General features: G+C 40.7%; 1 protein-coding gene and 1 long non-coding RNA gene across 5 annotated transcripts; one reads left to right on the top strand and one right to left on the bottom strand.

The window, feature by feature from the left end:
- Positions 1–52,225: 52,225 nt before the first annotated feature.
- FSTL5 (follistatin like 5) lies at positions 52,226–380,853 on the top strand. Of its 4 annotated transcripts, XM_083755622.1 has the most exons (17): positions 52,226–52,711; positions 90,967–91,107; positions 126,265–126,298; positions 174,644–174,892; positions 239,520–239,716; positions 240,504–240,524; positions 247,324–247,444; positions 281,270–281,436; positions 313,024–313,144; positions 322,577–322,738; positions 323,458–323,592; positions 336,680–336,706; positions 340,438–340,556; positions 349,574–349,723; positions 357,409–357,516; positions 360,628–360,752; positions 378,225–380,853. In XM_083755622.1, exons 2-17 carry the CDS (start codon positions 90,985–90,987, stop codon positions 378,925–378,927), a joined length of 2,562 nt encoding a protein of 853 aa, XP_083611748.1. In that variant the 5' UTR covers positions 52,226–52,711; positions 90,967–90,984; the 3' UTR covers positions 378,928–380,853. The 4 variants fall into 4 exon arrangements, with proteins under 4 accessions (XP_083611748.1, XP_083611750.1, XP_083611749.1 ...); XM_083755624.1 differs by lacking the exon at positions 336,680–336,706; XM_083755623.1 differs by lacking the exon at positions 240,504–240,524.
- A 1,681-nt stretch (positions 380,854–382,534) lies between these two features.
- Positions 382,535–410,951, bottom strand: LOC310852580. The gene is made up of 3 exons (XR_014568287.1): positions 410,792–410,951; positions 402,859–402,936; positions 382,535–382,706 (listed from the first exon to the last, which is right to left on the bottom strand). It is a non-coding gene; the product is annotated as an uncharacterized lncRNA (long non-coding RNA).
- Between the last annotated feature and the right edge of the window lie 165,765 nt (positions 410,952–576,716).

A 576,716-nucleotide genomic window follows, 5' to 3' on the forward strand; every position in this document is an offset into this window, starting at 1 on the left:
TTCAGGGTCATAAAATAAAAATGCATGGTAAGGAACTTCAAGGGGAACTCAACAAACTAGGTGAATGGACTTTAAAATGGCAAACAGTGTAAGCAAGTGTAAATTGATGGGTGTTGAGGTAAAAAAATGTGGTGTATACAACAAACACACACACACACACACACACACACACACACACACAAATGGGGTATGGACTAGCAGTAACTGACCAGGAAAGAAATCACTCATGGTGAGTAGTTTGATGAAGATGTCGACCCAGTGAGAGGCAGCTGTGAAAAAAGTGAATTCCTTGTTAGGAGTCATTAGGGTGTGTGTGTGTGTGTGTGTGTGTGTGTGTGTGTGAGAGAGAGAGAGAGAGAGAGAGAGAGAGAGAGAGAGAGACTGCCAATGTTATAACATTGTTAAACAAATCTATGGTGCAACTGCAGTTGGAATGCTGTGTACCGTTCTAGCTGTTGCACCTCAAAAAGGTATTGTAGAGCTTGCAAAGGTTCCTTAAAGGGCAACCAAAATGATCAAGGAATTTGAGGGACTCTCCTATGAGGAAAGATTGCAATACAGTGGTACCTCCGGCTAAGTACTTAATTCGTTCTGGAGGTCCGTTCTTAACCTGAAACTGTTCTTAACCTGAAGCACCACTTTAGCTAATGGGGCCTCCTGTTGCAGCCGCGCCGCCAGAGCACGATTTCTGTTCTTAGCCTGAAGCAAAGTTCTTAACCTGAAGCACTATTTCTGGGTTAGCGGAGTAACCTGAAGCATATGTAACCTGAAGCGTATGTAACCCAAGATACCACTGTATTGGGGGCATTACAGTTTAGTAAAAAGGAAAGTAAGGGAAAACATGGTAGAGGAGTATAAAATTTTGCATTGTATGAAGATAGTACACAGGGAGATGTTTTTCTCCCTCTCTTGTAATATTAGATCCTGGGGTTCATCAAATGAAGCTGGTTGTCGGGTGTTTCAGAATAGACAAAACACAGTGCTTCTTCACACTTACACGAACCACAAGATATGGTGACCATCACTATCTTAGAAAGATGAAGCAATGGACAGAGCACTATCAATAAATGTACTCACAGGAAAACATGATAACTGACACAGCAGTCAACAGGTTCCAGATTCTGTCTTTCTTGGAAGAGCTGAATGTCTCTCCCTCCATAAGCTGAAGAACACCATCAACTTGCAGGCATGTGGCAAAGCCCCAGGACAGGATGGAATCCTAAAAAAAGTGCTGAAAGCCAGTTTCAATTATTCCCTCATGTTGCACCTCCACAATGGAGAGGTTCACATCATTACATTCCAAGAGGATTTTGCCTCCTCCATAGGCACAGCCTTGGATTCAGACAGACATCAGCCATTGCTCTGCCTCCTTGTGACATAACTCTTCCCTGTCTTCTCTCACCTTATCTGTAGAGCTAAAAGGGCCCCACCCCTTTGCCATCTCACACAGTTTCCTTTGATGCTATTCTTATGACTCATCCCCAAGCTAGCACCTCACACAGGTGGCTAGCCTGACTGAATTAGCTCTAAACACATGTTAACTCCATTTAGAAGTGTCTCTTACACAGTCTAATACACAGGGTCTACCTATCACCTCACACAGTCTAGCTTAGTTAGCCTTTGGTATGCAACAACAGCAGCAAGGATACTCATTGCCAAGAATTGGAAGACTCAAGATCTACCCACACTGGAAGAATGGCAGATGCAGCTGATAGACTATATGCAACTGGCAGAGATGACCGGCAGAATCCGAGACCTGGGAGAAGAAAGGATGGAAGAAGATTGGAAGAAATTTAAAACTTATTTACAAAAATATTGTAATTTGATTGAATGTTAAGAAGGATGCTTGATCATAAATAATTGGCCACCACTAAACTAGATTGAAATTAGATGATAAGAGAGATTAAGGAAAAGACAAATCCTTTGGGAGAACTATCAGATTATATTTAAACGAGTGGATAGAAGATTGTAAACAAGATGATAATTTGCTTGAAAAAACTTTTGAACAATGTAAGTGGGAGCGGGAGACGTGAGGAAGTCCAAACGAGTTACGAAATTTTGTGTATGACATAAGCAATGTTGTTTGTTATTCATGCTTTTCTCTTATAAAAATTCTTAATAAATATTTAAAAAAAAATAGCTTAGTTAGCCTTTGACAACCCAAGCCTTAATTAAATTCTAGCACCTACTGAACCCAGGAATTTGGGGGAGGGGCTAGCACCCACAAACTCACAACAATGCAATACATTGTGTGTTGTCCATTCTTGTTGCTGATTGGCAGTGCTGAGCATGACTGAGTTTACCCTCTACTCTTTTGCAAGCCTTTTGCTTGTATAATGTTCCTTCCACAAGCATTGCCTGGCATTTGCTGAGCCTGTTCAGTCCTCTGTTTTCCATTGATTTGCTTTCTCTCCTGCCCCAGACAAAAGTAAACACCACCAAGCAAAGTGTCTCCCTTTGTCTTGTCTTCATTACCTTTTAGCAGACATGAACAGTTTTAATATTGACTTGGGGAAGCTTGCTATTAACACACATTTAAAAAATCCCTGTCCCACAAGGTCAGCTGAGAAGAAGCAAATGAATTGTCACAATTAGCAAGTAAATTTGCAGAGACACAGGAGGTGAGGCAGCCACCTTTCTTGTGCTCTTGACTCTTTCATCCTTTTGCCACTCTGTTTGCTTTTTGTGCATTTTTCATGATGCTTTTTATATAGCGACAAATTGATAGTGCTGTACTCAGAACAGGACTTTGAGGAACCCTACTTAACAAAATGAGCAGGAATCCCACCCAAGCAGAGCTGGCAGAACTGGGTAGAGGGACACCTCCATTGCATGCAGCCCCCTCCAGCATAGTAGCTTGGGGTGTTTCATTGCTCAGTTACTCTGAAGTCTCATGCCCATTTTTCTGGAAGTTGTTGTTGTTGTTAAGTCGTTTAGTCATATCCGACTCTTCGTGACCCCATGGACCAGAGCATGCCAGGCACTTCTGTCTTCCACTGCCTCCCACAGTTTGGTCAAACTCACGCTGGTAGATTTGAGAACACTGTCCAACCATCTCGTCCTCTGTCATCCCCTTCTCCTTGTGCTCTCAATCTTTCCCAACATCAGGGTTTTTTCCAAGGAGTCTTCTCTTCTCATGAGGTGGCCAAAGTATTGGAGCCTCAGCCTCACAATCTGTCCTTCCAGTGAGCACTCAGGGCTGATTTCCTTAAGAATGGATCGGTTTGATCTTCTTGCAGTCCATGGGACTCTCAAGAGTCTCCTCCAGCACCATAATTCAAAAGCATCAATTCTTTGGCCTTCTTTATGGTGCAGCTCTCACTTCCATACATCACAACTGGTAAAACCATAGCTTTTACTATACGGACCTTTGTTGGCAAGGTGATGTCTCTGCTTTTTAAGATGCTGTCTAGGTTTGTCATTGGTTTTCTCCCAAGAAGCAGGCGTCTTTTAATTTCATGACTGCTGTCACCATCTTCAGTGATCATGGAGCCCAAGAAAGTAAAATCTCTCACTGCCTCCATTTCTTCCCCTTCTATTTGCCAGGATGTGATGGGACCAGTGGCCATGATCTTCGTTTTTTTGATGTTGAGCTTCAAAAAACTTACTTTCTGGAAGTAAGTCCCATTGAATACAGTGATACTTATTTATGAGTAGACCCAACAAAGGTTTCACTGAATATTGCTACTGCAAGGAGGCATTTAAAAGTCTGATAAGTGTGTGTGTTTGTGTGTGTGTGTGTGAAACCAGGCTGCAGTTTTTGCACTTTTAATTTGATGAAATGAAAGGTTGCTACAATTTTAAGTCTGCTGGGGTTTTTTTTTGTTACCTAACATGATCAGTGACAAGTTTATTTTCAAGTGTTTACTTTTTGTTTTTGTCACTGGCAATGCTAATAAGAGACTCTGATCTAGTTTATACCTCTCAACCATTCTCACGGTGAATGAGAATTCTCACACACGCTCTCCCTTTTCATATCTGAATCTCAACATTTTATCTCCTTCACTTCACACTCTCATTTGGGTATTTATGTAACATTAATTACATCCTTTAATATTATTTCCACAACATGAATGCTAAACAAATTTACATGAAATCATTGTTATTTATGGGATTCATCTCCATGAAAGCATGCTTAGGTTTTGAGGCCATAGGCATAAAAAGGGTGGCTTTGACTTTTTGCTGCTGTATCATGATGTACTGTAATACATAAATAACCTTTATTAAACTACCCATGGTCATTTAAGGAGGATACTGGTTTTAAAAAAACATGGCTGAACTTTCAGGACATTTTAGAAAAGATGAAAAAGATGGTAACATATAGCACATCAAAGCACCATCTGCTGGTCTGAAATGCTGTATTTGCAACCATTCCAACCTTCACACTTTAAATTAAAGCTTAAGAAATAAACATTGAGTTGTTAGTACAATCTGCTACCAATAAAGCTTTTCATCTTTGTTTGCCCACTTATGGCAAACTATGTTAATTTGAGTTTGAACCAATATTAGCTAAATTCTGTTTATCAAGAAATAAAGATATTGTCTGCAAGTCAGACCTCTGTTGTGGGAATATTTTCTGAATCTCTTGTTAGTTATTTTTAGAATTACCGTACCTGGCAATTCTTCCTCACTAACTGGTCTCCCATGAGAAACATAGGTATCTCCTGTGGTATATCCTCATGTTCCTGTTCAACATATCAACCATCTGCAGCAGATCTAGCATTTTTTTCTTTGGATGAATCTGTATATGCATTATCAATGTGCTAAAAAGGGATGAAATTTTCATTTACCTCATCCGTGCTACTTTTTTTAAACAAAAGGAGTCCTCAGGTCACTAAAAATATGTTCATATGTCAGTCACATATGTGACTGGTGGTAAACCTGCCTACTTGTGCTCCCAGTGTCATGAATATGCCAGCTCCGAGTGTAATTTTACAGCCGGCTGTAGAATGCAGTCAGGAACAGAGAGACTTGGCTTTCACATTGGCAAAGGAGAGCCCAGAGCTGCCAGCATCCACTCCCCCCGACCTTGGACGGCCGACTGCCAAGGGAGTAACTGAGAGCAGGCTAGAACACAGCCAAAGCTCTCCAGAAGCCCAAACAGGCATGAAAAGCCACAGAGACAGCCTTTCGGAACAGGAAGGGGATGTAGCTGACCTAATAAGCCCAAGGCGTAGACTAATAGGACAGCTGCTAGGAAGCAAAATAAGAGATGTAAGGGTCGAAGCTTCAATATCTTCTGTCATCACAGGAAGGACTCTTCATAAGGGTCAACTTGAGTGATAATTCTGTCAGCTTGGCTAGAGCTGTTCGATGCTAATTGTTGTTTTTGCAATAAACCCTCCTTTTAATTACGTACGCTTATTGTGTTATCAAGCTGTGAACCTGGACTCCTGACAGCCAAATGGTCAAGTCACATGAAACTGTAGAGCACAAACACATGGGGTCCAGATGTTGTTGGGTGTACACCTTCTATCGTTGCTGGCCTGGAGCTGGTGGAAGCTAGAGTTTGACAACAACTGAAGGCCACCACATTGGTTACCAGATCCTGCTGCAGTATGTATACAAAAGCTTTCCATAAATGGATAGTTAGCTTCATGCTGGGGAAGTTGGTTTTCAGGTGCCCAGTCAAAACCATTGAGTGTTCCTGGAAATATGCTCAAACAGAATGAATTTCTGTGGTTTCTTTGGCTGTTGCATTTCTTATAAAGGAGTGGGTTAGGTGCTGCATTCTTTTGTTGAAGATGCACCCAGAATTAACATGCCGAACCAAAGTAATATTTCTGATATCTAGCTAGGTGTTGTTTCTTATCACAAGCAGCCTACTGCTTCATGATCACTGTCTGAGGACACCTGATGCAGTCATTTTCCTGAAGGGAAGCAGGGTGTGGGCATGCCTGAATGGAAGATCTACCTTGGAGCCTCATGCATGCCACCTTGAGTTCCAGGGTGCAAGAAAGGCAAGAAACAAATGCACTAAATAAATATCATGAACACATTTCAATATGGTACTGAAAGATTGTTTGCTTACCCTCCTAAAGAGGCAAGTTTCTGATTAGAGCAATAGATAGCATGGTAAGACCTCATCTATGTCTTTTCTGAAGCACACAAACATGATTGTGCCATTGATGCATTTGGAAAGTGAAAATAGTGTCACTGAAGGCACAGTGGAACAAAATCTTTAGCATGGCTTAGCTCCGCTCACTCCAAAATCTGGGAGGATGAGGAGGAGCAGGACCTCCAGCAGATTCCAGAACCTTGAAAAGCTGTCAGATCCAGACATCACCCCAGGACTGGAGCTGTCCACATCATTTGCTTTATCAACTCTCAACACACACCCCATCATTCACAGGGGCACTGGTACAGTATCTGATTAGCTGCTTGTGAAGCAGGGGGATGAAATATGACCACATGCCTAGATGAGGGCATGGATGAAAGTTAGGAGAGGATGGAGCAACAGCTCCCTTACAGTGGTAGTGAAAAACCTTCCTGATCTCAGAAAATAGACATACCCACCCTTGTAGGAATATTTTAATGTTCATTAAACAGCTAGAACTATTGTCTATCAAATATGTTGTATTGCATAGGCACCTTTATTTCAGAACAACTGGAGTACAAAGTGGCTACTTTTTAAGGTGGTAATGGGATTAAAATTAGGATCACCCTGAACTGCTGTTTTTGTTTCACTATGCTTTTTTTAAAGAAGAAGAAGAAGAAGAAGAAGAAGAAGAAGAAGAAGAAGAAGAAGAAGACGACGACGACAATGGAATGCGAATTTTTTGTACATGACTGGTAGACAAATACCTTGTTCGGTTAATATATATGACTGTATCTGAAATCAGGAGAGGTACTGGAAAAACAAAATTGATTGGAAATGATGTTACTTCTTCTTTGAAGATCCAGAGCCATTTTTTTCTGTGTCTGTTACCCAGATAGATGTCTTTATTGGCTGAAATTTTATAAAAGAGCCCAACTGCATATTAAAGAATCATTATTTGATTGACTGAATAATTGATTGATTTCCTAATATTTTTATCTTGTCTTTCTGCCCACAGATCATCAAGGCAGCTTAAGAAAGAATTCAAGTGCTTAATATGGGCTGTGATTAAGTTCTACTCATTCATTGAAATTAATGAATCCAAGATAGTTATATCCATTAATTTCAATAGGCCAACCCTTTGTGTTTATCTTTCCTGACAAGCACATTCAAAGCTTTCTTTCTATTTTTATCGGCACTCCAACACATAACGGAATGCAGGAGCTCAGCTGATTATTACCTCAGAATTTGTCACAGAATAGTTAAAAGCACTAGTGAGAGAGACTGAGCCTTGGGAGTTGTGTAAAAAAACGTTAACCACAGTTAATAAACTATAGTTAAATTGTTGGCTTGTTTCACACATAATGCTAAACCATGGTTTAAGCTGACTACACTGGCTGCCAATTAGTTTCCAGGCCCAATTCAACGTGCTAGTTTTGACACATAAAGTCTTTAATGGCTCAGGACCACAGTAATTCAATCTCTCCCCATATGAATCTACCTGGACTCTATGATTATTGTCTGAGGTCCTTCTTTGTGTGCCTCCTCCATGAGAAGTCTAGAGGATGGCAGTGAAAGCAGACCTTTTCTGCTGTGGCTCCCTGTTTGTGGAATGCTCTTTTCAGGAAGGTTCTGTGATCTTTGGATGAAAGGTGGCAAGCTAAACCAACCCATCAACCAACCAACCAACCAACCAACCAACCAACCATGGTTTAGTGCAGGCTTCCTCAACCTCGGCCCTCCACATGTTTTGAGACTACAATTCCCAGCATCCCTGACCACTGGTCCTGCGAGCTAGGGATCATGGGAGTTGTAGGCCAAAAACATCTGGAAGGCTCAGGTTGAGGAAGCCTGGTTTAGTGTTATGTGAAAACCAGGCCATAAGTCCACTTCAACATGCCACTTTAAAAAATTGCAACATTTTTAAAAAGTTGGTCTTAACATTATTTGATGTGCCCTTCATGTTTCTTACTGAGGCTGTTAATTTCTGATGGAAATTGTGTTTGTGCTTGAGGAGGGGATTCTGTTGTCAACTGTTGATCTGCCTTGGTTGGTTGGTTTGCATTTATTATACAGGTTGTATTTGTTTATTTGTTGGTTTTTAAGAAGCTTCTTTGTAAATCATCTAGAGGTTTTAAAATTATAATTATTTATGTATTTAATTTGAAAGCTGTCCCATTACTCTTTCAGCATTTGTATGAATCCTACACTTTTATGAATTGGGTATGAATAAATTGAAAATGGAGGCCACACAAAAGAAATCTGGGTATCAGATTCAGAAAGTGCAATTCCCAAGCCATTTCCTACTTTGTCGTTTGAACTTAATGTATTCCTGAGAACGTTTTCACCCGCCCCCTCCAAATTATGGGTTTTGATGAAAATCCAAATTGTTCATTGATGAAAAAGACAGACACGTGTACTTTTCTCTCATGGGTAGCATTCCCTGAAAATATCTAAGCCAAAATGAAACTCAGCAATGGTTATTTTCGGGTATCCAAAGAGCACAATTTTCATATTTATTCAGCACAGCCTGAGGGCCAGAGAAAGCTAACACAATCAGAATACATATCACAGTGGAGACCTTTTATAAGCATAAATAATACCCAAGGAGGCCAATGAAAGGCAAACAAAAAATAGGCTAAAATAAAAGTCCCCAGGGAGCCTGAGAAACTGTTATGGCAAGAGAAAACATGAAGCCTCCAAACAATCGCTTTTAGTCTGCTGAATAAACCAAATCAGATAAAGGAAAAAGCTGGAGAAGGCCTACATGAGCGTTCGTTAATGCCAGTGACAGCTATTGTGGTCAAAAGTGTCAACCACTATTCAAAAACAGTGAAAGGGAACAATGTGAGGGGACAAAAAAACCCCACTCGGCATGGCTGCTGCAGGCAGGTCATTGCAGATGCAATTGTGTGTCAGAGGAACAGAGCAAGGCCAGAACGGAATTTGTCAAGCACGTCTTTATGTGTAAGGTATTCCCAGGGCCTTGCCACAGACCCCTTGGTGGAAAAAAATGACAAGACAAAAGAAAATGAGGTGCTCTGTGTTTTTATACTTCCTGAATAACAGCACGGCAAGAAAAACATGGATGAAAGGGGTGTTATCATTCCACAGCATACACAGTGGTTTTAACTGTGGAAAGAAACAGTTTGGGTGCCATTGTTAATCCAGTTCTACAGGTGAGATCCCTGAAACAGGTGAATTCTTAGTGGCACACAAATATATATTGTGAAGTCTTCCCTTGTCATTTTGAAGCTGAGAGCCTTATTTGCCTCAGCAGGTCTTTCAGTGGCAGACTCCTACTCTGATGGCATTTGTTTTTCTTTCTGCCATGCAGGGGTATACTGTGGGAAAACTATGATTTTATCTAAACCAACACCTGTCCTTGGAAGCAATTTTCAATGTCAGGGCTGAGCTCTGAAATTTGTGACAGTGTGGTTTTGCAGTTGGGGGAGCAGGAGGGGAAATTGTTTGACTAAGCGTGTTCTCCTTCATGGAGAGCACGTGTTGCGGTGGGGTCTGCTGAGCCACCCCTCTGTTACCAGGCAGGGTCTCTAAAGATGGCCTGGGGCAGTGATTGGTTCACTGGGTTGCTGGGGTAAAAGTTATGTTGCAATTTTGGTGGGAGGGGTAAAATGTTTAAATACTCTGCATGCAGCCTGGAGCTTTCTCTTTGCTGTGTGCAACGGATCACCCGCCCACCCGCCCTTGAGTAAGGGGTTGTTGCTTTGACCTTGCTATGCCTGTCATGGGGTCGTTTGCTTTGGAGCGGGGGCCTGGTAGGAATTTTGTCCATCTGGCTGATTGGCTGGGCCATTTGGTTTTTGCCTACTGCGTAGCAAATCGTCACAACTTGTAAGGTTGCGGTTAGGCATTGGTTATAAATTGGTGGAGGAGGAGTTAGGATAGGCTGGGCCTGCCCCTCCATGGTTGCTGCGGAAAGGGAATTCCGTTAAAGGAATCCTGGGGCTTGCCATCTTTTCGTCCAATCCCTGGAATGGGACTAGGGCGGCAAGCCTTCGGGGAGCATGCGGATAAGAATTTAGGGTCTGTGACTCAGCTCCATTTCTCCCCAACTTGCTTTCTCCCGCACTGTCTTTCGGTGGTGCCCGGAAGTCAGTTCTGTCCCCAGGCAGGGGGACAGATAGTCTTAACCAATGCCTAAACAACCACTCATGGTTTTGTATTTAAATAAAGTTGTGGCCAAATTTATGCCAAAAACCTTAAACAAAAATTAAGTGTGCATTGTGAGTTATTTGGGGGGTGGCTTGGGGACCTCGACACGCAATAAGCAGTTTTGTGTTGAGACCTTTAAACCTCCCCCTTAAATAAATTCACACAAGACTCAAATTTTGGTTTGGTTTTTGGCAGAATTTAGGCCACAACTTTATTGATTACAGCAAGTGACTGGTTGCATAGGCCCTGGTTCTACTGGCTCCCTGAACCGTTGCAGGTAGCGCTGACCCAGGGCACCAGCATAGGTCAGCCTAGGGTGAACACCTGGATAAGCAGAAAGCTGGGAGCAGGCTATCTCCGCCACCCAAATGCCCCCCTGGACTCAGGCACAGGCACAACCCCCTCACAGGGTTGACTAAACCATCAAGTCCCTGGATTCCTTTAACGGAATACCCTTCACATAGGTATGGCAAGAGCGTTCTCCCTAACCCTATCACCTGAACCAGAGCCTATCCACAACCTTACAAGTTGTGATAATTTGCTACGTGGCAGGCGAAACCCAAATGGCACCAGCAATCAGCCAAGTGGGGAAAATTCTTCCAGTGCCCCTGTCCCAATGACAGACGACACACGACGGCATAGCAAGATCAAGCACACAGCCCTAAATATAGGGAGAGGTGGGCAGGTGTTCCAATGCACGGACCAAAAGAGGAAACTCTGGGCCACGTGCATAGGTCTATATAGGTCCCTTGATCCGTTTAGCCTGCGTCCCATTGGCTTGATTGAACCCTGCATCAAGGGACCTACCAATCGGATATTGTGGCTATCCAAACGTACCCAACCACAACACAGGGTTAGGTTGCCAGGTCCCACTGCAACATGTGCCCTCTTTAAGGGAGGACCCGATTAACAAAACTAAAATATCAGTCCAGATTAACATGCAAGCACGGTGCTTACAGTAACATCATATATGGTAGTGTTTAGTGTTGGGCTAGGAATATAGGATTCAAATCCCACTCGGTCATAAAGATCACTGGGTTATTTTAGGACAGTTACTTTCTCTCAGTCTAAATTACCTCACAAAATGGCTGTGCAGGATTAATCTAATATATGCCATCCAGAGCACTTCAGAGAAAGCGTGAAATACAAATGTAATAGCCTATAACAACAAGAAGAAATGGCATCCAACATTACAGGATGCTGTCAGACTACTGAATGATTCATACTTATGATAAAACATAGTTCAGCATTAAACATATAAGCCCGTTATTCCCTTCCCTCCTCAAGCATCTGCTTCCATTTTAAACTTGTCAAATTTTGTCATTTCTTTTTTTATATATAAATTTATTTATTTGGTTTTTCAGAAGAATCTCTTGGACGTCCCTATTCCCCTTTGTGGGTCCTGTTGCTAATCATTTCCTCCTGCATATTTTATAATAATCCAGATCTTTTATTTCTCTGTTGTATCCAAAATTCACCATTAAACAAAAGTGATATTCCAATTCTACTAATGATTTTAACTATTTACAATGGTGTTTAAGATAAGTTATAATTTTTTCCCATTCCTTATTAAAATTTTGGTCTTTCTGATTTCTGATTCTTCCGGTCATTTTAGCCATTTTGGCATAATCCATCAATTTGATCTGCCGTTCTTCTCTGGTAGGTACTTTGTCTTCTTTCCTACATGTTGTCATTTCTACTGAAACTGATTAGTTTTAAAGATTGTATATCTGAATGGGATCAGAAATCACAGTTTAACCTTGGCTTGTTTGTGTCAGGAGTTCAGCCTACACTTGAGTAGGACCCTGGCAGAGACACATGCCCAACTAGCATGTTCCCTCCCTCCTGGTCGATTGTTCGGGGGCTTCATAAGCTTTCTTCAGCCCAAACATCACAGTGACTGATGCCAACCAACACCGACACACTTAGGGATCCGCAGAGTTTGCGCAGTTACTTAACAGAACTCAGCAACTCAGCATTTTGGCTAATCTATTTTATTTACATATAAACACACACGGAGCACTGCAACATGGCTCCCTCTCTCTCTAGCATCAGACAGCAAAGAGAAAAAGAAAAAGGACAATAGTCCCACCCCATGGAGCACAGAAACACAAACATTCTGTCTATGTCACTTCCCACTCTGTGGAGTCAAAACATATCATGTCATGTGAAAGACAAAAATCCCATGACTGCAATCCTGGAGCAGGAATTCTAACAGTTTGGGCTAACCATACTTTAAACTAACCACAGTTTGTCTGGGCTATGATGGTATACTGTGGTTAGCTAAAAATGGAACTCAATGCCTCTGATGGCCAGATAAAGAGAAAGGAGCACACAAGACTGAGGTTTGTTCATGAAATGCTGAACTGTGATTCATCTTTTAATCTGAATCCTCCTCTTTTTCCTTCTAGCCCAGTATTGTCTATTCTGACTGACACTAGCTCTTTAAGAACTCAAGCAAAAGTATTCTTACACCACTTTTGAGCTAGGAATGCCAGGAGCTCTCCCATCATCATTTCCACATGAGAATGTGTAACTGTAACTTCAACACATCTGGGATTAGGATGAAGAGTTTGCAGATCAGATGGTGTGATTTCAGGGGATGCTGGTGCTTTTTGAAAGGCACCTTGCCATTTTTGAAATGAATTTGCCACACATTCATGTTTGTGTTTTAACAACATTGATATGCTTGGACTTCCTAGGTTTGCGTGTAGATTCTGGGGGCTTACAAAAAGACACTTTGCATCAGGAAGAAGTAAAACCACAGATTGAATATTATTCTGAACTGATGCTGCCAAAACTCAAAATTAGTTGGTTCATAAGTCAAAAATTCAAGGTCTATAATTCCTGAATGTATACTGAATCCTGGCTTTGTTCCATGTCCCCCCCCCCAATATTTTCATAATTCAAACCAAAATTGATTTTGAGTCAATTTATATTTTCTGTGCATACACAGTCTGTATGACTAAGCACTCCATCTCAGTCCTTTTGGCACAAATTCATATGCTGATTGCTGTAACCCTTAATTTTCTTTAGGAAATGAAAAAGTCCCATTTGCAATGTGTATGTGCATGGAGTGATGTTACTGTACAGAAGCAGCAATGTAAGCCCTGTTGTGGTAAGTAGGCATCGTTTATGTTGGTGCTTCTGCTCATTTTGCTTGTGCTGCATCCATAGCTGCTGTCTCCATCCTCCTGTTGTGTAAGAAAGCATACATGAAAACATATAAACAAAGCACAAAGCACTTGTGAAAATAGGAAGAGAAGGGTATAAGCATGCTACATTCCCAAGATGTACTTTGATAAAGTGCATAGACAAAAATGTATAGATACGTCATAATCTCAGGATAATAGAACCTTCACCTGAGCTTGCAACCTTGTTCACAAGATCACCACATGATTTCTGAAGTTCACCCACCTCTGTTCTGAATGATATAAAAGAGTTCCTTCTTCTACACGGCACAGTCACAGACTTCCTACCTGAACACCGTTACAGTGGTACCTCGGGTTAAGTACTTAATTCGTTCTGGAGGTCCGTTCTTAACCTGAAACTGTTCTTAACCTGAAGCACCACTTTAGCTAATGGGGCCTCCTGCTGCTGCCTCGCTGACGGAGCACGATTTCTGTTCTTATCCTGAAGCAAAGTTCTTAACCTGAAGCACTATTTCTGGGTTAGCGGAGTCTGTAACTTGAAGAGTATGTAACCTGAGGTACCACTGTACTATAAAATTCAAAATTCCCTTGGCTGTCTGCACGACACGTTGCAGGTGGATTCACATGGATAGTCTTCCTTCAGGGGCAGTGAAATTATGAACACAAACTAGAGCACTAAGTGTATGCAGAGCCTCTATAGACCTGCTTCCAACACTGAAATTCATCTGCCATTAAAAGATATGCCTACAAAATGTTCTCTCCAAGCACTGAAAAGCAAATGTATAATGCATGCATGCTGGCTTCAGGAAATGAATACTCCACCTTGGTATTAATAAAGGTTAGATATGGACCTTTACCTTTTTATATTTACTGAAAGCATACTTTCCAACATTTCACAGATTTAAATATGTGCATCCCATCTCAGATCTTTTGCCATGCCAATGAAGACAACCACTTTAGTCTCCCACTAATGATCAATGCAGTCTAAATGTTCCAAATATCTATAGCACAATCAGCTAGAAAGGGAGGTAAGCTTAGGCATTTGCCAACAGAGGGTCCAGTGCTCTAACAATTGCAACCATTTTAAGTTTGCACAGAGAATCCAAGAAGATCAGTTGAAGGCTTTTCATGTCCTGCATCTTCCAGATATGGGCCTAAGGGCCCCCCAGAACCCTGGAGTTAGAACTGATCTGTGGAAATATCCAGTAATGCTGTACTGGTAAAAGAACCATGCAAAAATGTTCAATACCCCTAGGTTTATTACAACTTTTAAATATGCTTACATTGGAGAAGGACTTGTATTAGCCATATATTAGTGTGTAAGGCCAAGCAGTTATCATAGTGCAGTGTTTGGGCAAGATCATCAGACTGACAGGTTCTTCCAGTTCAAACTAACCAGCTGGTCTTTGGAAATTTCTTATTGCAGAGATCACAGGGAGAGAAAAAAACCTTGTTTGCAGCCAGAGTGCATATGGTGTCCTACTCAACAAATAGCGTCTTTGGTTCTATCAGTACAACGCTTCAATGCTCTGTACTAGTGTTTGTCAAAACAGTAAAGATTCCACAGAACTGTGCTCAGGACACCTGCTCATTGATGTGTGTGAGGGTATGATTGGGGTGATAAGGATAGAGTGCACATAAAGAAAAGTGGTTTCATTGCCATCCCACAATAACCAACTCTGTCCAATTTCATTGCTTCGATAATTCTCATGTTCTCTTCTCCTATAAGAGCATTCTCTACTGGCACAACAAAGGCTTATATGTCTGTCAATAGGATGTTTATAGTGACTTGATGCTTTTTCTTTCATCCTAATACAGTACATCTCTATAACATAAGAACACTACGGGAGTGACTGATTTTTCAAAGTGCTATCATAAAAAGCCATTCAGTGGTCACACTGGATTTCGGTGTCAATAACACCAAATGCAATCATTTGCCAACATTTTGGTTCCTTGGGAACAAAACACAGCTAATAAACAGGCAACCTCATCTAATTTTGTTTTCTAATGAAATATACTTTCCCACCCCAAAATTCTTTATATGCTTGTGAGCTTCCAACCATTTCCCCCCACCCCACTGTAATATTTTGCTGTAATAATTTGCTGTTGGCTTTCCATCTCCTTCCTCCCACCCCTTTCGCTAGATTATTTTCCTTTTCTTGAGCCGTGCCACTTTGAATCATGTGTGAACGCTACTGTGTGCTGCCCCCCGCGGCAGCGTTGCAGGCTGCTTTATTCCATCCCAAACTTGCACATATCACCATTAGGCATTGTGCCCAAGAAGGCCCCTGGGGAATTTAGGCTCATTCACAATCTATCTTATCCGAAAGGCGGCTCGGTTAACGACGCCATCGCACCAGAGTTATGCACGGTTAAATATGCCTCCTTCGACCAGGCAGTTAAGCTTATCCGTAATTTTGGTCGCGGGGCGCTTTTGGCAAAGTGCGATATCGAATCTGCCTTCCGCCTTTTGCCAGTCCATCCTAGTGACTTTCGGTTGCTGGGTTTCAAATTTCAAGGAAAATACTACGTTGACAGGGCCATGCCAATGGGCTGCGCAGTGGCCTGTTCGGCATTCGAAGCTTTCAGCACGTTCTTGGATTGGGCCCTTTGTTTTAGGACCAATTCCATTGGGGTCACGCATTACCTGGATGATTTTCTTTTCGTGGGTAAGACCAACACGGGGGAATGCGCCTCCTTGCTTGAGGCCTTCTCAGCTCTGGCCCAGGACCTGGGTGTTCCTCTCGCTGCCGAAAAAATGGAGGGGGCCAGCCACGCGCCTAACTTACCTGGGCATCGAGCTGGATACAATGGCCCAGTCATCCCGCCTACCTGCAGAAAAGATTGAAGCCCTTAAGGAATTAATTCTAGACACTCTTAGGCTAAGGAAGATCACCCTTAGGCAAATTCAATCTTTATTAGGCCATTTTAACTTCACGTGCAGGGTGGTGTCCCCCGGACGCCCCTTTTTTGCCCGCCTGGCAAGATTGTCAGTTGGTCTTAGGCACCCGCACCACAGGGTCCGCCTCCCCAGGTCGGTCAAGGCAGATCTGGAGATGTGGATGACTTTTTTGGGAAACTACAATGGGGTATCTCTATGGCAGGATGTCTTGAATTTGTCATCAGACTTCCAGGTCCAATCGGATGCGGCTGGGTCCCTAGGTTTTGGTTTGTACTTCAAGGGGCGCTGGTGCACACAACGATGGCCGACGGCATGGCAGGGTCAGGCCATCACGCGGGATCTCACCTTTCTTGAGTTCTTTCCAATAGTGGTGGCCGTTCACATCTGGACGGAAGAGTTTCGAGATCACCGCGTGTGCTTCAGGACCGACAACCTGGCGGTGGTGAACATTCTAGCCAGGCAGTCACCTCGGTCCGAGGGGGTCTCCTCCCTTCTGCGGGCGTTCGTCCTCCGGTGCCTTGAGTACAACATAATATTTTCAGCCAAATTCGTACCCGGAGCCAACAATGACATAGCCGATGCCTTGTCTCGATTTCAGATACCTCGCTTCCGGTCGCTTGCACATGGAGCACAACTGTTGCCCGAACCCTTTCCGGAGTCCCTGTGGAACGTTGGAGACGCAAAGTGATACGGGGAGTATTAGCGTCCGTGGCATCCTCCACTCTCAGGTCCTACAAGAAGGCCTGGTGTGATTTCCTTGGTTTCAGGTCTGGGTTATCCGGGCTCTCACATAACGTACCTCCTACCACTGACGATGTCTTGCCCATCTCGATGATCTGGGACGTGCTCCAAAAACCTTAAAGATTCACGTAGCCGCCATCAGCTTCTTCTCAAAAGCTACATTTGCTCATGACCCGTGTAGTGACTTCTTGATCCATAGAGCCATTGAGGGTTGGGGCAGGTTACAACCTCCCAGGTCCGAGAGCCGTAAGCCAATTTCTTACGGGTTGTTATCTCAGATATGCATAAAACTCAGGTCAATTTGCTGGTCCAGGTTTGAGGCACGTCTTTTTTCCGCAGCATATGCTATCGCCTTTTTTGGCGCGCTCAGAGTTGGCGAGGTAGTGTTTGAAGGTAGTGCACGAGGTTCAACACGCGGCCTCCTGTGCGAGGACGGGCAGTTGTCTGAAACTGCTGTGACAGTGCGTATTCGTCAGTCCAAGACTGATCAGGCTGGTAAGGGTGTCCTAGTTAAGCTCATGGCGTCGGCACAGCAGGGCCCATGCCCGGTAAAGGACACTAGGCGGTACCTCTACCTCAGACCGCCCGGCCCAGGTCCGTTTCTGGTCCACGAAGATGGGTCTCCCTTGTTGAGGCACCAATTCACCAGAGTGCTTCGCAAGGCTATTGAGGCTTGTGGTCTATCCTCCCAGGAGTACGCTGTGCACTCATTTAGGATTGGTGCCGCCACCACGGCCGCGCACTTGGGGTTACCAGCGGACAGGATCAAAGAAATGGGCCGGTGGAAATCCAATGCTTATAAGTCTTATATTCGCTACACCACACTGGCTCTCTTGTAATATTTTATACATTACAAAGCAAGTGTATTGGATGTACACTTTGGTCCTCACCCTGCACTCAACTCTCACCTGTGGCTCCTAGAAGCTGTCAGCATGTGACAGCACCCACACCCCAGGAAAAGTAAAGCATACTTGACAGGTGGCCACCCAACCTCTGCTTAAAAACCCTCCAGTGAAGGAGAGCCCACCATCTCTCTAGGAAGTCTGTTCCACTATCAAACAGCTCTTACTATAGAAAGCAATACTATAATTTAAATTGAAATACATCTCATCACAGGTGATCTGTGTACCTGCTCAGTCGGCTGTTCAGGTGGAAACTGATGATAGGCAGCTTCATGGCTCCTGCTCTCCCTGCTTATGGTTATTCATATTTAAACGGGACTTGAACCTGATGCAGCTTTTCAAACAGAGGACTCCTTCAAATAGAAAATTGTCCTCTGACAGACCTTCAAGCAGAGTACTGTCCTCAGTAAAGTAAAACTTATAACCATCTTTGCCATCACTCAGGGCTGAGGAAGATTTTTCCTCTTCAAACTGCATTGAACTTCAAGGTAGGATATTTTTCATCTACTCTGCATTTTACTGCTTGGGGAATGACATTCCTTACTTAGCAGGGCAGGGGAGATGTGCTTTAACTAGGTGGTAGCAACCTAGGCCACAGCAAGCTGGGGCAGCATGAGGGAAATAAGAAAGATAAAATGCCCTGAGGCATCAATTTGAGGGTGAAGAGGAGTTTCCTGGATCAACTTCCCAAGGACTGAAACAGGAATCCCCTTCAGGCATGCCTGCCAGCCTGCCTCCCGTATCCAAAGCAAATATGTTTGTGAGATAATATCTGTCAGTAGGCCTCTGTCCACACACAATTGGGCTTACGATGGTCAGGAGCAAGGCACACATCGCTTCAATGTGTCCAACCCACCCCTGCAACTCCCATTTCATGGTTTCATTTTGTGGCCCCAGAAGTGGGACACTTTTAGATGTAGAGGTCGGGTCGGTTGGTAGAATTGCCTTTTCTCCATTTTCATCCCTATCCCTAGAAGTTTACAGGGGAATTCCCTTCCCCACTCAGTCTGAGGATCTTTTCTGAACTTTTAGTACTGATGTAGTTAATAAACTTGGGCCATATTAAACCCTCAGGTTGTATCGCTTTTCTTCATGCTCCAATATGTGCAGAGTAAAATCTGTGTTGGGGGAAAAGGTAATATATAATATGATGCTAACCATCGCCAAATGTTGGTGGCCACCATCACTAAACGTTGTATGCAGAAATTTGACTTCTGTCATCAGAGTATGTTAGGCAAATTACGGGGGAAATGCATAAATCCACTAGCTTTATGAAACATAACCTGCTTCCAAGATTCAGGAGTTAAAGAAAATTTGAAATGCATTTTCCATATAGGTGTGGGAAAGGTGGGAAGGAAAGGGGAAGTGTTAGTCCATGGGGAAATGCTGATAGATAAGCAGAAGAGCTGATAATACGAGCCACAAAAACAGGCAGCCATGGAAAACACTGCAGCATGCCTGCACAAGCAAACTACTGCAGGATGAATCAAACCTCTACTATCGAAACCATCACTAGACATTGTTCACACATTTCCATTCCAAGATGCATAACATTGAAATCTGCACTCTTGTGCTTATTTAATAAAACCTGAGATTCTCAGGATGTCCAATTTTACATCTGTTACAATATTCAGTGCTAGCTTGAACTGGTATATGTCCAGGATATATACAGGTGTGAATATATGAATATTAAAGTATCACACTTTTCCTTGCTGCTGTTTCCTGTTTTTCTGCATATTCAAGTTTGAATTTATTAGGGCTTCCATTGTTGTTGTTGTTTGACTAGAAGAGGGAAATTCTGAAACAGTGCTTTGCTGTGGGCTCAGGTGAAGATGCGGATTATCACTAACCTGTAGAAAGAAAAACATCTGCAGAATGATACACACTGTCCTTGAAAGGAATGTGGACAGCAGGTTTCTACAGGAACTTCATATGCATATCAGTGCTTACATGTTTTTGTGGGTCAGGAACAATTATGCCCACAATCCACAGGAGCCCAGGAAAGCGATATATATTTTTCAGAGCCTCATGTGCTTATGTAGCACTGAAGTCTGGTTTTTAATCTTCCCCATGGGGCTGCTGCCCACAGAGCTATCTCCACATCTGAGAGGGTTCCATGGAAATCTAGTGTTAGTTTTCCTCATCAATGGCAGTCTCCTCCTATTTAATTCCATCTGGATGCAGTGAGAGGTGGGTGAGCTTTCCACAAGAGGAATATGAAAATGATGGCAGTGGTGCTATGAGTGGCTGACATTATAATTGCCCACAATTCCCTGAAATGCCAGGCAGTGACATAGCATGACGGTGAGCATGGCCTTTGACTGTGTCGACCACAGCAAACTATGGCAAGTTCTTAAAGAAATGGGAGTGCCTGATCACCTCATCCGTCTCCTGAGAAATCTCTATGTGGGACAAGATGCTACAGTTAGAACTGGATATGGAACAACTGATTGGTTCAAAATTGGGAAAGGAGTATGGCAAGGCTGTATATTGTCTCCCTCCTTATTTAACTTATATGCAGAATTCATCATGCGAAAGGCTGGGCTGGATGAATCCCAAGCCGGAATTAAGATTGCCGGAAGAAATATCAACAATCTCAGATATGCAGATGACACAACCTTGATGGCAGAAAGTGAGGAGGAATTAAAGAACCTTTTAATGAGGGTGAAAGAGGAGAGCGCAAAATATGGTCTGAAGCTCAACATTAAAAAAAACAAAGATCATGGCCACTGGGCCCATCACCTCCTGGCAAATAGAAGGGGAAGAAATGGAGGCTCCGTGATCAGTGAAGATGGTGACAGCAGTCACAAAATTAAAAGACGCCTGCACCTGGGGAGAAAGGCGATGGCAAACCTAGACAGCTTCTTAAAAAGCAGAGACATCACCTTGCCAACAAAGGTCCGTATAGTAAAAGCCATGGTTTTCCCAGTAGTGATGTACGGAAGTGAGAGCTGGACCATAAAGAAGGCTGATCGCCAAAGAATTGATGCTTTTGAATTATGGTGCTGGAGGAGACTCTTGAGAGTCCCATGGACTGCAAGAAGATCAAACACATCCATTCTTAAGGAAATCAGCCCTGAGTGCTCACTGGAAGGACAGAACCTGAAGCTGAGGCTCCAATACTTCGGTCACCTCATGAGAAGAGAAGACTCCCTGGAAAAGACCCTGATGTTGGGAAAGATTGAGGGCACAAGGAGAAGGGGACGGCAGAGGACGAGATGGTTGGACAGTGTTCTCAAAGCTACAAACATGAGTCTGACCAAACTGCGGGAGGCAGTGGAAGACAGAAGTGCCTGGCGTGCTCTGGTCCATGGGGTTAAGAAGAGTCAGACATGACTAAACGACTAAACAACAACAACAACGAGCATGGTGGGCATTCACTGGAGTGCTAGAAAGTGGGAAGTATCAATAGTGGTGGTATTTGGCAACCCAGGATGGTGCCAATGTAAGACTTGGCTGTCTGTCTTGGCACATGCCATCTTTTACAAGTGTGCTTCAAAACATATTGACTCACAGCTGGGCATTACAACTCCTCAAATAAATTTTAAGCATGAAGCTTTAGAAATGGAGCAAACCATTTTAATTCCAAAACAGCAACCCTTTTGAACAGGAATTTTGCCTGCTTATGTTCCAAAAGAATGATCTGGCCACATCACGTAAGGAAGTCAATCTGGAGGAGCTTGTATACATGGCTTGTAATTTGCCAGACAGAAACCTTTTAATTGTTTTTTAAATAGAAGACTAATGAACTAGGATAATGATTTATAAACAATCTATTCCTCAATACTTAAAAATATATGGCTTGGAATTTTAGTGAGTTCATTAAAAACTTCAATTATTTAATGACAATTGCCAGGAGACCCTCAAAGTTAATAGTGTTTTTACAGCATTGTTTGTTGCAACAGTCAGCCAGATAAACTGAATAAAACATGACTTAATTTGTGTTACAGGCATAGAACAAAGGGCTCCAATAAATACACACGTTTTGTATTGGTTGTGGCCATGTTATAAGTACAGTTCGACCCAATTTTATACAAAGAAAACAATGGTAGCCTTGCAGGATACTTGTGATAACTGATTGCATTTAAAATGTCCACACTTCTCTAGAGGGTATTTGTCTGCCTAGCAATCCAGATTTTAATTGCACAGTGATTTGCTGAAATCCCAAGAATGATGCTCTTTGCATGCTTTTCACATTTTCGGTAACGTTAATTTCTGAAGAGTACCACACCACGATAATGAATATTTTGCAGACTGCTTGATTGGAGTCCATGTAATAATTTGCAGTATATGTCTACTTTTTAATAGATGGGGCAATAAAACATATAATTTATTAAACATAGTTAATTCTTTGCATGAAGGTGTAAAATATCCAGGCACATATGAAGTTATGTGTTTCTTTTCCATTTTCAGGTATTTCATGCTGCAATACTTAAATCAGCTATATGCATATTGAAGGCCCATTGATTTCCAAAGAATAATGCACAATTGTGAATAAAAGGCCATTTTCCAGAGCACCGTATATATATTCTGAGCTCTTGTGTGATCAGTTCAATAGAGGTTTATGTACATTCCTTGCCATGCATAGATCTGTACCTTTGACTGAATTAAAGAGCATGCCTGACACATGGGTAAGCATTGTTTGCACATCAGAAGTCCCACACCTGCAAGGAATCAATGCAACAGGATGTAAAAGGTTTTCAAAATATATTCGCTGTTGATATTTGCAATATTTGAGCCAGGGTTAGTGGCAAGCAGCCATAGAATCACCAGTGCTTTGTAACCAAAGATCTTTTCCATGTGGAATGGCACATCATTGTTCCAGCAGAGATACCATGGTATCAGAAAGGTTAACTTGCAATGTTTCCTCTCCCCGTGGGAATCTCTCCAAATTGCCCACAGACTGAAGCTAATGGGAAAAGGCTTGGGGCAAGATATGCACTTTGGTAGAGGTTGACTGTTCAGAAACGATCTGAGAAATGTCTTTTAAACTAGGGTTCCAACAAATTATCATAAATATGGCCTCAAGTGGAATAGCATTGCTTAGGTTAATTTCCTACTTTTCATTTTACAAGAAAAAAGTTAATCCACTTTTAATTAATGATGTTGTGAAGAATTTTTAAACTGCCAGATTTTATTATTCTGTATTGTTTTCCAGGGATTGCTGGTCTGGGTTTGAGTTGTCTTAAGTAATCATAATAATGTTATCCTGACATGAACTAAATGTGCCCCCTTCCCATGAGTCTGGAATGTATGGCGTGGAGCAACCCAACACTATCCTATCACCATTATTCAGATCCCCATATGTACTAGAATGGAGCTTCTCTGTGTGTGGAATTCCCGATTCACTTTAATGGAAGGAGAGCTTTGCAAGTGCATTCCTTTATACGTATATGAAAAAGAGTTTCAGGAAATGCCTTGTGAATGGGCAAGATCCATGTGCTATTTAAGAAACTGTAGTAGAAGATGCCCATTGAAGAGAATATGTTCATTCTGTGTCATACAATGCCTGTAATTTCACTAGTATGAAATAATACAGGTTGTTACAACAAAAAAGCCGGATTTACTATAGAAATCTTATTGATGCTATTACAGCTTAAATCTAATGACAAGTACTTGAAATATGTGAAAGATCTCTAAACATAGTACAAGAGTCTTTTATGGAGACATATCACAAGGGAATCTCAAGGTGCCTTACAATAAGATCAAAAGGAAAATCAATATGGCTGAGCTATAAGCTAAATTGAAATGGAAACCTTTGCCCTTACTCTTAAAATCTCTTATAGGGGGTCCTTATTCAAAAGATTTGGAAGGCAGTGCCAGAGTGAAGCAATGACTCTGTGTTCAAATACCTCAGTCATAGACTGAGTTTGAGAATGGAGAGAATATTATTGACATAAAAAACATAAAGATTTGGTCACAGTAAGTTTCGGAAAGTAAATCTCTGAAATGCACATAAAACAGTGGTTGAACTGTTACAAATAAATAAAGCTTCTATACTAGAGAAGACATTCTATACTAGAGAAACTGGAGAGTAGTGGTTGTCAAAACATGAGAGTTGGCTGGGGTAGAAATAATCTAATCAAATCAACATGCAGTAAAAGTGTCATTAAACCCTGAACTGGCAGGACAACAGGGAGGAGGAAAGGATCCTGGCGAGGGGTGTAGCCAGAACTGTGACAGATCAGGGCAAGCAGAGGATGGGGAAGGAGAAGTTGGTGTAGGAATGGAATGATGGAGGATGACGATGGGATGGGGGTTAGTGCACAGGAACCAGAGCCAGAGGGATCCCTGTCTCCACAAACATGGTGGGCTCTGAGGCATTGGGAGCCAAGGGAGGGGTGTTCCAGGAGGCTGAGGCAGGCAAGGGCCCACAGCCCGACTCTCTAGCTAGCCAGGTGGGACTCGCTAGCTCTGAGAGGAGGGGTGTGATTCCTCAGCTAGAGTAGGCTTGGAACAGGTGTGGGTCACATGCTTTGTCAAGCACAGGCGTTGCAATCAGCATGCAAAGTACAAAAGGACAGCAGAGGCGGAGGTGTTGTGTCTGTTCAACTGCCCACATTGATGGACCTTGACTTGGATGCTCCTGGACCTCCACAGGACTGTGTTTGGGGTTTGACTCTAGACTGTATCCTGACTGTTGGACTTCAGACTTGGCTACTTGGATTGACCCTGAACCTTGTTTCCTGACCATTGGACTTTGGACTTTGCTTGGGTGGATAGACCCTTGGACTTTGGACTTGGCATACTGACTTGTTGCCAGGTAGGCCAGGGGTTGAGGACACCTTGGTGTTGTCACAGTGTTGAGAAATGTGGCTTGTGGTGAGAACTGGAAGACAGCACCCTGTGCTCTTGTATTCCAATCTCGAATACTCTGCTTTAACTCAGTACTACTTAGGAAAAGAATATGCAGATATACACATGACATTTAATGAGGTGCTTTTGTTTGTGTTCTTAAGAAACCAACTAGATTGATAATTCCTACATATAAACATAATTGTTATGAAAGCTTTGGTCCAGGCAGCATTAAAAAATATGTAAGGTTGAGGCTGCATGGATGAACCCTTTAAAATTGTGACCAGCAGGGTTCAGACTTAAATCCCACTTACCCCATGGAAAGTTATATCAGACTCTTATTAGGGACTTGTAAATGCAAAACATCTCAGAAAACCATCACAATAAACGTTTTCACAAATAGGAATGTTGACTTGAGGTCACCAGTGGAAACACTATGAGAGAGATAATTTCAAAGATAACTTCTGTTAAAAGCCTGGACATATATTTTTCCCTTGGTGCAGCCAGTAGCAGACTTCTGATCTTATTACTATGATTACATTACTGTTTTCATTGCACTATTCCCATTTTTGCTTTGCTTTGTTATTTTCCTCTGCTTTCATTGTTACTCATCAATTAGTGGTGAAATTAGCAGTCCTCGAACTAAAACCCCACTGTAATCTACAATAAGATGCCTGTAAATATAGAAAATACACAACATAATTTATGTGATAACAAACAGTGTACGTAAACTGAAAAATGGTCTTATTCCTGTAAATTTTCTATCATATTGTAGAAGGCAAAAACTGGGAACTCGCTGCTGGTTCTGTATGCTGGGCTTGCCTATAGACAGACCTTTTGTTTCTGATGATTTCATTTAGCATATTAAGGGTGCACTCCTAACCCCACTTACCTAGGAGTAAGTCCCATTGAATCCCACAGGACATATTTCTGAGTGGGGATACTTAGGATTGTGCTGTAACTCTGGTCAGTGATGCACAGCCCAATGGAGGGCTGTAGCTCAGTGACAAAACAACTGTTTTGCACGCAGAATGCCCCAAGTTGTGCCCTCAGCATCTCCAGAAAGGGTGGGAGCATCTTCTGCATGGTACAATGGAGAATTACTGCCAGTTAGTGTGTATACAATACTGAGCTAGATGGACCAATGGTCTGACTCATCTTCCCACTGAGAGCCAGCGTGGTATAGTGGTTAAGAGCGGTAGTCTCGTAATCCTGGGTAACCGGGTTCGCGTCTCCGCTCCTCCACATGCAGCTGCTGGGTGACCTTGGGCTAGTCACACTTCTCCGAAGTCTCTCAGCCTCACTCACCTCACAGAGTGTTTGTTGTGGGGGAGGAAGGGAAAGGAGAATGTTAGCCGCTTTGAGACTCCTTCAGGTAGTGATAAAGTGGGATATCAAATCCAAACTCCTCCTCCTTCTTCTTCTTCTTCTTCTTCTATGTTCCTGTGTACTGTGTATATGGAGATACTCCAGGTGTATGGTGCTAGGGTTGCTACCCATTCTGTAAAATAAGGAACTGTCCCATACTGTATTTCAATGTAAAATGTTGCATCCTGTATTAATTCAATATGGGGTGCAGTTTGTCGTCTCTAATGGCCTGTCCCCCCTCCTACAGAGAAGGCATTGCTGACTTGGCTTGAGAAACTTCCTCTCGCTTCTTTCCTTTCCTTTTTTTCTCCTCGCTGCCTCTCCTCATCCCACCCCAAAGGAGGAACAAACTAGAGCAAGGCATTCACGTTGTCGCTTCCAGTTCCCATCCACAGAGCTGCAACCTGGGAGTACAAGGACTCGTCCCTCAGAGAGCAACAGGTTCTGAGGCTCTAGAACAGGCTTCCTCAACCTCAGCCCTCCAGATGTTTTGAGACTACAATTCTCAACATCCCTGACCACTGGTCCTGCTAGCTAGGGATCATGGGAATTGTAGGCCAAAAACATCTGGAGGGCTGAGGCTAAGGAAGCCTGTTCTAGAAAGAGATTTTGTGTCAGGGTAGCCCAGAAGCCCTAGTTCTGAACATAGCTACCTGCATGATATTTGAGAAAGGGTGATGGAAAGGTAGCTCCCCACAAGGCTTGCCATCCCCCCCCCCATGCTCCCTAATTTTTTCTATTTCAGAAATTTAACACATGGAACAAAGCTCACTCCCTCATCAGAATATAACCCCTGACTGACTGACTGACTGACTGACTGACTGACTGACTGACTGACTGACTGATTGCCCTGGCCTGCATGTATTGCTGTACAGTACTGAATGTGTGTAAAAGGGTGTGTGAAAGTTTATGTAATTGTAGCTTTGGGTAGCAAAGCACAAACAGATTTACAAATTTGTGTGTGGGTGACGAATTCCAGAAGGACCATCCTGTTAGGCCACAATGGATTATAATGGACTGATTTGAAGTCATTTCAGTACTGGGGGGGGGGGAATTGTCTCCCAATCCCCCTCACCATCCTGTTCTGCATTTTGCCAGGACAAAGATGCTGTCATTGTAAATTCTTATTCCTATTAAATCTATGTTCTTAAAAGCATGAGATATATCTGGGGGAATTAGTATGTGCTGTGGAATGAACTCTCTCCTCATCATTATTTTTCTAATGAACTAATCCGTCTGATAGATAGGTATTCATTCAGTCTTTTAGAGCGTAAGGCTGGCTTCTCTTTCTGAGCAAAACACATCAATTTTGCATCTTCAGTGGAATCATTTGGAATAGATGCTGCAGTAGCAATCTGAAAACTGAAGAGGCCCTGGGACTTGACACTGTGTAAATCCATGAAAGATTATCTTGTGCCCCTTCTACTTAAAGTGTAATGTGAAGCAAGGGAGGTTAACAAATTATCAAATTCAGAGCACAAAGCCAATATTTGTGTTATATTAAAACGAGGTAGACATCCTTGATTTTGTTCCAGTTATTGATCACTCTCATAAATCAATGTAGACACCAAATTCTTTCCAAAGAATAATCAGAGTGCTTAAAAGATTCTCTTTCAAATTTTTCATCCAAATCAAGCAGGATGGATCTCAGCAAAACCAGGGTCAGATCAAACTTGGCATTTTATTGGTTTGGTTTTAGTAGCTGAACGGAGGAAACAGTTTGCATTTGTCCCTTTCACAAGAAAGTTTCATTGACAAGATTCAGCTAAATTTCCTATACAGCACACTAGCAAAGTTTAATTTTCCTGTACAATTTATCAGCAGGGTTACATTTATGCATCTTAGTCCTTCAGCAAATGGAATTCCTTTAGATTTTTTTTTTAAGTACAGGGTACTAGAGATGGTATCTCTTATTATTTGCTTCCATTTTTATTTTTATTTTTATTGCATTATCAATCTGTTCTTGTGGTCCAATAGCCCCCTTAAATTTCTAGCCGGAAACAAAGATTTTGACTGATTTCAGGATGACTCCAGTTTAACAGGAGCAGGGAAATAGAATAATTAACATCAAATTCAGACATAGTCTAACACAAAAGCTATTCGGGTCTATTTGGCTCCATAATGTTAATTTAAGAAGAGGAAATAAAAAACGATAAAATTATTCCTGCATAAAATACTGAGGTGAGAGTAAAATAAAAAATGGGAGGGGTCCAGTAAAGACCCAGAGGTCTAACAGGAATCATCACAGAGACATACATACATACATACATACATACATACATAGAGAGAGAGAGAGTCATAGGAGTTGGCTTCACCTGCTGAGCAGCAGCCTGAAGGAGCAGAAGGCGAAGTGACTCCACCGGCTGCTGATCAGCCTTCTTGCTCTTGATAAGAAGAAGCTGGCTCCAGCTTTCTTAAGCAGGGTTTCTAGCCTCACTCAGTTGCTGGAAACAACATTCGTTGTTCCTGGCCAGACCTTGTTGCTTCTTGCAACCTTCAGCTCTCTTGACCCCCAGATCATCTGACTACATGAACTGAGATACTCCTGACCTTAGGACTGGACTGGACCTTGTATACGGACTCTGCCTTCAGGCAAGTACCCCCCTGAGACTTGGCTGGTTGGCTGTCTTCTCCCTCCACTGTGCTCTGCTGTGGCTGGCAGCACAGGACTATCACACACACACACACACACACAAGAGAGAGAGAGAGAGAGAGAGAGAGAGAGAGAGAGAGAGAACTTTACAAATGGGAAATCGGTATTGGAAGATTACACTATGAGAGTGTTCAGTTCTATGTCAAGATAAAAACCAACTTGAAACAGATGCCCTTGTGTGTTAATGCCCTTATGTAACATTTACTGCTAGAGTCAAAAAGACCCCGGCAGTCCTTTTGTAATTGGGTTTTGTGGGGTTTTTTGTGTTTTTTTTGTTGTTGCACGCATGAATGCACATTCTTTTTTAACAAACCCAAATACACACACACACATACACACATATACACACACACAGCAGTGCTCTTGAGATGGTATCACCAAGTTTTGTCTATTCTACTTTGTGAAGTGGCTTGGGATAGAATGGACTCCAGTAAGTTTAGGCATTTGTTAACTTCATTTTCCCATTCATTTCATTAGCAATAAATCAGACCCCTTTAAAGAATAATAAGTTAAGTATATATTTTAAAGAAAATAAGATTACATACCACAGGAAAACGGAGGTGTTCATTGGGCAAGAATGTCTTTTTTTAAAAAAAAAAAGTCAAAATGGTTTTGTTCTCTTTCTAGACTATACAATGAAAAATGAGTTAATCTCAATAGAACATTAATAACAAGAAGCAGTAAGCAGTACTGAATGAGCTTCAGAAAAGAATATTAACGTATAATCTGCATGTAGGTTCTAAGATGATACATTAGGAAGATGGTCCCCATCTCCTGCCAGAGAAAATTAAAAATGGGTCCTTTTAAAGTATTCATTAAAAAAAAGTGAAAGGGATCACACTGGTGGAATGGAAATTAAGCGGTATCTGCACTGCAGTCTTGAAATCTATTATTTTCTTCTGTGGAGAAGCAGAGATAACCTTTTGCATATATAAAACTGCAAAAATGAAATTTGATTTCTGCGTTGGTTTTGGCAATGGATTTCATTAATCCATAGGCACTGTCTGGAAGCTTAATCCTAATAATTACTTACAATAAATGAAATATTTTAAAATAATTAGCCATAGATAATTGAGAATTATATGCACTTGACCTTAAATCCCAATTACCTTCCAGAATAAAATTCTCTTCGGATGTTTGTGTAGTGTGAGGTTTTGTCCCTCACATACTGCCTTGGATGACTAGTAGAGAACTGATTTGTTCATTCAGCAAGCAGTCTGTTGGGGACCATCCCTGAAACATAAATCAGTGATTGCTGTATACTGACTTCAGTGTGCTTTGTAATTGGGGGAAATGTGAACTCCGTGGACCTGGACAGCATTGCCCAATTTGATCCATTTTGATGCCTCTAAACTCAAAATGGGGTTTGCCCACACTTGGGTAGACCACCTGAATGGGGAAGGGGCTCTCCTACAGCTTCTAAACTAGAAGATATAACACATCATGATCTGGAAATTCATTTCCTGCCAAGGGATATGGGGGTGGTATTAGCCTCTGCTCCCTGAACTGAATTGGGACACACAAATACAAATCCTGTGGTCACAAGACTTCATGCCTTGCTGGTGATTTGATTTTGAAAGTGGGGGAAATTCCCTAGGAAGGATTCTTAAAAATTAAGAATATTTTACAAATTTATAAACCACTTCACAGCCTGAAACCATCAAAGTACAGGACAAAATCAAAATCAAATACAAAAATATTATTCTTAAAAACAATTAAACCATTTATACAAAGTCTGCAAACAATAAAACAGAAATGTCTTCAGTAACATCATGATGCTGTCTAGGTTTGTCAAAACAAACCTAGACAGCATCTTGAAAAGCAGAGACATCATCTTGCCAACAAAGGTCCGTATAGTTAAAGCTATGGTTTTCCCAGTAGTGATGTATGGAAGTGAGAGCTGGACCATAAAGAAGGCTGATCGCTGAAAAATTGATGCTTTTGAATTATGGTGCTGGAGGAGACTCTTGATCGTCCCATGGACTGCAAGAAGATCAAACGCATCAATTCTTAAGGAAATTAGCCCTGAGCGCTCACTGGAAGGACAGGTCGTGAAGCTGAGGCTCCAATACTTTGGCCACCTCATGAGAAGAGAAGACTCCCTGGGAAAGACCCTGATGTTGGGAACGATGGAGGGGCACAAGGAGAAGGGGACGACAGAGGACGAGATGGTTGGACAGCGTTCTCGAAGCTACAAACATGAGTCTGACCAAACTGCGGGAGGCAGTGGAAGACAGGAGGGCCTGGCATGCTCTGGTCCATGGGGTCACCAAAAGTCGGGCATGACTAAACAACAACAACAACAGCAACAGCAACAACAACAACAGACACCATGATGCTTGTTTAATTTCAGCTAGTAATGCCTCTGAGCAATCTCGGATGTCTTTTCCAATTTTGGGAGAGGCTTGCAAAGTTCCTGTGTTTCCTGCAACTTCCTCCCCCTGGTTATTGCTTATCCACTTCCTCCTCTCAGAAACTTCACCCACCTTTTCTTCTCTAAGCTCTCTTGCAATGTGTCTGTGTCTCTGTGTGTATCCAGTGAGGATCCCCCAGCAAAGTTAACAACCAAATGGACTTTGGGGAGAGTTGAGGGCAGCTTGCTTATGGTGACTGATTCATTGCAATTGGCTTGGTGATCATATTGCCATTTTTACTGTTAGGAAATTGAATTCCTTTCCCACCAATACTAACATGTACAGAAAGAGTACATATATTACCTGTTGGCCAACAACCAGTGTGTGACCACATAGCAAGGAACCTCAACGTGGGGCTAAGAGCTGAGAAACAAGTAACCTGAGCTGGCTGCCCTTGGTAAGAGCATGACTGCTGTATCTCACTATGGGAGTGCCCTTTGATGATCCCACTGTTTTAATTACTGAAAGCATTGCAGTGCACTGACTCTAAATGAGCACCTCTCTAAGGACTGGGGGCAGGAGGGGAGGGCAGTTAAGGTCTCCATGGAAGCCTATGGGGATCTCCTCTGTGCATGCAACTCTGAATGTGGGGAGGGCCATGCCAATCATATTTTTGACACCTTGCCTAGTGCTTTTTGTTTCAGCAGTCAGGAAACGGACTATGGCTAGGAGTGTTTTCATACAGGTAGAAGAAAGATGATTGCTGACTACTCAGCTGTATTAGGAACTTTGAAATCGGATCTTTTCGAATAATCTTTCCACATTGTCAGTTGTGGAACATTTGCCACAGAACCCAGTATGCTGCAGAGGGTTATGAAACACCCCTCCTCCAAATAGTTGTCTTTTAAAAAAATAATACAGAAGTGTTCTTGTGTTAATAATAATAATTTTTATTATTTATGGGTTTCCCCAGCCACTCTAGGCAGCTCCCACTAGAATATTAAAAACACAATAAAACATCAAACATTAAAAACTTCCCTGTCTGTGGCAGAATAATTCCTCCAGCATGGATACACTCAATAGCACCATACTGACATCTTAGGATTATAGACCATGCCATGGGATAAAGTGGACTATAGTCCACAAAGACTTAGGCAGTAATAAGTTTATTAGTCTTCAGGTGCCACAAGATTCTTTAAGATTATATTTATGTGTGTGTGTATATGTGCATGCACAGCTCTCATGCCTTTAATAGAAGTCTCACATGCACAAAGATAAACCTGACTCGTAGCATTTCTTTCTCATCTGAGTGTTCCCTTCGATCGCTCCTAATTTCCCCACACTTTTCTTCTTCTTTTGCCTCCCCCCCCCCCGTCTTTTGTCTCTGGCATGTTTGCTTGCTTTTCGGGGTGGGGTGGGGTGGAGTTTGTACGTCTGGTGCTCTCTGGGTGTGTTGCACTACAATTCCCATCACCACCAGCTGGCACAAGCAATGTTGGCTGGGGATGATGAGGGCTACAGTCCCAAACACCTAGTTGGCAGGAGGGTGAGTGATATGACCTTGCTGCTAGTTGCTGATACACAGATAAGGTTATTTGTCAGAAAGGACAACTAATTTTAGTGCATTTGGAATGGCTAGGTGTGCTGGGGATATTGATTGGCACTATTTCTCTGGTTTATTTATTTAACTATTTTATTTCATGAAATTTATATACCACTTGATTGTAGGAAACAACAACAGCCCCCTCAGAATGCTTTACAAAAAGACTGAAGCAATAGTTTTTTTAACTATTAAAAACTACAATTTGGAACATTTCAAAAACTAATTAAAATCAGTGATAAATTGAAAACCAGATTAAAGCACATGTCAACATTCTGCATAGCTTACCTAAACAAAAACATTTTTAGCAGGCACCAAAAGAGCACAGTGGGGGAACTTGCCTAACATCCATGGGCAGGGGGTTCCCACGTGTGGGTGCTGCCGCACTAACAGATTGATATCTTACGAAGGCAGAATAAGTATTATGTGACACCTAGTTTATTTAAATAAAATAAATTGAGCCAGTTGGAGATCTTCTGGCATGGAAATGAAGCCATAAGCTTCACCTTCTTAATTTCTCACCAGGGAGGTGCGAGAGAGGGCAATCACCTTCCCTTCCATCGTTGGACCTCAGTGCACTCTTTGCAGGGACAAGATCATAAACCAGACATCAAAGTCAGACAGCAATGCTAAGCATCCTCAGTTGGAAATGAGCATCATTGAAATATGTTTAGTGTTGTTGGAAATATTCCTTGATACCTCATGTGGGAGAAAGCGCACATACCCAAATGCACTTTGCCTCTTCTGTGCATAATACTTCCTCACCACCCTGAATAACACCAGTGCAACCTTATGTACATACACTTTCTTGTTTCTGTGCATGGCAGGGAAAGATTGTCGGTAGGCAAGCTTATTCTGAGATTCCTCTCCCCTCACTGAAGAGCCCCTGATAAACTTTCAAAGAAATCCAGGCTTTCTGAAAGATGATTTGAAAACCACTGTGCTCAATAAATGAGGCCCATATAAGTGGCAAACCATTTCCTCTGCTTCTGTTTTTCTTCTTCTTCTGATACACTGTTTCTGCACCATTATTTACTACCCAATTCTCCAGCTGAGACTTACCTCATGATTTCTTTGCCAAACCATTGTCTTCGCTCCCGATGCAGTCCTATTTACTGGTTTTAATATCGCTTTGATGTTTGGCCGTAAACATAATAAGTGAGCTATATTAACATCATTTCAAATCTTATTTCAAGGCTAATCTTCCATGCTGTCAGTGCCTCTTAATTCCTGCTCTGACTAGTTTTCTGAGTGAGTGCTTCAATTTATTTACTGCAGGGTGCATTCAGTTCAACACTCACATAAGCTTATCTTAAATCTAGTTCCAGCATGTTGTCATCAAGAAATGTTGCAATCTCCTTAAACCTGCTCATAATTGGGCAGTTTTTATGGTGAGGCTGAAAAAGCAGTATTTCTTTAGGGTCTATTAATACGGAGAAAATCCTATATACTAAGAGCAAATATTATGCAATGGTGAGTCTGTATATAGCCTGAATGGCACCATCCATGCAAGTGAGACTCCAGAAAAACCCAAGGATTTCTGATGTACAAAAGGTCTTTAGAAAAGTCAGGAAAGGGAAGCAAATCCCTTAACAGATCATACTCGGAAGGCGCTCCTTAAATTCCCTTGGTGTCCAGAGTTCAAAGCAGTGATTTTGAAATAAATCTATTTGGTATTTCTTAAGCTACCAGCATGATTACAGTGCTCTGTTGAAGCCAACGTTAGGACCTTTCAATCGAAGGGCAGGGTATAAATCTAAGCCAGGGAACCTCCTGGGGACCTCATTCCTTTGGTGGGGGGTCTATACACAAAAGTGGGCAGAGAAATGAAAGTCTGCTTTGTCCAGTAAACTGCCTTCTCCACATACTCACACACACCCCTCTTATCCTCCAATCAGACAAACAAGAAGCTTTATCAGAGTTCAAGGACCCATTCCAGCCATGGAGGGTGCAGATACAGACTCCTTAGCAGTGTGGCCTGGGGAGGGGGGATGTGAATGAGGAGAGCCCCAAGGAGCAGATAGAAAGACCAGAGGGGCACATTTGATCCCTAGGCTTGAGATTCTCTGACCATGGTATAATTTTTTTTTAAGCAAAGAAACATTGCTGATAAAGAGCTTTCTGTAGTTGGTCTCTACATGGAAGCTGTGTGAACAGAGGCACAATCTTCTGAAGAACATTGAGGGTCCCAATGTGATGTCTTGATGTCACTCCTCATCCAGCTCCATGTTCAGCCTTAACAATGGGGCCCCCAACTCCCTCAAAAACAATTGAGGGGTCTCGAAAAAGACTCAGCCCTCAAAACCCAGATCCTATGTCAGTTAAGAAGTTTGCTTTGTGATCATTTGGGCAGGGGCCCACAATCATGGTTGTAGAACTCGCCATCTCCATACACTGGATGTTCAATTTTGGGTTGCTGTACCCGGTGGCTTCTGAGCATAAGGTGCACAATGCATATGTTCCAACCAATATGGATACTGGGCAGGTAGAGTAGGGAGGATGAGCTTCCACCACTCTAAATTTCCCCTGCTCCCACAATGCATACAAGATGATTACTATGATAATTAATTGTATTATTTGAACCTGACCCATCTGGCTGGATTGCCCCAGCCACTTTAAGATGAACTTAAATAAATTGAATTGCCCCTTATTACAATAATTTTTGTATAGGAAGACGCCTTTAGCAAATTACCATAACATTGAAGGAATTGCCTAAAAAAAATAAATCTAAATATTCTTGTAACCCATAGTTTGTCATGCATTTTCACAAAGGACTTGACACTTTCACCTGAGTTCTAATTGTCCCTTGTTGTGGCATACTAATTGATTCTTTTGATATCTGCTTCGGAAGAAATCGCTCTTTTATCTTCATGCTAATTAAGAGAAAGCCTAGAGCTCTATCTTCTAAAAGAACAGGGGGACGGGAAACAATATTGGCTTTGAGTTTAAAATGCACACTTTATTATTGGAGATGTGGAGTGGACTGGTTGCAACTTGTAACTGATTCCTCTTCCTTAGGGATAAAAAGAGCACATTGTTTTTGCCTTGTACATTTTGGGTGACAGTCCTTGCAGCAGAATATGTTACTGGATAGTCCAATCTCTTTGTGCAGAGTCCTGTAGTGCTTCTTTGTGGTCTAATCCCTGTGGTTGTGCAAGCAGGGGAACACATGCAAGCCCTACCCAAACATAATTGAAAAGACTTATAGAATCATAGAGTTGGAAGTGTTCACAAGAGTAATCTAGTCCACCCCCCTGCAATGCAGGAATCTTTTGCCCAACGTGGGGCTCAAAAACCATGACCCTGAGATTACGAGTCTCATGCTCTACCAGAAATTCGAGGTGAGACTTGAATCTCCTAGGGGAAGGGATTTCACAGGTGGAGCACCACCAGTGAAAAGAAACTGTTTTTGCACAATAGGTTTCTGCTGTATTCATGGGACTGGATGTAGGACTTTCCAACAGCTCTCTAAGCCCAAGCCAGAAGGAACTTGAAGAAGTGCTTCTCTAAGTATTTGGGCCCCAAATCATTTAGGCCTTTATAAAGGTAAAGGACCCCTGGACAGTTAAGTCCAGGCAAAGGCGACTATGGGGTTGCAGCGCTCATGTTGCTTTCAGGCCAAGAGTGCCAGCGTTTGTCCACAGACAGCTTTCTGGGTCATGTGGTCAGCATGACTAAACCACTTCTGACACAACGGAACACCGTGATGGAAACCAGAGCACATGGAAATGCTGTTTACCTTCCCACCACAGCAGTACCTATTTATCTTCTTGCACTGATGTGCTTTCGAACTGCTAGGTTGGCAGGAGCTGGGACAGAGCAATGGGAGCTCACCTCGTTGTGGGGATTCGAACCACTGACCTTCTGATTGCCAAGCCCAAGAGGCTCATTGGTTTAGACCACAGCATGGCCCGTATCCCTTTATATGCTAGTATCAAAACCTCGCAGCCAGTGCAGTCTTCAGGGAATCAGTATTATATGACTCCAGTTAGAAACGCTGCTCATTATCAATTCTCTCAAAAGAATTTAATTGGAGACACCATAATCACAAATAAAAATTAAGATTCCCCTATCAGAACTAAGCTATCTCTGACCTAGGTTCTATCACTTTCCAACTTGGCCTCAGACAAAATGTCAGTGCTGGGAATTCTGGGCTCCAGTGTCATTTTCATTAATTTTGTCAAACTGCTTAGATGAAAATGGTTCAGTTTCTTAATATGCTAGCTATGTGTTGTCCAGGTTTCACAAGCATAAAGGAGAGTCAATACCATGGCTTACACCTGTCTTCTCCCAAAGCTACTCATAAAGTCTGTCCAATGCTACACTACTCTTGACCATTTGATTTGTGATTTCATCATCAATATTTGATTCATGAGACAAGGTACTTTCCAAGTATGTGAATATATCCCCCAGCTGGTCTCCAACAGTAATTTCTGGTGGAGCATAAATCTTAACCTCAGTTGTTTGATATAAAACCTCTCTTTTTCAGGCTAATGATTAGCTCAAAAGAAAAGTGTACATGCTGCTGAAAAATGATCGATCATTGTTGTATATTCCCTTGAGAATTACCTACTAAGGCCCAATCATCTACAAACAATAGTTCCTCAACCGTTTCTTCAAGCACCTAAGGTCTCCTGTACATGAATCTGGGGAAATAAATTGTTGCCAAGCTACTCCTGGGAATGTATCAAACTTCTGTCAATGTAGTTGGACTTTCTTGTCTGCGTAACACCAAAGCTGGGGTTTGTGTAGTATTTTTGTAAACGCATACCCTCCAACATTCTTCAGATGAAAATAGGGACATTTCTCACTGTCCCTCCTCAACCCTTCATTTTTCTCTTCCTTCCCCTGCAGAGCATTTCCACCAACACTACACCAACGGGACACAGCACACACCGTCCTTAGAAAACCCCATAATCCTTATTTTATTTTAGTTTATTCTCTGGTAGATTTCCAAAAAGAAAACCGCTGTCCTGAACACCGACTGACTGTTTTTAGAGAGCCGAACAGGGTTTCAAATGTTTATCATTGGGAATCTTTGTATAAAATGTCCTTGATTTCATTGTAATCTGCATTGTCATCATGTTTGCTGCAGGATTTAAGGACACCATTTTTATTTTTATTTTACTGTAGGATAATATCTGCCCCATTATGTTGCAAGGGGAGAACTGGAAGCATCATACCATAGATTGGAATCGTGGTTCCTTGCCTTCTTTCTCTCTGTCAGAACTTACTCACCCAGCATGAGTGATGGGATAAATAATGATGAACTCAGAGGTGAGCCTAATATTTCATGCAGCAAAACACTTCATCTCCGCAGTATAGTCCCATGGGAAAGGTAAAGGACACCTAGCAAACAAACATGTGGCCCAAAGCAATTATATGCATATAAGAGTTGGAGTAGTAGAGCAGTTTCTATGGGGGTAACCTGTTTGACCTGATGAATCCCTTGTTTGTCATCCTGGCTTAGCTCTAGCATCAAGCTACAGCCAAGGACAAACATCCACAGCCTCTTAAGAATGATTGTCTTTCTGACTGGCATCTACATCATTTAATAGATCTGATAGCAATGTCTACTCTGCTGACATATCGGGTTTTTGTAACTTGGATTATTCAGTTCCTATGAGCATGTAGATTTTCGAACAGGGTGAGAACAAAGCATTGGTAGCTTGAAGTCTCAATGCTCCATTTCTTTCATACCATCAGCTAGAGGGCAGCATTATAAACTGGGGTCATCAGTGTAGTGTCTGCTGATGCAGTAGTACTGTTGAGGTCTTACTCTGGTGCCCACCAAGCCTCTGGACTCTTCCTTATGGCCCCTTCACCATTAGGTGGTAAAGGTAGTTGCCTTCCACCCCCTCCTTTGAAAAGGACATAGAGCTGAAAGAGGAAGTTGGAAGGGTGGTGCTCTTTGCCACTTCCTCTTCACCTCTATGTGCTTTTCAAAACTCTGATCAACACCCAAGCTGCTAACCTGAGACTTGAAAAGCACATAAAAGTGAAAGAGGAAGTGGGACACATGCTGTTCTTCACACTTTCTCTTTTAGCACTATGCACACTTTTACCTAATGCATGTATTTTTGTAAACATTTGTTGCTTGGAGAAGTGGATAATTGCAAAATGTGTATAAGTGTGAATTTTGAATGAGGGCTGTGCTTCAGATCTCATGTTGCTTTGGAGAGGACAGATTTGATAGATGCTCCTTTAAATGTGAATCAAATCACATTTCTCCACACCATCCCTACACCACAAACAGATCCAACATTGGCATCAACTACAGTCATACCTCATGTTACGTCCACTTCACGTTACGTTATTTCAGGTTACGTCCCATGGTGACCTGGAAGTACTGGAAAGTACACACACACAAAATGATGTAATGCACATGCGCAGAAGTGGCAAATCACAGCTCGCGCGTGCACAGACATGCTGCTGCAGGTTGCACTTTTTTCATGTTGCGCATGGGCCTCCAGAAAGGATTCCGTTTGCAACCAGAGGTACCACTGTAACCAGATTCAGCTAGCCTTCTAGCTGGAGTAACCTGCAAGTTAGAAAAGCACCATTAATCTCAGAACTCAGAATTCTCTCTCTCTCTCTCTCTCTCTCTCTCTCTCTCTCTCTCACACACACACACACACAGAGAGAGAGAGAGAGAGAGAGAGAGAGAGAGAGAGAGAGATGAACCATAGAAGATTACTAAAATTGCTTGTGAATTTGACTTCACCTCTGCAACTGATCAAAGGTCTGTGGGGTTCCTTCTAGGTGGTTTTCACCCAGCTATGTAGCTGAATGCTGCAGAACACCAATAGCAAAGGGGTTCTGTGGGGGTTTTAAACAGTACAACCCCTCTAACTGAATATTATTATCAGTTTAGTGGGGGAGGAAGTAAGCTGTATGTAAGACCTTTTTAACTACTCGATCCAGCAAGTATTAAAATGTTGAGGTGACAGCCTGGGTGATGGGCCATTAAGGGATGCAAAGGAAAGGGGATCTGTGTGAGATGGCAATTGGCTGGGGTCCCCAATCTCAGTGGAGAGCAGAGTTGGGCGGTGATGAGACCTAGAAGAAAAGCAGCAAGCTGGAAAGTCAGAACAATGTTTGATTTCTGTTTGAATCCAAGGCTGCAACTATGGGAGAAACAAGATCCTTTTGGGGTGTTAATGCTGTGAACCTCTCCATCATAGGCTCAGGTAGTATATACGTGTAAATAAACCATATATCATAAAGATACTGCAGTCTCTGCTGTGCCTTGTTCCAAAGGAAACATGAACACTGGAATCTCACACTGGTTAGGGTTTGTTCAACAATATGTTTGGTTAAATGTTAAAGGAACTGGCAGAAAACAAATGAGGGAAGGTTTATTGCTAATGATTTCTTTTTTCTAGAAAAAAAAGATGCCAGTACTTAAAAATGACCATCTTTCCAAGAAAAGAAGAGCTGACAGATACCTAGTGTGACTGGACATGCATCTGACCCCTTAACAGGCAGGGGGAGGGTTGGAGAGTGGATTGTGAACAGCAGTGCCCTGCACGACCTTAGCGAGGGGACAGCCTGGCTTGTCCCCTCTTGCAGGAGTGAGGCAAGGTGCTGCTTTGCTGCACACAGGAGACGTCAAACAGGTGGCCAGAGGCAGCAGCTGGTGGGCCAAGAATGGAGCAGGTGAGCAGCAAGAGAGCATGCCCAATTAGCACTGGTGGCAGCAGCAGTGGCGTAGCGTGGGTTGTCAGCACCTGGGGCAAGGCAAGTAATTTGCGCCCCCAAACCCATGGATTTGCACCCCCTAACCCGTGGATTTGCGCCCCCTGACCCTAACCCCCAGATGTTGCGCCCGGTGCAGCCGGCTGCCCCTGCACCCCCCACACTACGCCACTGGGCAGCAGTAGTGCCCTGCTCCTCCCCTTCCCTGCAGCCCACAACATGTGAAGGGGCGCCCAAGCCTCCCCCTTTATGGTGCGATGGGAGTCCACCAACTTGGTAGCCACAGGCTCTACCAGCTGCCTGCCCTCAAGCCAACCTTTTGCCAGGCATGGAAGAGGGACAGCACGAAGGCTGAGCCAAGCACTACTCATCTCGCTCAGTGCTGCCTATTGCAGTTTCCATGTTGCAGTGAGCTCCCAAACTCTTGTATCAGATATTGTTCCAGAAGGAAGAGAAGGTGTGAATGAGAGAGAGCACAATGAGCAATGGGAAGCTTCTGAGTTTGGGGGTGACTGAACCTCATGGCTCCTTTTATCCCTTTTGTGCTCCTTAGCTGAGATTTGCAGTTGATTTTTTGTTGTTTGGGGGAAGAAAAGTGCTGGTACTGCATACCATTGAGTACCGTCAGATAAAAAAAAAGCACTGGTTATTGCATACTTTAAAAAGGAAAGAATTGGGATGAGGCACAATAAGAAAAAGAAGGAAAGTGAAAGTATCTCTTAAGAAAATTCAGGTGTCTTGTAGTTAAGATGCAACCCAGGCAAGTTTCTTTTCAAGAAATGAAAGTGATGGATAGATAGTATGACACAGTATGAGGTATCAATTTTAATTTTCGAGTGAAAATAAAACTAAGAGGGAGCCCTATCTTATGAATCATAGATTGCAGAGTACCACATCTGATGAGAGGTTGAGCTAGTTTTAAAGGTGGCTAGAACATATGCAAATGAGAGGAAAGGATTGTGATGGAGTGAGTGAGCTGAATTGTTATTAAGAAGAAGCAATGCTAAATCTGTTGTTATACTTTATTGTAAAACAAAGAAGTGTAAGTAAGGTGCAAAAACTGACCCTCTGGAGTAAAATCCAACATTGGTATTCTGATATAAGAACGTTAATATGAAAGGCAGAATATATTATTAGCTTATAAAAGCATGAAATAGGACCTAACATCAAGAGCTTGATTCATTCTACATACATTTTCCTGTCCCATGCAATACTAACATTTACCAATAGATGCCCTAAGAGATCTCTCTTAAAGTGAACTAGCTGATACTGAAATAAGACCAAATAGTAACCTCAGCTCTTTTTGGTTTATAAGGTATACCTCTATACATGCTTAATGTCACTACGTCTTCATATTTCAAAGCTATATTGACTACTAGACTCCCTCAAGTCAGCTCCATTCATGATTTTTTCAAAGTATCATTTTCAATGACAATTTAAAGATTTTTAAGTTTATGAGCTCATTAAAACATAATCATTTTTAGTTTTACTTGTTCAAATAGTTAATAGATGCAACTGCGCATCACTATGCATCCTTATTATTAGCTTATTTCAGGCTTCAATAAAACCAGACCGCTTTTATCAGAAAGAATAGAGTAGGTTGCTGCCAATATAGAATTCCATCCAGCTCTCCTTACTGAATTTAGCATGACTAGATGTTGTGTGTGTGGCTTTTTAATGTGCATGCTATATGCATAATTAGGCATTGCATAGTCTGAATACAATTATGGTTACTTCCTGTATGATATCTTGCTTCCAACTCATTCTTAACAAAAAACAAGAAACTTTATTATTATTATTATTATTATTATTATTATTATTATTATTATGGTCACTTTTCATACAGAATGGTTATTGACATAAACACATACAAAATGCAGTAAGAATATATATTTTTACACTCATTCATTATGAGGAAGTTTTTGCAGCATTGACAAGAGGAAGTCTGTATTAAATTCATTATATATACATATATATGATTTCAAATTGCAACCCTTCCTCCAATAAGATACATGGTTATTTTCTATGCCTCCTTCTCTCCTCTCAACAATCCTTAGTGGTAGGTTAGGTTCAGAGATACACATAAGCACAATGAGCTTTGTGGCTAAGTAGGATCTGAATTCAGAACTTTCTAGTCCAAACGTAGGGTCACACCCACACTACATATTTAAAGCACTCTTATACAACTTTCACAGTTGTGGCTTCCTCCAAAGAATCCTAGGAACTGTGGTTTGTTAAGGAGAGAACTCAGGAGAGAGTGGCAGAAAGAGAATGAGAAAAAAGTAGAATAATAAAAGCTAGAAAAAAGGGGTGTCAGAAAAAGAAAGTGTCTCCAGATAGCTAACAGTTATTATATATATATATATATAATAATAATAATAATAATAATAATAATAATACACCTTGTTACAGCCTTCATTTCATAATAAAATACAAATAAGGGTGTATTATTTCACTTGCAATGGATGACAAAAAGAAACAACCTGGAAAATGTAGATTTTTTTTTAAGAAAACCTACAAGGGAAGGGCAGTATGCACCTGATCCTTCATTTGTCAGAACGTGTTATGGTTGACTCATTCAATCATATTCACTGTGTGAAAACTACAGCTATTATATATTAAAGCTTGACTGTGTGAAATCAGAACCACAGGGACTATCCCAGAAACAGCCTTCATATCAATCAAGTAGGCATGCTTACCAAATAGCATATTTATTAGCTTAGATGTGAGCTATGCACTCAACAAAATTATGAGATAGAGCCATTGCTAAACGTGTAGTTCAGCTCCCTACTGAACTTGGTCCATATCACTGCCAGCCTAGGCCCAAATAGAACCTTTGCTGTGCCAGGATGTGGGCTTCCAAATGGTTAGATTAACTGCAATAGCAAAAGAGTCAACATGAATCGTATTGTTAGAAACATAGGGTGCTACCTTGTACCAGGTTAGATGATTTCTCCATCTAGCCTAGTAACTCTGATTAGGAGAAGGTCTTCTTCCCCAGTCCTGCAATTCTTTTAACTGGAGAAAGGATTGAACTGGTGACCACCTGCAAGCCAAGCTTTTGCTTTACCACTGAGCTATGGTGCAAAGCCCCCATTGACAAGCTGGGCTCTCTTCCATCTTTCCTACTTACATCAAGTTTTAGTTTACAAGCAGCTGTTGCATGGAATTTTTAGTTCTAAACATTTGTAGAAGCACTGTCTGAGGACTACTGTCTACTATCAGCATACTCAAGAACAGAATCCTAAGCCAAACTTTTCTCTCTGGCAGGCTACCTGTTTATCTGCTGGAAAGTTGTATGTGTGTGAGAGAGAAAGTGTTGATTGTGTAATTTACTATATATAAAGGTAAAGGGTAAAGGGACCCCTGACCATTAGGTCGGTCCAGTCATGACCGACTCTGGGGTTGTGGTGCTCATCTTGCTTTATTGGCCGAGGGAGCCAGCGTACAGCTTCCGGGTCATGTGGCCAGCATGACTAAGCTGCTTCTAAAGAACCAGAGCGGCGCACAGAAACACCGTTTACCTTCCCGCTGGAGCGGTACCTATTTAACTACTTGCACTTTGATGTCCTTTTGAACTGCTAGGTTGGCAGGAGCAGGGACTGAGCAATGGGAGCTCACCCCGTCGTGGGAATTCGAACTGCCGACCTTTTGATCGGCAAGTCCTAGGCTCTGTGGTTTAACCCACAGCGCCACCCATGTCCCCAATTTAGTATATGTACTATATAATTATATATTGGTCATCATCAGAAGCATAGTGCAGAGCAGTTTCCGGTTCCAGATGAAATGGAGTCTGGGAATTGTTAGCACTCTTGAGGAGTCTTTCATTCAGAGCTGAGAAGTCCTTCTTGTCAGAGTTCTTTCCCTGAAGTTCAGTTGATGTTCCGAGAACTATTAACCAAAGAAGACTACCTTTACACCAAGCTGCTTCCTGTATCTTCACAGTGGAAAAGTAGGAGGCAGATGGTAGACTGGATAGCTACAATTTCCTTTGCCAGCTTGCCTAGAGCAAAGACCTCCCTTGAGCAGAGGAACGTAGCTGCTGGCAATCCTCTACTTTCCATCTATTTTGTGCAATTTGAGTAATGCACTGAGAATGCACTGGAGCAAGGAATATTGCTGCCATGAATAAGGATGGCAGAGCCTATTCTGAACAGAAGATCAGTGTGGAATACTTTTATTATAAATGATGGTGATTAAGGGAAAGGATTAGGTATGAAGCCTGTCACTCTAACTCAGCCATTTATACACATCATGAACAGGAGTGGGAGGATCAGGCAATCAATGTTCCTTCATTTTCTTTCCTCATGCTGATTGATCACAGTACCAGAGAGGGAAGAAAGAAGCCCAGATGTCAGGTTCACACAGATGCAGAGGAAAAGAAAAATCTACGGTATTTTCATCAGAAGGTCTGCTGATATGGGCACATATGTTTTGTTTTCTTGGAGTAGTCCTCAGTTCAATTCGGCGGAGGGAAGATTTCAGTGTGCAAAATATATATATATATATATATGCATGCACCTATCTAGTTCTTCCTTTAAAATGAGTGGGGAAATTTTTATGGGTGGAGAACGCCAATATATTTTTTGACTACAGCTTCAATCAGCACTAGTCAGAATGGCCAATGGGTTGGAATGGTGGAAGTTGTGGAACCATAGAATTTTAGAGTTGCAATGCAGGAATATGCAGCTGTCCCACGCAGGAATCAAACCTGCAACCTTGGCGTTATCAGCACCACGTTCTGGCCAATTGAAGGTTCAACCACAATTGGAAAGCAACTATGATTCTAAATTCTCCATGCCTGCCTGATGAAATTCAAGGCTCCCGTGACTGGGAGGGAAAACTAGAATGTAACATTTGTTTCTTTTACCTTCCAATGTATGATGGCCAAGCACACAAAGGAAATCTCTTAACTTCCCTGGCTAAACTAGCAGGAGGTCTCCTAAACAAGAAAATGTTTTAAATATTTGTCAAACGAGCAAAGGAGATGAATCAAGTATTCAATTTTCACCTGCCAACCTAATGAATTTTCAGTGTTTTAGCTACCACCGATGACTTGCTGCTTCTTACATCCTTCAAACGACAAATCTTTTAAAATGCAAAGTTAAATAAGAGTAATTGTCCTTGTGTACAAACAGACAAACCAGAGCTGTAAAACTACTCTAAAATTCATTACAATACATCACAAAACCGCTTAACGAAAGATACAGGATGCATCCAACTATTGCACAGCACCGGTGAGTGCTTTGAATGTAACTATTAAGGCTGTAGAACGAAAACAAAACAAACATGAACAGCCAGGCAGCATGCATTGGGAGCTGTTAAATAAAACAAATTGTAAAGAATATTGCAAAATGTAGCGTATTACAGTGCATCTGGCAAGATACTGTCAAATACTATCCAAATTAAAGAGCTCTGGAAAGCAAAAACAGGAAACTAAGCACTAGGAATTCCTTCTGCCTACCGGCTAATTATGAAATACTGCGTATGTTCACCATAAAGAAGATTGTACATGCCTACATTAGAACAAGGTACAAATATATAATCAAGAGACAGTTAATGTTGTAGCACAGCTGAGGCCTAGAGAACCCCAAACCATCAGCTCTAAGCTACAGGCAGTAATAATGAAACAAACTAGTCCTTTATTTTTTATTTTTATAAAAACTACTGACGCACCAGATAATTCAGTTGCCTAAAGATTTTCTTCCTTCTCCTACTTTTCTGGAATGTGCCACACGAAAATAAAAGTACATATTGGCTGCCCAGATGTAGCGTTCAGAGTCATTTCCCCCCAATAAACATGTTTTTCCCCTCACCAGCAGTAAATGTTGTTATAATAACCCAATGCATAAAGAGGAAAGAATTAACAAAGTTTGTGTACAACAAATGAACAGAAATAATTATAATTAAATGAGAGCTTGTAAAATTAGATGTCACAGTAGGAGTCCAAAAATAGAAAAGAAACAACAGGAATGTGATTAGTAGATAAATATAATTCATTATACATACAGGGAAAATGGAGAATGAGATTTTCCTAATTCATGCTTATTGCATTCTCTTGTGTATGTATTTAGTGTCTAAATGATAAAATTGCAGCGGACATGGAATTAAAGAACTAGAATATTTTCAAACAGTTCTCTTGCTGTCTGTAAAATCAGCATTCTATTGACACAATACACTATCAATTGTTACAGGTAAAGCTGGTCAGAGCACAGAGGACAAGGACAAGTTGCCATGACATCATAGACTAATGGAAGCTGCAAATGTACAAAGGAAACAATAATTTGTTGGAAGTATCTTGAACCAGCTGCAGTATGAGATAGGTTATTTACCCAGATAGGCTATTAAACTATGAGCAATTCAAATGAATGCCCTGATGTATCCAAAGATGGTTTTGCCTTTGCAGACTTGGCACACCTCATTTTTGCTGATCCTCCTCACCTATGTAACCCCCAGGTTCCACCCCTAGAAGACCCTTCAGCACAGAATGGGATACACTGTGAGGGACTACAGTGGGGAAAAGGGACTAGCCAAAACTAAAATACCCTGATTGGTGCTAGCAGAAGGCAACAACATTTTCACCTGCCCATCTGGCTGGGTTGCCACTCTAGGTGGCTTCCAACACACATAAAAACATAATATAACATCAAACATTAAAAACTTCCTGATGCAGGGCTGCCTTCAGATGTCTTCTAAAAGTTGTGTAGTCCTTTATCTGCTTGACATCTGATGGGAGGGTGTTCCACAGGATGGGAGCCACTGTCAAAAAGGCCCTCTGCCTGGTTTCCTGTAACTTCACTTACAGCAGTGAGGGAACCACCAGAAAGCCTTTGGAGCTGGACCTCAGTGTCCAGGCTGAATGATGTGGGTGGAGATCCTTGTTCAGGTATAGTCATGATTGGATGTAAGCCAGCTGTGAGAAAAATCTTGACACTTGCTCAAGTCAATTTGAGTATTGCCAATGCAACTGAAAGGACACATAATTCTTCTTCACCTTTTGTCTCTCAGCATTTATGCTTCTCACATACCCCAGGCAGAAGAACATTTTGGCCATCAAGATTCAGGCCTATTTCAGTCATCAGCAAAAGTCTCTCTCTCTCTCTCTCTCTCTCTCTCTCTCTCTCTCTCACACACACACACACACACACACACACACACACATACATACACAGTACCAGAATATTTGTATGATCGTCAACACTACTTTGGGAATAATCCACTGTGCTTAACCTACATACATTTATGCTTTAACAGAATTATTAGAGTGAGATGGAGATACACTATATATATATATATATATGCATTTTCTCACTGATCTCATAGTTGTAGATTCTTCTTTCTGCACCCATGTAAAACCCTGTCAAATTACAATAAACATGCTTTCGATGAGGTGGACTCAGGTCCAAACATATGTGACAATAAATAGTCTACCTATCCACATAAGCACTATTTCATGTAAGATAATATATGCTTTCAGTGGCTTTAACATGTAACATATCTAGAAAGCTCTGGTCCATTAAAGATTCATGGCAGTATTTAACATTAAGCTCATGAGATCTCCAGGCAAGTCAAAGGGACTTCTCAAACACTTGGAATTAAGTACATCATTTGATTTTGCAGTGTGATGCTGACCTGGGATACTGAACATGATAAAGACAGTAAGTATTAACACTGTGGACTGCTAAACTGCTTTCCAGTGTATTACATCATTCAGTTTGCCGACTGATGTTTTTAGAGCTAATTAGTATTTCATAACTACCATTTCACTATGAGAACGTAAACACAATATGATCTGAGTTCAAGAGGAGAGCTATTTGCTATTTTGTGATGATCACACTTCTAAAAAGTGGAGAATTTGTTCAAATGCTGCACGTTGCAGGAAATTCCATGTTGTGTTTGTTTTCCATTCATTTAAGAACTCCAAAGATATTCAGATACATTAGAGAAACAAAGTTGATAGCTCAAACATTGGTGTCAGAATGAGGTCTTATTCTTTTCAATAAAATAATGTTTATAACACACATACACTATCACAGTCACACACTCACACTCTCTGTAGACCTTGGATGATTTCTGGGTACAAGGTAATGAATAGGTTGGACTCAGACTTGGTATTCCATTTGCAGAAGAGCTCTTTCCATTTGTGGAAGGTATTAAGAGCCAGTGGGGGCTGCAGCTTTAGAAAGGGATAATAATAATAATAATAATAATAATAATAATAATAATAATAATAATAATTTATTTGTAGCCCACTCATGTGGCTGGGTTTCTCCAGCCACTCTGGGTGGCTTCCAACAAAGATTAAAGATACATTAAATACATTACAATGTCACACATTAAAAACGTCCCTGAACAGGGCTGCCTTCAGATGTATTTTAAATGTCAGGCAGTTATAAGAGAGAACCAGTGTGGTGTAGTGGTTAAGAGCATTAGTCTTGCAATCTGGGGAACCGGATTCACGTCTCCGCTCCTCCACATGCAGCTGCTGGGTGACCTTGGGCTAGTCACACTTCTCTGAAGTCTCTCAGCCCCACTCACCTCACAGAGTGTTTGTTGTGGGGGAGGAAGGGAAAGGAGAATGTTAGCCACTTTGAGACTCCTTAGGGTAGTGATAAAGTGGGATATCAAATCCAAACTCTTCTCTTCTTCTCAGTGCCACTTTAATGAGAAGTGTTCTGGAAGTCACCAAACCCTCTTGTGGCATTGGGAGAATTCCCCTCATGGAAATTCTGGATCCCATCTAGATACCTTGTTTTAACTAGCATATTCCACAGTATTGACCACTCTGATCATTGCTCAGATATTTTGATGTTACTGGACATACTCACTTGAACTCAGAAAGCTCATCGAAAACTACTGATATTTCTGCCATCATCTGGGATAAGAATCTGCTATATGGTACTGACTGAAGTATTAAAGGGACTAAGGATATGACTCAGAGCAAAAAGCATAGGTAGTATTGAGACACAGAACAAAATGAAACTTAGTACAGTTTTATTCTGCTGTTCCATGTGAGCTTACCATCAAAAGCACAATTTTGATAAAGCAATGAAAATTAGCATTTTTTAAAAGAATAATTTTGCCTCTTGTTTAGCTGTTCACTCAGAACTCATTCACACATTAATGTTTCACCCCTGATACCCTGTTGCTTGATGACTGCTAGTCTCAGCTAACTGTGTGAAGTTTATTATAAAATATTGTACAGTATTTGAGTTAAAACTGTATGCTATGAAAGCTCTCTGTGATGACTGATTGACACATACAGTCAGTACCTGACCCTAGATATGGTAGCTTTTGTATGAGGTTGAGTACCTTAAGCTACCATCCTGTTACCAAAGCATAAGCACCACTGAGCTCAATGGGATTTACTTCTGAGCAAGTATTAGTGCAGTTAAAATGAAAGGGGGGGTACATTAGACATAAATTCCACATTTGTTGATGAATTGTGGGTGGGCAGTTCATTGGTTTCTGAGCTGCTGCAGTGAAAGATAGACAGAGGAAGTTGGTAGTATAAGCGTTCAAGTAATAATTTCAGGAAGTACAGAATTTGGTGGTGTATCTCACTGCAGAAATTTACAAAGCAGGGGGAAAGAGAAGGTAGATGACTCAGACTCCATCCAGTCAAGTGTACAAACCTAATTCTACCATATAGAATTAAGGAAAAATTGAGGGTAAAATTTTGCAGTGACAATTTCCTTATACTGGACTTTGTTTCATTTGACTTTAGGTAAAGAAGCAAAGAAAGATGCATAGTCAGTTGATTCATTTTGATAAGTTTTCATGCAAAAAAATATAGCAGAAAAGGTGAAAATGTAAGCAATTTCCGATTTGGTGGGTTTTAGCTTTTTATATCCTGAGCACTAAAAGGGAAACAAAGAGTTAACATGGTATCTCTATATTGGCAGTGTGTAAAAAATTGCTGGCTCTCTGCTCAGTTGGTTTGTAACATCTCAGCAGGAGATTTGGGGAATTTCCCCCATGTCCTTAAAGACATCGAAAAAGAAAGGCCCGTTCTAGCAGGCAAAAATTGCTCATTTCCTATTGATCCATTCTGTGAGTTGCATAATATTACATATACATTATGTAACACAACATAAAAATTCTGGATTGCTCTACTTTATATTAAGGCTATTCCATACAAACGTACCTTGGACTTGGGAGTAAGTCATTGAATTCAACAGGCCCTAATTCTGTGCAGGCAGCACAGGATTGCAATGCACATATATGTATACTGCAAACCTTCAGCACACAAGCAGTTCTTGGGAAGGCTAGCAATTGAATATACAAATAATACAGTCAATCAATAAAAATCAGTAGTATAATAAAGGACAGGAGATATAACACAATCAATCAATGGGGAGAGCAAGTGAAATAACAACAGTGATTTACACATGGAAGAATATAATACACTGCCTGGCACCAAAAAGGTAAGACATATGTCAGCTGAGATGTCAGATGTCAGCTAGGGGTCCTGTTTGTGAAGGCAGATGAGATGAGTCATATTTGAAGTACTGTACTCCAGATAAACAGTTCAGTATGTGTAAAAAGGAAACCTCAGCCCATCAAAATACTATGCCGTTTTCTCTCTGATGGACTAGTTTACTGAATGCAGGGTGGGTTTTTTGTTTGCTTTCCCATAAAAGACTATTTTATTATGCAGATTGTGACCTGGGAAACACAACAATGTGTCTCCTTCCTGCATTGTAAACGTAATTTCAGGTGACCCTGAAGCCCCAGTTGTGGGGAGCCACCGCTCACAGGAATCCTTCCACCATGTTTTCTTTAATGACTTCCTAGGCTATCTTTGCAGGTTGGCAACTAGTCACACAAAGACGGCAAAGGAGGATATCCTGTGTAGAATGGATGACGTTCAACCCACATCCTTGATGCCTGGAAACATTCTGTCATCTAACAAGTCCAGGTTCTGAATGCGGCACTGAATGTAGAGTGAAAAGCTCCACCGGTGCTTCTTAGTCTCTCTCCTCGTTGTCAAGTCTTCTCTTGACAAGCAGGGCATTTTAGCAGCCTCTCAGCCTAACCTACCTCAGCAGGTTGTTGTGGGGATTATATAGAGGTGGGGGCAGAACCATGTGCACCACATGGATCTCCTTGCAACGAGCAAATAAATACATTTAGAGCAGCCTCCCATCCCTGGAGCGCATAAGGTTCCAGGTTCATTCCCTTCTGCCTCCAGTTTTGAAAGGAGCCAATGCTCTACCAGCCTGAGCAGACGAAACGGAGTTAGGCAGCCACGTTTTGTGCAGCTTGGGCACAAACTTATGCAGGCAAGTCTTAAGCGTCTCCCTCCCCACCATGCAACGTAAACTGCCGAAGTCTCCTTGCTTTTTCCCTTGGGTGGGGAAGAACCGTTTCTGACAGAGTCGCCTTCCCTGCTCCCGACGGGCTGGCTCCCCCTTCCCTCACCCTCTTCCCCAGGGATAGCACAGTCGGTAGACTCTCCATCTCCGGGTCGTGGGTTCGAGTCCTCAGGGAGTTGGACTAGATGACCCTGGTGCTCCCTTCCAACTCTGCAATTCTAGGATTATTCCCTCCCGCCAGCCTGAGCGAGTGGGGAACGGGAGGAGAACTCGCTTCCGGGCACGCTTGGCGCTCCCTCCGCAGCGCCGCTTGCTACCAGTTGCCGACCCTGGCAGCGGCCGTGCGCTGTCACTACAACTCCGTCTGCTCCCGGGGCCGTCTGCAGCTGCCCGTCCCCCCCCCCTCGGTTTTATGCAAATGGGGGCAGAGCTCGGGCTGACGTGAGGAAAGAGGCGGGACGCGCGCGCTGGGGCGGAGTGGCGGCGGGGAGGGAGGGAGGGAGCGAGCGAGCAGCTGCCGCCGGCTTCAGTGCCTGAGACTCGCGGGAAGGGGAAGGAGCTGGTGCTGTCCACTGCGCCGCTGGTGCTGAACCCGGGAATCCCGCCTGCTCGATCGTTCCGCTCCTCAGCCCTCTTGGCCCCGCCCGCCCCGGAAGGCGTCCCGCCCCCCTCGCTTTCCACTCCGCCCCCCTGGTCAGAAGCAACTTGGCCAAGGAGCTTACCGGACGTAAAGGAGATTTTCTCTCTCTCAGTCCCGTGCTGTGTTCCTTGATGCTCAACTAAACCTTGACATTTCTTCGGAGTTTTGCCTACCACAGATTATTGGGATCCTCCTCCCCTCCTTCCCCCCCCTCCTTTGCAACCTTTTGCATTTTGGACTTTCTCCCCTCCTCTTTGGTTCCTAAAGCAGAACACCTAAAAAGGAAGAGAATATATATGCACGATCCTTGCGACTAACAGGACATAACATTCTCCCCCTGCTTCCCTTTGGGGACTTTAGTGACTCTTCGATCAGGTAAGAGCGAAGGGGGATCGGGCTTGTGGCAAATGCAAGCTCCTTTTGGAATTAACGTGGCTAAGGAAGCGGGTAGAGTTTGGGGGCGAAGCCAAAGGACGGGGGAAAGTTGCGAGCCTGTTAGTCCGCAGCTTAATGTTAAGAAGGACGGGACGGGGGAAAAATATTTCGGCGGCTCTGCTCAATATCATCGTGGGCTTAGTAAACAAGAGATGAATGCAGAATGAAGCCCGGGAGGCGGATGAGGTGGGGTGCTCGTGGCAAAGTTTTCCGCACACGCTTCTCCTGGTCGTGGTCTCGGGGCTTTTAAACAATGTTATTTCGCCTTGGAAGGGGAGATCGAGAGGTGTAAGCAGGCAGATTGATTTCCGTTCTTGTTGTTCTCGGTTTTAATTAAAACGCGTTAAAGAAGCTCCTCCGAAGAAACGACGGCGTTGGAGGGCGAGTAGATTTCTCATTGATTCCGACAGGAGAGAAGAAGGGGGCAGAGAGGGGGGGAGGATGTGAGGTCAGTCTGGGAAGCAGCGAGCAAAGCAGGAATTAGAGAGGATTTGTGGAGGAAATGCCTGATGTGCCCTGCGTGCGTGTGTGTGTAAGAAAGAGAGAGAGAGATCAGGCGTGATCCTTAGAGGTTGTGGAGGATGACGATGATCACAATCAGCCAGATCTGCCTGATATGAAACTTACGAAACTCGGTTTTACAAAGGACTTGACCCCTCTGTTCCCAAGGTCAGCCCCCAGGATTGAAAGTTCCCAGTTGTCTGTTCCACAGTATTGATTTGGTCAATGTCAGGCCTTCCCTCCAGGCTAGAAGTAGATGCAAATGTGAAGCTCCAGTTTAATAGCACAGTTGTATTACGTCTGGTGTTACAGATCCTCTCCTGTTTGGAAAAGAACGTAGGCAGATGGAAATGCCTCACTTTCCCACCCTAGTTTAACCTTTGGCAAGCCCTTCTCTATTCCAGGGATCTGCTAAGGTAGTTACTATGAGTTGCCAGACTTCTTTCTATACATAAACGAGAAGAAGCTGGGGGTATTTACTATGTGAGTTAAATGCTGATTCTGGAGTGGAAATTTTATAGCCAATTGGGAGGGAGATGACTGAACTGAAATGGGAAAGCACATTATGTTTCAGCCTGTATTGCATCATGTTGCAGATCACTTGATTATCTGAGAAAATGTTTATTTCTTTACATAAGATATCAGTGACATTTGTATTATATCTGTTGTCCAGCATTTCCCCTATCAATCTCTCTCTCTCTAATGTTTGGTCTGGAAAGAATGAGCAGAGCAATGGCAGTTATCTTCCAAAGTATCATTAGCATTTCTTTACTTTAAAATTCTTTATTTAAAGTTGAACTGTGATGTTATAGTGAACATCTGCTAACACAATGCAGAGCTTTTCAGCAATTCAGAAATAGTGGGAAGTAAGATAAGCACCTGTTAGTAGGGAAAAGTTTTGAAAGCTAAACTCCAGTATTATGCTCATTTAATATTGAAATTTTAGCTTGAAAAACAATGAATTCAGTTCCTTCCATTAATCAGTTATTCCCCTTGGTTACTTTAGGAGTAAGTGTAAAACATGTGTGTTGTGATTTACAGTCTAATGACTGCACACAAGTCTATTTCCAGGGCATTATATACTTCTATATTAGTGTAAAAAATAAATGAGCATTCTCAAATGATCCCTTTCCTCAATTTGGGTATAAAGGAAGGGGATATGAAATGCCAGGATATCTGCTTTCAAAATATGTGAAGATAACTATCATTAGTAACTATGGAAATTAAGAAAAGCATTAAGAGCTAGTTCTCTTGCAGTGCCAGGATAGACATGCAGAGGGCCTGAGCTTGTAAACATGTTTTTATATAATAATAAATGCATCCATGCAGATATCCTGGTTAAATGTTTCACGTACATATATACAGCTGTGAATGAATATGTCTTTTGCTGTTAATATAGTCCACAAAATGGTTTACAATCAGAGCTTCCCAAACTTTTCATGTTGGTGACACACTTTTTAGACATGCATCATTTCGTAACACAGTAATTCAGTTTTGCAAGCAAACCGAAGGTTAAACTAAGCCCTTATAAAAGCATTCCCCTGACACACCTGCACACTGCACTCGACACATGTCTGATTTACATTGTAGAAAGTTGTATATATCTAACGTGGTAAGAGAACTTAATATTCTTTGGAATCCCAGAAGGAATGGACTAAGTTACTTCTTCGGTCTCTGCTCCAAGTCTCTTCCTTATGAGAAAATGGTTCCACTGTTGGGACCACAGCTAGTATAAAGATGGGGAGGGTGCGTGCACCATCTTGAGCTCTTTGGAGAAAAAGTGCAATATGAATATAACAAAATATTAAAAATGCACATTCTTCACATGATAGTTGCAACATCAAGTGATGAGTTGCAAGTGTAAATGGGCCATCACAGATACAACACAGAAATACAACTTGAATTTTGTACCATATCATCTCAAGCATCATGCTTTTCAATAGCCAGTTCACAGCTGCCAGCCACCATGTACAGCAACCAAGTGATGGGTAATGAAGGCCCCAGTCCTAAACACTTTTAACTGAATTTAATCCTTTTTGATTAATACAGAATATCCTAGCTTGTGCATTTAGAACTGTAGGCCTTGTTAAGATACCAACTTGAGATACCAACTGATCTCAAATAATATACCTCCCTTGAACAATGGACTTTCTGCAATCTTCAATGCAGTTTTGAACTTCATGATTGGGATTCTCCTTAGCCCTATCAAGTTGTTACAATGTGAGTACAAAGTAGTTGTGTGTGTGTGTAGCCCTTTCCTCATCACATGGCTCCTTCCAGCAAATATTTAATCTTTCATGGTTCTAAGTTACATAGGAAACCTACATTAGTAGAGGAGAAGTTCTCTTCCCAACATGCGGAAGGTGATGTTCCCTGTAACCGGGATGTGATGATGGTTTCTGAGTCCAATTTAAAGTGCTGGTGCTTTCCTTTAAAGTTCTAATACCCAAATGACTGACCCTTGCCACACCAGCCTGCCTGTGTCCTGAAGCAGGAGAGGCCATGCTTCAGTTAGACCTGCCTGAATATTTGAGACCTGCAAAGGATACCATGTTGGTGGTTCCATCACTATGTTGAGTCTGCAGGAGCAGTGGTACATGAGAGGGTCTTCTTTGTGTGGCCCCTAGGTTGTGGAATGCTCTCCTCTCTAGGATGCATATGACCTCATTGTATATATTTTGACAATAGGCAAAGAAATGCCTTTTTTTGCAGAGGCTCTTGTGAGATGGAAGTTGACATCAGAATATACATTCCATTACACTGTTGTTGTATTTTCTGATTGCTGCTGATTCAGGTTAATTTATGGTCTTGTAATGTTTATGAATTTCATTGTTTGTTGTATTGAGTGGGATGTAACCTACCCTTGGACTCCATGATGGAGGGTAGACTATAAATGTGTGTGTGTCAGTCAGTCTTTATTAGATGTGTATTATGTTTCTACAAAGGAGTGGGCCTTTTCCTTGGATATACCACATGAAGACCTTTCTATTTCATACAATCGGAAGGGACTCTGAGGGCCACAGTAGTTGGTTTTTGGAATTGTATTCTGTTTTTAGTTTTCTTCTCTTCTCTTATTACATTTTCTTATGCTGATTTGTTGGTTTTAAATAGTATTTATATTGTGCGTGAATTATTTTATTCATACTTTTGTTCATTGCTCACCAAAAACTTTTTATGAAGGTGGTTAACAAATATTTTTACTGAATGAATGAATGAGCAAATATATATAAACGCTACAGAACATAGGTATCCAGATAGTCAGAATAACACACAAGGCTTTAATACTACACTATTACAGTGATAAAGTCCTGGCACATCAGGTTATAGGATTGGGCTGACGGGTTGTACCGTAATTAGAACATTTTATTGCCTCAGAAAGTCAATTTTGTTCCCTTGACCATGTTTAATCATGTCCAATTTGAAGTGCAGTGCCTTGGTCTCATAATTCATGAGAATATGAAGTTTAAAGAGTTAAGTTTGAAGCACAGCTGGCAAAACTGATTGCTTGAAGTGTGTTAAAGTTTACTCTATTTGCATTTGAATTAATGGAAGGTGGTGTCCAGCAGGGTTTAATAGAAGGAGATTCTAAAGTGTTTGGCATGTGGTGATGTACTTGAGAAATACTTGAACACACTAAATTGAGTATGATTCAAGGTTGTTTGTGAGCAGAGTTGAAGAGCTTTAAAAAAAAGTAATGTGGTTATTTCACTGAGCAAGGTGTATAAAATTTTCATTTGTATGGGTGATAATTGTAGGCTGAAGACTGAAATGTTTTCATTGTTACTGAACTTCCATGATCTCTTTAAATAATAAAGAACATAGGCAATGATCACTGACCTAGAAAAGCACATTAAAAATGAAAATTATTTGTTGGAATGCTTGGATGATGAAATCAGCACATCATCATGACTTCATTTCATGCAGGACCCATAAGGTTTCACAGTTTCCTACATGGTAGCAATTTTGAATAATCAAGGCTAATTGTAAAGGTTTAACCATATCTGGAAAAGTTGTTTGTTCTGCAAACTTTGGGGTGGTTCCATATAAGTAAGCATACACAATTGCTGCAGATTTACTAGTGTTCTCCTCTGTAGCTTACCAATGGGTGAACCATGTCCTCAGGCTGGGATGGTATAGAAGTGGACGTAAGGACTTCTGCTGAATGAGGTGACTTATGAGTCATCTGAGTTCTCCTCAAGCCAACACTGGAACCTAGATGCAGGGGCCATGTCACAGGCATTTATAATTCATTTCATTGCTGGGGGCGGGGCAGCTCCAGGCACACATTCCTTGTCACAATCAGCTGCCCTCCACACTATACTTGAATGGGTTACCTTCATGTGCTTATTGGAGCCCCTGGACCTGCAAATGATTTCTGGGTCACTATTTTTTTTAAAAAAAAATCATACAATTAATTTATGTGTGGCCACCTTTCTTTGTACAGTGTTACCTTGGGTTAAGTACTTAATTCTGGTGGAACACTCTGTCACAAGAGACTAGGGCCCTGCGAGACTTGACATCTTTCCGCAGGGCCTGCAAGACAGAGCTGTTCCACCAGGCCTTTGGCCAGGGCACAGCCTGACTCCCTCCCTCGGCAATCTTCGCGGAGCTCTGGCCCAATGGTTGCCAGTGGCTTGAATTAATTAATTTTATAATGAATGATTTTAGAGTGTTGTTTGTGCTGTACTTTTGTACTGTTTTATTGTTGTTAGCCGCCCTGAGCCTGGCTTCGGCTGGGGAGGGCGGGATATAAATAAAATTTATATCTTTAGCTAATGGGGCCTCCGCGCTGCTGGAGCAGGATTTCTGTTCTCATCCTGAAGCAAAGTTCTTAACCTGAAGCACTATTTCTAGATTAGCAGAGTCTGTAATCTGAAACATATGTAACCTGAAACATATGTAACCCGAGGTACCACTGTATTGGTTTTGAGCAGCCATATGAGTGCAAAACAACAGGTTCACCATGGCCATTGTCACTGATATATATGTTGCTGTTTTTACAGAATTTTTACAGAAAATTGTGGTGTGTGAAACAGTTCTTAAGCTTATGCCTGCACCTTGAGGTCATGAATGGACCAGTACAGTTTCATCAGACTCTACTGAGCATTATCCAATTCATGCTGACAGTGGCATGGCATGTGGGGGCCCACAGGGGTGGTTGCCCCAGGCATTAAATTGTTAGGGGAAGAAAATTTAAACACCTGGTGCTGCCTCAATACAACTGTGCACATCCATTGCTGGGCTGCACCTCAATGTGAACCAGGAAGTGACCTCTGCAGAAAACAAAGTGATTCTTCTTTTCTTATCTCTGCAGTTGCATTCTCCTGAGCGACATGGATTTCATTAGGCAGCTGAATGCGCATGTGTAGTCCTGTCTGTATCCCTCCCACCCATCCCCTCTGCAGGTCCGGGCTCTGGCAACCCATGCTATGCCACTGCATACTGATAAATCTTTGTCTTCTTAGTTTCTTCATACCAAGGCCTTAATCTCTATCAAATAGTTGAGGAGCTGGAAGCATAATGTAATGGGAATTGGGGTTGCTCGTGCGTAAGTTGCCGCTACTCTTGGCAAGGTTGCCTGGTTAAACCTTTCCCTGGCTGCACAGCCCTTACTCCGCGGCTGTGTCAGTCACTGGCAGAATCCGTCAGTGGGCGTTTCTTGAACTTCTTCCAGCATAAAAGTTCTTTGACGCCCAGTCTCCGCCTAGCCTCCCTGCGCGGAAGTCTTCTGCGCAGGGTGGGCATGGCCAGCGGAGGACCCGTGCTCTCCCCGCTGGTCTCTGTGGAAGAGTCCTGGAGCCATCTCTCCGAAGCCCTCCCCTGCTCCCCTTTCTTCTTGGTGTCACGCTGATTTCCTTCCCCAGTGGATGAGTTCCCTCTCTCCCTGCTGGGTCCTTCTCCGGCATCGCTGGGGAGCCTTACCTCCACTCCTGGCTCCGATGGCAGCAGTGGCGTAGCGTGGGGGTGCAGGGGGGGCCGGCCGCACCGGGCACAACATCTGGGGGTTAGGGTTAGGGGGCGCAAATCCGCAGGTTAGGGGGCGCAAATCCACGGGTTAGGGGGCGCAAATTACTTGCCTTGCCCCGGGTGCTGACAACCCACGCTACGCCACTGGATGGCAGTTCCCTGACACATAAGGATAAGAAAATCAAGTTGTCCCCCTCCCCCTCAAAGAAAGCTTGAGAACTAACATTTTGGTGGAATGGTTATATTTATTGAAAAGAGGATGAACAGGTGTCAGAGTGGCCCTAAATTGGTCAGGACCTCGGGTTGCCTTCTTGCCCCTTAGGAAATTCCTGTGGAGTTTCCTTCAGGTTAAAGTGTGTGTGTAGCAAATTTGCCACTGTTAAAGGTGGAAGTACCCATATGAAAATTAAGAAAATAATTTTAAGGAAGAAGCTTTAGCTCAGTAAAGGAATGCATTATTTGCACATGAAGGTGCAGATCCAATATGGTTTTCATGATCGCTGGACACATGGCAGCAACTCGGAAATCTGCTGGAAATCTCTGTACCTTTACACTAGTGTTAGAAACTGGGATAGAAAAGCTAAGAGACAAATGGCTCCTGGGACCTGAGTTGTGGGTGCCAAAACAGAATGTCTAGTCATCATTTGAGGTGCTTACAAATGCAGAATCTTTAGGTGCGAAATGTGCCTGGCGCTCTGCTAATTTCAAACCCTGCTTTACATATAAGTAAGTAAAACAGGCATCTCCATGCCCAGGCTTGTACTTTAAGCACTGACAACATTTAAGATGTTTATGTAAAAAATGCAGAAAGATAATAATTTGTATGGTAGAACTTTCAAATGTTGCACATAGCAATTATAGACAGGTTCCTAGCAAATAAACAAGAAACTTCATAGTTAAATTACTTAATCTACTGTTTCTAATAGTAACTTTAGTGAAAAGATATTAAATACCAAAGCAGGCGAATGTCTCTAACAGAGATCTTGAAAATGTGGGGCTGAAAGCCCTCTTTTTACTGCCAGTAAAATATATCTGTACTGGTTATGGGCAAAACAGACCATTGGTCTGACTAGGCATAAGAGCATTGTTCCGACTTCAAGGAATGGATAAATAAGAAAGTAAAGTATTGCCAAAAGGATGTGTGCTATAATGTACCGTTCATTTCTCCCCCATTTGCCCTTCTCACATTACAAAAGACATTCAACTCAATTTAAAAGCAATACATTTAAAAACCGCGAATGTACTTTTTATGCAACCTATAATTAACTGTGAGCCTTCACTGCCATTTGATTCTATTGAAAATAATTACTTAGCAGGACTGAATCATGAACAAAGTAATCAGAGGTGGAGGTTTAAAAATTTCAAACACATTTCTGCAAAAATAGAAACACTCCTGTGCACAGAAATAATAGTTCATTATTGAGGTTGCATGTGGATGACTACTACCCATGCCCTATTGGCACAGTGACTTGTGGAACCACTGGCTAGAGCAGGGGCAACCAGTGTGGTATCCTCCAGATGTTGTTGGACTACAATTCCCATCATCCTTGACCACTGGCCACGATGGTCAATCAGTGGCTCAGGCTAATGGGAGTTGGAGTGCAACAACATATGGAGGACACAACTTTGGCGATTCCTAAATCAAAAGGATTATCATGAAACTAAAGAAGTCGAAAGGATAATCTACTTTTCTACAAAGTATGAATAAAATAAGGTTCATGAATAGGTGGTGGAGTCTTTCATGTATTGTTCAACTTCGGGGAACTCTGTTTCACAAAGACTGAAAATAACCCTGCATTATGGGGGAGAAATATCTGACCATCTGAATCTACTCTAGATTTAAAAATGTTGACCTTTAGATTAATTATTTGCACAGTACATGTCCATACCCCCCCAATTAATCTCTTTGAGTCAATGTGATACATTGGGTATTTGATTGGACAGACCAAGCTAGCACACAGTTATTATGCATCAAAATGGTATATCTATATACGGTATGTATCATTCCTAGTATATGTTATAATTATCCAGCACACAACTGTGCATATTCATATTTTGTGCAGGTATTTGAGATCAACTGTTGTATAGATTGTTCTCCAAGAGGGTGAGCTCACCAATCAGATCATTTATAAAGGAAGTGTGCAAAGTGCAACTGAGGTATCAATACAGGTTTTTTTTTAAAGGGTATGCTTCCTGTGTGTACCTGAGGCCTCTTAGAACAGTGGCATAATATGAGAGGTGAGTAGGGTAGAAGCTGTAGGCTTGCTGCCATAGACATGGAAGGAAAATTGCTGCATCTTCCCAAGGCTTATGTTCCTGTGGATTTACCCTTGTTCTCTAGCAAGAGGACTGCTGTCTTTTCTTCTTGGGCATTGCATTTTTAAAAACGATTTTTGCATCTCACTATTTGCTTTCGTTTCTCAGTAGTTAACTACCTTGTTATTTATTTTTAATTGTTGAGGCTTCTACTTAGAAGACAGACTCTCAAAGATCCCAATGGAATAGGTCCTAGGAGACTCCCTTGTTTTCATGAAAGATGATGTAACATCAACTCCAGAGATCAAAAGTCTGACAAAACAAAAGCTGAATTGTGGGAGTATAAGGAAAAAATACAATTTCCAGACTATGAAGATTCCCGCAGGTCTTTGCACAAGATACTTCCTCCCTCAGTATCATCTTTCCAGAATGAATGGAAAGTTTGTCATGATGTGCCAAAAGAGATGTCAGAAATTGGAGATTATACTTTCTAGCCCCTCCTGCATTTATTACTTAAAATTGATTTCTGGGTCCCTTTCTCCGCCTTCAGTTGAGGGAAGATTCATCAATATTAGAGAAGGATGGGAGAGCAGGAGATGTTCAGAGAACAGGTCAAATGCAAATTGCCTAATGTTCTGCAATGCACATAAGAGTTTTGCTATTTCATTGTCTTAGCATGACATGAAAATTGCATGGCAGTTAGCCTGTGGACCCTGTACTGGCTTCTTGGCTCAATCTCGCAGATCTCTGGGACCATCCTCGCATCCTTTGGCCTGAAAGGCTGTAGAACCTGAAGCTGACCTTGATCTCCACCCTATCACTTCCATACCATCATTGCATTCCATTTGCACCACTTTTCTCATTTTCTCTAAAGGCAGTCAGTCTTTTGAAGTCCATCTAGGTGGGCAGCCTCCTTTGTGATAATCATGTACTTTCTTTCCCCACATTGTGTCCTCCCCGTTCTCTGCAAACTGTGAAAATTCTCATGTATCTACGTATTTCCCTAATCCTTTGTCCTTCATAAAGCAGGACATAAGCACTTTTTATGGTCTTTTTTATCTTGCCTTTCATTCACCCTTATGCAACAATGATCTCTGGGCCCTCTAATTTTGCCAGTGCTGTCATAGGTGGCATACTGATTCGCAGCTACGGCAGCTTTAGGCACAGTTGTAACAAATAACTTTAAAGTGAAAGATTCTTTATCCCTGTACTAATCTCCTGACTCATAAAGTCCCCAGCCAGATGCTTGTTGTCTTTTTATTTTATTTTTTTAAAAAAAACCACAGGGTATTTGCAGATAGGTCATACAGGCTAACGTATTTTTTCCCCCTTCAAAAAAGGACTTCACCAGCAACAATGGAGTTCTGAAATATTAATCCTTAGACTCTTGGTCGTCCACTGCTCTTGTAATCCATTAGCATTACATTAAAATTCCTGCTCCATTTGACTACTCAGTAAGTGGTAATCTGGTGGTTACAATGAAAGGGGAAATTTGTATGGTTTTCCTATTGCTAGTTTTGATAGTGTGTGTATACTTCCTTATTGCTGGTTTTGCTAGACAAATCTATTCTGGTAAATGCTATGTTTAATATTAATGTGTGGGGCGATTTATTTATTTACCTGGGACATTAGGACCCAAATAATATAAATTATGTTTAATCCTTGTGTTGTGCTAAGCAGTGCCTGGATTGCTGACATTGTCTCCACTGAATTTGTTGTTTGGTGTTCCCTAGCTGCTACCAGAATGTAATTCAGAGAATTATTACCAGGGAGAAATAATTGAGTGTCTTGTATTTTCATGATCCTTTTGCCTTCAGCAGGGAGGGATGGTAGTGTTATAGGCGCCTTACAGCTTTCATCTAAAGCTTTAGCTGAGCTCCTTATGCACCTGAAATTAAAAAGTGGCACCCCTGTAGGCCAATAAACCTGTGGATTAATATATTTGTGCCCTTTTACATATTTTTATTTCTTGGTCTATATTACCTGCTGCTCAGGGCTCATAGCTAGTAAATTTCCTTTTGCATATGGACATTAAAAAAAAAAAAAGGTTTGTGTGATATATTCGTCACTGCAGTCTGACAGCTTTCTTTCTAAAATTATGGGATTTTGAAACCCTACAGCACCATACAAAATTAGTTTACCAGGTTGAGAAGGGCTACTACATTAGCTTTCTGGCAGGTAGGTTGCTGTTGCTGACCAGGTGGGAAAAGGGCAAGATGGCAGGAAGGTTGCTGCAATGCAAATTATTATTATTATTGTTGTTGTTGTTGTTATTTCTTTATTGGTTTCCCCAGCCACTCTGGGCGGCTTCCAACAAAATATTAAAAATACATTAAAAACATCAGTCAGATGTCTTCTAAAAGTCAGATAGTTGTTTATTTCCTTGACATCTGATGGGAGGGCATTCCACAGGGCAGGCGCCATTACCGAGAAGGCCCTCTGCCTGGTTCCCTGTAACCTCACTTCTCACAGTGAGGGAACCGTCAGAGGGCTCTTGGTGCTGGACCTCAGTGTCTGGGATGAACGATGGGTATGGAGAGGCTCCTTCAGGTATACTGGACCAAGGCCATTTAGGGCTTTAAAGGTCAGCACCAACACTTTGAATTGTGCTCGGAAACGTACTGGGAGCCAATGTAGGTCTTTCAAGACCGGTATTATGTGGTCTTGGTGGCCGCTCCCAGTCACCAGTCTAGCTGCCGCATTCTGGATTAGTTGTAGTTTCTGGGTCACCTTCAAAGGTAGCCCCACATAGAGCACAATGCAATAGTCCAAGCGAGAGATGCACTGGTGGAGCCCATTGGTGGGCCTGCAGGTGCATTTGCAACCTGCCTACCTCCCAGCTGTTTTGCCTCCCCCCACCCTTCATAAGCAACAACAACCCACCTGCCTGGACACTAGCCAAGATGTTTCACCCCATTCAGAAAGACAATTTGCCTATTGGATTCTGCTGCCCTTGGATATTTTAGTGCACATGTGTGCTCCCAGTCCAAAATACTTTGGAAACTCAGATGCAGCTCCCAGACAGTGACTTCCCCATCAGCTCTATGAAGAAGACAGCTCCACTTCTGCCCCCTTTTGTGAACTCATACATGCTCACAATGAATTGCTGGATATGGGCAAATAACTTTTCAAAATATTTCTAATTGATATTCAATGAACAGTATAAGATGCATATCTAAATTTGATCATCCTTGGCATTTTTAGTGAAACATTGATGTGATTGAACATCCTTTGGCACACGCATCATGGCTGAGTAAAAAAGGTAAAGGTAAAGGGACCCCTGCCCATTATGTCCAGTCGTGACCAACTCTGGGGTTGCAGCGCTCATCTCGCTTTATTGGCCGAGGGAGCCGGCGTACAGCTTCTGGGTCATGTGGCCAGCATGACTAAGCTGCTTCTGGCGAACCAGAGCAGCACACGGAAACGCCATTTACCTTCCCGCCGGAGCGGTACCTATTTATCTACTTGCACTTTGAACTGCTAGGTTGGCAGGAGCAGGGACTGAGCAATGGGAGCTCACCCCGTCGCAGGAATTTGAACCGCCGACCTTCTGACCTTCTGATCAGCAAGTTCTAGGCTCTGTGGTTTAACCCATAGCGCCACCCACATCCCATCATGGCTGGGTAGCATCCTATAATCAGTAATGAGCCAAGTAAAGCATTGGCTCCCTTAGATAAGTTTCCTTTAGTCAAATGTGAGAGTATCAGCATCATCATTCTGCTCTGCTTTGTCGACGCTGGCCAAATTGTTAGTATAACTGAATAGCACTGTGGTCAAAACTTGGATTATAAGACAACACAGTGGAACAACGCTTAAAGCTAAAAGCCATACACCAGTCCCTAAGCTCTGCATCTGTATGGTTCAAAAGTAAGGCTAATATTGAGAGAAACTTTGAGCACTGAAAAGTTGTGCTTATATTGTGAACTTATTTAAGTCTAGAATTGTAGGTATACATTTCTTTTTCATCTTAACAGCAACTATGGCTGAAATCCAAAGTTCTACTTTTTGACATTCTCTCTGTCTTTGAACAGCAGGCCCTTGCGCTATATCACAGATTGCTCTTGAAATATCCCTCAGTTAACCAAAAAAACAAGTCCAAGCCTCCATTGGGAGCACAGAATTAGCTGCACTGTTGTTTGGTTCTTATTTCTTAAAAATAAATTTCACTAAGTTAAACTTCCTTAATTTTTTTTAAATTTATATTAAAAATACACACATTTTCCATGCTCACCAACAGACTGGTGAATGCTTCTCTTACAAGTTTAATTTTAACAGGCCCACACTTAGGCTGGACTGTTTATTCAAAGGGGGAAAGTATGAAAAGTGTGAAAAAAGTATGAAAAGTGGAAATGTTTATTTCAGCCACTTCAAGGATGTGACAGAATCTATAAATCACTGCTGCGATGTGGCCCTGTGCTCAGATCAATGCAGGTCAAATGCAGATCAAATTCAGGTCAAATGCACTTAGTGGAGCCTCACTTGGTAGACAGGCCCAGTAGGATTTCCATGAAGAAAAAATTAGATAGCTCCTGCTATCAGATATATTTTTGGAGAGATTGCAGCATAATTTCCCCTACCGCCACTATCATCTTCATGGGAGCAATTATAATTTATTACATTTATTCACCACTTACTACACAAAGTGTCCTGAAGCGACCTACAATTTTTTAAAAAAAGAAAAGAAAACCCTATACAGTTCTGTGTAAATCTGTCAGGGATGTATCCCTTCAGCCCCCTGGGTATGTTTATAGCTGCAGTAAAGAATTGGGAGAAGATAACTCTCCTTGCTAAGTGAGCCTTGGGTATATGAACATAACACTAATATCACATCTTTGCTATCCAGCATTCATCAAAATGTAGCACTCTGCTTGTGGTTAACGCTTAGCTGGAATAAAATATTCAACGCAGCAATAGAGAAATTAAAATAATAATTTATTTGTCAGACAAATAAATGAGAGACACAGTGGTATATGATTACTAAAGCTCTGCCCACTCCAGCTCTGATGGTCAGCACTTATATTTCCTCAGCTCAGCCCCCTTGCTCCTCCTTTGGCTGCCTCTGTCCAATCAGCCTGGTTGAAATTCCTATTGGCTGTTTGCTAGAACCAATCATAAAAGATACACCCATTTCCTATTACCTTTTATGGGAGACAAAGAGCTATATTTCCTTCTATCTATAAATGGCAAATAAGTAGTCATATATCTTACATTTGCCTCAACAAGGAACCTTAATTACTAGTTCACCTCTTGCCCTCCTTGCCCTCCAAAACAGATGGTTAATGATTTTAAATTTTTATCTTAAACAGATGTCAGAGATCTTGGGTTCACATTCTCACACATCATCAATGAAAGATCTCCTTCTTTGGAGGTCTTTAAGCAGAGGCCTGACAACCATATGTCAGGAGTGCTCTGATGGTGTTTCCTGCTTGGCAGGGGGTTGGACTCGATGGCCCTTGTGGTCTCTTCCAACTATATGATTGTATGATTCTATGAAATAAGAATCTAACATAAGAATCTAACATTTCTTACTTTCTAAATCCTTTGCATAATTACATTTAAGCCAATATATTTCATACATAACATATATAGATTTTAGAAGCAAAGGCCTTTTCTAAGTAAAAGGGAACTTAGTAAAAACATTTTCCCAAAAGCAAACCCCCTTTTCCTGGCCAACTGCTTTTTCCATTAACTCTTGCCGTTTAACCTGTGGCTCAAGTCTCTAATGGAAGACACATGGTATTATATTTTGTTAAACAATGAGTGCTTTTGCAGCTTGATTGTATTCTGTAGGGTCAGTAACCTAGTAACCTTTGCTCTCAGCCTGTAATTCCCTTTTTACAACTTTGAGAATTTTGGCTCCTGCTATAAATCACTGGGGCCCTTGAACAGGAAGATAAACATCTGCCAGTCTTTTAGACAGCTGGTCTTCTGCCTGGCATTAAAACATCTTTTAAGCTTATTTTTAAAATACAGGCCTTGATCAGATGCCTCAAAAATGCACATGTCAGGGCACAGCGTAGTCTTTAGTATGTATGCTACCGGGGTGCAAAGATCCGCCCAGCGCCCCCAAGTGTAGTTTAGCCCCCAAATTAACTTTTATTATGCTTATGTCAGACACCACGCTTATGCCTTATCTCTTGTTTACAAAAGAAGGGAGGAAAAAGAAACAAACTTTTTATTTGCTCATTGATTTACAATACACTTATACTTAAGAATACAACACCACCACACTTAAAGTTATAAGTATTGTTTAGGCACCTATTTAGGAGAAACACCAGTCGTGTCAAAGGTGCCGCTGCTGCCGCATAGCAGCTCAATACAATACGTAACATAATATTTTGATGAAAGAGTTAATTTTGCGTGCATGGCGCCGTTGAGAATGACAAGCGCCACCGTTGTGAATGATGCCACAACGTCTTTGGTAAATGAGCACACAAAGTTGAAAGTCCTTTAGTGAAATAGTAGGCATACATTTCGGTAATACCTAGGTATATATGTATTTTGTTTTTCTGGCTTGATCAAAATTATTTATTATTTCATAACAGGTAGATTGTTAAGAGCTTAGGTGGCTTCAGCAGCGGGCGCCTGGTGCCCCCCAGAATTCAGCGCCCAGGTGCCCCGCTCCCCTTGCACCCCCGGGTAAAGTTGGCCCTGTCAGGGCTGTCCCACCTCTGTAAGGACATAGCAAGGCAAATGATGCACAAGGAGTGTCCTTAACTCAATAATTCCCCAGTGTACACATCTTATATTTCATGACCAGCCCTTTCTAAATGCCAGAACCAAATTAGTGAAGCACCACTCCCAGTTAGAAGTCCCTGTAGTGTGAAAAAGAGGGTTCTAAAAAGCCAACCAAGAAGTCCCTCCACAAATTCCTACTTAGCCTCTTGAAAAGGTAACTAACAGAGCCCCCACTGCTGTAGGGATGGTGCCACAAAGAGAGTGTGAGGCAGAGCTGGCTTAAATAGCTAGCTAGCAGCGTCTTCCCCCCTGGGTTATGTAGCCCATGTGGTTCTCCTACTCCACCCCTTCCTTCAGGAGTAAATCTCCCGAGACTTGTTTAAGCAAGGGCAGATGTAGGCAAACACTCCTCTGCCTCTAGTTAGGGAGCCACAATACAGAAGTTTTAAACAACATCAAAAGAATAAAACATTATTTACTAAAAGCAAATGTTATAAAAAGGAGAAATCTTTCTCTGCTGCATTAAAAATGAATATCACAGCATCATTTATTGCAAGTGCTCATCCTGCAATATGATAAAAAGGATGACTCTTACCCCACCCTACTAAAAGATGAGCACCACAACAGTCTGGGGTATCATGCTACCATATGTTCCCAATTAAAAACCAAGTGCCTGCATAAAGAGGAACGCCTTTGCCTGGCGCCTAAAAGTTTATAATGATGGCACCAGGCACATCTCCCCAGAGAGAGCATTTAGGAACAATTAAGCTCTCAGAATATTTATGTGCTTTGAATACTCAGCTTGTTTGTCACCAGTATTCATGAATTTGTTATTGCTTTTGACAAGCCTCTAAGATGCAGTATGAGATTAGTAGTTTTGTTTGTACCACAGCTGTCCTAATAGCAACCTTGGTGTTAAAGGACTTGAGTTTCCATGCTCCTGGTACACCCCTTGCCCATCCACTAATCACATACATTATTTTCCCCACGAGTTTTCTAGCCTTTAAATTTCATATTATTTGCTTAATTTGGTATCCTTGAAATCATATTTGTGATTCATTGTGGTGGTTATGAGTTGAAGCTGATGTGTCTATGTGTACAAAAATTATTCCTTCTATCCATTCTATCTGTCATTCCTTGCCAGCTGAGAACATTTTAATTTATTTATACATATTCAAAATATTTCCAACTTGTCCTTCAGACTTGGATTTTCAAGGCAGCTTACAAAAACATATTAAAGCCATAGATATAGCAACACCATAGTAACAAATTCAAAGGGAAGGAGGGAGATTTCCCATAATTCTCATGTCTGGGATAGTGCTTTTGCAGCCTTCTAGGTGCCCCAGTGGTGGAAGGACCCTTTTGCCACAGTTGATGCCCCTGTCTCTTGGTGAGTTCTGGAGAAGGGAAAAGGGTAGTGAGCCTTGGGCAGGAGTAGCTCAGGAGTAGCATGGAGCCACAGCAATAACCTCCCAGCAGGAGTGGCACTCCTGCTTTGTAGGAAGGGTGATGCATTGGCGATGGCACGGCTTTGTGGGCATGCTGGATTGTGGGAGCAATGATGGTGTATTCAATTTCTATCCTGCTTCTACTCCCAAAGGAGTCCAGTGCCACAAACACTGAGGAGTTAAAACAATGCAATTTCAAACAAAACAAAAAATGAACTAAAAGCATGTCAAAACAGAATATATATATATATATATATATATATATATATATATATATATGGCATTTGGCGGATTAGCATTCTATGGCTTTTAAAATGTGTTTGTGGGAGGGGGTTGATTTGTTTTTGCTTTTTGTGCATAATGTAATTTGTGTTCTCATTTTGTATTGTATGCTGTGATCTGCCCTGTGATCTTCGTTCAAAGGCATGCAAATTCAATAAAAAACAAAACAATACATAATAATAATGTTTTGAAATGACCCTCCACTGGCTGGCTCCACTGGTGTGTCCACAAAGCACCAGCTTCACTGCCAGCTGGGGCCTCACAATAAATGACAATGATGTTGCTGTCAGGAGGCTATTGCTGCAAATCTGTCCCACTGGGCAAACCACTGGTGGTGGGGGGGGCTTTAGCCGTTCAAAGCAACGAGGAGGTATCATAGAGAAGGAAGCAGGAATACTCTCATTAACATCACTGGGAATAGAACATGGTTTCAAATTCTGGAATTTGACAACAAACTGTCTCCCCTAATTCTGAAGAAACCAGGTAGTTCACCCAGCGCCGCAGACAGCAACCAAATAATTTAAATACAAACTAACTTGCATGATAAATTATGGAAATGAAAGCATGCCCTGACAACATTCTATGAACACTAATAAAACTGTTCATTATCAAATAAGCGAGGGGAGTCTGAATATTTCAGTTTCTCTGTTGAACATGGCAAATGCGTCTTGGCAACAGGACAATTTATTTCAGGAAATATCAGCAATATCCATAAAGGGATACAGTTCCTGAAATGTTCTCTCACTATAACAGGTACACAGAAATCTGCACTATCCTTTATGAAGTTTCAAAAGAAAACATTCTCAGCAGTTACATCTATATCAGATTATTACATAATTTGACTCCACTCCATAGAGTGTACATGAAACAACAGGGGCGATCGATACAAAGCTTTCTACATTGCCCTAAACCTCATTTTTTTGGGCGGGGGTGAGGGATGTGTATGGAACCTGAATCCAACCTTCTGTTCTCCCCCTCCTTCTGGAGGGGGTTGACTATTGACATGGGAAGACAACGTTCACACATGGCATCCTTTTACACATGGGGCTAGTCATCCAGCTAGAGATGTATTTACAGAAGTCTGCTTCCCTGTCCATCTAATTCCTAGAGGACTTGGTGTTCTCAAGCTGCCATGCCTAATCCATTTGTAAGCACAATCACACATAAGCTCAGATAATGCTGTCAGGAAACCTTGTTGACTAAAATGTGGTATTGGATATACAATTGCTGGACAAACCGAACACTAAAGATTAAAGAAAAAATATATTTGAAGCACAGCAATATGGTAGTAAGTAAGAGGCGTCCTGATAGAAGTATATAATATTATGCATGGCATGGAGAAAATGGAGGAAGGAGAAAAGCTTTTCTCCCTCATAACACTAAGATTCATGGGAATCCAATGAAGATATTGGAAGATTTAGGACAGATAAAATAAAGTACTTCTTCATGCAGCACATAGTTAAACTGTGGGAACTCCCTCCCTGAGGAGGCAGTGAAGGCCAACAACTTGGATTGGCTTTAAAACAGGCAGAAGCAAACTCAGCCCTCCAGATGTTTGGGGACTACAACTCCCATCATCCTTAGCTAACAGGACTAGTGGTCAGGGATGATGGGAGCTGTAGTCCCAAAGCATCTGGAGGGCCGAGTTTGCCTATGTCTGCTTTACAAGAAAATTAGACAAATTCATGGAGGAGAGCGCTATCAATGACTACTAGCTGTGATGGCTATGCCCTATTTTCACTGTTGGAGGCAGCAGTGCTTTTGAATGCCAGTTGCTGGAAACCAAGGGAGGGGAGAGTGCTCTTGTGCTCATGTTCTGCTCCCTGGTTTCCCACAGGCATGTGACTGATGGGAGTACAGGATAATGGCCCATTGGACTGATCCAGCAGACCATTCTTATGTTGCTATGTATTTGTCTGCATTCAGGGTCCCCTGGCAAGACTTTTCCTAGGATGGCTTGATCCAAGGAACTTGGACGCTCTTTGAAATCCAAGGATATGTTTTCAGCCAAGTAAATCAATAAATGTTGCAACTAGGCAACATTGAAATAGTTCACATTAGGAAGCTTATCATACTCATTTTCAGATAATAAGCCAAATGAGCGAATATACTTGAGTACATACAGTGGTGTTCCTTCCTTGTTCCCAGGTTGCGTTTATTGTGCCAAGCTATTTATTTCCAAATGCAAGAGAAATGTTTCAATCTACCTCAATCCATCATTTTGAAGTAGATGACAAACATAATTGGGAAGAATATAAATGGCTTCTGAGTTAATATTAAGAATAGCTACCGGAGTGAGCTGAAAACATTAAAAGGTTATTGCCATTCATCCGGTCTTTTAGAACATCCTAACCATCAATAAGATGCTGTGGTACATGACTAAGATGAAAATGCTTAGCTTGAAATTAGCCAAAAATAGAACCTAAAGAATGCAATAATTTCAACATGGACAACTGGGTCCTTTGGCTGCATTGCAATCTACTATTTCATGTGCTTGAATTTAACTTAACTTCCAGGGGTTTTTTTATTGCTTATGTTCCATCAGCTCAGGGATTAACAGTCTGTGGCCCTCTGGTTGGTAGATCACAATTCCCATCAGCCCCAGTTTATGGAATGATCAGGTGGTGAGAGTTAGAGTTAAGCAACAACTGGTTAGCTACAGATTTCCCATCCCTTCATTAACTTGAATTAATTTCACATACAGCTGTGTAGTTGTGTAACTGTAAATTTCAGAATCATATCATTTATGAACAAAACTATTAGATGCACTACATTCTATTCCTTTTATAATATCATATAAACCACCAACATTATTTATTTGTTTTCAAAAAGGTCTGCTTAAAAAAAAGAATCCTTCCAATCCTAATATAATTACAGTATATGTACCAGTAAGTGAAATTCATCTTTCTTGAATCTCAACTCAGGTATTGAGTTTTTTTTCTGTCAAATTTATCTGTTGGTTTTTCAATTTTTTTGCCCTCTAGGAATTTGTTTAGCGATTCCCCAAACTGTTTGCAATTAAAAGCTTTTTATAATATCAGAAAGTACAATTTTAGTAGCTAATGTAAGATTAATCATAAGAAGCCTTATCATGAATAGCTTTTTATCCAAGGCAATCTATAATGCAGTTGTCAGATCAAAAACCAGATGAACCAGGTTATTTGAAAAATAGCTCTACAATTGTTGCAGCCAACAGTGACCACAAGTGTAAAAAGGGCCACCTAAGTTTGTTAGGATAAATCCATGCGACAGTTAAATTCTGCTATGTTTAATGGGGCTTATAATAATAATAATATGTATTATTTATACCCCGCCCATCTGACTGGGTTTCCCCAGCCACTCTGGGCAGATTCCAGCAAAATATTAAAATACAATAATTACAGGAAGTTACTAGGAAGTGTGTTTGGGAGTTCAGCCTAAGAAAAGCAAACTATAATATAGGACTCACCCACCCTTCTGCTTGTCCCACCACTTTCCCCTGAAGAAACCTGCTCTTTACTGCTGAATTGGAGCAAACATCAATCAGGTTTTCTGTAGATTGACATTTGCTCCAATTCAGCAAACAGAAAACTGCTCAGACACATATCTAGAAAGCACGAGGCAAGAGGAAAACCTCTTGGGCTCCTGCTTTCTAGGCGTAGAGCAAGTGAAGTGTGGACGAGCCCTTTCACAGAAATCAATAATACGAACGGCTGGTTCACATTCAAATGTGCAAACCTCACTAGTACACTTGGATCCACTGATTGGCCTCCCTCTAAAAGTTGGGAGCAAGAGTTTTCTTATGCTGAATGATGGATGGAATTCAATTTCTAAACTGGATGTTAAAGAAACAGTTTATGTTCTTATGAACTGGTTCATGTTTCTTCTAAACCAGCAGCTTTAGTGAAGTATCAGCAGGAAAATTTGTCCCTAATACAAAATTGGGGGGGGGGGGGAGCCTGTGGATTTAGGCAGGTCTGTGCTGTACATTCTGAGTTTAACTGACAAACCCTTCATGTTAATATGAAGATCAACAGGAAGAAGAGCTCAAAATCTTGTATTGTTACTATGACAGCCTAATTGAATGTTTATCTTTTTCTCTAATATATCAAATACATTCACCTTTCTATTTGAATCTTCCAAAATTTACATCCCTCACCCCAGTAGCTGATGAAATTAAAGAAACAGCCCTACTGACAGTGCTCTTTTCTGTTAACGGATACTGGTGAAGAGTTAATTTCACCTTTGGACTGGAAATAAATATTTCCTTTCTTATAAATAGTTAATCTTCAGCCTGATCCATAATATCTGTATTGGATGAATAGTCTGAAAATTGTTGTGCTCTGATTTAATGAACTATTTACAGTTCCAGAAATATTCGCAAAAGCATCCTGGTGTATTCAATACACATGCTTCCATAAAAAAGTTGGAATGGTTTCAGCAGACAGTGTAATCTGCATCCCCTTTACTAATTTTAGTTAGTTCAGTTGGTTAGAGTGTAGCGCTGACAATGCCAAGTTGCAGGCTTGATTCCCATATGGGCCACCTAAATATTTTTGCATTGCGCGGTGGGGGGGGGGGGTTGTTGGACTACATGGCCCTTGAGGTCCATTCCAGCTCTACAATTCTACAATTCTACCCTGCTCAACATCAAAAAAACTAATATCATAATATCATGGCCACTGGTCCCATCACCTCCTGGCAAATAGAAGGGGAAGAAATGGAGGTAGTGAGAGATTTTACTTTCTTGGGCTCCATGAACGCTGCAAATGGTGACAGCAGTCACAAAATTAAAAGACGCCTGCTCCTTGGGAGAAGGGCGATGGCAAACCTAGACAGCATCTTAAAAAGCAGAGACATCACCTTACCAACAAACGTCTGTATAGTTAAAGCTATGGTTTTCCCAGTAGTGATATATGGAAGTGAGAGCTGGACCATAAAGAAGGCTGATCGCCGAAGAATTGATGCTTTTGAATTATGGTGCTGGAGGAGACTCTTGAGAGTCCCATGGACTGCAAGAAGATCAAACCTCTCCATTCTTAAGGAAATCAACCCTGAGTGCTCACTGGAAGGACAGATTGTGAAGCTGAGGCTCTAATACTTTGGCCACCTCATGAGAAGAGAAGACTCCCTGGAAAAGACCCTGATGTTGGTAAAGATTGGGGGCAGAAGGAGAAGGGGACGACAGGACGAGATAGTTGGATAGTGTTCTTGAAGCTACTAACATGAGTTTGACCAAACTGCAGGAGGCAGTGGAAGACAGGAGTGCCTGGTGTGCTCTAGTCCATGGGGTTATGAAGAGTCGGACACGACTAAACAACTAAATAACACCAACAATATCTAAACCAGGTATGAGGAACTTGTGGCCTTCCAGATGTTAATTTCAGTTCCCATCATCACGTATGTTATGCTTGCTTTGGCTGATGTGGTTCCAGCTGGACAGACACACAGTCTCCCATCGCTGACTTAAATGATCCCTAGTGCAACAGAATTATGTCATATACATGATTTTTGGAGGTAAAGTCTATGTATGTATTTTTGGGATATTGGGTTTTTGAGATAAAGTGTAATGACAGCAAAGTTAACCATTATAAATAAGAATACTATTTAAAAATATGCAGCCAGATTTTTGGCTGCTACTTGGCACCTGTACATATTCTGATTTCGTATTTCCTTAAAACGGAAATATTTGCCTATACCTACAGGGCAAAATTACTGCCAATTTATCATATATAAGAAGCCTGACAACTTGTTCTTTGTTTTATGAGTAGATACATGATCCTTAAAACTTGCTGCGAATATATTGGTTAGCAATGAAGTTTCTGATTGCGGTGATTCAGAGCACACAATACTAGAGAATAAATTCTTACTTGGCATCCACAATGTCCTTGCAAAAGAAAAAAGAAAGTGAAATTACAATACTGCAATAAAATGCAAGCATAGGCTATAGCAGTGCATTGGATTTATAATGGTAAACTAACAAATGATAAAGGAAGTTCTGGCTTCCTGTAGGAAGTTATACCCTAATTCTAAAACCTTTACCTGGAAACTAATGAAACTGTCAGTATTTCATACTAATATATAGAATCTTGCATTGGATTCACAACCTCTCTTCCTAATGCAATAGCAGAGTAGCAACTGGAATGAGTAAAACAACACTGCTGCAATTCAGTTTCATATCTTGTACAACTGCCACCACATTCTAAGGTATCCCAGGGCATTGAATTTCCAGCAATGGGGTGGCCCATGGAAATTGTCAGTGTCAACTGTTGAAGCACATCAGCAGTTTTTTGTTTTTCTTTGTTGTTTTGGAACAAAGCAACTAATTACCTCAGGCAAAGTTGAGTTGTGTCAGGGAAAGGTTCAGGGAAGAGATGAGTCAATTGCATGGTGAGGCCCCGGTCCCCACAGTTCCCCTCAGAAATAAACACACAGACACAAATACATTGGGTTAATGGGATAGATTGGGCCACAACTTTATTGGTTACAGATGTGAGCGGTTTGGCTTAGGCATTTGGGTGAAGTCAGACTATATCCTGACTCCTGCCCATCTGTAGGACGTCTCTAAAGGGTCAACCACCGATAGGGGGAGCCCTATGATATACATCAATTAAGAGCACTCCCAGGGTCACTGATGGGGTCGGGGCATGGCCTTAGCCTACACCCAGGCGTTGGACAGGAACCACACTCCCAGATCCCCTTAACAAGGGGGGGGGCAGGTAGAGGCAACAGCCTCCCCTCCCATAAGCAAGACTCACCCAATGCCTAACATTACAAAGTTGTGACGATGGCCCAAGGTAAGCGAAAACCAAATTCCTACCTGGCCCCCACAACCACATTAGTCCATAGCAATGCCAAAAGTCAAGCAATGCAAAAAAGAGAGGGTGAGTGGGCTGGGAGATCCGACGAGAAGGCGAATGGAGACTGCACCCCAGCCACACTGCGGTTTAAATGGCAAGCAGCCTCTCCCCGGCTAACCCGATTGGTCAGCTGGGGGACATGACGCAGCTGGGAGCCCTAATGACCTGGACAGCATCCCTCCACCCACGTCCAGGTCACTGGGAGGTCCTCCCTCAATGCCATCCCCCCCCCCCCCCCCGTGAAGTGGAGCGGTCCTATCTGCATTCTGAAGCAATTTTAACTTTTCATGGAATCATTTGTACTACTTGGCTTTAACAACTTACCTTACATAGAATGTTCCCCTATTTGCTGCATGAGTGCAAGCCAGTCTGTGCTCTGTTGCACCACCATGATACAAAACATTGGTTTTATCTGTATTAGGAATTAAAAATAAAAAAGGAATTCTATCAAAGGCTGCAATCCTTGGGATGCAGTGGAGGAGAGTGCTATTGATATGACTCTACCTAAGTGGGTAGGTAGCAATCACCAGTAGCTAGTGGAAAACCCCCAAATAGGTTCTTAGGGGCATATTGTGGGGCAGGGTGCTGGAGGCTTTGGATGTGGGAACTAAATACTGCAGTTCATTCAACAGTCTCAATCTTCAGGATCCTCAGCAGGTTGAGCTCTGGAGCTGGTGCAGCAAAAACGAAGAATACCCAGTGCTGCTAGCCGTGCAAAGTAACAAACCTTCTCCACATTAGTGCATTTCCTTAGTTCAGCTGAGACATTGTCAGCATTTATGCTTCTCACATACCCCAGGCATTTGGCCATGAAGATTCAGGCCCATCAGCCAAAGTTTTCTTCCATTCTGCTACACAGCATTTGGGGTGATCTCATTCTCTATGCACACAGATTTGCCTTCAGTACTGAACTGAGTAACAAACCTTGCCCCACACTTTCTAACCTGACCAGCAGGATCTGGCAGGGCTTTGAATGTGGCAGTGGCTCTACTACTGCAATCTCCCCCAGCCTCACTTAGGACTCCATGCAATCAGTACCAATATTCCATATAGTTCTTTTCGTATTAGCTGCTCCCAGCTTCCAAGTGAAAAAGGCAGAAAAAGCCAAAGGATTCATTTACACCTGGGGGTTGCTTTCCTCCAAACGCCTTCTCGTTCTTTCCCCAAAGACTGAAATGCTGCTGGAGAGCTGGGTGCTTCTTCAGCTGACAGATCTAAGAGACCTGCTGAATATATTACATTACCGTAGTAACTCAAGCCTCTTTCAAGACTTGACAGAACAAGTGAAATTTCCTGCAGTTATTTCGTGCTATGCTACATTCTGCCTTATCAAGAAAGTTGACCTTTCTGGCTTCAAAGTGAAACTCTCTCTTCAAAGCAAGAATGTTTGGGAAGAAAACCCCAAGCAATTAGAAAGACAAAACTCAACACAAATATCAGTATTTACCCTTTATTGAGTGATCACCTTAATTTTTATTAAAGCGGGCTATCACTTTGTTTAGAGGTAGGCAGTGTTGTCAGCATTTATGCTTCTCACATACCCCAGGCAGAAGAACATTTTGGCCATCAAGATTCAGGCCTATTTCAGTCATCAGCAAAAGTCTCTCTCTCTCTCTCTCTCTCTCTCTCTCACACACACACACACACACACACAGAGAGAGAGAGAGAGAGAGAGAGAGAGAAAGAGAGAGAGAGATGGTATTTGCGTGGACAGGCAGAGTCCCCACATCCCGTGGGGTCCCCCTGTCCACCTGCTGGATCAGGCCAAAACCGCCTAATCCAGCATCCTGTTTTCACAGTGCCCAGTATGCCTGTGGGAAATTCCCTGGCAGAAAAATGAGACCAACAACAGTTGTGATTCCCAGTAACTGGTACACCTGGCAGACTGTCTCCGGTACTAGAGGCAATAAATGGCTATCATGTCTAGGGATGGGTTTGCTGTTTGGTACATGTTTGTCATCTATGCACTTTATGGTAACTCAAACTTAGTCTGCTGCAGTTTGCATTTCATTAAGCTTATATGATCTTCTCCCATCTGGTGGTTTGCAACAATTACAATGGTTTTTGACCCTTCTGACAGTGTTGCAAGTGTTGCTTCCAGAATAGGTACTGATATTTACAATACAGTGGTACCTCGGGTTACAGACGCTTCAGGTTACAGACTCTGCTAACCCAGAAATAGTACCTTGGGTTAAGAACTTTGCTTCAGGATGAGAACAGAAATCGTGGTCTGGTGGTGCAGCGGCAGCAGCAGGAGGCCTCATTAGCTAAAGTGGTACCTCAGGTTAAGAACAGTTTCAGGTTAAGAACGGACCTCCAGAACGAATTAAGTTCTTAACCCGAGGTACCACTGTACTGTTGTTGTTATTCATTGCCCATCATCAAGTAGTCATTTGTATGCTCTCAGGGATATTGTTATTTGTTTGCTTTGCAGTGCTATCTTAATTTTGTCATGCCCCTTTCTCCTTTCTATGTTTTCAAATGAATTTTAAAAGGCTTGTGCACAAAGTACTTTGAATAAAGTACTTTGCCTTACTATTTTGCTCTTTTTAAAGTTTACTCAATCATTCATCCTCCCCCCTTTTCTCTTTTTCTATACTTGCAGTGCTGCACTCTTTTCTGTTGGCTTTACAGTTACATAGTATGATTGTGAAGTGTGACACAACCCCAAATGGATAAAGCTGGATCTACCACCCAGTGCAGTAATTACTTGTATAAATAAATTTTTTTGCTTCTACCTACCATCCTTTCCCTCAGTCTCCCCTCATGCTATGTGCTGAGTAAAGTCAACAACTGGCTCTTTCTTTCTTTTGTCCCTGTTCTGTTCCAGCAGCCTATTTAGGAATATGTTCCCATTTCCTTTAAGTAACTTTCCTTATTGAGGAGAAAGCTAATGTCCCCACTTGCTCTATACATTTAAAGCACTTTAAACAGCCACAGGTTCTCCCAGACTCTTGAGAACTGTAATGAACTACAGTTCCCAGGATTCTTGTGGGGTGGACTGGGGAGCTGTGACTTTTAAGTGGTATGATACTGTTTTAAATACATAGTGCAGATGGGGCCTAGATGTATGTGCATGCATGTTGTGCATGTGTTGAGTGGGGAGCTAGATCAGGAAATGGGGATGGGAAAAGGGGCTTTAATGCATTGCCCCTGCTGCATTAAGGATCCCATGCCTGCTGTTGATAATAATAAGAAAACTCCCATTGGTGAATGTTAAAAATACCATCCATTCCACCCAAACTAGTCCAAATGTTTTTAAAACGTACCAACAGCAGAATACTTTTCAAACATTCTCCCTCTTGTAATTGTGTCCCATCCTCATACAGCTGATGCTAATTTCCCCCAATGTGCCATCAAGATGCCTTCAAATCCCAGAAGATATTGAGGAAGCAGCAGTAAGAAGAAACCCATTTTAGAAGAGAGGGGAGGAGTCTCGTGGGCTGTGACTATATAGGTTCTACCCAGTAGACCTGATAACAAATATCAATGATGGTAAATACTGCAGTTTCATGAGATTGAGCTGTGGAGCTTTATGGGAAAACGAGATCAACAGACTCAAGTCAATTCTATTAAAAAGACTCCTCTGAGGCCACTGAAGGATAATACCTTTATCGTGTTTCTTTCCCTACAGCATTGCAAAAATGACTATGAGATTACCATCTCAACAGTGTAATGAGAAGGGGTTAAGTCTGTAGTGTTCCCCATTTGATTACATTCCATTAAAATCTGTGTCATAGGAACGAAAGAAGCTGGGTGAAATCATTGCCCCATTTAAGTCAATTGGCACTTTGAGATAGAAATCAATGCACTTGAGTTTTAGCCTTGACATCATTCAGTGTTTTGTTTTTAATTTTCTTGCATGAAAATAGATGCACGGCTAAGTTCAGCTTTATTGGATTTGTATTAAATCTGAGTATTTACCAGCTAAATTTTAGCTCCTAAAAAATAATACCACTCAAAGTGACAATGGAGAAAAGGGTATGACACATACTTAACTATTCCCTTGGAGGTTTGGGCTAAAAAATGATAGCCATTTTCAGTCTGGTTGTATATCTGGTCCATTGAGCAAAATGGTCACAGCCCTTCCTTACTGCCAGGCAAAGGCATTGTTGTGTCACAATGATTCTCCACACATTTTCACTCTTTATTTAATTCATTTCATGTATAAGGGTCAATACACACAATACTTTTTTCAGTTATGATAGATGCATAAGTAATAAATAGCCATACCTATGTAATAAACAGAGCCTGCTATTTCGCCTACAATCTTAATTGTGTTCTAGAAGGGAGTAGATCAATTGGCCTATGTGTCATACCCATACCATCATAACACCTGTTTTGTCAGGAGCTTGTCCTACACTCGAGTAGGACCCTGGCCAGAGACACATGCCCGACTGGCATGTTCTCTCCCTCCTGGTCATTTGTTCAGAAGCTTCAAAAACTTTCTTCAGCCTGAACATCACAGTGACCAATGCCAACAGACATCGGCACACTTAGGGATCCGCAGAGTCTTTGCAGCTTGCATAACAGACCTCAGCAACTCAGCATTTCGGCTAATCTACTTTATTTACATATAAACACACACGGAGCACTGCAACATGGCTCCCTCTCTCTAGCATCAGACAGCAAAGAGAAGGAACAAAGGACAACAGTCCCACTTCATGGAACACAGTAATACAAACATCTTGTCTCCTTCACTTCCCACTTTGTGGAGTCAAAACATACACCATCATGTGATAGACAACAACCCCATGACTGCAGTCATGGAGCAAGAATTCTAACACATAACACCTGTATCCCTTATGCTCAAAATAGATATAAGTCACACCAATCAAGTAGGCTGTACTCCCTGAGAGTGTACAGCAATAAGGGCATTTTTCAAAGGTTTTCATTGTATCTGGTTCCATCTCTGCTCTATTTTCCACAATGACAACATTTCCCAGAATGCACTTGGACCCAGATCCATGCACCCATGTAGACACAGTAGCGTGAGTTTAAAAAGATCAACAATATTTATTAGATATAATTAAGGCTCTGTGGAGGGGAAAACTTGATAAATGCTTCTATAAATCTGAGTGCTATGAAAATTAAACCAACTCAAATTGAGCTACCTTGGTTTAAGTACCCAGAGTATCTAACTATCTACTGTGAGCTGAGCAGTCCTGAAAGTGAGATCCTGTCCCCACTATATAGTCATGGGTAAATCTGAGGAAGCCCCCTGTATATTTTAGAATGTGCTACAAGGTGCTCAACAGATTTCCTTCCCCTAACTCCGCACTGGCTCAGTCAGACAACAATTTGATCTATTAGATCTATTAAACAGTGTGACACAGGCAGAACAGCAACAACCTCCCAGCACTGTTGAAGGCCAATCAGGACACTGAAAGGGAAAAATTGGCAACTGGCAAAACCCAAGCTGACGGAAAGGGGTAGAGTGTGGTTGCTGCTAAAGGCCCAACCAAAGGCAGAGGGGAGGAGCAAGAGGCAGATTAATAAGCCAACCCTGCACACCTCACCAGGTAGACTCAACACCTGCACATGGCCTGTGGGGTCATACTCCATCAGTGATGGGCCAGGTGTAAAAGGACCCCCTCAACAGCTGAGCCTAGGTGGGGGAGTGGATATCAGTTCTCTGAATTTTGATGCCATGCATTGCTTGATCTGAATTGAGGAAAAGTTCTGATAGAACACAGAGAAGCTGTGCAGTACGTACTTTCAAGGGCACAGTGGAAATCACAGAAATTGATAAAGTTATTTTAGCAGCTGGCTGTGACTAATCTCATCAGTTTGACTCTCTTATTTAGAAACATGGTCCTTAAGGAAAAGTAGCATTAATATTCCAGCCTTGTTGTGCACAATAAAGCTGTAATAAAAATCAGATATTGTTTTAAGAAGAGCTGAACTCCCTTCCAATGATTTTTTAAGGAAGAAATAATCACCCAGGCAATCAAATTATGCAATACATTTAAGAAACAGTTTGTGTGACTTTGACAAAATATTAAATAATTTTTTCGAGAGCAACAAATAGGAAATGCAGAAACCATACACCTGGGATTTAGGCAGTCTTGGTCCTAACAGGAAAGTTCTTTAATTTACATTTTAAGTGCTCATCAAGGTAACAGGCAATGAAGTCAGAAGAATGAATGTGTAATAATTTTCCTTTCTCTTGGAGCAGCATAGAAGGGGAAACCCTTCAAGGTCAGATAATTTTAAAAAGTCTAATGGCTTTATACTTGCACATGAAACTAAAGTATATGCAATTTAGAAAACAGAGTGGGAGGCTGTGACTGTCCTATGTCTTTATGTTCTTTAATATCTATTTTTAGCACACCTGAGACATTTCTATGACTGTATCATTTTGGTTAGAGGGTGACTAGCTTTGCATAATTGTTAACCTCCAAGGCCAGGACCCAAAGAGCCTCTTAATTATTATTGCAATGGAATTCCAACATACCACTGGAGCTTAACATTCAATCCCCACCCCTGCAGTTCCTTGAGTTGCATTACAGCATCTTCCAAAGCTTTCCCCAAATACATCCCCCTTTATCTTAATCCCTCCTCTATAAAAAGAGGGCCACTTTGTAGAATTTTCTCTGAATATTCTCCACCATATATTTTAGCGGCAGACATTCCCTGTTCTCCCACAGTACCCCAGAACAACATTAGGTCTGGGGCACTGCAGAGGATGCAAAATTATTAAAGATAAAGTAGCCGAGGGGGGCCACTAGGTGGCGCATCAGAAGATGGCTGACAATAACATCTCTCCGACCCACACGAGGTAATTTGGAGGCTATGATGGGGGTAATTAGCCTCCTTAACCCCACCAGGATTGTGGTGGGGACGGCCCTTGCCTGCTGTGCCCTATACCACCCCCAAATTTGTGGGGGTGGGGGCACTAGGCACAAAGCCCTCCTGTGGGATTTCGGCACCCCTTGATGCCGTCCCTGATTCGCGCTGCTAGTTGCAATGATCTTTAAAAGAAACAATTTGGACAAGATTAATTGCACATGCATCAAAGGAAAAAGGGGAGTAAAGACTGCTAACAGAAGAGATCTCTGATAACAAGACAAGAATAAAATATGAGAAGATACGTCAAGATACGGTACGACAAATGACTGAGGGGGGAGGGGAAAAAAACCCCTGCCTTTCCTTTTTCTATGTGATTTAACAAGAATCCCCTCCCCTAATGAGTCAGAAATCAAGGACTTAAGCTGTGGATTTAAGGCTGCGTGGAGATAAACTTTCGATCCAAAGCAATGTTTCAAGATGAAGCTGGAAAGCTAAGAGTTTTGGAGTGACGCAGTTAAAAATGCCGTTGCCATTTTGGGAGGCATTGTTGGAGCTCTTGGGTCTGGGAGGAGAAAGAGAGAAATAGAGTTGTTTACACATCGTGGATCAACTCCTCTGTGGGACTTAAGAGCAACAAATGCCAAATTTATGATGGAAAGAGCGATGTTATCTACGAAGGAGATATATGGAAACCATCTGGACTTAGTGGAGGAATGGGAAATCCACACAGGAATATTATTCTTGCTATCGGCTTAAGGAGACTAACAGAAGAGATCGTAAAGGAAAAAGAGAAATTATATGAACAAGATATGATGTGGCAACACCAAGATAATACTGGATAGAATTATGAACTTTGTTTGGACTGATTGGGACTGATTTGGACATTAACACAGTAATAAGAAGATGATCTGAATCCCCTTTGGATCTTGAAGTATGGGTTCCCCCAACAAAATTTTAAAAATTGGCTTTGTAATTTGGAATTTATGCAATGTGATTTAATTTGATGTGATTGGCCAGTTAATAAAAATTATATATATATTTTTAAAAAGATAAAGTAGCCATTGATACCCACATTTTGTTTAATCCTCTTTTAAAGCCATCCAAGCTGGTGACCATTACTATGGACTTTCTTTAGTCTGTCCTGAATCTTCCAACATACAGCTGAAGCTCTCCATGGGCCAATAGCACAATCCTATAAGTGTTTAACTGGAATTAGATCCCACCATTGTAAGTCAATGGGACTTACAATCAGTGCATTTAAGACTGCACCATAAAGACTTACATACTGCAGAGGCTGCTTCTTACCAACATGTGCCTATTCACCAATAAGACCTGCAAGGGTGGTTTATTTTTCAATGTGTTTATTGACACAATTGCTTGGGACATGCGTCTGTATACATATCTGCAGATTACTTCTATGTCTTCAGAGAATTGGGCATTTCAGAACACAAAGGATTACAGAAAATTTAGTTCAAATAGGCTAATGGGTAAGATTGTTTTACTGCATCCCTGAATCTCTTCTGTAGGAGTTTAGGGATTCGGAGGTGAAAGACTGGGCATCCAGCCAACAGATCCAGAACTTACGTAGGCAGTGTGACCACCTGAATAATTAACAGAGAAGATTTGGGAGGCTTGTGGAGGAGTAGGGGGGCTTTTGGAGTTCAGTATTCCAAACATTTACAGGTTTGAGTGGTGAAAGAATCACAAAAGAACAGGGTGGCTTTGAAAGGAAGGTTTCCTGGTGATCTAAAGAGGAATGTTTGTTTTGTTTCTGCTTAACTAAGAAAGGGGTGAATCTGGGCTTTAGGATGAGTTTAAAATAGGGTTCTGCATAGGGCCCCCACCAACCCTGTGGCTATTTTCCACGAGCTCCCTATCAGGATGGCCCAGGGACCATGTGTACTGAGTGGAGGTCAAATGTATTTAAATAAACATTTTCCCATTGCTTAATTATGTACAGTAGAGAAATCTTTGTTTACATTTATCAAAGACCTCAGAATCCCACAGAGTCCTGCAGCGTCAGAAGCTGCAGTCTCCAACCAAGGAGCCAGACAAAGGTGCAGGACTCTGAGCTTGTTGCTGGAGATCAGGAAATCATTGGACATCCCATACCTGTAAAGCTGGAGCCCAGATCTTCACAGGCACCTTACCCTGAGGAGCCTAGTGCCCCTCATAGGACCACACTGATCCAACATTACAGGGAGAGCACCAAGCAGGAGGCCATGGAACTGAGGCGGTGTGCTCATTTTCAGGACAGAGGGTTGGCCCTTTAATAATCTTAAAGTTATCTACTGGGGGTGGTGGACTCTGAAGGCTGTATAATTAAAAGCCTCAATTTCCTCTGAACCTCTTCAACAGAGCAAGGTTCTTCTCTTGGAGCTATCTGTGGTCATGCAGCTTCTAATGTTCATTGCCTCATGAGTTCCAACTTCAGACTGACCATGACAGTTAATGACTTTCCAGCATTCTAGACTGTATCTTTTCTCTGTCCTTAGATACCTACTAACTAGATTCTGCTCAACTTCCAGGTACTCAAAATCAAGTGAATGGGTTATACATGCTTCATTTTTCCTGTGCTAGTGCTTTCTTTGTCTTCAGATTCAATTTGCTGTTTACCCTGTGAAAAAAGCAGATCAGTTCCTATACTTGTTGCCTCCAAAGTCAAGTCTCTAGCTCAGTTCTTCCATGCAGTGGTTCACACTGCAGGAATAGATATCTTGGAATTACAAATTTGACTGAAAAACCCAAGTGTGGTTCAGTGGATGAAACATAGTGCTTTCACTAGTGTCATACCTAGTAGGGTTATGGATTTACACTAGGCATTTCTCCACGCTCATGGTAAACAGAAATCTTTACCTTTGGCAGAGGTATGATATTGTTGCTTGAGTGTAGGATTTGGAATGTGAAAATCTGTTGGTTTATTTCTCCAGGTGGTCATGAAGCTCAATGAGTGACCATAAGCAAATCATAATCTTAGCCTATCCCGTTTTATAGCTCAGCTTTACCTACTGGGGAGGATAAAATGGAATGGCTCCATATCCTTCTTTTTAAAAACTTATTCATACCTATACCCACCTTTCTCCTAAAAAAAAAAAAATCAAAGCTGATAACAGTATAAATAAACATGCCAGTCTAAACTCCTTTTATTTATCTATATTTGAAAATCTATGCCCTACCTTTCTACTAAATAGTCTTCAAGGTGTCTCCAAGGAACACTAGGATATAAATGGGATATATATTCTTGTTTTTTTTCTTACAGGATACCATAAATTGGACCATAAAACTAGAATGCATATATTTAACTATACGATGGAATGAAATGAATTATACCATAAACTGGAATATGTATTCAAAAACGTATTTTAAAATACAGAAAGGTTTGTAGCTAAGAGAAAGACATTTCTCAAAAGAAAGACTTTGTGTCCTCTATGTTGGATACAGGAGATTTTAATTTGATGCCTGGTACTTTCATGGATCTATGGATTCTTCTAAGCATTATTGAAAGTTGCTGTTCTTCACTACTTTTTCCTGTTGAATGCATTTGATAATGCTTTCCTTTTTTGTGGAAATGTGGCAAAGATACTTTATCTAAGATGGATGGAAGAATGAGCTGAACCTAAATAGAATTTTCTAGAAATCTTATGCAAATTGCTTTCTTGGCTGTATATCTATTTCTGTGTCATTCTTAAGTAGCAAGAAACAAGGCAGTTATTGATTATTGCGGCTCCGACTGTCTGAATCCACATTTCACGGCATCGGCCTTAATTGTGAAATATGTCAAATATGATTTAGAAACAGGCCAAATTCACAGAAGTTGGCATTCTGCCAAACATGGGATATCTATGCTTCTAATCATCAGTAAATCAAAACTACAAGAGACTATAATGAATTTACTTGAATAGATGTCTTTTGCTTTCCTAAGACATTATTATGTCACAAGCTTCCTCTTTCTGAGGAACCCTAGTCAGTTGGGTGTATTTTTGCACTTTTGTTTTTTAAAATGCCAAAATTTCACAGCTGAGAAAAGCACAATGGTCAGAAGAAAAATTCAGATTCAGTCTCAGTGCAAGGTTTGGAATATACCTTTGTATGATGCAATCTCATCTCAGGTGTCTATCCCTGCTATATTATTGTTCCTAGAAGAGAGGCACATCATTGAGAAGACCTTGGTCTAACCTTGGTGATGAAAATGTGACATCTGTTTGTCAATATTTTTATATATTTATTTATACCCTGCCTTTTCCTGTTAAGAGACTCAAGGCGGTTTACAGATAAAACCAAGAATTGCTGAAAACATAGAAAAAAATCTATCATTAAAAACAATTACAATACTGCTAGAAGCTTAGGTGCAAGCTACTCCGTGGGTAGTAGCTCCTTTTACTAGCTATTGCTGGTAAGACAGCCAAAATCATTATTAGATTGGGATAGCTTGACTTCTGTTGTCCATGCACTAGTAGCCTCTAGTAGTGGATTATTGCAACCTAGCACTGCCCCTGTGGTGGTCCAGAAGCTAGTGCAAAATGTAGTGGTTTGATTGTTCAGAGGGCCAAGCTATTACTATCATGTTACACCGCTGCTAAAATAATTACATGGGCTTGCCTTTTGGCCCACAGGCTAAGCTCAAGGTGCTGGTTTTAGTGCATGAAACCCTATAAAGCTTGGGATTAGGATTCCTGAAAGATCACCCCACCCTTTATATAACCAAATGACCACTGCACTATGCAGGGCCTCCTGTAAATACCATCTCACCAAGTGCTCCATTCCACACAACATATGAATCTGGTGTTTAAGTGTTGTGGTGCCTGTCCATTGGAATTCCCTCCTGCTAAATATTAGACAGGGTTGACTCTTTTCAGCCCATAAGGTGGACCTTCTTCTTCCAACAAACTCTTTAATAAGAGATCTTTCCCAGTCTGCATCTGTATTGGAGATGTTTTTAGATATTTTACTTTTTGCATGTTTGCCGTTCTTTGTTCCTTTGGAAAACAGGGTTGGATATCAATTTAAGAAATAACTAAAATCTAATTATGAATTGAGAGCAGTGCTGAATTATGAATTATTTATGAATTGAGACCAGTTACGGTTTCCTTTGAGAGAGAAAGAGAGAGTTAGTTATACTCTAAATGGTATATCAATGACATTCCAATAAATTGGAAACAATCTCAGGTCCAGGTGTTTTGTTTTACTTGCATGGTTCCCTGTGTTTTGTTGTCAACAAGCTTCCAGTTATCTATATGAACAGTTGTTTGTACAAAGAGTTGTAAAAGCTCATTACAACACCTTTTAATTAAAAATGGTACCACAAAACCTTTTGGCCAGATATTTGGGCTAAAACGGTTTGCTGGTTTGCTTTTGGGAATTTTTTTAAAGCATTGTAGGAAAAAATAGCTTTAGGTGAATTTTAGTTTCAAAAGGAAACTTCTTTGCCTTGCTTTTTTCCATTATTCCTCAACATGAAGCACACTAGCTAAATATCATTAGCTGCAATGAAATTTTATTTTTGACATTCAAGAAAACAAGCTATCTAGTGGCTTGTAAAATCCATTTTACACCTTGATCCTCAAGTTATGCATAGTGTGGCTTGCACCACAGAGCTGAATTAGCATCCTGTGTGCCAGGCAAATCTGTTCTGCTGTGCTTTTGCGTTCATTTCTGTTGAGTTTCTGTATATGCAAAGCCATCAAACAGTAATGATATCATTTATCTTGAGAACAACCTAGTGTCATTAAGATTCCCATTTTACAGATGGAGAGCTGGGGCAGAGAGAGGGTGAATAGGAACTGTTCTCTCTGCTGCATGTGAAAGTCAGCTTTCATGTATTATTCAATTGCTTACAATGAAAAGCTCCATGGTTTGTTGCTTGCGTACACCAGGCTAGTCACTTGTACCTTACCCCCCCCCCACACATTTGCATAACATTTGCACATGGTAATTTATATCTACAGATGCAAATTTAGAAATAGTTTAAGTAGCACTGCATCAACTTTTCATTTTTTTAATATGACAAATAAGGTTTCAAGCAGTTCTCCCCAGGAGTTGGCTACACTAGTGGCCTGTCACATTTTCCCCAGCTGTCTCCAGCTCCTCTAGCCTGCTATTAAGAAACAATGTTTAGCGGTTCTTTGCGACAGGATCCCAGCCATCCAGAGATCATTGAGTGAGCATGATGACCTGAATATGCTGCAAAGCAAATAGTAAAATTATGCAAATGAAAACCACTCTGTATGAGGAGGGTAGCAGATACTTTCCCATTGCTAAGAGAACTACTTCTTCTTCTTCTATGGCAATCACTCGAGCCAAGTAAGATTGTCTTCCATAAACACTGTTTTAACAGTGAGTCCATAAATGACTGTGGAGGCTAGTTCTGGATCCACACTTCCTTCCACAGTGGGGACATAGGTTTCCGGGTGGGAGTTGATCTTGGTGAGGGTTTGCCAAGTGTCCCTTTCTCCTAGCACATTTCTCCCTTTCATCCTGAGTTTGAGCATCTTCAAAGCCCATGACACCTTTGGTAAAGGCTGTTCTCCAATTGGAGTGCTTGCAGGCCAGTGTTTCCCAGTTGTCTGTGTTTATACTACATGTTTAAAGATTTGCCTTGAGAGAGTCTTTAAACCTCTTTTTTGACCACCAGCATTACACTTTTCATTTTTAAGTTTGGAGAACTATATGAGACTCCCCCGCCCCCTGCTTGCCACACTGGCTAGCAGCAGTTTCCTTGCTTGCCACACTGAGTTTTACTCCAATCCAGCTCTCAAAAGGGGTGCAAAATAAAAAATAAAATAAAAAATTGGGATGTGTGTGTGTGTTTTGGAGGTGCAATGTGCCCTGTTTTGGCTCAGAACCCATGACTTTTGCCTCTTAAGAACATGTCTTTTGCCAGGACATATACTGGCAGTTTGTGATGTTCTGTGAATGCATTCCCTTGCCACAGTCTCATAGCAGCTGCTTGCTTGGAAGGGTTCCATATCTCCTGTCCTTCGTAGAGCATAGACTAATGTGCCCCCTTTTTATTGGTTTTCCTCATTAGTAATGTAGACAGACATTCAAAAAGGAATGTGTTTATAAGCAAAAAAGGTTAGATGCTCTTATCTATTTTCTCTGTCCTTCAGTGTTTTAAAAAGAGCATTTCCTTTGCAGTGGATTCCTCTTATGTTTCTCGCCTTTCAAGATTTTATTGGTTTATTTTTTGCTGCTCATGTCAGGATATGGATGCTGAATGTTGATTAGAAAATATTGAGTACAGCCCAAACAGCTGTATTAGCTCCCAATTCCACCCACTCATATATCTGTATTAGGCCATGCTGGTTTTCTACTGTTTGTTGAAATCTATAAATTAAATTCAAACATTTTTTTAATATTTATGGAACTTTAACAAATCCATTATATCTCTGATTCATAACACTTTCCTTTCCTTTTTGTCTTGTTTGTTTAGGCAGAGGGTCTCGAAAAAATGCTTAGGTGGTGGACAATTGTTTCTTTCCTTGGAGGCATCTTACTGGGTGTGGAAGGATGGCCAGCAAAAGAAGGATATGACTTCAAAAGCTATCAGCCTCTTGTACGATTACGCCACAAGGTACTGGTGTTCTCTGCCAACACTGTTTGCTTTCTCGTTTAAAATTTTATCCCAAGGGCTGCATAATATTCACATGAATTCTCATAGAATTGTAGAGTTGGAAAGGACCCAAAAAGTCTAGTCCAAGCCATTGCAATGCAGGAATCACAGCTACAGAATCCATGATAGACACTATAAGGTTTACTTTCATCAGCATACTCTTTGGAGAAAAAAATCAAAAAATCATTCATTATATTTTGAAAGATTGCTAAGATCAGCAGAGGGGCTCTTTGTTCCACCACCCTCAGAGGTTCAGTGGTGATGGTCCAAGAAAGGGCATTCTTTGTGGTAACCCCCACCCCCAGGTGTGGGATTTGCTCCCCATGGGCATATATCAGGTGTCCTTGTTGTACAGCTTTTGTCATATGCTGAATATGGAGCCTTTTACTCTGGACATTGACAGCTGAGAGATGGCCTACCTTTATTCACTGAGTTAAATTGTTTAACAAGTATTAGTCTTATCTGATTTTAAAATGAATAATTTAAATGGTTTTACTGTAACCTACCCTTATGGTGAGGACGCGGGTGGCACTGTAGGTTAAACCACAGAGCCTAGGACTTGCCAAGCAGAAGGTCAGTTCGAATCCCCGCAACGGGGTGAGCTCCCGTTGCTTGGTCCCTACTCCTGCCAACCCAGCAGGTCAAAAGCACGTCAAAGTGCAAGTAGATAAATAGGTACTGCTCTAGCGGGAAGGTAAACGGTGTTTCCATGTGCTGCTCTGGTTCTCCAGAAGGAGCTTAGTCATGCTGGCCACATGACCCGGAAGCTGTATGCCGGCTCTCTCAACCAATAAAGCGAGATTAGTGCCACAACCCCAGTGTCGGCCATGACTGCACCTAATGGTCAGGAGTCCCTTTACCTTTACCTTTACCCTTATGGTGAAAGACAGCATAATAATATAATATAATATAATATAATATAATATAATATAATATAATATAATATAATATTAATAATTTTTTATTTATACCCCACCCTCCCCAGCCAAGGCCGGGCTCAGAGCGGCTTACAAGCAATAATAAAAACAAGATGAATGATTACAGCTTAAAAACAAAAATAAAATACAACATTAAAATAATGGAACATTAAAATATTAAAATGTAGCCTCATCGCAGGAGAAGGAAAAGAAAGAAAGAGGAGAAAAGAAAAAAAAGAGAGAGAGAGGGAGGGAATCAAATTGGCTCCAAGCCAAAGGCCAGGCGGAACAACTCTGTCTTACAGGCCCTGCGGAAAGAAATCAGATCCTGCAGGGCCCTGGTCTCATGAGGCAGAGCGTTCCACCAGGCCGGAGCCAGAGTTGAAAAGGCCCTGGCTCTGGTTGAAGCCAGTCTAACTTCTTTAGGGCCTGGGACCACTAGGGTGTTATTATTTATGGACCTTGAGGCTCTCTGTGGGGCATACCAGGAGAGGCGGTCCCGTAGGTACGAGGGTCCTAGGCCGTGAAGGGCTTTAAAGGTCAAAAGCAGCACCTTAAATCTGACCCTGTACTTCACCGGGAGCCAGTGCAGCTTGAAAAGCACTGGGTGAATATGCTCCCATGGCAGAGACCCCGTGAGGAGCCTCGCTGCAGCATTCTGTACCCGCTGGAGTTTCTGGGACAGCTTCAAGGGCAGCCCCGCATAGAGCGAATTACAGTAGTCAAGCCTGGAGATGACCGTCGCATGGATCACTGTGGCCAGGTCGGGGCGGGAAAGGTAAGGGACCAACTGCTTGATGCGGCAAAGGTGGAAAAATGTCGCCTTGGCTGTTGCTGTAACTTGCGCCTCCATGGAAAGGGAGGCATCAAGGATTACACCCAAACTCTTAACGGAAGGCAATGGCACTAATTGGGCCCCGCAAGAGAAGGGAGTTGGTCCCTCATCCCCATGCCATCCCGACCTAGCCATAGGACCTCTGTCTTAAAAGGATTTAGTTTCAATCGGCTCCCACGAAACCATCCAGCCACAGCTTCCAAGCATCTGGTCAGTGTGTTCGGGGCCGAGTCAGTGTGGCCATCCATCAGCAGATAGAGCTGAGTGTCATCAGCATATTGGTGACAGCCCAGCCCATAGCTCCGGATAATCTGGGCAAGGGGGCGCATAAAGATGTTAAAAAGCATCGGGGAGAGAATTGCGCCCTGCGGCACTCCACACACCAAGGAGTGGCGCGACGACATTTCCCTCCCTAATGCCACCCTCTGTCCCCGATCAGAGATAAAAGAGCACAACCAGTTACGGGCTATGCCCTGTATCCCCACGTCTGCAAGGCGGTGGTCCAGAAGATCATGATCGACCATGTCAAAGGCTGCTGACAAATCTAAAAGGATTAGCAGTCCTGACCCGCCTCGATCCAGTTGTCTACGGAGATCATCTGTTAGGGCAGCCAGAGCCGTCTCCGTCCCAAAACCAGGACGGGAACCAGACTGAAATGGATCTAATGCCGATGTTTCCTCCAGAAACCTACCAAGCTGTTCAGCAACCGCTCTCTCAATTACCTTACCCAGGTATGGAAGATTTGAAACTGGGCGGTAATTGGATAGGTCTAAGGGATCTAATGAAGTTTTTTTTAAGAGTGGACACACCACTGCTTCCTTCAATTCCCCTGGGAATGTCCCCGTGTCAAGGGACAAATTGATAATTTCAACCAGGGGGGTCCGCACAACATCTGGACACTCCCTAATCAGCCAAGACGGGCACGGATCAAGGAGGCAGGTGGTGGGCCTACCAACTTGGAGGAATCTATCCACATCAGTAATAATATAACATACTATAATATAATATAATATAATATTTATATTTTGACCTAGTTGGTTGATGATATAGCTTACAAAATACTATCCTACGCATTTGTTAAGTTATTCCCACTGTGGCCCTATTCCAAATGTCTGCCTTATCTGAAGTGTGCAATGTAATCACAGGGAAAAACCCAGGACTTACTGACATTAGATTAGCTTCCTCAAAGAGATTTGTTTGGGACCTACTTTACAGTTTTTTGGAAGTGCAGGTTAAGGTTCTTTTCATTTAGCCTGCTTTTAAAGATATAATCTGTCTTCTTTAGTATGGTTGCTAATGTTAGTGTTTATTGTACAGGGTTGGGGTTTAATTATTTTGTTATCTATACTGTTGTATACCTCCCTGGAATCTCTTTTGATGTAATGCAGTGTAGGAATGTTTTTAAATACACAAATCTTAAACACCACAGACACTGAGGTTTGGTGCTCAGAAGACCCAAGACTGGAGGGTGTTATGAATGAATTAATTTATTACGGTCATAGACCAGAAAAAACAACAACGATAGTTTACAAGGGGAGTAATGGTGTCAATTAAAAATTGTAAAATTATACATAAAAGCAATACACATATGCACACACACACACACACACACACACACACGCACACACACACTACAATGTATGTATAGACTTAAAAAATGAGGGGGCTTGTCCAGGGGTCAAGTCTTTTACTTTTTTACAGCTAATGCCCTCCGCTTGATCGCAGCCGCAGAAAATTTGGCCACTTTCAGTGTTACTTCTGGGTTTTTATCTCCTAGTAGGATTTTCAGCCGCTGAGATTCAGATCGACCTGGAAATTTCTGAACGATAGGGGAAATAAACAGTGACCTGATATCCCCATAGAGGTCGCAGTGTAGCAACACATGTGAAACCGTTTCCACCTCTTTCAGACCACATGGGCAGACTCGTTCAGCATAGGGTTTGCCCACGTATCTGCCCTTTAGTAAGGCAGATGGCAGTACATCAAATCTGGTAAGGGTAAACGCCCGCCTGTATTTTGCGATTTGTAAATCCAGCAAATATGGTGTTAGATTGAACCCTTTTCCATAATCTTGGATGGCTGGATATTTATCTATCTTGCTCATATGGTCCTGAAGCTCTACATCTCCTATTCGCTGGCTCACCATCCTTTTAGCCTTTTCAAAACCTGAGGCTATAAGTTCTTGTGGGGAAAGCCCCAGGCCCTTCAATTTTTCATAGAGCAACAATCTCCATTTAGACTGGAACGGGTCTAATAGAGTCAATGGAGCCACTCCCACTGGGAAAAATATGAGTTTTAGCCAGAAGTGAATCTTCAGGATCCATATCCTGGCATTGATAGGGAGTTGACCTACCTCCAGCCTAATGGCTGTGTTGGAAACACAGGTAGGTAACCCTAGTAGGGAGCGGTAAAATTTAGTTTGTACAGATTCCAGGGACTTGAGTTTTTGACAGTTAAATATCTGGGTGCCATACATCAGTTGTGGAAGTATTTTTGCGACAAAGACCTGGGAGGCAGCAGGAACATATTGACCTCCTTTTCTATAGAAGAATCTTATGATAGCTCTGGAAGATCTTTGCGCATTTGCCATGGAATTCTTAATCTGATGGCACCAGGATCCCTTCTCATCAAAGATTATTCCAAGATATCTAAAGGATGTTACTTGCTCAATAGGTTGGTTATTAATTTTCCATTTATGTTGGAGTTTTCTCTTGGAGAACACCATAATTTTTGATTTAGTGTAATTTATTATTAGGTGTTCAGCTTCACAATACTCTGTAAGAGCTCGTAAAAGTTTTCTTAGACCCACACAAGAGAAGGAAATAAGTGCCGCATCATCTGCGTACAAAAGGACTGGGATTGGTATATTATTTAGGTTTGGGGGATGAGTACTTGCATCCTCCATCTTTCTGACTAAGGAGTTTATGTAGAAGAGGGTGTTATGTCTCAGATCATGTAACTATTACATACCGCCCAATTGAATGGTACAGATACAGGAATTAAGTATGCAAGACTTGGGTGCGGGGGCCGTTTCTTTAAATAGTAAATTGTCCAGGTGGAGTTGTAAGGATACATTACCTTCCTTTTGTATTGCAAGCAGTAAATAAATAACAAGCACCAAGGCTGTAGTTCATTGCAGTTGAAAAATTGAGTGCAGAATATCATTCTCCCCCCCCCCCGCCCCACTTGTTGCTGAAGTGATGGTTGCTTTGCCCCATCCTTTATGGGTGAAGGCACATGGCTGGAGGATCCAAATTCAACAGGCTGTATCCTGAATCCATCTTATGTCTCTGGTTTGCCATCAAAATACTGATGAGAAGGCTGTAGTTATGTCGGATCTTCAAGCTCTGCACAGAGGAAGTACTGGAAAACATGACTTAGAAGGGAAGGTATCTTTACTGCCAGCTAACAGAACTGGATGTTTGTTGTTTCTAAAAGTTGCTACATTTTGACAAACCTGTGAAATCCAATTATAATTTTACTGATAAAAACTAGTATTAATGTACAAGAAATAAAGATAAGGGAAAGCTCCAAAACGTGGGTATTTCAAAATCAATTCCTGTATGGCTTCACGTACAGAGTATTCCTATAATAGTTTTGTGCAACGTTTGATATGCACTGTGATAATCTTTGCAATTTAATCTGCAACCATCAGTAATTTCATATTTTCATGTGTTTCAAGAGATAAATAATTTTTTTGCAGTGTTTATCACTTATAAGAAGAAAAGATCCTGCACATAGACCAAGCACTGAGACTTATAACTGTTTTGTTTGCTTCCTGATGCAAAGAAAGCGCACAATTATGGTCTGGCTGCTTGTAGTTCAATGGGCCATATGACTGGAAGAGAATCAAAGTAACACATTGTTTTTTAATTGGTATCTCCAGATTCTGATTTGACAGCAGCCAGGCTGATCCATAAAACTACGCTCCACTCTCTCTATGTGTGGTTTTGTTTTGTTTTTAAATTAAACTTATGTTATTTAAAAATGAAACTTCCAGTACTTCACCATTATGTTCATCTACAGTTTGAATATCAGGGTTTCTTCTCTTGTGTGGTTCCACGCATCCCTCATGTTTCTCTATGTGTGTGCTAAGTGCCTAACATGTAGATGTGCTTTTTGTGCTATGTGTGGTATAAGAAATAAGAGATTTGAGATTGGCACACATGAGCAATCTGCATTACCATTCTTGGGGTCAGAATGATGGTCAGTTCCACAGCAGACAAGCTGATTGACAGAGGCTGCAATCCAGAAAGTCCCTTTGAACTCAATGGAGATTACTTCTGAGTAGACATGGATAGGCTTACCCTATAAGGCTTCAGTCCCATGAATATGTATATGGAAATAAGCACCATTGAACAAGGTTTACAGCTTAGAAAGTGTACAATGGTGTCAATAGCTAACTTCATCATGAATCTACAGTGATTTTGTGGTTTACAGAGATACATTGACAAATTTATCTTTCTGTTTAAATTTAAGTTTTTTGGTTTTTTTAAAACATACATCTCATTGCTGATACTTCCTTTTTATACCAATTGGCAACATGCAATATTATAAGTGAGGAAAGACTGCATTGCACAATAACGTATCAATCTGCACCAAGCAGTGCTATTTTTCTAGGAAAAAAGAGGTGCTGGAACTTACCCTTGTTATCTTAGAATGGCAATGGCACCTACCTGAGAGGTGCCGGAACTGAGTTCTTGCGAGTTCTGGCTGAAAAAAAGCCCTGACACCAAGGATGAACAAAAGGTGGTTTGGGATTTAGTGGAAAATTTAGGCTGATATGTAGTAGATCAGAAATGGTTTCTGAATTTCAACTGCTTAACAAGTAGTTTCCTCACCTAAATAAGGTTATTGAAATAACGAAAGCTATCCAATAGTGGACTTCTATGCAAACAGACTGTGAGCTCTCATCTGTTCTGGTACTGAAACAATTCCTAGGCTCAGAATGTGGCCAAAGGCACCCTGTTCTTCACTTCAAATTGTATTTTAAGTTAATAGATACAACTTTAGCTTCCCCACCCACCCAGTGAATTGCCAGGGGCAGCCCCCCACCACCACTGATACTGAACTGTATTATTTATTAGGTTATATGAATGATGTTGCTCTCTGTGTGAAGAAAGAGAACTAAACTTTGTAGAGTACTCTAGATTTTATTCAGCTTCAAATATGTGCATGTCTTTTAAAAACCTTTTGAAAAAAATCAATAAACATCTTTTCTCTGTGCTAGAGAAACAAACAACCTTTTATGGGTAGACTTCTTTTCTTTTAACATCAGAATGAATGTCCCAGGAGGTAAGTCTCCCATTTTTCAAGCTAGATGATTTTGCCTCGATTCCCACCAGAATGAAACTAGATTATTTTTAGAAGTTTGTTTTTATTTGCAGATAAGTGTTTCAAGAGGCAAAAACGGGCCTCATGAGGGGCTCTCAGGCCCATGGTTAATAGTTGCTCAAACTCAACTATCACAGGAAAAGATAACCAGATAACTTTGAAATGGAATAAATTTATTTCATACTTTCGTACTTCATTTCATGTGCTCTTTCCTTCTTCAGTAGATTGTAGATGCAAGTGAAACACAGCAAAATCCTATGCATGCTAATCAGAACCAACCCCCATTTAATTCAATGGGATTTACTCTCAGGTATATTGGATTGCATTCAGAGGTTCAATGCAGTTACACTTCCTTATCTCTTAAACCAGGTGAAGAAATGTGGAGTGCTTCCCCCACTTCATCTCTTCCCTTCTCAGCCCTAACTATAGTCCTATGTAGATATTCATCTTCACAATTCCAGGTATCTCAGGAGGGAGAGCTGAGGTCCCATCGCTGCCATTAGCCCAATAGCCCTCATACATTAGAGCTGATCATCTGTTGTGAGGAGCCTCCCAGCACAATTTAGAAATCTAAACAACTGGGGCTTTAGATGGGCAGAAAAGCTTCCCTGCTGCAGAAATTTGCCATCTTCAATACTTGAAGGATTGCAGGGCCAGGAATGGTGGAGACAGCAGAGGAACTTTTCTCAGCCAAAATGTCTTCACCTGGTGGTTGAAGACCCTACATGGATGGGTGATGTGAATCTTGATGGAAGACCACAAATGGAAATATGATTTCCATAATCTGAGTGCTGTCATAGAAATGGCTTCTTTGGGGATTGCATTACATGTTTGTTGTTGTTTTTTACTCTACAGTTGCCGGGAATCTTAAGAAATTATTGAACAGGATATGTTCATTTTTTAGTCACCCTAGTTTAAAAGTATGAGAGTAACAAACTCTCTACGATAGCTTGTATAATTCATTTAATTGTCTGAGTACCTTCCTTTTTGCCTTTGTTCTCCTAATCAGTCAGTGTTACTGCTTCTACAGAATCTATTTAATTTTTATGTAGGCAGTATTATCAACCCTGATGGCACATCAGTTAAAATGATTTCTACAGAACATAGAAACTTCATCCTCTTGTTCATTACAGCAGTATAAAGCTTAATTGACTTATTGTCCAGATCTTTCAGAATGTAAAATAGTATGTCACAGAACTTTCTGAAAACTTTCTGCATTGAGTCTTCAAACTTTCTTTTAAACTTTGGCACACCTTTTCATTTCTTTATGGAAGATGAAAGTAAAGGGAGAAAATTATTCCTGGAATATTGCTTACCTGGCAGTTGCCCATCAACGTTTGCAGAACGGTCACTTTCAAGCATCATACTTTGTATGTTTAGTGTTATACATAGGTAGGTAGCCAGGTTGGTCTGCCGTAGTCGAAACAAAATAAAAAAATCCTTCCAGTCGCACCTTAGAGACCAGCTAAGTTTGTTATTGGTATGAGCTTTTGTGTGCATGCACACTTCTTCAGATAAACATGTATCTGAAGAAGTGTGCATGCACACGAAAGCTCATACCAATAACAATCTTAGCTGGTCTCTAAGGTGTGACTGGAAGGATTTTTTTTTTATTTCGCATTATACAGTCTCAATAAAAGACTGCAAAGAAGGATTCACTTCAGCTTTTCTGAACAGTGCATGTTGGAGTTGGGCTATTGTCCATCCTTCTGCCTGTCCCTTAGATAATTCCCCCCCCCCATGTTTATTTTCCTATTGTAAATTACTTTATTCTTTATCTCTAGAAAATAGAACCTCCACCCCACTCTTTCCAGTTGCTGTAACATTCCCTGGCAAAGATTCCTCTTCAATTCCCTTTCTTTCTTTCTTTCTTTCTTTCTTTCTTTTTTGGAAGTGAACACATAAGAATCTTTAGTTCTTCACAGAAATCATTCAGTGGCTTTTGTAACTTGCTTTGATCTCCCAGTGTCAATTCAATACTTCTTTGGGAGTGTATAATATCCCTCAGTATATACCAGATCCCTGAGCCTTAACTATTAACGGATGCAGAAATGTACATTAAACCCTGGATCACTTGGACCCCCACAACAAATAAGCATTTTCATGGTATGGTTTTCAAAAAACAGAAAACAACACACACACCCCAAAAAAACCAATCCAGTTGTAAAGTTTGATTGTTTGCTTTGTTTGGTTGCTGTTAATGTTCTGTTGTAAGTTTAGCTATTTTTATTCCCTGCTCCATAAACTCTCCCAGCCAGAACCAGCAGCTGGTCACTTCAATTCATGTGGGTTTTTAGTAGGAAAAGTAAACCCTGCTGACTACCTTGTTCAGAATAGCATCCCTGACATCTTGCTGGGAAATCAAATTTAACACCAAGTGCCTTTCAATAAGAAATGGGTATTGTTCTTGTAGGAGCTTGTAAAAATAATATTTTAAAAGAAACTCTTTCCTTTGACTGAGCAAACCATTCCATTTACTGTGTCTTTTTCTACTTGAACAATATTTCAGTGTGTAGGTGCAACAATAGAGCACTTTTCAGGAAACAATCCAGAAATGAGGTTCTTGTCTTAATCAGTCTCTTTCCCCACTTACTTCTTGATAGCTAGCTTTTATGAAACGAAGGAAACAGCTTTATCTTGGGCAACAACTCCTACATAGAATCCTATCTTTATCTCACTCTTGAATATTGCAATTTGTTACAGGTTGTCAAAGTGGTCTGATTCAAAACCAAACAACTCTGGGTGCAATCCTAACTTCCTAATGTTGATGTCTGGGTGGGGGCGGGGCCCTGCAGTATAGGACCCAAGCTCCACCATGCAGTAACAAGCTACTGCCAATGTTTTGATGGCAGGCATAGTCTGCAGAAAGCCATGAAACAGGTTGTTTGGGGGCAAAGAGCTGGAGGCTTTGGATCATACATTTTACGACCTTTCTTCATAGTAAAGTGTTAGAACATTGTTGGACAACATGTTGATATAACCCTTTTACATGATCCAAAACCCTGCAGATTCCCAGGAGGCCCAATCCTTTGACATTTCAGGTGCACCAGACTGGAGCTGTTGCGGGGCGAGAGGGGAATCAAAGGGGGGAGGGGAGCTCTTGTCCAGACCAGCAAGAACCAACAGAATAAGAATTATAGAGTCGGAAAGCACCACAAGGGTCATCTAGTCCAAACCCCTGCAATGCAGGACTCTTTTGCCCAACATGGGGCTTGAACTCAGAACTAAGAGTCTAATGCTCTACCAACTGAGCTATCCTTGAGTGTGATGATGGTTCCACCACTCTGATTCTCCTTGGTTATTTTCCTCATCAAGTTCCTTAGCTATATGCATGCCACTGGCTGAGACTGTTTTCAGCTTGTTCATGTTTTATAATAAGTAGGAAACTTCCTGCAAACCAAGTTTGACCATATTTTTGAGCTTAGAAGTGTTCATCTCAACCCAACTTCAATCACTTCTGCCTTTACCTTCAAAAAAACATTTGTTGGGGAGAAGAGGCATCAAAGAAGATCATAAAGCACCCTTTCATAAAGAAAACAAAACCAAGAACGTATGCTGTTTAAAGGCAGTATAGTGCATAGTCATTTTATTTTGTCATTTGCACAAAATGAAATTGTTGTGGAGTACAATGGGTTATAATGAGCATCAGTGGTCTGTTTTCATAAACAATTGTAACCCAGCCCTTTGAGTGTAGCATTGTAGGCCACCATCTGAGAATGTTCATGGTTTACACATATCTTAGCTAGAAACCTATGTATGAACCAAGTTTGGCCATATTTTTGAAGTCAGAATTGTGTATATCAAACAAACTTCAAACACTTTGACTTTCTGTTTCAAAAATAGTTGAGCTTTTTTGGGGGGAGCGAAGGTGGGGGAAAAGACTGCTGAAGGCACCAAGGAACATAATAAAACCTACTTTCAAAAAGAAAAGAAAAATGAGAATTTGTGAAGGCTTTTTTGGTTTGAAAAACAGAATATAAATTCCGACATAGATATAAATTACATACCAGTGAACGTTTCACTGCAGAGTTTACACAGATGTAGACCCACAAGGTCTTCTGGGACAAGGGCAGCAGCAAAGTAGTACACAACACCCTCAAATCAGTAGAGCAGGAGTCTCTTAATCTTAGGATCATGGGCAAAAGATTCCTGCATTGCAGGGGGTTGGACTAGATGACCCTTGTGACCCTTCAAACTCATGCTTTGATTCTAAGTTTCAGCCACTTACCATTTACAGCTTGCTTCCTATACACAAAAAGCACATGGAACAAGATAACCCAAGAAAATGAAATGAATTGTGGGGTCTGCTTTTCAGGTGGCCTGTTGGCTAGGAGTGCCTTTTGCCAACTTTGTTGGTAAGATAGCTAAGGCCCTTCCTGGACTGACATAGCTTGAGCACAGTTGTCCATAAATCAGTAACCTCATGGCTGGATTGCTACAATGCTCTGTGTGGGGGCTGGGGCCTGCATTTGGGGTTGGGTGGAGGCTGAAGTGGATTCAGAATGCTGTGGATCGCTCGCTTGTGGAGGCCAACTACCACCGAACTATGACACATTGCTTTCAGAATTTGCTCTGGCTGCTGATATTATGCCAGGTTCAACTTGTTGATGCTGATATATAAGGTCCTGAGCTGTACAAGGCCTTTTGAGAGACCACCTTATCCCTTATTTACCTAGAAGGCCACTGCAATCTGTGGGAGAACCCAAAGATCTCAGAAGCATGTTCCACAGTAACTCAAAGCAGGGCTTTCAGTGTGGCTGCCCTTGTTCTGTAGTATAGCTTTCCTATTAAGACATGACAGATTCTCACTATCTGTACTTCCTGGAAACCATTGAAGACATTTTTGTTCCAATGTGCTTTTTTAGGTGGATGAATTGGTCTTTGCCATGGGTGTTGATTTTGTATTGATTATCTATCTATATCTATATCTATATCATCTATATCTATATCTATATCATCTATATATCTATATCTATATCTATATCATCTATATCTATATCATCTATATGTCTCTGCCCTTTTTGTGAATTGTGCTATCTTTATTGTGCATCACCTTAATATGCTTATTCAGAAAGTGATTAATAAATTAACAATAATAAAATAATCATACCATAGAGAAATTTAGCACTTCAGCCAAGAGTATTTTTCCATGCCTTAAGACAATGCACATTTAGATGAACAGATCATTGCTGAATCCACAGTGGATAGTATGACCTAGCCACTTCTGTAATGTGGTAGCTGTATAAATTTAGGGTTGGTTTAAAAGAAAAACCATACAAATTGATGGATTTCAGTTTAACAATTCTTGGACAACTGATTATATAAAAGGGATCAAAGTTATTGACTTTAAGCAGTGGTTCCAAAATGTATGTAGACTGGGAGGGGGAAATTAAAATTATTCTTGCTGATGCAATTTTAATCCTCACAGCTATGGATTTGGTACACTATGTTAATCAAGTATAATGATAATAAATTATTGATATAATTGTTGATATCAAAATAAGCATAATGGTGTGTTAGCTGTTAATTTAAGCTGATAATTACAGTTTTTACACCTGAATTCATGCTCCCTATTTATTAAAACAAAGTAATAACAAAAAACATGGAAATAAAATCTGTGTGTGCCCATGCAATCGAAGAAAGAAGAATTAATGTCATACCAGTGGATATGCTGTAGAAAAATGACCCATAATGAAGGTGGTAATTTTTATAAATAAATCTTGGCATTTGTCAATGCTTTAAATGCCTCTATAAATCTTTCTGTCACAATGGTACATTATTGCTGCAGTATAAAACATGTATTTCCAGTCCTAGACATAAAACTGAGTTATATAAACTTACTCTTGAATTCATGCATTTTTTAAAAAAGAACTTCTTTCTGGATCAATATTGTGGGGTCATCTTAAGAGTTGTTTGACTTTGGAATTCAAATTAAAATTGACATTTTAAGCAAGCAAGCAAACAAACAAACAAACAAACCCTATCTATACTTTAATGTAAGTTTTTGCTGAATGGTAACTATTGGGAGGGGACTAGGAAGGCGTTAGTCTGTACTCATTTACCTTTGTGCAAGTCCTGCAGTCATAAAACTGCTAGCACATTTGCAAAGTTAAGGGTCCAGTGTGGTTTCAAATTGGATGGGGAACCTCATGTTGAGATTCCTGCATTGCAGGGATTGGACTAGATGACCCTTGGCGTCCATTCCAACTCTCCAATTTGATTATTCTATTAACTCATTGGGACTTATTTCTGATTAGATATGTATAGTGTTGCACTAGTTAACTAGGTAAAAAGTTAAATCAACCACACTCGTACCTTGGAAGTCAAATGAAATCCATTCCGGAAGTCCCTTCGACTTCCAAAATGTTCGGAAACCAAAGTGCAGCTTCTGATTGGCTGCAGGAAGCTGTGGAAGCCCCGTCGGATGGTCGGGTTCCAAGGAACGTTCGGAAACTGGGACCCAAGGTACAACTGTACTACATGAATCTCACTGCAATTGAAATGACTCCTCCAGAGTAAATGATAAGCTAGTCAATATTATCCAGTGTATCTAGGAGTGATTATGGTAAAGATAGTGATTTACTACTGATGTAGTATCCTACAGGATAATGTTGTGTTCCAGAGAATCAAAAAGGGTATTGGATGGCCACAACATAGATTATACTAGGGAGTGCAAATTTCATCTATAAATTCTAGTTTTGTAACATGGGAGACTTGGGACAGCTAGCGAAAGAAGAATGACATGTGCCAAGTGTCAATAGAGCAGGTGCCAATTGTTTGGATTGTCTGCTGTAAATTCAGAATATGTTTCATTTTTATCATGTTGTGTGTTTACTCTCTGATCCGAGTGCTGGTGGAGCTGTTCAAAACAGAAGAGAAAACATACAGCAAACTATACTCATGGGTTCAATTTGGAGGGGTTAAAAACTGCAAGGCAAGTTTCCAAGGCACCAGAAAATTCCCAATGCACAAATTAAACAGAGAATGGGGGGGGGGGGGAGTACATGACAGAGGATCAACAAAACAAAGACATCATTGAAAACCATGTGAGTGTGTCGGGAATCTAAAAATCAATACAGTCTTAATCACTGCAGGAAGTGCAGCAGGTGTGACATACTCTGGGATTCTCTGGAAAAGACATGAACATGATGATAAAATAGATAAGAAATACTCAAGTGGATATGATTTATTTACCATGCATGGATCCTGCCCATCCTCAAGGAGCTTGCTTGATTTTATCCACAACATTCTTGGTAGGTTAAGCGGAGAATCAATCATTCAAAGCAACTGGGTTATTATTGCAAGACTGAATCATCTCTGCAAATTAATCTAAGATTGCCTCCATAGTAAAAAAAAGCAAAGTTTGTGTAAGCAGTTCACATGTTTAAAGGAACACATTCTTTACAGCTACATGCATTTTTGCAACTTATGACATTGCTTGCAATAAAGTTTGTTCTCCAGTTTCTGCGTGGCAACAGCAAATCTTTCAGTTCTTAACGTAATCTATTTCTCTCAGATAGACGGTGAAATGTTTTAGCTTAGTTGTCAAAATCAGCCAAACTCTCAAACAATAATTTAGTTGATTTCCTCCTGGGTTCAATATAACTCTAAAAATTGCAATAAAACACATAATGGAAACATTCTCAATCTCAATGACACATGCTCCACAAATATAAATATATTTGTCTAAAGCATATTTCAAGATGGTCCCTCAATACAGCATATGCAGTGGTGCTGTTTTTCCCTGTTTTTCACTATTTCCCCTTCATACTGCTGCCCTCTGTGCCATATCCCATCCTACTCCATCAGAGCTCCAGCTCTCAAGAACAGTAGGATGCCTAGCCTTGCATGAGAGGAGGTGGTTTCTGCTAGCTGCAAGTTGCTATTGGATGCAGCTAACTGAGCATGATAGTTTAGAATCTGTGTGAAAAGGATCTTCTGCAACAGGACAATGGGTACTAAGTCATAGAATCATACAATTGTAGAGCTGGAAAGGACGCTGAGAAACATCAGTCCAACCCCCTGCAATGGAGGAATATGTAACTGTCCTAATGGGGATCAAACCTGCAACCTTGGCATTATCAGCACCACACTCTCACCAACTGAGCTACCCACCCACCCAAGTAGATTTCAAGAGTGTTGAATGTAATGGAAGAAATAAAGTATATAACTCTTAATAGGATCCAGTGTGGTGTAGTGGTTAGGAGTGGTAGACTCGTAATCTGGTGAACCGGGTTCGCGTCTCTGCTCCTCCACATGCAGCTGCTGGGTGACCTTGGGCCAGTCACACTTCTTTAAAGTCTCTCAGCCCCACTCACCTCACAGAGTGTTTATTGTGGGGGAGGAAGGGAAAGGAAAGTGTTAGCCACTTTGAGACTCCTTCGGGTAGTGATAAAGCGGGATATCAAATCCAAACTCCTCCTCCTTCTCCTCCTCCTCTTCTTCTTCTTCTTCTTCTTGACATGTCCAGTTGCTTATGACTTGAATTTGGAAACATTGCCATTCATTTTGAGAAGCTTATGATAATATGTTTTAGTTTAGGCTGCTAGGGAGTGCCACACTTGAGGCTAGGCGGTGATCTTTATTGGATAAGCAGCAGTTGGAACTAAAGTTTTCCACAACCAAATTCAACGTGTTGCCCAGTGCAAAACACCGACAATGGATTTTTATCACATTGGCAAGCCAATCTTACAGTGTAAGAGTTGTAATGTATCAGTTGAAGTGGTTATCTTAGGAATATAGGGTAGACTTGTCCAGCTCCTTTCTATTTGCCTTTTGAAAGACCAAACTCCCATTGCCAATGTAAATTGCTGACATTTTATACCAGTTTTAGGGAGAGAAGTACTTTTCAAGAGTCCTTAAGGTGTGTTGCAAGAAGTTATTATTAAGAAGATTACACAACACAAGGACGTTCTTGCAATGCTGATATAAAAGGACTATGCATCCACTGTTGTAACAGCACAGCGAATGGAGCTAAATAAATGAGGTGTCCATTGGCATTGAGACCCCAGTATATCTGGTGCAGGCAGAAAGTTTAGCTTGCAATTCACAGCATGTGGATTGAGAGATTCAAAGCTTGCTTAACATAAAAGCACATAAGATCAGGCTATTAGCATGGCAAAAATATTAGATACATATTGGCTTCCTGATGGTGGTGAACCTAAAAAGTGTCAATTTGAGGTTAAGGGAAAGAGAAAGAGACAAAGCAGATGGTGCAGGGTACAGAATTGTTACCCTCTACATACTGGGAGGTGTATTCAAGTTTAAAACTCTTTAGTAATAAATTATAAATTTAATTTTAATATAAAGTAAACCTGAATGTCTTGCAATCCTGAAAACATATGCACTTCCATGAGAGGTTGTTCAATCCTGGCCATGTAGCTACAGCGTTTTTTTTCTTACAAACTAGTGGGGCCGTACAAGGTACCCCAGTTTGCTTTGGTAGGTTGAATTAGACTCTGTTTTAGACCAAAGTAATCCAGACTCAGACGCGGGTGGCGCCATGGGTAAAACCTCAGTGCCTAGGGCTTTCCGATCGCATGGTCGGGGGTTTGAATCCCCGCGGCAGGGTGAGCTCCCGTCTTTCGGTCCCAGCTCCTGCCCACCTAGCAGTTCGAAAGCACCCCTAAGTTCAAGTAGATAAATAGGTACCGCTTTATAGCGGGAAGGTAAACGGTGTTTCCGTGTGCTGCGCTGGTGCTGGCTCGCCAGAGCAGCTTCGTCACACTGGCCACGTGACCCGGAAGTGTCTCCAGACAGCGCTGGCCCCCGGCTTCTTAAGTGAGATGGTAGCACAACCCTAGAGTCGGACACAACTGGCCTGTATGGGCAGGGGTACCTTTACCTTTTTTTAATCCAGACTCACTCCAACTAGTTCTGGATGCAGGATCTGAATTGTGATTTGGAAATGAGGGTCTTTGGCACACCCATTCACTTGCATTGGACTTTAGTGATAAGGTAGCCCTTCCAGGTGAGACTAATCCTACAAAATTTGATTTCTGCTAGTTTCTTTTGTCTAGTCACCTTGGAAGCCTGTACAGTCTGTTGAGTGTTCAATCCCACCAATTCTCATGTTCCCATTTGACCTGTTCCATGATGATGGAAAAAACAAACAAAAACAAATTGATTGAAAGGTGCACCTCCATCTTCCAGGTAGCTAAGTCAAAGAAAGACAGACAGCCTAGCTGCTTGTGAAGGAACACCCTGCAAAATGGACACACACATCCCGCTTTCAGTCAGGAGAAAGGGAGATGCTGTGTCTGCTCTCTCCCAGCCACAAGTTTTATTGAACATTAGCCCCACCTCTCAAACTTATTTGGGACTGGGTCTGAGGCAGGTGATCCTTGGACTGGCCAAGGGAAAGTGGGCCTGATGGCACCCCCCAGATTGGAGCCGTGGGATGGATTGAGGGAGCTGTGCACAGCTCCACTGAAAAGCAGCTAGGTGGGCAGGGAAAGGGTGGCAGAGGTTAGCAGGCACTAGAATTCAAGAGCGTTAGTGAGGTTCTAGCTCTGGATTAGAAACAAGAGCTTTTAGTGAGCGAAATCTAGCCTCCCACCCCCTTGGCATCCTTCTTATATGGAGTTGGAATTTATAATTGTAACACTTTGGGGACAGACTGTCTGGCTTTCTTACAGAGTGTTTTGAGCTTAACTGCTCTGTATCACTCCAGGTTGACGCAACTTGCTCTGGACTGGCTCTTATTTAGCCCAATTTGATTTAGCCTGAATTGGTTGCACAGCCTTAGTATTTAAAATGCAGGCTTCACACATAAAATAAATTTGAAAGGCTCAGACTTAATAAAAAGATACCATCTTAATTTTGTATTCGAGTTTTTGAAATGTCACACAGTGGGCAGTATAATACTGTAATATAATCTCTCATCAAATCTTCTATTTGAATGTGCCTTTGTCCTGTTAAGATTTTATTCAGCACTTCACCAAAGGAGAGAGACAAATTATTAATATTTATAGCACATCCACCTTTTTTCCTATACAACTACACCACTACCTTATCTGCCCTTTTAAAAGGAATAGTGTAAATAACAATTTGCCCCTAGAAAATTTTGAAGTTCCTTCTTTGTTAATCAATGCAGGTGGGAAGACGTATGATTCCTTTATTCCATTTTTCCCCCAAGAAGCAGCTCCAGCATACATGAGACCATAATTGCTAATGAAGATTAGATATAGTTGGATTTTATTGTCTAATTCTTGTCCTTGTCTGAGATTTATTATGTCAAGTTCTTTTTTTAAAAAAAAGATGCTATTGTTATTGTTATTGTTATTGCAGAGAGCTATGAACAATTTGTTACATTTGACTTGATAAGATCTGGCAGTTCCCAGCAGAAGCAGAGAGAAAAAGGAAGCACAAATTATGTGACTTAAAAGGAAAAAAATCACACTAAAATGCTATTTCTGAGAGAAGGGTTTTAGGGAAATAAGTAACATTAATAATTTTGTAGCTATTAGCTACACAGTGGGAATTGTGTGGATGCCAAATTGTACCTGTGTGTGCAGGGGGGTAGGAGTATAAATTATGTGTAATTTGGAAAACAGTATTTTTTCCTCAGAGACTATTGAAATATCTTTTAATAAGTTTCATTTTGGGGGAGTGGAGGTGGTAAACCACAGCCCAATCCTATGCATGTTTGCTCTGAAATAAATTCCACGGAATTTATTGGATGAGATCCTGTGCATGCTTACATGGGAGCAAGCCTGGGGTAGATTAATTTTATTTATTAAAAAGAGGACAATGTAGGCTTTTAGGACTGTGTCCTCACAAGATGTCTTCCAATATATGAAATACAATGCATCATGGAAGTAAAAACCCATCAAAAGTTCATTAAATGTCATTTTATGAAAATACACAGCATAAAACTATAGTAGAGCCTGACAGCACTTAATAATAATAATAATAATAATAATAATAATAATAATAATAATAATAATAACAACCCAGCAACAGAACCTTGGAAATAGCTCCAGTTACAGATAGGTAGCCGTGTTGGTCTGCCATAGTCAAAACAAAAAAAATTCCTTCCAGTAGCACCTTAAAGACCAACTAAGTTAGTTCTTGGTATGAGCTTTCGTGTGCATGCACCCTCTACAATCCACGTATCCCACTGAATATGCAAGAAAACTATGCAACACTTTCTCTAAGAAGCTGCTCAAACATCTGATCAGCGTTCTCTACTCTAAACAGAAGCTAATAAAGGAGGAACTCCTTGTATTGGACAACTCTATCAGGAACCACCAAGCTTGGCAAGAGTTCCAAAAGGAAAAACAAAACATTTACCACTCTCAACTGGAGCTACTGAAAAAACAGAAAAACAAGAAACTCTCTAACCTTTCCAACCTACAGGCTACTAATCAAAACAAGATCAACAATATTGTCAATTCCCCACCTTCTCTCTATATAGAAGGGTCTGGAAACTTCTGTTTCAGTGTATCTGAAGAAGTGTGCATGCACACGAAAGCTCATACCAAGAACTAACTTAGTTGGTCTTTAAGGTGCTACTGGAAGGAATTTTTTTTTGTCTTGGAAATAGCTAAGTGCTTTTAAATAGTTGTCAATGGTTAAAACTCTTTCCAGACAACGCATATCCAATTTCAAAGAAACCCAGGAATATGTCCCTCTTCCCCTGCTGCTTCTCATTAATTTCAGGTAGCCATCACCACTGGTTACAATTCTGGTCTCCAACCAGGAAAAGCCTTTTGGGATACAGTTCTTTGGCCAAGCTAGTTACTCTTCCCAGTTCTCACTGGACAAAGATTCAGTCCTGCCTCCCCCTGCTTCTCTTCACCTCCCGCCTGTGGTGTTGAGTGGAATGGCAAATCACATAAGGGAAATGCAGCTAGAAATGGTGGCGTTTAAATAAAACAGCATTTTAAAAAGTCTGGAAAGCTCTTGGGCCACATTGTAAGTTGCTTTTATATGTACAGTATTTATAATGCAAGCTTCTGGGCATATTATTTATTTGTTTGTTTCCATTTATAAATTGCTTCCCACAAAATATCTCAAAGTGATGTCATACTAAAAGCATCAACAATAAATACAATTTCATATGTAGAAAACAATTTCAAATACAATACAGATGCAGACTAGGTGAAAGGTATCTGAAAATGACTACTGAAAAAGGAACGTGTTCCACAGGCACCAAAACATCACTACAGATAGGGCCTCTCTGATATGTAATAGGTAGGCGTTCCAAAGCATAGGTGCCACCACATTAAAGCTCCAGTTTCTACATGGTGGGGAATGGGCCTCCTGATGAGATAATTCCTGCCAATGTTTAGTATTTTCCCTTAAAAATCTGCCTGAAAATGGGACAGATCAAACACAACACATAGGCTAATAGTAGAGAATATGTAGTAGAATAATGATGTCATTCAAATTATAGAATAAACCAATCAAAGTTCATATGTACAATATAACAGAGTGGTAGCAAGGACCGTCAAGCTGTGTGTTCTAACAGATGTCTAAGGACAGTCTCACTGTTATGTACTGAAGTTCTCACCCTGGGCCAGCAGGGGGATACTGTAAATAGTTTTCACTCAGGTCCACATATGCAAATAAGGAATTGAAAGTGACGTTCAGTGATTGGATAGTTACAGAAAGTTGTTACTGTTGCATTGTAGTGGAGCTCTATATAAGCAGGCTGGCTGAACCCTTCAGTTCTGTTCTGGCCTGTGAATAAACAAGAGCTGTTTGAAGAATTGTTGTGTCATCTGATATGTTCACCCACAACTTAACACTCACAGTAGTCTTTCAAAAGTTTCAACAGAAGACGTCTCAAAAGCCTCAAAAGGACAGTGTCTCCAGAATGATACTACTGTTTCATAATAGTCTTCATTAGCCAATATTTTTCAACAGAATATGTAAGTAAGATTCATGCTAAGGATCAGTGCTCATTAGATAGCAGCTACACTATCTAGTGAGCATGATCCTTAGCATGAATCTTACTTACATATTCTTACTAACGTGTTGTGTTTGTATTGTTGTGATTGGTTCCTATTGCAACACAGGGCTTTGTTTTTGGTTGAAAATGAGACAGGGCAGACTTAGGCATCTCTGTTCTAAGAACTGGGATGGCTCAGAATTCAGTGGTCTATCCATCCTTGGTTGCAATTAAAGAGAAAAGAGGATGGGGAGTTGGAAAGAGGAGATGAAGAGCATGAAGCTCAGTGGGAAGAGTGTGTTCCGGGGATCCTGTAGACAGGATCTATTGATGCAGACAGCAGAGGCCAGAGCCTGAGTGATACAGCCAGACCTATGAGCAGCATTGTTTGTTAGGAACAGGGGATCTGGCAGCCTGTAGTGCAGGGAGGATCAGTGTGACATAATCTCATTGTAGCCTCTGGGCAACACCAGCACAACAAATCAGACGTCATTAATACGGAGGGCTGACAAGGCAACATATTGTGTAGGGAGGCATACGAGATTAGGAAAGCATCATAGACTGAAGGGAAGGTATTTATTTATTAAACAAAGCTGTTTACATCTTAAGCACTTCTTTTTGGATTCAAACTCTCACCTCAAAACACGCAATTAGACTGCACATGCCACAGCAGTGAATCACTTCCCATGGCTTATGTAGAAAATGAGAACTTGTGATTCATTACAAGGTCAGAAACTCCTTCCTCTATTTAGCTAAGCCATTCAAAAGAGGGAGCTAGTTAAATGTGCAACAAATCCGCTTACGAAACTGCTCTAGGTAAAGGACTTGTTGAGGTCATACTGTTAACCAAATTAGTTTCTTTACCTCTGTACTAAACCAGAGAGAATCTTGTGATAATGAAATCAATGCAGAAATGCCAAATAATATTTGTAAGTTTGAGTAAGTATAGTCTCATGGTGAAACTATATCAGAATTTCAGCATGTTTGTGTGTGGCTAGTGTAGCATCATGACATTGTTTGCTGCTGCAGATGTCAATAGTATTCTCAGATATTTTAAATAAAGTAATATGTTCCATTACTATGGAAGTTAAATATTTGCATTAAGCATAATAAATACAGTGGACATGGATAATTACAGAAAGTTGTTACTGTTGCATTGTAGTGGAGCTCTATATAAGCAGGCTGGCTGAACCCTTCAGTTCTGTTCTGTTTTGGCCTGTGAATAAACAAGAGCTGTTTGAAGAATCGGACCCTGGGACCAGGATAGGTTTCTAGAGCCCCCGTTTTGGAGTGGGCTGAATGTAATCCCAAGCTTTCTGCTCCCTCCTCCAGTCCTGGGGAACTGATATACAATATCAATACTGCACATAGTTAAAAATGGTAACATCAATTGTATTGCTTGCTCCTGGTCATTGTGTGAATTCAATTTTTTTTAGCTGTCTGTTGGGGGTTCAGCAGAGGGAGCTTTGCCTTAAACCTTGAGATGGGCTTCATTAATATAAATATAAATATAACAGTAACGAAGCCTTTCAATAATTCTTCTATCCTGTTGAGGTACCTGGTCCACTCTACAGAGGAGTGTGTGCAGGAATCAGAATGAGGAATGTGCTTGTCATCGGGTGGAACAACTTCTTAGAATTTAAAAGACAGGATAAAAATAGAAGATGCTGGCAGCTGCTTTTAACCATGGTGCTAATCAGAGCAAATGAGTCTAACTGCAGCTGGAATATGTAATTCCTGCAGGAGCTACTTGCAACCTGCTGCTCATTCGGTCTCTTCACCTTAGGCAGCAATTTCAGGGAAAATGCTTTTTCAAGTATCATCAACTGGGTGTGTGTATGCATGCATACATTGCATGCATGTGTAAGCTTAGTGACAGTAAATTGGTTGCTTTTAAAGCAGATTTGCCTTCCTTATTACTGTCTCTCAAATTGCTCCTGTTGTTGTGCTGCTATCCGTGGAGTTTGAATTTTGAAAGAAAAAGCAGGGCTGCTTTTACCTGGCTGCAGAACCTCTGTCTAAAATGAAATGGGAAAGGACAGTGTCCAGTAAATGCAGTGGTGTTCCTCCCTAAGTAAAGGGGAATTGCATCCTCCTAACAACCTGCCTCTTATCAGGAGGAAAGCAGAGTATGTTCAATTTCTCATTCTCACTAGCCGGCTTATTCTGTTATAATACCATTCCAGACCAAGTCTCATTTTAGATGGATATCTGTAACTCTCTTCTGCTATGTGCTTCCTGGCTGTCTTTACATATGACAGGTATGCTTAGCTTAAATTGCTGGGAGAGCTAACAATGATGTTTGATTAATCACTTTAGTCTCATGGAAATCTGTCCTCTCACATTATGCTCTCACTTTCTCCAGATCTGGAGGCTTAATGACATTTCCACACCTGAGTCTTTGCCTTACATCAGTCTATAGCACAAATGTAAAACCCCACATTGACTGTAGTGTGCATCTGAAGTCTCTTCTCTAGTCTGTCTGACATTACCAGTATTAAAGCCAAGGGTGGTTGGGTCCCCTTTTGGGGTGCACCTCCCAAAATATGGGCCCCCTTCCCCAAAAGGAACACATGAAATAAGGTGCCTTTTGTGGAATCCTAAAGACTAACATGACTACATTGAGAAACATGTTTGAGGACTACAAAAAACAAACAAAACCTCAGCATTGCGTGTGTAGGTCCCCAGGCCACCCCTCAAATAACTTCACACATAACACGTAATTTTAGTTTTGGTTTTTGGGCACTATTTTGGCCACAACTTTATTAAAATACAAAATCAGTGAGTGGTTGTTTAGACATTGGTTATGACTATCTGTCCCCCCGCCTGGGACAGAACTGACATCCCGAGGTCCAATCGGTAGCCAGTAGAAGAGAAAGTCAAACTGGGGGGTCATTTGAGCTAAGCGTCGGACCCACGCCACTCACCCCAGCAGCTCCCCGAAAGCTTGCCTGCCCGGTCCTATAACAAGGATTCCCATAACAGGGATTGGGCGGCCCTGGTCCCATAACAGGGATTGGATGAAATCGTGGCAAGCCCCAGTATTCCTTTAATGGAATTCCCTTCAGCGCAATAGGAGGGGCAGGCCCAGCCTGACCCCTCCACCACAGCATATTATAACCAATGCCTAACCGCAACCTTACAAGTTGTGACGAATTGCTGAGTAGTAGGCAAAACCAAATGGCACAGCCAATCACCAAATGGCAAATTCCTACTAGGCCCCTGCTCCAAAGCAGACGACCCCATGACAGGCAAAGCAAGGTCAACCGGAAAGAGGGCGGGCGGGCGGGTGATCCGATGCACTCTGCAAAGAGAAAGAGAAACCAGAGTGCACCAATATTTAAAGACTATGGTCCCACCCACCCAATTTGCAACATACAATTTGCCCCAGCAACCCGGTTACCCAATCATGATGCCAGGCAACAACTATTAACCTGCCTGGCAACAAGAGGCCTGGCCTGGTGGCCCACACTGCAACACGTGCTCTCATTTATTGGAGAACACGCTTTATCAGCAAACTTAAAAGCTTTTTTTAAAAAATACTGATTTTTTTAAAAAATACTCTGAGCATGTGGGCTTAACTCACCATTAACTCCTCAAGGCTCACTTCTTGCCCTGGACAAGTCACCATCTCTTAGCTCTATTGTGAAGATATGGAATATGGTTTAAAATGACTACAAACTTGTGGTTCCTTTAGGTAGGATGGAACAAGAAGGTGAGGGGGGACAGAAACTCCCTATATCACAGCTTCTTTTTCCATTCCTTCAAAATCTCTGCTGTCCACAGCAAATATATAAACCAACAACAACATGGGTGAGTGGATGAGGAGAAGTCTGGGAGGAAGCTATCTATATCATTGTTTATCTTCCCCCCATTCTGTTCAAAAGTCCTTCTGGGCAATAAAATATGTGCCTTGTCAACATTCCACTGCCATATTTTGCCCTCACACAACCTTCCTCCAAACCCCACAAATAGCAGATAGACCTGCCTTTAATTGCTACAACCACCTTCCCTCCAAAAAGCAGAGGAGGGGCTTATTTCACAGCCAGAGTGGAAGTGCAGTGGCCCTTCAGACTTCTGGAACTGCTCTATATGAAACCTGTCTGGAAAGTGTCGTCCTCCCCCCCCCCCCGGTCATTACCTGCCTTCTGTAAGGGCTAGATACTTACTTTTTTAAAAGGAAAGCTCAGACTCTAGGGCATCCTTGCATGCACGGGAGCAAATGCATACACAATTGCATAGCAGTATGATATATGGTTTATTTACACATATATACAACCTGACCAAGATGGTGAGAGCACAGTGTTTACATTCTAAGAGGGTGCTGTTCCTCCTATTGCTGCAGCCTTAGATACCAAGAGACCCCAACCACATTTGATGCTGTCTGCAGCATAACACAGACTACCCACCTCGTGGTCTACCCTCCCTCCAGCTTGCAGAATTGACATTTTTCTCCCATTCGCTTACTTCAGCTGCCCACTGAAATTCTGGAAACTTCCCCGTTCCAACTCTGGGGTTGTCTTTTGCTAATTACCCAGAGCTCAGGGCAGGGTCTCCCCCCTCTGTGTCTGGCAGAGAGTCTTCTGTTAATTGCCTTCTTAATGGGTTAATGGCCTTTGTTCGGCCAATGGCCTCCATCTGCTGAGCTGGTCTGGCTCATTAGCAGAAACTAAATCCAGGGGTTTCAAACCTTGATTAATTCTAACTTTTACTGAATCCAAGAATTATGGGTGACTTACACCCACAAACTCAGGCACCCAGAACCTATAACAAGAGCATACAGTAAAGCTGATGACTAGCTTTCATTATCAAAAGTATGTTAAAACAAATGGGTTTGTACACCCTCTTCCACCCAACTTCCTTTTAATTAGTGATTTATGTTTGCAGCATTCTAATAATTCATCTGCATGTCAAATAACAGATGACGTTGTGTGCTAGACTAATGAATGCTGTGCCTGTTGGAAGGTGTTTAGATCCCACTATTTTATTTTAGTAGAAAAGATATAGCTAAGGTTAGATGTTGTGGGAGGATATGGAAGCACAATTTGTTCTTTTTAACTTCAGTTTAAAAAGTTAAAATGTTTTCTACTACAACTGAAGAAACTGATGAGTTTATTCTCTCTCTGTGTGTGGTTCTTATTTCCATGGTCTTTGTTAAAATATTATAGCTGTATATTACAATCATTATTCCAGTGGATATTTTCCATTGCATCAGCCACCCCTCCTCCTTTCATGTACTCTTGGCATATCAATCCTGGTCTGTACTAGATCCTGGTTTATACCAGTGTTCTCTGTTTTGTCCCAGATAGAAGTGCTGTGGTTTCATGTTGGCTCATATAAAAACCGAAATTTTGTTCCTGGTTTAAGATCTTGGTAAATAAACTCAAATTCTGGACAGCACTGAATAAAAGGTGAGCCCACTCAGGTACCTTCTGAGGTCATCTTGCCCAACAGCACCCTAAAACCTGGAGCCAGCACTATGTAATCTCCTTACAATCCTGTTTCCCCAGCATATATACCTATGGATACTATGCTAATGGTTCCATCTTATATGGAGACACTGTTGGAAGCCAAGGTTTTGTTTTTTGTTTTTTTATAAGATATTTATTAAAGATTTTCTTAATACAATAGAGAGAAAAAACAAACAAAATAACATATAACTTTACAATAGCCATATTTTCTTCGCTTCTTTGGACTTCCTCGCATCTCTTGTTCCTGCGTTCCAAGTTTATCAAACTTTACCCAGCAATTTATCACCTTGTTTCAATTCTTATTTTATAATTATCCAATATTGTGTCCCTAATTTTAGATATTTTTACCCAAACCTTAAAAGCTTAATTTTGACATAATATTTATCCAAAATTTATCTTTTCTTATATTTTCACTTATCTTCATATTCCTTTCAACTAACTTAATGGTGCCATATTGTTTATAATCTTACATCTTTCTTAACACTCATACACTTTACAATATTTTTGTAAATAGTCCTTAAATTTCTTCCAGTCCTCCTCCACAGCCTCTTCTCCCAGGTCTCGGATTCTGCCAGTCATTTCTGCTAGTTCCATATAGTCTATCAGTTGCATCTGCCATTCTTCCAGTGTGGGCAAATCTTGGGTTTTCCAGTGCTTGGAAGCCAAGGTTTTGATGGGGATTGGTAAAAGGATATATTAAAAATATTTAATCCTCTAGAGACCCGTGGGGGGGGGTTAACACAGAAGCACACGAATACCATTTGTGTTCTAGGAGACCAGGGGGGAAGAGTGATGGTCACAGCAGGAGGGGGGGACTCCCTGGATTCTTCAGCAGCCTGCCTGATCTCTGTCTCCTAGCCCCTGTCCTTCTCTGCCTCTAAGTCTGGACTGATCTCTGCCACATCCTCTTCCTGCTCACCAAACCCTGTTGCCTCTTTAGTTTCCAACACCTCCTTCTCCTAGTCCACTCACCATCGTCCCACCACCAATTCCCTGGCTCTGAGCCTTCTTTCCCTGGGGGTTCTCCAGCTGGTGCCTCCGACCACTCTTCTGCCTCCACCCAGTCCATGGCAGGACATAGGAAGTTGAATTATACTGAGTGAGACCATTGGTCCATCTAGTGCAGTACTGCCTACACAATCCTTCCTGAATCTGGTGCCCTTCAGATGTTGTTGGACTCCCAACTCCAATCAGTCCCAGTCAGCATGGTCAATGGTCAAGAAGATGAGAGCTGTGTAAAATAATCCTGAGGGCAAAAGACTGGAGAAGCTTGGTTTAAGCTGACTGGTAGTGGCTCTCCAGAGTTTCAGCTTTCCAAGCCTTAGCTGAAGTTGCCAGGCACTGAATCTGGGACCTCTTACATGTAAAGCATGTGTTACAGCCCTTCCTGTTGAAAAAGCAGTAATTGAGCTAGCAACTGCAGTATTCAGTTTGTTCAAAATTATTGTTCAGCGTATGACCATGTTGTTACAGCATGCCATAGAAATTGGCATACTTCAACCTAACCACCCCATGGGCTCCATGGGCTCAAGGTTGTCAACATTTAGAAATTTAGCAAGTGAGTCCAAAGGAAATAGTTCTTCCACCTTTAACATACTCCAGAGGCTTACAAAGTGGTAAGGGCTGCATTTCGAATCAGACACTCCATGTAGATTCAATATGGGAGCATGTCTTCTAACATTTGCCACTCTCTTGGTGATTTTCTTTGCTAGGCAAGATGTTATAACAGGCAGGCATCCCTTACCCCATAGTAATTTCAAGCCTGTGGTGTTCACTCAGCAGAGCCCTGCACGATGATAATGTCAGGATATCTAATACATTGTAAAAAGAATTGAGCTGATCTTTATATGGAGACTGTCACCCTGACCCTAATCCTTGGAAGTGAATACCCTTGATTTTTATGTAACTCATTTCCAAGTAAGTGTGCTCTGGATTGCAGTTTATAGCAGCTGGAATAAGGAAAGATTATATTTTTACTCTTGCTAAAGCATTTCAATGCACTTAAATCAGGGTTTTTTTTAACAATGCCAGGTTAGATATATTGCAAGTAGCTTGAAGCTCGTAATATGCCAGAATAGCAATTTGTGTGGTCAGCCATCCAGAATCTCTTCTCGTCACAAACCCAGTGGAAATTTCTTCTCCCCTTTTCATCCGCTGTGCATTGAAAAGACTGGATTGAATGCAGCCTGCCTGACACAAAGGAGAGAATTCTTTTCAGCAGTGGTGTGCTGTGCATTGATACACCTCACTGGTTTGGGCTGACATAAGATGATGAAACATAACATGATGCAACATGGTGCAAATTCTCTGGTATTAGCTTGGCTATTTCACTCTGGGTTCCAATCTAATTCATACAGTTAAGCAAGCTGGGGATTCTGGATAGTAAAATCACTTCTTCTGTTGGTAAAGGACCAATATTAATTAATAACAGTGTGTTGCTTATGTTGCACCACCTCCATATAGTTTAATAATAGGTAATATGACTGTTGCTGTTCTGTGTGCTGCTCAGAGAGCATATGGGCAGCCAGATAAATTCTATAGTCATTATAATATTTTCACCCTTTAACAGTGGCAATGTGCTAGGTATTGTGGAATGGGATGAAAGCTGCAGTTCTGAGAATTCCAATGGCAATTCTTATATTTCTATGCTTTCGACAAATCTATTTATAAGACACACTTTAGCTAGGCATTGTTTCGGAAACATCCATTGTCCAAGGGGTCTTTTACCATAAAGATACAATTGTGCAAATTTACTTTTGTGTAAGTTTCTGTTGACATCAGTGAATATTCTCTCCCCCATTTGGTCTGTATGAGAGAGCATCTCTTGCATGGCTTTGTAAACTTCCCTATGCATACAACTTTCATCTAAAATATGCAGCTGGTATCTGTAGATGCACTAAGCTCATGCATGACCTGCATATTTATTTATATTTAAGCTAGCTGATAGATTCTTCTAAATAGTGAAAGGATCCCTAAGTGGTATATATACATAAAAAATAATTTTCAATATATAAAATCAGCAAAATTTAAAATCAAGTATACATAATCCTTGTAGGCTTGTGCAAACCAAAGTTTTAAGCAGGTTTCTGAGATGGCACAGCCGCACAAATAGTTTGCAGTTATGCCTGTGCATGCATTCACTGTATTCATAATAACTTGCCCCAGCTGGTTATGGTCCAGCATCAGAGAACTTTAAAACACACAACTTTGGTACAACAATATGTTCCCCTTCAGGTTGGAGATATGGGACAACATTTCTGAATGTTCTCCCATGGGAAATACTCCTTGTAAAGAGAAAACCAGAGCACTAGTGAGAATGTAGTAGCCTAGCCCTCTACCTGTTGTACTAGCTTTCTACATGCAGTAAGGTGTTGGTGTTGCTGTTATTGTTGTTGCTGCTGCTGCATAAGCAAACATTCAGAAATGCAATTCCCCCACCTATAGTCAGACATACCTCCTCAGGGAACTGCTACCAACAACAACAACAACAACAACAATTTATTTATACCCTACCCATCTGGCTGGGTTTCCCCAGTCACTTTGGGCAGCTTCCAGCAAAATATTAAAATACAATAATTCATCAAATATTAAACAAGACTGCCTTCAGATGTATTTTAAAAGTCAGAGAGTTGTTTATTTATTTGACATCTGATGGGATGTTTTGTGTCTAGTATGTTCAAAGATCTTGTGTCCATTTCAAATATGGAATGGTTGGGTACTTCATTACTATCTTGCTTCTAGTTTTTGTTAATGGAGCCAATTTGGCATTGCAATGATAAGCAGAACTTTATTTTGTAGAATATTCCTTTGGATTTCTGGGTAAGGTCTAGTGACTTTTGTTAGGAAGGCAGAGAGAACTCGATTGAATGTCTCTTGTTAGTTCACTTTGGTGCTCTTATATTTTGTAATTTCCTTTTTTTAGGCAGACCTTGATTGGCAGTGGATTGTAATTTGTTCTCATTCTTCCATTGATTTAAATCCTGAGCAGGATTTAACTAAAGTGACTCTGATATGCAACAGAACAGAGCAATGTGTATTCAAGCCTAGGAAGGAATGTGGAAAGCAGCAATATCAAGTGAATCTGAAGCTTTGATGGGCCATTTCTGATTTCATTAACACTGGGCTGAACTTTCAATTAACTCTGATGATGCAAGACGACCTGCACCTTTATTCCTGACAGAGGCGCAGCATCTAATAACTGCACAACAGGCAGGGGAAAAAATTACCTTCCATGCAGCTCTTAAAAGTAATGAGCCTTTGAGTGAGAAAATGACAAGCTGGTCCCACTCCAAAATTCCTGAAAAACGCTTTCAGGCCTCTCTCATTTCTTGTGAATTTTAATACTTATTTGCAGAAATGCCTCAGAGCACATTAGCTTGGGGATTCGGAAAATCAGCAGAGTTATTTGATAATAACTAAAACACAGAAAGTTGCCAGGAAAACTTGAAAATATACACAAGGGGTAGTCTGAAAATCTTGGTACAGGGGAATTGAAACAGGTATTTTTTGCATGTAAATCAGGTGGCTCTTCCCTCTAAATACAAACCCCACAGTAACATGAAAACATATAGCACACTGTCTTTGGGAGTAACTGTGTGGCTGGGGCAACCCTGATTTCCCAGTGCTGGTAATATTGTTTGTTTTACTTCCAAATTTGTTCTGAGTAGAGGCATTTCCAGGGAAGGGTTCCTTTATGCCCCACTACCAAAGCCAGGAGACAGATTTCCCCATCCTTCATACTCCTCTCCCATCAAGCAAATGAATGAGCAGGTGCAGCCCTGCTCCTGCTGGCACAGTTGGAACCTTCCGGCAGTGGCCAAATATGGTCTTCTCAGGAGCTGTTTTCTGGTTAGTGCTTGTTGGTGGAATCTGGGCCTCCTTTCCGGGTAAGGTGCTGGCAAAGGTCTGGCAATTCCCTATGACCCATCACCCAAGTCATTTTGATGGGATGACCAAGGCGAAGGAAGGAGAAGTGACTCTCTCTTTTCCTTTCTTCTGTCACCAGCACTTTTCCTGCCAGGGAAGTCCCAAGTTTCCCCTGGTTTTCTTGGGTGAAATTCTGGAAATTCGCAACCCAGTTTGAGGAGACCCCCAGAGAATTAGTTCATCCTCAATTAGAAACAGCAGACCAGAGAACTACCCTCTATTGGTAGAAGTGTGGGCCTTGAGAATCTCATTTAGTTATATAAGTAATCGACAAATATGGCTTTGGATGGGTAAGAAGCCTGAATGAGCTTGGAGAACGTGCTTTTGTTATAATAGCATTTCCTACTGTTTTGATACACTCATGTTAGTATGTAAAAGCACAGAAATGGCCTTTTGTAGTGGTGTTATGCTCAACGGGAAGAAGCTGGTTAGCAAATGCCAAAATAAAATAGAATTATTGTTAACTTTGGATAAGCTGAGTGGGGGAAGGTTAGTTTAGAGCTGAAATTCAGGTAGATGCCAGCAGGATAATCTGCTTCTAATTTATTTTCTCCTCTTCCCTGCTGTTGCAACTGCAGTGACTATAATCAGTGCAACTACAAATGGCTAACGTACTTTTCATATGAATATTACAATGTGCTCAACTTGTTTACAAACTCACTTAGAAAGCAATCCTCCCTTTATATGCAGTTACCTGAGAGTAAGAGTCTTTGAACTGCATGGATTTACTTTTGAGTAATCATACATAAGTTTGCAGATTAGTGGCTTCTGAATAAAGGATGTTGATTTCCCCCAATCATTAGGGAGATATTTAGCAAGAGAACTCTTTCCCAGCATTGAGTTGAAATTTGCAAGACACATCACCTGCTTAAATTCTGCCAGCAAAGTGGCTGTTAAAAGTCTCAAGTCACCTTCCAGAAAGAAAGATGGTCACCCTATCCTGAACATATTTGAATCACAAGTTGTTCAAAGAAAGAAGTTGAAACTTGAATTAAAAAATTAGATGCAATATTCAGAATTTTCAGGTGTATTTTGGTGAGTATTGTAATCCAGGCTTTCACAAACCAAGCCAAAGTCATGTAAGGAAAACTTTCTATTTTTGATGCTTTCTTGGAACTACAAAAATATATGGGGTTGTCAAGAACCTGACAGGCCAAAATCCATTGCTGCATTTTGCCTGGTGTATCACAAGCTGTGCAGTCTGTCTTAACCTGTGCCAAGACTTGTAAACAACGAACATCATTGTTTGTTCAGAAAGAAGAAAGCTGTGATGTTTGCAAATTGCTTTAAAGAATTAAGCTTCAAAATCTTGTTACAGAAAATCACATTCTCTTGTGATAATAGGATAATAGCTCTGGTTTATTTTTGCAAGTAAATATATGTTTCAATAATATTTTTTAAACAATACTAATTTGAGGCATTGAGTGTCATTTCATTTGTTGCCATTGCACTCCTGTGGCACAACAACAGGTGATAAAGAATGAATAATTTCAAAGTAGCTTCGCCGAAATTAAAAAACCTGTTACAATAGGTGCTGAATCAAATTAGAAGCTTGGAAAGACGGAGCCCTGTTTGCCAAGTCTCAGTTCAACTTTGCAAGTAATCTTGATTTTTGTGAAGCATTTAGATTCTGATTTTCCAATAAGTTCAAAAGAAAATGGTGTTAAAAGGATAAATTATTGTTTGATTTATAACCAATAAATTGCTTATCATGCATCATTTTATGTGGGTTTAAGCCAATTGACCTCAGTATGCCTATTGGAATATAGAGTTATTATGCCACCCTCCATGTGTCTCCTCCAGTGGCATAGCGTGGGGGGTGCAGGGGGGGCCAGCCACACTGGGCGCAACATCTGGGGGTTAGGGTTAGGGGGCGCAAATCCACGGGTTAGGGGGCGCAAATCCACGGGTTAGGGGGTGCAAATTACTTGCCTTGCCCCGGGTGCTGACAACCCACGCTATGCCACTAGTCTCCTCAGAAGTAAACCCCACTTTCAGTGTCTTGTAAGTGTGTTTAGGATTGCAGCTATAGTTTTTGACAGGGAGTAGGAAATATAATATGTAGTGGGGAGCTCGTGCAGTTGTTCAGAACTTTGTATGAATTGTACATGCACTGTACTTCCAAACTCTTACGTTATAACAACATCACTATTTTTTATACAATTGACTTGTCAGTCAAAATGAAATATGCATAGAAATTAAGCTGGAAGAATGCAATATGATGTCAGTTAATGCTTGAATGAGAAATAATGCTCTCGTGGTTGCCTGGATACAAATAAGATGTGTGTCATAGAGGAAGGCAAATGTAAATGAATGAACAAATGAGTTGTCAACTTTAGCTTTGGAGTCTGATAAGGGCAAGGGAACTTCTTGTAAGATGGATGACTTGCAAGATTCATCAGTGTACTTTGTATGTCTTTGGACAGTTACTCAGCTTTTCTATTTGATTTTGAATAACTTAGGTGGAGTTTTTTGTTTTTTAAACTGAGTTATTAAGGCTCAGGGTGGTTTACAATATAAACTTTAACAACAAAATTCCAAGCTAAATAAAACCTAGTGAACACTTGTTTCTATTTAAGAAGCCAGTGCAAATTGAAAGGGGTTTTATTGTTGTTGTTGCTTCTACAGGGGATCAGAGTTTAGCCTTTTGGCAAGTCTAGTTAAAAGGAGCTCCCTGGGGCAATCACTGGCAACATTTTGAAGTCCTTTTACCTTTCAGACAATGACCAATCAATAAAAACTGAATATTTTTTAAGGAAACTAGGTAGCAGGAAAGCCCAGAGATAAAATAGCCTCAAACCCTATAGCATATCAGACAATCCATACCATAGGCCAAATTTGGGCTGCTTGCCTGCAGATCTCTTTAGGGAGGAAATAGCTTGGTGTTGTAATTGAGCTGTGGCTGTCTCACAATCTCACCTGCTGTAATTCAGAGGGCATGGGACTAATCAAAAGATGATGAGTGATGTCCCACAGCAGGCTCTTATGGAAAAAGGCTGGCCTTGAGATATCATGGTCCCAGAAAATTGTAACGTGATGATCTTCTTCCTGGAAGACACTGTGATGCTCTAGAGCACTGGGGATAATGGTGCTCAAAAATTTACCATTCCATGAGATGGACTGCAGCTCTCTGCAAAAGCTGAAAGAAGCCAGAGGCATCAGTCAAGCTGCAACTATAGTTAGCAGTCTTTTCATTTAGCACAGAACATACCACGGAACAATTCAGGCCCTAACTGCCCTTGTGTGTGAAAGATTTGCACCAGTTCCTTTCCTTTAAGGCCAAGATCACTTCAGCAAATGCATGACCCCAACTTTACATCTGAGATGATGGGGAATAGGGGGCGATTCCTGTACCTGGCAATTTTCTTCTGCAAATGAACGCTGAAGTCGGTTATGTTCAGAGCTGTGGGGGGAAGGGAAGAACTTAAACAAATGTTACAGAACAATCCTGTGCATGATTACTCAGAAGGCCCATTGTCTTCATCAGGGCTTACTCACAAGTATTTGTGCTTAGAATTTCAGCTTAAGAAGGTGATTTTGATATGCATTACTGCTTGACTGAATTAATCTTGGTGAATTCTGTGGAACTTTCCCTACGGTAAAGGATCAATTGTTCTGCATATACTTATCAACTCTATATGAAAAGGTTTCTTGTCATTGATCTGTGCGTAATAAAGTTATTCTTAGCCTTTAGGCAGTATAGATGGAGTAACTGTTGCTTTTTCTTTTCAATTACAGCAGGAAAAGAGTCCAGAGAATTCAAGAAATAAAGGTATGTTGCTATGGTAGTAGTTTTTATTTAATTGCTTATTTATGTTTAAATCTTTATAAGCCATATTTTCTGGCTTATAAAGTCTACCCAAGTTGATGAACAAAGTATAGAATGTTTTTTAAAAATAATTACCAACTTTATTTTTATCACTAATAGGAGGCTAATATACTAGCACTGCATTTTTACTCACAGTGCAGAGATAATGCTACTTTTACATCTGAATATATGAAGACCTGAACAGAATCGGCTATAGAAAATAAGGATACGTTGAATTTCTGTATTTCAGAAATCCCTACACATCTTGTTCTTTGAGCATGTTTTGGTTGGCTTTTGTTGTATGAGGAAAATAATAAACTGTACAGCAGCATATTTATGGAAACTTATTAGTCTTAGTAGCAGCAAAAGATAAACTGCTAGTATGTGTCATGGCAGAATGTATAAATTGAGGCGTAGTTGGTCCTGACTCTGTTTCCTAAACTTACACCAAGTAGAAACTGTTGTATGGGGTTAAATCTGTACCTATGGCGAGACAAGGAATATTGCCAATGCAAATGAGCTTTGTCCAGAAGTATCTGTAATACAAATAAGTAAGAGGAAGCATTTCTTGGTGTAATTAGTGCAAAATATTTGAGTTTCACAGATCTGATCACACTAATTGAAGACCTCTTCATTTGAATTGATACAGAATGCTGTAATATTTGCTAGCAGTAGTAGTAGGATATGTAACAAAGTTAGGTAAAAGTTTCCTTGTCCAGAACAACAGATGTGTGTAAGCCTTGTATAGAAGAAACAAATCGAGAAATGTCGTGTTTGCATCTTGCACATGCTAAAATTGGGTTGAAAAATATTTTATTTTTAGGATTTCAGAGAAAACTATATATGAGACATGGTAATGCCTGTGTTTTGTTGCTGTGGTGAGAGTTCTCAAACACGCTTAGCATAACAAGTATCTTTAAAATGAAGCTTTTATTAGTCACCTTCAGGCATTCAGTATGAAGTTAAACAGTAATGGAATATGTGTTCAGGTGGCAGCACTCGCCTGACCTCTGGTCAGCCATATTAGCACTACTTACTAGGAGAGATGAGGCAGCAGTGAGGTTGGTGCAGAGCAAACACACCAACAGAGCTACTCTGGCACTTCTGCCAGTGCATTTGCACCAGGCCAGCCTTGATGCTCCCTCTCTGCCTCTCAGTATGCAGCAGCAATGTGGGCAACCAGAGATCTGGTGAGCATTGCCACTCTACTATGCCATCTGCTAGTGAGATTATATAAACACTCAAAGTGGGACCATGGAAATGAGCACACTAGTTCTGCCCTTCCCATCACCATTCTCCTTCTCCTCCATGAGAAAGTGGGGAGTCTACTACATTTAGAAAGTATTGAGAAAATGTCAACCCCTGATGCTGAAATATATGTAATGTTTTACATATGTCATAACACACAGCAGACATGCATATCTCAGCCAACAACAGATATTTACAAATTGGCTACCTTGCTGGGGCATTCCCTTTCAAAGTTAATGAATTTCCATAGGGGAAATTAGACTGGATTTTACTTTATTGGGCTCCATGATCACTGCAGATGGTGACAGAAGTCACAAAATTAAAAGATGCATGCTTCTTGGGTGAAAAGTGATGACAAACCTAGACAGCATCACCTTGCCAACAAAGGTCCATATAGTTAAAGCTATGGTTTTCCCAGTAGTGATATATGGAAGTGAGAGCTGGAGCATAAAGAAGGCTGATTGCCAAAGAATTGATGCTTTTGAATTATGGTGCTGGAGGAGACTCTTGAGAGTCCCATGGACTACAAGAAGATCAAGCCTATCCATTCTTAAGAAATCAGCCCTGACTGCTCACTGGAAGGACAGATCCTGAAGCTGAGCCTCCAAAACTTTAGCCACCTCATGATAAGAGAAGACTCCCTGGAAAAGACCCTGATGTTGGTAAAGATTGGGAGCAGAAGGAGAAGGGGACGACAGAGGACGAGATGGTTGGACAGTGTTCTCAAAGCTACTAACATGAGTTTGACCAAAATGCGGGAAGCAGTGGAAGACAGGAATGCCTGGCGTGCTCTGGTCCATGGGATTGCGAAGAGTTGGACACGACTAAACAACAACGAAAAGCAAAACCAATAAAGAATCCTGCTTCTGAGTACACGTGGTTAGGCATGGTTAGCCTTATTACATATAGGCTGCCTCCAGCAACAAGCAACTTACACAAAATCAGCAAACCCCATTACAAAAAAAAAAAAAAAAAAAAGCAGCAAGGCACCTGCCAGGATGGTGGCAATTATACATCAGTGAATATGCCAATAATATACATTGTAGAGCAATATATGTATCTATTACATAAAAAGTTTTTAAAAGCTCAAACTAAGGCAGAAGGCATGTTACAAGGGTTGCTGCTATGATGGCGGTTGAATGGGCAGATGGATGGAAATCTGCTTGGTAGTCCATTTTCAATGGGTTCTTCTGACATTCTTAATTGACATATAAACACATGGGATACATACACATATATTCTTCATGTCTCCTATTCTAGAGTTCCCATCTACAGCTGTGGGGGCGCAGATATATCCACCATGTGGAAGCAAGGGCTTCCCCATTAATTTCAATACAGGGCAGCTCAATCTATTCATCTCTTTGTACATCCAAAGCTGTTCCCTGCATTGAAGTTAATGGAAGCTCTTGCCAGCACATATGCTCACCAGAGCACTGACGCCTACAAGGAATTAATGGATTAGGGTTAAAAAGAAAATTGAGAATTGGTGTGTGTCAGCTTTTCCCCTCTCCTTCCTCAATTAAATCCTGTCCTTCAGAATTCATCATGGAGCTTGCTCAAAAAAAAAAAAAAAAAGATGGTCACTTGCTTTGTAGATTTAAGGAGGTGTTAGTAGTACAAGTTCGTAGATTTGTGAATGCTTAAGTTCATGCCTATTGTATCTCCCTCTGAGATACCTCATACATGTTGTCTTCCACTTTCACAGCATCAAATTATCTAGAAAGCATTTCCCCCCTGCACAGCGGCTGATAGTAAGCAGGCTCTTAAGAATGATTTCTGAGCTTGCTGCTTCCATGCAGTGCTGTATATGTTAAAGGAGGTCACCAGCACTCTGCAAGTTGGCAGGACCCAGCATGCTCAGAGGTTCATTAGGTCTTCAATTTAAGAGACTAACCAAGTATACAGTTGTCAAAGACCTGTAAAATATTTCCAACAACTCTATCCATTAAAGTCTGCCAAATCTAGTTTGGGGAACGAATCTATGACTCTCTAGCAGCCATATGAAGCACTGTTTTTGCTGCAATGGAATGTTTATGCTTTGATACCCAGAATTGCATCTGATTTTTTTTCTCCTGAATTTTGCTGCATGCTCTTGGCATGCCTTGATTTGCACTGAAACATCAACATTTGCTTGAGGGGGTGAGACACTGAAATACAAGACATACTTTGAATAAAATAGTGATCCATTTTTCTACATATTGTTTGCAATTTAGAAAAAAAATGCTTGTGCTTTTCTATCGCTTTTTGTGTGAGTTTCTTCAGAGAATTGCTGTAGGCATAATTTTACAATTTTGTTATCAAACTTCAAATCCTGGTTTCGGATAGTACCACACCAAAACCGACATCCTGTTTCTTGAAAGTTTTATTCCCTTGCTTTAGATTTATGTTTTTTAAAAATAAATCAGTACATCTGGGCTTACCTTATCACGGCTAGGTAGTGAGTGAGTGTTTCTCCCATTCAGCATTCCTCCAACATTCTGCTTTCTGATCTGTGAAAAACCTGCATGGAGAAGATACATCACGACATCTTCCTCTAGGTTTTAATTGAAGAGCGGAAAGCTGGGCAAACTAGGTAACAAAAGTGCATGAGATCAGTGAGTGATATTCAACTAAGTCTTGTTCCGAGTAGACACCTTGAAATGAATGAACATGACTAAGGCTGCATACCTACAAGGGGATGGGGGTTAATTAAAACAATCGGACTTATTTCTGAGTGGACACATAAAGGACTGCCTTGACAGGTCCATGCATTTCAATAGGTCTACTCAGAGTAAAATTATTTAATTGAAACATGGTGTTTGCTGATTTTCTTTCTTTCTTTCTTTCTTTCTTTCTTTCTTTCTTTCTTTTTCTTTCTTTGAGAAAACTCATTTTACCTCAAAAAAGAGATGAAATATTCCACACAGTAAAAAGCCTTCACTTAAAAATAGCTGTCAGAAATACAGTGGGCAGCTTCTCTATCGTCTCACAATTACAGGAAAGCCCAGCTGAGGACATCATAGGGTTTTCAGAAAGAGCAGACACTCAAGCAGGCTGCAGCATGTAAACCACTGAAAAGACAATCTGCAGAATAAAGGAAAACAAAGCCACTTCAAAAGGGAAGCAAGTGCAATAAAAACAAACCCAAACAGTTCCTATCAAAATTATCACTCTTCTTTCATAATTTCCAAACACAATTTCTTTTCTCATTAACTGGTGGACAATGATCATTAATAAAAAGTTTCAAACCCTAGCTAGGGATGTGAGCTCCGGTTAAAAGTAAGCATGGTTTAGCACTGGTGGCAATACGATCCTGAACTGTGATTAAACCAAGTATACGGGATTTGGCTCAGGCTTTGAACTCCTGCTATAAATGTTTTTATTTCCATTCGGTTTGTCTTAGAGGTTGCAGAGCAGTAGCCGATAAGTTTTGATCCACATATTGCAGATGGTAATACTGCTTAGTATAATTTGATGGTGGGCAGTTGCTACTTGCAGGGTCCCTTTATATGTTTATTACCGATCATTTCAGTTTTATTATTTTGGGTAGTATTTTATTTATGGGCAGTGCTGGAAGAAATAGAACTGAGCTATGTCTGCATATATCGTATTTTAGCTGTTCTCTGGCCTGTATGGGTACAATTCAGAAATGTGGCACACAAGTGTACAATTCAGAAATGTGTACAATTCAGAAATGTGGCACACAAGCTATATAAATAAGCTACAGTGGATTGGATCCAGATGGGCAGCCTAACCCAGAGATCATTGGAATCAATAGTAAGGTAAAGGTAAAGGGACCCCTGACTATTAGGTCCAGTCATGGCCGACTCTGGGGTTGCGGCGCTCATCTCGCTTTATTGGCTGAGGGAGCCGGTGTACAGCTTCCAGGTCATGTGGCCAGCATGACTAAGCCACTTCTGGAGAACCAGAGCAGTGCACAGAAACACTGTTTACCTTCCCGCCGGAGCGGTACCTATTTATCTACTTGCACTTTGATGTGCTTTCAAACTGCTAGGTTGACAGGAGCAGCGACCGAGCAACAGGAGCTCACCCCATCGCAGGGATTCGAACCGCTGACCTTCTGACCGGCAAGTCTAGGCTCTGTGGTTTAACCTACAGCACCACCTGCGTCCCTTTTACTGGAATCAATAGGGAAGACTTAAGGAAGAAGATTTGCGCAAAAGAGATGCTTTGTGGACAATGCTTCTAAAAGTATCTCAAGTTTAGGATCTGTAGTTCCCCACTAGTTTTACCCCTCATATATGCAAAACTAGATAGTGCCATAGGATATTGACAGGCAGCTCTTTAATTACACTATGAGCTTCTCAACTCTTCGATTCCCTTTCATTTTACGTTGACCTTTAGCAATCAGAATACAAAGCGACTGTTCGCTTGCCGATCCATTTAACAAATGTGATTCTCTATTATTATGAACATATTGCCTGCCTTTTCTAATTTCATTAACAAACATCTGTTCCTTTACTGATCTTTATCTACCAGGAGTAAAGAGGAGACCATATGGGAATAACTTGCTGCATATCTGTCATTCACTTAATTTTCGGAAAACATTTTAAGGCACCTGCACAATGCTTGAAGCTCTAAAGCCAGTCCTATGTGGAAGGACAGGTTGATGGCTGTAGTTGGCTACATAAAGTTGTCACAGGTTGATTTTATTTGATTTGATTTTTACACACAAAAAGAACAAAAGTAAAGCAATAAGAGCTGGAAGCAACAAAAAAATAAATAAAATTGACACGTCGTTAAATAATCCATGGCACAGAGTTGAAAGGAATCTTAATCTGATTCTGTGATTCTTTGTTCAAAATTGCCAGAGTACACTTGAATGGCTTCAAATGCTGGCGAATGACTTGCAGTTGTGAAGATATCATAAATGGTGGGTAGCAGAGCATTCTTTGACGTCTTGTTTGATATTGAACAAAAGGTCCTGTATTGTAATGCAAAATATGTTTTAATCTCTGCATCATAAAAGCATAGTTCATACTGCATAGGTATAATCACATAGAACAACTTGTTTATCGGTTGCGACACTCCAAATAAAGTGCTGTTCCTGGCACTGTGGAGCCTGAGCAGCCCTCTCGTTTATTGGGGAGCTTCATGGAAAGAAATAGATCTGGAGACGGCTGGAGTGCAAGAGGCACAAGTCTCTTACACAGCTGAACACTCATAATGGTACACTGTATCTATTGTTTGGTGGTATAGTGTTGAAGAAAGCTTACTTTGCTGCTTCCAGTAGACATCCACTGGGGTTTTTCAAAGTGCTCTGTGCATTGCTTTCATCTCCCTCAGGCAGCCCAGTTTTGGAGCCCTTGGAGACTATTGTGATAATTTTGCAAGGCACTCTCCTCCATGGGGACTTGATTGCCACTATTGATCTGTTGAGATGTGCAATGCACAATCCTGTTTGATTTTTGTAGAAACAGTCCTGGTTATTGATGCCTGGGTGTGTGAACAAGATGGTTGTAACTGTGTAGCCTACTACATGCTCTCTTGATCCATGCCCATCCTGGCTGGTTTGGGTAAATTGTGGAGGATTAACTAGGTGGCTTCAGGGTGTGGTGAATGCTTTGCTGCATGGTCAGGTGCTTTGAAGGAGGTGGGGTATTCCTGGGGGGGGGGAATCCACTCTGAACACAGAGTTTTCTGTCAATCACTGACCAGTCACCAATGCACCTTTTTTTTTTTTTGACAGAGTGGTGAAGAAGGTGATGGTGTGTTTTTTGTACACAGCTTAGTGTTCACTGCTTAGGTTTGTTTTTTACGCTGCTTAGTTTTATATGAAGTATACTGCTGCATTTTGTTTTTATCTAGTATTTAGGAAATGTTATTGAATGTTGCATTTTTATTGTTTTATGGGAACCACCTACAGATGTTTGTTCTATGAAGTAAATTAATAGTTTAAGTGACTTGATGTCATATCAAAGTGAATAGTTCAAAAAACATTAAGTTTTAATGTTGGTGTGAACTTCTAAGTGGAAGGGATTTGAATAATAATAGTATTCCTGAAGTCTGATTTAACAGCAACTGTTCATTTGCAAAGGGGGGGGGGGTGCCCCTTTGGTGTTAGTTTCAAATTTAGGTCAGTTGGTAAAGTGTGCTTGGGGCCAGTTGGAAAGCACAAAACATAGTCCAATCACATCCTGCCCAACAGAGTTTAGCAGTGTTCCCTTTATTTAGGCATGTTCATTCTATCCCTTTAGGACAAATTTGCCTTCCTCATTTCAGTGCAGAAATGAATTCTTCATGCTATTTTTTTAAAATATGAAACTGAATCTGCTTGGATATTCTGTCCCTGAGAAGACTTCAGCTTGTATCATCCTTCTCACTGTGGGGAGAGGTAAAATTCTAAACAGAGAAACCACCTAGTTTCCCATATGTAAATAAAAATGATTCCACTCTCTCATAGTACAGAAACTTAGCTCTTCTCAGAGAGAGGAGAATATATGGGCTTCACTTTCCACTGGAAATATTGTCGCTGCCTTTCTCTTGTGCCAAGCTCATATTTCACCTCCTTTATTTGGGCCTGATCAGATGGCATTGTCTCGTGCTCTGTCTACTGAGATAGTGGCAATTTCATTTTTGTCAACAAAAATACAGTACTGAGAACAGTGGAATGATAACATCCAGGCTAGATCTAGACACATCAAAGAAGCGTTTCAGTTAAACACATTGTAAATTTAAACAGGCAGGGAAAACAGGTAGCGAAAAATAGGACTTTACAATGCCATCTGGTGGCACAATGTTATATTGCATATACAACATATATAAATTGCTTTTTCTTTACCATTCTAGTTGAGTCTCCAGGGTCTTAAACATTTGGTTATGAAGAACAAGACAAGCAGCCACTAGGAGTTCTTCCGATATTTTCCAAAATATTGTGGATTCGGGATAAAATCCAGAGTTTCTTTGTCCAAAAGTATGGAACTGTGTAATTGACAATATGGTAATATGTCCTAGAGAGTGTTCATAGAGCACAATATTTTGTTCAGATCCCAGTTTTGTTCTTTAAAAGCTGCTAAATTTTGCATGGGGTCTTACAGCCTTTCAGAGAAAAATGAAGCTTCATTTTGCCCCATTCACTATTTTGGGGGATCAAAATTAGCTTTTTTCCAGAAATGGATGAAATTTGCAGGCATATTAACCTCTGCCAAGTGAAAAAAAGCCTGTCAAATTACAGAATGGAACCCACTTTTGCAGGGAAATCCCAGAATTGCAACTCTGTAAGAAGAATAGGGGTCTCTCAACAGCCCTTAGCACCCTTCACCTGTGATATTGTGGGCAACAATTTACTATGAACTTGGCATGCATTGTAGGGATGTCCCAAAGAAAGAAAGCTGCATAATTTCAGAAAGATTGATATTATGGTTTGTGAGTTAGGATCAGTGGAAAAAACAATGTGGATATTTTGGGCCAACAAATCAATGTCAACATAGCATTTATCAAGATTTATAGTCTTTTAGAAATGAATGGTTTTTATTTTATCTTTTATTTTTATTTTATCTTTTAAAACAAGACTTCAGGCTTGTGTTTGGCTTAATTAGCACCACAAGTCACAGAAGCTGAGTGCAAACCTTATATGACAGGAGTGGGTGCTTGGGCATGTGGCTCAGAGGCAGAAGGACTTGGATGTCCTGCATTTTCCAAGCAACTGCTGATAATTAGCAAAAAATATAGAAGAGACAAGAAGAAGGTGATGCAATACTGGGACAGCCATTCCTCAAAGCTCTGTGATTGGAGTTCCCTGGTAAAATCATTCTTTCTCTGTAGAAGCTTGCCTTGTCTGTCACAAAAGAGCTGTTTCCCTACCTTGGCATCTTCCTTATATGATGTTTGAAAAATGTTTCCAGCTTTTCAGAAAAGCTGTTGGCAGCCTATTATGAAGATGATTATTTAGCTCTCTTACTTGATCCAAAGTACCTTAGAAATCCCTGCTCATGTTTAGGCACTTTGGACAGATCGTACTGGGCTCAGATAAGCCCTGAATCTGTCTGAAGTGGCTCCCCTTTGATCCTTGGCTTGAGATTTGTCCAAAAATTTTGCACACCCCAGTAATCCACCGCAATATTATCCAGTAGTTAAGAACATAAGAGCATCCAGTAATTAATAATATTTTGTTGTTGGAAAAGAGAGAAGTGTTAGGTATTGGAATATGTTACATTGTTGTAGATTATTCCCAAATGCTACTAGGGCAACCAAGTAGACATGTGAGTTATATGTGTAGTCATGTAAGAGACAGTGTTTCTAAAGAGTAGAGAAAGGCAGAAATGCTTTATAGGTATTATCTTACTAATTCTCCGAAAGAAGGAAGAGCACAGCAGTCCCATGAGATTAGACCACTCTGTCTAATCTCATGTTGGTTGAAAGCCACAGACTGAAAATCTTCTATCTTCCCTTGTTACAACATCTATAGCACAGCTGGGATTGACTGCTGCACCACACACACACACACACACACACACACACACACACAGTGTAAACACACACACACAGTTACATCTGTGTGCTTAAGAGATATAAAGTTGTCTTTCATATACAAAATTATCTATAACTTTATGCCAATCAATAGCGTGCTATTTGCTTGTTCCTATTTAGAATGTTTCACTGGTCAGTTATTCCCAACCCTATTACTGCTGCATGAAAGACATTTTTCATGGCAAAATGACCCCCAACAAAGAGTCATTGAATTTAAAACTAGTCCAGTCCTCCATTAATAAAGAAAGGAAGGTTATTGGTCTGAAATTGCTAGCAGTGCATGTTAGTTCTACCATGCATAACAGGCTGAGTGGCTGTGAATGTTCCCAGAAGATGGCAGTAGTGTACTCAGTACATTAGCCAGCCCATTGCATCATCGAAAGCTCTTTCTTAATTGCCAATTTTCCTTAAAAAAAAACCTAATGTGTGTCTTTTAATACAAAATATTTAGTCTTGTCATGTTGAGCTCTTTTCAACAAGCTTCCGTTCCTAAACAGCAATATGGTAGAATCCAGGATACTAACTGGAGAGTGAATTGCTGACAGAGTTTTGAAGACTGAAGTGTTACCTCATTCCTAGCAGTTAGGTGCATCATCCAGTTGTTAGTATGCAACACAAAGATGGAGTTTGTTGCCTGTCTGTCCTAAAGATACTTCAGGGAGATTTCTCTCAGGAAAAGCAGATTACTCAGGCATCAGAGTTTAGGGACTTAATGCATTGGATATTCAGTGCTTATGCACACTGCAGAAATATATAGTGTAAATATTTACTAGCCTTTTTCAAAACTGAACAGAAACTTTATAAGTTTCTTCTTTCTTTTAAAGAATCACCAACTACCTTAATAACCTAACTAGGTAGAGTTTTGTTGTCATCGTTACAAAATTCTTGATTAATCTCAAGGGTGTTAGGAGTTTTCCAGAGGATACTGTGGAGGCAAAACAGAATCTCCTTCTTCCTCTCCTACTGTAATGCAGCCTACCTTTAATTTTATACCTACCTGATCTCAAAGTCAAAATAAAGTGTTTTAGGTTGGTCCATCAATGCTCTCAATAGATGGTTAGTCTCCACTAAGTCACATAAGCAAAAGAAGAAATATTCAAAATTATGAAGCCCTTCAAAGCTTTCCAAAGCATCATACAGTTGTTGTTGTTGTTGTTTTAAGGGAAACACTAATGCCATTATTTGTAGTGCAATCCCTGTGCCGGTCTATCTGATGGGTTCAATAGCACTTATTCTAGTAAGTGGATATAGCCTTAATAAAGAAAAGAAAAAGAAAAGAAAAGCTTAATGCACTTTCTCAACATCAGTTTATAGCTTCAAGTCATGATTGATTAATTTTAGTCAAATATCAACCTTTTACATTTTATTCCATTTTGGATTTTATATTGGGGCCAAATAAGATAAGATTAAGGAATCTCATATCACTCTTATTTAAAGAAGCTGCCTGAGTTAATTGAGTCCATAGTGCTGGGGAAAGGGGGTTAAGCTTTAACCACTGTGAAATTTTCCAATGGAAAGACCTCCCCACTCCCACCCTCACCCCAAAAGCTGCTAGTAGGGAAAATTTTGAGAGAGTGAATTTAACTGGGGAAAATCACAAGAAAGGATTAAGGGCCCCTCACCCAGCAACGTATCATCAATTTAATTCCATTTATGAATTGCTCCCCATAAAATATGTTTAAGTGATTCACAATAAAAAACAACAATAAAAACAATAGCACAAAGTGTGTGTGTGTGTGTGTGTGTGCGCGCGCGCGCACACACACACACGCACATGTGCATGTAAAACACTTTTTCTATATAAAAAACAGTTAAAACAATTTGACACATAAAACCCTGCCCTCATGGGCCAGCTTTGAAAGGTAGGTAGGACTACTCACCTGTCAAAGTTGGCATATGGGGTAAGGGGAGAGGATCTGGGCTGGCATGCCAAACCCCCTCCCCCAATAATGTAAGAGATCCAGCCATGGATCCCTGCAATGTCTGCTAGTTGGATATATTTTGGGTAACAACCAAAGCAAAAAGTACTTACAATGTAGCTTTGTCTTATTTTTTCTTTTTATTTTGGCATGCTCATTTGTTCTTATATACTTATTCCAGGAATGTCAGAGGCAGTAGTCTGGGACTGTAGGAAAGCCGAGTGAAGAGGTACATGCCTAAATGAGATGCCATACATAACCAAATGAGGAAAAATGAAAGAAGCAAATTGATAAAAGAAATAAAGGAAATGGAAATGCATCATAAAAGAACAGGCCAAGTGTAGGCAGCTAAACAGAAAATGTAGGCTCCTTTGACAGCAGCTGAGTCTGCTCTTTATTTTATAGAAGGCATTAACTACACATTACATGCAAATACATACATCAGATACACCACTTTTTTCCCTTTCTTTTTTTTTTTAAAGAAAGACCACTTGCAATATGGAAGAAGAAATGCAGCAAAGGGAAAAGCTCTTCAACCTTTCCCTACCACACTGCTTCTGAAATGCAGGCCTCAAGATATTCCACTTTCTTCCTTCCCTTTGCCCAGAGTATATGTGGGTTCCATGTAGTCTCAAAGGCTTCATGTGGGTGAGGAATGAAGGGCTTCTGGAGGCCTATGCTTCATCTTCCAGCCTCTTCTAAATTTGTTTAGAAAAGACTTTCTAAAGAAAGATGCTACTTGATAAGTTCCAGGAGTTTTACTTGCATTTTAGGCTGTTTTATTACTGTTTTATTGCATTTTATTACTGTTGTTTATGTGTTACTGTGTATGTGTTTTTCCTGTTTTGGTGTGTGTATACAGTGCTTATTTTTGGACTTTGGGGAGCATATTTGTGCTTTGCTTGTTTCTATTTGATGAGTTATCTGTTTTGCTTGCGTTTTGCTTACTTTGGGGTAGGTGGAAAGGTTTTGTTGTTGTTGCATGTGTGTGTTTTGAAGGGGGTTTTCTCCAGTTGTTCTTCTCTGAAATTGGTACTTTATGATCCAATCAATATTTTCCCCCAGATATATATATGCACCCTGACCCCCAAAACATTGCCTGAGATTCAGTGGAAAAAATGATAAGCATATGTTTGGAACAATGTTTCTATAATACATTGTATGACTTCCAAAATCAACACTTTCTTATGTTTTTCTTTACCAGAATTTTCATGCTGGAAATTAAAAGACACAGTCTTACGGTGAATGTGTTGCATGGTACTTAGGTAAACCTGTTTCTGATCAGCATAATCAGATATTGATTCCTTGGAGTGCTGCTTATACCTCTGCCACAATATATCTGCTCTCTCAAGCAATAGCTGAAAGCTATTACCTTGAGGTTGTAAGTCCAGCGAGTGGGTCTCTGTTTCTCTTCCACGCATATTGTAATTGCAGCAGTGTGCATTCATTGTGCAGGTGCTCAAAACAAAGAAGGCATTCATTTTGTGTTTCTCAGTCTCTTCATAGGGGTTGGGTGACTCGTTTTATGATCCACTTAGGCTGCATTCCTTTTGACTTCGAAACCACCAGTTTCCTCCTGCTGCACAGGAACGCTGCACATCGTGTCAGGTCCTCTTACTGCTTATACCATAACTGGGAGCAGATATTAAAGTGAAGTGCAGATTAAAGACTGCTAAAATGCTGCCGCTAACAATTATGGCGGGCCACTATTCTATTTCTCATTTCTCTCCAAAGGTCAGATTAATAAAGCTTCATGGCACATTAGCATAAAATGTGGGCCTGCCTGCCTGTTTTTATTATGCTTAAAGCCTGGTGTTTCAAAGGAGACTTTGCCAGGATTGAATGCATCCATTCTTCACTTAGCACTTTAGGCGAGTCATATTTAGATCCCTTTTCAGAAAGGGACACTAATCGGACAACTACTGTCAATCAAATCCTTATTGGCTTTTTCAATATGTTTGTGCTCAAGAAGACCATTTCACTTCCATTAAGGGGGAGGGGAGGATAAGAATTATGCTAGATTATTTATTTTTTAGCAGGTCTAGGGTAGGTGAAGAAGAAATGGTTTATTAGTATTGCATTTTATGTTAGTATCATTCAAATTTACTTCAGAAACTTCACATAAAACTTTTTTTAAAAAAACAACAACAGCAGCATAGCTTTCTATCATGCAGTCACAAAGGCATCTTCCCTTGACAAGCCAAAGTGAGTCTTCATGATCACTTTCTTTACAATCCTGGAGCTGTGCTTTTGTACCAGAACATACATAATACAGTCATACCTCAAGTTTCAAACATTTCAGGTTGTGTTTTTTTGGGTTATGGACCGCTGAAACCTGGAAGTACCGGAATGGGTTACTTCCGGGTTTCGGCAGTAGTGCATGCGCAGAAGCGCTAGATCACACTTTGCACATGAGCAGAAGCGCTGAATTACAACCCATGCGTGCGCAGACACGCAGCCACGGGTTGCGAATGCTGCAGGTTGTGAACGTGCATCCCACACAGATCACGTTCACAACCTGAGTGTCCACTGTATGAAGTTCCCTACCAGCTAGTTATCGCAGTGATTAAGGAGCAGCCAAAATATGCAAATGAAACTAGCCCAATTCATGTGTTTTTGTCTGAACAGGGAAACCTAATTACATGTTGAGGCTGTGAATACTGGCACCAACCTCATCATAGTTGTACATGTCAGTCCTGTTGCTTCCACCCTGAACTTCCTGCAGTGAGTGGGAAAGTCAGAAGGGACACTGTACGCACAGCTCAGCTGGCGATCAGGAACCCTGTGTGATGAGGGTTCCAGATCATGGAAAGGACTGTAAACATGCATACCCTCCAACATTTCTCTGATGAAAATAGGGACATCCTAAGCAAAAGTGGGACATTCTGGGATCAAATCAGAAACGGGGACACCGAACATTTCCTGGTGAATGTGCTTAAAATTACACTTCAGACTTTTCAATTCAACACTGGAAAGTCACCAGCATATATGCTTATAGGGTCTGAACCAGCGACCAGGAAACAGGCCTGGCCGGGGGGGGGGGGGTCATAGTGGATAGCTTGAAGAAGATGTCGACACAGTATGCATCAGCTGTGAAAATGGCAATTTCCTTGCTAGGGATCATTAGGAAAGGAATTGGAAATAAAACTGAAGATATGGGTGGCTTTAAAATAAGGGATTAGACAAATGCATGGAGAATAAGTGTCCAAGGCTATTAGCCATGATGCCTATGTTTTGTTTCCATGGTTGGTGGCAATATGCGTCTGAAACCCACTTGCTAGAAAATGGAGGAGGAGTAAATGGTCAGGTTCTCCACAGGCATCTGGTTGCCACTGTGAGAACAGGATGCTGGAGTAGATCAGCCACTGCCTGATCCAGCAAGCTCTTCTTGTGTTCTTATAGCCAGTAAACAACAGTGAACAACACTCAGATAGGACTATTTCCACAAATACTTTGAACCTGGGAGAACGGCAAATGAGTGGTTGTTTCAGCAGATACTTGGTTTGTGTTTACTCTCGGCACTGAGTGTACTACATGCAGCAACTTTGTATTCTTGTTGTGCCTTCACTGTTCCTTTAAATTGTTGTGTGTTGTTTCAAGATTGCATTCTTAGCTGCCTCAGGGGTCTTACCAAAAGGTAAGATAGACATGTTTTAATAGATAATTTAAAGCACAGCTGAGCAGCCAGTAAAACACCAGGACAAAAAGAGGCCTAGGCAGTAATTTTATGAGACCAGCCAAGAAAGCTATTGTTATAAATTGTAAAATGCATACATGACAGACCTATAGTTTCCTGTCAGGACAAACAGGATCATGACAATGCAAGGCTTTTAAAAAGTGTACATTTTAAGCTTACAATTTATAGAACTGTTGAACCTCAGTGGTTATAAGAGGTGAGCTATGAGTTTGAAGTTTCCCAGCTCAAATCTCAGTGTGGCCGTGAACTAAGTTCTTGGTACTACCTTGCCATCTACAATATATATTGGGATAATAACACTCACTTCCCTTATGCTGTTGTGGTAAGCATTGCTGAAGTGTGAAGTGCTCACAGGAGGAAAAGCGCTATGTAAATATTATGGCTTATTATTTACTACTATGAGAAATATTAAAATAATATTTTTGAGCTGCCTTTCTGCCATCTCTAGTGTTAGTGGTGATGGACTTGGTCAAATAAGTGCAGAGTACAGGCAAAATTCTCTTTTGGCCTTTTTTATGTCTGATTATACACATTAATTTGCCTGGTTTTATTTTACATAGGCCTTACTAAAATTAATCAAGCATTTTTGTATGCAGTTCTCCTAATATACACCTGGTTGTATGTAGTTTTGCTTAACATGCTCATTTTTGCAATCCATTTCCCTTCATATAATTAATTTGTGTATATATTTTTCACTAACTGTTGTATTTTAAACATTCGTTTGGCTACCATGCACACTTTAGTGTACATTATTGGTCTGAAAACTGCAGCACAAAATTCAGAGATGCATTGATTTCAAAGAATGGCTCTATTTCAATTTGCATATCATTTGGGGAAGTATGGATTAGGTAGGTTGATGTTAAATTCCAAACTGTATTTCTCCCCCACTCCTAGTTGTGATATCACCAACACTTTTCTTCCTGCAAATTCTGATCTCATACTTATTATTTCTGCGGCCAAGAAAGTGGAAAGTGAAATATTAAGCAAGGGGGAATCTGGTATTTGCTGGTGCACAGTGAACAGTTGGGTCACACAACCTCTCTATTAAAAGTCCTTCAATTTGTGGATTAGCTGGCTATGGATTGAGCTGTAGGGTGCTTTCAGTGTGCACCAACGGCAGGCTTTGGTTGTAGAATCTGGATCCTAAATACATTGTAGCATTTTTACAATTTGCAACATTTGACTCCTACCTTTTAGAGCAGCCTTTATTCTCAGAACAACCTTGTGAAATAGGTTCAGCTGACAAATTTTGACTGGCAACCCAAGGGCTTCTAGTGTATTTAAAAACTGACTAATTACCCTTAGGCTCACAGCTCAAAGTAGACCAAAGACTCTGATTAAATCCTGGGAGGATTAAGAGTATATTTCTTGTTTTCTTACATGAAAACATGACAACCTTCAGACAATGAACACAACAAGCCAAAAATCAAGGGGATTTGCCCCATGATCAAGTTGCTGGATCACAACTGAGCCCAAGCTGAGCACTTTAAAGCCCATTTGTTTCCATTTGGGAATGAATGGACTTTAGAAGTCCTTAACACAGGTTCAGTGAACAACATATATTTTACTTACTCTGCAGGATCATATGTAGGATTTCAGGGCCTGCTTTGGGTTCAACCAAGCAATCACTTATTCCAAAGTGATGCCAATGTAGTTTCAAGTACAATCATAAATTAACTCCAGAAATGTTGTTTATATAGAGCGGCATAACTTAGTTTGACAGTTAACTGAATCTGGAGTGTAAAAGAGAAGGCGATCTTGCCCCTGCCCCCCTCCCCACCCCCGGTTCTTGGCTCCTACTGTTGCCCAGCTAGAGAGACACTCAGAGGCTGCAACATCTGCTGCAATGAAGGCAGTGATCATCTGTTAGCCAGCTGAAGTGAAGGGTCACAGGAGAGGCAGTGATCTTCCTCAGGCAGGCGGACAAGGCAAAATATATTGTATGTATACTAGGGTTGGTCTGTGCAGTAATGGTCTAATTAAAACATACACAAAATCTCTGCAGTGAGATTTCAAGGGAAAAATGCACCAGGTTGCTTTTTGTGTAGGTGAATTGCAATGGGGTAAGATGTTTATAGAGAGAAGAATTCAGATGCATTAATTTATCTAGGTCATCAGGACAAGATTATTTCTTACCAGTATAAAGCTGGAATCTGAGGCATTCATCCTTGGCAAAATAGCCAAAGTACTCCTTCCTGCATGGAAACTTCCTTCAACCCTCATTGGGTGTCATTTTGTTTTGTAAAAATCTGCCTCCATGAAGCTTTTACAACTTTGATGAATTTGAATGATGAATCATTCAGAATTGACCCACACCTTATATATTACTGCCCTCCTCTCAGAGGGGTTCCCAGGGTGGTGCCACTTCCACCAACCCTTCAGGCAATTGCATGGTAGTACAACACATTCTTTGCCTTCAGAAGGTCTGCTTCAGTGCTTGGAGCACCAGGTAGGACTGGAAAGATCCTTGTCTAAAACTCTGAATCGCCAATGCCAGTACTGAGCTAGATGGGACTGTTGGTTTCACTTTGTATAATACAGCTTCTTAGGTTCCGCTATTAGAAAATGTCTTCCAGCTGAGAGGAAAAACAACAACACCCCAGCAATCTCCCTCACCCTTTTAAAAACTATACAGAATAGAAGATTTCAAGATGAGGACAGAGATGGCTTAATGAGCATCTCCAGGGGGTTCAAAAGAGAAGGCTCTGCAAGGAGACGACTGCTTTAATAGAAAAACTCAGCACCTTGGTTTGAGCCAGTTTGGCTGAGTGATGATTTCTCCAGTTTACAGACCTCGGCAGCAGTTGCTCTCATGCCGGTAGTGCTTTCTGCACTTTCTGTTTCATGCTGAACATTACAAGCACCAATGGTGGGGGGGGGGGAAATCCTGCTCTGTGACATAAATGCTTCTCGAACATGGGAGGATAGGAATAAAAGTAGTCCACATAAAGTGGGTATTTATTTATTGCACTAATATGGTACTGTGAATTTCAGATGGCTCCCATATGTGGCATACTGTGATGCTGAAATTGGGGCTCATTGGATATATAGAGTCAGAGGCATACATCTTTTAAGAAAACAAATGGCACAAGAAAACCCTTTCATATGACATATGTTAAGGAGGATCTAATTAGTATATGCATTGATTTCATCCCCATTAAACAAGAAGCTGTGGTTTCATAGCTTTAAGGATAATTGCCCACTAAAATGCACTACAAATGGGAAAAACCTATAAAAATAATATTCTGCTATCATAATTTTGATCCCTGGAGGTTTGTTTATGCAGCTTGCAATATGATCTAATTAGCAATTTGTTGACCTTCTCCCCTCACAAACAATGAAGAATTCCTGCTACTACTTATAATTAAGTCATCAAACACCTCAAAATAAAAAGGTATCCATAGCTAAAATTACAAGAATGTAAATAAAATTGGCAGAACTGCTATGGAGTCATAAAACCTGAAGGGAGTATGGTTAAGTGTTTCTAATAAAATCTCCCTTAAACATATTCACTAGAGCTTCTTTAGCACACTTTAATTCCACTACAGAAATAAGACTTCTAATAGTTTTCAGTAGATGGAAAGGATAGGAAATTGATTGTGGTATTAAGTTAGACACTCTTTATAAATGATAAGCAGTGATACATTTAGTTTGTTTTATAGTGTTCCAATACAAATGAACTTCATTGCTTTAACTGGGGAAATATTAATAAACATTCTTAAAATTATCCAGCGTTTTAGTGGATTTATTTTGTTTTGACTTTCCTTGCAAGCTCCAATTATTTCAGTAGATTGATAATATAACGGTCCATAATTTGTGTAGATGGTGAACCATAAGGAAATATAATGAAAGATATTTCATTTTTATAATGGAAGTTCTTGCAAGATTTCATGGGAGAAGATGCTTAAATAATTGAATTTAAAAACTATTGTTGTGTGCTTGTCACACAGCCTTTAAAAAATAGAAAATGTAGTGTACTATTCAAGGTCTTTGCAATTATGATACTTATACAGCAATCTGGCACCTCAATTCCAGACATGATTTGGGCCATCTATTTTGGAGGTGCACGTGTATTGTGGGTGATGGGTGAACTCTTATCTTACTTTTCACTTAGAATGCCAAAAAATCCTAAAATGGATTGGAAGAAGAACACCCCTCTCACTTGCCCATGCGGGGGGGGGGGGGGACACCACACCCTTAACCTAGGGGAGAAGAAGTTATTGTTAGTGGACAAGACTCACTAGAGCCAAGGCAGAGTCACTCGCAGGCCTCATAATTAACTGTTAATGAAGCCGCTGATGTCATTTCTTTCAAGGAACCACAGGATTGTAGTTTCCTCTGTGCCTGAATTGAATTGGGAGGAAATCATAGATCCCACGCTACCCCACCATGATTTCCTGCTAGGATATTTTCTTCTGTGCTCTCAAATGAACCCATTATAAGCCAGACCCAAATTTTGGAAGGCTCTGACTCTGGACTCTTATTGAAGTGAGGCTTCCAAACCGAGAAGGTTCTTACCCAAACTTCCCTATTGTGAATTAATCCCCATCACTTGCGCAAATGTAAATCTTATTGAAAACAACAACATGGAGAAGGTTTGTAGAGCTCGTGAGTTCACTCTGTATACCATTCACTAAAAAGATCATTGGATTGGATATATTTCAATCAAAATTATTTATAGGTCTGGGTACTAAGGTTCTCATTGCTAGTACTTTTTATTCTCTACAGTGTCCAGTTGAAGCAGAGTTGTAGGTCACTACAGCTTTGTAGCCATGCTTGAAGCTACCTGAAATATTCAAGGCTACTGATGCAAGGAGCAGAACCCCAATTCTTTCTATGAAGCTACTTTTTTTAGCACCCCTGTGGTACAGGCACAAACATTGTTTGCCTCAACCAAATAGCACAAGCATATACAACTCTTTGAAGCCCAAGCACAGCTGGTATATTATCTCAGCACCCTTATCCACTGTGCCGTTCAAGCTGATCTCAGAGTTAATCTGGCCCTGTCACCAGAAGTACTAGGGTACCATATTTTTCTCTAATCCCCTGCAAAAGATGAGGAGAGCTTTTCAGCATTTCTTCAAAAACCTCAGTGCTATCAATCTAACTCTTTGCCGGCTGGCCACAGAAAGCATTCCACCTCTCCTCCTGCCAGGATTTTTCAGTGTTCAGTGATCATAAGCATCAGGAAATGTCCCATAAATTTTCCTGTAAAGAATTTACTGTTGTATGGTTTCTTCAGAAGATGCTCCAGTATTTATAGTTCAGATCTCAGAAACTGATCTAATAGCTGAGGAAATTGCCTGCATAATATTTGTGGCTTGCAAATTTAGAATGGGTGTTAGGGAAAGATTATATGGCTATACCAGGTCTTGAAATAGGCCTGAAATGTGCCTATAAATTCAAGTTGTGAATGCAGTGGCAGGCAAGTGTGTGTGCGTGAGATGGGAACCACACACTGAGCTTGACTGAAAACAGGACACAGCCTTATTGCCCACAGCCTTCAAGACTTTGGCCACAAGACTTAAGTGGTCTGCTGTCTCCCACCACTCCTCCACATCCACCTGGTTCCTGATATTATCCATATTTCAGACTACTATGTCAAGATGTCAGGATTCCTTTTAAAGACAAGTTTTTCCACTAACCGCTCATGTATGCTGAAAAGTAATAAATAATGAAGACTCTCTACCTCCATCCTTTTGTTTGTACATATAAGATAGGGCAGGCTTTGGAAACATATAGTAAATGCACTTCTGAGTTGAATCAAATTCCTCTAGATATGCCACTGATAGCTTTAAAATATTTTCTATCATCCAGTAGCTTTGCAACTGCAGTTCCATCTTTGTGAAACATGCGGTGAGGGAGGAAATGCAGCTGATGGCATGAAGATCTATTTTGAATGTTAAATGTTTGAATAGATTTACATGAACAGCTATATTTGCTCTTTATATTGATCAGATCAGTGAGTGCATACTTCGGTAACCTTTGAATCATCATCATCATCTTTACTTAGCCTGAAAGAAGAATGTTCTCTGGCGCTGGCTTCCTATTCTGAACAGCCAGTTGCAACCTGCCGCTCTCCCTACCCTTGCATCTCTGGAGAGACATTATGAGACATGAAGTCTGTTTACTTTCTTTCAAGCCTTTTCTTGTACTGACAGAGCCTGCCCTTTTCCAGATGTCTACTTTATTCTTCCAATTGTGGCAACTGTTTAAAGGTTAGGAGAATCATAAATGCAAGCAGGCTACATGCAAGCCACACAGGGCATGAAGGTCAGTACTTCTCCCCACAAGGGGATCACATTCTCCCCCATCGGACACCTTTGCAATCTGATTGGGTTCCTACCAGAAAAGTCAATATTTGCATTCTGTTGAATATGCATGTGCCTACCAGCATTATTTGGGGGGGGGGGGGAATTGGCTACTTGATATCTGCACTTGTATGATTATCTTGTTTGCATTCATGAGATACTGTCTGCAAATCCTCTAATGACCCAAAGACAACAGTGTATGAGGTTATTTCATTATTAGAATTAGCGGAATTAGAAAGGCTCAGGTGTTTCTATTTCTGAATTTTTGCTCGGAGAGCTGTTAGAACAATGCAAAGGGAAAATGTTTCACTCAAAGGGGAAGCCACTGTGCAGATGTGAATTCTTTTCTTCAAAGGAGGCTCATTGACAGAATTTGTAGATGGGTGACCTCGTTACACAGGAGCAGCAGATGGGTGGGAAGACTGGTACCTTTGTGCCAAAGTGAAGGGGGCTATTGCCTATTGAAGCTCATACCACAGCAGTGAGTGCATCTCTAGGAAAGTGAAGCAGTGTTTGATCTCCAACAGAATTTGATCTATGTAGCAGTTCCACCCATTAGTCTAACCTCTGCAGCTGAATTAGAAAATAAGTTCACAAAAGTTACTAAATCACCAAAAACAGCCCACCAAAAACCACTTTACCTACCTCTACACACTTTAATAACATAGCAAGAGGCTTGATAGATCGAAACAAAAGCTATATCTAGTCTAATTTTGTTTCTCACGGTGCTTTGACAAACCATGGCTTAGTGCAAAGAAGCAAATGCTATGCGGTCCTGGAGAGAATGCTATGGCCACTTTATTTTTGCAGCAGACTGTGTTTGTTTGTTGCTATTTTTAAAAAATAATAATACTTTGTCCAGAAGACTTTATAAACATTTAAACAGCAGGAAACACATTTTCCAAGAAGCAATTCTTAGCACACACAAAAAATCTGAAATAATCTGTCCACTGGCTTGATTGTGGATTTGGCTTTAGTTAAAATGTCCATATTACTATGCCAGCTGGATCATTTAAATAATCTGAAAATGTTTGTAAATTTGATTTCAGTTCTCTTTATGGGTTAATATGCCCTCACGGGAAATAGCTGGAAAAATTGGATTTGGCATTGGAAAACACTGACTGGCAATATAGGAATTTAAAAATATTATTACTTTAATTCATCCAGCTGGATTTTAAGCAGAGATTCATCCTACAAAAGACTAATAACATGCCAGATGAATGATCTTCAGGTAACAGTGTGTGTATTACATCCCTAAATACATAGATGGCATGAAAAATGATGCTGGTTTTCCTACACACCTGCTGCAATATTAGTTACATACCCTCTTGAAAGTTTGATTTCAAGTGTTTTGGAATTTAACATCAAACTAATATGCCTGCATCCTTCATTAATGAGACCAGCTTTTAGTTAACCTATTTACCTATCTTGACATTGATGAACTTAGGAAGCAGAGTGCACTGTACAATGAGGTACTATTGGGTTGCACTATTGTGGCAATATTATTGGTATGTATTAGATTTCGCAGCTGCCTTTTTACCTTGTGGTCCCTGCTGTTTCTCTTGTGAGAAGGTTATTCTGACTTTACTGTAAAGGCTTTGAATATTAACACTAGCAGCATGAATTGAGCCAGGAATCAAATAGTTAGCCAACTAAGAAAATGTAAGATGATTGGAATTACATGGTCAGCTCTCCCGAGTCCCAGTTAAGATCCTGGTGGCTGGATTTTGAATGGATTTCTGTTTTTAAGGGAACCCCATATAGAAAGCTTTGCAATAAGTGGGAGCTGGCACGTGGTGAAGGAATAGGATGAAAGGGAGCTGTCTATCCAGGGACTCTGATGTGTAGCTTCTCACTGAGGGGCACCAATATTGATTTATTACCTTTGACACCAATGCTACAGAACCGTTAAATATCTTACCTGGTTTTGGGGTCTTGTAAACAGATATCACAGCTGTATTCAGCTTTATTTTAGAAGTGTTCAGAGTTCATAAGTTATTTTAGAGGGGACAAAGGGATATACATTTAACAAATACAAATAATAAATATTTTTTCTCAGTCAAGTTCTTTCTCTCAGTCTTCAAAGTTCAATTATTAGCAGTTCAGAACTCTGTCGCTAGATACTGGAAATCAGACAACTGCTGCTTCCTACATATCAAGAAGACCAATATCTATCTATTACTTGCAATATGCATCACATACAATATTGTATCCCTTTTGATATTATGTTAGGGGCTCCACCTAGTGCCTAGATCTTAAGATATGACTGGCTTTCATAGGAAGAACATATTGCTTGGATTTCTCAGCTGTTGGGCCAAACACAGTAGCATTTGGTTGGACAACAGTGCTTACCTCACCTCCTGACACTGACATTGCTGAAGCTTACTGGGAGGGAGAAGAGGGCATGCAAACACACTGGCTGAGTCAATCCAGCACTCCCACAAGTGCATCTACATCAGTGACCATTTTTGCCACTGCCTCAATCTTTCTCCTCTCAGAGTCCTGGCTGGCACTTGTATTGATGAAGACAGACATCTGGACTTTATAGTTATACTGATGGATGATCTATTACAGCAGCTCTTAAGGCATAAGTGATAAAAGGCAAATCTATCTAAGCAGTTGGGTACTGATAATCTGGATCAGTAATGGAGAGATGGAGTGAAAGAGAATTCCTACAAACCATCCCCTTAAATACCCTTCGCTGAGATGTTACAGTTGAGTAGATGTTAATTCCTCCTAAGAGGCTGTCTGCTTGTGCCTCTTCAAACTTCTTCCTGAGTGCGGAGACTCAGGAAGGTGCCCCCCCCCCCCCGGTGGTGGTCTCCTTGGGTGCTCCAATGTATCCCTGGAGGCTCTTTCCTCAACTGCTGAACTTGCTCCCCTTTCCTTTGCTCCTGCTGATCTGTACCCAACCCCTGATCTACTTCTTGTGACTCTGCTGGCAACTGCCTCGCAGGTCCTGGTGGTGCTGGCGAAGGAACTGGTTAACAGGGGAAAGTTTCTCTTCACTGGAGGCATGGAACCCCACAACTCACTGGTCCCTTCTCCAAGTTCCTCCTCCTCACATTCCACCAGCAGCACACCCCCAGCTTCCCTATCTTGTCCTCTCTCTCCTCAACCCCTTCATTTTCCTGCCCATCCCTGACACTCCGTAATTTGCAGCAACACTATTAATTAGAGGTCAGGTAAGCGCTACCTTCCCCACACCACTGCTGGATGTATGCGCTATCATGTACCACTTCAAATGTAGCATGAGCAACAGGAATTGCGAAGCAGCCATTTTCTTACCCCTTGTTAGTCAAATCCACTTTGAATATACATTTTTGCTTTTTAAGAACAGTTTCCAAGTCAAAAGAGGGTGAATGGTAAAAGAGCTACTGCTACTAAATGTATAAATCTCATGTCTCTTGAGCTAGGTGGTGAGATTTGTACTGCCTAAAGGCCGCATATCAGATGCCCCTGATAGATTTGGAATATTTGTTTTGCTCACGAATAAGACATAGACTACTTAAATGTAAACTCTCTTCCATAGCCCATTGTAATAAACATCGCAATGCAGTGTAGTTTCATTGCTTATTTCATTTTCCTTCACTGGGGCTTAAGCACACATAACTGCATATTGCATTGTGGCTTGATTATTAGAGCACGAACCAAGCAGAAGCAAAATAGAATTCTAAATACAAACTGAATTCATGTCCAGGCTTGCCACCTGCTCATACTGTGAAAAGAATTTGAAGTGTGACTTGTCAAAAGCAGGTTTATTTTACACACTCCTTTGTGCCGCACAGTCCAAATCTTTTATAAATCTATGTAGTATTTTTCTGGATGGGTAGACTAAATGTCCCATGTGGTCTTTGAGTAGGATGCTTTTAAAACATAGGGGATAAATAGTGTGGTAGGAACATTATTTCCAAGTCAGCTTCATTCAAACTTCTGTCCATTTGTTTACAATGGTTGGCATCAATGGGTATTTATTGTGCTTTCTAAACAACTTTAGTGACCCTGAAAATTGTTCAATAATATATAAAGCATCTGAAACTGAACTGCCTTTTTATTGTACACTGGCAATGGTCCCTTGGATTCCGTTTCAGTCTAGCAATCATGTAATCTAAGGAAAGACTCTGAAGTCAGAGTTCTCCAGCAGGAAATGTTGTCTGCACTCATTAGTCCACTGACATGCTTTACCCTTTAAATGAATACATAATTCATGATACTCTCCACTGGATTTCAAATTGCAGGGTTTGCATAAGCCTGGTAACAAGAGGGTCCTAATAAAATGATGACAATTATGTTGATTTTGTGACATTTTTGTACCTTGGCTGTCTCGTTTGTGAAGGGAAATGTGGATTGGGACTTTTCCCTATGGCAATTTGGCTTTTTTCATGCCCATAGATAGACACGGGGATGTTCATCCAAGTGCAGATATTATTGACCCATGCTGTATTGCTGTCAGTGAGATACATCGGGGATGGAGGGAATTAAATGCACACCCCATGATCATTCTGGCAGCAACTATGTGTTAATGCTAGTTTGTTTGTTTTCTTCCTGCAGTTAGATCTGGATTGGGACAACTGGGTTTTCTTATTTATGAATTTTAACATCCCCAACATAGTCTTGCTCACAGGGGAAAATAATATCTGAAGAAGGAACTGTCAGAATACAGTGAGTGCATAGGTAATTAAGTGCAGCTTCCCTTGTGTGCGATCTAAACATCTGCAAACTGAATGCTTCACTGGAGTTTCTGTCTGGTAATTTCTTACAGGTATGAGCCTCTAAACTCCTATAAAAGTACTAAGAAATAAATTCCCAGAATGAAAGGATGTGGCATTTGTTTCTGCAATCTATATGTAGCTGTAGGAAAATGGGCATATACTGTTACATAGTAAACATAGTTCAGCTATCAAATTGTTCCTAAACGCAAATTATTCCAAATATTCTAAAATGAATAGAAAACTTAGCATCAAGCATTCAGTCACTACCATATAGGAATATAGGCAGCTGTCTACCAGCTCCACCTGGTACGCAGGCTAAGACCCTACCTCCCCGCGGACTGTCTCGCCAGAGTGGTGCATGCTCTAGTTATCTCACGCTTGGACTACTGCAATGCGCTCTACGTGGGGCTATCTTTGAAGGTGACCCGGAAACTGCAATTAATCCAGAATGCGGCAGCTAGACTGGTGACTGGGAGTGGCCACCGGGACCACATAACACTGGTTCTGAGAGATCTACATTGGCTCCCAGTACGTTTCCGAGCACGATTCAAAGTGTTGGTGCTGACCTTTAAAGCCCTAAATGGCCTCGGTCCTGTATACCTTAAGGAGCGTCTCCACCCCCATCGTTCAGCCCGGACACTGAGATCCAGCGCCGAGGGCCTTCTGGCGGTTCCCTCATTGCGAGAAGTGAGGCTACAGGGAACCAGACAGAGGGCCTTCTCGGTAGTGGCGCCCGCCCTGTGGAACGCCCTCCCATCAGATGTCAAAGAGATAAAGAATTACCTGACGTTCAGAAGACATCTTAAGGCAGCCCTGTTCAGGGAAGTTTTTAATATGTAATGCTGTACTGTTTTTAACACTGATTGGGAGCCGCCCAGAGTGGCTGGGGAAGCTCAGCCAGATGGGCGGGGTATAAATAATAAATTATTATATTATTATTACTTTATACCAGGTCAGACTATTAGTTCGTTTAGGCCAGTTTGACAGGTCTCAGGCAGAGGTCCTTCTCATTTCAATTTTCTTACCCCTCAATATTATTTTTTTTACAGATAGCAGGGATTGGACCTGAGAAATTGAGCATGCAAAGCATTACAGTCCAGTCCCTAACAAGCTTGCATGTGTCCATTCACATTCAAGATTATTTCTCTCTGTGTTAAATACAAGAGCACTAACCCTGCATGGTTTAATAGGGTTGGTAAACATGGGAAGCTTGAAGACACCCAGAAAATGTTACAAAGGAACTGTATTAAAAATGAAATTGCTTATGCTTCCATGTTTGCCAGGTCAATAGTTGACCCGCATGCCTCCAGCACTATGTTAGGCCTTCCTTTCCCAGGGCTCTCCCTGTTTGTATAGTAACTACCTCAGAGGTACCTGAGTGTCCAGTAATCAGCATTCAGACTGCTAACCAGAAAGTTTACTCTACCTCTGAATTCCCCACTGGTGTTTCATCACCTGCTCACAAAGCTGATCTCATGCTGCAGCCAGGAGGGCTGCAATCATGGGCTGATATTCCATCAGCAAACTGATGTTGCCAAAGGGGGCAAGAATTGTCATTGAATAGAACATTTTTTTTAAGTTGTGATCACCACCACCATCCATCTAGACTAGAATAGGGTACTGTTGGCTTCCTAGGTCATGAGATGGCTGCTAGGTCATGAGATAGGTCACATATGCCCCTCCTTTCTAGGACATAGACACAGGTCACAGCAGGTGCTGTTGGGAAAAGTAGTCCAAAGATGCACAATCTTACTACAGTAGTGATTTGTTAACACCTTTTCTTGTGATTAACCTACATCCTTTTGTAGCACCCATTTTGTAGCACCTAGGAAGCCAGCAGCTCCTTATTCTAGTCTAGGTGGATGGGGCCTTTTTGATGGTGGTGATCCTAGCTAAAAAAAAAAATTTTTTATTCAATGACAATTCTTGCCCCCTTTGGCAATATCACTTTGCTGATGAAACGGCAGCCCATGATCATTTGTATATACTGCGGTTGTAAGGCAGCATGACCAGAATGGACATCTGTCCTTGATTTTAAATCACCAGCTGATAATACATCACTCTGACAAGCGTGGTGTCTAAGACACAGCAAGGTTGGAAGCCAGTCTGGATTTCTTCCAAGACACTGCTGGAGTCCAGATGCTCTTGCAGCGTTACTACCATGACCTTTTCAATTTTATTTTTTAAAAAAAACTTTCTGAGGCCATGTGATAATTGGCAAACATTCCCTCACTCAATTATTGAAAGAGGCAGACTTCAGCATGCTTGACTAGCATCCTTCCCACTTAGGTTCTCTTGGCCTTCCCTCTACAACTTCCCCACTTTGCAAAAGAAAAAGCTAATTTTACTATTATTAGATGCAAAAAGTTTTTCCTCTCTCTATATATATATATAAAGAGGAGGGGGCATTACCAAGGGTTTAAGTAGACAGATGGATTTCAGTCACAGAATCTACTTGATTTTCACCAACAGGAATCAGGTGCAAAATAGTGGCTATGGGAACCTAAAAATGAAAGAACAGGGTGCCTCTGGACACATGGTCAGCTTAGGAATTCAGTACAGAATGAAGCATGATTTCCAGGGCCTCCTTTTTTGTGGAGTGGGGGAGATAGTTGCTTCCATGAGCCTAGGGCTACTTGCAATAAACATGTTCTCCCCTCCCCTCTTCAGATATTAATACAACAAATAAATAATACTGAAAACTAAATAGCTAGGGTTGCCATATTTCAAAAAGTGAGAATCCAGACACAAAAGTTGTTTAGTTGGTGTATGGGCTTTTTTTTGCAAAATCTCAAAAGGGATTTATTTATTTTTTAGGAAAATTGCCAAAAAAATAAACACTCCCAGTATGGGCCTGTGTTTTCCCAGAAATTTATGTCGCTTTCCAAAAATTTTGCCCTGATGCCATTTTCTATGAATGAATCCCAGCTATGTCTGGGAAATTCTGGGCATATGACAGCCCTAAAATAGCTGTAGATGCTTCTAGAAGGTAATTTGAGGGGAGAATGCCTTTTTTCTCCTTTTCTTGACTGGAGATACTTCCATCAATGAATCTGTGTGTTTGAAAGAAAAAAAGTGGCAGTTTTGGGACTGGAGCTGAAACGAGATGCAGAAGCCAGACATGCTCTTTGTGCAGAATCTAAAATTGCAGAATCTAACATTTGCATTCAGCTCCTCCTGAAATACAACAGACCCCATAAGTATTGGCATTATACCGGCTCTTAAGAACACACACATTTAGACAAACCTTTCCCTGAACTCCTACTTTCTGATCAAATTGTTTAAATTTCTCTCTTAATGGTCTTAATTGTTAATGTTTCTTTTTACATATTGTTATATTACAAACTTTAATTATGGATGTTTTACTATTTTGGTAGAATTGTTTTGTTGTGCAATTGAATTATGTATGGAATTTATAATTGATTTTGTACTTGTAAACTGCCTAGAAGCCATGTTGGCCGTGTGAGCAGCCTAGAGCAGCCACAGCAATAGTGTTATTCGTGTTGGTCCCTCCTCAGTTGGTCCCTACTGGAGAGCCAGTATGGTGTAGTGGTTAAGAGCGGGAGACTCGTAATCTGGTGAGCTGGGTTCACGTATCCGCTCCTCCACATGCAGCTGCTGAGTGACCTTGGGCTAGTCACACTTCCTTGAAGTCTCTCAGCCTCACTCACCTCACAGAGTGTTTGTTGTGGGGGAGGAAGAGAAATGAGAATGTTAGGCACTTTGAGACTCCTCCGGGTAGTGATAAAGCGGGATATCAAATCCTAACTCCTCCTCCTCTTCTTCTTCTCATACCCTGGAAAACAGAAAGACAAACCAATGGAGGAGCAGGATCTGTTTGTGTGTTAGTGATGTGAGCCTTACATCTCATGGTCAGCTGGTATATAAATGCAAGTAAGCATTTGGCCACAGAAAATGCCATCGTTCTCCAGTGACCTTCATGTCAAGGAAACCAAAGCCAAGATATGTGTTGGGACCCTTGAGAATACCTCGCCTGAGATTGGGACACACAACAATATTGTTTCATCCTTTTATAATTTCTCATTGGACAGTTTGAGAACAGGATGCAGACAACATCATTCCAATGTCCATCAGGATACTTTGCTTGAAGTAAGATATGTCATGATTTGCTGCAGTAATTCAGGCAATGCTTGGGGAATAGCAGCAAACAAGGACTCTCTTAAAGAAATCGAAGGAGAGAGCAGGTGGAGCAGAGGGCATAATAATTTGCAGTGAAGGGCTGGTTCTGTGAAAGGGAGGAGAACTGACAGCTAGGAAAACAAATTGTGATAAGCTGGCGTCAGTTCATCACCGGTGACCTTCAGTGCCAGGACACAGAATTAACTGCCTAAACTCTCCCATGTGTGCAAAGCAATAAAAAAACCCAACAACCCAGGGAGAGTTTATATTCACCTGTTACTTCACAATAGTTTCTCAACAGAGAATAAAGAATAAAGGGGAGGGATATTGCTGGCCCATATAATCCTTATCCCCTACTAAAACTAACTATGTGTAACTGAATAGTATGCATATTTGTCCTCTGTTGAGCCTCCCCTTTTCTTTCCTCCCCTTTCCTTATTAGCTTCCCTGTGTTGAATTCCTAGATTACAAGCTCCTCAATCAGGGACTTCTCTTTCCCATATTACTGTGTAAAGAACAATGATTGTGCTATATAAATACACTAATTAATTAATTGCTATTGAAAAGCACAGATGACACCACTAATGGCATACAGTCTGTGACTTAATGAGAACCTACACATACTAATTTAGATGCCACTAATCTGAACTATGCCAATCTACATATTTATGGATAAGAGTATGACAGAGGTCTGACCTAAGGGTGTGGAAGAAATCTGACTGAGTTCACATCTACATGTTTATCTAAATCACACTTCCAAAAAAAGAGAGAACTAAAATACAGCCATCCTTAACAATTCAAGCTTCTCCAAATTTTGCAATGCAGTTCTCCATTAAAATTGCATTCATTTCTTTAGGGGAAAGTGCTTTGCAATAGTGCTTATATTAGGCGAAATAGCATACTGACATGCCTATTAGTAGAAATGTGTATTTTAATGAGGACTTTTTTAAAAAAAATGCAAACCTATGTGCAAACCAACGTAAGATTGGAAAAAAATAGAAAACCAGAGAAATCAAAATTGTCAGATTAACCCATTTCTAGTTTTACCCTACCATTATGAGACCCAGAATTTTTTTGGGGGTATGCTTTATGAATAATTTGTCTAAAAGCCAGTGCAGAGGGGGGACTGGATTTACTTACAATAACTTAATATTTCAAATAAATGTCTTTAATGGTAGTTTTCCAGATGAGTATTCACTAGTATAACTGCCAATGCTGAGTCTAGGCTGTCTGATTAATAGCTGTACAGTAACTCATAATATTTGCTCAGATTTTGTTCCAACTCATGAACTGAAGCCAGTGTGATTTTTCAGCAAGTCTTGATTGATTTTTAAATTCTCCATAAGCACAAGCTCTGCCTTGGGGCTCTTCATGAGTTGAAGGATTGGATAGAAATGGAATATTAAAAGTATGTTTTAGATTTGCCAAGAAAATCACAGCTTTTCTGTAGAAACCTACAAGTTCCAATCTGTAAATTACATGTGATTGCCTTTCGTAGTTGGGAAATGAGAGATTGTCAGTTATTTTTCTCTTTTGTGCACTATAGCATAAGATCCTTGTAATTAGGAGTTTTTCCGATCGTAATATTTTATTTTCCTTTTCGGTAGTGGCAATGCCGGTGTAAGGATATATTGTGCTCTGGGTGAACTCTGAGTCACTTCACTCATAGCACAACACACATTCTCAGGGGAAACACATTTTCTACTTGCTCCACATCCATTGGGGGACCTAAGGCCCACCTCAAAATAAGCTGGTTGGGGAGAAGGCCAGAGGAGGCCCATACTGCTTGAGAACACTTTGACAACAGCCAAGGGGAGGCTAAAAGAGGCCAGTTCATCAGTAAAGAGAGGCAAGGTGTGTCAACAAGGCTCAGATCCCATCTGCCCCATCTGTGCAATCCCTTCTACATTGGCTGACAAAGCTGCAATGGTTGCTTGGGCTGTATCATCTCTAAGTCCTCCTTGCTCCTCCAACCTCTCCTCCTCTCCCAGTGGCCCAGCTGGCTTACTTTAAATGCTTCTGCAGGGCTGCCAGTTCAGCAGAGCTGCTCCTGGTCCTGGGCTGTCCCAGTGCAGAGTCACAAAAAACAATACAGCTGCAGGTTGTGGTCAGCAGCCACAGCTATGCAGCGTCATTTGAGCTTCATCTCCTCTTTCTTCAATGGTAGCAAAGCAGAGAGCTGTGGGGGTGACCCCAGGAAGAGTCAGTTTATGTACATCCTGATGCCCCCTTATGGTTACATTGGGTCATATAAGACAAGTAGGGTCAGTTTATGTGGAGGAACAAACTACCTTATCTATCTGGATGCTCTATGTTTTGATTTCCCTGGTGGTGGCAGTTGCACGAACCACTGATGCCATTGAAGGAACTGTGGCATCCAGTATTCAAAAACAAAGCAATCAAGGGAGAATTTGCCATCAGGTTAACTATTAAATCGTGCCTAAAACACCAGGCACTTTTAAAAAAATCTTTTTAAAAATATATTGCCTCTAAACTTGATGCAATAAATTGCCTTTCAATGAAAGGGCAGGGGTAAAGAAAGGAAAAGGAGCAAAAGATCTGGTATCATTCTCAACACTTCCCCTTGCCCCAGTGTTAAGGCATAATGTATCCTGTCTAGTTATCTTGGAGTGGAATACCAATAAATTGTTCCATTATTTGTTTGGATTAATAAACAGCAAAACTAAGATCAAAATCACTGCACCCAATGTTCTTTAATATACATCTTTAGAAATATTGATATTTCATTGATTCAGAAGATACAGGAAGAATGGGGTTATATATTGCATTTACAGTGAAAAGATTTCAAGCCAAAATGTCAGCTATTATACCCAGATCTGTTAATGTGATGTCAGTGCTAAGGTGTTCTTTTCCCAGAAAAAATAATATGGAATAGAAATAGAAAATAAATTACTATCAAGGAAACAGCAAATATATTTTATGGAGCAAACAGAAAATACAAACATTCAGCACAAATGATTCTTCACAGAGTTATGTCATCAAAGCAAGAGAAACCTATTTTAAAAGTTTATACTTCTAATGTGTTCATCCTGAATTTATCAGCAACAGGGATAGAAACACACAAACACACACAAACACAAAACAATGCTTGCTTACAGTAGTTTGTTTGCTCTTGTATATGTTTTCAAAACCATGTTACAGTAGAATTATTTATCTTCCTTTTCTTGCCTGCCCCTTTCTGAGAACTTTCACAGTTGATTTAAATCACTTTACACTTGCTTAAAGACACTCTGAGTGCCCACTGGAAGGACAGATCCTGAAGCTGAGACTCCAATACTTTGGCCACCTCATGAGAAGAGAAGACTCCCTAGAAAAGACCCTGATGTTCGGAAAGTTGGAGGGCACAAGGAGAAGGGGACCACAGAGGACGACGAGATGGTTGGACAGTGTTCTTGAAGCTACTAAGACAGGAGTGCCTGGCGTGCTCTGGTCCATGGGTTCACGAGGAGTCAGACACGACTAAATGACTAAACAGCAACAACAAAAAGACACTCCTGTTTTAATCTAGCCAAAACAGCCAGCAACAGTGAGAGTGGCAGAAATGCCCTGTGGAAAGAGAGGTCTTGCTCTCCCTTCTTTCTCTGGTGGTGTGCAGTGTGCCCAGTTGCTTATGGGAGACATCATTTCTCCAAACCTACATTTCCATCTCTCCCCACACATCATCACCACCCCTCCTCCTGCTGGTCTTTTTCATCTGATTTAAAGAAAGAGAGATGCATGAGTGATTGGGGCCTGACTCTCAGGAAGTGACTGCCCTGGAAAACAAGTTCCTTGCTATTTTTAGTGCTGTAGCCTGGCATATCTCTGAGGTATATTGTGTGAAATTGGGGGGGGGGGGTCACTTACCATTCTTGACCATCTCTGCAATCCCTACTTTCGCTACTGTAAATTATTTTTCAATTGTAAAACCTAAATGAGAATTTTTTGTGATTATCTTACATTGAAAAACAAAAACAAAAATTATAGCATTTCAACATAAGGCAGAAAGGCACTTTTTGTCTTTTTTTGACACCAATATCAACAGCTGTTTATAACATGAGTTTCCCAGAGTGTTGGGAGTTGAATTTATAGATAGTTGCCTCTCAAGAAATATTGTATATTGCCTGAAATGTGGATTAGAATGGGTCCCCCACTTCTCTCTATAATTCTATTCACCGTTCAGAGATTGTGTGAAAAGATCCTGGTAAAGTCAAGATTTCCAGACAATATTGCAACTTTGTTGTTATTGCTAGCTTCTCTATATAACACATTATTGCATTGGGAGGTCAGAGCATTTGGGATCTTAATGAGAGGAGGGCCTCTTTCCTGAGCCGAAGGGTAGTTTGGACTAATCTGACTTGAGAATTTATGTGCATCCTTTGTTTTGGGTTTAGAGCTGGACGCCTGATGTCAAAGAAGACTTAGATACTATTAGATGTTTGACACCAGTGTCTATCTAGGTGTCAGTGATTTGTACAACTCTGGCTATACTATCAATTGGCCTTTTGAAATGTTGGCTTGTTGAATGGTTTCTGTGATTTTTTTAAATGTTGCTTCTATGTCTTGTAATTAAAGGCAGCCCTCCCCCCCCAATTTACATGCATTCAGTATGTTTGCTACTGTGTATAGGCACATCACGCTAAACCTGAAAGTAACCTGGAAACATCATAAAGATGTCACCGAAATGTCACTAAAAGGGCATAATGGGAGTGCGGCAGGGGGGATAACAGGGTGTTTGCATGCTTTTTTAGTAGGTTTCAATTATACATGATTTCACCAACGTGCAGTCTCAGAATGTAACCCCCACATAAAAGGGGAGCTGCCTATACTAATTAATGAACTTGAGCTGTTATATTTTTTTTCCTATTCTGACATTGTGAGCTGATGATGATGATTTGGGCAAAGTATGATGTAGATAAAAAAACGTTATGTAACATAGATTAAAAGCCCTAAATGGTGGGATATTAAATGATGTTTCATTAATATAAGGCATGATACAAAGAGTTTGGATGGAAAAATGAAGAGCTTCTGTCAGGACTGCCTCTAGGTCCCAGCTCACAGAGGACCAACGCCCGGTTGATGTAATGTACAAAAGTCTTTATTGAAGTTTAGTTTCCATTTCAAACCCAAGAGCGCACAGCCCTACGTCTTGACTCTAGATCGGCGAAGTCCCCTCTGAGTCACTATCCCTTCCACACCAGTTTAAGATCCTAGCCCGGCTCCACCTCCTGCGCTGTTCCTTCCTCCTCTGGGTCCTTCTGCCCCCTGGGGTTTCCTCCCTCCTGGACTCTTCTGATGCTGACCCTCCTGAGTCTTGTCCTTCCTTCCGGCGGGCTTTAGGACCTGGCTCCCTATCCGGGCTCCCTGCTGTGCCGCTCGCCTGTACATTTGAACTTGGCGCGCGCGCCCAGCCGGTAACCTTCCTCCTGACCGTTTCCCCGCTCTCCGATGTGGGCGTGGTCAAACCTGACTCATCTCCTCTCGCTGGTGGTGAGAACACTGGTCCCGATTCCTGGGACTCCCCCTCCCTACTGCGCTCTGGTGGGGAAGCTTGTCCTGATTTCCAACTGCTGCTCTGGGAGTCCCCGCTGGCCCCTTCCTCCTGGGGTTTGCCCCCTGGAGCCCCCCTTGCCCTGGCCATCGGCGCTCCCTTCTGTGAATCTTCCGATTCGCTGGAGAGGCTCGTGGAATGACTCTGGCCACTGTCACTGCCTCCACCCCACTCGGATTCCTCCTCCTCGCTCTCCATTTGCTCCCCCTCCTGTGTCTCTGCTCCTGAACCCCTGACAGCTTCAATAAATGTTACTGTAAAATAATATCCACAGGCATCTCATCTCATGTGTAAAGTAGTCCAACAGTTTAATTCTTTAATAAAACCTTTTTTTCGGCATTTAGTTTTCTAAATGTTAAGCCACATTGCAGAATCCTTTATTTTTCAAGATCTGTCCAACAAAAAATGACTGAAACTGATGCTCAAACACTGTAAATTTAGGCTCTGTAAAATCCATGAAATCCAAGTATACATTATTAAAGTGTGGAATAATCCTGCAAATATTTTAAACTCTTTAAAAAAGGAATGAAAGTTTTGAATCAGAACTTCAGTGAAGCCAGTGGTCTCTTGAGATCTCAGCTATTCCAGAGGTCTTATGTTGATCCTTGGCTTGGAATAGCTACTACTTTAAAAATAAAAATTTTATAAACTGACTTGCCCTCTCTCCCCACAAATAAATAATGTCCTTTATGTAAACTTTAGAAATAATACCTCAGATCAGAAGGTCTATTTTCCAAAATATCAAGTTGCACAAATGCATTAATACTGCCAAGTTTTATTCTTAGGTGTCTTATGGGAATATATCCCCTTCTTACAAAAATGCAAAGTAGGTCAGTTGTGCTGAGTACTTCTAAATTTGCACTTGTTTCTTCCAAGAGTTTGAATCTTGGATGAAAGGGACCTGTTTTGATCAATAAACAACAAGCAAAAATGATTATTATTTTTTTCTAATTGCCTTTGGGAATGTGCTGGGTAGGTTATTCACATTTGCAAACAGATTAAGAAGAGTGCATTTGTCTGTCTTGTCTTAGCAAGAAAATGTGTTGTAAATATAGTTCTAATCTATTGGATCTATGAAAGTAATTTATCACACAGGTTGTCCTTCTGCCATCTTACTGTATAAATTCACCTACCAATTTTCAAATTACATTTTAAAGCGGTTCAAAAAAACAGAAAAAAACACCCACAACATGCTATGTATGGACTTGGAATAGCTTGAAATTAAATTATGGAAGAGTGAAAATGCATAAGACAGAAATAGAATGTATTTGATACTGTATTATTTTGGATCTTTAAAAATGATAGCAGAAGACTATAACTTCATGTTCTCCCTTAGCCTCAGTATTCCATGAGACTCTCTAGTCATGAGTGTTGCATTCTACTGTTTCTTTGACAGCAACTATATATCTGTTGAGTATAGTGGTTCCCACATAAACTGTTATGCATGCATACTCACAAGTACATCTATATGAGTTGTCTAACCCTTTTGAGGAAGGGTATAGCCCTTTTGCAGCTGAATCAGTTGAGCACATGCTTTCGATGCAGAAGATTCCATGTTTAATCCCTGACATCTTCAGTTAGGACTAGGAAAAACTCCTGTATGAAACAGTTGACAGTAGAAAACTAGCTACACCAGTGGGTTGACAAGGTAAAAAAAAAGAAAAGCTTCCTGTATGGAGGCTGTGAACTGCTCTGGATCAGTCTCCTCCAGAAATAAGTCTTGTGCAAAGAGTGATGCAGCTCCAGCATAGAAATATTTTAGTTTACCATGGTTTTTACTGGCTACTGATGAGTTTTAAGGATATTTTTACTCTCTGACTGTTTACCTTATTGTATTTTTAATTATTTTGATTGCATTATTTGTAAAACATGAGTTTTCAAACATAAGACCTTTAAATGAGACTGTGCCCTTTTAATTTTCAATCCTGCCTAAAATGTCAATTACATGACCATTTCTATAGCTTTGGTTTTTTTAAATATCATCAAGCCCTTCTTTGGACAGCTCAATTGCTTAATAGTGCTCAGACTTAAGGAAAACGGCATGATACTTGCATTATAGCCCTATCTTTTGTTCAGCCTGCAAATTGTTCCTTTGTAAGAAGCTTTTCTTGTCAGTAATCCCCAAACATTTATGTATTTGGCTATCAAGATAATACAAACTGCTGTTTAGATATCAAAGATTATGGGGAAAGTCTGCTCTTGTTTTTACAGCAGTGCCTTCATAAAGAGCTGCAGTGCTTTGTCAAAGTAGTAATTAAATTTCCATCACTTAGCGAAGGTAAGAACAATTTATTCAGGTCTCCCCAGGTTCTTACTTATACCTTTTTAAAATAGTTGCTTAGTTGGAGCTATCTATTTTAAAAGCATGTTAAAATTAAGGCTGTTTGCATTAATTGGTTTAATTAATCATCTGAGCTTTGTTTTTATCCACTATTATCTCTCCCAACTTCTCCTTTTACACACGCATCTTGTTTTTGCCACTGCTGTGATTACTAAGGGCTCATCCACACTTGAGTTTGGTCTATGTTTTATTCTGTTTGCCCTCTGCTTTGTAAGCACAGGTCAGAGAGGTTTTGATTGACATTTGTTACAATTCAGCGGTAAACAGCGGATTTTTCCTGGGGAAAGTGGTGGGGCAAACAAAAAACCTCTCAGTTCCTTGCCTTAGAAAGCACGGGACAAGCAGAAGTGTGGACAAGATCTAATTGTAGGGCACTCAGGACTTTGAATTGGGCTTTCTGACAGTACAAACTGGGTGCCTTAATCTCTGCCGCAATAGGTAGCTTTTCAGAGTAGTGAATGGAAGCCTGCTATCTACTGTGCTCCATCAACATCACTACTAGAGATATGGGATGCGGGTGGCGCTGTGGTCTAAACCACTGAGCCTCTTGGGCTTGCCAATCAGAAGGTCAGCGGTTCAAATCCCCACTACAGAGTGAGCTCTCATTTCTCTGTCCCAACTCCTGCCAACCTAGCAGTTCGAAAGCACACAAGTAGATAAATAGGTACCGTTGCAGTGGGAAGGTAAATGGTATTTCCGTGCGCTCTGGTTTCTGTCATGGTGATCTGGTGTGCCAGAAATGGTTTAGCCATGCTGGTCACATGACCCAGAAAGTTGTCTGTGGAGAAACGCCAGCTCCCTCAGCCTGAAAGTGAGATAAGAACAACAACATAGTCACCTTTGACTGGACTTAACTGTCCAGGGGTCCTTTACCTTTTTACCTTTCACTAGAGATATAGTAGCTACAATTTCATCAGTGACCCAAGGAATCAATAGGGTTCCACTTCATTGTAAAAAACTGCTAAGTGTGCTCTGGTTCCTTCATCAAAAAGAGACTTAGCTCCCAGGCTGCCGGCTCTACCTGCTCTCCAGACAACCAGCCATGACATTAGCTTTGGTTTAGGGTCCCAGCTGGTTTCCAGACTTAAAGACTCATCTGGCACCAACCTTGATGCCATTTTGGCACCTGGCAAATGCGATTTTATTCTCCTGTGCCTTTTAAACTTCTCCAGTTTTTATCAGTTTTAGCCTCACCGTTCATGTTTTTGTGCTACATTTATATGTTATATTGGTGACCTGCTTTATTGTATGCATTTTTATTTTGTTTTTATTGTTGCCTTGAGCGGCCTAGCTATTGAGGACTATATATAAATGCCTTAAATCAATGATTAGTTGGCAGTGGCATTGAACCCATATGTCTCAATTTCTTCCTCTTGGCATATGTTGGGGTACTAAGCTCTGACCATTACATCAGAATTGCTCAGATTTTAAAAGACTTTCTCAGTTTTTCACAAATTGTTGTTCCCAATCTGTGATTTCATCCAGTTCTGAGATGAGTGTAACAGCTGAGAAATGGTTTCTTGCCAATTTGTTGCCAGTTTACATAATGGTGTACTCATTTCCACATGGGATGAAACTGAGTTTGCAATTTGTTTGAAAGTGGTACATTTTGCTAATTTAAGGTTGTGATTAATGAGTATCAGGGTCTAACTATCTATTACATTAAATGCATGGTGTACAACACTGTCAGCATTTTTTAATTTGAAAAAGTTAATACTTAGTATGCCCCCCTTTTTTCAAATACTTAATAACAGCAATAACAACAACAGATCCAGCAGGACCAGGAAACAGCTTTCACCTCTGTCCCTAACCCGCCAGAGATCACCAACCAGCGTGCCCAAGGCAGTTTCAGTGCCATGATGAGGCCTGAATCCCGACTCGAAAGGATCCATATGATCCACATCCTCCAGGCATACCTGGAGTTGTTCAGCGACCACAATCTAAATCACCTTGCCCAATAATAGAAGATGCTTAACCCTTCACTCACCAGCTATAACCTCCCCATTTCCTGTTTTGATGTTTGAGGGCATGGAGAAAAGACATGTTCTTTGTAGAAGGATACTGTTCTAAAACCCGTCACATTTTGTCTGTTTTCTTTATGTAATAGAACTTTAAATATGAATTTATTTTGAACATAGACAGAAAGTCCAGAACCATCTATCTTTCCATTTCACACAAGAATACACTTAGAAAGTAATGATATACATGATTGCTTTTGAGAAAGTAGGGAATATGACTGTAACGTCAAAGAACTCTTATTGCCATAAAAATACTCTTAAAAATCTGATCCCATTATGAGCTTTCTCTTTTTAGTTAATCCCATACCATGCATACTTTTATATACACCCATCATATATAAATAGTCTCTGAAGTCACAGAAAGAAACTGTCTTCCTGAAACTAAGCAGGTCTGGGTGCAGTCAATGTCTGGGTGAGTCTTGGGAACATGTAGGCGTTGCCTTGGGTTTCATGATGGAATAAATGGGGGGGGGAGATATAAATGTAATAAGATTAATTGATATCCCCCACTCTTCACCTTTTTATTAAATTGAAAAGTTACCGTTCCTTGTAGGAGAGTTACTCCAGGTCTCCAATCATTTTGCTGCCCATTTCTGTACCATTTCCAGCTCTGCAATATCGTTTTTGTGACCTGACAACCAGAACTGTGCACAGTACTCAAAGTGTGGTCACACCATTAGGTTGTATAAAGACATTGAAAAAATGGAAGTTTTATTTTTGACCCCTTTCCTAAGGATTCCTAGCAAGGATTATTGAATTTTCTCTTTTTGCAGCTTCTTTGGGTTTATAATTGCTGTCACAGTAAGCATCTTTTCTAGGAGAAAATGGGTGTAATATCATTGCACCAATATTCTTCGGTCCAATTATTTTCTTTACTCTGTTAGCCTTTTCCCTTCAGATAGCAGAGAGTCAATTACAATAATAAATGAAGCCCAAAAAGAAGTCTAGCAACACAGTACATTGTGATGTCTCCATATGGTGCAATAATTCTGAATACTTGCCCGCCTGTGATCTGTTGTATCCAAGCATAGTAATGATTTATAGAATTCGGCCTCAAGAATTTGACAATTTTACCCCAAGCAGGACATTTAACAATTTGTTCTGTATATGCAATGAATTGCATCCAGTGGTGTCTTTCAGCTGGCACTAAGGCTTCTGTCGGTGGAATGAGAAGGGAATAAATTTTTGGCAATTCTCTCTCCTTTCTCCCCCAGCCACATCCCACTAGCCTAGTTTTATTACCCAAGTGTTTTTGTCTTGGCTGCAATGTGTCCTTCAATTCTGATAACTACTCTTGCTTGTCCGAATGGAGGAGAGAGGGGTATGCAAGTGTTTACAGAGACTCTACTGTACAAACACAAAATTTACTTTTGTTGCTTTGCCAACTTTTGCTTCTGGCCTTGGCCACCAGTGGCATGAGACCCTCAGAAAGTTGTCCTTAACAGAATGCAGGTTTTGGGCTGAAAAACATTCCCTATTCCAGTGTATTGTATAAAAGACTTTGGGTTTACACTTGTGTACTGGCAGCTGATGCCTCATACACATAGGAATAATAATTAGCCTGCTAAATTTAGGACAGATAAAATGTTCCTTCCATGTACAGTAAATGCCAATACATTTGGCACCTAGATAATGTAAAATCTACTACTACCGCAGAACAGTTAATTGATCATAATAGTGACTTGTTGTCAATTGCATATTGATGACCCATTTCACTGCTGTTTTATCATCCTCACCTGTTGGCACACCACCTAATTTTATTTATCCCTTCGGAGATCTCCTTAAATCAGGTATAATGTTCCTGCTTTGCTCCTCTCTCATTCTCATAGTAAGGGAGAATCTGGCAAAGCAATTAGGAAAATACAAAGCAACAAATAAACACATTTGAGCTCAGGATCAAAATATTTGTTTTGCAGGTAGGAGGGTGGTGGAAGGCAGGCACACCAACTCTATGGGGCTGAAGCCTCCACAGCCCCCATGTCCGCTGAGATGGGGCTAACCTCCCCCCCAATCTTGAGGGGGCAGAGGAAGCCTGGCAGGATGTCGTCCTGACATGGCGTGCCTGATGGGATGACAAACCAGGCCTGGTAGGTCTCTCCCAAATCAACAGTGATGTCAGCGCCCCAATGTTGGGTGCAACTCAGTGCCTGTGGTGGAAATACTATTGGAAATACTGTTTCAAAAATGACTCATTTGTTACTATAAAAGCCTGTATCACAGGGATGTTGGAAAGACATATGAAGCTCATCTAAGTTGCATTCCTCCAATAAGCACAATAGTTCATGACCCTTGTGTCCTTCAAAATTCATCTCTTCATTTGACAGAACAGTGGAAGGCTGCATATTATGCTTTGCAACAGACTAATGTTGCAATGGGCATAGTATAGGTAATGCAAAGTGAGAAACTGGCATCAGCTACATGTTCCAATGTGTAAGTGGACATGGCATCAGGTGAACAGTGGAGACAGTCACCTACAGGACATGGTTTTGCAGGCTGGCTATACATTTCTTACCTTTGCAATGTTAGTAGGCATTCTTAGTAAGACTATCCACAGCCAGTAAAACAGAATTCAAACCATGTGTGCCCTGCATATTGTTCTGGAATATGTAAAGACATATTGTTCCACGATTAAATTATATCCAGTCTATGTAAGCTGCCGATTGTGAATTATCTAGTGTATAGTGCAAGTGAATGTATGTGTGACCATGATTACTAGATAAAATTGATTTAATCTGCCTGGACTTTGTGTACCATTAGTCATAGAAAATTAATATCAGAATGGATATGATCCTTCTGTTTGTTTGAATAGTACAATGACCTTTCTGGATATTGTACAAATGAGTTACACTTTGTCTAATTGCAGCAAAGGCACTTAGAAGGTGTATTTGCATGTTGCATGAACTACTCTATTAACCACTGACTAATGGCTGGTTTACAGTTTTAATTGTTGCTTGTCTGTATTGGTTATTGTACTGCAAGCATTTTGTGCATATAAGGCTATGTCACTGCTCAGCTGTTTGATGGCCACCCAAAAGCATCAATGTTTGTTTTTTTCAATGGAATGACTGCTGCTATTTGTTGGCATGTCTGAGCATGCTCTTCCGCAGCACAGAGCTGATAGACCTCCTGCTAATGGGCAGGAAGGAGAACTGTCTTGATTTGATAGCTTGTGCAAACTCATTGTACAGCTTTGATGAAGAAGCTTATAGTGGATAGTGAAGAAAAGCAGTTCTCAGAAATCCAGGGGAGGCCCAGTTGTGTCTCCTCCTGGAGTACGAAAAGTCATTCATTTTCTGTACAGCATGATAATATAGATGATGATGTTGAATTTTGAAAATGAATCTTGAAGGAGTCAATCACCACACCAAATGACACTGAATGCAGCCAGTGGCATCTGTTGATGGTAGCAATAGATGTAGATGACCAAGCTAGCATAGGAAATCACTGAGAAAGGAGTGCAAACATGCTGGGAATGTGGTCTGGGAAAGCACACCATTGTTTGAGACTCTGTTCTGCCATGTGATGCCCAAAACCTTCCTGATTCAGTGCATACCTTAAGTGTGTAGTTATCAATGCTGATGCGTGGAGCGCTGGCACAATCCTGAACCTGCATGTTGATCTTTGTCAGGCTGATGGTGTGGCCAAACCCCCTACGGGCTTAGACAAAATGGTTAATGAGTCTCTGTAGAGCTTCCTTGGCATGCACTGTCCATTAAAATCCAGATATATACTCATTTGTTTTAGGAGAAATACATTTGAACATACAGTTATATGGAATATAACAACTCTGGGATAATTAATATGGAAGTGCTGCTGAAAGTATGTGATAGAAAAACTACTCAAGTTAGCAAATAAGAAATCCACAGCAGTTTCTCTCTCAGTTTTTGCAGTTACAGTTGATAATCAGTTTTCTCCCAATTTTTTTATTTTATGTCTGCTATCTCAATGTTTATGGTAGTGAGTTACACATGGTGAAGAAGTATTTGAGCACTGTGCCTACAAGATAAATTGTTGTAAAGCAATATGTGTACATGAATATTTAAGTGTAGGTGGGTTCCCACGAGGCAATACGCAGTGATTACAGCAAGGAACTTTATTGAACTAACAGAACTGGACAACAGGGGCAAAATAACTGCTTATATAAATTTCTGAAAGCCTGGGCCACTCCCACTCCCAATGTGATTGGCTGTCTAAGCTTCTAAGCAGCAAATCATGACTCAGAGTTTAAGGGCCAATGGCAGAGGCCCACATCCTGAAATGTTCTGTGATTGGATATCTTGTATATCAAATCAGAACACAGGAGCTCAGAATCCTTAGTCCAGACTCAAGCTCAGGCAAACCCAGACCACTGAATACATAACAAATACTGACAGATTCCTAGTTTGCATCATCTGAGTTGTGCTGGGGATGTGGGGGTGTGAATCAAACATTCTGAGTGTATGTCCTTATTGCCCACATCTCTAGTTACCTCATACATGCATATAGTATTCCTTACCAATGAGTATGTGTTATGTGTTGAAGAATTTAGCTGCTCAGGAAAATCAAATAGAAATATAGCCATATAACAAAATATTCCCGGGGAATTTGAAGATATGCTTTTGCGTTTCTCATACGTCTTGAAATAATTGATAGTGCTTTACTTTTTTTTTTTAAGCGAGTGCAAATAGAATTTATGGTTACAGTACACTGAATAGAATAACTGCATCTGCAGTATATCATCATATTTACTTGTGTCATGCTATGCAATCTGCAGTATATAATTCCACTAGGTCTCTCTTAGCCCTCTCCTCAGTGGTGTTATTTTGAGGATTCATTAATCCATACTGATCTGTTCTGTAGATAGACTCTCTCTCTCTTTCTCTCTCTTTCCTCCCGCCTCTCTCTCACACACAGAGTTTCCAGTAATATAGTCTCCCCATCGATGTCACTAAAAAAAAAGTATGGCAAATAAGAGACTTTCAAAACTCCCAGGGTTTGTTGCTGGATTTAAACTATTTATCAGCTTGCACAAATGAGCCGCATAGAGAGCTATAGTAAGGGAAAATAATACAGAAAACCTAGTGTGCATATGAATGTGTTGTGCATGTAGAACGAAACCCCCTGGATCTCAGCTCTTGTTTGAGCAGGTCAAAGTTCCTTTTCCTAACTAAGGTTGACTTTCGAGGGCTAAACTGAACACAGCAGAAGGCTTTTAATCCCCTGTAAGTTAAAGCCTCAGCGCCTAGGACTTGCCGATCGAAAGGTCGGCGGTTCGAATCCCTGCGGCGGGGTGCGCTCCTGCTGCTCAGTCCCAGCGCCTGCCAACCTAGCAGTTCGAAAGCACCTCCGGGTGCAAGTAGATAAATAGGGACCGCTTACCAGCGGGAAGGTAAACGGCGTTTCTGTGTGTGGCTCTGGCTCGCCAGAGCAGCGATGTCACGCTGGCCACGTGACCCGGAAGTTTCTCCGGACAGCGCTGGCCCCTGGCCTCTTGAGTGAGATGGGCGCACAACCCCAGAGTCTGTCAAGACTGGCCTGTACGGGCAGGGGTACCTTTACCTTTACCTTTAAGTATGCTGATGTAGGAGTCAATATAGGCTGACTACTTTACCTTAACTAATCTGCTAATTAACCTTGAATAAAATAGTATATAGGCTAGCATTCAGAAGTCTCAAAGAGTTTAATAGATTGCATGACAACCAATTCTACAAACACAAACACACATACTCCTCAGCAGAACGAGGTCCCCTTGGTTATTATTTTTTTCTACCACATGTCATTCATGCAATAATAGTGAACTAGCAATGAATTTATACTGAACCATCCACATGTTGTTCTACAATGCTTTCCCAATGCTGCCACATTATTGTCATCTTGAGCAACACCCTTGCACTATAGCACAACAAAAGCAGGACACCCCTATCCCCAAACATGAAAAGCTACAACATTTCAGTAGGATGCTATGGGTAAACACTAGTTGGAAGCAAAGCAACATGTTAGCCCCCCCCCTTTTTTGCAGGTATAAACAGTAGTGAAAGCAGGATTGTGAATAACTGCCCCTGAGTACAAATGATCAAGAATGCACAATACAAAGAAGGGCTTCTGGAGGAATCATGAGTTACAAGAACTGTCAGTACTTAAATAAGATGTACATATAACTTCTATGGTATAGATGGTGCTGTGTTTCCAATGGTTGAACTTAAAAAAATGTTTTGATGCATGCGTGAGGATCTGGGGAAAACCTGTGAGGTTTGGGGACTGAATCCGAGGATGAGGCCTTCTTTGAAGGTGCACAACTGGGCACTGCCCCTCAGGATATTAAACCCAATTTCCGAGACAGCACCTAAAATCTGAGAACATGACAGTCCTAAAGAATTTCACTCAGTTGTGGCATGCTTGGTTTGGGTAATACCCTTTGGCATTTCCGATGATGAATGACTGAGTAGCAGGAAAGGAGAACAGAACTGGTTTTGCAGGACTTTAACCCTTTCAATGAAGCATGTGAAGAACCTCTCTTCAGTGGTCTGAAGTGATATGAATAATTTCCTTGACTCTGGCGGTGCTCTGGGTTGAACTACAAAGCCTAGGACTTGCCGATCAGAAGGTTGGCGGTTCAAATCCCCGCTACGGGCTGAGCTCCCATTGCTCAGTCCCTGCTCCTGCCAACCTAGCAGTTCGAAAGCACGTCAAAAGTGCAAGTAGATAAATAGGTACTGCTCCGGCGGGAAGGTAAACGGCGTTTCCGTGCACTGCTCTGGTTCGCCAGAAGTGGCTTAGTCATGCTGGTCACATGACCCGGAAGCTGTATGCCGGCTCCCTCGGCCAATAAAGCAAGATGAGCACCGCAACCCCAGAGTCGGTCATGACTGGACCAAATGGTCAGGGGTCCCTTTACCTTTACCTATATGTCCCAATACATATTTAAGACTCCAGCCCTGCATCCAGTTACTGTATATATGCTACTCCAATGAAATGAATGGACTTTAGCCTGTGTTCTTATTTCCATCCAGTCCAAGTGGTGGTGGCACTGCCCTTCAATGTTCTGCCTCCTTAGTCTCATTGGAAAGAAGGATAGGAACAAAATTAGAATCAGTTAATTCTGTTTGTCATTGGCTCCACCCCACCATGCTCAATAGGAACTCCACCCCACCATGGGCTCCACCCCACCATGCTCAATAGGAACTCCACCCCACCATGGGCTCCACCCCACCATGCTCAATAGGAACTCCACCCCACCATGGGCTCCACCCCACCATGCTCAATAGGAACTCCACCCCACCATGGGCTCCACCCCACCATGCTCAATAGGAACTCCACCCCACCATGGGCTCCACCCCACCATGCTCAATAGGAACAAGCCACCGCTAATCAACAACACCAGTAAATGTCATTAAGTGAATCTTAAAACAGATTTTCATGTACCATGGCTGGGTCCTCCCCCCCCCCCCTTCAATTTAGGACATATACCTCAGTCTTCCCCCACCAAAAAAAAAAAAAAAATTCCCCTGACTCCTGAGTACTTGAATTGTCCAGAAGCAATTTTCATTGACAGGAAAATTGCTGAAATTATCACATTGAGTAAATCTGCTTTCCAAAACAATTTCTTGCAAATTCCAGGGGTGGCATTCAACTAACTTTTACTCTGATAGACATTATTGAAATTAATGGATGTAACTAATATTCATTTCAATGGGTCTACTCTGAGTAAAGGTTAGTTGATGACCACCCTAGTATACACCACCCTTTTCTATTTCTGCCCCCTTATTCTTGTGTAGCAATAGATGGATATCGAGTAGACTATGCCAGTTTCCAGAATTTGTTTCTTCATTGTTTTTGATTATTTCTGAGCCACTTTGTATATGACAGTAACCCTCCGGTGATGATGACATACAATCTGATGGCATTTTCTTATCTTTCTCTTCAGGATACGTGAATCATGATGCTCACCTTGGATCGTGTGAAAACAAGTACTGTGGTTTGGGTAGGCACTGTGTTGTTAACAGAGGAACAGGGCAAGCAGAGTGTGTCTGCATGGAGCACTGCAAGCCTCACTTCAAGCCTGTGTGTGGCTCAGATGGTGAATTCTATGAAAACCACTGTGAAGTACACCGAGCTGCCTGCCTGAAAAAGCAAAAGATTACCATCGTTCACAACGAAGACTGCTTCTTCAAAGGTAAGCGTGTTTGGACAATGCCTTGAAGACTCTAGCCAGCTGCATATTTTGAAGTTAATTCAGCTGGAGTGCTGATAAAATTCTGCACGGTGTATTGTGAAGAAATGGTAGGAGAACTTAATCTGACAAAACTCTCTTCCCCTAGATATGTGTCTCAGCTACGCCCAGTTTTCTCTGTGTCTTTTCTGAGAAGCCTTGGAATATAGATCAAGCGTGGCTTTTGACACCGTTGTAACCAAGATTCCTATGACCTTGGTTTGAAGAGGTGAAAGTAAAGCAGTTCCAGAGTTTAATGGAGAAATATGTAACCACTGCAGAGGCTGCATGTGTATAGCTTACTGCTAGAAGCCTAATCTTTGAGTTACCATTCTATCTTGCCTTGTTGCCTAAAGCTTTTTATTATTTTAAGATCCTGGCTTCTATCTTGTTTGTCATTGCTGTTTTGATTCTGCTTTTCACTCTTTTTATCTGTTGGGACAAATATTAATGTTTATTTTGATAATTTTTTAAAATTTTGTTTCATGTGATTGTGAGAAGTCTTGGGGGCTTTTGAAGTCACAGGGCAATACAATACAAAACTAATGGGTGCTGAAAAATCAGAAAATGAGAGCCCATGACAATTTTACAGTAATTGAACTTCTCAGTCAGGTCCATTACTGAGGCCTAATTTATGTGCAGATTTTTACAATAGGGTTTCTATTCTCTGATACTGGTTTGAGGGGTACCCATGAAATCCAAGCATGTATGTGATGCAGAACTTAAGTTTTTTTTCCAACTGAGGAGCCATATTTTTAAAAAGATGTGTGTCTTTAACTCATACAACTAACCCCTCTTCATATACACTTCACCATGAATACAATGTTTCTCATTAAAATGCCTTCAAGAATTATAATAAATTCATCTCACATTGATCAAATGCATATGGAGTTACCAGTTAGGTTTTGCTTAAGTCTTGACCATTGATTTGTGCCTTTCTGCTTAGTTCATTTCCCCCTAACTTGGTTCTGGAAGTGCTGTATCCATTCCAACTGCTCTGTTAAGAGATGTGTGCTCTGTAGACAATGGAGTTTAATTATAGACATGATCCTGCACTTCGATTGCATTTTAAGTCCATGTACATTTTAGTGCATATCCATGGGGTGAGAAACATAAGCTGGTATTTTTAAGTGATCTTTAAGTTCCCCCACTGTGAGCACAAAGAAATGATTAATCTAACAATAACTGTTAGAGGTGGCAAGACCCCTTTTTTTCCATGCAGAAAACACACATACAGGAGAATTTCATACAGAACATGAGGCAGAGCTTTTATATTCAGTTTATTTCTGGCAAGCCTAATGCCAAGGAAGAAGTTAAAGTTATGGATACAATTTCAGTTTTGTTAGTACATAATGGAGCCTTTTAAATTTGAGGTCTACAAGATGTTTTATAAGAGTCTGCTTGCATTGGAATAAAATCCAGCCTACATTTTTAATATGAATGCAATACAAATGAGGCAATTTTGTTTTGTTGGCTCATCTCTGCAGTGTAATAGAAATGCAGTGACCATTGCACTGCATTTTCTCCATTCCATAATTGCTGCCCTGCTAATAACTTTAGCATTTGGGGGAGCCTATAGTAATTTCAGTTTAAAAGTTTAGCATAACAGTTGACTGACTTGACTTGTGGAGGTCACGCAACAAAGGAAGTGAAGTAGATGCTGATGGGATGGCATTTTAGGAAGAATGCATAATTATTGGAAGGGTGAAAGGTGTGGGAGCTGAAATTAGACTAGCGGTTCTGCATTATATTGAAGGATGGCCTCATATGTGACAACCAGAACAATTAAACTCAGGAACACTTGTACATGTTGTTAATGTGCATTTACATTCTGCTCGATGTAACTTTTTCATTTAACTCCTTTGCTGCAAATAGCTGAGATTCACAGACCAGAGTGCCTGCTGCCAGAATTTAAGTTGAGTTCTGCTGTCTCAGACCAAAGCTCTGTCTTGTACAGCATCTTGTTTCTTATCTTCTGATACCGGCGGAAGCATTTAACCATCCTGGATAAGAACCGTTTATCCTCTACAGAGTGTGCTTGCTCACCCTCCCATCAAGCTACCTTTGGGAGTTCCTCATGCATGCAAATTTACTAGTGAACCAGTAGTTTGCCCTGACCACTAATGGACACTGTTATTGGGAAAGTAATAATGGACACTGTTATTGGGAAAGTAATTATACTGATGAAATTTTGCATGCTTGATGTCTAAAGGTAAAGGTAAAGGTACCCCTGCCCGTACGGGCCAGTCTTGACAGACTCTGGGGTTGTGCGCCCATCTCACTCAAGAGGCCAGGGGCCAGCGCTGTCCGGAGACACTTCCGGGTCACGTGGCCAGCGTGACATCGCGGCTCTGGCAGAGCCGCACACGGAAACGCCATTTACCTTCCCGCTGGTAAGCGGTCCCTATTTATCTACTTGCACCCGGAGGTGCTTTCAAACTGCTAGGTTGGCAGGCGCTGGGACCGAGCAGCGGGAGCGCACCCCGCCGCAGGGATTCGAACCGCCGACCTTTCAATCGGCAAGTCCTAGGCACTGAGGCTTTAACCCACAGCGCCACCTGCGTCCCTTGCTTGATGTCTACCTCTCCTTATAAAAAGGTAAAGGACCCCTGACAGTTAAGTCCAGTTGTGAACGACTCTGGGGTTGCGGCGCTCATCTCGCTTTACTGGCCGAGGTTAGCCGACGTTTGTCTGCAGACAGTTTTTCCGGGTCATGTGGCCAGCATAACTAAGTTGCTTCTGGTGAAACCAGAGCAGTGCACAGAAACGCCGTTTACCTTCCCGCTGCAGCGGTACCCATTTATCTACTTGCACTTTGACGTGCTTTCGAACTGCTAGGTTGGTAGGAACTGAGACTGAGCAACGAGAGCTCACCCCGTCACGGGGATTCAAACTGCTGACCTTCTGATTGGCAAGCCCTAGGCTCAGTGGTTTAGACCACAGTGCCACCCGCGCCCCACCTCTCCTTATACTTTCCTTTAAAAACACAACAGGGTGTTTTGACATGTGACAGTAAGATGGCAAAGGGCTCCTCCAGATGACCTCTTTATTGTGTTTTCTTCCTGATTTCATTCAAAAAAGCTTACATGGAGGTTAGAGCATGTCTGATCATTTGTTCTACTTTGCTTGCAGGATGGTTATACAACAATGAACATTCATTCTTATTTGCTTGCAGGGTGTTTATGTATATATTTTGGTTAATCATTCATTTATCCCATCCTTTTTTTATGTATTTCCACATCACAATCCTAACTGCAATTTTTTAAAAAAATAAATAAAGTGGATTTGTTGTGCCAGGACAACAGTGTGTTCTACTTCACTTAAATTGTGGAAACCTAAATTTCCAGTTTGCATTTGAATCCCTCCCACAAAGTAGTGGCACCCTAAGCAAAAGGAACCTCACGGTTTGTTCTTTAGTGGTATTGACCCAATTTGTCTGTACATATCAACTGGAATCTCAGAAATGGCAGGTTAGCTATCAGTTATAGTAGTTCATAATAATAAGAATGTTCATTATGCCTATCAAATTGTATTTTTTTCATAGAGCTTGAACAGAATCTGATTTGGATCATGACATTTTGCAGCATTATTATGGTTGGATTATAATATACAACTGTAAAAATACTCATAATTTAAATATTATGGGCAGTATCCAACAGAGAAATTCCATTACTGTGAAGAGTAATGGCTTGGCAGTGAAATTTCCCCTCCCTTTCTTTACCCCCTGCACCCTGTTAGTCTCTTTTGGGGGTTCTCCTAACCCTCTGGAGCAGATTTGAGGCAGGGTTCAGGGGTGTGCCAGGAGAAGAGACAGTGAAGGGAAATTCTGTTACACAGATATCTTGGGATACCGTATTTGAAACCACTGGATACTAGAATTTAAAAGGGACGCGGGTGGTGCTGTGGTCTAAACCACTGAGCCTCTTGGGCTTGCTGATCAGAAGGTTGGCAGTTTTACCTTTACAGTGGTGCCTCGCAAGACGAAATTAATTCATTCCGCAAGTTTTTTCGTCTTGCGAGTTTTTCGTCTTGCGAAGCACGGTTTCCCATAGGAATGCATTAAAAATCAATTAATGCGTTCCTATGGAAACCGCCTTCAGACCAGGTCTGGGACAGTCTGTCCCCCGACCTCTTCTGAAGGCTGAGGGGGGGGGACAAGGGCTTTTCTTCCCACCCCCAGCATTTTAAAAAAACCCCGGGACAGCATTTTAAAATGCTGGCGGGCGGCAGCGAAGGCTTCGCTGCCGCCTGCCAGCATTTAAAAATCGCCCCGGGACAGCGGAGGACTTCTCCGCTGTCCCGGGGCGATTTAAAAGCCCCCGGGAAGGCAGGCAGGGGGGACAAAGACTTTTCCCCCCCGCCCGCCTTCAGAAGAGGTCCAGGACCTCTTCTGAAGGCGGGCGGGGGGCAAAGGTCTTTGCTCCCCCGTGCCTGCCTTCCCGGGAGAGCGGAAAGTCTTTGCTCCCCCCCTTCCAAAGCAGTCCGGGACAGAGGAGAAACACGCTGCGTTTCTCCGCTCTCCCGGGAAGGCAGGCAGGGGGGAGCAAAGGCTTTTGCCCCCCGCCAGCCTTCAGAAGAGGTCCAGGACCTCTTCTGAAGGCGGGCGGGGGGCGAAAGTCTTTGCTCCCCCCCGCCTGCCTTCAAAAGCCGTCCAGGACAGCGGAGAAACACGCTGCTTTTCTCCGCTCTCCCGGGAAGGCAGGCAGGGGGGAGCAAGGACTTTTGCCCCCCACCAGCCTTCAGAAGAGGTCCTGGACCTCTTCTGAATGCGGGCGGGGGGCGAAAGTCTTTGCTCCCCTCTGCCTGCCTTCAAAAGCTGTCCGGGACAGCGGAGAAACACGCTGCGTTTCTCCGCTCTCCCGGGAAGGCAGGCAAGGGGGAGCAAAGACTTTCACCCCCCGCCCGCCTTCAGAATTGGTCCTGGACCTCTTCTGAAGGCCGGCGGGGGAGCAAAAGTCTTTGCTCCCCCCGCCTGCCTTCAAAAGCCGTCCAGGATAGCGGGAAGCGCTTCCCTGCTATCCCGGACTGCTTTTAAAATGCTGGCGGTGGGGAGCAAAGCCTTTCGGCCCCCGCCGGCCTTCCTGGACCTCTTCTGAAGGCCGGAGGGGGGGGAAGGCTTTGCTCCCCACCGCCAGCATTTAAAAGAGGTCCCCGGAGATTTCCCTATGGGCTTTCTTCTTGCGAAGCAAGCCCATAGGGAAATTCGTCTTGCGAAGTGCCTCAAAAAACGGAAAACCCTTTCGTCTTGCGGGTTTTTCGTCTTGCGAGGCATTCGTCTTGCGGGGCACCACTGTACATTAGAATTTAAGCAGAAAATAAATGGTTTATTTGGAATCATACTACGCCTTCTAAAACTATGTACATACAGTGGTACCTCTGGTTAAGTACTTAATTCGTTCCGGAGGTCCGTACTTAACCTGAAACTGTTCTTAACCTGAAGCACCACTGTAGGTAATGGGGCCTCCTGCTGTTGCCGCACTGCTGGAGCACAATTTCTGTTCCCATCCTGAAGCAAAGTTCTTAACCTGAAGCACTATTTCTGGGTAGCGGAGTCTGAACCTGAAGCGTATGTCACCTGAAGCGTATGTAACCCGAGGTTGTGATTCGAGGACCCGATCCCCACTTGGGGAATAAAGACACGTGGACACAGTATGTAAGGTTAATGGTTAAGGAAAAGGCCACAACTTTATTGATTACAGCATGTGAGAAGGTATTGGCTTAGGCATTGGACCATGGAGGAGGGGTTATTAACCATTAGGGGGAGCCTGTTGATGCTAATACAACTATAGGCTCTCTCCTGATGTCACCGAGGGTTGTGCCATGGCCCCCCACCACACAGGCATCGGACAGGATCCACGACCGCTGGATTCCTTTAGCGGAATACCCAAAATTGTTGAGGAAGGTGATGGCCACACCTTGCCCCCCGAAACACCAACAACACATTCCAATGCCTAACCACCAAATACCACGAAAGTTGTGACAGTTGCTACGAGGTAGGCGAAAAAACCAAGAGGCCGGGCTAATTTAGCCAATTGGAAAAAAAACTCCTACCAGGCCCCCTGGTTAAACAGGGCGACCAACCAGAGGTCCATAGCAAAGTCTCAGGAAAGCTAATCTAAAGGGAGTGGAGGGTGGGTGACTCAAAGAAAATGTGTGTGCAATGGCTGGGATGGCTGGCACGGCCCGTTTGAGCAGCTAGCCACGCCCCCTCCGAGCTTCCCTATTGAGTGCCCAACCGGGGAGGAGCGTGATGCGCCAGCCCTGGAGTCTCCCGCTCACAACCCCTCCCCTCCTGGAGGAGGATTAGGCTTACCACTGTACTACTTTTCAGAGGGGACGCAGGTGGCACTGTGGGTTAAAGCCTCAGCGCCTAGGACTTGCCGATCGAAAGGTCGGCGGTTCGAATCCCTGCGGCGGGGTGCGCTCCCACTGCTCGGTCCCAGCGCCTGCCAACCTAGCAGTTCGAAAGCACCTCCGGGTGCAAGTAGATAAATAGGGACCGCTTACCAGCGGGAAGGTAAACGGCGTTTCCGTGTGCGGCTCTGGCTCGCCAGAGCAGTGATGTCACGCTGGCCACGTGACCCGGAAGTGTCTCCGGACAGCGCTGGCCCCTGGCCTCTTAAGTGAGATGGGTGCACAACCCCAGAGTCTTTCAAGACTGGCCCGTACGGGCAGGGGTACCTTTACCTTTTTACCTTTACTTTTCAGAGATTGTCATATTTCCAGTTTTAACTGTTACAGAGAACTTTAGCCAACACTTTCTGCCTGTCAGGAAAGCGCTTTTGCATTGGCCCTATGACAGGCCACCAGTCAGGCTTAACAACGTACATAAAAGAGGAGCACAAATGTGTCTGGCATCTGTTCTTGTATGTTGATAAAGTATGTACAGATATGGCCATAGGGAATTTAATTTGGAAACTTGCTTCCCACTCATTATTTTGCCACTTTCTTTCTTCTACCCTACCCCCCTCCAAAAATAAAGGAAGTGACTCTTCCCCTCACTTGTAAAAGCACACAAATTGTGTGTCTGAGGCAGGGAAAAAGGATAAATTGCCTCCTTGTCCTTCCCTGGTGTCTGACCTGAATTCTTCCTGTGCAGACTCAGCTCAATGAGGAACTCAGTCACAGACCACATCTATCAAGATAAGGGAGATCCTAAACCAGCTAGGTCTTCTTGATTGCTCTTTGCTGTTGTACAACATGTTTTCCTATACTTTTTGCTGGCTTGTAGATCAGTGGGATGACATGAACCATGAGCTAACCTAGTGATGAGTTTGTTAGATGCTGCCAACCATATGTGTACATTTCAATATGTTGTCCTGTTTCATTTCATGGTGGAAAGCTGAAGCGTGTTGCTGGAAAAAAAAATAGTAAACTACACAAAATACATAAAACCACAGTTTTCATATCTCAGCTAAGAGAGATGAAGCATTTCAACTTGTTTAGTGCTCTCTCCCTTCATTCCATACTGCAGGTACATTGGTAAATCTCTCTCTGTGTTTTTTGTTCTGTAATCGTTTATTTACTCTCAATATTTTGTAATGCTGTCATCAGATGATAGGTCTGAACAAAATTTCAGGGGAGGAAGTAACATTCAGTAACTGAAGAGCAGAGATGGCTATTTGTGGTGTCCTCATTTGCTAGTAAACTTAGAGAACAGAATGTGTTATACAGTAAGTTCCAGGGACACTGTTTTGGTACTTTTGCAAATGCTTCTCATTGCTAGGTTTTTCCTATGGAGATATGAAATGGGATTCTGTTTTCATTGACCACCACAATAGTGGTGGCAGGTAGATAGTGACTAGCTCAGTGTCACTCAGTGGTGTTCCTGGCTGAATGGGGATTTGAACCCTAGTCTCCCAAGTCCTAGTCCAACCACTACACCATGCTGGTAGTGTGTAGGGATATCTAGACAGATGAATCCCAAAGCTTCTGCATTTTTTGAGTTAACTGGAACGGTAGATCTTTGAGTGTGTTCAGAAGCCACCTTGGCCATTACTTCAGTTGGTTTTCAGCCATCTCCTTCTGCCCAGCACTGTTGCAGGCTGGTCAAGTGAGAGAACAGAGAAGTGTTTGATGACAGTAATAAACAACATGCTGTTGATTGGTGCCAACGTGCCATTAACAACCCGCTGTGGGTGGCGATTGCAAATGATTTAGAAAATGTTCCACTCTGATTCTGACAGTGTCCTTAACTGTATGTCCTGTCAGCATGAACGGATGGCTAGCTTCTGCATTCAGAAGCTCAGAATTGTCCTTTATCTTGGGAACTGAACTTCTTTTCTGTGTAACAATAAACTGTGAAAGTGGGCAGTGATGTCATTGGGCATTGCACTCCAAACACATTGTGCAGTAACTAGGAGGAAATTCATGGCTGGCAATTAAAGAGACTTCATGTTGTCACTCAAGGTGTGTGAATTGCACAGGCTGTAGCCCTGCTGATTCACGTCCTTATTGTGGAAATTGTACACACTTTTTTTGTTTGTTTTTTGCCATCTGCCTAGGGCCTGCCCCTCTAAAGTAGCACTGGAAACACAAATTATAAAAAGATTTCATATCCTCTGTTCCCCTAGATGATGCAGACATTGTGACAAAGATTTTCTAGTAAATAGACTTATATATGTATATTATGCTTCTTCCCTGCAGAGAAGGGTAAGTGAGAACAGAAACAGAAGTTCACAGAGACCAAGTCCAACTCAAATACTGTGGGAGGGGTGTCTGCCACCATGAAGGAAGCATGCCCATTCTTTAAAAAGCCCCTCCCAGGACCCTGAGCTGTTTGATAACTACTGTCCAGTCCTAAATATCCTTTTCTTGGGCAACACGATTAAAGGTGTTTCCTTGTGCATACAAGTTGTGCACTTTCGTGCAGAATCTACATGACATTGTTGGCATCAAACTGCCAGCCCTTATTCCCTCCCCCAATATTTCCCTCCGTTTAATCCAGGTTTACCCTTTCCCGGGAAAATCCAGTAAGTATAACGTCAACATCTTGTTGGCAATAACCGAGTGACTCTTTTGCAAATTAAGCTCCGTATCTGGAAGCACCTAGAGAGAATGGGAACTGACTGACTGGAATATATGTAAGAATAAAATGGATTATCTAGACCAGGTTATCCCAAACCTTGGCCTCCAGCTGTTTTGGACCACAACTTCCATCATCCCTAGCTAACTGGACCAGTGGTCCCATCTCAGTCTAGCTTCAGGCCTGGTTCTGGCACCAAAGCAGCCTGGGTTGCCCTGATTGTTGACCTTTATGGGGAAAACTACCTTGTTGACTCTTCTTGATCACTTGCCAGTCTTTGATACCATTAATCATGGTATCTTGCTGCTTGCTGGATTGATACTGCATGGTACCAAGCTGTAGTGGTTATGCTCCTATCATTGGGGCAGAGTATTTGGACAGAGGCGTTTTCAGTATGTTGATGATATGCAGTTCTATCTCGCAATTCCTTTTGAATCAGGAGAAGCTGTTCATGAGCTAGACTGGTTTCTGAAGGCAGAGACTGGCTGCCTAGAGTACAGTAAGCTGAATCCTGATAAGATGGTGGAGGTACTGTGGATATGTGGCTCTTGAGTCCCCGAGTGTGACCTCTGCTAGATGGGGTTGCATTCCCCATCAGGTATGTAGCTTAGCATTGGTTTTAATTCGATGATTTTAAAAATTATGTGTATGCTGCTCTGGGCTCCTGTGAGAAAAATGGTAGGGGTATATATACTGACTCCCAAATAAAAGGTTATCATGTTATCTAACAACTGAATTGCAACATTATTCTCAAGTCACTGTGACTAGAACAAACCCAAGAAACAAAATGAAAGGGCATCACTCCTGGTGGGAAGAAATTTTCTCTCTCTTGTTTTCTTTGGTTATATCCTGTCACACATGGCAAATGAGAACTTTCAATGCAGTGAAAGTATTTTCATGCCTCATTTCATTGCCTTGAAGATTTTGTAATGATTTGAAGAGGATGACTGAGTAGGCATGGCAGTGGGAATCTTCAGGGTTGGCAGGTGACAGGGAGAGTGGTGGCAGCCAGCTGTACAAAGTAGCAGGTGCCAGGACAGTAGGCAGGAAGCAGGGCAGATGGTGACACTTATAGGGTGGCAAATATGTATATTAATAGTTGCCTTCAAAGGAATTCTGCATAATGATGTTGCATGGTAAAGCAAGAGTAACATAGCCTAAATGTGAATATGTGCAGTCTTACTATTTTGTAAAATGCACCTGACGTCAGTTCCTTAACTATAGGGTCACATAATTATAGTGATATGTAATTATAGTTATATGTACACATTGTGCCTGATTTATGCTCACATGCTTCAGATAATGTTCTAAAATGGTTTGGAAATAAGGGAATCTCCTTTTCATGTTACTCTCGTAGTAGACATATAGTTTAAAATATCAAGAAGCAGTAAGTAGATGGTGTATTTCTTTCTTTCTTTATTTGCTTTAAGCCGTTGAGTCTTTGACAGGGCATCTTATCTCTCTTACACGACAGAAAAGATGCACACAAATAGTTGCTTTGGAGACTGTAAATTATAGATTAGTATGGAGACAATATATGAAGCTACAAGGAGATCACAGAAGGTCAGATTGCCTCAAATATAATGAATGGGAAAGGAACAACATCCATACAAAAATATGAATATTTCTGAAAGTAATCTGAACAGTGGCTGGTAAGAAATATTTGTACAATAATAAATAGCAAAAATGATCAGTGTAGTTCTGTGTTAAAAGATGTTACTCTTTGCTAAAGGATGATACTTCTGTAGCTAAGAAAGGATAATGTTGTACCTTGACCTTTAATTTGTCAGTATTTTGAAGGGACCAAAATAAATTTAGTCTGTGACTGGCAATTAATTTAAATATAACATCTTAGAGTTTCATGAGTGGATTTCCACTCATATGTTGGGGCACTCTTGGATCTTGGCTACCTGTTCCACTTTAAACCTCAAATCTGCTCTAGAACATTGGCAACTTTCTGGAGCAATCTCCAGAGATTTCAGAGGAAGGAAGATTTTGAAAAATTACCTCCCACACTTCAGTTTAATTTAATTTAATTTAATTTAGGCAGTTCTGCTGGATCTATGCTCCTTCAATTTATGAAACAGGGCCTTCCTAATATGTACAGAAGGGGTCCTGTGAATTTGGTTTCCAAATGTCAAGCAAGTTCCCAAGTAGAGGGAACATGTAACATTGCAACATGTAAGGTATTGTCAGTGCAACATGAAGCGATGGAGAATGAGACTCCTAACTCAGTCAGCATTCTTACGTTATAACAAAATGGGTTGGAAATCTCTAGATCAAAATATTAGGAAGCATAAGCTTATTCCACATAGCCCATTCCTCATAAATAAATATCCTTTTATCTCATTCAACAAGGGTATTGAAATTGATAAACTAAAGACCCTAAGCTGAAAGCTGGTACTCAAGTGACCAAGCAGATATGATGATTACTAGGAAATCTGAAAGCAGATAATTATTGTACTTCAAACTTAAGATATGAACTCTACCACAAAATAGTATCTTAGGAGCAAAGTCAGGTTGTGCATAGAATAAAATGGATAGTTGTGAGAGATTTGTCTCTCCACTGAAACCAGTCTCAGATAGCAGACGGGATTATTATTATCTTTATTTGAAAATACGTTCTGAAGCAGCATCCCAGAAAGTAAGCCTTAAAATTGAAGGGGGGGGGGAATCAGGGGAAACAAAACAGAGTGGTGTGTGAAATCCACCTTCACACCGTTTACAAACGCTCTGATTTGGGGGTAAGGGGGTATGCAGTGGCAGGCAGGGCAGTTTCAATGACTGCTTGTTGGTACGGTAATAACTCCACAGACACCCAATATAATTTAGGTTGGCTTCTTTTGGTTCCTGCCAAATAGGGACGTAAGAAAAGATCATTTTCTTTCCACCTTGTTTTAGTCACACCCAGCAATGTTTCAGTTCCACTGTAGTTGGTCTTCTGCCTAAATCTACACTATTCATCTCACTATCCATCATGGCAAAATTATATTCCTTACATAAGTTACATAATTGATTACATTGTCATTATGTTATTTCACCCCATTCATTTCAATGCAAGGAAATACAATGCAGATGGTGAAGAAATGTCTGTAGGAAAGTAACATAGGGTGCTGCCTTATAGTGAATCAGATCATTTTTCCAGCTAGCTTGGTATTATCTGACTGGCCAGTTTTCAGACAGGGGACATTCCAAGCCCTACATGAGAATGCTATGGATTGAATCTGAGACATTTTGCATGCAAAGCAGATGTGCTACTACTAATCTGTGATGCTGAGCAGTGATACTTTATCTTTAAAATTTTTGTTGTGATCCACATATATGTCAACTACAGTACACTGTTTATCAGTTACTCCTTAATCATTTCCAGTTCCCTTTGCTAATCACACATTAATCTTCTACTTGCTTTGAAGTCTGGTGTGCCCATTGTTCTTGCTTCATTTTTAATAGAAGCTCTCTTTATTATGCCCTGTATCTGGATAAAAGACAGCATGATCCTTACTGAAGGTTGAATAGACATGACTACTCTATATTGAATGCCTTTAGTGTTTTGATCATTGTAATGGATTTTTTATTATTATTATAGCACAAATACACACTTTGCTTCTCAGTGGTTGGTAGCTGAACTGCTGAATAGGGATAGAAAAAAAGTGGACATGCATTTCTTTGTAGAGACAAATTCTGTTTGGGCTCCAGTGGACAAAAATTGGCCAAATGCATTAATTTAAACAATCTTTGTTTGTACTTCTCAAGAAAACATTATCAGCAGTCACCATAACAAGCCTTGTGAGGGATAGGGGAAAGGTGTCCCTTGTGTATTTTCTGTTCCTCAAACTCAACCCAACCCCCCACCGCGAGAGGCCTGAATAACATCACAAGGAACCTGTTTTAGGCTATCTTGAAATATGAACAGACAAATGTTTCTTACAATATAACCTATTGTGGCATCACACATTATCTTTCAATATCATTGCTTAGGGATGCGCAAACTGACCTCATAATAAGGCACAATTTACTCACCAAGTTACAAATCTAACAGATAAAATCAAATGAAAGTTCATGGCTGTTGTATGAGAATTTGAAGTATCTTTCATTTTTCTGCACATCTGTAACGCTAAATGAATCTTGGAAGCATCACATGAGTAACGTGGGGTTTTGCTGCTTCTTGTTTCACAGCATCATGCAGCATGATGCATGCTTCTGTGAATGACTGTTGTCACATTGAAGACTTTCTGCAAGTTGAAGTGTACTTTTAGGGTTCTAAGAGAAACATCTGAATCGCTTGAACACTGTGGTAGTGCACTGAACCCCCATGGTTCTTTCTGAATTCTTTATATGCTTTCAAATCTATTGCTCACTGAATATTTAAAGACACAGGGACACTCCTATTATTTAATTCCACTGAAGGTAACAGGACTAAACTGGCTTAAATAACTCAAGATCTAACTGGCATTTGAATGCTAGGTTCATAAAGGGCAAGAATGTTAACTCTCTTTGGATTTATGGCCCTTTGTGTTATATGACGAATAAGAAGGAAATGCCATCTGACTGCAAATCAGTCACATTTCTCTTTTATTAATCTTCATTTCAAGTTCAGCTGTTGTTGAAGGCTAGGAAAACATTTCTCAAGATAATGTTCTTTGCAAATGTGTCCCAGCCTTTTCTCTTGAAGTCTGTATTTAATGAAATTGATAACAAATTGGGCCAATAAGGAGAACTAATTAGATCCACAGGCTTTCTGTTCTTCTATAATGATAACACTGATTTAATTTGAAGCTGTTGAAAGCACATAAGAGAAACAGATGAAACAAAAAATATTGCACTATAACTAGATTAAAAAAGGGTGCCCTAGGAAATAAAAGTGATTCAGACAGCACCTTGTGAAACCTTCATTCACTATAGTTTGGGTTTGGACTTTTGCGTGTTGAGGTCCCCAATCCACCCCCCAAAATAACTCACAACGGACACGTAATTTTTGTTTAAGATTTTTGGCATGATTTTGGCCAAAACTTTATTAAAATACAAACTGTGAGTGGTTGTTTAGGCATTGGTTAAGACTATCTGTCCCCCCGCCTGGGGACAGAACTGACTTCCGGGCACCACCGAAAGACAGTGCGGGGAAAAGCAAGTCGGGGAAGAATTGGAGCTGAGACACAGACCCTCAACTCTCACCCGCCTGCTCCCCAAAGGCTTGCCGGCCCTAGTCCCATTCCAGGGATTGGACGAAAAGATGGCAAGCCCCAGGATTCCTTTAACGGAATTCCCTTTCCGCAGCAACCATGGAGGGGCAGGCCCAGCCTATCCTGAACCCCTTCATGGAGGGGTAGGCCCAGCCTATCCTAACCCCTCCTCCACCAGATTTATAACCAATGCCTAACCACAACCTTACAAGTTGTGACGATTTGCTACGCAGTAGGCAAAAACCACCCAGCCAGCCAATTTGCCAGGTGGAAAAATTCCTACCAGGCCCCTGCTCAAAGGCAGACGACCCCATGACAGGCATAGTAAGGTCAATGCAACAAACCCCTTATTCTAGGGCGGGTGGGCGGGTGATCCGTTGCACGCAGCAAAAGAGAAAGTACAAGGCTGCGTGCAGAGTATTTAAACCTTTTACCCCTCCCACCAAAATTGCAACATAACTTTTGCCCCAGCAACTCGGCAATCCAATCAATGCCCCCTGGCCATCTTGGAGAACTTACCCAGCAACAAAGGGGTGGCTCGGTAGACCCCACCGCAACACGTGCTCTCCCTGAAGGAGAACACGCTTTTTCCTTTTTTTTTTTTTTTGCTATTCATCTTTATTAACGTCCTAGCAATTAAGTTTCAAACAGTATATTTGCTTTTTTTTTAAAAAAATGAAAATGTAAAAAAAAACTTTGTTTCTCTGGAAGCTGGAGCAGGTGGCAGAAATATTTAGAGACCAGGATTTTGATTGTCTAGAGGGTGAAAACACACAAACATTTTTGTGTGAAAATCTGCTGATGTCAGCCTAAAACAGCAGGGTACTTGTTTCCGATCTGTTAAGAGCTTATGGTGTGTCTGCTTTTGTTGTTGAATGTGAATGTTGTTGAAAATGTTTAATAGGTAGGGAGTGGGGGAAGCAAAACAAATAATGGAACACAGATTGCTCATATTCCTATACATTTAATAGGTTCCAAAGCTCCTCCCCCCCGCCGTCACTGTGCTCACCTGTTGCTGATGTGAACCTAAATTATACCTATTAGAGATTATACAATCAAAACATAGTTATACCCATTAAGCTGGCAGAACACTGGCTTCCTTGGTTGTATGGATTATAAAAGCCTTAGTACAGAAACTTACAGTATTTGGTAGCACTTTGTCTGATGCACAGAAAACTAAACAGGTCAGTGAACGCTAGATATGTGAATAAATGACAGGCAACGGTGGCTGCTGCTCATTGGGATTGGGAGACAAACCATAGCTAATGACTGGCAGAGCCACCCAACTGACTGGCTGTAAATATTGTCCCCTCTGCTTTGATCTTCCTGCTGAGGAAGGAATTACATTTGCATATGTTGCAAAACACCAAAGCCTTTCCCCCTCTAAGCTACTTCCATTGAAGAGCTAATGAATGCAGGAGTGGGGCAGAGAGCCAGATCAAATCCAGCTGGGGACCATATTCAAACCACAGACTGGTGGATCCCCCTAATTGCACAAAATGGTATGCACTCTGTATGCCTTTGAAATGTGTTAAGAAACTGCCCTTGATGCAAATGTGTGACCAGGGCGGCATTCTTCAGAGTATATTACTTTAATTTGTTAATTTTTAAACATCTGTCCTGGTGGCTGATTCAGTTCGGCACCAAATATGAAGTCCTGCTTATTACCTATAAAGCCCTAAATGTCTTGTAGCCAGATTACTTCAAGCACAGCTTTCTCCCACATGGAACTATCAACATACTACATTCACCACCTCCAGCGTGCTCTGTACTTCGCTGCTTTAAGAGGACTGTTAGGTGGAGGCAGAGGACGTTTCAAATGTGATACCAAAGTTGCAGAACTGCTTGGTTCTTTCGTTAAAGATCTTCTGACAGATAGCAAAACCATGTTTATTTCACTAAGACTGGTGTGCCTATATTGCCACTGACACCACCACGCATGGCTTTGTAAATTTTTTGTAGCTCTCTCTTTTTATAGTTTTAATGCATTTTGTATTATGAATGTTATTGTTTTGTTTTTATAGGGCTGTGTACAGACCCACTGTTTGGTCTAGACCAATCCAGTCCTAATCCAGCCCAGGCTCCCCCTGATTGTTTGTATTTTATAGCCCCGGAAAAAGAAATCTTTGGAAATCCCATTGGCTCAAACTGGAAAACCAAAATGGAGATAACATTCTTGGTTTTTTCACATAGCATCATGAAATATGCAGGCGTGCTAGCCCCTATGAACGTGATCAACCTTGGTAGTGTTAGGCGTTTTCATGCTAGCTACCTTAACATGTTTTAAAATTCAAATGGCCATAACATTTTGGTATTCACACACAGGAGCATGAAATTTAATGACATGGTAGTGCTCGAAGAGGGGATTAAACCTGCCAGTTTGCAGACAGGTAGCTTTAGGAGTGTGTGTGTGCTAACTACCTTAATGTTCTCTCCCCCCCTTCAAAAATACTTAAAAAAACCCTCTGATGTATATGATATTACACTGTATGGGTCTGATTGCCCACTGTATACAATGTATTCACAATACTTATGTGTGAACACACATGACAAAGTACTGATGACGACAGACACAGAAATCAGAACACAGCTAAACAAACCTAACTTGAAACCTAGAGACAAAATAGGACAGGGAGCGTTAAGATGGGACTGAGATTGATTGGGAAAATATGGAAATCATTTAAACAGGTGTATATATACACTGGTACCTCGAGTTAGAAACGCCTCAGGTTACAAACGCTTCACGTTACAAACTCTGCTAACCTGGAAGAGTTACCTTGAGTTGAGAACTTTGCCCCAGGATGAGAACGGAAATCGTGTGCCAGCGGCGCATCGGCAGCAAGAGGCCTCATTAGCGAAAGCACACCGCTAGTTGAGAACAGTTTCAGGTTAACGAATTAAGTTCCTAACTAGAGGTACCACTGTACTGCGAAGGAAACAAAACAGGCTACACAAATGTCACCAAACTCCACCAGACTGTTTCTAAGAGAAAGAACTTATAAGAGTTCTGTATTGATGCATCTCCAATCCCCCCACCGTAAGCACTGTGGGAGGTCAGCTGTGTGGGGTGAGATCCTAGACCTGCAGCTCTCAATAAGCATCTCCCCTCCTCCCCATCTTGACATTCTCTTTATGTGGTGGTGAAATTAATAATTGCAACAGTTTGGGGGCAGTCTGTCTGGATTCCCGAGAAACAGTTCTGAGCGACAGATCAGCACTGATTGCTACATATTTATTTGCACTGACCCAGCCCACTCTGTAGTGATTTGTAGCTGCCTTGACACACACTAGACAGATCAGCCTGAATTAGCCTGATTCAGTTCAGGATTGGCTGAAACCAGTGCACAGCGGTTTGCACAGATAATGCATTGAGAAAGTATGGCTCCAGTAGGAAAAAGAAATAGTAAACTAGTGAAAAATCATGAAACCAACTTAGGTGGTGGTAAATGGTAACAATAGTACAGGATCTTATTTTATTGGCCTTTCTAAATTCACAACTGCTAAATGGATCATTTCTTGATTTGCCCATTCCACCAAATCTGCAACAAAGGTCCTTGCTATCCAAATGGAACATAAAATTTTATGGCTCCCTAATGATGTAGGCTACAGCTGTACAATCATCATTTTGAAATCTGAGTACTCTTTGCTCCTAGATCTGCTGTCACTTAATCACACTTGTGGAAGCATCTTTAAGTGTATTTGCTTAAGCAGATGGCAAATGATTCCATCCATCTTCTTTATTGTATGATGAAGTTTTAAAGCAGAAGTTTTCATGATGGTGGAAGGAAAACACAGATTTGTATGATCAATTTTTATATTAAAGAACCAGCATTAAATGTAACATTACAGATATCACAGGAGGTCACTATCTATCTATCATCTATCATCTATCTATCATCTATCATCTATCTATCTATCATCTATCTATCTATCTATCTATCATCTATCTATCTATCTATCTATCTATCTATCTATCTATCTATCTATCTAGGATTTGTGACATACAGCTCCATCTATTTAATCTATGGATATATAATCTAATGTTATTTTCCTTAATGGTTTTGGTTATTATTTTTCTTTCTTTTTACAAACAAGCCTGTGTTAACAACACACGCACAAGTCCCATTTTAAAAAGCAAAACTAGTAATTAGGTTTAGAGGAAATTGCTTAGGGGAGCTCATGGTTTAGAGGGGCATTTTTTTGTTTATTCGTAATTTCTTCACAGTAGCTCACTTTGAATTTTCTGCTTTGTAGTAAGCAATCAAAGCAAAGTTTTGCAAGGTTTTATAGATGCATGCTTATGCTTTCTCAATGCCCAACACACACTTACAACATTTTTTTTTTTTAAGTGTGAGGACAGTTGTTTGTTCAAATAGTCTGCTTCTTCCATTCATATTAGTGAGGAAGGCATCGCTGGCTCTGAAAGTCATAAGAACATGTAGGCCTCAGTTTCCTTCAAATGTCCATTTCATTAAAGAAAAATGGTTGTCCTACTGCATTTTCCAGCAGTGTGTTTTACAGCACATTCCTCCATGCCAGGACTAATGAGTTCAAGCAGTTTTGCAGCAGTTACTGCTGTCACGCCGTAGTTGCTGCTCTATAACCATTTCAAGTACAGTGGTACCTCGGGCTTCAGGTTACAGACTCCACTAACCCAGAAATAGTACCTCAGGTTAAGAACTTTGCTTCAGGATGAGAACAGAAATCATGGTCCAGCGGCGCAGCAGCAGCAGGAGGCCCCATTAGCTAAAGTGGTGCTTCAGGTTAAGAACAGTTTCAGGTTAAGAATGGACCTCTGGAACGAATTAAGTACTTAACACGAGGTACCACTGTACTCAGAAATGAGTTAGGGCTGGACACTGTTTTCGATGGATGAATCTCGGCTATGTCTGGAAGATTCTGGACATATGGCAGCCCTAAGCTAAGATATGTAATTGGACCAGTGCAATACTTGTTACAGTGCTGGTTTTGTAGTCCATTATGTGTCTCCCTGAAAAATGTTCTCAATCCTGTGAACAAAAAGTCTGATTCAAGCTTTGATATTCACTCCTCTAGTCTACCACACTCTTCTGTTTTCACAACTTGATCATCTGTATAGCATTCTGCTACTAAATCAGTCTCATTTCTTGTTTTCCTGAGCAAGTGATGTCCTTCCTTAAATCATTACACTGGCTTTCTTTCTGTTTATGGTTCCACTTCAGAGATGTTGCTTCCTGTTTCAGTTCATATATACTGATTCAGCCCTACTTGAGATCTTTGCTTCTCTAATTCCACTGCTCCCAGATTTCCTACTCCTAAGAAAAACCCTGTCCTTTTCAGGCAGCAAGGAGCAGGTAGGCTCCAGTATAGGGAGGAACTCTCACAACCTTTGGCAGCTATTATTTACAGTGTTATAACAGCTAAATGGTACCAGCAAAATGGTGCAGAAGGCCACTTTACTTAATCAGCACCTGAGGAACTGATTTGGCTTTCCATCTGGTGTTTGCCCCATAGTTACTCTGTTTCATACTTGAGCCTAATGGACTATAGTGAATCCTGAAGAATAGCTGTACAGTTAAGCTAAGATTAGGTCCCATCACCAGCAGCTGCACAGATTAACTCATCACTCCTTGCCTTGCTGTTGTGCACAATTTCCCAGAAGTGATATCTCACTGCCCCCAAGGAAGCCCCTCCTGTTTCCATGTTAAAACGTTATTAAAAGGTAATAGCTTCCTGCTCCTGGGCCTTATTCCTTCTCCATATTCTTCTGCCTGCTACAGTTATAGGATAACTTTGCTTGGCTCACCCACCCAAAATTCCTCACCCTCCCAACTTCCTCAGGTGAAGAGTATGCCATTTGAGATAATGGTGAACATAACTCTTTGGCTGTTAACATAAAAGACGATGTGTTTACTCCCAATTTGGCAGGCACCCCGACTTCTTCCTTGGATCCCTGTTGGTGAGGCCTGCTTGTTGGTTTCAGGTAGCTGGTGCTGGACTGCCCTCTTCTCTAGTATACAAATGGTAATTGGAATTACAGGGTGCCTACTGACATTCCTGTGTGGCATTGAATCCCCAGTAAACTTCTGTGTCGAATACTTTCTTCAGTCATTCATTCCCTTGGATGCTCCCATTATCAACACATGCCAGCTCTTGATCTTCCAACCAATCGCAGACACTAGTCCTGTTTACACATGACTCATCCTTAGGGCATCCTTAGGTGTTTGAGTTTGGGTTACTTCAAACAAACCCTGTTTGTGCAACCTCCGGAGAAGTGGGGAAGCTTCCACTTCTATTTTAGATTAACCACAGTTTAGTTTGTTGCATGAAGTCAAAACTGTGTTTATTCTTAAGTATGGCTATTTGAAAGAAGCTTGCTGTGGTTTGAAGCTGACTTGTTTCAATTAAACATAGCTAAAATGAAGCATATTATATCCAGATTCAGGTGATGTGATAAGCTGTGGTGAATCAAAAAATGGAAACAAAAGCTGCTCAACGTTTTTTGAACAGCAGGAGAGGAGTGGGAGTGTATGAATCCCACATTCAATGTGGCTTGTTCTCTTCATACTAAAATGTGCTTTAGTGTGACATCCAAATTGCACCTATGTAATAATTTCTAGGGGAAGAAAACCATGAGGGTATATGAAACAAGTAAAGAAATATCCAGGTAGGAAGGAGTGTTGAAAAGCCTTCTCTCTGTGTGGAAGATCTGAATCGTTTTGATGATATTGATAAAATGTAGCTTTGGCATTATTTCCCCAAACTACATGCACTTAATAGTATTTTAAAACTCCATTTTCAGATAACAACACTGCTGTCTCAACTTAAACAAAATAAAGAATACAAAGCTGTTAGAGAGAGACACCCATCAATTGTACTGTTTTCAATTTCCTGGGCTGACAAGTGGTATCAGTTCCCAGATACATTCTTTTGCTGTTATGACAGTAACATCATGTTACAGCCACTGAGTCAGCGTACAAAATTCAGTCTGCAAACAAGTGCAGAATTACAGAATTCTTTTATTATTCATCTTGTATTCCTCCTACCTATTTTAAAAATTCAACTTGCATAATATTTTAAAATGTTTACTTGCACAGTGCTTTCCTTCCTGGATCCTGGTCACTCTCTTATCTGTGCCACAACAATAAAATATCTAAGATGTTTGTGGTTAATTCTCTGCTGATGGCAGTGGTTGACCTTCCCCAGATGGACATTTCTGAGCTTTGGAAAATTATTGGGGGAAAGCAGAGTTTAGTCCCAGGAATTTCAAAAAAGGCTTAGAAAGCCTGAGCCTATTTGAAATAGGACAAAACAGCATTTTACCCTTGTCTAGTTTTTCCTCCCCCCATGTCTAGTTTTGCCCCCCGCCATGCTTTAATTCTCCACAGAAATCCACAAAACTAGATTATATTTATTTTTCATTGCATTATTTGCTGCCGTGAACCTCTGGACAGATTAATTACTGGAGACTGGCTCACACAAAAAATATGGAAATGATAATGAGTTTTACATAACAGATGTTGTCTCTATTTTGAATTACTTTATAGATTTCCATCTTTTATTGGTGAAAAATCATTACAATTTTATTGGCAAAATCATTACAATTACTGAAAGGGCTTTCCGTGTTATTTTGCACCATCACTGTTCCTTACTATGTCTGCCAATGCTGCTCACCATCTTGACTTTCTTCCCTGGGCCCTATCCTGACCTGAAGTCAATTCACACATTTACCAATAAGGTATGCATTGTGTGTGTGTGTGTGTGTGTGTGTGTGTGTGTGTGTGTATTCTAGCCCTCAAATAGTAGTTTGAGAACAGTAAATGAAATACTTAATATGGTTTCCATTCCTTTACCATGTGCTCTTCCTAGACATTTGTGGCATTGCTAGTCCATGGAGGAGGGGACATCAAAACAGCAATTTATTTGTATATTTCCCACTGCATATAAATATCTCTTTTCAAATGATATTGGCATGCAAAACTGTAATCTGTTGGATTAAGTTCGGTTTCCCAGCAGTTTGAACTTTGGGTGGACTGAACAGATGACGTCTGTGTCTAAGCTGATAGATATGGAATTAGTTGAGGATTTGTGATTTTTCAACATCGCAAGTCAGGGTTGCTTTTTGTCGTTGTTGGAAGAAGGAAGCCTGAATTCGACAAGGTCAGTTTGAGGTAAGCTAGCCAATCATTAATGCATCGCTCGTTGTGTGGTTCGTCTTAACAAAATGAAGATGATATTAATTTCCTCACCGCTCTGGATTATGGTGGGAGAAGCAGTTTGGAAACGCATACATAGAATCATGGAACTGTAGAGTTGGAAGGCTTCTCTGGGATCATCTGGTCCAATGCCCTACAATGCAGGAATCTAAACATGTGGTCCCCCATCCAATATGAAACCATACTATCTGGATGAAACTTAAAACATATGGAAAAGCCATCCTGAAAGTATATCACTTCAGAATGATGTTTGTGTGTCACATGTACAGATTGATGAATCTGTCACTTTTGGTTTCCCCCCGTTTCTCACTTTTTCCAAGTGTAAGTTTAGTTTGTTGCATTTCTGCCTCAGTTTGCTTTATTTTAGTTTCACAAAAATTGTCAGCATTTTCGGGCTCATGTCTACTTATATATATATTCTTGTATGCAATCATGCCTAATATATACATTTTTGCAAGCAGTTTTCCTTATATAATGCATTTTCATAAGTTTTTTTCACTCATATGTACATTTTAAAGTACACTTTAATATACTCATTTTGGTATACAGTGTTTGATTTGAAAGTTGCAAAATCCAGACATGTGTCAATTCTGAAGTAAAGCTGTGTTTTGGTTGACATATTGTTTCCGGAAGTGTGCATTGCAGACAAACTGAATTGTCCTCTATCCCAAGTCAACTTTTTGAATATTCCTTAATATTAAAATATACCAATTCATGGAAAGCTAGCATGATGGGGAAAGTTCTAGCCCCTTTGCTGAGTCTTGTTTTTTGCTTTAAAAATAAAACAATGAGACAAAGCTTTCAAACATATAGTCCCTGGCTTGTATACAAGCTATTCCTTGTGATATTTCTGAGCATGTGTACCATAATTTGGGCCTGAGTTGAAATGATAATTTACAAGTTCTTAGTAATGCCGTGGCCTGGAGATAGTGGTTGCTTGTACATTTACTTTAGGCTGGAATCAATGTTTTCAAAAGGAAAATGTAGTGTAGTCTCCCTGGTCATATGGTGACTAAGTAAAGAGGATAATGAGTGGAGTTATGGATTGCATAGATGTGCAATTGGAAGAAACAAAATTTTTATGTCATTCTGTTTTTGAGAGGGATTTCACTTATGCATCATGATTTGAAATGGCAACTCCTACCTGGATTTCATAGATTGATCTTCTGAGGACTTAGGGATTGGTGGTCTTGCCTTTTGGATATGTGATATGTGATTGGATTGCATAGCTGTGGAAAAGGTTTTGTTTTGTTTTTTTGTTTTTTTTGAATGACTGAGCCAAGAAAAGACGAAAAGAAGCTGAAATAACACTAGCTATGAATAGTTACAGATAGGTAGCCGTGTTGGTATCTGAAGAAGTGTGCATGCACACGAAAGCTCATACCAAGAACTAACTTAGTTGGTCTTTAAGGTGCTACTGGAAGGAATTTTTTTGTTTTAGCTATGAATAGTTTTAGAATCCTCATTGAAACACTCTTATTGTCTTGTTGGGCTTTTATAGTAATGGATTAACATGCTACTGTTCAATATTACAGTTGACAATAAATACCAAATTAATTCTTGATGTTGTGTTATAAACTGTTGACAACCGCTCCACAAGTTATCCAGGGGAGACTTTTATCCTAATCTATCTATATTTTATAGTGCAGATTTTTTTATCTTTATCTAATTCGAATTTGTGCATGCTTCTTGATCTAGGGTTGATCTTCAGGATCTGTGGTTACAGCATAAATTAAAAGCAAGGACATTCACAGTTTTTATTAGCGTTGACTGCCAAAACAGTGTATATAAGATTACAGCATTGAAAGGGGAGCATTCTTGAAAATGCTAGACCCAGTAACGTTTACTTATTTATTTGTCAAGATTTATATACAGCTTAATTGACAAAAAAAACTCTAACAGGTTTACATTGTGTTCATTGGTGCTGGGGGACATATTGAAAGTGGTAAACAGAACGCTGAACTATTAAACTGCACTGGGTCAGTGATTGCTTCTAGAAAATAAACCCATCGATGTAAGAACATCTGCTAAGCCTCCGTGTGTCTGTGTGTGTGTTAGCTGAACTGATCAACTGAGGGTTAGTTTGGGGGGTCCATAAACATCTGTAAAATTTGCAGATTGAATCGCTGTGTATTTGCAACACCATCTGCTGGACATAAGTTCAGACTACAGTGAGCGAAGAAGCTATGCAGATGGTGTTGATGGCGGGATGATAACAACAGCTAAATCTGTGGCCTGGCTTGTTAGAAAAGTGTTGTCATAGATGGGAATTCAAGGCAGGATCCCGCCCATGAGAATTTAACTAAAATGATCTTCTCCTCTGATAATTTGTCAACCCCATTTGATTGCTCATTAGTGGGTAGACAATATTTTTTTTAAAGGCCTGAGACAAGCAACTATCTCAGTTTTACTCTCCCAGTTGCATCATTCTACTGAAACAGCAAAAACAACAAGGAGGTTTATCCTATGACGCTGTAAGGATTAACCTATTTAGTGTGACATGAATTTTCATAGGCCAAAATTTGCCGAATCCATTTAGCCAGATTGTTATTCAGATGACTAATCAACTTTGTAAGTGGGTATATAAAAATGCTCTTAAAAGCATATGCCACAATTAATATGTTCCTCTTTAAGATATTACAGGACTCTTTGTTGTTTCATCTGCTTTATGGTAATAATAACACATGGTACCATTCAGCATAGTTGTGGTTCAAGGACCCGCCCCCACTTGGTGGAATAAAGACACGTTGACACAGAATATAAGGTTAATGGGCAAGAAAAGGCCACAACTTTATTGATTACAGCAAGTGAGAAGGTATTGGCTTAGGCATTGGACCACGGAAGATTTGACTCCACCCACTCGAAGAGTCTGGAGTCTGAAGAGGGGGTTAACCACCAGTAGGGGGAGCCTGTTGATGCTAATACAACTATAAGCTCTCCCCTGATGTCACAGAGGGTCATGCCATGGCCCCCTGCCACACAGGCATTGGACAGGATTCATGACCCTGGATTCCTTTAACAGAATACCCAAATTTGAAGAGGTAGGCTATGGCCACACCTTGCCCTTCCATGCACCAACAACACATTCCAATGTCTAACCGCCCAATACCAAGAAAGTTGTGACGATTGCTACGAGGTAGGCGAAAAAACCAAAAGGCCTAATGCCAGTTGGAAAAATTCCTACCAGGCCCCCTGGGCAACCTGGGCGACCAACCATAGGTCCATAGCAAGGTCAAGAGAAAAGCTAAGCCCTAAGGGAGTGGTGGGTGGGTGACTCGCGACGAAAAGGTGAGCAAATGGGCTGAATGGCTGGCGCGGCTGCGTCTTGAGCAGCAAACCACGCCCCCACCAAGCCGCCCGATTGGGTGCTCAACCAGGAGGCGTGGCGCGCCAGCCATGTGGATGGGGCAGGGGGCATAACGCCCCCTGCATGACGCGGGAATCATCTCCTGCCCACAACACCTCCCCTCTGGGAGGAGGAGAGGCCTTGTAAAGACTACTGAGATAACTGAATTGGTCCAACAGAATGTTTGTGAATGAAGGAAGTTCTTCCATGTGTGCAAGCACCCTTGGTTCAGTGGAGACTCCTGTAAACAGAAGTAGGAAGCAGATTCCGCTGTAGCCCCTGTACTACACACCACACTGTTCCTGAGGATTCACCAAACTCCCAGAGCATATTTTATATTGGAGGGGAAAGAGACTGCAAAAAGAAAGGTTGAATTGGTGAAAAATCATTCACTTCTGCCCACGCTTCCACAGAGCCTCCTCTAGATCAAAAGCCTTTCTGTGAACCCATAGTGTGTAAAACACTTTGAAAACCAATACTAATGTAGTTGTGCCTAAATGAAATGTTGAAAGCCTGCTACATATATGCTATACAAATGCCATACAGCTTTTTGTATCTTGAATGATGCAGCATTTCTTGCCACGTATGTCAATTATGAAAGGCTTGTGATTTGATAAGTCCCCCCCCTTTAATACTGGCACCTTATTAAACTGCATTCCTTCCACCTTCTGCCTCACATTCACCTTATGTTTATGAGCTGTAATGAATTACTTCACAGCACATCATGAAGCAGGTGTTATTTGAAGGGTGGAAACGGAGGCATGATGTGGCATAGCACACTTTGGTTGATGTGCCACATATAGTTTGCTGTTATTTTCACAATTAAAATTCAACTCTTTTGGGATACCTTTGCTGTGCTATACCCAGAGGAATGTTATCCTTTCTGTGTCTTGAGTTACTTCAATAAGGAGGAAGTTCCAGAATTCTCAGAGCAGAAGTATATTGGGAATCTAGTAGAGATTATTTTTTGTGTCAACTGCTGTCTTGTTTATGACTAAGATTGATCTGGAAACCTTTAGGGCTAAAGCATTAGATTTTCCAGTTGGAAGTAAATTACTTAATTCCCAGAGTTGGGACCTGCCAGAGGCTCCAGTACTGTGAAGGGACACAAAAGGTGCATGTTAGCGCACTGAGCAGCAGGTCACATTCTCTTCCCTCAAGAAGCAAGGGACAGCAGTAAATTTCTACTCAAGATGCCAGTCAGTGTTAATTATCTCATCAATCTACAACGTTTAATCACTGGTTTTTATCCTTCTCAGGTTTCTGTCAATTGTAAGCAAGATTAATTGCTGAATCCACATCTGGCTTGATGTCTGTCTATTTTTATTTGTTATCCTGCTTCCCCTACTTTCCTGCTTTTTATACAGCTTTACCACAAACAGGCAAGCACAAATGCACAATAGCATGCACACACTTCAGCGCGCGCACACATTTTTGTTGTAACATAATATGAAATAATTCTATGATATATATTCATTTCATTAGCATGCCATTTTAAACAAAATGACCAGAGTTTCGTGAGTCTAGGGTAGTGATGTTAAATTATCAGGAGTAATCTTTTGAAGAATATTCTTAATTATTAAGAATATTAGAGAATTTTCATTTAAAATAGGAGAATATTCGTTTTAATGCATTGAAAATGATATAATTTAGTATAATTTGTTGTTTAGTAAAGGAACCATAGTGAAAATATGTAAGCACAAGCCTACTTGTCACTTGCAAGTATCAAATTGAAAAGTAAAACATGTTTTATAGTTAAAGTTAAACCATTCTAAGATGATGGCACCAGTAATTGTCAAGTTATGAGGAAACTCAGTAGTTAAATCCTATTTTATTCTTCCATTAGAACATGTACATGTTATAGGACAAGTCAAAAAATATGATTGGCATGTTAAGGTTTGATACAAGAAAATTCAGTAATAGACTATCTTGTGCTTCTAAAAGCTCTAACACTTCATAACTGTTTTGTTGATGAAAACACAGCTTGATAAAAAAAACCTATATGCATACATATAAAAAGAAGCCATTAACATTAAATCTATTATCATTATATTATAATATATTTCAGAATGTCAGTCTCTGTTAAATGGCACCTTGTACCATTGAATGACACTGCAAAAACCATTTACTGGCAATAAATAAAAATATAGAAACGTCAACTGTTTAAATCAAGAGCGCCTCACATACAGTTACACATAATTGTATAGGTCTAGGTACTTTAAGTGTATAAAGTGTTAAAGCTACTTTCTGTAAAACAAATAATCACACTGTATGGTCAAGGGTACAGGATTGCTATGAATAAAGTCACACCAAAATAGGAACAAAAAGACTAGTTGAAATACATATGAATTCAAATGTTCATCAAATTAAATGAATAACATTTTTAAAACTAAAAATTAAAATGTTTTCTGTAGTTCACATTTCAGAACTGCCAGTGGTGAATGACACAATGCCCACTAATGCAACTGGATCAAAAAAATGATTTATTTGTTACTTACACTGGTTTGACTTATTATTTACTAGATTTTTTAAAATGTGGGTTGTAAAACTGGTTGTTACATTAGAATTTACAGTTTGTGGAGAATATTCTCTGGAGAATTTTCTAGCAGAATTTTCTCGAGAATATTCTCTGGAGAATATGCTCACATCACTAGTCTATGGCAACTCCACAGAATATGAGCGTATACGTAATTGGCAATGCTAGACCATATGCAGAGTATGTAATATACAAGATCAATCAGGAAACATTATAGAAAAGTGTCAAATGCAAGAGCTCCAAACGTGGCATGATGCTGACCAACTTGCACTGGTGGATTGGCAGCCCTTTGGAAGCAGTTTCCACACAATAGCAGGCTACTTAAAATCACCCATAAATAATATAAAAAGGCAATCCTGAAAGCCGTAGCCACTAGATGTATTCAGATAGTTTATAAACAGAAATAACATGTGACAAATTTCAGTTATTACTGAACCAGATTTGTTTCTTGAAAAATGTATCAAATATTTGCCTGAGGTAGAAGTCCCCAAATTTGCTTCGAATGTTGCTTTAGGCAAAATCCAGCAACAACTTAGCAGTGTGATTAATTTTTCTTATATTCCTCTTTGTGAAACTCATTTGACATCCCTCATTGTTCCTCAGATGTTTTGCCTGAGGAGAACCCCTCCCCTTCACACCAATTAATGTAGAATTTCATCAGTTATTTATTCAAACACAGTGTGAGTGCTTCATATAAATATACAATATCAGATATGAGTTTTATTTGTTTCGTAACCTGCTCTAAGACTCAAGGAAGGTAACTCATATGAAACACTACCCTCCACCGTGAAGTTACTTTGAGACCCCAAATCCAGCATAAATGGGCCCAGTCTTTGGTAGGTCTTCAGAAGGAAGACTACAGAGCAGCCATTGAAATATTGTACTTACATATATGTGTGTGTTTTTTCTGTCTAAATGTGCTACACAGATGATTTTATTCAGTGCTACTTTCTAAAAAAAACAATATGTTTAGGGGTACTCTCATTTTGACTCAGGAAAATTACCATTTCATAGTTCAAATAGGAAAAAATAAATACAGTAAATGGACAAAAGCACTGGAGGAGGAAGAGGCGTGCAGGGGGAGCGCACTGCCCCCAGCAGTGTAATCCCAGCAGGATGCCATCATGGCTGCCCCCATGCCCACGCTGGGCACTACACCCCTACAGGCAGCACACCACACCTCTAGGACACGCACCACTCCCCTATGGGTGGCATACTACACCCCCAGGATTCGTGCCACACCCCTACGGGCAGCGTGCCACGCCCCGGGACGTACGCCACTCCTCCCCCCACCTGCTCTCCGCTCCCTGATGCAGGAGCATGAAGCTCCAACACTGGACAAAAGTACAAAGATACACAAAATATTTAGGGGTATGCATCTCCCCCCAGAAAAAAGCATTGATTTTATCATGAGGGCACCCTAGGTTAATCCTAGACATTTCTATGTAACAGAAGGCAGGCAGGAATGATTCGACTTTTTAGCTGGGTCTGAGCATTCAATACTTGAGAATGTGGGTAGCTTTATCTATAAAATGTATACATTATACGCTGCAGCTATAACTGGTTATTTGGGTTCGATTTCCAAACACACCCTCTCCTCCGGCAAATGAACGAGAAAAGAATGGAGCTGCTCTTGGGCTCTGTCATTCAAAAGATGATATAGGCTAATTCTTTAATATTCATAACTTTTCCTTGGGGAGTATTGTATGATACAGTGGGTTGGGGAGGTCCTCATTTAGACTCCTGTTTTGTAACGTAGGATTTATAAGACCCAACAGTCATTAAACGTGCTACATATATCCCAGTTCCCTTTGCCAATTAGATATTAACCACAAGTTTACTGATTTATGCACACATAATTTTTTTTGTTCTTCTGGGTATTTTATGCCAACAAATAAAGTAATGACAATCCCGTTATCTGTATTGTAAATGGAACGTGATTAGAATGGCCATCCTTAGGGCATATCAACCATTTGAATGTTCTGTGGTTTAGCACTATTATTCTTCCTAGCAGCAGCAGCAGCAGCAGCAGCAGCAGCAGCAGCAGCAGCAGCAGCAGCTATGTTTAATGAGTCAGTATCACTCCCTTCTGTGCCCTAATCAATTGTCGAAACCATTCTTCAGCATAAGATCAGATTGCCAAAGAACAGCTGTATTAGTTTGTGTGGAATCTTAAAGACAATCCACCCACAAAGTCCAGCCAAAGTTAAGCAGCTTTGCACAGTGAGCCTCCATCCATTTTTGTAATCACTGCCACCAAGAAAAGTGTGGCATAATTAAGGGACAGCTGCCATATGGAACCCACTTCTATTCATATCACTTCATGCTAGTAGTCAAGGAAGAGCTGTACCCTTCAGTGATGGAGAATATATTTTGCAGGCAGAATTTCTCCAGTTCATTCACTGGCAATGGCCTGTGATGATCTCTTCAGACAAGGTGTTCAGTGGTTCTGCACACACTTGCAGTTCCCATAGCCTGGTGCTTTGCTTCATGTCCTTAACACTGGCCTCAAACCAGTCAGGAATCCCTTGCTTTATTTTGCCAAAGGAGGAAGAAGCTGTGTTGTAGGTTGCCTCTTTGATGTAGTTCTACATTGCTGTTTCTGGGGCAGTTCAGTAGAGCTTATTCAACGGAATCAGAGAAACGTTCATAAAGTTCAGATGTGGTTGTTCTAGGAGAGTTGATTCATGACCTCACATTCTGCTTTGTGCTTTGGGTCCTGTTTGCCTGGAGAAAGGTCTTGCTCACCACCAGGGCATGATTTGTGTTGCATTTGGCAGGGGTGGAGTAAGGGGGCAGTTCGGGCAGGCCGCCCTGGATGTCACCACTGAGGAGGAGTGACAAAATGGCATGCAGCACTCACCGGGGAGCCTGCAGCGCACCTGAGCCACAAGTCTCTCCTGGGAGTGATGTGGTGGCTTGGGCACCTGCAGGCTCCATGCTGCCCCAAACGGTTTGCCCGCTGCCTCCCCCACAATTGTAGGACAACTGAATGGGAGGAGGCAGGCGGACTCCTCAGAGGCCCCGCGGAGCATCCTGCCCTGGCTCGCACCGCCCCAGACACCTGATTGGCTTGCTCCACTGCTGGTATTCGGCACTGTGGTAGATCCATCTTACACGAGCAAAATTCAGTCCTGATCGCCTGGTGACATCTCTCTACTCCTTCTCCCCACTCCCCTAACTCCTTACTGAAGGGAACTGAAAATTGAACTTGTCAAACTGATAAATTCACTGGGAACTGACAACTTTAGCCAAGTAGTTAAGAGTTAGGAACCCTTCAAATGCAAATGAATATGCAGTCAAAATGGTGAATGTTCGTCAACCTTAAGTGAGTGCTATTGCTGTCTGAACCTGTAATATAACACTGGGAAGTCCTTGAGAAGCTGTAATTGTCCAGTTTCAGAAATTTAAGAGTAGTCATCTCTTTGAAGTGGCATAATGGTAATATCTAGCTTTCAAGTAGTTCTTTATATTTTTCAGAATAAGCATAGTGTACCCAAAAAATAATATAACTTGTCTAATGGACTATTTTCTCCACATGTGACATTTGACAATTATTATGCACATTTTTGCTGAACAGTGAGGCAAGAATTCGTCACTAGGGTATACAGCTAATAGATAAGTGAATGAGACTATTTCAGGGCTCCTGGAGAGGGAGCTGACAGAACTGACTAATCTATTTCCACGAGTTACTAATATAAAAAAGAAAGGGTCAGACGTGAAAGATGTTAGTATGGTGTGAAGCTTTCAAAGTAGAGCAGTCTCCTACCACTACTTCTCTTTAACCTTTAATAATGCTGTGTTGTACTAAAGAGATATGAAAGTCTGTGTAAGGCTAATGTTAATTTGCATCCCATTTCAGAAGGGCAATTCTCACTGCAAATTTAACTTCATCCTCTTTTTTTTTCTCTTCATTGTCATCTAAGCTATTTAGGTATCTAAAGAACGAACGGTGAGGACATCATGGCCAGCTTTCTTTTCATCCACTCAGAATTTCCCATTGAAGAGTTAGTAAGGTTAATCTTTGACTGTTGGAAGCTGTTGCTTAACAGTGTTCTTCTAACCTGCTTTTCTCTAAATTGATCAGAGCTTTTATTTTGTGCTTAGGGTACGGAAGTAGTTGAAAATGCAGTGGCAAGAAATAGGCAAAGATTAAGAATGCACATTTTGTTTCCTTTTCATGTAGTATGAATACAGTGACCATCCAGCCCTTTGCTACAAATATACTGCAAACTGAGCTGATAATCCTACATGTCAGGGACATATCGTGCTATGCCTGCGCTATTGGGAAAAGATTTCCTCTGGCATCCACCACACACATTTTTACACAGAAATACGCTGCCTGTTATGTCAAAGCTCTCTGGCAAGGGAAGCAGAAGTCCCTTTGTTGAAATTCCCCAACCCTTGATATGGGTTAGGTCCAGAAATCATCTACATTTTCAGGACACATGATCCCTATATGAATGTTTATCAGTGGCCCTTCCTGAAAAATGTAGATAATTTCTGGACCCAAGAGGCCTCTCTGCAACAGGCTGGGCTACCCTCAATCTTGCTCCACCCTAAACGGTTCCCCACTTCCCTGATTTGGGACAAAGGTATGCAGCTGCAAAGTTTACAGCATGTTTGCAGAGGCGTTTAACAAGCTATATTAAACAAGAAGAGTGCTAAGCAGTAATTGTGTTTCTTTCCTACCCTGCCCCACCCCCCACCCCCACTTGGGACTTCAATTAACTGGCTTCTTGGATTGTCTCATCTACTAACCAAATAGGTAAAATGACACTAGATTTTTTTAAAAAAGAACTTTCAAACTTCATACTGAAACAGTTTAGTTAATAATCCCCTTCCAACTCTTCCAGTGATAGGGAATGCAGTTCTTCATGGATCTGGGGACTATTGCAATTTTTTTTTTTTTTTTACATACTAAACTTTCACTACTTCTTCTTCTGGATTTTGTCATTCACAGAAAATCCAAGAAGAAATGTGTATCATGGTTGAATGTATTTTTATCTGCATAATTAGTACTAAATATTAAAGTCTACCAAATATCTAAAAATTAAGCAACATCCCTGCAATACAAATGTCATCTGGCAATTTGTTCTACCAATTGCTATTTAGATTGTCTATGATGCATAATTTTGCTCTCTCTCCTTGCCCTTCCCACTAGTACAGGTAATTATAGCACTTTTGAGTGTGCACCTGCCCTCTGTGAATACTGGTAACTACTAAAATTGTTTCTCTCTCTTTCTCTCTCTCTCTCTCTCTCTCTCTCTCTCTCTCTCACACACACACACACACACACACACGTAACCAGAATAATATATGGTTCCATTGAGAGAACTTGATATCAAGACATAAAGATTATAAGAAAAATAGAATTTAATAAGACTGTGCTGACAGCCATGTATAAGTTTGTTTAGACCTTGCTGAAAACAAAAGGTGAAAAAATACAGGAGTTTACACCTAGCTGCCGCATCTTTTATTGTGGTCACGGCATCTATTGCTTACAGCATTCATAATTTTGATGTAAAACAGATCAGGATGCTATAATCTTTCTGCTAGCTCACCAAACAACAGTGAGCTGCCATGGTACAGCCCTCCAGATAATATGGAGTGGCAGAATAGCTTAAGACAGCATGACATGTTGTCTCATAGTACTTGTTGCCATCAATCTTGGAGGTATAGCTGGTAGTCAGTTCCGCATTTTACTGGCCTGTATCATCACAGAGGTTTCTGCAAATTTTAATTTTGATGGGCAATCCTGCCAGTCCCTGTGGCCAGCCAACCATGATGTCAGCTGGCTACACAGGAAGGTCCCCTTTACCCCTCTGGTTCCCTGGCGGTTGGGCTGGGCTGCAATCGCCACCTCCGCCTGGAAACAGGTAAGCAGTCTTCCTTAGAATTCTCAAGCAGTGTTGGGTAAGAGGATGCTAGTGTTAAAAGGTTTTAGAAATCAGTCTTTTATTATAAGGACAGGCTTCTGCTATCGACTGTGTCAAATTTATGGATGTGATGCTATGAAGCTAAAATGGCACTGATTATTGAATTCTATCACATTTTTGAAACTCAAAGGAAGCTAGCAAGATTCTCTCATTCACTGTACTGTCTTTAAGCAAGAAGTATAATATCTAGATAGGATTGTCAGCTGCTTGTTCAATACATTTTTTTAAAAATACCCAGGGGAAGGTGCTTTTTATTTGCATTGCCCAATGCTATGAAAATATATATTATATATATTAAATATTTCTCTTTATATTTTAATCACATTACTTTTTATCTTGCCGTTAGTCAGGTCCTCTGCTTCATTGCCGATACTTATGAATTTATTTAAGAATAAAATCCTAGGTCAAAAAAATAAAATAAGAGTTCCTATTTCAAAATAATTCATATATTTATGAATAAATGTGGACATCAAAACTGGAAGACCTTTTGGTGGTTAATTATGAGCCTTTAGATAAGGAACTGAAGCTGGAGATACAGGGCATCAACGTTTATCCATGGTATGATCTTGATGAAAATAATTCCCAGCTCTGCTATTTATTTGGCTGCTGTTTGCAGATAGTGCTATCCTCAAACAACTGTATCCTTATTATTTGTGCTGATGGAGATGAAGAAAAAAAGCTGGGGATTTTACTATCCCAGTCAGTTAATATAGGCTGGGGTAAACCACTGAGCCCCTCTTGGGCTTGCCGATCAGAAAGTCGGTGGTTCGAATCCCAGTGACGGGGTGAGCTCCCGTTGCTCGGTCCCAGCACCTGCCAACCTAGCAATTCAAAAGCACGCCCAAAAGTGCAAGTAGATAAATAGGTACTGCTCCAGTGGTAAGGTGAACAGCATTTCCCTGCATTGCTTTGGTTTTGCCAGAAGCGGCTTAGTCATGCTGGCCACATGACCTGGAAAAAACTGTCTGCAGTCAAAAGTCGGCTCCCTCGGCCAGTAAAGCAAGATGAGCGCTGCAACCCTGGAGTCGTCTACACTGGACTGAACTGCCAAGCGTCCTTTACCTCTACCTTTCCCTTTTAATAAACACACCCCAATGGCAAAAGTCAATTCATTTCTACAACATTTTACAGGTGTTTACTTATTTTCATAAGGAAAATGGTAACTGGTAAGTGGCTGAAATTTGGAAACTTACTCAAGACAATTTGTGACAACATCCTAGAAGGGCTGCACTATAAATTGGCCAGTGAAAAGTGTGTCTAGGCTAAACGTTTTACCCCACAAAATTGAATGGTGGTTATATAAGACATATGTCATTTGCTCCTTAAAGAATGTGGACAGATTAATGATGAAATTAGTGTGTTAGGTAAACCTTCTAGAATAACTAAGTGTATGTTAATGAAGACTTAAAATGTTGGGAGGCTGCCTAATATTAGTTTATATTTTTATGCTAGTCAGTTACAATTTCTGTATCTCAGAAAGGGAAATGCCAAATAATCTTATTTTAACAACAACACCCCCACTGAAATATGTTCTATGATCTGAAACAATGTAAGAACACCAACTAACTTTTAAAATATATAATAAGTGTTTTGAAGAACTGGAGAATATTTCAACAGATATTATTCCATACTACTTCTCCCTTGGCAGGAGTTTTGTATCTTATTATGTTATGTATTTCATAACAGATGAATTAATGGGAAATTTGTTGATGTGGAATAAATTAGCTTCAATTAAACTAATGGATTCAGAATAATTTATCTGTTAGAAAAATCAAAGCAATCTATATAAACTTTTTTGGAAAAGCAACTATGAAATAAATTTAGTGCAAGGTTCCGTACTGGTGTTACCTTTCCACATGGAGACTGACTAAAACTGCAGGACCTGAACAAGCAAGGCTTGGCAAGTCTGTTAGAAGTGCTGATATGCTTATGTAGTGGAGATGTACACACAGATTAATAACTATTGGGTTGAATTTCTTTAACTTGCATATAGTTGGTTGGATTCAGTCATGAACTGATTTATTCCAGCTAGATGGTAGACTTCCAGCAAAATTTGTAGGAATACTATAGAGCTTCATTTTGTTTATTTTCTCTAACTAGCTTTTTATGCTCTAAGCAACTGTTATGTACCAGGCTTGGTTCTTGTTGTGTGATATGTGGCTATTGTGAGCTAATTAGGGTACTTTAAGTAGAACAACATTTCTCCTGTGGTTGTATGCAGCTTTACATTACTTTTTCTCATTAGCACCCCAAAAAAACTTGCAAGTGGAAATAATATTCATGAAAAGCAGCCCAATCCAACAGTTTAGATTTCCTTAGGGTGAACACTTAAATTTCCACACTCCTAAGTTTAATGACAAGTCCCCGCCTCCCAGCTCATTGATCTTGTGTGTCATGTGAAATTCAGTCAAAATAGCAGATGTTTTCTCCGGAGAATTGTACTAACCCTCTAGAAATAACAACATGCAGAATACCAGTTTTTAACTTAGATGAGTGTGACAAATGGGAGTACCAAGAGAATTTGCTTTCGATTTTTCTTAAAATTTGAAAAGACCCCTAAGAATTAATTTTCATATTGAATGACAATATCTGTTCTCGTGAACTATTGTTGCAGCCTCCTTTCTCCCACTCTGTTGTTGTGCTCTGGTGCTAATATTTTGAATTTGGACACCATGGCTACCTCTTGTTGTCATTAGGCATGGCTTTTTTAATATTTTTTTTTAGTCGGAACTTGATGGAACTGAGTTCTGGCACCTCTCCCATCAGCGCCATTGCCATTAAGGGAACAAAGGAGACATTCATGGTGAGTTCCGGCACCTCTTTTTCCAGAAAAAATAGCACTGCCATTAGGGTCGACCCAAAAAAATCTGAGGTAGCAGCTCCATTGCCAAACGCATGCCCTTCTATTTCTCTCACTTGTTCCTGTTCATTTGCCAGTTCAGGTAAGCAGAAGCAGGTCAGGATAGAGAGTAGAAGCACTCAATCCCAGTCATGGGATTTTGTGTGAATCTTCTGGAAATTGTTCTGGCTAACAATATAAATGTAATCCTCCTAGAGACTTTCATTGAATATTTTGATGTGTTTACCCATCTGACTTACATCATTAATTTTCTCAGTTCGTTATGGCTTTAAAACAAGAACTTCTTGCCTGCTTAAATCTACGGTATAGTACTGTTATTACTATTTACATTTGCGTGTGGCTATATGTATACGCCTTAACTCGTTTTATTATGGCTGAAGGTCTCCCTGAATGTTCTTGCTGGTACTGGTTAGGGAACGTTGAGTATGCCAGTTTTGGCTTATGTCAGCTTCTAAATTTTTCCCATTTTGTGATTAAAAAATAATACTAATGAAAATACTTGAGCATGTTAGTTTAGACTTCTCTTAAAATGCCTATTTTTTGTGTAATTTTGCCTAACATGCAAAATGTTTGCCAAGTTGTCTTCTCTAATATACCGTATTTTTCGCTCTATAGGACGCACTTTTTCCCCTACAAAAATTAAGGGGAAATGTGTGTGCGTCCTGTGGAGCAAATGCAGGCTCCTTGGCTTCAGCGATAGCAACGCGAAGCCTCCGAAGCGCAGAGGGAGCACTCCCTCCGCACTTCGGAGGCTACGCATTGCTTTCGCTGAAGCCTGGAGAGTGAAAGGGGTCGGTGCGCACTGACCCCTCTCGCTCTCCAGGCTTCAGGGATAGCCGCCTGAAGCCTTTGGAGTGCAGCGGGAACTCGTGCTGTGCTCCAAAGGCTTTGGGTTCCTTTTGCTGAAGCCGGGAGAGCAAGACTCTCCTGGCTTCAGCAGAGAGGGAGAGCTGCGCAACGCCCCTTCAGCGAAGCAGGAGGAGAAATGGAAGGGGCTCCGTTTCTCCTGCCGTTTCGCTGAAGGGGCGCTGAGCAGAGAGGGGGAGAATTCCCCCCCCCTTGTTCTCCCCCTCTAAAACAAGGTGCATCCTATGGTCAGGTGCGTCCTATAGAGCGAAAAATACGGTAATGCTTTTATATGCATACTTTTTCTCCAGTGTATGCAGTTTAAACATGCCATTTGACTGCAGAACTGCATTACAAAATTCAGTTGAGTGGGTATTTTGAAGGATGACTGTGTGGTCTGTATTTTTTGGAAAGGGTGAATTAGATTCATCTTTAAATATGAACTGAATATTTCTCCTCCATCTCTAACAGCAATTCAGTGGAAACATTTCCACTCAAAAAAGAAAGAAAAATCTACACAATTTGATTGTGAGTTCAGTGATTGCAGTGACTAACACACTGCAGATCTAACTCAATTCAGCAAATAAATCAGAATTGTTCATGCTAGTTGTATCTCTTTGATCTAGCTTCCTGTTGATATACTAATGTTTGGCCTTGTTTTAATGCAACATGCCATACCCTGTTGAAGGTACAAATTCCCTTCTCCCTTCACGATATTTACATTTGTTGTGAATTGGTGATCAAAAGAAGTTGAAACACTAGAATTGTGTGTCTGTTTGGCTTTGCTATCAGATTCTGGGGAAACAAAAAAACAAAAAACAGGTGGTGAAATCTCAGTCCAGAGCAGTAACCATTATGTTAGTTTGTTCTGCCATACAGAAAGCACAGATGTTAAGTATATGGCAACAAGTCTGTTTATATTCCAGTAGCTTGATTTTAGGAACCACTTTTCTATCCAAATGTGTTATGTTCTGACATGTGCAACCCATTCCTAACTTCATGATGCAGAACAGAATGGCACGATTGGTATTTTACTATTATTTATAAAATGCAAATACATATTGGAGAGGTGTGAATGACAAGTTCTGTCTATTTTTCACCAAATGTTTCTATAAGATTTCATTTTACAGTGCTTATGCTAAGCAACACCTGTCTTGGGCTGCATAAATGACTGGGCATAACATATGGCTAGAGGGGGGAAATGTGCTCATGTTTGCCAAATAAGATGGGTATATTTTGAATCGGGGATAATTACCGCAATGCCCTCAAGATTCAAAAGTCTGTACCTTTCAGTAGGGTGACTAGCAAGGCAACTCAGCAAGGGAACACTGTCACAGGGCGGAATGTTGTCCAGTCATTTATAGCAGTCATAAAATAGTCATCAATAACAATGCAGTTCTCAATTCTACATGCAGAAAAGTATATTTTCCTACTCAGTTTGTTGCTCTGTGCTTTTCTTCCATTTTTTACTAACTCCCATGGAGAGGTGAAGCATACTTTCAGCAGGAGCTGATTTTGTTCTTAGATGAAATTAGCTTGGTTGCACATGTCCTAAATGTGGCTTGACTTGAGAACATGAGAAAATATATTTTCTGCTTGTACCACCCAGAGAGAAAGAACCTGCAAAATGAGTTCTAGGTGTGTGTTTTTTACGTTATTTGAGTTCTTTGAAGTTTCTTTGAGTTCTGGAACCTCAGCAAGCCACTGATTATGATGCCTTAGGGAAGGGGGAAGGAAACTTACCACAGAAATTGCCTTTTTATGGCTTCTTTCAGAATTAGAATATCTGAAAAGTGCAATGGGTTAAAACCATTCTTAGGTGCACATCCACAGTCTGTATGATAAACAGCCACAGCAATTTTCCAAAGCATAACTTTTATCCTTCATTTCCCAAGGATAATGTGATTGCCGGGTTTTGGTAAAGGCTGATCAAAGTGGAATAAAATCACCTCTGAATTTATAGCATTGCATCAGCTGCTTGCACAGCGTCACTCCCACAAAACAAGTAGAACAGTCAGTTGTAATGCTTTGAAAGGAAATTAAAGTCTTTCTGATTCTGCAAACACTGCAAAAAATATCAATGTGTCTACATCAAAATGTAAATAATTCTTTTTCTAAATGTATGATATATTTGGAAAGTCTTGATGAAGGGGAAAGCAAATACAGGAAGCTGCAGATTAAGTTTGTAAATCTCTGTGTGTACACACACACACACACACACACACACACACACCAACCTGTGCTTGTTTCAAAATTGTTGGCAGTACAAGAACTAAAACTTTCAGAGATTTTTAAGAGTACTGCCTAAAAAATAGGAAAGGTGACCTTGATACTTGGTGACTTTCCTCTTGTCTGCTGAATACCGTATTTTTCGCTCTATAACACGCACCTGACCATAACACGCGTTTTTATAGGAGGAAAACAAGGGAAAAAACATTCTGAATGAAACAGTGGATGTATCATTTTTGTGCTTCATGCTGTGGCCACAGACATGTGATCTGATGGTGAATTTGGGGTGACCCAATGCAAAGATCCTGAAGATCCATGTGGATCCATGTTTTGTAACCACGTTTTTGCACCATTGCAGCCCCAGGCAACAGTGGGTGCGTGATTTTTGGGGGGCAGGCTGTAGCCATGGATATGCTATGTGCTCTGATGGTGAATTTGGGCTGACTCAATGCAAAGATCCTGAGGATCCATGTGGATCCATGTTTTGTAACCACGTTTTTGCACCATTGCAGCCCCAGGCAACAGTGGGTGCGTGATTTTTGGGGGGCAGGCTGTAATCATGGACATGCTATGTGATCTGATGGTGAATTTGAGGTGACTGAATGCAAAGATCCTGAGGATCCATGTAGATCCATGCTTTTTAACCACGTTTTTGCACCACTGCAGCCCCAGGCAACAGTGGGTGCGTGGTTTTTGGGGGGCAGGCTGTAGCCATGGACATGCTATGTGATCTGATGGTGAATTTGGGGTGACTGAATGCAAAGATCCTGAGGATCCATGTAGATCCATGCTTTTTAACCACGTTTTTGCACCATTGCAGCCCCAGGCAACAGTGGGTGCGTGATTTTTGGGGGGCAGGCTGTAGCCATGGACATGCTATGTGATCTGATGGTGAATTTGGGCTGACCCAATGCAAAGATCCTGAGGATCCATGTGGATCCATGCTTTTTAACCACATTTTAAGTGGGGAGGGAAGGAAAAACACAGAAGGGACAAGGAGCAGGAGAGGGGTGTGCAGAGAAGCAGCTGGCTAAGAATGCAGGAGTGGGGTTTAACGGGAGGGAGGAAAGGAAGGCAAAAGTTTTCCCTCACCTACCCACCCAAGCCAGCCAGCTCCCGCTCTCTCTCTCTCTCTCTCTCTCTCTCTCTCTCTCTCTCTCCCTCCTGCATGTTTTCACTCTGCTTTCCCCTCTGCTTGCCTGGAGGGGAGGGGCTTTCCTTGCTCTTTGTTCCGTTTGAGCAAACACAGCAAGGAAACAGAGGTGGGTGGGCAGTAAGACCCTGAGGCAGAATGCCGGAAAGCAGCCGCTTCCTCTTTTCAAGTTTCCCTTCTAGGAGACGCGCGATTTGATTTTTGCCTGCTTTTTTTTGCCTTCCCTCGTGCCATTTGGCTCCAGGGACCACACATTCGCTCAATAACACGCACAGACATTTCCCCTTCCTTTTTAGGAGAAAAAATCTGCGTGTTATAGAAGGAAAAATACGGTAAGTTATTTGGCATGGAGAAATAAAGTTACTTGTCAGAAATACTTCACTTTCTATTCAGACTGCGCACACCCAACGGCTTGCTTTGAAGAGGACAATATTGGCACCTGAAACCTTGTTTTGTTTTATTTCTGTCCGTAGTGTTGGTGTAATTGGTGATGAGGACATTTCCTAAACGGCATACAACCTGCCTTCACAGTTAATGAACAATAATGTGAAATCTAGTAGCTACTAGTTTCAACTGGTCTTGCTGTTCTTAGGATCCAACCTCTTTTTGTTGCTTCTCTGAAAACTGAGTCAGTAGAAAATCCATCATCTGTAGGCTACAGTCAAAATCAATAAGGGATATAATCACTTACGATCTTCCTGGAAGACTTTCCAAAATCACTTCTCTTACCTGTTTTTAGACATGCCTTTTACATAACTTTTTCAATCATTCAAAACTTCATGTTAAATTTAATGACTTCCTGCAAGATGAATACACTACACTGCATTAACAGAAAATGAAGAATACTAGAGACGAGAAGTTTCCCTAGACTTGTATTCAATGGTTTTTATTATCTACATTTTCTAAGCTATTATTTGTATAATTATTCTCAGTCCCTAATCTCATTATTTTACATCGCTGTTCACTGAATTTTGTAAACCAGTAATCAGTCCATAACTCTAATACCCCAGACTCTGTGTTTGCTTTAATTTTTAAATTGTCCTATCAACAATTAGTAGGAAGATAAGAACTACATGATTTCCCCTTCTTTCTCTGTTATGTCCCACACATCTTATATCACAGACTGTGTTTTCTTGACCCTGCTTCACCTAATTGGTTTGCAGGGTCGTGAAAATTATCAGAATAATTTAGGAGATAGATAATAAGCAAGTTGAGTGACCTATTTTGAGGGTGAGGGAGACTGTGACATAGGGCTGATACTTTTTGTGGCAGCCTCTCCCCCCCCCCATCTTTAGTATATATTGAAATAAAACCAGTTGCTTTCATGTGAAATAAACAAAAATAACTATGGCCAACATCTCAGCTCATTATGGAACTGATTCCTTCAAACCTTCCATCTGCAAGATATCACAGTCCCAAAGAGCTAGAATCATAAAGTTAGGCAAAATTGAGAAGGACAATGTTTGGCATCTAGTATTGCCCCCACCCCACAGAAAGCTGGATCTACAATGCAGGATTCAACTGCAGAATATCTTGTAAATGGCCATTCAGCTTCAATTTCTATACTTCCAGCAAGGAAGCTCAATGTAGTGTAAAACCTTGCTCCTGTGCCTCACCCAACCTCCTGGCAAACTCCTGTGCCCTGCCTCATTCACCCTTTCCCTTACAATGTATTAAATTATACGGTTGAACTATTTTGGGGGGGGGGGGAATCGGATGTGTGTATGACAGCTAGAAGAATGCAGCTTCAATTTACATTGATATTACATTGTATTAAATATGTGAAACTCTTTTGACTACACACAATAAATGGGCAACAGAATGTTTTAGTTAATTTTTTTTTCAGTTGTGGAAGAATGAAACTATGTTTTATTTTAGTTTTGAAGGCCACGGGGGTGGGGATGTCAAAAGGAGCCTGGTGTGTGTATCTCATTTCTAGGGCCTCTAGACCAAATGAGCCATGTACAATCTAGAGTCCCTCCACTGAATGGACCAAAGATCCACACCTGTGCAGCAGCTCAGATTTCTTATCTGAGGCTTTAACTGATTGGGAGAAGCAGCTTTCAAAATTACAATTCTCTTTACAATCCCACTCCTTTGGAAGTTCACAAGACCTTTTAATGTTCATTAAAAGTTTGATAAACACTTCTACTCTTTTTCCTTGCTGAATTATTTAAGAGTGTAGTTATTAATAGAGCCTAAACAATGTAGATTCATTTGAGCAGGAAATGAATTGTGGAAATACTATCGAGAACCATTTAGCAAAGCCACTTATTTAACCATGTGTTTCAAAACAGAGGGGGAGTTCATTTATTTAATTTCCAGTCCCTGGTTTAGGGAATAACGGTCTTCCATCAAGTTTCAGGGAACCACAATTAAATATTCTCTAGCTACAGTTTATATAAACACATTCAACAAATCGCTTTTCAATGTAGCAGTTATATATTTATGTGGGAGAACAAACATAAGACATTGAATATCTTTTATCTGAGAACTAAAAGTGGAAATTACATTACTGGCACACAATCAATTATTGAGGGCATTTACTGATAGATTTTCAAGGGCAGGGAAGCCATTGTGGTCTGCATATAAGTCTTTAGACTTCATTTGTTTGGGAGACTTTGTAAAAACATAAAAAAACACAAAGAAGTAGCTTTGTGCTGCAGATAAAGACACAATGAGTTGTAGTAAAACAGACTACAGCATTTATTCAAGAGGAAAACAAAAAAGTTGACTCTGAATCAGTTGTTCTCCCAGCTCCACCATGGGTGCTACAAGATACCGCCATTTCCCAGCCAGAGAGAGAGAGACATAAAACACTGCAGTAGAGCATCTTTCATGGGATGCTTAATACTGGCAGCCACACACTAGTGACTGCCAACTAGTCAAGCTGGCTGGACACCTGCTTGACTAACCTACACAGTTTTCCTGCTGTAAGGAAGGATGGGAGGAATAGCTTGCCCCCACTTGGCATGCTGCATGCATACTGCACGAGCACACAACTTTCCCTTTCCCCTGAATCACTTCAAATATTTTCATTCCCATTCCTCAAAACTGGTGAAATGTCACCCACTGATTGGCTTCTCTGTGAAAGAGGAGGCAAATGGAAGGAGAGAAGCTCTAGTTAGTAATATCCTCACATGCTCTTGAGTGGTGTTGCTGACTCAGATACTAGATGACCAGGTACTTCTGTTAAAGAGCCACTTTGAGGAACATCATCTTCTGTTAATCCAGGGTAGGGATGGAAGAATATGTCAATACTGGTTTCTCTCAATTCTTCCATTTCCTATCTTAAGCGTAAAGCAAGTTATGTCAGTGTTTCCCAACCGGGGGCCAGGATATTCCAAGGGGGCCACAGGTGAAAATTACATAAATGGGGGGGCACAGCATGAAGCTAGGGGGCCACAGAGGGAAGTGAGAAGAAAAGAATATCATTTTAAAAATAATAATCCTGATTGCCTGTATATCTGCTTGGCCAATCACAAGCAAGTAAGAGGGCAAACCACTAGCGGGTGGCCTACTGCTTCTTTTTGCCATGTGCATTTTCTTGGAGCAGTCCTGCTTTGTTTCCAGCAGGAGAGGTTGATTGCTGTGGCTCCCATTTTGACCACTGCTTGTCATAGCTGTCAACTTACAGATTTGAAAACAAGGGACCAGTAGCCTCAAAAATAAGGGATCAGCAGCCAAAATAAGGGATTTTCCGGGCACAGGTATGTTCGACTTCTGAGCCCCTCTGATCCAAAGGCAGAAAGCCCAGCCAGCAGCCAAACGAAGTCTCAAGCTTCAAGGAAAACCACCGTCACCTCTCCGCTGGGAAGCACTGAGCAAAGACGAGTCCCCAGGCAACGCAGCTGATTTGATCAGCACAAGGCATGCAAGCTCCACCCCCCAGTCGTTCTTAGACTTCTTATTGGGTGAGCAACACAGCTGGAGCCTCCCTCCTCCCTGGCCAGCAGGGAGGGAGGGAGAGGAGCTGCTTCCTTTGAAACCCGGGAAATTTAAGGGACATCATTAATAAGGGACAGCAGCGGGACATGGCACTGGGATAAGGGGCTGTTCCGCCAAATAAGGGACTCTTGACAGCTATGCTGCTTGTAGCTGCCACCAGTACTGGGTCAGGTGGCAGCCTGGACCTGACTTTGCAATGTGCGGGGTGCAATTCACCCCAGGGCCTAGCAGATTGGAGCCTTTGGATGTTGCTGAGGGGCGCAGGACCTGTCAGCAGCATCGACCTGGCTCTGCAAGGCATGGGACGAAATCCGCCCCAGTTTTTTTTTATAACTAAAACATGTTCTTTTGACAAACAAAACATTTAAATAGCTGCCTTTCTATTGGGGGGGGCACAGGAAGGAAACAAGGTCAGAAAGGGGCCACGGTCAGAAAATGGTTGGAATACACTGAATTATGCAAGTGTTAAACCTGTATCCTGATGGGAGGCTGAGAGAGGCAGTGGCTTACCTAAAGCTATCTAGTAGTACTTGAACGTTTTGATTCACTGTTTAATTTCAGCCACCACACCAACACTTCTATAATACTTTAATATCCAATTAGTGTCATGGACAGGGGTGTTTCTCTTGTCGTTTTTGCATTATTATTTTTTACAATATTTCCTAGAACCATTAATATCTGCTGTTGAGGGACTTGTATTTTGCAGGTAGTTGATTGACATCAACTGAAGTTACAATTTAAATTTCCCTAACTTTAAATTTAAATTCCTCTAAGCAAGCTGCAATACTTCCATTTTTCTTTCTTTCTTTTTTGACATGCTTGCTCGACTTGCCCTGTTTGTGTGATTCTCTTGGAATTGTGCTATAAGTGTACAGGATTGAATCTTAAAGACGGTAGCCAAGAGGAATAGGAGAACAGCTTTGTTCCTGGATGTTGTCTGGATGGCTAGAAAAGATTTCTTGCTAAAACTGTTAAGTACAAATTATAGAAGACATTTGTAAGAATAAAATGTTCAGTTACAGTAATTTAAAACTCAAACTTAATTTTCCTGTCTAGTTTCCAAAGAATTATACTTAAATGGCTAGTTGGCAAAGAACTCATGCATGAAATTACAGGACATCTTAAGACTTTTCTTAAAAGAATATAAGAAATGCCATACTGGTTCAAGTAATGGCCTTATCTGGACCACTTTCCTAGCCATCACCCTGAGGACTATAAATCTTAAATCTACAAACACACTTAATAAGAGTGCAACAGCCTCAAGATTTGGCCACTGTTGGGGAATAATAATAAAGTCCTATAATTTTCCCCTTTTGGGAAAAGTGGATGGAATCTGCAGTCATACTATTACTTCTAGAGCTGCTATATCTTTCTGAATGACAGGGAAATAGATCCAGAAACTTTTGGCATTACTTTTGCTTCAGCAGACTCTTGTCTGCAACATTCTTTTGATCTCTTGATTGCTGGGGCACCACAAAGCATTTGAGGGGTCCCTGCTTCAGCTTATGTCAGCTCATACAGAATCTGCTTGGCACTTGGAGCTTATCTAAATCCAATAAATATTTAGGGTGATAGCTCTGTTTTCATTTCAGTGGTTCCCATTTCCAAAATTTAAGTCATGTTTTTATTTATTTATTTGTTTGTTTGTTTGTTTGTTTGTTTGTTTGTTTCAGTGGTTTGTATGATGCTTAATCACAGATGTCTCTAAGCAGTGTACAGAAGACCTAAAACAATAAGACTAAGGATGAATTAAAACTACTTGAGTGAGATTCTAAATCGGTTTCAGGCTGATAGACATAGTAGTAAAAACAGTGCTAATTGTGGGCGGTCCATGCTACAGATGGAAAGGCAGGGGGTGTGTGTAAACAAATAAAATATGCCATTGCTTTCTCTTTCTTCTGCTTCAACACCCATCCTTCACCCTAAGGTCCCAGGACAGGTTAAAACACAATGTTTAAAACAGTTTAAAGCAGGCTTTCTCAACCTTGGCCCTCCAGATGTTTTTTGGCCTACAACTCCCATGATTGCTAACTAGCAGCACCAGTGGTCAGGGATGATGGGAATTGTAGTCTCAAAACATCTGGAGGGCCAAGGTTGAGGAAGCCTGGTTTAAAACAACTAGAAGTCAATATGTGCTATTGACTTCTAGAGATTATGCTGTGTTTTGTTTGACAATGGCTAAAACCCACATTGCAAGGAACTGCAACTTCATAGTGCAGTGGGTAGCCAATGTGGTCCCCCACCCAGTTGTTGTTGAACTATAGGTTTGCTATCCCTATCATCGTTGGCACATGAAGCCATGCATTTATGTGCAGTAAGGTAAAAAAATAAAGGATCCCTGGGCGGTTAAATCCACTCAAAAGCAACTATGGGGTGCGGCGCTCATCTCACTTTTCAGGCCGAGGGAGCCGGTGTTTGTCCACAGACAGCTTTCCAGGTCATGTGGCCTGCATGACTAAACCACGAGTGCCAGAGCACAAAGAAATGGCGTTTACGTTCCCGCTGCAGTGGTGCCTATTTATCTACTCGCACTGGTATGCTTTTGAACTGCTAGGTTGGCAGGAGCTGGGACAGAGCAACGGGAGCTCAACCCCATTGCATGGATTCAAACTGCCAACCTTACAATAGGCAAGCCCAAGATGCTCAGTAGTTTAAACCACAGCGCCAACTGTGCATGCAGTAGCTATCAGCTTTACCGGCTATTATTGCATAGTTTGTTTCAATGCTACTTTAAACCAGTTCTGTTGGTCATTTGTAGTGGCAGTCTTTTTTTAAAACCTGCATGTTGAGCTGCTGCTGGGCAAACATAGCTCTTCATATTGTGCTGCTGCCAAAAGAAGGTTATATTGTTCACAGCAGCCCAAATATCTGAAGTTTCGGGTGCTTCTCAAATCAATATGGAGTTACATTGTTTTAATGGCTTACTTTAGCAACCTATTATGATAAGACTATACTCCTAACCCATCTGACCTAGAAGAAAGTTCCACTGAATTCAATAGGATGACTGAGTTAGGATTGTGCTGTGATTAATTTATCAAGGTAGTAACACTTGCAACTACTAATACTAACTGAATGAACAATTCATTTCCAGTACTGTACAAAGCACACGAAGGTAAACACATGAGTGAGGGTGAAACTACTTGTTATGTTTAATGCATAACGTGCAGCTACATTTCTCTTCATTTTTAAATTAAATATAGGCATTGGGAACCCCAATTGTTGTCTGGATCACAGCAAACTGGAAGAGGAAATTTATCTCTTCTCCCAGCTGAGAGTGGAACAAAAACACCCCACACATTCATGCATCTATGAACCACTGGGAAAATGCACTAAGCATAATGTGTAGTTTGACTCTGGCAATCTTCCCTAAGGGTGGAGTTGTCAAGTGCACAACAAATTAAATGTATTTTATGATGACCTGTGCTTATGTTTTAGGAATTTAAAACGTTAATGTTTCCTAGCCAAGTATGTTTGACTTTACTAGGCTTCTTTACTGTTTTTCCAATATAGTTCTTAAAAAAATAAAAGACCTACAACAATTCTGACAGGGAGGAGGGGGAAACTTGTTAGAAATTTGGGGTAGAAATAGAGACATACCCATTCTCCTCCTCAGTGAACATAATTTGAAGGTGGAAAGTCACTATAGTGCTAATCCCTGTTGTTTGTCCTCACCATGTTTATCCTTTCTTGAAACAAGAGATCCCATTTTTAGCAATTATGGTAAGTTAGGCTGTAGGCAGCTTCAGTCATTTTATTACATTACTGGACATGGTTTTCTTTTTAGTTGATGGCTGTTAATATAATAAAAATGCCACACACCCCTTTTCTGCCAGGGTGGAGTGTGATTCTGAAAGATGTCCATGTGTTCTTCTGCTTCATTTCAGACAATGGCTGACAGGATCTGTTGTCTTATCCTGGTTTTCCCCTTAGAAGCTTTTAGTGAGAACAGAATGTGTGTCCTATATTTGAAAACATCCTACCTTTATATTTATCCAGAGAATAGGCACTGTTCCTGTTTAAATGTGTGACTTGCAAACTCATATGGCTGCACAGTGGTCAATTAACAGGCATATGCTGTATCTATGAATACCTTAGGGGTTAATTTGAGTTAAGAAGATACCACATGTGATTTTGAAACTGGCAAAAACTTGGCATATGGTATTGAAATAAACATTACATTGACTGTGATCATTACAGAACTCACAAGAATTAGAAGCTATAAAATATTTCATATTTGTTGTATATTGGTATGTATTTATTGGTTGTATATTGGTATGTATGAAAAGTACTAGAAGCCAACCTAGACATTGTGTTATTCCTGTATTCAGCCACAGATAGATACATTGGTGGCAGTGGGCAGTAACCTGTTCTCAGTGGTGGCAAAGGGTTAAAGAGCCCCACACAGTTTCAAAACTCCCCGCTGACTATTTTTAAAATAATAACGTTAATGCATGCTTCAACTGAAGTTCTGAGTAATTTTTTTCTGACTCTACCTAGAACCTGGGTCTCAATTAACTCTTCTGTACTTGCGCCAGTACAGATGCTGTGGTTGATGGGTGTTAAGCAGCATCTGAAGGATCACGGGTTCCTCATCTCTTCTATACATTGAACAGCATTCCATGAGTGTGTTATATTACGCTGGAACAGTTACAGTAAAATAAGACACTAATGTTTAGGGAGCAAAACTGAGTTGTGTTTCTATCCTACACTCTGGATAGAAGGCATCATCTCTGTCCGGTAGGTTGATATTCAAGGAACTAGGATAAAATGGTGTGTTCTCTCCTGGCATTTAATCAAGCAAAATGTTCATAATGTAATGCAGAACTAACCTTTTGTCCACGGCAAGAGGTTGAACTCACTCTTGCTGTAAATTAGACCAGTCACACCTCTACAAAATCCTCCAGCCATCTGCCATCGCTCAGTAAATCCTATTTTATATTTCCATTAATTCTTATTTGAAAGATTGAAGTAGTCCACCCAGCTGCTTGACAGAAGCATCTTGTCTATGGGGAGAGCTAGAGGAAATGCTGAAGTGATGCTGAATAATTTTAATTATGTGTGAAAAAATATATTTACAGGTGTCTGGGTTTTTTTAACGATTGAGCCAGTAAGCAGTTTGAAAGACTGCAATTCAAACAAACCTGGAAAAGCAAAAGCATACATTTAATTATGGAACTTTCTCTATCAAAAATACAGAAGAATTCTGAAACTAACCCGTGTGAATCTTTCTGCTTGCAGTTTCTTGGTGATGGGAGCTGAAAAATATTTGTTAAATACAGCTGGGATCAGACAGTTTGTAGATTTAATGGTGACTGCAGCAGCTCAAAAAGAGCCAAAGGGTTTTGCAAATGACACCTGGCTGAATGTATAGATCCTATATAGCAGCTGTATCCTGCAGGATGCCCTCTAGATACTGAAGCCAACTCCCACCATACTGAGACAGCATGTTTAATGATCGGGGATAATAGGAAGATGTCTCCCTTTAATACCTGAAATATAATACATTTGAGAGACTAAAAATGCCAAATTTAGAATGCCAAATTTAGTGACTAGGTTAGCAACCTATTTTGTAGATTTTACAGATAGATCTTCAGCTGAAATCTCTGTTCCTTCACAACAAAGGTAGAATAAGATGGTTAATCTTACCCTCTAAGTATAATACAGTCGTACCTCGGGCTAAGAACTTAATTCGTTCTGGAGGTCCGTTCTTAACCTGAAACTGTTCTTAACCTGAAGCACCACATTAGCTAATGGGGCCTCCCGCTGCCGCCGCGCCACCGGAGCACAATTTCTGTTCTCATTCTGAAGCAAAGTTCTTAACCCGAGGTACTATTTCTGGATTAGCAGAGTATGTAACCTGAAGCATCTGTAACCTGAAACGTATGTAACCCGAGGTACCACTGTATTTTAACAGCTTCTGTGTTGAGGAAAGTATGATCTAGGTCTTGTGTTTCCTGTAAACACTGTCTTGTGATTCTAGCCATGACTGAGACTGTCAGAAGTGACTGAGGCTGAAATACTGTACATGTCTACATAGAAATAAATCCAATTGAGTTCAGTGGGCGTCCTCCCAGGTAAGTTAGTAATGTGTTGCAGTCTAAAGCTACTGTTCTAAACCCACATTTGCAACCTATTTTGAATGAGATTGTAACTAGGTAAGAACACATAAACTGTGTCAAAGAGATAAATAGCACCCCAAGCCAAGGGGTGCTCTAAAGCTTCTATAAACTTCAGAGATCTAGAGCAAAAGTTTATGGCAGTCTTTGGCTTGATTTGATTTAACCATTCTGTATCTTGAAGCATACGGATGCCGTTCCTCCCCCTCCCTTTCATGTTGACTGTCTGAATAAATAGTGACAGGTAAAAATTGTCTGTGTCCTGTGGGAGAAGAACTGACAGCAATAGCTGGTCTGACTCCACTGCGGAGGAAAATGCAGAACTGATCTGATCTCTTGTCTTGACCTTCACTTTCAACAACAATGTCCTTAGGGATGGGCTGCCTTTTATGTTTCTCATTTCATCCCATCTTAATAAACTCCTTGAACAGAAGGGATGGAGAACGCCGTGTTAAGTTATTCCATTTATATTTGCTTGAAGTTGTTATAATATGGGAAACAAAGTGAATACAGCCTCATTAGTGATTAATGGAATTCATTAGGAATTAATGGAGTTAATTTAATCTTCATCAGTCCAAATGGACTGGCTTGTAGAGTGCATATGTAGCATGTAACAGAGGTCTAAATATAATTACACATGACAGGCCTTGCTGCCTTACATGCTTATTAATGTTCCTTCATTCTGAAACAGCTTAACATCATAAATCCACATGGCTCACTCACCATCTGTAACATACTAGCATGTGTTTAAATTTCCAACAGCAGTTTACGGGTTTGATTTTGGAGGGAGATTTTGTTTTGCTTTTTAAATACTTCCAAAATGAAATTTAAGAGTTCGCTGGGTCATTTATGGCAGTGCAAACGTAAATGAGATTTGCAGTCTTTGTAAAGATTTCTTCTTTAAAAAAAAAAAAAAATCAAGGTAGCACAATAATGCTTATGATCACAGAATCATAGAATTGTAGAGTTGGAAGGGACCTGAAGGCTAATCTAGCCCAATACCCTGCAATGCAGGAATGTCAGCTAGAGCATCCATGACAGATCCAACCTCTGTTTAAAACCAGCTACAAATCCACCTAACATTTACTTCATTCAACCCACATTTTACAAGTTTCCTCACAAGAATATCATTTGGGGCTTTGTTAAAAGCCTTACTGAAATCAAGATACACTGTGTCCACAGCATTCCCCCAATCCACCAAGCTTGTAACTCCATCAAATACAGTGATACCTCGGGTTACATACGCTTCAGGTTACACACTCCGCTAACCCAAAAATAGTGCTTCAGGTTAAGAACTTTGCTTCAGGATAAGAACAGAAATCGGGCTCTGGCAGCGCGGCGGCAGCACGAAGCCCCATTAGCTAAAGTGGTGCTTCAGGTTAAGAACAGTTTCAGGTTAAGTATGGACCTCCAGAACGAATTAAGTACTTAGCCTGAGGTACCACTGTAGAGTTTATATATGAGAATATATATAGCTATATATCTTCATTTCTTTTACTGGGAGGAAATTGTTTTACCGGCTAATGATTCCCAGGTTACTGTTGTCTTTTTAATGTCTCATTGTCCTTTCCATCACCCCTGACCATTCTTCTAAAGTTTGCTTCTTCTGTTGCAAACTTCTATTGCAAACAGTGGTAACTGTGGTACCATCATCCACTGACCATTGATTGCTCTTATCTTATTCAGGATTGTGCCATTTTTTCAGTTGTCTTTCCCTCTTGCATGAGATATATATTGATGCTATCTTTATTTCAGTACAGCAAACACTTTTTTTAAAAAAAAGCTACCAGTATATACATTTTGTTAAATACATATGTGTTTCTGTGTCCTTAGAAAAAGGGGGAGGATCTTTCCATTATTAAAACATCTTATCATCTTGAGCTATTTACCAAATCCATGGTAATCCTAAGTGGAGAGAGAGAGAGAGAGAGCGCACTTGCAGGAAGTAATAGCCCACATTTTGTTTTTGATCTACAGAGTCTTTCAGTCTTAGAGTGACTGTTATACTTACAAAAGGATGTATCATGTTGAGCTATTCGTTTCTCAAGACAGCCTTCCTATTCATTTTGTGTATACTTCCTTGACAATATGCCAGCTTTGGAGCTGTGTTAGAATTGTATTGTTCAAAAATGCATAAATAGTAGCTACTCCCGATAGGAGTATGAATGAGATAAGTGCTTTGAAATTCTAATGTCAATCTTTTAATGTCTGTTTAATTCAGCCTCAGTAGTGTTTATCTTCATGGGCACCCTATATAATTTAAGTGAGAATAAATAATTTGTTTTGTTTTCAGAAGCATTGGATGCAGGCAGTGCAAGCCATAACTGTGTATGTCATAGTGATTCATAAGTGAAGAAAGTAGTATTGGACTCTCAGAGTGTAAAAAGAGATCTTATGTAAATCTAATTCAAATTTGGAATGGTGGTTTCAAATGTTAAGCCTAACATTAAACTGCAGGAACATGACATGTTATTTACTTGACAAAATATTGATATGAAACCAGTTTATATTTAGGTATTTCTTGACTCATGCTATTTCAGATAGTAGTGCTATGATTAACTGCTTTGCAAAAGATGAGTAGAAGTCAACCCCTAAAATGCTGTAGTTTCATGCCTGGGAAGAAAAGGACCCTAAAATCACAAGTGTTTTTTCATGAATGAAGTGGAGTTCAGAAGATCAACCCAGACATTGAAAAAAGTCTCAAGGGAAGTCACAGGGCAATGTGGGCTAGCACCCCCATTGCTGATGCACTCAGAGGCTACACCCTGTTGTCCAGATCTCTGGCATGCTCCTTCACACAAGAAGGGGGACCATAGGCCAATGGAGGGACCCTCATGTAAAAGAGCTCTACATGTGTATTTTAGTACACATGCAGAGTCATATCTGGTATGCTCTGAGCATGTGGGCAGTGGGGAGCATGGCTTCTGAGTATGTTGGCAGAGGCAGTGGGCTGAGGACCAGCCTGTGTTTGGATTTGGCTCAAAGGGCTGTTTTGTATATTTCAGTTTGTGAGGTAAAGTATACACATGTGTTGCTTCTTTCTGCTACACTCTGTAATTTGCGAATTGAATAAATAAGCTCTCTCTGCCATAAAGAGGAGGTGTGTAAGTTTTTTCTTCTGCTGCTTTTTTTGCATTTTACGTTATGGCGAAAGACACAGTAACTTAGTTATCCTCCTGAATCATGTGGGATGTCTCAAGGAATTATTTCATTTATTTATTTCTTGTTGCCCTTCATCAGCAGTGATCTCAGGGCAGCATACAATAGCTATTCAAACAGTACTGTAGCCATAGATAAAGCACAATTTGAATATAATCATAAATATCAAAACATTTAAATCTGAAGAAAGTATTTAAACAATATTATTAGATGTCTCTGCTCCTCCTCCTGACTACCACTGTGTCTATTATTATTATTTTTAGTAATGAGCGAACACTCCATGTCAGTTCAGAGTCAGCTCAGTAACTGTTTCTTAGCAAGCAATGGGGGTTGGACTTATCTGTATTCCAAGATTTCTTGCCTGGTTGATAAAGTTGAATGATGCAAACTGATGGTGCCACATACAAGTGTTCTTATTGTATATTATCCCTGAGGAATTGTAGTTCCCAGCACTAGACATGGCAAAGAGACACTTGGAAACTGCCAAAACAAATACTCCCAGAAACAAGAGAGGTGTTTAGGTTGGGATGAGGAACATTTGTATTTACAAGGAATAAATGAGAGAATTGACCCAAATAGAGATAGATGTAGGTTGGTTATGGAGGCTTGTTATGTTGTTCACAGCAGTCAACAAGAATTTCAACAGTAAGGAGTTTAACAGGCAGCTATAAAACTAAGGCTGGGATGAATTCCTCTGTTCCAAGTTTCCTGAAAATAGTACCATCCCACCAGAGCGGGATGTTGGTTTTTCCATTGTTATACTGCAGAGAAAGGAATTTCCCCTAAATTTTGAGGGGTTTTTTTTCTTTTAGAAAGGGTGGTCAGCTGAAAGCTGTGGACTTGTTCTCCTTCCAGCTGGTGGGGCACACTTATGTCCACCCTGATCTGGTTTCATCCCCCCACAAAAAAATCAACAAAAAACCCCAAACCTGGATCTGTTTTCTCCCATTTATAGGATTTATTATTATTAAGGAAAAATCCTTTAAAAATCTGCCCACATTTACAAGAAGACGTTAATGAGATGGTCCAAGGGCTGCCTCTTTCTTCCGTTAACCTTTTAAACACTGGAAGCTGCTTAAGGCAACTCTATAGTCATGCAGTTAAAAAAAAGGTGGGGGGCTTTTAAAATGACTGTACATCTTAATATGCAGAACCTTCCTGTGGAATTGTGCAGGGGGGAAGATGGCTGTCCCCATAAGTACAGTACAGACGTGTGTAGTTTGGTCTGTTGATTATTCCGCTTCTAACATTCTGATCCACATGTGAGCCCAAGGTCTGTGAAATGGGAAGGTTCACTTTCAAAGGCAGAGAAGACCAGAATCTTTTTCAACCCCTTCCTGGAATGCCTTTGGAGTGATTCCCTTGTAAGTTTTATTAAATAAAACAAACAGAAATGTATCCTCACCTCTCCCCCAATCTTTTGTGAAAGTTTCATTTCATGAAAGTTTCATTCAACGAAAGGTCAGCAAATAATTTGTGGGGGGGTTTTGGAAATGTTTGGCGCTGCTGTATTAAACAGTTGCTCTGTTTGTTAACCAAACATGCTCAAAAAACACTTTTTGCTTTCCAAGCTGGGAATGTTCTTCTCCAAATAAGAATAATTTCTATTCTAAATGTGTTCAATTACCAGCTGAAGTGATAATTTATTGCATCAATTGATACGGAGATTTTATTAACTCAGAAACCTCAGTTGTGGGCATAACAAAAGCATTACTATTTTAAAATTGGAAGTTTTACGGTCTGTAAGTCAAACCTGAACAAAGCCACTGTCCTTCACAGGAGGGAGGGGTTGCGGACTGGCCTTATTGGGTTCCTGATTTGCTGCCTACACCCTTTCCTTCACAAAGTGAAGGCTTTTTTTAATTGTAAAGTGTAATACCCTATATCTACTATGCAGAAGACTTTGAGTAATGAATATTGGACAAGGCCTCCATCTTACATCAGCAGCCCCTTATGTGTTTGCTGCATGCAGTCTTGGAAAACCTAAGAGAAATATTTTGAAATTTTGAACTTAGATTATTTTGGTCAGTAAAAATAGCAGCACCGACTTTGGATGAAAATCAGGAAAGAACTCTGAAGTTCTTTTTAGCTGCAGTAGTCTGTGTTGAGAGCCAATGTGGTCTAATGGTTGGGGTATTACACTAATACCTGGATTTAAATCCCCATTCAGCCATGAAGTTCACTGGCTGACCTCTGCCCAGTCACTTAATTTCAGCTTTACCTACTGCATAGGGTTGTTGTCAGGATAAAACTGGTAGGAAGAGGAACCACATATGCCACCTTGAACTCCTGAGAGGAAAAGGTGGGATATAAATGTAATTGGTAAATAAATCAATAAAGCAGAAAATAGCATAGATTGATTTTCCAGGGAAAACAGGAAATGCCCAGAAGTTCACACAGATTTCAAACAGTACCACTTCTTTGAACCCACTTCCTTTAATCTTATCAGTAACAAATATATTCACAAGAACGACTGTATATTGTTCAGTTCATATCTTTTTATGTATTTAATTCTGTATTTAATCCTGTATTTAATTCTGTATTTAACCTTACAAACAGAGAATATTGTTTAGTACTTGCTTATGTGTAGCATCTTAGTTTGAAGCCCACTCATGAGGGGGGGACGGACCTACATTGCACTTTGAATCATTACCTTACAATAGTTTCAAAAGTTACTACCACAAAGATCCAAGGGAACACAAGGGAACAAATGCTCCTTTGTGTTTATGCTATGACAAAAGAGCACCAGTTTTGAATAATTACTTCATATACAGAAAAGGAGTAAAGTGACATTCTTGTTGCTTCACTGTCATAACTTTGTTTTTGCATATGTATGAGGGGGAAAGGTGGATTTATGATCTCAGCCCCCTGTTTGAAGCCAATAAAAAAGCATGACATAAATCTCAAGTATTGAGAAACAAATTATGGCATAGATGGGGAAAAAATAAAACACAAATTGCTTGAATCTATGAATCATTTGAATGAACCTTTGAAAAATATTAGAAAAGAACACGGGATGGAGAGGTTAGCAGAAGTAACTTCCATTAGGTGTTTCATTTAACCATACAGTGATTTAGTAGAAAACCAAACCATTTTAAAATATTGACTAGAACTAACCTTAAATTCTAGACAAAAAGCCATGCTGGTCCTTCTCAAGGTCCTTCTCACTTTGCCGTATGTCCCACTGACATATGTCACATCAATGGCTAACTGTGCTTATTTCCTGGTAATGTATAGCAAACAGAACAGCCTCTATAATAAGTGGAGTTGAATAGACAAAAAACTAGCTATTAAAAGTGGCAATGCAGAGAAAATGCAACGATTCATTTTGTTTTCTATAAATATGGTGTTGTGAAGTCACCATCTTTCAACAAACAATTGCCATAGTATGTGGAACATTTTCAAGGTAAAAAGGAGTGGGATTTAAAATAATGGCCACTACTTTACTGATGAGCAGTGCAGGCTGGAGATGCTTCAACTAACCACATAACTGGCTTCTTCATAGTATCAACCATTTGGCAAATCCTGGGCCAATTCCCCCCCCTTCTTCTATGTATCCAGACTAGGTAAACTATAACTTGACCTGTTTGTTTCTCATGGCCAAATTAAACATGACAGAGGCAGACATGTTTGTTCATATGTCTTCTTTGTTTACATACAAAATGGGGAGTAGGTGGTCTAAGAAGTGTGTGGGTAAGGTGAGCTGAACTATCCACCACCTTACCTGCTCACTGGTTTGCCTCTTTCAGTATTAAAATTTAACCCGCTCTTGCCTTTTTTTATTATTACACTTTTTATCTCACCTTCCTCCTAGGACCTCTGTGAAGCACACATGGCCACCACTGCTTTTATCCTCACAACAGTATTCTGAAGTAGGTTAGACTGAGAGCAGGTTTGGCTCAAGACATTTTGATACCTGAGGTGAACTACAAAATGGTGTCCTTGGTCCCCCACCACCAGGGAAGAAGGGGTGAGGAAAGTTTTACATTGGAAACAAGGGGATGGGTATCAAATCAACCTTACGTGATGGTTGAAGGTATTAGTGCTAGAATAAATAACTTGAAACTGGTAGATGGATAATAGCTAATGATATTGCAAGTAAAACGGTACCATATTGCAAGCAGTACAATAAATTGCTTGCCATTGTACTTAGGCCACAGAATGTTGAGTACCTCCATCACAATGGTACATGTCAGGCCCTTCAGTGCTAATAATTCCAGTAAGATGTAAACTGTCATTACAGTTTATGGATTGCATTCATGGTCTTCTCCACAAATAATGGTGGATTAGGGGAGAAAGAGAGAGAAAGAGAGACTCTGTAATATCTCTGAAAATTCAGTTCTTTCTCTAATTACACTTCTAAACTTACCGTATTTTTTGCTCTATAAGACTCACTTTTTCCCTCCTAAAAAGTAAGGGGAAATGTGTGTGCGTCTTATGGAACGAATGCAGGCTGCGCAGCTATTCCAGAAGCCAGAACAGTAAGAGGGATTGCTGCTTTCACTGTGCAGCAATCCCTCTTGCTGTTCTGGCTTCTGAGATTCAGAATATTTTTTTTTCTTGTTTTTCTCCTCCAAAAACTAGGTGCGTCTTTTGGTCTGGTACGTCTTATAGAGCGAAAAATACGGGTATATTAAGTCATGTTAGTTCACTTGTCCTATGAGCACAGACCAAAATAATACAGCTTTTATGAGTATTTTTAAAGCCTCTGGAAATTTGTAAAATTACAGTGAGTGGCCATGTATGTTCTCTTCTTGGTAAAACTGAGAATGTCATTTTCATGCTGTAAAGTGAGGTGTAGAAATAAAGGGGGAGAAATAACATTACTTGGGGTCAATCGAATACAGACATTTCTGTGGGAAATAGCTGGAAATGAGAGCATCTTAATTAGGACTGCTACCTGACTTTTGAAAATGGAAAATGAAATTGTGTGCTTATAGATTGCAGATGATCTAGCTCAAGACTTCCCCCCTTACACTAAACTATCACCATTATTGTACATTATGAGCATAATGACAGGCTTTCAGGCAAGTTGTTTAAATATTGACTTGATTTGTATAGGCTTCTGACTGAGATGGGAAACATGCTGGATGGCTTCTTTAGTAGCATGACTAGAATTGTAATTCCAAGCTGGGTGATGTTCAGAGTGAACAGGTACTCGCTGAAGGAAATTACTGCTATTATCATGTTGAAACGCTCTATCAAAATAGTATGTTTAACTGTTGCTAGTATCTAATATATTTCCTAACAGATGTGATAAAGAAACATAATGGGTTGGATCCAGATAAGGTAGATAAATCAACCTTACAAGGGCTGAAAAACATAACAAAAAGCACCTGAATCATAGGAGCTCCCAAGTCTGCCTCTCTGTGGCTGGGTGGTTTGTTTGGTTTTAATGAACCATTTTGATTAACAGTTCACATTCTGTATGCATACTGGGTGGTCCCTCCCATTAGCAGTGAGGCAGTCACCTCAGGTGGCAGATGCTAAAGGGCAAGCAACTGTGATGAGTTGCTGGAGTACAGAGCTATCAGGCATGGTCCCCATTGCCACTGTTGAAGTAAGGTTCAACATCCAGTCCAGTAGACGTCTGGCACCATCTTGCCTTCCCTCAGGCAACAAAGTGTCTTGGTGACCTAATGCTCTACGCAAGTCCGTGTTTGTGTGTGTGACTAGTATCCAGTATCCTTCAGGAAAAGTCAGAATTTATATCTGTGTCTTCCTCAGAGTGACTAGTTTTGTTTAGCAGGTTTATTTTAATAATAATTAGAGATGGGAAGAAGGTTGGTACAGCTAACAGTTTAATGCAAACCCGATTAATCTTGACTTCCCCCCAAATGTGGAAACCAAAACACAGCTATTCTGTCAAATTGCCACTATGATGGGGAGGTTACTACCCATTGAATCTCTGCCTTTAAAGAAACAAAAAAAACTTCTGCACCAAACAACTGCATTTTTTAATCTCAGGTAAAACACAGTGTCTTTAAAGCTTTTCTACCCAAGGGAAATAAAATCATACTCTCATGCTTAAAAATTCAACAAGTGTAGGTTCTCTCATCACTGTCTCTGTTGGATTTCTGCCTGTCACAAGGTATTTAGAAGCCTTGCCAGGACAGGGGAAGGCAAAACAAACAAACAAACAAACAAACAAACAAACAAACAAACAGACCCTTGTTAATTTTTGTCTAGCTGTTGTTGATCTTTCATCATCAGCATCAGCATCAGCATCATCATCATCATATTCAGTAATAGTAGTAGAGGACACTTCAGCCTTCTCTAATTAAAGTTTGCATCAGTTCCTATGGATTTTCCTCACTCCTGACAAGCGAGAAAGCCTAGCAAATCATTGAGACTGTAGCTCTTGTACGATTGGGAGAAGCAGGGGAGAGAAGATTCCAAACCAATAATGATGATGATGATGATGATGATTTATACCCCACCCATCTGGGTGGGTTTCCCTTGCCACTCGGCAGATTCCAACAGAATATTAAACTACAATATATTAAACATTAAAAGCTTCCCTAAACAGGGCTGCCTTCAGATGTCTTCTAAAAGTCTGGTAGTTGTTTTTCTCTTGTTTAAAAAATACACGAGACACTGTAGGTCTTTCAAGACCAGTGTTATGTGGTCTCGGCGGCCGCTCCCAATCACCAGTCTAGCTGCCGCATTCTGGATTAGTTGTAGTTTCCGGGTCACCTTCAAAGGTAGCCCCACATAGAGCGCATTGCAGTAGTTCAAGTGAGAGATAACTAGAGCATGCACCACTCTGGTGAGACAGTCTGTGGGCAGGTAGGGTCTCAGCCTGTGTACCAGATAGAGCTGATAAACAGCTGCCCTGGACACAGAATTGACCTGTGCCTCGATGGGCAGCTATGAATCCAAAATGACTCCCAGGCTCCACAGCTGGCACAGTTACCCCATTCAGGACCAGGGAGTCCTCCACACCAGCCCGTCCCCTGTCCCCCCAAAACAGTACTTCTGTCTTATCAGGATTCAACCTCAATCTGTTAGCCACCATCCATCCTCCACCGCCTCCAGACACTCACACAGGACCTTCACCGCCTTCACTGGTTCTGATTTGGAAGAGAGTAGAGCTGGGTATCATCCACATACTGATGAACACCCAGCCCAAATCCCTGATGATCTCTCCCAGCAGCTGCATGTAGATGTTGAAAAGCATGGGAGAGAAGACAGAACCCTGAGGCACCCCACAAGTGAGAGCCCTGGGGTCTGAGCACTCATCCCCCCCCCACCACTTTCTGAACATGGCCCAGGAGGAAGGAGCAGAACCACTGTGTAACAGTGCCCCAGCTCCCAGCCCCTCTAGAAGATCCAGAAAGATGTTCTGGTTGATGGTGTCAAAAGCCGCTGAGAGATACAGCAGAACTAGGAAACAGCTCTCAACTTTGTTCCTAGCCCACCAGAGATCATCGACCAGTGTGACCAAGGCAGTTTCAGTCCTGTGATGAGGCCTGAATCCCAACTAGAAGGGATCCAAATGATCCGCTTCTTCCAGGCGTGCCTGGAGTTGTTCAGCAACCACTCCCTCAATCACCTTGCCCAAGAATGGAAGATTTGAGACTGGGCAACAGTTGGCCATATTGGCCGCATCTAAAGATGGTTGTTTAAGAAGTGGTTTGTTAACCGCCTCTTTCAGCAGGTCTGGGGAGGCTCCCTCACAGAATGAAGCATTCACCATCCCACAAAGCCCATCGCCCAGCCCTTCACGGCTAGCTTTTATAAGCTAGGGTGGGCAAGGATCAAGGAGACAGGTGGTTGGTTTCACTCATCCAAGCAGCCTGTCCACATCCTCGGAGGTAACAGATTGGAATTGATCCCACACAACTTGACTAGACAGGACTCTAGCACTCTCCCGCCCCGGCCCTGCTCCCACAGTAGAGTCTACCTCTTCCTGAATCTGAGTGACTTTATCTGCAAAAAAAACTTTGCAAAATCATTGCAGGAGATCATGTGGCCCATACTGGGCCCCGATGTAGCAGGTGGTTCTGCTAAATTGCAAACCACCTGAAAGAGTCACCTGCTGCTTTTTTCTGCAGATACAATAGAGGCGGTGAAGAAAGTATTCTTTGCCGTTGCTACCGCCACTTGGTAGGCTCGACATTGAGCTCTAACCCGTGTCCGGTCAGCTTCAAAATGAGTTATCCGCCACAGGCGCTCTAGCCGTCTCAGTGATTGTTGCATTGCCCTCAGATCCGTGGAAAACCATGGGGCTGTCCAGGCTCCATGCAATCAGAGAGGGTGCAATTACACTAAATTATTTACTCTAGAAATAAAAGGGCAGGTGGAACATGTAAGACAGATAAATATCATTGTTTGTTTTGGAACATCATATATTTTCTTGTGCATTCATATGTGAAGTACAGCAACATGAAATTGCAGAAGAGTTTTCCATCAGCTACCACTGAATAAATAAGTCACAGCCCTTCCTTATATTATTTATTTGTATTTATATGTTATATGTACTATTAATATAATTAATTTTTTTCTCATTTTTGGATCTATATTCCACTTTCTTCTCCAAAGAGCACAAAGCAACACACAGTTGTATTTCTGGATGCAAACGGGATCCGTTCCGGAGCCCCGTTCACAACCAGAGAAGAACACAACCCGCATCTGTGCGTGCCGCGATTCGCCACTTCTGTGATGTCATTTCGAGCGTCTGTGCATGCGCAAGCAGCGAAACCCAGAAGTAACCAGTTCCGTTACATCCGGGTCGCCGTGGAAGGCAACCTGAAAACACTCAACCTGAAGCGACTTTAACCTCTGGTCCATGGGGTCACGAAGAGTCGGACACGACTAAATGACAAAACAACAACAACAACATGACTGTACAATGTTCTCTCTTGCCCCATTGTATCCTCACAACAATCCTATGAAGTACGTTAAACTGAAAATGAGCAACAAGCCCAAGGTCAACTAGCCCAATGAGCTTTAGAACTGAGCCTCTAAAATAGCCATAGTGGTGTGTTTTTCTGGGTTCCCCCTACCCCACAGACCGCCTGGAATGGCTCCAGGGATCATTCATATATATATATATATATATATAGAGAGAGAGAGAGAGAGAGAGAGAGTTACTTATCATCCATTTATTGGAATCGAGTATGCAAGGTTGTCTCTTATTTGAATTTGCTAATCACTGTGAGTCATTTAATCTAAAAAATGATGCCTTCTCTATACCAGAATTAATTTGCCATACCTTTCTTCTGTATGAACTTAATTGCTATTTTTAAATAAATAATGGATGTAACTGATGGCTTTTAATTATAATTTTTTTTCATTCCATAAAATATAATTTATGTGAAAGAAGCTTGACATGTCGATGGTGACAGGTTTCTGAATGCCCCCTTTACCTCTGTTTAGTGAGCCTTATTAGCTTCTGTAATTGACCCATTCTTCATACTTTAGAACTGAAATTATTTTCAAAGACATATGAAAAATGTCATCATTAGGAAGTGATTGAATTCTCTGAGTAAAACTCACATGCATAACGATTACCTGGGTAATTGTATTGACATTTTAAAGTAGAAAATTGAACTCTCATTGAGTAAGTTCAGTGGAACTTTTCGCTTTTCTCTCAAACTGAATTTTAAGTTGCTTTATTTTGTTATGCGCATGCTTTTCATCAAACAAGTTTGAACTGCTTAACTCCTTGTGCGCTAATGCTGTCATATTGTTCTAGCTTCTTATTGTTGTAATTTATGCTAATTATTGATATTTATGCTGTGGACTAATTCCCACACTATTCTAGAAAATAACTATTGTATCTAAGCATATGTTGAAGTGCTGGCTGGAAATCTCACATATGGACAAAGCCCAATTTCATTACACAATTCTGAAAAAAAACCCCAGTCATGTTCATCCATTTTTTCCATTTGATTGTATTGTTTAATATCTATATTGATCTAGGCATATTTACACATGCTTAAGGGTCAAAATTCAATTGTAGCATTTGTGCTAACAGGAACAGCCTGCCTTTCATAGGAAACAATTTTTAAAGATCTAATTCAAGTAATCTTAAATATGTTATTATCTTGGCAGGGGATAACTGTAAGTCAATCGACTACAATAAGATGAAAAACTTTTTGCTGGATCTCCAGAACAGAAGATACATGCTACAAACAAGAGAAAGAAGTGTTGAAGATAAAATGGCTTTGAAGAAATTATTGGTGGATCAGATGTTTAAATATTATGATTCAGACAACAATGGTCTTGTGGACAGCAATGAACTGACACAGGTAAATGCTTTAGTTACATTTTTGTTGCTTCATATGATAAGATCTCACCAGGAGATTACATAAGGCCATAAGAAGAGCCTTATTGGGTCGGGTCAAAATCCTATCTACTCCAACACTATGTTTGCACAGTCTGTACTTGTGGATCCCAGCAACTGGCATTCCGATCCATATAGGCTCTGAACATTTTCTAGAAAGAGTAATCACAAGTGTTTCAGTTGTTTTTAACACTCTTTAAAAAAATTCAAAGTGAGATCAGTTTGTTCCTCACCACATATTATTTCAGCTCCTAAAAGTCTTGCATTTATAGCTTTGTGGGAGTATAATCATGGCTCTTGTGTCTTTGATTGCAGCAAATACTACCTATACAAATATTCTCTTAACATTAGAAATAAAAGGTCCTGTAGATACCTAATTCACTCTGTTTGTACATCACAGGGACTGGAGGATAAATCCATCTTTATTTCTCAGACAAATGATAGCTAGTCATTTCATCCTAGGCCATCTGTGTACTCTACAAATCCAAGATATCATTTTACATGATTGACAGCCTTTGTGCAAGCAGAACCAGCCTGGAATAGTAGCCGTGGAAGTAAAGTGTAAGAAATATTTGCTGAATGCTGTAGATAAACTTGATTATAGCTGGGTCAAGGTAGTGTCCTTTAGCATCTGTTCAACCTACTTTGTTATGATCACTCACATTATTGATATGCCTTAGTACTGAGATCGTATTGCTATGCAGGACTAAAATTTGAAGTCTGAAAAATGTCAACTGTTTTATCTTTTACAGCTGTCCCCACTCCTGAAAAAGGTAGGCACAGATTCCATAGAAAGAGACCCTATGTTGCTGTCCATATGACTCAAACCAAGTGAAGGGCAAAAAGCAGTTGGACCCAGTTCTATATAATCCAATTTAGTACTGAATGCATAGTTCCTAGTGCTGATTTGGTGTGCAGCTTGGATGGCATGGTTGATGGAGGGGCAAATTTTAATGTTGTCCTACCTCCCTTGTGAGCAGGAGATTGGTGGTGGTCTCACAACCATCTGATCTGTTGTTGAGTCAAGAAGAACATTCTCCCATTAGCCATTTGTTTCTACCACGCCTATTATTTCAATATACGTGAATGAGCACTCACAAAAAAATCCCTGATGCAACACAGGGATAACAATATTTTATGCACCACCCAGTTGATGGCTGATCAACTAGGCAGCAGAGGAAAGTGGAGTTGGTTCCAGACCCCAGATTTCTATACTGGCTTCTGCTGTTGTGCTGCTGTACCTGGTTCAAGGTGTTAATGCTAAGATGCAAAACCCTAAATGACCTTGGATCCAAAATTTGAAGGAACATATTCCCAAGTACCTTTCATCCTAAACTTTCAATTAGTGGGAGAGGCCCTGTTCATGGTCCATGAGATGGATGGTAACATAGAATCACAGAATTGTAGAGCTGGAACAGACCCCAAGAGTCAGCTAGTCCTGTACACTGCAATGATAGAAGTTATTATCTGTGGTGGCTCCCCATCTGCGGAACTCCATCATCTCATCAGGTTGTCCCCCTGCTTCAGCCATGCACACACGAAATCAAAATTCATTTATTTGTCCAGATCTTGGTGAGATAATGAGTGTCAGGTCCCTATCAGAAGCTTTAGCCACTATTATCTTTGTGATGTGTTGTGATTGTCGTTTCTTTGCTGTTTAAAATTATTCTTAGGTGTCTTTGCTATTTTACGTTGTTAGTTGCCCTGGGCTGTCTTTTGGGAGGAAGGAAAGAATGGAAAAAGAATAAAAAGACAGCTAGGTATTTCAAACAAGTTAACCCTGTGATTCACAAATTACATAAGCCAGAATAGAGGAATGATTAATTTTATATACAATATCTTGGCATAAATAGATTGTGGGGCACAATCTAAATCAGCAAAGTTGGTCAACAGCACATTATGTTCCCCCAAAACTCTGGGTTATAGGTTGGGGCTAATAGGATTCATCTTGCCGCTCCCTTTCTGATCTATTGGTGTAATAAAATCCCCAAAGCATCTGGTAATAGGAGTGCTTAGTAGGCACTGTGGGCATTTTACAACCCCACAGAATCAGACCCTAAATATAATCGTCAATCAAGGGCTATCATGCTGAAAGTCCCCCTGTGAATCTGTGGTGAGACAAATTTACTTGCATGTTTTCTATGCCATGAAAGCAATTACAATTCCTTGCATAGTTGTAAATTCAGTTTCAATTATTGCAGGTGTCAATGTGACTGCTTAATGCTGACAGGTGGATACTTAGAGTACCAGTTGTTTTATGGGAAGACACAGTGGTAAAATGTACTTTACCAGTGATTCATGCATTTGTTTTGTTACCAAGGAAATATATTTTAATGAAAAGCAAAGCTTATTCACACATTCACAGGAATGGCATGCAGAAAGCACAGACTGATGTGTGACCCTTCTGTGCACAGACAAGGATATATACAAATGTATGCTGGCCAGTAACAAATTGGCACATTATTTTTACAGACTTGATTGTATGCTCTCCCCGTGACTCACGATCTATTTGGTTCATTAGAAGACACTTACACATAATGCCTGTAGCAGCAACTCCATTCTAAAGGTGCCTCAGGCTGGTGGTGGGGCAGCACATGTGTCAATCAACTGCCCCATGACGACAAAGTCTCTCACCCCAGTTCTTCCTCTGGAAACAGTTCCCTTATGAAGACTCCGAGGGCTAGACAGTGTGGCAAGGGGTGTAGAGAAAGTCATTGTCTGATGCCCTGCACAAAGTCTCTCTCCTACCTCACCAGGCTGTTGCAAATAATAATAATAATAATAATAATAATAATAATAATAATAATTTATTTATTTATACATACATACATACATACATACTCCACCCATCTGGCTGGGTTTCCCAAGCCACTCTGGGCGGCTTCCAACAAGAGATTAAAAATACATTAAAACATCAGCCATGAAAAACTTCCCTAAACAGGGCTGCCTTCAGATGTCTTCTAAACAGAGGGGGGAGAGAAAGGTGCACAAGCTGGAGCTCTTGGATAGAAAAGCACACTATACAGTGGACCCTCTGGTTACGGATTTAATTAATTCCAGTGGGCTGTGCGCACCCTGAAAAATCCGTAACCAGAGGTGACCAACTTGGATGGCTTCAAAAGAGCATTCAACAAATGCATGGCACTCCTGGCTATCAGTGGCTCTTAGTCACAATAGCTATGGTCTGCCTCCATGGTTGGAGAAGCATGTTTCCAGATACTAGTTGCACAAAACCACAGGAGGGGAGGGTGCTATTGCACACAGGTCTTGCTCGTGGGTTTCCCTGGTCCCTGTGGGAACAGGACTAGATGGGCTATTGGCCTGATCCAGCAGGGCCCCAGCAACACCATTGCTATGTAACACCATTCAGAGATGATGTAAAGAAAAGCCAGCAAAGCAGCTCAATTGCTTTAACCACAGAATTTCACAGTCCGGACATTTATAACAAAATACCGAAATGAAACAAGCATGTTTCCAACCTTGATAACTAACAGGCAAAACATACTCTGAAGTATGTGCTGTTGCACAGCTTTGATGTCTGAACTACCAGCTCTCATTCTAGCCTACCTCACAGGGCTGTTATGAAGATAAAAGCGAAGACAGCCTTGAGCTCCCGGGAAGAGAATATACAAATATTCAACAGCAACAAATAGATGCAGTTTCACAACTCTCAGCAAATCATACATATACACACAAATCATTTTGCCAGCTTTGACTGAAAAATGGTTAAAGTACCGTCTAAAGGAATATTGACTTCCTGCAGCTGTAAGATGTTTAATTATTCTATGGTTGTATTTGCTTATTCGTTTTGCATTTTTCACCTTCTGTGGTTACTGAATATTAATAAATAGCAGCCCAGTGATGATAAGCAGACCAGCAATGGCTATGTGGGAGACAAGTGTGCTGTCTTTACAGAATAATACATAATTGACTGGTTTGGTATGTTTTGTTTAGAAGCAACCACCTTGAAATAAATGTTGTTTCCCTCCTACTGGAGGAAAAGTGGTGCCATTGCAGTCCCTCCCTGTCTATTTTCCTAGACAGCACACTTGGGAAGTGAATGACATGGGCATGGCTGCTGGAATGTAGCCCAGTGTAAGACTCACATCTGTTGCTGTGCCCACTTTTTGTCTCTAGCCCCACCACTGGCGTGTGACCCAGAAGGTACCTCAGGAGGGAGCATGGTGCTTAGGCTGAAAAACATTCACCACCCTTGGTTTAAACCAGTGGTCCTCTAGCTTTTTCAGGCTACTTCCTGCTTGGTTCCATAAACTCACCCCCAGCGCTCCCCACCCTACAAAAATTGTTATTCAGAATAGTGGTTTGCATGACCCACTAAGGAAGATAATAACACCATAAACTTTGAAACAGTAGTGATTGATTGCACATTTATTCAAAATCCATTAGAATATATTTTGTTGGATTAAATCAACAAAATGGATGAATTTTGATCCAGTGATACCAGGAAGGATCTTAGACACCACATTTAGTAACTATTTCACTGTTGAGTAAATTCTTAATGTGATGGATGGACTTGATGAAGTGATACCTGTTTACCAATGTCTTCCCAGTGGTTTAAAGCCACTTAAATCATCACCTCCAGCTCCCCCTGCCTCTTAGCAAGCCCCCTGAGGGTGGGACCACTCCCTTTGGGAACCACTGGTTTAAACCAAGCTTGCTGCTTTCCATAGGTTGTTGGTTTTCAACTCTAACCAGATGCAGCATGGCCAATAGTCAGGGTGGCAGAAGTTGCTTAAAGCATATAGAGAGCACAGATTGCAGAAAGTTGATTTCAGAGAGAAGAAAAATGTCACCACAATAAAAGCCTCTGTCTCAAAACTTGTGTAAAAATTGGGGTGGTTTGGGGTTAATTATTATTTTTATTGAATTTATATACCACTCTTCACCAAGAGACCACAGGGCAGTTTACAGTATAAAACACAAAATGCATGATATAATCGTAAAAGGAAACAAAGAGAACTCCTCGCCTCTCCAGGTGTTTCCTCCAAATTCTTATGCTCCTAATTGGGTGGGTAAGGGGAGCTCACTGCATCCCCCCATCCGGCTTTTTGGCTTTGATAAAACCAGCAGCATTTTTACGTGTGCTGAAACTGCTGTGGAAATTATACTCAGAAGAAAATGAGTCCTACAGTTGAAGGCTGATTTTGCCCATCTTCACAGAGCTCATTTACATAGGCGATAGTGAATACTAAGGCAGTTTCAGACTGCTTTTATCAGGACACATTTGATAGGTAAGACACTTAGAATCAAAGGACATAAAATTACATTCCTGGTGGTCTTTCTGAACTCCACGAATAAACATTCAATTGCAAAACCAGAAAGAAAACAAGCACCTTCTAGCCTCTCATTCCATGCTGGATCATTAAACAAACACAAGTCTCTCTCTGAGTTGGGTAAATTTACCGAGGAATTTTTTATTTTTTATTTTTTATTTTTAAGCAGAAAAGTTGCAATGGAAACATCCTTACTAACCTAAAAAAAAGGAGGGGAGTGCAGGCTTTCTTTATCATCCAATTTTGATGGACAGCATTTTTAAGAAATAAACAGAATGAATGTAAATACATTATAATTGCTTTTTCTGCTTATAAGGAGCTGCCTTTGTTTGCAAGAGACTGACATTTGTAGCGCAGATCTGAATGTTATCCAGCAAACATTTTTGGTGTGAGAGAAGTGGGTTGGGGGCCGGGAGGGAGGTTTTAGCAAATGCTAAAATGCTTTAAAGGTGGTCTGTTTTGCACAACTGGTGTTTACTGGTGTTCACAGCCTATGTCAGCTGCTGCTTCAACTTTATTGTTTTAAAACTACTTTTTTAAAAGTAACACCAAAACCACCAGGCAGCTGCTCAGATCCGGGTACATGATGGTGTCACATGCATTTAAGTAAGCGGGAAACGAGAACTTTCAGCTCAGATTTAGGGAGGGTTGGAACATGTGGCTTAAAACACAGGGAGGTCATTTTCTCTTGCTGTGTTTCAAGGAGAGTGGAGTATTTTCACCCAATGCACATTTCCCAGTTCATTTCCCTGTGCCTGTAACACACACACACACACACCCAGTCAAGTAAGCTGAGCTGTATAAACTGTCACAGCAATCAATCAGCACCAAGGTCAGTGGCTAAATGCTGTGTTGGCCCTAGAGATGTTCTCAGTCTCAATGCCAGGGCCAGTGGCTCCTGGACACCAGCTAGCTATGCTGCAGTCTTCCACCCCGGTGGTTCCAAGGTGTCAGCAATGATGGCTCTCCCAGAGTGGAGCTCACCATCAAAATGGACTGAGCAGTGACAGTAATCACTTCAGTAATAATTCAGTTGTTTCCTTAGTTTACGTAGTCATTTAAAGGTACCTATCACAAGGTCTGTAAGAGTAGTAGACACATGCTTTGCATTCAGAAGGCCTTGAGTTCAATATTCAGCACCTCCTGGTAGCATTGGGAAAGACCCCTGTCTTACATCCCAGAAAGTCACTTCCACATGGTAGCAACAATATTTAGCTAGATGGAACCAACAGTCAGATTCTGATGATCCTAGAGACAAAAGAGAATTAGATCTGGGTATCATCATTATGTCGATGAACAATTTCCATACAGTCTTAATCCTGCATTTTTGTGTAAATTTTAATAAGCACAGGAATTAAGGCAGAACCCTGTAGAATTTCCTACAGGATATTTCACATGTGACAGGACAGCAGTTAACCTGCAGCAATTTTTGGTACCTTTTCATAAGATGGAGTCAGAAACAACGTAATTCAGTGTTCTAATTCTCAACCCGTACATGTGGTCCGGAAGGATAGCATAGTTTATAGCAAAAACTGCTGAGAAGCTGAGGACAACCAAGGGGATCGTAATTCACCTACCTCTTTTCCAATATAGGTTGTCTTTCTGAGCAACAAAGGTAGTTTTAGTAACTGTGAAAGTTATGTGGCCTATAATGGTGATGATAAAGTTGCCTGATTTTTCCTGATCCCTCGCTCTCACAGTAGACCACACACCACATCTCAGGCATTTCCAGAGGGTCTACCAAACAAGAAGTGGGGGAAAGGGTGACATACTGGAGAAGAAGTGGTAGGAAATTCCTCTTGGATAACTATCACTGCATTCAAGAAATATTAGGTGCCACACTCTGACGTTTGCATTAGAATGCTAGTGGCAGAAAGGAAGAGCTTGCTATTCTTCTTCCATGCATGATGAGGAGGATATATTAGACTCTCTTAGTTCTCTGGGAGCAGTATCTATAAAAAGGTGAGACTGATTATCCTGACAAAAAAATGCCTTTCAACAATCCAAAATGCATAGTTTGTATTTCATTGTTAGCTCTTATTGTATGTCCATAGAATTCCAAATCTAAATGTGCATAGTCAATGAAAATGTATTAATTTTTTTATGAATGGCACTATATAATTACAAAGCAACTTGAAATTTCTGACTTTACACAGTTCTAGTTCATTGCCCTACAGCATCCTTAAAATGATCTATTAAATGATATTAGGAATACTTAATTATTCCATTCAACTCTTAGAGCTCCAGTGTAATTTCATGGTTATAATTTTCTTGTCAGGTAATAAAACAGGATGAGCTTGGCAAGGATCTGTCTGACTGCTCTCTTTTCGATCTCTTGAAATATGATGATTATAACGGTGACAAGCACCTAGGCCTGGAAGAATTCTATAGAGCATTTCGTGAGTACAATTTCTAGTTTTATTCCCAGATTTATCTCCATATGAATGTATGATTTCAAAAAACCTTGGTGTAATATTTGAAACAGATCTTACAATTTTGCAACTTTTCTTGAACTGAGGCCCACTACAGTAGAAGCCCACCCTTATTTAAGTATTTATTAAGATAATGGAATATTTGCCAACTATCTTCTATCTCACAAATGCTAGTATCAAGCCAATAACAAATAGCATGGATGGAGAAATTTTCTGCACCCACTGACTGCTCATGCAAAGGTGATTGGTGTGGAGGAGAAGGGTTCATGTCTCTCCCCCCCCCCCCAAATCTGGCACCTTCCAGATGTTTTGGGCTTGAACTTCCATCACACCTGACTATTGATCAAACTGCCTGGGACTGAGTGGGAAAACATTTGGAGAACATCTGTTTGCAGAAGGCTTACCTACTGGGTTGGCATTCAGATCTGTGCACATTTAAATCCCAATCTACAAAACACACCCCAAAACAATATGTGAACTGAAACAGAGCCAACTTTCTAAATTCACATTTGTCCAAAATTTGCAATGCAGTTCTCCAGCCAAACTGTACTTACAAACATGCTTTTATTATTGGAACTTGTGCATAAAAATATTAGTTGAAATAACATACAGAAATGCAATACAGTGGTACCTCGGGTTAAGTACTTAATTTGTTCCGGAGGTCTGTTCTCAACCTGAAACCGTTCTTAACCTGAAGCACCACTTTAGCTAAAGGGGCTTCCTGCTGTTGCCATGCCGCTGGAGCACGATTTCTGTTCTCATCATGAAGCAAAGTTCTTAACCTGAAGCACTGTTTCTGGGTTAGTGGAGTCTGTAACCTGAAGGGTATGTAACCCGAGGTACCACTGTATAGCAAAGGAAATTGCATGAAAAAATGTGTACGTTAGTCAAAACTCTATACATAAATATATGAGGAGAAATTCACACAAAAATGCTGATGAATTTGCATGAATATTTTTTTAAAAAAGCAAAGTGCCTCAGAAACATGAGGAACCAAAGTTAAGCATGGGGAAATGAGAAACAGAGAGAACCAAAACTGACATATCCTTCTGTTTATAGTTAGAAGACTGTAGTGGATCTTTCTCTCTTATCTTTTTGCTCTCCCATCATTCCTAATCTTGGAGAATGTCTATATACCACAGACTCTTCCCCCCACCCTTCTGAATATGCTGCATGACAACCTTCTGTTTTACTTCCTTTCTGCAAATGCACCAGATCCTAGTACTTAGTGTTAATTAGTCTGTAAAAACTAGTTTTCTTTGCTTCCAATCAGTAGCGCCAGATTATGCCTCATGTTTATCTATAAGAATGCATCAGGCTACTGGGTAACCTGTTTACAATTATCTTGATTTTAGCAAGCTTATGTAGTTTTGATTGTGCTTTCCCTTAGGGAGGCTTACTAGCACAGTGCGTGAGAATTTCTGCCATATGTTTATGGACCATGAAAAATAATAGCCTGAAAAATATTTGAATATAGGGGTCTGGTCGGGGGGGGGGGTGAGTCTACAACTGAAAATACACATTCCAATACTAGTGTTTGGGATTCAGGGTCTTTAGGAGTTCAGATTCCCTTTAAGTTTCCTTTCTGAAGTCAGTTAGGCAATTAAATTCTGTTTAAATATGCAGACAGGACAGGAGTGTGAAACCGGCATGATTAATTATCACTATTGTTTCATTAGCATTTCCTAGTAGGGAAGATTTTTTTTTTCAGCAGTGTAGTTAATTAGAGCCTTGACTGTCATCTGAAGATGGTAAGTTCAGAATCAAACATGACTGAAAATTACTTTGTGAGTTTTATGATTTGGCATCTCTAAGCCAATAGGGATTTGGATTCTGCAGCTCAAAAATCAATTTTCTTTTAAATACTTTTTAATGGGAATGTGCTGAATTTTCTCCATTTTCAGCAGAAAAACAATGCTTTCTAAAGTTTACCCATTTACAGTGGTTCATTGTTCATAGCCCTGATCAGCTACGTTTTTAGCATATTTTTATAAATATATATGTCTCATTATGTGGTAAATTAATGCAATTGAAGGAAAACTAAGCTAATTCAGAATGAGAGAAATCTTATTCAGAAAACATTGTCCTCACTTCGAGGGAACTTCATAGGAGCTCAGTGACATCCTCACATAATCGTATCTTATGGACTGCTTAATGACATCTCTATCACTAGGAAGAACAGTATTTCTAGTACCCAACGTCCAGCTATTTACAAAGAGGCTCAGAATAAAGTACTGCTCCCACTATCTGATTGACAGGTGTGCATATGTTTTGCTGCTTGACTATATTTCAGGGTGGCATGCCATCTCTCTGTACGGCTCCCCAGTGAAAAGAAAATGGTGGGGGAAATAATGTGAAGGATTGCTGAAAGGAGGCACATTTGCTTAAGGAGAAAATGTTAATGAAACTTCCCCAATTTTTTCACTATTACAAACATTTATGTTCGATTAGAAGTGTTTGAAATCTACTTGGTGCTCTCATGTATAAAATTTTTATCACCACAGTGCACAACTTGATTGGACAAGCTTTAAATGAAATGGAAGTGTACTGATGAAGCAGTGGATGTATTTAGCAGGGAGTAGTTGTTAAACAGGTGAATTGGCCACATTAGCAGAAAGATGTGGGAAATCCTGGTGGGCAGTTATAGGGGAAGAGTGTAGTCTGGAAATCTGACTACATGGCTGTGGGACTGGCTGGTATGGTTAGGGAGTACCCGTGGGGTCAATCAGTAACACCTACCTGGAGCTGTGGGGCCCTAGGAGGGGGTGGAGCAGGAAGGCTTCCCTACTCTCCTGAAAGGATGGGGTGCGAAGAGGGGCAACCTCTTACTCATGTAAGGTTTGGTTCACCTAGTTTGGTTATTTGTTAAATCGCACATCTTGCGTGCCCTATGCAGATTGGTTTGGGGTTCACATGAATAAATTTTACCTACTTCACCCAATCTCTTTCTTTCCTGAGTGGTCACATTAGCAAAGCACGGGAGAACTAGAGCAAAAATGAAATGGCAGCTTTCAGGGATGATCTCTTGAGAGGTGAAATTACATGTGCTAGAAACTTATTCTGTGGGTTTACCAAGATCAGTGGTACAGGGGATACTGCTGTAGTAGCAGGCCCAGAACCAGTGTTGAGGAGACTCTGGCTTATTTTTAGAAGAAGAAGAAAGTAAGTTTCTACCCCTGTACCCATGTCATATAATGAAAGTTATGAAGCAAAATGTGCAGACACCACTGAAAGCAGTTATTTTGTGAGATATGATCCTGTCTGTGCCATGGCTCGTGCGCTTTCTCCAGGCCCTGATCCCAACTGCCACATACTCAGCAGAAGTTTCCAAAATGGACTTCTGTCTGTGTACAGCTGTATGCACAGAGAACCTTGAACACAATTTGGAATTCTGCATGAACAAGTCCCATCATCACTTTTGCTGAAATCACAGGGGTCAGGGAGAGAGGGCAGGAGGCATAGTCCCACTAACTTTCCATGCAGATGTGCAACAGAAGATGAGAATAAGTTCTTTCTTTCTTTCTTTCTTTCTTTCTTTCTTTCTTTCTTTCATACATAGTCTTTATGTGTTGTGTGTATTTTCCTCATATTGCAATATTACTCTGACTAGGAATGCTTCTTATAGCAACAGTAATTTTGTGTTTACTATTTGTATGATTTTTGTGCGTTGTTTTTAAAGTTGAAATAAAAAGTAATTTCACCTCCCTATTAACATACCTTTATGAAATAAACATCAAGAGAATGATCTCAGGTAGCCTTTCACAGCAGTGCACAAAAGTCCCATGCTTGCAACAAATAAGTAAGCAGCAACAACTTATTCCTTTGATCACTTAAACAGATGGAAATGTGTAGTCCCTTCACTTTATGGAAGCGGCAGAGAACAGAAAGTCAATAAGAACAGAATTGATTGAATACCGTGAATACAAATAACAAGGCTTTATTATAAATAATGGAAGTAACATTCCACACACATCTTTGTAAAGTGAAGGAAAATCACCAACATGACTTGAACTGTGAGTCGTCCATCAGATATAACACATAAGTGTTTTTGAGGCACCCTATGAAATACAATCATATTTATTCTGAACAAACAGCCAGTAGTCATTCGGTTCTTAAATGCTGCAGAATATTCAAGGAACAAGTCTTGTAATTCACTGTACACGAATACGCATAAAGTCATAGTATTTTTATTTTGTAAGCTGCTTTGGAAACAATATGATGAAAAGCAGGGTATACTTTTTAAAACAAACAAATATAATACATAAATAATGGAGCATCCTTATTCTGAGTGCCAGTGCTGGAAGCGCTGCCCTAATGCATGGTTTTCTCTGTATTTAATCTCCATCACTGGCTAATCAACTTCATCCTGAGTATTTTTAGGTGGCATGGACAGAATGTGAGAGTGAACTCTGAGGTCACATATCAGAAATGCCTGTCTGGTTCAATGAGTAAATTAATAAAACAAACTAGATGGTTGTAGCCATCAGCAGAGCATGGGGCGGTGTTACCAGGGTGCTACTGTGATTTCCAGGAGAGAGACAGGAGTGGGGCAAGGTTAGGTGAGCTCCATACTAGTGGGTGTCATGAGCCCACAATCCAGACTGCCAGAGTGGGTTGCAATAATAAAATATGCAATTATAAGACAAATAAATCAATTTCAGCCTTAAAACAAGTGTGAAAACAATTAAAAACAGTTCCACAATGAAACAATTAAAACACTTCTGACAGTGGTACCTTGGTTCTCAAATGCCTTGGTACTCAAACAACTTGGACCCAAACACTGCAAACCCGGAAGTAAGTGTTCCTGTTTGTGAACTTTTTTCGGAAGCCGAACGTGCTTTATTTTAAGTGTTACACTTCTGATTTGAGTGCCACACTTCCGTTTTGAGTGTCTCTGAGTCCAGTCTTTGCTATTTATTTTGCTTTATTTTGTGGCTTTTTTGTTTTTGTGACTTTGTGAAACCCAGTTCAGCTACTGCTTGATTGATTGTGTGACTGCAGTACATGGTTTATTGTTTTCATTTTATGAATCAATGGTCTCTTTAGATTGTAAAATTCATGTTAAATTGCTGTTTTAGGGGTTGTTTTTAAAAGTCTGGAATGGATTAATCCATTTTGCATTACTTTCTATGGGAAAGCGTGCCTTGGTTTTGGAACACTTTGGTTTTGGAACAGACTTCTGGAATGGATTAAGTTTGAGAACCAAGGTACCACTGTATACGGAAAAAATACAACTATTTAAAAACAATTCTGCCTATAAAAACAGTTAAATATAGTTCTAATACGGTTGCAGACTGAATGAACATGACAGGGTGGCCTGTCTCATTTTGCTACCTGAGGCAAGATGGGTATGTGTCACCTCCTACCCCATACTTGTTGTTGTCTCCTGCCTACCCCCACTTCTGCCACCACCGGAACACTCCCTCTCACTTAACTCAGTAAGGAACGGTGTTCTGTAAGGCCTTGGAATTTATCTTTTCTGCCCCAATAGCAGGGAAAATAAGTGGTACCACCAGACACTGGAACATCTCCCTCTTGATAAAATTTGATGGGGGGGGCATTCCGGCAGTGGTGGAGTGAGTGGGTCACAGCCTCTTGCACTCCCACTGCCTGAGACAGCTTCTCTCCACCTAATGGGTGAACTTTCTCTGGAACATGCGAGAGGAGAGTGGGGCTGTGCAGACATGCTCCATCCTCAGCATTGCACATGCTGGCTTGTGCCAGCTCTGATGGATGTGCATACAGCACAAATATCTGCAGGAAGGAAGCCTTGGACTATACAGCTGAAAACCTGAATGCTCCTTCTGTGCTGTGCAGAAGGACACAGAAGGTTGACACAAGCCAGGGAGCAAGTGGAAGATTCAGAACAGTGCTACCCACATGTTGATTCAGTCCATGAGCAGTCACTATGACTAAGGTTACCAATATTGAAAAAGAAAGAAAAATGCATGATATAATTAGACTTTTATTGTATTAGATATAATGCTAATTCTTATGGTTAGCATGAACAGTTCATTTTTAATGAACGTGTAATTCAGAAATTATGGAAGAAGTACAGTGCTCCCCTCCATGTCATTGAACCTTTGACTTCAATTAATACTCACAACACTGTTAGATGTTGCTAGTGATCTGTACAGTTTCACATTATATATATATATATATATATATATATATATATATATCCAGTAGCACCTTAGAGACCAACTAAGTTTGTTTTTGGTATGAGCTTTTGTGTGCATGCACACTTCTTCAGATTTATTTTTTACTGGAAAGTGTCTGTTGACTCTGGCAAGAAAAGGCACAGTTTCACCTCTATATGCAGTGTGTATGGTCTAGTTTAAAAATAATGTTCAAGTTGCCTTTTTCTTCTTCTTTACTTTAATTGGATGATGGTCTTTGAGAAGGATTCAGCAAGATCCTATCTCTGTTATAGGACTGCTAAGTACAACTGCTTTGTCATAGACAGGAACAACTAAGCTTTAGTATATTTCCCCAGCTGTATTGGTTAAATCATAAGTATCAAAATAAGGGATCTTTGCAGATAGTCTTTTAAAAAAATAAAAAAACCGGCCTACTTAATAATAATGTTTTTGACATATTTGCAATGCATCAAAGGAAGCAAATCAGTTAAATATCCTTAAAATAGCCAATATTTTGAACAATGAAATCGATTTCAGTGAATGTCCTTTATGTGAAAATATAATGTAAATGATACCTTGCACTGATGGCCATACATAAATGCCTTCCCTGGAGGAATTCTGGTTGGTTTTGTTCCATAGTTGAAAGAATACTATTATGATCGGGGGGGGGGGGTGAAGTACAATTTTAGATGATTCCACTATAAAGTTCATTTCCAAAAGTAATAAGCACATTTAAGTATTACTATAGTATTCCTTTGTAACTCTTGACCTGTCTTTTTTATTCTGTCTTTCATGTTGAGCTCTTATAATGTACTTTCTATTGTGTATCATTTTTCCTTGTTCACTTTCCATCTACTTCAAAGACCTCAAAAGATACTATTGGTGACCAGGTGAAATAAAAATGTAATGTAGGCATTTAGAGAGATCTTCAGAGAAATAATGTCGATGAAATGGTATACCCATAATAGGGCTCAAGAGTTAGAAGCAGGTACCATTAAAAGAAAAGAAAAAACATCAAGTTTTAATAAACTTTTGTCATTATTTTCTTTTCTTCCATGGAAGTTAAAGTAGTATATATATGTTATGGGTCCTCTTCCATTCAAATGCTCAGTCAAACATTCTAAGCTTCCGTCAAGTAGCTGCATTATGTGTTAGTTGTGGACCAGGTGTGGGGTACCTTTCACTCTCCAAATGTTTCTGAACTACAACTCCCACTAATCGTGACCATTGACCATGCTTGCTGGGGCTGATGGAAGTTGTAGTTCAGCAACATCTGGAGGCCCAAAGGTTCCCTACACCTTTTTTAAAACAACGTTGTGGGATCACAGGAAAGTAAGTCATCGAAAAGTGTAGGAATGCCATTGACAGCTATTGAGAAATGTGTGCATTTTGTATACTCAAAAGAGTACAACTGGTATACAGTAGTAGATATGTACTATGTGAGCTGTGCAACAATTAATATTCCTTCTGGGTTCAACCTTCACTTGGGCCATTCATTCACTAGAAGCCAGGTCATTTTCTGTATGCTTCACTCCATTTGAAATAGGAGGGTATTAATACTGGAGGGTCTTCAGTACATGATTCTTGCAAGGATTACTGAGGTAAAGTATGTGAAGTCCTTTCAACATCTGAGGAGGACGATGTTCAAAACTCCCATAGTCTCACATAGTAGACATGCCTTAGCATTTGGAGGCACATCTTTTTTCTACAAAGAACCAATAACAAACTTTGGATAAAGAGGGAATTATTTGTCTTCCAGATCATCCAGGAGTTTCACTTAACCAGCATATAGCAATGCTATTTGCTAACAGCTATATTTGTGTTCATCACTTCAATACACACCCACAAGATGCCTGACTAAAAAGCTCCCATTGTGACAACTAAAAACACACCAATCACTATAAAAATGTTTGTTTTTTGAAAAAAAGAAAGTAAAATAAAATGTAAAAGTTGACAAATTAAAAGAACACTGAATTCTAATACTTAAAATGATCTAAAACCACAACAGAAAATAAAATGTGCAACATCTACCCTCAGAAGACCCTGCTATAACAGCAGGGTAATAGTCTAAGGCCTATCTTTGCCTGCCAGTGAAAGGAAAGCATTGGGAAGGGGCTGTATAGACTCCAGTGGAAGGAAATTCCACAATCTGGAAGGAGCCACTAAGAGGGTCCTCACAAAATGTGCAGGTGAAGGTGATGGATCGAGAAGAAAGCCACCTTAGAAGATAGCAAAGCCCAAGCAGACACATTTAGGGAGATATAGTTCTTCAGATAGCCTGGACCCAAACCAAATAGGGCTTTGTAGGTCATAACTAGCCATAGCTGTCAACGTTTCCCTTTTTTTTAAGGGGAAATTCCCTTATTCCAAATAGGAAATTCCCTTATTCCAAATAGGATTCCTTGCAAGAAAAGGCAAAAGTTGACAGCTATGTAACTAGCACTTTGAATTGTTCCCACAAATTGACCATTTACAACTTCCCTGTACAGGGCTGTCTTCAGATGTCTTCTAAAAGTCAGGTAGTTGTTTATTTCTTTGACATCTGATGGGAGGGCGCCACAACCGAGAAGGCCCTCTGCCTGGTTCCCTTTAACCTCAGTTCTTACAGTGAGTGAACAGCCAAAAGGCCCTCAGAACTGGATCTCAGTGTCCTGGCTGAATGATGGGGCTGGAGACGCTCCTTCAGATATACAGGAATGTCAGCTGTGCTCTTGAATTTCCTGTTTCATTAGCCATTGATTCTAGTGACACCTAGTAGGCTCGCTGCTTCCTTAAATGTTCCATGTAAGTTAAATGCAAGTGTTCTATAGTAATGTTTGGCTTTATATATATATATATATATATATATATATTCATTCATTCTTTGTAAACATAAACATTAGCTTGAGATCTATACAGTCGTAAAACAAGCTGGAAAAGGTGCCTATGGTAAACTTCTGACATTTAAATGAAATGATTTTGCCTGAGCTAGCCATGTGCAAACACAACAAACATATACTGACATTGATTTTTGCATAAATTCACTTTTCCAGTTGGATAAATGCATGAAAAAATATACAGTACATTCAGTTGTAGATTGTTAGCCTTTAAAACCAATTATTGCTATTTATTATGTGAGCTGACATTTAAATGTGGTATAGATGCAGGTCTGTGGTCTCTGTAAAGCCTGTAAAATCAATTTTCAAATTGAAATTAATCAGGAGTCTTAACATTCTGTCAGAATACTGATGTGTGTTTGCATCTTCTTAAGCCTAAAAAACTCTCGCGGTCCCAGTAACTGAAGGCAACCTTATACAAAGATGTGGCTTGCCTCTTAAAATAAGTTAACTTAAGGGAGTCTGTGAAGTAATGTCTTTAAGCTGCTCACCTGGGATATTATAAGTTAATATCATTACTTCAAAATGTTGATTGCAAATACCACGTTTGAATATACATGCTCTGACATGTACATTTGTCAGGAACCCAGGATTGGTTAACTCAGTGGCATATGCGAGCTTGCCTATGTAATATGTTAAATGGCTCTTAAGTAAAATTATAATCAAGTTTGTGTGAGTGTGGTGTGATGACAGAATGTACAGTAATGGGCTTCATCAAGTCCACCATGTATGCCTGCAAGGGGTGCTTTTTCCAAAAGTATACAGCACCTCTTTTTTGTTGTTTAAAAATGTGGCACTTACTGTAACAACTTCATGGTGAGTACCTATTTTTTATTTTTATTTTTAAAAAGCACTGCCTGCAAGGATCCACATAGGTCACTAGGGAGCTCCACCATTCCTTCTGAAAAGCAGGCAGGCACGTATTAGACCACTACAGAGAATAGTATCCCCATCAGGCCTGCCTTCTTAGTTTGGTCAAGGAACCCGAGGTTAGAAAATTAGTGCATTTATCCAGTTATGATGCTAATATGTTCACCCTTCTTCTCCAGTCACTTAGAATATCCAGAGGCAGAGTGTTTGCTTACTTAGGTGTGGTTGTCTTTGGAAGAAAGCACTTCCTTTTGTGATTCGATGATTCTAGAAGACGGTGAAACATGTTCAAAGAATGTTAAGTGCAAATTGCAAGTCTCGCTGAAATTCATTATCTATTATAAATAACAAAAGTCTGTGACATATCTATAATTCTTTATGTGCATGCTTGAATATCATTGTTTTCAAAAAGCTTTGAACGCACGTAACTTACTCTGTGCATGTAGAGAATTACATCACTCTCATCTGTCTCAAAAAGGCTTCAAACACAGAAGCTTCATGTAAATTATGTAAATCATAAATTCTTATCATTGAGGTTGCCTGCTGTGTCCTAAATCTTTATTGACTAGGGGATTAAATCTCAGCTTCTAATATTGCTTAGCATAGGGAATATTTTTAGAGTTTTACATTCTGTCAGACCTTAATGGGAAATGATCTAACTTCTAAACTTAGCAAGTGCCAAAAAAGTTTCTAGTATAATTAAGTCAACGTTGTACAAACTGGATTAGAGACTTAAGGCAACCATGTTTATATATCAACCACCTGAACTTTGAGATACAAAGATCACAGTTTTTGCTTTGCACTAATATGATATAGCAGAAACGCAGGGTAGGACATCCCTACTAGAATGGGAAGGATGAGTGACATTTTAAGTGAACCTGATTAGTGGTGTTTGGACAAGACTCACTTTCAAAAACAGGGTTGTTGGGTTTTTTTAGCTTTCCTAGAAATTGCTTGAGATCAATTGTTTGCTCCTTGAGTTTCCTTGAGGAAAAAAACCCACACACCCCAAACATCAAACATATCTTTTCTTCTTCCAGTTTCCCCAAACTGCTTTCCAAGAGAAAAATGTGCCCCCTCCATGTTCTCAAAGGTAATGGGCATTAGGGAGAGCTCACTAGCAATAGGAGAGGGCAAGTATCTCCTTAATTGGAATTGATAGTCCAGAGTATGTTGAGGAACATCATTTTCTGGTAGGGAGAATGAAAATTATCATTTTCTCTGCTGAAAGTGGGAAGAAATGTTAGGGACTTCAGAATACAGACCAGAAATGGAAAACTCCAGGCAGCAATATTTTTTTTAAAAAGTTTTTATATTCAATTTGGTTTTTGTCAGACAAAAAGCAAAAAGGGGTGCATTCAGGAAGAAATGAGAGAATGCCCCCGAACACCAGGGGCAGACAGGTGTTATCCCCTCAGACAAAACAATGGTTCAACCCCCTTAGCAATCCCTTTAGCCAATGATTGACAATTTTCTATGGTCTTTGATGCATATTCATTAAAAGCTCTACCAATGAAAAAATTGGTGGTGGCCTTTCGGTTCCAAGCTGCCTTATCCACTAGATGGTGCTGCTGGCTTATTATTGAAAGAGAAACTATTTGACACCTCATGGATTCCAGTAAAAACTCTGGGCACCTGTTTCTCAGAAACAGGGTCTGTGGTTTTAACAGTTCTGCATTTTTAGAACCTTGCGGTGGGCTACATCCTCTTGTTCGCTCTCTTATCGGTGTTTATCGGAATCTGGGGCAGCGTCAGGGGTTCGTTTCTCAGAACTCGCCTAATTCTAGCAAACTGCTCTAACCACAACTTTTGCAAGCAGCTGCATTTGTAAAAATCCCCTAGCCACAAATGCTGTTGCAAACAGGAGACAGAGAAACAGTTTTTCAGCTTTTAGCTCGCTCTTATAAAAATGGCTTTTAGCTTCTATAAAATGGCTCTCCCAGTATTCCAAGGTGGACCCCTTCAGCATAGCTTGAAAATGATTATTTGGCTCAATTATTTTGGCTTCTACTTTTTCTGGCCTCACTCTCTGTTCTCCTCACACCCCAACTAATATGAACGGGAAGCTACAAATCCCATGTTTCCTGGCAGAAAATTATGTTCCTGAATCTGCCCAGGAGCAGCTGTTCCAGGCAAGACAAGGTGGGACAGGCCTATTCTGCCTTTAATACCCCACTGCCACCAACAGTTACCCCATTCCCTTATATTGAAGGTACAGGTGTTATTTATATAGTGTTACATGGAGAGTGGCAGTAGATGTTCTGTTCTCTAGCTCTGCATGGTTGTGCCTCCCCACAAGTCCAAACTGTTTCAAATTTATTAATGTGGCATTTCTTATTTTTCCTGAATTTGCCCGGTTGAAATCATTAGTAAGTAAATAACAAACCGATGGGTAAACATGACAGGGTATTTGTGAAGGGTCTCCTCTGCATAAATAATACTTTAAATCAAAATGTCTCTAGCATTCTAAGATAAGGGTGATATCCAACATTAGACTTAAGAGTAGAGTAGGCTCATTGAAATCAGTGGACTAATAATGAATAACACTCTAAGTATTTTTGGACTGGATTGTTCTAGTTATGCATTTGTCTTTCGTGCCTTTCGGAGAGGTGTGTGACTTTGAGCTGTCAGTATTTCAGAAATAATACCCTCTATAATTTAAACCCTGTGCTTACTGTACCCTGAGCTTTAATATATTTCTTTACCACTAACATCTTGCATGATGGTTTGGGAAGACAGTTCTTATTCTTTCCCTATACCCAGTTTTCTAATTTATTTTATCATGATAAATATTATTGAAGCAGACCCAGACACATAACACAACGAATCTTAGTATCGTGCATTTACAAGTTTGCCAAAAAATAAAGGAAAAGAGAAAAAGAAACAGTGCTATGCTCAATCAGGGTGACGGTACTTTTACAATCCATTTATACTGTCATCAAAGACCAGTCAAGATGGAAGCACAGAGAAAACCAACCACTGTGTTTTATAAGGAGCATCAAGCTTTCATTCTTCTTGTCTCCAGGTAGATGCACACAGTATGCGAAGTGCTGAGAAGTGGAAACATGAATGGCTAGGGCATCCATTTTTTGTACTTTTCAAGTTTGCATGCAAAGCAGGAAGATAGACGTGTTCCTTTACTCCATATAACCCAGTTGTGCAGGGGTGGGGAGAGAGATTCACGAAACACATGAACTTGTCCTGAGGGAAACCTCAAATTGTAAGCTTCAGATGTGTTTCAAGGAACTTTAAAGATTCCATGGGTGTGGGTTCTTTCCATACTAGCAGCTCTATTTGCTAAAGGGAACAGGAGCCCACAGATTTGAATTTGATTGCCTGGATCCATTTGTGATTTGAGATACCACCATCACAAGAACTGGTATAGAGTGGGCAGAAGTCAGCACCTGTCATTCAGAGGCCTGGTGTCATTTCAGGAAGAGTAAGAAAATATGTGTAAATACATCTGGGGGCCCTTTAATGTTAAATATTCCAAGAGTGGCAGCAAAAAAAAAATATTTTTTAAAAATGGTCTGCCCATGTTGCTTTAGGGAGGCCCATCTTAAAGACAGCTAATAGTAGGGGAAATAGTAGAGAAAGTATAGTTATCCATAAAATACACAGAGCATTACAGCTCTTCAACAAAGGCCATATTTTACCATCTAGTTCTTATGTGTATGTAGCAGGATTTATGAATATAGCACCTATGGCCCTTATAGGTGCATGTGTGTTTTACATGTAGGCCATACCAGTTAGAGTTCCAATACAAAAAGAGCACTGAACAGCCATTTTTGTTGCAAAGCAGGGAATAGTAACATTAAACAGGAAGTATTTGTGTATGAGGCAGAAGTAAAGTTTGAGGCATGATTGAGAGAAGGAAGGGAAAAGTTCAAAAGCTGCTGCATTTTAAAATTATTCAACAAAGTGAAGTGCACATACAAGTTTTTGCAGTTAAAAATGCATATGAAAAATGTGAACTGGATTGCAATAATCATTTTGTTCTACCAAAATCTTTAAGCATCTTTGGGCATGGCAACATTCATGGTAGATACAGTATGAGGCATTAGATATGCCTTATGTTAGATATGACAAATTCTGTTTAGCTTAGAAGCTGCCCAAGCCACTATGTATTAGAGCTAAGAAATGGCCAGTCTGGCATCTTCTTTCCTTCACAGCCAAATAGATGTCCTCAGAAAAAGCACCAGCTCAACATAAAGAGAAGCTCTCCCCTAAGTGTTGTTCTCCAGCAACTAGTATTCAGTGGCATACTGAACATACAGTCCTCCACCAAGGAATTGCTCACCTGGTCATCTTCCAACGTGATTTATGCTATCATCTACCAGTAATGTCCTTCAACATTCGGGATAGGATAAATGAGTTAGTTTTCATGAAAAATAATAAATGAGGGATGAGGGACCTGTGGCCCACCACATGTTGTCAGACTCCAACTCACATCAGCCCCAGCTAACATGGCCAGTGATCAGGGGTGAGGGGAACTGGAGTCCAGAAACACCTGGAGGGCGACAAATCACCCATCTCTGCATTACTAAAAGGAATGTCACAATTATTCAATCAAGAATAAATTCCCCATGGGCCCTGAGTGTCTGAAGTCTCTACTATCACTATCCCCTTATCACAGGATACCTTAAGGACCACCTCTCCCCATATGAACTCATCTGGACCCTGCAGTCACCACCTGAGGCCCTTCTTCATGTGCCCCTTCCATGAGAGGTCTGAGGGAGGCAACACAAGAATGGGCCTTTTCTGAGGTGGCTTTCGATTTGTAGAATGATCTCACCATCGAGGTTTGCCTGGCACCTTCATTGCTTGTCTTTAGGCACTAGGCGAAAGCACTTGTCTCTAACTAGGCCTTTGGCTGATTACATATTATACGGCTTTTTAATTGTGTTCGTGTATGGGGTATTGGTATGTTTGTTTGTTTGTTTATTATTATGTATTTTGCACTTTCATTTTGTAATTTTATGCTATGAACTGCCCCATAATCTTTGGATGAAGAGCATTAAAAAATTAATGGATAAATAATAAATAAATAAATAAGTTTCTGGAGGACCTTGGGACAGGAGAAAATAGTGGGTGACCAGGAGGTCATTTGCAAGCACTAAGCTGAATGATCAAAATACTCTCAAGCCTTTTTTCAGAGTTTGCTTGGAACTCTTAGAAAGGTTTGACCACTCTTGGGAATGGGAGTGTGATTATTATGCCTTCCTCCTATGAGCAGAATCAAGAGTGAACCAATTTCCCTCATGCAAACCTCTCCCATGCTACTTCAACCCTCCACAGCATATTTGGAGGAGCACAGGAGGCTGCAAAGGAAAGGGAGAATCTGTTAAAATTGATTCCCCTACCTTCCATTCACAAAAAGCCTCTACTGCATCAAATGGCATTCTGTGAGTGGAGGGACAAAATTGGATACAGTTGAGTTGCTTGAATTTGTCTAATCCCCCTTTAAAACTATCAAAGCTAATAAGGACATAAACTCAGGTTACGTTCATGTACATAAATTCTGAGCCACATTTGTTCTAACTTCTGTGGGATTTTTTTAAATTCCCAGATGGATTTCCTCTTCAGAGCTTGATATCTCTAAAGCATCCTAGCCATGAATGCCTTTTTTGAAGAGGGGCGTCCTTTGTAGGCACTTCTGAAGAGAAATTCTTTTGCTTTCTGGAGTGCAGCAGATTGCGTCAAATTATGAGTAGTTTCAAAACATTTCCCAGGGAAGAGTGCTTCTGGCCTTTCACAAGAGCCTCCCCCTCCCTCTCCTGGCAAATCGCTGCTTTGATGGACCATTCAAAAGGTATTGCTTGTGGCTGAAACACCTACAAGTTTCTGCTGTAGAGGTTGCACCTTAACCTAATTGTAGCCGGTCTGTGTCCTTCTCTTCAGCATCCCACTTAAACAGCCCTTGAACCATTTCCTATTGTCCAGTCAGAAAATATCTTCAGGCACAGAAAAGTTATAGGATACAGCACCACTTTTGATGTATTATACAACTTCTTCTAGAAACAGTATTTCTCCCCCCCCCCCCTTTTGCCACCTTATTTTAGTCTCCTGCTTCTAGTTTCCTTCACAGAATCTTAGAATTGTAGAGATGGAAGGCACCCAAAGGGTCATAGAGGCCAAGCCCATACAATGCAGGAATTACAGCTAACTTTCCTTCTCTTTGCAGTTTATTTCTATTTCCTCATACCATTGCTCCCAGTTCTGTTTATAATTTAAGCAGAGCTATCTCATGATTAAAATTCAACTTGCCACTTCTGATCCGCCTGAACTTTATATAGTCACAGATATGGTGGTAAAATAGCATTATTAAGATGGAACAACACTTTCTTGTTATTAGACAAAAAATGTTTAAAATTGAATTTGTATTTTTTTAATTAATGCTGACACTGGGATTCCCACTATGCAATCAAGCCCCCCGTTTCCTGAACTCTCTTTGTGTTTGTTACACTAAAATAATGCAAGCATATTATGCATTAAATTTCTAAATGTCACAGAATTATGCCAGCCTAATTATGTTCTCCATCACGTATGCTAATTTGGTTGGTTCTTTGCTTTTGTTTCATTTTGTTTCATATAATTAATTAAATTAAGTCAAAAGTCAGTATACAGAGGTTTTTCCCCCTCCTGAGTTTTTAATGTATCTGTTGACGGGTGGATGACCTATCTTCATTTTTTCATAGCTCAAGTTACTTGCATGATTTCTGCATGTGTCACCTGGTAGTCTGCATATGGTAATCAGCCTTGCCATCATGCCTTATTGACTTAGTTGAATACCTGAAAATGGGAAGCGAGCTCAGGAATCTTAAGAGGGGTGGATTTATGATGCTTCAACACATGACAGAAGTACTACTTTGACCCCATAAAGTCAAGCTAAGTGCTGTTAGGTGTGTTCATTTTGCAGTCTCCCATTGGGTTTTTCCTCTTCTTTCAAGCACCTGCATGTGGGAATGTTACATGGGAATCGATATCCAAATATAGCTTTTATTCCAGAAATACGACCTAAAATGTTCTAAGCTGGGCAATATTGATATCCTCATGTAACATTTCCATGTATAGATTTTTTTTGTGGTTTTCTGTAAACCACTTTGATGGTTGAAATGCAGTTAAAACATTTTATGAATGAATGCATAAATGAATACCTTTAAGAAGACTATTGGTAAGCACAAAGCTTTAGGTTGGAATAAACCACAAAGTGTGTTTTTTTCTTTAAAAAGAGCATGATTTATTTTTTTTAAAATGTAAACATTACTTCCCCCCCCCCCCCTGCAGCCATAGGATTATACTTTTTTGGGGGGGGGATCTATGTGTCCAAATACTTATACACTTAATTTCTTCCTTCCTTGTCAAGTTTTCACTCCAGAATCAGCTTGGCTTTCTATCCAAACTACATGTAAACCCAAATTAAATCAATACTGTGTTCCTTGTGTAAAGCTAACCAAGGGATAAAAACTGTGGGTTTGTATCCAGTGAAGTTGTCCTGTTTACACAAGGACTTCCACTTGAGGAACAGAACTTCCCTTTTCTCTCGCCATCCACTCCACATGCTCCGTATCTTTGGAGCCTTCATATGGAGGTGCTCGCAGGCGAAGGACAACTATTGAATGTCTGGCAGTGCTGCAATTTAAATGGAAGGCATACTCCACTTAGACAAAACTGACGTTCCTAGCAGGAGCACAGAGAATTCCACTTAGAAGGAGAAGGTGTTCATTTAAGATAGCTATCTTCATATAATAATCAGAAGTGTTTGGGGAGATGTGAGAGATGGAGTTGAATTGCTTGATCTTGTATTTGCAATCAGATAAAGAGAACTTCAGAAGTGCTTCATTCCTCTATACTGAATTACAGAGTGGCATGGGACCTAGAAGGTTGATCTTTACTCTGCCCTCCCAGATAATAAAGGATTGAGCCTAGGCACACAGACATTGAAATCTCTTGCACTCCATTTCATGACTATCTGTCTATAGAAAACTCTCTGTGTTTATTATGCTGATTTGGGACTTTCCATATTTACCATACGTTGTAGTACACTTGCTGTTTTTGTAGTGGATTGTCTGCACCTTGTCACACATGTCACTGCAGTTAGCAAGTGACTGTGGGCTTTCCTTTCCACACTAATGGCAGGTTGTACTTGAATTGAGAAAATTTCCATGGCTGTAGCCCAACGTACTCTTTTGTTCCTCCAACCAGAAAATGCCAAACGTTCTGAGTATGTGCATGGGGATAGCCCTTAAAAAAAAAAAAAACCAATTCCCTGTATTCTGGAATTCTAATGTGGGAGTATAGAAAATTAGAAGAGGACCTATGTGTCTGATGTATGGTGGCTGGCCCTGGTTATTGTGATACATTTTTGTATTCAGTTTATGATTGTTGCCATGGGCCGTACTTTGACTCAGTAAAGTGGTACCTTGGGTTAAGTACTTGATTCATTCCGAAGGTCCATTCTTAGCCTGAAACTGTTCTTAACCTGAAGCACCACTTTAGCTAATGGGGCCTCCTCCTGCTGCCGCGCCGCTGGAGCACGATTTCTGTTCTTATCCTGAAACAAAGTTCTTAACCTGAAGCACTATTTCTGGGTTAGCGGAGTCTGTAACCTGAAGCATATGTAACTTGAAGCGTATGTAACCTGAGGTACCACTGTACAGTCGTACTTTGTATCCCAAACGCCTTGCAAGTCAAACGTTTTGGCTCCCAAATGCCACAAACCTGGAAGTTATTGTTCCGGTTTGCAAACGTTCTTTGGGGCTTCCACGGCTTCCGATTGGCTGCAGGAGCGTCATGCAGCCAATCAGAAGCCGTACTTTGGTTTCCAAATGTTTTGGAAGTTGAACGGACTTTCGGAATAGATTCAGTTCGAATTCCAAGGTACGACTGTATCATCATCCCTATCTGCCATCTCTCCTCTGAACTGTGCTCACAAACTGACAGCTTGCACCAGTCAGAAGGAAGTGGTACAAAACAAATGTCTCCCAAACTACACCCACCAACCCCACCTGTTCCATGCAGAAACCAGGACAAAACTTGTACACTTGCTACACAAATGAAAATATTGGTGATCTATTCTGGATCCTTCACAAAAGTTGGTTTTTTAGTGGTAGAGGCAAAAGTAGCTTTTGAGTACATTATTCAAGGATACCAGCTGAATAGTGATGATGCCATGTGGCATCATGTCATATAGTCAGGGGGTGAGGGGAAGCAGAAGCTATAGCACTATACATGGTAAATGCGGAAAGTCCTATTAATGGGATGCTTTCTCTGTACTGACTTCAGAGGTTTGTGTTTTCCTTTGGCAAATGCCCTGAACTTGGAACGGTTTGTGCTAGCTGTGAGATAAAAGTGCTGAACATTTTGCAAGCTGAGATGTTTAAATCGTTGGAAGGCTAAATACGACTTCTCCTCACCTGCGTTGAAAATCTTTGCCAGTAAAGTGGTCTCCCAGATGCTTTATGGAGCAGCGATATGGGGCAAGGACCCAAATGCCAACAAAGCCTTAGAAATAGTGCAGAACAAATTCCTCAGGAAAGTGCTCTCGCTCCCCAACGGGACTCCAGCTGCTCTTCTCTGTGTTGAAGCTGACGTGACAACAATACAGGCTAGAATTGATCACCTGTGCTTAAATTATGTGAAAAGACTTCAATTTCTTTCAGAGGAGAGATTCCCTGCAATGTCACACACAGAACAGAAACAGACCAAATGTTGGAAGAATGGTATCCAACGCCTCTTGTTTCAATATCAATTACAAGATTTTCAGGTGACTATGAAGATGGACAAGAGGCACTTAAGAGATTGTCTCTTTAGCTCCGATGCAGAAACGGATCTAACCACGATGGCTTCTACTAAGAGTTTGCCATGGTTCCCACTTATTAAAACGGAGCATACCCGGGCCAGTTACCTGTCAAAGCTCCCTCTTGCCGTGCTTAGAATCCCTTTCACGGAATTACGATTCCAGTCGATGCCCTCAGCGGTGTTGGATGGACACTACAGCAAAGTACATTATGAAGAGAGACTTTGTCTACATGGGCAACCCTGTGTGGAGGACCTGTGCCACTACTTATTGCAGTGCCCGTTATATGTAGACCCAAGAGATTGATTCATAAAACCCGTTTCCAAATGGAACTCACTTGAACAGGGTGGAAAGGATGAAATGGCTGCTGAGCAATACTGATGACTTTGTAACTTATAAAGTAGCACTCTATGCGTTGGCAGCTAAGAAGATCGGGGGGGGGGGGACTAGATAAAATAGTGGTCAACTGCAAAGGGGATTCGGATATTTAATTTGGCACACTTTACTAGAGAATCTTCTGCTATTCTGTTTTACGCAACAAGCAATCTTAGTAGTTGTGACCGTGGTTTATATTGTATGTGTGGTGCCTGAGGATTTTTATGGTTATTGCTGTTTTTCCTTTTGTTATTTTTCTGAATGATGCCATGGCCTTTGGCTAGCACAATAAAAGTCTATGATGATGATGACTTCTCCTAGAATGATACCTTTTCTGCTATACTTGAACATGTGTACCCAGAGCTTAGTCAGAAGTGACATAGATGTCATGACTGTGGGTATGTGTTCCTACAGTATATACTTCACCTGTCCGTTGCCTGTGTCTGTGTCTGTGTTTGGGGTCCTATCCCTTTCCTGTTTTGTCTTTGAAGAGATGTTCAAGGTGCCTTCTAAAAAAGGACATTCTACTAAACTGTGATACACTGGAATTTGGCTTGGGGAAGTAAAATGTACACAAACACACAAACCTGTCATTTATGCAAATTTATATCCCCCCGCCCCATTTAAGAGGATATTTACATACACACACACTTGGGATAGAGGCCTGAGTACTGTGGCTGTTATGATTGAAGTGGGATATTTGTGATGGTAAGGATCTCTATTCCAGCTTCTTGGATGGGGGAGGAAGACAGCTGGCTGAGAAAAATATGCAAATAAAGAAAGAACATTCCAAAAAAGACTCTCTAAGCATATTAGCTTAGAATAATGAACATTTAATATTTTCTGGAAGGCATCCAAAATGTTCAAAGTTTTTATTGGGTTTGTTTTTTGTCTTCATGTATGGTTGATCTTTTCTGTTTTGTTTTGAAAATGCAGTTATTGCCTGCAATACATCATTGGATTTGCACTTGAATTCTGAATCCCTTATAAAACAACAATGTTACCAACTTTCCCCATTTGAAATAATTATTTGCTGGCTCTTTGTGATTCAGATAATTGCATTGGCCTCTAGCAGTGGCAGCAATTTGAATTCCCTATAGTCTATCTCAATAATAATTCTTTAGTTTTAATGCATTCAAACGAAAGAGTTTCTCCATTGCTTGCTTCTCTTTTCTCTTTTCTTTTTTTACTCCAACAAAAAAATGTTGGAGGCAATTTGTTCAGTCACATTCTTAACACTTAATTCCACAGCAAAATTTATGGAAATCAGTTGTGAATCTTATGCTGATTAATATGTTTGTGACAGGTAGAAACCAGGGGGGAGGGTGTGAATCTCAGAAAATATTTAGAAGTTGCGGGGGTGGGGAGGAGAGTTTGTGCTCTAACTAACAAGCTGCTAATTGCTGGAGTGTGTGCATCCTTTTCTTCTAGGTTTGGGGAAGGACCAGATATCTATAAGATATGCTTATAGAAGTGAGATAATGGGCTAGATTTGTGTTAAAAGAGCAGCATTTGGGGACTGTGGGACATTTGTCATTAGGGAAGTGTGTGTGTTAAAATTGTTCTAAACCTTTATTATTTACGACTTACATTCTTAGAAACTCTTTCATTTAAAATACAGAAAATATGTAGGGACGCGGGTGGCGCTGTGGGTAAAACCTCAGTGCCTAGGACTTGCCGATCGTATGGTCGGCGGTTTGAATCCCTGCGGCGGGGTGAGCTCCTATCGTTTGGTCTCAGCTCCTGCCTACCTAGCAGTTTGAAAGCACCCCTAAGTGCAAGTAGATAAATAGGTACCGCTTTATAGCAGGAAGGTAAACGGCGTTTCTGTGCGCTGCACTGGTGCTGGCTCGCCAGAGCAGCTTTGTCACGCTGGCCACGTGACCCGGAAGTGTCTTCGGACAGCGCTGGCTCCCGGCCTCTTAACCGAGATGAACACGCAACCCCAGAGTTGGTCACGACTGGCCCATACGGGAAGGGGTACCTTTACCTTTACCCTACAGAAAATATGTAAAACTTTCATATTGCAATCTTAAGATAGTGACTAAGTTATTGCCATGCAATGACAGACAACATAGTTTTAGTCCTGTTTTAAATATGTTCTTGTTTCATGGTATTGGCAAAGGTAGTTGGGCATTTACACAATCAACAGTATATCCTCACATCCTAGGTCAGCCTTCTCGCAGTCTGCTGCACTCCAGATAGTTTGGACTCCAACTCCCATCAGCCTCAGCCAGCATAGCCAATGGTCAGAGATGATGGGATTTGCAGTCCAGCAACATCTGGAGGGCACTAAGTGGGGGGTGGTTATCGTAGAGCATGGCATTCCCCATCTAGACTATGCTATGCTATACAACCTTGAAAGGTATTAGAAGGAAATCTGAATGGATTGTAATTTGGCACCTAAAATTTGTGAAGTTTACTACAACAATAAACTTTATATTCCAAATGTAAATTGAGGCTTGGTTTTATTATTTCAATTAAAATGTTTATATTAGGGGATGGGCATTGCTGTCATGAGTTTTAGGATTGAGTAACTAGCCACATAAGCTTGTTACGAATGAGAATCTTGGTATATGTTTTCTGCACGTCTATTTGTCTCTAGCTGCATCGGCTGCATCTCTTGACAGGACCCCGAGACTTCCATCTTCTCCCTATTGACATTTTGCTGAAAGAACTATTGCTGTACCATCAACCTTTTGTCTGGAGACTGCTGTCTGGACAAGTGTCTCTTAAGAGCCCATCTTTGTAGTTTTGTAATAAGTCAGGAGTTCAATATTGATTGATGGAAAGTTGCCCATGCCCCCTCAGTGCCTGAAATGTATTGCCTATGCAGTTCTTCCTATCTTTTAACATGGCAAAAAAACAAAATCAAAAACCAGAACCCAGAGTCGTAGAGCAGCAATAAGCTAAGCCCCTGTTGCTGATTAAACAGCACCATACAACTGGAGTTTTACTATTGTTTATGTATGATTCTTGATTTAATTCAAATATGAAGCTTAACAACAAATCCTGTTAAGATTGTGAAGTATTTAGCCAACCATTGTTTGTTTAGTAATAAAATAGATCATTGTATATAGGGATTTAGCATAGCTCATACTCTAGAATGAACAGATTAAAAGTTGCTTTATTTGTAGATCCTTTTGTTGTAAGGAGGCTCCTCTTCTATAAAACTTATTTCTCTCATTTGTGGTCTCTCCTAATACAACAAAGGTAAGAAGGCATTTTGCCTTGGAATCTAAAACAAGTTTACATATGGGTGTTGTTAAGAGGGATTTTTTTCCATCTCCTTCCTTCTGCAATTCCAACCCCCCCCCCAAAAAAAAAACCCCAACTCCATGGAGTAGGAGGCTGCTAGAGGGTACTGGAAACTTCTGTGAACTCATTTTAGGTTAAACTGATATTAGGATTTTGACTGATTACTCCCCCTGGACTCCTACTCCGAACCTCTTAAGACTATTCACTGTTTTCTGAGATGTAAGAGGGCATCATTTTCCATTCCATCCTGTAATAATCACATGCAGCACTGTTTCTGTTCTTCTGGAGTTGTTCTTCCATCTTACTGCCCACTGCCACAAAATTACGCAACTTATGTAATTAATTATGCAAATTGCATAAGTTATGTTGTGATGATGTCATTCCGTCCCATTCATTTTAATGCAATGAAAACACAGTGTAGATGAGGGAGAATCTAATCAGTTATGTGCCATTTGTAGGCTGAAAGCATAGACAACAGTGAATACCAATAATATTTGTTCTGGGCATGGAACGAATAAGTGAACGTTGGCAGTTTCCAGGCCTGTTTCTGTTTTCATTGGAATTCTTGAATATCTCTACCTGCTCTGAAACATCGTTAAAAAGCCTGTGCAACTGAGCATCATTTCTGAGAAAGAGAGGGTGGAATTTATCAACACCTTTAGTCAGTTCTGACCTTTCCAGATGTCATTGCCAATTCCCTTTTACCATGTTCAAACCCAGGAATGAGAACCTGAAGACTGCCAAGTGTCTTTGGACTCCAGCTGCTATCACTGCCAGCTGGCATGGCCAATAGTCAGAGGTGACAAGAGTTTAGTCCTTCAACATCTGGAGTGCCATGGGTACCCCACCCTGGTCTAAGTTGCCCAGCCATTAGATTTGCCTGTATCCAGTCTCTCCACAAACTTACTGTTCCTATCTTCAGTCTGGGTTGTGTACAGATACACCATCTTGAAAGACCTACATTGGCTACCAGTACATTTCTGGGCACAATACAAAGTGTTGGTGCTGACCTTTAAAGCCCTAAACGGCCTCAGTCCTGTATACCTGAAGGAGCGTCTCCACTGAGACACTGAGGTCCAGCGCCGAGGGCCTTCTGGTGGTTCCCTCGCTGCGAGAAGCCAAGTTACAGGGAACCAGGCTGAGGGCCTTCTCGGTAGTGGCACCCGCCCTGTGGAACGCCCTCCCACCAGATGTCAAAGAACAAAACAATAACCAGACTTTTAGAAGACATCTGAAGGCAGCCCTGTTTAGGGAAGTCTTTAATGTTAGACACACTATTGTATTTTAATTTTTTGTTGGAAGCTGCCCAGAGTGGCTGGGGAAACCCAGCCAGAGGGGCAGGGTATAAATAATAAATTATTGTTGTTATTATCTAGTAGTTAGAAAAAAATATTTCTAAGCTCAGCAAGGTGACAGAGCAGTGGCATTCTCAGAGTACGACAGAGCACTCTGAGAATCACTCTCTGCTTTTATTGGGTTGAGAAAATAATGTTTGAACAACTTCATAGGGGTTTTCAGTTGGGAAAACGAGTCGAGTGTCTGGCAGGGATGTACAAAGTGTCATACTGTAAGGTGAGGGGGTTAGAACAGGTGAGCTTTGAAGGATGCCTTCCAGAGCTTGATTTCTATTTATTCTGGGAAGGACTTCCCAACTTTTGACTTTCAGTACTATTTCTGACACTCTGTGTAGCTGCAGGCAGCTTGCTTATTTCTTGTCTGCTAAATAACACTGATAAAAATGCCTATCTCTGTCACATGAGAGTTGGGGAAGGGGGTAAGAAATCACTTCACTGTAGGTTGAAACTGGAAATGTGTTACATTACGTTATCACGGTTTCCCTTTCTGTATTAGCCCTTTTTTATCACTCCCACTGGAAAGAGGAGCTACAGTATCTAACTGCAATCAGTGTCGCTGCTTCTTTCCTCCAGACGGCTGGCCCAGAGGTGTCTACCTTTCTGACAAAAACAGAGTTTAACATATATACATATGTTTTGGCCTGATGCCTAGAAAACAACAAAAACTCTCAAAGTCAAGTTGGCTATTTTGCATGAGGGAAATTTACAAACAACAAAAATACGCTTTATGGTTTGTAAATAACCTCAAATCTTCGTCCATATGTAGAAAGCTCCCTGTAAACAACTGACAAAAGAAGCACTTGCATGATTTTCACACATGACAGTATATCCTGGTGTGCTTTTTCACTCTGCATCAGTGTGCGCCTTTGCAGTGAAAATAACGTGTGAAGCAAACCTGTACATCCTTATGACTCATTTTCCCACTTCAGTTGCATCTCCTCCGCCCCCGCCTCCTCCTCCTTCTTCTTCTTATTTATACCCCGCCCATCCGGCTGGGTTTCCCCAGCCACTTTTGGTGGCTCCTAACAGATTAAAAACAGAATAACATTAAACATTAAAAACTTCCCTAAAATTCTCCATTCCACCTCCATTCTGCTCATTCCAGCAATAGGTTGATCAGAAGCACCACAGAACAACCATGAGGGAATTAAATTGAAGTGTAATCCCTATTAAACTGCTTGTGCAAATATCTTTGCATCTTTAATAAATATTGTGGTGCTTACGTCACAAAATTGTTAGGATGAACCCTATACACATTTATCTGGAACTGGTGGGAGCAACCCTCACTTACCTGTGAGTAAAGCTTACTGAATTCAATGGACATTTTATCTTGTGTACACACCATTAATATATTTTAAAATATACCTAAAATATGCAGAAGTTTTGTATATAAATGGTTAGTGATTTATCTTTGTGCCACTAAATAATTGAAAATACACACTACTAAATAGCATATAGATGATCCTATAGATGCTTACTTCAAGAGTGCAATCAGACATTATTCAATGTAAGCATTCAGAGGACTGCAGCCTTAATATGTTATGTGAATATGTCCATTATTACTTTAGGTTTCGGGAGTTGCTATAAGGTAGAATGGAAAAATGAAACAGGGTATATTCCTCATGATGAATTTATGGATTGATTTGAATAATGAATAAATTCCGGATCATTCCCTCTGTTAATGAAGACTTTTTTAAAAAAGAATGAAACTAAACTCATGTCTTCCTGCTTTGCCAGCATATTACTCTTACATGTCCATCTTGTGAAACTACTCTGGGTATCTTCCAGGACCAACAGTAAAACAAGACTGAAACATAGTTTTAAAAGAAAAATAATGAGGGGGTGCAAACTACAGAAAGAGGATTTTAAGCATGGGGAAGAGGGGAGTAGATGGAGAGTGCAGAGTTTGAAATGAAAACCCCAAAAGGAAGGAAGGAAGGAAGGAAGGAAGGAAGGAAGGAAGGAAGGAAGGGAGGGAGGGAGGGAGGGAGGGAGGGAAGGAGGGAGGGAGGGAGGGAGGGAAACGAGAACCAAAAATAGTATGTATGGGACCAACACCATATTTAGAGAAAACCGGATAAAGGATATGTGGGAGTGGTTTGGGATTAGAAGAAGGAGGATATAGACTTTAAGAACAATGCCTGAGGTTGTCAGTCGGTTTAGCCAAGGATAACTCATCAGTGCAAGCTTGTGGGACTGTATGGAAAGATAAAGACTGTAAATTAAATGTATACAGATAAGGGACAATTCAGAGCTGAGCCTGTGGCTTAATATTTTTGTAAGGAAGAAAAGGTTGCTTTTGAGGGGTGATCCAGGCCTATTTTCTTGCTCTCAAAGCCATCTTTGTTATATCTGGACAAAATAATGGTACTACAGGGCCTTAGCTTTTCATTGCACATGACTTTTTTAGTAGTTAAAACTATCGGGGGGGGGTGTTGTTTTGCTTTTGAGATTCACGCATATTATACAATGGTAAGGGTAAATAGGTTAAGTGCTCCCCACAAAAGCAAAGAGAATCCAACAGCAACTATATTTTTTGCCATCAGAAAGATGTTTGAATCTCCAGTGGATTATAGCTGCTGTTCCTTCCTTGAAGCACTGAAAATGAGAAGCTGGAGTTACGCACACACAGACCACTTGATATAAATAACTCATAGAACTCTTACACCTTAGCCTGCATCTCTGCTTTGCCCTAAAAGACTCACTAGTACAAACACTCAATAACAACACAAACTCTTTCTCCCCAGTGGGGTTTTTTCTTCTTAAAATGAAGCAGTTGAGAAAGCAATCATTTCAAATTATAATATCTATACTATTTTAAATCTCCTTACACAATCCAAGCATGGAATATTTTTAAACAAAATAATTATGGAGGAAAACTTTTTGTTGCAACTTTGAATACTTAGGCTGCATAATTTGAGAACTGAGTGCTCATGTCTGAATTTTTTTAAAAAATATTCTCATTTATTTATGAACTGTTTTTTTAAATTTAATTGCAAGAAAGACATTAGTAAGGATCGGAGAGATCGTAATATTTCAAGAAATGTATTCTGGATGTGTACCAGCCCTAAATATTTGTGTTGGAATATCTGTCTGAAATGCTGGAATTAACATGTAGGCAGTACAACAATTCTATGGTACATGGTTGTCATTCAGATGGTGCTGGGATGTGTAGCAGGTAGGATGTGTAGTCTGAACACAGGAACCATGGGACAACCTTTGCTGCCCCTGTTAGGGTATCATGTCAGCATATTATAACACCCTGCACAGGTATATATTGGTAAAGCATCATGCATTCATGCTACTGTGTCTGCCAAAGCCAGTTGCCAGCTAAAATACAGTACCGGTGTAATGCTATGAGATAGCACAAGAATGGGGTAGAAGGTTACAACAGAGTAGGGTCATCATGTGCCATCTTGAAGTTTTCTGATCATTGCAGAGCTAGCTATGTGGTCAATGTGTGCTGCTGGGTGGTTATTTTCCACAGTACCTTTGTATACAGAGGGTCACCTGCATAATTGGAATGAGCATTGAAAACAAAAGGGCACTTGTTGGCATCCTTCTGTCTCGACAGACAGTGGAGTTCACATCCAGGCATGAAGTCAAATCACTGTGTTAGCAGCACTGAAATAACCTCCCTGGGGCTCAAGCCTGGACAGTGCGTCCTGGGCTGCCCAGATGAAAGACACACACACACCCCATACACATCGGCCTCACTGATGTGGTCCAAAGGAAAGCAGAGCAATACCTTTGGCACCAGCTTGGCTGCAGGTGTTGCCAGAAGGGGACATAAAAAGCACCATCCAGCCATCTTAGGGACTCCGCTCCAGATTTGTGTAGGGTTTACTCCTTAGCCTTTTCTTCTCAAGGCAGCAGTTCAGGATTAGAGTTTTCCTTCTCCTAGATGGCCTGGTTGACAAACCCCACCTGCCCCTCACTTCCCACTACAGCAGGTGCTTCTTGACCATTGGATCCACTATTGAACAAAAAATATTGCATAATAAATACAAATAAAACCTCTTCATCTAGAATATGTGATGGATAGGGAACCTGTGGTCCTCCAGGTGTTGCTGAACTACATCTCCCATTATCCCTATGCTGGCTATGACTGATGGCAGTTGGAATCCAACATCATCTAGAGAGTCACATGTTCCCAACCCCTGCTTAGAATATGGAGGTGTAAATCAAGGTTGGTTTCCCTGTAGTTCACATGGATGTGACTTGCATCTCCAAAAACAAACAAGATAAAGTTTCATCATGCAGACAGAAAACATTTCCCTTCCTATTTATGTTCTTTAGGCCTCGTTCCATATTGTGACACGTGGTTGTTGTGTTTTTTTAAAAGAAACTTAACTCTATAGCATTATGTATAAAATGCATTTTTAACACTGCACTTGCCTACTCGCCCTACTGCTTAGTCCATTGTGTTCAATGGGGCTTACTCCCAGGTAAGTGGATATATGATTGCTGCCCAAAGCTTTATTCCCTAAATACTTTGATTTATATTTTGATTCAACTGATTGGAGAATATTAAGTTTCATCTGTTCTCTTCTACATGCGTTTAAAAAATGTGTTATGTTTCTTGTTATGTGAATCTGAACAAAATGAGTTGAAAGTGAAACTGACATTATACACTACTGAAGGAGCAATAAAAGGAAATAAAGATCATATGCAATAACACTGTACCTTTATCACAAATATATAAAATTACACTAAAACTACAAAGGAGCAAAAGGTAAAAATTATCCCATCACAGCTCTTTGTTGTTGTTGTTGTTTTATTTCAGAGTTTTATGGTTTTCTCATTAAGAGTTTGAAACTTGCTGTAGATTATATGCAAAGGATGGTTCTATGTCGTTTGAGGAGGTTATTGCTTTTAAATTACATTCTAAATAGGCAAACAAAATGAATACAGGTTTAATGTGGTCTTAATTCTATCTAGCAAGCTCCAGTCTGGATAATGTTCGTTAGCTCAGGCTCAAAGGGGTGTTTTGTGGCTGCAAGTGAATAAATAAGTAACTGAATGGGAAGACTCAAAATGTATAGTTGTTAATTAAAAAGCATATTTGCCATTATACATCCTGTGGAATATGTTCCCGTTTTAATATTTTATTAATTGAAATGTAATATATACAGATGTTCATATATTCACTTTTTCTTTCCCTTGTCTCTTCCCCCTTCCCTGCCGCCACCAAAAGAAAAAAGTTTATTCTGCTTTTTCTCTTAGCTACTTGTGGTTAAGTGATAAAGTATTTAAGAACTGGAATGGTACCAATGCTACTTTTCCATTCACTATCAGTTTTGTGCTGTTGAAACTTTGGACAATAGTCTGATTCATTTTTTTTAGATCACAGCCACTCATGACTTAACTAAATTTCTGCTTAGGAAAAATTGCCAATAGTTGGTGTGGCAAGCAGATATGGAACTGATGACAGTAATTGGAATAGTTGAGCCATGTATCTTTCTTTCACCTTTTTTCCAGTGCAATGGTTTATGGCTTCTTAATGCACCCGATAAAGACTGGTCTGTTCAGCTCGGGAAAGTTTTTAGCAAATGTAACATAGGCTTCAAATCTATATCTCATTGAAATTTGAATCTCATTGAAATCCCAGCCACACAACAGTCTGATGGATTCTGCCCTCAGACTTGTCATAAACCAGCCTTGTACATTGCATACTTGTTGCTGCTACATCTTGAGCTCACATGAACAATGGTTCCATTCTGATGTCTGGCTCAATGTCCTTGTCAAATACAGATCTAGTCTACAGTAATTTTAAATAGTTCCACTCAGAGCCACCATAGTCATTTGTTATTCCCTGCTCCTGACAAGAGAATTAGTCAGTGCTAAATGTGCAGGATTGCCAAAGGACACCTTCTTAGTAACTATTTTTTGTTGGTTATGATATGTCTAAAGATACAGAGATGAATGTGTGTCTTCCCCTCCATAGATTCAGCACTGGAGTTAGTTGCTGATGTGGAACACACATCATTTACTTTTTGTGGTATGTAATTAAAGGTTTTGAACCACTTTTTTGTTTTTGAAGAATACAGCACAAGCAGGATATCTGTGAATTTCTTGCTGTCATGAAACTAAAATCTTGCCATTTTTTCTTGCCAGAAAAAAGGTGCCTTTCATGATGCAACAAAGCTTTTTCCCTACCCAGAACTAGTGGACTGTTTGTTTGATGCTTCCTTTTGGAAACACATTAGACAAATGTGCTATCTCTTTAATTGTGCTAATTACAAAGTGCTCTCTTAATTTGGCTAAAAGGAGCCAGTTAAGGATCTTTCCATGTTCCTAGATGGATGTTCTACCCCCAATTGAAAGATTAATGCCTGCCTTACTTGAGACTAATTTGTTGTTTGAGCAATAATGAAGTAACTCAAAGCTCTTTGTGGCTCCTTTAGGCCACTTGTCACAAAACATTTATTGCAGAACATTCCTCTTAAGCCTACTAGGGCTACTCTAACATGGATCACTATCTTCATTATTTGCTCAGTCTACCCGATGTTAAGCACTTTTAATTTCAGTCCCATTGATGTTAGTGGAGATAGAGACCATGTGATTCTGTGATTCTATGTTGGGCCAATTTACAAACCATGCTTTGCAAAGATGTACACCCTCACACATCTTCTCTTGCCCTTCTCATGCATGAATCCCTCTTTCTTTCCATGCTTTTCTGAAACCATAGTTTAGTGTTATAGGGGCACGGGCATGAATATGGTTAAAGCCAGCTAAGATTCCTTTGTAACCATGGGTTGAAGTGGATTACCAAACAAGAATGATGAAGGGCTCTTGGTTAGCTTTAACCATATTGGCAATAATGTCAAAGTAATGCTGAAACATGGTTAAAGCACACAATGGAAAACAGAAGAAATTATTGTGCAAGGAAAATGGGAGGGGAGGAAGCATGGGTCTGCAGCTGTTACGTTTGAATGGAGCCAAAGTGTTGAGCATATGGTTACATCACCTATTAAAATCAATAGGAATTCTATACGTATGTGTCAGGGAACTGCCATCGGAGCCAGAGGCGGAGGGAAGGCTCCAAAGCAATGCCGGAGAGGGTCCCAGTAGGGAGAGAGGCAGCCCATCTGCTGGGGAAGGAAATCAGTGTAACACCAGTGGTGAAGGGGGGCAGATGGGGGAATCGGAGAGGAGGCTCCAGGACTCTTCACCGGAGACCAGTGGGGAGAGCACGGGTCCTCCGCTGCCCACACCCTCCCTGCGCAGAAGACTTCCGCGCAGGGAGAGTAGGCGGAGACTTGGCGTCAAAGAACTTCTTTGCTGGAAGAGGTTCAAGAAACGCCCACTGACGGATTCTGCTAGCGACTGAAACAGCCACGGGTGAGAGGCTGTCCAAAGAGAAAGGGTTCAACCAGGCAACCTACGCACGAGCAACCCCCTAGAACCATTACAGCATGTAACATCATGAGTTGTGCCAGCTTCCTATTTGTCCTCTTCCTTGCTTGCACAGTGCAGCTAATACAGCCAACCATGAAGAGCTCTTTCCATTGTTGGCTGGTAGGCAGCCCATATCTAAACAGCCCCCATGGCTCATCCCCAGAAAGATGCTTAACTGAGGAGTTACAGGGGTGTGATGAGGGTATGGCAATATTTTGTTGCTAGATGTTACTCTGGATTATTTTTCAGTGTAAAATAAATTTCTAAAAAAAAAGGCAGTAAAGCCAATAAGCAAAAACCATCAATAACTCTTCTTGACAATGTTTGCCATTTTTATTGTGAATAGTCCATCATCTATCATTGTATTTGGTTCCAGTTTACAAACCCTTTACATATTGCCACATAGCTTAGACATATGAGTTGTAGCATGAGCTTGTCATCAGTTTCTGGTTTTCACAGTGAGATGAAAAGTCATTGGCAGTAGATTAGTCCATGAACGATGTCCAAACTTTGAGCCAATTCAGATGTTTGCAGGAACACGTTGTACAGTCAAACATTCCACAGTGCCATGTCAGACATGGGTTTTGAGACAGAATCATAGAAATATAGACTTGTAAACTATGAGGCTCATCTATTTCAACCCCCAGCAATGCAGGAATCTTTTGCCCAGCATGGGGCTCAAATCCGTGACCCTGAGATTAAGAGTCTCATGTTCTACTGACTGAGCTGTCCCAGGTTCATCCCAGATAGGAGTGTTCCGTCAGAAGATTGTACAACGTGTCCCACTGAACACTAGACTCATATTTTAATGTCTAGAGACCGAAACAGAAAAACATATGGTAGGGTCATGTTGACTATGTGTAAGGCTTATTTTAGTTAAGTGTGCTCACTTTCTAATGAAGATGCCCCATCTTTGCAAACCAGATTTTAATTTTATTTGTTAGTGTTATTTAGGGGTATGATGATGGCACCAATGATTATTGTTCATCAGCCTAGCCTATTGCATATAAAGCAATGAACGGGTTGAGTCTACTATTAATATCAAAAGATGTACACAGGCCAGTGGAGCTAAACCCTCTGGCATCTTACTTCCTTGCAGTCCTCCGGGCATAGGGCAGTATATAAATTCAATAATAATAAAAAAAATGTAATCCAGCTCAGAAGAAATGTGCCTAAAGTGATGGACCACCAGGAAGTAAGGTGGTATATAATCCCCAATGATATACTTCTTTTGATTTAATAATTGACTTCCTGACCCTGCTTTATTTGTTGTGAAAGGGGCAGATTCTTGGAGCAAACCTACATGGTTGCCATCATTATGTCTAATTTAACTATAAAGGGTTATTTAAAAAACAGCTCCCCTAAAGTGTTTGTGCAGGTGCACACACATGCCATGAGTATGCTTATCCAGAAGGGCACTACAAAAATATTGTCAAGGTGCTCAGATATTTGACAATATATTTAATGTACTTTTGGAGTTGGTGTGCCATGTTCTTTGCTTTTGAAATTATTTCATGTTAGAAGGCTCTCTTCTTACCAAGCAATGCTTGTCAGTCAATCTAATTGAAATGTCATGCTGACCTTTTATTTGAAACAGTTCTATTTCCTGACTTCATTTGGAAATTATTTTGCCTTTAAGTCAAATTAAAATCTTAAAGCTACCAGGGTGCAGAAACCCTGTATGCTAATTAACTTTAAATGCAACGTATCTTTTACAGAAGTAATTCAACTGAGTCTGCCAGAAGATCAGAAAATAAGCATCACTGCAGCAACAGTAGGACAAAGTGCAGTTCTAAGTTGCGCCATTCAGGGGACCTTGAGACCTCCTATCATCTGGAAGCGGAACAATGTCGCTCTGAACAACTTAGATTTGGAAGACATCAATGTGAGTGATAAAGGACTCTTGAGCTACTTAATAGAGTCATTATAAAACCTTTGCCATACAAACTAGAGCAGTAGCATTTGTCAAACTGACAACCGCTCCTCAGTGTTGTTCCTCTTCTGACACATGAGTGACCTCCTGTTCAGGTCAAAGGGTCATGCTGGAAATGTCTCTTGAAATTAAATGACGGCTTCCGTTTTCAGATGCTGAACAAAAATGCAAAATATAAATTCTTGCCCATTGGCAATAGAGATTATACAATTCTCCTTTTTTTTAAAAAAAAAAAAGAGAGAGGGAGGAATGAGGTAAAGGATTGAGGCTAAAGAAACAAATGGATTCACCCCATAGAATCCAACAACACCTTATTTAATTCAAGAACTGGCTTGGCTGTATTCTTGCTGGTACTGTGTATGAGGTTCCATTGTTTGTGTGTAATTTCTGTCAGGTGAAAAGGGCATACCTTTGTTATCCTGAGTGTTGCTAACACTAAATCATTACTCAACTAGGCAAGAAGGTGAAATGGTCAAAAAAATAACAAGATCTGACAATATACAGTGGTACCTTGGTTTTTGAACGTAATACGTTCCAGAAGACCGTTTGACTTCCGAAACGTTCGTAAACCAAAGCATGCATTTCTGGAAGCATTTACGTCCGGAAAACTCAATACGGAAGCCATGTGACACGTTCGGCTCCCGAAAAGTGTTCGGAAACCGAAGTAGTTCCTTCTGGGTTTTTGGCGTCAGAAAGTCTAAACGTTCAACTTCCAAGACAATTGAAAACCAACGTACTACTGTAATAAAGAGCACCTTGTTAATTGTGATCAAGGTGCCTGATCAGTAGGGGGCTCGCTACCATTTGCTGGAGACTCCTGCTCCTCATCCTTTCCTGTCACTGCCTGTGTTCACCTTCCATCTCCAAGTGTGGTAACTTGTCAATTAACGCAATGGTCCAGATTTAGAGGAACCAATAGACTTGCAAGTTTGACAACGTGGCTGCTGGGAACAAGAACTGGAGCTCTTTGTTAAAAACTTGTTGATTAAAGGGTCCTCATTGGATCCATAGTTTAAAAGGTTGGTGCATAATCCGGCATATTTCATAAAATATTTTCTTCCAGGAAGACTGAATAGCAGCTGCCACATTATTAACTTTCTAAACTTTTTTGTAGTACCACCAGCTATTCTTACATTTTCAAGCTTATCTATGTAATAGTACGAGCAAAAACAATCTTATTTTTTTTATGGAAACATAGCAGGATCCCAAGGGATGCACAAAACCTTTCCCTATCGGCTGCATTTTAGTCATGGAGCTGAGACATCAAAGGAGCTGAAGTAAACAATGTGAGATTCAGATCTCATACTGCAGTCTGTTTGGCCTGCCTAAACTTCACTCCATGGGGTCTCATGAATTGTTATGAGAGCTTGGAGAGAGATTAGAAATAGGCTCTGGTTGTATACATACCATGGAAGTTAGGCTGAAAATGTGTTACAGCCTTTTTAGGCAAGGCTGAAAATGTTCCAAAGCCTTCATGAGGCCTATTATCTCATGTGAAAGGGGGGCATTTAGAAACATTTGGGGGGGCTGGAAAAAGTGTGTGTGTGTGTGTGTGTGTGTGTGTGTGTGTGTGTGTGTGTTACAATGAAGTGCCAGAGTTGTGGCCAGTCTCTCTTTTGCAAAGGAGTCTGTTGTGTTACAACTATCATGACAAAACCTCATGAAATATATGAGAAATTTTACAGACCCTCCAGGATCCCAGCAATTTTCACCCCACCTACCCCCAGCTCAAAAAGCCGAAAAAATCTTGGTTGAATATGCAATTTCTAGGTTGATGAAAATACACTGGGGAATGTGGCTGTATTTTCGTCATTTGTTCATATAATACCAGGGTCTTTAAGTATGTGTGTATCTTTCATAACCTCCCATTCAGCAGAATGTTTATTACATTTGTTCATTAGCATCATTCTTGTTCTGTGTTGATGGCCAGCCTTAACTGCATAGTTCAGTCTTGTCAAGGAAGAAGCTGCTTAACTGATCTTTGGCCATAAAGGGGAAAAATAATTTCTGCTTTTAATAGCACATGCACTGAACAACTCAAAAGTTTGTGGCAAGGCATAAAGAGACCATTAAAAAAGAGAAAATGATACATTTACTTTTGTTTGCTTTAAAATTATAATGCACTGATTTTTTTTCCCCTTACAACATATTCTTCCCATATTGCATATATATTTTCTTTATGGTGAGTTGGCACTTGCATGGGTTTTTTGCACCCTGCTGCCCCATAAAGTAGGATACAGTATCTATCTGAATCCTACCAAATTTCAGATGGATTAGCTATGGTAGCTTTCTGACAAATACAGCCTTTATACTGTTGAGGTGAGTTGAAAAAACAAAATTGTTTAATCTCCCCATGTGTTTTGTGGGTATTTGGTTTGAAAATAGAGAAGTGATAGAGATGTCCCTAAGAAGGAAACTTGCCAAATTTCACAGGGATAGGCCCAGCTGTGTTTGTTCTGGGCATGTTTAAAGCTTTGTTTTGAAGGTAGGATTTACCTACCTCCCTGTGACTTTGTTTTTGAACATGATTCAGTTGCATTATGTAGATGCCGCCAGGTGGTAAAATCACAGAGCAGCAAGATTTGAGGAGCAGGCTGGTGTAGATGTTGGAAAATCCCATCTTGCGCATCCATACCTCTTGCACCTCACACCCTCCAAGCTGATTCTGCTTCTTAGGGAGTGAGAGGGGGGCTTCTCACTCACATTCTGTCCTTCATGTGTACATTAGGATAAATTCATTCTAAAATGTTGGTGAATTTTCATGAGGATTTTCATTTTAAAAAAACACACACCAAAAAAATAATAATAATACAAACTGAAGTGGAAATGTGGAAAACTAAATTTAAGAATGGAATATGAGAAACCAAAATCAGTATGTTCATCCATCCCTACCTTCTCAGGTATTCACCAGCCATTTCCTACTCTAATGAGTGGCAAAGCCTTCACTGACTTTAATAGATCTGGATTTTACCAGTTACGCATAGGCAGAAATTTCAGTATAGCGATTCATGCTTCAAGTCAAACCCTGTGCGTGTTTACTCATGAGTAAATCTCAGTGATTTAAAAGTGACTTAGAAAGCAATCCAAACCCTGATCTGCCATGTGGAATGAGTTTTGCTGTGAAAGAGCTGTCCCTCCACCAGACTCCATTGGTGATGCCTTGCTGCCACCAGAGGTCCCAGCTGTGCCCACCAAAATCATAGATGGTTAGAAGCTAATGCTGGTGACATCCCCACCACAAGGCATTCCGGGTTGGGGAGGGTGTGAAGTTGGGGTGACCAAGGGCCTAATGGATCTTCAGCTAGTAAAGGGTGGTGATGGGCTGCATCCTAGTCTTTGCTGTGCAATCCTGGAGCTGGTGCAGCAAAAGAAATTAGAAAACCATCCCGTTCACCTTTAACCATGGCTGGTACTAGTAGCAGTGAATGCCATGCTGGCTCCTAGCTGAGAGTTAGCATAACTCCCTTACTCCCTGGTAAATATGCATAGGAGTGCAGCCTTGATGTTGGCCAGTTAGATTTTAATATAGTTCAGGTTGCAATCTGAAACACACTAATTGAACGCACTGGGATTTACTTCTGAGTAAACATGCATATAATTGTCTAGGCGCAGGTGCAATAATTACAGACTAGAAAGGTGGATTTCAATGCATTCTTATGAGCTGAGGGTATTTTAATCCGCTTTAGTGTTTGTGAACAGATGACAAAGGGGTTTTAGTTAATCAGGATGAATTGAAGCGGACTTCAGTGATGTTGTATGTACAATATAGGTGTGACACTGTCAAGGTGTGCAGCTGAGCTGCCTCTTTTACATGTGGTTATAGCCTTTACTGCTGATCTGTAGTAAATTAAATACTCTGCTAAATTTTTGACACCTATTAAAACTTCCAGCTTCGGAATCTTGCACTCATAGCTGTGATGAAGTCATTACTTTATTTTTTTCTCCCTAAATAGAAATTAAGGCCCAAGAGAGCAGCCGAGTAATTGGATAGGTCCACTGAGGAGAATTGTGCTTCTAAATTGCACTGTGGAACATGAATGTAGCACTTAAAGATACGGAACTTCAAATAAATGCATTCAGAGAGAATGTGGTGCACTGTGGTTTATGCAGCACTTTAAATACCAATTCATTTGTTGCACTTACTAAGGCAATTTCAGCACTCAAAAAGCCTCAGCACTGGTACAATTTCTTCTGTCTCCAGAGGTGGTGTTCTTTGTTCTCACCTCTAGCTATATTATGAGCTATGGTGTATTTGTTTAGCAGTGAGAGCTGATTCTAAATCACAGTATACAGAAGGTGGGGGGAAGTATTTGTCTGTATTTTCAAGTATAGAAAGTCAGGTGGAATACTTTCAGTAAGCATGCCAAGATAGCGGAAAATAGACTGGCTATTGGATACAATGGAATTAAATGCATGTGATTGTATCAGCTGCAAGAGTGCAACACATTAGAGAAGGCTGGTTTCATTTTTAATGTTTTAACATGTAGCCATAGGACTAGTGAGGAGCATCAATGACCTTGTTAGAAGTAAATGAAGTGTTGTCATTTGCTTAAATAGATTATGGGTTTTGCCACTTCAGAAGTGAGGTAGGAGGTGAAGAAGTGTCATATTCACTTGTCAAAAGTCTTCTGTAGTTTTGGACTATCTATAGTAAAAATGACTTAATATTCTGTGTGCTGTCATGATCTTGAAGATTAGTCAAGGGAGCCTTCTGACACAAAGATAGGGGGCCTGTAGCCCTCCAGATGTTGTCAGACTCCAACTTCCATAATCCCTGACCATTGTCTATGGCGGCTGGGATCGATAGAAACTGTAATCCAGCCACATCTGAAGGGCCATGATTTTCTCATCCCTAATCTAATTTGTACTAGCCATGGAATCAGAGTTTCCTGTGGTTGCATCCTAGCTGTGCATGTGAACCCTCTTTATTTTCCCAAATCCTGTGTACTTCCAAAGGCAATTTAATAACTTTTCTGCTTGGGCAAACAACCAGGCCATAAGTGGGAGTTAGTTTATCACATGTTTATAATATCATTCGAAATTGTTTCATACTGGTGTTGTTTTTGTATGGTTGTTTACAGTCTTAGAACTTGGGGCTAGGTAAAGTCCTATTTTATTGCAGTCTGTTTACAGTATTTCATAGAACTGAATGGGGCTGAGGGCAATTTTGCTCACAACTTTCTGCATGACCCCTTGGTTTTCTGAATCACTACTTGTTTACTGAGTCATATAACAGCCGGGATTCCTATTTTTAGTGATGCTATAATGTGGTTTGCAGCCCAGTCCTGTGCATGTCTGCTTGCGTATACAGCAAATCCCTCAATGGAACTTACTTCCAGTTAAAATGTACGAAGGCTTGCAATTGTACAGTGGAATCCAATGCATGCTTACTTAGAAGAAAACCTCACTAAATCCCGTGTGGTTTACCACCAAAGAAGTCTCCGTAGAATTGTAGCCTAAGAGTTTGGGGGTGGGGAGAGAGAGACAGAGAGTGAGAGTGAGACCCCCTTTTCCATTCATTCCTTCAACCTATTGGCTCACACTAATATTTTTTATCTGAAGCCAGAAGGAAGATCCTGAAGATCAACAACATCCTATCTCATACCAATATTTGAACTAATATGATTCATCTGGACTAGCAAGACTTTCCCTAGCTAACACAGAAGTTTCTGAATCTATTTCTAAGCCAGTGGTTTATTCCTCTGAAATGCCAACCTTTCTTTTATCTTTCTTATGTCGCCTCCCCCCAACTCTGTTTTGTTTAAAAATAGTTTCTGATACTGTAGGCAATTATAAAGCTAATTTTGTCCTTTTCTTAAACAAAGCAGAAGCTGCCTCCTGATTCTGCACATTTGTTGTTGATAGTCCTCTACACAATTATGCCTTACTTTGATGCCTGTTCCCTTTGTTCTATTTTTAAGCCCTGTAAAGTCAATAGAGATTGACTGTTCTTGCTTCTGTAGAAATGTTTGGCATTTCAAGAAAAAGGAAGCTAGAGAACCCATCAAGGATTGTTTCTTCTTTTTAGGAGACAGTTTGTATTCCCAGAGCTACACTTTCCCCAAATTATTCTTTGGAAAAACTGTTCATTATTTATTTCTATTACCACTGTAGCTTTTTCTTGTAGCTTTCCCCAGAGATTCTACAACACTTCTTTCATTTGTGCAAGCTAGCTTGCTCTGGGTAAAAAGGTAAAGGTAAAGGTACCCCTGCCCGTACGGGCCAGTCTTGACAGACTCTGGGGTTGTGCGCCCATCTCACTTAAGAGGCCAGGGGCCAGCGCTGTCTGGAGACACTTCCGGGTCACGTGGCCAGCGTGACATCGCTGCTCTGGTGAGCCGGAGCCGCACACGGAAACGCCATTTACCTTCCCGCTGGTAAGCGGTCCCTATTTATCTACTTGCACCCGGAGGTGCTTTCGAACTGCTAGGTTGGCAGGCGCTGGGACCGACCATAATTCTTATACAAGGCTTTAGTTCCACAAAAAGGCCAGCTTTTTTAAAAGACCTGAAATTTCCTTTAAAAAGCCCCCCCCCCAATACCTTCTTTCACCTTACTTAAGGTAAATAGCATGTACTACACAAGGATTGGTTCACATATTCATCTACATTACTTGATTCTTCTGCATTATTTCTCCCAATGCTATTCAACAAGTATATGAAGCCATGGGAAGTAGACATTAGGAGTTTTGGAGCAAGGTGTCATTAGTACACTCAACTCTATTTCTCCATTACATTTGAGTCAGGAGAGGGTGTGAAAGTCCTGGTCTGATTCCTGGATAGAGTGATGGATTGGTTGTGAATCAATAAACTAAGCTTGAAACATGGAAGCATGAAAAACTTGTCAGTGGTGGTTCCCTTGTCCAGGAGATAGGTCAACAGCCTGTTCTGGATGGGGTTGTACTCTCTCTAAAAAAAGCAGGTACTCAGTCTGAGAGTACTCCTTGAACCACTAGAGCAGGCATAGGCAAACTCGGCCCTCCAGATGTTTTGGGACTACAACTCCCATCATCCCTAGCTAACAGGACCAGTGGTCAGGGATGATGGGAGTTGTAGTCCTAAAACATCTGGAGGGCAGAGTTTGCCCATGCCTGCACTAGAGGCCCAAGTGATCTCTGTGGCAGGTGTGGGTTGTTGTTTTTTACCAGCTCATGCATTAGTAACCTCAAGTCTTGATTACTTGTGACATGTTTTGTATGTATCTGAACTGGTAGCTGGTCTGGAAGCTTCAACTAGTGCAGAATGCAGTGACCGGACAGCTCACAGGAGCAGATTTCAGGTGACATGTTCCCCACTGCTTAGAACCTATGCAGGACTATCTCCTTTGAAATTACGCAAACCCACTCTAGCTGCAGTGAGAGGTCAATCATGCAATGGCTCATCCCATCATTAATTCAGCACTGAGCCAGAAAGAATATTGCCACACATAAAATCACCAGCACCGGTTATTGCAGGACTGACATGTGGCAAATTACTTACCTAGATCAACCCATGCTTAACTTGTGCACTATGACAGGATTACAGCTCAAGATGGCATATCTGCCACACTTTTAAGGAAATGGCTCTTGAAATTTTTCTAAATTAAACTGCTCACTGATCTATCTACCCATGCTTCTAATACCATATATTGCAGCTACTCTAACCTTTATTGATGGTTTTCTTTAGCCTAGCTGATTTCTCTCCCTTCATTCCAAGTTCCACAGCATATGTAAATTTTATCAGCATCCTGTGCATTCCTTCTTAGTTGTCATTTTTATGCTGAGTTAACATCTATCTAAATACCATAGCTCTCATTTTTCATCTCTGCATTCAGAATGGTTTCTATTCATAAGAAGAACTTGATTTCAGAATCATATCGTCCTATATATATTCAAATAACTTCCTGTTCACCAACTTCATATTTTCATGCTCTCATATAATGTACTATACCCAGAGCAGGAACTTTGGGAGAATCCGAAGTTTATTGTGCATTTTTGACTTCTGATATCTGTGCATTGCAATTTTAATTTATAGCTTGCTCTTTGTGAATCCACATTTGCACAGAGATATGAAATTAGAAATTTCGGAAGCAAGCTTAGTAATTTCCATGGAGCATATTCCCTTGTAATGGTTCAGGTTCCAGTCTAAAAAAATACACCAATTCAAAGGTGCAGTGAGATGCTTTATATATTGCTATAACCTCCATTATGTGCATCTATCAAAACAATGACCAACAGTGTAAGTTTTGACACCATTAATCTCTTGCCTGTGGGAGGATAGGGATGAAGGAAGCAAAATTCATCTTCCCCTTTCCCACTAAATATACATTGATATTGAAACTGATAGTTCTGTACATGCATGTATGTTTCTAGTGCACTGCCAAAATCCATGCCAATAACCACTGATAGGTACCTAGTCCCTATTCCAGCTAGATTTGGGTGCTTGTGCTAATTCACTCAACTATGTTTGAAGTGAAAGGATCGCTGTGAGGCTGCTTTTTCCCCCTTCTCTGCCCCCCCCCCTCAAATCATATAGTAAAATGAATTTGTGATACAGTGGTCCCTCGGGTTACATACGCTTCAGGTTACATACTCCGCTAACCCAGAAATAGTACCTCGGGTTAAGAACTTTGCTTCAGGATGAGAACAGAAATCGTGCTCCGGCGGCGCGGCAGCAGCGGGAGGCCCCATTAGCTAAAGTGGTACATCAGGTTAAGAACAGTTTCAGGTTAAGAACGGACCTACGGAATAAATTAAGTACTTTACCTGAGGTACCACTGTACTGTTCAGCACATAATTGCAAAACTGGGGAGGGCGGGGCGAGATTAGAATAAAATATTTCTTTATTTTCAGAGATAACTCTGAAACCAGAAGAATTGTATTTGCTGCACAATACGCACAATCCTTTCAAAGGCTATAAAATAGATTTGGGACCATCTAGCAAATAAGAGGTTTTAAAAAATGGAACACTTGCGCTGATGCACAACAGTCCATAGAAATATGTACAATTATGCATTATATACAAAACTAGAGAGATAGATGTGGCAAATGTAGAATATCATTAATGGCATAAAACTGACATCTGTCCATGGAACATTATGGACATATTTGGGTAAACTGTAAAGCTGTAAAGGTATAGCCATTGCGCAGTGATATTTGTAGCTAAGGACTTTCCCTGTTATACTGTTGTGTGTATTTCCCTCATTTGCAAGGCTAAATAACTTTCAATAAAGACAGCTACACCCACCCACCTATGTATGAATTTAGCTATCCACAAGATTTAACACTTCCCTCCAGGCAGTTTCCAACAGTTTAGACACATCAAAATATAATGGTGCTAAGTGTTTAGATTTAGTAAATATTAGAATTTAATTAGAACTTGCATTTTATGACTGGGATATGTTATAAGACAATCACAATGTGTATTAGAAAGAGGGTTCTGCAAAGGTTTGAGATGTTCAGTTAGTGTGTCAGACCTTGACATTGTTATCAAGATCCATGCGTATTAGAAAGTGTGGGCATCGACAATTAGCATGTGAATAGTTAATTAAACTAGGTAAGCCCTAAGTGTTTACCAATCTGTAACCCTAGACCCAGTAGTGATGTATGGAAGTGAGAGCTGGACCATAAAGAAGGCTGATCACCAAAGAATTGATGCTTTTGAATTATGGTGCTGGAGGAGACTCTTGAGAGTCCAATGGACTGCAAGAAGATCAAACCTGTCTATTCTCAAGGAAATCAGCCCTGAGTACTCACTAGAAGGACACATCCTGAAGCTGAGGCTCCAATACTTTGGCCACCTCATGAGAAGAGAAGACTCCCTGGAAAAGATCCTGATGTTGGGAAAGATTGAGGGCACAAGGAGAAGGGGACGACAGAGGATGAGATGGTTGGACAGTGTTCTTGAAGCTACTAACATGAGTTTGACCAAACTGCAGGAGGCAGTGGAAGACAGGAGTTCCTGGTGTGCTCTGGTCCATGGGGTCACAAAGAGTCGGACACGACTAAACAACAACAACAACAATCCTAGTCAATCAACAAGTATTGATGTAGTCAGGATAACTTCTTTGTTAGGTGACACCTAACACCTGGGGGAATTAACCATTAGTACTTATAAGCATCAAAATAACTGACTGTTAGAATGCAATTGAGTAAATGAGGCTTAGCTTTTAGGAACAGCAGAATTAGGAGAGATGCCTTGGACTGAGTGCTGCACTGCTGTGAGGAACAAGCCCCTCATGAGATCACCATGCTGTTATATCTGGACTCCCTCCATGCAGACTGAAGGTGTAAATATGAGAATAAATCATATTTCTTAAAGCCACAACAGTCTCTGCAGTGTCTCAGTTCTCCGAAGAAGCACAAACCCTGGGTGAGCACCTAGAACTCCCTGAAATCTTGCTACCACCCCGCAGAGAGTAGGTGTGGAATCCAACTTTTGTAACAGTATGTGTGTAGTTAGCTGTCCACCAGATTTCACACTTCCCTCAAAGCAGTTTCCAACAGTGTAGACGCATCAAAATATAAATTTCAGGGTGTATTTTTGACAGAAGATTCACATTCAAATAATAGTTTGCATAAAAATACACATACTAAAATAAGATGAGAAGTTTAAAAAACCCACCACAGAATAATTTGGGAACAGAACAGAATGGCAATAGCATGTGGCAATGACACACAGTAGAAATATTTCTCCATCTTTCTGTTGGGCCTTTTTCCCATGCCCTGCAGTAAGAGGATAAACTTTACTAGACGGCCACTGAAGTAGATGCAGTACTTTTCAAAAGTTGGTTTTTTTCTGTAAAATTCATTAATTAATTGGTTTCTTTGCTCACTTTGTGTTTCTTATGGATCCTAGGAATATTTTTTTTATAAGCCTTTGTGAAGCTTTTTGAGGCAGTGACAGTATTTTACAGCAAACATGCCTCTTCAAGGACCTTATATTAAAGCATGCTTTGTTTCTTTGGTTTTAGCCTGTTCACATTGTTCTTTGAGATTCTCTTCTGAATATGCTTTCCTTCCATTCTGGAGCTTAACTCGGCATCCCATATGCATAAGTTGCCTCTTAAAACTGCCTTGTTCCTGTCATTTTCATTTTTATCTCTTGAGTGATACAGAGGAGCTGTCAGGAATTCTAGTGGCGTTTCTCATCTTCATTCTCTTGCTTTTTGGTGTGCCCATGGGCAACGTTACCCTGCTGCTTATTTATCCTTACGACTGTACTGCCTTGTTAATAATGCATGTTCTTTAAAGTTGCATGTTCCATCATATCTCTAAATATGTGCCTGTAATGAGTCTGCTGGGACATCCCTTTTCCCTGCTCAGAAAATTTAAGACGTTTATTGCGACCTGTGCTTCTTTCTGGCATCAGGTTTCTCCATGCCTTCCCAAGCTGCAAACCTGTAGGAAATTCCACAATCATGAAGCATGTTTATTCAGAGATTCAGCATCTCCCTTGTCCATTTCTTCCAGATGAGTACCCTTCTTAGTCTTCTGACAGCAAAAACAACCATGAATTTTGTAGCACCTCAAAGACTAGCACATTTGTTATGCCGTAAGCTTTCATCAACTAATGTTCATTACATCAAAAATGAACACTATTGGCCTCAAGTCCTATGCATGAGCTATATTTAGTAATATTGGTCATTGTGGAAAGCAGGGTGGTAGATGAGATAGCCTTATGTTTAATCCACCTATTATTAACTAAAGTTCACTTTATTAACTTCTGATGAGAAGTGGATTCTAATACCTGAAAGCTTTTGCCGTTATATTTTCTTCCAGCTTTAAGGTGCTACAAGATTCTAGGTAGTTTTTAATTTCTGTTCCTTCTTTGGCATAGCATCTTAAATAGTCAGCCCTCACCCATTGCAACCATACTCTCAATAGCAAGTTGTTAATTATGCTGAATGCTTTCCTCAACAATTCTTTCTCCCTTTTTTCATTCCCCTTCCTAGTCCTAAAGCCATCATCTTTCTCACATGCTCCTCTAACCCTCCATTTTTTTCTATTAACCCCTTCCCACCTTGCCTCCTGACCTCCTTTTTTTCTTCACTTGCTTTTTGCAAGACTGTAATTTTCACATCACTGAATAACTTACAAGTTTCCATTCCTAAAGCGATTAACATGCGCATCAGAGGTGTATGCATTTTGCTAGTCCGTTGAGGCCGAAAGCCAAACGCTGTTAGCATTTAAGTATCAATGTTTTAAAATCTGTGGGATTAAAAAGTAGGCTCTTGAAACCAATTTTCCTACTATATGATTTCACTTTACTAAAGGTCTTGTTACTGTAATGAGTTATATGACCTGTCAGAAAGTGTTGATGATATGAGTATAATTAGAGTTAGATGTAATTGAAATGAGAGGTTAGCAAGTGGCATCTGGAATAAAAATGAAATGTCTGCATATTGCCTCATAAGTGAAGAGCAGGCTGAACTTGTGCCTAAAATGCTGCTTTCCCTGTTTTTCAGTAATCTGAATTTCACAGTGGGGAAGTTGGAGAGACAGCTAAGGGGGGAAAAAGAATGCTGAGTTTCTATTGATAGATTGTGTTCAGATGTAGCTTAACTCTGATTTGTTTGTACATCTGAAATTAATTGACCATGCTTGCTTACTATTATTGTTGGGGGGGGACGGGGGGGGGGACAGAACTACTTACATTAAACTTGGCTTGCAGTGGCAATTTGTGCCTACTGGACTTGGTGAGGCTGATAGCTAGGATGTCAAAGGGACATGTTTGCTGAAATTAGGGGGCATGGTCAGTGAGGTCCAGGAGACCTCACTCTTGTTCTTTCCCCATCCTCATCCCTTGCAAAGGTACTGTGACCACTTAAGCACTGTATTTTGCATGACCAGGCACAACAGCCCCAGTCCCCAGGGATCAGAAGCAAAGAATTAAGGACTCAGACAACGTTATGGACTTAAAATTAGGCCACAACTTTATTTAACGTTATTAAACTTCCGAATGTAGGAAGACCTTGGCTTAGGCCTTGGCTGTGTATCCCTCCCAGCCCCCCAGCCGGGGAAACTGGGGCACATCAGGGGATATGGGATATGGGGATGCTCCGCGAGACATAAGTGTAGCAGGCAGCCAAGCCCAAATCCCCGCACGCAAGGTAGTTCACTGACAACCTTTCTGTGTATGGCCAGTGACACCCATTATATAACTCCTTTAAGAGGGGACCCTGGAATAACCCCCGTAGGGGGGTGAATCACCACTTCACCCCCCATTATAGAGAAGAAAAGACTAAAGGATTCCACCCAAGGCCATAACCGCCAAAGTTGTGACAAATTTCTACGGGGAAGACAAAACCTGCCAATGCAGGAAATTTTCTTCCCGGTCCTTCAACAGCAACCAGTTAAATACTGCAGCAGCGCCTGCTAACAGGAAGGAAAAGTTAACCTGCAAACAAGAAAACATTAAATACAGGGAGGGTGACTCTCCAGAGCCGACTGCCTGTCTGTTGTTGGCTCCGCCTCCCATTTATAAATGGGTCTGACCTCGCCTCTCAGCAAGAACTAATAACCTGAGAAGCAAGCCAACCCCCTTTTACTAGTAAGTTCCCTGGGAACTGTAGTTCCGTGCACGATCATGCAAAGGGCACCCACATTATGAAGTGTGAGTGCTCATTACAAATTGCACCTAATTAAACTGAAAAGTATCTTTGGTTCAGAAAGCAGTCTCTTCTGTGACACTTGCTTTTCTGATGGGAGAGATTTGTGTGGCCTTCACCTGTTCTGATACTCTCTCTATCCTTCTCCCTTGTAAAGCACCAGTAAAGACTTAAGCACTTTAGTTTTACAAATACTTAGCATCTGTATCCAATTCAATAAGCATGATTTGTCTCCTCTCCCTCCACCTTGGCAATAAAAAAGGCTCAGTGCTGGAGCCTCTTGCTGATTGGCTAAAGAGTCAGCCAGCCACAGAGTGGGGAGAAACAGCACTTTGGGAGGAAAGAATCAAAGGAGCAGTTAGAGAGAGAGAGAGAGAGAGAGAGAGAGAGAGAGAGAGCGCGCGCTAGTGTGTTAGATGGGGTTTGGTTTTTGAGAGATCGGGCTAGATTTGAGAAGAGGGATAGGATTCGATTTGAGATGTTAGACAGGTTTCAGGTTGGGAGATGGGGAGTGAGATAGGGAGAACTGGTTCTGAGAAGTTAAACATACACACTGAGGAGACTATCCATAGCGAGAAGACAGAGCCTCATAGCTTGGATAGGGAGACAGGGTTGAGGGTCTGGGAAAGGAATGCAGACAGGAGTGTTCTGAGAGGGCTGTGACTGAACTGGGAGAGGTAGATCCTGTGGGAATTCAGGCTACCTGCGTCTCAGTATAGCCAGGACAGGAGAGTTCTTCTAGGTACTGAAGACTCCCAAACCAGTAAGAAGAGGTGAGGTGACCCCCTGGGTCTGTTATTACCATTTAAAATTGCTCAGTTCTGGGTAACTGAGAAGTGTCCGTTGCTTATGAACCAAAGTATTAAGCTGTGAAGGAAGTGGTATGGTGTTGAAAATATTTAATTGTAATATCTAAGTGACAGATATGTGGGTTAAACCACAGAGCCTAGGACTTGCCGATCAGAAGGTCGGCAGTTTGAATCCCTGTGACGGGGACTAGCAGTTCGAAAGCACAAAGTGCAAGTAGATAAATAGGTACCACTCTGGCAGGAAGGTAAACAGTGTTTCTGTGCGCTGCTCTGTTTCGCCAGAAGCAGCTTATTCATGCTGGCCACATGACCCGGGAGCTGTACGCCAGCTCCCTCGGCCAATAAAGCAAGATGAGCAACTCAACCCCAGAGTCGGTCACACCTAATGGTCAGGGGTCCCTTTACCTTTACCTTGAAGTGACAGAAACTGAGTTGAGCATTTTACCATCTATTCTAGAAACCTAAAAATTTACCACCTGAAGTGTAACACCTGATTTTAAGAAACTGAAGTTTAAGAAGAGTAGTGCCTATAGTGTTGTGTTTAAGCCTGAGACATCTTATGGTTAGTTAAAGTAAGTAACTTCTACCTGAAAGAACGCATTTCCCGACCCACTTTGTTTCATAAACTTCTTTTTGTTTAATATAACTTTTCTTGTTTGTTTGATGAACTGCTGCCTGAGACTCTAAATCATTAAGTTTTCCCTCACACAAGTCCCCCACTAGATAATTTGTGGTCAATTGTAGAAACTTGTGTAATTAGTGTACCATCAGGTGGGTGCATAATTTTTAATTGGGGGCAGTTAGCAGGAGTGGATCTGCCGCATTATTAATTAGTGATATTAAGTGGTGGGTCCGCTACACCTCTTCTCTCACTGAAGTGTATATGTGAGTGTATTTGTGCCAGAAGATGAACAATTAACTCACACAAATACATTGCTGGTTTTCAAGATGCTTGCTTGCTTGCAAAAGGACAAAATAATGCCTCAGTCTCAGAGAAGAGCAACAAAAATACCTAGCTTGCCAATAGATGTATATGATTGGTCGGGGAGGGCATGCATAATTCTGCCAAAATGCTGTAGAACTTTCAGTGCATTTCTGAGGAACTTCTGATTGGCTAGTAGTTTAACCCATTGGAGAAATTAAGAAATAAGATCAAAATGGAGTTTCAAATGGGTCTCCTTCCCTTCATAAACCAGTCCTACTGCACTGGTTCCCGGTGGAGTATAGGATCAGGTTTAAGGTGCTGGTTTTAACCTACAAAGCCCTATACGGCCTAGGACCCTCATATCTATGGGACCGCCTCTCCTGGTATGCCCCACGGAGGACCTTAAGGTCTGCATACAACAACACTCTGAAGATCCTGGGCCCCAGGGAAATTAGACTGGCCTCGACCAGAGCCAGGGCCTTTTCGGCCGTGGCCCTGGCCTGGTGGAATGCTCTCCCACAAGAGACTAGGGCCCTGCGGAAATTGACATCTTTCCGCAGGGTCAGCAAGACGAAGCTGTTCTGCCAGGCCTTTGGGCAGGGTGCAGTCTGACCTATTTTCTTTTGTATAAGAGCAAGCACGAAAGAGGCCTCTCAGCCCACTCACAGGTCCTTATATGATCAGTGGAAACAGTTGGTCCTGGCAAGTATTAACTGCTCGCAATCTTAACCTGATAATTGCCAATTGTCCAGATTTTAATTTGTCTGAATTAATTTTAAGATGTATTTTAATTAATTGATGCCTGTTTTTACGCGTACTGTGTTATTTATATGATGTTAGCCACTCTCAGCCCAGCTCCGGCCAGGGAGGGCGGGGTACAAATAAAAAATATTATTAATAATAATTTAAAACCATTTTTTTTTTACCCCTGGATTCTGAGGTGGGACCATAGGGCTGCTTGTGGTTGAATGTGCTGTCCAGAGATGACTGACCAGCAAAGGAGATGGGTAGAAACAAGTCAAGAGTATAGTGAGGTGTTTTATTGCATATGAATGCAAGAAATGGAAGAAGGACTGGGCTATAACTGTATCTGTGTGCTGGGGTTTAGGCCAGGTAGTGCCCCAATTCCCCTAAGTTAGGTGCCTCCACTGGTGGTCTGTCATTATGCCTAAATTGAATGCCTAGCTAATCTTAGTTTGCTGCTCCACTCTATAGCAAGCAAAGAACAGGAAGGAATAAATAGGACTTTCTATTCCTGCTGAACCTTTCTTGGTCTACAATATCTTCCTAAACTATTGTTAGTTCTTGCATCCTTGGTCATTCTTTGGTCCTGATTTCGGACATGCTCCTGAATCTAGCCGCCTGATTCAACCCCACCCACCCATTTTTTTTGTCCTCACTTCTGGTTTGTGCTGCATATTTTGTTGCTGATTTCATTTGGAATGTCAATTTCAAAAATTCAGTGCTTAATAGGAAGCAGAAAAGCATCCACTCCTACCTGCTGAACCTGCCCTACTCAGTAAGTGCATACAGAACAACTTTTGGGAAAGCCTACATGCATACTAACCATATTGTGTATGAGCTCTGTCGAATCTGGGCTTCCTTGATCATGCATGCAGAACCTATGCACATACAGTACTCATGTATGCTCTTTCAGAAATCATGAGCACATATAGAGAGTGGGCAGGTGCAGAAAATCTACCTATCTTTTTACTCACATTCCATGTACATAATTAGAACACGAGCAGATTTATTATATTAATGTAGAGTGATTTGATTTCATAGTCAAACAAATAAACTAGTTTTCTTCCAGTCATATATGGTTGGAAGTTTTCCTCCATTACAACTGAATACAGTAGCAGCTGCTACACAAGACCTGAGAGAATAGTTGCTGTAGCGTAGTAAACCATTGTTGTTGGGCAATAAGATGCTGTATTGTGCAGTAAATTAGTGGTGACAACATTTGTGTTGTCCCAATCTGAAGATCAGTGTTAAACATATACATTCAGCACCCCAACATTTAACTGGTACAATTCATGATTTGCCTTGCATTTTGCATTTTATATTACAACTAGAGTGCTCTGCTAATGTCAGTTACTTAATTCGCATTGAATAGCGTTAAGGCCTTTGCTAACAAGGAAGTTAAAATGAGTGTCAGGTTTTGATAAGCCTTGACTGTAATTAAGTAGCTTAGGCAACGGTACCATTTTTACAGGTTTTTGTTCTTCCCCCTAAGCAAGAAGCTAAGGATAGTGGAAGCAATGTTTTTCATTTGAATGTGTGTGTTGTTAATATATGCTATTAATGTTTAGTAAAATTTTAACCTAACACGTCTATGATATTTTTTATACATGTTGATACATATTGTCCTATTTTCTGGGGGCTTTTGTCGCATAAAGCTTAGTGAACTGCAAAAAAAATGCAATTTATGATCAGTGCAGATTAATAATGGGTGCTTCCATCATAGCTGTCAACTTTTCCCTTTTCTTGCGAGGAATCCTATTCAGAATAAGGGAATTTCCCTTTAAAAAGGGAAAACGTTGACAACTATGGCTTCCATCATGGCACTTAATTGTGGATTTGGTGCTAGGGATGGAAGGATCTGTTCATTTCTCATTTTTCCACATTTTCTGAATATATATATTGAAAATCCTCATGATTCCCCCCCCCCCCCAATTATTTTAGTGTGAATTTCTCCTAAGGAACAGTTTTGACTAATGGACAGATTTTTGAAGCCACTTCTCTTAATATAATGCATTTTATGTTATCTTCACTAATAAATTCATTTTTATGCACAATTCCCCCTAAGGTATGCATTTTCAAAATAATGGTTAGTTGGAGAACTACATAAAATTGGGTTGGTGCTTGAGCAATATTGGACCTATGTGAGTGAGGTGGAGGGATATCTTTCTCATCCTGCCAGGGTCCCAACAAAAATATCCTCTTCAAGGATGCTATTTTCATTTCAAGGGAAGCTCCCCTTAGTACCAGTGCAGCCTTCCCTCATAATGCAAGTAGAAGCTTCAGAGAGGCAATTTTTGAAATAGTCCAGTTTTTAAGAACCATAATCTTAGGACTGAGCTTTTTTGAAGACTACTTTAGCAGTTTCAAAATTGGAGTTTCCTTTTTTTCAAAATCAAAGTGAAATTCAGCAATGTCTTCGTTCCTCATGAAGGATATGTTAATGATGTGCCAACCTATCTCAAGTTGAAAATACAAACTATTGCACCTAATAAGGTTTCCAGAAGAAATTTAATGTGAGGTCTGGAAGGAACTCCTTCTAACTCCATCCATATCCCAGGGAAAGCACTGCAGCGATGTTTATGTATGCTCTTCAGGTAAATAATGTGGAATGTCAAATAATGTGGAATGTCAAACATCTATTAACACAAATGGCCATGTCAGTTATGATAAGGTAGATCCAGAGTAAGCTAGTTGTACTTGAGTCCCATTGAATTAAATGCAATTTAAGTGTAGTCTCATATTTCACAGTACTACTAAAAGGTAAAGGTAAAGGTACCCCTGCCCGTACGGGCCAGTCTTGACAGACTCTGGGGTTGTGCGCCCATCTCACTCAAGAGGCCAGGGGCCAGCGCTGTCCGGAGACACTTCCGGGTCACGTGGCCAGCGTGACATCGCTGCTCTGGCGAGCCAGAGCTGCACACGGAAACGCCGTTTACCTTCCCGCTGGTAAGCGGTCCCTATTTATCTACTTGCACCCGAGGGTGCTTTCGAACTGCTAGGTTGGCAGGCGCTGGGACCGAGCAGCGGGAGCGCACCCCGCTGCAGGGATTTGAACCGCCGACCTTTCAATCGGCAAGTCCTAGGCGCTGAGGCTTTAACCCACAGTGCCACCTGCATCCCGAAGCGCCACCTGCGTCCTCCATTTGTTCTTTCATGGAATGAGAGAATTGTAGAGTTGGAAAGACCCTGGGGATCATCTAGTCCAACCCCCTGCAATGAAGGAATATTCAGCTGTCCCATACGGAGATCGAACCTGCAACATTGGCATTATAAGCACCACACTCTAACCAACTGAGCTAACTATGCATTAGTATAAGAACCCATTGTTAACATAAAGCAGCACAGCCAAACATTTGTTGTTGCGGTAGCTTCCGAGTTTCCTCTAGAATGTATAAAAGCACCCTAAACTGCAACAATATCTAAACCCATTTTAGCTAAGAAGCTAACTTTGAAAATGACATTTTGATGCATTTTGCATTCGACATAACGCCTTAAGAAAAATGTTACGCCTTTTGGGCTGTTTTATCATTCCCATGGAAGGCAATATTGTTCCTGGTAATAAAAAGCATATTTAGTTGAGAGCTTTTCTGCTTCTATAAAGCATATACAGTAACATAATGTTTGCAGGGATTTGCACAATTATTGAAACACTCTTGGGTAACGTTTACCATGAGACATAGGTTTTAGAGCTCACTGTGTTAACTAGTTGCATTGATTTTTCCAAGCAGACTCTCAGGGTAATGTACTGAATTTAAAATAAAGGGAAAAGCACAGAATTTGGTGGAGAGAGGCAAGTATGTGACTTTGGAAAGGCATTTCAGGAACCACAGACATTGTAAATCAAATGACCATTTAAATTAGATTACAAATGGCAGCATGGCGGGACAGATTTTCTGCATGGGTTCTGCATGTGAAGCCACTTTTTGTCCAAAAAGAAATTCTGCATGGTATGGAGAAAGTAGGTAGAGAGGTGTTGCTTTCTCTCTCTTTATAATAATAAAACTTGAGGTCACTCAGTGAAACTGATTGGTGGTACCTTTGGAACAAGCAGTAAAGTAATCTGCTTAAAGGTTCAAAAATACTAGAAAATGGTAATTCAAACCTTAGGGATCCTATATTTTGCTTACTGATATAGTAGCGGTTAACCTATTTGTCATGGCGTGATCAGTTTATATGTGGCACTGAAATGCTCTACTGGCCCTTCAGAGCAGGAAATATTTAGGAACAGTTGGGGTGTGCTGTTCCTTTCTAGTTCAGTAGCTACTAGTAGCTTACTAGCTCTGCCTTGCCTGCAGGGGATCCCAGATTCAATTCCCAGGATCTCCAGGGAGTACTAGGAGAGACTTACTGTATGAAACCCTGGAAAGATGCTAACAGTGGTTCCGACTCAGTACATGCAGATCCCATTATCTGCTTGCTCATTAAGCAAAAATTCAGTTATCTGAACATAAAGAATTACAGTTGTACCTTGGTTCTTGAATGTCTTGGTACTTGTACATTTTGGCTCCCAAACACCACAAACCCGGAAGTGAGTATTCCAGTTTGTGATTTTTTTTTTTTTTTTTGGAAGCCAAACATCCTACATAGCTTCCGATTGAGTGCAGGAAGCTCCTGCAGCCAATCGGAAGCCACGCCATGGTTTTTGAATGTTTTTGGAAGTCAAACGGACGTCCAGAGTGGATTACATTCAAGAACCAAGGTACCAGTCTACTGCTTCCAACCCTCCCCCCCCTAAAAATGCACATATATCTGATATTTAGGGAAAAACCAAAGATCTTTTCAAGAAAATTGGAGATATGAAAGGAACATTTTGTACAAAGTCCCATGGACTGCAAGAAGATCAAACCTCTCCATTCTGAAGGAAATCAACCCTGAGTGCTCACTGGAAGGACAGATCATGAAGCTGAGGCTCCAATACTTTGGCCGCCTCATGAGAAGAGAAGACTCCCTGGAAAAGACCCTGATGTTGGGAAAGATGGAGGGCACAAGAAGGGGACGACGGAGGATGAGATTGTTGGACAGTGTTCTCGAGGCTACCAGCATGAGTTTGAGCAGACTGCGGGAGGCAGTGGAAGACAGGAGTGCCTGGCGTGCTCTGGTCCATGGGGTCACGAATTGTCAGACATGACTAAACAGCAACAATGTACATTTAATATGGATCAAAGTTGAGGAAATCATTATGAAACAATGATGAATTGAGTTAGTTGCTTGAGAGAGAAAAAAGAGGGGGGCAGACTCTTGAAATGCTGCGACAAGTAGCATGCTGTTAACAATCTGGGTGGTATCCAACTTTACATTTCCCCCCTCCCCCGCCCTGTTTATAATTTTCAGAACTCATATTGAAGATGTCTTTACATTTCAAGCTGTTTCTTCTCCTAAACTTTATGAAGATTGTGCAATTATTACTGAGGAATGTCAAAACAGTGCATGGCTAAGCATTAAACCATGTAATCTATGTTGGATGGGGGTGGGATGTACTAGCACGCTACAGTCAGATTGCTAAATAGCTTGCACTCTGCAGACATTGCGATGAGGAATAAATATAACTTGCAAACAGAAAATAAGAAATTTTGCTTCATGAGAGTAGAATGAAGTGGGGGAAAGGCCAAATCAATGCAATCTGAAGCATGAGATTTTCCATTTCTTGTAATAATTTTATAACCTTGATATTTATGCATATTAATCTGGGAATTTATCTCTGTGAGCTTCCTTTTATGGATAATTCACTTGACCATTTTAGTGTTAGAACAGGACCAATCATGCAAGTAGGGATTGCAAGACTACATGAAATGGGGGTAGGAAAGGAATGTACAGTTATTATTGGTGAAAGAGGTTTAAAAGGAAAGCCCTCACTTTGTTATTGGGATAAGGTGGCATTTCTCAGGTTAGTGAGTAATGATTGCATTGGGATGTGTTAGGATTGGTTCAGCGGAAGTGCAAAAGGTGGTCAAATTAGTGGATTGGTGGTGTAGATTGTAATAGATTATATGGCACATGCAACAATATTGCTGAAAAGGTATTGATGTGACCAGTTAAGGAAACTGGAGTCATTTAACTTGAAATTATGTTATAGAGGTACATGGAATTGAACTGCTTCCTGCCATAGTACACGATGTGGATATTAAGTGCTAATGTGCATATGAGCCTTCTTTGTGATTGTGAGTTAGACTGGAAGTGAGACCAGACAGTAAGATCAGTAAAGATCAACAAGGTAAGTATCTGAATTACATATTCTTCCAAAATTAAATGTATCATAGCAAATGCCCTACCAGTAGCTTCTTTTCTGATACCTCAGTAGATGAAGTTTGCATTAGGAGTGCAGTTAGAGAGTTGCCTAGAGGACTGAGCCCCAAGTCTTGCATTCTGTTCCCCAGAACTCTCCACTTTGCTTGTATACTTCATTGGGCAATCTGCAAAGTGACAATGAGAACCACCTAACATCTTAATTGTCCCAGAGACATTTATTTGCAACTATGCATGTAAATTATATGGTCATACCTTGGGTTACGAACGCTGCGGGTTGCGCGTTTTCAGGTTGCAGACCACGCCGAACCTGGAAGTACCGGAATGGGTTACTTCTGGGTTTCGGCACTCACGCATGCGCAGAAGCGCAAAATGATGTCACACACATGCACAGAAGCGCCGAATCGCGTCACACACATGCGCAGATGCAGCGCTTCAGGCTACGAATGCTGCGGGTTGCAAACATGCCTCCCGCGTGGATCATGTTTGCAAGCAGAGGTATGACTATGTACATATTCTGCAGACTTGCATTATGGGCCTGTGCCTTGAGTCTTTTCCTGAGCCTTTTGGGCTTGCTGATCAGGAGGTCGGTGGTTCAAATTCCCACGACGGGGTGAGCTCCCGTTGCTCTGTCCCAGTTCCTGCCAACCTAGCAGTTCAAAAGCACGTCAAAGTGCAAGTGGATAAATAGGTACTGCTGTGGTGGGAAGGTAAATGGCATTTCCGTGCATTTCAATCATGGTGTTCCATTGCACTAGAAGTGTTTAGTCATCTGGCCACATGACCCGGAAAACTGTTTGTGGACAAACACTGGCTCCCTCGGCTTGAAAACGAGATGAGCGCTGCAACCCCATAGTCACCTTTGACTAGACTTCACTGTCCATGGGTCCTTTATGTTTACCTTTTCCTGATAGTGAACTGGCAGATTCCAGACTATTCAGGATGCATGTGTATAACTCATGATTCGCTAGAGAACGTAAATGCAACACAGCCAATACAGGGTGACATTGCACCTTTCCAGGAAGCATTATTGAGTTAGACCCTTTTGTGTGTCTGGATCTGGGGTAACAAGCAGCAGGACAATGTGCACTTCAGTAGTAGAGAAATGCCCAAATTGGGAGCATATATGTGTTCCGGTTGGTTCTGTCTTCACAGATAATGCTAGAAATGGAAAAGAGAGAGGGCAGTTCACTTGTGGTCCATTTTATCTATTGTTGTACTCCCAGGGAAGGAAATTAGCCAGCCCATAGAACAATGATCTCAATTTAGCATGTATATTCATCAAAATCCATCTGTCTCTGCTTATCTCTTACGTGACTTTTATCCAATGAAGCTCAAAGTATTTAATAAAAACAATAAATACAGTGACTGTAAACATGCCTAAAAGCAGCATAAAACAGCTTTAAAAACAGCAGCGGTGAGAAACATCACATACAAGAACACTTTTCAACAGCACACTAAAAAAACAAGCAAACCTGAATCACTCTCTAGAACAGGCAAGTCCTACATTGTCTCTTAAACACAGACAGGGATGTGTGCTCGCATAACTCAGCAGGGTTTACCACCCTCCTATTCCCACTTGCATTATATACCAACTGGCATATGAGATGCAGCTATCTGCACAAGATGCTTTAAAAGCCAGGATGCAAGACCACAGCATATAAGTGATAATATACCCATGACAGGAATGAGGTTCATCATCGAGGGTGGGTGCGTATACATGGAATATCTGAAGTAGCGCATGTCACAAATTGGCTTCCAGCTTTGCTCTAACTCAGTACTTCCAATCTTTGTTAGAAGCCCACACTGTGAACTCTACATGCCTCATAATTACAATCATTCGGGCCCCTGGAAATGGACAAATTGCACAATTTTAGGTTATCATCATCTTTTCTGCATGTAGTCTTGATGTGCAACAAATGTTCCTGGCTTCCATTTATTGTTCAAGCTTTGCTCCTTGCAGAAGCCAGTAAATGAGTTTGAAAGTTGGAGCAGGGAGCAAAGGGGGGTGGCTAATAATACCTCTCTGGGATATACCACCTCAGATTGCCTCCATCCCCTGCACAAAGGAAAATGGGGTGCAGTGGGGTGCAGTGAAATTTTTCATAGGGGAACAGTTAGGGCTGGAGACACCAGCTTGCAAGGCGATGGGGGGAGGGCTGATGTCACATTGGTGAGCATCGTGTCTCTTTCTCTAAGACAGGCAGAAGTGTCCCAGGCTTTGGGAAGGAGACACCAGGCCTCTGACAGGATGCTGGAGCCCTGCTGCCTCCTTCCTAAAGCTAGGCGGGCTTTGGGATGGTGGCGGGAAGGCTTTTGGACCCAACAGAGCATCACACCTCTCTTCCTAAGGCGGGCTTTGGGAAGAAGGGAACTACAATGGTACCTCTGGTTGTGAATGGGATCCATTCCGGAGACCCGATCACAACCTGAAAAGAACGCAACCCACGTCTGCGCATGTGCGGGTTGCGATTCACCACTTCTGCGCATGCGGTCATGTTGCGCGTCTGCATCTGCGTGAGTGGCGAAACCCAGAAATAACCCTTTCCGGTACTTCCAGGTTGCCGCAGGATGCAACCTGAAAACGCACAACCTGAAGCAAACATAGCATGAGGTATAACTGTAGTCTAATCTCCCCCATCCAATGACTGCCTGCCACTGGTTTTAACCCATATTTCTCTCTCACTTCTAATTTTCTGGGCATGGTTTTGCTTTTCCTTTTTAAAGAGAATGTGTGAGGCCTCAGCCTCCATCTAAAGTGCTAAGACACAGGTTTACCACTTCTTTGAAAACAAGAGGCTATGGTAACAAGTTACTGTTAGCAAGGGACAATAGCAGGCCTAGCTTGCATGGAAGATTATAAAGGCTGTAGGAGAACAATCTCTTTCTTCTAGTCCTGTCCTATTTTATCAACTTTACTGTCTCTATTGCTAAAGCATGGGCACAGGGTACAGGCACACTAGACACACTTGGCATGAAGAGCAGGGTTTGGAGGGGGTTCTCTAGGATAGGGAGGAATAAAGCTCCTCATGCCTACTGTTTTGCCTTTTGTACAAAGGTATACCATACGTGGTTGCTTCTTTTGATGTCACTGCACTGTGTTATGAGAAGGAACTGGGCTTCAGTCCTAACCATAATAGACACATGTTGCACAAAAGGCACATGAAGGTCTTTGTGCGTGAAGACCCCCAAACCCCCTCCAAAATAAATCACACAGGACACAGAATATTTGTTTAAGATTTTTGGCATTAATTTGGCCACAACATTATTGATTACAGCTTGTGAGTGGTCACTTAGGCATTGGTTTGGACTACCTGAACCTGCACCAGCAGGAACAGGACTGACAACTGGAACTTCCAGAGGTCAGTTACAGATAGGTAGCCGTGTTGGTCTGCCATAGTCAAAACAAAAAAAATTCCTTCCAGTAGCACCTTAAAGACCAACTAAGTTAGTTCTTGGTATGAGCTTTCGTGTGCATGCACACTTCTTCAGATACACTGAAACAGAAGTTTCCAGACCCTTCTATATAGTGAGAAGGTGGGGAGGGGTATTACTCAGAAGGATGGTGGGAATGGGTGATTGGCAGATAGCTGTGATGAGCCTGTTGACGACTCTTAATGACTGCAATAGGTCTTACAGGAAAAAGCAAGGGGTGAGAAGGTGAAAAATGGCTTTGTCATGTATAATGAGATAAGAATCCAATGTCTTTGTTCAGGCCAGGTCTCTCCATGGTTTTAAGTTTGGTGATAAGTTGCAATTCAGCAGCTTCTCTTTCCAGTCTATTTCTGAAATTCCTTTGTACTAAAACAGCTACTTTGAGATCTTGTATAGAATGTCCTGGGAGATTGAAGTGTTCTCCTACTGGTTTCTCTGTCTTGTGATTCCTGATGTCTGATTTATGTCCGTTTATTCTTTGGCGTAAGGTCTGGCCTGTTTGTCCAATATAGAGAGCTGAAGGACACTGTTGGCATTTGATGGCATACACAATGTTAGACGATGAGCAATTAAATAGTCCCGAGATGGTATGTGTGATGTTGTTGGGGCCAGTAATGTTGGGGCCTTTTTTCCAGAGGTCAGTAAGGGAAAATATACTGGGGGAGCACAGAGGCAGATTTCCACCTCTTAGTTCACCCCAGATGCTCCCAGGAACTCTGGAATGGCTCTGCCCCGAGAGGGGATCGGACAGAGAATATTGAGCCCCTGGATTCCTTTAATGGAATTCACTAGCAGCAGCAACAAAAATGAGGGGCAGCCACAGCCAATCCATAATCCCCTCCACCAAAGAATGAATCAATGCCTAACCGCCAACCTTACAAAGTTATGACGATTTGCTACATGGTAGGCAAAAACCAAATGGCACCAGCCAATCAGCCAAGTGGCAAAATTCCTACCGGGCCCCTGCTCCAAAACAGACAACCCCTAGGCAGGCATAGCAAGGTCAAAACACACCTTAAATTATAGGGAGGGAGATAATAATAATAATAATAATAATAATAATAATAATAATAATAATAATAATTTATTATTTATACCCCGCCCATCTGGCTGAGTTTCCCCAGCCACTCTGGGCGGCTCCCAATCAGTGTTAAAAACAGTACAGCATTACTGCTGCATGATGTGAAAGAGAAAGTACTTCACCTCGTGCAGCCCCTTAAATAGCCCCTTAGTTGCCAATCAAACCCAACCGACAGAAAATTTTCCCCGGTAACAAAGAGGCAACCAATGAGGTGCGGAAGTCATCCAAACAGGCCCACCCCGGCAACAAGAAGGCAGTTTAGTGATCTCACCGCAACATGTGGCTCTCCATGATTTGGAGGACACAATTTGTGTAACTATAGGCCCAACTTTTTTTAATGTATATAAAAAATAATGTTATGCGGAACATTTCTCTTATTTTTTTAAACCCATTTTCCATTAATGAGAAAAGAAATAGCATTTGAAAGTCTTAAAAGATGAGAGAATATTCAGTGAAATTTTCATGGGTGGTGGATTTGTGTCATATTTACCTTACTTGTTGAGTGGTGTGTATCCTTTTTTCATTCTACCAGTAATTTATCTTTAGATCTGCTTTCTGCAGCCTTCCTGGGTGCCCATACTTTAATTAAATTTCATGCTAAGAAACATGGGGATTTTTCCGATCATGGGCAGACAGGAAAACTTCTGAGCGTTGGATAAATGTTTACCCATAGGGACGGGGAATGCATCATCCCTGGCCACTTTAGAATAACAAGGTAAACTCAAAAACCTTGCACACACTGAAATTCTCAAGTAGCCAAAGAATGATGCCAAAAAAGCTGGAGTTTCTTTTGCAGAGGAAGAACACTTTCCAAAAAAAAATTGGACAACAGATTTTGATACGGCACAGGCAAAAAAAGTTTGCATTTTGATATGTCTCTGAATTCTCTGTGCTACATCTCTCTATGCATGTTGACACCTAAGGAGTTTGGGGAGATAAAAGAAAGTAGGGAGAGAGCAACTCACCACTCATTGGTTTGCTCATATCCCAAGGATCTCTTGATCCTTCTCTGTCAAGCAAACTTTGTAGAGCACTAATAGTTAATAAAAGTAGTATCAGCAAGGTCTGTAATCATTGTCTAACGATGGTCTGTTACACATGCTAAGCAACATTTGTCATTGATTTGTTGTCTCGGGACTTGCTTTTGTTTTATTGTCTCCTTTTGATTTCTCTGTGGGGTTGTATATAACTTCCTTGTATTTTAAATGTACTGTTAGTGCCACTCTCCAGTGTAGTCCTCAGAGAATAATCATGAGATCGGTCTTTTCTTGTGTGTATAATTGCCAAGGCTTTTCATAGCTTAAATAGAAAAGCCTCTAGGGTGAGTTGCTTGCTTTTTTATACGTATAATGTTTATGTGGCTAGTTCTGAAACTGAGCTGTCACCAAATCATATTACAGGCAATTTCAGTCTCTTGCCAAGAAATTGCTGGTGTGGAGCTGAGGCCAAATCACTTTCTTATCAGTCCCCATCTTTAGCAAATGAATTGTGTGAAACTGACAAGCACATACAGAGCCGGAGATTGGGCAGGGTGACGCTGCTGCCTCAGGTGGCAAAAGCCCCCGAGATGCCACCCCTATGGCTGCCCTGCCACCTCCACCAACAGCAGAGAAGTGGTTCTGCCATTGGCGCTGACTTCAGGTGACATCACGTCCACCTGGGGTGAGATCTTACCCAAAATCACTGAGATCATGTCTGAAATCAGTGCCAACGTCCTTTGTTTAGGGTTTCATGAAAAGACAAACCCACCAAACAAAGTCACCCCACAAGAAACAGCAAAGGATGAAATGATAGAGATGGATATCTGCACATTTTCAATATTTTTCAATTTTCAAAATATAAATATTTTAAATGCCCAAAACATTCAAATCCATGTGTGCTGTATTAGGTACAACACATCCTAGGAAAGAATTCAGTGCTGAAATTCATTTCTGCTTGTCTGATGAAATGATCTCCACTCTCCTCCTCCCAACATGCTGTTCTGGGAGATGTCCTGACGCCGTACAAGCCAGCTGGGAGGGGAGAAGGGGGAAAGCCCCATTACACTGGTAGACATCTTTGCAGGACTGCTTCCCGGGCCAGTTAGTTGAATTGAGCCCTTAATCTCCCTCTATCCTATAACAAACACCATTCTGCTTGTCACCTTCATGCTGTTGACTGTTCATTTATGCCCAAAACTTCTGCATAGAAGCCAATGTGCATACAAGTCTACTGCAATAGTTTTGTTGTTAAGTGCATAGAATCTAGGAAATTACTGTGAGCTTGAGACTTACATGCATTGTTTTACAGTTGAATGCTTCATCCAGTTCGTCAATATATGGCAAGGCAAGTGTGCCTTGTGGCAAGGAACAAGCCAATTCTCTCTTGATAAGGTCAGGCATGTCCAAAGTCCATTTCGGGGGCCTAATCCAGCCCGCTGGTCGGTTTGTCTGGCCCCTGTGGCAGTTTATTTCCTGGAGTAAAATCCTAAAGAAACCTCAAGAGCTTCAACCCTAAAAAAAAAGCTCAGCAACTTCCTTACTAAAAGAAAAACTATAACAACTTTGGTTGGCACTTTGGTCGGCTCTCACGGCCCTTCACTTTATCAAATCTGGCCCGCTTTGAAAAAAGTCTGGTGGACACAACTGCATAGGCTTTCTGCACCCAGAAGCTTGTCTGAACCAGGCCAATATGCCACTGCTTTGAGCATAATGTCATCTCACCTTATTTAGTTTCCCAGTTTGAGCTTTTTATCATCTGAAGGCTTTTAAACAGATCAGAAAAAAGTGCTTTGCTATGTTGCTGTATCCTTTAATTTCCTGTTATGTGTTGTATTTTTAGTGTTGCATTAAATATTGTACAACAGAAGTTATCTCTCATCGTAATATACTTTCAATGGGGCTCCATATGCTCCTAGCTAACAGGTTGTTCCAATTAACTTACTGTAGTTTTATGAAAATATACCACACATCTATATAAAAGAAACACCCACTTGGTACCTAATAACATTAATGGTGTGGAAACATAAAAGCCAAAATAAGAATTAAGAAGAAATTACTAACAGCAAGTGTAATGGCCTAATTAAATCATAGTTGATAACCATTACACTACTATTGAAGACTTTCTGGATTTGAGACTGTGTAGACACAGGGGAGTACTTCACATACAACTGGGCTCAGCTTGTTTTCTTCTTTTTTCTTACTGCAACATTTCAAGTGTTGAAGAGGAAGTATGCAATTCAGTACCTTGTTTAAATCCTATCCAAGTCTGAGGAAGGATTCATTCATGTTTTATAAGAATGCAGGGTCCTGGGAAAATGAAAAAGTATATATAAAAAAGGAGAAGCAATATCAGTTACTTCTTAAAAACAAAAGAACTGGGTAGCTTCCATGTCCTATTATATATTCTGTTTCTGTTTATTATGATGATTATATATTTTTCATGCTTAATGCGTTCTCTGGACCATGTTGTAGCAGAAAACTGTCTAGCAGATAAAGACTTTTAAGCTGAAAGATGATTCACAGCAGGCCCAATAACTTGTGACCCACCAAGTTGAACAAAGATCTGTCAGTCTTTTATGATGCTCTACCATAAGCTCAGTAAATGAATGTTTTTGCTGGTTTTGCTGGCTCAACTTGGATTGAATAAATGGGACAAGAAAGTTTCATGTAGTGTAAATGGTTGATGGGCCGAGCTTTGCTCGGCTTGATAGGCTTGATAAGTTGTTCAGGTCTGATCTAAATATGCATTCAAGGTGTTGGAATGGCAGGACTTGTAGAACATAATCCTGCCCTCCCTTACACAGATTGCTGGGTGAGTAAAGTAGTATATACATTTGTCTCCTCTGGTCTACACCTACAGATATGTATACTGCTGTGGGCAGCATCACCACAACAGAAGGCATGAGCTATGGTCAGTGAGTGTTAAGCTACCAGTGGTGGTAAGGTGTGAAAAACTCCAAAACAGGGCATTTGGCAGTTATGGATCCACTGGATCCAGTGGCTGCAGTGCTGGATATTCTTGAAGGAGCGTCTCCACCCCCATCGTTCAACCCGGACATGGAGATCCAGCTCCGAGGGCCTTCTGTTGGTTCCCTCACTGACAGAAATGAGGTTACAGGGAACCTGGCAGAGGGCCTTCTCAGTAGTGGTGCCTGCCCTATGGAACCCCCTCCCATCAGATGTCAAGGAAATAAACAACTCTCTGACCTTTAGATGACATCTGAAGGCAGCCCTGTTTAGGGAAGTTTTTAATGTTTGAAGTTCTATTCTGTTTTTAGTATTCTGTTGGGAGCTGCCCAGAGTGGCAGGGGAAACCCAGCCAGATGCGTGGGTTATAAATAATAAATTATTATCATCATCATCATCCTCACCATTACTACACATGTGCTTCACTGACACCTCATTAACACTGATCTGCCTGTCACTTCAGCAGGTCCACGGGCCCATTTGCAGAACCAGAATTTGCTCCCAGCATCCCCTATGTTGATCCACATCATTTTAATTACATCAGTTGATCTTCAAATTAGCTGCTGTCTTTGTGGTTTGACACATTTCCAGTGTGACTTTGATATCATGTAGGTTGTTGACACAGTAATATTATAATATTTATACTGAAGAGATTAGAAACTCTTTAAATTCATTGGTATTTGTATCGTACCTCTAAAGTGAATTGAGCAGCTGTTGCACTTCTGTCCAGGTACTTGTGATCACCTTCTGATTCTTCTTTCCCTTTAGGATTTTGGCGATGATGGGTCCCTGTACATTACTAAGATCACGACCACTCACATGGGAAATTACAGCTGCTATGCAGATGGCTATGATAAACTTTATCAGACTCATATTCTTCAAGTAAATGGTAAGGGGAAATGTTTGATTTGCCAAGTTGTGGTGCAGTCTCTAGATTTAATTCAGTAGACAGTTTTGGTTTCTTAATTGCTATATGAAAACCAAAAAGCAAAAGCAGACATGGATGATCAGTTTTCATTAATATTTTCTCTTCTATAAACAAAGCTACAGGAAAATGAGATTTAATCACAGCATGTAGCAATTCTAAATAATTAATTCTTATTGAAAATAATAAGGAAGACCACACAGTTTATTTACTCTGTACTTTGAGCTCTTAATTGTGTTAAACAATGTGCCTTCTTAGTATTCTGTTTGTAAGAGAATAGATATTTAGGGAAAACATGGCTTTGAATAACAGATTAATCATGTTATTGCATACTGCAATAATCCATTTGTAGTATGTCTGTTTTCAATAATGTGACATGCTTTCCAGAAAAAAAGCTGTCCTCATATTAAAGAAAAATAGGACTTCAAATGCAGAGCAATCTAATGCATCCAGTAAGCCATCATAGACCTACTGGAACTCAGTAACAATGGGCACCATTGTCTCTGCTTAGTGGCTTGTAATGCATGTGTTTTGACTAGTATTTTGAAGCTCCTTCCCAAGCAATCAGATCATCTAATATGTATTTTGCTTTATTGAATAGAATGGTCAGAGGTCTCTATTAATATTTATTAGCTCTGTACGTGTCAATCACTATGACTTCTTGATATCTAGGAAGGAGTTAAGACTTATTAGAAAGGTGCTACTTCATCAAACTCCATAAAAATCCAAATAAAAGGAGGCATTTTATCTCTTTAGGCCAAAGTATCAAACCAATCACCTACCTTTTTTCTCTGTCAACTTAAAGGAGGTGGGATTGCTGGGGAAGAAGAAGGGCATTGAAAAAGATACAGATTTCTACAGGGCTATAATGTGCCACGTAGTTTCTTAGATTAAGGATACATCTCTCTACAGTTAATACAATCACTGTGACCATGATTTGACAGTACTCCTGTAGCTATATTTTTGTATTTGCACTTTCGTCAAATCAGATTGTGAACAGATGAATATATTGGGACTTGCACACTGGAGCTAAACTGGGTCAAAATGTGAAGCTTAATGCTTTGGTCAGATGAAGCAGCAATTTTATGGATTCTGTTTGTAGCTCTAACCACTGTTTCCCTAAATATTGGCAAAGAAACCAGCACTTGTAGTCCAAGAAAAAGATTAATTAATGCAATGGCACTCATATAACAGAAGAGTCAAAATAAGGTTAACAAGATAATGAAGCTTAGTTGATCTTTAAGATCTAATGTGAGAATGCTTTGAAATATGTTTAATTGGACTTTAACCACTTTTGCAACATGTCTATTTTCATTCATATGAATCAGTAGTAATTGTTATCACTAATGTTCTGTCATTTTATCTGTTTAAATTCGCTTTGTTTTTCCTTTCTTTTATCCCAGAATTAAACTCCATTTTTGTTTGTGTTCCATTTTATTTTTACTTATTTGTTTAGATTTATATCCTGTGTTGACCTGAGGATAAATCAACATATACAGTAAATATGTCACTTTCTAACCATGCAGGGATTTGAGCAATATTGAATGCATAGGAGAGAGAGAGAGAGAGAGAGAGAGAGAAACAAGCACAGGTTTAATGCAATTATATATTGGCATTAACTCTGTGGAAGGGCATTCCAATAATCACATCCATCCCTACCTTTGCAATGTACTTGCAAAGGTAGTAATAATGCATGTGAGAGATAATGCAAACATAATGTGGGAGAGCATCTACAGCTTGATTTTTCATTGCTATAGCCGTTTGGTGTGCCTTAATCATTGTTGATCTTCCATGGGCATGGGTACACCAAAAGACCCAACATCCATGCCTTTGGTCCCTCTTTTCCAGTTCACAAGTAGCCACAACCACTGGATTGTTCAGTTTACTCTGGTTTATTATGACCAGGGTGTTACATCACATGCTGTTCCCCAGTGAGTAGTTTCTTGTTGGGGCACCAACTGGGTAGTATCTGAGGCCTTACACCTTGCACTGTGGACTGCAAGCCACTCAAGTTTCTTCCTAGCACCTTGCCTCTACTGGGGTTTTTCTCTAGTCAGACCCTTTCTTCCCCAGTCTTGTCCCTGCCTTTCGTCTTCAGTTATAAAGAACTCCATGTCAACCACTGTTTCTTTTCACTCTTATCGGACCCCACTGCAGGGAGAAGAAATGGTATGTCTTGTCTAACTGCAGGTTTGGCTTCCTGCTGCACAGAAAGCACAGGGGGCGGTAGAGCAGTTCCTGGCAACCCTTCACAATGAAAGAGGGAGGGAGCAGGATGGAAAGTTGCTGGTTGAGAACATTGATGGATGGGTGTTTGTATAACCTGGAACTGTCCCACTGGGACAAAAAATGAAGTGAATCAGCCAGCAGACCTGTCAGACTAATAGTTCCCAAGCAATATGACTTGGCCATCAACCACAACTTGGCCACTATTGATTTTTGATAAACTCCCTGATTATCTGATTCCAAGCAGAGGTGAATTTAAGGAAGCATGACCACTTTGTTCACACTGGGCATGGGGCCTTGGGGGGCACCACCACTATGGTGTAGAATGGAAGCAAAGAGGCGGGGAGAGGATTTTGGTGTTGCATAGGACACTGCTGAAATTGGTCCACCACTACTTCAAGGAGGGAGTCAATATGTATGTCATAGTATCTCTAGAGAACCATATCTCCCCACCCTTCTCACCTTACCTTACATACTGCCTGACTCTAAAAATAGGCATAACTCTTTGTACTGAATGATGGACAGAGCCTTGGCTAGCCTGCAGTGAAAATAATTTCCATACCTTCAGAATAATATACCTGTTTAGCGTAAATGTTTCCGTTCTCTACTGGAGGCAAGAGCATCTATTTCCAGAGAGAACAAGGTGAACCATATCATTTATTATTATTATTATTATTATTATTATTATTATTATTATTATTATTATTATTCTTATTCTCCAAGCTACTCAGGGTAGTGTACATAGTCACACACACACACACACATGTCACAACAAACCTGTGACTGTACATCAGGATGAAAGGGTGTGCCGACCAAGGTCACCCTTTATGACCTTGTGTCTGAGCACAAGTTTGAATTTTGGTCTCCCCATTTCTAGTCAAAGACTCTAGCTATGATGCAACACCAGCTCTGTTGCATAGTGAAGGAATGGAACTTCTAATTAATGCCCTGTCCTGGCAAATATGAACTTACAATGGAATCTGGAGGAAGGCAGTTGGATAGTGGCTCAGCAGACGTAGCAAGAAAAAGGAACTGAAACACAGAGACTATGGAAGCACTTAACAGGTCAAGAACTGGAGTCAAATCAAGTCCTTCAGAACAGGTCCTAGGAAAAGATATGACTTGTTCTGACAAAGGTTGGTTGAGCTCTTCTGTAGTCCCTCTCTGCTCCACTCCCTTTCTGGAGAATCAAAACCATCAAAGTGACAACTTCCTGACCCGTAACCTAGCAGGCTGTTTTCTCTGTTGCCGGGCTGTACAATGCAGCCATGCACAGATTCAGCGGCTTGTGAAGCCAGTGGAAGCAAAGACACTGGCTCCTCAGTGGCTGCAGTCACTGGGGTTCCTGGTTGAAGGATCTCATTTGAGGCAGGATCCTGATGGTTGGACTTGGTCTCTGTGGTGTCAGGGTCCAGATCCAGTGTTTCTGGGGACTGTGCTACCTGATTCAGGAGCCCCTTTTCATCTAAATCCTTTATGAACATATGGTAATGCAGCTAACAAACCTGCATAACACTTCTTTTTTGTGATAGGATAGAAATCCTTAGTACATTTACCTGCAAGCATGATACTTTCAGTTCAGTGAGACTTACTTGTGAGCACATGTGATTAATCAGTGTGTAAATCAAATAAAACATTTAAACAAAACTGGTTTATAGATCACCATTTTGATCCAGATCTATGGTTCTGCCCCCCCCCCTTCTGAAGTTGGTAAGTGCTACTAAGAGAGAGAGAGAGAAAGAGAGCACAATTTTATTTTATTTATGAATATTCACCATATTAACTTTTGAGTTGATCTGAGTGTGGAAACAGAATGAATGAGGTAGGACAGTGACAGGGAGCAATTGATGTTTTCAATAATGTCATAGACAAGAGGCATTTGCTCTTTTACATAATTTATAGAATTCAGTCTATAATTTTTCATTCAAACTTTGCTTCATTTTCAAAGACGTACCATGTGCAAATAAAACAACACAAGTCCAATAGCAACTTTTCATACAACATGGATAAGTTGTTGTTGTTATATTATCTTAGTGATATATCTATGGCAATTTGATGAATAGTGGCTACCTGAATAGAATAGTGACAAAATTTAGAAGCAGAGAAAATAATATTTATATGGATATATATACAGTGGTACCTTGGGTTAAGTACTTAATTCGTTCTGGAGGTCCGTTCTTAACCTGAAACTGTTCTTAACCTGAAGCACCACTTTAGCTAATGGGGCCTCCTGCTGCTGCCGTGCCACTGGAGCACAATTTCTGTTCTCATCCCGAAGCAAGGTTCTTAACCTGAAGCACTATTTCTGGGTTAGCGGAGTCTGTAACCTGAAGCGTATGTAACCTGAAGCGTATGTAACCCAAGGTACCACTGTATTGAAAAAAGAGCAATACCTGTAAGATTTCATTTTAAGTAAATTCATGAGCACTATTCAGATGAATGGTTAGGGAGAACATTTGAGTGGGAGAAGATGTGAGTGGGAAGGAGGACCACATCACATGGGCTTTCCCCCTGTAATCCACACATTCAGTGCAAATGTCTGAAGAATGAGATTGGACCATCATGTACACAGGCTTCCACACAATCTGGAACCCTAAGCAGTAGAAATCAGTCCTTGTCACCCTATCAAGGCTAAAGAGGCTCACCTGGTGCCATCATTACATGTCTTTAGGTGCCAGGCGAAAACATTCCTCTTTACCCAGGCCTTCAGCCTCTAAACAATCTGTGGCCTTTTTAATGTATGGGGGGGCAGTTATTTTTATTGTTTCTGTGATTATTTCCCTGTCTATTTTTATTATATTACGTAAATGATTTTCTAATGTTATACACCACACTGGGATCTTCAGATAAAGCGGGTTATATACTTTGAATTAATTTATTATTATTATTATTATTATTATTATTATTATTATTAATTAATAGCAGCAGCCAATCTCCCTGCAACAACCCCAATTTCCCCAAGTTTGTGAAAGGAAACATAGGTGAGGAATGTGAATAGCAACACTGGGGTTCAGGATTAAGACCTAGACGCTAGCACCAGCATGCTCATAGCAGTGTTACTTAATACTGGGAAGGACTGGAAGCTGCATTTCCCTGTTGTCAGTTGGCTGCTGCTGCTGCACATATGTTCAGCAGTGTCCAGAACTGAGTCTGAGGCTTAATATCCTTCATCGAGAAAGGGTGGGATAGCAGCATGAAGCGTGACTGCAGGGCTTTATTGTAATGGATCTGTCATGTATGATCTAGTTGAGATTCCTGCATTTCAGGTAGTTGGACTAGATCAGGCACAGCCAAACTTGGCCCTCCAGCTGTCTTGGGACTACAACTCCCATCATCCCTAGCTAACAGGACCAGTGGTCAGGGATGATGGGAATTGTAGTCCCAAAACAGCTGGAGGGCCAAGTTTGGCCATGCCTGGACTAGATGATCTTCGGGGTGCCTTCCAATTCTACAATTCTATGGTTCTTTTAGGACTGGTGGAATAGAAGGGACAAAGGCCAAATAAGCTGGCAGCTTTTCACCTAGGTACAACAATAAAATCCCTGTAGGAAGCCTATGACCATGAAATAAATTGGTTACCAGGATAAGGATAAAAACCTGTCATCTACCACTTCAGAAATGGAAATGAGGGCATACTAAAGCACTCAATTCTCACACTGTGAATCAAGGTTCTACTTCACATTCTAAAGGCTTTACTCATTATTTGTAAGTTGCTTTTCCAGCTGCACTAGAAAAAGCATAATTGTCCTAAGCTAGGTTGTCAACAGTTCAGTATGCACCTCAGCAGCTGCATTATGTGGAAATGTGGAGCAGGCACTGCATGGTGCCTTTGCACTCCCATTATATGCATCTACAAGCGCGAGAAGCAGATACGAGGTACATCCCACACTCTGAGATTTAACTTCCAACTACCAGAAAACAGAAATTGTCTCTGATAAATAGGAACAGCTGGAGCGTATGATAAGAATCAAGATTAAAGTTTGTTATTTCTAATTTCCTCCTTCAAAAACTAGTCAATGCTTTTCATTTTGTGTATGATTATTACTGAGGTGCAAAATGCGTCAAAGTCATTTCTTTCTTGCCAGCATAATTATAACGAGGGTGTCATGCTGAGCCATTTCCTTTAAACAGTTGGGTTGCATCGGAAAACAGATAATCCCATTTCATAATAGTCAAAATTAATAATTTATGTTTTATCATTCAAATTTTCTCCCGTGTCAATAACTGTGCTTCAAGATGGTACTGGAATGTTAGGGTGTTGTTGTTGTTTTTAAAAAAACAAATCTAAAAGTATTGGAAAGTGCATTCTTCGTATGACTGATTTTTCTTTCTCAGGCAATATCAGTTATGTCCATAAGTAATTAATGATCAGCTACCCACTCACCTTTTTTTGCAAAAGTAACTCTCCCCAGATTTTTGGAGGAAGATGAAAACTATTAACAACAGTATTATTTAATAAGACCATTATTTTCACAGTCCCCTCCCTCCTAAAAAAAAATCGCTGTGAAAATGGAGACCATTTCCTGCTGCTTTCTTAGGAAATGTCTCCACCTACATGATTTTCATCTCAACTTTAATTAACACTGTGTTAAACTCTACATACCAACTTTGGGAAACAATTCCTGTGCAGCCCCCAGAATGAGGTCCCTCTTGTGAAGACATTAGCATTTCTGTGAAATTTTCAAGGGAGAGTGTTTGGCACCTCCTTAATAAAAATTACAGCATGTGGTATGTGGTTCTTTCATTTTCATAGTTCTAGCATGGCATTCCACAGCCTCTCTAGATTCCTGTGGTTCCTGGAACAGCCCTGGGAAGACATTGCATTACAGTAGTACCTCAGGTTACATACGCTTCAGGTTACAGACTCTGCTAACCCAGAAATAGTGCTTCAGGTTAAGAACTTTGCTTCAGGATGAGAACAGAAATCGTGTTCTGGTGGTGCAGTGGCAGCAGGAGGCCCCATTAGCTAAAGTGGTGCTTCAAGTTAAGAACAGTTTCAGGTTAAGAACGGACCTCCGGAACGATTTAAGTACTTAACACGAGGTACCACTGTACAACATTCTCACCTGAACTTTCCAGAGAGAGGACGAAGCCACAGAGGCTGCATGTGGAGTGCCTGAGAGCAGCACACTCATTTGTTTTTTATAGTAAAATCCTTTCTTGCACCTCTGTCAGGTGTTGGTGAAAAGCCCATGAGGGAGGGCCTTTCCCACAGCACATAAAGCTGGGTTGTTGGCACTGGGAGCATGCTAGAATTATGAAAAGGAAAGAGCACGTGCACCCAGGCCTTGTCTGTCTTCACTGAAATTCTCCCCTTCCCACATTTTTTAAGGAATCTTTTGTTCTGCCCTTCCCCCCAAGAATGGCCAGACAAGCAAACAAACCTTCAGCTGAGATTATTAGCACGGCATTATGTAATCTTCTCTTGAATCCTTTATTTGTACTTGGTTCCACTGGAGGATCAGGAAATGATAATCCATCTTCTTACAGCAGCTAGGAGGTATACTAGTTTAATGGGGTAGAGAGAGATTCTAGTGACATTAGTATGGCTATTATGAATTTGGCACATCATGTTTATAATAAAGTTAGAACATTTTATTTGAGATGGGAAAGGTAAGCGAGATAATATTAAATTTATTGGAAAACGGTACCGGTACCGGAAGTTGAAGGCGCACGACCTCAGAACCATGTGGTTTAAGACTCTTTTGTAAGGTATTATCTTCCACGTGTGGTTTTCTGTGAACTTGTGTTTTTCTTATGAGATATATGGGGGGGGGGGGAATAGATGTCCTCAACTTTTTCCCCGACTCTGCATTCTTCCATCCACACATTTATCCCTACATGATTCATGTATGCTAGAGCTGTATATGTGCATTTGGAGCTCCTTAGATTGTGAACAACATCACTGGAAGTTGGCTGTGGTGGGTGGCTATGTGGACTTTTGATACCTGCAGTTACCTCTAGATTATTACTTTTTTTCTGTTTGAAAGGAGTTAGCACAAAATCATACGATGCAAGCATTAAAATTTAATTAGTAGGGATCTACTGCAATTGCAGTGAAAGTAAATAACCTGAAGAGATGGGTGTAAGCAATCCATTTTAATTAGAGAGCTTTACTGTTAATGCAGAGGTACATTTGTATATGACAACTCTTATTTTACAATTACATCACACAGTAGTTTTGTCTTACACTGCAAATCCCAGGTGAGGTAACAGTATAGTCATAAATGACTAGATGTAATCCTCTGATTGCCACTCAGCCATGAAATGTGGTTTTCCCCTCACTAATTATGTATTGATTCCGACTCTACGAGTTTAATTTTCTCATGCAACTTGGAAAGGAAGATTAAATATATTTTCAATGCAGAAATATTTATCTACTTACCATGGGTATGTAGGCAAGTGGCAAATGGCCCTGCATGTTCACCCTTCCACAATACAGGAAAGGAGGAAACTACCTTATACAGAGTGAGACATTTCGTCCATCTAGCTTAGTATTGTGTACACTGATGGAGAGGGGCTCTCTAGGATTTCATACAAGAAATCTTTCTCCCAGCCCTACCTCAAGATGCTGGGGATCGAACCTGCATGCAAAGTAGCTGTTTTACCACTGAGCTATGGCCCTTCCCAAATTGTATGACAGAGATCAATATCTGCTAGGAAACATTTACATGCACACATTCATAATTTTATTGGTGTGCCGCCTTTCCACAGTTCAAACCTTGTTCAATGTGGCTTACAACATGTAGAAAGGCATAACTACAACACAACAAAAGCAGTAATAAACAATAAGCAAAACATTAAAATACACAACCAAACTGAACAATTTCCACATAAATCACAAGATCTAAAATAAATATACAAAAAACCCAACAGCAACAACCCCTCCTCCTCAGCACACACCCCCCCCCCCCCGGACAAAACCCCAGCCCAAGAGTCTGTTCAGCAGCCATAGCTTTTTGTGACTGGAGTCAGTCAGGGCCCAGGAGGAAAAGGCCTACAAGGCAGGGAGCAGGTCTTCCAGGACTCGTGGTCAAGATGGTCAATGTCATGATTTTCTTCTGCTTTGCCAATGATACACAGCTAAGCAGTTGTTATCACTGATTAATTTTTAAAATATGTTTGCATTTGCATTCCATTTGATTTATCATACTTTTTTGTCTATTTCAGTTCCGCCAGTCATAAGAGTGTTTCCCGAAAGCCAAGCAAGGGAGCCTGGTGTTACAGCCAGCCTTCGGTGCCATGCAGAGGGTATCCCCAATCCAGTGCTTGGCTGGTTGAAGAACGGGATTGATATAACTCCAAAGTTATCTAAACAGTTAACTCTTCAAGGTAAAAGCGTAGGCATGTCTTTTTATCTGCACTACAAAGACTTCGGAGAGCAACGTGAACTTTTAAACTGGTGTAATTTATTTATCATGCCTTCAGGCAGAGCCTTGAGCAACAGGTATGATGTGTTAACTCCACCTCAGAAGTGAAGCTGACAGTTCTGAAGTCTACAAGTAACCTGTTCCATATATGTTTTCCTTTACTTCTCTGTCTATAGCTATTTTCAATTCACCTTAGTATTTTGTGCGAGTGTATCAAGTAATCTTTTTAGGAAATGTTACCACAGTGAAGTATTTTCCAATTCGAAGTGGTAAGTTTATTTAAAAAACCAAGCACATGCTGTTTAACCAACTAACATATCTTCTCCTTTAATCTGTGAATATCAGTTTCTGAATTAGCATTTTTATAGAGCAAATCCAATGCCTCTCTCTACCTGAAAGTTCACACGTGCATTGATTGAGCTATGATGAAATCTGCACACATTGGCACTGAAATAGAAAAAGGCATTGCTCCTCTCTGATAGCAAGCAGAAGAATGTGCATCATTGACCAACTGCATATTTGTGGCCACATTTTATATCTCCCAAATTAGGGGAGTTCAAGGAGGAGGGACAAAACTTTAAATGGGCTGGGCTAAAACAAATGCTACCTGTTTCATCTTGCAAGCAAAGTGACACAACAAAAACCATAATTCACGTATTCCTTTTTTTCTTCTGCACCCAGCAAATGGCAGCGAGGTCCACATTAGCAATGTACGCTATGAAGACACAGGAGCATACACCTGTATTGCAAAGAACGAAGCAGGAGTGGATGAAGACATTTCTTCACTTTTTGTGGAGGATTCTGCTCGAAAGACACGTGTGTACTTTTTATTATTTTTTTCTCATACCTAGAGAAGAAAAGCTATCAGTAACTGATAGGAAGTACTTAGAAACCATAGGAGACACACACATAAGAAAAAAGTTTTACTGTCTCATAATATGTTTTGAGACATCCCTTGGAATGTTCTGATTGAGGCTAGATCATCAAATGTGGCAGGTTCATATAACTGGAAAGAGGTCAAATCACTGTAGCCTGCTAGTTTTCCCAGAACATCCTGTGCAAGGATTGCCTTGGCATCCATGTAATTGCCACAGAAATAACAGTCCCTGAAAAGCAATACTGACAAAAAGTAACAACAGATCCCTATTTAAGAGGTAACAGAGATTGTATCTTTATTTTCACTTAGTCTTGCCTCTCATTCCTCAGGGGAACTGATTTGTTTATGAAATCTATGAGTTTTCAGATATAATTCTAAATAGCTCTTCCAGGAATTTAGGGTGTAAGTAACTGGCCAAACAGCCTGACTGAACCTGCAATAAATATATTGTCTTCGGTTTGGTTACAATAGTGTGTGTGTGTGTGTGTGTGTGTGTGTGTGTGAGAGAGAGAGAGAGAGAGAGAGAGAGAGAGAGAGATTAGTAATTTAAGGCTTTTGTGCCTCCTTCCTGCTGCAATCTCCAGAACCCTCTGAAAAGCTGCTTTCCAGAATGGTATTTGGTGTGACATGGGTGGAATAATAAGAAATCAAGGACCACCTTTGTACAAATAGGTGTGCTTGTTAGGGCACCATTGGATCTCAATCATTAACATCTAAGGTGTGAGGTCTGTTCAGTCATATTTCTGACTTTATTATCTGGGAATGCATTGGAAATCTTATGGAAGGGAAATGTGTGGCTTCATGGAGTCAGCATAAATATCAACAACAATTATTTCCTTGATTTGTGCTGTATTTGCTTACGGTGTGTGGTTTATGGAAGAAGTTGATGTACTAGACATCAACTTTAAGTGTTGACCAAGCAAAATTGCATTTCCCAGTGCTTTCTGTGCCTGGCTTATTGCCATAGAAGTGTCAGGCATCAAAAGTGGGGAGAGAGACCTCCTTTGTGCATCTACAAAAAAATTACAATGGTAGAAAGTGTAACTAGATGAGAATGGGTGTTGGATGCAGGGGTGTGTAGGTGGAAAGGTGATTCCCCCCCCCCCAGTTAACATTTTTTCCCCCTACGACCAAAGAGAAATGTAGTACTGTACTCACTTTGTTTTGAACTGAGCATTATTAGTCACCAAGGTTTGTATAAAACTTATAGAGCAATAGTATACACATCTGCACAACAGAAAGTCCCACTGTGTTCAATGGAGCTTATTGCCAGGTAGCACTAAGGTGTAGATTGGCTTCCCATTGCAATTAATTTTTGACCAGTGGTTTTTGTAGATCCTTGAGATTACCTTTCTAATTCTAATGATTGGAGATTGAAATGGTATTTCTAAATGTGAACTTAGTTGCTGAGAAAATTACCACATAATTCAAATGTTTTTCCAGCCTTCTGCTGCTTCTCCTCTTCCTAGCTAGGTTGACACTGACATTGTCATAAATATATAGAAGGAAGCCCAATTATAGTTACAGTAGTCATCTATGTCAGTACATCACTTCTAAGAATATTTCATAGCATTGGATACTATTCAATAATTTGATTATTTGGCTAAAGAAAAAACACTACTTGATATATTTGGTGGCCTCTTACAAGTAAATGTCACAAGTGCCATCTGTCTTCAAATGGCAGCTTCTCTGCTATGTTGTCTAGGTGATGAAGTGAAATTGAATGAAATTAATAGTCGCTAGTGAGGCTGTTTACCACCTGGTAGCAGTAATTCTTACACAGTCAAAATAGACCATCACAGTGCCTAATAAAAACTTGTCATTACAAAACGGATATATCTTGACTCTCATTCCCACATAATAATATTCCTAGAAGCTCTCCAACAGGCTTGAGCCACCGAATCTTGTGCTCAGTTCCACTGAAATCACTAGTGTTACATATGCTCGGGTAGATGCAATACTCCTCAGTACGACTACTATTTTAAAGAAAACAGTAGCTGATTTATTACAATGTGAACTTTGCAGGTAACCTAACTGACTGTTAATACAAGCAAACCACATATTTCAAAGCCAGTCCTGCCATGGGCAAACCACGTTCAGAATCTCCGGCTGTTTTTTATTTGTACGTTTATTTTGCTTTTACCAGTCAGCAGCCCCATATGGCAAATGAAGTTACATTGGGAAGGTGTGGAAAGCCAACCCTCTCCCCCCCAGCCCATATCCCTATACTAAATGTTATGTGCTAAACCTCCATAAAGCAGGTGGTGGTGCTGCCTGAATGGAGAGGATTGGTACACAGAAACAAGAGTTCAGTGCCCTTCTCCTGCTTATGAATCATCTGCTTAAAATCACACACGCCACAACAAATTCACATTTACACTCTAAGTCCGGCCTGCGGACGGTCTGGGAACCAGCTTGTTTCTACATGAGTAGAATGTGTGCTTTTATTTAAAATGCATCTCTGGGTTATTTGTGGAGCATAGGAATCCGTTCATTCCCCCCCCCAAAAAAAAAAAATTGTCTAGCCCCCACACAAGGTCTGAGGGACAGTGGACTGAAAAAGTTTGCTGATCCCTAACCCAATATTGTCTGCTCTGACTGGCAGAAGCTGTGCAGGCAGGATGTTCTCCTTCAGCTGCTGTCGGTTCTATTTAAGAGGGGAGGGAATGCCAGAGATTAAACCTGGATCATTCTGCATGCAAAGCATGTTCTCTACCACTAAGCTTTGGTCTCCTCAATTAAGTTTGGTTCCTTCTCAGTGGTAATCTCAGTGGTTCCTTCCAACTATTCCACCAATAGCTTCATCCTAGCCCCTGCTCTCAAATCACAGTTCCTTTCTTCTTTGTATGCTATTCCCCAGTCTCAGTATTCATTACCTCCCCCACTCCCCCACGTATGCATTTTTTAAAAAGCCTATCACCATTCTTCATACGATACAATAATCTTTATTGTCATTGTCCCATACAGAACAACAAAATTGAAAAAAATCTACATCAGAAATTCAAAAACCAACAAGCCTGCTATCCCAGCTATCCCAGCCTGGTTAACCCCCTAAAAACTCTGATACCCCATAATTAAATGCACTATACTCCCATAGAAACTACCTTACACTGTGTTTAAAACCAAAATCGCATTTGGACAGAAACTTTCTAAGGCAACTAGTCCTAGTGTTTATAACCCTGTACCTTCTTCCAGAAGGCAGAACCTGAAAGAGATCATTTCCGGGGTACGCAGTATCCTGCACTATCTCTGCAGCTTTCTTATGACACCTGGAAGCATAGATTCAATCCTGTCTCTTCCATACCTTATAGGGCAGCAGTCCCTGCCTTTCATCTTTTTAATATTATCAGTGGTCACAATGTTGAAGGAATGGGAACAAGTGACAGAACGCATGTCCTTTTGCTTCAAACGTCTCATAATATGTTCCCCATGGAGCTCATTCATTGTGAGCTATTTAGTGGATGATAATCCTGATCTACCTCACAAGGTTGTTTTGGTTGAAAGAAACAAAGATATTGGAACAGTTTGTTTTCCTAAAAGCACCGTATAAAAGGGAAATAACGAATGCCATGGTTGCAAAGCATGAAAAATATTATTCTTTCTGGAATTAAACCCATGAACCTGACTAGTAAAAGTTAATAATACGATAGGTAAGGAGATGATTTACTTCTTATTTTCTTTTTATAAAATAAACTTTAAATCTGAATTTATAAGACATTCAAGAAGTACTACGAGCCATAAAAAGTGAGGCAGGTGAAATGTATTTTGCCAAAGCTGAGCAAACACAGCACAAAACACCAAGCATGTTTTTTACTTCCGTTGCTCAGTCCCTTCCTTCCCATCTATCAAGCTAATTTGGAACATCACCAGCCAGCGCATGAGAACATAAATCACCTGTAAGGACCTCCCTATGGTAGGTCTCTTTTAGTAGAAAGCTCAATCCTGATAATTCTAGCATTTTCCTTGTCACTGTGCTTTAGTTTGCAAGTGAACAGAACAGACATTTGCTGTGAACTTCAGATTTGATTGATTTTTGGGGTTTGCCTTGTAGAAGTCAGAGCTGAAGTGATTGCTGTGGCAAAAGGATTAAACCAAGAATTGTAAATCTGAAAAGTAATATTGATTTCAGCAATAATTTACTACAGCATGCCCAATAATTGTGCCAAGCCTCTTAGCTGCGTATTTACTTGGTTCTCTCGGAACCAGGTAGCAGACATTCTGATTTTATTGTAAAGAGGAGACACAATCAGGCCTAAGTTAAGCACTTTGAACTTATTCCTATTGATTTCAATGAGAAAACTGAAGTACTTGTTTTGTTCTCTCCCAGTGAAATCAATGGAACTTCAAGGTGCTTAACTTTTAAAAGATAATCTTTATGGTGAGTAAATATACTAAACATTATTATTACTATTATTTTTAAAATAAGGAATCTGGTTCCCTCAGTCCCATCGAACAATTTTCACCATGGCATCCTCATGCCAGAGTTCTCCGTCAGTGCCCATATTTGAATTTTTCAATGACCTATATTGTGTTATTTGCAACCTAATCTGTCAGTTGCTCTTGCACAATGAGTATACCCAGTGCTATTTTTCTAGAAAAGGAGTCTCCAGAACTCACCATGAACAACTCCCTTCTTCTCTTACAATGGCAATGAGAGGTGCAATTTGCAATTTGAGAGGTGCTGGAACTGAGTTCTGGTGAGTTCCACCTGAAAAGAAGTCCTGAGCATATCTAGTTTCATAAGGGACCCCAAGAGTCATCTTGTCCAATCCCCTGCAATGCAGGAATAATTTAATACATGCAAATATGTTGTTGAAAATAGAATGATGATAGCAACAAAAGAGGAAAAAATTAAAGTCCAAAAGTTTTAGGCAGGAGAGTAGTATATTATACAGAAGTGCCTTGCTGAGATTCCTGCTGTCTTACCCCTCCCCTCCCTCCCTCCCAGTAAGCAACAGTGACCCACCTACCAGGAAGCTAGTATAGTGGCATTAGAAGAGAAATAATGAGGAGTCCTGGCTCTCTCCTATAGTCACTCTCTCCATGTTCTTCGTCTCAATGTCTGCAACACCAGATGTGTCAGTGTCAAGATTAACCTGCGCTGCCATCATACAGTTCTTTTTCCATTGTTTTCCATTAGCACAATATATATACCGGCTCCATTATTCTTAGGTTCTACTTTTGGCAAAGTAACCCTCCGCTGCGTAAATCCATCACAGAACACTTGAACACCTGCTTTTCTGGCTTTGATGGGTAAAAAAGAAAGTGCCTTAGTTTAGTTATATGTCTTCCAACTTGCTAGCGAGAGAAAGTTCCATGTGGTCCAGACATCAAACCTGTCGCAAATCCTGCTCTGTGTTGTAGAGTTATACAACTTTTATGAATTAATACAGATGAAAGGTTTTGGTCATAAGCCTCGGTAGCTTTCTTCTTCGTCTAAAGGAATGTGCAGTAATGCACATTAAAGAAAAAAGAAAAAAAAGTTTCACAATATAAAGTTCAGTCTTGACATACCTTCTCACCACAGCCCTAGAGATAGCTTTTTGGACCTCATGCATCATCTGCTTGCCTCTAAAGAGGAGCTTGGGAGGGCTGGATTTTGTTGAGTGCGATAAAGGTTCTTATATCTCACTGGGCTGTACAGAAGTAAAAGATATGAAGCATCCATTTCTCTTCCGCTGGATTTCTTTGACAGCAACAACAAAATCAGAAACTTGAATTTACTGGTGAGAAGTGGTTAATATGAAGCAAACCTTCAAAGCATTTACATTATACCTACACTTAGAATTTGAGATTAGATTTAAAAGATGTAATAACCTACAGTGTGGTTTGTTAGGTGATTAATATGCCGGTTTTTATAGCAGGCAGGAAAATGGAGTGATGGATAAGACCTTCAGTGGACCATGTGATGCCTGTTGCTGTTAGCAAGAATAAAAGGAAATAAATAGTCTGAGCTTTGGCTTTGGTTGCAGTTGGAGGATATAATTTTATTTTAAAGTATCCTGCAGATAACACACTCTTGTCACATTTCTGCTCCTGAGAGAAGCCAGTACTACTAAGATGATAACAATTCATCATCAAAATGGAAATTCAAGATTAAAGTCAATGAAAAACACTGTGAAAGCATTTTATCCTGCAGTTGTTACATTTTTGTCTTCAAGAAGCAATGAGTTAAGCTTCTTTGACAGCTTGGCGCAATTTTAACAAAAGATGGTAATCTGGTAAACCCTTTTGACACTCCTATTAGTATTGGAACAACTTAATATATCTCTCAGTCCTAAGAGATTTTTCAGTCCTTTGTATATACGTAACATGCCTGTTTGCATGTTGTCAACACTTATTTTATATGTATTGTGTTCTAGCATAATCACAGAAGTATAATAATTAACTCCACAAGAGACTTCATGCAAACTCCAAAATTCAGGAGTCATAAACTTAAGAGTTGAAATGTGATTTGGAAATAAAGTTACATCTCAGTGCACAAAACCATGTCGTGTTCTTGTGAACCAATAAACTGAAAGATAGCAAGGCCTGTTCAATCAGACCAAAGGCCTATCTTGTTCAGCATCCTGTTCAGACAGTGGCCTATGAAAAACCCACAGACCGAGCAAGAGTGCAACAATGTTCTCCCCACTTGGGATTCACAGCAACCAGCATTCACAGCCATATTGCCTATGAGAGTAGAGGCAGAGCCATCATGGCTATAGTAGCCATTCATAGCCTTAACCTCCATGGATTTGTCTGTTGCTCTTTTAAAGCCATCCTCTATGGCAGCCATCACTACATCTTGTGAGATAATGTTTATTGGTACATTAGCTTCATACCTGTGATTGGGAGGCCTTAACATTCAGAGGGTCAGTTAAACAACAATAGGACAAGTATTTCTATTATGTTCCTAAAGGACAAGCAGAGCAATCCTAAATCCCTGATCCATGCTGCTGGTAGGGTTTAGGAGTTTCGTGAAGGTATACATCTGGGGGACACGTTGCAATGGATCAACTGGAACCAAAGCCGTTCCAATTCTGAGGAGGTACCTCAACTGTGTCCTCAGGCTGTGCCAGTTTGCATAGTGAAACAGGGGCAAAACATCCCACTCCACCTTCCGCATTGACCAGCAGGAGCTGGCAGAACTGCAGATGTGGCTTTAAAATCCAGCCCAAGCTAGGATTGCTCCTTAGACTCAGTTGGTGGGGATCCTATAGTTCATAATAGAACCCTGTTCCTTCAGTCTGTGGCATGCACACACAGACACTCAGATTGCCACATCTTATAGGGAATAGGAGACTCCATAAACCTATCCAGCTCTTCTCAAAGTTTGGGGCTGCAACCCTTACCCTGGGAGTAAGCCCTGTGGAATTCAGTAGGATTTACTTCCAAGAATTGCCACCTGACTAGCTAAGGAAAGCTTTGTTATGTCCTAGAAAAGATTTCTCTGTGAATGGGCAATGTACCTGTGGCAGACTAAATAGAGCCACTACTCTCTTAGTGTCTCCTGTCTGTTGTTATCATTTCTTTCACAACATTAACAATAATTACTGAGTGTATACTGTGGTGGTGTATTTGTATAAATTATGTTAGCCACAGAAGGATAATATACTCCAGACCAGGACCCTGTGACCATCATCTGAAGCCCTTCTTCATGCACCTCTTCCACAAGAGGTCCAAAGGGTGGCAACACAATCTTATATTTCCATGTTGTGAACTGCCCAGATATCTACAGATGAAGGGCAGCATGCTAAATAAATAAGTAAATAAATAAATAAATAACTCCCAGGGTGTACTATAGAGATGGTGATGGTGATGTTTAAAATAAGACTGACTTAAGACATAACAACCATAGAGGAATCATGTGTGACTCACTATTCTTCTATCACTGTAAGGTCTCCCATCCCCTCTAGGTCTGTTGAGAAGGCATTTTAAACCTTCATGCTCTCACACATCTTCCAAACGGGTTCTTTGTCTCCCCAGAACGTGTCAGATTCCTCAAAAGTAGCCATGGTGACCCATCTTAAGTCATGTGAACATCTGAGGTCACCGTTAACGCTTTGATCGATGAACTCTCAAGGATACCCTATGAATACATTTCAAACTTGGATCCCTGTTCCTTGAAGGCCCCAGGATGACATTTTTAAAAGTGTCTTTATTCATGTTTGAAACAGAGGAATTGTAGGCATATCCTAACCTTGAGGTCCCTTTATTTGTGTGACACTTGCTCGTGATAGAACTGTGGGAAAGGGATATCATATATATCGAACATTATCATTGCCGTTACACTGTAACAGCATAATAAACTGCTTGAACTTCTGTTGTACCATTTCCCGGGTCACAGATGTAATATAAGATGATATTCAACTTGAAGTAAACCTATTGAAATTAACAGACTTAACTTAGTCATGTTCTTTAATTTCAGTGGAGCAGCTGTGTGTAAGATTTAGTGGAATAGCATCTTAGGTTTTCAGCTATATTATTTTTCAAACAGATATTTCTTTAAAAAAACCCCACTATTGATATTTTTATTATTATGATAATTTTCAAAAGCTTACTTTTAACAATAAAGCTTAGATTTGAATTTCCTCTGAAATATTTTTTAAATAATGTTGTTTACCTGTTAATGAAGTGAGAGGAAAGTTTGCCACCCAAATATTTTGCAGTAATTTACAGATGAGTTGAATATTTGATGCCCAATTAATATTTCATCCTGCATTTTTTATTCTTTAACATTCATTACAGTTCCCCATGTTACCCAGTTAAGCAGCTGTGACTCTGTCACATTCTATGAAGCAACTTCTATAAATCCTTTCATCTGTTCACCCACAGCAAGCTGAAAATTATCTGCTTCCTGCATTTTGTGTCTAGAGGCTATGTTTAAAAAATAATATGCCTTTTCGCTACCATTAAATAGATCAATTTCTAACACCAGGGCCTTTTTTGCATGTCAAAGTCTTATCACCTAAGAAGAGGTTATGTGCTCTGAATGCTACTGACTTCCGAGGTTCATGGCCATCTTCTCCTGCCAGGCCTATAGAACAGCATAAGGCTAAAAGCTTTTTTGACTCTGATTTATTGTCTAAATTTCTTCCACAGGGTCTTCCACAGGTCTCTCTTGCATCTCATACACAGCAATGCCTCTTTACCTCATTTCTCTGGGAATAAGTTGTGCTGGCATTTTATGATATGCCTAGGTATGCTGAACAAAGGCTTTCCAGGGACTCAATCTCAAACAGATTTTTTAAAAACAACAACAAAAAACCAGCAACTGTTGGGGTCATCTTTGTTTCCAAAGCCCATAAAGCATCTGTAGATTACCAAGGGTTTATTTATAAAACAAGATTCAGCAGTTATCTCTGGGGTTATTAGTCTTCAGATAAAAACCCTGTCTACAGAATTTTCAGAGAAAGGAAATTTCAACTGCACATAACTAGCCTGCCTATATGTGGGGAATTTATGCGGTCTGTAGAACTCTGTGGTTTCTATAGATAAAACGCATTGTTTTAATTATGTTGTGGTTGGAGTCAGACCTGCTGCTCTCTGAATGGAAGGGCTCCTTCCATTCTGAACAGTGAGCTGGATCAAGCAGAGGTGCCCAAAATGGACACTCCTGCAGGTGAAAGAAGGGAGGTTAGTTTTGCTGATTCCCTTTTCCCTTTGTAGCCCCCCATTGGCACTTCTCATGCTGGTCCCCCAAGCACCCAGACCAGATTTTTGAAGGCTTTAGGCTCTCCATGGAACTTATCATTAAAAGATATAAAGAATTAATGATTTAAGATGGCAAAGAGTGACAGTTATGAAGTCATTGAAAGGGACACCAAGTTAATATGGACATTTGCAGGACCTGTGGCAAGAGACTCTTCAGGCCAACGAAATAAGCCAATGTTAGTGTGGAGACTCTACAGTTTTTAAAGAACGAGGGGATGGCACCTAAGCAATGGGTGGGCAATCTAGAATTAGCAGCAGGGCTTCTGTGGATTCAGGAAGCAAACAACAGAAAGAAATGGAGAAAACTTGAAGATGTGTATAGCCAAATATGGATGTAAGATGCTACAAAAGAAGACGAATGTGGAGTTCCACACTGCACAATTCTGGATCCTACCCATGGCCTCTTTTCCCCCTGGAATTTAAAGTTGAATATAAGGTTGTATTCAACTAATGTTTAGTCAGAATAAACCCATTAAAATGAATGAACTTAAGTTAGTCCTGTCCATTAATTGTGATAGGTCTCCTCTGAGTAAACATTAGTTGAACACAACCCTTACTAAATAATAAATACACTTCTACCACTTTCTTATAACTCAAGGTGGTATATAGGAAACAGAAAATGCAATCATTAACTCTGGCTGATCCAATATTAGTCCTGGATTCATTTATACCTGACTGGGACCTTAGACAGGACCAGTCACATTTACTGATTGCATAGTATGTTTTCTGTAGGGCAGCTCCTAAATAATTTGAAACTTCAGTATATCCAAGGACTACTTCTGGGGGAAAAACAGAAGTGGATCTGTTTTGTCAGGAGACCTACAAGCTTAGTTGGGATTCCACCCCCCTACCCAATCTCCAATAACCTGTCATGGGGATTTCGGTTGCAGAACTCTTCACAGCACTTTCCCTGATACCTCAGCAGTCATATTGTGTATCTAGGCTGCCCTCCGATTTTTTTCTCTCACCTCTCCCACCTGGGATTTGGATTTTCTGCCTGTTAACTCTCCTTTCTTTCTCAATCTTATACTGTGTACCAAATCACTCAATGCCATTACCTTACAAGTACGACTTTACCAATGATTGAGGCCTTGAACCAAGGCTCAGAGGACCCAATCCTAATTAAATCTGTGTCTTCTCAACCATGAATCTTAATAACAGCAGAGATAAACAGAGATTCAGAACAAAGTTGCCACAGTTGTTGTTGTTGTTGTTGTTGTTGTTGTTTTATATTGTAGTTCCTGTGCTTTTAACTTGGCATGTTATACCAAAATCCAAGTGCAGATTTCCCCATTTTCCCCCCAAATCCAGGGAAAATAGCCTATTGGTTCTTAGTTAGCAAAATTTTGTTGTATTAAAAACTGTGATACATTTTCTGCATAACTGTCCTTGAACTGCAAATATACTCAACCAAATATTGATTCAGTCAATAAAACCTGGCAGTTAATGCACAAAAACGTTGCAAAATTATCAAATATATCTGTTAATAGGTAGGAAAGTAGTATTACATTTCTTTAGATGAGACATTTTACTTGTATATTCATTGGTTCATTGCTCTCAAAGTAATTTAGCTACAGTTTTGGTAATGAACTTACTTGTTTCCAATGATAAAAGTGAAATATTCAGATAATCTTCCAGAATACAAAGTGTTTATTGGATTAATCAACTCTTTCCAGCAATCTCAATGGAAGTTACAAACTAATAATATATGGCTTGCTGTTTCAATTTATACACATTTTTTTTTCTGAGGCAGTCAGGATGAGAGGGCACCTTGTATTAGATAAACGTATGAAACAAGCATAGTTTTATTTGCTGCCCAACTAGTATGTTTGCTTTTAATGCATTTTTATCGTATTGGAATCTATTGGTGGGTCTCTGGGACACAATAAAGAATTCAGTTGAATTGGAAGAAATTTTCTCACAGATAGAACTCATCAGAGTAGTGTTACCCCACTGAAGCTCCATCCAAAATATCTAAAGGTATCCCTTGAAACATACAAGAGAAAGTGTCCTTAAGTTCTGCAAATATTTGGCCTGAGAGTTAACAGAAGTAGGGAAAATGCCAAATACGGTCAGGTCTTGTTGGCTACTGAAAGCAAATGTTTAAAGTCCATATTTGTTATACACTGACTAATGCAAGATCTACCTTTGCCAGGACCAAATGTGTGGTGGTGAGGGGAACTATGATGGAGAGACCCAGAGCACAAATACAAATATAACTTCTTAATGTCAAGAATTGCCTTCCATGACTTTCTTTAATACTAAACATGAATGAATGGCTATTAGTTTGGTCATGCTATTACTGATACATAATATAAGGGTTTTGCCTTAAGCCTACCAGCCCGATATTACAGGATTAGCTTAGAGAAATGTTTGGATTTTCAGTAGAGCAAGTAAGATTCCTGCATAGCAGAGAAAAAAATAACTGGAGGAAGAAAACTAATTAACTTTCTGCCTTTTTCTTAAAATTCTAAGAAAAAAAATTGGTGTTCAAAGGTTCTTCTCTGATGTATCAATTTCCTGTGAGTGATCTGTTTCTGAAATGTCTTAGGAACTTTTAACTTCTACTTTGATTGGGTTGTGTCTGAATTTGTCAATTTATTTTATGATGGTGTATGACTCTGCCTAGCTATGCTTCTAAAACAGGGGGGGGGGATGGTCATAGGTTGGATAATAAGCATTTGGGGTTCTGTTTCGTTTTTCAGTTGTAAATGTTTAAACCCAAACTCCATGGAGCTCAAATCTCAATAATAATGATCTCTTGTAAATATACTAGAAAGTCTCTCTCTCTCTCTCTCTCTCTCTCTCTCTCTCTCTCTCTCTTGCTACAGAAAATTATTGCCTTCAGTTTTGCTTTTTGAAGGCACTAAGAAGCATCCCATAAGCTTCAAAGGAGTCAAGATCATGCAGAGCAGTTCTAAAGTGTCATTCGAATGCACCACTCATAGAATATTTTTTAATGTTTCACCTCTTTGAGATGCAGTGAAGTGTTCCCCTTTAGAATTATTCATTCTAAACACAATAGCACAATAAGACTAGCTGAAGTATCCCCATTGTCTATATTTCCACTTAAAAATCTTTTTTTAAAAATAATAATAATAAAAAGCTTTGTGGTTCACATTAGCTTATTCATTTTCATTGAAATGTGCTAAATTCTTGTCATAAATATCATGTGCAGTAAGTATATATCTAGGAGTCAAACAATCAGAATTTGTTTTAGATAGTTGATGCGTGCAAATCAATGTTCCTAATTTTAGAAACTGATGTGCCATTGGGTGATATTTTCATACTCATCTGTGTCTTCTGTTCTTTTCCTCTTACATGCTGCAGTTGCAAACATACTGTGGAGAGAGGAAGGTACTAATATAATTTTCTCCCCATCCTGTAGTAATTTTCTTGTTTGATGTACATATTAAATTTATAGTTAGACAATAGCTATAGCAATTATGTTTAATTATGCATTCATTCTTCACAAATAGATCTTTGCTTCTAATTCTGTTATACGATGTGTCATTGTCAAGGATAGAAAAAAAACCCTAATTATTATTTGGGGTGGGGATGAATCCTTAGTTGCAGTATCTGTAAATGTTTATCTTTTCCTTCTCTATTTGTACCTAACAATAACCCATGTTTCTAAAAGGCTTACGGGCATATCTGAGTTACAGTTAAAACTCCCTGTGGGGACTGTGCCCTTAACTTGTCCTGTTGCTGTCATAAATCATTTGGCCAATCAGCTTATCTTCAGTCAGAATGTTGACCCAGGAATGTGAATCATTCTTATTTTGCCAAGAGTGCTATCTAGTGAAGCTCCCAGAGTAACAGAGAAGTGCTGTTATCTGATTACTTGGTGAGACAAAACTAAAAAGCTTTAAAACTTGGGAAGTTTGTGTGGGGTGGGAGAGGGAAGGTTGGAGTTTACCAAAACCTACTGCTTGTGATATAGAATATAAGATTACAGCCAGAAGTTTTAATTGTATTTATTATTATTTTTACCCTGCCCTTCCTCCCAAAGGAGCTCAAAAGACACTATGACTCAAGTGATGGGCAAATATCCCTTAGCTGTTCTTTTCTTTTCTTTTTGCTTTCCATTTCTTTCTTTCTTTTTGGTGATAAGCAAATGTCCTTTAGCTCAGTTCAGAAGCAACATAGCATTTATTTACTAGTTGAGTTTTTAGAATCTTGGCCCATACTTTTAGTTTAGGGGAAGTTTTCTTGCAACGGTGTGTATGTTAGGCAAAATTGTAAACACAAATGTGTCTATTAGGAAATTTTCACACTAAAATTAAAATGTTGACAAACTTACATACTGATGTGGAAATGTGGAAAATTGAACTTAAAAAATAAGGGGTATGAGAGAAACCAAAACTGACAAATTTTCCTATCCATACCTCCAGCCATGGTGCTGAACATGCCCACTCCCCTCCTTGGGGGGGCTGATTGTGTGTGTTTTTAAGTGCAATAACTCATTCCATATTTCTAGTTTATTCCTCTGGTCTCACCACACATAGGGCACATTCAAAATATAAGAGAAAACAATGGGTAAAATAGTCAATATATGAAAGAGGAAAGCAAAAATCGATCCTGAATTATAATTTAAATTTCCAATCATGTAAATCTTGAAAGTACAATGTACAAATATTCAAATTGCTCAGTTATTACTTCCAACAAAAATAACTGTTTACATTTTAATAACCTGGCTTTTAAAAAGAAATATTTACATTGTTCACATCTGAAACTGAGATGGTTATTGGCATACTGTTTTCTATAGGGGTTCAAGACATATCATGGAAAAATCTTGGAGTAGGCCCATTGAAATTAGTGAACATAACTTACTTATGTCCATTAATTTTGTTAGGTCTACTCCAAATATTACTAATATTGTATGCAACCTTTATGATTTTCAGAATCAACAGACAGATAAGTACATAAGCGGAGGTATGACAAAATAGTAGGTAGGTTTTTGGAAAACATGTCAAAAATCAGAATTAGAGTGAGAAAGCCAGCAGTTAGAATGCATATGCTAGCTGGAACCTGTGTAACAGAAATAGAATGGTTTATATTAGGCAGTGTCTGCATGCTCTTTACTGTTCTTCAGAGAGATTTGAAATTTCCAAATGTCATGTTTTATTAACTGTCTTTGCTAGCAAAGCACACATACATATGGGGCTGCCAACTGTATACTGGCACCTGTTTCTGAGCCTTGAACGTACATTAAGTGACAGTGCTCCAAGCTGAGAAAAAATTCACTTGCTGATTTCTACAAATCAAGCTGCTATTAAAGACACAGGAACCACTTGTTTTGGGGTTGTCTCACAACTATAGATACACTCTTGTCAAAAGCAGATATCTACTTTCAGTGCAATATTGGGATATATCAAAACCAATGACATAGCATGACCATTGAAATGCAGTGGTTCCTTTGAATGGCCATAATAACATGTTGAATTTCAGAGAAGCCATTGGAATGTGTCAAGGTGTGTACCCTGGAAAGATGTATCACTTGCTGGATACATTTTTATTTTTAGGCTGGCCTTTTAATTTATTTCAGACACACCTCTTACTGGTTTTTCTTCTTTTCTTTTATAACTTGCTTTGCTTTATCTGGCATGTTTATTTTTGATAGTTGGCTTTACATTTGCCTTTGTAGGCAACCTTGAATGGTTTGGTTTTTGAACTAGAAAGATTCTAAACACTCAGAGAGAATTCTAGCTATTGCAGGTGACCACAGCTATGTATTGCTTTGTTCCTCCAAAAAGATGTAGCTGTCAGTTGAGTTTCTGAATGGACATGCAGGAGAATTGAATAGGGTCAGATTCTGCTAGCTGCCCTTGCCACTCTTCATTCCATCTTCATCTGCATAAAAAAAAATCAATTGAATTTCTGAATGGCCCTATAAATGCACTGGGATAGTTGCATCCTGCTAAATTTCCTTTAGATTTGGGTTTCGTAGTCTGCCAGGTCAATGAACAGATTCTGCATTCAGGTCACTGTGAGAAATTGAGCACTTATCTGTATGAAACAAGGAGCCGTCCCCGACCAAGACCTTAGGAAGCTTACAACCCAACCCACCACTTCTCCCTGTCACCATTTTGACACCACATAGCCTGTATCAAGAGATCCTACAACAAACCCCCCAGAAGCACTACTAGTAATTCTGACACCATGTCAAAGGAGATTCCATCCCTAGTAATGTGTAAGAACTATGAAAAACTGAAGCACCAAGACAAAATAATGTGTGCAAAGAGGAGGTTGACCATGCAGGAACTAATTTCTTGATTTCCAGTTCTGTAGCCAATTTGTGAGAATGATGCTGTTTATTCTGTAACGCAATACCAGATATAATGGGGGGTTCCATGAATATTTGTGCAATAGAACGATCCTTTTACAGGGCTTCAAAGTATAGGGTTGTATGCAAACACTTTCACTGACACAAGCCAGGATGCTCACTTTTCATTGAGCACCTGGCCACCTGCACCATATCCCAGTCTGCTCCAGCAGATTCCTCAACACCTCAACTTTTTAAGGTTCATAGGTTGGCCAAGCTCTGGTACCCCAAATTGTAGGGACAAAAGTTCTCTTTGTTACAGCAAAGCTGGATGGGGTACAAACCATAAAATATATTTTCATATGATAAGACACACAAAAAATCACTTAGAAACCCAAACCCTCCATAATTTCTGTGTTGCCAAGAACCTCTGTTTTACCTCTTCCACCCCTCACAAATGGCACAATGAGAAAAAGTAAATAATTTATTATTCCTCGTTGATCCTAAATGAATAATAAATTCCTTACATTCTCTTTTGTTGCAGGTATTTTCAAAGTATGCCATATATTTCCAGACTAATATTCATGAAGCCATTTTGTTTCTCAGGGGGGTTATAATGTGAAATCTTGTATCACATTAAAGTTTCGTTTTAAGTCTACAGTGTTTTTTTCTTAATAATCCCACAGGATTAGTTTAATTAATTTTACACACATTAACAAAATATCATCTGGCCAAAAAAATTAGTCAAAGCTTTGGTGCATGAACTTTTTTTTCCCCCTGAGTGGTTTAATTTTGTACTTTTAAACATCTTTTTGTTCCTAAGGTCTGGGAATTGGGAATATGTTCTATGTATTTTATGAAGATGGAATCAAAGTGATACAGCCAGTGGAGTGTGAATTCCAGAGACATATTAAGCCTAGTGAAAAGCTCCTTGGATTCCAGGCAAGTATTCTGAAACATCGTTACTCTTTCCTTCCACCATGCTTGATATTGCAAAAAGCTGAATATGCTCTTTGAAATGTTCTATCTGCTAATGAAGCAACTGTTGATAAATGTTTCCGGCTCCTTTCTGTCACTGGGCCTCCACAACAATAGAAGACCCTGACTTGATTAGCTCCAAAGAACTATGGGCAGAAGGAGAAATGTGTCCATGCTGTGCCATGGACTCTCTTGCTCAAGTGTTTGTGGAAGTCTTAGCTCAGTATGGTGCTACAGTGTTACATTAGCTGTGCAGTAGTATGAATGCCATGGCAAATATGGAAGATGCAGGCTGTAGCAACCAAACTCTAGAACAGGCTTCCTCAACCTCGGCCCTCCAGCTGCTTTTGACCTACAACTCCCATGATCCCTAAGTAGCAGGACCTGTGGTCAGGGATGATGGGAATTGTAGTCTCAAAACATCTGGAGGGCCAAGTTTGAGGAAGCCTGCTTTAGAAAGAACTCGTGCAAAGGCTTACTATCGCAAATTGTTGCCACACTTTGCAAATGGGTCAAGCAGTGATGAATAGGTGAATGTGATCTTACCTTGGATTCTGAGTAACAAAGCCACAGGTTGCTTCATTGCCATGTGACCCTACTTTTTATAAACTTTACTTCTATGTACCCATTTATGTGTGTCTGTGTATGAAGATTAGATAGACGAACACAAAGACAGACAGATAAGGGTGTAGATAAAGACAGAATATGATCCAGTAAGTGGACCTTACTCCATTAAACTTCATGCCACAATAACTTGGTTAGTCTTTAAGGTGCCACTGGATTCTTTGTGGTTACAGCTATCCCTATGGCATTCGTGCAAATATAACTGTGGGTTACCTACATCCCTCCTCACATATTCCTATGTTTCTACTCTTCTAAAATCCATGCAAAACAAAACCCTTGGGCTAGATTTGCTTCTGTAATAATTACTGCCAAAGTTAAAAAAATATATACAGATATATGCAGTGCTCAACAACAAGATAAATTTTTACTGCATGTAATTATACTTTCAGTAGCTAATCAAGCTTTGATTTGTGCTGCTTAACTAAAATTAGTTCAACATCACTAAAAATAAGTCAAATACCTTTTTTCTCTCTCGTGTGGATGGCTAATTTAAAAGCTGATCATTTAAGAAGTATCTGAAAATTTTACCAAAGAAAACTGAAAATGAGAACAGTGAAATGTAAAAGTATTCTGTGTAGCATTTCAGAATTAATGATAAGTTGAGTGATGAACAGTGAAGAGAAGTAATTATAATGTAAAATATATTAGGTTTATTTTTTCTTCTCCATCTTTAAACCCTCTCCCCCATACCAGAGGTAAAATTTAGGAGAGGGAAAGATTCAATTCATAGAGCAAGCAAGTGTAAATTAATAAAAAGAATTCACAACATAGAGCAAGCAAGTGTGTTAAAGGTAAAGGGACCCTGACCATTAGGTCCAGTCGTGGATGACTCTGGCATTGCGGCACTCATCTCGCTTTATTGGCCAAAGGAGCTGGCGTACAGCTTCTGGGTCATGTGGCCAGCATGACTAAGCCGCTTCTGGCGAACCAGAGCAGCGCACGGAAACACCGTTTACCTTCCTGCTGGAGTGTGTAGGTATGTGCAAATTACATAGGCAGAATTGTGTTGTTATTCCATTTTCCTTTAGATAATCCTCTAAGTTTTAGCCAGCTTGATCTGTGCTATCATCAGTATCTGTGCTATCCTTCAGTATCATCAGACTCTCACTTCAATGAAAGGACTTTGGTATTTTCACCATAGTCACATTGTGTCATGAACTCTGTAGTCTTTTGCACATGTTGCTTTCATTTGTGAGGATGAACAACTCATCACAACAAAGTTTTAAAAATCCTGTATCAGAAGAACATCTAATGCTTGATCAAGTAACACTGAGTGAATTTTAAGCAGTTTGTTTGTTTGTTTGTTTGTTTTGAGATCAGAGCAGATTTTGGGAGAGCCCTCAGTAAATTGAGTGTAAAATTCACAGTAGTTGATATACATTTCAAAGGTAAGTAAAGGTAAAGGTAAAGGTACCCCTGCCCGTACGGGCCAGTCTTGACAGACTCTGGGGTTGTGCGCCCATCTCACTTAAGAGGCCAGGGGCCAGCGCTGTCCGGAGACACTTCCAGGTCACGTGGCCAGCGTGACATCGCTGCTCTGGCGAGCCAGAGCCGCACACGGAAACGCCGTTTACCTTCCCGCTGGTAAGCGGTCCCTATTTATCTACTTGCACCCGGAGGTGCTTTCGAACTGCTAGGTTGGCAGGCGCTGGGACCGAGCAGCGGGAGCGCACCCCGCCGCAGGGATTTGAACCGCCGACCTTTCGATCGGCAAGTCCTAGGCGCTGAGGCTTTAACCCACAGCGCCACCTGCGTCCCCATACATTTCAAAGGTACTTATATCCAATTCATGCCTCAAGTTTAATACAATGTCTTTCCAACTCATATGATGTATTCCTGTTTGCCCCTTTGCACATTTAGACTGAACACTTGAATAGGGCAAAATTTGAACAGACATACACCACAAGTAGTAAGTTTAAACTACTCTTCCCTTGCAGTTGAAAAATAGCCATGCAAATTTATTTTCTGTGCCCCCCTTTTTTGTCATGCAACTTTACTGGTTAGGATTTTATTATTATTTTTACGCCTTCCTGCATAGTGCCTATAAATCTGCTGCTGCTCCATAACTTGAATTACATAGCAAGGGAAAAATATTTTTCTACTCATTGCTTTGACTACAACATACCTTCAGGCAACTATGCTACGTTGTTAAAAAAAATCCTCAATAGAATTCCCTCCATGGAGGAGGAAAGTATGTTTCCAGCTCATTGAATTATGCATTATTTTAATACATATATTTCTGCTGCATAGACTGGCTCCTGAGTGTGGATTTCAAGCTGCTTTTGAACCAAGTATCTATTACTACATACCACATTAAATGCATAGCGTTTTGACATGACAGTTTCCTCAGATGCAAGTACTGAGGGGCTTTCAGGCTTTTTAGAGTCCTCATTCTTACAAATTTGATTTGTCAATGTGTTTATGGCATTGGTTGCCCAAAGCAGCAGTTCCCAATTTTTTTGAGCCACCATCACCTTGGTTGCATAAACTCATCCCCAGGGCTCTCTACCCTAACCTGTAAAAAAGCATTATTCAGATTAGTGATTTGAATGGGCCACTAAGGAAGATAATAAGGTAATGGTAAAGGACCCCTGACAATTAAGTTCAGTCGGAGATGACTGTGGGGATGCGGTGCTCATCTTGCTTTACAGGCCGAGGGAGCCAGCGTTTGTCCGCAGACAGTTTTTCTGGGTCATGTGGCCAGCATGACTAAGCCGCTTCTGGCACAACGGAACATTGAAACCAGAGCAGCACATGGAAATGCCGTTTACCTTCCTGCCGAAGCAGTACCTATTTATCTACTTGCACTTTTTGGTGTGCTTTCAAACTGCTAGGTTGGCAGGAGCTGGGACCGAACAACAGGAGCTCACCCCATTGCAGGGATTCGAACCCCCATCTTTCTTATCGGCAAGTCCAAGAGGCTCAGTGGTTTAGACCACAGCGCCACCCGCATCCCTATAAGGAAGATAATACCACAGCAAAATTCAAAACAGTGGCAATTAATTGCACATTTATTCAAAATCCAATTAATACCATTTAATTTAATGAATTAAAAAACTCTGATTAACTTGATCCAGTGACACCATTTTTAAAAGTCTGATAGTCATTTACAGCTCTGTGCCCCCTTGCAGCTCCTCTTAGCACCCCATAGGTAATCTTAATGCCCTCCTAAGGAGCAGTACTGCTCACTTGGGGAACCACTGCTCTGAAGTGCCTTGTCTTTAGACAAGACTAGATCCAAAGAAACAAGTGAGCCCAAGTAAAGGAACTGCTAATTGTAATCTGCAAATGCTTGCCCAAGAGTTGGTGCAAGATAAAGTGCTCCAATGGGCAGGTTCTACAAAAGTTCTCATAAATCTTGATCAGCTAGAATTTCCACAAGCTTTCGTGGAATCTCTTGCACAAGGAGAACAACATCTTTAGCATTTGTTTCATTATTATTTTTCATGCAACTCTGTAGCATGATGTGTAAAGCAGCCTTCTTATGAGCTGAAGGTATCTTTCACTTGCAGAAGTTCACCTTTAGATCTAGCAGCTTCTACTTTTAAACTAATTATAATTCCCCATTGCCTCCAAACTTTGGTTATTTCAACAACGGTTTGCTCACTTGTCATGATCCTAAACCAAGTTCAAGAGTAACAAAGAACAAAGTTGTTTGAAAGCAGAAATTAAGCTTCCAATATCCTCACCGCTATATATAGTGGAGGAGACAGCATACAAGACCAAGGCTGGCTAAGGCTTCTTTCTTAGCACTAAATCATGGTTTAGCTTTACTTGTGAACATTACAAAGGTTCATTGATTGTCCAATGTAGGAATCAAACACTATACATTGGACTTAAGCATATTTGAAATTAAGCATAGCTGTTCATTTGCACAGAGATGCTCTGCTGAACTGAGATAGAAACATGAACCTTTAAAAGAAAAAAATACAGTATATAAGCAAACTTGCATTTGGTCAGTTGTTAAAATGTTAGCTCAGAAAATTAAGTAACAGTCCCTTCAGAGTTTACTAGATATCCTTGGCCAATTCTGTTTTCTCTCCTCCTAACCTAATTTATATTATTTAGAAACAAAACTTTCAAAGTTTCTTGCAAATAATTTGTCATGTAACAAATTATTTACATGTATCTGAGCTAATTAATAATATATGGATTGACTCAGGATCTACTGAAATAAGAGGCCACGTATATACTCACTAGATAGCTTGAGTAAGGCATCCCATACAACTGAATTTTGCAAATCAATTTTCTTTGTAGATCTGATTCTATCTCAAAAACAACTCTCCAAAATCACCAAATATTTTGCTTTATTCCATCTGCTGGTTTGAATTAGACTGAATCACTTTCTGCTTAGGAAAGTGTCAAAAAGCAGTGTAATAAATTAACATTTTTATTGGATATTATCAGATGTTCCTCTTATAAGGAACCTAAATTGGAAAAAAGGTGCATCAATCACTTTTTAATTAAAAAGAGAATTTGTTCCTATATTTAAGAGAAAATTGTTTCATCCCATTATCTGACCACTGGGGAAATTTTTAATGGAGCTTTGCATTTGAAGGTAAAGAGGAGAATGTTAAGCTTAACCTTATATCTATATATATATAAAATCATTTCTAAAACAGAAAATACTTCATTCTGCATTCTGTTCCCATCAAACTATTTCTGGCATCAGCTATAGTCAGATTAATGGGTCTCATAGATAAAAAATAAATAAGGAGAAAAAATTTGCTTAGGACTGAAGGTCTCATTTGACTAAGTTAATATTTAACAGCAGATATACTAGCTGAAAATTGTGATATGCAAAAACATATGTACATATTTCAGCATGCTATACAAATAACTGAATATACATAATACAGTATTTGTCCCAGCTGAGGCCACATTAAGTGAGGTGTCTTCAATAGCTTTATCTTTGAGTGTAGTGATCTGTGATGTTTGATCTCCCCAATTTATCCATAGAATGCCTTCATTTTTCATTCGTTTAAGCTTTTAAAGGGAATGTTACAAAAACAACCCTGTAGCTTTGGCGCGATGAGGTCAAGTTGAATTCAGCTAGCTGGATACTTGAAGGACCACCTGTAGCCATACGTACTTGCCCAGTCCTTAACATCAGATCTCAGAGTCCCTGCTTGTGTAGGCTTACACTCAAAATCTGTCAGATTGGCAGGATCAAGAAATGGTGTAAAATTCCCTCTCTAGGGAGGCAAATCACTTTACTTTAACGTTGGCATCCATCATTCTCAAGAGACAATGATGTGTGCTCTGGCCACCCTGGAGAATCACAGCACCTGCTGTGGCTGAAGAGACCAGTAACTCATAACTGCTGCCTCCTGCCTTGTTTTTGCTGTTACCTCTTCAGGGTGCTAGCCTGGACAGTGTGTCTGGAGGTCCTGGGCTGCCTAGATGACAGGACCCCACTCGTGGCCTCTCTGATATAGTCCAAAGGAAAGCAGAGCAATATGTTTAGCACCAACCTGGCTACAGGAGTTGCTGGAAGGAGGCATACAAGATGCCATCTAACTATCTTAGGGACTCTGCCCCAGATTTGTACAGGCTTTACTGCTTAGCCTTTTTTTCTCCCAAATATGTTCCACAAAGCAGAGGGTATGGATTTTTCCTTGGAATGAGTTTAGCTGCAAGGCAGTGAAGACTTAGGAAGAGAGATTTCCTTCTCCTAGATGGGCTACCTTTCAAAGTTGATGAGCCCCTTCTACCCCTCACTTCCCTTTACAGTACATGCAGAAACCATCTTCTCGACCATTGGGCCCACTCAATCTGCCAGAGCCTGTCTTCGCATGCAGGGGAAGTCCCTAAGTCATGGAGGGTTTGAGACCCATCAGCTAACTTTAGCTGGTTTAGCCAGCCTTTTGAAATTGTTTCTCAGGGTGTGGCCACTGTCACATGCTGACAACTCCTAGGAGAGACAGCTCCTGAGAGCTGAGTGAAGAGTGGAGACCAAAGATGGACAAACTACCTCAGAAGGAACACAACATGTCACACACCAGTGGTACTACCCCTAATACCCCATATACCCCTCAGTGAATAAGAGACAGGAAAATGAAAATCTCCTCCATTAGGGGAACATAACTTTTGAGAATTTGAATGGCAAGATTCAGCACAGCATTAACAGAATTATATTAAGCATTAATAGGAAATCAAACCTTAATTTTAGTATCAGCAAGTACTCTTTTGCCCGATGTTGGTCAATTCAGAGGAACCCTTTTTTAATGTTCTAAGGTATTATAGAGTGGCTTCAAACAGACACATTTCCCTGTAAGATTTAATAAATTCTGAGCAACCAATAATGACTGCTAACCTTCCTTGTAAGTGGATACATTCTAAGCAGGACTCAGAAATTGATTTCTGTTCCACTCTGACATGCGAAGATTCAGACAGTGCCTATACTGTGTACTAAAGAAAAACCATCAAACAGAGATGCCACAGAATGCTCAGATAAATTATATCATGTGCCTTTTAAAAATGTGCTTTCTAGTATTCAATCCCTCTGCATGTCACAGGTGCTGTTTTCCCCTCTATTTTTCATTTCAAAGAAAGCCCTGCACAAGGAAACAAGATATTTGCTTAGCAGCTCATCAGTGCCTGCTGTTTATTCCTCACTTGAAGTCATCATCCTCTGACACACCATAAGTATTGCTACAGCAGCCTGCTATGATGTGTCAAATAGAAGATATTAGGTCAGGAATAAGCATCAGATATATGCTAAAATCTTGTTTTGATGAGCTGTCCTGAGTAATAAGATGAAGAAAAGATGAAGAGAAATCTTGGCATATGTGACACATTTCTGGCCCAAGCAATTTTCAGAACTGGAGTATGAATATTCTTCAAGCATTCTTTGAAGTGTTAGAATGTTTGGCACACAGTTAATTTTGTAGCACTGGTGGATTTACTTCATATCTACTGATAAATAGCACTCTGGAAGATCTACATGCCTTCTAGTCACACATAGTCGCTGGCCATTTGCCTTTTGTGTTGTTGCGACAACATAACACTTGTGGATTTTCAGAAGACATTACAGTCCACACATCAGCTGCCAGATTAATAACCCTGTGTTCATACGAATCCTTTAGTGCATCCGGAATAGACCAGAAGCACTTTCATAAGTGATAATGGTTACGTTTTGGTCATTTCTCTTGGGCACTGTTTTACACTGCATCAAAACACTGGCTCACACAGGGCCATAGTCACAACAATTAGAAGCAGCAATCTGTGCACCAACTGAGCCATTCCAGAAGTCCCGTTGGTGCTTGTGCATAGGCCCAGCCTCACCACTAGCTCCCCCTCCTGGTAAGCAGCAGCAATGCTGCTACTGGGACACTAGTACAGTGGTACCTTGGGTTACAAACACCTCGGGTTACAAACACTTTGGGTTACAGACTCGACTAATCCGGAAGTAGTACCTCGGGTTAAGAACTCTACCTCAGGATGAGAACAGAAATCAGGAGGCCCATTAGCTAAAGTGGTACCTCAGGATAAGAACGGTTTCAGGTTAAGAACAGACCTCCGGAACGAATTAAGTTCGTAACCAGAGGCACCACTGTATTGTGAGCTTTTGTGAGTACTTTTATCGCTTTATTACTACTAGTAGTAGTATTCTGTTGGGAGCCGCCCAGAGTGGCTGGGGAAACCCAGCCAGATGGGTGGGGTATAAATATTATTATTATTATTATTATTATTATTATTATTATTAGCTGCTCCTAGAAAATTACAGGTGTATGATATTTTCTGTCACAGATTCTAGAAATTAAAGGGACAGGATTCTAGAAAGTGCATTTCATGCCATGTACAATATTCTGTTTATTCCTGGGACACAGGAAACTGAATTATATAATGTCAGGCTGTTTTTCCGTTTAACTCATTGATGTCTATTATGACTCAGAGCAGCTTTCCGAAGTCTCAGACGATCAGATGATCTTTCACATCATCTGATTACTTTAAAACAGAACACAAAAGTGGATCTGGTGGGGACTAGATCTTGTAGCTAAGGCACCTCTGTGCATAAATGGCATCATAGAAGACTTAAGAGGTTTTACAACTAGCACATCATCCATTATGCTAGACAGGCATATAATTTAACCAACATTAAACAAATAACTTCAAGAGACAAGCTAAACTGGGATGGGCGGGGGAGGTGGCTGAATGTTCTTGGATGAAACTGAATTCACGATTTGAAGCTAGTACAGTTAGTTCCTGAAATAGTTCAGGCTTTGCCTGTTCTTCTGGCATATTTTGAGCTTGCATTTGAGTCATGCAGAAATGTGGCAGAGTTGTTATGAGCACCCTTTAGAACTATTGTGGTCTTAGAGTGATTTGTCATCTTCCTTTCTCCTTAATTCTAGGATGAAGTTTGCCCTAAAGCTGAGGGGGAAGAAGTCCAGCAGTGTGTCTGGGCATCTGCTGTTAATGTAAAAGACAAGTTTATATATGTAACCCAACCCACCTTAGACAGAGTGCTGATTGTTGATGTGCAGTCACAAAAAGTTGTTCAGGTAAGTGTTCTTCCTAGGTAAGATACTCTTTTCTTTCATTTGCTGTATAAGGTAGAACAAAATGTTGGATTGAGGCCTGTTGCTTATTCTTTCTCTCAACAGGCCATGATTCAGGAAGTATGTAATCTCACAAACTACTACAAATCTCACAAACTACTACAACTGTGTGGTAGTAGTTTCTATAGAATATCCTACCAGCCATGGATATCTGGAGTTTTTCAAAGGGAACAGTTCCCTTTGTGGCTATTAGCAAAGACAAAAAGAAACTGCAACCTGATTCCTATCAGTGTAGTGTTGGGAAGAAGTTGCCTTATACCAGGTCAGACCATTCTTCTGTCTAGTTCAGTATTGCCTTTTCTGACTGGCAGCACCTCGTCTGGGTTTCAGAGGAAAATTCCCCAGCTTTAAATAGAGATTCCCAGGGTTCAGCTTAGGACCTTTTACACCCACAGGGCTAGGGCCATGTCCTTGCAAGAAGCTTATATGTGGCTTGGGATGTGCACTGTGACTCCTACCTTTCGGTGGTAAGTCCACCCAAAGGAGTGTGATCATATCACATTCTGCAGTGTGTGTTAACAGGCTTACGAGAGCGCTGTTCTCTGTTGGGAGGGCGCTTTGCTGCAGCCATGGGAAGCAAGATGGATTGAATGCTATTGCCAGCAATGTTCCTACCTGCAGGAAGAAGCTTACAACTCTAAAACTGATGTTGCAGAGGTGGAGCATGGCTGGCTGTGGATCTGCTGGATCCTAGGTAGATCCATCCCCTTGAAATAGGCCCCAAACAGCAAAAACATATAAACACACACGCACACACACACACTTTCTACCCTTGTTAGCTAGACATGGCAGATGAGATATCCAATCAATCATTCCACTCTGCTCCGCTCCACTATGCTGGTCCCAGTGAGGGCTTCATATTGCTCTGCCTGGCTTCACCCTTATACGCAGTTTACCTGGGAATACATTCCTTTGGACAGAATGAAACTTACTTCTGTGTAGAATGTTGAGGACTGTGCTGTTTATTTAAGCTAACAAATAACTTGGCATCCTTGAAATGGCTCCTAACAGCAGCTTATATTTTGAAGTCTGGATGTTTCAGACTTGGATATATGAATGTATGTTGCCCATTCAGTGCTTATTGTTAGAAGTTTTCAGGGTATTACACTAAAGAAATGTAAACAAAGTGCAAATATATTTTGGTGAAAGGGAAGGATTTCTTAAAAAAAAAACTATAAAGATTTGGAAGTTAAAAATTGGCAACTTTATAAACCCCAAAGGTTTTGTCTGGGCCCCTGAGATTATCATTACTTTAACTTCTGTTTCAGTATATCTGAAGAAGTGTGCATGCACACGAAAGCTCATACCAAGAACTGACTTAGTTGGTCTTTAAGGTGCTACTGGAAGGAATTTTTTTTTGTTTTGACTATGGCAGACCAACACGGCTACCTATCTGTATATGAATGAGGTGTACATTTACCTTTGTCTTTATGTCTATATGGATGTGTATGTGTACATGTGATTGATACACATATATAGACAAGTAGTTGGCATGCTTTATATATCATAGCAAATATAATTGCCTGTTCAACCATTGGCTATGATGTACAGTTTAAGTTTTAGATGCTTCTCATCTGTGAAAAGGGTTAGCCAAAAGCAGACATTCAGACAAGAATATTCACCTTACTCTTGAGAGCAAAATCATGTCAGCACTATGTTTCAGAACACAAAGAAGTGTCTTAAAATTCATTTCAAGATCATAAAATTTGCACTTTCTAAAATATAAATGTGACTTTCCTGCAAGCAGCTGTGCTTCACTTCATGAATAGGCATTATACAGTTGCTAAAAAATCTGCTGTCATCTTCATAAGAAGAAATGAAATTTGAAAGTGATTGAAAGTGTCAGGCACGGCTGCTATTAAAATTTTAATCCTTGCCAATATTCCCAGTACCCTAGACTTCTTTATAATATAACAGACACTAATATACAGCTAATGCTTGTACACCAGTCCTCATGGTTTCTTTTTTTATCGTGTATCAATATGACAGGTTAAAATAAAGATAACTATAATTTATTTTAAAGCAGCTCTAGAACGCCATCATCATAGCATTCAATAAAATACAAAAGAAAGGTTCTGTTCATTTTTAAGCATAGAATTATAGTTGGGGAAGCAGTTGGAAGACTGCATAGTTCACCTGCATTTCTTAGAATGTAATCCAACTAATCAAAAATAGGCATTATTTTGTTTGTCACATTTCTGTCTTGTCAAATCCAAGCAAGAGAAGAATTTGTGGGTTGCCATGCTCACCTAGTATTCAAGGTGGGTCCAGTTTATTAGTTTCAGAGACATTTCTAAAGCAAAGGTAGTTCACAACAAGATGGCTCACAGTACTTCTCCGTTTTCAGCCTGAGGGCCACATTGCTTAGAGTGCAAGCTTCCAAGGGCCACATGCCATGGAGCCTGGGAGAGACAAAAAAAAAGTGGTTGGGAGAAGGGATGCAACTCTTCACCTATGAACCGGAGGCACAATTTCAGACATACAAAATACCAAAGTTTTAACACCACTACAAGCTTTTATACCTCCTCATACACATCCCCCCAGAGTCGTCAACCAGGCAGGCAAGAGCCATTTTCACCAATCATTGACACAATATGGCCATGTAAAAGCACTAGAGGAAGTTGTGGAGTGTGGCTTGAGGAGGAGTCCCACGTAGGCCTAGACACCTGCATTCAGCCCTGGGCCTGATGTTCTCCACACTTGGCCTATCTGAATGAAACATCATGTTCATGCTTGCTAGAACCTGGATTTCCCATATGCAGTCCACAACTACTTTGGATGGCCATTATAATATGTTGTATCCAGTATATGCTTTGCCTTAGACTGCATACACACTGTTCTTTCAAAAGACACTTGAAGCATATTCTTTCCACCAAAGAATGATGGGCGCTGTAGTGTACTCCTCACAGTTACAATTCCCAGCAACACAAATTAGTTTCCAGGCCCAATTCAAAGAGCTGGTACTGATCTATAAAGCCTTACATGGCTCAGGGCCTTCATACCTTAAGGACTGCCTCTCCCCATACAAACTGACCCAGACCCTGCATTTGTCATCTGAGGCCCTTCTCTATGTCCTCCCTACACGGGAGGTTTGGAGATTGGCAAGAAGCGAACAGGCCTTTTCTGTGGTGGCTCCCCATCTGTGGAATGCTCTCCCCAGAAAGCCTCGTCTGGTACCATCATTACCTGTCTTTAGTCACCAGACAAAAACATTACCCTTTACCCAGGCCTTTGGCGATGAAATAATCTATGGCCTGTTAAAGGTGTGTGTAGGGGGGCTTTTATTATGATTATTTTATTATTTTGCTGTCTGTCATTATGATTTGTATTATTATTATTATTATTATTATTATTATTATTATTATTATTCTCCATAAAATATGTTTTAATGTTAAACACCACCCTGGGAACTTTTGATAAAGGGTGGTATATAAATTAAATTAACAACAAAGTGCAGTGCCCATAATTCTTTGAGTCAGGAAATGCATGCAGCCTTCGTGGAAAGTGTTTCTACCTGTGCAAGTCAGTTCCCACTACACATTTAGGCCTCTTGCTAGCCCCCTCCCAAAAGCTGCTCCTGGGGGGTCTCTCTGCAACAGAATGGACTCTTGTTCAGAGGACTGTGGTAGGCAGGCTGGTGTGCCCTGTTGTGAGTCCAGAAATATTGCCCACCAAGTCCAAGACACAACCTTTCTAATATTAACATTATAACAAAGTTTATTCTCATTTAAAGAGGACCCCGGCACTATTTCTGTTACACTGATTCTCACACATTTCTGCAAGAAGGAAATCCCGTTAATAAACTGAAATATTAAACTACATTACAGGTTTTTTACCCTGTGAGAAAACGGAAAGAGGCTTGTAAGATTTTTAGCCAGGGTGACAAAATATAATGTCTAAAGTTCCCACAAAAGGTTGCCAGCCATGAAGGAAATATCAATTTATCTCTGTCATTTTACAGTAGAGATTTCAGCACTGAAGTATAACTAATATGAAGTACTTTGGCAGTTTTTAGGGAAAGAGGTGGCTCAGCAATGCTTGTAATATCATAGAAACAATCCTGCTCTCTTATCCCATAATGATATGCTACTGTATTTTTATTTTTATTTTGCAAGCCCCAGGAGTTATTTTTCTCTTGCATTTAGACATAAATCTTTAAATATGTATAACCGATATGTGAGGCATTTAGATTCTTAGCCAGTCCACTTCGATGGAACTATTTATTTTCTCTTTCCACATCACTAAGATGTCTTAGCATAGGAAGGTACAAGAAGTCAAATATGCACATTATTCAGAAGGTGGATATCTTTTGCTCTCTATTTACTCGAGAAAAATTGCATACCTTTCTTGGAAAACAACTCTAGATGGTGCCACAAGAGGTGATCTTGTCAAGCTATAATTGCATGCATGGAAAAACATGTTGTTGCAATACAATCCTGTACCTGAATGATATCCAGCCTCCCCAACAGGAACTAAGGGAAGGGACCAGCAGAAACACATGAAATGCGCTGGGTGGTCATGCCAAGCAAATTGTGATTTTGGAGTGTTTCACTAGGGATGAGCGAGACTGTCAATTTCTGTTTCTCCTTTTTTCCAATCATAAGTCCAGTTTGCCAGATTTCCACATCACGTTTTCAGTATCCTGATCTCATATTATACCTGCCGGGTGAGGTAGTTTGGTGTGAAGTTACTTAACACATTGAGTAGAGGCAATTTTAAGCACGCCAGTACAATTAGCAAGACCACCTTCAGTGATTATTCATCTTACAGAGAAGCATTTCTACAACCATTGCACCCACACAGCTAATATCCCATGTAATATAACATCTCAGATACAAGGGACATTTCGGAAATAAAGTGAGAGGCAGACCTAGCACACAGATTAATAGAAGAATTGTGCTCTAAGTGGAACTATTTAGACCTGCATTTTCAGTTTCAATGGGTTTGACCCAAGTCGCCTAGTTTGATTCCCTTCGATTTCTTTGCAGTGGTTGAACCAACAATAAACGTTGTTTCAAACATGCACAATTAGCAGTATCACAACAGTTGATTCAGGCGTGAAAGACTATTGCAGGTGTTATCTAGCAGCATAAAAAAAAAGAAAGGTAACCCAGTAGTAAACAATTGTCCTGGAGTTTGTCTGCTCAAGAAGAAAAACAGCTTTGGCTTTACAGGAAGCTGGAGTTTTTCGCAACACCTCAGGTGTATAGTTAAGCATCACCGGTGGTCTCAGCCAGCCATTAGCACATTATCTTGAGGATCTACATCATTACTTTAAATTAGATCCACTTAATTAGCCAGCTGGTACTCTTCTTGTCAAACTGATAAACAAGCTGTGCTTCACAGTTTCGTGATAGAAAGACCAACAAACAAAACAGAACAGAACAAAGAGATAGAGGGGCTCCTTTTAAAACAAAAACGGAACAAAAATACAAATGCAACCCTGATAGTAGAGTTAGTTCATTGACAGCAACAGAGAAATTTTATGAAGATTACCCACTCTGGGATCCCACAGCTAATTCTGGCCTCCTTGCTGGCCCAAATAGGACTAATTTAGCCAGCTATCCCTGGTGATCATCTAATGTTTATTGGGTGGATTTTCCCCTAAATTGATTTTTGAATTTATTGGCTTTATACTGTATTTTATGCTGTTTCTTGTTGTGTCACAATTAAGTGTTTTAAATTTGTTGTTAGCCGCCCTGAGCCCAGTTTTCTGAACCAGGAAGGGCAGTGTATAAATAAAATACTATTGTTGTTGTTGTTGTTGTTATGGAGGGCAAGCACAACATCCAAAGAGAAACTACTAAAATGGTCTCTAAATGGTCTCCTTTCAGAATCTGGTCCTTTCAATGGACCAGATTCTGACAGTTACCTGATACTATAAAAGTAGTGGCAAGGATTATTATTTAATTGATTGTTCTAACCTGCTTTTTAGGATATATACCCTCTGAAGGCAGATACACATCAGTATAATACTATATTATTACAATTTCAGTATTTTAAATGGCTGTAAAAACTATTAGCAGCATTCAGATGATAGCAACAGATACAACCGTTCTTAAGAAGCATAAAGTCACCTGAATGCAGGGTAGGTGGTAGGGGTGTGTGTGTCTTTCAGGTATTGCTAAATGTCAGGAGAGAAGGTGCCCTATGTATTTCCCTAGGAGGAGCATTTCAGAGACAGCAGGGCTACCGCAGAGAAGGCCCTGCCTCAGATGCCAGTCTTAAAGCTTGGGCAGGTACATATAACTGTTGGTGGTCTTTCTGATAGCCTTTCCTTTTTTCTTTCTTTCTTTTTCTTTAGCTTTAAAGGTCAATACCTATATTTGTAACAGGGCCAAAAGTGAATAGGCAGCCAGCGTAACTAGTGTAGAATTTGTGTAATATGTGGAGAAAACCTGGCTCTTACAAGTGCCACGGCTGCCACATTCTGCTCCAGTTGAAGCTTCTGGGCCATCTTTAAAGGCATATAGAGTGCATTGCAATAATGTAGTTTGGATGACGCCAAGACATGCATCAATGGTACCTTCTACAGATAGTTGGAGATACAGTTGGCATACCAGCTGAAATTGGTAAAAAGCACTCTTGCTTACTGATGATACCTATGCCTCTGTAAAAAATGCCAAGCCCAGGATGATTCCCAAACTGCATACTTGGCCCTTTTGGGGGAGTGTAAACACACTCCTATCAACCTAGCAGTTCGAAAGCACATCAAAGAGCAAGTAGATAAATAGGTACCACTCCGGCGGGAAGGTAAACGGCGTTTCCATGCGCTGCTCTGGTTCACCAGAAGTGCTTAGTCATGCTGGCCACATGACCCGGAAGCTGTACGCCGGCTCCCTCGGCCAGTAAAGTGAGATGAGCGCCACAACCGCGACTGGGCTAAACTGTCAAGGGTCCCTTTACCTTTAAACACACTTACTCCATTTATATCAAGCGGCTGCTGTGTTTGTTTCTGTAATTCTAAGCACCCAGTGAAGATTTTTTTTTCTTGTCCTACCTCTCTCTGTGTGCTGCTTCTACTTTTCAAAGCACACACACATAATTATTTGAGTAAAATATATTAATTTTGTCTTGTTTTACCAAGTTAAAAATTACATGAAAGCTATGATCAAATAATATACACATAGAACAATCACAGTTGTGTCAGTTTCCTTCTCTGGTCAGAATTCTTTTTGCTAGTTGAAATTCTTCAATTTGCTAATAAAAAGGAAATTGAGCCCTTTAATGAATCCATGGTCTGTATATTCCACATTTTTCTCTTCATTTTCAACTTTTAACAAAAGCAAAAAGATGTTCACAGATAAACCAAGAAGCATAGAATCTAGGAAGAAGGGTAAATAAATAGTTTGCTGCCTTGCCACTTTTGTCTCAAGCATTTTAATAGCTTTGTTGCAGCATACAACTTAATTAGGTGGAGATGGAGCATATATCCATGTCACGTTGTTCAAATAATGAGCAAAGATCACTGTTTAAGCAGGAGTGCTCTAGCTTCAGATTAATTAAAATGACATCAACAACTGAAGGCTTCACTGGGGTCTAATTTTCACTCCAAACTCGTGCAATATTTACGTTACTATAACATTAAAGAAAAACTGGTTCTTTCCTTGTTTCTTCATATTCTTTAGGCAGTAAGTACAGATCCCATTCCAGTCAAACTTCACTACGACAAATCGCATGATCAGGTATGGGTGCTCAGCTGGGGAAGTTTTGATAAGAATTCTCCTACACTACAGGTGAGTATTTTTATTTCATTGTTTTAGTTCTAGCCAAACTCGCTGTAGAATCCTATGATACACAGAGAAAAGTAATTCCTTGGAAGCTGCTCAACAGCAGCTATCAATGAATTTTTAAAGCTATCTTGTCAGCAATAAGACTTACTAAGAAATTCCCTTCATTTGTACGTGCTCAAAATGTAGAAAACCTGCAGTGGAATACTTATAAACTATGTCCCCAGTTGGCACTGCCCCACAGTGAATAATGTCAACATTTTGAATTAAATCTAAACAAACACAGATTTTATTTTGTTTTTTTAAACTTCTGTTCAGAATGCATTTCTCTTACTTTGACAGTTACGTGCAGAAGAGGAGCCCCTAGTACTATTTCTGGTGATGTTTCACACATAAGCACATCAAAATGGCTTTAAAGTATCTAGAGCTAAATCACAACAAAGATTTTGTGTCTTCTAGTTGTGTAACAGGAGCCATGTGTAACAGGTTGGGGATGGAGAACAGAATCCAACGCTTCTTACATTTACGTATTTCAGATCTGGAACAGGTGCATTTTTTATTGTTGTGCACCATCCCAAGCTCCCTTCAGTGGAAGGGGAAGGCATGAAAACAAAATGAAATAAATAGAAATAGCATTTTGTATGGGTTCATCTGGCAGATCTGCTGTAATATTTAAGGATTCTGTACTGATTGGTCCTAACACATGAGCATTGGTGAGGTTCATAGTTGATGATCAGGTGGAAAGATCCAGTGAAATGACAAGCTGGCAGACTTTTAATCCTTAAGTGGTGCTGTGCAGCTGTGGAGGAAGCCGCTCGGGGGCCTAGGGCGGTGCGCCCAGGGGCCAGGCAAGCCACCCATGGGGCGGGGCGAGGGTGGGGCACACCTCCAGAGTCTGCCTGCCTCCTCCCATTCAGCCACCCTACAGCTGGTGGGAGGGAGGCAGCGGGAAGACCATGCCACCGCTTCTCTTCCAGGAGAGATGCATGGCTCAGGCACGCTGCAGGCCCCGCGGTGAGTGCCACCCGGCATTTTGTCACCCCCTCAGTGGTGACAGCACCCACCACACACCCCTTCCTCCACCCCTGGTGCTGTGGAATGTACCTCTGGAAAAGTGACATTAAGCTATTACTGTGATGTCTGAAGGTGCCTTACCAGCAGGAGAATTTTAAAGAGATGACCACATGTGTACAGTGTAGAATTAGAATTTAAGGGAGCCTTGTAGGCTCTCCTGTCTACCACTGTTTGATGTGGGAAACCTATAGTTGGAGCATCCCCTACAGAAGTCTGTCTAGCCACTGCTCAAGGAAAAATGGCTTACTATAAGCACCAATAGTTACATATTTTAAAATATATAGAATGCACAGTAATTTTTCATCAGAGCTGCTTTGTTTATAATGATTCCTGACTGTATGAAACCAGTAAATCTCCAGGAATCATTAATACAGACAAATGTGTATTCCCTTGAATGCAGGAGCTGTGCAATGCTTCACATCCCTTCTTTATTAGAGCCTGAGCATAATTTGGATTGCCTGTGAATGTTATTTGCTGAAGTTGGTTATTTTTGAATCATTTGTTTCAAAAGGGATCAGAACCATCAAACTGATAATGGGATTGCATTGAAAGAAACAGCTTGTTTTCGCAGGGTGACATATTTTCAAATGAAGGCTGATATATATTGCTATTGATTATGACTTGGTGGTTGATTGCAGTCTCCAGGGAGCTTTAAGCATTCCACTAGATGCACTATTATTGAAAATTACTTCAAAATATTTATATGAACTTTAAGGCAAAATGGACAAGAAGATTGATTTCCTTATGTCAAATGCATGTTTCAGTTTGGATGCAACTCTATTAATTTCTAACCTGGCAGCCCAAACCTTGGGTTGCTGTGAAGGGATTGCTAGGTCTGTGTAATGCCATAACCACTGAAGTTGAGGAACTGGCCCAGCACCTTTGCAATTATATCAGCCACCATCTCTGACTGAGGTAACAGTGCTATACAAAGTTGTTAGTGGCAAAGGAATAGGTAGAGAAGTGGGGAATGGGGGGCAGCAGATGACTGTTTGCCCTCTTCAACTCTTTGGGTTAAAAAGGAATTGGGTATTGTGGTACAGTCCAACAAAATGTGTATTTGTTATATTTTGTATACCGCAGTAAACTGTTATAATAGGATTGGCCTTAGCATTATATCAGGACCAATATTCCTGACTTCAGCTAAATCTGTGCAACCATTCTGCATATCCTTGTTTCTATACAGATTTATAAGACTGTAATGTGTTATTTGCTTACTTCAGTAGAAACTATTGGATTTAGTTTTAAGCACTGGTATTTAAATTTTTATTGTTTGCATCAAAATGTAGGGCTTGCTCATATAATATTTCTCTGTACATGCACCACTAGTCCAAGCTGTCTCCAGGCACACATTCACTTGGGCAAACATAAAATGTCAGCACCTTATTTCCATGGTCACAGGAGCCTGGAAACATGCTACTACAGTTTCAGAAATGTATACAGTTCATTTGTGCACAGGGATAGATCCACATTCATCTTGCTTTGCAGCTTTCTTTAATGTATTAAAAACCCCTGATAATAATATTGTTGCTGAATTACAGGCTGTCTCTCATGTTATCAGGGTATACATATTTTTGTCCTGTCAAAAACATTGCAATACAAATTTAGAGCAGAGTTTACACTATCACTGAAAGTGAAATTTCAGTGCAAATTTGAATGTACCTACAGTACCTGAGAGAACCATCTGAATAATTCTGAAGGAAGAAAGAAACAGTGGAAGAGTTAGGATTTCTCACAAGAAGTTCATATATCCTTTGTACTAAAGCTAAAAAGCTGAATATATGTTGAACTCCTGGAGTTTCTTGCTATACAACCCACTATATTCTTATTTTTAATTGGGGGTATGAACCACATGGCAAAGAACAAATAAGGCGGGTATTTAGAAACATCTACTTTCAAAACAATGACAATGACTGCACCCATTACAGTAACTTTGTTTGAGTCAGGTGTTGGATTAAGTTGTTGGTAGCCTTACCCTTAACATAATTTAATCAAACATGATTGATTCAAATTAGTAATTGTCCTCCACAATACATCCTCCAGGTGATAACCCAGGCCAGTGGGAGTATTTCTCATCATACTATTCATACTCAGCCAGTGGGGAAGCAGTTTGACAGAGTGGATGACTTTTTCATTCCATCTACAACCCTCCTCATCACTCACATAAGGTAAGTGACACACAAACTAGTAAGAGTTCTGGAGCCAAGGGTTTGTACTTACTTATCTATTGGATATTTTTTAATGTTGTTGTTGTTGTCCTCCAATATCACATTCATTCTTTCCCTAAGTTTTAGGATATGTTTTCCTGTACAGTCGTACCTTGGAAGTCGAACAGAATCTGTTCCAGAAGTTGGTTCAACTTCCAAAACGTTTGGAAACCAAAGGTCAGCTTCTGATTGGCTGCAGGAAGCTCCTGCAGCCAATCAGAAGCCACAGAAGCCCCATCAGTTCAGCTTCCAAAAATAATTCACAAACTGGAACAGTCACTGAAACAGGTTTGCGGCATTCGGGAGCCAAAACGTTAGAGAACTAAGCTTTTCGAAAACCAAGGTGCGACTGTAGTCCTATATTCAAATATCTCAGTCCTCTCAGTCCTCTGATCTTAAGAGCTCCACCTTTCTGCCATAGCCCACTCCCATCCTGTCCTTAGATCTTGTGGTCCAGGGCAGAATTGTCTTCTTAAGCAATTTTTTACTTGGGTGCTGTAGTGTAACTTGAAAGAATTTTTTTTTGGTGCAGCTAAAAATAAGGAGAATAGTGACAATGAAAACTGCAACATGAGGGGGGGGGGAGTTTGATGGGTATCGATACAACTTACAATAATATATATAAACATATGCCAAATACATTTATGTTACACTAGTCGACAGCAGAAGGAACAGGAAATGATCAAAGGGAACATTAACCCTGAAAAACAAAAAGGGGCAAGCTTCCAAACACAGGTCTTCTTAGAAAGCAAAACTTTTCTTAAAGTCAGAAACAGGGTTAGCCAGAAAAAGCAGTAAGCACCCTCTCTCCAAACTAGGAATCCCTGGTTCCAAAGAAAACAGAGCATGGCAGAGAGTTAGCAATATAGGACTTGTCTTCAAGTCCCTAATTCTCTGCAGACCTAGTTGAACCCCAGAGGATACTTCTATGTGCTCTGGTGTTACTGCTGTTAAGAACACACAGAAGTGAAAGTACTTCAGTTCATCACTCTTGGGCTATGCAATGCAACTGAAAAAACCTCAATGATCATACCTCCTTCTTTGCCTCACCTAGAGAGTTTTAGTCCTTATGTTTATTCCTTCCAATGATTCTTCTGAAAGTTAGTTCAAATACATGAGCTCAATTTTCATTCCTGTCAAGCATGTCAGCTTTTGACCTCAACATCAGCTTTACACAAAAATGTTCACTCCAAATGAACTTATTTGAACATTATAAATAATTTTGGTTTTAGAGCAATTTTTTAACTAGCCTTTGACAGCACATTAAAATAAACCAGAAATTAAATTATAAGCCTGTACAGACCTGTTTCTACCTTCCCCTCCACCTCTAGAGAAAGATATTTTAATTTGTCCACTAAGGAGTTCAACGTTCACTAATTAATTGTGCCTTGGTTTAAGAACCTGGAGGGCTGGTTTAAATAAAAATTTAAAAAAAATCTAAGTATTGTGTCAGAAAAGGGTTTAAAAGCTGTAATCTCATTGAACTTGATGGGACCTACTTCTGAGTAGACACATAGAATTTCAAGGTAGCTGTCTTTGGTGAAAATTCTCAACAGCAGTGCCATCACAGAAGGGACATAAGGAAGCAAACATGAGATTGCAACCTAGGGATGGAGAAGGAATCTGTTTTAACAGGATTTATGCTCCTTAGCCTGGCCTTGACAACTCAGACATGTGTTTTCAGGCCCCATCTTACTCCTGTGATGGTGGTAATCTATTTTAACTGTTTCTAATTTTGAATTTTGAATCATTATAGCCCGCCCTGGGATGCATTGGTGAAGTCTGAGTAGTAGTAGCGGTAATGGAATTTAGAGTTTGTGACCTGGTCAGGTTTTCCCCATATCAGACTGCCTCTTAAATAAATTGAGTACTTGCTTCCATCCAAGCTACTCATGCAAATACATATTGAGTTGACCAGACCACAGAGTGACTCCGGACAGATTGGGCTGCTTCCTGAAGTGACAGATACAGCTATCAGTCTTCTGCTGGTGCACACTCCTTTTAAATCCAACACTAGTGAGTGAGGAAGTAGATGAAATTAAAGACAACAAATAAAATGAAAAATCGGCATAGAGTTTCTCAAACTTTCTCTCAATATTGAAGCATCGCTTAACTTCAACCTGCATTTTATCTTGGTGGCAATAATACGTTTAATTCGGCAAAGCTTTGTCAAAAGTAGCAACAATAGGGCCCTTAATTGTCCCCACAGGTGTCTCTAGACATACATTAAATTTCTGTGAGGAATGAGAGAGAGAATATCAAAAGAGAGATATTTAGAAGTCTGTGGAGCAGAAGGGCTGATTATTTTAGCTCCACAGTTCATAAAATTAAGAAAAGTAAGATAATTGGAATAAATTAAAGGCTCTAATTATAATATTATACAATGTTTCAAAGCAATGTTAAATGAAATAATTGTAAAATATTCATTCCCAGTCTTTGGCTGCTTTAATCTTTCTAGCAGGTGTTATGAACATCACACGGTACCTGCCTTCACATGTGCAAGAATGAACAATCAACCTACTGGTGTGTTAGCCCGAAATTTAAATAGAATTAATTATTCTGTCTTTGAAATAGCTCTCTTTGTCTGAAGTGCTAATAGACATAGGAGCAATATTCAATCAGAAGCTATTCTGATTTTAATTCCTTCAAACATTTTTGAAGCCTTTAAATGTGACAAATAAAGGAGCGTTGGAAAATATAGACAGGTGCAATATATTGAATTGGATCATTGGCCCATCTGCCTCAGTATGTTCCTCACTGATGGACAGTGCTTCTTCAGGGTTCCAGACAGGGGGCCTTCCCAGCCCTGCACAGAGATGCTGGAGATTGAGTCAGGGACTTTCTACCTATACACCAGATACGCTTCCACTGATATAGGGTAGGCCTTTGTGTTCCTGCACCACTCGACTTTCTTTGTTCCTGAGTTCTGAACTTCAGAGGATGAACAGAAAGGCCCAGAAGAAACAGGATGGACTTCTTGGGATAGTATGGTGCACCCTGTTTCCTGTAATCCAGAGTCTTGGAAGCTATGACCAAGAAACACAAATTAATGGTTGGGCTATTTTGTTGTTTCTGGTTCTCATTCAGTATTCCTACACTTCTCCTTTTGTGGCTCTTATACTGGAGATGTAAGTTAATGAGGTTAGATGAAATGCTTAGGATGCTGCTAACTCTATTATATGCTGCCTTCTCCATAGTTTTTATTGCAGCTACCCTATCACTGCCAGATTACAATATTTTCTGCAGATGGTTTTCTTAGACAGGAGTCTGTTGCCACAATACGTATTCCAAATCCTTGTATGTCAGACACAAGTGAGTCATACTTTGGATGACTAAGATTGCTTATATCAGGAAAGCTGTGTTTTCCACATTTTTATTATTATTTCAAAAGCTGGGTAGTTGACAATAGCATTGTCTCTGTACCCATCCCATGTCCTCTGGCTGGCTGCTGTAGGAAAGAAAATACTAGACTAGGTAGCTAGTTTGGTCTCAACCCAGTTTTTATATGTTTGCAAATAAATGTATTCACAGAAAATGGTTCCCAAAAATGCAGCCACAAATAGGTTAAGTCTCATGGCATTTTTGGTGCTCCCTTGAGCAATGAAGAAAATAAATACCGTATATACTCGAGTATAAGCTGACTTTTTCAGCACATTTTTTTATGCAGAAAAAGCCCCCCATGGCTTATACTCGAGTGAGGCGGGTGGCGGAGGGACGAGCAGCCCGAAAGGAGCCCTTTAGGGCTGCTCCTTCCTCTTCCTCCGCCTTTGCCGCTGTCTGTGGTGGAGGAGGAGGAACGAGCAGCCCCAAAGCAGCCCTTTTGGGCTGCCTGTTCTTCCTCCACTGCTGCCGCCACCACCAGGTTTGTGGTGTGATGAACCGGCTTATACTCGAATCAATAAATTTTCCCAGTTTTTTGTGCTAAAATTAGGTGCCTCGGCTTATATTTGGGTCGGCTTATACTTGAGTATATACGGTAACATCAGGCTAACAATTTTCTCAGCATGCAAAAGCGAATCAGAAGCCATACTTTAAATTTTACACTATCTTCTATATTTATCACACTCCGGAAGCTGGTGGGGTATTTGCTGATGCAGAAAGACAGCCTACTACTCTCAGGAGATACTTTTTCCCATGGGTTAGACTGCAAAAACATTTAAGGGACAACTGCAGTAGTTCACTTTAAAACAAAAAAGAAACACAAAATTGCCACTGTCCCACTTTTCTTTGTTATTCCTTCGTCGTGACATTTATGGCAATGCAACATATGTATCAAATGATAATACTATGTGTCTACCATTCTTGCTTTGCCTCATTGACTGGTGAGGGCAGGCAAATGCATGACAAAAGAACATCACCTCATGTGTTACATTGCAGTCAATGTTGAGAGGTAGAAGAAACAAAGCTACACAGAACAGTAGCAGTCCTGCATCTCTTACAACATCTTCTCAATGGCAAGGGAGGCAAACCAGGGAAGGGTGTCCAGCATTTGGTAGAAAGGTTTGCTTTTCAACTAGTGATGATCACCGCCTTACAATCCCTTAGCTATGTCCTCCAAAGTCCCAGTTCTAATCTTAATTGATGGGGTAAGGCTTTGGAGATTTAGGCCAAGTCTGTTCATCGATATGTCCAGAACATGGCCAGTCTAATTCGCAGTTGGTGTCATTACTTGTGCATTAAAAGGTTCATTGATCATTCTTTGGTCAAGCCGAAACAGAACAGACTGGCAATTCCCAAAGTTGCGAGTACAAGTGGTGGCTGAGTCTCCATGATAGCAGTAACTTAGCTGAGATGCTATCCTCCTTCTCTCTGAAAATATCTCAGTGAAGCAATTAGCTTATACTGTAATGGGAATTTTTATGCACTACCAGTGAACTATATCCCATTATTCCAAATCAATGAATTCATCACCTGACTCAGTTCTCTGTGTCTGAGAAAGTTGCATGCAGCTTTATGTCTGAATAACCATACAGCATGCTAAGATTCAAAATGCATTCAACCATGGCATATAATACCCACCAGGCAACACATTACCCATGCCATCCAGAAATCAGCAGGCATCTTGCATTTAAAACTCTTCTAATTAATCATAGATATGTCAGATACATCACAAAATGAAACTCCAGTAGCGATGCTGAAATTTAATATAGTTCATAATCATACCATCGATATATATGCTGCTGGAAGCCCTAGTTACAATTATATTACTTAACATGGATTTTAAACAAGATTTATAATAATCATTGTGCAATCCATAAAAAAAAATATTTCCTTAAAAACCAAGAGCAATACAATACTTGTATTATTTGCTGGATTTTTGTTAAGCAAATCTATTTTCAGCTTCTACAAGAAACATGCTCTCTCCACATTTTGGTTTTAACTGATAGAACCACCACTCATTTGCATATACATTAGCTGAAAAGTAATCAGACCCAAAGCTGTTCATAATCTTTATCAAACAAGGGGAAAAAATGCATGTGACCAAATGGGAATTTTAATCATCTTAATCTTAAAACCATTTTAAGCTAAAACTGCTGTGCAAAATTTAACTTGACTTAGTTTGATTGGTTTCATCCACATCATTGGAAGCACGGGTTAGGATCTACTCATGTATGTGATCATTACTTCTACCCTTGGAAAGAGAAAGATGCTAACAGATTTGATCCTTGGTACTATGGCCATGGACCTTCTTTTATCATGAGCACTAGAAATGTGAACAAGAAAGAGAGGTCTTACCTATTTTTAAAACTGAATGTTTAGTGCCAAGTACATGCCTTTAAAATGTCAATATAATCCCCGTACCAGGTTCTGACAATTGATTTTTAGTTAAACCTCACGTTATTGATGGTCTCTTGTCAAAGCTTCACTAGATGGTCATTTGTAGTTTGTGAAAAAGCCTTGGTCACGTGCTGTTGTAGGTTGGGAAAGCCTTCCATAACTTTCGTACTCTGTTCAGCCTTGTGTCTGATATAAAACCCTCCCATATAGTTGTCTGTATGTCTGTGACAGAAATGGAATTATTTGTATTCTCCTTGAAGTATGTTCATACCGATAACTTTATAGACATCATTGTGTTCCTGATACCTCTGCAGTAATGACCAGAGTTGTTCTTAAAACCAAATGCCATTGTTGTTACTCACTCATGTAAATGGCTCCGGTAGGCTACATGTTGAAGAAACACTAGTTTGTAAGAGAAGGTTATAATTAGTGGGTCAAGACTGATATCAAAAAGGAATCAACCCAGAGAAAAAGGAAATGGCTTTACACCAACTTCCCTGGGGCATTAAAAAATGTTAAATGGAAATATGAGCCACTGCAGAATTAACATTGGATTTGGCTAAGCCAATATAAACTGAAGTCAGACTGAATGTGGTGGGATTAAAGGAAAACAAAGACAATTAAAGCTCAGAAGGTTCTTGTTTGCCTTTCTGAAAACCAATAATTACAGCTTTAAGAAGTTTTATTAAAATTGATTTTATTTATTTGACAAAATTTAGAAACCACTTGATTGTAACAAAAACTCCAAGCAGTTTGCCATAAATATTAGAAATACCCATAAAAACAAGCCATTTAAAGCATTTTTAAATCGATTAAAATCAGCAGTAAACTAAAAAGAGAGCAGGTGTCAAAGAATACAGTGAAGATTTCTGCCTGATGTCAATAGACAGGGAGCTCCAAAGCATATGTGCTGCAACACTAACAGAACAATTTTTTATTAAGTGCGGAAGGTTTTATGAATTTATTTGAAGTCACCGACAGGCTGCACTTGCAACCAATTTAGCTTTTTCAGAATGTGATTGGGTGGGAATGTATATGTCAGGAAGCTAGAAACTTCCAGCTTTTGCATATTCCTGTCCCTTGTGCTCAGTGGAAGATGTTACTTTAACCCCACCTGTGCAAGCAGTTCCCTGCTGCTGCAAGGAAAACATGGGATAGGATGTGTTGACTGATGTCTACATATTCAGTTCCTGCAAATCTTTTCTTTTATATTTATATAAGAAATGATGAGAAATTTCTCAGCTCTTTGAGTTTTGAGCAGATCTCTGCTGTCTTGCTGAATTCACACTGACAAGAGAGATGTGAATTGTCTCCCTTGCTTTCTTAGTTTTCACAGTGTCTCACCTCTCTGTGTCTTCAACAAATTGTCAAAAGCAAAACTATATGTTGTTTTAAATTGGTTCTCTCAACTAAAAGAAATGTCTTCCGGGTCGGCGCCATCGCCGAATGGCGGGCTCCCTCCGAGCTCCGGAGGGAGCCGGCTTGGCAGGGGCTGGGTCCTACCGCACCGGCGATGCGGGGACCCTTAAAAACCACGGCCAGAGGAGGCCGTGGACATGGAGACTCGGCTGGCACCGTTAGCGCTCTCCCGACTCGTGAAGGAGCCTTTTTAAAGGCTACGGATCGGGTGCCGGGGAGAAGCGTGGTGCTTTGAGTTCTCTGCTATCCCTGCCGAGCGCAGCCGCATGCCATCCGGCGGAGAGCGCTGACTTCTTCTATTGAAAATCGGCTCTAAAGAAGAACCCGTGAGTAATTGGAATATGGACTAAAAAAAGGGGATAAATTTTTAAAATTCGGAGCGAACGGGGGAGGCGGAAAAAAGGAAGTCAGCCCACCCCTAAATTGTAGAAGAGCCAAAACAAAGGACTGGACAACTAAGATCGAGTGTAACCTTATCTTGCCGAATCAGCAACTTCGCGAGGGAAAATTATAAGATTGAGCTGGAGGAGAAAAGTGGAATTGTTTTTTAAAAAAAGCAACCCCCCCCCCCCCCGGAATCCCTGGAGCGATTCGTGAAACTGCCTGGAGAAAAGTGATGGAGGTTTTGACAGCTGTCAAAGAGCTGTCAAAAAGGAAGATTAAAATAGAGACTTTGTTATGAGGACTTTGCCGGTTATATTTGTTATAAATTGAATATAAACTGTTTTAAATATCGGTCAACAAGCTACTTGGTCTGGTGGATGTGATTCTGGAAGGGAACTTTGTTACTGCAATCCACCTAGAGGAGCCGAGGGATATTGCATGTGTTTTTCACAGGAAACTTGAACAGTTGAATGGAACTTTTAATCTCCTGGGAAACTGCAGGAATGGAACATTATTTTGTCTACAGAGGTCTACACACTACAGGAAACAATGGAACTATTTGTTGGAAAATGAAAGGAACATGATGCAATGCTTTGCTCCATGAATAACAAGCCTCTGCAGAGCCACTAGAAACTTTTGGAAAAAGAACATTTCTGTGGGAGAACAGAGAAATAAAAAGGAGGAGAATGATTGACAAGAACAAGGAAATAACAAGAACTGGACAGAACTGGGGGAACATTTGGGATATTCAGGTTTGACAAGCTTATGGATACAAAATTGGAGTTTTTACTCCTGGATATAAAAACCTGGATAGAAGAAATGGGCCCTTATTTGATAGACTCCTTCTATGATTGGACATCCGTAATTAAAGACTGGCAAAGAACCTGAGGGACATAGTGTAATGTGGGAACTCCAGGAAGATATTAGAAGTGGAGGGATAGGTGAAACGCAAAGGGGAAAGAGGGGAGGGAAAATTGGAATCCAAAGGCTGTAAAATTACTATTCATATTTATCTTATTTCCATCTGTACTATGTTTGAAAGGGGGAAACTCGTGGAAGGGTATAGATCGATCTTAGGGGATGGGAATTTGGATAAATTGGGTTATTGATGAAGAGTGTAATTTGGGGATAAGAACTTGTTGAATTTAATTGCTTATTTGGAAGATTTGGAACACAAGAGGGGGTAGGGAGGGGAAGTCCTAGTTATTGGCAAAAAGTTTATAGATTGGATTTAATTTGTTTTGATTTGTTTTAATTTGGAAAACCTTAATAAAAATTATTATAAAAAAAAAAGAAATGTCCAGTTATCTTTTGCATGTGTCTGACCAAAATTCCCAGTTCTAGCTTGCCCACAGCAGCTAGACTTCACCAAACCCTTTCTAATCTTCAGCACAGTATATTCTACTACTGGTTTTCAATGTCTCCTTTTCATGTTTGACACAGTGTAGTCCAGGAGAAGTCAATACAGTGCTATTCAGATGTTGTTGGACTACAGCTCTCATCATCATTGGCCATTGCCCTTGCTGACTAAGCTTGACTGGAGTCAGCTACCCCAGTCTAGTCCACTGCAATTTGTTGTCCAAAAAGGTTCATCAGTTTTTCAAAAGGAGTCCAATAATTTCACCTGTTCTGAATCTACTCTAGTTTAATCTATAGTGCTATGATCAACATCCCCATTTGAACTTCCCTCTACCTTTACCTACATTCTTTCTTCTAACTCTGAATGTGACTACTGTTTAAACACATATGTATTTCACTTCTGCTTCTGCATTACATTCAGATTGAAAACTATTTCTTTAGTACATTATGTGTAAATATCACTCACTCTTTTCTTCATTGGAGACAACTAGCAATAAGTGAAGCACAGCTTAAGTATTCGGAAACATTGAGCTTGATGAAGAGAAAAATGCTTTTGTCACATTGGGCGGATAGGACACAGTTATACCAGGTTTGCTTTCTTTTGAAGGATAGTTTTATTGGGAAGCATTCTATTAAAAAACAAGTGTTTGAAGTCTACTACACAGAGCATTGTTTGTCTGGTCCATTGCTCTGTGGGACATTGGTCCCAGAGCAATATAATTTCAGAACTTCTGCATGTTAGGGGAATGTTTACTGGATGGCTCTGCAACATATTTGGCTAAGCATGGATAAATAGATTAGACATAGAGGCATGACCCACAATTTGCTTCATAGTGTTAAGCTGCTAGATTACTGGCATTGTAAAACTAAACAAGTAATAGTGATTTTCCCCCAGAGAGTTGTGCTACAACTAAATATCCAGGTTTGTTAGAATTCCATGTACAGAACCTGGCACATTACCTTTTCCATCGCCCAGCCATTATTGTATACAAACAAAGTATGTGACATAACTTGTTTCCGTGATGCTTGAATTTACCCATCCCTGACCCATGTTGACAACAGTAACTGATAGGGAATGGCAAAACTCATAACATTCCACCAAGGAAGTGGAGACTCATCACAATAAAGCCAGTGAAATGTTGAAAAGCGTTCACAACAGATACACCTCAGAAGGGAAGCTTTGAAATTACTAGCCAGATATCAACCTGGTCGTGTCTTGAGAAAAGAAGAGCAGTCTAAGATGCGGCATGAGCAAAATGTGGATTTCATATTTAATATGTAATTATAAGTAGTTACTTGAAGTTAGAAATGCAAATTCTGCATGTGATTGTCTTTGTCTGCGTAGAGGTCATATTTGTAGAGATCTAAACTTAATTAGATAAATATGCACCTTAAAGTAATCTCCACTGCCAGTTAACTTATTAATAGGCTGTGATAATCACAGACTGCCTTCTTTGATAAACTGTCTTTGGTAAACATTATCATACTGTGCCAAAGCACCATGCACATTTATAGCACTATATCAATAAGAAATACAAATATTTCACCATGACATTCCAAAGCTTTATTCATGAATATTCCATAAGTAACTTTGATGACTATTCCTGAAAGTAACATTTCATCAAAATTACCTAGAGAAAGTCAAGCTGGATACACAATGTACCAAAACAGTGTTTTGAAGATACACCAAATGATGAACTGTGTGTGTGTGTGTGTGTGTGAGTGAGAGAGAGAGAGTGCACCCTTGCAGTAGAGGGCACATATTTAGCAATTTGGTCCAAACGAAACCAATTCTAGATTTCTTTCAGTATATTAGGCATTTTAGAAATAAAAATCAAAACTACATTATTGCTATTCATTTGAATCTTTGCCCAGCAGACTAAGAGACAAACTAGATGAGGCACTAAGAGATGTTGTTTCTATGACAGCTTGACTGAAATGCAGACATCGGGAATTGAAAATCTGTTAGCAATTGTAGGATATTGGAAAGGGGATTATTAACCCCTTCCAATCAGGCAGCTTTTTTTGACAAAATGCCTCCCCCCCCCCCACTGCTTTCACATTCGCAGGTGAAAAGATACTACCATTTACCCCATACAGGTGGGAAAATAGCTTGTGGGGCAATTTTAAATAGAGCAAATGTCAGCAGCAGTTTCTCTTCCCAAACAGGTACCCTATCCCCACCCCAGATAAATTTCAGTAAAACAAAAATAAAAAGCCTTTAGGATATATTACTTGGTGCTTCATCTTGTTTGTTGCTAATATACTCACAAATCAGTTCTAGACTTGCCTTTCATCTTAGCATAGCAGTTCTGTTGCATTCCTGAGTCACCATTAGACTTCCATTTGAACTGCTGGCACCGAATTGTCTATTCCCTGTTTACAGATTTGAGAGCAATGCTGTGCTCAAGTTCTGGCAGCCTCACTGGCCGACATCAGGTGGCTTTTGGACACCCCATGTTATTTATGAGAGGTGAGGAATGGTTTTCAGCCCTAGAGCCACATTCTGCGATATGCAACTTTCTAGGGACATGGAATAGCAATGGGTGTGATTTTTTCTGCACACTCACTCATATCTCTCTCCTGCATCCATGCAGAAAGCAGGCATTATCATAATTCAAGGATACTTTTCAGCCAGTCAAAAGCTCTCCGGAAGGGTGCAGAACAAGACTCAAGAGGTGTGACCACCGATGTATCCCAAGAGCAAGTTAAAGAGGCTTTTAGGGCCATGTTTGGCTTCTGGACCTGAGACTTACAACTGTTATATATCATTCAATACAGGAGCCTCATTTGATTGTCCTTTACTCAGGTTCTGCACTCAGATTAGCATTTTGATAAGAATTTAGTTAAGACGTTTAGCAGGTAAAATGGAGACCAAACCAAGTAACTCCCCACAGCCTGTCATGTTTCACCTGCTCTAGCTCTTTTTTTTTTTTAATGTTATTACTGTTGTTCTGTAGGACAACTAATTCCCATTTTTCACTGTTTTGGACGAATGAAAGAAGGATCCATATGCACTTGGACAAAATTGTGTTGGTGATTCTAAGCCAGGCACTGTGCGTGATTTTATTGCACAGGGGAGACATGAGGGTTAGACGTCTCATAAATATTAATCAGGGATTAATGAACAGTGGGAGGCCTCCGTATATCAATCTGCATGAAAGGGAAGTTTGCATTAAACATGGCACTTTTTACATATAAATCACTGGGGGAAACTAAAGGCACTCTGATGTATCACTTGTTGTTCTACTAGAGACCTACTCATAAAACAGGTTTATAGTACATAAGCCGCAAGCATAATTTTATGGCACAATTATGAGTGACTGCAGGTTTTTGCCCCTAATCTTTAAAAATTAAATGCTTATGAAAGGTACTAGATTAACGGCTCTGAAAACCTGAAGCCTTCTATTCAAACTACAACCTGAAGATTAGACAGCCTCAGAGATACTTTCCTAAAGAATCTGGTTTAACTTCCTTTGACTGCGATAGGTCTCTGCTGCTTTAATCACTGACTGTTCTGTTTTAAGATTGTGTCCATGAAGGGGACAATTTAGATTCACCTTTGTGCAGGGGATATTTTTCTCTGAGGAAATAAGAATCAATACATATCTTACAGGTTGCTCAGATGTCAGCCCTTGGCAAGAATGTTTGCTCACTAATGACCTAGCGCAAATGCTAAAGGCCACTTTTCTGAGGGAAATTATAGGACTTGTTGCCAGCTTCTGATCTATCAACAAAGTGCAGGCATCTCCCTGTTTAATTGCTGGACTAAAATGTGAGTGTGAGTGGCTGGCAGGGCTTTTTACTGACACTTTGCTGATACCTCATTTCCCGTTTGTGTGGAATTATAGAATTGTAGCATTTCAAGGGACCCCAAGGGTCATCTAGTCCAACCGCCTGCAATGCAGGAATCTCAGCTAAAGCATCCATGACAGATGGCCATCCAGCCTCTGCTTAAAAACCCCCAAGGAAGGAGAGTCCACAACCTCTCAAGGGAAACTGTTCTACAGTCATACCTTGGGTTGAATGTGCTTCAGGTTGAGCGCTTTCAGGTTGTGCTCCGCGGCAACCTGGAAGTAACGGAGCACGTTGCTTCCGGGTTTCGCCACTCGCACATGCACAGACGCTCAAAATGATGTCATGTGCATGCGTGGAAGCGTCAAAACGCAACCCACGCACGTGCAAATGTGCCATCGCGTCTTATGTTCCATTAAGGATGCGAATGGGGCTCCGGAACGGATCCTGTTTGCATCACGAGGTACCACTGTACTGTCGGACAGCTCTTGCTGTCAGAAAGTTTTTCTTGATGTTTAGTTGGAAAGAGTTCACTATAATAATAAACCCTCAACATACATGAACACAGGCTATCTAAGAAGAGATAACCTTACCTTATGTTAAAGAAAGGCTTAATTTTAAGGGAAGTGGGTGGTGATACTCACAGTTACATACATGTAAAAAAAAACTGGAAGTTCAACATTTTATGTTCAGTTTGATCAATTGAATTAACTTTCTGCAAAATCATAACAGATGCAGGATAGATTCTCCTCTTCCATCAAACTTTGGCCCCGTGGCAATATTTTAAAACATTTATATGGCTTAAAGAAGACATTTGGATCTGGTAGTCCTTACTCAGAAGAGATAATGAGCTCTGATGATCCATTAGTTTGAATTTCTTTGGTGTTTGGCCATACACAATCTTGTAATAAATCATTCAGGAAAAGGTCACCCATTTTCTTCCTCATTGTGTTAGCACTGTCAAACGTTCTTAGGTTATGCAGCAACTATGCATTCTTTATCTGGAGAAAGTGAAATTAGATAGGACTCCATTATATAAGGCATAGCACCATGATGTATGTTTCATTTGCCATCCTTTCCTTTATTTGTTAAATCACCCTTAACATTTCTAGCATGCTTTAATTTTTCTGCATTGCAGCAAACCACATTCTTTTTGAGATGGAGCAAAGAAGAGTTCCTTCAGTCGGAATCATAAGCAGATATTAAAAATCAGTATGTACTCAGTCAGTCTATTCCACCTTCTCATCCCTGCCTCACTATCAGCCTTATTGGTTGTTAATCCTATTAACCTGCTGGTGCTATTTGTCAGGCTTTCCAGATATATTAGCAAGTTACATCAAGAAAACTTGGCATTGAGGATCAAAGGGTTGGAGAGGGGGGTGACATTTAGAGATGTGCCAAAGCATGCTGCTAAGAAAAAGCCTGAAAGCTCCACTTGTGCCGTAGTTAAGAATACTGTAATATTGTTTTTCTGCAAGGGTATAAAATATTGAAGGTGTCGTGTGTACAATACAGTATTTAATGATAACCAGAGCTATTGTGTGCGTGTGTGTTTAAGAATTTGAATACTGTTGAGTTGAAATTAGTAAACAAGTTATATCATTTAAAATCTCGGAGCAGTGTCTCTCCAGCTATACACTAGAACAGTTCCTTATGAGAGCCAAGGTAGTCCTTTAAAGGTAAAGGGACCCTGACCATGAGGTCCAGTCGTGGCCAACTCTGGGGTTGCAGTGCTCATCTCGCTTTATTGGCCAAGGGAGCCGGTGTACAGCTTCCGGGTCATGTGGCCAGCATGACTAAGCTGCTTCAGGCGAACCAGAGCAGCGCTTGGAAATGCCGTTTACCTTCCCACCGGAGCAGTACCTATTTATCTACTTGCACTTTGGCGTGCTTTCAAACTGCTAGGTTGGCAGGAGCAGGGACCGAGCAATGGGAGCTCACCCCATTGTGGGGATTCGAACCGTCGACCTTCTGATCGGCAAGTCCTAGGCCCTGTGGTTTAACCCACAGTGCCACCCGCATCTCAGGTAGTCCTTTAACAGCCATCAAATTTAAGGTAGTCCTTTAACAGCCATCAAATATCAGCCTGTGACTACACACTCACAGAGCTGAATACTTTGCAGTGTGTCTGACCAGCAGCTGGGGTGGAAGCCTGTGTAGTAATATCCAGGAGTCCTGCTCCATTTCTGCTCAGCTTTATCATGCTTGTCTCATATTTTCTGAAAACCTCCACATAGTCAATTTCCTTGGTTCTTATGCCTAAAGGTACTTTGAAAACGAAACAATTTAGGCCTTAATAGTTGGGAGGTGTAATCCTAAATCGTTATGATGAGAAGGATTGGAATAATAGCAATGAGCATTGAATTCATGTTCATGGGGGAGAAAGAGAATGAAATGAACTAAAATATCTGAGATGTACTGCATGCTCTCATTGAAGCTGTGTATCTATTCTGGTTTAGGCAACAGTTAATTGATTTTAAAACTGCATATATGATATCTCGCTGGAGTTATGCACATCCAGAATAGTGTACCATTTCCTCTTAATCACATGACAAAAAATATATTCCAATTAAACTTCATAGGTGGCTTTGATGTATGTTGTTCTACTTGGGAACTGAATTATAATTGCAGAGAAGCTATAGCCTTCACCAGCAACTTGATAAGAAGAATTTGTGACTTGGGACTTTTTCATCACTTGATGACTGCAGTACACCGTGGTAACTTGCATCTGTAAATAGGTTATCTCGGTTAACACTACCAACATTTTTTCTTCCATCTCCTCAAACAAATTGCTTTTCGTTGGAATCGGTTCACACTTTAAGCTGCTCAGCTTCATCAAGTGTAACTATACATTAATCTGATATAAGTTATACACTTCCCTGAGCACCCTCTCAATCCAGGTGGACCTTTTTGGTAGTACCACACACAGCTATTTCAAATGTATCCCTATCATGTTTTATGACTTCCTTGATATTGTATGTGGGCTGGAACTGGTCTGTGACTGAAATAATAAAATTCAATTCAGTTCAATTCACTCAGCTATGGTATGTTGTCCCCAAGGGAGCTTGTCAGGCCCCACATTGTTGTGCTTTTGGCTTCAGGCTAAGCCTTTGTGTTGTCCTTCCTAGCCTTTTAAGATCGTGTTAATTTAATCCCTTTGGCAAAGTTGATTCTTCTAAGCTCCCATTTTTGCTGCTTGCGTTTTAAACTCCTGTGAGATCCATATTGTAATTTGTCGTTGGGATTTTCTTTGTATTTGATCAATGTCTAGTCAGTGGCGAAGCTGCATGCTCCGCTACCGGGGCGGAGAGCAGGTGGGGGTGTGACGTGCATCCTGGGGGCGTGGCATGCCACCCGCAGGGGTGTGGCATGTGTTCTGGGGGTGTGATGCCACGCATGTTCGGGGGGCACCGCCATGATGGCACCCTACCGGAATAGTGGTGCCGGGGGCAGTCTGCTCCCTCCCCACTCCTGTTCCTCCGCCGGTGTCTCCAGTTCTACTTTCAAGTGTTGGTTTACCATTTTAAACCCTAAACTGATGGAGACAAGGTTATTTAAAAGGCCAGCTTCTCCTTTGCCTCTTTACCTTAAGACTCTCTTCAGAGGCCCTGCTGCAGGTAGCCACTAGGGAAAGAAAGTTTTTCAGTAGTGGCATCCAATTATGGAACTGACTTCCTAGGGAGGCTCACAGGGTGCCATCTTTATGGTTCTTTGTGGCACCAAGTGAAAACATACCCAGGTAAGCAGCTTGTATAGTCAGGGCCTTTCAAGTTTTAAATCTTTCTCCTTTTTAATATATAGAAGAGTTTTGTGCTCTGTTTGTGTTGTATTCATTTAGTTTTATTTCATATTTTATTTTCTGTTTACTTTTTGTTGTAAGCTGTTGAGAGAACTTTGTGGGGATGTCACATAAGTACATAAAATAAATAATTTGGTTGTTTTTTTAAGATTCATTGTGGACTTTTAAATGTACTGTTGTTATGTTTTAAAGCTACGTTGTATAAGAAACCTACATATGAGGTGACTAACAAGTACAGTATCACTAGCAGGATTTGAGTAAACACTTAAATATAGAAATTACAAAGATGATGTAAAAATGATAAGAGCATAATAACATTTAATTTAAAGAAATTAAAAGTAAAATACAATAATGCAAGCAGAAGTTAATATCTTTAAAAACCAGAAGACAAAGTTGAGGGAAGTCATAGGGGGGGAGGGGGAAATTTGGGAATTGTATTTATTTATGTTATTTGATACAATGTTAATATGATAAAAACATAAAATTCAATAAAAATTATTTCAAAAACAACAAGTACTGTGGAACCTCAGTTGTTGAACATTTCGGCTTTTGAATGCCAACAACCCGGAATGCAACACTTCTGTTTTCGAACATGCCTCGAAAGTTGAACGGCTTCCGAGGTGTGTTTCTCCATTTTTTCAATGGGATTTGCTGACCGGCAATTGCACCTCGGTTGTCGAACATTTCGGAAGTCGAACAGTCTTCCGGAATGGATTATGTTCGACAACTGGGGTTCCACTGTATTTTTAAAGAGGCATATGATAACCAGATCTCAGATATAAGCAAGGTTTACATGTAACGCTTTGTGGAGATCTTTAAGCACTGCTTGCATTTGATTGTATATACTATACTGTGGATTTTCCCCCCTTTGAATTTGTTTTTTGTCTCATTTCTTTTAGGTTTGGATTTATTCTTCACAAAGATGAGCCTGTGCTCCAGAAAATAGATCTTGAAACTATGTCATACATCAAGACAATTAGTTTAAAGGATTACAATTGTGTTCCAAAGTCTCTGGCTTACACACACCTTGGAGGATATTATTTTATCAGCTGTAAGCCTGACACCACAGGAGCTGTCCCACCGCAGCTTATAGTGGACGGTGTTACTGACTCTGTCATTGGATACAATGGTGATGTAACAGGAACTCCATATATCTCTCCAGATGGTCACTATCTAGTCAGCATTGATGATGTGAAAGGTCTCATGAGGGTCCAGACCATCACAGTTAGAGGAGAGATACAGGATGCCTTTGACATCCACACCAACTTGCACATATCCGATGTAGCTTTCCAAGCATCGTTTACCGAAGCCCATCAATATAATGTATTTGGTAGCTCCAGCACACAAACTGATGTGCTTTTTGTAGAATTGTCCTCTGGCAAGGTGAAGATGGTGAAGAGTCTTAAGGAGCCTCTTAAGCCGGATGAATGGCCATGGAACAGGAAGAACCGCTTAATTGAAGGCAGTGGGCTCTTTGGTCAGTACCTGATGACGCCTTCTAAGGAATCCTTGTTTATTCTGGATGGACGGCTGAACAAGCTGAATTGCGAAATCACTGAAGTTGAGAGAGGAAACACAGTGATTTGGGTTGGAGAAGCATAAGGAACCATGTTAGATAACAGCCGAGTGAATAGTTTTACAGTACATTGCACTTAACTTCATCCTCTAAATTGTCACTGTTTTGTTTTGATTGTGTTTTTTTCTTTTTTTAAAAAAAGTTAGACCCTTCTGTACATGTTGTGTGGCTGACTAAAATGCAATTTTGGTGATATAAAAATGCTGGAATTGTGAGCAAACATTTTGTGTACTATTGATGACCTCCTTAGGGTGATTTGGCCAATTGGTGAAAATATTAAATGTTTAAGGGACCATCTACACATGAGCCATGTGTTGACAAAATGATGCCACATTTTAAAATGAAGGCTTTTCTTTTTTTAAAGGGGGGGTCATGTTGACTTAATCCTATTCATTGAAATGTTAGGGTACACTCTACGTACAACTTTAGATTTTTTTTAACTGAAGCATTTTGTCCTGCCCTGTCCACTATTTAATCTTTTTGTGCCTTGAAGGGAAATGTCTCACAAGGAAAGAGAAGCCTAGGAAACATGTAATTGTATTCCCATTGTGGCTGCAGGCTTTCTTTTTCCCTGAAAAGAAGCTTTTGATATCTCAAGTTTTTCATCTCCATCAGGTTGTAAAGCATGGTTTTTTAAGACAAAGGAAAAGTATATTTGCAACATCTCTTGTGTTGTCATTTTTTATTACTGCAGTTTGAGGATATGATTTTTATTTCAAGTTTCAGTTGAAATTCTGTTAACTGCTCATAGAACTTTGACCCCTCTTTTTTGTAGCAGAGTTAGGCAATTATCTCCTCACCTCTAAAAGACTTGCATCAACAGAGAGTTTTGGTTCTATGAAAGAAAAATGTCATGCGTATCTTCTTAGGAAGACATGTTTTGTCTAACTACCAATACCAAGAAGATTCACTTACACTGGCAAAAAAACTGTTATTTTTTAAAAAACTAATTTGTTACTAGAGGTGCATTTTTAAGGAATCTGTATATCAGTGGAACGAAAAAGGTGGAGATTAACAGCACAATCCTGTACATGTCTAAGCCCTATTGAGTCCAGTGGTCCATACTCCCCGATGTGTGTAGGGTTGCAGCATCAGACAATGTTTCTAAGCTTCTTAATGGAAGTAAAAGGTCTATTGAAATCAATGAGACAAACCTCTAAGTAAATATGTTTAAGATCACTTTGCTAGATGCTAGAGCCTCTACATGTACTGTACATTGTTTGTCAAATACCTGATTTTCCTCGACACTTTTAATAAAGCTCAGTAAATTTTCTATCCTGCGCCTCCCATTAGATCACTATTGCAAGGTGTTGTCTTTATTATTTCTTTTTGTTTAACGAATTACTGCTCTAGTTTCGAACATTGCTTCTACATCTATATAAGGATAATAAAGGTTCTAAAATTTAGAATCGTTGTAGCCACTAGAATGAGGAAAAATGAGATCTGCACTCAAAGTTAGCAGTAAAAAAATTCTTCAGTTTTTCAGTAACAATATAGGTGGTTTTGATTTTTTTAAAAGAATGTGTTTCTTTAAATAAAGTAGGCTTTTCAACTGACCTCTGTTTATTCAATGCAGTCAGAAGTTTTATTCTAATTCTACCCTAATGTGTAAAGCTGCTTAAAAATTTGAAATTTTCTAGCATTGTATTTTCTTGTGTGTAATTAGCATTCTGCGCTGTGATACAGTAGAATTCTCTTTAGCTTAAGAAAACTGGCAGATTTAATTGAATAAAAGAATTGACTTACATTTATACCTACTGAATCCTTTTAACAATTTTTTCCCATTGTGAGCAAAAAAAAAATCCCCACCACTGCCATGTAAACTGTTTGTTATTCAATGATTTACAGTCATCCGTTTCTTCTACATTATTTTCTTCTCTATCTTACACCATGTGGATGTTCTGTATGTAGAAAATGCTTGATAACGGAGAATAAACCCCTTACATTTTAAATGTTCTCGCCTTCAGTTGATATGCCAACAAATATACTTCTCTTTTCTTATAAGAACCACAGGATATTGCAATGAAATTCTGTGAGGCAGGGATAGAGTGGGGAGATCCACCTTCTCTACAGCAGATGACACTGTCAGTCTTAATCTCTCTCTTTTTGATTGGCCTACCTTCATTTATCTTGATTTCAGCTAAACAATCGACAAAATTTCCTACAATATTTTTGTTACCAAATGGGTTTGATGTGTGCTACTGTCAGATGGATTCGCAGATGGTTGGAAATGTGTTTTCAAAGAGTGTTCATCTGTACCATATTGGCCCGAATATAAGACACACCCACAAATAAGCCACACCTTTAAAATTCGGGGGGGGGAGAGAGAAAAAAAGACAATACCCGAATACTAGCCAGTCCCTTAAAATTGGAGAGAAAAAGAAAAAAGTCACGGTGATTAGCCAGCGCTGATGCTTTTTTGGCACCTTAATCGCTCTGACGCTCAAACAACCAGTGGGTTGGGGGGTGGCACCGGTGCACGGCGCCCCGCTCCCCAAACTGGCGCCAGCACTCGGTTCAGAGCACACTGCACACCCACCTCCCAGCCCTACCACCCTGAATGGGGGGCAGGGAGTGGCTGGCACCAGCGCTTGGCACCCCGCTTCCCAAGCAAGCACTGGTGCTGGACCCCCAGCCTCCCTGAAGCTACCACAATGAACAGGGGTGGCCATTGCTGGTGCTCAGCATCCCACCAATGCTGGTCAACAGCCTCCAGGCAAACCATCGGGGGGGGGAGTAAGCCAATTTTTGTAAGGTCACAAATTTAAGCCACACTTTAACTTTTCACGGTTGGAATTGGGGGGGGGGGAGTGCAGCTTATATTCGGGCCAATACAGTAATTCCAACAAAGCATCAGGAAAACTTTCTGACAGTAAGAGCTGTTTGACAGTGGAACAGACTCCTTTGGAAGGTGGTGGACTCTCCTTCCTTGGAGGTTTTTAAGCAGAGGTTGGATAGCCACCTGTCATGGATGCTTTAGTTGAGATTCCTGCATTGCAGAGAGGTTGACTGGATCCTTGGTGTCCCTTCTAACTCTACAATTCTATGATCAAGCTTGATGGGCGTTTGGAGTGAAATACTGCAGGGCCTAGTGGTTTGCAAGAATTTTGATGAGTGATATCGGTGACGGGATGGAGGGAATCCTAATCAGATTTGTGGTTAACACAAACTTGAGAGGGATATCATAGCTAACACTTCAGAAGTCCCGAATAAAATTCAGAATACCCTCAATAGAATGGGAAATGAGGCTGAAACTAACAAAATGAAATCCAGCAATGATAAATGGATAGTTCCACATTTAGATTTTTAAAAAGCACAGGAAAAGGATCTTCAGGACTGCAGTCAATCATAAGCTGAATATGAGTTAGCAACTTGATGTGGCTATAGGAAAAAAACTCATTCGATTTTAGGCTGTGTTCCATGTTACAAGAAGTAATAGTTTGTACTAGTCATTTTGCATTAGCTGGAAAAGGAAACTATGTGAGAAACATTCTACAAGAAAAGGTATATTTAGGGTGGTTTCAGCAATATTTTACTCAGAAGAGACTCACTGAAGAGGACAAGACTAGATGTAGTCAGTTCAAATTTTAGAAGAATAGATTTCAATTAAAATTAAGAAGCATACCTTGATGATGAGAGCAGTTTGCCAAAGGGACCAGTCATAAGGGGAACTTTCCCTTACAGGAGGTCAACAAGCAGAAGATGGGCATTATCTGTTACTTATGCCAGTTCAAGATTTCAAACAGTGAATCGATACCCTATGGTGAACTCTGTAAATCTGTGAATAATTTATTTCTCCCACTTCCTAAAAAAAGGAGCAAAAATGTCAAAGGAATCTCAGCACAACCATCCAGCTACTTTGCCATGTTCTCCATTGACATCTTCAATATATAACAAATACGTTGCCCTTAAAGCACCAATGTTACTGTTAGTTCAAATTTACAACTCAAGAGACAACTCCACAACATTCTTCTTCAGATTACTGGATGCTGATTATTGGACCCCATCTCTTCCAGGTTCACCTATAGACATTGGGTGCTTCTGTGGATATTGTTTCCACCATGGCCTACAACCAGAACCAGCAACACCAGGGTAATGAGGACAGAGCACACTGGACCATGATCACCAGTACACTATCTTTATAGACAACTCTTCTCACGTGAAGAAAATTGCCTTAGCTTCCCAGGAAAATCTCTCAGGCATTATTGATCCTCCTTTCTCTTTTCATTCTGCTTATTGATTTTCATTTTATGCAGGTTGGTAGCAAGTGCTGCTTCACTCATTTCTGGCTGGTGATTAGTAATAAATATCCACACAAAGGGATATCATTATCGGATTCTGCAGGGCTGATCTGTAAACACAAAGCAGCTTATGAGAGTCAAATAAAGTAGAAGGAAAAAAGGACAGGTGGCATTGCGGCAACCAAGAAACCATTTTGCACAAAAATATTGGCATGTCAAAAGTGTGGGTTGAGGTGTTCTGTGTGGATTTCTGCATAAGGTAGTCATCTGGTTGCATTTCCATCCAATCAGTTTGCAGATCAGCTCACATTTGTCAAAGCACTGGGAAACTTCAGCTATAAATGTGGGGTAGGCTTGGCAAGTGGTGGAACCATCATATGATACTTTTAACTCTGAACATTCACCATTGTTTCTCAACACACAATTATCCTTCAGTATGAAAATACTGAGAAAAACACACATGCATCCACACCACATTCCAACAAATTTACCATAAATATGGGTTCCTTCATATGGGGCCACAATCATGACCCTATGCTGAAGGTGCATCAGTTGAATCATGCCATAAATGATGGAAAATTTGTGGGAGTAAGTTTTCTGATTTATGGCTAGAAAATGGTTTGGTGGACTGATTCAAAACTTGGCTGTGTAAGAGAGGGATGTTTGAGGATGAATCCTCAAATATTTTTGAAAATACTTATGTTAAACACATTAAAATGTGATGAAATTAAATCTATGAGATACTCTGGCATGTTGACAGCTTGGTGTGTGTTTTTCATCCATAGGTTTTTTTGGGGGGGTGTTTTTTTCAGAAATATTTATCAATTCATATTCTGACTTTGAGGAAACATTTGTTGTTTTAGATCCATGGAAAATTTGGTATGTACTTTTACCTATAAGACATTTTGTAGGGGCAGAGTTTGGTAATATGGTGCCCTGAATGAAAACAAAATTTGGTGCCATAGATATTTCTTATTTTCACAATAATTCATTTTGGTACAGTTGTTGTTTTTTAATGGATCTTCTCAGTAGGTACCCATATAAAAATGGTCATCATCATCATCATCGTTATGCCCCCTTGGCTTGGCACTCTAAATCTGCCCTAAATTTGGCACTACACATCTGTAGTTTAATTAAAAGGGCCTGTTTGTGGCCACTGTTAGTCAACCGAGTTGCTTATGCTATTGTCAATGGTCAACCATTTCTGGTCAATATTAGCCTCTGGAGGTATAGAACCTTGCTATTTCTAGGCAAGATTCTGATAGACCAGGCCTGAGCTATGTAGAGTTTATGGTTTAGGTGGGCCAAGAGGTTAGAAGTTAGGTATAAAAGGTCATGGGGAGAAGAAATCAGAGGAGATGAGTACAAACAATTTGAGAGAAATGGGGGGCTGGATTTCTGTTGGACAGCTTTTAAAGATGCAAAAGAGCTTTTAGGGGAAACCGTTCAGGAGCATAAGGTTTATGGGACAATTGAGTGTGGCATATTATTATATAAACATTATTTTAATACTGTGGTAAGTGTAAGAAGTAACAAGTCCTGCCCTTGTTTTTGATGCAGGCCACTTTGAAGAAGAATGGAAATGGTGGGTAATAATAATAATAATAATAATAATAATAATAATAATAATAATAATAATTTATTTATACCCCACCCTCCCCAGCCAAGACCGGGCTCAGGGCAGCTAACAACCAATAATAAAAACAAGTTGATTAAAATACAATTTAAAAGATTAAGGTACAACATTAAAACATTAGGGTGCAATCTCTTCATAGGAGGAGAAAGGAAAAAGAAAGAGGGAGAGACAATCAAACTGATTCTAAGCCAAAGGCCAGGTGGAACAACTCTGTCTTACAGTCCCTGTGGAAAGAAATCAGGTAAGAACCTCTGCAGGCTGCAAATTCCACTGTCAAGTCATGAGTGCCTCCACTATTATTTCTGGGTTGGCAATTGCATCCCAACTCTTAACCCATGGGATTAATTAACAGGCTCCAAATGGAAGGCATGTGAATTTCAGAGATGGTTGGAGATGTCCCTCTTCACTTTAGTCTTTGGGAGAGGTCTGTTTATTTATTTATTTTTTTATAAATATTTATTAAGATTTTTTGTAAAAAGAATACATAGATAATAAACAACATTGCTTATATCATAACAAAATTTCATAACTTGTTTAGACTTCCTCATGTCTCCTGCTCCCACTTACATTGTTGAAAAGTTTTTTCAAGCAAATTATCATCTTGTTTACAATCTTATATCCACTCATTTAAGTATAGTCTAACAATTCTCCAAAAGGTTTGTATTTTCCTTGATCTCACTTATCATCAAATTCCAATCTAATTTAGTGGTGGCCAATTATTTATGATCAAGCATCCTTCTTAACATTCAACCAAATTACAATATTTTTGTAAATAAATCTTAAATTTCTTCCAATCTTCTTCAATCCTTTCTTCTCCCAGGTCTCGGATTCTGCCAGTCATCTCCGCCAGTTGCATATAGTCTATCAGCTGCATCTGCCACTCTTCCAGTGTGGGTAGATCTTGAGTTTTCCAATTCTTGGCAATGAGTATCCTTGCTGCCGTTGTTGCATACATAAAGAATGTTCGGTCCTTCTTTAACACCTTCTGGCCGACAATACCCAGGAGGAAGGCCTCTGGTTTCTTATGGGAGAGGTCTGTTTAGGTCAGATCTGTTTAGGCCAGCTGTAGTTAATAGATGCTTTTGAGGGAGCAGTATAATAGGATTCAATTTTAAAATGGATTTAAATTGCATTCTATAGTTCTAATGTGCAGTTGCTTATGTCTGTAAACCTTCCTGGGATCATATCTGATGAAGGACAAGTAAATACATGAAACCTAGCTCCTGAGTGAAAAGAAGGACTGAAGATTATCACACATTTCATTATTCTTACCAAATACATCACACTTCTAAAGCTCACAGCCAGTACGTTAAGATTTCTTTCTATATATCTATCATGTTTAAGATGCCTATTTTACTAGTAAAATTGCACCCCCTGTACTGTCAACTGCATCAGTGCTTTTAAAAACAGGGAAAGATGATCCCCACACAAACACCTCCAACCAAGCAGCACTTGACAGTACCTGGAAAATTTGGTTCTTAACAGAAGTCTGAAGCGAACTGAAATTGCCTTAGTATATTTAAAACGAGTATGTGAAAAATCATGTCTTGCTCATGAATATTAAATTTATTCTTATTTTAATCTTCTTGATGGAGAGGGGGAAACCTTTTGCTATTAGGTTGTTAATATTCTTTCCCTTTTAAAAATCTTCCTGATGGCCATATCTGATGCATATCTTGGTGCTACTGAAAGGCATTGTTGGCTCAGCTCCCTTCTAAATTCTGCCTTCATAATTAAATTTCAGGTAATTTCTCCTCCTTTTAATTAAATGCGCACTGAATGTGTAATGAAAAGCAATGTATTTCTCTGTTGAAGGTTCTTCAGAGGGATTTCTTCCCCCCCCCTTTTTTTTTTACAAAATGAAAATCCAATTGCTGCACCAAAGGAAAATTAACTGTAATCTTGAGCAATAAGTGCAATGACTTGGGAACAATAAACAGCAGCGCAGTGAAGTGAAAAATAGTCATGCCTAGGGACAAAGATGAATCAGGACTGATAGAAACTTTGGAGTAAGTATGGCCAAAAAAAAAAAAACTAGCACTGAAAAATATAGGCTTCCTTTCCAGGCAAAAGGCAGCAGGCATGTAGTGCTTTGTCTCAAAGTGCTTAGAGCAGAAGTGAGGCACCAGAGGACTTCAGAAACTATTATTGACAATAGTGCAGCAAATTTATTCAGAAATAAGTGTGATGAATTTATGACACTATGAAATTAGGTAAAGATTTATTTCCAGGTTCATTAGTGTTAGCCAAAAAATCATCAGTAGATAACACGTTCTAAAGTAAAGCTCATGATCAGCAATTCACTCAGCAGTTGTAACTGAGATCTGGTAAACACTACAAAACCACTGAGCCTCTTGGGCTTGCTGATCAGAAGGTTGGCGGTTTGAATCCCCGTGATGGGGTGTGCTCCCGTTGTTCTGTCCCAGCTCCTGCCAGCCTAGCAGTTCGAAATCACGCCAGTGCAAGTAGATAAATAGGTACTGCTGTGGCGGGAAGGGAAACAGCATTTCCATGTGCTCTGGTTTCAGTCACAATGTTCCATTGTGCCAGAAGCAGTTTAGTCATGCTGGCCACATGACCTGGAAACCTGTCTGTGGACAAACGCCAGCTCTCTTGGCCTGAAAGAAAGATGAGCGCCTCAACCCCATTGTTGACTTTGACTGGACTTAACCATCCAGGGGTCCTTTACCTTTACCTTTTTGTAGGCATGCCATGTAGGTCTACAATCTGGAATATGTCATGCTTGGAATGAACTAGTTCATTTGAGCTAGTTGAAAAACTTCTGAACTAAGCCTGATAGTCAATACCATATTTTCCAGGAGCTAAGTTCATTTTGGGGTAGAACATTGGATGATTTCTTATTCATTTTCACAGTGAGGGAAGAGAGGGGCAGTCAGACGGTGCAGAAATTGATCTTCTCAGACTGGAGGAGCAACAGGGAAGAGTAGGGCCAGGGCCTACAGCCTCAAAGCTAGAACCAACCAAGCCTATGTCCTCACTTACCAGAGATGTAAGTCAAATGCAGCCAACCCAAATTCCTAGTGGAATTGTTTTCTCCTTTAAGCAGTGAAAGAGAGCAAATATCAGAAGCATGAAAGTCAGTCAACATGGAATGAGCAGAACTTGGCCATGGATGAGGTGAATCCTTTGCACCCCAAAAAATGGGGTGAGGTAGCTGTGGTGCTCCAGATGCTATTGGAGGAAGATAGAATTGGGATTCAAGATAACAGGTTGGAGAACTGGTTCCAAATTAACAAAATTAATTTGAATAGGGACAAATTAAAGGTTCTATACTTAGACAGCAAGAACCAGATGCACAAATATATAATGGTGAACACCTAGCTTACTAGCTGTACAAGTTAAAAGAATCCAGTGGTCTTGGTGGACCGTAAGCTTAACATGAGTCAGCAGTGTGATGCAGCAGCAGAAAAGGCTGCATCAACAGAAGTATAGTGTCCAGATCAAGGGAAGTAATAGTACCACTCTATTCTGCCTTGGTCAGACCACACCTGGAATACTGTGTCCAGTTTTGGGTGCCACCATTTAAGAAGAATGTTGACAAGCTGCAACATGTGCAAAGAGGACAACCAAGATAACCAAGGATCTGTAAACTGAGCTTTATGAGGAACAGTTGAAGGGACTGGGTGTGTTTAGACTGAGAGGAGATATGATAGCCATCTTCAAATATCTCAAGGGCTGTTACATGGAAGAGGGAACAAGCTTGGTTTTTTCTGCCCAGGAGGGGAGGACTTGAACCAATGGCTTCAAGTTACCAGAAAGGAGATTCCAACTAAACATCAAAAAGAACTTTCTGTCAGTAAGAGCTGTTCAACAGCGTAACAGTCTCCCTCAGGAGGTTGTGGGCTCTCCTTCCTTGGAGGTGGAGTAGTAGTAGTAGTAGTAGTAGTAGTAGTAGTAGTAGTATTCCCCTCCCATCTGACTGCATTTCCCAGCCACTCTGGGCGACTTAAGCACATATAAAAACATAGCAAAAAATCAAGCCATCTGTCATGGATGCTTTAGCTGAGATTCCTGTATTGCAGAGATTGGACTAGATGGCCCTCGGAGTACCTTCCAACTGTACAATTCTATAATTCTATGATTTGGAGAGCCTTATATAGGTTTCTCATTCCTGCCCCTGAGAGACAAATTCATGCAAAATCCAAATGGGATGGCATTGTATGCAATCTTCATGATGGTGTGTGGGTGGCAATGAAGTTTTTTTAAAACACACACACACGCACACACACACACAAACCCCAGTGATTCATTCAGGGATTGTGTGAATTGGTTCTTACTCAGTTTGATTTACTGACATTAGAGTCTGATAGTACTCAGAGATCAGGATTCGGCACTTATCTTCACTGCATGGTTTAGATAGAAAACAACACTGGCCCCATTTCCACATCTGTTTATATGAGTAACAATGGCCTTGACCTGGCTGGCTCACAGGACCATTTTGAAAATTAACACGATACTGATGGCAGCACATTATTAGCGTCAGCTTCAAATGATGAGTATTCATATGGGTTGCATAATTTTCTGGAACATTTGTCCTGCCACATTTCTCCAGCTTTCTATATTTCCATTGCTTTAAGTCTTCATTCCAGTAAATGTGAAAACTTTCCAAAAATAATTTTAACAGCTTTAAACCCCTGTTAATTTTCTAATCTCCAAATTTGAGTTTTTAAGTTAGCTCTAGTCTCATTTCAATTAAACTTCTCCTTTAAGCCAGAGACCTAACATTTTTGGGTCAGTGATTCATTTCATGATTACTGGTTTCCATGAACAGATGGAAATTATACTTTGTTTTCCAAGGATTACCTTCAGTCTGTTGTTTGTGTTTTCATGTCCGTTTCACTAGTGATCATTTATCTGCTTTCAACGCAGTTCCATGCATGTTCAACCTAACATCCATTCTTGTTTCATTCAATATTAGGTTGATTCCAAATAACTACAGGAACATATATTTATTTTAACAAGACCTTTCCCCTATACATTCATATATTCCACCCCCTGACATGTAAAACAGAATTAAGAGGCAAGGAGTTGGTTTGTTTTCCCATTGCTGATCATTCTCACAGGATAATTTCAGTCATAAATTTTGAAGTTTCCTAATGATTCCCTGCTAACTGTACAGCAATCTCAGTGAAAGACTGATAGCTTATCTGCAGATACATGGCATTAGGAAGCCATCAGAAATCATATCAGTGTGTGTGGCACTAACAAACCAATAAATTTCATCTCTCTCTCTCTTTCTGTATCATCTTTCATATAGGAGGAATGTAAGGTGTGATTATTCTACATTCCTGGCTAGCCTCTTACTTCATAATACAAGTGTCTGTACAGGCAAAGCGAGAACATAAAATAATTGGAGAACTTTATCTCCTGCTGTCCTATCAGGTAATAACTATTCCTTGCCCTACCCTCCACCATTTACTAGGCATGCAATTAGGAGACAGTAAGACCAATATAAAGCATCAGCACAGTATTTACCGGCAGTTATTTTGCAACTAAGTTTTTTGTTCATTTTAGATATGATTTGCAATCTTCAGGGGAGAAATGTGTTGATTATGTAGCCAAGACAACATCACTTATGCACAAGAGAGGTATCACCAGACTCAGGGAAATGTCAAGGTTTTTTGAAGTACAACGAAAGCCTCATGGGGAAAAACCCACTTTCCAAAATCAGCCCATTGAGGATTGAGCAAGCTCAGTGGCCAGGAAGGATGGAAGAGTGGATGAAATGGAGTATTTTTGGCAGGTGGGGAGGACAAATGAAACAAGCTTAGATTTTAAAAGGGTAGAATGAAGGATCCTTTGGCTTGGGCTCTTTTAACTCCCAAGCATAACTGACATCAATCAAAAGAGAAACTCATAACTAGCAAAAGGAATAACTATTGAAGAAGGGGGAGGATCAACAAAAAAAGCCATGAAACAGCCATATGGATTTTCCATATGGATTTTAAAATTGCAGAGAAGTGGTGTAAGGGAAGAGTAGCAATAAATAATTTTGGCTTCTATATAGATGGCAATTTTCTGTTTGACATGTTAACACCTGTCGCAGTAGACAGCCGAACATCACAAAGTTTCATTTTGAAACAATGCAGGAACTAAATATGCTTGGCTTTGACTGCAGGCAGTGCATATCCCCCCACCCTTCCAACTCTTAGTAGGCTTTTCTGTTGTACAATAGCTACATTTTGACAATGAATATTATAAAAAATAAAAATTCACTGGTTTCTTTCATTAGAACTGAATACTTACAGTCAATGCCGTATTCCTGCTTTAATGGGGAATAGCTGTATAGTTTGCAAGAAGGGAAATGCTAACAACAGACAAACACACACACACTTTTTCCTGATGCTTTCTTTCACTTGACCCTTGAACTGCTGGAAATATTCAGTGTGATCCATTATCTTACTGGCCATTCTGAAGCTTTCTGCCACTGTCAAGCTGGTTGAACACAGCTTTGATCTGGCTCACCGTATTCTCAGACTCTTCACTTCAAACATATTACAAGCTCGCCAAACCCAGCAGACTTTGATGCTGTGCGTTTCTCAAGCAGCAGCCAAATTGTAAGGTGCTTCTGAAAAGCAGGAGGTTTTGGAACTATTTATGATACAGCATGTGAAGCGATACTGGCCAAAGGGGAAGGAAGCGAGAGCCTACTAGCTACGCAAAAGCCCTTGGGCATGCCTAAATTTGCTGTCTCCCAACCAAGGAACTCCTACACAAAAAAAGACAGAATATTTAGCTTCAGGGCAGGATCTCTGCCACACACATCAACTCTCCTCAGCTTAACACTCTTAACCCTGGCCATAGTCTGCCGCAAACCAAAATCAGGAGCAAAAGAGATACAGTCCACAACGGTGCCTTTAAAACTGGCGAGTTTGTAGGAAACCAGCCTGTAAAGCCAGCATGTTAGAAAGAAGCAGGCTAGACACAAATGCCATATATAATCCAAGTGAAATGCGAGCAGATGGGAAATGATCAGGCAAGGGAAATGTAGCTCTAGGGAGGGCACAGCAGGTGGAAAAGCTTCAGATTTCGTCTCTTTTTTACTTAATTAATTTAAGCTTTTTATTTAATTCATGAATAACTATTTAATAAACAGAATATGATGACAGTTCTACCTCAGGTGCAATGCCTGCATGCAGAAATATCACTGCAGGACTCACTTCTGGTGCGTTTCCTTCATCATTTGTGCAGGAGGAGGATGTACCCATGCAGGAATGAGAAGTCTGTGCAGGCCTCCCACATCCCCACCCAGCTCTTCAAGAAAATTATCATTAATACTCTGAGAATCATTAAATTCCATCTTGCAGGGAAGCAGAGCTGGATGGGAACATGGGAGGTGTGATTAAACAAAATGCTGTGTATTAGACAAAAACACATTAAAATGTGTATATTAGGGGAGAGACACACTAAAATTCTGATAAATTTTCATGAACATATTATTTCCAAAGAATAATTTGGAAACAGATGCAGAAATGTGGCAAACTGAACTAGACTATAAAAATGAGATGGTGAGAGAAATCAAAATTTACACACTTATCCGTTGCTAAAAGGAAATCTACCCTCCGGCCCTTTAACGCAAATGCTATCCACGTCTTTTAGGCCGTGTTCTACCAGTCTCCATATTGCTTTGCTTTGTCTTGTAGATCTTCTAAGTTCTTGTTCATGTTTGTGTCTTTCTGATGTTTGCTCCAGATCACCATCATATCAACCCTTTGTAGAAATACTACTTTCTGTGCAGACTGTCACGTGCTGGGTTAGAGCTCCTTAGTGTTGCATGCTCCAACTTGAAGATGCTGTGCTTTCCTTTTCTATTATTGGCCATCCAAAAGTAGCACTAAAAAGGACCGCAAAGCCTCTTTCTTAATAACTTTTACAGTCTGAGTTCATGCTGAGCCATCATAAATGTGCACCTGCTCATTTGCCTGTGAGGGTTTTCACGTTCTGTGAGCCAATGGCATGCTATTATTTAATATTTATATTTCATACTGCCTTACCAGAAATGTACTTCAGACTAGCCTACTTCTGGCACCATGTATTATTCCTAGTGTTAGGAAGCAATGCTGGAAACTGTTATACCGTATGTTAATAGCAAACACTGTGTTGTGGCTTTGCAGAAGAGCATTCCCTATTATGATGTTAAAGAAATTTACTTGGAAGAAGCCTTATTGAGTTAAATCGAGCTTGCTCCTAGGTAAAAAGGTATAGGATTGCAGTCTTAGAGAACACTCCAGCTTGTTCTCTTCCACTCCCTCTGTCTGCTACTGCCATTATCCTTTCAGTCATTTCTAATATATTTGCATTTGACTGTCCCCTTCTCTCACCCCACACAGATGGATACATGAGACCAAACTTAGTTATAGCTGTTAAGACTATGAACTGAAGCCTTCCAGGTGTACCTGGAGAGCGACACTTTTAACTTTTTCAATTCTTTTCAGTGAGGGGTCTTGGCATACTTTTTTGGGTTTGGAGTATTCAAATCTGCTATTATTTTGTGGTTGGACAACACTTAGCTTGGTAAATCCACATTTGATTTAAAAGCACATAAACTCTTCTTGGAAAACAAAAGAATTTTAAGTTTGCCTTCTGAAAATGTCAGATAATGCTATAAAAATTGTTTCTCTGCATAAAATACATCCTACTAAGCATATAACCTTACCCTGGAATCAAAAAGCAACATTAGAAAGTAACGACATCTGTTAATAAGAAATTTAAACAACAAGTTTGCTTTGTTTCTTTCTTGGATCTCATTTGCCAACTTTCTTCTTGGCCTCTGATGTGGCCCTAATATTTCTCATGCGTATACACCCTACCTGCTGCCTCTGTGACTTATTTCACACACCTCTCTATAGCCTGAGCATGGCAGGGCCACTGTGACTATTGCATTGGCTCATCAATTAATTTCTTTACTTCTGCTGCAGTACGTTTACATGTCTTTTTTTTATAATATTTTTTATTAGTTTTATGAAATACAGAAAAAAGAATAAAGAACATATTATGAAAGTAGAAAAGCAAAGTTACAAATTTTTCTTACTCTTTTTTCCAAATCTGTTGGACTTCCCCACGTCCTCCCAACCCTGCATTCTCTGTGATGCATAACGTCTGCAATTTGTTAACTTATTTCAATACTTATTGTATCTTCCTTTTTATCATGTTACCCAATTTCAAATAAATTATGACCCAAATCATGTACGTTTTCATTTTAACACAATAAAGTTGTTTCATTATTCTATCTCTGACTCCTTGTACCTTAATTTCCATTTCTTTAATTTAACATTACTGAAGCTAGAATTTCCTAAAAGGTGCGTTTTTTAACATTCATACAACTTATAATGTTTTTCCAAATAGTCTTTAAATTTTCTCCAATCCTCCTCGAATGTTTCTTCTCCCAAGTCTCGGATTCTGCCAGTCATTTCGGCCAGTTCCATGTAGTCCATCAACTGCGTGTGCCATTCCTCCAGTGTGGGTAAATCTTGTGTCTTCCAATATTTTGCAATCAGGATCCTTGCTGCTGTAGTAGCATACATAAAAAAGGTTCTGTCCTTCTTAAGCACTCTCTGGTCCACCATGCCCAGGAGGAAGGCCTCTGGTTTCTTAGGTAGGGTAAATCTAAGTACCTTTTTTATTTCATTATGAATCATTTCCCAAAAGGCCTTCACTTTCGGGCAGGTCCACCAGAGGTGAAAGAATGTCCCTTCCGCCTCTTTACATTTCCAGCATTTATTATCAGACAGGTGATATATCTTAGCAAGCTTGACTGGGGTCATGTACCACCGGTATATCATTTTCATAATGTTTTCCTTCAAGGCACTACATGCCGTAAATTTCATTCCGGTGTTCCATAACCTTTCCCAGTCTTCAAACATAATGTTATGCCCCAAATCCTGCGCCCACTTTATCATGGCGGATTTGACTGTCTCATCCTGAGTATTCCATTTAAGCAGCAGGTTATACATTCTCGAAAGTAGTTTACTTTTTGGTTCTAACAATTCTGTCTCTAGTTTCGATTTTTCCACCTGGAATCCAACCTTCTTGTCTACCTTAAAAACCTCTTGAATTTGTGCATAATGCAACCAATCTCGCACCTTGTTTTTTAGTTTTTCCAAGCTCTGCAACCTCCAATTGTCTCCAATCTTTTCAATAATTTCCTCATATTTAGGCCAATTGGCTTCCATATTAGGTCTCTTACGTGCCTTGGCCTCCACCGGTGAGAGCCACCTCGGAGTCTTACTCTCCAATAAGTCTTTATATTTTGTCCAGACCATTAAAATTGCTCTCCTGACAATGTGGTTTTTAAACAGTTTGTGCACTTTGACCTTGTCATACCACAAATATGCATGCCACCCAAAGGCATTGTCGAACCCTTCCAGATCTAGGACATCAGTGTTTTCCAGTAAAATCCAATCTTTCAACCAGCAGAAGGCTGCAGATTCGTAATATAACCTCAAGTCTGGCAGGGCAAATCCCCCTCTTTCTTTCGCATCAGTTAATATCTTAAACTTTATTCGGGGCTTTTTGCCCTGCCAAACAAACTTAGAGATATCCTTCTGCCACTTTCCAAAGCATTCCACCTTGTCCACGATCTGTAGGGTCTGAAACAAAAATAACATTTTTGGCAATACATTCATCTTTATAGCTGCTATTCGGCCCAACAAGGAAAGTTTCAATCTTGACCATGTTTCCAAATCTCTTTTGATTTCTAACCAACATTTCTCGTAGTTGTCCTTAAACAGATTCAAATTTTTGGAGGTCAGATACACCCCTAGGTATTTTACTTTTTTAACCACATTTAATTCTGTTTCTTTCACAAACTCATCTGTTTCTGTACTTGTCAAATTTTTTGCTATAACCTTAGTTTTTTGCTTGTTCAGCTTAAATCCCGCCACCCGACCAAAGTCCGAAATAAATTCTAACACTCTTTTAGTACTAGAGACAGGCTCCTGCAATGTTAATACCAGGTCATCTGCAAATGCTTTCAATTTATATTGTTTCACTCCGACCTCAATTCCCTGTACCAACCGGTCCTTTCTAATCATGTTCAATAGCACCTCCAGAACTGAAATAAACAATAGGGGGGATAGGGGGCACCCCTGCCGTGTCCCTTTTTCAATTTTAAACTCCTCTGTCACCACATTGTTTACTATCAATTTCGCTTTTTGTTCTGAATATATTGCTTCTATTCCATTTTCGAACCCCCGCCCCACTCCCATCCCTTCCAAGTTTTTCTTCATAAACATCCAGGAAATATTGTCAAAGGCTTTCTCCGCATCAATAATGATTAACACCGCTCTAGTGTTTAGCTTTGCTTGTAAAAGCTCCAAAATGTCAATAATGTTTCTTGTGTTGCCAAACAAATGCCTACCAGGGAGAAAGCCAGCCTGGTCCTTATGGATCACTTCATTAAGCACTTTTTTAAACCTACTTGCCAAAATGTCTGCAAAAATTTTGTAATCCACATTTAGGAGTGAGATGGGGCGGTAGTTCTTAAGCTGAGTCTTTTCAGTTTCTAGTTTGGGTATCAATGTGATGAAGGCTTCTTTCCACGTTTCCGGTGCCTTCCTCCCCTCCATAATCTGGTTACAAACCTCCAACAAAGGTTGTATCAAATAGTCCTTCAAAACCTTATAGTATTTGGAGGTAAGTCCGTCGGGGCCTGGAGATTTGCCTAATTGGAGGTTCTGAATGGCGCTTTCAATTTCTTGCTGTGTGATATTACTATTCAGGGTTGTTCTCATTTCCTGAGGTATTTTCTGTACTCCGTTGGTTTTAAGAAATTGGTCCACCTCCGAATCTTTCTGTGGCCCTTGTAAATAAAGCTCTTTGAAGTATCTCTGGAAGCACTTTCTAATTTCCTCGGGTTTCTGTACCATTCTCCCTTCAATCTCTAGATTTGTAACTGTATTAAGTTTTTGTCTCTTTTTCAACTGCCATGCTAGCAGTTTCCCACACTTATTTGCTGATTCAAAAGATCTTTGTTTCATTTGTTTAATTCTCCATTCCACCTCTTGATTTATCAATTTCAAATATTGTGCTTGGAAAAATTTCACTTCTCTCAGCACTTCCTTCGACTTGGGCCTGGATCTTAGTTTTTTTTCTCCATCTCTTATTTTTTCCAATATCTTCTCCTTCTTTTCATTCCAGAGTTTTTTCTTGATCGTGTTTTGTTGTATTAGAAACCCTCTCATGACTGCTTTACTTGCGTCCCAGATTATTCTTTTTTCCACAGTGGTATTTAAATTTATCTCAAAATAGTCCTTTAAAGTTTTTTGGGCCTTCTTAACAATCTTCTCATCCCTTAGTAGGGTGTCATTCATTTTCCATCTGAAGGATCCGGTTGTATTTAGTCTAAGTTCCATTTTCAAAGCATTATGGTCGGAGCAGGTTTTTGGGCAGATTTCCACCTTTCTAGTCTTAGGTGCCAGTCCTCTAGTTATCCATATTTGGTCGATTCGTGTCCATGTCAGATGAGCTTCAGAAAAGAAAGTCCCTTCTTTTCCTAGGGGGTTCTTAACCCTCCATATGTCAATTAAGTCCACATTGTCAGTCATTTCAAAAAAAGTTTTAGGTAGTCTGCCATCTTTCGTTATGTTAGCACTTTGCGACTTATCCATATTTACAGACACAACCCCATTCATATCACCCATCATGATGATGTTGTTATAGTCTAGGTAGTCCAGCATAATCTCATGCAGCTTCCTGAAAAATTCTGATTTTCCTTCATTTGGGGCATATATTCCTAATATCAGAAATTTTTCTCCTTGTGTCTGAATTTCAATCGCCAAAATTCTGCCGTGTTCATCTTTGAATAAGAATTTCGGTGACAGGCTCTCCTTTGCATATATCACCACTCCTCTTTTCTTCACTTTGTCCGAAGAGATGAATTCTTGGCCTAGTCTTTTATTGATTAGCACTTTTCTGTGGAGCCTTGTCACATGTGTTTCTTGCAGGCAAATAATGTCCAGTTGTTCTTTTTTCAAAATATGAAATACTTTTCTTCTTTTTTCCGGAAAATTTCCGCCGTTTATATTCCAACTAAGAAGCTGCAGCGACATCCTGGTCTAATTGGTGGGTCTACAATGGGGTGTCTAGGTTTCCCTCCGATCCCGGAGGTGGTAATGTTGGTCCAGATCCAGGCGGTGTAGGCTTTGGAGATGGTCCCGGTGGTGGTGGAGGCCAAGAAGCTGCGGCTCCTTTCTGGAGGTCCTCCTCGTGGTCGTGTAGGAACTTCTGTTGGTCCTCCGGTGTTTTAATTCTTACTTTCCTTCCTTTGTAAGTAAATGATAGTCCTTGCGGAAACTCCCACCTATAAGGGATTGTGTTGTATCTCAACAATTTGGTCAAATCTGTATAAGTGGTCCTAAGATCCAAAAGGTGTTTAGGTATATCTCTGTAAATTTCAGCCTTTTTACCTTCTATCTCCAAAGATTTTTTGAAATGTAGGCCTAGTATCTTGTCTCTTTCCTCTCTCGATCTCAAAATAACCAAACAGTCTCTGGACTTGTCCTTCTTTATCAATTTTCCCAGTCTAAAGGCAGTCACAATTTTAAAGTCCTTATCTTCCTCAATCCCCCAGAATTTGGAGAACAAAAGTGTTAAAAATCCCTGTAGATTTCCTTCCTCCAATTCTGGGATAGCCCTTAATCTGAGATTATTTTCCTTACTTTTCAATTCAACCAATGACAGGTAGGCTTGTTGTTCCCCTACCTGTCTTTTCAGAGGCCTTACTTCCCCCCTAATCTCATCAACCTTTTTGTTCGCCTGTTCTGCTTTTTGACAAGCTTCCACCGCAAGCTTATAATTTTCAGTCGTTGCCCCTTGCAATTTTTCAATTGCCTGAGTATGATGAGAAACTTGCTCGGATAATTTAGTAATAGAGGATGTAGCTTGGTCAATTTTTGATGATTGATTGTCCACTTTTTGATTTAAAATTCCAAGTTGTTCCAAGATTTGCTTCAGGACTATTTCAGATCCTCCAGTTACCATATCTCCTGCAGCAGGCTCTACAGCAGGCTCTTCAATTTCCACCTCCTGTGCTATCAGCACAGTTGGGACGGATGATCTTCGTTGATGAGATAGGGTTGTTTTTACAAGTTGCCCTGGTTTCTTTTCTTTCTCTTTAGCTTTAGCTGCTCTTGTTCTCCCTGTGCCACTCATTCCACACCTGCCTCTGTTCAAGGTCAAATTTTCTTTTGTTTCATAAGTTAGACAAAGTCCAGAGTGTAAACAATTTAACCGCAGAGAATCACAATAAAGTACAGTTCCCAGGCCTCTATATCTCCACAATCCTCTAGGTGGGGGTATTTCAAAGTTTCAAGGAAGGAGAGAGCTCTTGTCCGCCATTGAAGTTCTTATATTCCCTATGTTAAGTCTTTAATAGTTCCAGAGCACAAAAGGAAGTTTCCACAGGCTTTCTTTGTCTTGAAGAAAAGCCACAAGGTGTCAAGAAAGGTCCCAGCAACAATGTTTAAACGTTAGTATCTCAGTCTATGTATCAGTTAAGCTTGAATAACAGTATCAGCAGATTGACAGTTCTCCTTTGCACACTGACAGCCCGATAGCTGGGTTGTCCCTTTTAACTCCACATAGCTCAAAATTAGGAAGAAGGTCCCAAAAATAAAATCCACAACTTTTACAAAGATTTCCTGCTTGTCTTTTCCCTACAAAGTCTGTCAAATACACCCTCGTTTTACTTTTACAGTCCCTTTTCAGCGCTTCAGCGCTCTTCTGCGCAATTGCTTTAATCTGGTTAGCAGGATCGGGAGACGGACTTCCTGTTACTCGCCTCCCGTTTTCAGCCGAATTTCAACCAAATTCCCAAATTTTCCGATGTTTAACTCCCCTTACTCACGGGTATGTAGCAGCCAATTTTGATGTTTTCAAGAAGAAAGGTCGGCGCTCAGCAGCAGCAGCGCGGCTTTGCATCCACGAAAAGAGCGATGAACTCACAGCGCCGCTCCCCCTTTCGCGTTCCGGAGCCCCTTACGGAGCCCCTTCTTCGTTTCCGGGGGGGCTTTGGGCGCCCGCCGAGTCCCGGCCGCAGGCTCGCTCTGCCTGCGGTTTTTCTTAATGGGTCTCCGCTTTGCCGTAGCGGACGACCCTTTTTCGCGGAGCCCCTCTTCACCGGGTAAAGAGAACCGCCATTGCTATTTTGCGCCGCCTCCGGAAGTCTCCTGCAGTACGTTTACATGTCAAAGAAGGTTCATATACCCCATCTGACCTGTCTATCAGCTCCAACAGGAACAAAGCCCTGGGGTTGATGGAATGTGTTTTCCTCAGTCATACAGGAAAATCTCCTAGTGTCTCATCATCTCCACCCCTCAAGTCAATGTTCTTTTGTATACCAGCTCTCTTCTCATCACTGTCATCTGAACACAAGAGTGTTTTGCTTTGCAGGGGTAGTGCAAACAAACAATGGATTCCACTATCATTCTTACGATGTTGAGGGTTTTGCCTTTAAGGCAATGTTTTGAAACTTATATGTGACAAAGCCTGTTTGCTGTTGTTAACCACCTGGAATGGCTCACTAGAACAATTTCAAGAAGAGGTAGATATGTGTGAAGTTTTCTTGTCCTTGTGGCCTGTGTGATCTGATATCTGTATGCTTGAATAGTAGACAAGAACCTTTATGGCCTTGTCACTTAGTGACATAAGAGGCTCTTCAATTGAGAGTTTGGCAAATGAAGTATCAATTTCAAGATCTGCAGATCTAGTATCTTGCCAATGTTACTTGTTCTGTGATCAAGTGTCACTGAGGTAACACTTTTGGCATGGAGGATGCCAGATCAGCTTACAACCAAACTTGACCTCTACCCAGAGGCATAGGAAGTTCAGGTGGTGTCCAGTGTGGAAAATTTATTGTCAGCCCCCCCCCATTGATTTTTTTTTTAAATGCCTGCTCCAAAGGTCTTATCTTACTAAACTAGGGATTACATAGCTATATCTGAAATTTCATGCATATCAGTTAATATCTTGACCCTACTCCACTGAATTGAAATTTTAGCCTTCACGACATAGGAAAACGGCCAAGTAAACAGCTATTTTTGTGGAGGAGGGTCAAGATATTAACTTATATGCATGAAATTTCATATATAGCTATATAATCCCTAGTGTAGTAAAATAAGACCTTTGGAGCAGGCATTTTCAAAAGAAGTTTTTTATGAATCGCCCTAGTAGGGCAGTAATTGTTCCTTGATAATTTGTCACCCCCCTCCATGATGGCACCTGGGGAGAACCGCACCCCGCACCCCCTTTCCTATACCCCTTCCTCTACCTAATGCATGGTACCAGCCTCCCAGCCAGTGTTAACATTCCTAGAATTACTTCCAATGGCCTGTTGGCTCTTATCAATGCCTTTCTTCTTCATGAAATCTACAAGATTATTAGCAATAACTTCAGCAGGTTTTTCTTTCTTTGAGCCTTTCTCTTAAGTGGTAAAGATATCTTCCACATGCCTCACTGCACACAGAATAATGCTGTTCTGTGGTGATGCTGGGTAACTGCTTATTGAACTGTCTGCTCTCAGCATAACTTGAGTTGTATCTTCATGGTCATAAAAGAAGATGCAGTTGATTCAACCCTTCTGACAAAGATCATCAAATTCCTGATCCAGGGATTTCATAACTTTTTCTTGGATCTCCTCTTGTCTCTTGTCTCCTTCATGATCAGGCCAGCATCCATAAAAGCGGTAGTGGTGACAGCAGCTGTGGCATGCAGGCCAGAACCCATCTGCTGCTCTGCATAGTGATATTATGTATTTCTAATGTGATGTACTCATTTCTTTTTATTATGAATGGAAAATGTACTTGCTTTACCTTATATCAATTCACAACTTCCATCATTTCCATTTGGGCATTAGCCATTTGCTTTTCATTTTAATCAGCAGAGAAAATTATTTCATCTGATATTATTGAAGTATTCTGCTTACTTCTCTGCTTATATTCAACAAGCCTTATTTTCCACTTTTTGTTATGCTCCAGCATATTACTTGGTAAATGTTTTTAATGACCTTTATGCAATTTTGCACACATATTTTTCACAAAAATTTAATAAGACAAGTTTAAAATTGAGAGTTAATAGAAATTACACAAAAATGTAAAAGAAAAGAAAAAAGGCTTGCCTCTCAGTGTTAATTTTTGGAGGTTCACACCCAGCCCTAGTAATCAAGTTTCTTGCTGGGAGGTGGGGCCAGCCCCATTTATAAATAGGGGGTGGAGCCAACAATAGCCAGGCAGTTGGCTCTGGAGAGTCACACCCCCTAGCCTCCCTTTGTTTAATGTTTCTTGTTTGCAGGTTAACTTTTTCTTCCTGTTTAGTGGGTGCTGATATGGTCTTTGACTGGTTGCTGTTGAAGGACAAAACCTGCATTGGCAGGTTTTGTCTTCCCCATAGCATTGGCAGGTTTTGTCTTCCCCATAGCAATTCGTCACAACTTTGGAGGTTATGACCTTGGGTGGAATCCTTTAATCTTTTCCTCCCTATATGGTGTGTGTGGGGACGCTGTGGCGCTGTGGTCTGAACCACAGAGTCTAGGGCTTGCTGATCAGAAGGATGGTGGTTCGAATCCCTGCGACGGGGTGAGCTCCTGTTGCTCGGTCCCAGCTCCTGCCAACCTAGCAGTTCGAAAGCACATCAAAGTGCAAGTAGATAAATAGGTACTGCTCCGGTGGGAAGGTAAACGGCGTTTCCGTGCGCTGCTCTGGTTCGCCAGAAGTGGCTTAGTCATGCTGGCCACATGAACCGGAAGCTGTCTGTGGACAAACGCCGGCTCCCTTGGCCTAGAACGTGAGATAAGCGCCGCAACCCCAGAGTCGTCTGGACCTAATGGTCAGGGGTACCTTTGCCTTGATGGTGTGTGTGTGAAGTGGTGACTCACGCCCCTGCATCTTTATTCCTTCTTTATAATCACTGGGGGCTGGGGCTGTCACCGCCTGATCACACAATAACAATTCTAATACTAATATGATGATAAATATATTGTGTGTGTTTTTTTAAAAAAAGTTTTAATGCTTTTAATTGTCTTTTAATTGCTATTTTTCTTGAAAAAAAGAGGTGCCGTGTCTCACCATGAACACCTCCCTTGTTCCCTTAGAATGGCAGTGGTACCCATCTGAGAGGTGCAGAAACTGAGTTTTGGCGAGTTCCTGCTTTTTAAAAAAGCCCTGTAAGTGCCACACTTTTTTAACAACAACAAAAGAGGTGCTGGTTCTGTGAACCCTTGATTACCTCCTGGAAAAAGCACTGCTTTTATCTATAATTATGTTTGTACATTGTTTGGAGAGCTTTCTGATCATTTCCTAAATCATCATCATCTTCTCTTCCTGCTTTTCTACTAAATGTACTTAGAGCAGCAAACAATAATAAACCCAAACAGTATACTAAGTAAACCATGCAAAATCATGATAGCAAAGCAAGTGCAAAATAAGATAATTATGTTTTGCAGTAGTCACTGTTGGAAGCCTCATGTATGCAGTCTGTAAAACTTAAAGAACCGTTTCAGAATTTAGACGGATTGAAAATGGCTGGTGTTGGGAAAATTGTTCTCCCTTGTTGTTTTCTTTTTCAGTATTAAAAAGGGAGAGAAAGAGCTCTCTGCCGTCCAAAGCAATGGAACCTGCGCATTTCCCCCCTTTGTTCTTTCAATAAATTATTAGGCAATTTAAACCAGATAGTGTTCTGGTGCTGCTGAGAATTGCATGTCAAGGCATGTGGTAACTTCTACTTCTTGGTTTTCATCCCTGTAATGATTTTGAAGAACAACACTAGTAAACAAAGCCCTACAGGTAGGAAAATAGGCTTTCTTAGGGTTTGTTGTATTCATGCTGCTCAGTGTGCATTGAAAATCCAATTCAGTGTGTGCTGCAAAAAATGTGCTATGAAGGGTAGTTGGTTTTGTAAAAATGGAAGGTTTCTAAATAAGACATTTACCCACACAATGTTCTCTGCTATTTTAATGGACAAAGTTTAATGAATAGGCATCTTGGAAATGGACAATGATCTTTCTCAAAAAGCACAGCTTTCTCCAAGGTGGCTGACCTACAATTTCTTTTATACAATGCAGACTTTATGCAATGCCATTTCAGGAAGGTGGGGAATATTGCTTCTCCCTCCTCATGTTTCTGACCAAATGCAATTTTTTTATTTTATTTTTAAAAAATAATATTTATTAAGAATTTGAAAATTACAAAAAGAAAAGAAAAAGAATTAAACATAACAAAACAATACAATACAGAAACACTACATATACATAACAAAACAAGACAAAAACAATTAAAAACACATCCAATACTTTCAATATTATTATATTTCGTTTACTTGTTTAAGCGACCTCCTCGCACCTCCGTTTTTTGTATTCCACTTCAATTGTTTCAGCAAATCCTTTCCATCTTCCTCAATTTTCTGTCCTATAATTTATCAGAGAGCCAGTGTGGTGTAGTGGTTAAGAGCGGTAGTCTCGTAATCCTGGGGAACCGGGTTCGCGTCTCCGCTCCTCCACAAGCAGCTGCTGGGTGACCTTGGGCCAGTCACACTTCTCTGAAGTCTCTCAGCCCCACTCACCTCACAGAGTGTTTGTTGTGGGGGAGGAAGGGAAAGGAGAATGTGAGCCGCTTTGAGACTCCTTAAAGGGAGTGAAAGGCGGGATATCAAATCCAAACTCTTCTTCTTATCTTAACACATTCTAACCTCATTTTTCCCTTTAATCCTCTATTGTACTTAATTCTTTATAGCATTTCTGCTAAAGCCATGTAACTTCATTCCAACATCTTTCTAACATTCATAAATTTTACAATATTTCTGTAGATAATCTTTAAATTTCTTCCAGTCTTCTTCCACCAACTCTTCTCCCTGGTCTCGGATTCTGCCAGTCATTTCTGCCAATTCCATGTAGTCCATCAACTTCATCTGCCATTCTTCCCGGGTGGGTGAATCTTGTGTCTTCCAATACTTTGCGATGAGTATTCTTGCTGCTGTTGTTGCATACATAAAGAAACTTCTATCCTTCTTTGCCACCAATTGACCGACCATGCCCAGGAGAAAGGCCTCTGGTTTCTTCAGGAAGGTATATTTAAATACCTTTTTCATTTTTTTATAAATCATCTCCCAGAATGTCTTAATCCTTGGGCACGTCCACCAAAGGTGAAAGAATGTACCTTCAATCTCATTACATTTCCAACATTTATTGTCAGGTAAATTATAAATTTTTGCAAGCTTGACTGGTGTCATGTACCACCTGTAAATCATTTTCATTAAATTCTCTCTTAAGGCATTACATGCCGTAAATTTCATACCTGTGGTCCATAACTGTTCCCAGTCAACCATCATAATGTTGTGTCCAACATCTTGTGCCCTTTTAATCATAACAGATTTCACCGTTTCATCCTGAGTGTTCCATTTCAACAGCAAGTTATACATTCTTGACAAATTCTTAGTTTTAGGATCTAACAATTCTGTTTCCAATTTTGATTTTTCCACCTGGAAGCCCAGTTTTTTGTCCAAATTATATGCCTCCATTATTTGATAGTAATGGAGCCGTTCTGGCACTCTATTTTTTAATTTTTCAAAGCTCTGCAGTTTTATTCTGTCTCCATCTTGTTCCAGAATTTCCCAATATTTCGGTCATTTGGCCTCCATATTGAGTTTTTTCTGAGCCTCCGCTTCCATTGGTGACAACCATCTTGGGGTTTTATTTTCTAACAAATCCTTGTATCTCATCCAGACATTAAACAGTGTTTTTCTAACGATATCGTTTTTAAACGCTTTGTGTGCTTTAACCTTGTCATACCACAAATATGCATGCCAACCAAATACATTGTTAAAACCTTCTAAGTCCAGCACATCAGTGTTTTCAAGAAGCAGCCATTCTCTAAGCCAGCAAAATGCGGCTGATTCATAATAAAGTTTAAGGTCTGGCAGGGCAAATCCACCTCTTTCTTTAGCGTCAGTTAATATCTTAAATTTTATCCTAGGCTTCTTGCCCTGCCAGACAAATCTAGAGATATCTCTCTGCCACTTCTTGAAACAAAAACAGCATCCTTGGCAATACATTCATTTTTATCACAGCAATTCGGCCTAACAATGATAACTTCAAATTTGACCATATTTCTAAATCCTTTTTCACTTCAATCCAGCATTTTTCATAGTTATCCTTAAATAAATTCACATTCTTGGCAGTCATGTTAACCCCTAAGTATTTCACTTTCTTAACCAATGCTAATCCTGTCTCCTTCTGAAACTTATCTCTCTCAATCACAGTTAAATTTTTCTCTAAAACCTTAGTTTTCGTCTTGTTCAACCTAACCAAATGCAATTATTGTCCAGGGGCACCTATAATTCTGGCCAACTGACAGCTTATACACATACTGAATAACTACTATTACAAACTAATTGTCCTATAGACTAGGACTACGACCCTTCCTTATGTGGGCACAATATCCATGCATGGAAGGATTCCCCATAGGACTTTCTCCCCCCCCCCAACTCCTACCCTTGCTCTGTAAACATACAATGTTCCAGGATAAACTAAGAAATGGGAGCTCTTCATCTTCCATCCCATTCTTTGCTCAGTCAATCTCCAGAGTAAAGCGTAACTTAACCAAGAGGAGAATGAGGGTTAGGTCAGCTTTGTATGGCTCTCCTATTCCCTACACAGCCCTAATGAACTGGTTGTGTGTTCCTGAATGTGTGGAGTAAAAAATAAATAAATCTGTTTATCCCTCAGCAGATTTCTCTGCATGCTGGAACAGCAGCACACAGAAGATAGTTTGGTAGTTCTGTAAACCAAAGACAGAAATCCCTTTGTTGAATTGATTCTATGTGACTATGATAGCATTGCTAGAGTCATTATGAAGTATAAAAGCTACAGCAAATTCTCTCTCTTTTTTCTTTTTCTTTTTCTTTTTCTTTTTTTTTTGCTGCTTAAATCTGAACATATTCCCAGGTGGGCCTTTTAGCATTTCTTCAAATTTCATCTTTTTCCATGAAATGGTACCCCTCATGATAATGAATGAAAACCTGAGTTTTATTTGGTTTCTTTAATAAAAGGAAATTCAGAGTAAAAATTGAGAGATCTTCTCCATGTAGAAAGTGAAATGTGAAGAAGCAGGAGAGTTCTGTTCCTTGACTTCCAACTATTAATGAGGGCAGTGTTGATCAATACATAAATATTATACTAGTATTTGAATATTTGTCCCTTCTCTCTTGGTACTCTTCTGAAATCCTATGCAGAATTAAATGGGGCTGCATTTAATACTTACTTTTGAGTAAGCATGCATAGAATCACATTGTTAATTGCTTGAACTCCATATTGTTTTGAAGATTTGGAGTGTTCCTAATTACTAATTTAGGCAGTATTCTAAGCAGGAGGAAAATGGTGATACGTTATGCCTAACAGGGCTTGAAAAAGAAATGACTACTTCAGTTGGTTCACAAATTTTCAAGGTTATATCCTTTGAGTAAATGATGCATGTGGTCTTGTGAGATCTCTTACATTATAGAGAATAGCTTTTCTGAATTCATCCGCCTCATTGTGAAGCTCTCTAAAGACCCCTTTCCATGTTAGAATGGTCAGTAACAGAAGTGAGTTGACAAGTTACTCCCCTGACTGAAATTATAATGTGGAAAGGGATTATATGTATATATGCCTACTGGGAGCTCAGGCACAGGCCTGCCAGGCTGCTCTCTAAGTCCCAGTTGAGGAAACTTGAGACTTCGTGTGATGCATTTGTATTTCTATTTTGTGAATGCATGGGGCAGGTCTCATCTTTAGCCAAGAAAGCAACATAATCCATAAGTCCACTAATGTTGTCCACAATTTAGACCTGCTGGGCAGAGATAGGATTGCTCCAAAGTCTTCTTGCATCAAATATGTGTCAGTGAATGGATTCTATGCTGGCATAGCACCCACTGTTGTGTGCCAGCAGCATCTACCTCCATTGGAACCATTATACTAGAAAAATGCTGTCAGTGCAATGGGGAAGTGGGTGGAGTTCGGATTGTGACAGGGAGGAATTCTGCCGTTCATCATGTAACAATCTCAGGGCAGATCATGGCGTTCATAGTAGCATGGAAATCATAACTATATTGCATAACCTTGGCTGTGAGTCCTGGGAGATCTGCACTCTGGCTTGTAGGTCTTTTCCCACTTGGTCTCAAAGGGTGAGGCCCTGACTGACTCTGGCTACAAAAGCCAAGGTTGCTGAATAAACTATTGGGCTGGCATATTGAGATTTCCATATAAAACCAAGGTAGCTAACCTTTAATCAGAATACAGTTAATACAAAAGCTGTGTGTGCACTTTGGAATGCCTGGTGGGATGCAAACATTTCAAACTGGTGATGAAAGTCAGGTAATACTGATATCAGGTAAAACTCAGGGGGAAGAGTGATCCACATCTGTGGTTCAACCACCAAGAAGGCCCTGTCACATGTTCCTGGTATGCCAGGCTTTATTTGGTGCCAATGCAACCAGAAGGGTCTTCCTGGAAGACCTTTAATCATGGGAGAGACATTCCTGCAGGTAACTAGGTCCTGAAACTTAATCAGGGGTCTTGATTCCACTCCCACTTACAATGATGGTGCAATGTGAAACCTGAAAAAAAGAGGAAGCATACATAAAAATATGCCCACGGAAGTTAATGGACAGCCCAGAATGCCTGAAAACAAGCAGCCTTTTGATGGGGATTTGGTGATAGATTGACAAACTGCATATAGTCAGGAAGAACAAAATGAAACGAAGAGCTGATTAATAACGCTTGTCCTCCTACATGTTTTATAGGTACACTAAAGATGACATTCCACTCTGCCTGTTGTTCCTCTCATATTTCCTTGCAGGATATTCATCTTGGAACTAAATAACCAATAACTTCAGGAAGATCTCACACAGCCGCTGCCAGTGTAAGTATTGCTACAATGAAAACATCATCTCCCCAAATCAGTAGATAATGTACTTCCAAATAGAGATACCAGGGAGGTTGCAATTTGAAGAATACAGAACTAGCCTGGAATTAATTATAACTGGGGGGAAAGAGGAAAAATTCACTGAGCAATTGCATTTACCAGCTGGGATTCTGAGTAGTAGGCAAAACTAGTTAGATGAATGAATAGTCTGATGTGGTATACGGCAGCTAATTATTTACATTCCAGTACTGTACTGAATAAACATTATCCAGTTTTCAATAAATATATGTTCCTGTTGTTATCTATAACTTATTCTAACATAATTTTACTATTTCTGCTCTCTGCATTTTTAAAAAGACATTCATTAAAACAGTTTCAGCATTATCCTTCCACTTATCTGCTATATGCAGTGCATTGATCTGAAACAAATTATTCATTATATGTTTCAGTTCGGCCCTCCAGATAATACAAATGTAAGACCACCAGATCCCTTGGCAAATCATATCCCAATATTTCCTTGATTTGTTTTGTAACTTTCCCCCAGAATGTTTGGTATTTTTTTAAAAATTCCATCATATATGCATAAAAGCTGTTGTTCTGTTTTATAATTCACATTTCCAGGGTTTTTCCATTGTTGAAATTAGGTTTCTGTTGTTGAAATTACATAGTGTTAAGTGCTGCTGAAACATATTTGAGAGACATATTCCTTCAGGATTATGCCTATCAGTTTATAGGATACATTATACCAAATCAATTCTCATGCATCTTGCAGTGCAGCAAAACTCCAAGCCTTCCTCCCATTTAGTTTGATATGGGCAAGTTGCCAGGAAATCCTGCCATTATTTCCTTATTCGATACCTTAATAGATTGTTTAACATTGTTTGGGGCCCAAGTTTCTCAAACTTTGATCTCGCCCTGACATGTTGCATGATTAATGTGATAACTATGCGTCTTTCACAATATTGACGGAAAGGCAATCCTTTCATTTTTATATTGATTGCCACTTCTTGAAACAAAAGTATCTGATCATTACATATCTTGGTGATATTATGGGTGAAATTAAAAGGCCCTCCAATGAAACAGAAACTGTTCGTGGAATGGACTGAGGTTCCCTCTGCAGCCCCCCCCCCTCGTCCTCCACATGCTGCCCCTAATCTGCTTGAGGTGGTTGCCCCCCTCCCAGCAGATTTTGGAGTTTGTGCGAGGGCTGTTGGAGAAGAAAGGAAAGAGAAATTCCCTTGCAAAAGTGAAAATGTTTTCTGGATTTATCGAGACCTACATTCTTCTATTTATGAAATATTCATGTTAAAGATTAGAAGTAGAGGCTCAGTTTTGATCTGCGCATATCCCAGCTTTCATTGTTAACTTTGTTCCATTTTCTAACAACAAAACATGGAGTTGGATCTGTGGGAAGAGTTCCTCTCATATTAAGGGCATTTCTGGCATCCACTAATGGAAGTTCTGTCTCTTGCAGCCTGATACCCCTCCCCACCAAATGCTGCAGATGGTTGGGGACCATAATGCAATACATAGGGGAGTTCTTACATTTGCTTACTCTAATACCTAGCTTTATCAAAATAGGCTATTAGGTTTCTCTAATTTAATTGTAACGTGCAAACAAAGCATCCTATATAAATATTCCTTAGCATATTGACTACATTTGATTTTCTAAATATACACACATTTAAAAGGCTAACTCCAGGCAAATTGTAGCCATGAAATGATGGTGGTGATGACTGATTATTTTATGATCAGGACAAAACACAGAGATTATCTTTTTGACCTCACCAAAGATACCTATTGGATATCTTACCCTTTCTTGAAGACAAATTTACTTCTGCTGTGCCTGTCACCAAAACAGACAGGAATCATAATACTTAAAGCACCTGCAACTGATATCACAATAACGTGTTTGTCATTTGGATACACTCAATCAACACTACTTTTCATCATCTGACGAAAAGGATTGCTGTTTATGACTTCCTAAAAATGAAATTATTAGCCTCTAGCTTTGAATGTTCCAACATAGATGCTACTAGGCAAATAGTCCGCAGAAGCATTTGGAGAGGAACATTTCTAACTTTTTTATAACATCATATTTTACCTTTATGATTTGCTGCTTTGCAGGTTGATCGTTGAGGGTTTATTTTATTTTACTTTATTCCTGCACAAGGAGAAAGTTTGAAGCATTGTCTGTGCTAGCCATCACCAATGTGGTACCTTCCAGATGTTTTGGCCTATAACCCCCGACAGCCTCAGCTTCCCAGCTGTGGAAGTTGTAATCACAGACATCTGCAGGGCACCAGGTTGCTGAAGGCTGGTCTTCTTACATCAGAGTGAGGTAATAAAATGCTGATTGGCAAAATGGACTGTACCACTTCAGACTGCATGTAGGGGATACATTTTTTTAAAAAAGAGTTGTTGTTTTAAAAAGAGTTTGACTGCATAACACTTCCCCGCACTTAAAAATCTAGCTTGGCTAGTTTTCTACTTATCAATATATCTGTTTTGTTTTAAAGGAAGGATCACAATTTTCCCCACCTGCAGGATGAAGTTGTGTTGTCAAGTACCTCAACATTCTGTCTTGTTATTTCCATTTCATTCTGAGGCATATGTTGAACCAGCCTCACACATTCCTTCAGAGGAAATGGAGAAGCAACAGATTGAGTTGAAAGCCTCAGAAGGTTTGTGTGGCCATGTTATCACCAGCTGTCATCGGAAATTAAACAATGTCTGTGTTTTGAATTTTCTCTTTACTATTACTCATTATATAGTACAACACAAGAAGTACAAATGCCCACCATCTGCAGTTTCCCTCCCTCGTTTAAAATACTGTTTATTGAAAATGATCATGAGTGAACCAGACAGAAGACTTTGCTCTTCCTGGTCGTCTCCGAGGACTTAAAAGGCAGGCCCCATCTGTTCTCCTTTCCTCAGACCATTCCAAGATTTGATTTTCATTAAAAATATTTTATTTATGGGAAATGATTCGGACTTGGTTCAGATGAGCAACTTGATCATAAATAACTTAACCAAATTATATGCTCTGAAAATAGCAGCTTATGACTTGATAAGCCCCATTGCCTACCCCTCAACTGCCCTGATTAAATTGAGACATCCCATTGTGAGGTCACAATCCCATGCATTTTGCCCCAAAATATGTGTTTTGGGGCTCAGTGATCTCACACAGGTCATGTGAGTCATGTGGGAGTGCAGCTGGGAAGGTGCACATTACAGTTTTTGGCCTCAATATGTTGGAGTGCAGGACCAGCAGCATAGACTTTGCTGTGCCTTAGGCTTGAAGTCCAACGTTGACATAAAGATGTGATTCTGTGTTCTTGGGATACACAGAGAGGTTGCACGAGGGAGAAGACTTGACAGCAACTAAGGCTAAAACTTGGGCTTAGATAGGCATGTAGTAGATCCAAAAGTGTGTTTAGGTGAGCCAGCATGATGACCATGTTATCATAAAGCACCAATGCAGCAGCAAGCAAAGGCTCTAGCAGCTCAGTCAGCTGCTTGTGGCTGGAAAGCCAGACAGGATGTTTGTGACTGTTGCCATGGGAACAAAGGGGCAGTCCATTCTGTACTGAGCACCGGATGTTAGCTCAGTGTGTGTGACATATGACCCGTACTGGAAGTACATGGGTGGAGTTTATTCTTACTGCTGTTGAGTGCAGACATGTTTCTCTGTACTGATGTAAGAGACAGAAATTAAGGATGTAAATAGATTTCTGTCTGCTTCTTTCCCCTCCCTGGGGATACCAAAGGGGAGAGAGAATGAACGGTGTGTTCTTCTCACACATCTGGGAAGAATCGCCGAGACCTCGCCTGCTTATCTGCCGGGAGTAGCAGCGGGGAGGTCGACAAGGAATATCTGCCGGTGCCTACGTTGTGGCACATTCCTCTGACCCAGGCAGAATTCCAACAGACCAATGAGAGGAGGTTAAAATGAGGAAATGAAATGGGATTGGATAAATTCCAGCGTGGCATTGGGGAGGGGTTACAGGAGAGAAGACCCAGTAATATGGCAGGGAAGGTTCCGCTAAGATGTAGACTGGGGCATGTAAACAAGGATGATTCAACTGGAAGATTTATCTTAGATGCTCTTTCTGAATGTATTTATCTTTCAAGAACAATAACTATACCAAGTGTCTTCCTGGTGACTCATGCTGTTTTTCTTGCATATGCCTAGTGTTCATCAGTATGCGGATGATACCCAGCTCTACCTCTCTTTCAAATCAGAACCGGTGGAGGCGGTGAGTGTCTGGAGGCGGTTGGAGGATGGATGGTGGCTAACAGATTGAATCCTGACAAGACAGAAGTACTGTTTTGGGGGGGAGACAGGAGGTGGGCAGGTGTGGAGGACACCATGGTCCTGAATGGGGTAACTCTGCCCCTGAAAGACCAGGTGCGCAGCCTGGGAGTCATTTTGGACTTGCAGCTGTCCATGGAGGCACAGGTCAATTCTGAGTCTAGGGCAGCTGTTTGCCAGCTTCATCTGGTACGCAGGCTGAGACCCTATCTGCCTGCAGACTGTCTCGCCAGAGTGGTGCATGCTCTAGTTATCTCTCACTTGGACTACTGCAATGCACTCTATGTGGGAACCTGGACTCCTCACAGCTGCCCTCATTGCTGAAGCCTCACTTACTGGGGTTGAGTTGTGGGAGCTTCCAGCACGTTCTCATGAGAACTTTCTAGAAGCCGCTGCCATGACACCCTAGTGAAAGGAGTGGGTGGGGCGCTGCAGGATTCTGTCCCCTGAGGCAGCTGCTTCCGCCTGCCTAATGGGTAGGCCATTTCTATCTGCATCTATATTTGTGTAAAATTTCTGGTTTATGGAGAAAGTTTGTGTCTGGAGCTCAGTGCAGGGGCTTTTAGATACATAAACCATCATTTGGTGACCTTTTGATTACCAATCATTTTGCCTTATTATCGTTATTGCAACCTGGTAGTCCATCAATCAACTTCCTGGATACTCTTGACCTCACTGACAAGAAGGCCAAGCACGGAGAAATCAACTACAAGACTGGATGTAATATCAAGAAAGAATGGTCATTCCCATGTTCCTGTGCTTTAGCCAAAGCAATCTTTGGTTTGCCCCAAACACAAAATGGAAGCTAACAGCAAAAGCCTTGTAACAGCATTTCCATTCATGAAGGTTGGTTTTGTGTGTTATTTTACTAGTACATCCATGCATGCGTGAAAAATAGTAAAACACCACACACAAAAGGATCTTGATGCAATCACATGTATGTACAATTGCTTTTCCTTTTCCTTTTGCAGTGTTTTATCACAGCAAAATAGACGAGGAAAGACTCACAAATGCATGATAGGAACTCAAAGAGGCAGCAGATTCCACATGTACTGCATTCAATACAAAATTTAAAGGGGGGGGGGAGAACAATGAAGGATTCCTAATGCATCAGTTCCACTTTGGAAACAAGATGAGATAATTCAGAACTACAGGGAAACTACTGGATGAGAAGATCGCTGAAAGCATCACAAGTTACTAGCAGCCTCTCTTGCCAAAGTGTTCATAATTCAGATTATTCATAATGCATCACAGCTCTTGTGCATAAGGACTCTTTTGTAAGTCAAAGCAGTTAGTCATACAAGTTCTCTGGAGAAATGTTAAGGCACAAAGAGAGAAAGCAAACAGGTAGGTAGTCTAGGTTTATTCTATGTCCTTCAGCTGGTTGTGATGGTTTTTTCCCCCTCCACTGTAGTCAGAATCAGCAGTTGGTTGCTTCTGAAGTTAGAAAAGTAGATATATTCAGTATTCAGAGGAGAAGCATGGAGAGAGGATGCAATGCAGTTGACAAGTAAGGAATCTGTTTTTGCAGAAGCTGCCTAGATACTTTTAAAAGAATTTTTGGACACCAGACATCACGCTGGGCTTTCACATCATTAATCATGCTAGAGGTGGCTATTGGTAATGACAAGCTGCAAATCTGTCCCGCTGATTATTCTTCTATCTCCAAGTTTTAAAAGTAGAGTTTGACTGACATTCGTAATAGCCTCTCCTCCTTGCTCATATACATTGCTTCTAAGTCTCTGGTACTAAGCACACTCTATTTTTGGCCTCCCTAATCCCAATTTCCATTTTTCCTCCATCTGCCTCAAAAAGCACTAGCTGAAGACCAGCGATTTTTACAGAAGGAGTGAAAGGCACCTCTTACCCAATGAATGCATGAAACGGCTGGCTCTCCGAGCTGGCTGTAACTACCTTGGCGGTGGGAAACAATGTTCTACATAACTGCACAGGCAGCAAAGTGAATAATGAAATCCACAGCTTTTATGAAAACCTCAAGGACGGAGATAGGATTTTCTCCCTCCACTCTATCATCATTCCAGATGAACTATCAGCTTATGGACTTAATATGGTAAAATCTGTAATTATCTAATTGCTTCTAAGGCTGGAGAAGCAAGCTGGCTCACACTTTGCTTTGAACTAGTTAAGCGTGAGGCCTGCTTCCGCTTGAAATTGCCTGCCTGGCATCTCTTTTCATCCTCTACATTTGCAAAGAAATCAAACATGGGGAAATAATGCCTTACAGCCTGAGGGCCACATTTCCTTCTGAGCAACCTTCCAGGGGCCACATGCCAATGATAGGCAGGACCCAGAGGCAAAAGTGGGCAGGGCAATGAATGTAAAGTTTGTCTTTGTACAATAGGGCAGGTTCTACACATGCTCACTTGCCCATCTCTACCATCCATCCAGGGAAGCAAGAGGCATGATTATAGTTCAAGGACACATTCCAGCCCAGCAAAAGCACACAAGGAGGGCATGCAGCAAGACCAGTCAGTGGTGCAAGTTCTGACTGAGGAGAATCCTGAGCACCAGATACAGAGGCTTGAGTGAGGGACACTTTTGGCCCCTGGCTCTGAGGTTCTCCATCCTGGAAACAGAAAGTGCCACTGGAGCTACAAGGAAAGGAGTGGACGAAGAACTGCTGTGCTCTTCTGTGTCCCAGTAGTAGTTGTGACTTTTTTGCTTACCATAAAAGCAAACTGCTGGAGAAATGGCCCAGACGTTGGCTTTTCAGAAAGGAAGGCACAGTATCATTAGACTTCTCTCCTTCAAATAATAATAATAATAATGAATTTTTATTTATACCCCACCCTTCCCTGTTCAGAAAACCAGGCTCAGGGCAGCTAACAACAAATTTTAAACACTTAATTGTGATACAACAAAAAACAGCACAAAATATAGTATAAAAGTGTGAATAACAATAAATTCAAATCCTAAAATCAATTTAGGGGAAATCCATCCAATAAACATTAGATGATCACCAGGGCTAGCTGGCTAAATTAGTCCTATTTGGGCCAGCAAGGAGGCCAGGGGAGAATTAGCTGTGGGATCCCAGAGTGGGTAATCTTCATAAAAAGGGGAGGGGGAGGGAAGGAAGGGGAATAAAAGATCAGGCTATATTCAAATTGAAAGCAAGGCGGAATAGCTCTGTCTTACAGGCCCTGCTGAAGGAGGTTAAATGCTGCAGGGCCCTGGTCTCATAGGACAGAGCATTCCACCAGGTCGGAGCCATCACTGAGAAGGCCCTGGCCCTGGTGAAGGATAATCTGACTTCCTTACCTCTAAACTATGATTATTCATGGACCTTAAGGTCCTCTGCGGGGCATACCAGGAGAGGTGGTCCTGTAAATGGAAGACAATCTATGTTCCTTACTGAAAGGAAAACTATACTTGACATTATCTCATGATAATGACAGCATCAGAAATAATTGGGATTGAGTAGAAATAATTGGGATGAAACTCAGTCTACATGTATAATGTCCCAAGCTTTCAAATGCTTTCTATAACCTGAACTCTTTAGCTCACTTTTTATGAATGCTACCAAATTTTCATTTGTTTGAATGTGAGTCTCCTGTGAAGCTTTCAAAAACCCATGTACCTGTAGTCTCTAGTACTACTTGGAGCAAGTCCTTTAACATCTTCAGATGAGGGGATATACTTTCATCTATTTACCAATATTAATGTTTTTTTTCATTATTCAGAGGCATCTTTGTAGCCAATGGAGTTTGCCTCAAGACAAATTTTGGAAGGTTTTACAAAATAAATTTCCTCCTTCAATGTGAGTTTAGAAGGGTTGACAACTGAACTATAAAGAGATTTTCAGATCTGAGTGAGTTTCCAGAGGCACCAACAATATTTTCACACTTAAAAGCAGCAATGTATTTGATACACATTCCTCATACTGAAAAGGAGCAATGTATTTGAGGCAGATTCCTTACATGCTGTTACACCATATTTCCCACTCTCTGTTTTAAAGTGAGGTCTGTTATTACTGCACATTTTGTAAATCAGTTGACTCCTTCTAACACCCCACTCCCACACACAGACACAAACTTTGTCCATTATTTTTGGTAGCCTTGGATATGGCTATGTTGTTACTGCCCAATGATCATTTGTGCACAAAATGCAGGAAGCTCTTTCCTTCAAATGCTAAAAATTCTCTTTCAGAAACCACTTGCCTCCAGCCAAGAATCAGAAAAGAAAGAGATCTGGGTTTCTTTTTATTGTGCTTCTTCCCTTGAAAGACTCTGAATAGACTGCATTGAAATATATTCTATTGAAACTATTTAGGTTTCCGTGGTGGAAATGTTCACTCAATCTCCTCCACAGAATATTGATAGTCTTTCTCTTTTTTTATTTTGTGAAAGGGAGGCAGCAACTAAAGAATATATTTCAATTTCCCAGATGGAATACATAATTTCAAAAGGTTTCTTGTGGCACTTTTCCCCCTCAGTATTCGCATTGCTCTTTTTAAAGTTTTGATTAAGGGGCACACCTTTTACAGTAGGAGGCAAAATGTACACTTGAGAAGCTACAGCTTTTGAATTGCACTTGGAAAGAAAGGGCAGCTAAGACGAATGAATTAGATGCCTTTTAAAGTATATTTTGTGTGAGTGCCTATCTAAAGTCTTTCAGGGACCACATGCCAATCCATGGAAACAACCTGTGAGTAAGAGCTGCCCTATGTGTGGATGGCTCTCATTGAGTGGAGAGATTTTGCTCACCACCAGTTGCTTCTGGTGACAGACTGTAGCACGGAAAAATCTCTGTCAAGAGTAGAACTCTGCATAGTGGCATTGTCTGTGCTCTCCATTAGGTATGGAGAACCTTTTTGGGGCTGACGTCCACATGACCTGACTGAAAAACTGATGGGTGTTGCATTGCAGTAATGCATAAGGCCATACCCACATGCATCCACCCTCAACACACACAAACATACAAAGCTATTTTTCATGGAATATGTTTATTTCTTAGGAGCTTCACACTGATTTCACCTTCTATTTTCTCCTCATGCTTGAAGAAAAAAAAATCCCCCCAAACTCAAATGATAACATACTGTTACAAAAATTGGAAGCCACCCCCCACAGGGCCATAGGCATCTCAAGAGGGGCTTGTTAGCCCATAGCAGTGCAGCACTGGAGCCCAAAGCATCTCACCCAACCTGCCTTCAGCAGCCTGCCTGAGATGGATCTCTTTTCTCTCCTCCTCCTCCTCCTCCTCCTCCTCCTCCTCCTCCTCCTCCTCCTCTTTCTTCTTCTTTCTCCTCCTAGCACACCTTGTTCAAGACTCTCTTTCCCTGTCACCTCACCCCCTCCCCATCACCTTGGCAACTCCTGTCTTAGATGGGCCATCAGAACCCTTTGTCATGTTAATGTCTTTGCTCTTCACTAGGCTGGCCAGGTTGGTTTGCATAAGTTCTTAAGTGAGTATTTTCATGCATATCCCAAATAATCAAAATTCTACCATTTATTAATTTCCTGGGTTTAGCAGGGTCCTCCCTATAACACCATGCAGTTGCAAAATTCATGATTCAGCTATGTATGCTGTAAAACATCTGCTATGGTTCTTGTGGTGGCAGTTAACAGTTGCCATCCAAGTTTGCTGAATGGAAAATTGGGTACAATTTTTGTGGGTCCTGGCAAGCTCCTGCTCAGGCAAAACACTATAGGAAATGGAAATCAGAGATACTACTCAGCAATGTGCATGGTCATGTCTAGGTTGCCATCAAATCTGGAGTGTCCTTCTCAAGTAGAACATACATTATATAGTCTAAAGTAGGTGTCATTAAATCTTCCAGTTTGGGATTCTCTCGATTTCTCATTTTCCCAGTCTAAAGTGCAGTTCTCCACATTTCCAAATCAGTTTGAAGTGCTTTTTAAAGTTCTCTTGAAAATTCATTGGTATCTTAGTGCAAATTTCTCCTAATACACCAATGTTTCAATGCAATTCAATAAACACATATACGCACACTTTACCCTGAGGTATGCATTTTTTTCATTCAAATTGCTTGTCTGGAGAACTTCACTGCAAAATTCAGAGAAGTGCAGATGTCAAAGTATGATCGTGCTTTGGTTCATGTATTGTTTCAGAAAAACTGAATTAGGTAGATTTGCCTTCAAATGCAAACGAAATCAAATTTCTCCCCCACCCCAGTCTAAATCTGGGGCAGCCAAAGTGGTGCCCTCCATATCTTGATAGATGACAACTTCCATCACCCCTGAACATTGACCATTCTGGAATTGATAGCAGTTGGAGCTGCTACTGGTCTAGATAATTTTGATGTGATTACTGAATATTTTCTATAGGGCTTCTTACATCCTTATGCAGAATCCTAGGAACTGCTGAAGTGCAGTAGTTGGTTTTTTTTTTGTTTTGTTTTTTTTGCATGGCCTGTTAGCCTCTAGATATACTAAGAAATTAATTATAAATAAATTAATGGCATATACCTCCAAATTAATCCCTTTAAGACGAATGTGTAAAATTGAAAGTTAGCTTAACTGAGAGTAAACCCGGCTGAATTCAGTAGGATTTGCTCCTGAGTACACACGGTTAGGATTGCGGCCTAAGTCTGAAGAAGTGGAGGTCTCTAGATTTCAGGAGAGGTTTAAAATGTGATTAATGTACTATTTCCTGGGTAAACTATTCTTTTTAGCAATTGTTTTTTTTCTAAATAGTGCATATAAAACTACAAATTATCCTATCATCTGTTTTAAAATGACAAATCTGATGCTTTAAAAAAGAGAGAGATAGAGAGGTGCCAGCTGTGGTGGGAAACTCTCTACTTCACAATGAAATCTCCTTCCCAGTTACGGGGGATCTTTCTAGTCTTACTCGCTATGTAAGAACACACTATTGAAAGAACAGTCTGTCTATTACAAGGGTTATATTACTAAAATGTGATTTATATGTAAATGCCAGTGACCTGATTTTCTTCTTGAAATAGTCTATATAGCTGCTTTTGGATGGGTGAGTTGTGCCTGTGTGTTTTGTGTTTTGCAAACCTAGCCATAGCTATCAAGCTAAGATGTCCTCTAGTGGCAGTGCGTGGGTTTGGTTGAACAAGGCTTGTGGAGTTATATATTTGAATCAAAGTTGGGAGTTTAACTTGGGGTCCATACTCCTGGGATTCAAAAAAAGCTCCACCGAGAGCTCTTTTTCTTTTATCTGTTTTCATCTTGTCTTCCTTGAAACCTTGCATCACAGAAAGACTGCGAGGAATGGAAAGGACGGGTCTCCTGGCGGATCCTGTCTTATGTATTCAGCCAGAGGGCTTACTTTAAGTTACATGAGTCAAGAGATATTCTGTCTCCATAAGAAGTTAAGTGAGATGTCAGGCCTGACCCCTGCTGACTGGGGAATGAGGGACCAACATCAGAATCATACAAGAAAGCTTTATTTCTGACATGTTTGGTGCAAGAAAGAGATTCATTAGAACAAAAATCCTGCCCCAGAAGCACTTACCTCAAGCAGGTACTTTTATACTCTAGCACATATTTGCTTGTGCTACCTCCTGGTGTAACTTGTCCAATTTTTTAAAATAAAAAATACCAATTCCTTGCTCTAGAATAATAGAATTGTAGAGTTGTAAAGGACCCTGAGAATCATTTAGCAGACACCTCAACCATTGATAGGAAGACTGAAAAGACTTTCCAAGGAAAAGTCAAACAGATTAGTGGAACAATCAAACACACATTACCTTTGTTTGTGGTTGTACTTATGCTGACATTGTATCACTATCAGGGGTGTGAAGCAGATTTGGATTAATCCTAACACCTGAGCCAAAGAGTGGTGCATCAGAAAAAGTCTGGGCCTGTCCAAGGTGGACCAAGGTGGTCCAAGGATCTGTATGAGGTGCCAGTAATGGAAGTGGGGAACCTCCCCTCTCCCCAAGTTTCAGTGAGCTGGACAGCCAAAACATGCTGCAGACATTAAATCAGCTGTGTGTATGCTTTGTATATATCTCTTTTTTTGGGGGGGGGAGTTATTCATTAATCTCTTCAACAGTAACAAAAGACACGACTTTTTTCTTAAGCATATCTTATATTTCATCACAGCAGCTTGTAGCATTATGAATGTTGACACCCCCCCCCCCGAGGCTCCTTTAACTTGAACTGAGCTGTGAACTGAAAAGGGGATAAACATGAACTGGATTCATTTCTTTAGGGACATGTTGCAATTGAACAAAACCTAATTTATTTTTAAAATGAACTTTCCAAGTTCCGGTTGGCGCTAAATCCTAGTCTTTATAGGCTTGTACTGCATGTGATTGTGAAGCGTTTCCATCTGAATTTTAGCTGCCTGTAATAAGATTCTTGCAGTGCCTTTTGAGAAAAACATTGTTTCATGTCTTGTGAATCCTTAACTGATGTGCCCACACAAACTCAGGAAGGTCCCTTAAGATAAAAATCAGCCTGACAGTTTGATGGCTCTCGTTTTTGTTGATGTCTAAAAAAAACTACATCAGAGGTTTATTTCTTGTGCTGACACCTAAATATTATCTAAGTTACGATGGACACTCTTAAATACTCTGTGGAGCCATCCACTTAACTCCCTTTTATCATAGTACTCCATCATGGCCCTATAATACATAATTTTGTTGCAGCTGGAGAGCCCTATATTAATTATGCTTCATGGCTATTAAAACCCAATCTTGTTCTGAGTCAGACGGTGGTCAAGGCTCATAAGCTTCACTGTTCTACATAACAAAAGGTGCTAGCCACCCGTTTAGGAAGGAGTAGGGATTGAATGCCGTCCCTTCCTGAACAGGACTGCATACTTGGTTTCTAATCCAGCAACAAGAGGCACAGATAGTTAGAAATATGACCACGCATTAGGGATTATTATACACCAGCACCTCTTGCCCAAATGTGTGTCCTGATTCAGTAGAGGAAATGAATAAGAAATTTGAGCACCTGGGGCAGTATTCCGTCATACAGTTCTTTTCTGCCACTTTCATGAGTAAATCACAAAGAAACAAAGGGGGCGGGGTTGATATGTCAAATGACATCCACAGTTGTGTTATACAATGTCCTTTGGCAGGAGTGAAATTTACACAAGTGAAATGCATGACACAGCAGTATCTTGACAGTTCCATTATGCAACAGATAATGCAGTGTGAACTGAACATTAGAAACTAGAAGAGAAGTGCGGACATTCTAAGCAGGAAGCCTAATGCAATAACCCCCACTTCTGAATGCACTCTTAGTCTGATGGACTTTTTCAAAAACTTTTTTGGAAGTCCAGATATAATATGTATTTTATTCCAAGAATGGGGGATTTCATGATCTTGTAATGACAGGCTCCTGCTTAAAAAATAAAGTCAGTGAATTAGAAATAATTTGCTTGTGCCATCATTTTAATAATGTTATACTTTTTTAATAAAAAAAAATCAAATCGTGAATAATTGAACTTTTTACACAGTCCGAGTTCACTTATAAAATCAAAGCTGTTAAACCTTTTAGCTTTATGACTTCTTGATAAATGTAGGCAGTCTTTGGGGTAATGTTTTCCTCCCCTCTTGCCTGAAACAAATTAATTCCAGGGCTAGGGCTGCAGATAAATTGTATGATATTTAGCTTTCAGAAAATACTCTTTTTCCAAATGGAAAATATTTGGCAGGCAGTTAAAGCTAAATGTAAAAAATATGATTCCCTGTTAGTTCCAAGATGCCATAAATCAAAACATAAAGCCCGAAACACCACAGTTGTGCGCTAGCATCTATTAGAACAACAGGACAGTACTGCAAATTATTTAAGAAAAATGAAACATTACAAGGCTTTTAAGTGTGGCAGGAGAAAGTTTTGTCCCTGATAACAGTTATGGATAGTTAAACTAGGGAATCTGGTGAAGTAGAGGGTGTAGCTGTGCCAACACATAGGGTGTTTTTTAAACAGTGGCTATAGAATTAGAAGGGATGCGGGTGGCACTGTGGGTTAAACCACAGAGCCTAAGACTTCCCGATCAGAAGGTCGGCAGTTCAAATCCCTGCAACAGGCTGAGCTCCCGTTGCTTGGTCCCTGCTCCTGCTAACCTAGCAGTTCGAAAGCACGTCAAAGTGCAAGTAGATAAATAGGTACCACTCTGGTGGGAAGGTAAACGGCATTTCCATGCGCTGCTCTGGTTCGCCAGAAGCAGCTTAGTCATGCTGGCCACATGACTTGGAAGCTGTACGCCGGCTCCCTCGGCCAATAAAGCGAGATGAGCACCACAACCCCAGAGCCGGTCACGACTGGACCTAATGGTCAGGGATCCATTTACCTTTACCTTTATAGAATTCCTGCTGTCATTTCCATCTTTACAGTTAAAGACTCTAGTATTGAGCATAGAACATTGAATAAGAGTTCTGTTAAGTATTGATGTGCAGTAGAGCATGTAATTTGATCCTGGACCTCTTTGGCTGCCAGAACAATTTTTGGAATGGTATGAGGCTATCTCCCTTTGGCGGATTCTGATCCTGGGTTGGGGCACTTGTCAGATGGGGATGCAGCTTCCTGAACGTGTTTGTGCAATGAGAACATTGTCAAGCTCCTACCCAGGCAATGATAAAAGGTGAGTACACTTCGGATGCGGGACGCAGGTGGTGCAGTGGGTAAAACCTCAGTGCCTAGGACTTGCCGATCTGACGGTTGGTGGTTTGAATACCCGCCACGGGGTGAGCTCCCGTCGTTCGTTCCCAGCACCTGCCAACCTAGCAGTTTGAAAGCAACCTCGGGTGCAAGTAGATAAATAGGGACCGCTTACCAGCGGGAAGGTAAACGGCATTCTGTGTGCTGTGCTGGCTCGCCAGATGCAGCTTGTCACGCTCGCCACGTGACCCGGAAGTGTCTGTGGACAGCGCTGGCTCCCAGCCTATAGAATGAGATGAGCGCACAACCCTAGAGTCGGACACGACTGGCCCGTACGGGCAGGGGTACCTTTACCTTTTTTTACACTTGGGGTAGCACTGACAAAATGAGCCACTCTTGGTTTGGCTCAGGACTTAGCGTCTCAGAATGAGGAAATGAGATGGCAAAGCATCCAAGGTGGCAGACCACTAGGGATGTCAGAGGATTCTGATAAAAGCAGAAACAGGAGCAGAAATGGCAGATCTTTGCTTATCTGCCACATGTCAGGAATGGAAGTCAATGCCACTGAATATGATCGGCATTCACTGATGTTGTTGCTTTCAGTCCGCAAATGATTTGCATTGTGCTTCCTTTGCACTGGAATGAATGGAGTGATGTAATGACAACATAATTTTGCCACAGTGGACAGCAAGATGCTGGGAGATGAACTGCAGCAGAATGGAAACAATGGAGAAGGATGCCTTCTTTCATCCCTACAGATCACACAATAGGTTTGTGGTGGTAGTGAGATGTGTGAAGTCACAGGGGTCATTAGCTCACATGTGCCACCTGCTTCCATCTATACCTACCTCATATTTCAGGTCTTTCCTAACTCTTTCATAAAGACAAAAGGCGGTAAATAAAGTGTCTCTCCTCATGCCAAGAAAATCAGAGGCCCATAGAATACGGGTTTTTATTTCTTTAATAAAAGGAGCTACTGTTTAATAATATAAAATGAGTATAAAGGAAATCACACTGAAAGGCAGCAAGTGTATACAAGGATGCTGTTCACTTGAGACTCTAAAGCATTATAAGCTTTGGGATTTTCTGCACACAGAGAAGTATAAATTATGGCTGACCAAAGCAAGTCTGCAAACATCTCACTGTGCTGAAACAACAAGCTGTTGAGAGAGGACGGAGGAAATCCAATAAAAGAATGGAGTAACTTTTAGCAGGCAATAAGTTATGATTTGATTCCTCACAAAATGTTTAAGGAAACCTGTTTTTGTGGCATTCTGCAGATTTGCCTTTCTTTTGCTAACTCTCAATGTGTGAACTTTTCCATTTAATCTGTCAACTCTGCTTTTCGTTCTGTAAAGTAAATACCTTTCTATAGAACCAAGGGCAAGTTGTGAGAAGTTAAAAAGATAATATCTTTTTTTGCCATGGAATCAAAACCATTTGCATGGCAACAAGAAGTGTCCTGGCATTTGTTGTTGGGTGTTTTTGTTGTTGTTGTTTTGTCAGTGGCTGTTCCTAGCTCCTGCTCCTTTAGTTCAATAACACACAAACAGAAACAGGGTGCCGAATATGTAAAAATACCACAGTCTTCGAATGGAAGGTGCAGTGCTCTGTTGTTGAATGATCAGTCTCTTACATTGGTGTTAGCCTACTGCAAGGCACTCTTTGTGTGGTTCCATAATTATTTGATACATGGCAGCCCACAATCTCTTTATTTCTTGTCATTCATTTTTAAAAGCCTTGACATCCATTTGTATTTCTCAAAAAGAAAATGAAATAATAATTTAATATACAAGGTAAAAAATAAATATTTTGGTGAAATATCCCAACAACTATCTGTCTGCATAAAACAAAACAAAACATGAGATGAACTCATTTCCTTCACCTTGTATTTACCGCAGGCTAATGTTGCTTATGGTGAAACAACTAAAGGCATGTTTTGAATTTCCTGGTTGGGCAAAACATGGAAGAAGGGAAACAATTGTTTTGATGAAGCCTAGCAAAAATTTCTTACAGGGGTTCTGAAGAGTCCCATATCAAACATTCCTCTCCATTGTATACCACCACCTGCTTATAAAGCTTTCACAACAGTACAACATTTTATGGCAGGTTTAAGATGTGTGGTGTAACATCTTCCCCCTGGAGACTTAGTGACCTACTTCACTCCAGTATGTATGATAGCACAATACTTCAGATAAATTCTGTCACAGCTGCCAAGACTCCGCTGCCAACATAGTGGTGGGAGGGATGCTCCTGTCGAGGTCACCCATTGCCAGGTGAGGAATCTCTTCAGGGGATTCCTTGTGCTAGCTTCCTGGGACTATACAATGTAAGAAAATATAATGGCAATTGAAAACTGCTGTTAGCTCAGTAAAAACTGAACCAGACTCCATTTAATTGAAATAACTGCTGTGCGTTCACACACTTCCTGAAACATCAAAGTGTGAGGAACAGATGGGCTGTAAGAGAGAGAAATCCTTTTGGATAAAGAGTCCCAAAACATGCTATAATTAGTAGAAGCATCAGGGAAAATTATTAACACAAGACAAGTAAATTGATCAAAGTTTTCTAAAAGATTGTGAGATTAGTGCAATGTGACAGTCCTAATTTGAATTCATTTTCAGTCTTCCTCCTAATCCCCGAAACAAAATATTGCAAAATACCATCTGACAAAATATCAACAATAAGAAAGCAGATTGGCATTCTACCCTTCAGTCTTACTAAACCAGTGGGGTTCCCCCCTCCATACTCACATTTTGTTTATGCATCTTCTAAATTGTAGAAACGGCCTGCAATTCCAGTTGCAATCCAGAACTGCACAGCAATAAAGGCCAAATTCAGACAAACAAAGTGAAACTGTGCATTCGTTTTGTCAAGGGGGGAGAGATGAAAAATGTTTATCGTGTGATGGGATCAAATTAAGGATTAGGAAAGTGATGATGTGGTGTGAGATGAATAAATGATTAATGGGAAGACGTATATACACCCTGCAAGCAAATGAAGATGAATGCTCAATAAAGACTGGACATAGTCTAACTGCTGCATAGGCTTTGTGCACACAAATCAAGATGAATGCTCAATGTACAAGTAATCTGGAGAAGCACCTCAAAGGAGGATACCATAGATAAATGGTTATAGCCAAAGCTAGTCATACTCAGAGTGCACCCATGGAAAGCAATGGATTTAAATGCTTTTACTATCACTCAAGAGGTCAATATGTTTTTTACAGGTGTATCCCATAATTCCTCACAGAGCATGGGGCAGCTAACAGAGTCTTAATCCACTTTATCTCCCTGGATTCCTTTTGAGGTGTGTTCATGTATTTAGTTATGGAAAAGTTATATCCACGAACCAGTCTTCTGACTTGTCCATGGAGATGCACTTACTTTATTTCTTCAAAGAAGTGATGGAATCTGCCCCGATCCATGAATTTTGTGTTGATGCTTAATATGTCTAAGGGACACACACTTTTGTTTATTGAAAATAGGTGTCTGTTACAAGCATGCATAATACTATTAAAATGAGGGTTATCCATAAAAATAACTTTAAGAAGCTATCCGTAGCAATCCTATATGTTACAGTCTGTCACACCATACTCCTTGCAACTTTCACCAAGATGAAAACAGAACCTAAAGCAGCTGGGGTGGAGAAGGGTCCATTATACTGAATTGATTTCTATGCGAAAGCTGGTGAAGAAAACCAGGTCCAAATCAACTCGCATGCAGTTCTAACAGCATTCATGTTGTGCTTGATTTATCTAATCAACAACATTATACACCCTCTGGACCTAAATGTAACTCAGACTGCTCCTAGGTGAGCATGACCTACAGAGTTCTCCAGATAGATCTCCTAATGAGTTTAGAGCAAATAATGATGAAAATCTAACCAGAAGAGAAAGGTAGCGGTGCAAAGGGCATGGTCAATAAAATGTTCACAGAGCTATACAAACAATGCAATTTCTTCTTCCACAACTTAACCTGAGGACTAGAGTGAAGGGAATTTTAGTTTAATTTGTGCCTGATTTACTTTTGACCTTTCTTTTTAAAAGTAATACAAAAGGAACTGGATTGCTTAACAAGAGGAACAATAAATAATCCTGCATGATTTATTTACTCATTTACGATTAAGAAAGTAAAGGTCAGATAATCAGGCACTGCTTTTCTTTTCTTTTCTTTTTCTTTCTCAGTCAATTGCTTTGGAACAAATAATTGTATGCTTCAATTTGCATCTCTGTTTAGACAACTTCACTTACTTCAGTCCATAGATAACTTATGGAACCAAAACCTCACAAACAAACAAAAATGTGCAGAAAACAAGCCAGGTATCAAAGGTCTACCTGTATCATTCATGTTCTGTTGAATAAGATAAACGTATTATGCACAGAACTGTTGTGAGCTAACTGAAATGCAAAAATTAAATATTCATATCTCTATTTATCTCCACACAAAACCACTCCTCCTTCAAGAAATCTCGAGAACTATTTTTATAAACATGATCCTCAGCCTACATTTAAAGGCAGGTATGGGGGGCCTCTTGTCCTGCCTCCTGAATATTGCTGAACTACAACTTCCATCTTGGTCATCCCTGCTGGGGCTGGTATAAGTTGGAGTCCAACAACACCTGGAGAGGTGCAAGGTCACCATTTTTGATCTAAGGTTATAGAAGCTAGAGAGAGAGAGAACTGGTCCTTGAAATACATTCACCTTACAGATCAGCATCCACATAGAGAGTTCCCTACCACCATTTCCTACTATCTCTTTTGGTACTGCTCAATGTGTGGACTGCAGCTATTATGTGGTAGTGATTTCCATCCCTTCCTGGTGAATACCATTGACATGGATTATGACCAGACCAAGGAATGAAGAGACAAGATACATAAAACAGGTTGCACAAGTTCACATTTATTAACATAACATCTGCAGGGTAAATGGAAAAGTGTGGGAAACTAATCTCAATTTACGCCCTGGGCAAGCCAAAATCTGTTGATGGCAAGGGGCATGAAAATGCATAGCTCCAATGACTGGTCCTCACCCTCTGGTAAGGATGGAGGCCCCACAGTACCAGGCAGATGAGGTAGATTGGCCACAAGAACATTCCATATTCATAATTTATTTCTTTTCTTTGGGAAGATACCTGTGTAGAAAATAAGGCTGGGGCAGAATTCAAGGAGAAATAAATTTGGGGAAATTTGTGGGAAATCAATTTTTGGTGAGTGTCAGAGGATCTGTTTGGGAAGTGATTCTGTACTACACTTGTGGTACAAAAATGGTGATTTGGGAATTGTAGAATTAAGTAGATTTCTCCTGGATCACACCACTGTCCATATTCATCTGTTTTCAACAGCAGCCATCCAGATCCCCATGGGAGCTGATAAGCAGGTCATCTAAGTGTTGGACTTCTTTTGTCCTTTGACTGAGGAGAGGTATGCTATTTTGAATAAAGATGTTTCATTGAGATTCTCCCAATTGTTCTCCAGCTGATTGGCCCAGTTCTAGCTTATCACTGTAAACCTTCTTGTCACTGTATCTTCTTGTCAGAGCTGCCCATAGATCATTCTCTCATCACAGCTAGATGGAATTCCATGTTATCTATTCTGAAAGAATCTCAGGTTGGCCAATAATGTGTTGGATTCCAAATCCAACACTAATGTGTACCACAATCTATATTATCTATTTATAAGTATTAATTCTGGACTTTGTTGGAATAAAATTTGCACATTAGGGGGATTCCTCTGCTGTTGCCAGATGGTATTTGTGTCACTTCCACATCACATGCAAATCCATCCAGTGTGTTAGATATCCCCTTCCCACTAAATCTGAACTCGTAATAACAAATCTGGCTTGATACATATGAAATGTTCAAATAGAATGCTATATTGAAGACATTTATTTCTATTGAATCTAGATTCTTGACCTTTATCGTTTATGTTGTGCATTAGCTTAGCTTTGATTTAATAGTTTAATATAATCCTTTAAAGGCTTCCTCTTGATGCTTTTCTTGTTCAAAATGTGTAACTGCTTGAAAGATTTAAAGGAAAAGAAATAAGGTGAACACTTGACTAACAGACTCAATTTTCCTGAATCATGTCTCCTCTATGCTTCCTCTTTTCCAGGCTAAATATATCCAGCTCCCTCAACTGTTCCTCACAAGGCCTGGTTTCCAGATCCTTGATCATCTTGGTCACCCTCCTCTGCACAAGTTCCAGCTTGTCAATATCCTTCTTAAATTGTGATGCCCAGAACTGGACACAGTAGTCCAGGTATGGTCTGGAATCCAATTTTCATGTCACCGGGGACATGGGTGGCGCTGTGGTCTAAACCACTGAGCCTCTTGGGCTTGCTGATCAGAAGGCTGGCAGTTCGAATACGCGTGATAAGGTGAGCACCCATTGCTTTGTCCCAGCTTCTGCTGACCTAGAATTTTGAAAGCATGCTAGAGTGAGTACATAAATAGGTATTGTTGCAGCAGGAAGGTAAACTGTGTTTCCATGCACTCTGGCTTCCATCACGGTGTCCTGTTGCACCAGAAGTGGTTTCCTCATGCTGGCCACATGACTCGGAAAGCTGTCTGTGGACAAATGCCGGCTCCCTTGGCCTGAAAAGCGAGATGAGCTCTGCAACCCCACAGTCAAGTATGACTGGACTTAAACATCCAGGGTTCCTTTACCTTTACCTACCATGCCACCACTTTGGGTGGTAGCAGGTCATGGAACTAGAGAAGTGATGATAATGGGCAGAGATGTACTGGTGTATAAGTAGAGTGAGTTGAAGTTTTCAGAAATATTCTTTTATGGAGCTACCGATTCTCTAATATCACATACTGAGAAACCTCCCTTGCCTCATAAGATCTTTGGATTTTATTTTGTCCTTTCATCCTCTTTCTACCAACCAATTGCTTGTGTGAAATAGGAACATGACTGTTTGTGCAGGTGAAACATGGTTGCTAGAGACTAAACCTGATGATTTTATGGGAGACTTGCCATTTAAACGGTATGTCTGTTATTTGCACAGTACAATGAAAAATCAAACCAGCACAATACTGGTACAAGACACTGGAAAATCAGATTGAAAAACTGAAATGAAAGCCTTGGGGGCAAAGTTCCATTTGCAGAGTGTTTGATAGGTGTCCACTTTCATTTCTAACAGGACAAATAGATTACACTTTTGCAATAACTGGATGATGCAATCTAGAGCAAGAAATAGTTCAGACATGAAATTTGGAGCCTATCCAGGTATGCAGAAAGAGATCCAATTAGAGGCCTCTCAGCATACAAACTATTATTGTAGGTATTTTTTTTAAAAAAATAGCCTATACTTTTTTTCACAACCTCAAAGTGCCTTACAAAAATCAACTCAAAACTAGGGATAAGTATATTCACTCATTTCTATGAAATTTATTCTACCATTCAGTTATGGCTTAGTTACAAGGTGTTTATCTTTTTTGGGCGGAGGGAAAGATTTATTTTAGAATATTGCTAATGAATTTTGCGCACATTCAAGACAACAACAGCAACTCCATCATACAAAAAAGTTTGTCCCTTTGAGGTTTTTTGCATGTGTATGCTGCTTTTCTGCTGAAGTGTGCCAGGTGTGATCCTGCAGGCTGCTGATTCTGATAAGCATGAGAGCTGATACACGGAGGGATGCTTTCTAAAGTCCAAGCATCCCAGGACATGAATGGTATTCAGTGTTAAAACTAATTCCTTGAATTGGGCTTGGAAGCAAATAGGTAGTGGGGAATATTAGTTAAATCAAAACACCAGAGTTGTGAGGGTTGGGGGTTTTTTGTTTTGTTTTTGCTAAATATTTATCTCTGTACTAGTTCTTAGACATCTTGGCAACCTTTAATATAGATGTGGCCAATGGGTTGACCTCCAGATTTTGATGGACTGCAGTTCCCATCACCCCTGACCAGAGTCCATGTTGGCTAAGGCTGGTAGAAGCTGCAGTCCAATAATATCTGGAGGTCAGCATGCTGCCAACCACTAGATTAATAATGCACAGAGAAGATCTCCCCAATGAAACACTTATTTCTAGCATGCATTGGCTTTCTACCTTATATGGGAATGCTTGCCAATGGAATGTGAGTTTGAATTCCAAAAAATACCTCATACATAATCGAAATAAGGTTTCATTTATTTCACTAATCCATCCAAATCCATTTTTAAATGGGAAAACAATCTGCTAGAAGTTAGTGTATTGTGATAAACAAGCCAGTATGAATAGCACTTCTGTGTGTGTCTTGCAACCATTTCCCTTGAACTATGTGACCAAGGATTTGAAAGCATAGGTGGATTTATTACTCGCAAGATGAATGCCTTGCAAGACGAAAAACGTGCAAGACGAAAGAGTTTTTTGTTTTTTGAGTCATTCCGCAAGACGAATTTCCCTATGGGCTTGCTTCGCAAGACGAAACGTCTTGTGAGTTCTTGCGAGTTTGTTTCCTTTTTCTTAAAGCCGCTAAGCCGCTAAGCCGTTAATAGCCGCTAAGTCTCTAATAGCCGCTAAGCCTCTAATAGCCGTGCTTCGCAAGACGAAAAAACCACAAAATGAAGAGACTCGCGGAACGGATTAATTTCGTCTTGCGAGGCACCACTGTATAGGAAATGGGTTGTATCCAATCAAGTTATACTCAGAGTAGACCCATTGCAATGGAACTAAGCTGTGTTCATTAATTTTAATTGGTCTACTTTGAATATATCTAATATGGATGTAATTCAATATCTGGAAACTCAATGCATTTCTTGAATGTGTGTTGTGACCATCTTGGTGGTCTTTACCTTTTCCTGTGGCAGAGTGCTTCCTTTAAGTAGCTGTGTGATATGTGGCAATGCAACAGTAGAAATTTAAAACTGAATCTCCCCAATGGGAAAAGGACTATCTGCATATTATGTAGCTATGAAAGCATAGGAGTCCTTCCAGAAAAAAAGTGCTCAGCTTTTATACGCACATTATTTTATGAGGTGCATGGGGTGTTAGGGAAGGTGTAGTACCTCTGGTGGAGGACACATTGTGCTCCTTCTGGGATAGTACATCTGCCTTTGGTCCCTACCCTCTGGGAAATGGCTTTGAATGGCTGGCTAAACCAGGTGAGGGTAGCCGATGGGTCTCAAATCCTCACTTCCTCTGCATGTGAAAAGACAAGCTCTGGCAGATTGAACGAACACGACCAATAATGGGTTCTACAGTCAAGAAGGTGGTTTCTGCACAAGCAGTAGAGGGAAGTGAGGGGCTTGTCAGCCTGGGAAGGTAGCCCATTTAGGAGAAGGGAAACCCTGGTCTAAAGAGCAAACTGTACACAAATCCAGAGTGGAGTCTGAAGACGGTTGGATGGTGTCTGGTACGCCTCCTTCCGGCAACTCCTGCAGTCAAGCTGGTGCCAAACATATTCCTCTGCTTTCCTCTGAACCATTATCAGCAAGGCTGAGGGGAGGTCTTGTTGTCTAGGCAGCCCAGGACCTCCATACACACTGCCCACATTTCTACCCCAGGGAGGTCATTTTGGCACTGCCACTGCAGTGGTTTGACTTCACCCCCGGAGGTGCACTCCATTGTCTCTTGAGACAGATGGATGCCAACAATATATTTATTTATACCCTGTCTTTTTCCCTGACAGAGACTCATGGAAGCTTACAGATAAAAATAAGAACAGCTAAAAAATAGAAAGAAAAAAATCCTTAAGAACAATTATTGATTGGATTGAATAAAATCTGTCTGTATGTACGTGTGTGTGTTTTTGTGTGTATAAACACACAAGCGTAAGAGAGAGAAATGTAGGGACCTTACAGTGTTGGGGTTTTAAATGAACATTTGAAGGTTCATCATGAATGAAGAAGGGACTGAAATAGCACAAGATGAATCTATATCACATATAGCTGCATGAAAAGAGATCAAATAGGATTTCTCAGTTTGATTACGTGAATGAGTTTTCTTGATCCTCAGGCTTCTGTACTCCTCACTCCTCCAGCACAATATGAGCCAGAATTGGCAATATCTTCTTCCCATTTAGTAGTAGCAGCGGCTTACTGTTATGACCCTAAAAGGAGTGTGGTTTGTGTAAGCTACAGTTTAGTGAGACAAGCCAAACTCAGACCATGGTTTATGGTCCTGGTATATTAATAAATCATATTTTACACTAATCTACAGTTTGTCATTTGGAGAGATACAATAAACTGCAGCTACTGCTAAACAGGAAGTGGACTCTTCCAGTTTCCTTCTTGTTGTTGTACCAGGGTTGGGGTATGGAGTGGGAGACTAGGGCTTCAGCAGGCTCATTCATATATCACAAAATGGTTTAGCAGTACAGTCGGACCTCTACTTATGCATCCCTCTGGATACGGAATCTTCGGGTTATGGCCAGGGCAAACCCGGAAGTGTATACCTCCGGGTTTTGCTGTGCGCGCATGCACAGAAGCGCACCTCTATTTATGTAATTTTTGGGGTGTGAACAGACCCACGGAACAAATTAAATTTGTATCTGGAGGGTCCACTGTATATCCAATCTGGGTGTGAAAACTAACAGGTTAAAAGCAAGTTTAGTAGTTTTGTCGTTGTTTTTACCTTGTGAGCAGAATGCGCCATAGCAAAATGTTGCAAGCCTTTGAGTGTCTCAGAAGGAATAAAAGCCACATTTGCTATTTATTTGCGCCATACACTGTTGGACAACAAGCGATGATGATTGTGTGCATCAAGCATCTGTTAGTGCAGGGGAACAAGAAGCATTTATGTTTGAGTCAGAATAGGACAGCAGTGTTCATTAAACAGCAAATACAAAAAGCTTAGGTGTTTACCTTTTAAGCCCATGGATTCTGTTCTGATTAGTCTGAATGGCAACTGAAAATCATACAAGCAGTGTAATAGCAAGTGATACACAGGAGGAACATCTTACAAGAATGACATTGGTAGGATTTCTGCCCACGTAAAAGTTAACTGGAGTTATTGCATTTTAGGAAGAGGTAGGACAGAACAAGCAAAAATGTCTATTTGGAATAATAATATAATCAGTGTAGACAGTTGCTGCTGCCTGCATTAGAAATAAAAACCAACAACATAAAATCCATACAAAATAAGCATGTGTCAGGTGGCTGTAAGCAACTCCCACAGCCGGTTGCCAGGAACATACAAAAACAAGGAAAAGTTCTTACCATCTGCTTTTTATTCAATATTTACAGAGAGAGCCTTGGAACATTCCCCAACCCCCTTCTCTCCTGTGATGGGATAATGAGCTGCTTGTGCGTAAAAGCTTGATCCCTCTGGGGTTTGGCTGGTCATCCAAACCGAGGCACTAACGGAGCCCCCAAAGCATGGCTCCGTCAGTCGCTGGTAGAATCTGACAGTGGGCGTCTACGGGACTTACGCCAACATAAAAGCTGTTTGACGGACATGCGCCTTCGTGACTCTCTGCGTGACAGTTTCCGGCGAAGGGTGGGAGTTCCTAAGGGGGGTCTTGTTCCCTCTTCACTATTCTCACTAGAAGTATCCCAGAGCCTCCCCTCCGCTGTAACTCCTGCACTCCCCCTGCTGGTTCCTTCTTCTGCTGCAGAGTCTCTCCTATTCTCCTGGAGCCTGTCCACCACCTGTCCTTCCGATGGCAGTTCCCTGACATCCACCTCCCCCCCAGGGCCCCCTTCACCCCCCCTGCCTCCTCTCCCACTGGCGGTGAGGGCGGAAAGCCCCTGAAGGAGCTCTCCTCGTCGTCCGAGGATTCAAACACTTCTAGCCACGGCGTACCGTCTCTCTCCCCGTCTTCCTCTTCTTCGTCGGAGACGGCTTCCTCACCCACCCCTGACTCTGGGAACCCTTCAAACTCTCCTTCCTCATCGGTGGTCCCAAAGTGTTCCCTTCTAAATCGTGCCACGGGTTGCGGTTTTTTTGGGAAACGCTGATGAAATGTTTCTATTAAAACCTCGTCATTGACTACCTCTGCTGGTACCCAAGTGTTTTCCGACTCTACTTCCCCCTCCCATTCTACCAGATATTCCACCTGATTCCCCTTCCACCTGGAATCAATGATTCCTGCCACGTTCATGTCGCGTTCTCTCTCTTCTATCACGGGCGTTTGGGTGGCCTCTCTCTCACGCTCCCCCCACTCACGTCCCTCTCGGTACGGCGACAGTAATGACCTGTGAAATACTGGGTGTAATTTCATGTGACTGGGCAGTCTGAGTTTGAATGCTACTGGGTTGACCTGCTGTATGACCTCAAAGGGTCCCAATCTTTTGGGTCTCAATTTCTTACTCCCGCCCTTGAACGGTAGTCCTTGGGTGGACAACCACACCCGGTCTCCCACCCTTATAGTTTCACCTTCCCTCCTATTTCTGTCTGCTTGCTTCTTATATTCTTCCTTGGCTTTCTCTAAGTTAAGTTGAAGCTGACGGTGGATCGCTTCCATCTCTTCAAAAAAATGTTCCGCCGCCGGCACGCTCCACCTCTCCCCTCCCTCTCCTGGAAAAGCCCGGGGATGACACCCATAATTTGCCAGAAAAGGACTCATCCCTGTGGACACGTTCTCCGCGTTGTTGTAGGCAAATTCTGCTAGAGGTAACTTATCTACCCAATCATTTTCTCTGTCTTTTACATAACACCTCAGGTATTGTTGTAAAATCCCGTTTGCCCTTTCCGCTTGCCCATTTGTTTCTGGGTGCCGGGCAGTAGAGAAATTGAGTTCTACGTGCAGTAAGCTCATAAGTTTCCTCCAGAACCTGGAAGTAAATTGTTTCCCTCTGTCGCTGACCACCCTCAAGGGGGCGCCATGCAACCTGAAAATATGTTCTACAAACAACTTGGCGGTTTCCTCCGCTGTGACCGCATGTGAACAAGCTATAAAATGACACATTTTGGTTAATAGATCTACCACCACCATGACAGCTGTTTTGCCTTTGGATTTTGGCAGGTCCGTCATAAAATCTATGGATACTGCCTCCCATGGCCTTTCTGGCGTGGGTAAGGGTTGTAATAGCCCCGCTGGCGCCACCCTCTCTCCTTTCACTCGCTGGCACCTGTCGCAACCCCTGACATATTCCCGTACGTCCTCCCTCACCTTGGGCCACCAAAACTCCCTGGTAACCAACCACATGGTTTTGTGCTGTCCAAAATGTCCCGCTGTGGGGCTGTCATGCAACTGCTTGAGTACTCTGCCCCTCAGTTCCCCATCGGGTATGTACAGTGCCCCTTTGTAATACAACGCCCCGTTCTTTTCTTCAACCCCCCCTGTGTTCTCCTCTGTCCTCCTGAGTTCTCTGAGTTTCTCTTGGGCGTATTCATCATTCTCAGTACCCTCTATCAGTTCCCTCTGCCCCACCAATGCCGCCCCACACACCCAGCGGTCTTCAGGGATTACATGCCTTGCCTCAGGCGCTCCCTCCCCCTCTAAGTACTCAGGTTTCCTGGAAAGAGCGTCCGCCCTCACGTTCTCGGAGCCTGGCACGTAACGAATCTCAAAGTGGAACTTGGAGAACTCCTGGGCCCATCGCACTTGTCTCTGGTTCAGCACTCGGGCTGTTCTCCAGTATTCCAGATTTTTGTGGTCAGTTCGGACTTGAACCTTGTGCTGCGCCCCAATCAGCAAGTGCCGCCATTTCCGGAATGCTTCATGAATGGCGAGCAGTTCTCGGTCGTATACTGTGTAGTTCCTCTCGGATTTGTTCAACTTCCGCGAGAAGAATGCACACGGTCTCCATTCAGACGTATCTTTTCCCGGCTGGAGAAGCACGGCCCCCACCGCTCGGTCTGATGCGTCAGTCTCCACTCTCATTGGTTGTTGTAGATCCACGTGCAGAAGTTGCTCTTCCGACGCAAACGCCTGCTTTAGGCGTTCGAACGCCCGCTGCGCTTCTTCCGTCCAAACAAATTTCTTTTTGCTACTAAGACAATCCGTGATGGGCGCTGTTAAATGGGCAAAGTTTTTGATGAACTTCCTATAGAAGTTTCCGAAGCCCAGGAACCTTTGCACGTCCTTCTTGGTCTTTGGTGTTTTCCATTCCAGTACCGCTTGAACCTTGCTGGGATCCATGGCCAATCCCTTGTCAGACAACCGGTACCCCAGGAATTCCACCTCCCTGGTATGAAACTGACACTTCTCCAGTTTCACCCACAGCCGGTTTTCTTGCAGTTTGCTCAGTACCTTTCTTACATCTCGCACATGCTGCTCCTCATTCTCTGAGTACACCAGGACGTCATCTAAGAACGCTACGCAGTTCTTGTAGAACAATGGCCCCAGGACGTGATTCATGAATGATTGAAAACAGGCGGAGCCCGCTTGTAATCCGAAAGGCATAACCAGGTACTCAAAAGCCCCCAAGGGGGTGAACATAGTGGTCTTCCACTCATCCCCCTTTCTCACACGTATCAAGTTATATGCCCCCCTAAGGTCCAGCTTGGTAAAAATTTTCCCTTTTCTCACCCGTGTCAGAATGTCATCAATTCTAGGCATAGGGAAAGTCACTGGTTCTGACACTGCATTTAGGGCCCTGAAATCACATACAAGCCTGGGTTTACCTGTGTTTTTTTTTGTCCACAAAGAACACTGGGCTGCCCCCCACCGCTCGTGACTCTCTGATGAAACCTCGCTTGAGATTCTTGTCAATGAACTCCCTTAACTCCTGCATCTCACTGTCTGACATTGCATACAGCTTGCCCACTGGCAATTGTGCTCCTGGGAGTAAGGTAATTTGACAGTCAAAGGGTCTGTGCGGGGGCAGTTTATCTGCTTCTTTTTCGCTGAATACGTCAATCAAGTCAGCGTATTGTGGTGGCACCTTCCCCTTGTCCATCACTTCCATCCCTGCTAGAGTGGCCCTGGCGCCTGCCTGACCCTCTCCCTCCTTGCAGTGTTCTAGGCAATGTGCTGATCCAAAGGAAACCACTCTCTGATGCCAGCCTACTAGCGGATCGTGTAGTGCCAGCCAGCTCATTCCCAAGATAATAGGAGCTCCTCCCAAGGTGGCTACGTTAAACGCTATCAGTTCTGTGTGTCGTGCCACCCTCATTATCATTGGTACAGTCTGTTGGCTCACTTCTCCTCCCAACAGCTCCCTCCCATCAATCGTGGTAACCTGCAAAGGCTTACTTAATGGGATAGTCTGTATCTGGTGTTCAGCTGCAAACTCCTTACTCATGAAATTACATGAGCTACCTGAATCCAATAGCGCTTTTATCTTTAGTGGGTGTCCGTTTGCCAGTTCCAGCAACACCTCTATCACAAGCGCTGGTCTTGGAGGTTCCGGCGTGGGCACGTTCACTACTCCCTGGCCTGGCTGCTGTGCCTTGATGTTGGCAGCCAGGCGTTGGCTTTTACTTGCTCCTTGATTTCTTCCTCCTCCTTCCCCCCAACAGTTCCCGCCATCCCTTGCCATTCCTTCCTTTGCGGACAGACTCTGGCAAAGTGACCTGGCTGTTGGCAGAGATAACATCTCTTGCCGCTCTTTCCCTCCTTCTTCCGCCCTTCACTGGTGTTTGAAACTGCGTGCGCGCACGCTGTTCCAAGTTCCATCGGCTCTGCTGGCGGGAAAGGCTGCTCCAGAATCTCTGGAATGCGGAAGTCTCTGGAATGCGGAAGTCCTTTCCTTCCCGCTTTTCCATAGCTCTAGCTTCCTGGCGTGCTCCTATGGACAGCGCTGATTTAGTCAGCTGATCCATAGACTCCGCCCTAGGCGCCCGGGAAAGTTCATCTTTCACTGCCAGAGAGAGACCTTCTTCAAACAGCATTTGAATAGGTTCACTAGCAAGGTCCCACCCCAGTCTATGAATCAGCATGGTGAACTCAGTCCAGTACTCACGTACAGATCGGCTCCCCTGTTTACACGCCATTAACTGCCTGCACACCACCCCCTGCTCAATCTCGCTGGAAAACATCAAGTCCATGGCGCGAAAAAACTTCATTGTGTCCTTTAAGATTTCATTATTGGCTGCCATCAGGGGCCGAACCCAGTCCTTCGCCCCTCCCTCTAGATGGCCAATCACGTACGCCACTCTAGAGTTCTCATCGGGGAAGTCATCAAACAGTAGATTGAGAGCATATTGCATCTCTGTCCTAAAGGCTTGATAGTTCCTGGGATCCCCCCCAAATTTCTGCACCAATCCAGGCACCCTTCTGGCAAGTGGGGTGGTTTTCCCCTTATCCACATCTTGAGCCCTCCTCTCCTCGAGCCTCGCCGTTTGCAGCGCGAGCTGGACCTCCAACGCCCTGTACCTTTCTTCCAGGCTTGGACCTGCTCCCGCTCCAGCTGCTCCGGTTCCGGCTGGTTCGCTCATGATGCCCTCTGCTTGCACAAGCTGCTTTCAGAGACTGTCAGATTGCTGTGATGGGATAATGAGCTGCTTGTGCGTAAAAGCTTGATCCCTCTGGGGTTTGGCTGGTCATCCAAACCGAGGCACTAACGGAGCCCCCAAAGCATGGCTCCGTCAGTCGCTGGTAGAATCTGACAGTGGGCATCTACGGGACTTACGCCAACATAAAAGCTGTTTGACGGACATGCGCCTTCGTGACTCTCTGCGTGACAGTTTCCGGCGAAGGGTGGGAGTTCCTAAGGGGGGTCTTGTTCCCTCTTCACTATTCTCACTAGAAGTATCCCAGAGCCTCCCCTCCGCTGTAACTCCTGCACTCCCCCTGCTGGTTCCTTCTTCTGCTGCAGAGTCTCTCCTATTCTCCTGGAGCCTGTCCACCACCTGTCCTTCCGATGGCAGTTCCCTGACATCTCCCACTTCCTCATTTGTCATCAGCATCACCTTCTCTATGGGTACCACTTAGTGCCAACTGTCTTTGAGCTCTTTGATCTCCTACTTTTAAGGCTCGCCAGGTTCTGGGAGATGGTTGGTCTGGAATGCTTTCTAGTGATGTGTCAGCCAGCTGCTGCTCCAGCTCTGCCTGCTCCTCCTCTTCCATTATTTCCCAACTTTCCCCCTCGACTACCTCTGAGCTGTGACCTCCCTCAAACCCCTGTTGTGATTCTGAACTGTCTTCCGCTTCTCTGGAAGGGTCAGGCTGGGGAGACGGTCTCCACCATTCCTCCTCTGCCCAGTCCCTGGCAGCAGGTCATGATTTATTCACTATCCAGAAGCTGTTGAACTCAAACTCCTATTGGCCACACAGCTGCTGAGAGTTGTAGTTCAGCAACATTTGGAGGGCCAAAGGTTCCTCACACCTGTTTTATTGGATCAGTTCCTTCCTGCTTTACATTTCCACAGAATTCACAGTACAGATTGTTAAGGCTGGAGAAAAGGGAGGAGTGATTACATTTCAATCTTCTACTGCAGTTCTTGTGCTGTGTCCCACTCAGGTCTATAAAGCAGATACCTTGCCAGAGATATTAATCCTTCACATGAGCTGAAGGGCAAGAACCAAAGGGCTCTCATCCTGTGGCTTGTCACCTGTACCACAAAGACTGCGGCAAATAATCAAGACACACAGGGCACAGAGTTGTTGAGATTTGCAGTTTTTTTTCTGGAGAAGATCCACAAAACAGCTTTGATCCTGGTCAGGACTTCCCTATTGTGCCTACAGCTTATGTGACTCCACCCTCTTTATTACTTCCAAAGAAAACTTGCACAGGAGAGCAAGGAATGGCCTTCATTTGAAATCCTTTGGGATTCTGTGTTTGCTGCAGCAGCTGTGCGTTCAGAGATAATCTAAGCCTTAAGGCTTATCTGAAGTTTCTACAAGAGTGGTGGTTGGCAGTTTAAACTGCAGTACGGGGATTAGGCGGTTCTCCCTTTGTTGAGTTTTCTGGGTTCCATTTATACTTTTTTTAATTATGTGGATTTATTTTTAAACTTCTCTGGGTGACCACGGCTTGAATATTTAAAGTTTTATTTTTTTCATACCATTTTACATTTTTAATGCTATATAACTTTTTTATTTTTATTTTTATTTTTAATGGGTATTTTTTTAAAAAATAAAATGCCCAGGTTACATTTCCACCACAACCCAATGACAAATAATTTAAAGTGGGTAAACTTTAGAGGCAGAACATACATTCACAATACCAGACTCTAATAGGTTTCATCTCCTAGAGAAGGAAGAGGCACAAGTGTCTCCAGAGAACTTGAAATTCCAAGACTAAAAAGGAAAACTCATAGGCAATCATAAAGGTTTCAGACAAAAGCAAATAGGTTTTCATTCAGTACCCAAACAATGCTTTCTTGCTGCAGAAAGGGCAACTAAAATTGAAACTAGCTGAAGCAGATATCTCTGTTCAGCTGCTTTAATTCAGAAAGAAAATACTAATAATGATTTTCCAGGTAAACATGTAGTGACAAGACTATGCACCGGTCCCAGGAATACATTTGTGGCTGGTGTGGAAGACAAGGAGGCAAATGGTAGGTGGCACTAGAGCAAGTAACAGGCAGAGACAGAGCAATGATTATTGGTGCCAACAACGGTAATTCTAATTTCCCCCCAATCCTTCTGCTGAGTTCTGTGAGGGCAAAACTGCAGCCAAGTAGAAGGAAGCTGACAGCCAGGGCCACATCCTGAACTGCTGGTTAGCAAGATGGCAAATGTAGGTTGGCTGAGGGCAAATGGTGGCTGGTGGGATAGTGCCACACTTGCCCTAATGCAGCAATCTCCCCTGCATTTATAGTTGTAGTAGTCACCTCATGAAGCAGCTTTAACTGTTCTGAGACTCTGTGTGGTCTGTCTGCTTTGACTCACACTCCAGTTTCGGTGGTTATTCAGCCTCTGCTTAAAAACCTCTCATGATAGAGAGTCTACCACCTTCTGAGGCAATTTGTCCCACTGTTAGACAGCTCATACCATCTGGAAGTTCTTCCTAATGTTCAGTCTTAAGTTCTTTTTCTTATCACTTGAACAAGTTTGTTTGGGTCCTGCTTCTGAAGCAACAGAAAATATTGTTGCTCCATCATCTATGTGATAGCCCTTAAAATATTTGAGGAGAGCGCTTCTCAAGGCTAAACATATCCAGCTCCTATAACTTTTTGTTTATCGGTTTCCAGGCTCCTTACCATGTTTGGCACTGCATTCCAGTTCACTGTTATCGTTCTTAAGCTGTGATTCCCAGAATCTGCAGCACTGCAGGTGACCAAAGCAGCATAAAGTACTACCATAATTTCTCATGGCCTGGAGACAATAATTCTGTTGATGCAGCTAGAATTGCTTTTGCCTCCCCCTTCCCATTTGCTACCACATCACACTGCTGGCTCTTGTTGAGCTTGTGGTCTGCTAAAATCCCTAGATCAGGTTTTTTTTGACATGTATTGTTGTCAGGCTAGATGTCACCTATCTGACTCTGACTCTTACATGTGACTCTTCCTATCTACATGCTCAACTTTACATTAATCTCTGTTGAAATTATTTGTTGTCGTTGTTAGTTTTGGATACTAGTAATCCATCTTCCAATATCATCTTGAATCTTCTTTCTGTCCTCTAAGGTATTAGCTCCCATACATTGTTTGGTGTCATAGCCATGTTTCATGAACATCCCCTCGGCTTCTTCTTCCAAACAATTTATAAAGATGTTAAACAACATCAGGGCCACACCGCTAGTCACTTCTCTTACTGGTGAGGAGCTGTTCATTATCATTGTTGGATATGATCTATCAACGTTTTATCAGCTACCCAGCAAAAAATATCACAGGGACCTTGTCAAAAGCCTTGCTGAAATCAAGATAAACTAGGTCCATAATATTCTCCTGATAAGTTTTTAAATTGATCAGGAAAGGAGGTACAGTGAGTCTGGTGTGGGTAGTTCCGTGTTGACATTTTGTAATCACAGTATTCTCCTACTCCTATGTTCACGGGCAACAGAGACTACTTAAGGAATAGCACATGGTAGTTTGCAACTCATCTTCAGATGATAGGGTCATTTTGCAGGTGCAACTGGAAAAAAGAGAGCTATTGGGGGTCCAAAGGGGGCTTCAGGATATTTAATGCAGCAGACTAACATGCTAGAGACATAATGTTAGCTACAGGGGGCCATTCTGGTAGAATAAAGGGGAATTATGTAATGGGCCTAAATTAGCCAGTCAGCTATTTATTTATTTTTTAATGCTGTGGCTATATTGTTTCTCTCATTCTAATTGGCTGGATAGAGATAATTTGTTACAAAAAAACCAACATGATCGCCTTCTACAGTACTTTGGCAGAGCCAAATCAAAGCAGCCCTCACAGGTAGTAATGAGAACTTCAGCATAACGATATTTTCTATGAAGCATTTCTAAGATGTTCCCTGCAGTACTTTAAATACTAGTCTTTCAGAGAAAAGAAAGCTATGCCACAGCTTTTAGTTGTTGTAATAAAGCACTCACCAGCTGTTCAGCCCATTTGCATTGCTCCAGGGTTTGCTCCTCCTTGGGTTGTTGATGCAATCTAAAGTTGATTTCATTTTTCACAAGAGCAGTGAGATGCATACCTTCAAGAGCACTGGGGCAGAGTGGAATAATTTCCATTCTGAATTCAGAAGTGAAACTTCCAAAGGACACAGGGCTAAATCCTTCTTAGCTTACCCTCAAGACAGTTTGGATAATGTTCAGTGGTTTGGGTAATGTTTTGTATGGTATCTGCTTAGTATTTTCTACCCAACATAGTTTCGTTGTCATCATGTGTGAAAATCATAAAGATCCATGAGGAACTGCACCCGGGGTCAATGGTTTTGAGGTGCTTGCAAGCTCTGGATCTCTGATTTCTACTTCACAATGTACCAATATAAGCTTTCATTTGATAGTGGCTGTTGGGGGCGGGATCCATGTAAAACCATGCAAATCCCTAAGATCTATTTTAATTTTTTTGGATCCATGTTTTAACCAGATCTCTGTGTGTGGGAGAGAGAGAGAGAGAAAGATAGAAAGCTTTCTGTTCTTTTACCTGTTGAGGGGAAACATAAATGGTGGTAGGGTTGGGCAAATCTGTCAATTTTGATTTTTCACTTTTCCAATATTTAATTCATTATCCACATTTTCAATTTCTCTCTCTCTCTCTCTCTCTCTCTCTCTCTCACTCACTCTCTCTCTCAATAAATAAATAGGTACTCATGAAAATTCAACATTTTGTTAGGAAATTCCAGGGAAGACTGAATGTGGTTCCGAGTGCTCGACCACTGCAAATGGTACCTTCACCATTGTTAAGTGTTCCTGGAAAGCTCTCCATGGCCCTTGTCGACTCTCTCTGGTGTACTGGTGTACAGCATCCCAGACCTTTAGAAATATAAGGGATATGTGAGTTTGTAGTGGTAGTTGTGTTGACATATTTTCTCAGCACAACTTTTTCTATTTCCTTGTGGCTTCCTACTGTTTTGAAAGACAGCCAGTTCTTGTCTTGAAAACTCTAGCACATCAAATTGAAATCCTTTTATTTTCCATCAACATTTCTACAGTTTCTGCAAAATTTCAACAGAGGTTTCACCTTGTTTCCTTTCAAATTTCAGAATTTTGGTGGGAATCCAAAATGATATGGCCTAAAATAAGAAGTCACTTCTTTCTCAAGGTTAACCAAAGAAAACCCTTTGGGGCCATGGAATAATTTTATATTTCAACTAGCATTGTGTAATAAAATAAGCAAGATCTTTTCGGAACAAGCATATTTTCAAAGTATCTTATAATCCAAATTTTATCTCTCATGTTTTTTGTTTGTTTTATTTTTCTGAGTTAGAGTAGTTTCTACATTTAAATTTATAAATTCCAAAATTAAAAGTCAGAAATTATTTAATTGTGCTACATTTGAGAATGAATGGCAGTATTTCTCTCTCTCTCTCTCTCTCTCTCGCCACTCTCTCTCATATAGATAGATATACAGTGGTACCTTGGGTTAAGTACTTAATTCGTTCTGGAGGTCTGTTCTTAACCTGAAACTGTTCTTAACCTGAAGCACCACTTTAGCTAATGAGGCCTTCTGCTGCCGCCACACTGCCGGAGCACGATTTCTGTTCTCATCCTGAAGCAAAGTTCTTAACCTGAGGTAATATTTCTGGGTTAGCGGAGTCTGAAACCTGAAAGGTATGTAACCTGAAGCGTATGTAACCCGAGGTACCACTGTATAGAGAGAGAACCAGTATACATTGTACCTTAAATTGTGACTGATGACAAATCTTTGGAAATGGTGTCAGTCCAATTAAGTGGCTTTGTGACATGCTTGAAGCATTGATTGTTATAAATTGAATAAGAAAAATCAGCATTAATAGTTTAAAGCATTCAGGCAAAAGGGAAAAATACAATTATTCTGAGACAGAGAACACAACATAATCTAATATGCAAACAAATAAAGAGTTTTTTCTTATAGTTATTGGGGATTTTACCAAGTTTTAAATTTTTCATGGTTTCTCACTCCCAGCTCTACACACTACTCCTCTGACTCCTATTTGTCCTCTCATTTAAGTGTTGTGGCTCAGTCTCAGACTTGGTGATTATTATTTAATGAGCAAATGTCCGCCTTCAATTCCAGCTATTTGCTGGATAGCGCAGTTATTATGTGTTCACTTGCAAATTTCCTCTTCTGTATCAATGATCTTCCACTGTGGATTCCATTATCCAGACAGCTATCTAGACTGCTATCGATCTTATTTAAGTATCAGTGTTTTGAGCTGTTACATATTGTTGCTAATATATAGGACTAAACTTCAGTGCTCATCTTCTGAGTTATCGATTCAAGGGGGCTGCATTGTTAACAATGGAGAAAACTTTTTGTTACAATTTTACCTCAGTGTTGTGACATTTAACCCATACTCTGTTAATACACTTCTCTTTGCAACTTCAAGTGCTTTGTATGTGTGTGTGACCACATATCTGCACCCCTCTTTTCTGTTCTCCAACCCACAACATCCTCAGCGGCACCTCCCTATCTCACCGTGTCTCTCAACTATCCCATTTTTCCCCCACTCCACAGCTGTCTCTATACCCCCACGTTACCCCTTTCCTATTATTACCCCATTACCTACTCTTTTCTCTCTGTACTTTCACTGCCCACTTCGCTCCTTTTCCTTCTACAGTCTCTCTGTGTGGTTGTGTGTTGCATGCTCTGATCTGTCCACCCATTCTATTCCTCTTCATGCAATTCATCAGCGACACCAAGTATTCCTCACACTGACTAAACACCAGAAAGAGATGGGGTGTGCACCATTGCTATCTGACTTCAACAGGATGGAAAAGAATCATCCTCAATTCCACTCCATAGCTCTGATTCCAGAAAGGAGGAGCAATGCAGGTACTTCTTCTTTCTATAGCTACAGCTTTGAGCTTGGAGTGGGCCTTAGATAAACATAAGTGTATAAATACACAAAACTGAATAATGGATATTGCATGTGTTGGGTTGGGACACTCTGAGAACTTCACCCCCTTGGTTCTGCAATAGCAGTGGATGCTTCTGATCATCTGACTATTATCAATAGAATCTAGTAGACCAGGAATTGGGAACCTGGAACCCTCCAAGTATTGCTGGGCTATAACTACCCTCACCCTTGACCATTGGCCATGCTGGCTGGGATGCATAGAATTTGGAATCTAACAATTTCTGGCTTTTCTGAATCCCTTTGTCTCAGCCCCTCTTCCCCCCACAGTCCAGACTCTCACTTGGGAAACTGGGGAGAGTACAACATCAGAGTGGTGGGGGAGCATGCTTGCATCAGAGTAAGATATTAAAGGACGAAAAGCCACAAATGAAGGCTGCAGCAAAACCATATATCTACAGTGCCCTGTACAAAAACAAAAATGGAACAATGGAGAATTCTTAATACACTGGTATTATTAATTCTGTGGTCATATATATATATATCCACAGAATTAATAACTCTATAATCTTGGGAGAAATCTAGACAAGGAGAATTTTGAAAGCATCCCCAGAAACATTTCAGCAGCAGCAGATATACAATTAAAGAGGAAAACATGACTTTGAAACTTCCTGTAGTTTTAATTTCAGGTATCCCTATTTGTACATTACTGCTGGGCAGTGTCGTATGTTTTGCCCCCATCTCTTTAAGATCAGCCACACAAGACTAGTTGGAGAAGCAAAGCAACATACATTGCAATATGAGGTGCTTGTATGGCCATAGAAGTTTACATCAAGTTCAGACAGGACATTATAGCAAGCACCTTTCAGAGTGTTTAAAGAGCTTTATGTACATAATCTCAGTAATCCCTATAACCAAAGGCGGGTCAGTGGTGTTGTCCCCAAATTGCAGATAAAAAGGCTGAGGCTGACAGAAGTTTCCCTAAAGCCACCTAGTGAGTTCATGACAAAGGTGAGACTGAAGCAGGGACTTTGGGGATCAGGCTTTAACGTCATACTCATCACTCTATCTGCAAGCAAAGCATCACATATTACAAAGACAAGGCAACACACTCTGTGCTGCCAGTGTAGTGCACTTCTCCCTTCGCAGCACGATTCATTTAATCTGTATCTGGCAATGGGGCTGTTTCTTACTGCTTCTAAGCAATGCATGAAGCTGTTCTAAAGAAGTGGGTCTAACAGCTCCCAGACAGCTGAGGGGTTAATGTCTGAGGGTGTTAAACTATTGTAGGAAGATATAAAGCTAGTTATCGCTGTTAAGTTGATGGATTTTGATATCCAGCAGAGCTAGGAATTATAGTTCTAGGCCATTTTTTGGAAGGCGTAAAGATTTCTTTTTGAAGGGGAAGAAAGGATTGAGTGATCAGAAATAGAGTACTTCTATTTGACTATTCACCCAGGGATAAAGGACTGTTTCCTACAGTAGAATTTTGCATGTGAACTAATTAGTGATTCCAGCTATTGCTTAGCTTTGGTAGCTTAGTTGCTCACAAAAGCATGTGATGCATTGAGATGAAGGAGCATCAGAATCTTCTTTCATCTGATTATTTAATGAGCAACATGTGCATTTGTTTGCAATAAAAAATGAAAAAAAAATAACAACTGGCTTGGGCTATTGTGCTTAATATCTATGTATTGATGTTCAGGCATTGTTGCAGGTAATGATGAAAGGGACATTATATATATATATATATATAGAGAGAGAGAGAGAGAGAGAGAGAGAGAGAAGCATTATGATTCATGTGTTACAGAGTGGTGATCTGGTTTACCTAAGGCCTTCAGATGAGTTTAAGGCTGATGTGAGACTTACACTAAGGATGAGGAACCTGTGGCCGTCCAGATGTTGGACTATAGCTCCCATCATTCCTGAGCATAAGGCATGTTGAATAGAGCTGATGGGATGTCTGCTCTTCTTCAATGGTGGGCAGTTAGGCATTGGGTAGGACTGGAGGGGAGGTTGTAGCCTCTGCTTGCCTCTCCTTGGTTAAGGGTATCCCATTAAAGGGATCCAGGAGAAGTAACTTCTGCCTGATGCCCAGATGGGGGCTAGGGCCATAGCACTCCCCCCAATGGGGACCCCTGAGTAGAGTCCCTCTACTTGATGTAGGTCATAAGCCCCCCCCCCAAGTTGCGGTTTATGCTTAGATGCAATCTCAGAAGATGGACTGAAATGGTATAATTTGGCTTCACCCAATGCCTATGTCAAACCGTTCACATCTGTAACCAATAAATATTGTGGCCTATTTGAACCCATAAACTATATGCTGTTGTCTTGTCTGGTTATTCACTCCTTAGGGAACTGTGGGGGTCACGGGGTCTTGGCCTACAACTGAGTTCTAACAATGCCTTCTGGGGCACAGGTTCACCATATCGCTCTGCTCATACTAGTACAGTGCAACTCTACACACATCTACTCAGAACTAAGCCCTGTGGAACTCAATGTGGCTTACATTTGAGTAGATGTGTAGGTTTAAACTGTTAGCCACTGTGTACCAAAACTGGCATATCACCTTTATGTTAACACAGTCCTATTGAACTAGTTTATGACATGCCATAATAGAAGTATGCACTATGTTATTTGTGGATCCCAGCCCCCAAGTGGTATGAACTTTTAAGCACCATCAGAGATCCCCATCTTCCCCTGGTGCTGTGTCAGGTTTTCCTTAAGTTCAGATTGCATACAAAGGAAACACAGCCATCACTCCAGTCATTCTCAAAAGTCCAGCTTATGCAATTTACCATTCTCTCATGATGCATTGTTCTCAGATGATCCCTGGAGATTTATTCATTCATGCAGAGAATGTATTGTAAGAACCATAAAGCTGCTGCTTTTTGGCAGCAATTTCTTTTATTGTAGCTGCAATCATAGAAATAGCCCACCCAAGAATGGTGGTTGTATTAATAGAGAGCTAGTTTATAGAATAAATTATCTACATGGGTGGGTCCTCAGGGGCATCTAGAGAGCACTAGGAGGAGAGAAAATAGAATGATAGTATCAATTGGAAGAGACATCAAAGATAATTTAGTCCAACCCCCTGCCATTGTAGGAAACACGTTCAAAGAAAGCTATTTGAATGTGTTGTAAGCATCAGGTGGGTTTTGCCATGTTGTGCCAAGCAACATGAAAGGTCGAATCTTGAGTTCCTCTGTTGACATGGAAGTCAATAGGTGTCTAATCTCTTATTAATATTTTTATCAGAAATACATGTACATGCTGCCAATGGAGATCTAATTTCTAATCAACAGGAGGTAGAAGACTGCTTAATTTCTTGAATACAAAGCAAAATAAATACTCAAGTTTATTCATTAATTCAATTATTCTAATAAAAGCAAACTAATTATCCTTGTCTATGGTTACTAAGGCTTGTTTCTCCCAAATAGCTTTCAAAAGAGTAGCACTGTTATGCTGTTTTTCAGAATGCTAACAAAGCTAAACACCTTGGATGTCCTCCACGACAACAATCTTCTAGCTTTCTTTGAAACTTCCTGAAACATATGTGGATAATTTCTGGTACTTTTGGATTGGAGCTGTGCCACATTCTCTTGGGCTCATTCTTCTTCCAGGCTGTTTCAAGTTCTTGACCACATCTTGATTGCATGCATATTGCTTTTGCCTCATTTTGCCACAAACAGTTTATTTATTAGTAAAATACTACACAAAAAGAACCTTGGTGCAACCAGTTATCACATCACTACTCATTTTTTTCAGTGTATTATCAAAGTGCAAATTCACTTTGATATTGTGGGATGGAGGGAAAGGCATGAATATACTGAAAGCTGAGCCAAACTATACATGAGCATCACTCTACAGAATTCAGAGGTATATAATTTCAACAATTGAGGGCTTGCAACATTTCCTTTTACTAAAGAAAGTAGAAGACGAAGGAATTCAGATCTTGGCATTCCAGGTATGGAAAGTTCTCCCTAGTGAGGCTCACTGGCTGCCTTCTTTAGATATATTTAGGCATCTGGGAAAAAAACATTTCTCTTCTCCCAGGCCTTTGGCTAATTAAATAATATATGGCCTTTTAAACTGGGGGGAAGGGAGTTAATGCTTTTGTTTGCTATTATGTTTGTATTTTTATATTGTATTTTTATATTGTTTGCTATTATGTTTGTATTTTTATATTGTAAACCATCCTTGATCTTTGGATGAAGGGAGGTACAGAAATTTGATGGTAATCATGATGATCATGATGATGATCATGATGAAGAATTTCAGAAGCTTTTCTAATCTTTGGCCATTTCTTTCTTTCCCTGAGATTACTATCATTGCATTGGCACTTTTACATTGTACAGGACCATTATCAGCCTTCACTTATCTCATTCCACTTGAATGCTAATCTTTTATACCCCTTCTGTAATGTAGCATTAGACCACAATTTTTCAAAGGGACAAACGAAATACTCCAATTCACACTCCATCGCTTGGTAGATTTAATGGTAGGTATATCTTCTATGCATTTGTCTATATCAATCAATAGCTTAATGGAGTACCCATGTTTAGAGCCAGTATACTTTTAAATACCATATAATGTTGTCCAAAAAAAAATATGAAAAATGACAACCTATCCCATTGACTATTGGTGGAACCATGACATCTCCACTGGAGGAGAATTCTTATTCTAATCTAGGGCTATACTTATATTATTCTGATTTTCTGCTTTTGCATGAAATCCAATACAGGAAAAACAACTCTCACATGCTTACAAATAATGACCATATATATGGAGAGTCTTAGTGCCTGCACAGACATTGATTGGTTTAATGAGACGTGGTAGGAAGAGCTAGCTTTAATAGCTATTATTTTCTCCCATAAACACCTGTTTCACTCTCTTTCTATTATGTAGTTCATCTTCTCCTTTTTGCTAAAGTACTGCAATGTTGCATGTGTTTACTTCGTTTTAGCTTTTGTCAGCTGGCCAATTTGCAGTGTAAACTAGAAACATGGGCTGAGCTCTGTCGTTGATTTTCACTCCCAAATCTTGTAGCCACATAATTATAGCATTTCTGATAAGGATTACATTCTCTCTCTTAAATTCAGCAATCTAAAAGTCATGTATTGAGCTTTATAAATTCAGAACACTTCACAACAATTTGGTCATCCAGTTTGCATAGTCTGTTTCTAATGATCATTTATAAATGTATGGTGCATTTTTAGTGTTATTACTAGTAATGAAGAGAATTCCCCCAGTCAGGCTCAGTACTGGCAAGGGAGGAAAATGAACCATTTGTTTCATTGCTCGCATTCATTTTTGTTTCAATTTTTTCTTCTAAACTTTTGGTTTTGCTGCTGCTTGTGGTAGTTCACAACACTGGAACACACCTCTGCAGCGGCCTTCTGAAAGCTACCATATTATTTTGCGTGTTGAGTCCCACAGTGCCACCCCCAAAAATAATTCACACTTCACGCTTCAATTTTTGTTTAAGGTTTTTGGCATAATTTTGGCCACAACTTTATTCAAATACAAAAAATGTGAGTGGTTGCTTAGGCATTGGTTATGACTATCTGTCCTTGCCCCCCAAGGACAGAGCTGGACCCTTCCGGACACCACCGGAAGCCAGCGTGGGAAACAAGTATTGGGTGAGAAAATGAAGCTGGGACACAGACCCTCACCTCTCACCCTCATGTTCCGGTGGGGCTTGCACGGCCCAAGTCCGGCTCCACGGACAAGGACGAAAGAATGGCAAGCCCCTGGATTCCTTTAACGGAATTCCCTTTCCGCATCATTTGGAGGGATAGGCCCTTACCCCTCCAAGCACCAATTTAACCAATGCCTAACCGCCAACCTTACAAGTTGTGACGATTTGCTACGTAGTAGGCAAAAACCAAATGGCACCAGCCAATCAGCCAAATGGCAAAATTCCTACCAGGCCCCCGCACCAAGGCGAACGACCCCATGACAGGCATAGCAAGGTCAAGTGAGCAAAACCACCCTATTAAAGGGAGGGAGGGCGGGTGATCCAGTGCAAAACGGCCAAGAGGACGACCCATCGTCTGGCCCCTATATTTAAAGCCTCTGACCCCTCCTCCAAATTGGCAACAAGCAAAAATCCCCAGCAACCCAATTAACCTCTTAAAGGCTGGGTTCCACCAAATTTGCCTAGTCATGACAGGGTGGCCTGTTCCCCCAACCGCAACTCGTGCTCTCTGTTAGGGAGAACACGCTTTCCCAGAATGCTCTGCCTATTGCATTATTTTTGGGCTGCCACAAAAAGAATAGCTGACTGTCTGGCAGCCACCATTTTTGGGGGAACCAATGTCATTTTCCTTCCACCTTCCCAAATGTCCCAGAATGTTACACAGAATGTTCTGGAAAAAGAAAATGGCAACTGAATGGAGGCAGGCAAGAAGATGGTAGATATTGTAATCCCATTCACATATGTGGAGTAGTGAATAGATACAAAGGCATTATGAGAGAGAGAAAGAAATGAATCCTATTCATAATCTTGGATTTAATTTTGTGACAAATGAAAATTGAACTCCATTCAGTTCATTTTATATTCATTATGAAATAAATGCATACCCCTTCTTGAGGGGCTGGGAGCTGGGGGCACTGTCCTACAGTGGTTCCGCTCCTTCCTCCTGGGCCGTGTTCAGAAAGTGGTGGTGGGGGATGAGTGTTCAGACCCCTGGGCTCTCACTTGTGGGGTGCCTCAGGGTTCTGTCCTCTCCCCCATGCTTTTCAACATCTACATGCAGCCGCTGGGAGAGATCATCAGGAGGTTTGGGCTGGGTGTTCATCAGTATGCAGATGATACCCAGCTCTACCTCTCTTTTAAATCAGAACCAGTGAGGGCAGTGAAGGTCCTGTGTGAGTGTCTGGAGGCGGTTGGAGGATGGATGGCGGCTAACAGATTGAGGTTGAATCCTGACAAGACAGAAGTACTGTTTCTGGGGGACAGGAGGCGGGCAGGTGTGGAGGATTCCCTGGTCCTGAATGGGGTAACTGTGCCCCTGAAGGACCAGGTGGGCAGCCTGGGAGTCATTTTGGACTCACAGCTGTCCATGGAGGCACAGGTCAAATCTGTGTCCAGGGCAGCTGTTTACCAGCTCCATCTGGTACGTAGGCTGAGACCCTATCTGCCTGCGGACTGTCTCGCCAGAGTGGTGCATGCTCTGGTTATCTCCCGCTTGGACTACTGCAATGCACTCTACGTGGGGCTACCTTTGAAGGTGACTCGGAAACTACAACTAATCCAGAATGCGGCAGCTAGACTGGTGACTGGGAGCGGCCGCCGAGACCATATAACACCGGTCTTGAAAGACCTACATTGGCTCCCAGTATGTTTCCGAGCACAATTCAAAGTGTTGGTGCTGACCTTTAAAGCCCTAAACGGCCTCGGTCCAGTATACCTGAAGGAGCGTCTCCACCCCCATCATTCTGCCCAGATGCTGAGGTCCAGCGCCGAGGGCCTTCTGGCGGTTCCCTCATTGCGAGAAGCAAAGCTACAGGGAACCAGGCAGAGGGCCTTCTCGGTCGTGGCGCCCACCCTGTGGAACGCCCTTCCAGCAGATGTCAAAGCAATAAACAACTACCTGACATTCAGAAGACAGCTTAAGGCAGCCCTGTTCAGGGAAGTTTTTAACATGTGATTTTACTGTATTTTTGGTTTTTATGGAAGCCGCCCAGAGTGGCTGGGGAGGCCCAGCCGGATGGGCGGGGTATAAATAATAAATTATTATTATTATTATTATTATTATTATTATTATTATTATTATTATTATTATTATAGTATACAGAAAATAATGTCTCTATATAATCCAGAAAGCAGATTGCACCTATATTACAAGGCACCGGCAATCCACTGGCCATTCCTTTCCATAGGAATTCAGAATTTACCAAACCCATTTGGAATGATACTCCATTTTTTCTGCTTGTAAATTATAAAACTTTATAATATAGATCTTTCAAATGCCTGTGTAAAAAACCAGAGATAACATTAAAATGTGATGAGAACAGAAGCTACCTCTTCATTTTTAATTACCTTCCTCTCAATAAACATAGGAAAGCATGGAGATAAAATGCCTGCTGGAATCTAGGAAATTATATGTGAAAATGCGAATAAAACAATCACAAGGTATTTCATGCTGTGGCATACAGTGGCTGCCACACACATTCTCTGTATAACACACCTTGTCTAAGGACACAACTTGTTAAAACACCACCTGAGAAAATAATTCATTTAAGACCAAAGGAAGAATACATGCGATGGAATACAATAGATCAGGGATGAAGATTCTGTGACCTTCCATGTTTCAAGAGTCCAAGGGGGTCACGGGTGGCGCTGTGGTCCAAACTACCAAGCCTCTTGGGCTTGCCAATCGTAAGGTCGGCAGTTCGAATCTGCGCAACAGGGTGAGCTCCCATTTCAGTGCACTCTGGTACTCATCATGGTGCTCTGTGTACCAGTAGCAGTGTGGTCATACTGGCCACATGACATGGAAAAGCTGTCTGTGGACAAACACCAGCTTCCTCGGCCTGAGAAGCGAGGTGAGCATCACACCCCATGCTCGCCTTTGACTAGACTTAACCATCCAGGGGTCCTTTACCTTACCTTTCCTCAAGAATCCAGCTCCCATCAATCCCAGCCACCATGGTCAAAGCCTTTACAAAATGGTGCCTCCCACCCACTGGAAAAGAAGGGGTGAGTAAAGACCTACATCAGGAACAAGGAGGGGGAATAAAGATGTACATCGGGAACACAAGGGGAGTGAAGATCTACTCTGGGCACAAGGGATGAGTGCAGTTGCAGCAACAGCAGGCAATGTACTCCTTGGAGGCTGGATCTGCTGCCCAACACCTACAGAGCCAAAGGTTCCCCATCCCTACTTTAGAAGATGTAGTGGTTAAAAAGTATTTTGAAACTGTGAGCCTACCACATCGTAATCTAGCCACACACTTTTGGGCCTCTGTTAGCCAAATACTACAACTAGGTTATAGAATTTCACATTGTTCTTAAGTGGCCATATCATGGATCAAGGCCACTGGACCTGGAAATTTTACATGTCTATGTGCTCCAATATATCAAGGTAACAGAAGTATGGTTGAAAGTGGTTGTTCCAGCAATACTCTGTCATTGCTTGATAAGTGGTCCATAGAAATTAATCAGTACTCCACTGATGATTAGTTTGTAGGAAGTTCAGTCTCTTTACCCGTTATTTACTGTGCTAGCAATGCTTATGCGGGAAAAATGTCATTGCGACAAAAGAAATATGAATATGAAGCATATTGTAGGAAAGGTCATTAAAAACCCAGAGCTAAATGGAATCGTATTTAAATTATATTTTATGAAAATATGAGTGGCAAGAATGTACCTAGTTAGAGGAGAAAATGAAGATGATATATTAAGGCAGCAAGCTACCTGACTTATGAACAGAAATAAGCCTTATAAGACAAAGTTCTACTGTACACGATAGAAGTTAATAACCAGAAACATGATCTAGTAAGTCTTTTTTTAAAAGTCAAGAGATGAAAGGTTAATGTGGTAATTAAAAACCAAAAGAGATGGATACTAGTGACTTTTGAAAGCATAAAAGTCAACAATTGCCAACAGTTCACACTCTAGGGTACATTGCATCTTCTAAGAACATCCCCCTTTGAGTTTAATGAAGCTGCACATTGGTCTCTTGGGGTGTGCTGCTTTGATGAGTAGATATTCTGCCTTGGGCCTGCTACTGAGCTCCATGCAGTTTCCCATCTTTTGCATGGCCATTACTGGCAGCCTAACTCCACTAGCCAAAGGCAGAGAATTTGAACATGCAGAGACATATCATCAGCCAATGAGTTAGCACTATATAAAAAGCTGAAAATAGCTGTGTTCAGGCACTTGCCTGAACACGGAAAACAGTTAACACACATGGGGAAAGGGTGCACACATCCAACATCCTCAGGCACTTGAGTTGCTCTTCATATCTTCATGAAATTACCACATAGGATTGAAGACTGTTTTGAAGCATGTTCAGTTGAACACACTTAGAAAGATTCCCCATTATCATAAACCCTAATGAGTCAGTGGTGGGCCTTAGGGTGTGGGTGCACCCCTTCCCCATCCACAGTTTTTACACTGCGAATGTCTGAACACTGTGTTCAGGCAGACACTTGTACATAATGGGCCTTTATAGCTACCAGCTGGTCATCCTAATCTTCAAGCTTTTGGGTAAAGTGGTTCATCACCCTGTCCTGAATCATCAACATATTCAGGGGACTCAGCTACATTAGTAAAGAAACAGCAACTTAAATGTGCTATAAACATGGGCACCAGATGGCATCAGAGAGCAGGAAATTTTAAAACGCGGTTTTCCATAGGGATTTTTTTTCTTTTGTTATAATGATCTAATTTCTGATTTATTTATAGCGTGTGTCCCTCCGTGTCTATATCCATCCCAAGCACCCCATTAGAGGAGTTGCCAACATGTCATCCACAGGTGTCAGTTTGCCTGCCAGTACCCCCTATAGCACTAGTGAAAGGTCTCAGTAAATATTCATTCTGCATTACACCATGCCCTCATGGCATCCAATTTGTAATATACCACGCTCCACAGCAGCTGTTTTTTGACGGGGGCCCAAAACTCCAAAAGTAACCACTGTATCCTCAAGTGTAGGTTCACTGAGCAAGGGAAAACCACAGAGTCTTGCTCAAGGGCCCTCCCAAACTTGTCTGTGACTCACCTCAGACTGCCAGCCATCCCTCAGCCTTGACCATCAATCCACAAGGCTTCAGGCTACCTTAACCGCTACATGAAAAATTCACAGAATTATAGAATTGCAAGGAAACCAAGGACCATCTAGTCCAACCTCCTGCATTGCAGGAATCACAGCTAATCATCTTCATGTATGACAAAGAATGCTGGAACAGCTGGAGGGAGACAAGACAGAGGCTGCATACACACCATACAGTTAAAGTACAGCCCCCTCACTAAGCATCCTGGAAACTCTAGCTTTTGGCTCACAGACCTACAATTCCCGGCACCCTTAAGCTACAGTTCCCCGATTCTTTGGCAGGGTGTGGAATGGGCTTTAACTGTGGCTTAAATGTGTGTATGCAGCCAGAGTAAGATCAGAGCAGGGGCCCATGCACAGTGGCGGAGCAAGCTGATCAGATGCCTGGGGCGGTGCGTGTGCCCTGCGGTGAGGGGTGAGCAAGGGCAGGATGCTCCATGGAGTCTCTGAGGAGTCTGCCTGCCTCCTCGCACTCAGCTGCCCTATCGTTCGGGTGCACTGCAGGCCCCACAGTGAGTGCCGCCTGGCACTTTGTCGCCCCCCTCAGTGGTGACACCCGGGGCAGACGCCCCTACCGCACCCCCCTTCCTTTGCCCCTGCCCATGCAACATGGGTAATTGGAAGAGGTCTTTGTTGCTGCCATTTCTGTGGTTCCTTCTGCACCGTGGCTGGCAATGTCTACCCTTTCTGCCCATTTAACTATGTGGTTATATGCCGCATAAGCAGCATCTGGGTATATCGCTGCTCCGAGTCATGGAGCCTGAGAATTCCTCTGTTGTGATTCTTGCTTGCTTGCTTTTCCCCCCTTTCTTTCACAAAGCCCAGTACAGGAATGTAGCTGCTCTAATCTTAGATGGGAAAGTTATTATGACAGTATAGCATCTGACATCCTCAAGCCTTCAGATACGGACCATTAAGTAGGCTTTAGTGTCTGTTTAGTGATATACATAAAGCTTTCAGCCACAGGAATCATCTGTGCTCATGAGGAATGAAATATACAGGCTTTTTTCATAAGCGACTTGTATGGATAGATCCATGTTTCAAGAAAGTACAAGGATTCCATCTACCCCCAGTAGAGATTATCCTTGGGGAAAAGAAAAAAACCCTTAAAATGATGACTCCACCAGGGATACGCCATACTGTGGATTTTTTCCCCTTTCAATTTTATGAACTATCCATCTAAACTATTATAGATGCCACACGCTTCTCTTTTCAGATGAAATGTGTAGTACTTTGGTGATAAACGAAGCATATCTTTAAAGTTATGTGAAATATACAGCTGGGAACTGAGAATATTTGCAGTTTGGAAAACAACCCATCATAGAGTCTTTTGTAATTGTTGCATAAATGTGATTTTTCATTGAACCTGAATATTGCATTTTCTAGGCCCCCTGAATTTTTATCTAAGGTGGTAGGAATTAGTTGCAGTAATTCTCATCCAGTTACAGGTAGTCTGCAATCACATGTATCTTATAAAGTGCTTTGTTTATTACATGGGGATCTTTCCCAGTTTCAGCTGATGCATAGGGCTGCTGTTCAACATTATGCTTTCTACTACAGTGGTACCTCGGGTTAAGAACTTAATTCGTTCTGGAGGTCTGTTCTTAACCTGAAACTGTTCTTAACCTGAGGTACCACTTTAGCTAACGAGGCCTCCCGCAGCTGCCATGCCACTGCCACGTGATTTCTGTTCTCATCCTGAAGCAGAGTTCTTAACCTGAGGTACTATTTCTGGGTTAGCGGAGTCTCTAACCTGAAGCGTCTGTAACCTGAGGTACAGGGAAATTCTGTGCCAGCTACCCAGAAGTGAGATGCATTAAGAAGTTCAAAGGGACTTATTCCATGTATAGGACTGCAGCTGAAACGTCACTCCAACTGGCTTGGGAGAAGATATTACCTCATTTGACTCTTTTGGGTACTTCCCTGTGATTAAACTCTGATGCAATACCATGCGTACAGTTCTATTTCTCTCTACAAGGAAAAAAATGTTACACACACACACACACACACACACACACACACACACAATATCATCCTATTCTTCCTCCAAGAAGACCAGGCTAGTGTATAGGGTTATCCCCTTGTCCTGGGAGCCTGCATTTCTTTCTTAAGCATAACTGCACCTCCATTCAGTCGAAATTCAGGCAAACACATATGATGTTGATGATGAGTTTGTTATATCTCACTCATTTGGCTGAGTTGCCCCAGCCACTCTGGGCAGCTTCCAACACATATAAAAACATAATAAAGCATCAAATGTTAAAAGCTTCCCGAAACATAAAGCAACTTGAGTCATGATGCTTTTATTGTTACCAGATTAAATTATATGATGGAACTATAACAGTGAAGTTTTCAAATTTAGTAAAAAAAATAAATAAAAATTCAATAACTTTACTCAAGCTGTGACTGAGGTTATTCTCCCAGTACAATCATATCTGCGGAAAACTGTAGAGAGGGAATATAGGTTTTGTGAAAAGTACAGAACATGTTGCTAAAGTGATACTTGTGTCCTGAAACGCAACTTGTGTTTTTGAGGAAAAAAAAGTATATTGTGTACATTATGAGAAAATCTCCAACTTTAAAAACAAAAACAAAAACCCCCACAAACAATCCTGATTCTTTCTTTCTTTCTTTCTTTCTTTCTTTCTTTCTTTCTTTCTTTCCTTCTTTCCTTCTTTCCTTCTTTCCTTCTTTCCTTCTTTCCTTCTTTCTTTCTTTCTAGGCTCCACTCATGGAGGGAAATTGAAACAGGCATTGTGGTCTCAGTTGAGCTTCGGTTAGATGGTTGCATGAATAAACCCCTTTAACTGTTTGGCACAGTGCTCCGTCTTTGCTAAGATGAGAATGGGGACTCAATTACTCTGTTATCCCTAGAAAAGATGGCCTTTTCAGGTCTGGATTGTGGTGTGATGGAGCAGAACAGGGAATATCTACTAATGGAATAATAAAAGGATTTCTCCTACTCCCTACCCCCGCTTCTCCTTTCGGCTAATGAAACTCCTTGTGGGATTTTCATGGACTGAATAGCTGACATTAAAATGTGAAAACTTGAATGGGGAAGGATCATTAATAGGCATGGCAAATACATTCTCCCCCCTCCCCTGTCCAAATGTTTAGAAGCTAAAGAGCTAATTCTTTACCCTTTGCTGCATCTGTGCTTTGAAAATGGCAATGTGAACTCAAGTAGCTGTTGAAATGTCTAAACGGGTTACGAAATATTTCCAGCTGTGGGTCTACTTTGTCAGAAATAACTTTTAGCTTATGTGCTCTGTCCCATTGTTCAGTTCCCTTTAGGTAATTAAACTCAATTTTAGATAGCATTAGAGCTAAATTATGTTGGTAATTATAGTACAATGATAAAACCCCAGGCTATTGATCCTAGTGATATTTGTACTTATCTTTTATTCAGTGCACTGTTTGAAAATGATTTATTACTGCCTTAGGCCATAGTTAGTGAAACGAAAGCTCTGAATTTAGAATATCTATTAATACCCATTGGGGATCCAAAAGGCTCTGTCTTCTATCTTTGTCCTAAGATCATAGTTACATATGTGATTGAATGGAGTAGGAAAGACTCTTTAGCTGCACTTTTTAACAAATAACCAAGGTGTCATCAGATTCTTTTTATGCACCATCTGTGCAGTTACAAAATTAGCGGCTCCAGACGGCAAAGAAAGAAAGCTATTTAAAATGGTCAGCAGCATTCTCTGTTATGGCATTCGTTTCAGACTAGTTAGATATGCCGTGCTGGTGGCGACATGTGCCGTTTTGTAGAGCTGGAATCCAAAGCTCTGCAGGATACACAGACAGAGCTTTGCACAAGCAGAAACTTCAATGTTAGGATACATGTGTATCCTTACCATGTCCTTTGAGGGATGTTCAAGGAAATACTCCTCTTCATATGCCAGCCACAGGCACCAATGTGTTTGGTGATTTTGCCCTTTTATATTGTTTTGATTCCTGTGCTTTTATTGTATTTTCTTTTATATTAGGAAAAGTTGTTAAAGTTTTGCTACTGTTGTGAGCAGCAAGGAGCTCAACTTAGACCCCATCTGCAGTACAGTCGTACCTTGGAAGTGGAACAGAATCCCTTCCGGAAGTCCATTCAACTTCCAAAACGTTCAATTTCCAAATCATGGCTTCTGATTGGCTGCAGGAAGCCCTGCCGGACGTTCGGCTTCCAAAAGAACGTTCAAAAACCGGAACACTCATTTCCGGTTTTCAGTTTTTTGGGAACAGGAAGGTTCAACTCCCAAGGCATTCAGGAGCCGAGGTACCACTATATACTTTTAAAGCAGAATCATTATACATTTAAAGCAGAACAGGCATGGCTCCCCACAAAGAATTCCCCTTTCAGTGTGGTTTAACAGTCAATCCCTCTTCACTGGGAACTCTGGGAATTGTAGTTGTGTGAAGGGAATCAAAGTGTTTCCTAACCTCTCTCAGCACCCTTTACAAACTGCATTTCCCAGGATTCTTTGCAGGAAGCCATGGCCATTTAAAGTGGCATGATACTGATTTAAATGTATAGTGCAGATGGGCGCCACAGTTGCTGGAAAGCTGTCATATTAAATCAAAATCAATGTGGAGCTGCTCCCTGCAAGGGGAATCTTGGGCAAAGATGAATTATGTGCGGGTTGATAGCAGGAGGCATAGCTCTTGGGCTTAGTGACAGAGGGCAAGACTACACGACTCGCCTCAAGTATTCACCTTAAAATGTGTCTAAAAATGGATGAATCTGTCCATTTCAGTTCATGATTTATTTATTTAAAAAGACTGCATGAAAATCCATTGGCATTTTAGTGCATCCCCCCCTAAAATTTTGCCTAATATACAAATTTTTGCAAAACACTTTCCCATAACATTATGCCTTTGATGGGTTGTTCTTTTCATTAATATCCACATTTGTGTGCACAGTTTGACCCAGTACATGCATATATATTTTTACACATTACTTGGCTGGAGAATAGCAACATTTGGAAAATCTTGGAGAATGGCCGTATTTTTGTTCTTATATTGTTTTGGGAAGTGCTAATGAAGAGGGTTTGCTTTTAAATATAAACTGAATCAAAATTCTTGCCCATCCCTATGTATAAAAGGGTTCATCTGACCGCACCCTCTTAGTATATTTCCTAATGTTGAAGAAAATATTGTCCTTCCTTCTCCTGTAGAATTCTCCCACAGTGGTGAAGTTCTTAATTGTTCACTGGGTGTGCTGCATAAAGAAATGTTTTATTTCTAGTGATACCAAAAGTTAATAAATCTTCAAGACAGACAAGGCAAGCTCTCCTTCATGCCACACATAATTTATGGAACTCTCTACCAGAATATATGGTAATGACTACTAGCTTTGATGACTCTAAAAGATAAGTTTACCATGGGAAACCACTGTCTGGTGAGGCAACTGGAGGAAGACAATGTCTTCTGTTCATTCCCTTGTTTGTGGTCTTTGCAGAGGCAGCCTGTGGGAAATGGGATACTGGGTAGAAGGACCTTTGGTCTGATGCAGTAGCAAACACATTGTCAGTCAGAAAAAGAAACTGGGTGCACTATCAATATTCCCAGTGTTATTTTTCTAGAGAAAGAGGTGCTGGAGCTCACCACGAACTTCTCCCTTGCTTTCTTAGAATGGCAATGGAGCCCACCTAAGAGGTGCCAGAGCTGAGCTCCAGTAAGCTCTGGCTGGGGGGGGGGAGCCCTGAATAGTCCTCTGTTTGTTAACAAAAACCAGCATTCCCTTGTGTAAACTACAGGGTACTGACAACTTTTAGTGAACATCTTGAAATCCTGTTAAGTTCCTTTTTGACTTGAAAAGTCTTCAAGAAATGTTTTGACATGAATCAGATCAATAATTTTGTTCCAAGTCAAGCAGACATGCAAGTGCACCGATGAGTTATGTTGACAAACTACATTTTGTATTTTATGGTTTTGCAATGGCAGTCAAGGATAAAAAACATGTTGCCCACTGTAGCAGAAGCAGAAAGAGAGAGCATGGGAGACTTGAGGACATGGATGCTGCATTCTGCTGATTTAGCCCCTCAATCCATCTAGCTTTGTATTATTGACATAGGCTGGCCACTGTGAGCATGGGGTGCTAGACTAGATGGGCCACTGGCCTCATCCAGCAGATTATTCTCATGCTCTTACAACCCTGACCAGCAGTGGGTCGCCAGAGTGTCAGAAAGGTATCATTCCCATTCCTAACTGGAGATACCAGGGTCTGAGCCTGGGGCCTTTTTCACACAAAGCAGGTACTCAATTGCTGAGCTCCTTCTCCTTCCCTGTTAGAGGAGTGACTGTTTAATGCTTTGATAACTGGCACAGGAAGGCCTCACCCATAAGGCAGTGAGTGGGCTTCCTGAATTGCTGCATGGCCAGAGCAGTAACAGCAGCACTGAAGGCATTTCGGAACAACTGCGGGGATTACTCTGGAACTTCAGTGGAGATGAAAGATTCAGCGTACAAACAAAATCAGGTATGCTCAGATGTAGTTAGATCTGCCTGAATGAGCTAGCCTTCTTTAATAACTTCATAATATTTGATAGTTCATGACAACATGGTGACATTTAATTGGGTAATGGCTGACTGTTGCAGTTCATATATACGAGCAGCACACTTATGAGTCCTGTTTCCCACTGTCAGTGCTGGGCTACCTATAACCACTTGACGCAATAAAGGTTCAGATCAGTTCCATAACTATCTTCTTACTCTTCTTTCTTTGCTATTGGAAGGTGAGCCTGACCTGAACACAAGGTTGGAAGCGCTAGCTCATTTAACTGACAATCAACTTTTTTCTTAGCCTCCTTTGATTTGATTTGGCTACAATCACAACTCCACGTACCTGAGAGTGAGCCCCATTGAATTCCATAGGACTTATGTCTATCTAGATTAAACTGTGAGGGTCCAATCGTATACCCACCAACCTGACAGAAAGTCCTCAGTAGGACTCACTTCTGCATGGGCATGCATAGGATCACCTTCACTACCAGTTGTGTGTGTGGTATGTAGGATAGCCATTCAAGTCTTACAGGACAGGAAGAACATAGGGAGGAAGGACTGAGACCCCATAGCAGCAATAACAAAGCTATATCAGTTCCTCTAATAGCAAAATTTATTTGTGGGTGCTGATAGGACTAGAGACAAAAGAGGGGTTACTAAGAAACAGGAGGGAGGCATGCTTGGGGAGACCCCAAGTTTGCAAGAGTACCAAAAATATTTAAAGGGGACCCCCCCAAATAACTTAAGGAGAACTGAGCATTCTCAGTTGCCACAGAACACTGATTTTTTGGGTGGGTGGGTGTAAAATAGGTGGGAAGACAGAATGAAATGAAGACCATACTAAACAGTGTGAGGTGGTAATTATCCATAAAATCAATGCCTCTGTCTGTCAGTAATAGGAAGACAGATATTTAAATATGTACATTGTAAAGTGTTAGTACATTCAGAACAAGAACCCTTGAAACTTGTACCTGCCTTTTGTGGAAATTTCTTGGCTGAATGTAAACAAGGAAATTGACATATTAGACAAAACCTGAATCTTTATTAAGAAGAAAATATTACTCGGTGTAGTTTCCTGGAATAGTCGTAAATATTTTGAGCTTCCTTGGTATATCTGCTAGTTTTTCTTATGCAGCCTCCTCATTTTGGGCAATAGAAATCCCAGGAAACAACTTTTCATTACAGAAATCTCAGTGTTATGGAATATTTTCATTAATTTAGCAGTACAGAAACACTCCGTTACCACTAGTCAGTTAATGAAGGGAGTTGATGGTAAGCAAGCATACATTTTATAGATATTTGCTCAACTCCGGGACTTAGCTTCAAAATGAAACTGATGACATACTTTTTGTGACATGCCAGTGAATATATTTCATTGGTCCTTTCTGACAGCTATGAGGAGTTAAATTAAATCTCTCTCCAGGAGTTTTAATGAAGTCTGATGGGACTAGTGCATTACCAACATAGTATTCCTAAGGCTAGCCTTTGGCTCCTAACTATCTATATCAAGAAGATGTTTAATTAGTTAGCTACCTTATACAACTGTGCAGGTTTTATTTTTTAAAAAAGCCCCACATAACTTTACTGAATCAATATCATCTACATTATTTTGAAAATTATGCGCTTGGTTTTACTACTTTTTAGAATAATGAAAGACACTTCAGAATATGATATGTGACACACTGCTACGTTGTGTGCTGAATATAGTAATAACATTTGAAAATATTATTGGTACTTTAAGGTCAAAGAGTAGACCAGAGGGAGAACGGTCTTTCCTCTCATCTGAGCTCTACACACCACCTCCAAGGGGCCAGAGCAGAACACTGTGAAAACAGACACCACCTTTGTGAGTCCCTTCCTCCCACACACCAGTACACATTGACACAGAAAATCCATTTTCTGTGGTGTTTACATTTTCCAGTACACAACACAATGTGCATATCTTTCCATGTAATGACATTCCATATAGGACAATGACTTTTTCATTTCCTTTCTTGCTTTTAATCATACCAAAAGTTATTATTAATTTCCAGACTTCTCTCAGCCAGTCATTAACAATTAGGTGTGTATTTCTCTTCCTCCACCCCCCCCCCTTTTTTGGGGCTAGCATTAGTATCGCAGATATGAGGAGGCTGCTAATTAGCAAGAGCTGTCTTAGCAGAACCTGTCTTCTGTTCACGGCTCATTTGTGCTATCCCTACCAACAGCATGGAAGCAGACATTGATGGGGAGAACCTACACTTAGCATTTCGGTTGCAAGCTCAGTGCACCTGCTAAAGATTTAACTGCATCTTGATCTATGTCATTACAGAATAACCTAAGACAGGAGAAATAGTGTGCTGCACTGTTGCTGCTGCTGTTGTTGTTGGACCAGCTTCAACCTGAGTTCACAGGGTGGTGTACAAAAGTACAGTAAAATAAAACACAGGATCAACAACAAAACGGTAAAGCCATCCTACTTACTATTATTCCTCCTACCATGAACACTCTTTCCAGTTCAAGTCATAACCTGGAGTAACATAGGAAGTTACTCACGCCATTGGTCTATCTGGCTCAGTATTGCCTCTATCCCAGGCATGAGGAATGTCATCTTGGCGGCCAAATGTGGCCCTGCAGACCTCTGTATTGGGTCCTCTGGACCCTACACATGCCATGGCCCTTCTTCACGCACACAGACCCTCTCGCCAACCCACACCTTTCCCCAGCTCTGCTTCAAACTCTCCTTGAATGTTTTTGCTTGCCTGAAGTGTGTCCTTGAACTCCAATGATGCTGAAAAGGGTCCTTTCCCCACTGGCTGGCAAACACTTGCTAAGCTTTCAAACAGCGGTCTGCACAAGATTGAACCTGAGACTTAACCTGGGAACCTGTTGCCCAGCAGTATCCCTTACTGAGGTGGTCTCTGGCATGGCATTCAGGGAACCCAGGATGATAGTTCTGGGTGACTTCAGTATTCATCCAGAGGTGGCCATGGAATGTCATGGCCTCTATAATAACTGTGGAGCTGTATCAAATGGTGTTACAGTTTGTCTACATAAGCTTCCAGTGACATGTATCTTGCTTAGTCGAGCGAAACAGCAGGAAAGTGTTTATTCTGAAAGGAGAAGGAAAGTCTGGTCTCTCTGTGTACAGGTACTGTCAGATTTGCTGCAGGTTTTTGTTATTTTGTTATTTTGCTAAAAGGAATGTAGTTCAGGAGGGCAAAATGCCTTAGGGAAGAGCGTTTTCTGAATGCCTTTTGCCCACTCACAGCTAGAGCTGTTTAAGTTGTTTTCTGTGAAATTCCATTCAGAGAACTGAAACCTGTCACTACTCGCTGAAATTTACTATGGCTCCATAGGATATCTTCAGATCCTTCTCCGCTAGAATTCAATAGTCACTAACACTTTGAATGGTAGGAGGGACATGGGGGACAATTGCCTTGGGCCTCACACATGCTTGGGGGGGGGTGTCACCTCAATACTGACATTGCTACATTGTCAACTCATTTTCTCCCAGAATTTTCCTAACTTCTCCCAGAATCTCAGTAATTTCCATAAATTGAATAGGGTGGGCTTTTTAAAAAAAAGTTTTAGATGATGACATGGTGAAACTGGCTGAGAAGGTATGTGTCATCTGGAACACGAGACCACAACACCCACAGGCCTATTCTATGTACAAACCATTCTGTAATTGTTGTGATTTCTCTGCTCCACTTTGTTCATTTTTCTCCTGTTACAATTTCAGAAATGATGGCACACCTAGCATTGATAAAAGAGTCAGGCAGCAATCCTTTACCTATTTACCTGGGTGAAAGCACACAACTTATTAGGTCTTGCTTTTCACTAGACATGTATAGGATTACTCTGTCAGAGGATAATTTGCAATTTATCTATGGCTGCAACACTAATGTTTCCTATTTCTCTGTTTGAATGCTGAATCTGCCCCTCCTCTACACTCTAGGCGAAAATGAGTACAAAGAGGTAGCAATTAGAAGTAAAATGATGAGAAGTAGGTTCATATGCTCTCTACAAATTAATTGTGAATATTTATAATCTGATATTATGAAGCTATAACTATTTTCCCAGTAATTTATGCACTTGGATAAAAGCTCTCTGGGAGAGAGCACACTGAAATCTATAATGTTTTTCTTACAAAATTATTTTACAGACATATGTTGTATAATGAAGTTCATATAACACCTTGGTGATTAAATAAAGCATCAGCCCCTTCATTCTTTTTTTCACCTCATTAAGCATTTTACAGCTGCAGCTAATGAGAGAAAATAATCAATAATTCTGAGACAATTGAAATGGGCTCTTATTAAGTTCAGGTCATAGACTGAATCTACAAATTCTGCTTTCAAATTATAATTTACATTTTCCTCTCACATCAGGGGCATATGTAATGTAACACCTTAGCATAGCTGAAATAAAGATTTAACAAAGTAACTTCATTAGCGTACATCCATAACACATTGAAAATTGTGTTGTATTTTCACAGAGTGAATTTCAGAAACTGACAGGAGTGTTTTAACAAGAAGAAATATACTATCTCTGCAAGACTGTTTATTTTTCCAACCAGAAGCTGCCCTCAAAAGCTTTAGAGAGCTTTTAGGAGGAGCAGAAGCAGAGGCTATAAACCTGCCAGGCAGTTTGGGATGGGAGATCATCATGGAAGCCTTCCCAATGCCATTGGAATGAGCCATGCAGCCTCTGGTACCTGTACCAGGAAATATTGGTCCATTAATTAATGGTGTCCCTCCACCTGCACAACTATTCTCTATCGTGGAGGGGTGTGTGTTTAAATTCTTCCCTTATATATTGTTCTCAAGTATGTGTCATGTCAGCTCATCAACACGAAATAGTTTTTTTTAGCAGAGTCATTTTACTTGGCACACACCTTTGCTTCCAAGTCCTTGCTGTGTTTAAGCCTTCAGCCAAGTTCTAAGTTCAGTTGCTTTGAAAACCCATGGCCACAGATTATAGGTAGTATCCAGTGCTGTATCCTCTGCTGATGGAATGCATTCTTCAGTGGAATAGGAAAAGAGGCAATTTCCAGTGATGCCTTCTCCAACCTGCAGCTTTCTGTGTCACACCCCCCCCCAAAAAAAGCTGAAGGGTTGGGGGACACAGGGGGCAGCAGGAAGGAGAAGGAAGTAGCAAAATTTGCTTTCCTCCAGGTTCTGTTGATAGATGCCTTCTGCAAACTGAGAAGGTAGTGTTGGATATCGTGTGCTTGTTCAACTGTTACTTTACTGGTTTATCACTATTTTATTTACTATTCCTTTCTAACAAATGAGTTTTAAATCAATTATAAATAATAACTCATTCATTGTAATGCATGTTATGTTAACAATGATACGCAAGTAGCCATATTCATTATAAAAATATATTTACAAATAAACATGAAATAAACATCAACACCATTATCTTACTGATTCTCTTGTTCTATTGTCCACATACACCTTCTTCTTCCTTCTCATTCTTATTGTCACTATTAAATTAGAATTGTACATATAAAAAGAAAGGGAGGTATAGACTAAGATTTATCTAAAACAATCAGACCTTGTTTGCTGCTGGGGAACACCACGATTCTCAAGGGGAAATTGTATAAAGGGACACCACATTTCCAAAAATGCATTTCTTCTCCCATTTTAAGCTGATGTTCTTAAATAAGATGCCAATTTAACCATCACAATTGGAAGAGCCAGTGTGGTGTAGTGGTTAAGAGCGGTAGTCTCATAATCTGGGGAACCGGGTTCGCGTCTCCGCTCCTCCACATGCAGCTGCTGGGTGACCTTGGGCCAGCCATACTTCTCTGAAGTCTCTCAGTCCCACTCACCTCGCAGAGTGTTTGTTGTGGGGGAGGAAGGGAAAGGAGAATGTTAGCCGCTTTGAGAATCCTTAAAGGGAGTGAAAGGCGGGATATCAAATCCAAACTCTTCTTCTTCTTCTTCACAACAAAGTCTAATGTATTATTAAATCAATATTTCTAGTGAGGTAGTACTAAAACTATCAATTTTAGGGGAAGCAACACTGTTGCTTGTGCTTTTATAGTTCTTTATGCTCCCCTTTTCTGTGATATGATATTTTGTAAACCACTTGGATGTTTTGTTTCACTTTTTACCATCAAGCAGCATAAAAGTTTTAATACATACTTAAATAGTAACAATGGAGGGTCTTGCAGTACATTGTTAAAATATTGACCACAATTTTGAATTATAATCTTATTCCACCAGTTTTGTGCACTTGAACAAGTCCAGCACATTGGAAAATGTGTTTCACATTCTTTTTTTACACCTCCAACACATTTTAGCATATCTTATCCATCACACCAATAATTACAGGAGTTAGGTACCAACTTGATGTGGTTGAAAGCAATTCTCTCTTATGTTCCCATTTGCACAGACTTTATGTCTCCCCCTCCCCCCATAGCTTTCCCCATGTTTCCATAGGGATATTACTCCCAATATCTTGAGCTTATTTTTTAATGTACTCCACTTGTTCTTGTTCACAATCTTTTCCACAAAAGATGATATATCTTAGATAGCCGTTGTTTCTTTATAAATTTTAGAACTATTTCCCATACTTGAAAATACTCAAATGGTTGTGTTCTTCAGGAACATAAAATGTTCAGTCATATTCCCACTTCTTATGAAATCCTTGCAATCTAAACAAATTAATTAATTCTCCAGTTTTTAAAACTGTAATCTGACTGCAACTCATCCGATACTGATTGCAGAGGAGAGATGGTTGGGTTTACCAGACATTCATACTGATCTTTAGTCAATTGGATATGAGAAATTATTTTTAATTTCTGTTATTCAATTAACTATATCCCTCCACAACATTTTATGTAATGGTTTTGTCAATATTTCCCCTTTATATTTCAGTTTTTCTGAATGCATTTCAATTGTCAGCAAATTAAGTGAATATTTTATTTATTTTGAAAAAGCCAACACTATATTCCAGACAAGTTATGCTAAATTTTGTTTTGTGCTCACCATGACATTACTTTCTTGGGTGCTCTATAAACTGTTGATCATTTAACCCATATCACTAACAGGATAACGGTTAGGATACTGAAAGTCTAAGTGAAACAACACTGTAAAGTGTGAACTTTGTGACAGATTCTCAGATTCAATACTTAGAGAGAGAGAGAGAGAGAGAGAGAGAGAGAGAGAGAGAGAGAGATGATATGCCTGAAGTCTGACATTTGAGACTAGGCATTTCGAGACAATTTGGTTTTATGGGTTAGATAGGGGCACAAATGTTCAAATGGAAGGGAGGTCCTCTAAGGAATGTTGGCAAATGACAGTTCAGATTCATCAGTATTTATAGCATTAATGTTATTTAGCATGTTATATAGTGGATTGACCTTTTCTACAACAAATGGCACTAAAATTGATGGTCCTGATCTGTGTAATGTGTGTATGCTTTGTGTTTCATAGTGATAATGCGGATTTACATTTAGATCTAAAAGGAATGTAACAAAAGTGATAGCTTCAGGGGGAAACTATAGCCAATGTGGTGAACTCTGTGTATAATAATAGACTGGGTTACCATAGTAAACTAACTCATATGCTTTAGTTGACTAGTTTTAATTAACACTTTAATTCATAGGGAAGCTTTTTAAGGTTTAATGTTTTACTATGCCTTTATATTTGCTGGAAACCTCCCAGAGTATCTGGGGCACCCAGTCAGATGGGCAGGATACAAATAATAAATTATTATTATTACTTGAAGAGGGATACTCCATCATAATAACTGGTGAGCCTCAAAATGTGGATATTGCCCAGTTTGTCAAACTATCTTAAATGACAACATCTGCAATCATTTATTTATTTTATTTCACTCCAACACAAATTATATAAAAGAAACATATGTTCCTGGTGTGCAGCTGTGGATTCCACACATGTTGGTCTCCATTAGAATTTCCAGATATGCACATATGCGCTGTCAATCAGTCAATCATATATGGATGTATGGATGTACAGTATGCCATATAATTTTTCTGGTGTGCAGTAAGGCTTGAACTTATTGTGGAGACCACACGCTGGTATGGTTTCTCTCTCACGCAGATTCACTTTTTCCCAATAAGACCTGAGTTTCATGTGAAGTTCCTCCCACAATCTACCGCCTTCGGGACCAGCCTGTCTATGAGGCCAGGTGAGGCGACTGCCTCAGGCTGTAAGGTCCACTGCGGCAGCAGATCTCAATGCTGATCTTTCTCCCCCCCCCCCCTTTCTTTTCTTGATATCTTCCCTCAATCCTTCTTCTTGAGTGGGGAGGGGGGGCAATATTTCAGGTTCTGCCTCAGATGTCAAAATGTCATGGGCCGGCGTCAACTTCTTTGGGTTTTTTGTGTGAGTGGTGAGAACCCTGACTGTAGCTTTTCCAACATCTTAAGCATGTAAGGCCTCTCTCCAGTATGGAGCCTCTGATCTGCAATGAGATATTCCAGTTGCCTGAAGCATCACCCACAACTAGTGCCATTGTCCTATGCAGATTCTCCCAAAGCCTTGTTGAGCTGTCTCTTCAAATATCTGAAGTCAATTGAAATTTTACCACAGCCTGTCTGTGCACAGATCCTGATTCTTCTTGTGCATGCATTTCTCAGTAACAGTAGGGCTACAACTGTGCCAATGCTTTACCCCATAGACTGGGCACTGAAATGGCTTCTGGATTCTGCATGGATATCACTGTCTTCAAATGATTAGAAATAAATAAATACATTTTAAAATGCAAGTCTGCTTAGCCCCAAATGCCTTGCATAAGTGATTTGACAGAAATGAAATTCAGGCTGTGCTGCATTTGTTCAAATTTGTTTTGGCTAAAGAGTTGAAAGGGAGAATTCACCTTCAAGAGCACAAGTCAAAAGATCAATAGAGTCAGCATTTCAATTTACACTTTCCTTCCCAGCTCTAGAAATCCCTGATCACAAAGAGATGTTGTATGGTATTTTCTTGTACATTAAGAAAGGCATTTAAAATATACAACACAGGCTTGGGGGAAATTGTTTAGACTCCCTTTTGCAATCCACCTGACTAAGCTTCTAAAACTGCATTTAATCTTTGTTTTAAAGCATCAAGTAGCTTGTCATCCCACCCCTTTACAACTCAAGGCATAGTTCAACGAACTCCTGACAGAGAAAAAAGAATTGCACCATATCCATGGAACCTAAGGCTGAACTGTTGTTGTTGTCTTAAAAATGCATTGGGAACCATACATCTCTCCCTCTCTCTTGATTCAAGTGGTATATTTGTTTTTGCTCCTTAAGGCAGATTTCCATTATTGATTCCAAGTGGGGAATATTTCACAGATTGACTTATATAATGGCTACAGAAAGATGATTTCAAGTTATCTTGGGGCAAGTGTGTTCAAGATCTATCAGCACCAGCCCTCTCTGTGCAATCCATCCACTTCTTTGCCCAATGAACTTCACGAGCAGGGGCCTACACATATATCCACATGCATATATAAGAAGCTCCAATTCATGCAAATGGTTCCCTTTGGATTTGTGGTGCAAAACATGTTCCCAGGGTTGAGAATCTACCTGACAAAAATCTCTGCCAGCCAACTTCAGGAGGTAATCTGTCTTCCCAGATGCTTGAGAGATTCTGCCCTCTGCCCAGTTTTTCCATCCATATTTAGTGAGCAGCAGCAGCTAAAGTAAACGTCTGTGCACATCCATCTATGCATGCATGCATTTCCAACCTGTTATGCACATTTTGAAATAGCTCCCCTGCCTAGAGTCATGGATGTCCCGAACATCAATGAGGAAGAACCAGGCTGGATGCCTTGCTTGCATGCTTTGGGTGCCAATGGGTATGTTGAAAATGCTTGCTTCTACAAGGGTAGTGGCATGGATTCATGTCATATTAGCATGCAAGGTGAAAGAAGGCACAAGGAGGCAATGAGCAAAACATTGCATAAACTGGCTGACGCACCGCATAGATTTGCTGCCTGGTACTCCACTGACTCATGGAGAATCCACTGGCTGTCCTGCCTACACAACAATATGAGATGAACTCACCATTTCCTTCTACATCCTCAATACCTGCCTGCCTTCTCTGTTCGACTGCTTAATACCTCTCTTGGATTGGAAAGATAATTGACAAGGAACATTACTTAGTATACTCATTCTCTGGTTCTCTCTGTGTGTTTAAGCTAGAAAAAGGACCAGATCTTCTCCAGTATGTGTTTGCCCTGTTTAGATGTTTGACCATATAGATCTGACCTAACAAGGATCTTCAGCCCTTGGAACCTGCGTGGCCAGGCTATTTGGAGTAAATCACACCCACTTTTCCCACACCTGAAGCTGCTCAAGGGAAGAAGAATCCAGAGTGTACTCTAAACATGCTCCTAATTCTTATTTTTCATCAAAAAGTTAGTACCTTTTCTTGCTGCCCATGAGTTTTCCTGGCTTGAACTGCATCTGCAGAGAAAGATTACTCCTTTGCAGCCATGCCTTGACTTCAAACCAATGACACAAAGGGGTATTTTTTTTATTTTACAGCCTGTTCTGCTGGACTAAAAAGGAACAATCTAAAAATATCACCCAGTGTTTAGAATAGGTTTGCACTGCAATTTTTCAGAAGACATCCCCCCCCCCAGATAATTTTGTGATTTCCTCCACCCCAGAAGAAGACAGCACTGCAGAATTTTCTCTGTACTTTCCCCATCCTTTTTGTATGGTTGCTGTCTTTCTCTCTCACCATGCCTGGAACAATGCAAAATGATTGCCAGGCTGCCAGCGCAAATGCTGTGACAGCCACTTGCAGCAACAGCAACAAAAACCTTAGGGAAAATAATATGTTCTCATGTCACTACCCCTGAGAAACTCCCCCCACCCCCACTTTTCTCAGCCTGCAATAGGGCAGAGAATTTCAAGAGGCCATTTTCACACAACTCTCGGTTTGTTTTGTTTTTTTCTAGTGATGAGCTAGGGTCTGAAATAATTTACTGAAGAATTATTCCCCCTTTCAACCTCGACAGAGAGTTGCACCCTCAGATGTTAAGGTCAGTAGCCTCTTCTTTCACAAAAGAGCACATTCTTGTTAGAAAGCTGCATGCAAGGATCATAAATCCATCACTGGCAAAGAAATGTGCTCTTCACCACACTAATCTGTGGACCTCATCTTCGGATAAGTACAACCAGTAGGGTTCTTGCAACATCATACCCTTTTTCGTTTGTAGAGAATCAGAATTTCATCTCCAGCAATACAAAAGCTTTTTCTGATCTTATGATGGAAAGCTCCTTACAGCTTTATAAATCACTAATAACACACTGAGTCAGGCAGCTCCCACATCCCTTCTTCCATGTACCTAGCAGAGCACTGCAGAAGCTCGGCTGCATCAATCTTCAAAATGTACAAAAATGTACAATTCCTACTGCTTACTCATCCACTGTCTCTAAACTTTCTTTTCAATATAGGCGACACAGTGCACTTGAAGGGGAAATTGTTCAATAAGGTAATAAATTTCTTACTCATATCTAGAAAGGTTTGTGCTTCAGCTGTGTACAGTTAAATGCAAAGCTTTTGTTCGCACTAATAAGTTAAATCTAACTTGCAATCTTCACTTGAAGTATTTTTGTTGTTGTTGTTTAAATACCTTTGCTTGAGTCAAGTGTTCTAGTAGTTTTCTTTTATGGAAATTGCCAAAGTACAAACCGTCATCCCAAAGTCTGTGCATAATGGAGAATTTTCTGCTGTCATTCTCTCTGTCATAACCAAATCAACAGGTTTATGGGTTATTGTTGTTTTAAGTATGTATAAAACACATACATCTTGGTTCATGTTACAAATTTATGTTACAGGAAAGATGTATTGATTCCTTAATGGGAAAGTAAAAACATAAGCAACTTCCTGCCTGCGTTCCAGGCAGCCAGATGCACCCCTGACTGTATCTGATACCTGCTCTGTCTTACAATAAGAATAAATCAGAGCCTGCTGGATCAGGCCAGTGGTCCATCTAGTCCTGCATCTTTTTCTCACAGTGGCCAATCAGATGCCTATGTGAAACCTGCAAACAGGACCCGACTACAAGAGCTGTGATTTCCAGAATATGGTATTCAGAAGCATTTATACCTCAGACCATGGAGACAGCACATAGTCATCATGGCTTGTAGCTACACATTCAGTCTTAGATGCAAGCAGGAGGATAGTTTGTAGAAGCTCAGCCTACACTTGAGTAGGACCCTGACAGGGCATGTTCTCTCCCTCCTGGTCAATCATTCGGGAGCTTCACAAGCTTTTTTCCGTCCGAAAATCACAGCGACCGATGCCAACCGACACCGGCACGCTTAGGGATCCACAGAGTTTGCGGAGTTGAGTAACAGACCTCAGCAACTCAGCATTTTGGCTAATCTACTTTATTTACATATAAACACACACGGAGCACTTCAGCATGGCTCCCTCTCTTTCTAGCATCAGACAGAAAAGAGAAAAAGAACAAAGGAAATAGTCCCACTTCATGGAACACAGTAACACAAACATCCTGTCTCCGTCACTTCCCACTCTGTGGAGTCAAAACATATACCATCATGTGAAAGACAACAATCCCATGACTGCAATCATGCAGCAGGTATTCTAAAACTTTCCCCTCATTGCAAAGTTTCTTCTAGCAGTGCTCTGTCCTGTCCCTGTGCTTCTGACATTCTCAAATGCAGACTAGGGTGAATTAGGGAAGCCATGCCAGGTTCTGTGATCCACTTTGGGGTAGGTTTGGCAGCCTTCTCCAATTTGGTGTCTTTCAGAAATTTTGGACTACAATGCCCATCAGTCTTAAGCAGTGGTCAGGGATGATGGGAATTGTATTCTAAAACATCTGGAAGGCATCAGATTTGGGAAAGGCTGGTGTAAATAGCTGGAACTCCAATGAATGCTTTACTTTGTGAACTTGCACAGTTTAATGGCATTGGGTGAATATGACTTTAGGTTGGTGGTTCTCGCTAACAAGATGATTCTCATCTGTATCATCTCTGTTAATGACAAACTGCATTTTGTATCACGTGTAAATTGCTATAATAATTTGTTTGGGAATGAATCCATCACCAACATGGCAGGTGATAATATCACCTTTCAATGAATCATGGCTCCACTGTCTTTGGCTCTCTCTCTTATGCATGATCATTAACACCTTTATGGTACAGGAAAGGTCAAAATGAAATGCATGCATTGCTTGTTGCATCCTCCTGAAATTTGCTATTGATCTGTCTATTTCTGCCACCAGAAGTTAAAACAAGCAAGCACCCTTCACTCACAACTCATCTGGACAGGAAAAGGAATATCAGTATGTTTTACAATGGAAAATGTGATAAATTCAAGTGTTCCCCTACAGATAGTTTAATTAGTTTCCCTTTATTTCCTCTCAGTGCATCAACATGACAGCTGGTGGTTGATCAAGCCTACACTATATTCCATTTCCTTCCAAGGTAAATAGTTCATTTTTACCTTACATTCTTCCATTATCTCAATATAGGTTTTGAAAATCAGAACACATGCATTGTTAGGCTGGCTAAACCTTTCACATATTTGTGAGTAACTTCTAATCATATAACAGCAGTGTTGATCCCTGGATGATGCTGGTTTTATCTTAATGGCCCTTTTATTGATATGTAATAGGGTTATGGAAAAAGATCAATGACTGCATTCACTCTGTTGTTTCATAATGAGGAGAAGAGTTGGGGAGAAAATCATAAGAAAAATGTTCATTGGTTTAAAAAAATGTAAATTGCTTTCAGATTCCAGCAGACAACTTGAAGACATGATGTAAATACAAAGAGAGGGAAATAAGATGGCAAAATAAATAGAGAGAATGCAGTCTACCAGCCAACCTCTACTCATATTGATAATGAGGTTTCAGAGCTGCCTCTTAGCAGAAAAGTTCTCCTTCTTTAGTCTCCAGAGAAAATTATTTGTCAGACACTTCTCTCATTGCCACTGACACATATTCAATTGTGTGGGAGCATTTTGAGTAACTGTAGTTGTTGATCTTCAAATGTATTAATTGTTTAATTGCTATATTTGTGCAGTGCCTTTCAACTAATTAAATGAAATAAAGCTAAGCAGATCACAGTAATCCTTTTGTTTCTCACTGTCTTACTCCTTCCCCACATTTCAGCTGTGGGAATGACATTTGCACCCAGCCCTTTGGGGCCAGTAGCAAATTATTTTTGCTAAGCCAAGGGGAGGCTGGCTCTAGCCAGTTTTGTTTGATATCTCCTCCTCCCACTTTTCAGGTGTGACTTGGCCAATAGTCTGGCCTCTTATTCATCAAGGACTGCTTGGACGCAGAGGAATGGTGGAAGGAACCAGCTGGGGAACCAACAAAGGAAGAAGGTTCAGAGCCTGGGGTGTGGTGGTGGGACAACACTGACAACAGGGAGAAGACTAGAAAGAGAACGTGTTGAAAACTGAAGAGGTAACAGGGCTTAGTGAGCTGGGAGAGTCTGTGGCAGAGAGAAGTTCAGAATCAGAGGGAGAAGCTGAAGCAGAATAGTGGGAGGAGGGAGGCCAAGAGGCAGAGATGAGTCAGGCTGGTGAAGGGTCATGTTGAGATAAGCTCTCTTCCTCAGTTGTCTTCTAACACCAGAAGGGGCATAAAAAGGACAGAGAAGAGTTTGGCTTCATACAGGTGCAGTCTCTGATTGCTTGGGGAAAGCCCTGGAGAGGAGAGGACTTAGATGGCTGTGAGAAGGCAGGGACTTTCAGTCTCAACAACTGATTTTCATTGAGTAAGACTACTGGAAATGAGCTGCTCTGCTCATTAGGTCTGACACTCAACCAAGTCTGTGGAGATCATGTTTCTGCTGATAACTCCAACTTTGAACTGTGTGTTTACTGACCAGCACACTCCTGTGACAATATTAAATGGCTGCTACTGTGGTCTGAGTTCCCCAGTGTTGAGGAGGGCTGGGACTAGTCTACCATGTTCTCAACGGTATCAGTGGTGGCATTTTGAGGGTCTCACCACTTGTTTCTGTATCAGCTCTACTGGCAATGAAGCTGTTTGGGTTTATGTGAGGATTTGCTTTCTTGGAAAGAGAAGTTTGGAAGACAGATCTCTTATTGTCTAGTAGCAGAGTTAGCACAATGGTGATGCTTCAGCAACATTTTAAAAAACTTGGTTATATTTGTATTTGCCCTTATCCACCTTTAAACAAACATTCACTACAAAAATTACTTAAGCTAGAATAAATCACAGGTACTTAGCTTTGCAAATAATATTCTATTCACAGAGTTTCCAGAAGTTACAGCAAATAAGTCTCCATCTATTGGAAGTAAAACAAAAAAGAAGGAGGGTTCCAAATGACTAAAAAAGAAAAGAACTTGGTTTCTTTACAAAAAGGATCATGTCAGTTTCAGGTTAGCAGAGATACATGTTTTAAAATCTTGCTTTTGGAAAGATTCACTTCACTTGTTTTTTCCTGCAGCTGAGAGCTATTGGCCACATGGCTCCTTTTTTGCTTGTTCCAAGGACCATGAAAAATAAAGAAGAGAAAGTGGGGGAGCAGAGGCTGCTGCAAGCATGCTAAGCTACACCCACTCTGGTAACCTGAGTTCAGGTTAATCCTTTCATGCACACAAGTGTGAGTCAGTAACTGTATATTACAACATGCTTTCCCCTCAGTTTCTCTTCCCTCCCACCGCCCCAGGTATTTTGAGCGGCCTTAGACATAGAGCCTAGGGCAAGGTAAACATGTAAACACCATAACACCTTAACAGCATATCAGTCAGCTGATTCCTTCAAGCTTAGCCCCTGACGCTGGTTTTGGAAATGCTTACTCATATTTTTCCCTGGAAATGTCCCTTTTGGACAGGAATGGGAAACAGTGACTCTCCAGCTGTCATTTGGCTACAGCAGCAATACAGGTTGGACTCAACTTCCAGCATCCTATGCTGTGTTGGGTGGGTGGAAGTCCAACACCACCCAGAAGGCTACACAATCCCCATGCAAGGTTTAGGGCTTGCACATGGATTTAATGGTTGGTAGGCTGTCAGACATACCCTACGAAAGAATTCTAAGAAGTTGCTTATTTCATTTTATTTATAAAACACCCCATCTCATCCAAGTGACAATATTCAATGTGAAAATTGAACCACCAGAAAATTTTCTCTCTAGAGAGGGTTAAAGCAGGTCAGAACAAATGTAAAGGAAAGCTGAAGTACAAATGCAGAATAATAATAATAATAAAACCCTGCTGGAATATAAAACATAACTAACTGAAATCACTTTAGGAAACTCTTCCAGCACTTTTTAAATTTAGCCAAACTTACTTGAATGTCCAAGAAAAGTTGTTGTCTAATGGATAGTGCAAAGATCATGACAGGATATAAGGGAAGAATTGGTTTCTAAATAGTTACCTTGTCCTAAGTGTCAAAGGAGATGACAGAAAATGTTAAAATTGCAGGGCCAAAGAACAAAAGTAAGACTGAACTATTGAAGTGCTGACACTGGACTCCCCTATCAGCAATGCATGTTCCATGAAAGCTGAGCTGAGCTGAAATGGACAAGGGGGGTGACTTTCATGAACACTTTTGTCCCCTTTTGGCAATTTTTTGCCTCAGTCTTAGAGCAAGGGCAGAGCTTCACACTTTACAGTTGGATGCAAATGTTCATCAAAAGCCCATTACCTTCCAACTGATTTCTTATTCTTTGCAGTGGAGACAAAAATGAGCAAAAATGGCCGATGCAGGCCTTGTTATAAAGCTGATGCTGATTTTCTACAAGTGGTAGGTACATTTGTCCTAAAATACATGATTCTGGAGGAGGTGGAACAGTTATACATGTAAGTTGATAACCAGATATCAAATTCTGGTTAGGCCAATAAATGTTGTTTATTGTTATATGTATATTGTCATCTCTGTGGAATCTTTTAACTATGTCTAAAATTTTGAGAGTTTCCAAATGGGGCTCTCCAACAGCTTCCAAAAACTGCAGAAATGTCAAAATTAACAAAGATTGCGCAAGTAAGTGATGGAAGTGAAATCTTTTAATTAAGTTTGTTAACATTTATTAATTTTTTGTAAGTCCATAAATCTGTAAATAGAAGGGGAATGTTGATGTGTTGGCAGCTTTACCATCAGCCATTCCCCAAATCCATCTGCAGCTCCTTCTGCCCATTCTCTCTCTAAGGAAGAGCCTGACATGCACACAAACCAACACACCCCTAATTATACTTTTGGGTGGCTTTTAATTATATGCTGCTTTACAGAATCAGTCTTGGCTAAAAAAGAAATCTGCATATGCATGTATGTCTAAACAAATAAACAGTGCTGCAATTTTCTGTCTATGTGCTTCATAATAGCTAAAATTATAATCATATACCTATATACTTACATTTAAGTGCCACTTAGTTCCAGGCAAGGGGACGCAGGTGGCGCTGTGGGTTAAAGCCTCAGCGCCTAGGACTTGCCGATCGAAAGGTCGGCGGTTCGAATCCCTGCGGCGGGGTGCGCTCCTGCTGCTCGGTCCCAGCGCCTGCCAACCTAGCAGTTCGAAAGCACCTCCGGGTGCAAGTAGATAAATAGGGACCGCTTACCAGCGGGAAGGTAAACGGCGTTTCCATGTGCGGCTCTGGCTCGCCAGATGCAGCTTTGTCACGCTGGCCACGTGACCCGGAAGTGTTTCCGGACAGCGCTGGCCCCTGGCCTCTTAAGTGAGATGGGCGCACAACCCCAGAGTCTGTCAAGACTGGCCCGTACGGGCAGGGGTACCTTTACCTTTACCTAGTTCCAGGCAAAGAAGCATAGGGTTGTGGCAACAATATTGTACATCATAGAGTTGTAGAGTTGGAAGGGACCACAAGGTTCGTCTGTTCCAACCCCCTGCAATGCAGAATCTTTTGCCCAACATGGGGCTTGAACCAAGTCTCATGCTCTGCCAACTAGGCTATCCATAGTCAACATTACTTCTAATTAAGTATATATTTTATTTCTATGTCATGTATTTTTCCTTTTATTTAGTAACATTCTTCATGCGCTCTGTGTGTGTGTGTATGCGTGCGCACACAATTATGCATTACAGATCGCAGGGTGAATAGCTTGCCAGATGTGAAATTTGCAGGTGTTGCCTGTCTCATGGCTAGCCTGGTAGATAGTGCTGTGGAGGAGTCAGTGGTCATGGTGCCTGTTATCACCAGTGACATGGGGCCATGTAGCTATGAGGTCCTAGAAGCAAAATTTAGGTTACTAGGTAGGATACTCCAAGGCAGCTTTCTCTAGGGAGGTCAAAGCACTACAGGTCAAAAAGTAAATGCCAAAGACACTTGAAAAGAGAGACTGTATACAAATGTTTATATACTGGTGCAAGATGCCTCCAAGTCAAGATGGGTGAACTGGAGTTCTTGGTCTTAGAGGATGGCACTGAAAGAGTGGGCAAAACTTAAATAGAGAGAACCAGTGGGACATTGGTACTTGTACATCCAAGAGGGCATCAAGATAGTAATCGCCAAAGGGAAGGACTTTGCCACAGAATCATTGTGGGTGGTGATACAGCTCAGCTATTTGCACATATTGTATACTCGTTGCAAATACCCAGGTATCTTCCGACAAAAGGCTGTGCTCTGTATTTCCTTTCTCCCTTATTTTCATTTCCCCAAACTTTATCCCCCCGCCCCCGGAGCTCTATGCATTCTGTCAGGAAAATCTGAGACTCTCTCTGAAGCAGGACCATTTGCTATTTATTTATTTATTTATTATCTCTCCCTGCCCCCTCCTTAGGTATTAGGAGTCTCTTTTTTCACACTCCCAAGGCTTAAACACTATTGCAGCATACGTTTGAGGTATAATCCATTTCATAGCTTAGTTCCCATGATAGCATGCTTTCTCATTAAGGCAGCACATCATTTTTTCTCTCAGCCATGCATATTAACAGTTTTCATACAATGTGAAAACTCTTTGCAAGAAATCAGGCCATTTTTTGGAATTAAAAAAAAAGTTTTTAATTTAAACATAATAGACACTGCAAATGGTCTGCAAATCCCAAATACACATTTTCCCCCTCAACTATTTACTGGATAATTTCCCCATGGATGGATGATGATAATGAGATCTATGGGAGAGAATCTTGCTTGAATTTCCCCACAAAATGTATTGATTTATCTCATGCCTTGGCTGTTGCAATGGCCTAGGAAAGAATTATTCAATTTAAGGGGGGGATGTTTAATGGTACCCTCTTCCCCTCTAATACCTGAAGACCCAGTCAGGAAACAGACAGATAGATGAAGGGTAGTTTGGGTCATCAACTTCTATGTGAACACTATCTCAAATTCTCTTCTAGTGACTTTCTAGTAGTTAGGTTTCTAATAAATTATCAGCTAACTACTGTTTACATTGCTTCTGACATGGAAAGTGCTAACTGAGTAACCATTTCAAAGCAACTTATGCTGTAAATATATAGGGAAACATGCAGTACTGAAAAGAAGGCAAAAATTAAACCCACATTCAAATAATATTCTCTGCAAATAGTGGAACCCCACAAGAACTTTCCAGGTGACAACAAACAATTGTCTTTCATCTGCTTATGACTTGGTGGGGATTTTTTTTTTTCCACCCAGCAGACCTGATTTTTATCCCACTTCTGCCTTGCAGGCTGACTTTGACAGGTAGAAGAGAGATTCCCCTATCAGTCATCTAATGCCACAGTGATGTCAGGTGATTGACAGATTTGTGGTCCTGCTTTTTGTAAAAGCTGGTCCATAGAATGGGGATAGATAGTGACTAAACAGCATTGACCTTCTCATGTATCAACTGATGGGTGGGGAATTCAATCTTGATTTCTGTGGGGTTAGGGTTAGGGTTGATTTCAGGTGCACAAGAGAGCTACCTTCTATGTGCCATGTGTCATGAGGAGACATCCTGGCAAGGGTAGTCTGAAATGAATGAATGGGATCAGGCTGTGGAACTGGATTCTGGGAAAGGGCCCAGAGATTTGGGAGGTTCTGATCAGGATGCTAGGGAGGGGCTGAGTAAGATGTAAGGAAAATCTCTCTCCTCAGCACCATAAGACATCTCAAGAACTTGATGTGATTCTACCATAGCCCCCCATCACTGAAATGCTCCCCACCTCCATGGAGGCAACTGAGACTAGATGGGAAAAGTGAGCCAGCTTCAACTCCACCTCTTCTTCAAGGATGTGCTGCTGCAAGTGTGAACATGAGCAGATCAAGCCTACTCCCAGGAAGGCCTGCTTGCTTGCTGAGTCCCAAGATTTGGGAAGCCAACCACGTGAGTGATTGTACCTGCCTCACTCCTCCCAAGCTGAGCATGTTAAAGGGGCATGTTAAGTGTTGGGACAACATCTTAGCTTATACCATACCCTGTGCCTGAAAGCTCTGATATAACAACTGACTTGCATACCTTGTAACCTGACTGATGTTCAGGCCGTGTAATGATTTCTGGAATAAAGTATTTGGCAATAATCGAGATGAAAGTTCAGGTGCAGCATCCATGAGAGCAAGCCAAGTCATTATGAGGATTAATAAAACCCTCGTTTATTTATCTTCCCCAGATGATCTCGCTCTGTGTATCCAATTCAGGCTTGGAATAAAGAGACCTGTATGCACTTAATGTTTTGTTTTACCATATATAGCAATGGGAACCATTTTTGTCTCTGGGGATTTGGATGGCAGACACTCATGCACATCTCGTAATTCATTGCAGACATGAGGACTCTGGTTCACACACAAAGCAGACCAATCACAAGTCGACTTCACATACAACAAGCAGAAAGGTCTGGAGATCCTTCAGGCATAAAACTTTATTATTGTGAATTATATTTATAACCTGCCTGTCTTTCATAATTGTACCCAAGGTGCCACCAATCTTGGCACAGAGCAGAACCAGCTTAGTTTCAGCAAGGTGGTGTTTCTGGACTATGAACTAGGTCATGCAATATTTTGTAATATATATTAGAGTCTTCTTGAAACCGTGAGTGTCTTGAAAGATCATGGCCTTTTCACTGACCTATTTTTCATTCAAGTAAAGAAATATTTTATTTTTATTTAGCATAGTTCAGTGTTCTTCAGAGCTGCTAGTTGTTTAATCAGGTCATTTAACTCATCAAAGAGAATTCTTAGCAATGGCCATCATTTCCCCTTTCAGTTATGCAATTTTAAAGTCTCCTAATCAGAAAAAAAGATCATTCAAAAACAAATTATGGTAAATTTTCGGTAGGTTCATTACAAGCTTGACATTTTTATTATTTTCATCAAGATGATGAGCGTTCCTATATAAAACCTCAAGGCAGGGAATATTAAATTAAATGGGTAAATCACATTAAAAAATAGTTCATAGGCTATGTCTTCATTATGTTGCCCAAAATATGCCCTGTATGCAGCTTGTGAATTAGGCTACTTATGCATTTAAATTGCGTAGGTTATGATACATATTTATTACATTTAAACTAGGCAAGGGTTTTGTTTTGGCCCAAGCAACCTATTAAAGGGAAAGACTGAGCAATTATATTTCACTAATGTTTGTTTAAAAAAAAAAAAAGGAGAAGCCTACATTCTGTTATTATTTTCTGATCTCAGCTAACTGGAGTCATTTAATTTGGGTTGAATAAAAGAGCAACTGTGATGGACCATGAGGTAAGTTTGGGTGGTTTAGCAACCAGTGCTGAGTCTGTGATGGTTTGTATATCATGGCACCTTTTTAGGGTTTTTCCTGCTGATTAGAATTCACACCTGCAGCATACAAGTGCCCAGCCATCCTTTATAAATTTCCTCACATAAATGGTGGATGCCAGTGAGGGCTGCCTTTTTTCCTTCTTGGTTGTAGGAATAGCCCTCCCTTCCTATTGTTAACAATGGATGGTATCAAACGTTAGTCATATTTGGATTACGACAATTGAAATCAATGGACCTAAGTAACATGTTCATTGATTTCAATGGGTCCCTACTGAGAATGAGCTAGTTGGATATCACCATATGTTTTCCAATGGAGAAAGAACTACCTTAGGGAAGCTCAGCTGCCCCAGTGCCTTGTTATCATCCAGCACAAGCAGAGGCACTGGTAGCAATTTATTGCAGACTTTATGCAAAAAAGCAGAGTTCTTGGTATCCAAGAACTCAGAAATTATTATTAAAACCATGGAAACATAAACACAAAACAGCTGTGAACTGATTAATCATTTAATTCCCTGCAACCCTTACTAACCTTTCCCCCATCACAGACTCTCTTAACTCGCTCTTCACTCACTCAATTTAGTTATCTCAGCTCATAATGTACATGAAAGTCTCTGCCTTTTCTAACTGCTGTTTAGTTCTGACATCACTCAAAAACAACTGCTCTCAGTGTTCCATAAGGTGTATGACAAGAAGCAGGGGTCTTTTAATTTTGTGACTGCTATCACCATCTGCAGTGACCATGGAGCCCAAGAAAGTAAAATCTCGCTCCGCCTTCATTTCTTCCCCTTCTATTTGCCAAGAGGTGATGGGACCAGTGGCCATGATCTTAGTTTATTTGATGTTGAACTTCAGACCATATTTTGTGCCCTCCTCTTTCACCCTCATTAAGAGATTCTTTAATTCCTCCTCACTTTCTGCCATCAAAGTTGTGTCATCTGCATATGTGAGGTTGTTGATGTTTCTTCCGGCAATCTTAATTCCGACTTGGGCCAGTCCAGCCTTTTGCATGATGAAGGTATCCAACATGCTACTGAGGAAGAGTGGAGGACAAGTACAAGTAGATTCAGAGCTGATGAAGCAGCTGGGCCAAAGCTGAAAGGTCGCTCAGTTGCAGAAGTGCCTGGAAGTGAAAGGAAAGTCCAATGGTGTAAAGAAAAATATTGCATAGGAATCTGGAATATAAAATGCATGAACCATGGTAATCTGAATGTAGTCAAAAATGAGAAATATACACCACTTGATGATCGTGAATAATCGGTAGCTTAACAAGGAAGAAACAGAGCTGCAAGGGACAGATAAAATTTGTTGGACAATCAGTTCTGTCACCTTTTTGAAAAAATAAATTGAAGCTGATGTCTTCCCAGTTCCTGTGGAAATACCTCAGGAAATTTGCAAAATTCACACACATTGGTGGAGCAGACAAACAAAATCTCTCCAAATGAGGAGTGATGCTTTGTAGAGCTGAGAAATACATAGCGGAGCATTCAAAATTATTTGGTTTCATCCAACCTTGTAAAAGTTCATAACTTTTCATTATAATTAGTGCATCGACAAAACATGGTTTATATTCAGAGCGTGAATATAATGCATGTGGGAGTCCTTTTGTTGTCTGTAAGCTTTGACCATTCTCTGGCATTCATATTTTCAGATGAACCTCACTCTTTGAATTCAGGTTGTCAGAACATATCTTTGCCATGCCAGATTAGCTTATCTCAAAAGACATGCAAACTTACCTTGATATCAAAAAGCACAGAGTCCACAGCAAATTATTTCCACTCATTCTATCTTCAATGCTATGATCATAAAAGTGAAGTAGTGAATTAATAATGTGTGAGAGAGATACTGATCTGTTTGCTTATGGATAAAAGGTATTTCAAAGTCATATCTTGTTTATCTATGACTATTTTGCCTGAACGCTTGCATATTTAGCATCTAAAATAGTGTATTAGAATCCCATTAAATTTATTTCCATAGCTGGCTATCCTCATAGTAATAAATTGCTGGCTTTAGGATCCCTACTTTAGTAATCTAAAGACTACAGCCTTGGTTACATGGACTCCCTGGAAGATATCAATATATGGACAGCAAGGAATTTGTTTAAAGTGGTCTAATCCATGCATTAAACATATTTAATTTAAGTTCATATTTGGGACCATGAAGTGAATTCTTTTAATGCAACTTTTGTTTGGGAAATGGTGAGCCCATATATATATATATATATATATATATATATATATGCTTTCGTAGATTTTCACGGGTACAGGAATGCAGGTTTTGGTGTCCTCGGGTGTCTTCCCGTGTAAAAGTTGGGGTGTCTAGGCATATATATGTCTAGACATATATATATATGTCATTAAATAATCTAGTAAGAACTTATATCAGACAAGAGGGAGTGCATTTCTGAAAAGGTAGAATGTAAGTTTAAATACAGTTACGTATATAAATTGAATATAAATGATCTAAACATAATCTAACAAGAATGTATTTTCTTCTAGGAACTGGGGATACACCCAACATTGTTGAAGTTGGAACCAAAGTAAAGGGGAGGTTTCAGACCAGCCAGATCCATGTATAAGCAGGCAGTGGAGATTGTCCATTTTTCCCCCTCATATTTGTATGCTCCACAAAATTGTATCATATAGAAATAAATTTACCCCTTTCCCTCTGACCTCTAATAAACATTACCTTTTAAGCTAGTTTCTCTGGAAGAGCTGTTTCCCAAACTACATGATACAAGTAGCTTAGGTTTATATATCTTTCCAGAACGGTGCTATGGTGGACTTTGCAGCTTTTAGTAGATGATATTAGTTCCTTAACATGAAGACCCACACTTTAATGCAAAAACAAGTTCAGGAGAGCCAACCATGGGGCAACCTATTGTGTTGTTTGGTTCCCAAAGCAGTTTGGCGGGTTTTATCAAAATGTTAGATTTCCAAGAGTAACCCCTTCATATGATCCCCCATCAGTGGCGTAGCGTGGGGGGTGCAGGGGGAGCCGGCCTCACCGGGCGCAACATCTGGGGGTTAGGGGGCGCAAATCCACGGGTTAGGGGGTGCAAATTACTTGCCTTGCCCCGGGTGCTGACAACCCACGCTACGCCACTGTCTCCCATTCAGAATCAACACACACACACACAACACTTGTAACTCTACACACATCCTGTTTTCCATCCATTTATTGAGAATGTAATCTGTTTAAAATGTCTTTGCTTAGCAGTGATTCTGAATTTCATGCCCTTGACACAAAATTAAACCTTGACATGTAGATCTGATGCCAAGCATTCCAAGTAGAAGCTTAGAATTATCTCCCTTACTTCACAGCAGGTGACTAATACCTACTGATCCAGAATGCAGATTTTAGTCAAACTGCATGCACACTAACTTAAGAGTCACATATTTAGCAGTGCCCTTAATTTCTCTGCTTACCATTGCCGCATGCTGTTTCAAACTGTTGCCATTTAATTAACTGATAAATGAACACAACTAAATTGCTCCAATCTGCAAAATTTATGTGCATACGTTACACACACTGACAGTAGCCCCTAGTGAGGCAAATGCCCTTGCTCATTATATAGAACACGTATGCAAGATTTTGCAGGTTTGGGGCTTAACACTGATACTCGTTCTGTTCAATTACGGCTGGAATAATTACACAGATAGTAGAATTCTGTATTACTGGCTGTATGGATAGTCCCTAAAGTGTGAAATATAAAAAATATAAAAAATAAGCTGCAATAACAAATGGAAGGACTGCAAAAATATCTAAGCTTTTTATATAAAAGTCTGAAGAAATAATAATTTCACTAAATTAATATTGAGGTATTCTCATTCCTTTTGGCTGTTATTTGGCTGTTATTCAGAAGACATCTGAAGGCAGCCCTGTTTAGGGAAGCTTTTAATGTTTGATGCATTACTGTATTTTAATATTTTGTTGGAAGCTGCCCAGAGTGGCTGGGGAAGCCCAGCCAGATGGGTGGGGTATAAATAATAAATTGTTATTGTTATTGTTATCCCTTTAATACATTATTTTGCTAGCCTTTGAAGTCATTGAATGTCCAAGAATAATGAAAGCTTGTCAGCTCCACTCCTTGGCCTACATGCATTTGTTGGAATGAGAGCAGAGGAATCTGTGATGCTCCAGATATTCTTGGAGAGAGGTGCCCAGGTAAGCTCCACCCTGCATAATCAATCACAAGATGCAGCATACTAACCATCAAGGTGGGACTGGTAGACAAATGAGGTCTGAGGAAAATACATGGGAAAGTAAAAAATAGTCAAAGACAAAAATGAAATTTCATGTGAAATGATATGGGAGGACCTGACTGGTAAAGATGGTACCTTGTGTGAAATGATTTGGGAGGCTCTGACTATGTTAGAGAAGAAAAGAAGGGAGGGCAAAAGGTTTAAGATGCTACTCTTGATGGATTCTTTGAACGAAAGACTTTGTTCTGATATGCGAGATTGGATTCCAGGACAAGACCAGCCAGCCCCTATGGAAGGAAGAAGCCTTGGCCAAAGAACATTAAGATGATAAAGAAGAAGATTGGCAAAATAGATTATTGAACTATGCAGGACAAATTATTACAAAAGGGGGCAGTTGTTTAAAGCATATTTTCTAAGCTTTGTGTACAGATTTTTACATTAGTCTAACTTTTAAAAGTCACTTATAATAAGATGAAGACGGTTTTAAAAATGGATTGTTAAGTACATAAGGTTTTATGGACGTGAATAAACAAGTATATTATAATGGAACCAAGAGGGGGAGTGGAGGGAAGTCAACCAAAATTTATGGTTCAATTTGGTTATGAATTTTGTCCCCTGTTGTTGTTGTTGTTGTTGCATTGTTAGTTTTTGGAAAATTAATAAATTGTTATCAAACAAGAAGAAGAAGAAGAAGAAGAAGAAGAAGAAGAAGAAGAAGAAGAAGAAGAAGAAGAAGAAGAAGAAGAAGAAGAAGAAACAGCACACATACCGTTTGAATGGCAATGCCCATTAACTTTGGGGGTGGTGTTCCCCTCAAATATTTTATTGGGGAGGGCAATATTGGCTCCTATGTTGTTGGACTACAACTCTCATTATCCTTAACCATTGTCCATAGCTGGCTGGGGCTGATAGGAGTCCAGCAATATCTAGAGGTCCCCTGCATTAGAATAGAGGCGCTCCATTTGTACAGATGTAGGAATGAATGTCTCTACAGTTGTTCTAATCCATGAACTGGGTATGATGGGATGGAGCTTCTTCCTCCATGAATGCGAAATGGTTGGTAAGGGGACCATGCTTTCTCTGCCCCTCTGTAACTTAGGCATCAGTGTAGGCATCCCAATAGCATCATTAATTTAGTCCTGAGGTGACGAGGGGGAGAAATATCACAGCTAATTGGAAGTGAAGGGGATTGACAACAATTGAAATTCAGTACCAATGCAGGAGCTCCTCTCCTGGTCACAGAAAACTTGCTGCCCCTGAGTTGCTGACAGACAACTGCTATATCAACATGTATAGGGTGAGTCTTTTAAAAGAGGCCCTGTGGAACATGTGTACTCTGTATCGACTGGACCTCTGTTAAAGGACTCACCCTGTACAATCACTAAGAGGAGGATTGGTTGAAGGCCGCTGGCAGGCAGAGAGGCTCCAGTGTCACATAAACCCAGTGCTTTTTTTTCTGGGGGGATGCAGGGGCATGCATACCCTAAACATCTTGTGAGTATAGGTTTGGCCTCATTGAGGGGCAGTATTTCAATATGAGTAGGAAAAGTAGAGTAAAGTACCCCTAAAGATTTTTTTAAAAGAAAAAAAAGCACTGCATAAACCTAGGCAGAGGGCCTTCTCAGTAGCGGCGCCGCGCTGTGGAACCCCCTCCCATCAGATGTCAAGACAATAAGCAACTATCTTACTTTTATTTATTTTTAAAAATAATTTTTATTAATTTTCAATACATCACACTCATACACATTTTATCTGATTTTAACAAAATTCAAATTTTGGTCTTCCTTCGGCTTCTCTGGTAATCATCCATTTTTACCATTCAATACACATTTCTTTCATTATATTGCCATTTATCTTCCCTCATTTTTTCTATTTCCTTTAAACAATACCTCTTAGAGTTTTACAGTGCTTCTTGAAACCCCACTAGCGTTGTTTGTGCCTCACATATATTTTTCAGATATTCTACAAATTTCCGCCAATCTTCAATGAACTTTTGGTTTCGAGTATATCTTATTTTCCCGGTCAGTTTATCAAGTTCCGAGTAGTCCGTTAGTTTCATTCTCCATTCTTGGATTGTCGGTATTTCCTCTTGTTTCCATTTTTGGGCCATTAAAATCCTTGCTGCTGTAACTGTGTACTGGAAGAGTTTACAGTCTTTTCTTCTTATTTCTTTTCCTGTAATCCCTAAAAGGAAAGCTTCTGGTTTCTTAACAAAGGTGTATCTTAACATCTTTACCTTTTTACACTCCCACCACATGTGGTAGAAAGAACCCTCCTTTTCTTTACATTCCCAGCACTTATTACATGTTTTATACATTTTTGCCAATTTTGCCGGTGTGATATACCATCTATAAAACATTTTCATTACATTTTCTTTCAACCCCACACACGCAGTAAATTTTAAATTTTCTTTCCAAAGTTTTTCCCAATCTTCAAATTGAATGTTATATCCAAAATCTTTGGCCCACTGTATCATTACCGATTTCACCTCTTCATCTTTCGTATACCATTCTAACAATATTTTATACATTTTTGACAGAGTTTTGTATTCATTATATATTATCTCTGTTTGGAACTTTGAACCTTTTTCTGCAAATCCACTTTCCTTAATATCGTTTTTGAACATTTCATTTACTCGGAAATAATGCAACCAATCATACACAAAATCTTTTACAACCTCATATGGTTTTAGTTTCCATTTTCCTCCTTATTTAGTTGTTAATTCTCCATATGTGGCCCATTTCCCTCTCATATTTATTTTCTTAACACTTATAATCTCTAACGGAGATAACCAATGTGGGACTCTTGGTTCCAAAAGGTTTTTATATCTGTCCCATACTTCTATTAATGAACCCCTGAAGATGTGGTTCCCAAATCTTTTATGAACATTCTTCTTATCACACCATAAGTAAGCGTGCCACCCAAATCTGTTATCAAAAGCTTCCAAGTCCAATAATTCGTTATTATCTAGTTTTATCCATTCCTTTAACCAGCAAAGACACGCTGCCTCATAATATAGTTTCATATCTGGCAGGGCGAAGCCTCCTCTCTCCTTCACATCTGTTAGTAATTTATATTTTATTCTTGGCTTTTTGCCCTGACAGATATACCTTGAAATCATTCTTTGCCAATCCTTAAATATCCCTACCCCTTTAATAACAGGGATAGTCTGAAATAAAAATAACATCCTTGGAAGCACATTCATTTTTATCGTAGATATTCTGCCCCAAAAGGACAGTTTCATTCTACCCCACACCTCCAGCTCGTTCTTAATTCCTTTCCACATCTGAACATAGTTATTTTGGAACAGATCAATATTTTTATGAGTTAACCAAATTCCTAAGTATTTTACTTTCTTTACCACTTCTATCTCTGTCAGCAACTATATTACTTTTAAAAGGCATCTGAAGGCAACCCTGTTTAGGGAAGTTTTTAATGTTTAATGCTGTATTGTTTTTAATATTTGGTTGGGAGCCTCCCAGAGTGAATGGGAAAACCCAGCCACATGGGTGGGGTATAATTATTATTATTAATAATAATTATTAATTATTGTTGTTGTTGTTGTTGTTGTTGTTGTTGTTGTTGTTATATCATCTATTGTGCTCCCATTCTCCAGCAATGATTGAAATAGCATCCAAAAATTATCCACCATGAAAGAAAATTCTTATGGGTGTGGTTCAGGCGTTTTGTTGCACTTATGTTTGTTGTATTGTGTTGCAATTTCAAGGTGGCCAAATTTCATTTTTCTCATTCTAAAAATCATCCCTACAGTGCCTTGGATTCTGCAGCCCACTAGAACGTCCCCATTTCCTAAAAATCTTCATACACACAGAAATGTGGGGAAGCTTCCTACTGTGCATCTTTTTTAAAAAGTGAAGTCATCTTACTTTTCAAGAAATTGATGTGGGATTATTTTGTTAAGAGCTAAATTGATAGACTTATTTTAAAGACAGAGTCAGGTAGTGCACTGAAGACAAAACAAGATAATTTCTGCCATGGTTTTTTTCCATAATTGATCAAGAAGGCTTCACAGCTCTGAATAAAAGTTTAATCGACAGAAATGCACAAGGTTAACCACAACCTCATAGCAACAATAAAGTAAGCTTAATCCAACATCTACCAAAATTCTAAAAAGCCTTGAGTAAGAATTGGGGTTGGGCAGAGTGGTGGGGGAAGGAAACCTCTTTCTCAGGGAAAGAAACTTTTTGAGGAATTTTTCACACCACGAGAGGCAAGATTTAGCAGTGTAACAGCTGTTCTAGAGAGGTGCAGAATTAGAGACCTGTATAAATAAACTGGCATGCATCTATCATTTAATTTTTTTCTCCTGAATTCCAGTGAAAGCTCATGGCGCGTCTCTGGAGACATTAAGAGATCAGTTTTCAGTATACCAAAATGGATTCCACAGTCACCTTATAGTGTGAGGCTATTGAAATAGTGTTGCTGCAGAACCATCATGGTACAAACCATTCAGCCTACTGGGCAATATTATCAAATATTTGTTCATCTCATTTTTAATTCTTTGTATGTTTGGGTCAGGAACTGCGACCCATGTTTAGCATCATGTTTTGCATATAAGCCTGCCACTGGCCAATACTGCAAAATATTCTGCTTCTGTTTTGATGGGTGGTGTTGGGGGAGAGGTAATATGATTATATGTGTTGATCTGATTGTTCGTTTAGTTTGTATGCTAGCTAATGAGGCACACACTTTTGGCAGATTGTGAGAGACTGACTGGCACAGTTTCGTTTCATATTTCACTTGAACTTGAATCCTGAACTCTGGTCCTCAGTATTCATTATGGGAAGTTGAATAAAGCTATGCATAAACAGGGGTAGGAGTTGCCACATTTCAAGTCTTTCTTAAATAATAATTCAGTACACCATATGTGCTTAACCAGAGGCTAAGAGCTACTGAAAAAATTGTTTTCAAGATTTAATGGATTAGTTTTGTAATCTATTGCTGATGTTTCAGATCTCAGCTCTGAAATATATTTATTCAAAGCATTCGTATCCCATTCTTCATAAGGAAAAAAGGTTCCAGGAGGGGTTTTTTACAAACAACAATATGACATGTGTGCGTATTTTTCTGTGTATGTGTGTAGGCATGTTCAGAGCATGTGTCACTGACTATTCAAAAATTGCTGCCAAATTTCAAAAATCAAACAATAAAGAGCAAGGTTTCTCTTTCAGAGGGTGCGATTTCCAGACAAATTTACACACCAGCACTACTTTTGGGCAGACAAATCCTATGGAGGACGGGGGGGGGGGGAACCAAGCTGTTGTTTCCTATGTTCTGCCTCCTTGTGTTGCCATGGCAGGAGTGTGTGTGTGTGTGTGTGTCTTTCCCCAATTTCTTTGATATTTTATGGTTAGTTTCCTGAAGAATGTTCCCTCCCATTGGTGTCAAAGGAGTGGGATTCAGCCAATCCACACCCATTCCTGGCATCAAATGGAAACACATTGTGAATCCCAGTCATTGATGTAGACTTTTGGCACTTGAGGACAAATTAGAATTTGCAAAGTACTTATCTTTCAGAGGAATGCAGAATGTGTTTGTCATACTCTTTGAAGGAAAGTACTGTATGCTTCCTTTTACCACAGATTCTCCCCGCCCCTCCAAGCATAGGAAACCAGCAGTTTCAGTGGCATGGTAAGCTCTGAGAATCTTATATCAGTGAAGACACCTTTGTTTTTCTTCAAAATTCCTCAGATATTTCACTTAAGGAGGAATGGTCAAATTCTTAGAATTTCACTTCTGGAAATGTTTGTCCGACATCTTGACTACTGCTGAATTCAGCCAAGCAGAACTTCTCATTTGCAGAAATCCTCCAGTTTCTCTAAAAAAAACCTTTCACCCTTAAGCTATTCATAGAGGGAAAGAACAACTAGTACACAGCTTCTGAATCTATTTTTCCAGGATGTTTCCCATGGTCCATTTGTTATGATACTTTGGATTGCTCCTAACAAGGCAACTTTTTGCATTATTAATTTTATTGTGTGTTACCCAAGATATCTTGGAGAATACCACATTTGTCAACAATAGGTGTTATTGTGGGAGGGGATGTGCAGATACAGAAAAGTACAGTGTGCGGTCAGAGGAGTGGGGAAACAGTGTTTTAGTGTCTCAGATACAGAAAGGACCAACAATTAAATGTGTGGATCCTTGAGACTAGGCTGTTGCTACTCTAATCTCTTCTTCTGCATTATAGCTACATAATTAACACATGTGCTCCCTTTTTCTCATGTCCACAGCTTAGCTCATTGTCAAAATGAAAATGCTGGACATTTGTGCTAATTCTATTAGCAGGGTTTTTGTGTGCTGCTGAAACCGCATTCCAATTAAAACTAGTGTTGGGTCATTTGAGGTTATGGTGACCTTTAATTGACTTTCTGAAATTAAACTTTGTATGCACATACTGATCAAATACCCTTCTGCTCATAAGAAATACTTTCCTCCTGATTTTTCACAGTAAGAAGTGGTTTGAATTCTTTGTAGGAGGCACTGTTGTTGCAGGTCATTGTGCGCTACAGTGGATGGAATCTTTATCTGGTCACATTTTAAACACCTGTTTGAGTTTCACATTTTAAACCAGAGCATTGGATAGCTACATGCATATGCAAATTCCAACCTGCTACAACTCAACATGTGGATACACAGCATGAGCAAAGACTACCCCTCTTCATTTTATGCAAAGAGGAGAAAGGTGAGAAAGGTAAAATATCTAACCCAGTTCTCCCTCCCACTAGCACATACACAATCAGTACTTTGTATTATTCCCACAGTGTGTGCCCCAGCAGGGGGACACACCATGAATCTGGGCCAGACCTTCAGGATTTCTTAGCTGAGCCAAGAAGTTTTATCTATCTGACATTCTTTCATGAGAATTACTGAATTATGCAAAACTAATACTCCCGTTTTGAAAGCAGTATTTTCAATTGCCTCTTTAGTTGTTTGTTTTCCAGTTTCTGTTGCTTTGAGATGAATGTGCATCCTCCTAGACCTATTGATGCTTGAAAGCTCGTAGAAAGCTTTCCTCCGGCTTATATGTAAAACAAATAGTGCATATTATCCATTTACTTAATATTCTCGAGTCATTACTGAAACTGAGATTTTCTTCCCAACCTCTTCTTTCCCTTGGCCTCTTTCAAGCCATTGTCTTGGGTAGTGATTTTTTTTTTTAGCAACATTCGGCCTAACTTTGTCATGTTGTAGACCACTTACTGTATTTGTACCTAATGCTCAGAATAAAGGTAAAGGGACCCCTGACCATTAGGTCCAGTCGTGGATGACTTTGGGGTTGCGGCACTCATCTGGCTTTATTGGCCGAGAGAGCCGGTGTACAGCTTCCGGGTCATGCGGCCAGCATGACTAAGCTGCTTCTGGTGAACCAGAGCAGCGCATGGAAATGCCATTTACCTTCCCGCCGGAGCGGTACCTATTTATCTACTTGCACTTTGACGTGCTTTCGAACTGCTAGGTTGGCAGGAGCTGGGACCAAGCAATGGGAGCTCACCCTATCATGAGGATTCGAACCGCCAACCTTCTGATTGGCAAGTCCTAGGCTCTGTGGTTTAACCCACAGTGCCACAGTGCCGCCTTTGATGCTCAGAATACTGTACAATTATTATTGTTACTATTACTATCATCATCATCATCATCATCATCATCATCACCACTGCTACTATATTTATTACTCAACCTTTGCCAGCAGGTCTCAAGGCAGGTCACAATTCTAAAATCAGAATTAAAAACAGTGGAAACAGATCAAACTCACAGAAATAGAGTAGGTCCTGAGAACACACATATCAAGTGCCAAAGGGCAGGGTTAAGAGGTACATCTTCAGCATTCACCAAAAGCTGTGCAGTGAAGAGGCCAGATACACCTCTGTGCAGAGGGAATTCCACAACTTAAGGGCTGCCACAGAAAATGTCCACTCTTGAGCCACCTCCCACCTTAATTTCTGAGGCAGGTGAGACAACCCTATGGTTGTCATAGAAGCCATGAAGCCCATTTGTTTTGTTTTTTAAAAATAATATTTATTAAAGTTTTAAAAGTTACAAAAAGAAAAAGTAAAAACACCATATTAAACAAAAACAAAACAACACATCACAATAAGGAAAAAAGAAAGAAAAAGAAAAAGAAAAAAAACAGAAAAATAAAATCCATTAAAAAACACAGCGAATCTTCCCATAACTTATCTTTCATTTGCTTGTTTCCTTGACCTCCTCACACCTCCCTTTTTTGTATTCTAGTTTGGTTAACTATTTCAGCAAATCCTTTCCGTCTTTTTCAATTTTTGTCCTGTAATTTATCTTAACTTTACTTTCCCTCCTTTCACCAATTAACAGTCTGTTTTTTTCCTAAACCTTTATAACATTTCTGCTAAAACCACATAACTTCATTCCAACATCCTTCTAACATTCCTTAATTTTACAATGTTTCTGTAGATAGTCTTTAAATTTCTTCCAATCTTCCTCCACCGACTCTTCTCCCTGGTCTCGGATTCTGCCGCCATGAAGCCCATTTGAAACATCATCAGCATGGATATTGAAGTCCCCTGACACTATTGTGAAAGGATTCTCCAACACCGCCTCTGAGACTCCTTGCAAAAGCTCAGTTAGGGAGGTTGCAGTTGCAAAGTCAAACACTCACATCAGGAATGTTCTGTTCTCTCCAAGCATACTGAAGGACTACATTTCCCTGCATCTTGATCATTCTTAAATCACATCCTTCACCTTTTTGATGCATTGGTATGCTAACATTTTTTACTGATTACAGCTACTTGACGCTGCATCATTTTGTCCTGACATCCTGCATTAGACTACATCGTTTTGCCATTCTGTAGTTTCATTTTCTCAGTCTAACAACATGATTAAAAAAAGGAAAGGTGGTGTTTACTTTCACTTTCTGAAAACTATACTGCACTTAATAGTAGTAATGCCAGGTATTGCTCTCATTCCCAAACTGAAATTACAGAGACCAGGACAATCTGTTTTTCATACTGTATTATTTTCCTGGCGGGATTTTATTATAGAAAATAGTCTGCCTGCTTGCTAACTTGTCCTAGACTTGTTAGATCGTAGGATCTGTTACACCTGAATTCCGTTGACAGGTTTTTTTCCTACCCGTCCCAGCCCCATCCTTCGGCTGTGTTCTAATCTGTGTTGAGAATTATGAACCAGAAGAATTAAGCAGAGATAACATATGCAAACACTGAATATAAATCAGCAAACACTAGATAATAAAGATTAAATCCAGATAACTCGGGGATGAAAGATCTTCCTCATGCTCATTAATATGTGCTACGTGTGCACTATAATTTCATTCTTTTTTTTCTTTAGTTGCATATGCACAAAAATGGCAATTTAAGGGGAGCATATTTGGTAAAATAAAAGGCAGTGGAAAAGCTATTTCTGTGCTAAATTATTCCAAAAGGCAAAACCTGCAGGATTCAACCTTATATTAGCAGAATAGTAAGAAAGTAAATATTTCCAGTTCCAGTCAAAGTGAGCCTGAGGTTGGAAGGGCTGGGGCACATGTAGTACAAATGGTGTGACAACATCTAGGGATCAAAATGGCCACAACTTTATTGATTACAGATGACAATAGGCTTTGACATAGGCATTGGGTATGTATACTGCATCAACCAGCCCAACTGCTGACTGATTACTTGATCAGGTTCAAATGGTGTCCCCTCCATGTGGCCATTTGGGAAGTTCTATGACCTTTTAGCCCATTTGGGCATCCAGACAGAAACCTTCACCCTGGGAACTGGGTTACTCCTATAATCCCAGTCATGCTTAAAGAGGGGGAGAAACCCTGTTTCCATTCTAACAGTTAAATGGCTCATAATGCATAAACAAGGTACATAAAATGCTTGAGCCAGGAAGTTTGGAAAGCTTTCTAAACTTTGCTTGTGGTTTTGCTCTTCATAAATTATTGACTCATTGTTCATATGTGAGCAAAACTTAATTTATACTGTGACATTTCTGTATGAGTACAAGAGGAGGCCATCACACACACCAGCTTGCAAGGCTATATAAGCAATTAAATAGTGCTCTTATGGATGATTCCTCCACAGAGCTGAAAAATAGGCCTTTTCACTTCACAAATGCTCAATGTACAAAGGGAAAGTTCAGTATAGCCTTAAGGCGCTCTGGTTAATCTGCAAATCATTTGTATCCAGCCATGTCTTGCAATCCATTAGTGCGCCATGTTTTTATGGGAAAGAAGTCCAGCCATTAAGTTGTACTTCTTAGAACAGCCTGCTGATTTCTAGATCATGCATCCTCTGTGTACATTTGTCTTTTATTTGGCTGGAGATATGCCATAGAAATTCTTGGGTGTAGGGGACTCGGTGACAGCATAATCATGCATATTGTATCAGAGTTCCAGCAGGCAAGCACATTACAGAAAAACAAGATTAATTTAGTTTGGCAGCACAGACACAGCAGCATTATATGAATATTCACAGTTTGTATTGTTTTATGGACTTTTAAGTTCATTTTTATTTGTTCTGTTCATAGATTTGTAACTTTATGTGTTCTGTCTCAATTATTATGCTATGGTGTACTTCTCTGATTGCTTGTTTATGTATAGCACAATTGATTTTGCTATTACCGATGGTAAAAGCAAACAAAACCACAATGGGTTGGAACCAGATTGAATTGGTTGAATTTAGTTCCCACTGAAATCAATGGGACTGAAATCATTATTAACTTGTTCTGTTGTTCTCAGTGGGCTGTATCCAATGCAGTGCTAAGTAGTACCTTTTGGACATAGAATGACTTCTACTGCACGATGGGACTCTCCACCCCTCTCCGCCTCCTGTGTATTCCATAAATTCATTATGGTTTTTTTGTTCCTGTCTTGGGGGAGGGGTATTGGGGATTTTCCTCTACCCAGTGGCTCAGAAAGATAGTGTCCATAGACCCAGAAAGGTTGTCAACCCCTGGTCTAATGACAACATAGGTAATAAATTCAGGAGACAGAAGTAAGAAAGAATGCTGACAATCAGAGCTATTCTATACCTTACTTTTTAGGATTGAAGGGTGTGTGTAGTGTAGGGGATAGTTTGCTCCTATGAGTCAGGGGTCCTCATTTTAGCAAAATTTGTGTACATATGAGAAAAGGGAAGATTCAAACACTTGAAGCAGTGGAGTCCCAAAAACAGCCTCCACCAGCTGCTGCGTTCTGTGTTGTGGGTTGCTGATATGTGTAAATAAGTAGAAAAAGAAAAGTCCATAATTTAGAAGGTGTAATGGAAAGAACAGTTTGCTTTCCAATACAAAGCTTCTTTAAAAAAAGAAAAGTATTCCTGTTTAATTTGCCTTGACCTTCATGTTACAAAGCAAAGGCATTTATCAGCCAGCCTGGTTTCCTTCCACTGATTTTTTCCCCCACTGCAAAAGTCTGTAATTAGAAACACCTGAACCAGAAATGACATAAGTCAGGTAACTATATAGGGATTTAACATGAGACAGGTTTTTCAAGCCCTTTTGGGAATACTGCCTTTCAGCCTCATCTTAGTATTAAAGAGCAATTATTTTATGCCCTGAATGCTTTTGACAATACAAGTAGGAAGGGAACACTCCTGAAATATCAAAATTTTTGAAATGAAATCTTAGAGAAGTGAAGATTCAGAAGCAAATCTACACCTACAGAAAGCTGCAGTGACTTTGCTAATAAGGGTTCTACACAATTGCCAATTTCTGAATTTCTATTCTTTCATGTCACACTCACCCCCTGAAGGTTAACTGCATTCTTCACTCCCTCTCCCTCTCTCCCTCTCTCTTTGGAGAAGACCGTACCCCCCCCCCCCCCGGGCATCATCTAGCTGTATATCTTTATTCTGAATCAATTCTATTTACATGGCATACCTCAATCCAGGAGAGTATCAAGGAATATGAAATCAGTGGATACATATCTCTGAAAAAGGATAGTGATTTGCCATTCATTTGTTCATTTCAAATATTTATAACCAGTCTTTCCATAAATTAGTATCTACTCGGTAGCTTTGCAACAATTCATTTAAAAGCATAATAGAGCATTTACATCCTAAGAACAGCAGCAAAAACTGTCAGCAGTTGCACTTGCCCTGTCCTACCTTTTGGGCACAACCAAGGAACCTTTGTCCCAAAGGAAGACGGAAAACCAGTTTGATGAGAATCTAAAAGATTATCAAGGTCAGCCAGGAAAGCCTAGAGCTGGACCACCACTGTATGTTCCAGCACTTTACCCAATAACAGTATGTCTGACATTGAGCAAATAGTTGGTGATTTCCCTTCCTCCACTGCCTGGAGCACTGAGTTGTGGGCTGTGTCTATTCTATGCTTCACTATCACATGAAGTTGACATGGCCACTAGCTTAGATTGCTTTTAAAGGATAAGGCAGACCAACGGAGGATAAGTTTTTCAATGGGTGTTTACCCATGATAAACATGCTCAGTTAGTATACCTCTGAATGACTAATATGCAGACAGACAACATGTGACGAACGATGCCTCCCAACCCCGCTTGTGAAATTTGTGGATGAACTTGACCAAAGTTGGAAACAGGACACCTCCAGATGTGGTAGACTACAACTCCCATCATCTCATACTACAGACCATGCTAGGTGGGGTTGAAGGGAGTTGGCATACAGCAAAATATGGAGACATCAAATTGCCTGCCCCTGCTTTATTGTGAGAAATGAAAAGGGTATGTTTCAATTAGGTCTTCTGCAGGCAAGTTCTGGATCAGACTGAAAGGCTGTGTAAATGCCACTGGTTTTAGCTCTTGAATAAGAATGTTCTACAGTGGTACCTTGGGTTACATACGCTTCAGGTTACATACGCTTCAGGTTACAGACTCCGCTAACCCAGAAATAGTGCTTCAGGTTAAGAACTTTGCTTCAGGAAAAGAACAGAAATCGTGCTCCAGTGGCACGGCGGCAGCAGGAGGCCCCATTAGCTAAAGTGGTGCTTCAGGTTAAGAACAGTTTCAGGTTAAGAACGGACCTCTGGAACGAATTAAGTATTTAACCCGAGGTACCACTGTATATCCTAGTGAATCTGTGATTCTTTTGGGATGCCTGCGATTCTTTTGGGATCTCTTCTTCATACATTGTATGTAAGTGCCAACATCTGAACCTAAGGAATAAGACAACCTTTATGACAATTTAATCAATATTATAAACTTGGTTCAAACTCTGATTGGTGATGCTATTGACTAGTCCCCAGAAACATGATATCAGCTATCAGCCTCATTCTATACAAATCTCTTTTCTAGGTAATATGAGGCAAGTGCTTCCATTTTAAAACATGTCATTCCTGGGTAATTGTTTTTCTGTGCATAAAATAAGGCATTTAACAAGGTTGTCTTTCACTCTGGGTGACGGGCAATAATGAAACGAAGCTATTAACTGTAGATCCTCTATCATGTTTACACTAGTTTAAAAAGGAAGAAAATAATTTTTAATTGGCTTCTTTTTGACAGGTGTAGATTCCATGACAAACATCTATGTATATTCCATGAGATTAAAAAGAAATGAGACCATATTTGCTTTTTCTTATCTGTTTCTAGTCAAACTGCTTTGACAGCTTCAGGATATCTGGGCTGCTTCAAGCCAAGGAAACTGATATGATGGTTGTACAACAGAAAAATATAACGATGCAGAAGATTTACTCCCAAAGCTTGTCTTAGGAAGAAGCTGTCAAGGAAATAATAGTTTTCAAGAGAACTAAAGTAATATCCCTCTATATAAAAAAGTTACAGAAAAAGTGCACATATCCTAATAGATAGTTTTACTGCTAAAATTCCAGCTGTTCATCTCCTGCAATTAATCCCATAGATTCTCATCACGTTGCTACTGCTAAAAGTATCAAAAGTGAAATATACCTTGTAATTGTCCAGTGCCTAAACTCTTTCTCTCTTTACGAAACATAAATATTTGGTTCCTTCCTCGCCATAAATGCATCATATGACAAATAAGGGGCGTATCCTATAAAATGTTTAATTAGTTTGAGGTTAGCAACTGGTGGGGAAAAACTCTGAAACATTATTAGTCGTGTTGCTGGCTTTTTACAGCCTTGGTGTAACTGGTCTCCATATTGATGAAAAATTCTTCAAGAACAGCATAGGCTGGGTCTCACACCAATGAAACAAAAAGAAATTAGCCCAAAGCAAATATTGATCTGCCCCGGTATCCTTCCAACAATAAGCTGAAAACTGATCATAGAAAACAGATAGAGGATTTTGAGCCAATTATTTTTATTCTTTTCTGTGGGAATATTCTTTTCTAGTTTATATATATATATATTGTACCAGTAAAATGGGTTGTTGTTGTTGTTTCTTTTTTTTTAAAAAAAAAGGTTGTATTTCCTTAACATCATGAGCACAATCCATTTTTAACAATGTTGGCTTCACAACTTCCATTCATTTCTCTTAGATCTGCACACCACTTGTTGGATGGCTTCCTTATATGATTTGCAAATGTGGAGCATTTAGCAATAATTTTTTGGCATAACATATGTTTACTTGGTGTTAGTTGCACTATATGCAGAGGGTGTGCACAGGACTGGAGCTTAAAAGATGGAAGTGACAAGAGTAGGTGCTTTTTTGTGGGGGGATGCCCAGGGACACATACCCGTAAACATTTTGTGAATCTAAGTTTGGCCTCATTGGGGGGCAGTATTTCAATATGAATAGGAAAATGAGAGTACCCCTAAACCTTTTTTAAGAAAAAAAGCACTGACTAGAGCAGTGTTTTTCAACCAGTGTTCTGCAGCACACTAGTGTGCTGCGAGATGTTGCCTGGTGTGCCGTGGGAACAATTGAAAAATTCGAAAGATTTAAAAATAAAGTATTTTATAATTTTTCATATTTCTGTTTACTTACTATTTCATAATAAAGTAATTATAAAATACTTTCTTTGTCTTTATTTGATTCCTATTCAAGAGAATTACTTTATATATAGTCAATATAGGCACAGAGTTAAATTTTTTAACATTTTCTAATGGTGGTGTGCCTCGTGATTTTTTTCATGAAACAAGTGTGCCTTTGCCCAAAAAAGTTGAAAAACACTGGACTAGAGTGCACCATCACTTCCAAAGCAATGAATTAATAACACCATCTGAAAGTATAATATTTGACCAGGGCTTAGGTTTCTTTTTTCTTTCTTTTTTTAAAAAAATATGATTTAAAGAGGAAGTCATGAGAAACCATGACAAGTTAGATAAAATGCCAACATTTTATTTTTGCTGCATCTACATGATATTGTTGACATATGGGGAATGACTAGAAAAAAGTCATCTACATAAAAAACTCCCACCATATCATCAACGAGCACAGACAGACAATGTGCAGGGCAAGTACCTTTCTACCTGGTGTGCTAGGGGCTTTGTACCTGTACACGGGAGAGGATTCAAAATTGCTTTCACAGTGGAATGTCCCTCCCCTTTCCTGCCCCTGCAGACACTCTTCCCCAGCACTATCAGAAAATCTGCAGCCAAAGTGTGGAGGAAAACCCAGAGAAGATCTGAGGAAACTGCAGGAAATTTCAACTGCATGATCAGAACTCCCTCCATTCCTGCAGTGTCAGATTTAGGACGCTGTGGGCAGTTCTGCTACACAGCGCACCAAGCCAAAATTGTGAAGATCCAAAATTGAGAAGATCCGTTTGGGGGCACCAATTTTTGGTCTTACACCATATTACCAAAGTCTGCCCCTGACTCATGAACCCTTAGCCAGGCATAGGCAAACTCGGCCCTCCAGATGTTTTGGGACTACAATTCCCATCATCCCTAGCTAACAGGGCCAGTGGTCAGGGATGATGGGAATTGTAGTCCCAAAACATCTGGAGGGCTGAGTTTGCCAATGCCTGCCCTTAGCTGTAGTCTGAAATAACACATGATCATTTTACCATTTTCATTTCATTATGCTGCTTGTGTAGTCCTGTGGTGTGTTTTTTAAAAACAACAACAACGTGGTGATTATATCTGCCACATATTTTTGCATTTGTTTTAAGTCTAAGACCCTTTTCAATTTTTTAAAGAGCAGCAGGTGTGAATACCAAAAATTACAGTAAACAACAGACACCTCAACAACAAGTTCTTGCTCTGATATTTGCTTTTTCATATATGTTTATTTACTGTATGTTTCAAGAAGTGAATTTTTATCCATGCTCCACTCTGGGAATATGTATCTTATTGAACAGCTTCTCTGTCCTCTTCCCCCTCCTGCAGTGCTCAGTAAGCCATCTGCAAAAAAAAAGAAAAGAAAACTGCTATGTAGCCAAATGCAGACAAGAATCACCAAAAAGCCTAAAGATTAGTTTGTGCTGCAGGAAAGCAGCAGTTCACAGCAAGTTTCTCTCCCTCACCCCCTTCTCTTTGCCCTTTTGGTTGAAGGGCACACAAGGGTTATTGTAAATTCAACAAACAACTTGGTGTTGCTCACTGTGAATTAAGGTGTCTGAGTCAGACAGTATATCATTTTACAGCCAGGTGAGATAATGTGTAACCCATATAAGTTGCTGGGAGTTTTATGAAGATGTGTTGCTACATTTATATTGGTGTCAGTGGAGAATCACAGGTTTGACCGGTTGGGCAGTGGTAATTTTTTAAAAAAATGTTTGGAATTATATGTTGTCAGTTTTATTATACATTTTTAGATAACAATTAAGATAAGGTTAATCTTTATTGTGCAATTGGTTTATTTAGTTGATTATAAAAATTTAGTAAATATTTTCAAAAATTGTTTTGACCTGGCATCTAAAATGAAGCAAATCTGGAATTAGGCAAATTTCTCAAGGGAGGCCCCACCTCAGAAAAGGCCCTTTCTCAGTTAACACTCTTAATGCTAACGCCTCAGTCCTATCATAAACAAATCAATTATACATCTGCTAATCAATCAGACAATGAGGAAAGTGTCTATACAACCATGGAATGACATGAGCCAGCAAGACAAGGAACAAATGACCTCCACATTAATCGAAAACACACATAGGAGTGAGTTTCCAAAGAGTTGGTTATCTTTAAAATGAATTAATGAAATGTTTAGAATTTGTGATTGTTCTTTAGATCTTATGGCAGTGGTAATTGGGTATCTGGTGAAAATGATCACCTCATGGACCTACAGAATTCAACAGAAGCCATCTTTGGTCAAGAAGCTCTGACTTATGGTTTAAACAGGCCTCAACTTCTTTCATAGGGGCAGAAATGGCTCTCTGTGCCTGGACTCTGGAATGTCGGAAGCAGAAATGTTGACATGATCTCAGCTGAGTTAACCCAGTGCACCAGTGTGGAGATCATGCAGGATTTGTTACCTTTTAAGAGCTAGTGGCTTTGAATGACCTTCATGGGTCTCGCATGCATCTTGATAAAGCTTAGGAATGCATGCCACTCAATCCCCTAAAACAATGGAAAGAAGGTTTTGTTTTGTAGTTTCTTCCTTCTGCTCTAGCATTGATTAATTTTAAATATTTATATGCCACCTGTCATGCAGGCATCTCCAAGTAGGGTCCTACATAAATACAAGGTATAGAATTTCAAAATACAAACGCGGAATACAAAATATATAATAAAACAAAAACAAACCAACAACCCCTCTCCCACAAACACATAGAATCTTAATCAGCCAAAGGCCTGGTTATAGAGAAACATTTTTGCCTGGTGCCTAATGAAATGTAATGAAGGTGCCCGGTGATCATCCCTGGGGAGAGCATTCCACAAATGGGAAGCCACTGTTCTCATCTGGCTCCACACCAGACATCTTGCAGAGGAGGCACATGAGGAAACGCCTCAGATGATAATATCCACTCACCTAGAACTCTGGATGAGTGGTCTGTACCACATGGTGTGGCTGTGGTGGTTCATATGAGGAGATGTGGTCCTGAGGTACTGTGGTCCTGAGCCATTTAAACATTTATAGGTCAAAACCAGCACTTTGGGTTGGACCCAGAAACTAAGTGGCAATAGGTGAAGTCAGGCCAGCATTGGCATTCTATGCTCAGACCAGCTTGCCCCTGTGATCAACCTGGCTAGTGAATTCTGCACCAGCTGAACTTTCTGAACCATCTCCAGAGGCAGCCCACATATAACACATTAGAGCAGCCTTTCTCAATCTTGGGTCCCCAGATGTTTTTGGCCTACAACTCCCATCATCCCTGACCACTGGTCCTGAGAACTAGGGATCATGGGAGTTGTAGGCCAAAAACATCTGGGGACCCAAGGTTGAGAATCACTGCATTAAAGTAATCTAACCTAGAACATAGATGTCAGAAATTAGACTATCTCTGTCCAGATAGGTCACAGGTGGGCCACCAGCCAAATCTGATGGAAGGCACTCCATGTCACTGAGGCCACCTGAGCCTCAAATGACAGCAATGGGTCCAGAAGTACCCCCAAGCTGTGTTAAGGGAGTGAACCCCATCAAGAGCAAGCAACCTTCCACCCATTTGTGTGATTAAAGACCAAATCAGAAGACAAAAGGTTTCGTGGGTGTTGGGAAGATCAAAAAGAGATTGCATGAAGAGAGTCAGAGTTCATCTCTTGCTCACTTCTTCACTTAGTTTTATTGTTATTGCAGAGTGTCACTTTTAATATCAGAGTCCACCGTGTCTTTTTTGCCATAAGGGACTTCTTCTTTGAGCATGTTTGGCCTCCTGTTTTGAAGTTGATTGTAGCAAATTCCTTCAACTTTGGGTTGGATATCTGGTTCAGTAACAATTGAGAACAAAATAATAAATACCGTATTTTTCGCCCCATAGGACGCACCTAGTTTTTTGGAGGGGAAATAAAGAAAAAAAATTATTTCCCCCCCAGGTGCAGGGCTTCCCCCGCCCCCAGCCCCCAGAACAGGTTGCTATCCGCAAGCTGTGGGAGAGAGCTGCGCGAAGCCGGAAGCCTGGGGCGTGCGGAGTTCAGCGCGCCACAAGCTTCTGGGTGCAGGCAAGCTCTCCGCTAGCCGTGGGAGAGCTGCGCGACTTCTCACAGCTCTCCCACGGCTAGCGGAGAGCTTCCTGAAGCCTGGTGCGCACCGACCCCTCTCGCTCTCCAGGCTTCAGTGAAAGCCTGCATTCGCCCCATAGGACGCACACACATTTCCCCTTCATTTTTGGAGGGGAAAATGTGCATCCTATAGGTTGAAAAATACAGTAAATAATAGTGACAACAGTATTAATCAATAAACAACAACAATAATAAAATAATTGACAATAAATAAATAAATTACACACACACACACACAAAATAAAATAAATTATAATAAATAAATAAATAAAAATAATAAAAATAAACAATTTTGGGTATTCCTGTTATGTACTGAAGTTCTCACCCTGGGCCAGCAGGGGGATACTGCAGATAGTTATGCAAATGAAGGATCGAAAGTGATGTTCAGTGATTGGATAGTTTTGTATGCAAATGAAGGATCGAAAGTGACGTTCAGTGATTGGGTAGTTTTAGAACATTGCAACAGTTACAATTGTTCTGGAGCTCTATATAAGCAGGCTGACTGAGCTCCTCAGTTCAGTTCTGTTCCAGATTACAAATAAAGAACTGCTTTGGAGAAATCGCTGTGTCGTCTGCTATGTCAATCCACAACTTAACAATTCCGTTAAAGGAATCCGGCGGTCGTGCATCCTGTCCAATGCCTGTGTGGCGGGGGGGGGGGGGCATGGCACAACCCTCGGTGACATCAGGGGAGAGCTTATAGTTGTATTAGCATCAACAGGCTCCACCTACTGGTGAATAAACCCCCCTTTTTAGGCTCACCCCTCTCCGAGTGGGTGGAATCAATTGACGTGATCCAATGCCTAAGCCAATACCTTTTCACTTGCTGTAATCAATAAAGTTGTGGCCTTTTCTTGCCCATTAACCTTATATTACATGCCCCGTGTCTTCATTCCACTAAGCGGGGATCAGGTCCTCGAACCACAATAGATGATATAGAAGTGAAGGCATGAACTTTTACTTACAATTTCCCTTCTCCTTTTCTTTCTTCCTGTGTGTGTAGCTATCAATTTGGAGAATTGCAGAATTTGCCTTAGTTTCATTTTGCTTTAATGTTGTACAAATAAGTTTCTGTAGGAAACTTGCAAGGAATTGTCTATACAGTGCCACCGGCTTTTTGGCAACCTGTCCATAATCTACAAATGCACATTCACAACCATTTCCGCGCATTTCAGAAACATTTGTTAACAACTCCAGTCACCATAACGTAACCATAAATGCCAACTGAGAATTCCACAACAGCTTGTTGCCATGGATAACTTCAACAAGAATGTCACACCAAATGACAAGACATTAAATAAATCTGAATGGTGACATTTGTGCCTTTAAGATCCTGGGCTTCAGTGTATGTTAGCAAAACTTCACCTGTTTTGAATGAAAGCACTGTGAAAACTCCAAAACTGCAGTGTTAAGTGCAGAAATAATCCTTCCTAGTATTAATAGAATACATTTGCAAGTGGCAGAAATGTCACGTTTGCCTGGTTTATTGGATTTCCTGATAAAAGATGAAGAAAGGAAAATGTTGTCAGTCATCTAGAATGAAGCAGAGAATGTGGTTAATCAATTTGACATGTCATCTCCTCCCGATACACACACAGACATATGCATACATATTTGTGCCTTGTAAACACATGTGAAAAGGCTGGAAAAAATAGAATATGGCATTATCATTTGTATCTAAATCTGTCTAAATCAGATCACTTCCATGCAAAGCAGGAAGACGCAACAACAACAGCACTATTTCTGCTGCACTCCTTTAGTCCCTAAACTGCCAAAAGTGACCAAATCAAGAAGACTAGCCTGTTTAGACAACACAGCAGTCCATCTAGCACTCCGTGTTGCTATTCATTGTGAAGTAGGCAAAAAAACCAATCTGCGATCTAAAATGCAGATTGGGGAAAATTCCTACATGGCCCCCTAGTGGTGACCCCAAAGCACACTGGGCGACAGGTAGGGAGGGCAGGTGCTGCTGCAAATGGAGAGGCTGGGGGAAAGGCAAATTGTCCCTTAATTAGGGATCAAGCCCTGCCCACTCAGTCAGACCACCTTAGAAATGCATCAATTGGTGCAGGGAATTTACCTGCTCTGCCTCTCTTGCCCAACAGGCATCCAGCCTTCTTGGCACCATCTAGGCCTTTTGGCTGAGCCTTCCTTTGTTCTCAACTAATATACGCAAAGAGAACTGAAATCCTCAAGAGATCTGCATAGCACATAAACTACAGAAATTCCCTGTGCTGCATAGGCTGCCCACACTTCTATTTCTGTTGAGTAAAATGGGAATATTTAAGCTCCCAGGTTTAAAATCACACAACACATTTCCACCAAACCAATAATGAAACACTTTTATTTTTAAAAAACCCAGTTTATTTTCCTTTTCTTGACACAGTCATAAGAAATAGTGAAAATAACTTCTCCTTGCCAAATCTTTAAACTGCTTTTGCTCAGTTATTTCATATTTAATTTTTCTGAAGCATGGAAACATTTTACATATTATGTGCCTTATGAATGAGAAGCTCCATACGAAATATCACCACGATAGGATGGATTCTATTAATTTAAGGAGGAATAGCAATTGTGTGTTCATACATTTTTGTGTGCTAAAATATGAAGAAGGAGTTGTGTGTAAACTATCAATCTGTTCCTATGGATCTTTCCATATATCAAATGAATAGTAAACTCAGAAAAACGTTTTCAGGAAAAGTTACCTACTGTGAGGGATATCTAGAAATCTAGGCTTTCAAGGCTTTCAATACTTTCAGCAAATCAGCTTAACTGCTTCTGTTTCAAAAATCATTGTACTTGGGCAGGATGAGTGGTGGAATCTATGTGAATAGAATCTGGCAAAGTGGGAGACTTATAATGCATTGTGGCAGGAGAGAAGCCATAGTTCCTGTAGATAAAGCCAACACAAATTTCCAGCAAACCACTTCAGATAGCATGAACTAATAATGTGCAGAATGGAAGGGAGCATGGGCATCCCATGCTGGAACCAATTGTAACAGGGGTAACCAGGAGTAGCTAACATGGCGCTTGTGGGCATCAGTGTGCCTGCCAGTATTTCCAATGATGCGCAGAAAAATGTCTCAGTAAATGTCCCCTTAAAAAAAAAAAAGACAATGCATGAGACAATTTGTTCTTCCTTCCCAGTTCCTGTTTGCACTGGTTCAGCCTCTTCTGCATTGAACATAACCTTATACACTTGCCCTATTTCAGGGTTTCGCAGACTGTGGGCCAGGGACCACCAGTGGTCTGTTAGCATCATAAGAGGTGGTCTTTGGCATGTATGTGGAGAACACTTGCAGTTTGAATTTTATGGAATTCAAATTGTGCACAATAAAAATATAGTATGAGAATGATAGCAATGGAAATACAGTTAAAAACCATACAGAATCTGGCACAGCACGCTGCAGTTACTACAAGTTGGGGGGGGGGGATATTACATGTTTTTCCAAGATCCTCAGCAATTTTCAAGTGATCCGTTGGGAAAAAGCCCTGTTACACTGGATGCCAGCATGCGATGCCCATGCTGCCTTATATTCTGAACAGAGGAGACATGTGAGGAGGCTCTCTTTGTGTGCTGATGTAGGTGCATTTTTGTAAGGGGGGGGGGGAGTGTGGAGGTAGACATGCCTACACCATTTTATGGCCCTGTCTCATTCTCTATGATTTTAGATGTGGCAGCCATTTTGTGTAAAGCTGCACACCCATTTTGTGGTGGCCATTTTGTGACTGGCACCCATGGCACTTTCTCAAGATTCCAGATGTGCCCACTGACCCAAAAAGGTTGGCAGCCCTGGTTTATGCAAGCCAGGGATCTCCATAAAACACAGCCAAGTGAACTAAACCACGGACACCAGAAAAATATTTCACACATGAATGCAGTATAGTGGTTAAAACGCAACTGAGCAATTATGCCATTTACAAATGCATCTGTTCCCAAAGTTCCAGCAGCAAAGGCTCTGGCCCTTCATTATCAGCTTATCCCATATATTCCATTTTTTAAATGACAAGATTAGCCCTTGGGTTGGATGAATGAAATACAAAATGAATTCTGTGAGATGTTAAAACAAACGAAGACCTTTTGCAGTCATAACACTGGTCGCAGCATAAACGAGGAAAAAATAAAAATAAAAAATGTTTCCCTTGGATTTAAAAATATACCTGTAGTAAATCAGGTGATTGTTTTCTTACGGACTTCAGATTGTGAGTCACAAAGGGTCTGCAAGTTTCATTTGATGAAGCAGATCCCTCTAGGTCCAATTATAGAGGGTGACATTCAATCAACCACTGCGGGTTTGCTTAGAAATGTTGTTTTCCTAGGACTGATGTGGATAACAAGAGAAAATAAATAAATGAGTGCTCAGAACATAGAAATGCATCTTTCAGTTAAAGCAGCCAAAACTGTAGCAAAATATTTCTGTGAAATCAGTTATTTTATACATACATGCATGCATGCATGCATATATATTATTTTGCAATACAGGTGCCCTAATGTCTTATCTCTTATATCAACTTTAGATTAAAATGTGTAATTAGTTACCAGCATTGCTTCAGTTTGCTTCCTTATATTTTTTTTTTAATAAAATGTAACAGTATTCTCTTTAAGGCAGTTAGAAATCTCACAGCTATTTATTCTGGAATAAAAGCAAAAAAAAATGATAAAAAAGAAGTGTGCAGTTCTCTGGTCACTGGGATATCAAATGGACTTCCCATATAAGAGAAAGAGATCCATCATCTCCACTATTACTGGTTCCTCTCAAGGACTGGCCCAACCAATGTTGTGTAGGGCCAAAAGCAGGTATAGGTGTGTCTGGACCATTCTGGGAAGTGGTTTGGATCCAAAGCTATCCTAGTTCACACACAAACACAAAACCTGAAGAATATTAAGGCATGCTTCTGTTTAAAGTCAAAAGGAGAATGATTCGGCTGAACTGGGAAAGTCAGAGGCTGAGGCTTATAGCTTAGTTATGGGATCCCTACATTTCTTTCCAAAATTTTGAACACCACCCTAAGCAACCCCAAGTTTCACAACATGTTTGGAGTACCAGTATAGTCTATGACTAAACTAGGTGAAAAATACTGCATCACAGAACTAAGTCTGAGTTGATAATACCGGCTTTCACTAAAATCAAGTTAACTTGTCCTAAGGTTATTGAATATAGGATTCTAATCCTTCTGTCTTCAATGCTTAGAAGCTTCTTCACACCAGTGTTGCACCAGTTAATTAAATGTGAGTTTTGCTGCTTTTATTGACATGCCAGCTTTACCCTGGAAGATGCATTGCATTCTTCTGCATGAAATAGACAGATCTTCTGATAAACTTTAGCACCATTACTAACTAAAATAACATTAACGGCAGTTATTTTAAAGGACTGATAATGATCACACTCCCTGGTGACCTGTCCCAAATATCTTTTGGGGTAAGCACTTTCATCACTCCATTATTCAGTGTCATGACAGTCCTTTCAGATTCATGGACATTTGGGACAGCTTTAGATAAATTCATCATTTCTAAATCCTTCACTTCTAGCAATGAACTCCTACAGTTGTGTGTTCATGTGTTTTATTTACTGGGAAGTCAAGGAAGCCCATCTTTCAGATATGTTATTGAATGTGCAATGCTCTACAGCTTTGGATGTGATAAGTAGCATGAATCCAAAACTGTTTTACGTCATTTTATGTGTACATGTAGTTATTATACCTTTTCTTTTAATAGTGAACTCAGGTAAATTCTCTTTAGATCTTCATGTTCTATCCATATGGCTATGCCCAGTTACTCCATTCAACAGCATGCCCTTGGACTCCCAAGATTACTCCAAATGTGAATTTAAGTGCTCACATCATAGCATCACATTTTGGGCAAAGCTGGGACCCTGTCACAAGCAGTCCATCCCTTTTAATCCCTGAGGAACAGGAGAGGTAGATTGCAGGGTTTTAGCAGCACACATAGCCCTTTCAAGACACCTGAACTCAGGTAGAGAGTATCAAGAAAAATGGAATCAAAATGGAGCCACTGAAAAACAAGTGGAAGATTTTAGCATACTGCACTTGGAGGGAACCTTAACTTTTCAGAAATACAACCCCCACATACCTTCCCCCCTTTTTTTTACAAAACACCCAAAACAATGAAGAGAGGACTGAGCATGTTCAGTAGCAAAGGGGGTATTAGTATAAAAAGGATAACCAGGGTTATGGAAATGGAATGGAGTGGCTTCCTGTAGGAAGACATGAAATTCTTCACAGACTGGAATTCTTCACAGGAGCACAGGTGCAGCATTTTTGCTGCACACTCTACAATTGTATAAAATGCCATTTCAAAAGAAACGGCATTGGTTTCTGTGATATACCTTATGTTGTAAATTGAAGGTTTTTTGTGATGTGGTAAAAAGAGAAATCTTTGAGGGAGCCTGATTTCAAATTGTGTCAGGACATATTTCCACATAAAATGGATCCAACCATGTACTTTGTGACTCACAAAACCCAAACGTGGGTTTGGGTGGGTGGGGATGTCATCCATCTCTTTTATATTATACATATCATCAAATGCCCCTGAAGCTGAATGATTTATAACACAAATTTGTTGTATAAAAATATGAAGGTTGGAAAATTCTTATGATCTTAGCAGATGGTGTGGTGCTGCTATGCTGCTCACCTGATCTTTGTGTCAGGGTGCTGAGGAGGGCTGCACTGCTGAGGAGGGCTGCACTGAGGAAGAATGGTGGGAGCCTCCCCCTCCCCCTCCCCCTGCTCCTGCTCCTGAATCTTCCTAGGAGCAGGAGGACAGTATAGATTTGGAACAGTGGTTTGCAGAGGGACATAGTTCAGAAGGCAGAAGCTGGGAAATACTGGATGGGGGACAGCTAGGAGAAGAAACACTGGAAGAGAGAGGGTTAACAGATTCACAGTCTCTGGACAGCATTCCTCCACTCAGCCCAAGGTGAAGAAGAGCTCAGAAAATTTCAGAACAAAAAGCACAGAGGATACAAGCTCATTTTACACGACGTAGGAGTGGCGTAGATTAATAGGGACGGAAGGGGGTGTGATCCTTAATTGGGAGCGCCGCCATTTCTAGGAGATGTGTTCTTTGTTCTCTCGCTGTGATCATTAAAGTTTCTAACTGATAGGGCGTTCCTTTCCTTGATCTTCTTATCTACTTCCACAGAGGGGAGGAAGCTGATTTCCTGAAGCCTGACAGTTTGTCTGGCTGAGTCACTGCTGCATATTGGAACAGAGAGGGGCAGGAGCACAGTAGAAGTGAGGTTGGCATGGAGGAAACACACTAGTGGAGCCAATCCAGTGCTACTGCTAGTGCATTTGCACCATGCCTACATTGCTGCCCCACCTCCCCATCCCTGCATACTGCAATGCCTCAGCCAGCTGGAGGTCAGGTGAGTGACAGAGCCCCACCACACTGGCCACTCCATGCTATAACTTAAGTAGAACCATGAGTAATTAGATTAAGGATCCATCAAGATTTCTCCAGGAGTCTGTGAGGAAATGTGCATCTTGCACTACCCACCACCACCACCTCCCATCTACTGACTCTAAGAGATTTTGTGCCCTGTAAGATTATACCGTTATTGTTATTATTCTTTATTAAAATCGCCTTCCACATATATGTGTCAAGGTGAGGGACAAGATATAATAAAAACAGCAAAGAAGATAACATCACTTGAATTGAAAAACAATAAAATGAGGCATTCATGGCAGGTCCACATACAATAGCATTGTACTTGCTTGCGGGGATGTAACAGATTGCCTTTCTTCTAGATCACACTGATAGTTCTACTGCCTTTGGGAGATGGTACTGCTGCCATCTATTATAGAAAAGGTGATGGATCTGGTAAATGCAAGAAACAATGGAATAGAATAAAGGCGTGAATTCCTGGTCTTGGTCATTAAACTAAGAGATAGTCACACCTGATTTTAATAGAAGTGCTGAAAACCAGGATCATATGAATGGAGCCAAAGCTAATTGAATTGAACCTAATTCCTCAGACATAAAGTTCTCTAGTTTATTGTAATTGTACATTTCCCCACCAACTACAGTCTACTTAATCTAGAAAATAAGTGGAGCGTATGTGTGATACAGATGGGGGGGGGATGTGTTTAATTTGCATTTTAACACAAACCTATTAAATTCACAGTTCCCCAAACAATAAACAAACCAGAACTCATGATCCATCACAATTCACACTTCCCTGAATTTTGTGGTACAGTTCAACTAAAAATGATGTCTAAAAACACATAATATTGCCTGCAAAAATGTGTATGTTCGGAGATACTCACAAAATGCACATATATATATACTTATTCAGAGAGAAACACACATTAAAATGCTGAGAAACTTTCTGTGTGGTTAAATGGCATGCTTATTTTATAGATTAATTAAAGAAAATGTGAGTAACAAGCTTATTGTGATGAAAAAGTGGCTTTTAAAAATCTTGGTTTTTTACAGAATAATGAAGTGGTGTTAAAAAAAGAATCAGAAAAGACAATGATATAGCATGAAATGGGAAGTACAATGTTCACTGGACCAAAAGTAAGAGAAAACTGAAGACTTATTTTCCTTATGAAGAATTTTGCATGTACCTTTGGTCTTGTATAAAACAGCATGCTGAACACCTGCAATTGAAGAAGGAAGGTCACAATTACTGGTGGTAGAGGCTGTGGAATGAGCTTTTAACTGCCAAGAAATGAGTAGCTGGCAGGCAGTTACAAAAATAAAACATTGTGAGGCCACAAACTGCAAAATGTTCTAAAAATTCATATTCAGGAGCTATTCTACACGTGCGAAGTCCACTGAGACCACAGAGATTTCAAATTCATTTTAACAGATTAAAGAAGACCAATTTGACGTGCATATCCTTTTGTTCATTCAGATTTGCACCCAACTTTAGTCCTATTCAGAGTTCACACCTCACCTGATGGAAACCACAAGAGGGGAAGAGCAGGACTGCATTTGTACCCCTGCATGAACACGGATGTCACACTAACCTCCACATCCCGGTGTTGGGGCAGAAGATGATTACACAGTGCTAGTTTCCCAAAACATTGTTATTCAAAGGTCCATCATCTGCAGAGCCTCATCTGATTCAGAGGATTTGGAGAGAGTGGGCAGAACATGGTTGTCATCTACATACTGGTGGCATTGTGCGCTAAATCCCTGAAACGACATATTGGTAACCTCGTGGTCCAAATTCTCCCAGTGGCTTGATATTGATGTTAAAAGTATAGGGAACAAGATGAAACGCTGATGTACTCTGCAGCACAACTGCCAAGGAGTCAAGCAGCAGTCCTCCAATCACTCTCTCTGGTAACAATAATGCTAGTCATCAGCCAGTACACCTAGGCTCTTTTGGTTCTGGACTCCATGGACTCCATGACCTCGCCCACCTGCCCCCAGTTTCTTGTAGGTACCTATAGCTCACACGCAGTGAGCGAGCCTTCCATCCACTGCAGTGTGGCAAAACAATGCATTTGATAACCAACAGGGCACACACAATCCATTCTGGACTAAGGTTCCATGTGATTAGGAAGTATCCTTGTAATACGGTGAGTTACTATGACTTTGTTGAATTATTTGGATGGATTTTTTTGCTCTTGTTTGCTTTCTTTATATGCTATTGTGATCAGTGCTATTTTTCTAGAAAAAGAGGTGCTGGAAGTCACCATGAACACCTCAATTGTTCTCTTAGAATGGCAATGGTTTCTACCTGAGAGGTGCTGGAACTGAGTTCTACCTGGAACAAAAGCCCTGATTGCAATGCTTGCTTTTTTAAAAGTGCTATTGTGATTATTGTGAGCCACTCTGAGCTCAACATTTGTTGTTGGAAAAGCAGAATACAAATATTAAATCAAATCAAATCTCGGGCAGGGATCAGTGAGTGTGGCCCCAGTCTCCCCCTCCTGTTATTACCACTGCATGAGGTTTCAATGCCTGAGCAGTGCATTTGAAAGGAAGCGTGCACCCTCCAGGCACAAGTGTCCCTTAAGTATACAGCTGCTGTGCTGGAACTGCAGAATCTAGATGCAGTAAAGGTACCCCTGCCCGTATGGGCCAGTCGTGTCCGAGTCTAGGGTTGTGCGCCCATCTCACTTAAGAGGCCGGGGGCCAGCGCTGTCTGGAGACACTTCCGGTTCACGTGGCCAGCGTGACGAAGCTGCTCTGGTGAGCCAGCACCAGCACAGCACACAGAAACGCCGTTTACCTTCCCGCTATAAAGCGGTACCTATTTATCTACTTGCACTTAGGAGTGCTTTCGAACTGCTAGGTGGGCAGGAGCTGGGACCGAAAGACGGGAGCTCACCCCACCGTGGGGATTCGAACCACCGACCATGTGATCGGCAAGCTCTAGGCACTGAGGTTTTACCCACAGCGCCACCCGTCTCCCCATCTAGATGCAGTAGCTTCAGAGTAATCAACACAGCCAAGTGAGGGCTCTCTGGTTAAAGCAATATGGTACAGTCATATAAAGCCAACAGCATACTGGATCTAAAACAACTGGGATTAACTGACTAAATATCTCATTTAGACTGGCATGCTGTGCTACAGGTTTGGATGCTATTTTATATATATCCAAGCTGCCTAATATTATATGCATATATGTAGCCATTATATCACTCTTGTAAGAGTGAACTCCAGTGATGAGAGGTAAAAGATATGGAGCCAAAAGAGAACCACTTAGATCAAAAGGAAATGACATGCTTTTCCTCTTAAAGGATACTCTAAAAAGCAAAGATTTTACTGTGAATCAAGCACCTTATTGCCATCTGTGTGTTTGAGGAACTAGCTCTGAAAAGCAAACAGGACACAGGGTCAGGAAATCTGGGATCTGTTGCGAAGAAGGTCTATAGATAACTTCTGAGACTTTCAGTGAGAGACCAAACATCTTTGTATCTCCCACCACCACCACATTTGTAACATGAGCATCTCAGTCAAAGAGCCCAATATTTGAAAAGTTCTAAAAGATCCAGAGATCAAACATTCGATGGATGTACAAGGTATTACTGCTGTTGTTATAAAACTTGTCTGATTAAGCTGTTGGGACCTTTTTATTGAAATGATAACAAAAGAATGCAGATAGTATTAAGCGGCTTTGATTTCAAAAGGGGTTTGAGGCAGCTTCACACAATAGATGTACAATGGAAAAGATTAAAAAATAAGGGATAAAAAGCCTCCAACCTTGAATAAATAAAACAGATTAAGTGACTAAGCACAGCTTGTGACGGCATATATTTTAGTAGACTGTTAGGGCAGATAAAAATGGAGTAGCACTGGGTGTTTGCAGCTTACTCAAGATTTTTCAATCCAAAAATGTATATGCAGGGATGAAAATTCACATGCAGGGAGATGTTTTCTTCTTGAAAATGAAAACAGGATAAACCAGCAAGCAGAATAAACATGCAAACTATGACCGGTGTAAAGTCTTTGAGCTGAAGTTGCAGGATATGAGGCATGCAGCAAATGGCCTTGAAGGACTGTTTCAGTATTCAAAGCAGTTCTGCATACAGCCTGGCCTCAGATTTAGAGGGTGAAATGATATTTAAGGGAGGCAGGAAGGAAATTGCTTGTGCTGAGCTGAAACAGGCAGGTGAATTTTGTGGCCATTATGACCATCTTTACCTGAGTTTTGAACACCCCTGTGAAAGGGTGTGAAAGTGTTGACAAGAAGGAAAGTGTCCCCATTTTCTGATGCAATTGGGCAAATGCTCTTCTGTCCCAACTGAAGCAGCTTGCCAGAATGGGAATGTGCTTTGGATACACATCCAAATACAATGTAGTTTAGTTAGACCTCTGAATGTAGATGTCCATCTGTGCTACATTACTTTTAATGGAATGGGAATTGGTGTGCTCTTCCAAATGCCTATCCCCATCACATTCTGCCTCCACAAGGCATGTGTGACCATGTGCAAATAGAAATGGAATTAGGAAAAAGACTTGCCAGCACAGTATGGCAAGATAGGGAACATTGAACCAGTTGCCTGTGTTAAAGTTTAATGCTGTGTTCAAGTACATTGTATTTAGAAATTCTGTATAAGAAGTTTGTTTGTTTTGCCTTAAGCACAGGGCTAATGTTTTCTGTTGTGAATGAGCTAAACACCTTGTGACCAATCTAATGACTAGAAAGTCACAAGACATAACAAAAGATGTAACCTGAGAACCACTTACCTGGAGGTTGATTGCAGCACATAGGTGCAGAAGCAGACAGGCAGATGCAGGGTATTGTAGGAGAGATACACAGAAACTTCATTTTAGTAAATATGCTTAATACAGTCATAATTCAACTCCCGAACGCCTTGAGAGTCGAACGTTCCAGCTCCCGAACAATCGAAAACCAGAAGTGAGCATTCTGGTTTCCTAACTTTTTTTGGAAGCTGAATGTCCGGCGCAGCTTCTGCTATTGTTTCCGGCGCACCTGCACAATTGAGAACCAATCAGAAGTTGCACCGTGGTTTCTGAACTTTTTGGAAATCGAACAGACTTCCGGAACAGATTCCATCCGACTTGCGAGGTATGTCTGTATCTCACTTTGGGAGCAGAGATAGAAACTTTAGGGAACATTACAATGTATGACTTTCTTATTTTATAACTAAGCGTTTAAGACTGTTCTGCAGTAAAGCTTTAAGATTTCTTCTTGTCTTGTGTAATTTCTACACAAGATCCAGAACAGGTTTATTTGCTAACAGCCTGGACAATAGAAATGAATTCACTCTTCCATGTGGCTCTCTGAATGAAAAGTGTTCTCATCCCTGGATTGCACTATGGCAAATAAACAGGAAAAAAATGGTTCTTAAGCATAGTTATATTACTACTAAAAGGAAACAGTAAGCCATGTTGGAGTCGTCTAGACAAATAAGATGCAACCAACTGAACAGTGGGGTTGCTTTAATTTGCTACAGAAAATTTAAGAAACAGAACCAGCAGAGTACAAAGTATGTTTATCTTTCTGCAGTGGAATAGCAGAAATAATCAGATTCAGCATTTCAGCTCAATAGGATCTTCAAGTGGTTACTTTTACTCATATGTGATTTTAAGTGTGCTTATCTTTCAACATATACAAACAGCTCAGTCCAGCATTTTAGGCTAAGTGACTTTGGAGAATTTGGTGGGTAAATCTACCAATTTAAAAGGAGTTAAGCATGCCGAGCTGAAAGGCACAGATTTTCAAGAAGTGAAGCTTTTCAGAAAGAATGAAAAGAAAGAGAAAGTGAAGATGGTGTAGGAAAAGGTGTGGGTAGCATTGCAGACAGAAGGGCTTGCTTAATGCATTTCACCAATTACAGAAACTCCATCCAAATCTGAATGTTGTTTTGCTCCAAACAGTTTACAGTTCACTGAGCAAATACACTGGACCAAGCTTTCCTCTTGCTAGAAATTGCTCTGTGAGTTGCAAAACATGTGCAAACACATACCTCATGATGAAAGCCTGGCAGTGCTCATGAAAAGAGGCAGCACAAGAAAAGTGATTGGTATTCTAGCTAAAACAGTATCAAAGAAAACAAAATGGAATAAACTGTGCTGGGGGGGGGGGATATAGCATTAGAATAGAATGGTGTAGTTCTCAAATCCAAACAGAGACCAGATTGCAACTGAAGGTAGGCCAAAATGCCAAAGCTCATTTGCACGGGTATATCTATCCTCCACAAAGATGGATTTGAGCCTGTGAGTCCATTCATTCATCATGTAAATGAAACCTAAGTTTCCGCAGGGTTGTTTTTTTTAGGGAGTGGGGTAGCATAGAAAAATGTCCCTGAAATTTTCAGGGTGGGGTGCTTAGATGTAGGCTGTTTTTCAAGTCTAAACCTGCACAGTGGATAGTGTGAGTGGGACTCTGTAAGCTGGGTGGGAAGGGCCCAGGGGCGGTATTTCTCTATCACATAATAAGAACATGTTGCCTGGTGGTTTGCAGAGAACAAATGCATTGATTTTGAGTATTTTCCCAAAAGCTGTTTCAAGCTTCATTGAGATATATCCAGGGCCGTTTTTACCTGGGAGTGCAAGGGTGCAGAGCACCCGGGTGTCGAATTCTGGGGGGCGCCAAATGTATACATACTGCTGTATACTGGTCCCTCTCGATTGGCAGCAGTGAAAAGCAATGGAGCGAAAGTCTCTCCCCCCCTCCCGTTGCTCTGTTACTTTGGCTCCCCCCCCCAAAAAGAGCTCAAAAAAAGTTAAACTAAACTAAATTTTGGAGCGCTGGGTGGATCTTTGCACCCCAAGGCACATATGCTAAAGACAGCCCTGGATATATCCATGCAATGAAGGGATACCCTATTATTGAACATATTGTACAGTATATTTAATATGATTATCTTTTCCAGTCCCTGTTTCAGATATCCCACTGAACCTTTAGATTGTGATGCAAGAATACATGCAGCAATATGTGTTGTTTTTTGCTACAACGATTATGTTTCATCATATTACAAAGCAGCATAGCAGAGGAAAGCAGTCTGCAGGAGAAAGACAGAGCAGGGGAAGTAAATGACACACAGCCTTCTGTGCCAAGAGTGAACTCAATCCAATGGTTTTCCATGACTGAGTGGAGTTTCTCTGGCTCAGGTACCAAATGACGCTGGTTTGCCTCTGAAATTGTCAGCCAATTTAAAATTTATGCCTTTCCCTTTCTCCGCTCTTTTAAGAGCTTCAAGATTAAAATCATATTTTTTGGGCAGGATGCCCTTTTGCTTGGCAGAGCAGAACATAATGAGGTTTTCTTTGTTCCTGTAACTTGTAAACAGTACAAAACACCTGAAATTCCACCCCACCCCTTTCTAATCCCTATTATTTGTCCATACATCACCTTAGTTATTTTGACTAGGGAGGAAAGGTATATGCATACCCAAAGAGCAAATAAGGAATGGAGAAGTAAAAGCATTTTGGTTTTGGTTTTTCCTTTTTCAGAGATCCAACTGCATCCTGGCTTCACCCACAAGAATACAACAAACAGGATGTTACCTTAACAACAACTGTAAGCAACTAGCCTGTGCTTGTCACACAAGTTGCTTTCTTTTCTTTTCTATTTTACATTGTCTTGTGCGTGAAATATCCCTCCCCCTCCCCCCGCACTCCCATTTCTCATTTTCACATCTGACTGAACCGCTCTCAAAAGCTGACAGGAAACTAAAAGTTGATAAAAGGAGAATCATGATCGCACGTTTCACTTGGAACCACTTGCACATATCCCAGACTGACAGAATCCTTGTCAGCTGAGGTGTGCGTATGCTTAGTATGCTTGAAGCATGACTGTGGCATAGTTATCCACAAAAATTGGAGGCTCTGCTCTGCTGTGGGTGTAAATTAGTCAGACTGTACTGAAGGCCTGGGACTCACTCGCACTGGTTGAATAGCAAGCTCAGAACAGTAAGCTGCCAAGGAGTTCTCACATGAGGTGACTGGTGCTTTAAAGGTGAATATTTAGTTTCTAGCAGAGGTAGAATTCACTCCTCTGATGATACGAGGCACTCATTCCATTACATCAAATTGTGACACCCAGGCCCACAAGCCATACCAACAAAGAAACCTGCAGTATTCTGGAGCCTGCTGTAATAATATGCATGTACTAAGACTCCTGTGTGGTTTCCTAACTAAAACATCCCCCCCACTTTATGAAATGTTACTGTTTTAGGTTGCAATGCTAAACACAGTGGACCTACTTCCAGTAGCAATGCTAGAGATGCAGTTTGTTTCTTGCTTCAAATACTTTTTCTTAAGACTACAATCCTATACCTATTTACCTGGGAGTAAGCCCCATTGAACTCAATGGCACTTACTTCATATTCCATGTACAGTGGTACCTCTACTTATGAACCTGATCTGCTTTGGGGTGATGCTTGCAAAGAATTTGTAGACGTGGGCACATGAGCACGCAGCAAAACCTGGAAGTATACACTTCAAGGTTTGCTGTGTTCACAACCCGAAAATCCACAACACGAAGCGAACGCAACCAAAGGTATGACTGTATTATGTGCCTCTGGTCTTTGCTCCTTGGCCCACACCATTTTCAGAGGCAGATTTAGGAGAGCGTGACCAGTTTGCCTGCACTGAGTGGCATCACAACAGTGACTTAAACCAGAAAATGAGAGGTGGGGGGAGAAGCAAATATTGGCATCACACAGGGTGAAATTTGAAAGCCTAAAGTCTGCCACTGCCATTTTCCTGCAGTTTAAAACAACCCAGAAATAGCACATGTATGTGGGTTTCACCCATAAGTTCCCTACACCTGTTTTTTTAAAAAAACAAATAATAATAATTTAACAAAATGGCAGCTTTTTTGTGTGTTTTCAAGGGACTGTGCTTTCCCTTAGGGGGGAAAAACCATGTGGTTCCCCTCCTTCCATTTTTATGCAATTATCAATAATATATTCAATCAAATTTATTTCTGAAATTAGAGGGTAATAAAACATTATGCCTTGTAGCACATAACTCAGCTATATAAGGTAAAAGGTAAAGGTACCCCTGCCCGTACGGGCCAGTCTTGCCAGACTCTGGGATTGGTGCGCCCATCTCACTCAAGAGGCCGGGGGCCAGCGCTGTCCGGAGACACTTCCGGGTCACGTGGCCAGCGTGACATCGCTGCTCTGGCCAGAGCCAGAGCCGCACACGGAAACGCCGTTTACCTTCCCGCTGGTAAGCGGTCCCTATTTATCTACTTGCCAATTCCAAATCAGCGCTCATCAAGCTTTGGAATAAGAGAACCAATCATAGCTAGTGTAAATCTGCAATGAGCTCCCACTCATTTATGCCATAGCTGAAATTCTGGCATGCTGTGCTCACTAGATATCTACTTAATATGGATTAATACTAGCTAGGTAATAAATTCTTCAACATTAGGATTGAAATGGAAATGCTGACGGAGTGTTAACTACCCTTATACTGATGAATGTTGCTATGACGGTACAGTAGAAATCTTCCGTGGTACTTGATGTCTTTAATTTCCAAGATGCATCCTTTCTCATCTTAAACACCTGCTCACAAACAAACATGATTGAACATACTCTCTTCAAGCAGCTATCTTTAGCTTAACACTCTCCCTGCTTAGCTATATATTGTGCACATTTTGATGGGGCAGAAACCACTTAAAAAAAAATATTGTGAGCTTGTTGTGATGTTTGACCAACTATCATTCTATATTGTATTGGCTCTGCTGAAAGGCTGATCATATTAAGCCAGTTTTATATGTTGCTTTGTTGGTTGTACCAGTTCATGCAGCTCCTCTAGTTGGTGTATGTGTGTTTGGACTCTGTGCAGTTTATTGTTTTGGCAGCTGAAGCCCTAAAGCATCCAAATGCACTAATATATCCAATTTCACATCCTCTTACCACTTTGCAATACGACTATATTTCAAAATAAGCCTTTGCAATCTCCTATTAATGCTTGGTATGCCACCAGATAAGTGCTTAGGAGGATGGGCCTTATTGGCGGCTTGTCAAAGCGTGACTGAGAGATGGTCTCTTTAACTATAGTGCTTTTCTGTTTTTGGCCTGAGAAGGAGTTTATGTTTATCACAAATTATTGTCCGGTGCACAAACCCCAGACTATTCTTTCAGCAAATGCAAAGCTGCTTCTAAGTCTTTGGTACCTTGACACCTAGTCCTTTAAAGACAATTACAAAGACATCTCTTTCTCAAGCCCAGGAGTGCCCAACTGTTTGGGGCTCATTTGCAAACTGGAGAAATGGATGTGGACAACACACACACACACACACATAGAGTGACCGGTTCTATTGGTTACAATATACAGTGGGTGGCACTGTGGTCTAAACCACTGAGCCTCTTGGGCTTGCTGATTGAAAGGTTGGCGGTTCAAATCCGCACAATGGAGTGAGCTCCCGTTGCTCTGTCCCAGCTCCTGCCAAGCTAGCAGTTCGAAAGCATGCCAGTGCACGTAGATAAATAGGTATTGCTCTGTCAGGGAGATAAATGGCGTTTCCATGCACTCTGGCTTCCATCTCGGTGTTCCGTTGCACCAGAAGTGGTTTAGTCATGCTGGCCACATGACCTAGAAAGCTGTCTGTGGACAAACGCCTGCTCCCTTGGCCTGAAAGCGAGATGAGCACCGCAACACCATAGTTGCCTTTGACTGGACTTAACTGTCTGGGGGTCCTTTACCTTTTACCCTTTTCCAGCTTTTTTCAAGCCTGATTTTGGTGGGGGAGAAGACCCCACAGGCACCAGGGAAGGACCTTGTGGGCACACTTGAACCCACTGGTGCTGCATTTGCAACTCTACTCTATTCTAGTTTTTCCTTCTAGGTGATGCATATAACTCTATCATGAGCCTCATCCTAGATAATATTCCACCATACCTTTCCAGGTGGGTATCATCACTTTATTCCCTGCAGCCCCAATTATTATATAATTATATAATATATATTCTATAATATTATACAAGTACATGAAGAGCTGCATTACTCAAGGAGACAACCAAAGACTCAAGAATGCAGTTACGTATATCCTCTGCTCCAGCACAAAGGTACATAACATGGTGTAGACCAGAGAATATGTCAATGCAACAATTATGATAAAGGGCTTGTTTTCTTAATGGATGCATATTATTCACTTTCCATGCCATACAGTTGGGTTCCTATTTTTGTCATTTTATTAATTCATTTAGAAATAATATTTCAATTCTACTGCATTCAATGCAATGTACAGCCATAATAAATTCAATTTTCTGGAGTCCATACAGTTCAGGCAATTTCACCTGGAGAGAAATAGGGAAAGAAAAATGATGGGAGAGCAGAACTAATGTAAAAGAATAAAGTCAAAACAAGATAATTTCTGCTATCTATAGGAAGTGTTTTATATAAAGCACGTATTTAAAGTCATGCTTGAATTTATGGGATACATGAATTTGACTGAATATCACTATGGCCATATGTTGAGTAACAAAACACACTGGAGAGCTGCTGCTAGTGCAAAATGCAGCTGCTTCACTGCTTACTGGGGCAGATCATCATCACCATGTTATGCTGATTTTGACAACATTGTGCCAGGTGCCAATTAGCTACTGAGCTAAGTTCAAGGTGCTGATTCTGGCATGCAAACCCATATAAAGCCATCAGTTGATGATAATCTGTGTGCTGCACTTAGTTAATTCTAGGTGCTTTATAAATGAGTTATTACTATTATATATTTGGCCTCAACTTTGTCTGGATAGCAATTCTAATATGAACTCACCTGATCTGCACATGCCGGACCAATGTGCAGATCCCAACACAGTTATTCTTTGTATTTCACACTTCACAGAATTTTGCAATGTAGTAAGCCACAGGGAGCTGTGGTCTAAACCACTGAGCCTAGGGCTTCCCAATTGGAAGGTCAGAGGTTTGAATCCCTGTGACGGCGTGAGCTCCCATTGTTCAGTCCCAGCTCCTGCCAACCTAGCAGTTCAGAAGCATGTCAAAGTGCAAGTACATAAATAGGCACCACTCCGGTGGGAAGGTAAACGGCGTTTCTGTGCGCTGCTCTGGTTCACCAGAAGCAGCTTAGTCATGCTGGCCACATGACCCAGAAAAACTGTCTGCAGACAAACGTCGGCTCCCTCGGCCAGTAAAGCAAGATGAGCGCTGCAACCCCAAAGTCATTCGTGACTGGACTTAACTGTCAGGGGTCCTTTACATTTACCTTAAACATGCTGGAAGTATGTTCCTTTAAAGATAATGCCTTTGAAAATCTCTGCCACTAGTACTATTTTTGGAGCTGCAAACTTACATTTATGGCAATCTCCTATATTAAGGATGAGACACGCCCCACTTCATTTTGTTTAAATGGTTCCTTCAGTCTGGACATCAGAAATTCAAATGCCACATTGGCCCTCCCTACGGACTCTGATAAGGATGGTAAGGGGAAGGAAAGGGTCATGGATCACAGCTCTCCTGCTCAAGTCAGGACTTTCCGTTGAATATTTTCCTCTAGAAGTCTTGCAGCCCTGCCATTTCAACTCTGGGTAGGTATGGGCTAGCCAAGTCCTGGGAGGTCACTTCTCATGTCAGATATGGGAAAGAGGAGCTCCATTGTACAGACTGAGCTGTTAGGAGAGGAGGAAAGCCAGGCCTTTTGTCTGAGACAATAGTGGCACATTAAGAGGCAGGAGAAGGCCTGGGTTCCATGAAACTGGGTTCCACAGTTCTCAGCAAGATAAGCATGTGAGCCAATAGCTGGACTTTCCCTGTCTTGTTGAAGAACATGGTGGGTGCTGGAACAACTTCATGCTTCTGTGCATGAAGCTTTGAGCTTAAGATCTTGGAATTCTGACCAGTGACTTTGTCCCTTATCCGTATTTAGAGATTCTTGAAGCTCCTCTCCTAAGTTGGTTAGATGGTTGCACATTTTTTTGTGCCTAAGGGTTTCTGGACTAATTTCTGATCTTCCCATTTTTCTGAGATTGTACTATGCGCCATCTGGAATAAATCTTGGCTTTTTTATGTATAAGAAAGTCGTTCTTGGAAAGGATCAGCACACCAAGTTCTATTCTCAGAGTCCATCCAATGTACCTGAGAGAACATTTGTTCTGAAAGCTTTTTCTGGGATGTCTTGTTTGGTATGTGTAATGTTCTGCTCAAAGTACTCAAATTCAATGCACATTTCAGTTTTTCCATATAATAGCATAATGGCCATCTGTTAGGCCGGCAGGATGCCTAATCAGAAATTTGTTATGCAAGTATAAACAATGCATAGAAGAACTGTTGATGGAACAGGTTGCTTTTTCTTTAGCCAGAAGGCTCCTTATGTGTGCAACTTGCACTGAGGCGCCCCTTTCTACTTAATCTATTTTGTCTACTTTCCCAGTGTGATTTGAACAACTGGAAGGCAGCACATGGAGAATGAGATGTGCTTAAATTTCAAGCATGAATCTCAATTCTGTTTTAGTGTGGTGGGAAAAATATTTTGTGAAGTTTGCAAGAAGGCAGGTCCTTGTTTGAATGTTTTACAATCTGCAAAGATAAAGGACAAGCAGGAGCAAAATAGTAAATACCCTACAACATCCCTTAGTGCAAAACAAGAGGCAACCATTTTGACAATATACATAGAGAAGGTACATGCATCCAGATCCTGCAAGCTGTTCCAGGATATTCATGAAGCAATCCTTTCTGAATTTTTATTTGAATAAGTTTATATGTACAATTCTTAGTGGCTTAACATGCTGGAATAGGGAGATTTGAATGGCAAAATGGTTTTGTGGGTTTCCAGGAACTGGGTAGATTTTCAACATATTGAGTGTTGGTTGGATTTGTAGTAGTATATAACTTTTATCATCACACCTCAAATAAAAATGAGCCATTAACTGGCTTGAACTATGGATCACAGCTGTATTAGAACCCAGTTCCAAATTTCAGACCCTTTACTGCAGCAGTTTTGTTCACCTCATTCTACATTGTCCACAGACATTTCCTAAGGCCCCAGAAAGGCTTTTTGATGGTCACTGGTGGCTTGGCTGCTGGTGGGAGGAGGGGATGTGGAAGTTTCCTTCCATGACCTTTCCCAAGTTAAAGGTAAAGGTAAAGGTACCCCTGCCCATACAGGCCAGTCATGTCCGACTCTAGAGTTGTGCGCCCATCTCACTTAAGAGGCCAGGGGCCAGTGCTGTCCGCAGACACTTCCGGGTCACGTGGCCAGCGTGACAAGCTGCATCTGGAGAGCCAGCGCAGCACACGGAAACGCCATTTACCTTCCCGCTGGTAAGCGGTCCCTATTTATCTACTTGCACCCGGAGGTGCTTTTGAACTGCTAGGTTGGCAGGCGCTGGGACCGAACGACGGGAGCGCACCCCGCCACGGGGATTCGAACCGCTGACCTGACGATCGGCAAGTCCTAGGTGCTGAGCGTTTACCCACAGCGCCACCCGCATCCCTTTCCCAAGTTAACAGATCTTAAGATTCAACCTAACATTTGTAAGCCTGTCTGAAACAGGAGAACATTTTTTCCTGTCACGTTTCAGTAAAACCAGAGAAAGGAAGCATTATTATTTTTATTTGCCATTTTTCAAATGGAATTTGGAATGTATGCATTTGCCTTCAAGCCTGCCACTCCTGAGGGAAAAACCCATGTTTGTATGTGTCTGTAATGAGAATTTGTAGATGTGGGCACAGCAGCCCCCAAAGGGAAAGCATTTATCACATGGATATAGATTAGAAAGGTGTCAAGGTTTGAATCAAAAATGGATGTATGAGCAAGGCTTCTTAAACTTAGTTTCTGACTGAAACTGATTTTAACCATTGAACCTGAAGTGAATGCTGTGCTGATACCACTCTACTTTACATAGTACATTTCTGCAACAATACGAAGCAAGCTAAAATCAGCATTCAGATAGCTTGTACTCTTATCAACAATGAAGCCTTCATCGTGACTTTCCTCTGTTTATCTAACCTCTTCTGGTTCAGACTGTTGAATATACTGGCAGCCATAACATACTTGTGAAAAGAGTTTTGTGGACAAAGGTATATCTTCCACATTAAATTTGGTTATTTCTCTTGATTTATCTTTTATATATTCTAATTTGTAAATGGCATTATAGACTATTAATGGCTATTAGTTCTGCCTGTTATGCACTCATCAATATAAAATATTTATCTAATGGATAGGGAAGCCTGTGGCCCTCTAGATGTTCTTGGATTCTAATTCACATCAGATCTAGCCAACATAGTCAACAGTGAAGGATGACTGGAAATATAGTTCTGTGACATCTGGAGAGAGACAGGCTCCTTACCCCTGCTCTGTCTAAAACTAAGATTTGCAGTCCAGCATCTTTTACTTGCCGAGAGCATAAAAGTTCAGGAGACAGTCTATCTTTTCTATTTCCACAATGCCCATCTCTCAAAGCAGGTGATGATAACAGCAACTGGCTTTCTAAAGTTGACAGACAAACTAAGTAAGGCACCGGAGAAGGGCACCTCCATTCTTTAGCAATATTTATTTGTTTATTTTAAAGATCCCTACAGCACTTTTCAATGACTACTGCCATTGTTCCAAACAGTTTAAACATAACCAAGAAAGAGAGGTTTTAATGAGTAAACATTAGGTCTTCCAATAAAGGTATTTAATGAATTATTCAATGTGTGAATTAATAAATTATTCAATTAGAAAAGGTGTGTGTGTGTGTGTGTGTGTGAGAGAGAGAGAGAGAGAGAGAAGAGAGAGAGAGAGAGAGAGAGAGAGAGAATATAAAACATCCCACTAAAAAAAAATTCATAAACTAAGTAGATTAACTTCTTTTCAGACCAATTTAAGGGATTGGGTTTGGATTTCAGACCATGCATTGCATGAAAACTACAACTAATCCAAAATGTGGTTGTCAGACTGGTGACTGGGAGCTGCTGCCCAGACCATATAACACCAGATTTAAAAGATCTACATTGGCTTCAAGTACATTTCCGTCCCCCCCCTCCCTAGAATTAGGGTTGTTCGCTTTGACCTTGCTATGCCTGTCATGGGGTCGTCTGCTCTTGGGGCAGAGGCCTGGTAGGAATTTTGTCCATCTGGCTGATTGGCTGGGGCCATTTGGTTTTTGCCTACTGCGTAGCAAATCGTCACAACTTGTAAGGTTGCAGTTAGGCATTGGTTTATGGTTTGGTTGGTTGAGAAAAAGTGGTTGAGTGCCTGCCCTTGGTAGGTTGAGTGCCTGCCCCTCTAATGCTGCTGCTGCAAGGGATTCCGTTAAAGGAATTGGGGGCTGACTATTGCTTGTCCACTCTGTCAAGGGGGCTCAGGCCATAGCAATGAGCTCCTGGTTGCATTTGGGGTGAGGGGAGGTTCCCTGCTCCGTGTAACCCCCAAGTGTATTCCCCTATTCTGACTTTCGCATTGTGCGGAATGTCAGTCTGTTCCCCATGGTGGGGGCAGATAGTTGCAACCAATGCCTAAGCAACCACTCACAAATTTGTATTTCAATAAAGTTGTGGCCAAAATTATGCCAAAAATCTTTTTTAAAAAATTCTGTGTGATGTGTGAGTTATTGGGGTGTGAGTTATTGGGGACCTCGACACGCAACAATTCAAATGTTGGTGCTGACTTTTAAAGCCCCAAATGGCTTTGGCCCTGTATACCTGAAGGAACATCTCCACCCCCATCGTTCAGACAAGGGTGGATCTACTATGAAACTAATGAAGCTTAGCTTCAGGGCCCTTAATCCCAGAGGGGTCACAAAAGCAACTTTAGTCCACATGGCTTAAAATCTTGGGATCTCATAGACCCAATTTGAGTGGTACTACTGCAGGGTATTGGACTACTAGATGAGCCTCAGGGTCCCTTCCAACTCTGCTTCAATGATTTTTTGTTGTTGTAAATATTTCAACAGTCCCAAAGTTTGACAGCAAATAGCACAGATGTTGTAAAACTGTGGTAGCCTGCCATGGAACAAGCCCACTGCAGAAGATAACAGTGGTTACCCAGACCTTACTTCTGTGTCAGGAATGAGCCAGCTCCCAGTGCAGAATTGCAGTTAGCTCCCAGTGAAGGGGCACAGCCAGCTCTCAGGGAAGATTTGCAGACAACTGAAGGAAGCAGCCAGGAACAGAGAGGGTTAACTTTCATGCAGGATGATCAGCAGAGAGACCTAACTCCCCTGCCCCTAGGAATGCCGGGTGATAAGAGAACGATGGGGCATGGGCGGGAACCCAGTTGGAGTTCTTGGGAAGTTCAATCAGGTGGGAACAGAAACGGAAACAGTTTGTCAGAAAGGGAGGAAGGGGAAGCTGATCCAATCTCTCCTTAGAGTCAGTTCAGGGGAGGGTTGCTAGACAGGAAGCAAAACAAGAGACACTGGGTTCGTAAGTTCAATTTTCGGCCTTTTAGGGATTAGAAGGATTAGAGGGACCTATGGTTTTAATGCATATAAACAGCTTCCTGTGTTCCTCTGAAGAGCAGTGCCATACCCTACTACTGCATAGGATATATTGTATAGACACACTATAAAGTGCTGTGCTCCATGTAATAGCAGATATTTGCAAACTGGCCCACATTTCCCAGACTATGATTATACTGTTTATGACAAGCATATTTTCCATGTAACAGGTGGCTGTGAAACAAGCTAATATTTGCTCCTTTTATGAATGGTAAAAGTCAATGTTTAACAGTGCGGCACATCAAGATAGGAGCTTTGTATAATCCTGTTTTTTGGTGCTGTGGCATGTAATTGTGAGCATGGTAAGAGCCCCAAGAAAAGGGAGACACTTGTGTCATTCTGTCCACCACAAAGGAACAGTCATTCAGTCTGCTCCACCTGTGCTTTTCACATTCAAACTGGTATCAGTAGTGAGAAGCAGGAAATGAATAGCACCGGGTGTAAGAGAACAGGTAATTGTCAATATTAGTACTCTCTGAGTATGCCCTGGGAGGACAGCTTAGATAGATACACACAGTCACTGTTTAGGGTCCACCTTTGATGTTTTATGAATGATTTAATTATTCATTGTATTCAAGTATAATCCTACAACTGTCAGGATGTGCCTTTTTGCTTTCATGTTGACTTCTGTTCATATTTTGGCAGCTTCAGGCATTCAGATGATGACAGAGAAAGCATCAGTCACTTCTCTTTGTGTATCCTTTGTAACGTGGATAGTAAAGGATTTGCTCACTCGTATCTCCTGCGGCGAGATGGATGAGCTCCACATGAATCTGAAGATCAGGCATCCACATATTTACTGCCTTCTCAGTCCACTTTCTGGATGAAGTGGGCTCATGCTTTTGAAATCTCATTCTAGAACAAAATAAAATGTGGCAACTCTCTGCCTCTTAAAAGAAGAATCTCCCTTTGCATCAAAGGATGAACAGACAAATCCATAGGCAGTGACTGCTTTGATCTCTCTCCCATTATAGAAGTAGAGGTGGTGTGAAGTAGGGTGGGGAATGTTTTTTTAATGTTAATTTGAACTGTTAGTTTAGAGAAAAGGCAAAGCAAAATCTGAATGACAGAAGTGTATAAAAGTATGCATGGCTCTCAGGGACTGGGCAGAGGAGGAATGGTGGAGGCCGCCTCCCCAGCCTGACCCTTACAGGGAAGAAGAAGACAGTTCAGAATTACAACAGGTATTTGAGGGAGGTCACAGCTCAGAGGAAGATGAGGGGGAAAGTTGAGAAATGATGGGAGAGGAGGAGGAGGAGGAGGCAGAGCCGGAGCAGCTGGCTGACACGTTATCACTAGAAAGCATTCCTGACTCACCATCTCCCAGAACCCAGCAAGCCTTGAAAAAGGAGACCAAATGGCTCAGAAGCAAAAGGTCCTCAGTGTCAGCTGCAGAAGGGATGATGAATGAGGAAGTGGGAGAGAAGGGGAGGGGAGACTTACTCGGAGCAACACCATTATTCCAAGACATATCTGTCAACGTTTTCCTTTTTTTAAGGGAAATTCCCTTATTCTGAATAGGATTCTTCATAAGAAAAGGGAAATTATGTTCCAAGAGGCTGCCTTTCTAAGCCTGTCTCTGTGAACAGGGAATAAAAAGCAATTGGTAAGAACTTCCTTGTCTCATCCATTCCTGGCAACTTACTGTGGGGTTTGGATCCTCTGACGCTTGACAATGGCATGGTGAATTTGGATAGAGCAAAGTTTCTCTCTCTTTCTCATAACTCTAGAAATTGGATACATCCAATGAAGCTGAATGTTGTAAGATTCAGCACAGGGAGAAGAAAATACATATTGACACGGCACATAATTAAACAGTGGAATTTGTTCCCACAGGAGGCAGTTATGGCCATCAACCTGGATGGCCTTAAAAGAGGGTTAGATAAATGCATGAAAGTTAAGGCTATCAGTGGCTGCTCACCCTGATGGCTATGTTCTACCTCCACTGTCAGGTGAATCCAGCAGGCGCTTCTCATCTTTTAGACACTGGATCAGGTGCTACAGTTCTAGCCTTCTTTTAAGTTTTGTTTGCCCAGTACCCCTGGCAATTCTTTGCTTCACTTTCTGTAATTAAAAAAAGAAAAAAGAAAAGAAATTTGCAGACTTTCCCACTCAATTGTAGAAAGGCTTCTTATTTCAGAAGGGATGGCATGCACATAATTCCTGCCTAGATGTTATTTCCAAAGAAGTAGTCAAAGTACTTGAACCAGAAAAATACTATTGACAAAAGTTTATTATCTACAAATCCAATATTGCTTTCTGCTCCTGCCTATGTAGGGAAAGGCAGAAATTGCTAAGAAGTCCACCAGAGAATGACTGTATTAATGGAAAATGTATATTTTGGTTGACTTGTGATTTCTTGGGAATATTACCAGAGTCGTATATTAAAGGGAATTAAAGACAATCTGTCTGATCTTTGTAGCTGGATTATGCAGTGTTGGAGCAGAGTTTACAAGCGAGCCAAGAAAATCAATGATTAGAAAGTATAAAACATAATTTTAATTTAGAAGAACTAACATGTTACCAAGAATTTATTTTGCACTTGGTTAATTGCTATTTTCCATCACCTGTGAACTAGCCCACTATGAAATGATTTCTGTTTCATTACTTGGACCAGTGGTTCAATCAGATGCAAAAGATCCAGCCATGGGTATCACCTATTTTATTTAAATTCATTGTGCAAGGGAGAGAGCAGGGCAATACTGTATCAGAAGAGACTTGAGCTGCATGAGTGCATCCATGGGATGCTCCGATGGCATTGTTCCTGGAGATCAAAGTAAAGTCACTGGCTTTCTTGTACTTGTGATTTGTATGTTTTGTCATTTCAAGGACACCTGTATAATTTGGCTTCATATGCCTTTTGTGTGCGTGAAGGATAGCAAAGCAAATGAAGGCAGACAAGCAAGTAGCAGCACTGGTAAAGCCAGTAAAGGAAAAGGTAAGGCAAAGGGCATTGCATCAAATCCCACTGAAATGCTCTATTTGTAACACCATTGCCACCCGTTAATAGTCTTTCTCTGTCCTTACCAGATGCTTTTTCAGTCTGAGGGACACATGCTGTCATGCGCAGCCTTCTGAGGGCTGAATGCGAGTGTGAGTTAAAAAGTGGTTGATATGATAGTTGTAACTTTTAGCTTTGTGCAGTAGACTATATATTCCAGCAACACAAAAACCAGAGGTTTCTACATGCATCTGTTCATCCTCAATTCAGGCAAGCAAAAGGAATGATCACAGTTCAGGTACACATGGTGGCCAGCCAGAAGCAGTTGAAGAAGTTGCAGAACAGGGCTGGTGAAGAGTGTGGCATGGCGGGGTAGTGTCAAAGATCAGATAGAAAGTCCTGGATGGTCATATTCAGGGGGTGCTCAAGGCTACGCAGTACCAGCACCTCTTTTTTGTTGTTGAAATGTGTGGCACTTATGGTAACAACTTCATTGTGAGTATTGGCATGTATTTTTCTAGGGAAAATAGCACTGGTCATATCCCACCATGTTCCCTGTTCCTGGTCTATCGAAACACATTGTTGGATGTGACACCATCGCAGTTTGAATGCCACCAGCGGGAGATGAAAAAGTCATAGTGTGATGGCACCATGGCAAGTGGTGAATTTATCTAGATATAATGGAGGGTTTGAGAGAACTAGATACAAAGATGTTGCTTTTAAGACAAGTCCCTTGTTCATTACTGGCTTCACAGTACAGGCTGCACAAGTGACTGCTTGGGGGACATATACTGCATGAAAGCCATCATTGCATTATTACTATTGCTTGCAATGCTGCCTATGCCTCCATGAACAGTGCTAAGTCTAGGATAAACCTTCAATGGCATCCCTCTGCCTTACCTGAATTAGGCCTTAGGTTTTTTGCCCTCATCCCAAAACTGCTTCAAGACTTCAACAGCTTCCCTAAAACCAGAAGATGGAAATGTGAAATAGAACTTTATTTCATCTACATACTGATGACTTTTTAGCCCAAACCTCCTCTCAGTGGATTTATGTAACTGTTTCAAAGCACAGGGTTAACCTGAGATGCCCCAAGAAACAAGGACCAGGTATGGTTACTACAAGGTCCAGAAAACTAATAGAGTCTCTCTCTCTCCCTCCCTCCCTCCCTCCCTCCCTCCCTCTCTCTCACACATACACAAACAAACATCCCTCATACATTTCCTGGTGTAAATCAAACACCAGGGTGTTGGGTGTAAGGCTGTTTATGTCCAAACATCAGGTCAGAAACCTGTTTGGAATTGTTAGATATCGAAAACATTGTACTATCCTTCTGATAATATTTTTTCAGAACAGTAGGTCATAAAATAGTAAAACAGCAATAGTCAGTGAAATAGCTTGGTTGTGAATGAATTAGCTAATTATATAAACTATACAGAAATATGGAGAAAGTATAGCGCTTGTAGTTAAGTCATCTATTTTTAAATACATACATATGGAATGGTCACTGGTAGCCTTAAAACATCCTCTTGGTTTTTATTTCATGAACCAATCCTGAAATAATGAAAGTGGAGAGAAAGATTGAGAGAGAAAAATTTTGTTTTGCGCCAAATGGGGGAAATTCCTTTCCTCTCATACAATATCTAGTTCTGCTCTAATTTCTGTAGCATTTCTGTAGCTTTCCTTGTTAAGGACCAATTACAACATCAGTGTGGGAGTTGCTTCCATATGCTTTCTTCATAACACACAGCTTGCTGGAACATAGACAGTGTTTGTATAGGAATGAAACTATGTCATAGGTCCTGCCCATGTTGTTGCTTAATCCATATGCTATTAAGGGAGTATGGGAAAGAGTAGACCCAGCCCTACCATTAGGCAGGATAAAGAGGTCCTATCAGGCAGCTGGGTTGTTGTTTTTTTACATTTTCGGGTGCTTTTTAATGTTATAAATTATAATAAAAGGAAACAAGCAACATTTAGAGTATAATTCACAGAATGAGATTGTCATTCTACAGTTAAGAAAAGAAAGTTACATTTTGTTCAAGTAGGTTGATCTCTCTCAAAAAATAATGTGTTTGAGACTCTTGGAAGGCAAAGACCACTTGTGCTTTCGCTTACATGAGGCAATAATGGGAATCATATTTCTATAAACTGATCTTTCCAGTCCTCTAACAATGGATCAACTTTTCCCAGCACTCTTCATTAAATTCTATTGTATCAGCCTTGGGTATTATACCCTCTTCAAGATTTTCAGTGTTTCCAGCAATCTCAATAGATGCTTCAGAAAACATGAACTGAATTGTTGCTGGCATCTGCCTCCCTTGAGAGTCAGTGGAGTGCGCCTCCGGGGGGGGGGGGGGAGAAACCACTGCAGTAACAGCACCAAAGTAACTTCTCTGGGATGTGCAAGCCTGGGCAGTGTGTACGGAGGTCCTGGGCTGCCCAGACAACTAGATCCTCCCTCGGCCTCACTAATGTGGTCCAAAAGAAAGCAGAGCAATACTGCAGCTTGGCTGCAAGAGTTGCCAGAAGATCACTCACCCTCTTGGTACAGTGGCATTGTGTTACAGTGGAGGCTCCTTCAAAGCCTCAATGAGGGAGCTCAGGATCAGCATCCTATATGGATGAGTGGAAGAGCCGTAAGTATTATTTGCTGGGGTCTGTTTGCATTATTTGCTGAACCCCCTCAGAAATTACATCAGAAAGTCTTCTATAAACTGACTTTACCACATATAAAACAAGGAACCACTACCACCCCACTGTTTAGGTTGCCCCCAAACCCAGATCACAAACTCTTATTTATACAAACTATTGTTTTTAGTTTGAGGAGCTCCCTCTATTCATAGACTGAGATACTATCTGTGCACTACTTTCAGGGTTGTTCTTGGAGTATAGTTGACGTAAAGTTGTGTCCAAACATGTCCTCCTCAAAGTAGACCAACAAAAATCAATGTACATAAATTAGTCAGGACTCTGACTTTTTTGAATACAACCCATAGTTTATGGAAATGGTTAGGCCAGATATTTTACTAAATTCCATTGATATAATGCACATTCTCCAAGTCATGATGGGTGTTATGTATATTGACTTGGAAATGTGCACACTTCTATCTTCATGGATGGTGGTGAGTTAATATGCATATCAACTGCCATTCCCCTTAACCTCTCTCTCTCTCTCTCTCTCTCTCTCACACACACACACACACACACACACACACCCTCTCTCTCTCTCTCTCTCTCTGTGTGTGTGTGTGTGTGTGTGTGTGTGAGAGAGAGAGAGAGAGAGAGAGAGAGAGAGAGAGAGAGAGAGAGAGAAGCTATTGCTTCATAAAGTGGGTCTCTCAGAAGTAATGTTTTCATTATTGTATTATGGACATTTAGAAATGCAATGTGAAACAAATGTACCTGTTTTTCCTCTGTCAAGTGCTGGAGGATTGGGGAGCTTGGATTAATGGTTATTGCCAACTTAATTTGATAATGTGAGTAAATTTTGGATTTTCATTGTGTGGTTTCACATATTGTTTTAATTGGTGATCTAGCTGTACAATAAATGTGTTGAGATATCTCCTTTATATTGTTAGCACTCATTCCCTTTTAATTAGCATCATTTTAAGCAGCATCATTGCTTTCTAATTTGAATCTTTTCCCAGGCCAGGCTTGTAAAATGTTTTATAATAAAAACAGAAACTTTCTTTATTTATTTTTGAAAGTTTCCCGCTTACCAATCGTATCCCATACATCACAGTCTAATTAGAGGCAAAGAGCTTTTTTTTCCTTTCTCCTCTCATTTTGGAAGTGATGTTTGAGAATGGGAGGTAGAAGTCCGTCTTCAGCTGCCAGATCTACTCTGGACCCTCCCATCTCTCTGATTAAAAGTCTCCTGAGGTCAGCAGCTCATTCGCTTATGCCAGGAAATGACAGTTGCTGACAACCAAAGGCAGACCATGGCTCAGTCAGTCATTGGCTTTATGGTATAAAACATTACCATATTATGATTAGTGGTCTTAAGTAATACACAACACAGCCTGTAATAAATCATCCAGTAAGTCTTTCATCTAGCAAATGGCTTACTGAACAAGAAAAGAAATGACGATGTTCTCCATCGCATTGGCAGTGCCTCTCTTTGAAACCTGCCACTGTATCTGGCATTCAGGGACACCAACTCATGGGGGCTGAGCTGCTTTGCACACCCAATATCTTTGGGGAGGCACACACACACACCCCATGTTGAGGGGGCAGACAAGGCCGAGTGCAGAGCTAAGTATAGTGCATCTTCATGGAAGGAGGCTGAGTGAGAGAGAGGAGGAGCTGCTGACCACTGAAGCCATACTGCACTCAGCTCAACAATCGGCCTCCTCTGGACAATAGTGGTTCCCTTGACATCAATGGTGGGCCTCCCCAAAGCTGAATCCTCATGATCTATGGTGCACAACTGCAAACTGGCAGCCATTTTAATTACCCAGCTTTCCCATTGCTGTGCTAGTGGAGCCCCAACTGCACCACCATCTTGTCCTATCTCCATTTTAGAACCTTTCACATTGTAAATGCTTCTATACAAAGCGTCTTCTCTGTGAAGCTCTTCCAGCTCCTTTGCATGCCAACAAGTTTGCTGTATTTGCTATTTAAAAACAACAACAGCTAACCAATGCCAAACATTTCTGTGTATGTTGAGAGCAAACAAGTACTCCACAGCTGCACAGTTAGACGGTGGTGTTTTTAGATGCCAGTTCTTATGCAGAAGACTTCACAGTGTACGTCTACCTTAAAAATTCTGCATTACTTTTGGTGAGAAATATACCCCCCAGAACTATTTTATCAGTGCAAAGTTCTTGCAATTTCCCTTTCCACAGTCATAAATTACTGCAATGCTACATGTGTCCCTTAAATATCCGACTTCTGTGTTAAGAGCCAGTGTGGTGTAGTGGTTAAGAGCGGTAGTCTCGTAATCTGGGGAACCGGGTTCGCTTCCCCGCTCCTCCACATGCAGCTGCTGGGTGACCTTGGGCCAGTCACGCTTCTTTGAAGTCTCTCAGCCCCACTCACCTGTGTTTGTTGTGTTTTGTTGTGGGAGTGTTTGTTGTGGGGGAGGAAGGGAAAGGAGAATGTTAGCCGCTTTGAGACTCCTTAAAGGGAGTGAAAGGCGGGATATCAAATCCAAACAACCATGACTACACATTTCCACTTCATTGGTTTTCTTTTGAGCTGGCAACAATGCATTAAGTTACCTATAATTGAAGGATTTGGTGGTGGCATGAGGCCACAGCAAACAACTCATTTAATTGTGTCTGAGAGCAGGAAAGCTGGGCTAGTGATATAAAGAATCAAGATAGTACAACTTATTTCTGAAAAAAACTAATAGGCCATGTCTGCTGCCATTTATAATGAGTCAAATCTGATATAACACCATGGATTCCAGAATCTCATTCTGTACTGGGGCTGAATTGTGCCACCTTCCCCCACTTTGTGAATACTATTCACATTTCAAGCCCTTTCTGAAAACATCGTGCTCATTATCAGCCCCTTAATCCACCTTTCTTGGTCCTTTCTTTTTTTATGCTAGAGCAAACTTTAAATGAGGGGGTTGTGGCAATCAATGAAAGAGCTCTTCCGTTGATAATGCTATGGGTGGAGCAGACAGCAAGGATGTTAGCCACGTTTTCTTAAAAAGTATTTAAGATGCTTCAACTTTCCATTGCCTTCCTTGTTTCTTCTTCTTATATATACACTTACACACACATACATCTAAGTTGATGGCGCAACGGTAAAAATGGGGTTTCTCATAAGTGCAACCAACTCGAAATAGGGTAGGCATAGCCAATGTGCTGCTCTGCCAATATTGTGGACAGTTTCTGCCATACAGCATAGGAGTCGGCGCCTATGCTGCCAGCCAATTCACTCATGCCACCAGCATGCCTGCTTTGCTCGTCACAGCACCTGCTGTTGTCACACTGCAGTTCATGTGGCCACCTATCAGCAGCCATGCAAAATGCAGCATGACAACCTTTTTTCTTACAAAAATATGATATACAGTAGTAAGACATTGTTCCATACTTTGTTTAAGAGAATTCACTTTGTTTATTGGAACGTTCTCACTTAGGTATATTTTCTTTTTCTTTTTCTAATAATATTATTATTGAGATTTTATAATTGCAAATATCAAATATCATATACCATTATCCAATCCTACCTTACCTTACATTTACAATCCCCTCCCTCCCCTTCTGTCTTCCCTCATCTTTCCCTTCTTGTTTGTTGTATTCTGCATGTATATATACTGTATATAGATGTATTTTCTGTTCCAAGAAAGCAATGGCATTTGGTTTCATGAACATCTCCAAATCCCACAGTGAATTGGTTGCTTGTCTTTGATCCCAGGCCATCTGTTATTCTCTAATGTAGCTGAGTGTAGTCCAACTTGAATCTCTTGAAAATGGTCACCACTGTACCATAGCTTGCTTAATTAAATGTGTTATTGCTTCTCTATGTGTGTGTCCAGAACCACTCCCAGCCATATCCAGAGGACAGCAGCCAGGTGGAACGGAATGCCCTGTTATCACTGCTGCTTTATATACTTGTGCTATTCCAGTGGAGAGAATCTGGATCCATATCTCAGGACCTGAATATTATTTACGATTTTGCATTCTTATTCATTCTTTTTATGAAGATTTTCATTAGTCTGTATTGTAGTATTCCATTTTATTCAATCACATTCCCAAGACTGAAAATAACACACTGCAGAGAACTGCCTCACAGTTTCAGTGGGCAGATTTATTAGATCCAAAGCAATTCATATTGTAAAAAGTGATTTATACATGCAGTGTATTTTAAGAAGTGACGTATCATTTATAAAGTGTCCTGCAAAATTAAATTTTATTTCATTTTTCATATCCATGTTATACATGGCACACTTGACCATACTTTCTTGTTCAGTTGTATTTCTAACCTATATTCTGCTGCGCAGTTGTGGCAGCAGATCAGTTACAGCAGAAGGTCCCCAGCACGGGTTTATTGTGAGTATTTCATATAATTTTGAGAAGGGCTGTAGCTCAATGTTAGAGCATCTGCTTTGCATGCAGAAGGTCCTAGGTTATATCCCTGGCATTTCCATGGAGGACTGGGAAGCCGTGGAGTGTCTCTTCCAGTCCATCTAAACAGTACTAAGAAGGGGGCTTCCTATGTTCCTAATTTCTTATGGTTTTCCTTAGAAAGCCTTCATTTATTTACTCTGGAAGACTGCGAAGTGGGGAGAGCATTGTAGAGCCCAGGAGAGCTAGACTCATTCTCATTTAACTAAGGTGCAAATGGTGGGGAACCCATCTGGACTGCAGGAGGAAGAAGAAGGCGTGGCTTCACCAATATGGACATGAAAACACAAAAAGAGCAAGGCAGGGATTCAGTATAATAAGGGACAAATATATTAAGGGGACAGTAAAGCAGCAGAATCTAATTGAGGCTAAATCAGCAGCCTAAGTTGACATACATTGGGCATTTACCTATTCCATTTAGTTTTAATGCATCTGGTTCTGCATGTATTCAAGCATGTCTCCAGTTCCACAAGTTTTATATAATTGCTGCTGCATTAACAGTTTCCTATTGGTCTCAGCTGCAGAGCATGTGTGCCACCCAATAGCAAAGAGTGTCCAAGGCCACACACAAGTATCTGTTTGAGCTGGACGTTACCCTACAGGCTAGCAGTTGAACATTCCTGGGTTGAAGGACTGTTCAGAGGTCAATGAACAGGAAGTCCACGAGAACGGGTTCAATTGCTCTTAAGCTAATTTCCAAACAAATTCCATTCCAGATTGTTGCAACAGTGCCTCTAAGATTCTGCAAGATTCATGAGAATTCCTGTTTCCAGGGAACAAATTATTAATACAGACAGTCCTCAGAAAATAAAAATATTGTGGGCGATGAGAGCATCATTCAGTGTTGTGACAGGTATGGAGAGTGTTCTAACCACAGCAAAACAAATGAGGTTGTGATCGATTTATCAATCTAGTAATTCGCATGTGGTGTCCAAAACTGAATATCTCAAAATCATTGACTCAAGGCAAGGGTGTCTCATCTTACTAATGTCTCTTGGTGGCTGTAAGATGAAAATATACCTATTTTCCATGTCACAAAATATAATAGTTTTGATTTGTAGCTTTCAGTGAAATCTGATTTCATACTGAACACAGCAAATATTAGTAAACATTACACATGTGGTGAGGGGAAGAGGGTTAATGGTTTATAGATTTCTTTTCTGGTCTAAGAACATTGAAAGAGCCAATAGTATTTACTCTGTTTAATGAAACCATGTACCCCTGTTAAATGTAATTGTTCTTGTCAGTCTTCTGCTTGAAATTGCACTACTGCTCTTAAGTGGTAAAAAAAAAAAGCCTGTCTACAAACACAATAGTACTAATGCATATAGCATATATATTGTTAATTTCTAGCATTCTGAAAGTCTCTGAAAGGCTGTCCAGAAGGAAACAATAGCTGTGAGCTGAAGAATTAAACTGCCACTCAAATTTGAATTATTTGTTGCTTAGAAAGAACGATAACACAAGTATGGGGAACCAGTACTGGTTTCTTTAAAACAAATTTGGGAATTGCTTCCTGTGAGGAAAAGTGTATTGGTAATGGTAAGTGTAATTCTGAGTATTCTAATACCTTAGATACCTGAAATCAGATTTACCACATCCTCAGCCTGGAGATGGAAAGACCAATCTATTTCAAGGCCATGTTGATTTTGCATTTGTCCATTCAATTTAATTTGTCCATTAATATGTGTGGGTTTTTTTAAAAAAAATCCATGCAAAAATTAGATTTAAATGCACATTTAAATATTTTTTAATCACAAAATACATATTTTGATACATATTTTATCTCCATGTATTTATTGCTATGCATATTTTATGGAGGTGCCTGGACTGGAAGACGTGGTTCAGTCCCTGATTCAGCACTTTGGAAAACACCCCACTTCATTCCAAAGTTAGCTGACTGATTCAGGTTGGGGTTGATCAAGTCTGCTTCCTCCCTTCCTTCAACTCACTATTAATTTTTCCCCTTTTGACAGAAGTGGATGGAATTTGCAGGCATTCTACCTCCTCCAAAGGGGCAAAAGCTGGTCAGATTGGACCTAAGTGGGTTCAGATACTTTTTTGGGTTTTTTGCTGGGCATCTTTAAAATATGATTTATTTACTAACAATCATTTTTCTTTTATTTGGGGGCAGAGTTTGATGATATTTGCAAGCAAAGTTGTTCCTTCTGAGGGCATGAATCCCATCAAATTTCAGAAGGACAGCTGTAGTGGTTTCTCCACAAGCAATTACAGTTCTGAAGCAGCAAACAAACAAACTCTTTCAGCTAGTGTTTTGTGACCAATTGGTCAGAAAATTGCAGACATGAGACAGGCACCCCAAGCAAAGAATCTGCCAAATTGCTTGCAAATAATTCCAAGGCCTTCTGTACTAGACACCTTTAAAATTCATTTTGAGGTTGTAAGAACTAGAATGGATTCAAATTCTGGATATGATCATTCCTTTTGATTTAAACTTGCCCATCAGTGACAATGGAGCTCTCTCTCTCTCCCATCTCCCGAGTCTGGTACATGTTCTTCCTTCCTGCATCATCCCGAACTGATCTTTTTCTTTATATGTTAAGCTAGAGACATTGTTTCACTTTTAGTTGATGCTTTTCTGTAGCATTTATTTAACGTCTACATCACTGAGCTATTACAAAACATTTCAGGACTCCCCTAACTACACAGATCCTGCATCACTTCTGAAAAGCCTCAAATTCCTTTGAGGAGCTTCACTTCAGTCGGGAATTCAGGATTCATCTAAATCCAATGCACACCTTTAACATCAAAACATGCATTTTAGCAGACATTTGTGAGGTTTCTTGAGCTGAGAATTTCCTGAGCTGAAAGATAATTTTGTTGCAATTCACACAGTAGTTTGTGAGATGCAGTTCAGGAACATTCACATTGGTTTTCAGAGAAACTGAATTCTTTAAGTATTCCTCTCTTATATCTTGTACTTTTCTGTGTGCTCCATACAGATCCTTTCACGTTCATCAAGCTATTATCTCCATTTAAATAAATGGGATGACTCATGTGAATGTGGGACATTCTTGTACACGTATTTCATGCACTCAGATAAGATTTCTGGACTACGGCACAGACTTTCATTCAATGCTCAAAATTTACCTCTGAATATGAGACCTCTGCCTACAGTAAAAACTTAACATAAACAAATTGGGTAAGTTGGCAACATATTTATAGGACTACACATTTATTGAATGACAGCCAAAAAGGAACACTGTGAATTGCTGTCAGGATATTTTTTTTATCCTCCATTGCATATTTTGATCAGCTGAAAGGTCTGGATATTTTTGGTGATGAAAATCCATAGTAAGCAAAGTATTGTACAAATAGGATCTCTGTGTCTGCATTTTTACTGACAGCACAATTTTGAGATGCTTTATGCAGTTCAACAAATCTATTGGAGATAAAGAGCAATGGAAAGTAATTTACCATTTCATGGACAACTCAAAAGTTTCAACAAGTAGAAAAGAATCAATCAGATATCCTTGAGATTCAGCTCAGTCAACAAAGGGGGGCTTGTGTGTGGACACACCATTCTCAAGCAGGCAAATTAGGACATGGTAGCATTAGCTAGCTGAGACAGGGAAGAAAGTGTTGTGAAGTCTAAGTCTGGATGCTGTAATGTACCATACGACATTACTAATGTTCTTGAGGCTTGAGTTCCAGCTTCTAAACCATGTCAGGGCTTAATTGAAAAAAAGTACATCTTAACAGGACAATGAACAAGGACAAATTAATACAAATAGAAGACAACAAGACAATGATTCGGAGCAGGAGATACAAGTTGTAGTAAAGTCAGTGGAATTCTCATGGGAGGAAGCATGGGATATAAATTTAGCAAGCTAATAGTAATACTACTAGTAAATCAATGATGTGTTGAGTTTTATTGCACTTTTCTTGCTTTTGAGGTGGGCAGACTCTGAAGTGAGTCCTTTCATTCTGCAAATTATATCTTTGTTGATATGCACTCTGCAGCCTTCCCAGGTGCCCATGGTTCCTGAAAACCTGAAGGAAACTTCAGCTGGGCTTTCCTGTGTGGGAAGTGTGGGAAGCCAGAGAAGTCAGGAAAGTTGTAAACCATGCTTCCAACAGCTCTTTTTTTGTTTTGTTTTTAAAGAGAAGCCTTTTTACTTTTAAGGAAATCAGTGTGGATTATTATTGTTTTTGTTGTTATCAAAAGGAATGACTTTGCATAAGAACAACAGCCATAAGTGTGTCAACTCAAGCACTCGCAACTTCCTGTACATTAATTAAAGCCCAAGGGAAGATGGAATGGGATAACTCCTATAGGCTTTTTCAGATCAGGAAACGTAGAATCTGAGAAGGTTGCGGAGTAGTGGGGGACATGTTCCATGTAAAGAAAAAGGAAAAAACCAAAACATTCAGTACCCTTGGCCATCTCACAACAAAAAGGTAAACTCAACCCCTGATGTACTAAAATTATAAATAAATTCATAGGGGAAGGTTTCTTTTTTAAAGAAGCTGAAGGACCAGTTTTAGCACAGCTGTCCTCTGAAATCATCTGAAACATACCAGGTACATATATCTCCTATGCCTGTTGATGACAATACATTCATGGTTTCCTTGTTCTCTCATATTGCATGGTGGAGGGGACTGGTTTTTGGGGGGGTTGAGGGGGGCACATAATGAATGCTTGGAAGTTTGGAATAATTTTTTTTATGAATACTTGATGCATTTGCACTGTATAGCTATTTATATAGATATAAATAATTATACAGAAGGCACCCTGACACTCCAGAGATGATTTTTGACTGACACAAGAGGCTGCAGCAACAAAGAGTGGACAGGAAACTTTCCTCCCATGAGTTTCCCTAAGGCTGCAATCTTAAGACTTGGGGTGGTGGAAGCAGATGAAAGCATTTCATCTATCTTATCCCAAACCCTGCAAGACTCTTTTCTGTGTATTGTTTTGTTTTTAATGTTTGATGTTTTAGTATGTTTTGATATATGCTGTGAGTTTCCCAGAGATGGGCAGGGTGTTGTTGTTGTTGTTAAAATATGTTTTCTCCCGTTGTTCTCAATGGGAGGGAAATAAATGGGAAGAAACTATGCTGGCTCTTTGCCATAGTTTATTCCCTGGTTTGGGGGCATGTTGGGGGACTGGAAAGTCCACTCCCCGCATGCCTCCAAACCACCCTGTACATGCGTTCTATCGGTGTTGATGCTCAAGGGTTGTGAAATTTGCTGCAGCAGTAAGGAAGGGAAATCCAACATCTGGTCTCCCTCTCTGAAGTGTTTACTCTCCGTTCTCGGGAACTTCCGGGTTGGTGCCATCGCCGAATGGCGGACTCCCTCCGAGCTCCGGAGGGAGCCTGCTCGGCAGGGGCTGGGTCCTACCACGCCGGCGACGCGGGGACCCTCAAAAACCATGGGCGCTGAAACCCATGGGCATGGTGACTCGGCGGGCACCGTTTGCGCCCCCCGACCCGCGAAGGAGCCTTTTTAAAGGCTGCGGAGCGGGTGACGGGGGGGTGGTGCTATGAGTCCTCCGCTTCCCCTGCCGAGCGAAGCCGCATGCCATTCGACGGAGAGCGCTGACTTCTTCCATTGAAAATTTGGCCTTAAAAGAATAACCCGTGAGTAATTGGAACTTGGATTAAAAAGGGGGGAATTTAAATTCGGAGCGAGCGGGGGAGGTGCAAAAAGGAAGTCAGCCTCCCCCCTGTTGTAGAGGAGTTAAAGCAAAGGATTTGACAACTAAGATCGAGTGCAACCTTATTTTGAGAAAGTTATTTAATTTCGCGATGGAAAATTATAAGACTGGGCTGGAGGAGAAAAGTGGAATGTGAATTAAAATGCAACCCCCCCCCCCCGAACCCCGGGAGTGATCCGTGAGAGCGCCGGGAGAGGAGAAATAGAGGTTTTGACAGCTGTCAAAGGAGCTGTCAAAGCAGAAGAACAAAAAGAGAACTTTGTTACAAGGACTTTGCCGGTTACATTTGTTACAAATTGGATATAAATTGTTTAAAACAAGGAATAACAAGTTACTTTGACTGTTGGGTGTGATCTGGAAGGAAACTGAGTTACTATAATCCCTCTAGAGGAGCTTTGGGACACTACAAGTATTGCTGGCATGGAATTTGAATAGGACTTTTTATCTCCTGGGAAACTGCAGAAATGGAACACTATTTTGTCTACAGAGGTCTATACACTAAAGGAGACAATAGATTTATCTATTGAAGAATGGAAGGGACTTGACGTAATGTTTTGTTCCTGAATAACAAAGCCTCTGCAGAGGAATTAGAAGCTTTTGGAATTAGAACATTTGTGCAGGAGAGCAGGGGGGAAAAAAGGAGGAGAGAGATCAACAAGAACAACAAGAATAACAAGAACTGGACAAAGTTGGAAGTGGGAACATTTGGGACATCCAGATTTGAAAGGTCTAAAGAAATAAAATTGGAGTTTTTACTCTTAAATACAAAGATCTGGATGGAAAAAGGGACCTTTTTGAGACAGACTCCTTCCAAGATTGGACATTCGAAACTAAAAATGACCAAAAGACGGCAAAGACTATTAAAAAGACGGCAAAGCGGATTGGTGAAGGACTATGGCTTAGGTGTGGGAGCTCCAGGACGACAGTAGACATTGATGGACATTGGGAACGCAACCGGGAAAGGGGGGAGGGAAATTTGGAATCCAAAGGGTGTTAAATTATATCTTATTCTTTTTCTTTATTTTTTTTATTCTAATCTGTACTGCATATTAAAGAGGGGAACTCGTGGAAGGGAACAGGTCGATTTTAGGGGATGGGAAAATATTTTTAAATTGGGTCAATGATAATAAGTTTAAAATTGGGGGTAAGAATTTGTTGAATTTATTTGAAAGAATTGGAATACAAGAGGGGGAGGGGAGGGGAAGACCTGGAAAGATGCCAATGAAAAAAAGGTCTTAAATTTGGATGTTTTTCTTTTTTTGTTATATTTGAAAATTTTCAATAAATATTTTTTTTTTAAAAAAAATGAAGTGTTTACTCTCCGTTCTCTGTCCCCCTTGGAGAGAGAGAGATCTGATACCTATGTCTCCTTGGGTGTTCTCCCTGGGGCTATAGGATTGCACAGTAGGATCCAAGCTACTAATGTTAATTGCACCCTTTCCTTTCAAGCCTTCTCGTTTCATATTCTTAAAGAACCATTTAAACATTAATACAGATGTGTGCTTTTGTTTTGAGTCCCACAGTATAGATTACAAGTAGCTGACTCAGAACTCTTAAAAGCTTCTGAAATGCTGTCAAAGGACAAAGTTTTCTTGAAGTGGTGTTGTGATAGCAATCAACCCACCCCATCCTCACCCTGTTATTTACTGCTGAATACTTGATAAGCCTCAGTCAAACCGTTGAGTCAAGTTCCCAGTACCACATTTAAAGATGCACCTCTGCAACCCAGGGGAGATCAAGAAGAGAGAAATCAGAAACATGAAATGTTCATGTGCATGAAATGTACATTTTCAGTTGTGAAATAGAAATGTGCTTTTAAATATTTAGAAGCTTAGGTTAGCATCAGGGATTCTGACAAGGGTGGAGTAGTTGAGCAAACTTTAAGGGGGGAAAACAGTATTTTTATATAAATATTTACAAGTAAGGGATAGTTTAGAAGATTCTCCTGTGTTGACCCCAAACAACAGAAACATAGAACATATTAAGATGGTGATTTTGACTGGATCATTTTTCATTACTTTAAAAATATGATGTCTTTATACTTGTTCACATAGCACACTGAAGAAAGGTGTAAGCCGTGTCTACGCATGTATAAGTGTCTGTGTGAAAGAGTGTACACTTGTTGATTAGTACAGCTCAACTATTGTGTATACAGGCACACAGCCCTCTACTACCATTATACATTGCATGTGGGAAAATTGCAGAAGTGTACAGTTTAACTATCGTGCACACAGATCATACACCTCTTGAATGTGATGTGCAAACACTCATTTTCTCATGCTAACCCAGTGATTTGACTCACATTTCCAAAACTTTACATGTCTATATATTTCTGGTCCTGATGGTCAGCTGAGTACGTTTACTCAGCTGATGGATGCATCCACTGCATGGATAGATAGAACACAGCTCTTGAGTTTTCCTCTGAATGCTGCCTACTAGAGACTTCATTGTAAAGGGACCAGATCTGTGGCATTCATCCAATATTTTCAGCGGACTGAGTACCACAGATGGAATTGTTCCTGTTTCATTATTGTAAGGTAAATGTTAGAAGCATGCAGCCTAAGCCAAATCAGCCAAACCAGCAGGCTCACCTGTAATGATAGTTTAATGGAGACTCAAGCTGGTCGAGGAATGCAGATACATTTTCCTTTTCCTTTATTCCGCTCACTTACAATTTCCCCTTTTGATAATAGCCTGCGCAGTTTATCCCTCAGAGGTAGCGCAACACGAGGAAAGAAATTGTAGCTCTGCCACTTGCCATGTATTAAGCTACGTCCTCCTGACTCTGAAATATTTAGAAAAACAATCTTGCTGTGACCAGCATTGTATTTCCTCCTCCTGATGGCAGCATTTGGAGCTGACGACCACAAGCCCTGCATTAGAAATTGTCTCCATAGTGAGTCATCATGCTGCTCACTAAAATGGTTTAATCTTCTGCCACAGTGCTATTCTGTACCATTCATATTGCCGCCTATTACATAAATTAGATGCGGAGTCCTGTTATACTTTGCTGAGTGATAATATACCCCTCTCTGAGACATAATTGGCATTACCACAGTACCAGGCCAAGGCAAGCAATGCTTTTATTTCCTATAAGCGGCAAAAAGTTTTCTCACTCACTCCCCCCCCCCGGCAAAAAAATACTGTGTTTTTTTCAAGAAAAGAATAGGTAACTACAAAGCACATAACAACCAATTAAGTTTATGCTCAAAAGAAATAGGTTGAACATAGCTAAAGCTCTGCTATTAAATCCACTTGCACACAAGTGGATTCCACTGCAGGCTATGGGATGAAAATTCAGGCACAAATTGTTGTAAGCTCGCAGCCTTAAGAAGGATAATGGCTTCATTTGCTTTCATCACAGCTGACAATCAAAGCTACATATCTCTGCAAAACTGTCCTTTCACCACTCCCCCCACTCCAGCTTATCAAAAGGCTTGTGTATCTTTTGCTGCTGTGGCTGAGCAGATCGGGACTGTGCTACCTGCTAACACAACTCTGAGCATGATTAGAGAAAGACACATCAAATGAGCTCAGGGAAGGGATCTCTGGGGAGAGCTGCTGAAGATACAAGTCATTATTGCGGTATCTCTCTCAGGAATCCACACATTACAGTAGTTTCTCCTCCTCCTCCTCAGGAACCTGCCAATGACATCTCATTTTGAGTGACATGGTCAGGGCTCGTGGACAAATTCCACAGTCACTGATGCAATTACAAATTCTGCGGTCATCCACCACCATCAGGTCTGAAAGTGGAATTTGGCCCATATGCCTAGGGAAGCATCCTTTTGTGATATATGGGTGGAATACAAGGAATCAGGTTTTTAAAAAATCAAATGCAAGCAGCCGACAACCTTTTCCTCTGCGTCAAAGATTCTGGTCACACACAGTTGAAGCAGAATGTGCATTACTGTGTGTCAAGTTTGGGGGGGTGTAATTTGGCTATATAAAATGTAATGTTCCCCCGACAGTCCATGTTAGGAATAGTAAAAATATTACTAGAGAGAGTCTTTATAATACTCAATAATGCTATGAATTTAGGAGCGGGTATGCTGTATGCTTGAGACATTTCTAATTCCTGGAATAGTCAGACTGACTAGCTTCCTGGTGAGGTAATGGCCATTAATGTACTAAGGAAGTAGATCTGTGCCAGACAGCAAATGGATGTCCCCACTTCTTCAACTTACTGGTAGTTAGAAGGACAAAGGCCAGAGTTGAGAGTTGAATTATGTAAGCTACAAACTGGAAGCTGGCAGGCTGCAGGCTAGACAGATGAGGGACAGAGCCATGCCTGATTTCTGCTGGAATCCAAGGTGGTGGCTATGGGAGAAGCAAGACGCTATTGGGGTGTTAACGCTGTGAGCCCCTCCATCATAGGCTCAGGTAGTATATATGTGTGAATAAACCATACACCACATTCTGAGGAAACTGAACCCCTGGAAATCTCGCACCACTCGGAGATTGTGGGTGGTGTGCCAACTTAGTTGAAACTGAAGTCCCATTGATTCCAGTGGAAGTTAGGATGCATCCAGACATAGGGATTATTGCATTAGTTTTCCTGATCCTAATGCTTCTATCCTGGAATATTCTAGTATTCCTTTTACACTGCACACTACCTGTTACATTATGGAACTGTGGCTAAGTGACTGATATACTGGCATGTCATGCTACAGTTTTAAGGTGGGAATGAATTGTTTGGCAGGATACTGCCACAAATCTAATCGTGTTAAATTACACTGCAAAACTGTTTGTTTGTTTGTTTGTTTGCTTATAGAAGAAGAAGAAGAAGAAGAAGAAGAAGAAGAAGAAGAAGGAGGAGGAGGAGGAGGAGGAGGAGGAGGAGGAGGAGGAGGAGGAGGAGGAGGGAGATCAGCACTAAACTTCTGTTAAATTCCACTACTTTTCCAGAAGTGGATTTTATGTTGTGTGAAAGATCACATGAAACAGAGAAATTATCAAGTAAGGAAACATTGGAGAAATGAAATAAAGTGCTTTCTGAATCTTCTTCTTCTTTGGCGATCACTCATAGCCAAGTAAGATTGTCTTCCATAAACACGGTTGTAACAATGAGTCTGTAGGTGATTGTGGAGGCCAATTCTGGATCCATATGTCCTTCCACAGTGGAGACGTCAGTTTCCAGGCGGGAGTTGATCATGGTGTGGATTTGCCAAGTGTGCCTTCCTCTTTGCACATTTCTCCTTTGTGTCCTGAGATCGAGTGTCTTCAAAGCCCATGACACCTTTGGTAAAGCCTGTTCTCCAACTGGAGCACTCACAGGCCAGTGTTTCCCAGTTGTCAGTTTATACTACATTTTTTAAGGTTTGCCTTGAGACAGTCTTTAAACCTCTTTTATTGACTACCTGCATTACACTTTCCATTTTTAAGTTCAGAATAGAGTAGTTGCTTTGGAAGATGATCATCAGGCATCCGCACAACATGACCAGTCCAACGAAGTTGATGTTGAAGAATCATTGCTTCAACACTGTTGATTTTTGCTTCTTCCAGTACACTGATGATAGTTCGCTTGTCCTCCCAAGTGATGTGTAAAAAATTTTGGAGACACGCTTTCTGAATACAGCCTTAAACACCACACTACTTTCCCCTAAAATTGGAGTAGTCATGTTCATTAATAAAAATCTAGGTATCATACCATATGTTAGCATTTCCACTCTCATAATTTTAATGAAATGGTTTCAAGAACTTGCATACTTTGAGAACAAAGCATTCACCTGCCACAATCCCTTCTGCAGTGCAGGGAAATTGAATTTCTAAACGAAGCTCACCAAACTGTGTTCCCCTAATGTTCATCTTTTTTTGAAGGAGAAAGACTTGTTTAGTCCTAACTTAGAAAAGCGTAACTATCACAAAGTGCACCACTGATGTGCCATCTCACTGGGTACTTTGTTCCAATAGTTAATCATCCTCACTGTTAAAAACTGGAGACTTCTTCCTAATTCAAATTTGTCCAGCATTAACTTCCAGCCATTAGTTCTTATTATGCCTTCTCCTGCTAAATTAGAGTCCTTTATTACCCCATTACTTTTTCCATGTAAAGGTGCTTATTCAGTGCAATCAAGTCGCCACTTAATCTTTGTTCAATAAACTAAATGGGCCAAGCTTTTTCCTAAGAAACATGGAACTCACTAAGATGTGCACCCATCTGGGGGCCTTTTCGGTTGGTTATAGACAATTCTTGCCCATTTGTAAGTGTACCTAGGACTAAACATACTTGCATTTCAACCCCAAAGATACCTGTCCTCGCAGTAAGAAATTGGACAATAAGGTTTTCTAAAGACTATGACTGTAATCTTATGCATACTTTCCTGGGATGAGGAATGGGAGCAACATTCGATTCAGTTCACATTTAAATGCAATTCTGAATAGTGAACGCTTTATGAAACAATCTGAGAACTAAAACACAGTCATCCTTCAAATTCGTCCTTTTCCCAGTTTGGCAATGCACTTCTCTAGGAAAGTTATATGTACAAAAAAATGCATATGCTCAATGCATATACTGGGTGTGCATAAAAAACCATACATTTGTGAAAATACCATACAAAGTTCTGGTTTGCTGCTCTGTGGCCTGTTCAGGCCAAGAGAGACAGCCTGTCTGATGCTCCTGCATCAGTCACTTGTGGGTAGGGTGGGGGTGGACCATCCTTTTAAGGGTTGGGCAGACACCTCCCTCCCTCTTCTTTTCTGGGCAGCAGCACCCATCCTTCTGTCTTGTCTCTCAGTGCAACTTGTTGGCTACTTTGGGGCTGTGTAGGCCTCTTTGGCTGATGCACCTCTTACGGCTGATTTCTTCACCTACTCCATCCTGAATATCTGAGTGATGTGCATTAGATGGCCTCCTGTTCTGTTAATTAGGATAATCTTGTATTTAATTTGGTCACTTTTGGCAGTTCAAGTGCAGGAAGAAGAGTATCTGTACTTCAGCCATTATATATCTTTCTGGGCGTTTGCTGGGCAAACTTTGGCTGTTTGTATATCTGAATCTGCAGCATGTATGGAGCAGTTTGGGCCAGGGGAATTTCAAATTGTCCCACTTTAAAGTGGCCAATCACTTCAGGGGAGTGGAGCTAAGACTCAGATGAAGTCTTCACTCAGGTCCAATCCCATGCCATTTAAATTGTCCCACTTTGTCACCCAGCACCACAGTCACCTTCTGGGTCTCCCTCCCTTGCTTGTTTCTTTGTTCTGGTATTCATTTGACCTTGCTATGAATTGCCTCATTCATCATAATCGAGGAAAGGGTGAAGTTTTGCCCTCAGGCTAATTGGGCCTAACTGGTGTGTTTTTGCCTTCCTCATCACAATTGTCACAACTTTGGTCATCATGGAATCCCTCCTCTTTGTCAAAGAGGAAGCACGGGCCTCATCCACCCCTCTCTGCAGCAGCAGTGTATCCCATTAAAGGGATCCCAGGAGAGGTGCACATCTGTCGGATAGTATCAATTTGGTGTATGTCATAGGACATCCTTTATCAAGTTTGATCACGGATTTGTCCAGCCGGTGGGCTGGACAATGTTGGATGTGCCCAATGCATATGTCCAATGCCATCCCAAACATAGGTAAAGGGACCCCTGACCATTAGGTCCAGTCGTGGCTGACTCTGGGGTTGCGGCGCTCATCTCGCTTTATTGGCCAAGGGAGCCAGCGTACAGCTTCCGGGTCATGTGGCCAGCATGACTAAGCCGCTTCTGGCAAACCAGAGCAGCGTACGAAAACGCCGTTTACCTTCCCGCTAGAGCGATATCTATTTATCTACTTGCACTTTGACGTGCTTTCGAACTGCTAGGTTGGTAGGAGCAGGGACCGAGCAACAGGAGCTCACCCCATCACGGGGATTTGAACCGCCGACCTTCTGATCGGCAAGTCCTAGGATCAGTGGTTTAACCCACAGCGCCACCCGCATCCCAAACACAAATCCCTAATAAATAAAGTTGTGGCTAATTTTGAACCCCCGGTGCTTGTCCAAGTCTTTATTTATTTGTCACATGGGATAAGAGGGTGGCAGGTCACATTGCCTGGGTACACAACTTTGCTTGTGTTCTAGTAAAATGTATAACACACAGGAATACTTAGGATTGTCTCATACTTACAAATGCTAAAGTGCATTTGTTTAACTATTCACTATAAGTTCTCATGGTGCAATTTCATTCTCAGCTGAGGTCCTGCAAATCTACACTTGATGTGGTATCCCCCCCCCCCCCCAAGATTGAGTTAACTCTTCTGTGTACCATTTCCTATATAATGGAATGTTGGCTTATATATATTATAATAATGGTGCCCACTCTAAATTCAAATTAAAAGTTAATTTCAAATGTGAAAAGGTTGGCCATGCAGGTTGAAGTTGAAAGCATTGAGCAACTGTCTGTCAGACAAGGGTTTTTTTTCCTGAGGCATATGTGGAACTATGATAAAAACCTGGGTGGACTGAATCAAACAGCAGAGAGAACAGCTGGGCCCCAAAGGAGTATAGAACACTGAGAATTCATTGGTGAAATTGCTAGGGAACTGCCTATAAAATGCAGTTCAAGTAAAAGAGATTCATACTAAAGTCAGACGGTAAAGAGCTGTAGGGCTCAACTGCTATGATTAAGCATGAACAAAGCTCAAATGGGATATCTGGTATTCTGTTGCATGCATTGTATTTGATGGAGCAAAGGAAATGGAATGTTTAATTCTGTATGTTCATTTTCATTACAAGACTTCATGGACCTCTATGACAGACACCACAGAAGGTAAGCAGCTTTTAAAAAAAAAAAATTAGTAGTGAGCAACACAAAACTATTTAAGAAAGTCTAGAAAAAATCTTTATATTATCATAAGATTTAGCAATCACTTGTGAGTAATCCTGTACACAATTATCTAGTAGTAAGTACTTTTGACTTACCCCTAAAATAAGTTAATTTAAGGTAGTTCATGGAAGGTACGTTTTATGTCCTTTTCGACCTCCAGCTAGGAATTAGGGGAGAAATTTGATTTGGTATGAATTTAAATGTGAATTTATCTCATTCACACTTCACGAAATAATCTCAGAACTGTATTGCAACCACTCTTCAAAATGTGCATTACTCCAAATTTGCCGTGAAGTTCTTCAGCTTGCAGGGGCTTCCTGCCCACTATGCACTTCACTGTGCATTGTTTCTTCTTTTTCCCTGCTGGGACACAATGTGCCCATCTCACTTCCTCTCTGAGAAAAGGGAGCGAGTAGGACAGGTTCAAATCACATAGAAAAAACATATTGCAGTCTAAGCTTGGAACATCCAACTTAGACCTCCTTACCAGTATGTCACACCCCTTAACCTTGGGTGAAAGTGTTATTATGTGAATCCGACCATTAAGGCTATCTAAGCCGGGTGCTTTAGCAACCTTTATGTTTCTATACAAATAATTTAGAAACGCTTACCATTGTGGAACCTAAGTTATACTATCTGGGTCTTTTTCTTGCTGTTGTATGGAAAAGCACATGAATCTGACCTTTGAAGAGTTTGTAAGTAACCCATTTTTAACTTACCAAACATGTGGTCTGTATGCTAAGGGAAGTGGGGAACTTTGGAAGCAACTTAGAAGGGAATATTTTAAAGCTGTAACAGCCTATATTTCCATGCTTTGCTGCACATTTTGTGATTTTAAATTTCTGCTTGGGATCTCCCACCAAAGAGTACTAGCCCCAAACCTGGATCTAAGCATCCTGATTGTTCTGTTTTTACTCTACCATATCTGTCTTTCCCTTTAACTAAAATGCAACATACCAACAAAATGATGCGCACCCATGTGTGAATCGGCCCTGCCATTCTGAATTAATAGTTGTGAAGTTCGCCATGGTGATTAAACAGCTCTCGAACCAGTTATGCAGCAGCAACAGCTTCTTTGTGTTGTTCAAGCAGTCGCATCATTCGATAACTAACCACAATCCTTTGCATGTCTGCTCAGGCCTGTTTGAGTGTAATGGGACTTACTCCTAGGTAAGTGGGTGCCAGAGTGGAGCCAAAGAAAAATGGTTCAGTATGAGGGTTCATTTTTCATATTGTGTCAAAGTAGTCTTTGTTCCTGGAGAGATTTGAGCATTCATTTCTCACATTTCAAATAATAATAATAAAGGCTATAGCACTTCTAGAGATTGACACACCAGAAGAAAAAGCTTCTGCAAGAAACTGATAAATTAAGCACCATCAGGTGGCTTGTATCCAGAGGTATGAAAATGGATGTAAGAATGAAGTGCCTATGCTGCTAATATAGCTAGCAAAGGCTTTTTATAAAAACCACACCTCTGCTCCTGAGCCCCTGACATCCATGTTATACCAGAGATTTTAAATGACCCTGGCAACTAAACGGTATTGAATTTCTGATATTAGGTAAGATGATTAAACCACCAATTAACAGCTTTTCTTCAATGGAACACCATGGGGTTAATTGCCCTGGTTTTGATATTATCAAGATGCTTAATTGAATTTGGATATTTTACGAACAAGGTAATAACTGTGTGAATTATGCTGGTCAGTGATGCTCCCTTCCTGCTGCCTCTTATTGAAACAAGCCACCTCTTTATGCCATGGTCCCTACCTTGTGTTAATCAGTTACAAGCTAGTAAAAAGGTAAATGGGCAGTAAGATAGTAGCTAATGCTTTGCAGCTTAAGACAGTAGTTTGGTAATGTTGTATCTTTAGGCCCAAAATAAAAGTGGCATTTCTGAGATGTATCAACTACAGTATATGCGATACATCCAAGTACAGTGGTACCTCGGGTTACGTACCATCCCCCTTATGAATGATTCAGGTTACGCGCTCCACTAACCCAGAAGTAGATGCCCCTTGTTGCGAACTTTGCTCCAGGATGTGAGAGGAAGTCGTGCTCCAGCAGTGCAGCAGCAGTGGGAGGCGCCATTAGCGAAAGCACGCCTCATGTTACGGGCAGTTTCCAGTTACGAACAGACCTCCGGAACAGATTCAGTACATAACACGAGGTACTACTATAAACAAAAGTGGCTACTCACCATGACACTATGTTCTACCTCCACTGTCAGGGCCGTTTGAAAATACACAACGAAGAAACTTGAATACTAAGAATCCTACTCATATTTTATTCCACAATATATTTTTATTACTTTGTAGACACCCTTCCCTCACTTTTGCTCAGTATGGGAAGAGGGTGTGCCTTAGAGGAAAATGTTGATACAACTGAGCTCCTCAAGAGAGCATCTACTTGGCCTTCTAGATAACCTTGATCTATTCTATTATTTCTGATAAATATTTTATATTTTACTTTTTTCCCAGTGTTGACAGAATAAAATGATTTATTTATAGGGTTAACCTTTACACAGTACCAAAAGCAGCACATTTGATATGTTCAAAGGTTTGGGAAATGAGAAAACAACTTTCATTTCCATATTGACAGGTGCTGTTGATCTGATTTCCAGTTGTTCCAATGCATATGCACAAAACTAACATTAAACTTCAGTGGCGAAGGTATCTTCTGAAGTCCTAGGTTTTCCAAGGTTTCATGGGTCTAAAATTAAAATTCCGCAAAAAGCTTGCCCGTCTCAAAATCAACTATAAAGCAGTAATTATATAGCAGATCAATTATGATTATCCTACAAGCTCCAGCAAAAGACGTGGCATTTTAAAGCCTGCATATTGATTGTGTTTCCTGCATCTGTTTATGGTGACATTTGGATAATATCAGACTTATATATAACACTACAAAGCCAGAAGCAAATCAAGACGTGTCATTACTGTAGGCTGATGATGTAGAAGAACAAGATGATGATTATAAACTGAGTGTCAAATAAAGGAGAACTTAAGTCAAAATAAATGCCTTCTCTAACATTCCTGAAACCATTTCCTAGCAGTTAGGTATAATGTTCCACATGATTTAATAGCATATTTTACATTTAGCAAGTGTTCTAAAGGACACACCCTGTCACAGAAAGGTGCACTCAAGACAATTCTTGTAAGGTAGAAAAAGGTGAAAGACATTTCCTTCTTAAATCCATCACTGCTGCTGCCACATTGATGCTGCATCCGTGCCATGAAACTGTAGTTTGGCCCTATAACCTACAATTTCCAGCACCTTTAACAAACTACAGTCCCCAGAATTCTTGGTGTACATACAGCCTAGCTCTACTAATTCTTGGAATCCAAATCTGCAGAGCTTGCTTATAAAGATGATCATATGCATTCATTCTCCTTAAAGTATGGACAAGTGAATGAGACAAGAATGAGACTTGTCCATGAAGTATGGACAAGTGAATGAGACAGGTCCAGAGCGGGCAGAGTACTTAGTCTGTTCGAAGGATGTGAGACACAACAAAGGACAAAAATAATTGCTTGCATTAAAAAGAAAACAGTGATTTCCTAAATTGATATTTTTTATTTTATTATTATTATTATTATTATTATTATTATTATTATTATTATTATTATTATTATTACAGTGGTACCTCGGGTTCCGGAGGTCTGTACTTAACCTGAAACTGTTCTTAACCTGAAGCACCACTTTAGCTAATGGTGCCTCCCACTGCTGCCGCACCGCCGGAGCACAATTTCTGTTCTCATCCTGAAGCAAAGTTCTTAACCTGAAACACTATTTCTGGCTTAGCAGAGTCTGTAACCTGAAGCGTATGTAACCTGAGGTACCACTGTATTATTATTTCAGTTTATATACCACCCTTCAACACAAGATCTCAGGGCAGTTCACAAGATAAAAATACAAGGAAAAAACACAAATAGCTAAAACAAAAACCATGGAGAGGTTGAGGAGAATTAACAAGGACATATTCCTCCAGGACGTTGAACATTATTGAGGCTCACCTGCCACATCTGCCCAGAGTTGTGGGGCCTTGGAAGAGGCATGAAAGGCTCCCTACCCATATTGTGGGACCCACATTTTGGGTCTATGCCTTGTCATGTCCCTTGAAATGAGCAGGGTTCAGCTTGCCCAGGGCTGAAGTTATGGTAGCTTCCCACTCTTCTCATTTCCCCTAGAGAGTATTACTAAAAAGTGACTTTAGTTCAACCCTTCACTGGTGTCTTGTCTCTATATTCCTGGATCTAGTCACATCACAGAACTTTGGTTAGATTGAGAATGACATTTCTTTTTACTTTAATATATAGTTATATGTGGGTCCCTTTTAATGCTAATATTTCCTGTTCCGAATTCAGAATTACCTGTGCCTCTGATTAAACTAGGGAGCAGCTGTTCAAGAAGGGGGGAAACATCCCAATTGTAAACTGTAGAAAAAGAAGCGAAAGAAAGGAGGGGATGTGTATAAGATCTGAACTAAGTACTTCAAGGTTGTGGTGAGTGATGTCTTCCCTTGTTTCTAGTAATTATCCAGGTGTGTGCCTTTATGTTAAGCATGAAGATTTATCACCTAGAATGCCCTAGTTGGTCATGAGACCAAATGAATCACTTTTTAGAAATGCATAGTTAAAACTTAATGTAAGTCCAGATGAAATTTGGGGGGTGCTTTAAACTAATGTATATATTATTCCTTTTCCCACCCCCTGTTTTATTCTTTCCTGGTTTTAGTGCCTTTTGATAGATACCATACAATGCAAACCTGGATTAGAGCAGTGGTTCCCAAACCTTATTCCCCATGGACCACTTGAAGATTGCTGAGGGTCTTGGTTTTCTGCCTGTTGTAGCAACCATGCTAGATGCTGCTTGATTTTTAATTGTATTTTTATTGCTTCTTTTATTTCTTGCATATTATATTTTACTGTATTACCATTTAAATTCCATAGAATTTATTTACTCATTATAACCCAAAGCGCTAAGTCTATCCCAATACTAACGGAATAAATATATGTATCCTAGATCTTAATTACTTTTAAAATAATTTTAAGTCTTAAGTAAGAGTTCCTATATTGTTTTTACATTTTTACTGCTTTTGCTTTTAAGTTAGCTGGACTGGAGAGTGGGTGTTAGAAAGAGGGCTGCTTTCTTATTTCTTAAACAGCTGGTGCAAATAGCTTCATATTACTTCTGTTTAGTGTTTGCAGCACTCTCATTCTCTGAATCCATTGCAGTGCAGTGCACCATTGGATTCAGAGGCATGCTTGTGTGTCCAGCCAGCTAGCATGGGTGCTTCCCTTCAGTCCTTGCATGGAATTCTGCCCTTTTCCTCCTCCTTTCCCCCAGCAGCACTTGCAGAAAAGAACTCCTCTCCTTCCACTTGCAGTGTCGCCCCTGTGCTCTCCCTGACCACTGCTAGATTTACGTATAAGCTAAACAAGCTATAGCTTAGGGCCCCACTCTCTTGCCCCCCCCCCATATACTACTTCTTAATTGTATTTCACTATTAATATACTTTGTTAAGTTGTGGGTGAACATATCAGACGACACAGCAATTCTTCAAAAAGCTCTTGTTTATTCACAGGCCAGAACAGAACAGAACTGAAGGGTTCAGCCAGCCTGCTTATATAGAGCTCCAGTACAACACAACTGTTACAACTTTCTGTAACTATCCAATCACTGAACATCACTTTCAATCCCTTTTTTGCATATGTGGACCTGAGTGAAAACTATCTACAGTATCCCCCTGCTGGCCCAGGGTGAGAACTTCAGCACATAGCATACTTCTTAATTGTACGTGGTACCTCGGGTTAAGAACTTAATTCATTCTGGAGGTCCGTACTTAACCTGAAACTGTTCTTAACCTGAGGTACCACTTTAGCTAATGGGGCCTCCCACTGCCGCCGCACCGTCAGAGCACGATTTCTGTTCTCATCCTGAAGCAAAGTTCTTAACCTGAAGTGCTATTTCTGGGTTAGCTGAGTCTGTAACCTGAAGCGTCTGTAATGTAACCTGAAGCATCTGTAACCAGCAGTACCACTGTATTTCAGTTCAACAATTACTTTGATAAAATACATATTTTGTTATGTGCAAATGGCTTTAGATACCTATTAGGTCCATAAATTACTATATAGCATATATTCAACACAAAAAACAGTGACCATTCGTTGTTGACAAAGGACTGCTGGGCATATAAAGGGCCCTGTTACCTTCAGTAAATCCACCCCTGACACTGACCATTGCAAAAGGCACTGTTTCCTGTTTCTTAACATCAGGCCAGCAGTAATTCTACCCCAAAGCTACTGGGCAGAGAGACTTATGATTTGCCGATGGCTTATCATTATCAAACAAACCAGGCCATTATCAGTCTTTTGCCTCTTCAATGACCTACCCCCCAGAAACCCGTTGCCAGGCTGGCCTCATGAGGAAGCTAGTCAGTATTATTTCCAGCCCTTGTTAAATTCATGAATTTATGGGTTCGCTCAAATTCTATACCTTCACTGAATGTAGATATTATGGGCGGGCCCTGCTCCCTACAAAAGCTCGTAACAATATTTCTGTTAAAATGTTCTCCACAGAGCAGTAGCTATAATGCAGTCCCCATTTTATATTAAGGAAGCTACAGTAGGCAGCAGGGAAATAGTGAGAAAGCAGTGCTAATGAGTTGCATCAAGTGGATCACAAAATGGCTGCCCCACCCCTCAGCATTCTAGTTTCTAGTGTTTACTCATGAAGGAGCCATATTCTACAACACGTATTGGCTCAACACAATTGACTCAAATAAACAAGTCTAAAGAAATTAACTCACCCACTGAATATATAAATAAAAGATGTTGAAGTTAGTCCAATACCTGTGAAGGATATCTGACTGTGTATGCATTTTGTCCCTATTGAATGCAATGAGAATTATGTTATACTCTTGCGACATATGATGCTCCTGCCGCTGTTTGCCTCATGCTCCTGGCTGCATACCGTAAGGTCGTGAATATAAGCCGCACTTTAACTTTTCACGGTTGGAATTTGGGGGGAAATGAGGCTTATATTCAGGCCAATATGGTATTTCCTCTAAGTAATGTGAGAATTGTATTCAGTTACAAGAAATGCTAAATGATTTATATAAAAGCCTACGTTTCAAAACAGCCTTTAATGGGTGCTTTGGTGCATAGGTCAGTGGTGGTTATCATATTGCATATTCCGTCCTGGGTAAGTCATATATTGCTGTATGATACCTGTAGTTACTTTGTTAATGCATTGTTGATTAAAACAATAAAAAAAACATATCCCCCAAATTATTTTAATGGCTATAATCCTTAATGTCAACTCTTGGAAGTAGTGCCATTGATTTTGAATGGTAGTACATTTTTATTTTGTCATAATAAAATATCTCCGATTCTGAGCATTTAAAAAAGAACAGCACCACTGGTACACAATATTAATCTTGTAACAAAATTAATAGATATTCTTAAGCACACATTAAAATATCAATATTTCCAAAGGTGTATGCATGTTAAATAATTTATTCCAAAAATCCATAAAGCAATTTCTCTTCCACTAATTATGCTACTGCAAAAAGCCGCCGTTTTAAATTCAGAAATACGGTAACAAAAAGCCCACTCTTACCTAAGGTGACAAACTGAACATTCTAGTTCTGCTGCCATCATTCTTCCATGCATTTCTTCATCCATATCAGCTCAGGATCATGTCTGTGACAGAAGTTAAATGCATTGCATTTAAAAGATATAGTCCTTTCCAAAGAAGCAGCGATTAAATCACAGTATCTGCACCATGTGGTTGACTTAGTCAGACTTGGAAGAGAAGAGTATTTGTACTCTCCTCACATATGATGAAAGATAAAAGTGTAAAGAAGTAATCTCCTGAACAAACTACATCAGTCATCTGTACCTTCCCAAAATAATGCTCGTAATTAAGAATACTGCTACCTTGGTCTGTTTTTTAAAATAATAGGGTTTCACATTTTTGCAACAACATGATTTAGTTAGCTATCCTACACCAACCTTTATCTCTAAGTCTCCTTTGAGATCATATTTTCACTTTGGTTATTTGTTCTTTCAGAAGCTGGCTGGATACATAACTAGGTCTTTAAGTTAATGTTAAGATAATTATGTTACAACATCTTGTCAACCTTAGCCTGTTGTTACTATTTGTTGAGGGCTACGCTACATCTGGAGAAGGACTCTGCACTCCTGTCATCTTGAGTGCCTTTGTCAATGCATCTCCCAGCATGTAGCTGCTTCTGCAAAACACGTTGAGTGCTGCTGTTCATCTCAAATGAGAATTAATGTGCCACTTGGTTCCAAAGGTTGTCTGCCAGTGGGTGTGATGAGCTAGCTATGCGGAATCCACTGCTGTTCATTGTCACGCTGATCTTTTAATTTGTGCCCAAGACAACTTTGGCTCATTATTTCTCAGTCTTTAACAGAACGACAGTGTTGTATGTACAAGTGCCATTAAAAAAACCCCCTCTGTTTTATTAGTCTCACATTCTTTTGGCAACATACAGAAAGCTGTTCTGCAAGGGAACATAGTAAAGTGTGCTGGGCCAGGTTATTACTGAGCCAGTATGGAGTCAGATTGAGAGCAGATATGGGTTGCCATTATGGACACTCTGGTGACATCTAGTTAGGTTTTTTTTACTGGAACCTCAAGCTCCACCAAGCAGAACCAGTACAAAATAGCTGTGAGGAGGAGGAGTCAGATACAAAATGGTGGCTCAGGTTCACAGCTTACTGCACACCGTGAACCATACACCAGGGTGACTTGCATGTACAAGTACAAATCTACATTTGAGTTTTGACCTGACAAGAATTTAAAACTTTGTGGGAGTAATACCTGCAATTTTATCAGGCATACTTTGTTTAAATACATTGTTTTATCCATATTAGATCAATTTTATTCTGTCTACTTGTTTTGAAAGTTAAAATTCTTTTAGAGGAAATATTTTCTAGACCCATTTCAATCAGGACTTAGCACAGGCTTTGGGACAGAAACTGGTTTGCTCTTCCTATATGATGACTTCTGTCAGGAGACAGGAGAAATGTGTATTGTTACTTCTTGGCATCTCAGCAGCTTCCAATACCAATGACCATAGTATCCTTCTGGAGTGGCTGTATGAGCTGGGGGTTGGCAGCACTGCTTTGCAGTAGTCATTCTCAGAAGGCAATGCTTGGGGAGTTTGGTTTGGCCCCATGGAGTCTACAATGCAGGGTTCTTCAGGGTTTGATTTTATCCCCCATGCTGTTTAGTATCCACATAAGGTTGCTGAATGGGGTCATCTGGAGTTTTGGAATTCATTGTCAACAGTACGATGCACAGTTCTACTTCTCCCTTACATATGCATGTGTGGCAGTGGGTGTACGGGTCTGATGTCTTGTTTTGTTAATGGACCAAATGATAGCCAAGAAACTGAAGCTCAATTCAGATAATACTGAGCCACTGTTAGTGAGTGGTTCCCTCAACTGGATGAATAGGAAGTTGCTTCCTACTGGTGTGGTTACACTCCCTCTGAAAGTGTAGGTATGCAGCTTGAGGGTACTTCTAGATCCATTGCAGTTGTCTGAGGCTCAGGCAGCTTCAGTGATGTGGAGTGCCTTCCATCAGCTTCGGCTGGTGGCGCAGCTGTGCCCTGATCTGGACAGGGATAACCTAATGACTGTTGTACCACATGGCCTACCTCTGAACATAGTTCAGACACTTCAGCTGATACAGAACTTAGCAGCCAGGTTGCTCAGCACGGCAAAACAGTTTGAGCATAGGAACCAACTCCTACGGGATGAGGTCCTCCATATAATATTTGAGGGAGCTGTCCCTCAAAGTTAATGGGCATTGGCATTCAAATGGTGTACATGTGCCACATCATGTGATCAATTATGTGGGGCAGGGCTTACCTTGAGCCCCCCCCCAATATTTTATTCAAGGTGGAATCCCTGAATTTGAGCATATAACACCAATCCTGACCCAACTGCAGTAGCTGCCACTTGGTTTCTGGGCCCAATTCAAAGTTCTTGTTTGGACCTAATGGCTCAGGACCACAATACCTCAAGGGACGCCTCTCCCCATAAGAATTGACTCAGAGCCTAAGACCCTTCCTCATGTTCCCCCTCCACAAGAAGTTCTGAGAGTGGCAACATAATAGTGGGCCTTTTCTATGGTGGCTCCCCATGGAATGTTCTCCCCAGGGTCATCATTATAGATCTTTAGGTGCTAGATAAAACATTCCATGATAACCAGGCCCTTTAGCCTTTAGCTATCTGTGGCCTTTTGGAAGTAGGTGAGATATTTTAATGCCCCCTTCCCTTGCTTTTAATGTATTTATGTAGGTGGTGGGTTGCTGGTTTGTTTGGATAGCTGGTTTGTTAGTTGTAAGTAACTTTGGTTTGCCTTGGGCAAGATAAAGTGACTAACAAATTTAATAAATAATAATAATATTTTCTGAACCCCTGACACTTATGCTTACAGGTTTTTTCTGATTGTATGTTATATACTCTTGGGAAATATAAATAAATAAATAATGTCCATATTTTACAGATGAGGAACATAGAAGTTGTGATCTACATGAAATCGGTTCATTTCTTTCCTAGTCTGACAGAAGATAACATGTAAAGGTTAAAGCAATTAAATTACTGTAATGTGATGAAATGTGATAAAAGCAAGCATAGCACGACTTCTCTGCCCTATCTAGTATTTTTCATCAAACTTAAGAAAATTAATTAAATTGCAACATGTGTGTGTGTGTGTGTGTGTTAATAGCCTTTCATTAAAACCTTGCTATCCAATTCAATTACTGGAATTTAAACTGTCATATAGTTATGTAGCAGAGCACCTATCAGCCCTGCATCATTTCAGCACTTGAACACAATTAGTGGTTGTATTTAATTTTTGATATTCATTATTCGACCTGGGCAACCATTGTTCCCTAATTAACAACACAAGATAGTAGTTGCAATCCAAATTTGCCACATGTTTGCTCTTTCTATTTTTGCTATAGTATTGCTGATGCAATTGCAAGATGAGAAGAACAGCGTAAAAAGTTGACGAATGCTTGAGACTGAAATCATAGATCTGAGAAGATCCTTCCTGGATCAGACCAAAGTCCAGTTCTGGGCACCACAGTTCAAGCAGGACACTGACAAACTGTAACGTGTCCAGAGGAGGGCAACCAAAATGGTTAAAGGCCTGGAAACGATGCCTTATGAGGAACAGCTAAGGGAGCTGGGCGTGTTTAGCCTGGAGAAGAGGAGGTTAAGGGGTGATATAATAGCCATGTTCAAATATATAAAAGGATGTCACATAGAGGAGGGAGAAAGGTTGTTTTCTGCTGCTCCAGAGAAGCGGACACGGAGCAATGGATCCAAACTACAAGAAAGAAGATTCCACCTAAACATTAGGAAGAACTTCCTGACAGTAAGAGCTGTTCGACAGTGGAATTTGCTGCCAAGGAGTGTGGTGGAGTCTCCTTCTTTGGAGGTCTTTAAGCAGAGGCTTGACAACCATATGTCAGGAGTGCTCTGATGGTGTTTCCTGCTTGGCAGGGGGTTGGACTCGATGGCCCTTGTGGTCTCTTCCAAATCTATGATTCTATGATTCTATGAAAGCCTTTTTAGGCCAGAATTCCATTTTGCACAGTGATCAGCCAGATGCCCATGGGAAGCTCACAAACCGGACCAGAGTATGAGAGCCCTCTTCCACTGGTGTGCCTCAGAAACTATTATTCAGAGGCATGCTGGAGGTACTGTATAGACAACATGGCTAATAGCCATTTAAAGTTATTTCCTTCATGGATTTCTCTAATCCCTTTCTAAAGTCATCTAAATTTATGACTACCACTTCATTTTGTTCTAGTGAGTGCCATAGTTTTAACTCCCAGTGAAACAGCCAAATTTGGAAATATAAAGTTGCCACTATCTAGGCTGAAGTCCGATTGATCTATCTTTTATCACTATTCTACAATTCATTTATACCTGCCAAATCATGATTTAAAGAAAGCAAGCAAATTCTTCAAAAAATGCATTGTTTCTAAAATGGCCATCCTTGGGGGGGAATGAATAGGTGCTTAGGTGTTCATGATCATTCCCCTGATATTTTCCTACAATGAAAAAAAGCCAGGCATTTTCTCTTGCTGTGATTTTAAATAGCCTATGGGACAGGAAAGTGGGCTCTTGCCTTGCAGTGAGGGATGTAAGAAGTCATCATCTTCCATTTCACCTTGTATTCATTGCACGCAACACTATTTCTTTTCATCTGCCATTTGCCTTCCACCAAAAAAACTGTTCATCACACCGTCTACTTTGGCAAAATTATGCAACTCACACAATTAATTACGTGATTTACATGAATTGCATTGTATTGCTCCACCCAACCCTTTCAGTGCAAACAAAATGCAGTGCAAATGGTGAAGGACATGTAATCAATTACTGTATGTATCATTTGCTGACTGAAACAGTCACAACAAACATACATTTCATAGAATCATAGAACTGCAGTGTTGGAAGGGACTGCGAGGCTCATATAGCCCCTGCAATGCAGGAATCTTTCAGGCAACGTGGTGTTCGAATCCATGGCCCTGAGATTAAGGGCCTCATGATCTACCGACTGAGCTATTCGCCTTCTTGTATTGCCAAATGCAAGGTGGTTCTTTTAAAATGAGATTCAGAAGTAATACAAAACACAAGTGAGTGAGATTTTATTCTAACCACCAAGCATTATATACATACCAAGCAAGCACCTCAATCTGCCACTTGGAAGCCGTCAAGAAGTGGCGAAGTGACTCTCCAGGTAGCCTCAGGTTGCACGGCCCCACAGCTATCAGTCCGTGCATCAGCTTCTCTCTAACACTCTGCCCACAACTATCCGATTCATAGATAGCTAACCTGTGTGGCTTGCAGATCACTAGCTACGTGCAGATTATTCATTATTCACCATCTCCCAGTGCCTCACTTTCTCCAAACAATGTCCAACATCAAAGAAGGTACTCATCACTATCGCTTCCTTCCAACAGATTGGGACATTAAAGGCCATGGATACTCAAAGTAAGGTCCGGAGGCTGGATGTCACCCAATCTCCTTCTAAATCTGGCCCACGGGTGGTCCAGGAATCAGCACGTTTTTACATGAGTAGAATGTGTCCTTTTATTTAAAATGCATCTCTGGGTTATTTGTGGGGCATAGAAATTTGTTCATTTTTCCCCTTTAAAATATAATCCGGGGCCCCCACAAGGTCTGAGGGACAGTGGACCAGCCCCCTGCTGGAAAAGTTTGCTGACCCCTGTTAAAGGCTGTTCTCAGCTATCAAAGAGCTCAACAAAACATAGGGGAAAGGAAGGAACAGGGGGCAGGAAGGATAACCATGCCAGATCACTATATCTCCTCTAAATACAAATATCTTCTGGATAGATTGCCCATACACTTATTTATCTATTATTTTTATTTTAATCAGACTAGCAAGTGAATTTGACTTCAATGGTGGTGGCCCCCTCCACCACTCCTGTGGTCAATATGCTCCTTTAGTGGATCTAGGGTCAGAATAATGATTACCCATAGTTCTTCAATACTCAGTACTGTACCCCATCTTCCATCATCCATTTATGAAGATGACTGCCTTATTCTAAGGACAGGTCTGGCTCTCCACCATCATTATATCCCTCAGTCTTAATTTCTGCTGTTGGAGGCAGGGCAAGAAGACTGAAGGTGAAACTTTCAAGGAAGGAACAGTCCAGCATCTCTGGATTAAACTCTGGCAGCTCTCATGAATATGCAGTAGCTACTATTTCAGACCCCCCCCCCCCCAGTTTTCTTCTCCACTTAGGGCAAAACGAAGAAGAACAGGAGCAGTTTTATCCTCCCGGAAGTCATTGCGCTTAACAGTACAGAAGTGAGACGCTTTACTGCTTTGAGGGGGAGAAGCAAACTGCTGTTCTTTGAAAAGTTAGGTAGGTATAAATTCACCTTCTTACCGCACAACCTCAAGGGACTAACTTAAAGCTCATAATGCCAGCTAGAGGAAGCCAGCCAGCACTTTGAGCAATAGTACGCAAATACAAATAGTCCTAAGTGACTATGTCCTGTGACTCATAAAATCAGCTGGAAACTCATCTTAGTGGCAGCTGCAGGTTTGTTTAATCTTTCTTCCTTCTTTTCTTGCAGTCTCACAGCATCTATCAAGTGTGCGGCTTTTATCACATGAAATACACCTGGGTGACATTTGCTTAATGTTTGGACAAGTGTCGCTTTCCAAGCGTGCGCGCGTGCACACACACACACACACACCAGCACCATCTCCTTCCCAATGTATTTGAATTCATTTTTTAAAAAAAGGGGGGGGGGGAGAATACCGGTATATTTTTAAGCGTTGTAATATTGGACTACAGATTTATTCTGATGGTATTAGAAGTCGCATTTCCTTCCTTTCTTCAGATCAAACATATATAAACGGAAGTAATAGGATTCCTCCAAGCTTCTACAAGAAAATAACACAGACAACCAAATATAAGGATGCCTACTTCAATAACACACTTGGTCAGAAAGGTTGAATGAAACCATTAGGATTTATTGATTTTTTAAAAAAAAATAAAATTGCTATTTTAGAAAAGTTTTATTTTGCTATTATTGCATAGAAGTTACTACAGTGCTTGTTTTTTTCTGGTCTATATGTTACTGTGTGTGTGGTAGTATTAGCTCAAATGTTTGCTGCACGCCACCCCCAATATCTGTGTGGTACAATATTTCAAGGGCGTTTCAGACATGCTTACTCAGGGGTCATGTTTCCTTTTGGGAATGAAACACAGCGGAGACTGTGGTGTCTTTATGATGCATGGTTTATTTACACATATATACAACCTGAAGCTATGATGGAGGGGCTCACAACAGTAACATTCCTAGTGGGACTTGCTTTTCCCATAGCCAAAGTCCTGGATTCAAACAGACATCAGACATCGTGCTTCTTCCAGCCATATATCCTCCAACATTTGTCTGATGAAATTAGGGACTTTATAAGGAAAAACAGAGGGCTGGCAGGTGGTGCTGTGGTCTAAACCACAAAGCCTAGGGCTTGCCGATCAGAAGGTCAGTGGTTCAAATCCATTGCTCGGACCCTGCTCCTGCCAACCTAGCAATTTGAAAGCACGTCAAAGTGCAAGTAGATAAATAGGTACCGCTCCAGTGGGAAGGTAAGCTGTGTTTCTGTGGTCTGCTCTGGTTCTCCAGAAGTGGCTTGGTTATGCTGGCCACATGACCCAGAAGCTGTACCCTTGGTCAGTAAAGTGAGATGAGCGCCGCAACCCCAGAGTCGTCCGCGACTGGACCTAACGGTCTGGGGTCCCTTTACCTATAAGGAAAAGCAGGACATTCTGGGATCAAATAAGAAACTGGAATGGCTTCTGTAAATCTGGAACTTTCCCTGGAAAATAGGAACACTTGCAGGATGTGCAGTCACAAAACTCTTAACTCTAACCTCTGTCACTTAAACTGTGGCTTTATCTATTGAGTGTCAGGCACCAAACATTTGCTGTCTCGCACCAAGTTCCTTTGATCTCAATGGATCATCTTCCAGGCTATCACCTCGACAATCAGTGCTAGCCTAGCTTAATTAGCATTTAACACTTGCTAATTACAGGATTTAGAAGTGTCTAGCACACTTTTAAATACACACCTAGTTTTAACACCTCGTGCCTTAATTCTAACACTAGCTCGCACTGAAGATTATAGTGGTCTAGCACCCACAAACTCATAACAAATATATGTATGGAGGTGGGACAAGAAACTCCTATTCATAGTGCCCAATTATTAGGGCACATGGTGCCTCTTCATTGTGTAAAGATAAAGGTTAAGGGACCCCTGACCATTAGATCCAGTTGTGACTGACTCTGGGGTTGCGGCACTCATCTGGCTTTATTGGCCGAGGGAGCCGGCGTACAGCTTCCGGGTCATGTGGCCAGCATGACTAAGCTGCTTCTGGTGAATCAGAGCAGTGCATGTAAATGCTGTTTACTTTCCCGCCAGAGCAGTACCTGTCTATCTACTTGCACTTTGATGTGGTTTCAAACTGCTAGGTTGGCAGGAGCAGGGACCGAGCAATGGGAGCTCACCCTGTCGCGGGGATTCGAACCGCCAATCTTCTGATTGGCAAGTCCTAGGCTCTGTGGTTGAATGCAGTGAATGCAGAAAATGAAATTTGTGTAGTTGTTATCCTCCAATACAATGGAGATGCAAATAGTCCCCTTTTAACGTTGGCTTCAGCACACCCTATATGAATGCATGGCAACTCCTCCTCTTTAATTATCTCCTCAAACCTTTCTTTAAGCACTTTAAGTAAGGTGAGATGGATGCCACGAAGGGAAAGAGCTTTTTTCCCCTTTCCCTTTCCCTTTTTTGCTTTGGTGCCCCAGTTATGAGAGCAAGCTCAGTTACTGTATTATCATTGTTCAGTTGCCAGGCGTTTTATTCACCCAGGTATTTTAAATTGCATAGGTTGCTACTGATAATTCTTCATGCGTTTCTGTCCTTTTGGTTGCTGGATGACATTGTATTACTATGCTTTTATGCTGTTGCAAAGCATCTTGAACTCTAGTAAATAAACAAATACATCTTGCCAGTGGTTCCCAAATTGCCCCCCCCCGCCACCATCGCTGCCACCAACACTACTTGAAAATTGCTGAGGGTCTTAGCGTACCACTTAATGATTTTTCTGCCTCTTGTAGCAATTGCAATGCACCTTGCTAGACAGGGATAGCCTAACTTCTGTAATCTATGCTCTGGTAGCCTATAGGTTAGATTACTGCAATGCATTATACATAGGGCTGCCTCTGTAGGGTGGTTTAGAAACTTTGGCTTGTGCAGACTTGATAACCAGGTTGTTCATCAGGACAAAACAGTTTGAGCATATTACACCAATTCTGGCCTGATTGTACTGGCTTTGCCTGGCGCCTTCATTACCTATCTTTCGACACCAGGCAAAAATGTTTCTCTACAACCAGGTCTTTGGCCAATTGACATTTTGTGGGCTTTAAGATTTTTTTTTGTTGGAAGGGGGTTATTGGTTTTGTTTGTTTTATTGTGTATTTTGTTGTGAACCGCCCTAAGATCTTAAAAATTGAATGAATGGATGAATGACAACACAAATTGCATAAAATTCTGGGACATATCCTGGAGTGCAGTTTTAGTACAGTACATTGGCCAATATGCCAGGCCTGAACACAGTTCAACTTTTTGTTTCTGTTGTTAGTCATGAGATTTCTTCCAAGAGCGTTTTTCTCACAGATGCAATTCTTTCTTTCCAAAATAGCTTCTCAATTAAATTAACATCTAGTATATCTCTAACGCTTCAGTCGGTTCACACTCAGCCATATAATCTTTGCAGAGTGATAAGTTATGATTGCTGATTCAGAACTTATATCATTCTTGGGCTTATTCTCTCTTGCCATATATTATTAACGAAGTTGCAGGAGTCTTTAATTCGGCTCTTGATAACATTAATGACCCTCTATGGATCACAGTGTTACAGTGTGTGTTTTAGGTCACTTTGATGCATAGCTGATATTACAAAGTGAGCAGGGTTGGAGGCTTTTATGGCAATAAAAGTCTTTATAAGACCTTTTCAGAGACATAATTCCAGTGATTTTCATGGGGCTTGCAACTGGAGCCTGAATTTTAATTGTGTTTCCTATATTGACTGTTTTAGTTCAGGGACATATTCCTTTGATAGATTGCAGCAGCAAAGCTAGTCAGTTTGCTGAGGGTCTGAGTTTAAATTAGAGAAGGGTGATCAACATGGTGTCTTCCAGGTTTCATTGGAGTCTAATTCCTAGCATGCTTCATCTTGGGCCTTGCTGGCTGGAAGCCACAGCTGGAGATTGCCTCAGAGCATTTTTCATGCTCAAGTATCTTGACTAAGTTCCCCACACCACCACCATAGTGTTATATACCTTCTCAGTCTTCTAACACTCCCCTGTCCTTAAAGTGAGGAGTATCTGTATACTATGCCAGCCCTGGATCTATCAGTCACTTTTGTTTCTGTTATGCACTGAGCTGAATCCTAGAACAATAGGATCCAGAATGCAGCAGTCTGATTTGTCCGCAGGAGCCACCTAATCCAGCTCCAGGTGGAAGTGAATCAGCAACCTGACTGGCCTGCAGGGAGCAGCCAATCAGGCTTCTGGAAGAAGTGAATCCGCAACCTGATTGGCCTACAGGAGCAGCTCAGAATTAGCCAATCACGCGGGGCCCACTGTGTAAATAATGTATATATAGCTAGACGTTTTGGGGAAAGTTTCATTCATTGCTACTACGACCTGAATAAAGACCATGAAATTCACACCTGACTCCGAGTATATTTCACTTTCCTTCCTGTTGTCTCTGTTCTTGGTGCAGGGGACACAGTTAAGAAAAGGATGGAGGAGGAATGCACAAGTTCATTTCCACTCTCCCTTCTGCCCTGCTGGTGAGAGCCTAGCAGGGTGTGAGGTGTTATGGGCACTTCACATGCCTTTGCCAAACCCACCCCACCCTCCTATAGAACTTCA

Source organism: Podarcis gaigeae, assembly GCF_964106915.1.
Source record: "Podarcis gaigeae genome assembly, chromosome: 9".
NCBI classification, from domain to species: domain Eukaryota; kingdom Metazoa; phylum Chordata; class Lepidosauria; order Squamata; family Lacertidae; genus Podarcis; species Podarcis gaigeae.

Excerpts from the sequence above, each read along its gene's own strand:
- FSTL5 (XM_083755622.1), top strand. The coding sequence starts at position 90,985 with ATGCTTAGGTGGTGGACAATTGTTTCTTTCCTTGGAGGCATCTTACTG. Across the intron at positions 322,739-323,457 it reads TAAACAGTTAACTCTTCAAG|CAAATGGCAGCGAGGTCCAC; the intron begins GTAAAAGCGTAG and ends TTCTGCACCCAG. Across the intron at positions 323,593-336,679 it reads GGATTCTGCTCGAAAGACAC|TTGCAAACATACTGTGGAGA; the intron begins GTGTGTACTTTT and ends TACATGCTGCAG.